At 37.8% G+C, this 570,860-nt stretch overlaps 13 protein-coding genes and 3 long non-coding RNA genes across 26 annotated transcripts; 6 read left to right on the forward strand and 10 right to left on the reverse strand.

Annotated features, from left to right (window-relative positions):
* Nucleotides 1–8,434: 8,434 nt before the first annotated feature.
* LOC110675397 lies at nt 8,435–202,449 on the reverse strand. 5 transcript variants are annotated; one of them, XM_021840316.1, is made up of 8 exons: nt 200,686–202,449; nt 109,260–109,325; nt 31,097–32,339; nt 23,114–23,231; nt 22,775–23,047; nt 19,509–22,711; nt 19,204–19,436; nt 8,435–12,671 (listed from the first exon to the last, which is right to left on the reverse strand). In XM_021840316.1, the coding sequence occupies exons 1-8, from the start codon at nt 200,714–200,716 to the stop codon at nt 10,345–10,347; spliced, it is 7,494 nt and encodes a 2,497-aa protein (XP_021696008.1). In that variant the 5' UTR covers nt 200,717–202,449; the 3' UTR covers nt 8,435–10,344. The 5 variants fall into 5 exon arrangements, with proteins under 5 accessions (XP_021696008.1, XP_021696011.1, XP_021696012.1 ...); XM_021840319.1 differs by lacking the exons at nt 109,260–109,325; nt 200,686–202,449 and adding an exon at nt 84,831–85,067; XM_021840320.1 differs by lacking the exons at nt 109,260–109,325; nt 200,686–202,449 and adding an exon at nt 84,445–84,600.
* Nucleotides 202,450–213,739: 11,290 nt separating this feature from the next.
* LOC5579328 (dolichyl-diphosphooligosaccharide--protein glycosyltransferase subunit 2) lies at nt 213,740–241,926 on the reverse strand. The gene is made up of 3 exons (XM_021840322.1): nt 241,765–241,926; nt 240,054–241,562; nt 213,740–214,559 (listed from the first exon to the last, which is right to left on the reverse strand). The coding sequence occupies exons 1-3, from the start codon at nt 241,775–241,777 to the stop codon at nt 214,204–214,206; spliced, it is 1,878 nt and encodes a 625-aa protein (XP_021696014.1). The 5' UTR covers nt 241,778–241,926; the 3' UTR covers nt 213,740–214,203.
* Nucleotides 241,927–245,904: 3,978 nt separating this feature from the next.
* Nucleotides 245,905–246,632, forward strand: LOC5572852. Its single transcript, XR_002500576.1, has 2 exons — nt 245,905–246,219; nt 246,288–246,632. It is a non-coding gene; the product is annotated as an uncharacterized LOC5572852 (long non-coding RNA).
* A 12,161-nt stretch (nt 246,633–258,793) lies between these two features.
* LOC5573478 (nodal modulator 1) lies at nt 258,794–286,453 on the forward strand. 2 transcript variants are annotated; one of them, XM_021840323.1, is made up of 5 exons: nt 258,800–259,102; nt 259,168–259,472; nt 265,237–265,991; nt 279,841–282,045; nt 286,098–286,453. In XM_021840323.1, exons 1-5 carry the CDS (start codon nt 258,948–258,950, stop codon nt 286,281–286,283), a joined length of 3,606 nt encoding a protein of 1,201 aa, XP_021696015.1. In that variant the 5' UTR covers nt 258,800–258,947; the 3' UTR covers nt 286,284–286,453. The 2 variants fall into 2 exon arrangements, with proteins under 2 accessions (XP_001654625.2, XP_021696015.1); XM_001654575.2 differs by lacking the exon at nt 286,098–286,453 and having other exon boundaries at nt 258,794–259,102; nt 279,841–282,408.
* Nucleotides 286,454–292,635: 6,182 nt separating this feature from the next.
* Nucleotides 292,636–300,570, reverse strand: LOC110675398. Its single transcript, XM_021840324.1, has 4 exons — nt 300,289–300,570; nt 299,807–300,215; nt 299,587–299,730; nt 292,636–293,167 (listed from the first exon to the last, which is right to left on the reverse strand). The coding sequence occupies exons 1-4, from the start codon at nt 300,455–300,457 to the stop codon at nt 292,831–292,833; spliced, it is 1,059 nt and encodes a 352-aa protein (XP_021696016.1). The 5' UTR covers nt 300,458–300,570; the 3' UTR covers nt 292,636–292,830.
* Nucleotides 300,571–319,336: 18,766 nt separating this feature from the next.
* On the reverse strand, nt 319,337–320,232 carry LOC110676624. The gene is made up of 2 exons (XM_021845241.1): nt 320,013–320,232; nt 319,337–319,949 (listed from the first exon to the last, which is right to left on the reverse strand). Exons 1-2 carry the CDS (start codon nt 320,173–320,175, stop codon nt 319,426–319,428), a joined length of 687 nt encoding a protein of 228 aa, XP_021700933.1. The 5' UTR covers nt 320,176–320,232; the 3' UTR covers nt 319,337–319,425.
* Nucleotides 320,233–328,480: 8,248 nt separating this feature from the next.
* On the reverse strand, nt 328,481–329,389 carry LOC110675399. Of its 2 annotated transcripts, XM_021840326.1 has the most exons (3): nt 329,201–329,389; nt 328,948–329,131; nt 328,481–328,826 (listed from the first exon to the last, which is right to left on the reverse strand). In XM_021840326.1, the coding sequence occupies exons 1-3, from the start codon at nt 329,352–329,354 to the stop codon at nt 328,799–328,801; spliced, it is 366 nt and encodes a 121-aa protein (XP_021696018.1). In that variant the 5' UTR covers nt 329,355–329,389; the 3' UTR covers nt 328,481–328,798. The 2 variants fall into 2 exon arrangements, with proteins under 2 accessions (XP_021696018.1, XP_021696017.1); XM_021840325.1 differs by having other exon boundaries at nt 328,948–329,389.
* A 157-nt stretch (nt 329,390–329,546) lies between these two features.
* LOC110675400 lies at nt 329,547–330,422 on the forward strand. Its single transcript, XR_002499448.1, has 3 exons — nt 329,547–329,680; nt 329,745–329,877; nt 329,940–330,422. It is a non-coding gene; the product is annotated as an uncharacterized LOC110675400 (long non-coding RNA).
* A 3,504-nt stretch (nt 330,423–333,926) lies between these two features.
* LOC5573476 lies at nt 333,927–335,500 on the reverse strand. The gene is made up of 2 exons (XM_021840327.1): nt 335,249–335,500; nt 333,927–335,180 (listed from the first exon to the last, which is right to left on the reverse strand). The coding sequence occupies exons 1-2, from the start codon at nt 335,400–335,402 to the stop codon at nt 334,459–334,461; spliced, it is 876 nt and encodes a 291-aa protein (XP_021696019.1). The 5' UTR covers nt 335,403–335,500; the 3' UTR covers nt 333,927–334,458.
* A 115-nt stretch (nt 335,501–335,615) lies between these two features.
* LOC110675401 lies at nt 335,616–336,607 on the forward strand. The gene is made up of 3 exons (XM_021840328.1): nt 335,616–335,829; nt 335,894–336,068; nt 336,126–336,607. The coding sequence occupies exons 1-3, from the start codon at nt 335,634–335,636 to the stop codon at nt 336,154–336,156; spliced, it is 402 nt and encodes a 133-aa protein (XP_021696020.1). The 5' UTR covers nt 335,616–335,633; the 3' UTR covers nt 336,157–336,607.
* A 3,598-nt stretch (nt 336,608–340,205) lies between these two features.
* On the reverse strand, nt 340,206–341,437 carry LOC110676625. The gene is made up of 3 exons (XM_021845242.1): nt 340,791–341,437; nt 340,577–340,727; nt 340,206–340,518 (listed from the first exon to the last, which is right to left on the reverse strand). Exons 1-3 carry the CDS (start codon nt 340,984–340,986, stop codon nt 340,389–340,391), a joined length of 477 nt encoding a protein of 158 aa, XP_021700934.1. The 5' UTR covers nt 340,987–341,437; the 3' UTR covers nt 340,206–340,388.
* Nucleotides 341,438–359,366: 17,929 nt separating this feature from the next.
* On the forward strand, nt 359,367–360,388 carry LOC110676626. Of its 3 annotated transcripts, none has more exons than XM_021845245.1 (2): nt 359,367–359,849; nt 360,032–360,388. In XM_021845245.1, the coding sequence occupies exons 1-2, from the start codon at nt 359,720–359,722 to the stop codon at nt 360,358–360,360; spliced, it is 459 nt and encodes a 152-aa protein (XP_021700937.1). In that variant the 5' UTR covers nt 359,367–359,719; the 3' UTR covers nt 360,361–360,388. The 3 variants fall into 3 exon arrangements, with proteins under 3 accessions (XP_021700937.1, XP_021700936.1, XP_021700938.1); XM_021845244.1 differs by having other exon boundaries at nt 359,368–359,849; nt 359,927–360,388; XM_021845246.1 differs by having other exon boundaries at nt 359,372–359,849; nt 360,035–360,388.
* A 15,270-nt stretch (nt 360,389–375,658) lies between these two features.
* On the reverse strand, nt 375,659–415,639 carry LOC5573477 (zinc finger X-chromosomal protein). 3 transcript variants are annotated; one of them, XM_021840331.1, is made up of 6 exons: nt 415,489–415,639; nt 414,657–414,809; nt 406,523–406,624; nt 406,381–406,422; nt 384,712–385,904; nt 375,659–376,234 (listed from the first exon to the last, which is right to left on the reverse strand). In XM_021840331.1, the coding sequence occupies exons 1-6, from the start codon at nt 415,622–415,624 to the stop codon at nt 375,677–375,679; spliced, it is 2,184 nt and encodes a 727-aa protein (XP_021696023.1). In that variant the 5' UTR covers nt 415,625–415,639; the 3' UTR covers nt 375,659–375,676. The 3 variants fall into 3 exon arrangements, with proteins under 3 accessions (XP_021696023.1, XP_021696021.1, XP_021696022.1); XM_021840329.1 differs by lacking the exons at nt 414,657–414,809; nt 415,489–415,639 and adding exons at nt 406,923–407,024; nt 407,093–407,414; XM_021840330.1 differs by lacking the exons at nt 406,381–406,422; nt 414,657–414,809; nt 415,489–415,639 and adding exons at nt 406,923–407,024; nt 407,093–407,415.
* A 21,069-nt stretch (nt 415,640–436,708) lies between these two features.
* On the reverse strand, nt 436,709–438,038 carry LOC110675403 (phospholipid scramblase 3). The gene is made up of 5 exons (XM_021840332.1): nt 437,812–438,038; nt 437,690–437,746; nt 437,488–437,625; nt 436,899–437,431; nt 436,709–436,837 (listed from the first exon to the last, which is right to left on the reverse strand). Exons 1-5 carry the CDS (start codon nt 437,933–437,935, stop codon nt 436,805–436,807), a joined length of 885 nt encoding a protein of 294 aa, XP_021696024.1. The 5' UTR covers nt 437,936–438,038; the 3' UTR covers nt 436,709–436,804.
* Nucleotides 438,039–450,335: 12,297 nt separating this feature from the next.
* Nucleotides 450,336–471,127, forward strand: LOC110675405. Its single transcript, XR_002499452.1, has 2 exons — nt 450,336–450,375; nt 470,661–471,127. It is a non-coding gene; the product is annotated as an uncharacterized LOC110675405 (long non-coding RNA).
* On the reverse strand, nt 450,591–517,219 carry LOC5573481. Its single transcript, XM_021840333.1, has 9 exons — nt 516,640–517,219; nt 458,802–458,895; nt 458,604–458,700; nt 456,955–457,107; nt 454,160–455,239; nt 453,867–454,104; nt 452,221–452,432; nt 452,032–452,156; nt 450,591–451,968 (listed from the first exon to the last, which is right to left on the reverse strand). Exons 2-9 carry the CDS (start codon nt 458,880–458,882, stop codon nt 451,765–451,767), a joined length of 2,190 nt encoding a protein of 729 aa, XP_021696025.1. The 5' UTR covers nt 458,883–458,895; nt 516,640–517,219; the 3' UTR covers nt 450,591–451,764.
* Nucleotides 517,220–570,860: the final 53,641 nt, after the last annotated feature.

Below are 570,860 nucleotides of genomic sequence, written 5' to 3' on the forward strand. Positions count from 1 at the left end.
TAATAAGCGGGTGAAGCAGACGAACCAAAAATTGCTTGTTGAGGCAACTCGTTTTGGTCTTTATTCTCATCACATCTCTGTGGGCAGTGAGGTGGGTAGTTCATCAGTCGGTTATCGTCCTGGTCATCGTTTATTGCTGTAATATTCTCTGCATAAAAGTAGATTAAGTTATAACAATATCATAGAATTGATTTTCAGCCATAATTACCTTCCAATTCAAACAAAATATCGCTGAACAAATGCAGCTTATTTAGATCACCACCGCGAAAACTGTTTTACGGACGCCATGTTTTTACACAATGTGCTTCAGAAGAATGTATACATTGCACATACTTTGAATACGCTTCAAATGGCGTATATGTGCTGCAAATAGTAGGTATTTATTACTATCTATATAGTGTGTATATGGCACATATAAAACTAATGATTTTGGAAATTTAAGCAACGTATGTGCAAATCCACATTAATTCAAGGGAGCCATTTTCTTGAGTGTAGAATCATAGTAACGCGGATACTGACGACCAACGCTAAAAACCATGTGTTTTTTACGATACGATCGCTACGAGTGAGTCGTTGGCCAACTACTAAATATTAGAATTGGGCGCTATTTTGCTGAACGATTAAAATAATTCAAGTGTTACATCTGTTTGTCTGTGTATAACCACTCTGATATTAAATTTATCATCTTAAATTGAAAATAAAAAAATATATATTATTTAATTCAGTGAAATTGCACTGAAAATGTGTATTTTTAGGTAAAATGTTGCCAAAACTATGAGACCGCGACAAAGCCGCGAAATTTTAATTTTTTCGTCTTGATCAAACGCGAAATTTCCATTGTCCTTAGTGATAATTAAAGTGAAGAATCATCTAACGATATGCATTGTTTTATCGTGGAAATTCGTGATGGCAGGGGAGCAAACCATTCATGCTTTCTCTTTTATAGTGTTCTTCTTCTTGAAATTACGTCCCCATTTGGTCAGAGCTTGCTTCTCATCCCAGTGTTTCATAAGCACTCCCACAGATAAGAATTAGCCATTTTTTTCATTCTTATATCATGTGACAAGAACGATTCTGTAAGCTTTAACCCCTCTACCGGCAGCTTCATTTTTTCCCGCAAAATTCAAATTCAAATCGTTATAACTTTTTTGTTTTTCAATATTTTTGCACCATTTTTTCACAAGCTCTCAAAAAACTCTTCTAGTTTTAGGATCTGTGTCGATATTGATCATTGGTCATCTGGTTTTGAAGATATTCCAAAGTTCCTTGGGGGACCGACGATGCTGACAGAATATGGTTGCTGTGTGATGGACGCCCCAAGGAACAATTGGTAGCTTTTAAGATACTTACGTGTTTAATACAAGCTGCATAGCAGCAACAATTGCTGAACAAATTTTTAGTTGAATCACTAATTGAATAAAATTAATTTCCGCTTATAAAAAAGCTGTTATTCCACTTGAAGTTTGTGTTTTGAATAAGAGCTGAATAAACCTTCGAAAATGCAAATGTAGTAGCTTTTGTTCTACAACACATAAGAAGTTTAACAATTGACTGATTAAAAGCTTCTATAGGTTGTAGCCATCATTTAAGTAAAATATTGAACATTTGATTAACAACAAATCGTACAAAAGCTTCAGTGTCTTATACTTAAAATGTTGACCAGCATGATTAGTAAAACTTGAAAACAATGCGAATAACAGTATATGAGTATGCTTTTGTTCAAGTAAATCATATTATGTCTTTTTTATGTTATTTTCAAATGTTTCAATTGTTTTTTTTTTTTTTTTCAAATCAATCCTAAGACATGTAGGCGACTATGGATCAACGAGGGTAATGTTCGAATCACATTGGATTTAAAAGATCAATAATTAAATTTTTCAAATGTAGTGATCATCATCTGTGACGTTATTGATATCGGAAAAAGTTACTAACCATAACATTTTTAATGATAATCGAAGTATACATAGTAATTTAACAATACATTTAATAAGTTGTTACCCAACTTACAGTCCAGAGTCACAAATAAACATACATATTTAATTATTGTTGAATATTGGTGACAGTTGAAAAAATACCCTACAAAGAGCTGAGAAGATGCTATTTAGATTCAAATTTAAGACAAAGTTCAACATTTTTCATTGGGGTGAATAATAGTAGAATCAACACTTATTAAACATCTCCAAAGAATCCCTGCCGACTTCTCAAGATTGTTTTACTAATGAGTTGAACAAGTCATTTTTCCTTCTATTAAAGAGCCAATATTCCACCAAACAAATTTAATTGTGTGAACAGATGTACAGGAGACGAACTAACGTTTTGGTTGCTTCGCACTTCAGCTGTTTCCATGCTTAACATGAACATGAATAAAAGCTGAATAGGTATTTCATAAAATCTTAATACAACATAGATACATCATCCAAGCAGTTAATCCAAAGAAGGCCAAAATAACGATTAATAAACACATTGTTCAGCAACAAATAAGCCTTACAAAAGAGGTCACACCATAGCCAAATTTTCGAAAAATGGACAAAATATTTAAAAATTGCGTTGTATTCCTAATGTGTTACAATGTTCAACTTACAAATACTATTATTATTTATCTCTATTTGGGTAGCTTTTCGCCCTTGGCGAATTCGTCACTAGCTTACTGATATATAAAAATATTATTGGATACAATCGTAACTGATGCTTTCTCAATACAATTATTCAATTATGTTTAGAAAATATTTTGAATCAGTCTTCTGACATAGAATTATTTAGAAAAAAAAGAGCACATTTAATATAAAAATGATTGAAATATATTTTGTATTTCTATATATCGATAAAGTACGACAAATACTTAAAATATTAATCTAATAATATTATGTATGAAATAAATGAATTTTAGTACAGTTAGACGAACAATTAAATAAAAGTTTTAACAAGTTAAAACTTATTATGAAACTCGATTAGTCATTTCAGACTGTTTTTACTTTGTGAATAAACTTTATTTTTGTCCAGTATTGACATAAATTTTCTCACTGTGGGCTATAAATAGCCGACTGAATTCAGCTCGCATCAGTACTGAACAGCAGCAGAGGTAATGTGCTTGTTCAGTTGTTGATCAGCATAGCACGTGTTAATTAGACATTGTTGAATAGAAGCTTGAACATGATCAATGTTCAGCTACAAGAGGTTTATATTGGGTACTGGAAGGCTGTTATATGAATTCAAGGATGGCGCAGATGGCAAGGTATACCGCTGACGATGAGAAGGTCTCGAGTTCGAATCCAGTATCCAGGTAATTATTAAAAGTGGTTATTAATTCATAGTAAAAGTATACACTACATTTGATGTATACTGTATTGATGATTTTTAGTCATTTATTTGTTTTCAGTTAATTTTGTGGCAGTTGAATAAAAGCTGAGTTAAATGCTTATAAAGCGATTTTGAAGTTGTAGAATAAAGTCAATATTCAACGACACGCTTTATAACTTCTCCAAATTTGTGTGAACAACGCCTGAACAAAGGCTTCACATGGAAATAATTAAAATGTTGTTAAACATGATGCTGAATTAAACTGCAATAATGTTGTTTGTTAAATTAGCATTGTTAAATCATCAATCTTTATTAGGCTAAGTGAAACCTGAATAAACATCACTACAAAATATGATTACAGTCACTAAATGATAGGTAGCCTAATAATTTCGCCAGATTTGCTTGAACAATGTGTGCGTAGCAGCTGCGAAGTAATATAATAAAGCAACTATACAGTATGAAGTTGTGAAAAATTGCTTAATAATTGATTATTAAATAGGCAAATGTTTCTTGGGCGACGAAACGTATATAAAAGCCGATTTTAAGCAAGTTCCGGGGTTGGAGTTTTTCACCGGCAAGAGCAAGTTCGATGTGGACGACAAATTTAAGAAGAAGTAAATGTCGAAGTTCGCCTCCAAATATCTCATTTGGCAGGCCATCTGCTCTTGCGGACTGAGGAGTGAGCCTTTCGTGACAAAGGGCACAGTAAATGGCGAGATCTACAAATCTGAGTGCCTCGAGAAGCGCCTTTTGCCGTTCTTGCAGCAGCACGACGAAGCTCCGCTATTTTGGCCAGATTTGGCATCATGCCACTATTCTAGAAGTGTCCTGGAGTGGTATGAGGCCAATTCTGTCCATTTTGTTCCAAAGGACATGAATCCGCCAAACGGTCCGGAGCTGCGCCCGGTGGAGCAGTACTGGGCAATAATGAAGCGGGAACTTCGGAAGAGCAAAAAGACAGTCAGAGACGAGAAGGACATGTTGAGAAAATGAAAAAAAAAAAACTGAGAAACTGGTACCGGATGACACTGTAAAGACTTTGATGGAGGGCATCAAGCAAAAATGCCCTAAATTTTACACTCAACCCAAGAAACATTCGTAGTTGAACAACAGTTTTCCCAGCTGAATTATGCATTAGAGCGATTTGTTCAAATCTTATTCCACTAAAATGTTTGTTGGGAAGGCTCCATCGATTAACTTTTCTTTTGATTTTTGAAGTAAATATATGTATAAAACTACCCGAAAATTTTGGTTTGATTCTAAACATTATAAAAAAATTGGTATGACGTTTTCGGTGTCCAAATAATTTTGTGTTCGCTCTTTATTGGCAGAAATATTGTTATGACTGATGGTTCGCATACCACTCTTTGGAAAATGGTAAGAGATCTAGGCGTCGGTAAATCTGCAACTCGCACAGATTGTCTTTTGATCCAGAATTGGTCAATCATAAGTTTGCCAGCCTTTTCACAATCGACAATGAATCCAGCTTTGAATACAAAGATCCACATCTTATTGGGAGCTTCAATTTTCGACAGATTGAAGCTTTTTATGAAGTCAAGTCTAATGCGGTTGGCATCCATGAGATTCCTACCTGATTTATCAAGACAACCCTAGTTAACACTAGCCCGCTAATTCTCCTTTATTATACGGCTAATATAGGGCATGTGAGCTATACAATAGTTTTATATTAGCACGCAGGGCGAATTAAAGTGCTATTTTATTACATGGGAATACTGCCCCTAATTGGGTCCTGGTTACTTCAAGCATAAATGAACCTTGACACTTTTGATCATGTTTGACGTTCGTTTAGTCGACAAAAACACCACAGGGGTTTTAGTTCGACCACTGGGGTTGTTCCTATCTGACATTTCGTAAGGGACACGGAAAACAAAATACACCCAAAATTTGAGTTTAAGCCAAAGTACGTGACAAAATCTAAAAAAAAAATTTTTTGGGCTTAAACCAATGGAAAACATTAGAAAATTGAGTAAACATGTGTTTTTGGCCTAAACTTAAGCGTTTGGCACTAAAATTGGGACAGGGCTTTAGGACCCTATTGTCGATCACGTTGTTTACCTACCATAACATTATCGAATCATCTGTTTTCTCGAAAATTTGGAAGTGAGCTGAGATAAATCTTTTGTAAAAAAAAGTTGAAATTTACCCTATAAACCATTCAAAAACTAAGACGATTTTGTTCGGTGATAACCGGCACGTGGATCCAGCTATCCCGCCTTTCACCGTTAAGGTGACACGGGAGACCGTGTTATTTTCCCTATCTTACGTCTCACGTCATCAAAACTTTGTGAAAGCAAATCTCGAGTTTTAGTGAACCGATGAAGCTGAAAATTTATTGGGTTGTGCACTACATACATAAAATCATAGTGAATCATTTTCGCATCGATATATGGAGTGGTTCTTGGGATTTGCTTCTTGAAATGGATAGGGTGATTATGATGACGTCCCGTGCGGCCTTAAAGGGAATAAAATTCAATTGACCGATTATGCCAACAACCTAGGGATTATTTTCCAACTTGAGCTGGGACAAAGTTGTATCAACGCAGTGTATAAGAGTGTATGCGTGTCTCAAAACATTCAGTTTCAACATCAGCTTTTCAAGTCCTTGTTGTTACCACACTTCATTTTCGGCGATTTCGTTCACCTCGGAATGAGTATGGCCATGTTTTCGAAGCAGGAAGTGACACCAAATGACTGTTGCCGCTACGCTCATAACATGAATCGCTACACTTCTGTTCGAAATCTCCAAAGAAATCTTCTTGGCTGTCCTTTTCGACGGTTTTATGAAATGAGAGCATGTTTGCAGTTGTGTAGGATTTTTCATCGTAGTGAGCCCGCCAATCTTGCTCGTAAGCTAAGGTTACTTCAAGGATGTCGTTCACTAAACTTTGTGATTCCGTTACATCGTACTGAAATATATGGTGACTCGTTATTTGTTAAAGGAGTGGTTGATTGGAATGCGCAAACAATGGAGCTAAAACAATTTCAATCAGTAGCAATGTACAAGAAGGCTGCACTGGAATATTTTAACAGAGACTAGTTTTATTTCTTGTTAAAAAACGTTTAGTTTTCGCTAGAACTTAACTGCCGTGAATCGCAAGTCAGTCCCATCTGTAAAAAGTAGCCATTGAGAAAATGGGGTGTGAAGTTTCCATACTCATTTTCCATACGAATATTCAAAAAATCCGGAGGATTGGAACATGTTCAAATCTTAATGAAACTTTCACATTTTGCCTTTCACTACAATATCTTTCTGAGAAAAATATAGAGTGTTCATCCCGGGACATCCCGGGACAAAAAATCCCGGGATTTGACAAATTTCGGGATTTCCCGTTTTCCGGGATTTTATTTCTGACATCCCGGGAATCCCGGGATTCCCGAAATGTACAAGGAATTTGATGAAAACCACTAAATTAAAAAAAACAATGACATTTTTCCTCACTATCAACCTTATTTGATAAAGCAGAAAAGCATAATGAAAAAGAGAATAGACGAGTAATTATTTTTCACGAAAAGAACAATTTACCAAGTGAGAAACACTTACAATACCTTCAATGATCCTAATTCGTTTCTTTTATTCTAAAGTTTTTAAGACTTTTCAAATGTTTGAAGCAAATTGCTTTAAAACTATGACTTAAGTTTTTATCATAATTCCATTCATAAGTGTTATAGAGAATTAAAAAAAAAATCCATAGCAAACCCGTAATTCATCAGAATAAGAAAGACTTATCTGAAATGTGATTTTCTATAATTATCATATTATTTTGAAAAGTTTCATTATGTGTTTGTTTCGTTGAAAATAAATTGTATTGCTAAATTTGTACTCCCATTTCAACCGAAATGCTGGTTTTATTGAAAATTTGATAAATCCCGGGATCCCGGGATTTCCCGCGACAAGCATAGATTTTTGTCCCGAATTCCGGGACGAGCAAAATGGCCGGGAAATGGACACTCTAGAAAAATATAAAGATAATCAAAACACGATTCATTTTTGTGTTACACGGTTCGGAAATCTGTAGTGGGACTGATATGCGGTTACTTTTAATAATGGGACATTTTGACTAGCTGTTTTTTTTCTACTTTTTCCAAATAAATCTTATTATATCATTAGGGCAACTGAAAGAACATTGGAAGACATGTTGAAAACTGAAATCAACTCAATTTTGACGAAAATGCAGATAGGACTGACTTGCGATTCATGGCAGTTAAGTAACTACAATGTAAATATCAATAATTTTTTGTCTCACGTCATGTTTCAATAAAACTAAATTAAATTGAACTAACGTTGTATAGCTTCCAAAAACGCGTATTTGCCCCAAATTCTACGTGGCGAATTTTACAGCAGAGAACAAAACGGCCGAAATACGTAATTTCCCCAACATAAGTAAACCAAAAATGTCTCTAAAGATACATAATGTATTCAACCAGAGAAATAAATTCCTCAAAGGATTTTGTTGGATTCCACAAAAATGCATTTTAGGAAATACTACAAGGAATTCTAAAGTAATTTTAGGATAAATTCCTGAAGCAACTCCTGGGAAAGTTTTCGTAGAAATACTTACGGTCTAGATTGTGTGACATTTTGCGGTAATCCACTTCGCGGTGTACCATTTCGCGGTACGACATTATGCTATTAGTACCATTGGCGGCATGTCATTACGCGGTCAGTACCACTTCGCGGTGTGCCTTTTCGCAGTTTGTACTGAGATGTTTCATCTATCTCAACAGTGCAATTAGAAGGACTGCCTGTGTTCAAAAGAAGGGTAAATCGCCAATGAAAATGTTATTAGTAAACATGCAACCAATTTTCAGTACAACTCGTAGGAAAAACCACACCGCGAAATGGTATAGACCGCAAAATGGCATACCGCGAAATGGAACTAACCGCAAAATAATACAAACCGCGAAATGGGTGACCGCGGAATGGTTTACTGCGAAATGTCTAGACTCTAGTTTTATATAAGAGTACAAGCACTCTTACCGCGAAACACAACGACGGAATCTCGGCGATGGAGACGCATGGTAGCTTATTTCATTTGTCTTACAGTTTTTGCTTGCTGCTGGAGTTAAAAGGATATTTTCGGATTTATAGGTAGAAACAAACTAAAAAAACGTTTCATTTTTAATTATTTCACATGCATTTTGATCATTTCTATTTTCACTGTTTGGTGGCTTAACACTAACCGATGTTTTGTTTCTCTTTACGAGGACTCTTACAAAATGTTCACTAGTTAGCCTAATTTATCCCATATAATTTCAATTCACTCGCATACTGCATTCCACGTTCATTCGCTACCTCTCTGATTATACAACTATACAAAAAATATATAATAAATATATTTGTAGGTTCCATCTTCATCTGTGTCGGTTTTTTGTTACCACCGTCGTTCGTCATCAATTAAATGAAATACAATATGCACACATTTGGCCCTCTTCCTCCAGCACAAGTCGCCGCGAGGGCAATCGAATCTCCTCAGGTATGTTGCAATGATCCCTTCGATCCTGTCGTTTTCGATGGGATTACAGATATAGGTTATTTTATTTTAATCGATAGGGAAGAAATCAAACTGCTTTAGTTGGTGGTATTTTAAGTGAATTTTCTTAGCGGAAAATCAGTCACGCGATTTCCACTCGAATTGTAAATCCATCGAAAATATTTGTCCATAAGGTAAACGATTGGGTAGATAAATGTTCTTTTCTTTGTCACGTGGTCTTTGATTTAGTTTCTCTGTTTTACGTTTTTTTGTTAAAATGATATGCAAAAGTACATACTTTCACTTCCGGCTTCTAGTACGAATATTGATGTTAGAGTGAAGGATATTGTTACAATATTATAGACGATACTATAAAAATACTACCGCCTATTGGAGTCCACGTTGCATATCGCAAGAAAAAGTGACTTTACAAATATATGGATATTTCAAAGCGATTTCAATGCTTCGGTATATATAAATATATATATTTATTTCATACATTCATATACTGGGGAGATAATAACGATCATGAATCGCTTGTAGAAGAACTAATACAAAATTTATTAGTTATATTCTGTGATTCTGTCAGCGATTCTAGCTTTTAGTTTCCGTTTTATACAAAAATTGAAATATATTGTTTATAAAATACATCCGAATAGTTGTAATAGGTGGTAGATTTAAACGTTATCCATAAATTCTTTTGATTCTATCATCGAACAGAAAATGGCTGCCAAGCCTAACGCAAAATAACAAAGCAATACTCTCAGTTAATTGATGTGTAATATTGCGAATCATATTCACTCCACTGTAATGGATTCTACCATCCACACACACGAGTATTTACGTCTCATAAATTCTACATGCACATCACTAACAAATAAATGATCACATTACGGTTGGTTGCTTCCTCTTATCATACTAGAAAAAAAAACACTTTGCTCTCTAAATTGCCACATAATCCACAGAAAAAGATGCGAGCTGTCGCAAGCCAGCCATGTAAGAACTAAAACCATAATTAAAGCTATTTGCTGTTGAAACGAATCTAAAATATCACTAATGCGCTCATCATCGTCAAAGATTAGGCTCTTATAGAACTAAAAACGCGTGCGGCAAAAAAAAAAGATTCTTATTCCTTCTGTACAAATAACGGACTAATTAGAAAAATTAGGTAAAAGTCTACCGCTAACTCTCACTATTTAGGATACGTTTGCGCCTAGCACTGAATTCCGTTGCTAATCTATAGCATTCGCTACAACCTATACAGTGTAGAAGATCAGTAAATGAAACGGCTTTTTTTATTCGCGTTTCCACTTGTTGGCACTTTGTTGTCTGGTTTAGTTTCGTTTTATCGCTTGTTTAATCGGTGCTCTACAACGGTTACAGTAACTGTTGTAACCGTTGAGAGATTGTTCTGTCGGTGAGTAGAAGAGTGTGTAATCAATTTCAACCTTTCTCAACAAATTACACATCTCCATCTCTCCCGAACAGAACTATCCCCGGATGTCACCAAATTGGCACTCACACGTTTCTAGATTATTCCGAATAAACCCCTTCGCTACGTGCCTTCCGCTGCCGGTCCTGCAGGCACAACCAGGCTTCCATGCTGCTGTTGCTCCACCGATGGCCCCTGAAACCGAGGCCGTTTCAGATCGCTATCACCGTCGCTATTCAACGCTCCGCCACTTTCGCTGTCCAACCTTCGTTTCAAGCAGTTATTGTTTCCCTGCTGATCGTTGGTTTCGCAATCGTCGTTCTCGTCCTCTTCCTCCTCGGTTCCTCGGTGGTTCGGATTGTCCCCCTCGCCATTCGATTCGTTGTCATTTTCGTACTGATTGTCATCACAGCTATCGGTTTCATTGCCACTCGGGGCAGCATCGGACCCTCCCCCGCCAGGAATTACATTGCCCGAAATCTTCACATTCAATCGGACCGCCAATCGCTTCAAACTGGATAAGGAGTTCTCACAATCCGTGGTATCAATCTCCGTGAGATTTGTTCCGGACCGTTCGATTTCGGTGTACGTTCCGAAAGGCAGCTTGCCCAGGCATTCCAGTTTGAGTACGTGCATTTTCGAGCGCAAGTGCTTCGCCAAGTGTCCATGTATCCGGAAGCCGACTTCGCAGTCCTTACAGTAGAACGGCCGTGGATTCGAATCCGTCGCAATCCCGAAAGTGGTCGTCATCGAAACCTTGTTCCGATGGGTGGCAGATCTTTCGTGCTTCTGGAATAAACCTTGCGACCGGAAACTGGTTCCACACGGTTCGCATCGGAACTTCCGCTCCATGTAGTGAATGTTCATGTGGATTTTCAGTTGAGATATTTTGTGGAACTTTTTGTGGCACACTTCACAAACCGGACGTCCCCCGTCTTCTTGGAACGGGTTTATAGAAGAGAATTCACTACTGGCTGATTTTCTAAAGCCATCTTCGCCGACAATCACCGTTCGAGCAACAATTCCACCATGCTCCGCGCTTGCTGGATTGGCCACGGGAGGAACTACAACAACCGGTGGAACGATTGACGGCACTATAGACGGTGGAATTATGCTGTTCTCGGCTACTGTCTCCTGATCTGAAGCCGTGCCGCTTTCGCTATCTTCCCGTTTGCGCATCGTGACCGACTTGGTCAGTTTCAGGTACTCGGAGGCAACACTCTTGGCGCTTTCCTTGCTGGAAGCAGCGGCAGGTGTTGAAGTGGAAGGTTGCGTATTCGATGCTTCGTTTGAGATCACGCTGTTACTTCGAGCCCGCATCGAATCTGCACCAGCGTCCAGCTTGACACTTACGGCAGCAACTTCTGCCAAGGTCTCCATACGCGAGGTACTTACAGGCTCTACGCAGGCGTCAGTACTGTCTACCCTAACGGCTTCTTTCGGTGCCGGCGGCTCTTGAGGTGGGTCATTCATGATTGGCAGTATTTCGATTCGATTGGCCGGTTCAACTACAGCCTTCGGCAGCATTTCGTTCTTTCCGTTGAATATCCGATAGGGTTTGTCGGTGACTTTCAACGGGACGGGCTTGGCTATCGTCAAAGGAGTTTTTTTCTGCGCAACCAGGGCTTCCATTGGAGGATGGTTTTCTTGCGCTTCATACTGATTGTTGTTGATGCTCTTCATCTGGCTCAGTTTCATCTTGCTATCTAGAAGGGCACGTTGTTTGATGTACTCTTGGAAGTAGACATTGTCGTCGGCCAATTCCTTGCTGCCATTTGTGATCAGTGGCAACGGAATCTTGTCCGTGTTGGAGACGAGGGTAGTTAGGAGATTGGCCGCGCCGGTTATGGGAGTGACCACGTCCGATACCCGTACAATGACTTGCGATCTGAGATTAGATGGAGGGTGGTCGGAAAGGGGTTGCTTTGGCACTGTATTGGGTGATTGATGGTCAGTATATTGGTGGTACATGGGATAGGAAGCTTGATGCAACGGAGGCGATTCCTTGGGTTTCTTAGTCAAGTCTATTGGCATGGCTCCATCGTCCTCTTCGACTGAAGGGTTATACTCGCGTTTCTTTTTGTTGATGTTCGGATCGGAGTAGTACTGCTCATGTTTCAGAAGATTGAACTCCATTTTGGGGGTGTTTCCGAACGTTATGATGCGACGATGGGGCTGACTAGAGGACTCCGGTTGCGTCTGCATTAGTAGATGCTTTTGGGCAGGTTGTGGTTGAATTGGCGGTTGTTGTTGCGGTGACATTGATAAACCCGGAGAGACTGTCGGTGCGTAAGGAAGCCGACCACGTTCGATGGGTTGATTTGCGCTTCCGAAAGACACCGGGCTGGGATAGCTCTTCGTGGCCTGGGATGCTGTAGGTGGTGTCATCGATAGTGAGAGCAACATGTGCGCTGCTTCATGCTCCGGTAATCGACCTCCCTTGGGTTCACCTGGAAGATGGAAAGGATGGTTTTAATAAGCTAGCGCATGGTGGTCCAAAGCCCTGGTATAGGTGGATGGTTGTGATGGATGTAAATCATGTAAAGAGAAAATGGATTGTGATCGCACTGAGAAGGCCCCCTCTATTAAGGAAAAACGTTTTAAAACAACCCTGGCAATAGGCCCCTCCCATAGCAACAAGTTCCACATCTCTTTAGAAATGTTTCCAACGAGAATTTCACCATCTGCTAATCTTAAAACGATTCATTAGCAGTCGTCTTCCGGTAAAAGTTTTTGTATTAAGTACAATAGTAAAGAATGGACTTCATTCACACTAAGGCTTGCTTATCAAAAGCAAAATTTTAAACCAAAAACCTGATTTTCAATATTTTTTGAATTTCGATTGATTGTTTATACTGTTCAAAGAACATATATGCGCAACATCATTTTATCGCGAATATTTAAGATATGTAATCATATTCACGTTTAAAAGAAGCCTAAATCCCGTGAAAATGTAGAGGGGCCTATTGCCTCGTTGGGGCGTATTACACCGAGTTACCCTAAGTAGCGCGACCCTGGTTAGGTGGCCTATAGAAGATTCTTCACCAACTAATAAAAGCAAAAGTAGAGCAAACGAATTTACTTTTCGGCAACAGACACGGCAGAGGATAGAAAGAACGATTGGAAAGTCGGACTTTGTCACGTAGAAACTTGTTTTTCTAATTGTTTATTTATTAGGCTCATGCGTGTTTAACACTTCACGGAGCCGATGATCTTTTAAATTATATTGTTTTATACAATTTAATTAAAAAAAACTGTTATCAAACTAACAAGTGAACTAATCTGATGTATCGGACTTTGAACCGATAGTAGATAGTCGGGAAGAGCTTACACTCCTTGACGACTTGGCCTCCAAGTAACGTTTTTTTCTGCAGTTCCGTTTCGTCTTTCGATCTAATCTTTGCAATCCCTGCATATTGCCTACAGTCAAATCTCCATGAGTCGATATCTGAAGGGACCATCGACTCATGGAAATATCGAGTCGTGGAAACAAATCCCTTGGAAAGCTATTTATTGGGACCATCATAGTAACCCTGAATTTTTGATTTTAGTATGGTTCCATGAGTCGATATCGAGTCATTTACTCAATGCCTACTTTTGTCGAATGTTACAAACATGCAGTTATGGGCAGTGTTTGGCTCTTGAATTTTAGGTAAACGCTGTGATTTTCTGCTCGTCTGTTCAGAGTATCCAATTTGACGATTCACAAATTCCGCGATTTCGTCATATGATGGCCGCGCAGATTCCGGAGGAAAGGCGAACCTCAAAATGTTCTTGATTTCAACCATATCGAAGCGCATTTTTAACAGTTACAAAAAGAGACTAGTTGTACTGCAGCCGTTCGCGACAGTGGATGAAAGCAAACTGACGTAGAAACTTTAACCCGCGCGTTTGGGCGACTGTTATCCAGAAAAAAAAAACGCTGGCTTAAAACCGGACAACGTGAATTGCGAGCGGTGGGTCCCGTAGCAAGTCCCGTAGGGTCAAGTACCAAAACTACTATAGTCAAACTTCCATGAGTCGATGTTCCATGAGTCGATAGTTTCCATTACTCGATGATCTTTTCAGTCCCTTTGATTTTCCATACACTTTTGCCCCCAGTAGTCGATATTTCCTTTACTCAATGCCTCCTTTGCTCGATGGTCCCACCAGATTGCCATGACTGTGTTTGGTTTCTATGACTCGATGTTATTCAATATTTGATTCCTGAATCGTGAAGATCGTGACACATTCGCTTCGCAAATGGAAAAAGATGAGGAACGGAAAATCAAGGTGCTAACCGTTGCACAACGGAACACCATAATTGACGAGTACGAGGCAAGTGGTGCAAAGGTAACAGAAATTGCGAAGAGATTCCAGGTACCTCAAAGTACCGTTTCAACGATTCTGAAAAACCGGGAGAAATGGCGATTGAGGAAGCATCAAAATGAAAATCTCCAAGTCAAACGAGCGAAGGCACCGGTTGACGAGCGACTGGAACGGGCACTTCAGGTCTTCAAGCCAGGGAAAATAGTATTCCGTTGTCGGGATTGATTATTCGCGAGAAGGCGTGCCAGCTAGCGAAAAAGCTTGGTGTCCCTGAATTCCAGGGTAGCAGCGGCTGGCTCTTCAAATTTTTAAAACGAAATAACATATCGTTTAAAAAAGTTTGTGGAGAAAGCGCTGCGGTTGACTCTACAATGGCTGGAAACTGGATGACCAACGTTTTGCCAGGTTTCATTCAAGAGTATGAACCGAAGGACATTTATAATGCGGATGAGACCGGCTTATTCTACAAGTGCCTGCCAGATAGAACATACGCGTTCAAGTCGGAATCTTGCCATGGCGGAAAGTATTCGAAGCAAAGACTCACCATTCTTTGTGCTGCTAACATGGACGGAAGTGACAAGCTTCCTCTGCTAGTTATTGGGAAAAGTCGGAAACCTCGATGCTTCAAGAATGTTAAGTCCCTGCCTGTTGAATATGAAGCAAACTCAAAAGCCTGGATGACGTCATTGCTATTTGAAAAATGGATGTTGAAGTTGGATCAGCGAATGAGCGATGAGAACCGGAAAATTTTGATGTTTGTGGACAACTGTACGGCGCATCCGAAGATCCTTCAGGACAAATTGAAGTCGATCAAACTTGTATTTTTCCCTCCAAACGCAACTTCTATTTTGCAACCTCTGGATTTGGGAATTATCAAATCTTTGAAACATTATTACAGATATGAGCTGGTTAAAGAACGAATCCATTCAATGGAAATAGATCAGGTATATATTGGTGTTAAATAAAAGTAATTATAAATATTATCTTCTTCAATTAACTTTTTACAGGAACATCAAGATATAACCGTTTTGGATGCTATCAAACTTGTGTCCAAGGTATGGAGCGTCAAAGTTAAAGCAGAAACCATCCAGAACTGCTTCCGAATGGCTGGTTTCGTCTTAGAAGACGAAGATGACATTCCATTAGCAGAACTTGTTAGAAGATAAGCGATACGAAATCAGCAAGATTTGGCACTTGCAGAAGACGAGCTGTTTCCTGTTGATCCTGTGGTATCGTTTTCTGACTATTGTGATGATAGGAATGTCATATGCAGCGAGATGATGACTGATGATGACATTCTCGAATTTGTTACTGGAGAAGACCTCGCACACGATGAGCCCGAAGATGTTTTGTCAACCACATTTGACAACGTGGAGTCTACAGAACCACAACTCGAGATTACTGCAGCAGCTGTAGAATCGACTTTAAAAACAATGGAGTCACTATTACACTCAACAGATAATGTTCCAATCGAAATGTTTGAACATTTTTTCAAAGTTGAGCAGTTTCTTTCCAATCGATACATTTCCCATCAACAACTTTAATTTGTTATTTACTTTGAATATCGAATAATAAATTAATAGTAATAAATAACATAAAACCACAAATCTAATGCTTTTAATTCACACCAGTTTTAGTACTTTTTTGTTGATATCACATTGCAGATTGTGTGTTTTTAAAGTGAAAAATGCAATACAACTATTCTTTCAAATTAATCATATTAAATGATTATGATTAACTAATACTTTTATTGATATAAAATGTGTCTTGCCTAATCTTTCAATAACGAACACATACATAAATAATTTTGGAAATTGTTCTATGAGTCGATATTTCCATGAGTCGATGGTCCCTTCAATATCGACTCATGGAGGTTTCACTGTACATCGGAGGCGACAGAGCAAAACGTGGAGTTGACCATTGGACCAGTTGAACTCCTTGTAGTAATAAAAAAAATCCAATTATTCGAGGAATTCTCGAAAACTTCTAAGATAATACTAGAAAGAAATTCCCATATAAATCTCAAGGGACATATTTTAGATAAGTAAAAAACGTGGAAAAATAGAGATATTGGTAAAGGAATACTTGGAGAACCACGGAATTTCTTGGCCAAGGATACGCCAAGAAATCCCTTCAGAGGTTTTAAGCGAAAAATGCTCAGAGCTCTCCTCAGTGGAATTCTTGGTTGACCCCTTGATAAATTCTTGAACAATCTTTTGAAAAAATCCGGGTCGAATTTTTCGAAATCTCCTTGGCAATTTCTTTAAAAATCCCATAATGAATTGATGTCCATATAGGAACGATTATATTATTACCGTGACATGCCCCATTACCGTGAGGTTAAAAAAAAGTGTATGAGTATTTTCAAATTTCTTAAGTTTCATATAGTAGACTTTTTTATATTTTGCGCGAAAATAAGATTTGCACTGTTTTGAAATTTTTAACCATAGTCACAGTTGAACGACGGAAGCGCATCATAATTAAAACTTTTGTATTATACAACGTCTTGAGGTTTGTGTGATTGATTCGAGGAAAAAAATATATATATATATCACTCAGCAATTTTGGAATTATAGCTGAAACACGGTATTTGGAACTCAGAAGCAACTGTGCCCTAATACCGTGTGTTGGCACCAGACGATTGTATTCTAACCAGGGTTGGGAAAAAATCTGAAATTCACTCTACAGTAGTCAAACAAAGCCATTCACAGTCAGCGAAGCCAGTGAAACTCATGCCCATCGCTGCTGTAGGCAAAAAGCCTTGAAAATCACAAAACACCCGTTGCATTTCCCGCATTAAGAGCCTTCAATGACACTACTGAGAAAATCCTGTACCCAATACAGGCTACTTGATAAGATTCACGATTTTAAACTACTGTAGTGAGAGAGCCACGTGATTTTCGCGAAATTCAATCCTACTACTATTACCATTCCCAGCACTGATTCTAACATGCTAAAAATGCACATCATTCCCAAATATACGGTATTAGGCAAGACACGAAATTAGAGCAAGTCACGGTAATAGCTATGTTATAATTGGTTCAAATTTCAACATATCATTATAGAAGAAACGCTGGATAAGAAGCTGTAGTTGTCTATAAAGGGTCGATTTTAAGATGAGACTTAATCTAAAATTATGTTTCTATCATGTCCCAACGTCCTTCACAGATTCAATAATTTTGAAGGAGAAAAAGGATTTATTGTTCGGTTTAGTTCTATCAGAGTATTAACGTTTTCAAAGTTAAATAACCCCATGGAACAACAACCCTAAGAACAACCTAAAATCATGAACAGCGTAACATTACTGTTTTCTCTTGTGCAAAAGAAAAAAATAATTTAAAAAAAATGATAAATATTAACTTGTATCGTATCATAAGAAAATTTGTACAAGCTTAAAGTTCACCAATGCTCCAGATTTTTGGACGCCTACAAACTTGAGTAGTTTTAATTGTAAGTTAAGACTCATGGAGTAAATATAGGTATATGAGCCTACTTAAGTATCTACATCGGGGCCGCATATATTTATGAGAACGTTTAGTTCTCTCATGCATGCAATCGATTGAACGACAACAAGGAAAATAATCTATAAAACAAATATCTGCGAAGGTCTTTCAAATGTGGGGGCCCAAAGCCTCTTGGCCTAGTCTAAACCTAGCCCTAAAGCATTAAAAATAATTAAGGGGGCTCTGTACATCGCTGATACAAGTCTCCTCCAGAACGTATGCTTGCAACGCTCACTTTATTTTTGGGATTTTACATATTGACAGCTTGTAGGTAGGCTTGATAAAATCTACAATGCAAAAATGAGTCGATTCTGCCGTTTTTCTGAGGAGAAAAAACTGAACTCACAATTTTCAACACCGATCTCAAGCCAGTTAAGTGAGAGTGCAAAAATAAAAAATGCGAGGATTTTTTCAGGTACTCTCTCTTACTTGTTGCGATGCTCACCTTTCCTCACACTTCAAAAGACTGAGACCGCTTGATGAGTACTTCTTCGACGAATACCAGGTTTCTATAAGCTGGCAATAAGCCAGATCACCTTGTGAATAATCTTAGATAAATTCCGGGAGTACAACTTGCAGACTTACCATCTGTTCATTGACATCTAGGAAACGAATTATTCAGTGAAATGCATTGAGCTTTGGTTGACAATGTTTTACGGCGAAACTAATCAGTCTGATACGTGTGACGCTACACTCGAGGACATGGATAGAAGATTTACGGACGATATCGACTTCATTGGAATCGATCGCAGGTCTATGGAGGAGGCCTTCGTACCTATGAAGAGGGATGCGTCGAGCATCATGGTTACAAACGAAGTACATGGTTACTGGTACTACCTCTATAGGCCTAGTGGTGTTAGTGCTGAGGTAGTCTTGTTATATTAATCGTATGAAAAGCGAATATAGCGTATAAGGTACGATAGACAGCCCACTGACATCCCTTAGTGCAAATTTCAAAGAGAGAATTGCTTAGTATGATAAGCAAGAAGCAAAGATGTGAACGACTTCGTGGAAAATCACGAATACGCTCACTGTACGCAGTGGCAGAATATTTGGGAACCATTAACGTTTGCTGCAACCGGATAAATGCATCCCAAAACCGATAAAGATGGACCTTCACAATACGGGTATGTAAGCTGTTTTCATTCTCTCAAATCAATATACTACTTACTGTAATCGGCACTATCATCGCTCTCGTCTCCGTCGCTGTCCGGATCGCTATCCGAATCGAACGGGATTGTCGACGTCTGCTCGCTCGAAATCGACTGCTGGTCGTTTTCGATGTCGATATCCCCGCCGTCGTCGTCCACACTGGTCGGAATGGGATTAAGCCCCAGCTCGGTACACTTTTTAAAGTGACTCTTCGACTTCATGTGTTTCGTCAGATTTCCCTTCGTTTTGAAGCTGGAAGAAAAAGATTGCGGAACAGTTAGTCTTCCACGAACCATTGTCCTAAACTTATTCAAGCAAACTTACTGGAAACTACAATGCTGACACGAGTAAGGCCGAACATCCGTGTGAGTACGTATGTGCTTCTTCAGCATCGACGGTTTCTTGCACCGGATGCCACATTCTTTGCAAACGTACTTTCCTCGGCCGCGACCTCGCACGTACGTGTACTCCTCGGTGCTTTCGAATCCCCCGGACAGAGTCCGTTCCGTTGAATCGCTTCTCGGCGGAATACTATCATTCGAGGCGGCACTCTTTTCCGGAAGATACGGATAGAATCCACCGGACTTTGGCGCCGGTGAAGTGACCTGTGGGATCGAATAGCTAGGGAAACTGCTCTTGACCTCGATTGCGCTCGAGATGGGCTGGTTTGCTGTGCTCGAATTGACCACCGTCAACGTAAGAGGTTTGGTAGCGATCGAGTAGCTGTGGTCACCCTGCTGGCTACTGTTGTACAAGGCCATCACCTGGATCGGTTTGAATCCAAGTGGGTGCGGGTCATTCTCCGGATGAACCTGCCAATTGCTGTACATCGACAATTGCTTTTGGGTCTGGACGTAGAATGGCTGAGTCTTGTTAACGGTGCAGTAGAAAGGCTTCGTGCTCGATTTGAGACCGATGTTGGTGTAGGCGTGACCATTGAAATACAACTCTCGGCAGGACTTGGAAGGCCGTGGGGTTTCCGGCGATATTAGCGGCATCGTATTGTGCGTTGGTGTAATACCGTGGTGGCGTTTCGGTGTAAAAGTACCAGGCTTCAATGGCAGTGAGTTGGGTCTCAAGAACTTCGGTTTCTGTACCACCGGCGGAGGTGGTGGAACATCCATCGGTTTTGTTTCGATCGGTTCAGATTTCACACTTTCTGTTGGAGTGTTCGGTTTGATTATGATATCCGACGAGATAAAGTTTTCGAAGTTAAAGTATCTAATCTCCTCCTTCTTCACCGGTTCAATGGTTTCTTTCTTACGAGGGCTGATGTTGTCAGCAATCCTTGTAAAATTAAAGCTTTTCTTCGGGGTTGCGTTGATTTCCTGCTTGGCCGGAGACCAGATTTCTTTGAACATGCCATTCTTAACCGGTGGCACAGCCAGAACGGGTTTCTTATTCCGAACAACATCCTCCGGATCGAAACTTTTATAGTTTGATGCCATTGGAGGAATTGGCGGCGTTTTGATGCTAATTGGGCTAGGTGCCAACCGAGGCCGACCTCGCATTTGTGATTCATTCGAAGGTATCATTGAATTGGGGCCGGGTATTCCTTGTACGTATGGTATCATTTTGCCGCCATGCATGATTTGCGATGCTTGACCCGGTGACACCTGCGGCAGCGTCAATGGATTGTAAGCCGTAATTGAATTAATTGGCGGGAACTGAAAGTGACCGATGGATTGCACAGTGGAAGAATTTGGATTGCTGTTGGGTCTCTCGGAAGGTGTATGATGTTGGCTGTTAGGGAAAAAGTTTGGCGTCGTCAGGGATGGCGTTAGTGTCGGAGTGATTGTCACTACCAACTTGGGCGTGGTGGGATTCATCGGAATGGGAGATGCACCACGACTCGCTTTTGGCACTTGAACAACCGTTCCTCCCGAATGCATGCTGGATCGGGCTCTCATAGAAGAATCATTCATTTCGCTGTCTGCATCTGGAGAAAACTGCGTAACGGTTCCTCCAGACGAATACCTATGCGGAATCATTTGCTCCTGGCGTTCTATCACTTCCAAATCTCCTCCGTATAACTGCAAACTAGGATGTTGTGGCCGCCGTATCTCAGCATCTTGCGTAACAATGTGTCTTTTCCGCGAGGGCGTATCTTCACTAGACACATGAGAAACAATTACATTCTGTTCTGGCGCGCTTTTACTGCTGAACGTATCACTTTTACTGCTCTGGAAATCCACCAGCCGAGTATTGCCTAGAAGTGGTCCTGGCGAAGGCAGTGGGTTTTGTACCGTGTCTACGATTTTCGCAACGACCGGTGGTGTAACCTGCACTTCCGGTGTATGGCTCGTTGAGGTACTGGTTACACTGCTTGATCTACTACTGCTTCCTTCTTTCGGTGCCAGCGATATGTTTTCCGGCCTAGATCGAGGCTGCCTCAGTTGCGATTTGGCCAATTTCGAAAGAGTTGCTGGATTTCTCGAAGGAGGCATCAACAAGCCACGTGCGAGGTTTTTCAAACTGTTCGGGTTGAATCGATTCGATCGCATATAGTGCGACGATGGCGAGCCAATCGGGCTCATTGGGGCACTATCAGGACTATTCAAACTACTACTGTTGCCTTTGCAGAAACAGATGGTATGGTATTTGAGAATTTCCGCATCGCGAAAGCTGGTATTGCAGGACTTGCAGGTGAACAGGTTTTCGATGTTTTCGTTCTCCGGATTCTGCACCACACCAAATTCCCGCGAGTTCAACAGAAGGTCTTTGATAATCGAACGTTCCGGATTCTGAGGATGATCGTTCACAGGAACCGTTTGCGAAGCTGGAGGAGCTGGCTGACTCGGTGGGGCGACTTGCTGCTGACCGTAGACGGCAGACGTTGATGGAGGCGCTTGGTATTGCACAGAGGAAGACGAAGCAGGTGATTGTTCCCGACTGTATCGCGGGCTCTCGCTCGGTGGCCGTTTACGCGAGGGTTCTGGTACTACTTGAACCTCAACAGCAGGCCCAGGTGGTGGCTCGCTTGGAACGGGTTTACTTAAATTTAACGGTAGCTGATATTGCACTAGTTGTGGTTGCAGTTCATTGGCACTCATGGGACGTGCCACCATCTGGGGCTGTTGCTGTTGGGGTGGTGGTTGATGCATCACTTCCATCGTTCCCACCGGAGGGTGATGGTTCTGCACATAGGGAATTTGCGCCACCATCGCCTTCGGTTTGGTAGGTTCATTTTGGGGGTACGGCTGAACTTGCTGCTGTTGCTGTTGCATTTGTAGTTGTTGCTGCTGCATCTGATGCTGTTGCTGAAGCATCAGCAGTTGCTGTTGTTGCAGTTCCTCGCTGTTTCTCTTCTGCAGCAATGCATTGGCCAATTTTGAACTTGGAGAATCCAGACCTGCTGAACTACTGCTACTACTGCTAGTACTGTTATTAACCGAAATGCCTCGCGTGATACCAGTTATTTTGTGGTACTTTTTCTGAAGTGGCAACTCCACCACTTCCACGATCGCTTCGTTGTCCGATATCAGCTTGGAAATGTGTTGCTCGAGCGATTCAACATTTTGACCGTTCTAAAGAAAAACAAACAGTTTAGTAAAACTCAATTGAAATTGCTGGGCATAGAATGAAATTACCAAATAGTGCGGCGTTGAAGGAACTGAATGACTAACCATCGATGTGTTGTTACTACTGTAATTACTACCGCCGCCAGCAAGGCTGCTAATGTAGTGCTGCTGGCTGCTATTCACGACAAGCGTGGTAGGAACCGTTTTGCCCGACGTTCCCAGTTTGTTACCGTCGAATTTAGCGTACAGGGCAGCATTGTGAAACTTGGGTTTGTAGGGTTTCTCCACCAGGAGCTGTGGCGAATGCACGCGGTCGTCCATCATCGGAGATCCTCGGTTGATCTGGAAGCAAGTTGGTGCGGTAGAGATAAGCATCAAAATTTGAGTATATGGGAAAAAGGAACTTACGATATCTGATCCGCTATTGCTCAGTTCTTTGTCCTCGATATCAGATCCCAGGGAACCGTCTTCGTCAACAGTAGGTCCAATATCCTTGTCCGGGAATTTTGACCGGTGTGCTCGAGATCTGAAAAAAAAAGATAAAAATAAATTTGTTAAACGTTCACCAAGTTTTAATCATGTTTAAATTCTACAACACAGAGGCGCGTCCACGTTCTGAGGCATGGGTAGGACAAACTTTAATAAATATTTTGTGCACAGTGAAACAAAGAAAAATGTTAACCCTATGGTATGTTAGGCTGGCAATTGAAAATTACTATATTTAGGGGTTTAGACGCAAACAGTGTCAGTCATTACTTTAAGAGGAAGAAAGTATTTCGTCTTTACATGGTTGGTAGCTATTGAGGACCTTAAAAATAGAAAATTATAGACCTTTAGTCTGAAAAAAAGAGACCTAAAAGGAATCAAATAGAGGTAAAAAAAAGACCGAACAGGAATCAAGAAAACAAAACGAAACCTTATAGCAGCCATGAGATAAGAGTTTGATTCTCCATACCTTCAGAGCACATATTTATTTAAGATCTAACACTATTTTCTTAAGAATTCCTCGTAACATTACCACTGCTCGTGTTGTGTATGTGTTTTTTATGATGTTTTCTAAGAATTTCATCAAAAATTATTTCAGGTATGTTCAGATATTACTCCGCAAATTTATAAAGGCGTACATTTACTAACTATTTCTCATAGAATTTCTCCAAGAATTCCGTTTAGGATACCTCAAGAATTCAACCTGGATTTTCCCAAGGAGTACCACAGAAAAGAAATTTCTCCTGAAATTAAATTCTTTAAGTTTTGTTTAAGAATGTTTTTAACCCCGCCATGATTCTAGCTAGTGATTCATTCATCGTTTTCTCTGAGACATTCGAAGATTCCTGGGCAAAACATCTTCTAAAATTCAATCAAAATTTAACTTCCCCAGAAACACATTCAGAAATTTCAAGGTATTTCTTATGATTTGATCTAGCCAAGATGCCGTCTGCAATTGCTTTAGAGATGTCTTCTACACTAAGATTTTCTAAAGTAAGTTTTAAAACTTTATTTTAAAGGAATTCTTCCAGGAATGTCTCCAGGAAAATGCCAAGAAATTTGTTCAGAAATATGAATCCGTAGAGAATTTCTAAAGAAAATCTTAAAGTAACCTCTGATAAAACCTGTGCATGCTTTAAAGTCATCCTTATTCAGCAAGGATCTTTGTAAGAAATATTGGATTTATGACGAAGTTTCAGTAGAATTTGTGCAGGAAATGATTGGAGGAACTATTGGAAAAAAATCTGTAATATTTTCTGGTGTAAAAACTTAAATAAACTTTTGAAGATTGCTTGTGATTTTCTTTTAAGTTTTGAAGAAATTTTTGGAAAAACTGCAGGAGTAATACTTGAATGAAATGCTGGAGAAATTCCTAGAAAAAAAATGTATAAAGAACTCCGCAAAGAGTTTTGGATTTCTGGGTGGAAATGTGGATCAATAATTGAAGGAAACCACATGAACTATTTTTTTTAACTTTGAAATCAACCTTTGTGGATTTCCTCGGATGAAATTATGTAGAAATCCATTGAAGATCTCCTAGAGTAACAACTGGAGAATTGGGTTAAAGGAATAGTGAAAAAATATCAGTAGGAAATTCTAGGATAGTTTGGGTAAAAATCAAAGTAAGACCTGAGGAAATTACTTGTAAAAGTAGCTTTGGAGTTCTCATCGATTTCCTAGAACAATTTCTGAAGAAATTCTCCTAAGCATCCTTTGAAAAATCGCTGGTAGTATTTCTGGAAGAATTGGTAGAGAAATCTAAAAAAAAGAGGATTGGATTCCTCTGAAGGACCTTGAAAATATTTTAAATAAAATCACTTTGACAATTCCTGAAGCTTTTCCTCGGGAAATATGGAACGAAATTTTTGAAGAGCATGTTGAACGTGTTAAAGTCACTGGAGCCTGTACAATTTTGCATGAGGACAGCAAAAGTTCTGTTAATTTGTGTTGCAATGCTTTGATAGACTTTATCAAGAGTGATAGCCCATTTAGAAATCGCTAACACCATCACTGCGGCTGGTCTTAGTTTAATTCAGTACTTCTTCCAAATATTCTTCAAGAGTCTTTTGAAAATTCTCTATGGATATTCCAGAAACTTCTCAAGAATTACTTCCAGGAATGCTGACGGAAATTTGTCCCAGAACATATACAGGGTTGGGCGTAGATTTTTTTTTTGGGAAACCATCTATTGATTGTTTCAGAAATGCCGGAGAGGATTGCTTCATCAATTTTTCTAATAGTCAAAGAAATTTCTTGTAACAATTCCTACAGTTAGTTTCCCATGATTTTCACTATAGATATTCTCAAACGTTCTTCACACGAGCCAGCACTTTTTGGGGGTCATGTACAAGCCATGTCACACTTCACTAAATATGAGAAAACAATTAAAACCCATATAATGTCTTCCATTTTCAATCAGAATAAGTACGATGTTGATATATTGAACAGATGATAAATAGTTTAATTTATTTCTCAAACTTTCTGCTGATCTTGTTTTTTTTGTTGAATCATGGGTAGGACAATACATAGGCTGTCCTACCCAGGTATGTTTGTGCGTAGTACATGTCCTACCTGTCCTACCTACTTCCCGCGCCACTGCTACAACATAATATTGTGAATATTGAAAAATATTGGACTATCTAGACCGAAAAGTAACTGAAGATTGGATGCAAGTTTTTGTGCATATTAATTGCATTTAAGTACACGATCGTGCGTCAAATTCAAGAATTCACAGTTATTTTATATTTATTGATTGCTGCATTCATTACATTATTAAGTATATGCATCCAGTAATAGTATTGTTACTGAGAAGATTTGTCAAGCAATTTGCTGCTAGTTCCAAAAACGGTGAACTTTCGTTATAGTGTGAGCCCGAGTTCAGTCGGAGGATGTGACTTTGGCTTATGGACAAGAAGTAGAATTTAATGTCGGTCTTAGCTTCCGGATACATACATAGATGACGGGATAATGCACCAAAAGCCCAAGGCTAAAAGAAACGAAAAATGCTGTTTTTGCTGACCACCGAAAAGCTACCGTCAAAGCACAACATGCAAACATTGACGGTAACAGCGGGATCCACGACCCCGGAGACCCCGTTTCTTCATTCATGAATTGATTTTTTTTGTCTATCAGTTTATTCATGCGTGAATAACCTAATCGTCAAAATGTTTTCAATTGCCTTCAACCCCAAAGTCTGCACAGTGCACATTGATCCCAAAGCCATATCTAGGAAGACAAAAATGATTGCGCTTAAACCGTCAATTTTAGATATATGGTGTCTTCGGCAAAGTTTCTCCATATTTTTCAGACATTTTTTTCAGTGATGTGAAATTAGGGTGGCCCACATGGTTTACGAGATCAGCGCATAAACTTTTTTGCTGACGCATTTAAGACTACACAATGTTCTACAATGTTTTAGAACAACCGATTTGGAGTAACTTTGCCGAAAAACCCAAATTTCTATCTCTTATGGTTCGCGAGTTGTGATTTTTTTTTAACAAAAAAGTTAGGGTGGTACTGAAAAATCAGTTTTTTCTTGATAACTTTTTATACAATAATTTCTCGCAAAAACTTTGTTCCGAGCACTTTTAGAACTTTTGATTGCGCAACTTTTTGACAAAAAAAACTACTGTTCTATCACTTATGGTTACAGTGTTATCAGAAGTTTTCTTCGAAAAAATGGTTGTTTTCAAATGCCGATATCTCCGAAAGGCGCAAACGGATTTTCAATCTTTTGTCACCATTAGAAAGATTAGCTTTTTTTCTGTGTATGGTGAAAAAACTGTTAGGACGTTTTTTGTTTGAAAAGAGTGACAAAATTTTGAAAATAATATGTTTCTAAACGAAAATTGTCCATAACTTGAAAAATAATCGAGATAGCTCTTTGGTGCCTTCAGCAAAAGTGTGCAAAATAGAAAGTTCTGAAAGTGTTTCATACAAAGTATTCATAAAAAATCAACGCTTTAAGATATATTCACCATGAACCAAATTTTATATGGTAAAGGAAGCGAAAAAAGAGATATTTGCTGGAACAATCGAAATAACTGTATGTAAAGTCTTTTAAATTTGAAAGTCATTGACTATCATTAATTTCCTGAGATCTTATTTGCTAGCTACTCGGATTTAACAAATCTTGATTAAAATTTAAATAAAAACCGAGTAATTATTGAAATCAGTTTCTCCAGGTATTCTCCATAACTCTATGGTCCCTTCAAATCGTATAAGATTATCTTTCTGTACCAGTAGAATTAGGCTTCTGTACCACACCCAAGAACGCATTCCGCAATGGCTTCGTGGAGCGAACCTAAATGTGAAAAAGGTACGTATAGAAACATTTTATCGTATTGACGTTAGGCTAGCGAAAAGTGGTACCAGCACTACATTGAATACCTGAACGACACTGAGGGCACAGGCTGCGGTACTCATCAAGATGCACCCGGAGAGCCAGGCCGATTGCCTGTATCATATGATAGCAAGAATCTCGGAAACATAACAGCTACCGGAGGAGTGGAAGCAGGGATTTATGTGCCTTATCTACAAAAAAGGCGACAAAATGTAATATGAGAATTATCGAGCGTTTAGTAGATATTCTAAATGTCGCCTACAAAGTATTTTTACACATCATATTTCGTCATCTGTCAGTAAGCGTTAGATAGACGGGAGATATGTTCGAGATGGTAGATGAGTTCGTTTACTTCTGATCTTAGTTATCTTACTATGAGCTCCACTGCCCATAACTGCATATTTGTAACATTCGACAAAAGTAGGCATTGAGTAAATGGAACACCAAGTGTGCATTTTATGGCAGTATGGGAGGAAACTGAAATTTCTAAAAATTACCAGGAACTCAAAATTGCTTATTTGAGGCTGGTATTTTGTACAACTCATATCGCATACTAGGTGAATTGTCAGAAAATAATTCTGATAGAAATTTCATTGCTATCACATTACGAGGCCAATTTATAATCTCAATGTGACTGTTATGCGGTTATAATTACCAATATGACAAAACAACTTGGTATTTTTTTCGAATTTTCTAGAACAATTTCACAGATTTCAGTAAGTTGATCGAAAGTATTTATCATTTGATGATTCTCCATGGTATTAACTCCATTTTGTAAAAAATGTCGAATGTGACTGTTTTGCAGTTAGGGGCAGTCCAGAGCAAAAAACAACGATCGAAAAAGATTCGTCCTCGCACCAGATGTATCCAGGCATTACATTTCATCTCATCTTCCGATCTTCTGAGCAAGATATGAATCGAATAACAAGATATTATCTTAAAGCTTTTTGATAGAATTTTAACCTAGATCTTTGGCTCATTTGGTCATAGATAGAATCTTTGTACCTCAGCAAACTGTCCGAAAACTATGCTCGACATTGTTTGTCATGCACATCATAGCCACGTCTTCAAAGGAACACCCGTAAATTACAAGTAGAGTGTGAGTGAATGTAAAAAATACGTTTTTGCAATTCCGTTGCATATCAGCCTACTTTTTTATCAATAAACTGAACTACATAACGGCCTACTTTTCCTACCAAAAGCAACAGTCCTGAAAAGTGCTACTTTTCAGCACTAATAACGGTATCGAAAAGTAGCACTTTTCAGTACTGTTTTGGGATGTGTCAAAACAATATCTTATTGCATCTATACGACATTTATTGAATTACTCTGAATCACTAAATAAGTTTGCAAACGAGTTTCTCATTATATATCCGCTTGAAGATCCGAATCTAGTCGGATTCGGAACGTCCAACGAATATTATTATTATTTATCTTTATTTGAGTAGCTTTTCGCCCTTGACGAGTTTGCCACTTCGCATCCAACGAATAGTCAGAGGCTAGTTGACTGTAAGGGATTCTTAGTTAGAATAGAATCGTCTTGCGGGCGTAGATGAGGCAGCAGAGTTTATTAGTTCGTTCTCAAAATTGCGGGGAGCCTTACGCGGTGATTCGTACAGGCAATTCAGCACTTCCATATTGCAGGCAAATAGTATTTGGCGACTATCCTGATCAGTCTTTGAAAATGGAATCAGCAATGAAAGTGTGAAAATTAGTGACATTTATTCCACAGCCTACCTGATTGAGGAAAACTGAGCTGTTGCTACGCATAGAAGCTCATGGGGATTTTATTGAAATATGTTTATGATCCAAGAAATAATCCAACTATAACGGCATTTTTCGTATTTGCAAAAAATGTTGTACGCAACTCGTTGCAAAACTCGATTTTTTCAGCACTCGTCGTATTTATCGTCGTATGTACTCTTCGTGCTAAAAAAATCATCATTTTGCAACTTGTTGCTTAAATAACTATTTTAAAATAGAGACAAATATATTTTCGTTTATTTGTAGGTAACGCAGACGTCTATTTAATTATAGGCTCTGCGTTCTTTGTCCTACTCAAGAAGCCCTCCTTCTTTCAAGCGCAAGATATATCGGAAAATCTCAAATACCATGTTTTTCGAATGAAGTGATAAGCAAAGGACGTTACCACTACCAGGAACATTTCGTCCCAAAACCTGGTTTCACTTTGTACTCTTGCTTTAAATATCATAATTATCGTAATAAATGGGCTTTTATGTAATTTCTTAAATTTATATTTTAACCCATATATATTTTTTATATAATCGTGTTTCGTTTTGAGAGGAACTAAAGGTCGAACTTATGTTCCCTTAACACATTTCTACTTAAAGGTATAAAAATGACTAGCTCATAACATATTACACGCAACCATTGCTCACGTGGATTTCTTTCGATCACATTTTTTCGAAACATTTAAAATGTTGATCATGCTCGATCACATTTTTTCGAAACACTTAAAATGTTGATCATGCTTGAAAGGCCTTTCAATAATAATGACATTATGTCCCGAAAAGGGAGATTTTTAACCACTCAACAAAAGGAGAATTACCCTACGTACAGCGACACCACTATGCCAGTTCGATTTTTAGGCCCACCGCCAATGCGTGAAGAACAGAAAAAAAATCATTCGATTTAAAAAATACTCTTGACTACAGACGAATATCTCTATACTTGATATTCGTCGAATATAAAACGTTACTGATGGATTTTCAAATCATTTATCGGACAAACCATTTTCTCCAATAGTATTCAACGAATATCATGTTCCACATTCGGTCTATCAAAGGTACGTTTATCAACTGCTAAGATGATCATTTTATGCACAATATGAAAGGATTGGATCGTTCCAATGAGTACTTGGATTAGAGATATCATCTTTCGAGCATTAGAATCAGATGAGATTGTAATGCCTGGATGTAGCATGTACAAAACGGTCATAAGACCTGTAATCTTCTACGAACAAAAAACGTGAAGTTTCCAATGTATAGAAAATGTGAAAGGTAGAAAAAAATTTGATACCTTATCAGATTGATTTATAACTTGTCCAGAAGCAGTCGATAGTGGAAATTGTCCATTCTAGGAGCCACAAAAGCCGCATCAGTATACGCGCAGGTATTCTGCATGACCAAAGCTGAGTGGCAAAGCTAAGGTGAAATATTGAATATTGGGCACCATGAGTTTTCCAAATATGAAAAGATATTCACGTAACAGTTAACTCTCCCTTACTCGATATTCGGTACTCGATATCGAGTTAGAGAACCATTGTAGAAGTTAATTTTCATGGCTAACTCGATAGTCCCTTGGATAGCAATAGCATTGATTTTGTTTTCTGTAACTTGATACCTCCCTAACTCGATGGTCCCTTCAATATCGAGTAAGGGAGAGTTAACTGTATTATATGACCTTTGCGTACTGCAAATGCATAGTATCATCCTATTAACCACCATGCGCCTGCTTCGTTTCAAAAGAGATCGATGGAATGCAGGGCGTATGTACATCTTCGCGATGCTGATTTCATACCCGAAAAATTTGAAATTACTCACCGACAATGTTTGTACAGGTTACTCTTGGTCTTGAATGCCATCCCACAGGGATCGCATCGGAAGGGCCGCTCGTTCGTGTGCCGCCGGATGTGCTTCTCCAGCACGGATGGTTTGTTGCAGTTCAGCCGGCAGTACGGGCACATGTACTTTCCGGGGACGGTACCGCTGCCAGTGGTGGTCACCGCTGGCGACGAGACGGCTTCCACCGGGGCAGCAACGACGGACGACGAGCTGACACCGTCGTACAGTGGCGAAGGTTGCGGCTGCTGCAGGACGACTACGTATTTCTGATCGGCCTGAATTGCCAACTCGTGCGCTGATAACGCACTGCCACTACTACTACTTCGACTACTGCCACCGTTACCGACGTCCACCGTGGTAGTACTACACTGATTCTTCTCGTTTAGATCACAACTTGTATTGATAGCACTGTTATTATTTACACTGGGATAGAAGGTTTTCGTCGTATCGTCAGCACTCACTTCTAGTTTCACAGGAATATGGTTGTTGCTGATAATAGAACTAGTACTGCTACCGCCACTAACGTGGTTGACGCAATTCAAGGAAGCACCGTTACTCTGCTGTTGAAGCTGTGGCCGCTGTTGTACCCGGTCGGTACTACTCGGGAAGATTAATTGCAGTTGACTTTGATATCTATCCCGATCGATCACAGTCCGCGAGTATTCTACTATTGGTCGAAAACGTGCCGCAGTGGCTTCATACACGTTGACGATATCACCTACCTTCGGTTCGTTGTTACTATTGTTGGCACATGGTTGCTGCTGAACAGAAGGTTCGACGGCAGAGTTCACCACCGCGGTAGGTTTTGAGTTTGGCAAATACGCGACGGGGTAGGTGACGACGGGGCCTGAATCGACGGTTGCACTTGCTATCGTAGTTGGCGTCGCCGTAGTCGTATTAATCGTAGTACTACGACTGAGCGCTTCTGATGTAACGTGCTTTTTCGATTCACTGCCACTGTCATCGACAGTGCTTAAAGTGGCACTGGCAATTCTCTTAAACTTCTTATGCAGGTACTTAAGATCGGGGGATATCGCACTGCTGGCGGCAGAGGATTGCGATGAGGTGTGTTGCTGCTGATGGTGGTGTGGTTGATGATGATGATGCGGTCCGCTATTTTCCGCCGCCAAATTTGGATTTTGTTGACTCACTGACGTAGTATTGCCTTCGCTACAGCTGTTCGATTTTTCCATAGCGGGCGGAAGTCCTCCACCCGGATCATCTGAAAGTAAGGGGAAAAGGAGAACGACTGTAAAATGACTGCTTACGGGTTGGACGGAATTCTAATTCTGCCAATAAATACACATTTAAGTTGGTCTCTGCTGGGTGATGACTGAAAGTAGCAAGTGTACGGGAGCGCAAGCACAGAAAAGTCGTATGGTGTTCGCGCCCACACGGCTTATTTGCGCGCACGATTGACGAACACAGACGGCTAACGAATGAGGAGATTGTGGATTCTCATCTCTGGCAGTACTACTGCTTCGAGGCGGAGGCGACCGCATGACGAAAACAAACATTCGAACCAGTTTGCTTGCGCATCGTCCCGCGACGCCAAAGACGACGACAACGTCTGTGGCTGCTGGCTGGGGTAGCCCCGAGTAATGCATGGGAATGTCGCGGTAGGATAAAACCGAAGTCGAAGGAGGAAGAGTTGCGCTGTGCTGTGTATACGACTAGGTATACTCTGTGAATAGTTTGTGTCAATAAAGATGGCAACTAGGACGGCAGTGAGACACATGGCGGTCGGAGATACACATGCTGCGGTTCGGTTCGGTCGTCGGTGATATATCAATGCCAATATGGTTATAACGTGAAGGGGAAAATTTGAAAATTTGAGCTCTTGGCAGCTCGGGCGATACAGTCGCCTAGACAGCTGGAATGTTGTGAAACGTCGTTTCTGCTGGCGAGACGTGAAACGTTTGATTTTTAAATGATCGGTAAAATATGTACAGTATGCTTGGGTGGATTTGAAATTGAACAGAAATAGTTTTAGAAATTATTCAGAAGTTCCTTCGAAATATTATCCATTGATTTATGTAAGAGTTTCATCAGTACAGGACGGACTCGATTATCCGGAGTATCGATTTTTTTCTTTTTCACTCCGGATAATCGATTCACTAAGAAAAAAAAATTGAAATCTTCGATAAAAAAACATAAACATTATCTCTTTTTGTTGTTTTATTCATATGGTGCGGTGGCGTAGCCAGAAATTATTTCTAGGAACAGTAGGGGTCTTTACAAGAAAAAAAAAATGTTCAGCACACACAAAAAAAAACTCTTTTTCAAAACCCCTCAAATACGTTCAAAACTGCAAACACATTTCTTCTGAAAAATAGTTGGTTTATCCTCTCGAATTCAAGGCCAAAATTTTGATAAGATTTATTGACGTGACAAAGAGGTTTCGTTGCGTTCCCACAATATTTTTTTAAACAATGCTGGTCACATTCTCGATGTATTCGTCGTAGCGTATTTCTCTTCGATTTTTGTTTTGCATATTGCTCCGAATTCTTGGGCGTATTTTTGTTGTTTCATACTAGTGGTCCCGGCAAACTTCGTCTTGTCATCAAGTAGGCTGTTGTGAAACGTCAACGTCAACGTACTCTCCCGTTTTACCAAATTTTCCGAAAACTTCCCTAAGCTTTTCCGTCACACGAACACGTCGGAACCCTTCAAGAAGACAACAGTGAAAGAATTGTGCAAATTGGTTGTCCCGTTCTTTAGCCATTTAGTGACATACAAACACCACTCCATTTTTATTTGTATAGATCTCGCGTTGAGTATCATACAGGCGTATCTGCAGTGATCGATTTTTCTTCGTCGATTTTCTCTTTCGCTTAGTACACGTAATTCAATCGATTTTCGTAATATTTCACGAAGCAACATGATCAAGTACGACGAGTTCTTTTTACTGAAACGAAAATCGCAGCCAAAAACAGTCAGCCGGGCAAGTAATTAGCTAAAGAGAAAATCAATGAAGAGAAATCGATCATTGCAGTTACGCCCTTATGATACTGAACGCGAGAGATAGATAGATTTTGTCATGATAAACTTTTTGAGTTATTCGATTACAACGTTTTATTAACTGGGAATTCTTCGAAGAATTTGCCAAGGAAGCGATAACTCCACATGATATAAATATTTCTTTAGCTTGTTCAAAATATTTTTTAATAACCATTTCAACAATTTGTTCCAAAACAACAATTTGTGTTTTGTTTTGTTAACAATTTGTTCGGGTTTTTGATCCTGATAACTCCTTGAGATTTAAAGATTTCATAAAGTCCTTATACAATTAATTTTCTCTGGAGAATCTTGATAAAATACTACCTGCGACTTATTTACTGCAGGGAGTTTAAAAAAAACTCCATAGATTTTTCAGTAATGTATCTAGAGTAGTTCGAAGATAATATCCGAACGATTTCTACAGGAATGCTGATTGGGCCTTTTCACAAAGTTTGCAAAATTATTCAGCTAATTGATTTGTTTAGGATTTTTTCCTGTCTATTTTTTTTTTCAAGCTATGTAGAATATCTCTTAGAAGTTATTTTAAGGATTGCCTGAAAAGTTCATCGAAAAGTTATGAAGATTTCAAAAATTTGGAACTTTCTAAAAGTTTAAAGAGTTTAACCTGAAATACCTTAAGTATATTTTAAAAAGACACCAACACTTTAATGCTTCCAGTGGACGATTTGCCCTTTGAAGGAAGCACTACACTAGACAACGGACTAGTATGCAACGCCCAGTGGCACAGTCGAAATACATTTCTGACGAAAACTTTTCCGGCCTGAAGAGGGAATCGAACCCATACCCCTTGACTCGATGCGGCTAAATGCTTGGTAACACTAACTGCACGAAACCCACAAAACCAGGCAATATAACAAATCTCATCTAAAATATCTCGCATTGGTTTCGCAGGAAATTTATTATGTGCATATTTTTTCTCAGAATTCCTCCAAATATTGAAACAGCATATTTTCCAAGTATACATTAGAACATAGATCATAGAAAACCAAAATTAAGGGCTTGCTCATGAATTTCTTTGAAATCCGCACCAAAGATCAATCCGCAAATTCCAAAAAATATTTTCAAGAAATTAAATCCTTGATTCAATCAACTTCTGCAAGTAATATTCTTAGATAAATTACGGGATAAATCCTTAAAGGGCATCCTGAAAAAAAAACTCTTTCTGCGTAAAGCTACTCTAAGCAAAAATTATAATTCATTTATGATTATCTCTATGATCAGTACCAACTATTAATCTACATAATCCAAAAGATATTTCTCATGATATGGCTTCCTGGATTCCATAAGCTCCTGCAAGAGATATGCTCACAAAAATTTCTGGATAAATCCTAAGAGGACTTCCTGAAAAAATCTGATCTATTTTCGAAAGAAATTTATGAAGTTTTTGGATGGATTTTTCAAAAATTCTTGTGGACAGTTATGTAGAAATCTATGGATAAAATTCTGGAGAAATCTTTTCAATTATGCTATGGCGTGTCTGAAGGAATATGCAGAGTAGCTCTTATATGTACCTCTGTAGAAATTTTGATGATCTAGGAGTAATTCTTGGTGCTTGGAATAGTTATTGGGGTTAACTCTAAAAATATATAGAAAAAAATCTGTAAAAAAATATTAATAAAATATTATCAGTTGGAAAAACCTTAGGAGAAATCGTTAAATGTTGTTCTCTAAAAGTCTCTAGAAAAATATCTTCAAAGAGTTCGGTAGCAGAACTCTTGAAAGAATTGTGAAGCAAACATGGCAGACTCCCAATAAAAAAATACTTCAAGTAATTTGGAAACAAATATCTTAGCTTAAAATAATCGATAGAATTTTGATGAAATTGTTAAACAATTTTGAATTAATTCCTGAAATAAATATTGACAGTATCCCTGAAAAATCAAGCAAGCGAAAAGATTCATAAAATTTAGTCTAACAAAAGCCCGGGCTATACTTTATCTTAATAAAGGAAATCTTAGGGTAATAACTGGCTTGATAACTGATCACTGACTAAGTAGGTATCATCTTAAAAAGATAGGAAAAATCCAATCCTCTAAATGTCGTTTTTGTACAGATGAAAACCATTGGCGTAGCTAGGATTTTTTTCTGGAGGGGGCCTAGGGGGGCCTAGCAAATACTTGTTTTACAGAAGTAATGTCGGTCGCAATAATCACGATTTTCACAAATTTGGTAAATTTTACAGATTTGTATCGATTTCATTCATTTATAATTGTGTCTCATTTCGTAGCATATCAGTGATATTTGTAAATTTCAATTATCACTATGAAAAAGATTCATTCTTGTTGTAACCAGTCAAAAATCTTTAAAGAATTCTAGCAAAAAGCTCACAAGGATTGTCTTTTGTGTTTCACTATTGATTATTTCAGGAATTAATTCATGTGCTTTGAAGAGTTTCCTCTGGGAATTCCTACGGGAATTTATTCATGAATTATGTTCGCACTTTTCAGTGCTTTTTTCAAGAACTCCTTTATTAGTTTTCATTGAGTTCATCCTGGGAGAATCATTCTCAGACTTTTTGATCTCATCAGAAAATTTCTCGAAGAATCTCTATCGAACTGCTTAAAAAATCGTTTGAAGAATTCCGCATTACAAATTATTTTAATATTTTCTCCTCGAAGGTCCTCTAGGTACACATTACATATAAATTCCAATTGTTAGTTTAAAGTATCCTCCTGTGTTCATAAATAATTTGTTTAGGATTTCTAAGGATTTCTCCAAAATATAGAACAAAAATATATAGGATTCTCACCAAAAATGACTTCATAATCAACAAGCAAGGATTCATTCCACGAATTCTTCAGAGAGTTCGCCAACAGTTTTTCCAACTTTGCTTTCAAATTTCTTTCTAAGGTTTCTCTATAGAATTGTTTGAAGAAATCGTAGCAAAATTATCCAGACATCCTGCAAAAATATTAATTGACTCTTCCAGGATTAAGGATTAAGGATTTAAGGATTCCTAGCAATATTCCACAAAAATTTCCTGAGTAATTTAAAAGAATTCAATTGGGAAATTTTATTCATGATTGTTCAGAGAAGCTCTCCGCAATAAATCTGTATTTTTTCACAGATAATTATTTTTTTTGATTTATCTAAAATCAAGGTGCAACATCTTTTCCGTGAAAATATACAAAAATTCCCGAGTAATTTGTACAGAGATTTATTAGAGAATTATATTATTGTTTCTTGTAGATTCTTCTGAAAAATTACCAAAGATTCATCTTACCATTTTCCAGAGCTTTTTTTCATAAAACCGCACTAACGATTCTTTTGGGATTTTAATTGAACATTTTTTTCACCAGATTCACTAAACACTAGCAATTCATTCTGAACTAGTGGTCCCGGCTAGAGTTTTCAAATTTCCCGGGATTCGATTTCCCGGGAAACGGGAAATAAAATTACCATTTCCCGGGAAATCCCGGGATCCCGGGAAATTCTGAAAAACGTGAAAATAGAGCAAATTTGTTAGAATTTTATTTTTCAAAGTATCCGTATTTCGTGTAGGGTCGGTGTTCCCTTAGTAGACAGTCCCCTATTGTCGCACTAGTAGCTTTTTACGGTCGTTTTGCTACAAATCGTTGCAAAATATTTTTAATATGAAGCTCAGGAACCATTTACCTAAGTACCATTGATACACAACTCGATTTTGTTAAAAAAAAAGGATCGAAATATAGTTTTGCTTATAATTTCAGCTCCCTTGCATCTATAGGAAACCTATTGTTCCTATTGTAGCACTACTAAGAAAAAATATTTTTCATAAACGAAATAATTAATTAAATTAGAACTTTTTTATATCAATCAAGAGCTTTTGATCCACTTATTAAAGCAAAAATGTAAAAGTTTTGTAAAAACACGGTTTTGGTTTGTATTTTGCTTTGTATTATAGTGCAACTAAAACAATAAACAAAAAAAAATGTTTTCGTATTTTCTGTGTTTTTTTTTCACACAACCGTGATAAAAAGCTTTGAGACGTAAAAACAATGCCACATGCGGCTTCATCGACTCTATATGTATTTTATACCAGTAAATTTGTTGGTTATTTCTCTTCTTTGTGAGTTGTGAGTCCGTGTTTTTCTAAAGAAATGTTAGTTTCAATTGAAACGCTAGGCTAAAGAACAACAAAGTTTATAGCATTAAGCAAAAGCCCTCGTGGAGTTTATTCTTGATCCAACTAGAGTCCTTATATTAAACATTGTGACGGTTCATCCATGAAAACTTTATGAGCCTACTGAATTCATAGAAAAGATCCCTTGAAAAGTCCTTTATTTTGTATAGCAAAATTCGTCAAATATAATATCTATTTTATGAACAACTTTTTCATTACAAAAAACAAAAAAAAATAAGTATCAAAATATAACTAGTGATGTAGTGAGTTCATTGGTTAGAATTATATGATAAGTAAATTGGTTTTTGTTTGATGGTTTTTGTTTGAAAATAGATAGTAATTTCTTTTTTTAAAGCTACCCGGGAAATATGAAAATCTCAGGTAATACGGGAATCCCGGGAAACAGAAAATCATTTCCCGGGAAACGGGATTCCCGGGAAATCTCAATTCCCGGGAAATGTTCCCGGGAATGAAAACTCTAGTCCCGGCAAACTTCGTCTTGCCATCAAGTAGGCTGTTGAAAAACGCTTTTGATCGTCCCATATAAAATGACAGTTTCGTTCGCGCTCGTTTTTTCAACTTTCCCGGTGAATATCCTGGGATTTTTATACACACAAACACGTCGGAACCCTTGACGAACAACACTGAGAAAGAATCATTCAAATCCGTTGACCCGTTCGTAAGCCATTTCGTGACATACAAACACCATTCCATTTTTATTTATATAGATCTTCAAAAAAAATCTCCAGAAGTATTCTTTCAGTTTCTAGAAATAACTCATTTTTTTGCGAATATAAATCTCAGGAATCTTCCATAAAAAAGACATATAAAAATTTAAACACTCTCCATTTTTTGGGTCCAAAACTACTCCTGAAAAAAACTTAATACTTTTTAGAAATTGCTTTATAAATTGCTCTATGAATCAATCAATATCACATAAACATAATTCGGAAAACATCACTGAATTCCTGTCGTAAAATTTAAGAATTTCTGAAACATGTTAACAATGTACCTCACAGAAAAGCTTAAGTGGTTCTTGTAGGATTTACTACATAAAATCGTGTTCTTTTTCGACGTCTTCTATAAAAGAAAATGATCCATGTTAAAACGTATTAAATTTTAACTGAAAGTATTTGTAACTAGAATCTTATATAATATTTAGTATGAACTCTGAAGATTCATGATACTATGGTGAACATATTGATGTAGAACCCATTTTTTCCTACCTCTAGAAATTCCACCTGGCACCTGTGCTACCATGGAAAAGAGAGGGTTAAATCTTAGTGGAAACTTCTGCATTACTTTGAAATTTTGTTGAGAAATTTCTGATGGATTTTCAGGAATCAGAAACCATACGCATAAGAATTCTGTAATTTTTCACAATTTGTATAATTAGATTTAGATTCTTTAAAACGTTGCTTTTTGGAGTATGGAAAGATTTGTACGAGGTTCCTCAAAGCGGTTTGCGAAGGAAGAAAAAACATTAAAATGTTGAAGCAAGTCGAACAATAGGTGGGCAATGGTACAATGAAAGATAATTTATAATATCTTCTCTACAGGTAAATTACAGGATATAATAAAATATTCTCTAATGAATTAACAAATAAAACAAACTTCTCAAGGTACATCAGAATCTTCTTTATCCTTAAAAGCTATCCTTCCTTGATTTCTGGTTTTCCAGAATTCTGCCAGAAAACCTCTAGAAATTACGCTTTCGTATCGCACAAAAATTTAAACCAAGAACCAATTTCTAACAAAGTGTTTTAAGGAAAATCTATAAAAATTTCTTTATGAATATCTTAATAAATTTTCCCCTTCCCAGTTATTTTGCTACAGACTCCTCTACCGTTACGCTCATTTCGAAAATTTTCCTGGGGGTTTTCAACAAATTTCCTCTAAAAATTCGAGGGTATGAGACATTTTGAAAACATTTTTTTTTTTACAATTCTTGAATGATCCGGGGATTTGATCCAAAATTTTTAAAAAGAAAACAGAGAAAATTTTTTGACGCAATTTGTGAAATATTTTAGAAATATTTCTTAAGGACTTTTGATGAACTTTGCGGAAGAATTTGTAATAAATTTTTTGGGAAAACTATTTAAAGCAATTCAAAGAAGAATTTCTAATAGAACTTTCAGCTAAATACCTCTGAATTAGATTTAACAGAATTAATGATTTTTTGGAGGAATTGCGAGCGAAAACATAATTTTTGAAAGATAAAGTAACATTTTTAAGGTAAATCCGGGAACATTTTCCAAAATCAATTTGATAACAAAAAGTTGACATAGGAGTGGATGTCCACCAGGATGAATTCGCTTTGAAAGTATGAACAAGTCCCACAATATTATTTGACTAATTTCGAAAATATTTGCAAAAGTTCTGAAGCCCCCCTTAAATATTCCTTGAGGTATTTGATTAAACTAAAATTTTATAATGCAAAGGTAAATGCATATTGAAAAGCTTTTTGAAAAATTGTGCTACAAATTTGTTGAATATTAATCAAAAAATTTTGGAAATAATAATCTTCCTTGAAAAATTATTGTTTAAGCAATAAATTTATTCATGCAAAACTACTTAAAAAAATTGAAGCAAAATCAAAGAGGTCACTATGGTCGATTTTTTTTACGCCATGTTAAATTTCTACCATTCATTTGAAGAAAACTTTTTCGACAAGAATTCCCGCTATGTATTCAATTATTTTTTTCGGACATTATACGAGTTGAAGTTAAATGGATTTCTTTAGTGGATTCTCATAAGGGTTATCATTATCACCACATACCTCGAGCAAGATATCCTCCAAAAACATGAGAAATCAGAATGCAGTGCTGCTCTATGCTGAAACAGAATTAATTGGATTGTTCAGAAAAAAAAACGAATTTTTGGGATCCAACTTCCACTTTTTATACCACGATATTTTTGGTAATGGATATGCCAGAAAGTTGTGTTTACCGCATACAACATGAAGCTAGTTCTAACAGTAACCAATCGATCGACAGCCGGACGGATAAGCTTTCGGTTGTCGCGTGATTCACCAAAGTCAGAACCATCACGCTGATGCTGTATAAGACAAGCGAGGTTTTCTCGCTATAGTGTTCTACAACATAAAATAACGTAACTCCTGAAGAAATTTTTGTTAATAACAAGAGTCATGTACCTAGATTGATTCAGAAGATTTTGCTGCAAGTTAAATTGTTTGCGTTTGTTTTTTTTGTTTGTTTTTTTTTATTTATTTTTTTTTTATTTTATTACCATCAAAAATTCTGGGGGGGGGGGCCTGGATGGTTCTGGAGGGGGCCAGGCCCCCCTAGTCAACATTTGGAAAAGGGTTCTTAGAGCCCTTGGAAATTTGGCAAAGTAATTCTAATAAGGTAATACACTTTATAAAACGAGTTGAGCCTAATTGGGATAGAGTGCTACATCAACCAATGTTTATCAGATCTCAATTGCGAGAGGATATTTTATGAGTACCAAATAAAACATGGGTCATACCACAATATTCCTAAATAATGGAAGCAGTGGTCAAAAGGCTCTACAGGCGAGAAAAAAAATTCCTGAAAGAATCCCTAGAGGAATTCTAAGTGTTTTCCTAAATATAATCAATAGGAAACATTCAAAGGAATTTCTTGAGAAATTGGATGTACCATTTGTGGAACTTTTTAGAGAAGTTCAGGAAAAATTACTTGAGAAACCATTTCTTTGCAATATATGTTAGAATAAATATTATGAACTTTATGCCTTGTGTTTTTGATTTTTTTTTTTTCATTTGATTGACAACAAAACCAAAAAAAAAACTGAAATCAAATCCTGAAAAATCTCTACAGGCAACCCTAGATATTTTCTTGGCAAATTTCTAACGGAGCTCTACCTAAAAAAAACTAATTTGCGGCTGTCTGCAAAAATACGAGAGTAAGTTTTGGTGGAAATGTTTCTGGATTCTATATTATGAAAGCTTTTGAAATACGTGTTTTTGACAACACTTTTGTTGCTGTGAGTAAAAATTAGGGATATATGTCCTCGGTAGTTTAACGTTTCATACAAAAAGGGTGCAGAGGTTGTATTTTTGCGTAAAATTTGTGAATAGACTTTCAAGGTCGCATGCCCCTCCCTAACGGAAATCCTGGCTACGCCCATGGTCATGAGTGATGGGAATGAACCTACTCCTGCACTGAATAAAGCTAGTAATGCCGTCTAAGAAGAATTAGGTTGAAATCAGAACTGGACTACCCAGAAGGTTCCCTGTTAAACTTACAAGGCGCAATCTCACTGGGAAGAGCAATACAAGACGGTGTGCAAAAAGGATCATTAAGGGGCCTACTTAATGAGTCAAGTCGATCGAAGTAACTCGACTTTTCACACTTTCAACCAACAATTGTAGACAACTGTTGTTCTGGTCGCATCACTTTTGGAATCGACAGATGACTTTTGAAATATGTATACGATTCAGACGATTTTGGCCTACTTTTTATGAAAATCCGAAAATTGGCACAGAATCCTTGTATCACAGAACAGATAGCCATCTTAGAACAAAAAGCCAATTTCGGCTAGAATACGAGGAAATACGTAGAAGAGTAGGCGAATAAAACATTGTTTGCCCCATCGGAATTTAGAGTGCAGGATATTGACGTTAATTTCGTCTAAAATGGTTTCCTTCGCTCGTATAATTTGTTTGACGTTATATAAACATTATTGATCTGCCATCAGAGTAAGCCTTGAACCTAAATCGGAACATTTGTCAACATAGGCCCGAGACTTTAAGCATTACAAATATAAACAGTTTTCCCCTGATAATTGGCTTTTACATCCTTTTGAATTGGGAAAGTGTAGAAACATGGTATGGCAACTGGTTACATGCTATATCAATGTCATATATAACAGGTCCGGCTCTTAGTGTGTGTTTACTTGTATTAGTCACGAAAAAGATGTAAACAAAACGATCAGCTGATGGTGACGACAAGGCTTTGTTCGTAGCTTTCTCAATGTGACGTCATCTTCGGCTACTTCGTGAACTTTCGGCTCGCCGAAGTTGGCATTGCACAACTACCACTTAAAAACTGATGTTATCACAAATACAAATTTGATGTTCACCCGCACCTCTAAATACCCCACATCGATGCTATATGTGGGACCGGAGTTTTTGACATGAATCAACAACTACCAACCTTCTTCAGCCCCTTGCGGCACGATGAATGAATTTGTTATCGAAAAAAACGTTAAATTCAATCATGTGCACATTTTTCTTCCATCGTGTAATGCTCAAGCATCAACCATTCAAGCATGAGCAATCATCAAACAAAATTTCGTTCGAATTAAAGCCAATTCTCATGGAAATCTATGAACGCATTTCAAATTTCATGTGTAGTGCAATGAAACACGCAGCGGCGCTTCCATCACGATCGCATTAACACTCTCGTGAAGGATATGGTTGACATTATTCATTCATTCCTATGAGTTGAGTTTTCTTTATTGTTTTCCACCAAAGGTTTGCTATGATGTAAGTAAAGCAGAAAAAATAGCAGTCAGTCTGTTGTGCAAGTTTTTAGACGGGTGCAAGGTTGATTAATTTATCGTGGTGTTATGTTATTATATTTCATTGATATAAATGAATACAATTTTATTTTGCACCGGCACCATTAGTTTGAAATGCATGAAAATAGATTTTTCTCCAAATCCTCAGACCGCCTGTCATGGCACGTTATATAGCGCATCAGATTTGCTATCTAGAGGACAATAGATGGCTGACTTTTGATTCATAGCCAGTGAGGAGAAACGATTACCTAATTCTGGTATTCTACCAGAGTGCGTTCTCCAAAATTAAAAACAAATAGTGCATTTATTAGTTGTTGTCTCTGTTTATTAAATGGAATTTATACTAATCATTGGTAATTCATCTCCACGAATTTCTTAAAAAATGCGGGTCGAAGTGCGGAATTATATCGAACCGATTAGGCGTCTAGCTACCCGGATAAAAACGTATCATTCAGTGAATGGAATAAACCATTAATGTACAATATAACGTATTGGATACAATACAGCGTATTGTAATTGAATGTCGAAGCAATATTATTCTTGTTTGGATATACAATTCAAAAACAATATAATATATTGTAACAGAACATTGTATTGTTTTCAATTGGTTTTATACCTTACAATTTTTGTCAAATTCCTATTTTCGCGTAAAACAACTGTTGCTTTTTTCTATGTAGCTTCGCTGAAAGAAATAAACAAAACAAGTTCAGAAAGCAAGAAATGTTAGGTGAAAAATATTCAAAAAGTAAAAATAAGTAGTTTTTTAGAAGTCACTTGACATTAGCTGTAACGACGAATGCAACCATGATACAGTTCGTTGAATTGTTTTTGTATTGTACAACAATACACGAATTGCTAATCAAGACAATACATGAACATTATATCGTATTGTATTTTCAAAATGTTTGTATGAGAAAATATCTATATTTGTATTGTTACCACGGTGTGCCAGAAACCGTTATTAACAGAAAAAAATGTCCATGAATTCGGCACCTACCATTCGAAAGATATAGTATTCACGCATCTTCTCCGTGAATTTGAAAATATTCTAACGATGGAATCGAAAGTTATCTTGATTTGAAAGTTTTGAGCTTTTTTGGAAGAGAAATTCACATGCTTATAAATATTCTTCAACGGTTCGTCATTATTAACTTGTAAACCAGCCAAGCTATTACCAGCTTAACATTAAGCATTCGAAACATGTGATATCCAAGCACCTTCTCTGCAAATTTAAAATCATTACGTCGAGAAAATCTGAAGTTACAGTGATTTGTATTTTTATGATTAATTCTATGAAGTTTATATTATGGCTGATTTTTATGCCTTTGTTATGAAAGTGTACATACGTAATTTGCAAATAAAAATGTCTATAGGACTGACCCTCGGCATTCAATAAATATAGTAGTCAATTATCTTCGCAGTTAGTTTTAGATTATTTTATCAAAAGACAACATAACTAGAGTACTCTGAAGTTTTGGAGTCATTAAGTTTTTTTTTTTTTCAATCGTCTAAAGTAGTGTTCGCAACACGCATTTAATAATTTCGGCACAAATTAACTTAACAGATTTGCATTCAACTCATATCTTACATTGAAGAAATGCAGTGTTCCGTTAAATGATAAGCATATGGGTTCGTTTTTGTGAATTTGTTTCATTTCTGCGCGTTTTGCGGGGCAGTGTTTCGTTATGGCCCAAATAAGCATATTGGCGAACCTGAAGAATTTGAAAGTGGCACCATGTTGCTCAGTCGAGGTTAGATTATCAACTAGTGAGATCGTTTTGTGCTAGTGTTTTAAATAAGTTAAATATGATGGTTCACATTTTGTTCATGACAGCGAAGGGGATACGTTTATATATGTGTTTGTTCAATTAATAGGTAGCAGGAGTTTATTGTAGAAATTTGCCTTGTTTCATGTTTTGCAAAATATGTATGTGTAACAAGCCTCATATTTTGTTTAGTTCCTAGAATTATTGGATACTATAAGCGTCGCTTTCGCTTTAGATACTAATAGATTACTTTTTGGATTGATGCTGCATGATTTGCATCATGCGAAATCTTTGAATAGTTCGTCATCAAAGGTATCGTCATATTGATTCAGTCATGTTTTGTGCATATAAAAGGATTACTTTTTACTTTATTTTTTGTTTTATGTTGATGACTTCATTATGTTTTAAGAGAGGTATAACAGGGTATAACCAGTGAAAATGATGTGATGATCCCTAGGACTATTGTAATTAAGCGTTTTGTTTACCAAGACGAATCTGTAATATAATCACTTTCAATTTTCCAAACTCCCATTGACTTCTCGTGGAAGTGCAGAGGATTCCAACGGCTTCCTCAAAGATAGTATCACGTAAATACTTATTCCATACCCCCAATTGACATGTATTCGGACGCATCAGGACGCGGTATTGCTTAGTACAAATAATGATAATTCCATTACTTACACACTGAGAGTGCTGCGACTAATCCTAAGTAACATCCGTTGGTTCCTTGTGCATGTATAGCTGCTCTTGTAATAACGGAGAAGCAACAGTAGACGGTCAATCTTGCTATTAAATCACATTGATCAACATATTGATAAGAATTTGTTGCAATTAGTAGTGGTAAAAACATTGAACGTCGTAATTGAATACTCAAAATTTACTTTATTATAGGTCCAAAACTTCAAAGTACTTCAGTAGTATTGTCTCTAGATAAAGATTTCTCAAACTAGCTGCAAAGATGCTTGAAAAATCATCTTTTGAATGTCAAGTGTCAGTCATATGGACATTTTTATTTGTAAATTCTGTGTACTTATATGAAAAAGCCATAAAAAAGCTCTAATTTGGACTTCATAGAAATAATGGTAAATATACAAATCGCTGTAACTTCAGATTTTCTCGACGTAATGATTTCAAATTTACAGGCAAGATGCTTGGATATCACACGTTTTGAATGCTCAATGCAAAGCTGATGGTTACTTGGCTTGTTTACAAGTTAATAATGATGCACCGTTGAAGAATATTTTTAAACATGTGAATATCCCATGCAAAATAGCTAAAAACCTTCAAATTACTATAACTTTCGATTCCCTCGTTAGAATATTTTCAAATTCACGGAGAAGATGCTTGAATACTATATCTTTCGAATGGTAGGTGCCGAATTCATGGACATTTTTTTCTGTTAATAACGGTCTCTGGCACACCGTGGTTACGATACTTAACCACCCATACATTATATTGCAAAAATCTCATATACCATACAGTGAACTGTTCAAAACAATATATTGTACTGTAATTGTATTGTCATTTTACATATACTGTATTGTTTTTCCAATATATTGAATGGTACTGTTTCAATACGTTATATTGTTTTTGTATTGTATTTTTTATTCGGGTAAGTATGCTGTTTCGCTCAAGAAAAGTAAAGAAATTCCCTGACTGAATGGGTCAAGAAATTTCCTACAGGGAGCCCCCTTTGATTTTTTTTTTTTTCAATTGCGTACTGGGATCAAAAATGTGATTTTCTTGACCATTTCTGGGGAAAAATTTTTCCACGCATCGAAATAGGCGATTCCTTTTCTTGTCAGTAGGAAACCAGCCTTTAACCGCAATGTTGAGCGTAGATACCAAACTAATCCGATATTTCTAACATGATTTGTGGTTGTATCATAATGGTCGCCAACTCTAAAACTAACTCCACTTCATTGTTTTTTTTTTTCTCAACTAGTGGTCCCGGCAAACTTCGTCTTGCCTTCAAGTAGGCTGTTGAATATGCTATGGATCGTCCCATACAAAATGACAGTTCCGTCCACTCTCGTTTTTCCGGCTTTCCCAGTGAATATCCTGCGATTTTTATACACACAAACACGTAGGAACCTTTGACGAACAAAACGGAGAAATAATAATTCAAATCCGTTAACCCGTTCGTAAGCCATTTCGTGACATACAAACACCATTCCATTTTTATTTATATAGATATGTACAGAATAATTATTGTTTGTATAACTGATATTAACATGGATGAACATGTGCCTAGTTCAGTAAACCAGCAGGCCGATCAAACGTCAAAATGTTTCGAGTCCAGAGACAATATAAGAAAAAGTTTAGAATATAGTTTTTGGTTAATTTACGTACAATTGCTGACCCGACATCCCAAGTATCACTATATTAACCGAATAACTACTCTACATATTCAAATAGGCGAATTAAAAATCAATAGACCTGATGAGAAGGTTTTTTTTGTTCAAAATCCTCTGAATCGCAAAAAAAAAATCTGGAGACTCTTGAACAAATACACCAAGCGTTTAGGTCACCTACCATTTATTTTTAATTTAAAAAATGTAAGTTTTAAAGAAATCTTCCTTTAATCTCTTCTTAGTCTGATCATCAAAGAAAAAAAAGACCCGGAAAAGTTGAGGAAATGTTATCGAAAATTATGTTCAAATTGTAAAATAACTAACTACACACATTGTTGTATAAGAAGAATAAATTCCAAATCTGGAATATTGTGTGAAATTTGCATGGTATTATTTGCTTAATACAATACTACACAATTGTCAAGTTTGCAAACTACTAGTGCTTCGTTTGACCTGAAGTTTTCACCACAGCTTGTAAATAACATGACAATCGCGCAGTTGGAAATTTACAGTAATTCACAAAAAAAACTTTTGAGTTACAACAAAACACAAATTAAGACAATAAATCCTCCTCTGCAAATATGATACATTTGTTGATAATTACAAGTTTGGAAATAAAATTTTAAGTAAAATTGCTTGTTTTCAAAAAATTATATGCCGTTTTTGCTAAATGTTATATTTGCAATAACTGAACAACAATGTGTGTAAAAATAGTGAATTTTATTTCAGGAAAAGTTATGTCTGAGCTACGATTAAAATTTCAAGTTAATCGGAGCACTAGAAGCCGAAGTCTATGCTTCCAAACTTGACCATTTTGTGTTCAGTAACTGTAATTTAAATTTCCGGAAAAATTGCAGATTAACGTTCAAGGCTCCGTCATCTAAATCTTCGCCATCATCGAAACTTCAAAAGCAGTTTTTCTGTTAAAAACTAAAAATTATTCGATGAAAATGTGTTCACTGTATTTTGGTTAGAGAATAGAATACAGTGAACACATTTTACTGATAATTTTCTTGATTTAAGCCTGATTTGCTACTGAAAAGGAATCGCTAAAGAAATTTCTCGCCGATTCCTTGAAGAAATTTTTCCACAGCGATTCCCATTTGAACACGGCATAAAAATTAACAAAGCAGGCTCTTTACTGATGTAAATATCAAGTTTGATTGTAAACATGTGACGTCACTCCTATCGTACCATATACCGTCCGGACCACTAGATCATTTTTTTAAGAAATTTGTTCGAGGTGGATAGGAATGACGTCGTCAAGTAGCTGTCAGTTTTCAGAATATATCACCTTCTTAATATTTGTACATAGTGCATTTGAACTGACATTTCTTTTCAACTGCGTACTGCGATAAAAAAAAGCGCATTCTTGATCGATTCCTTGCAGAACTTTTCCATGCATTAAGAAAGGCCGAGAAATTACTTGTAAGCAGCAAATCAGGCTTTAGAACGAAAAAACTGCTTTTGAAAATTCCGAAATCAATGACGGATCCTGCCCACTTAAATTAAAGGTAATGGTATTCCTGAAAGATCTAAAAAATGGTTTTAACGAACATTTGTCTCATTCCTATTTAAATTCAATTCTATAAACTATTGTACGATCTTATTACTAAAACAGGGAGGAAATTCAAAACCATCAATCGTTAGACTTGATGACTAAATGATGACTCCAGAAAGACTAAATGAAAACATTCCACTTTTTCTGGAGATTACCTTTCTTTTACAACAACCTTGGAGTAGAGATCTCAAAAAATATTTAGACGAGTTTGCTTGTCTAATTCAGTACATTTTTCGAAAACTTTACAGTGTAAAAAGCTTGCCCGCCGCCACCAGGTGCGCTAGTGTTCGCGTATATTTTGGCAGCTGTTTTTGTTGTCATCTTTCCCATCTGTTCTGTGCTTGTATGATTGCTTTTCCCCTACTTTAATTCGTTCGAATTTCTCTTCTTCGATTCCGATTGGATAAGATCGAAACCATTTCCTCGTAGATTAGCCGTTGTATCTGTTGCTCGACATTGCGCCACAAGGAGCTTTGCGAAGAGCCAGATACGATTTTAATAGATCTAGGGAAAGTGTACCGGTTATGACCATAGTGGTTCCTTATTTGGACATATTTTACATATTTATTTTTATAACTTTTAATTTTTTAAAACTTTTTGAATGTTTTGACATCAAGATATATCTTAAATCTCACTACTGCAACAAACAAAATCTTTCAAACTGTAAAGACACTCAAGTAATCACGTATGGCGAAATAGGGAACCACTATGTCCATAACTGGTACACCTACCCTTGTGTGTTTTGTTGCCTCGCAGGTGATATGAACATTGCCGGTTGAACATTTGAAAACATTTACAACAAGAGTAAACTACGTTTTCACTCTGTTTGACCTCAAAAACTTGTTGTTATACTTCTGTAATACACTCAACTAACGGCTCTACTATTCAGTGAATAGGGAAAACTAGGGAGAAGTACTACAGTACTGAATTGCAACCAGGAGCACATTACGAAATAATAAATCACACTCAAATACTCTCATGCGTATAAATACATTCACAACCGAGTATGCCTAGTAAGCGCCCCCGATATACTGCCAGCACCGCGTCGCGCGACATATGAACAGACTTTGACCTTGATTTTCAATTTCTTGATTTCGGCGCATGAACCTGTAGTTCAAGTGCTACCGAATACTAATGAATCAAAAACGGTTCAAAACGGCTTCGCTAAGATTAATTCCATCCGTCGAACACCATCGATTAGTTTACAACGCTGAACCGTCGCATGCTCATTATTCAAAGTGCGCCAATCAAGTAGCTCCCAGCAGATATCATTCTTGCGCACACTTACGTAATCCACTCTGCTGTCCGACTGTCAACAGCAGCAGCAACAACAACAACGACACTAACAACCAATTCACTAGAGAGAGCAAACGCTGACTAGCGAGTAAGCACACCACACTTCGAACGACCTGCCTGACTGAGCTGACTCTGACTAGAAGGAATAGCAGAACTGATCGGCAGTCAAATTAACAAGCGTTTTAACAAGGAGAACACCCTGTAATTTTTCAAAAAGTAGCCAATGAAATAATAAGACATTTCTCGATTACTTTTTCAAATCGACGTAAGTAACTTTTATACGGTTTTGAGAAAATTAATTAGGAAAAATCACAATCCATCTTCTAAAACTGTTTTAAAATGAATCCCCTTTTTAACATTTTTTTGCCGTGTACTTCGCTCAAATTTTGCATACACTCAGCTCACGTTCAAAAACTAGGTAGTTTCTATTATTTCCCACAAAAATAATTATAAGAAAATGATAAGCCGTTTCATTCAGTTACTTTCGACGTTTTTCTACCAGTGTAAAATCGGCTCAAGTAGTGTTTTGTTTTGATTCGTGGTTAAGTCACTTTGTCTCTCCATACAGCGAGGCGGCGAAAGTAGTGGTTAGGTTGCGAAAGTTGAAAATGTTACTTTCGTCGTTTTGTAAATCCGGAAATTAAACGTTCTAAAAGTGAAAAGTTGAGTTGGTACAGAGCGGTACGTGTAGAATTCCGCCTGCTTAACACGTAGGATCGATAATGTAATTTTGTATACTGAGTCTGTATGAATAAGTTTTCGAGATTTAGCGATTAGCGATTTTTCATGGCTGTTTCTTTTAGATTGTTTCGGCAAAACATATATTCTTAAACGCTGTCTTGGAATTTTTAATTGCTAATCTAGGCCCAATCATTGCATGTTTTGGATAATTTTATCGGCTGTTTTTGTATAAAATAGTGATGGTTATCCCTTTCTAAGAGCATAATAATATTGTTTCCCGGAAAGATCAGCCTCATCATCGTCGACGTCTTCGTCATCTGCGTCGCCGTAATCGCCAGAGCAACAGGATTCACAAAACGAAAACAACCCTGCGTCTGCTTCTCACGGTAACTTCCCTCTCGGTCGGTCGGTCATCACATTCATTTTGTTCCGCGCACTCTCCCGCGCGGTTTTAAATAAACACATGAAAAAGTTGGAATCCGCGATTCGCCCCCTGACAACGACGTCAGCATGAGCAATCAGTTCGACACGGTGTGTTTGGAATCGTTGTAACGGAAAATAATTTAACCATCAATTATGCACCTACCGTTTGAAAGATATTATATCCTAGCATCCTCTCTTAAATTTGAAAATGAATGGGAAATAAAAATAATAATGATTTGAATATTTTGGACCATTTCCGAGGCATATTTCTATGTTTAAAAACAATCCCGTACGGCGCATCATTCATCATTCATCAACACTAACCAAAACTTTATCAGATTCACATGTATTTATGTATTTATCTTGAAAATCAACAGGTTTATACAGTTTTTCAAAAAAAATTTCAACGAGATTAGCATTCATAAAATGAATGAGTCATGATCAACTAGTAAAAAAATCATCATTGTCCACCAAAAACTTCTTCACCAAGAAGGATTCTTCAAAGAATATTTTTGGAGATACTTCCAAAGACTTCCCAGAAATTTCTTCAGCGGTTTCTTTACATCGCGGGCAGACGCAGGGACGAAAAAAATCATGCTCACTATACTCAATTCACCGACATTTATGACACCATCAAAGTAACCGCACTACCACCAATATGATTGTACCAATGAAGATGGCACAAAAGTAGATTGGCAAAACAAACAACGATGCCCGTATGTCGTTGGTGTTTTTGATAATCAGAAGCAGAAGAGTGTCAGTTTTAGAAAATTGAGTATCAATGAGATTCATATTAATTAAAAAATATGCTGCTATACTGATAATGAACGATCCGATGCACGTATTGGATTATAATGACGCGTCTTTAGTGTGCCTCGTGCAAAAATTACAATTTCCCAAAGCGGAATGTAAAAAAGTCAAGCTTGTTAGAATGAATATCATTTTTTGTTTCCGATTATCACAAAGCGGTTGAGTAGCAGCAGGTTAAAAGGAAACTAAAAATCTTGCGCAAGCGCTTTGCCAATCTTTGTTGTGTTGTCAAGGTGAGGCTAAAAACAAATAAAAATCCACGAAGATTCCACCCAGCAAGTATCAATGTAGGCGAGGGTAGATTGAGTATTTTCGTCCCTGGGCAGACGGGAATTTCAAAATCTCGAAACGAACATATTTTGTTCTCATATCTCAATCTGACATTGAAAAGATGTTGAAAAATTCAGAAAAACTAAATCTGAAAATATGTACACAAGCTCAAAATCAGTTCTTTGACATGAAACAAAACACATTCATCATATAAATGGCCAGAATGAACAGTGTGATGTTGGCAAAACTTATGAAAGCAACAAGTAGCCTCAGACAGCGAAGAACATGATGCTCTTATTGCCTTCGTCTTCCAGCTATGGTTAGCATCTCTGTACATAAATCTGAAGGTCAAGGGTTCCATTCTAATTATTGATATGTTAATAATTCGTTGCACAATCAAAAAACTTGCCAGTTATTGTTTTGATCCTATAATATATTAACAAGATATGATTCAATACTTCTCCATATTGAGTATTTTTTGTCTCTTATCTCCAGCAAACCAATAGCTGATTATGATCGTCAGTAATTTGCATTAGAATAACCAATTTAGCCCAGCTTTTCCAACTGCTAGAGATAGGTGTTCTTCCTGAAAATTTCCCCCAAGAATTGCTTCAGGTATTTTTCTAGAGATTATTCCGTTGGGCATTTAATTTTTTTCCAATGAGCTCTCAGAGCTACCTTCAGGTATTTTCTCAGCAATCCCTCTAACAGTTTTCCAGAAGTTTATCCATGAATTCTCTTGAAAACTTCAATGAGGGTTTGTAAATTTTCGCAAGGATTTTTTTAAATTTCTACTAAAAATCATCTTCCAAACACACAAAATTGGTTTTATGTGTGTAGAGATTATTATATTTACATGTTAGAAAATGATGAACAAAGATTTGAGAGCTTTTGAAAAATAAGCCACTTAAATAGTTTATAAATAGTTCCAAGAGTTCGTGCAATGAATGTTCAAGCAAATTTTGAAGTACTCTTCTGAAAATTTCGTTTATGTTACCTTCATGAATTCCTTTGCATATTTTTCAATAATTTTTCAGACATTTTCCGAAATATTTCCGGAGATTTTTTGAGAATTCAAAACGTTTCATAACTATTTTTTCAATTTCTCATAATTTTTGGTCATGATACTTTCAGTACAGGTCGGACTCGATTATCCGGAGTATCGACTTTTTTTTCATTCCGGATAATCAAATTCTCCGGATAATCGAATCACTTAGAAAAAAATTTAAATCTTCGATAAAAGAACAAAAATATTATCTTTTCTCGTTGTTTTATCTATAGGATGCGGTGGCGTAGCCAGAATTTATTTCTAAGAACAGTAGGGGTTTTTACAAGAAAAAAAAAAAACAAATTTTTATAAGCATACACAAAAAAACACTTTTTTAAACCCTCCTTTTCTTAAATACGCTCAAAACTGCAAAACAATTCATATTGTAATATTGCAATACCAAATTATCTCAGAGTTATGCATAAAAATTGAAAAACAAGAACATCAAAAAACAAATTCCGGATAATCGAGTCTAAAATTCCGGATAATCGAATCCCGGATAATCGAGTCCCCGGATAATCGAGTCTCCCGATAATCGAGTCCGACCTGTAATTCTTTAAGCTAGTTTAAGAGGAAAATAACTTGACCAATGTTTATGAAAATCTATCATTGCACTTGCTATCTGTAATGCAATGATAGATTTTCATGAGCATATCTCTAAATTTGAACAAAAAAAATGGTTTTCATTTTTGATGATTGATGATGATTGAATTAATTCTTGAGCGTTAAAATAAATTGCTTCTAATAATTCTTCAAGGATTTTCTGAATGAAATGAAAATTGGCTATTATCAAAAAAAAAAACAACCACTGGGGACTCCTTCAAGAGTTCCCCCAATTTTTATTCGGGAATTCTTTTAGCACGCACAATAGCTTGAATTCTTTAACACAAGGATTTTCATAATAAATCTTCGAGCTTCGAGGATTTTCAGACTTTTGGATCAGAGAACACTTTTTGAAATTGAATTTTTGCGTGGAGCACTTTTTCTTTATGGCGACTTCATTTGAAATCAGGAATTTTCAAACGAAAATCGTGAAGTAAGATGGTGTTGGTTATATTTTGATTGGTTTTGATCGATTATAATCCGAGAAAATGTGATTTATTTGATTGTGACTGAAAATGTGACAATTTTGCATTGACATAAAATTGTGTATTGTACGGCATATATCGCCTTGCTTAGAACTTTTCTAAATATTGCATTCAGTTCTGGCAACTGAATGAGTTATTTTTTTCCTTCTGGTAAGACATTCAGAATTTTGTTTAAAACTCGTGAAAAACTGTAAGGACTGTTCATTTCACAAAGTGGTACCTTTTTACTTTATCTATGAACAAACAAATCGCAATCAGTCATCTGTACATCATTAGACTAATAAAGATCGATGCTTTAGGAATAAAAGAGTTTCATAGGAATAATAACACTGCGAAACAAGTTTTTGTCTGAAGCACCAAAATACCTGTTTTTACTTGATACGAGGTCGCTGAATCTATTGCCGTTTTCAAAAACGTCACAGCACGTCTGATTTTAGAAGTATTGCTATTTTTCAAGAGCACTAATCTAGAGAACCAGACAACCGTTCGTGCTGAAAATATAACTCACCAGCAAATGATCATTGAGTTAAATTTTCTTCGTTAGGATCTCATTTATGCGCTTTAAAAATTCATCGATGCATCTTCTTGCTTAAATTACTACAACAATCAGTTATTAGGCGCTGAACAATACGAAAAAACAAGCTATTTTTAATTTATTTTTTTTTTAAAGCTTCGATGATTTTGGAAAAAACAAGCTATTTTTAATTTGTTTTAAAAAAAAGCTTTGATGATTTTGAAGAGTATTGTATTTGGCCAAGTTCGTTATTTCTTCTAGAGCTTCGCAAGTTCTTTCCAAGCAAGTTGAAAAAAATCGATTGAATCCATATTAAATCGGGCAAATTTTGATCAAACTATATCTCACACAAAAATTCATGTCCAATTGCGTATGCTCGATGAAACGAATTGCCAAAAAAGTTTATAAATCATACTTCAAATTTCATTCAAACATCAATAAAACCCGTGTTTTGTACAACTTTGATACTACACAATTATGACGTGCTGACAAATTTATGAGAACGGCATTGGATTTTGCAACCCCAAATTTACGGAAGACCAGTCTTCGCAAATGAACATCGATCACGTTGATTTTGGCGGTTTCGTACTCTGCTTATACTATTTTCTCGTGTTCAAAACACTCGAAGATGAACATCGGTTCGAACACCAGTTCATTTGTATCCCATTTGCAACCGCGGCACAAATTTCAGTACAAATCCTTGCTTGCATCGAGGTTGAGAACGATAGCACAAAACAGACTGCAGAAAACAGTTTAAATCCACGCTTATCAATTTCCACTTATCGTGTCTTGTTTTTTGGTAGAGTTAAATCCTTCGTTATTTTTTCATAAAGTTAGTACTGAAGGTACCAGTAATAATGATCTTAGTTGATCTGCTCAAGTAAAAGGTTTATTCAAGCCTCAATCAACCAAAAAATCCCATATATGATCGTAGAAATTTATTCGCGTGGATTTCAACAGTTCTCGGTCTGCTTGCTTTGTGCCATTATTTGCACAAAAGTTTGAACCGATATTTGAATATATACCATGTACCATACCATACATATGTACCGAGTTTAACCTGGCAAACTGCTACAGAGATAAAGCGCGTTCGCGGTTCAACTCAAGATTCCAGGTTTAAACCAAAGTTGAACGTCGATTTCGTTCATGGGAAGACGGCTAGTGACACATAGGGGGAGATCCCCCAGTACCGGACACTTAAGCCACTAAATTCATAATTCGAAAACTATTGATTTTATTGGCTCGTGTTACCCATTTATGATGTATATTATCATTTTTATAGTGTACAAAAATGAATTTGAAAATATAAATATGAATTTTGACAATGCATTTTGATGATGTATTTTAGTATCGAATTGATCGATCTTGAAAGGTGGCACCCAATACCGGACACGATCTGGAAATGCCTCGAATTCTGCAAATTCGAACATCATTGAATGTGTACACTATAGGAATAGTTTATATTTACCAATTCAATGCATTTGCAACATTTACAAGAATAATTTGAGTTTTTCTTAGTTTGCAAGATGCCTATCAAAAACCTCTTCCATATATGATGAAAAATAGCATATTTTACGATGTTGTTCTGAATGTATTTTGAGACACTGACGCAATAATTACAAAGATATCATATAACAAATCAATCTGTCCGAATCTGAAGGACAGGGGGTGATTAACGAAAATTGTAATTTGTCCATATTTAGTTCAATTATGGTACAAAATACATTCATACTATCAAATTAGGATTATGTTCGATCATGCTTGCGTGATCCAAAGTATTTTTTCATATTCGAAATAATTACTAAATAGGCTCAAAATTAAGAAAATATGTCAATTTTTTAAAGATTTTCAAACTTTTCTACTTTTTTAAAAAGGCATGCATATTTCAAGGATGTGTTGTTCTACGCAAACATTAGTCTACATAAAAGCTTTCTTTTCTGCTAATACACCATCTTGATTGGACCATGATTTCTCAATGCTTCGACTTTGTCAGGTATTGGGTGCTGTCCGGCACTGGGGGATCTCCCCCTAATTTGATCAATGAGACAAGCAAAAAAAATTATTTTTGTTACGCTGTGTTATTCGGTAATGGCTAAAACTTCGCAATCTATTTATTTATTTTTAAAAGGGCTTTTCTTTATCAGTGCCATCAGTTAGAAACTTCGCGAAAAGCAGATCCAAGAAAAGTTTGTTAGGGCAATAGTTTTTGAGACATCACAACAATGATTAAAATATATTTTTTACTGAAAAATATTTGAAAGTTATGGGGAACTGAAATGAGTAGAAGTTTAGAGTACGTCCGGACGAAAGTACTGATATAGCATTAATATGCAAAATATCCTTCGCTTTCATAGTATTGGTTATTTATGGTCCAAGTCATAATAAAACTAATCGAAATGTCTCGAAAAAAAAACTATTACGAATTATACAATTTACAATTTACGTACATGCTTGGAAAAGTGTGAGATTTACAATTTCAAATGTGCCCAAAACTTACAATTCTACTCTCTGTCATACAAAAAGTTGTATTCGAAAACCATGTCTGGATAAATGGGCTTTTCATGATGCTAAAAACAATGTTCAATTGAAAAAACTGTTGTTCATATTTGTTTACGGAAAAAGTATTTGGTTCGTCAACAATGAGCATTTTTTATTTTATATTTTCATAACATAGTAGAATAGTAGTTAAACGAAGTCCAGAAAACCGATAAGGATTTCATTTATAAATAAAAAAGATTCTATAAATTGAACAGTTCTTAATTCACCAACAAATAATGTTGAAAACCTCTTAAAGTGAAGATAAATTGAAGTCATTTCTAAAATTACAAGAACACAAATCTAGATAACTAAACAGATTTCACATCTTTTGAACTGAACCTGATAGTCATTTGATTTGTTTTTGAATAGTGCAGTGAACAAGTTTTTTTAAACAAAAATGTATGCCTTTAAAATTGCACTACATCTTCAAATCACTGTAATTTTTATTACCTCGATGAAACATTTTCAAACTCACGGAGAAGATACTAGGATACCATATTTTTTTTTTCAAATAATGGGTGCAGAATTGTTGATCATTATTTCTTTCGTTGATAGCGGCTTCCAGACACACCGTGTTCCGCCGATGCGCGGCTGCACATTCATTCAAGAGAGTTTAGTGGCTTTTTACACACATTGGGTCTTCCTCCCATACCAACTACCGGACAAATCGACAAATCAATGCGCGCGCGGCTTGATAGCACTGATGATGATGATGTGGATTGACGGACGAGGCGAATGAAAGAAAAAAAAACAACAAACGCCCGATGATAATTATAACATACACACACTGCGTATTTACATGCTAATCGAGTGCGAGTCACTTTTCCGTCCCACTAATCACGAGCCGCGTCGTCGTTCGCTGCTGTGTAGAACGGTTTGTGGGGGCCAAAGGGCAGTTCAAATTCCAATGGGCTCATTTGCGCACATACCTACTAGCGAACCACAGGGTTTGAAATGCTCTGTTCTCTGCTGCTCGATGGCACTCCAAGTCGTTAGGAAACTAGCTCGCCCCACAAGAGTCCTATCCTTAGGGCAGGCGCGCAACCGAACCGCGCAACGGAACGCTCTCTAAAACTCGTCCAAAACGGCAGACGGCTGGCACGAAACTAGAATGACGGCATCATGCTTACATTAGCGTTAGCAGCGCGCGATCGAGTGCCGTTTTGCTGGTGTTGTTGTCGTCGTCGTCGCCGTCGCCGTTCAAGCATTTGCACAAATAGAAGTTCTCTACGCTCTGGTCGAGTATGCGAACAAACGAACGAAACGAAAAAATACCAACAAATTTGTAGGAATTAAGTGCGAGGAGGTATCGCACATGTGTGTGAATGCTGAGCGCAAATTTTACACAATTTTGCTTTCCTGCTGATTTTCACTCACTCGCTGGTAGCAGGCAGTCAATCGTCCTTCTCCAAGCCCCTCCCATCAACTCTTGCGTCGCTACCGGTTGCATATGTTTATGGGGACTACCCCCAAATATGCGAGGTGTTCTCCACTCGGCTGTGAATGTGAGTAGGTCGGTTGCAGTGATGTAGCGAGGGGTTAATCAACTGGGGTACAAATTTGATATAGCTTTCGATGATGCCTTTTACGCGCAGCTCGAGAGCTAAATCGACAGCTGCCCAAGCTACGACTTCAAAAACACCAGAGAAGCTCGAAACGCGCGGATTGGTCAAGAGGAGGAGTTCAGACCGACTGTTGGAAAGTTCAGCGTCCACCGGCTAACGAAAGAAACAGCCAACGACTGATACCACTTGTAGCACTTATTCCAGCACAGCTTCCCGTAGGCTAAAATATTAACGTCCCATAAAAAAATATAAAATTTCCATAAAAAATGCAAAATTTGCCAGTAAAAAAACAAGGGTAAAATCAACAGAAAAGTTAAAAATTTACATAAAAAAATAAAGAAGTGCATAGAAAAACCAAAATTTTCCATAAATAAAAAAAAAAATTAGCAATAAATAGATTCAAAAGTGCAGTAGAATCGACAATAATCTCACTAAAAAATATCGAATTTTAAATTTAAAAACCTCAAAATGTCCCTATTTTCATCACAAAAAGCAAGAAATAATTATAAATTTTCCACAAAAAAGCCAAAATTTGCAATAAATAAATAATAATTCGTCCACAATAAATCAAAAATTTCCATTCAAAAAATCAAAAAGAGCAATTTCATTTCAACTTTGCCGAAATAATTAAAATTGTAGCGCCTTACGATGGGGTGTATTAAAAAAAAATTTTTTGTGATTTTTCGAAACCTCGCCTCTCCTTCATGTATGATTTTTTGTATGAAACAATATTTTTTTCTATATGGCAAGAAATTTTTTTCAAACCCGGCCAATCTACCCGCTCTCCCTCCCTTAAATTCTTACGTAATTAATTATCGAACTCTAAAATGCAATTACTACATCTACATACGATGACTAATTAGCTTCAATTGTAAAAACAATGCTTCAGTTTGACTGAAAATTTATGAAGTCCATTACACACATTATCACTCATTATTGGGAAATTACGTTATTTTTATGGTAAGTTTTACTTAAATATTGGAATTTTCTACAACATTTTCATGTATTGATTGTCATTTTGAATTGCTCAATTGGGTTTGTTTATTGCAACTTTGCATTTACTGCTATTGCTCTTTTTGATTTTTTGAATGGAAATTTTTGATTTATTGTGGGCGAGTTATTATTTATTTATTGATAATTTAGGGACATTTTGAGGTTTTTAAATGTGAAATTCGATATTTTTCAGTGACATTATTGTCGATTCTACTGCATTTTTGAATCTATTTATTGTTCAAATTTTTTTTTATTTATGGAAAATTTTGTTTTTTCTATGCACTTCTTTATTTTTTTATGTAAATGTTTAACTTTTCTCTTGATTTTACCCTTGTTTCTTTACTGGCAAATTTTGCATTTTTTATGGAAATTTTATATTTTTTTATGTAACGATTAATTGTCTGCCCTTCCCGTGTCGGCGCACCTGGAAATCACCACAGCAAACATAATCACAAATCGACCACGTTCTGATTGATGGACGGCACTTCTCCGAGATTATCGACGTCAGGACCTATAGTGTCGCTAATATCGAATATGATCAGTATCTTTTTTTTTTTTTTTTTTTTTTTCTGCTCAGGGGTCTAGTTGCAGGTTTTCTCCTTTTTTTTTTAAGGCACTCTGTGCTCGTGGCCACTACTGTGCCGGAATCAGTTGATCTGTAGCTTCTTCTTTACCGATACAGATCTATTTTCAACTTATCTATATTTACATCTTACTTTCACTCTCTCCTACTCTTTTACTCTCACACCGAGCAGGTAGGGGAGAGCTCTGCTGTTAGTGAGGCTAGCTGCCTGCGAAGAGGGTCAGTTCTCGCGAAACATTACTAAAGGACCTATCTAACATTGAGAGGCTCTCTTTGTTTACTTTCTCTTTCATTAATAACTGAGTCACATTAATCTCTTCTGTTGCGTTTTTTGTGTGAAACGCTAGTCAAGGAAATTGACTTTCGATCTATAGTGAAAAACTTCCCAAAATCTTTAGCGTTCCACTGTTATAATCGAAAGAGAACGAGAGAGGAGAGAATCTCTCATTTGTACATAGGTCATTTAGTAATGTTTCGCGAGAGTTTGTCTCAGTCACCATCTGATACTGACGGAGGATGGATGTGCTCCCCAAAGCACGGTCCTCCGTGAGGCGTCTTCTGGTGCCTGGACGGGTTTTTTGTGGAGGGGCTGGGAATCGAACCCATGACCTTCAATGATCAGTATCTGGTGATGATAAAATTGCACCCAGAACATCTTAGCCCAGATCTTAAAGGACGAATTTCAGGTGATCGAAAGGTGGAAATGGCACTTCGACAAACATCTGAATGGTACTGAGAGCACACCAACAAACATTTTGGCAGAATAAGAGTTGTACAAACCACTCTGAAGCCTTATGAATAAAATGTTATTCAGTTACTAATGTTACTTGGGCAGGTAATGAAGGTCTTTTCTACAAGGAAGAAATCTGCGTGGCTAGCTTGGACTCTACAGTGCAATCACCTAACCAGATAAGCACCCGTTGCTCGGACTTGCGGTTGTTGATCACCATTATCTCAGTTATGTGGAGGGCCAGAGCTAGTTTCCTAGATCTCATCCATTCCCCAACGATGGAGACAGAGTGCGGTGCTGTAAACTCAACTTCCTCCATCGATTCGCCATAGACCACTAGGGTGATGTCGTCGTCAATCTTAACACCTGTCGGAAGAAACAGCCACAATACGTTATCGTACATCGCATTCCATAGCATCGGCCCAGAATTGTTCGCTTTCTGTGTCATGTAGTAGAATCCTAACCATCAAAATAGGATCTCCAATAATTGCTTTTCAGATTCCTCGAGGGAAAACTTCTGGATTTTTTCTAGTAATTTCTACAAAATTCTCTTGACGTATACTTTCGGGATCTTTTTCAGAAATTTCTCTATTATTTCCATGACCAAGACTCCTAAAACAATATCCAACGTTGTTACAAAGGATGGTTAGAGAAATTCCTTCGTAATTGGCTCCAGGACAACAACGTTTTTTTTGACTATTTTGATTTTCCCAGTTGTAACTATAGGAGATCTAGCAAAGTTTCCTACATGAGTTCTTTGAACAAAAAAAATCATTCTATATATCTCAAAGAAATTCATTCGGGGATTTCTTCAAGAGAGATCTACGCCAGTTTCTTCAGTTATCTTTTCAGGAATTTTAACCTGGATTCCTTCAAGTAGTCATCCATTTACCCTAGGAATTGCTCCAAAGAATCCTTCAGAGGTTATCCGAGGAAATATATTTATAAATTTTCCAAGAATTCATCTTTAAATATGTCCTGGGGTTCCTTATAAGGCTCTTTCAGAAATTTTTCTAAAAATTTCTCCAACATTTCATGCAAAACTACTCCTGCAGTTCTTCCAAACAATTTCTCGTGTATTTTTTCAAGTAAAATCTTCATGATTTTTTCGAAAGCACATCTGAGATTGCACCCCAGCTGATACTACAGTAAATGTTCTAGTTATTTTAATCATCTAAGCAATTTATAAATTTATATAATCCTCAAAGACATCCTCGAGAGCTAAGGAGTTTTTCCAGAGAACTTTATGAGAGTTCATCAAGGGTTACTTTAAAACTTAATCAAGTTTCATCAGTTGTTATTTTTGGATTTCCTTCTGAAATATCTCCCGGATTTTTGGAAAAAAAAGCTTAAAATCTATTTAAAAAAAATCCTTGGCCTTTTTCTGGAGATATTCCTAGGAAAATGACTGTGAAAATTCTCTGAAGACATCATTGGGAAATTTTTCTAAGAACTTCTAGGATAATTCCTTTGGGGCCCACATAGCCGTAGCGGTAAACGCGCAGCTATTCAGCAAGACCAAGCTGAGGGTCGTGGGTTCGAATCCCACCGGTCGAGGATCTTTTCGGGTTGGAAATTTTTCTCGACTTCCCAGGGCATAGAGTATCTTCGTACCTGCCACACGATATACACATGCAAAAATGGTCATTGGCATAGTAAGCTCTCAGTTAATAACTGTGGAAGTGCTCATAAGAACACTAAGCTGAGAAGCAGGCTCTGTACCAGTGGGAACGTAACGCCAGAAAGTAGAAGAAGAAGGATCATTCCTAAAGGAATCTTAGATGCATTTCTGAACAAACCCCTTAAGGAATTCTCTGGTTGAAATGTGAATAAAAATCCTGAACGATAATTGAATATCCTTGAAAACCAAAAAATAACCTTGGGGAAATATTAATTGAAACCTTGATGGTGTTGTAAACGGGAATCTAGGTGAAAGTTTTGAGAAAACGATGTTGAAATCATTGGATACATTCCTGGAGTGCTTATGACGTTCTTGAAAAAATCTGAAAGAATCTTTAAAGAAATTCATGATCTCTAGGGTAACTTCTATGGTTATCCTTAGAAAATTTCTACATTGAATTGTTGGAGGTATTTAAACGTAATCCTCAGTAAGTTCGTGAAAATCACAGAATGAACTCCTGAATTTGAAGCAAACTTTGGTCAAATTTATTGTTTCCCTAAGGTATTTCCTTCAAAATCAATCCTGACTCAAAAACACTAAATTTAGGAAATGTCCAAATTTTCCTGAAATGCCCGATTGAAGTTGTATATAAATTATTGCTTTCCAGAGTTACTTCGCCGCTCATATTTCCACTTCCATAGCAATTCATTGGAATTTTCTCGATAATTTTCAGTAAACTAATGTATTTCTGAACGAGACTTAAGGAAAAAAAAACTGTAGGCTAATTATTTGACACTTTTGCCATTAAAAGACTACAACAACATAGTAACATAGGCACGGTGCTCCAATTACCGTTATTATCAAATAAAATATACCATTCAAACGGCAGTCAGCAGTTGATTCCTGACGTTGTTCTGCACCTCTGGGCCGATTTTGAAAAAAATCCTTAGTCAGAATTTTGAGTTACGCCCTTTTGAAGTTTATATGATAGAAATCACACGAAATATGCCACTTTAACTTGTTTAAACAAAGAGATTATACAAAAAATGTAGTTTTGATTTTTAATCTGGTTTTTTATATTGAAAAACACATTTTCCTAGATACAGAATCTAGACCGATATTCAAAAAGGGCCAATGCTATGTTTAGTTATTATTTATCAATCAATACACGAACAATTATATCTAACAATCTAACGCCCGATAGTGATTTTAGGAAATTGTCCAATGCATTCAAATATGAATGGATAATTCTTGGACAGGATATGCAGATACGCCCTTTTGAAGTGTATGGAAAGAATATTGCATAGTGAATTCCGTAGCATCTATAATCAACGGTTAGTTGCATACATAATCATTACACCTTTGCGGTTGTTCTTATTTCATTAAATTTAGCAAGTTGCATAAAATTTACACGTACACATTTTGTCTAGATTGACATTTTAAAAGGGCCAAAGTTTAATTGAAATATATACACATCAAAGTTGATCGCAACATTCGAACATAACATATCTGTAACTACATAATTCTATATTTTATTCAATTCTATTTAATTCTTTTCTATTCTAATCTGTTATATTCCATTCAACTCTACTCTACTTAAATTTATTCTATTCTGATCCACCTTACTTGTTCTTATACAATGATGTAATCAACAACTGCACGCAAAAGAATTGAATGGTACACTTTCGATGTTTGTTCGACTTTATAGCGTTGACAGGTCTGTGAAACAGCGCTATGCACAGACTCCGACGCCAGCTCATTATGTCATTTCTGTCCTCGACCAGCCGCATTGCAGAAGTCTTTTACATGAAACTTGGTGATATGATATTTCGAAGATTTTGTCTCGACAAACTTGTTCAAATAACCTTTAAAACAAGGATCCAGCTCAAATGAAAAGCATTTAATACAAAATGCTTCAGTTCCTTAAAATACATTAAAACTATCATCTATAAGTTGAAACCTTTATTTGGACTTACTGTGAAATAATAATTAAAATCTTCATTTTTGTGGATCATATGAGAAGCACGCATTAGGAGTCAGAATCTGTGCATAGCATTTTTTACAGAGCTGGGAGAGCTAAAAAGCCGTACATATATCGAAAGTGTACCGTTCAAATCTTTTGCGCGCAGTAGTTAAATAATACAGTGTCCATTTGGAAAAATATGTATAAGAACAAGTAGGGTGGATCATAGTAGAATAAATTTAAGTAGAGTATAATTGAATAGAATAGAACAGGTTAGAATAGAAAAGAATTAAATAAAATGGAATAGAAAACAGATGTATAATATAGATACAGATAAGTGATGTTCGAGTGTTTCGGTCAACTTTGATACAGTCATTGTTCAGCTATATTGAAATGTGTATATTTCAATTATACTGTGGTCCTTTTTCAATGTCAGTATAGACAAAATATGTACGTATAAATTTGAAATCTTTCAAATATTACGTAACGATGGGGTTCGGTAGTGTTACGGTTTATACATTTTCCATACAAAAGCTGTAACGTGGGGGAGGAAACGGGGTCTCAAATTGGAAAATTCTGCGTTACATTATATTTGAATCATTCCTTCTATGCAACTTGCTAACTTGAATGAAATAAGAACAACCGCAAAAATGTAATGATTATGTATGCACCTAGCAAACCGTTGATTATAGATGAAGCAGAATCCACCATATTCCATATTCCATATTCTTTCCATACATTTCAAAAGGGCGTATCTGCATATTCTGTCCAAGAATTTTTCATACAAATTTGAATGCTTTGGGCAATTTCTTAAAATCATACCAGGCGTTAATTTGGTAGATATAATTTTTCGTGTATTGGCTTATTAATAATAACTAAACATAGCATTGGCCCTTCTCAAAGGTCGGTCGAGAAAATTTTTAGAATGTATTTTTCAATATCTTAAACCATATAAAAAATAAAAACTACAAAATTTTATTATAATCTCTTTGTTTAAACAAGTTAAAGTGGCTTATTTCGTGTGATTTCTATCATATAAACTTGAAAAGGGCGTAACTCAAAATTCTGACTAAGGATTTTTTTCAAAATCGGCCCAGAGGTGCAGAACAACGTCAGGAATCAACTGCTGACTGCCGTTAGAATGGTATATTTTATTTGATAATAACGGTAATTGGAGCACCGTTATATATAGGTTCTATCACTTAATTCATAATTCTACTAAAGCTATTTAATCATCGTTTATTTCAACAGTCGATTTCACAAAAGTGCCTTACATTTAGTCGGCAATCTTCTTAATTTTGAGGGCCCCTAAATCGAACTCCATTCCGGGTCCCAAAAACCCTAGCTACGCCACTATCGTACATGCTGATCTTTCATCTGTATCGGCAGTTATGCACAATCTAGGAAACAGAACAGCTACCAAAGGAGTGGGGTAACATGCCCTATGAACATGAAAATTGGTTTGTAAGAACTTTTGAGCGATCACCATTCTAAATGCTGTATACAAAATGTTATAATGAAACATTTTTGTTCATCCTGTAATAAACAAGTTATCAAGCCGGCTTCGTTGACGAACGATCGATAAGAGACCACTTTACTGTACGCAAATCTTTAAAAAATATAGTGAATCCAGTCAATTTGATAACTTCACGGATGATATATACATTATTGATCGAACATGTGAAAAGGTAGCAGATCTGTACGCCCGCCTGATACGATAGACGGGAATATTGACAGCTGATGATAACGTTAGCTATAAAATACGAAAATGCATCATCTGTGGAAATCGTGCTTAGTATGATGTGCTCCAGAAAAACTTGCGGCCAAAAAAGATTCGTCCCCACACCAAACGAACCATGTACAAAACGCTCAGGTAGTCATGTGATGCTAGAGCCAAGGACAATGCTCGAGGAGGACTCTTGATGTTTTCGAACGCAGACGTGGTTAAAGTTGGAAGCTTACGATGGGTATGGCATGTTGCAAGAATGCCGGACAGCAACTCTATAAAAAAGGATTCGGTAGCAAGTACAGAACGACTTGGCGAGCATTGTGCGGTGGAATTGCAACCCCAATGTTTAGCAAGTATTCAAACAAATGAATATAACACGGCACCGGCCCCATCCTTACGTTCGTCAAGGATGGAAAGGAATTTTTGATTACACAAATATTGTTTTTTGAATCCGAGTTAACCTGTGCATCCCCTCACAACACCTAACGACACTTCTGAAGCGAGCATGCAAATCAAAAACGAAGTAAGTAGAAACATCGAATGAAGCAGAAAAAAAATCTATAAGCAATCAACCGATCACGTTACAGTCGGAGCGCAACAACAAAACGCCATCGAAAGCAGCGAAAGACAACAACGGCGACGAACACCGCAGTCAAAGCCCCAAGTAAATCGTTTTCTTGGTATCGCGCCGAACATTCGTAGGAAATGACACGCTTAGTGGGCGAAATATTCCCACCCGCGCGCGCACTTACGTCCCTTTCGATTCCGCTACAGCCCTTCGCAGCGAAGGGCAAACCAACGCAACGCAGAGCATAGATAGCTAGATAGATGGCCCAGTCACTATAGAGGGGGGGTCGGTGGAAGAGTGCGCACCGCAATGTCGCCAGCTGCTTTTGCAGAGCTATTTAGCAGTAACAAGAGCAGCAGCAACGGGAGGAACCGCCAGCATGTCTCACTTTACTCTGGCTCGCGCTCTCCACGGTCGTCCCCAGTCGTCAGTCAGTAGGCCACCCCCGCACATCGAATCCGGTTCATTCTGAGCGCGCTTGTATGGGAGAGATTCCTAACGATACACATAGAAGGAGATAGAGAAATTTGGGGCCAGTGTGCCATAGTGGAAGTAGACCAGTCCATATGTTTACAAGAATCATTAGCAGAATTTCTCAGAATCCTAATCGATGAATCTATTACACAATTTCCACATAATCCTGGGTGTAATTTCCTAGATGAATTCTTAAAAAAATTCAAATCAGGATCCATAGAACCCAGATTAAAAGAAAAAAAAAGGATCTTCAAATAAAGTTCTGAGGGAATTCTAAGAACAATTCTCACACAATACTACATAGTCATAAGAAAATTTCTACTGAATCAGCAAAAATTATCTGTTGCCAATTTCATTGAAGAAATCAAATGATATATTTTGTATGGAATAAGGATAAAAATATCTTCGTTTCAATTGATTAGTCATTCATTTTTGTGATACTATCGAAAAAATGTTTAGTTGTTTTTTAGAGTTACCTAGAAATTATGGGCACAACTTTTACAATTTCATTTCATTTGAAATGGCACAATCCTTATGAGAAGACGAGAAGCTAACATCATGAGACTAAATTAGTGAGTTGAATAAACTTTTGACAAAGTTGATAAACAAATTGCTCAATGTGGCAAACTTGCCCCAAACTCCGCTAGACAGCACACACCAGTTGAGTCAGTCTAGTTAGTTGCCATCCGCTGCCAGCAAAGCAGCTAGGCGAAATTGAGTGATGTAAATATTCCGAATCTAATTCCTCCTAAACAACACGCTACACGCTAAAGCCACCCCAGCTGGATGTGGTGTCACTTCTCTGTATGTGGAACAACGATGCAACGCAAGGAGTGGCGTACGCCGAGATGATGAATTGGAATTTCGCAATTAGGAAGCTGAGCGGGGGTTGAAACGTGGACAGGGTTCACAACTTGTTTGGAAGTAAGTTCTTTTTACGTCCGTAATCAGAGGTGCTGAAGCTAGCTAAATGTCGAGAGATACGTAGATACACCGACTCATTTACGTAAAGTAAGGGATAATGCGTCATCACGGGCGACTTCAGGATGCTAAACTTACTAAATCCAATCTGTGTACTTTAAGTTCTCAATATAGGGAAAGTGTACCAGTTATAGCAATAGTGGTTCTCTTTTTGGCTAAATGTGAAATTTAGACAGTTTTACATTTTTAATCTTTTCGATTGTTTTAACATCAAGATATATCTTAAATCTTTCTACTGCGACACACAAAAACTTTCAAAATGTGAAGACATTCAAAAAATCACGTGTGGCGAAATAAGGAACCACTACGTTCATAACTGGTACATCTACCCTAATCCAATCTTCATCAACAGTGTATTTTAACTAAAGTATTTCGAAAATTAAAATATAATAATAAAAAGGCGAAGAATTTGATATAGTAAAATATCATCTTATCGATAAATTGATATATTTTTAGCGGTGTTTGGACATTTGGTCGAATGCCGTTTGGTCGAATGTCGTTTATCCGAACGCCATTTGGCCGAAAGGGTCATTTGACCGAATGCCGTTTGGCCGAATTACGAACTAAAAATTAATTAAATTGATACAATGCTGATGAGTACGCTTTATTAGTGCGACCCAATGACTGATCAGCTTTTTAGTTTGTAGATTTGTATGATGGTTCCGGACGTTATGTTTGTCACCAAGAAAAAGATAAAAGCGACTTGTAAATATAGGACAAGTCTTTGAATTCCGCACATGGTTTTGAGGCTCTTAGCAAATGGCTGGTTCGTTTTGGGTTATCAACTTTGTGCTAAGGTTGATGTTTAATAATTTCATCATACATTTTTCCTTCTTTTCAACATAGGCTATTCTTTCGAGTTTTAACGAATTCATTACTATTGACATGAAATCGCTTATATTTCAATTGGGTATGTTGCCTTCCTTTAGTCATTGGCAGCTTTTTGTTACCATTGCTTGTATTACACTTGTTCAAACCTTCATAAGAGATTGTTACATCTTTTGATTCTTTTGAAAATGAGGTTTCTCTTAATTTTTTACATTTAAGTTTATTATACGGCCATCAAGAGTCTTATTCAAAATATAAGTAACGAGAGAGATAAACAATAAACAATTTTAGGCCCTGCAGAAGGTCTACTCCCGGACCGAAACGTAGGCAAAGAAAAAAATTAGTCAAAGTGGTCGGTAGAAATTTTAACTCTGTAGACTCACAGTTGCAGTCTGCACGGATTCATTCATAATGTATGGCTCATTATATTCTAGACGACGTATTACACAGCTAAAAATGTTGTAAATTTAAGTTTATTTTCATGCACATAGGGAGACTTACGGCTTCGGCACCTTTCGACTATTATCGGCAACCAAATTTCAAACGCCAAATATACAGTATGTTTCTATCAAAACACATCAGTTGAAACATTCAGATGATTCTTTGTTCTGCCCGCTTCCCGCTGGCGAGATTTCCGAGACTAAACAAACGATATCGCCGGAGATGTCATCAATTCAAATGAGCACGCCACAAAATGCGACTGATTTGGAGCTGCCGAAGAGATTCACCAGCAGTTGTTATGGGAAAGTTGCCGAAGAGATTGAGGCTGCCGACAATAGTCACAATGACAAGGGATGTTCGCAGCGTTCTTAAAACGTTTCCAAAAGCATTTTGACAAGTCTGTAGGTGTGAATCGATAGAGGATTGAGCAACGCATAAATATAAATAGACAAACACGGAATTTGTCTGCTTATGTCCGAGAAAATTACAAAAGAAGCACGGCATCGGCTTAAGCTGCCGAGAATACGTAAGTTCCCCTATTTGGAGCATCATAATAAGGAAATGAAATTATCGGTCACGGCGATAATCATAAGCCTATCACTCAAGCCGATTTTCCGGCGAAAAGAGACGTGCGATAATATCCTACCCGTCCATACTGCGAGAGTGTGCTCTCACGAGATCTATAGCAGCGAATTTATATTGTCACTGGCAACGAAAAGATGGCTTCCTTCTTTTCTTCTCTTGTTTCGTCGTTTTTCGAAGAATAATTTCAAAAATAAATACCTGGAATTTTATCCAGATGTTATTCTACAAATTGTTTAAGAAAATTCATCCAATTATCCTTCCATCGGTTTCTTAAGATTTCTTTTAACAATCGTTAAGGCCATCAACCAGTTATTTTTCCAGAATTCTTGAGGATTTCAACTATATTGTTTTATGAATACCTTCAGAAATTTCTCCTAAGATTCTTTCAGGTATTCGTTTGGAAATTTCACAAAGAAATCCTCAACCAATTTGTTCTGGAATTCTTTCAGGGTTGTCACCAGGGAATTGTCAAAGCCTTTTTTTTACACCGCGGAACACGGTTTTGTCTCAAGCACCATAATATCGCTATTTACATAATTAAGGGTTGCTGAATCCATTGCCGTTTTCAGAAACATCATATAACGTCTAGGTTTCAAAATATTGGATGTTGAAAAAACTAAATTTGACTATTTCAGACAACTTGCATGCTAGATTGCCAGCTTGTATGGCAATTTTTTTTTGCCTTATTGGTTTCAGAACTTATACTTCATGTGAATAACAATACTTATCAACAAAGTTCATCATATTTTTGATGCTCAAAAGTTATTTTTTGATGGTTTAAAAAAGTATTGTATATTGCCATATAAGAAAAATGAAGAGTTTTGTAAGGAGACTGTTAGTATGTTGAATAAATCGATTTCATCAAAATTTAACCGTGCAATTTCAACCAAATTATACCTGAAATGAAAGTTATAGGCCTATTTTGCATGCCTAATGGATTAGATCACGAAAAATTTTGATAAATCATACTCTAAATTTCATGTAAACATCAATTAAACCAGTGTTTATCGAACTTTGGTGTCCTGTAGCTAAAAATCCTGACATGCTGGAAGACTAGACTACAGACCAGAGACACATAGTTTGATCCTTGAGACACGCAAAAATGTCATTTTTGTTGCGCTGTGTTATTGAAGGAATTCATTAAAATCCCAGGCAGTGCTACTAGAGGAAATCCTGAAATCTTCTATAAAAATCCGTGATGAACTCCTGCAAGGATCTCTGTCTGAAAGAACCTCTGGATCCAAAAGGAAGTATAGGAAAATTTTCTACACAAATCTGCACAGATTACTACTGAAAAAACAATAAATCGAATGCCTGAATAATATTCTACCGGATATTGAAAACGAATAGTCCAAAAAATAACTGGAATAGTTGCAGTAGTATTTGCTCGTGTTAAACCTTAAAAAAATTTCTAGATGAATTATGGAGATTTTACTTGAGAAATGTTTTAAGGAGTAATTACAGTATGAAATGTAGTGCCAATTTTTTATTTAAAATTTGAGGGCGCTATATGAGGCATTACTGGAAAAGTTCATAACAATTCTGACTTGAAAATCTACGTGGGAACAATTGGAAAATCTTTTGTAGGGTTTCCAGGAAAACCCTTAAACTAATTTCTTCGAGAACTTTGTAATTATTTTTTGTGGGTTTTCTTTGAATAGATATCTCCTATAAGAATGTCCTTATGTTAAAATTGAAGAAATCTGTGGACTGAAAAAAAAAATCTTTGGAAGAACTGGCATAGTCCATGAAAAAAATTTCTGAATTTGGAAGTGGAAATCACTGGAGATTGACTCATCCTTTAAGAATTTCTTTAAAAATCGCTGCTGGAATTTCTGGATGCTTCATCGGAGGACCGTCTTTAAAAATCTAAGTATCGTTTGTATATGTTTTGTTCCTTACGTTATTTCTTATTCTATTCTGTTCATTACTGTTTACATTTAGTTTATATTATGGAAACAGACGGAGGGGAAGGAGATTCGAATGATAATTCTCATTCTAAAGAGTCTCCTCCTTCAAAACCTTTTCGGATAAAAATTTATCCTTCTACTTTCTCGGGTCCATTTGTTGTTTACTTTCGTAAAAAAGAAAGACCCATTAATGTTTTATTGATTTCTTCAGAGGTTTATAAAATATATAAATCTGTGAAAGAAATCAAAAAAATTTCTTTAGATAAATTAAGAGTTGTTTTTGGATCTAGAGAGGATGCTTATGCCCTCTTAGAATCTAAATTGTTTGTAAATTCATATCGTGTATATGCTCCATGTGATTCTTGTGCAATCAATGGAGTTATATACGATGAAGATTTAAATTGTGATGACATTAAAAATCACGGTTTAGGTATTTTCAGAAATAAATCCATTGCACCAGTTCAGATTTTGGAATGCAATCGATTATCCAAATTATTTTTTAATGGTAGTGAATCTAAATATGTTTATTCAAATTGCATAAAAATTACATTTTCTGGTTCTGTGTTACCAGATTATGTAAAGATTGATAATGTTATTTTTCATGTTAGGCTTTACTATCCAAAGATAATGCACTGTGAGCGTTGTCTCCTATTTGGTCATACTGCTAGTTTTTGTTCAAACAAATTAAAATGTTCTAAATGCGGAGATGGGCATCCGACCTCAGATTGTAAGGAAAATTGTGGTGTTTGCATTCATTGTAGAAAAAAAACATATTTCTTTTGAACAATGTACAGTTTATATTGAAAACCAATCCAAATTAAATCAAAAAATTAAAAACAAAAATCTCTTATCATATGCAGATATTATGAAATCATCAGACAATATAAATTCTCCAAATACTTATGAAATTTTACCAGATAATGATGATAATGATTTTGGGAAACAACAGAATTTCACTTACAATCCTCCCATTAAAAGAAAAAGAACACATAATAATTCATCAAAAACTAATTCATTTAGTTTTGAACCTCAACCATCATCTTCTTATAACACAAATTTTCCTGTACTTAAAAATTGTAGTCAGCAAAAAAATATTCCTGGTTTTAAAAAAAATAATACTTCTTTTGATGAACAATTTAAACAAACTGATAAGATCAATGATAATGAAAATTCTGACAATTCAATTTTGAAAATATTAGAAGAATTAGTTGATTTTTTGGAACTTAGTGAATTCTGGAAAAAAAATAATTAAAATGATTCTACCTTTCTTGGCTTCTATTTTAAATAAACTGAATGCAGTTGGACCCATCATTTCATCTCTTTTTTCATTGTAATGGCTTCGAAGGATTCAAAAATTTTGAAAATATTACAGTGGAATTGTCGCAGCATAACTAACAAAATTGATAGACTTAAAGTATTGATAACAAACTTCAATATTGATATATTTTGTTTAAATGAAACTTGGTTGGAAAGAACCAAATTTTTCAGAATTCCACAATTCAAAATTATACGTAAAGATAGAACAGTTTCATATGGAGGTGTTTTAATTGGTATTCGAGACAATATTGAATTTAAATATTTAGATTTATCGGTGGAATCCCCAATTTAATATGTACCTGTTTCAATTACAAAAAATGGTTTTACTTTTTGTATAATTTGTTTCTATATTCCTTCTAATGCTTCTTTTTCAGTATCCCAAATTAAAAACATTTTAGATTTGATTCCTTCCCCTTTCTATATTTTGGGAGATTTTAATGCTCATAATATAGCATGGGGTAGTCACAAATCTGATGGTAGAGGTTCATTGATAATGGATTTGATTGATGAATTAAACTTGAATATTTTGAATGATGGATCTTTGACTAGAATTGCAGTTCCTCCTAATAATCCTTCATGTATTGACTTATCCCTTTGTTCAAATAGTTTATCCTTGATGTCTTCTTGGAAAACTATTAATGATCCAAATAATAGTGATCATTTACCTATTTTGATTGAATTCCAAAATACTAGATGTGACAAATTTACACAAGAGACTTTTGTATTTGATCTATATAAAAATGTAGACTGGATTAAATTTGCGGATTTGATGTCAATTTCAATTATAAGGAGTGATACTTCTCTTTCTGTAATTGAAAAATATAATCTTTTTTCAAAATTGTTATTTGAATGCTTACATAAATCTCAGAAAAAGAAGGTTATTACAGGAAACTTAAAAAAAAATCGGCCTTCTTTCTGGTGGGATGATGAATGTTCAAATGCTTTGAAAAACAAATCTGTTGCATTTAAATTATTTCGTAGATCAGGTCGAAGAGAAGATTATTTTTTGTATTGTAAAGCTGAAGCTTTATTTACAAGAATTACCAAATTTAAGAAAAGAAATTTTTGGAGACATTTTGTTGAAAGTCTTGATAAAGAAACTTCTTTAGCTAAATTATGGTCTGTGGCAAGAAATTTGAGAAATTATGATTCTTCAGATCCGAATGTATTGGAATACTCTGAAGCTTGGATTGAACAATTTGCATCTAAAATATGTCCTGATTTTGTTCCTACACTTGTTAATTTTAAAAATCAAACTGTTAATTATTTTCCTGAGCTTTGTGTTCCTTTTTCTTTAGAGGAATTACATTTGGCTTTATCACTCACTAAAAATACTGCCCCAGGTATTGATAATATTAAATTCATAGTTCTTAAAAAATTACCAGAGGATTGTAAGGAATTTTTACTTTCAATATATAATTTATTCCTTTCTAAAAATATTATTCCTTTTGAATGGCGTTTCGTAAAAGTAGTAAGTATTCTTAAACCTGGTAAAGATCCTTCATTAGCTGATAGTCGAAGACCTATCAGTTTATTATCATGTTTACGTAAACTTATGGAACGTATGCTTTTAAATCGGTTAGAATTATGGGCAGAGAAAAATAATATTTTTTCATCTTCCCAATATGGATTTAGAAAAGGTCGAGGTACTCGTGATTGTACCGCTCTTTTAGCTTCTCAAATACAACTTTCATTTAATAAAAAACAAGATGTAGTTTCTACTTTTCTTGATGTTTCTGGTGCATACGATTCTGTTTTGATTGATTTGCTTTTCAAGAAAATGAACAATTTAAAAATTCCTAATTTAATTTCAAATTTCTTGTATAACTTATTTTCTTTGAAAATAATGCATTTTTTCCATAACGGGTCATCTAAAATTATTCGTCATAGTTGTTTTGGGTTACCTCAAGGATCAAGTTTGAGTCCATTTTTGTATAATTTATTTACATCAGATATGATGAATATTATTCCTAATGGATGTTTTTTAATACAGTTTGCTGATGATAATGTTTTATCTATTAGTGGTAAAAATAGAGAAATTATCAGACATTTCATGCAATCTGCGTTAGACAATATTGATACCTGGGCATTTGATAATGGTTTTACATTTTCAGTTCAAAAAACTAAATTTATGATTTTTTCAAGAAAACATTCAACAATTAGTATTGGTTTATATCTAAATGGATATGAAATTGAACAAGTGTTTGATTATAAATACCTTGGTATATGGTTTGATTCTAAATTAAATTGGGCAATTCATATTTCATATATTCAAAAAGTTTGTTCGAAAAGAATAAACTTCCTTCGATCAATTACTGGTACTTGGTGGGGTGCTCATCCGTCTGATTTAATAACGCTTTACAAAACAACTATTCGCTCTGTGATGGAATATGGTTGTTTTACATTTGGTAATGCTGTTCAAACTCATTTTTCAAAACTTGAAAAATTGCAATTTCGTTGTTTAAGAATTTGTTTGAAACTTCTGAATTCAACTCATACTCAATCTATTAAAGTATTGGCTGGAATTGAACCACTCAAAATTCGATTTCAAAAATTAAATTGTAAATTTTTATTGCAATGTGTTTCATACAAACATCCGATTATTGATAATTTAAAATCGTTATATGAAATCAACCCGACAAGTAAAATATTAAGCTCCTTTACATATTGTTTAAATGAGAATTTAACGCCAATTTCTTCCCCTGGATTCCAAAATTACAATATTAATATTCATACTTTTCGACCCCTTATTGATTTATCTTTATATGAAGAATTGAAACAAATTCCAAAAATTGAACATCCGCGTTTTGCAAATTATTTATTTGAACGTAAATTTGAAGGTATCAGTCGTGATCAATTTTATTTCACTGATGGATCTTTAATTCAGAATGTTGCTGGATTTGGAGTATTTAATAATTTTTTGGCTCACTTTTTTAAATTACAAAATCCTTGTTCTATATTCATAGCTGAGATAACTGCTTTATATTTTGCATGTAAGTTAATTAGACTTTTTACTCCAAACTTATTTATAATATGTTCTGATAGTTTGAGTTCTCTTCATGCTTTGAACTCCATAAACTTTAATTCAAAAACTCATCACACTCTTTTGGAGCTTAAAAATCTTTTGTATGATTTATATACTCAAGGGTTTTTAATTAAATTTTTGTGGGTTCCTGCTCATTGTAGTATTTATGGCAATGAACAAGCTGATTCTTTGGCCAAATTAGGGGTTACTCGTGGAATTATTTATAATAGAGAAATTTGTGCTTCAGAATATCATTCAAAACTTAATAAATATTGTATGGATAATTGGCAACATTTTTGGAATTCGAGTGATAAAGGACGTTGGTGTCATTCCATTTGTCCGTTTGTTGATAAATTCCCATGGTTTAAAAACATATCTGTAAATAGAAATTTTATTTGCACTTTTTCACGAATAATGTCGAATCATTACATATGCAACAGTTATTTATATCGCTTTGATATGAAGGATTCAAATTTATGCGATTGTGGGGAATTTTATGAAGATATTGATCATATTGTGTTTGTATGCACCAAATTTATGATACCTAGAAATAAATTCATTAAAAATTTGAAAATCTTTTACCAAACTCCTCCTACATCTGTCCGTGATATACTTGGAAGTAAATTTTATCCCACTTTGAAACTATTATATAATTATCTAAATGAGATATCATATCTTGTATGATTTGTATCTGCCTTAATTTTCTTTGTTTTTTTTTCAGGATTGAAATATGAAACACCTACCATGAGAGATTATTTCCCATTTTTCTGATTGAACGTTTCAGAAGATCAAGAATCTGGCTCTGTTATGGTTCTATCCGAGTGAGCCTTTAGTTTATAAGATATTTATTATAACGTTTTAAAAAAGATGAAGAGGTTTTGTGCCTTTTTGAGAAGATCTAATTAAGTGATCACTCAAAGGGGTTTTTCCCTCTTTCAAAATTTTAGTTAAAATAAATAAATAAATAAATAAATAAATTTCTGGATGCATTCCTGAGAGGATTGGTGTAGGAATATGGAGGAGTTCTTGATTTTTTTCCCAAAATAAATTAAAAGGGAAATCACTCGAAAAATTCCTAAAGCATTCCCTCGAGGAATCTGAGATTGAATGTCGGAAAACCTGGGGCCTATAAAGTTTTACCCAGTAAAGAGAAAAGAACAAAGTGTCTTTAAAGACCATTATGATTAAAAAGGAGACTTTAAAGACCATACATTAAAAAAGGAGCTTTTTGAGATTTACATTAAAATCGTGATAAGGTATCTAAAAAGAGATCTCCTTACCAGCCCTTCTTCCTAATCATAAATACAAACCAAATCTTTAAGTAACAGAATAGTCGTCATTTTTCACCAAATCGTTGTTCATTGTCAGTGTCTATTCTTTTTATGCATACATAAATAAATTCAAAAGCTAAAGCTATCTGAATAGTGTTCTGCTTGAAACCTGACCCACAGACATTTAGTTATTATCCTTTAGTTCAAAAACGTAAGGTATATCAATTGCTTGATGGAGCGAGTCATAGAGAGAACATGATGACTCGGCATCAGAAAACTGCATGAAATCACCACCAGCTGTTTACGATGACCGCGACCGCGTCTCGCCCAACTCACATCAAGCAAAACAAACAAACGAACCAGCGAAACCGGAATCTCTTACGTCATCCACCCTTCCAGAACGCAGCTCCGTCTTATTGCACCTAGAGAGGTAGGTACGTTAGGTACCTACACTCCCGTGCAAAAGATTGGGGTCACTCCCTGAAAAACATACAGAAGCAAATAAACGAAAAGCCGAATTTAGTACTATATTATTTAATTCCGCTAGAGTTTGCATCCTTTGCAGGAACGCGTATTTCGACCTCAATGTCTACAGTGGCGAGTACTAGACTCGACTAGTACACAAAACTGAAGACGAACTTACAGTTGAGGTCGAAATACGCGTGTCTGCAAAGGATACAAGCTGTAGAGGAATTAAATGGTATAGTACTGAATTCGGGTTTTCGTTTATTTATAGGTATCGTAATCCGGGGTAACATTGATCAGTTTTTTGGATATTTCTAAAATATTTCACTTGAAAATGCAAATGTTTCAAGTTTTCTATTTTTAAAACAAGTACAGCCACCCACAGCTCGAGACTATATACTGTATTTCGTTTCTGGAAAGATTTGAGGATGTTTAAAAAAATGTTTTAGTCGATTTTTTAATTCAGCTGATATGGGGTAACATTGATCACCTATGTAAACAACGTTCGGTAATATTCAAAATGTCGTTACTTACTTAAATCATGGCCTCTGAAGCCGAATATGAAGGCCAAACGCTTATAAGTAATTTACTTTTTAAGTTATTTCAAAATGAAAAACACCGCGAACCGCGGAATACCTAAGGAACTTCTACATTCTTAACAGTAATTCGTTAATGTTTTATAATTGAACATTCTTATGAAAGTTTTCACAACGGCATCGTTTTCGGTGATGCCATTTTTATTAAAGCTAAATTTTCCTTGCTCATATCGCTTGCAGAACTTATGTGAGAAATGAATCTTCGGTAGTGTCATCCTTAACTATTGAAATCATTGTTTCGAAAAGTTGACAAATTTACGCATGAAGTAAGCGCAATTTCCGCAAAAATCCTAATTTTCATTAGCTCATGAATATAAGAAGGAGAAGCGCAATTCATGCTTTGATAATGTTTCACCAATAAATGATGATACGAACTTTTTTGATTCATGTTACCCCGCTGATCAATGATACCTCGGATTACGGTATTCCACAAAACAGCTCGAAGATTTATTATCATACAGGAGTGTTTTGTCCATAAAAATAAATTGTTTAATTAAAGCTCTCTTTAGATCACTCGAAATGTAATGAGTTAATCATACTTCGTAGATATTTTGATCAAATTCAATGTTCACTTAAATTTTACTTGAAGTCGTGACATTTTCGAAAAATTACACGGTAAAAAATATTACTAATTTTCTAACGATGTATCGTAAAAAATTTTAAATCTAAATTCGAAAATATTTTTGATCAAAATACCTACGAAGTAAGGATCTTATTGCCTTTCGAATGAGCCAAATGAGAGTTAGATGTGAAATCACAGTGATATGGACAAAAAAAAACTGTTGTATGTTTTTTAGGGGGTGACCCCAAACTTTTACACCGAAGAGTACCTACCTCCATATAAGTAGGACCGACCGGCCGGGTACGGGAGACAAGCCTGCAGCAATCAAATGCGAATTTTTATCGCATCGAATCATTTCCTCTCCTCACGACTCACGACGAGTGCGGTAAATAATTCGCCAATCACAGTCACACCGTGTTGTTAAAAAGGTGTACCGCTATCTTCGTCAAACGTTCATATTGGATTGCATTATAAAACGGGAAGCTCCCTGTCAACTGTCATCGCTGCTACTTATGACCATCATCATCACCATCAATCTAGGTAATGGTGGGGCCTTAGAACACGAAGCGAGTCATCGTGGTTCCCTCAATTTCGTACAGTTGGATTCATTGGCGGCAGTGTAGAAAATACACTCCACTATTGATTTAATAGCTCGCTGCGCATGTAGTATGAGTACTATGAGCTGAGCAATGGCATTTTCGTATTCGTATATCGTGTGACAGTTGCGATGATACTTTATGCCCAGGGAAGTCAAGGAAATTTTCATTATGAAAAGATCCTGGATCGATCGGGAATCGAACCCAAACACCTTTGCTTTGAAGCCGCGGGTTCAAACCACTCGACTAAGAAAGGCCCCCTTGTAACTGATATATGTACATAATATTTCTGGGTTCAAACAAAATCATACCAAAAGAGATTGTCTGCAAAGAAGATGAAATGTAACTACTACTGCACGCAGAGAAAAATATTGTAAATGCAAACAAATTCTGTATAGATTCAACAAATTTTATTTTTGACTCACGGCTTATCGGTATTATTTGTTGACTCAATGATTACTTCCATTTATTCCTACAAAATAAATTGTTGTTTCTAAAAATTTCTCAAAATAGCCAGCTGTCAAAAACAAAAAGAAATAAAATTGAAACAAAAATATAATTTGTTCATTCTAAAAACGCCTCATATTGAAGTAACAAAAAATGTGCGTTGAAGAAAAACCAAAATATTGTTGTTTCTACAATAATGTTTATTGACATAAACGAAACCAAAACATTGAAAAAAAAATCATAAATTTTATTATTATTTCTAATAATTACACATACAAAGGTATCGACCGTGATGATTTTATTTTGAAATTGTTTATCGGCATATCGGTCTATTTTGCTCGAAGTAAGAGGGAGCATGGAGAAGAAAGCAATGAATACTAGATGGATAGGTACCGTAAGGGAACGGCGAGAGAAATTGGATTAGATGTTGAAGAGGGCATACCATATGAAACAGTATTACTTGAAACGTCACTTCCTTGTGGCTAACGTCCCCTACACGGAGAAAATGAAGTACTCAAAAGTGAGTTCATTCCACTCAATTCCGGGGGTTCGTGCGTTAACCTAATTTTGAGTTGATGGGGTAGAAGTTGTTTTCATTTGCAGCCATGCGAAAAAATACCTACTGGCTAAGTTCTTTTCACTCAATCGGCAGATCAAATAACTCAACTTCCAGTACTGTGCCACTTACTCAAATTTGAGGTAACGCACTAAGGTTCGGTTTTTGGGTTGTTTTGCTCTTCGCTCTCTGACAACAATAGAAGGAGCGAATGAAATAGGGAGAGAAAAATAACTCAAAAGTAAGTTAAAAAAATACTCAAATATGGGTTTTCCGTTTTCTCCGTGTATGGGAACGGCTTGGGTGTGTTTTGAGAATGACACTACCAAGACAGACTGGCTGCCTTGGTAGTGTCATTCTCAAAACACACCCAAGCCGTTCCCATAGGGGACGTTAGCCACAAGGAAGTGACGTTTCAAGTAATACTGTTTCATATGGTATGCCCTCTTCAACATCTAATCCAATTTCTCTCGCCGTTCCCTTACGGTACCTATCCATCTAGTATTCATTGCTTTCTTCTCCATGCTCCCTCTTACTTCGAGCAAAATAGACCGATATGCCGATAAACAATTTTAAAATTTCTAATAATTTAATGCAGAAAGAGCTTTCCAAATAATAATAATAATTGAATGTGTTTCGAACTATAACATGTAAGCCAAGATCTAGTCCGATACCATCGCCACAGCTGAACCACCGGCCGAAGCTAATTTGAGATATTCTGAAGTGAAAAAATAAATAAAAAATATTACCTTGTCTTGCAGTTTGATCAAATATTTACCTATAGCTTTAATTCATTCTATACTTTATACTGTCATCACCATCAAGAGTAGTAGAATTCTTTTTGTCATATGATTACTGAAATGATGATGTGATTGATGAAATTGAATTATGACATGCCACTAAATATCGCACGGACACTTCGTTTTTAAATTTCAGCACATTTTAATTTTCGCATCAAAATTTTCTGTTTATCTTCTCAATACAAAATGGCGACAGTTATAAATAAAATTGATTAATTCAACAAAATGGTATTGTTGAAACAACAATTGCAATTTGTTGAAATTAAAATCGAGCATAAATTTTACCTTCGACTCAGAATTTTGTTGTTTCAAAAAAAGACCAACTTAGAAACGAACCACCAGATGGGTTGGTTCAATTCAAATCAGAATTGTTAGTTCTAATAAGTGAGTTTTTACATTCAACCCTACAGTATTATTCTGCGTGTGAAACTTATCAAAGGCAATAATTCCACAAAAAGCTTAATTTATCAGAAAAAAAGGCATGTGTCGCAAGTCCAAATCCGTTGGTATTGCAGTTTGCATTTGGGATGCAAATCTTGACTAAACGTCCTCCAAATGCGGTAAAACAAATCAATCGAAGGACACCTAGCAACGATTATAGAAATCACCGCCGCCCTAGCAAGAAAATTCTATCTTTGACACCGCATTTCTTGTGAAAAGTCTTACCGCATTTGGTGTTCCCGCATTTGATATTTGCATTTCAAACGCACACAGCAATATGATGATAGAAAGGTGGCAGCAGTAGTACGATGAACACCAGAACCGCACTGATTGGGAAAAAAAAATATTCGAAATTTAATCAAGATGGCTACACTTATTTTTGTTTTGTTTTTTTTTTACAATTAGCTCACTGGATGCAAAAGAATGGCCACATACGATAGCCTTTGCGCAAATTGACGTTTAGGGTTGAAAATAATGTTTTTTTGGGAAAATATATATGAAGACAGAAAGACGTGTTCGAAATTGGGTCCATGACTTGACTAGGTTTTGTAGTAACAACATCGGACATATACAGTATTGGACAAAACATTTGTAACTTTTTCGACTTTCCATACAAACTGACCAACTTTGGTAAGCTAGATCTCAGTCATTTATGGACCGATTTGAATGAAATTTTCACAGAACATCAGATATAACTTGAATTTTAACATATATTTTTGAATAATTTTTCCAATCACGAGTTTATAAGTAATAACGGTTTAACTAAAAAGTATTTTTTGACGAAAAATTCAAAACCATTTATCTCAAAATCTGGTAACCCTACACAAAAACTGTCTTCAGCAAACTTATTTATCTCGTTAAAATCTACAACTTTGCTGAAGATAACATGAAGCTATTTATTCAATATGTTTAGTTATGTCATTTATAAAAAAATCGTCAAAAATTTCACTATAGTCAAACCGTTACTGCTTTTGAATTTGTGATTGGAAAAATCGCTCTAAAATAAATGTTAAAATTCAAGTTATGTCTGATGCTCTGCCAAAATTTCATTCAAATCGGTTCATAAATAACTGAGATATAGCTTACCAAAGTTGATCATTTTGTATGGAAAATCGAAAAAGTTGCAAATGTTTTGTCCAATACTGTATTGATCAATCAAAAATCGAGGATATTAAGATTGACAGACTCATTGAAAATTCGTCTAACATTCTAGCAGAACCGAGCAGACCTTGCACCCTCAACGACCCTTTCAACGCAAACCATTGAGTTACGATTACGTTACCGGTGGCGTTCGAACTACACTGGCAACTGTTCTGGTAGCAAGTCACGATTGGTCACCACCGTCACAGATAACACTATCAACACACAAAGCATTTCCTCGTAACTCGCTGCCCACTTCGTACCGGTCCGTTCGTCGATTTGTGGGTCTGTTCAAAACACAGGTTTTAATTTCTTCACAGGTGATTAATTTCTGTCTAAACCCATCGCGCCACACAATCAGATAAGTTAACACAAACCGCAGCACATAGAGGCATTGATAACAGCGAGCGAAATCAATCAATCGCAACACTTCACTGGAAATGGAAATTCCTTAGCATTTTCGTCACCCGAAACAGCACATCCCAGCCATACATTTGCGAACAGCAGAAGGTTTACAAGGAAACGCACTTGAATTACTTGCCCCAATTGAAAGCACTTTTTTCTCTCTAATTTGTCGCTCGTTGGCCCACTACTGACTAAATTGGTTTATTTTGGGGCCCCGAATCTTCAGCAGTCCTGTTGTTCGTCACTTGACTTGCACGGTAAATATTGAATTGAATTGAGCCGAGATCGCGCGCGGCAACGAACGACACGATATCAAATACGACACAGCCGGACGAGGAAACCGCTCGAAGCGCACTGAGTTCGGACATGCGAGCGGTTGTGTGCGCTCGATGCGCACTCTGATAATGTACCGTTAAACGGGGAAACTTTGATAGATTTTTAGAAGAAATTGTGATTATATATGTAAGATTTCAATTTTACATTTTTGAAACAAGTACTAGTATTAGTTATCGATTGTAGTTGAAATATTGCATAACAATTCTTTTTGAATGCACCCGTAATTTTTCATATGGTCGGAACTCTATTTACGGTTTCGGGTAAAGGGTGTTCCACATCAAAGTGCATCACGCTCTTGAAAATTACCCATTAATTTTGTGCCTTTTAACCTTCCGGTCGTCGCTCGGTTTGCCACCGTCAGAGCCACCACGCTGCAGTTGTGAACGAAAAGCGAGGTTTTTTCAACAGTGTTGTACAAAATACAACAGCGCGACGACTGATATGGAGAAATCGAAAGATTCCAGCTTAATTGGATGTTTGGTTCTCTAGATTTGTGCTTTTGAACATTTGAGGATCGCCTTCGATTCATCTTCACCTTAAAATCGGAAAACAACTCGCAATCGTGCTGTAAACGGTGCGTCGTGTGATTAAACGTTGATGAGCATTTGATTGCGGCTTATTCTTCGAAAGTTCTCAGAACCAAACATTCGTCTCATAAAATGAGAAGCCTCAAATTTTGAGCCATATTTGTCAAGATTCATGAGTTGCGCAAGCGACTTGAGGGTGAATTTATGGTATCATTATCTTCAAATTAAATTTATGAAAAGTTTTTTTTTATATCAAATATGACTAAAATCATAACTAGTCTGAGTTAAAAGAAGTTCCTCAGAATGTTAAAATTCATAACTTCATTAATACTCATCCGATTCCAAATACTTTTACATGCTGTTAAAGATAATTTAGTTGTTTTCAAACTGTGTATGCAACACATTCAATAAGAAAATTGTTTTGACTTATAAGCGGTTTCTTCACCACCGCTTAGGCCTGAAACCCGATTTAATCGTATGGGTAAACGTGGTTTACGGCTTAAGCGAAGGTGAAGAAATCGGCCCTTAGTTATTTACCAAAAACTAGTAATAAAACTCATTTTTATTGACAAAATATCAAATTTCCTTAAATTGTTGTTTTTTTTTTCGCCGGAAATGAACACCTATTTAACAGAAGTTTATAAAGCAAGTTGCAAAACGTATATATTTTTTAAAAAATAATATAAAATTTATGAAAAATTGCTTGTTTATCTTTTTGAAGTTTGCAAATGAGAAAAATCATTTTCAGCTTAATATGTTTAATCAAAAAAGAATATTTGATATTTTCCGGTCAAAATTCATGTTTATGCGCAGTTTTTGTTAAATAACTAAGTCAAAACTAATTCTTTATTAAATTTGTTGTATCCACAGTTAAATACTAAATTTGCTTCATAATCATGTAAATAGATTTTGAGTCGGTTCATTATTCATGAATTTATGGTCAAGCAAAGATAATTTTTTAGCAAAAAGAAGAAAATTTTGGAGTAACCTCCTTTAAACTAAGACTAGTTTTGATTTTAGAGAAATTTGATGTTCTACAAACTTTTTGTTTATTTTTTTTTTGTAAAGCATGATGCTTAGAGCCTCAAAAATGACTACTGTTCCTCACCGCCCAGCACAAATTGATGTTCCGGAGGAAAGAAGGCAGCGGATCAAAGTATGCCGAGAAATACATGATTTGGCAAACGATCTGCTCATGTGCTAAACGGAGTGCGCAGTCCATGACTATAGTCATACATAGTATAGGTATACCGTATATACACACTTTAAAAAAATTACGGATCACAGTGAAATTTCACCGTAATCTCAACAGCTGAAGCTTCGGTGAAAAATTACCGAACAATCTGTAAAATCTTTGAACGAAATAATAAAGAAAAATAAGAAAAGGGCTCAGACCGGGGATCGAGCTTCCGACCTACCGATCAGGAAGTAGGCTTGCTACCACTAGACTAGCTTACACTGCTTGTTAGTGGTGTGCAAAAACTGCAACAAAAGGAAGCGCATGCCTGCCAGAGGGACTGTTACACGATTTCACAGAAGTTCGGTGAAAATAATGCTGTTACCGAACTGTTCGTTAGTATTTCACAGGGTTACAGTAAAATTGTTTGTTTCACGGATTTTTTCCGGTAAAATAATATATTTCACGGATTTTCTCCGGTAAAATAGTTGATTTCACGGATTTTGTCGGTAAAATAGTGGATTTCACAGGAAAATCTGTAATTGTGTTGTTTACAGTCCAATTTCGGTGATTTATTTCACAGGATATTGCGATTTATTTTAAGTGTCAATATTCAAATTAGGGTGTCTACTCTTTACAGAAATGAAATCCCCTCATATCTCCAGGTTTTTCTAGGTTTAAAAAAAAATCTAGGTTGAATAAATTCTCCAAAATGTATAACTTCTCGCGCAACGTTACAAAAGGACCTATCTAACATTGAGAGGTTCTCTTTGTTTACATTCTCTTTAATCAACAAACTCTTCTGTTGCGTTTTTTGTATGAAACGCTAGTCAAGGAAATTGGAAAGATTTATAAGCTAAATAGTATATTCAAACTTAATTTAAAACTCCCCTTAAAATGGGAATCAGATTTATGGTCATTAGCGACGCACCCAGACAATTTCTCTGGAGGGAATTTTGTATTTTCGCATAGATGATATCTTGAGGAAATCAGGTCTGGTAGTGACTGACCGTCTTTGAAAAGACTTAGAGACCTCTTAGTTTAATAAACAGGAACTTCGACTTGAGAGTTTGATTCCTCATTTCAATAATATTTCTTAGACTTTTTTTAAATTCCTTGTGACAATATGACAGAACAACTGCTCGTTTTGCTGTAGATTTCTTTCACATATTTCTCCAAAGATCTCTTAAGAAATTTGATTTGTGATTTTTTCACGAACTTTCTAAGTATTTTTTGCATGAGTTTCTTTTAAGATACCTTCATGAGTTCATTATTGAGTTTTTCTAGGAATCAGGAATTCCTTCAAAAATGAAACGAACTTCCAAGAACTTTTCAAGAAAATTCCAAGTATTTCAAAAATTGTATCCATTAATTCTTTCTTATAGTTTTCTAGGACTTTCCCCAATATTCCCGTTTAGAACATCTTCAAGAATTCAAAGTTTGTTCAGGAATCATGCATTTTTTTTATTTCCCAACGAAAACTTTTTCCAATCATTCTTCAAGGGATGTCTCGGGGGAAATGTCAAAGAAATGTTTCATTTTTTTTTTCAGATTGATTTTGAAAAAAATCTAGGGTAATGTCTGATTAAACTTGTGTAAGTGCTAAGTATGCCTTGATGAATTCCTATGATGATCACTAAAAAAAAAACTCCTGGATTCTTGATGAAATTATTTCTAGGATTATCTTAATAAATTGCTGAGGTGACTGAAACTAAGACGCTCGAAGTAGGGTTCACAAGATTTTTTTAAGAAGAAATTCATATAGGAATGATAGGAGCAATAACTGTATAATTGTCCTAGTATTAACTGATGTGAGACCTTAAATAAAGTTGTGAATAATCCACGAAGATTTGGAAATTTCATTTGAAAAATTATTTGAGGAATGTTTGAGCCGCAGCAATAATATTTCGATGGAATGCTGGAGAAATGCCGATATTTGGAGCTATTCTTTAGAGTAATCGTATATGATTTTTTAACGTTATCCTTTAAAAATGCCTGGCATAAAAAAACGACGTAGAAATTATTATAAAGTTTCTAGGAAAAAGGTCGATTTTATTTCTAAAACTTTGGAATAAACCTTTGTGGAAGAACTACTATAGGATCTGTGGGAAATCTCCTAAAAGAAAAATATGGAACAAATCCTGGGATAATCGCTAGGATTTTTTTTTCAGAGCAAACTTTGTTAAAAATCCATGAGGTTGTAGCGCTGTGAGGATTTCCTGGATCAAATTCTATAAAAAATCCTCCAAACATCCTTCGAGAAATCGCTGGAAGCATCCCAAGAGGAATTCCTGAAAGTATTCGAGAAGCAATGGCATTAAGTACTTGTGGAATGATCGCGTAATAGTCTCTGAAGGTTTTGTTGTGCCTCTAGAATTTTGCAAAAGGATTCACTGTTCTCTCTACAAAGTTTATTATTTGTGCAGAATAGGAGAAAACATTTTTATACACAAAATGGCATGTTCTCAACCATCTTTCATATTCTCATGAACGAGAACTGTAGTTGCATTTACCAACTTTGTAATCTTAAGTTCTACTTAGTTGTTCAACCATGTTGTACAGAAACTAATAAGTGGGGCCTTTTAACTTTGGTAAAACACACACAATCACCTACAAGATTTGATTTTTTACATCACATTCATAAATAGATATTGGTTGATCTTCGTGTTTCGACATTCAATTCAACATCAATCAATCGTTTTATGGAATATAAATAAATATATTCCGAACAAAATATGCGTTTAACGTTGTATAGAAATTTATGACTTTGATTGCAAAAATGGCCTGCTCGCTATACTTCTCGCTTCTCGCTATGAGGTTTGAAACCGAATTCAAGTTCAACTATAACTAGGCTAGGGGCCTAGATAGCCGTAGCGGTAAACACGCAGCTATTCAGCATGACCATTCTGAGGGTCGTGGGTTCGAATCCCGCCGGTCGATGATCTTTTCGTAAAGGAAATTTTCTCGATTCCCAGGGCATAGAGTATCTTTGTACCTGCCACACAATATACATAGCGTTAGCGTTAGCGTTAGCGTTAGCGTTAGCGTTAGCGTAGTTACGGTATACTTCGTAGATTGGATACTAGCAACATTCATGTTTCTTTTTAATAATCTCATCCTGACTACTTTCAAGAACAAGGCAGGGGAGTATACCTTGTTCAAATCATAAACAAGAATACTAAAAGCATGAATATCGCTATTCCCGGCCACGCCCATCTTTACCGTAACTTGGGATAGGGGAAGGAAATGTTGATGTAGCACTTACTTAATGAGAGGCCACCGACTCAGCGACACCCTCATAAGTGCTACGGAGTTGGAGGTTGGGGAAGGTATATTGTCAGGATTCGCCTAGAAAGCTGGCGATAGACCATAAATATTTGTTGTTTAAGCGTTTTCAAATTAATCTTTTGAACGCCGGCAATCAAAAGAGAAAACAATAGCTTATTTATAAATAGTATTTCGCGAAATGCTTGTCGATTGTGCAGTAATATTTTTGCTCAATAACCAGTAAAAAGCAAAACCGATCCCTCCAGGGTCATCGGATTGTATAAAATAACGATAAACGATCCGGAAGGCTCACAAAAGAAAAAGTATCATACTGGAACAAACTCACCGGATTGATTCTCTAAATTTATGTGCTGCCTGTCACTTCCGGATGGTTCGGTGAACTTAGGGCAGCCAAAAACCAACAGTACTGAGGACACAAATCAAACAAATCACTTTTTCATTTTTCACTTTTCACTATTCCATTTCTGAATGTAAAAACTGTCCTGCTTGGGCTTCATGAAGCACTACCCAGCAAGACGCTCCAAAACAGAAAAAAAAAAACAAACAAAATCTCCAGCGACGAAAACACGCGCGAAACCGTGAGCTAAATCTATCGGACGACGCAAAACCGAACTGTCCTGCTTAGGCTTTACGAAGCACTCGTCGAAACGAAAAACAATCTCCTGGCGTCCCAAAAACAAACCGTCTTGCTTGGGCTCTCCGAAACACTGCCCAGCAAAACTCGCGAAACGAAAAAACCGGTAATAAAAATAACAATATGTTTAGTACTAAATACATTCCTTGTCATTGTATCTTCAACTTTCTAGAAGAATACCCCCATGAAAAACTTTTCCTAGTTGAGCTATGACGAAACGCCCCACTTACCCCGGATTCTCACTTGCCCCGGGGTACCTTATACCATTTAATTCCACTCGAGTTTGTATCCTTTGACAGATACGCGTATAGTCGAGTCTAGTACACGACACTGAAGACGGCCTTGCAGTTGAGGTCGAAATACGCGTATCTGTCAAAGGATACAAACTCTAGTGGAATTAAATGGTATAGTACTATATTCTTTTTTTTTTCATCTACATAATCAAAACCTCTTTTACATATTGCTCTAAAAGTTTTTTCAAGCATCCTTCATTTTTTTCAGCGGGAATATTTATTTAAAAATCTTGTTTGGATTTTTTTTTTATTAGAGCTAAACCAGAGATTCGTCTAAGAGCCACTCTAAAAACTCCTCTATATTTTTTTAGGGATACACTTCTTTAGGTAATATTGTCCAGAGGTTAAAAATAATGAATAATCCTCGACTACTTTTTCAAAACGATGAAAATAACTTTCATACGGTTTTGTGAAAATTAATTAGGAAGAATGACAACCTGTCTTCTAAAATTGTTTTAAGTAGTGTTTCGTTTTGATTCGTGCTTAAGTCACTTTGTCTCTCCATACAACGGAGCGGTGAACGTAATGGTTAGTTTTCGAAAGTTGAAAATCTTACTTACGCCGTTTTGTACATCCTGATATTAAACTTAAAGTAAAAAATCGAGTTGGTTTAGAGCGGAGCACGTATTTATCTATCATATGTATGTTTGTTTACTTTTCTGACTTGAGTCTGTCTGCCACACAATATACATATGCAAAAATGGGCAAAGAAAACTCTCAGTTAATAACTGTGGAAGTGCTTATAACAACACTAATTTGAGAAGCAGGCTTTGTCCCAGTTGGGCATAACGCCAGAAAGAAGATAACTAGGCTATCAAAGAAAAGCACTTCAAAACATTATCACAGACAAACTGACGTAACACTCACGCTCACGAAACCATCGACCACAATCATTTAAAATTTACAATATTTCATACCTAACAACCAGAGGCGCGCATATAGTTTTCGTTCGTGTTTGACGTATTACACTATCACCTCCTGTAGGCCTTGTTGCACATAATCGTATTTCGTACGATGTTGCCACCAGATGAGAATTGTGTGAAGTAGACGATGAATTTCAAGAAAAGAATTTACGTTTACGTAAGTTTGTCTGTGACTTTATCAATTGAGTGACTTTATCGAATTATTGGCTTTTCAAAAATGCTAAAAACTCATCCATTTTCGATACGCAAATTAAAAACCTCAACGGTTCCAACGAAAAAAGCTCTGACATAAAGTGTCAAGCTAATACTCATTATTTTAGCATTCGTTTTGCCTAACTTATTTTCAATTATTTATTTTTGTAAGATGTGGATCCCGCACTAACAATGCTGTCCACATTATCAAAGATACCCCGTTTTACAGTACTTCTTTTCGTGTGCTTTGATAAGGAATATCAATTATTCATTTCGGTCAGGGATTGGGGAAGCGAAACGAGCAGAAATGGTTCGAGTCGAGTGACTCGCACCGTATGCAAGAGTGCGCTTGTGTTGACGGTTGTTATCATTGAACAGTCGTAGTCACAGTCGAAGCAGTGGACAACGCATCTGGTTCCATATATGTGTCTAACTGTCTGCATTTCACTGGACTGTGGTTTGCTTAGCGATGATGGCTACCGAAATGTTTGGTGGGCTAGCGGAATTGGTCATGTGGGGAACACCAATTTCCATAGCTTCGTCGTAACATTCGCTGGGCTGTTACAAAAACTTCAAATTCTTGACTCCTTAAACTCCATCCACGACTGAAAGTACCAATCCACTTCAGAAAAATGTTCAAAAATATGCATGTAATTGAACATTTTGATAGTGATTAATATAGCAATATTCTAATACTAAATTCTAGGAATCCTTGGTCAACAGACTGGAAACTCCAGATTGGATTGTTTGGGACCAATTTTCAACATGACTTCGTGAAACGAAGTTTTGGTGTATATTTTGAACTTATTTCAGAAATTGTGCTTTACAACAATCGCCTCATTCTCAGTGATCCGCGTTCAACGCTGACTTGTGTCTGCTAAGCCTTTCGCCGGACTATCCCCAGTAAATAGCTGTAGAGTCACCACATTGTGTATTAGATGGCTCTAGATATCGTACAGTAGATAACGTCTATCTCGCGACGACCCGCAGAGCCCTACCGTGCACAACATCGGCGTTCACTCAGCGGTGTTTTATTGGCGCTATTATATCATCTATTTGCTTTTATCTCATCGTGCTCGCAGTGGTCGTCGTTGAAATTGTCACAGGTCCACCCGCTTTATTGCCGATGCTCTAAAAGCAGATTCGCAAAACATGGCACAAACGCGATGCTGCCAGTTCGCCACTTGTCCGGTCCGGTTCGGTCTGTCAAAAGTCAAGTCATAGCCAATAAATATGTGATGAGGTGATTCCTTCCCTGTGTGTTCATCGATGTACGCGAGCTCTCCCGATCGAGTGTCTTACTGGTAGATAACCGTTCGGTGTGAATATCATCGCTTGGTCAGACACGAATGGACGCCGTCCATGGGATGGTTTCAGTTGACGAATAATAATTAGTGTTTCTCAATTCTCCCAGACTTTTGATAACATTTAATAATACATTACTGAGATCTTGAGATTTTGAAAGACCTATATTGTTAATGACTCAAATATAAGGTCAACTGGTTAAAGGTTTTTCGACATTCGCCGTCTAAATAATTTGCAAACACGTATTTTCCAACTCTTGTAGGAAATTAGATACTTAAATATATCCGAATCGTCAAGGTTAGGACCAACAAACGAGTACTGCAAATTGAATTTCTTTCGATCAAGTTTACCCAAGAAACCATTAGCCCGACAATTCGCCTTTTTGGGCTTATAGAGCTATCATAAACTAATAAAAGGTACATCAGCTCTATATCAGCACTCGAAGCGTATCAAAGCGTCATATGGTTACTTGGGTAGATCACTAATAATAAAACATATCGAACAATAAAGTGTGTCGAAGCTTGTAAGACTTAAAAACATCGAACGAAACGGCGACCCACTTCTTGGGAACCCCTGGCATGGGTTAACTGTAGTCGCGATTGCTTGGTCCTCGCCGGTCACTCGATTATATGCAGATTGGCTTCGTTTAACATTCGGTGTCATAATAATAGAGCGCAGTGGCAGCCATAGACCAATAGCGGTCCGGCCGAACGATCGCCACGATTCGCATATGTGTGAAATTATTGTACTGGTTTAGCGTGTTCTTCTGCTCGCTTCGCGGTTTGCTACTATCTAAGGGTATGCGAAATACCGAATGATTCCGTCAAATACGCTTCGAAACGAAATTCCGCGGAATTCCACGGAACTCGCACAGGCGAAATTTGTATTTTGCTATTTCGTTTCGTTTCGCCAAATTGTTAAAATATTTCCACGGAAAATTGAAAACAAACGAAATAAAACGGAATTTCGCGAAATTCGAGTTTAATTTCGAACAAAAAAAGCATTGCGTTCGCTTCTACTCCTAGCAGCTACAGTCAAAAATGGGTCCGTATCATGGATCAAATCGACTGTATCAGAACACTATAACAGCAAATTATCTGCGAGGCAAACGAATGGTGTGCTAGTGAAAGCATACGTTTTGGCGTTTCTTTAGGAATCGTCTTATCTTAGATTCATAACTGTGGTATGGGTTCTCGATTGGTTACTCGATGGCCAATCGATCAAGTGTTCAGCTTGAACCGCTGTCGGGTGCGTTAGATTTGTGCTCTTGAAATTCTGAGGTATGCCTTCGATTTATATCCACCTTAAACAAGGAAGATGCATACATTATTTTATATCAAAAAATAAATCTAGGTATTCACGCTGTACCACACCACCAACTCCTCTCTCCTCTTATAACGTGACATAATTTCTTCACGACCCTCAATTAAAAAAAATGCGAATATTGATAATATATTACTACAAGTATTGGAATTTGGCCGCAAGGCAAAGGTCTTAACCTTTTCAATACCGACATCAAGTTTCAAAATTCTCTAGTTTCGCCATCGTTCGATCGATTTTGATGATTTGTTTTAGTAATAATCACAAATCAGTTATAAATTTGATTCATGCATTGCATGCACCATCAAAATTGGTTCCGGATTTAGATTCAAGTTTGGTGGGGTACCTAGGGTATTTCACAATAGAAAAGCGCAAAATTTTTTTTTTCGATTTTCGCACATCTAAATCTCGAGAAAAAAAAATAAGCCAAACATTAAACTTAGGTCATTGAAATACGGATTATCTGAACGAACATGGGCGAACTTGTCAATCTTATTTGCGTTTCCTCTATGCTATGTAGGCCAGGTTCAAAACTTTTTTTTTTCGAAATTTTCAAATATTTTTTAAAATACTCTCGAGGCTCAAAATTTAGTAAAAATGTGATTTTGTAGTCAGTTTTAAACAAAGAATCTGAAAATGAGATTATATCAACAATCCTTAGTTCTTCCAGAAATCGTCCAGAAATTCCTTCACAGATTTTGGAATAAGATCATTTCTGCATTATTTGCTCTACAAAATAATAGAAATACCTTCAGTATTTTCTACAAGGTTTACTTTAAAAGTTTGCATTCATTTTAAATTTATCTTGATTGATTTTTTAGGTATGTGTTGATGGATTTTTTTTTTAATTTAATTTAATTCAATACTCCAGCAAATACTAAAGCACATATTCCAGTGATTCATGTGTTCGACTTATTTTTCTTCTTCTTTATGGCGTTATGTTCCACCTGGGACAGAGTCTGCTTCTCAGTTTAGTGTTTTCATGATCACTTATCGACTTGTGTCCCCAATCACATTCATTCAAGACACAAAGCATAAAGTACAGCAAAAAATGAATATCATTATTCCATGTTTTATGGTATATATTAGCATAACATCACATCCACATGATTAAAAAAATTTGTAAGGCATTTCTGAAAATCAAATTAATGTTGGGCTCCTCTCAATATTTTTGAGATTGTTTTTAATGGTTGTAACTGCTTTTTGACCCACTTCTTAGTTGTAACATTTAAATTAAACACACTCATTGCCTTGTGTGAGTGTCAGATATGTTGAAATGAAACCTTATGAAGTTATTGAGAAGATTTCAAACAAACAGAAAAGGGTTTTTCCAAAACATGTAAGGATTCCGCTAAGCAACGCTAAGGTTCCAATATGGTAAAGGATTTAAAAAGACGTTTGTTACGCCTATTGTCAAATTTCCAGCTTTTGACAAGAAAAAAAAAACAACTTTAACGCGTATTCCGCGAAACAAATTCAAAAATTTCGTTTCGTTTCGAAAAATTCCGTGAGTTATTTGATTTCGTATCGAGTTACACGAAACATTTTTAAATTTCGTTTCGTTTCGTCATTATAAGCGCAAGATATTCCGCGTATCGTTTCGTTTCGTATCGACATGGAAAAAATCCATATCGCATACCCTTACTACTATCGCACATTTTGATTGCTCGTGTCGCCATCTAGCGCGCGAGGTAGACTTCGACAACGACCGCCGCCGCCGCGCTCTACATTGCTTCGCTTGATGGGGAATAAAAAGTGAAGAAAATTAAATTAGCGATAACGACTCCCCGCACTACTAGTGCGCTTCGTCTGGTCCTGCCATAGAGGAAGAGATTCCTCAAGTGGGAAAGCACCACTCGACTCGCTGAATGACGACAACGACGACGATAACTCGGAATTGATGAATTGACTGCGATGGACGACGAAAGCAACAGCTCGGTCAACTCATCGTTCAATCGAAATAGGCTGAACTGTGCTCCTCATTCATAGCAAGGTTTTCAGCTATTGCTGTAGATGAGGACACAATCGGACACAATTTTAATTTCGTCAGTGTGGTATTGGGGTGGTAAATGACTGGACAATGCGTACCATTGGTACTTCGCGTACCTGCAGGTATAAAATAGATCCCATTTGTGGTCCTTAGTCTCTTGTCCAGTAACTCCTATCCCTACCTCCCCGTGGTGCCGCCTGGGGTACGAGTAACCGTAGGGAAGATCGGGTAACCCACCCTGGTGGGGCCTCGGTCGTATGCTGACAGGGAAGGGGGGCTCCTCTCTTCTGAGGGTGTAGCTTATCAGAGCGTCTGTTCTCCATGTTAGGAGCGGCAGATCATCGTCCTAGTGCCAGCGTGGGACTCTAAACAGTGCTGTGCACGATGGTCCTCCGGCGAGACAGGGGGTTGGTGCAGGCCTTACAAGCCAGCCGTAAAAATCATCAGTACAGGAAGCATACAATGTAAATTCGGACCGGAACAATCGGCATAGACCCAGGCATCGAAAACGGTATTTGGTTACTTCATTCAGAGTAATTTCAAACAGACACGGAAGAGTTCTCATTTGTTTCCTGCAGGTAAAAATTAATAACAGTGGAATTCCGTTTTAGCATGCTCCCGATTTTGGCAAAATTCTAGAATATAATTGAAATCAGGTTTTATTTGATAGTATCATCGATTTTTTTTGGCATTGCACAGTAGCTAAGCTAAACGTTTTATATATCCCGGGGTCCCATCTTCGTCGGTATTCTTTCAAATACCGTCAAACGGTGTATCTTGCAACATGGTTGAAACACATCGACCAAATTTAACTAAATTGACGCTTTCTGAAGCATTGAATAAAATTATTTGAATTTAAAAAAATATTTATTTTTTATTATTTTATTTTATTAGACTGGTTTTTAACTTTAAGTATGAAACAGAATATTTTGGCGAGGATTAGAGTTTTTTTTTCATTTCGGTTGGTTTGCTGAAAGTGAAAATCATATCACACGTTTTATCATATAAAAACAAGACAGAAAATCGTAACTTGTACCACATAATGTAATTCGAGGTATTCGCTATCAGTTACAGTACCGTGGAGCATCAATACCCGGACGCTTAAGTCGACACAAATATTCAAAATCTAATATGAATGTGTTGTTTTGGAAAATTCTTAATGTCATAGTGTTTTGAACATAGTTTCAATCCAGATTTTCACAAGAGTGATGAACATTTTGGTAAAAAACATGTTTTTTACTCGAAAATCATTCAAATACTGTAGCATGTCTTGTCTTTAAATCCGGACACCTGATGCTAGTGTTGTCTTCAAATCCGGACACTTTTGGATCGAAATCCGGACAACTGTTTTAAAGCATGCAATTTTCGTTTAATTTTATTGAAAATCAAACCTATACACAATAAAACATCAATCTTTAATAAACTTGATGTCCACGTTTGCCGTACAATATCGAAAAGAATACCATTTTTGTGATATTAGTGGTTTGATTACTTAAACTGAGTTCATGTGGCTTGAGCTGCAGTCGATGCGGCTGGTACTTTTATTGAGGAAGATATACTCAATTTATCTAATATTATCTTGAATTATTTTAACTCACTATTCTTTTCATAGTTATTTTTCATGTTTTCTCTTGATTTTATTCCTCGAAATTCACTTACACTAATCAAACTTGAGTCTTTTGAATGATGTCCGGATCATAAAACACTGGCTCGTTTTCCCGGACAATCACTTTACACACCAATTAAAACATATTTCCAACATATTTAAGTAGAGTGGACTCACAGAACTTTCAAAATATATCTTCTTAAACATTTATGGTAAAAAATTTCAATAGAAATGTAGTTCACGAACTTTTAATTCAACCAAACATTCTTCGCGTGTTCATCGATTGTTGAACTTGAGGGTTGGACCGCGACGAAATGACGTCCAACATAAACAAATAATTTGTTTTTATTTTTATTAATTATTTGACAATGGTTACTAGATTGAAAATGAATGTGAAATGACCAGCATTGTCAATAATAAAGGGAGAGTATTAAAACCAAACATATAATCATTTAAATTTGACTTTAATTACATAATATAATCAGAGTGTCCGGATATCGGTACCGTCCGGATTTTGATTCATCACGGTATTCAATATAGTACAAAAGTACTAGATAAAATAAAAAAAAACTTTTATGGTTGAACATTTAAAAAATCAAAAATGTTTTTGATTCCGCAATCTTTTGCAAAATCGGCGATATATGTATGCATCTCTACTGGATTCTCAACATTTTTTCTCATACATTCACACTGAGTGACCAGCCCACTCAAGTCTGCCGGATTTCGTATAGATTGTCTGCACAACACGCAAGCATTTACTTTCAAAAGCTAGGAATGCTATCCAGTCCAGACATGTCCTAATGTTACGATTTTGTATGTAGATTTTGGTGAGTCACGTGTAATATGGGTATCAAAATCTTGAAATCTGTATGAGAAAACTGTAACTGTTTTTCATACGTTTTCATCTGATGATGATCTTGAATTGGTCATAAATGAACAGTTTTTTTTTATGGGTCTATGTTTGACTACAAACTTATCATTACAACCCCAACAATATGGGTATCAATGTTCTGGACATTATCTAAAGAGTTTATTTCTGGTCTATGAGAAGTATCACATATGAACGTTGAACGAGTTACCGAGTGATCATGGTTTATGTTCAACATAGTTCTACAAATATCTAAGTTCCCTGGAGTTTCCTTGAACGATTCATCAGAGAAGCTGACTTTCAAAATGTACAAGAAATCTTACCAGAAATTCCTACATTAATTTTTCTCCAAACACCTTCAGAGATTGTTTTGGCGATATTCTCAAAAATATACTACGAAATCTTCAAGGTATTTTTCCATCAGGGATTTTTCCATTTTCCAGAGAAAACTGGTTGCTCTGGCATTCTGGCAGGACTTTTTTTTGTTCTTTAAAATGATCCATAGAATTCTGGTTGATTATTCACGTTTTTCGTTTTTATCTCCAGGTTCCATCCAAAAGCCCTTCAGACAAATTTTACACGAAAATCAATCTAGAAATGCTCAAGAAAAATATAATCTTACCACATCTCCTTCTTTCTTCCTGACATTAACGTATGCACTGTGACAGAACCTCAGAAGGCCAGCTCCAGAGGCACATACCCCGCCAATCTAAATGCGCAGGCACGATGCTAATCTTTAGCCTGGGAAGTCAAAGAAATAATTATTAGGAAAAAGATCCTGGATCGACCATGAATCAACCCAGACAAGTTGAGCATTGCTATCATATGCCACATGCTAAGTCTGAAAGCAGATCATAAAAAACGCAACTATCTTTGATTTTTCATGCTGAAGTTCAATATTGGAGCTAAATCTTCATTTTTTATATATATATATAGGTCACTTATGCGACTATTAATTTGTCACGGCCTATACGTATGAACTATAAAGAAAAGGCGTTCAAAGCATCATTGAAAACATTCAGGTATTAAAATGTATGTGATATGTCAAATTCAATCAATACTACGGTTATAAACGTACACGAATTATCCCGCGTGTCAGCGTTTATAATACGACATTTACAGCTGAAGTATGCTTCGAAGTGACCATTCCGATGTCTAATTATCATATGGTTCCATATGGAACAAAAAAATGGTTCCGATTTTAGCACGGTTCCGTTTTTGGCAACACTTTAGAATCGTGTTGCCAAAAACGGAACCTCACTGTTATTCCTGAAAAAAAAAACTTTGGAGGAGTTATTGAAGGAATTTCTGCAGAAATCTCTAAAATATTTTCTACAATGAATATTTTAAAGAATGAGTCGATGAAGAAAAATCTACAAAATATTAATATATTGATTAGTCGGTCGCCGAGAAAGCTCAAGTAGAAATATCAGGAAAACATGAAATTTTGGAACATACCCTGGGTGATTTCAAAGAAAAGACAGACGAAGTTCTGTCAGAATGTTAGAGGAACCATTTATCTCGAAATGGCGTTTGATTACTTTTGAAAACAAGCTTAGAATCTCTTTAGATGTTTACAAAAAAAAAAAAAAACTAAAATTATTCAAAATTTCTAGAAGATTTCTTAAAAATATCCTGAAATAGAAGCTGAAAGAATATTTTGAGTACTCCCATAATAAATCTCTGGAGAAAATATTCAGCAGATTTCTAAACTGGGAAGAAAATTCCAATTATATTGATATCGTCTACAAAACCTAGGAATATGTCCGACCATATGAAGATTTTTTGCCGTTAGCTGCCTTGACAGTATCATACAAGAAGTTCGAATGAGCATCAAAATTAGCTTATGCTGATTTATAGTGTTATTTTCGGCAGTATTATTGATAATGGAATTAAAGGAATATTTTTAATATTCCCCCGAGAAATTCATCAGCAATCCTTTTTAAAAATAAACCTCTTGAGACAAGTGATCAGTAGTGGCGTGTAGCCAACCTTAGGCTCTCGGCTAACCTGTTATGGAATGGCCACACCGAGATCGACCCATAAGGTAACATTCATTCCCGATGACTTATCTAAATCTTCAATCAAAACCATCACAACTTAAGAGTCAATCAGTGTGAATGTCTGAGAAAATGGTAAATTAGTAAAGATGGATATAGGGAGCGGTGATTTCGTGAATGTTTACAAATACATGACTATCTTACAGTAAAAAGTGCGTATGGGAACTATTGCTGTTAAATATCATGAATGTCATGTGACTTTGACAACTGAATATTTCCAACATCATCCTTCCTCGTGAAAAAATAAATCGAAGAATGTTTTTTTTTTCGGTAACCTTCTCCGAATTTGCTGATGCTATATTTCGCATGGAATGGTACCAAAAGCATTTTATTTTTTCCTAAAATTTTGCAATTAAAAGTACTGAAGGAAACCATCATCGTTCGGAGTTGAACTGTTATTCAAACGACGAGGGCAAATCAGATGATACTTACAAATATATCGTCCCCTTAATGCTACAACTAGATAACTCGAAAATCAAAATTTTGGGATGTTTAACTTTGAAAATATGACCGTTTTACAAAGTGATGGTTAATCGCAGAGAAATGATTGAGAATTAAACTTTAACATGTGTATTTTGAATCACACGCTTATGAGCTACGGATATTTTGCAGTCCTATTAAGAATAATGTTTTGGCATATTGAAGTCAAAAAATTCAAATTTCGAGTTATCTAGTTGTAGCATCAAGGGGACGATATAATAATTGCATTCGAAAATGTTGCTAAGAATTCATCCTTTTTATTGCCAAAATTGAAAGATGCCAAAAGCAAAGCATGCCAAAAACAGAATTTTACTTCCTTGCGCCAGGGGGTCTTATGTAAAGTGACCAGACGTGTTTGGCTTCAATGCAGAACACAATTTGTAATTTTTTTGAAAATAAGGGTAAGGAATACTAAAAGGTACATATTTTCTTATTCAAAACTTTTGAAATTAATTTCAAAATACAATTTTGGAGGAAAGGGAGCTGATTTTAAAGGCACTATGAAATTAACTTGTAAAAATGACTGTTTTGCACTTTTTCTCAAACATTCTACATATTGTAGTTAAAATGTTAGAGGAACCATTAACCATTCTAGTGAGATTTCCGTGACCTATTCTGAAAAAGTATTCAACATTGAACAAATAAAATATAATAAATGAAGTGCAAATCTAGATCTGAATCACGTGCAATTTTCGAACTAGAATTTTAAAGGGGTCCCAATAAGAACTTTATAAGCTTTTCAAACCAATTCCAGAGATATTAGTAGTATTTGATCCTTCGACCTTGACGCTTGCTTCTGCGGGGGTGGGTTCTGAAGCAGGAACAAACATGTCGCGCGTCGTTCGCTCAGAGAAATGAAAAAGCGCCGCGGATCGTTAGTAATGTTTGATCTATTGATCGTGTCGCTTGCTCTTGCATGGGCGAGTAACGAACACTTGTACGGCGTACAATGCGATTATCGAATTATTTCGCGAATCCGATTAGGCGTGATTATATCATGGATCGCATCACCAAACATTGGTGACTCCCAGATCTCTACCTTATCCCACTAACCCAATATCCTTTCCAGGACAACCGTGGAGATGCAGAGATGATCTTGGTCTCTAGTAACAACGGTAGTCACACTAACATTCCTCCCCTTCCCCGATGACCGTAAGGACGTGACCGGCGCCGTTATTTACTTTTAAATTTGAGCTCTCGATTTGTGCACATTGAAGAATGGTAAGCTAATCCCAAGCCCCATTCATTAATTTCCTGTGCAACTTCGATTGTTCTGGTCAATTACGGAGTAGCAACTACGAATTGTACGGTCATCTATGCTTATGCTTTTCAAACCAATTTCAGAGATATTGAAGCAAGAATGTATAGCATTTTGAATTAAATTCTTGTAAATTTCTGGACTGAATGAAATCTAAGAAAGATAATAAATCTAGAAGGATTTTGTGCTATATTCGGTGAGCCAGTTTGCTTAACAAAATCCTAAGAGTTCAGTGTTGATTCAGTGCAAAAGATTGCAGGAATCGAATACATATTTTGATAACATTACCATTGCAAATTATTGGAAGATTCTAAATAGAATCATGAGAGGTTTCCTGTTTTCTAGCAAAGCCAGAGAAGATTCTGAACCAAATCGAGAGATTAAAATATAAGAAATCCTGTTCTGTATCCTGCAAGTACAGGGCTGGTAGCAAAAATTGGTACCGAAAAAAGTTATTTTAGTGACCAGATTTGAGAAAAAAGTGACTAAAAAGTGACTTTCGATTCTCGAAAAAGTGACTAAAAGTGACTTGAAAATCCAACCGAAATCAGTTTTATTTCAATTCTAATATACTGTTTTACGATCAATATCCAATAGATTGGGAATATTCAATATGATCTTCTGCAGGTAGTAAGTCTAGTTGAGTACCATATTTGGAAATTTTTATTGTACTTCCAAAACTTTAAGATATTCCCAACAATTTTTCAAACAGAAAAGTTTACTTTTACATAAATATTCCTTTTTTAGCAAATTTTCAATCTTTTTAAAATGTTGTGTCTAAGTATCACCAAAGTATTTTATTTTGTAAATTTCAATACGATTTGGAACATTTGAAAAAATAAAATTTTTGTCGTTTCACATTTCCATCCAAACTCTCCTACCTAATAAGGTTAATATTAGAGGTAACCAGATCAAGATTACGGAAAATGTTATACTTGGGCATTAATCACTATTTCAAATAAAAAATGATGATAGAAGATCGAATATGATTGAAATACTTCTTAAAACCGCGTCCTTCAAACGCCGACTTAAAAAGAACAAATGGTTGATATAAGTGACATTGGAATTTTCCATCAGTAAGTTTAATGGGAGGTACGTTTGACTGAATGGACATTTAGCATAAAGACGATAGGTTTAACAGGCTGTTCTTTTGAGTTATTCTTTTAAAGTACACACTCCGAAAAAATCATGCGATTTTACGTCTTTTGGATGCACATAAAAGAAGCGAGCCAAATGACGTGAATTTGTGTCACATTTTAAATACGATGGTGTCTGATTCGGGAAATGTCAATCATAGCGGCATCGTTCTCATGTCCTTCATCATGTAAAATTACATTTTTCTGTCAATACATCTTTCAGAACCCATTTTTACGTCATTTCATCACTTACATCATGTGTCATTCAGTCATAATGTGAATTACGTCCGGAGTGATTTTCATTATTTTTAAGAGTGTAGTTAATAGCACTAATCTTCTAATAATTCAATCAAAATTACTTGGACACTTTCATGATTCACTTGACATTGGGGGTTATAGTTGGTCGAATTGGAATAAAAAATACTTCAATACCGCGCATATTATTGTCAAATATAAACTCTGTGGCTTTCAAAAACCTCATGCCGAAGTGAATCAAAAAATCCAAGAAGAGGACGCCCCACATTTCTTTGAAGAATGCATGCAAGATTTCATGAACGATTCAATGAAAACGATAAATTGACGATAAATTAATAGTCGATAAACACGAGTCTTTTTTACGTCGTTTTTAAAAACAACTCGATTTTACGCCGTTTTTTGAAACAACGCGTTTTTTTTTACGCCGGACGTCGACCGACGTAAAAAAAAAACCTTAGAATATGCTCTAGCTTAGATCTATCCGGCCATTTTTGAAGGTTTGGTTTGCAAATAAAGTCTATCCTAGGATGCATGATAAGTTTTTACTCTCAAATAGAACATTGAATAATTATTCTTTGTTATTAATATCTGCGATAAAATAACTTAAATATAATCATTTTTTTATTTATATGATGCAATGGCGTAGCCAGAAATTATTTGTAGGAATATTAGGAGTCTTGAGAAGAAAATATAAAAATACACTACAAATAACCTTCTTAAAACCCTCTTTTTTACCTACGTTCAAAACAGCTAAACTGTACATATTGTTTATTGTAATACTAAATTATCTCAAATGCATATGCATAAAAACTGAACACCAAGAATGTAAAAAACATACTCCGGATAATCGAGTCTAAAATTCCGGATAATCGAGTCACCGAGTAATCGAGTCTCCGGATATTCGAGTCCGACCTGCATTACAAGTTACGTGGAACTCAATGAAAAATTAACTTTTTTACAAGTTTTTTTCACATGGAAACCATGAACCACTATTTTGAAACCGACAAGAAGATGTTCTGGTGATAACCTAACTTAAAACTTAGCCTAAATTAAAAAAGGCCGGTGCATTATTTTCTCCCGAAAATTTAGCTCAAAATAGTTGAAAAAAGTGATTTTTTGACGTAAAAAGTGACTTTAGTTGAAATGGCTTCAAAAAAGAGACTTTAAAGTGACTGGCCTCAAAAAAGTGACCAAGTCACTAAAAAGTGACTCGCTACCAGCCTTGTGCAAGTACAAGACTCTGGCTGAAATTAAAAATAACATATTCGTTGTTCATATTTCAAATACAAATTACATTATTTTTGATTATCTCTGAAATCCGAGAGGTTTTCCGGGACGCTTGGTGATGTGGTACAGTTGGCTTAAATCCGGGACTGTGCCGCATGATCCGGGACGTCTGATCACTTCAGTGTTATGGGAAATCAATGTAGACCACTAATATAGGAACAGAAGTAAGCAAATCACGGTGTCTCTGGTAGAAAACATTAATATAAAAAAATCAGTATCGCTGAAACACCCACCAAATGAAAGCTTAGGCTTTCCCCTTTCATTTGAGACCGGTTTGAAAATGTTCTATCGGGGGGTCCTGAACATTTTTTTTTATTTTAGTAAGAGATACGTACCATAGGTGATCTTCTTCCACCAATAGTATGATACAATGAATCGCTTGCACAATATGATGACAACTCAATCGAACCGTAGAAGGCCATGACAAACATTTCTGGACAAACATTTAAAAAGGGATGGAGAGGTCTTGAGCCTGTTTTCAGGAACGTTGAGCCCTTTTTAGCTCGCCCATGCAAACTAACACCACTATTAGAAAGATTTGCGTTAGCTCTTCCTAATAGTAGTATTGGTGAGCGTGATCGAGGTAAATTGGGCACAACAGCGTCTTACTGAGCCATTGTTTACCAATGTCGATGTGCCCTTTTTAAATGTTTGTCCAGGTTTCCATAAAACAAGCTTGTTTTTGTTTTGGCAGTGTTGCTGTTCAGTTGATTATAAATTAAGTAAATAGTAAAATTGTTTATTTTTTTATCAACATTTATTTATTTATACAAAACTAAAATGGTTGTAAATAGTATTTAAAATTTTAGGTTAAAAAATGTTTAGAGATTTAAAATATTTTAAATAAATAACCCTTATTTAGAATCAGTTATATGCTACCGTCTTAAAATTCAAATATATTTTCATAAGATATTGCTATTTACGATTAGTAATAAACAAAGCGTTTGAAAAAACATTTATTCATGGATCATTACATTACAAATGGTTCTACAGATTCCACAAACAACTAAATTGGCATCAATGGTAGGGAAATTGGCGCTGTGTTATAACGCTGCATTGCTTAATTTGTCGCGTTCTAAGGTGGTATAGCGAAAAAATTGTGCTTGTGTCGCGTGATATGTTTATAAATTTATTGTTTTGGATCAACATTTTGGTTTGCTGATTAGAGGTATGCCTGTTAATGATTACAATAAATATATCCCAATTTCACACCTATTTTACACTACATTCTATCAGGAGACCTGAAACATGAAACCGAAAAGCCACGAAGACAATCGTTCGAAGATTTGCGTATTGTATTTAAAAAATATGTGTCTGCAACCGTTATCAGCAATAGTGTTTGATATTATTGAACAGCACATTCTTCACAACATCAGAATTAAAGTCTGGTATTGTCCTACAAATATATGTTTTTTTAAGTTTAGTAACTAATTTAAACTTTTGAATATAGCACTGTATAAATATAAATACAATTTAAAACCACCACTCGACGCATGTAATGAATTGAGAACTACAATCTCACCAAAACTAAATGGAAAACGTGGTAGACACACTAATGCAAAAAGTAAGTTCTAATTAAATTTTTTGGATGTCGAATCTACACGGTTTATCAACTAATCTAATTCAACATCTGTGCAACCTACAAAAAAACATTTGTTCGCTGATGACTTGTTTTTGATTAAAAAAAATTGTGATTTGAGCACCAGATGAACGTTGCCGTTGAGCAGCTGTCTAAGGGGTTTGGATGTTGCAATCGCCCCAACAATCGCTTTCAAAATCAGCAGACTTAACCAATCAGTTTTTAGAGGTAACACATCTGCACTTTGATTTGAACGATAATGCAGAAACTGAATTAAAACCTGTAATACATTGTAATGTCGATTATCGAGCATAATTCCGAAGTCGTCGGGACTCAAGGCCGATGTAAGAATACTGGCGTAAAAATACTGTTGCTGCTTGCTGTCGCTTCTGGCGTTCCAGAAAAATATGGCAATATTGAGAAAATCTGGAAGACACTGTTACTTTTGAATAATTTTAGGTGCTTCATTGCTTCATTGCTGGAGATTTGAAAATCGGCAATCCGTTTTGCGTAATAATGTGAGATAGTACAACATTTCCTTGCCCATACTGTACCACACAAAAAAGATCTATCCAATGTAGCTGGTCATCCACGAATACTTGGTCACATACGCGTCCGCGAAATGGAAAAGTCTCGGCTCGGATCATAAACTGGCGGAGCAGTACTTCAATTGTATTTACTATCCACTGCTCGATGGATCACCCGACGAACAAATTGCCCACCACCTTCCTTGCATATAACACTAGGTGTTGTAAATCTAATTGACAAAAAAGTATAATACATTGATCCAAATAACGTCGAGGAATGGGTAGGCATCAGCAGTTTGATTGTGTGATTCATAAAGATTACCTTAAAATTAATTCTATTCTCATAAGTGAGGATCATCAGATGCTAACGCCACAGCAAATGTGGATTCACCAGCTGAAACTGTCAGAAGCTTTTGGAAAATCGGCATGTTTTGGAAGTGAAATCCAGGTTTGCTAGCAATTGTAATTTATCGTACTGTTCTGTAAATTATCTCTTTTCAATGAAAAAATGTATTTCAGGCGCTTGATCATTTTGATCAGGTACATAAAAGTTGTTTTCAAACGAGTCTGGATGATGATTTTGCAGAAAAGGTTGAGAACTTTTCAAAAACATGGATTGCTTACCCAATAGCTCGAAGTTCCATATTTGCGCTATCATATCCCGGAGTTTTGTAAAATCACAGGAAGTGGTTTGAGCAAATACGGAAAATAAGCCAGTGAAACCGTACATTTCGGTTTTCAAGTTGCTTGGAATCATGTTAAGGTTCTGGAGAACTCCGAAGCATATGATCGACAGCTTCATTGAGCTGTAGTAATGTACAATAGTGAGCATTTGTAAGTCGTATTAACCGTATTTACTTTATCGATATGTCGTGTTTGTAATTGGTTTAAATAGAATGGTATAATGCTAAATCCTTTCTATTAACTATTCGTAGTAAAATTTCTCATGGCTACCTAGATAAGCATGAAAGAAAATGACTGTGTGAACCATAATTTAGAAATGAGTACTTAAATACGGCATTATACTGTTTTGAAAAAAAATGTTCAGGACCCCCCGATAGAATATTTCCAAACAGGTCTCAAATGAAAGGGGAAAGCCTAAGCTTTCATTTGGTGGATGTTTTAGCGATACTGATTTTTTATACTAATGTTGTTCTACCAGAGACACCGTGAAATATCACATGTTCTTATAAGTAGGTAGTGGTTCTTTTCCACAAATATAATGATTTTAACGTTCTAAGATCATTTTTTACGTATAATAAAACAGAAAAGCTTTCGAATGACGTATTCGAATATAGAAAGCTTCCGTTATTTTGGCGATTTTTTTTCCGTAATCTGTTACTAGTATCACTATCACTGATACAGATATCCTACTCTATTCAGAGTACGAGTACGCACACTTCTTTACAACAGAATCGACATTCACCACTAAGTTGTAGAAAGCTTTCAATGTGCTGAAGTTCAAGGTATAAAATCAAGGTGTTCAAAATCCGCTCCGTTTGCTCACTTACCTTTAACTTTGACATCTTTCTTATCCGTTTGTTTTGCTTCTGATGCCGACTTCCTGCCATTGGGCTCTGAAAAAAAAACGGAAAAACAAACAAAGCTCGATTAGCAAAACCAGCTGATATATCTGGGCATAAGACTAGGTAGCTTAACTTTTATCTAACGTTCATCACCCATATACGACCCTACTGGAAGCCCCATACCCCACTCCCCCATAAACACCCAGGGGCTGCGAGGTGATAAATGCCGATCAGCTCGCGAGTTCTTATCACAATCCAAATACCAGTGACGCACGACTTCGTCGTCGTCGTCTGAACGAACCTCGCGCCTGCACGAGCACTTAACACAGTGACTTATCATCTTCACCACCACCGAAGTGGACGGTGGACGACCAATGTCTAACAATTTGATATCACTACCGCAAACAAAGATCCCATAGACTAGCCAGACTCGAACAGAAAGCAAAACCAGCCATTTATTACGAGTGGTTTGGTGCTTCAGTTTTGTATTCTACGCAGCACATTTTGAGAAAGCCTATTGTTTGAGACGAAAAAGTTATGCTTGGCATTATTCTTCTAACAGCAAAAGTTGAAACAAACCTGCTTTTCAGCTCAGTGCTACTATGGAGATCCCATAAAAGCGCATTCTATTGAACTTGCCACGAAAAACTGTATCCTATGTAATACATAGAGAAAAGTGGGGCAAAAGTTCAACCTTAGGGATATAGACAAAATTTCCAGAAAAACTTAAAAAAAAATAGCTAGCATATAGTGTTTCTATAATCTATTGGCTATGATAAGCTTAAACAAACTTTTGGAAGAATATTTATCTATTTTTAGCTATAACCGTTTTAAGTTTGATTGTCTAAAACTAACTTTTACCCAGGGCATAAGTTTGCTGACTGAAACACAAAATATCAAACACATTCAATTTATCTTTCCAATATTATGTTAATGCTACCTATGAAATTGTGAGTAGGCCGTTCTCTATCAGAAGAATTGTATCATACACAATTTTCTTCATGTTAATACATCAAGCATTCAACAAAACTGTTCGATTTACAGTTTCGAATTGGCTTATAAACTTTATTAATTTTTAATTGCCCGAAAGCTAAATACCCATCAAAAGTTCATTCACCAATCCGTTTCAACCCTGGGGCCAATCATGCTAAATTTATCGCTATCGTATCGCTGCAATTTGGCTTTCCAACCATCGTCGGTTGATTCAGCCGAGAGTCCAAAATGAGTAATCGACAATCGAATGCCAAGAGAAAGAACAACAAAACGATCAAGAACCGTAACAAGACCATCCGAAGCGATCATATCAGCAAAATACGCGATCACTTTGCGCAGCCCAGGCAACGAACTCCCAACAACAGAACGCGATCTCTCAAGAACGGGACGGGCGCGGTTCAATGGGAAGCGAATCAACGAAACATCCCCCGGCGGTCAAAGCGAACACACTCGGGATTGGATCAGTGCACACAGTGGTTCAAAGGTGATTAAAGCCTGGAAAATCAAAGTTGTTTTCTCCAGCGGTAACAAATTTCTTGGCATCCGTAAAACTTTTATTGTTTAAATACAAAGTTTGAATCTGATTCATTTTGTTTTGAATTCCGTACAGCTCTTTGAGTTGATCGTGAAAAAGATTTTTGAAGGAAATTGGTATTTACGGTTCATATTAAACTAGTTCTATATGAATTGAACAGAGATGAAATTGTAATGATGTCTGCAGAGAAGTTGTTCGTAGATACACAAAGTATTCCTGAGTTGAATGAAAATTGTGTGGGGCGAGATGACAACAGTGTGTTTGTGTCGTCTCGGCCCGATCGTTGCTCACCGATCAATCAGTCATAGTGGAGTGGATTACAAAACTAGCCGTGTGTTCCCTTCCGAAGTGGTTGGCTGTGTGATGGGTGATTTCCCAGTTACAGTTTGATGTTACACATTGGCGACCGTGACAGGTTTTGCTACAGATCTTCTTCTTCTTGACATTAACGTCCTCACTGGGACAGAGCCTGCTTCTCAGCTTAGTGTTCTTATGAGCACTTCCACAGTTATTAACTGAGAGCTTTCTTTGCCGAAATTGCCATTTTCGCATTCGTTATATCGTGTGGCAGGTACGATTGTACTTTATGCCCAGGGAAGTCAAGGAAATTTCCACTAAGTACGAAAAGATCCTGGACCGACCGGGAATTGAATCCAGACACCTTCAGCATGGCTTTGCTTTGTAGCCGCGGACTCTAACCACTCGGCTAAGGAAGGCCCCAGATATTTTAGTTGAATTTCATAGCAAAATAATGAACTTTTTCAACCAAAATTGTTGTGGAAATCACCCATTGCGTAGTGCAATAAATAAAGTGCGACCGAGACGAAGCAAACCAAGATGGCTGGTAGATATAGTAAAATCTTTTCAAAGCTAAACTATCACTTCGACATCACTTCGATACTGGTGGCCAATAGAAGAACCGTCATAGAAGGGGTTTGGGATGAGAACGTACCGTGTGTAGCATTGGAAGGAGCACACAATTAAACTTTTTCTCGAAATAGTTGTTTTGTAGACGATCATAAAGCACTGAAAAACATGATAAACGTTTTTTTTCTTCTAATATGAATAGATCTGTAGGCGAATTCCGGCGAACAATTTCTTTGAAAATAAGATTTTTTTTTTCCATTGCCCACCAGCAAAAAAAATTTCTTCTCTTCGAAGAAAATACACGCTGGAATTCTCCAACTGGTCGATGCTTTTGAACGATTTGTGGGAGAAAATTGGAAAATTGATGTTTGGCAACATAGGGTATAAACATCCGGATTCTTGGTTAGTGGTTAAATTTGTTGAGAATTCACAAGTATCGCAAGAATAATGGTTTAAATTCATTATGCCAATGGAAAACACTGCAATGGTTGATTGATTATGGCATAACTTTTGGGTTGAAAATTTGAATTTTGGACGTGAATAAACATTTACAGTGATGTTTTTCTCGTTCTCCCTTAGCGAACTCCATGACGGTGGCGCATTATATAAGCCTTTTCATGTAACAAGTCCGTCTATGGATTTGTTTACATCGGTGGAGAACCGGTGATAACACGGGTCTGCCATTTTCATAGAAGAAATATCAAAGAGCTTTCGGATCAGCGGATTTGAAACGTCGTGAAAAAAGGCCTATTTGCCTATATTCAATCATGTTGGAGCGAGTTGAGAGAGCCGCTACAGCTTGCAAACAAACAAAAAGCGAGATGATATAGGAAAATAGGGTAAGTGCGCTTTGTTAGGACCGTCACCTCTCACTTTTATTGTGATGCGACTTGAGAGGGCCGCTTGCTAAGAGACGTGTAGCAAGTTAAGAGGACCGCAAAAATCAGTAAATAGGGTAAGAGCGCGTTGTGAGGACCGACACCTTGGAATAATAGCGAATTGAGAAGACCGCTTGTAACTTGATTAATAGCGAGTTGAAAGGACCGCTGAGATCGGAAAATAGGGTAAGTTCGCGTTATGAGGACCGCCACCTTTCACTTATATTGTAGGGCTAGTTGAGAGAACCGCTTTTGAAGAGATTTGTAGCAAGTTGAGAGGACCGCAGAAATCAGTAAATAGGGTAATAGCGCATTATGACGACCTTTGTATAATAGCGAGTTTGGAAGACCACTTGTGAATTGATTAAATGCGAGTTGTAAGGACCGCTGAGATTGGAGTGCGTGTTGTGAAATGTGAATAGTGAAAAACCTTCTATGTATATTGCAATGTTATGTATATTGTAAAAATTGGGTGAGTGCGCGTTTTGAGAACTGCCACATTTGATAAATATTGAAGTACACAGTGAGTTGAGAGGACCGCTTAAATAAAATCATGGCGAGTTTAGAGGACCGTTAATAGCGGACAATAGGTTAAGAGCGCGTTTTAAGAAGCGCCACCTTTAACAAATAGTGGAATGCACAGCGATTTGAGAGGACTGCTTGTGCATATTGTATTTTTTGTCAAGGTCTAAAATGCAATCGCAGCTCAATTTGGAAATTTATAGAAAATTGTGTATATGTTAAAGAAATCTGAAATTCAAAAGTAAAAGGGAAAGAATCCCTGATGGAATTTCGGGCGGCATCGAACAATAACTCTGTCAGCTTCTGAGCTCAACTAATTGTCGACAAATACGAGACAATCCAAACAAAATGCCTGTATTGTGCAATAATAATTATGAAAAATCAACTATAAAGCAAATAACTTTTTAAAAACGTGGATTAGTTTATATCTGAGTCGTATAAAACCGAGTCATGGTTTATTTCGTGCACAAATGTGTAGCACACTTATTGGAATTAGTGAACGAAACAACTAAAATTATTTCAAAATAAGTGACAAAGCTCGTACTGAAATCCTAAGGATTTGCACCGAATTTTACTTTTGTCCAGAAGCTGAAGTTGTATCAGAAGTTCGTCAACATTCATTTATATACCTCCACCAAAATATTAGCCGAAATTGTAGCCGAGATAATATCCTACAATTTTCAACTGATGTTTGTCACATACTCTAGACAAAATGTTTTTAGACATTCCACCTATAATTTCTACGAATATTCTTTTGAATTATCCCAAAACATTTGCAGGGATTTCTCTTTTTCTTAGCTCTGATATGTCCAGCTCAATTCGCGATTGCGAGGGTTATTATTTAATCCTATGCATGAACTCCGAATTTTTCACATGGAAAAGCAAAGGAAGTCAATTTTCAAATCAGAGAAGGACTTGGTATAGTGGTTAGAACACACGCCCCTGCGAATCTCATCCCCGGGATAGTAAAATTATGGCACAAAAGTTATAGTGACGACTTCCTTCAGAAGAGAAGTAAAGCCGTTGGTCCTGAGATGAACTAGCCCAGGGTTAAAAATCTCGTTGATGAAGATAAAAAAAAAATGCCGCCTAAAAATCAAAACACAATTAAATTAAATTCTGTTAAGTGTACGGGGTTAGACTTTTGACAGCCTGTGAATTGAGAAAAAATATGAAAACCAAAACAATATGTCTATAATGTAGCCCAACAAAAGACTTATCCACACATACTGAAAAAAAATCCTCTACCTTGACGGGTAGAAATTTCGACGCTTCATGCATCGAGTAAAATTTTTTCCAGATGGCAACACTGTATCATCATAGATTCGAATTTAAGTTTCTTCATTATCAGATCACAGAAATAGTTACTTTTTGTTGCAAATAGTGACTTTTAGTTACCAGTAATTGTATGTATATTATACGATTGGTTTTCGCATCTACCTCCACTAAAGAAGTATTTCCATCGCCTTCCAGTGGTAAGACTACATCATGTTAAAAGTGAACAATGATAAACATTTACTGCTGCTCTTGAAATAAAAAAAGCATAGGATGAAAGAACTTGATTAAAAATTTAAAAAAAAACTTAATTTTACCAGTATGGGGAAAACGTGAAGCTGCACAAGGTTTCTTCATATGTTTTATCAGAGATGCAGCATAGGGTGCAGAACCACTTGGGCACTTCCATGATTCACAAACAGACAAATAGACGTAACACTTATAACAAAATTCTTTAAATTCCATCGCCTAGATCACACTGTTTGTGCAGCAAGACCTGCAGGTTGAATTGAATTGAATTTCTTCGGAATTAACATCCAGTTAAAATGAAACAATTTGGAAGAACCGTTCCGGTCGCCCCAACGTTCTTCGGTCCAATGATACACCACACACAAACAGACATAACACTCGTATTATTTTCATCGTACAGCAAAATAGCGCTATATTGTAGTATTTGGTAGTTGACTAACGAGTCACTCGTGGCGCTCGCATCGCATTTGTTCGACTTCGACGTTTGCGCACTACCGCCACCTAGTACCAGGTTAGCCAAATGCAGTATTTTTAGTATTGGGCGTTACTGTCTGCGGTATGTGCTTCAATTTGATAATTGTTCAAGCTGTTACGTCTGTTTGTCTGTACTGACACCTATCATTTCCTACATGGACATGCGTTTGCTGCTAAAATAAGTATGAGAACATACTGAAGCCAAAAACACCATCATGATACTGAAACTGATTAAATTTGTAGCTGTTTCTTCAACACTAGATGTTTAAACTTAAGAATTTTTTTTTTCATCTTTATTAACGTGTTTTTTAACATTATGCTAGTTCAACACGGGAGAAGGTTCAGCAGAAGGCTGAGACCCGGGAGAAATACGGTCAGCAGAAGACTGAACCGATAAAAAAGAGATAACTGTCAATCTAACATTTCAAGCTTACATCTATACATAGTACAATTTAGTAAAACAGTTTCGTATCCGTGGGCTGGCATCAATGTCGTCGTCATATTGGGCAGGATCATATACTGCTGTACAAGTTGGCATCGTGTAGAAAACTCAGTAAAGCAGCAATAGTAGTTGCATCGTCGCGTAGTACCTCTCCGATATTGTCAGAAAGGCCATGTATTTGTCGCAGATGTTCGTATATGGGGCAGGCACAAAGGACATGGTCCACAGAGGCTGGGATATGACAAGACTCGCATTCTTTGTGGAAGGGACCGCCTCCCATATTGTGCGATATTAGGGTGTGTCCGGTTCGTAAGTGAGATAGTATCCTTTGGTCCTTGAGAATTGGAAGGTCTGACCAAGTAGTGGTTGTGTTTTTAATCTTCCGAAGGAAAAGCGTTCTTGTGCGGTACCATGAATCTTCCCAATGTTGACGGAAGATAGATTTGATCCACCGTTTAAGGTCCATGAAAGGAACCTCTGAAGTATACCGTTGACCTGAAAGGCCCGATCTGGCAAGATGATCAGCCATTTCGTTCCCTGGAACTCCGCAGTGCCCAGGGATCCACGTGAAAACCGTGTCAGGTAGTGCGTACTTCAATATTGCTTGAATCCAAGGGTGCGAAGGCGAATCTGACTGTAGCGCAGATATTACGCTGGCTGAGTCGGTTAGGACCAATCTCAAGAAGTATTTCTTGGAATTCGGATTCAAAGAATGTTATTGTTAACTCATATTATAATGTATCCTAATTATCAGACAAAAACAAAAAATAAATGTCCATATTGTTGAATATGACAGAACATGTCAAGTATCTACCGTTTTGTCTCAAATTCCGAACATGGCTTGATTTTAAGCAGTGATTTTTCAATGAAATCCAAAATAAATCATAGGATGTTCAATCAATTCACAATTTACATCTTCTATATTCAAATGTATTGAATATATCAGTTTTACCCTTTAAAATACAGTCATCTCTCCCTTATTCGATATTCGATATCTCGATATCGAGTTAGAGAACCATAGTAAAAGTTGGTTTTTAATGGCTACCTCGATGGTCTCTTGGATCGCCTATGCACTGGTTTTGTGTTTTGTAACTCGATACCTCCCTAACTCATTGGTCCCTTCAATTTCAAATTATGGAGAGTTGACTGTAGTAACTATTCGGAACATGAGTCATATTCGCAATTTGAGACAAAACGGTACGTTAAGCAAAAATATACAATATCTATATAAAAGTTAGAAGTTTTGGCCGACATTCGTTCTAGATCGAACCACTGTGCAGTGACTGCTAAAAATCTCGCACTTGTGGAAGCATGGTTATACCAGACGGGACGGTCTCGGGAGGCCCTCGGGGCGGGTGCAGCAGACATTGAGGAAGGCAAGACTGGCGCGTGAGATGATCATCATCGTCATCGTCATCAGAATGGGAAACAGAGGGAAATTGAGGAGAAGGTCGGCCAACATGATTTGGGATCACACGGAACGCGAGTGATCAGCAGCAGCACTGGTAGACGGCCCGGGGAAGACGGACGGAATCAGGATTCAGGAAGAGTGTGTTCACCGAGAAGATCAAGTGGAAAAGCTGAACGGAGCAGGCAGAAGACGAAAAAAATACAACCGAAGAAAAAAGATGAAAGTACCTACATAAACACACAAGAGTCCTCTCATTTTTTATGTGTGTTCAAATATAACTCTCAGGGATTGCTTTCTTGATAGTCGTCGTCTTCGTCGTCGCCGACATGGTGCCGCCACTTGGATCGTTGGCTGTCTGACAAACGCTACGGGGAATTCTCTCTCGTCTTTGGGTCTAAGAAAAATGTGCATTTTGTTTTTCTTCGTTCGGCTTTCGATCATCGCCCGTGCGTCGCCATAAGTTGTGCAGTGCAGTCCGATCCGAGCCCAAGCCAAACCAGACCGATCTTGCGGTGGTGGCGATTCTCGGAACGAAACCCCCTTGATTTTTCGGATAGAGAGGGCACCATTTCGGACGGAACGAATCGATGCTTTTGTGATTTTTTTTTTGTTCTCTTTCTTATTTTTGTTGGGATGCACTTGAACAGCTACGAACGGGCGTGTGCAACAGGCGGATACCTAGATCATTTTAGGCTTATCGCTGCGGGAATGGGAATTCCTCGTCACCGTCGACAGAGGAGATAACCATTTGATCCAGCACGTCGAAATGGGCTACATAGATAACGTCCCTTAGAAAATTTGCGATATTGGCAGTGAGCCGCTTGGCAGAGTGGTTAGAGTCCGCGGCTACAAAACCAAGCCATGCTGAAGGTGTCTGGGTTCGATTTCCGGTTGATACAGGATCTTTTAGTGATGGAAATTTCTTTGACTTCCGTCCTACACGACATTCGAATGCGAAAACAGCAACTTTGGCAAAGATAACTTTCAGTTAATGACTGTGGAAGTGTTCATTGAACACTAAGCTGAGAAGCAAGATCTATCCCAGTTAGGACGTAACGCCAAGAAGAAGAAAAAGCGTTGATGCCCGTGGTACTATGTTTTAAATTAATAATTGTTCTAGCTGTTATGTATTTTTAGGTCAGTCAATCCAACAAAATTAAAACAAAAAAAAACAAAGTACCAGAACGGGATTTAAACTAAGAACCAATACCACACAATCCATTTGTTGATGCACAGCTCACCGCTTAGTGTTGTTCCTCATAATTATGACATCAGAAATCATGATTTGTCGCCATGATGATGACCTAAATGAATTTCATGACTTGTAGGTCATAATTTAAGAATCAAATTTTCATCCGTACAACTAATTTGTATTTATAGAATTACTTAAAAAATAATTCAATTTGAATCTATCGTACAAATAGCATACTTTGTGAATGAATTACTGTCGGTTTGCATGCATGTCAATGTACTATAACCATGACTCACGCACGGACGAAATAGATTTTAGAAGACGCATCCATCTTCCAAGAAGGCTCACAACTGACCACAGCAAATGCCCCTTTTACGTTAATCTGGACAAATAACAGCCAGTGCAGCATTCTCCCAGTTATACCGCACCTCAACCACACGATCGGCATCGACAACATTTCCATCTGATTGGCGGTGGGCGTTTGGCAGTCGATTTTTAACTGCTTCGCAGAAATGCAAAACCACTCACCGATCACACACGAACGTGTGGAGGAGGATGATCGAAATACCGTATTGGTTCCAATTCCGTGAACGCTTCGAACGTTGACCTTGTGCCTGCATAATTGATTTCAGTAGTTTCCAGGAAGAGGCCTCCCTTAGTCTAGTGGATACGTCCGTGGTTACAAAGCAAAGGAATGTTGAAGGTGTCTGGGTTCGATTCCCGGTCGGTCCAGAAGCTTTTCATAATAGACATTTCCATGACTTATCTGAGTGTAGATTACCATCCTACCTGCAACACGATATACGTGCAAAAATGGTAGTTATGGGCAAAGAATGCTCTCATTTAATAACTGTGGAAGTGAAATTTGAAGCAGGGAGAGCAGGCTCTATCCCAGTGGAAACGTGATGCCAAGAAGAAAAAGTTTCCAAGAAGCTAGAACTAAATCAAGGATCTAATCCTGGGCCTACAAAACAAACTGGGAAATCCATACTTCCCTATTCCGAAACGTCCGGCAATCCGATACGATACGGTAGGAAGTTCGATCTCATCCGAACAACGTATTCTCTAAGAAGCAACGCCGAACAGCTGCAGCCGAGATTATTTATAAATCGCGCGATCAATAGCCAACGGGGCGACAACGACTGCCAATTCGACGCCAAACCATTAGAAATCGAAACCGCAGACAGTCAGGACATACAAGGAGAGGACTTTGGATTATCGCCCAGCCTATATACACGATGCACAAATCATTCGAATGTACCATGGCAGTGCTGCCAGATTTAGGTGATTATTATCAGCGGATATTTTTCAAGACAAACATTTGTGCAATAATTCTTCCAGAAACTAATAGCAATAAAGCATTTAAGAGATGTAAACATAAAAAATTGCATCCGAAAATCTTACAGTTAATTAGTTGTCGGAGACATCACTTCATTTTCCGCCAATTGGGTACAGCTCGCCAGATTGCGTTTCACTAAATTGATGTCGTTGGTCTGTTGTTACTATACGTGAAACATTTTGTCGGAAGTAGTCCGCTACATCAAATATCAGATGAACTATACAGCGCAATACTTCCGAAGTATTGTTTAACGTATAGAAACAACAGCGGAAGTCAACGATCGGAAATCGGAATGCAATTTTTAGAACATTCGATTTTTGGAGGTTATCAAAATCAATTATTATTAAAAATTGGCTGGAAAATTTGATCTATATTTTTAATTTCAAAAAAAGCTTGTTCTTCGAAAGCATCATCAATTAGAAGCCTGCAGAGAGTTGTGTTTCAACCTTCAACCTTGACGCTTGCTCCTGCCGTGGCCGGCGATGAGGACAGGATCAAACATGTCGCGCGTCGATCGAGTAAAGTGAAACAGTGCCGCGTCGATCGAGTAAAGTGAAAAAGTGCCGCTTTCGATTAGTTCTTTTTGATCTTCCGACGTTGACGCTCGCTCCTGGGGAGTGCGTCAAGAAAGCCCCAGCAGTCGTCAATTGTTTTCCCTCACGGGTTGCGCGCCTATTTTCTCTGAGTGCTTTTATATAGCTGAGCAAACGAGTGAAGCTGAAATAGGATTGTTGCTGCTCAAGGATGACGGATCAATTGGTGAGCTCGTTTTATGCTATTGTTTCTAATCTATAAAATATGTATGACTGCACCATTAATCGTTAAAACGGTGAGATGTAAATATGATTTTTCAAAAAAAATATGAATGGTTCGTCACTGTGAGTATCGACATAAACTCTGATTCACAAATTATTTCTGCCTAAATTTTTTTTGATTAAAAACACCTTCTTCTTTTTACCTTTTTTGTAATTAAAAAAAAACTTTGAATGGTTCAACACTTCAAGTGTAGACTTCCAAAAGGTTCATTTATTCAACAAACTTTGAAAGGTTCGTCACCTCAAGTGTCGGCATATTTTTTCTCTACAAAGATATTGTTCATATCATATGAAAATATTATATTTACATATAAACATGTTTATATCTCACAAATAATTATTTATCATGGTCTAATCGCTTATCAAAGTGAATCCTGTGACCCAACGATCCTTCCCATTAACAAACATCTCTCCCAGTAACCTTTGTGGAGATGCAGAGGCAAACACGGTCTCCAAATAGCAAAGGTTACACACTAACATTCCTTCCCCCAATCCCACCTGACTGCAAGGACGTGGCCGGCGCCGTTATTGACCATGTATAAATAGAGGCACTGAATTATGCACACTGAAGAAGATTATGGCCAATCCCAGTCGAACTTCTAGTTGATTCCTTGTGCATTTTCACTGACTTCGGTCAATCACGGAATAGCAACCATTGATATGTGCAGTCAGTCTAAGCTAAGCTAAGCTAAGCTAAGCATCATCAATTAGAAGCCTGCAGAAAAATGTCAAGCTATTTTTGGAGCAACAATTTTCCAGATATCATAAATTCATGAGCTTCATAGCCGTGCGGTTAGTGTCACCAGGCATTTATCCGCATCGTGCTAAGAAGTGTGGGTTCGATTCCCGCTGCAGGCCGGAAAACTTTTCGTGAGGAATTTTCTCCGACTGTACAACTGGGCGTTGCATGCTAGTCCGTTGTCTAGTATGGGGCTTCCTTCAAAGGGCAAAATGCCCATTGGGAGCATTAACGTGTAGGTGTCATTTTTCACTTATTTTTTTTTTTAATTTTAAATTTAAATGGAACTGATATGAGAAGAATTTTTAGATTTAAAGTACGTCCTGATGTAAGTACTAATAAAGTATTAATGTGGAAAATAACCTACGGCTTCATAAAGTTGCAAATTTGGTCCCCACATCAAATTAAAAGCACAATAGAAAAACAAATATTTAATTTCCAGAAGACCTTCCAAAGCACAATGACAATCATCAAAGTTGAGAACACTGCTGTAATGAAATCGAATTTATTTTCCATGTATTGTTTTCATAATGAGTTGTTCTGAAACTAACCATCAAAAAATTCGGAGAAATACGCTTACAATTTGCAGTAGATCGATAAATATGCGTGCAAGTTTTTGAAAGTATGTGAGTCTTCAATAAAACGACCATAAAGAGGAAAATTTATACCTAAGAATGCGGTTAAGTCTCGCGATTTTGCTCTCCTTCATACAAATATAGTTTCTTTAGAAATCTAAACCAATTTTCAACACGATTTTTACTTTATTTTTTCGTTGAGAGTAAAAGGATGGTGTTTTAGCAAATTTCCATAAAGGATTAATCACTAGAATGACCTAGCATCAGAGAACGGTGGAATATTATTGATTTTTTTTTAAAGCGATACCTTTAGTAGAATGATGAAGGATACCAACTCCAATTTGTTTATAAAACAAAGTATTTTCGTTATGCAAAAAATAATGCTTAACTTTGACGACCAGTTTTTCTTAGGATTTTTTTGAAAGCTGTTTAGTTCTTCAACCAAATGCATTTTGTAAGATTTTATTTTTTCATAACGTTGTAGAATAATAGTTGAATGATGCACAGAAAACCGATTCTTAAGTATATGAAAAAAATGAATTTAGTACTATACCATTTAATTCCACTAGAGTTTGTAGTGGAATCAAATGGTATAGTACTAAATTCAGTTTTTTTTTCATCTACTTAGAATCTACGTAGAATACCTATACTAAACAGCTCGAAGATTTATTATAACCGATTATTTTTTTATCAATGAATAAAAAAGATATAGTAAAAACAAAGTATCCACTTTATAACATGAACAGTCCTTAAAAAACGTTAAGTTGTAACTGGTTGTTCTGCAAGTTTATGTAACTTCTGAAAGTGAACAACTTTGCAAATTTCAGCCAATTCGGAGTATTAGAAGCTGAGATACAGAGCACCAAACTGAACACTGAACACGGCCTTACAGTTGAGTTCGAAATACGGGTATCTGACAAAGGGTACAAACTCTAGCGGAAGTAAATGATATAGTATTTAATTCGGTATTTCGATTATTTATCCGATTGAAAATCAGACTTTTGTCGAAGATATTACCAAACATCATTTGAAGTTATCTTGAAATGAATCCATCCCGGCATTCGTCGAAGAATTTGTCAAGGAATCCAATAAGAGATGACTCCACATATTCGTTAGGAAATGAAAATGAAACATTTTTCACTTTATATTGATAAGGGCATTTCCTCAATAATCATACCCATTTTTTTCTAGAAACTGTTTTTGGGAGTAACTCGAATTTTCCCATCTAGGGTGCCGGTACCAATGGTTGTAATGTACCAGTAGATTGGACTAAGGAATAAAACGTACATTTTTTGATTAAAACGGCATGTGCTATTTTTGGTGTATATATCGCCTCTAGTTTAGTCGATTTGCCAAATTTCAGCTTTTTATTTTATCAAAATGTCATATAAATAATTAAGTTTATGCAAAAAAAATGCTCCCTTACACCAATAGTTGCCATCGTGTTCCAGTAGTGGATCAACGGATAGAAGCAGTTTTTAAAATGGATGTATAAAAATGAAGAAAAGTCCCAGAGATGATCATTTGAAAGACATTAGTTGCTTCATTTGAAAGATATTAGTTGCTGTTCCGAGAGGAAAATGTTAAGCCTATGTAAAAATGTTCCATATTGTTTAAAATTCCTTGTATCATTCCCAAACGTCTACTACTGAAGCACTAGCGCAACTACTGGAACACGTGTACCAATAGTGGCTCAAGCGATCATTCTTTTTATATTTTTCCCGTATAGTAGAGGTTGAAATCTTTCTGTTGACGCAAAAAGATCTTTGTTAGGGCTTTTCGTTATTTTGTTATGATTTTTTATAGCTTAGGTAGTCCACTAATGGCACCGGCACCCTAATCATCAGCAATATCTCAAGATATTTTTCAGTTTCTTAAGTTCACCTAAAACATCTCTTATTGGTTTCTTCAGCAAACAATCCTGTAATTTCCCTAGAACATTTTTTACACAGAACAATAGAAAATAGATTGAAGGCAAACAACTTTTCAGGATTTCATTCAATTCAAATACTTTGGGTTTATTTTTGTAATTATACTCCTTTTTGTAATTCTCGACTACCAAAGATTAAACCACAGAATTAAAAAAAATGTCAAGATATTACACTTCAAATTCCACAAAATGGGGCTCTGCACAAAAGTCAGTCCCTCTATTTAACTCTCCCATGAAATTAGTAAACAACAAGGCCAGTAAACGTCGAAATCCTATACAGAATCAAAACAGTGCAGAGCCCCATTCTGCAAGAGATTCTTGGAACAAATCCTGGATCAATCCTGCTAGGATTTCCAAAGTATTTTTTAATAAAAATCCTGGACATAGGTATAGGTTGATTTTGAGGATTTATTGAGAAAATAGATTTTTTCTGGACTTCATTCAATGGTTTCTTGAAATTAATTTTTATGAGCACAATTTATATTTGATTATCTTCTAAAACACTACCGACAAAATAATTTGCAGAATGCAAAGAAAAGGCGATACTTCCTCGTTTACATTGATTTCTGCAAATGATATATGTACATGTAAAAAATCATGAATAAGTTTTTTTCAACACTTCCTGAAATTATTTCAGAAGTATTTTTAGAAAAAAATCGTTATGATACTTCTGGATGAAATTTTGAGGATGTCCTATGAAAAATATTTAAAATCTATGGATAAAATTGTAGAGAAATATTCTAAATTATGCTCGAAGATATATTAAAAAGTGATTTTGAGAAAATAACTTTAAAATTTCTTGGCGTATTTTCGGTCCTCGTGGTTCTTAATAAAACAATTGTTTTGATTAAAGCCGACGTTTCGAGCATTTATTTGCTTATCTTCAGTTAAGTCAAGTGGACTTGAAATCAATTAACGATTTTGCCCTGAAGATGAAGCAAATAAATGCTCGAAACGTCTGCTTTAATTAAAACAATTGTTTTTTTAAAAAACCCGAGGACCGAAAATACGCCAAGAAATCTTGAAAATCAGTCTCGACGGTCGATTTCCCACCAAATAACTTTAAGGCGTTTCTAAAGAAACTCACAAAGTAGCTTTTATATAAATTAATTTAGCAATTTTGGTGATCATGGAGTAATTCTTGATTACTTATTCTGAATAAATTCTAGAAAAAAAAAATTTTTTATACAGTATCGCTCATAGCTATCCCCGAAAGAATTAAGGACAAAAATAGATGTTTTTCATTAAAAATCTCTAAAAAAAAACTCCCTCAAAGAGCTCCATAGAAGGACCCTTGATTGAATTGTTAGACATGTGTGGCAAGGTTTCAGTAAAATACAAGGAGTAATGTTTAAAGAAATTTCTTTACAATATCCCAAAAAAAACAAAAATTGATAAAAAAAATTGGAAATGAAATGTATTGATTGTGAAATTTTGTAAAAAATAATTAGAGGAACCCAGAAAAATTATTGGATAAATCTTAAGAGTAGTTTATGGAGGTGATTTTGCAATATATGTTACTACAAATATCATAAACTTATGACTTGTGATTTAAATGGTAATGTTACCAGAAGAAAAACTAAAATCAACTCCTGAAGAAATCTCTAAATGGATCCCGAAGCATTGTCTTGGTGAATTTATGATTTAGAAAACAAAGTAAACAAAGTTTTGAGTCCACTTTTCTAACTGTGAATAAAAAATGAGGATGGATGTCCTGTATATTTGAACTTTTTATGCAAAAATGGTGCAGAAGTTGTGTGTAGAGGTATTTGGGAAGGCCCAAGCAAGACGGTTTGTTTTCGGGACGCCAAGAAGTTTTGCTGTCAGTGTCAGTTTTGTGTTCAGTCGAGAATGGATTACCAACTGATGAGTTCATTTCATGCGTATGATAACACATATTTTCTTGAAAGCGTAACTTTTATGTAATATTAGAACAAACTGTGTGTGGTTCGTTACTATAAGTGTCGGCATTATGCTTTTTTCTTATACAATTTCAATATACGTACATTTTTCTCATTTTGAAATTATTAAAAATTATCTTTTGAATTGTTCGGCATTGTGAATGTTGACGAATTTTTAAAACTTCTACCATATGGAGACAAAATGCACAGTAATACTCATATGTAATTTTCAAACAAACTATGTATGGTTCGTCACTACAAGTGTCGGCATTATTCCTGTTTCATATAATTTAAAATATATACATGTAATTTTCAGTTTTCGTCATTAATAAAAACGTATTTTGAATTGTTCGACATTATAGATAATGACGTATTTTTTAAAGCTTCTACCAAAAACTTTTCGAGACAAAAATACAAAACTAGCTTTAAATATAAGTCGTATATTTCCCCCTTGTCCATGGATCGCATCACCGACCAGAGGTGACTCCCAGATCTTTTCCTCCCTCACTAATAAACACCCTTCCCGTGGTGATTGTGGAGATGCAGAGGTATTCTCGGTCTCTAGAAGCAACAATCACTACACCCTAACATTCCTTCCCCATCCCAACTGACTGTAAGGACTTGGCCGGCGCCGTTATTGATCAATAATATTAGATATGCTAAAATTGCACTTCGAGAGTAAGCGGAAACTCCCATCCCTTATTCATTTGGATCGTAGTGCAATTTCTACCAGTTCCGATCAATCACGGAGTAGCAACCATTGACATGTACAGTCAGTCTATGCTATGCTATGTTATGCTAAAAATGGTACAGAAGTTGTGTGTAATGATCGTGAATATAAAATTCGTGAATGATTTTTTAAGGTTGTTCGCCCCTCCCTGACGAAAACCCTGGCCCATGCTAACCAGTTCGATCTTCCTGGTCTTGATGCATGGTGTTTGGTGAAGCGGCAAATAATGTCGAAGTGTTCTATACGCTTCCTGACATTTTTTAGCCAGCCTTGAAGTAAAGTCCGCAGCTATGAATTTATGTCGAATGTGTCTGAATTCCAGACGATTCAGATTCCTTTCGTAATTTACATTTTCTTTCATTTAATTGGCAGCATTAGCAAAGCAAGCTACTCATTTGAAAATCAATAACTAATTACTGAAGCGTCCGATTTGAAAACGGAAACAGTTGTAGCCAATAAACTATCAGCACAATAGGTACTCATCTTCAAAGTTACATGGGCAAAACTATTCTAAATCGGAGGAGTAATATGGAGCAAAAAGGATATTTTGAACCACTTCAATAAGCATGTTATGTCTCAGTAGGAACATAATGTCATAACAAAAAAGAAACCAGTCTTATGTAGCCAAGATTATTTTCGTAAATGGTTTCAATATCCAAAGGATATTTACAATTGAGAACTTATAAATTTGCAGCCAAACAGATAGCTTACAATACGGCTGCACTTAGCGCAACTTCGTTTGATGTCATGGAGACTTTTGACTATTTTCGGACTCCAGTAATTCGTGAACTTTGAACAGGAAATCTATTACCGATTGGTAATATTCTGTGTAGGCGTCTGCGTGTCCCACGGATGGTATGTAGCCTGCATTTCTCTTGGAGCTTGGAACATTCCCGGAGAAACCCGAATTTCTAGGTATAACTTTTTTGTGTATTAACTAAAGGACTTCCAGTTTACTGCAGTCTCTTTTCTATCGATCGGAGATTATACAAATTAATAAAAAAGGAAATTCATCGGTTACAGTGCCCATATATTGTTGAAAATTTAGTTATGGAAGGTTTTCTCATATAATTGGTCGATTTTCTTAATACAAATTTCAAGCTCGTTTGAACCCCTTAAAGTTGACGGATTCCACTCCGTTTAATTGAATGGTATGGGGGTGCAACTTAAGATTTGTGTAGTTTGATTATTATGCGCCATCATAATCACCAAGGTTAACCTTATCATATTGAACACGAGTGACAGTACCCGAGCAGAAAAAAATAACTACTGAATACCAAATTGAGGTATTCCATGCCAGATAATTTCCAATACTTACAACCTAAATGAGGTATGAATGAGCCCTGCATAAGAGGTAAAATGTCTCAAATAATACATTCTGCATATTCTACTAATACCAAGCTGATAATTGGATCCGGTATTGTAATACCTAAATAATCTTCTTCTTCTTTCTGGCATTAACGTCCCCACTGGGACAGAGCCTGCTTCTCAGCTTAGTGTTCTTATGAGCACTTCCACAGTTATTAACTGAGAGCTTACTGTGCCAATGACCATTGTTGCATGTGTATATCGTGTGGCAGGTACGAAGATACTTTTATGCCCTGGGAAGTCGAGAAAATTTCCAATCCGAAAAGATCCTCGACCGGTGGGATTCGAACCCACGACCCTCAGCTTGGTCTTGCTGAATAGCTGCGCGTTTACCGCTACGGCTATCTGGGCCCCTAATACCTAAATAATACATGATGGATTTTCACATAAAAGTGAAATTCTTCAATAGTAGTTCAATACCTCCAGCAGTCCTAAATAGCTACCAAATAACAAAATGAAGTATTTTTAATTGCTTTTAACTTTTTTTTAAATACCATTATAATACCAAAATGAGGTATTGACAACTCAACAATACCTAATTATGGTATGATACCAAAATATGGTATGCATAAGTTATTGCGAGTTATTCTTTCCTCCTCGGGTAGTCACAATCGGATCATTGGAATCTTTGCTTCGAGGTTATTGTTCCAACTCATACAGGGATCTTTATATGCATTCGTCTTCACGCTGTATGTATAAATCTTCCTTTAGTTAAACTAAACAAGTAATCACCAAGATTTTAACCTTGCAAATCGGCGATATAGAGCAAGTACAGGGCTTATTAGTCGTTCAATGGTTCCAAATTAGCACTATAAGTATAGAAAACGAAATAAGTGCAAAACTAGCATTACTGACCCGAGAACGATCTAGTCAGCGATGAACGTATGTATTTACAAATCGGGTTTGTCGTCGTCGCCGCCTTGTTCGGGTTTTCAGATGGTGATGGTTGTTTAGTTAGCTCACGGCGATGACGATCAGGCGTTCTTCATTTGCTTAGCCTCTGTTTGCTCATCTGCTGCTTGAAGTCGCGCCCGATCGAGCGAATGCCGGTGATGCGATGACGCAAACACCCTGCACCCACTTTGTACCAGAGCACCAATACAGTACGGATCCTATAAAGTCTATAAAGTGTACAACTTTCTAAGTATCTCTAGGATGAGTCGTTAGCTAGTACTTGGGGAAATGGGACCTTTTCTTGTGCGGTGGAAGCTTCCACTGGCGACGAAGCTAACTCTATTTAAAGCAACAATTCACTGATAAGGCGCAGACTGGCGGTTAGATATAGATTTGAAGAGTGAGTGGTGATTCCGCGAAATGAGCGGATAGAAAGCGGGGAATGCTTGACTTGTTACGAGTTCAACGAATTGAAAATTTGGAACGAGTCGACTGAGAATTGTGGCATTTGTGTTCAGTTTGTTCTCCGAATATCTTTGAAATTTTACAGTGTTCATAGTTTTTGAATTGATTGAATTAGATTCCATTCTCTAATATCATTTAGGACTACCTCTGTTGTTTCCTATTTAAATTTACGTAAAAAAACCGTGCTATCCGCTTGGCTTTAAATGCACAAATAATCGCACGAGCAAAGAAAATTTCCAGAAGGCAGACCAACAACAGAATTCAACAAGTGGCTTTACGGCTCTCTCTCTCGCCTTATCGCTCCAAACATTGATCCGTGCAAACATCAACAGCAAGCACAACAACGACAAAAAAAATTAAATCAATACATGACTAATTCGAGAAACACGCTTATCAATTTCTCGCCACCGTCATCTACGCCGTGTTGGTTTGATGTGGTGCTCATCAATTTATTGTAGGGCCTGTCTATATATTACGTAGAACAATTTTGAGGATTTCCCTTTCAACGAAAGTAAGTTTTCTGTGTGAAATATAGAATAAATAGAAACTTACTTTGCAAATCTCGTATACCTATTGTATTTACAGAATTTTGACATATTTGGAGGACATCCCCTTAGCACTAGCAAATTAAACTTATAACTATAGTTTGTTATGTCCTACAATTTGAAAAAAATCCAGCACAATATTCGGGGAAGAAGTTGCTGACTACGTGGAATGTCAAGGTTTTGAATAATACATCGACTTGAATGTAAGCATAAATACATATACATACCATCGTGAGATAATTTGCAATAAAATAATATGCATCATATATGATATACATTTTGCTGAAATGTAGTGTGAACTATCTGCAATACCACCCAAACCATACAAATTGCAGCAAAGATGAGACATAAGAAGCAGAAAACATATGAGAAAAGCACTCTGTATAGTGAAGCTACATGCCCAATTTTCGCCTTTCTCGCCTTTTTCCCATTATTTAAACTACAAAACAACCCCGCAAAACGCAACAGGCAACGAAGGAAGCAACAGCAAGCAACGACAACAAAAACGTGTGCTAGGTTGTTGGTTAGATTCTTCGTAGGAGCTCGAGCTTTTATGAGTGAGAGGCGAGTTCAGTTCGGTCGAGATTATTTGTTTGGCGCCAACCTGACGATCAGCTTCACAGTCGCTGGCTGCTGCCAGCTCTGTAGAGCCAAACGAGAAGGAATCTCCAACCGACAACGTAAACTGCGACCACTCTGGGGCTCTTTTATACACACATTAACACTGGCAACTTCTCGGCTTAATAACACCCCCTCCCCCCCTGCAAGGAAGGGGGGGGGGGTTATGGGCACAGAAGCAGCAAGTTAGTCATTGTGCTACACAGCTGGGCAAGACTATATAATAGCGCAAATTGAGCGAGAGCGAGTGTCGGAATTGTCGTCCGTTCATTCGCACGCTTAACTGAGAGCAACAGTTTCTTTGATAGATAGCTGCCAGAGGCGTTCTTAGGCATCAGGCAAAACAAGATTTTTTTTTTAATCTTTACGAAGCAAACAAAAATGTTTGTTTAGCTCAAATTTCACCAAAGCGTATGTAACCACTGAAACCACTGAAACGTAGCCAAACTTATGTAACCACTGACGACTATAATTGGTACACTTTGCTGTAGAAATTTATACAAGCGTAGGAAGAAAAATCGTTGAAGGAATTACTTGACAAATTCCAAGGAGAATTTGTGGAAGGATCCTTGAAGAAGCCTCTGAAATTCTGTGGAGAAATCACGGAGAATTCCCAAAGCATTTCCTCGAGGAAACTGAGAAGCAATCCCGGAAGATCCTGTGGAATAGTCGTGTAAAAATTTTTGAAGGTTTTTTCTTCTTTCTACCTGATTTTGCTGTGCTATTTTTTTTAGAAAATTTATGCATAATTTCAACAAAATATTTTAAACTTTTCCACATGTTTTGCATTGAAAAAATAAACAAATATTTTTAACATAATTCGCGGAGGAATCGATCGAAAGAGTCGTTTGTCAAAAATGAGTAAGTTAACGAATCACAATTCTTTTTCAAAGAGTCGCGATTCATTTGCACCGTTATTTTTAGAAGAGAGCTTAAAAATTTACATCTGTTAATATTTTTAAGTTGGATTTATCATAGTCAAGTACAACAGACTTGTATACATAGTTAAAGTAGCGGTGAAAAATGTTCTAATTCCAAAATTGTTATATTTTTCGATTACCCGATATACCTACAAGAATCATGTTATTTCATGAGCATGAGCATTGATGACCTACAATTCGTAGTTGCTACTCCGGGATCATTGGCGTAGCTAGGATTTTTTTCTGGAGGGGGCCTAGGGGGTGCCTAGCATATACCTGTTTTTACAGATGTATTATTATTATTATCTCCATTAGGGAGATTTTCAGCCCACGGCTGGTTCATCTCCAATTTACAGATGTAATGTCGGTCGCAATAATCACGATTTTCACAAATTTCATATTTTGTATTGATTTTAATAATTTGTGATTTTGTCTTATTTCGTGGCACATCAGTTTCATTTGTAGTTTAAATGTACAAATTCATTCTTTTTGTAATCCTTCAAGAATTCTAGCGAAAAAATTACAAGGAATGTCCTTTGTGATTCTTCCACTTTTTTTCAAGGATTCAGTCATGTTCTTTGAAGAGATTCCTCTTAGAATTCCTAAGAAAATTTCGTTATGAATTATTTTCATAATTTTCAATGCTTTCATCAAGAACTCTTTTACCAGTTTTCACGAAGTTCATCCTGGGCTTTTCACAGAAAATCATACCCAGACTTTCTGATCTCACCAGAAAAATTCTCGAAGCATCTGTATCGAGTTACTTAAACAATCTCTCGAAGAATTCGGCCAGAAAATGTATTAGAAATTCTTTTAATCATTTTTTTGGAAGGTCCTCTACGTTATTATATATAAACTGTTAGTTTAAAGTGTCCTCATTTTAATAGTTGCTCATTAATAATTTGTTAAGGATTTTAATCAGAAAAAAACACCAAAAATGTCTTCAAGATCACCAAGCAAGGATTCATTTCACGAATTCCTCAGAACAGTTTGCTTTTGAAACTCTACAGTGCTGTTTCAAAATAATCACAATAAAAATTATCCAGCCTTCCCGCAAAAAAAAATCGTAATATTCACCAAAAATGTTATGATCAACTAGAAAGAATTCAAATGGGAAATTGTTATTCTCATGATTTATCAAAGAAGTTCTCCGCCTATCTATCTGGAAAGAAGAAAAGTTAAAATTGAGTCTCTGAAGAAGGTCCCAAACGGACTGAAACGTTGGACAAAATAAAATAACAGTTTTTTTTTTAATTTTATTAGGACTGAAAAGCCAATCTATCATCAACGCAGATCTACCTGCATTTTTTGTATTTCTATAAAATCCCCCATTACTTCAAAACTTCCTCGGAATTTTTGTTTTATTTTCTTTGCTTTGCTAAACTAAGAAATGTTTAAAAAATTCTAACGTTTTTAAAAAGTTCCTAGCGGAAACCGTTGAACTGTTCTTTGAAAACTCTTCCACGAAAATACTCAAAGATTTCCAGAGTAATTTGTTCAGGGATGTCTGAGAGAATTAAATTATTGTTTCCCTAAGATTCTCGTGAACAAAATATTAGAGATTCATCTAAGTATTTTCCAGAGATTTTTTTCTTCAAACCGCACAAATACAATTCCTAAAAGAAAATCCTCCAAAAATTCCCGAAAGATTTTTTTTGAAGACATTTTTCATCAATTTACTAAAATTTTGCAATTCATTCTTGAACTTCTCAAAAAAAATCTCCAGAAAATCCATCAAGTATTATTCCAGGTTCAAGAAATCATTCCATTTTTTTATTGGTAATCTCATGATTCTTTCATAAATAACATTTAAAAATTTATCCACTCTCCATACTTTGGTTCAAAAGCTACTCCCTGTATATCTCATTACTTTTAGGAATTGCTTTACAAATTCCTTTACGAATCACTCCATATCAGATTTCTAGAGAAACACATACAAAAAAAGATTGAAAGAACTTTGTAGGTAATTTTTTAATAATTGCAGCTGACATTTTATTCGGAAAAATTTACTACATTCCTGTCGTAAAATAAATAATCGTCTTTTATTAAAAAAATATAGGTGTTAAAACGCAGTTTTACTGAAAGTAAAATAAAATCAAAATCTTAGATAATATTTTGTATGAACTCCGAAGTGTAGTAAAAACCATTTTTTCCCTATCTTTAGAAATATCAAACAAACTACACTCTTAAAAATAATGAGTTTTACGCGTGACGTAAAACTGATAACACTTAATTATTTATCGACTCAAATGGAAATATGACCTAATTTTATGTTTTATTCGATGTGTCATAATATCTTATTGCTTCATAACCTATTTTTACAGCAACATCAGGAATACATTGAACAACTTCAAATTTAGATGTCTCAAGCTATTAAGGTTTAGCAAATGACTCAATTTCATGTTATTTGAAGCGTAAATTTACATTCTCAGATTTACATGATCGTCGATGACAGCGCCATGCAAAAGAAAAATAGCCAAGTCTGTTTTCAAACGCGTTCAAAGTAAGTCATCGTGAGTGCAGTTGAAAAAAAAATCTAGCAGAACGCTGTAAAATATACGTTTACCGCTATTTTCAAAGGCAAGTCGCAAGGAGCACCAAATCAATGTTATGTTTTGTTTTATCGGTCTTGTGTTGGACAATGAAGTGTGTGATTATTTGCCGACTTACTGCCGTTGCAATTCCGTTTTGGCCAAGATGCTGTAATGGAATCATGCGATATGGTGCATTGGTATTCATATGATTATAATCAATGTTTGAAAACTAAGCCAATGAAAGTGTAACTGCTGTTTCCGTCGTGATTTTGTGCGAAAATTACCGTACGGATGATACCGTATCATCCCCCAGATCAAATAATCTGCGGTGTTTGGCCGATAATTTGGTGAAATGAATACTAATAGGTACAGACTGCAACATTGTTTCAAGTGCAAGAACCGAAATGAATAAAGAGTGAATAGTTTCTCCGATAAAATGGTAAGCATTTCTTTTCTTCGTAATTTATCAAACAATTGGCCAAAAAACGAGAAGACCATCGCCACGATCATCATCTTCAATTTGATTGCATCTGTTCTTAGACATGCTCCACACAAAAACGAATACACGGCATGGCATGAAAGTAGATCATTGCATCTTACTTTTACGTCATGTCGTGTATTTTTTTTTGGCTTGATGTGGTCATGTAAATTTAAGATCGGATGTAACTTTATGTCAAATGATTCGCTTCTTTTATGTGCATCCTAGTGGATTGAATTTTACATGAAATTTTCGAAGAGTGTAACTTCAATAGTCTATTATCGATTATTTTGTAGTACAGTAGAAGTTAAACGCTGAAATATTGCTGGTATTTTTTGAGAATATTACCAAAGATGTGTTGTACATTACTTTGAAAATTTGTTGATGAACTATAAGAAATCACGAACCATACGTTTAAGAATTCTGAATTTTTTCAAAACTCCTACAATTTACCTTTTTAAGGATTCCATCTGAAGCATCTTTAGAAATTATCCTTGAAATCTATCCTTCTTTGACTTCTGGTTTTCTAGGATTCTGCCAGAAAGCCTCTAGAAATTCCGGCCAAAAATATAGGAATTTGGAATCAGACTATAATTGGAAAATTATTTCTAAGGAAGTAAAACAAGAAAGATCAATAAAAATTTCTTTATGAATATCTTAAAATATCCTTTCCCCCTTCCCAGTTTACATGTTTCTCTACAAATTCCTTTTCCGCTGTGCTAACTTTGGAAGCTAAAGTTTTCCAGGGGTATTTCAACAAATTTCTTTTGAAGATTCGAAGGCAAGAGATGTTTCAAATACAATTTTCTATCCAATTCATGAATCAACCGGATATTTGAAGCAAAATTTCTAGAAAAAAAAGCAAAGAAGAATTTGACGCAACTTGTGATGTATTTTGGAACCATTTCTTAAGGACCATTGATGAGCGACGCAAAATAATTTGTAATAAAATTTTTGTGAAATATTGAAAGAAATTCACAGAATAATTTCTAGTAGAACTTTCAGTGAAATATCCCAGCATTATATTTGCCAGAAGTAACATTTTTTTTTTTTTTCACAAATCCGGGAACGTATTCCGGAACCAATTTGCTAATAAAAAGTAGACATCTTTTTTTTCTTTTTCAGGCGTTACGTCCCCACTGGGACAGAGCCTGCTTCTCAGCTTAGTGTTCTTATGAGCACTTCCACAGTTATTAACTGAGAGCTTACTATGCCAATGACCATTATTGCATGCGTATATCGTGTAGCAGGTACGAAGATACTCTATGCCCTGGGAAGTCGAGAAAATTTCCAACCCGAAAAGATCCTCGACCGGTGGGATTCGAACCCACGACCCTCAGCTTGGTCTTGCTGAATAGCTGCGCGTTAGCCGTAGCGGGCCGTCTGGGCCCCAGAAAAAGTAGACATAGAAGGAATGGATGTCCACCAGGAAGAATTTGCTTTGAAGGTATGAACAATATTATTTGATTAATTTCCATGAGATTTGTAAAAGTTCTGAAACCACCCTTCAATATTCCTTGAGGAATTTAATAATAATAATATTCTATGAATAATATCTAAAAGCTATTTGAAAATAACTTGCTACAAATCAGTTGGAAATTAATCAAATAATTTATGAAATAATAAGTTTTCTTGAAATAATATAGTTAAAGCAATAAATTTATTCAATTCTCATATGGGAAATCAATCGGACGGTTAAGCTTTCGATTTTCGCACGATCCACCGAAGTCAGAACTGCCGCGCTGATGCTGTGTAACGTAAATGAGGTTTTCTCAATATAGTTGTACAACATTACATAACGTAACTGCTGAAGCGATTTTTTTTTATTGATAATAACAAGAGTCATGTACATAATTCCAGAAGAATTTGCGTCATCTTGAATCGGTTTTGTTTTATTTTTTTTTATTGTCATCAAAAATTCTGGGGGGGGCTGGATGGTTCTGGAGGGGGCCAGGCCCCCCTGCCCCCCCCCCTGTTCCTACGCCAATGCCGTGATTGATCAGAATAATCGAAATTGTACAGGGAACCAACATATGTAGCTTGGGAGTAGAATACCATCTTTAATGTACATCTTCGGGAAACTATTCAAAGCTTTGAATCTTGAAATTTTATAAAACATGAATAAGCGCTTATGCTAACATTTGAAGTGACGTACCATCCATAGTTTGTTCAACAAATACATAAAAAATACATGTCATGATACAATTGTGTTATTACACGCATGAAACGAGCTCACCAGTTGGTTATCCATCCTCTACTGAACAGTCCCAATCTCAGCGTCAACACACATAAGCAGGAATATAAAATCACTCCGAACGCGCGAAAAATTAATCGTACAGCTTGGGCCTTCGCAAAGCACTACCCAAGCGAACGAAACCACCGACAAACACTTCGAGGGTGCGAAATATGAATCGGACAGCTTGGGCCTTCGCAAAGCACTCGAGACACACGAATCATGTTATTATTTACAAAATGAGACACTGAATCGATCAAAAGAGTCGATTCACTTTTGTTAGTTAGTTACCTACGATTCACTCATAAATTGAAATGCTCTTTCCATCTCTAATAGAAAGTATATAGAAACTTGATAGAGCTACGTTATTGTACTTTCACTTGAATTTCGGTATGGAGTTTCTTGTTGAATTTTCTGGAATTCGTAGAAAATATACTGAAGGATTTTTTTTTTTCCGGAGTTCAAGAGACATTTTTGACAATATCTGGAATTTTCAGTAAATACTCTGGAGGATTTTTTCCGGAATCCAGGAGACATTTTTCATAGAATTTGAGCATTTGAGCATTGAAAATAATTCACCGCTGACCCCAAGGGGAAAGATTTTTTCCAAGATATTTCTGGTGGAATCACTGATTACCATTTTTAAGGAGTTTTAGAGTGATTTGTAGTAAAATTACTTTAGACATTCCCTTCAAGATATAACTTCTATTCTACTGAAAGATATTTTCATAAAAAGATAATTTTGAGCAATTGCGTTAAAAATTCCACAGGATTACTTAAATGTTCACAACAAGATAACCTAAAATTTTGATGCAAAATCAATTTCATTTTCGAATCCATCAGAAATTTTACTTCCAAATACCCAACTAGACTAAATCGAATTTCAGTGCCCAAAACCTAAATATTGTAGTATTTACAATGTAAAGTGTTAAAAATAATGAGGTAAAAAGTAAATTATGAGATCAAACATACATTTTTAACATAAATCCAAAGCTCTTCTTTTGTTTTATTATTGCGGTGTTTCATCCTGTTATTGCAGCAGTGTCGCAGAAAACATATATTTTATTACATTCAGTATAATTCAATGCCAAACAATGTTCGAGCATTTGTATTAAGATTAACTACAGGATAAATGTAAAGAAAAATCTTGGGCACTTCCATGATTCACTTTGGCATGGGGGTTTTATCGGCCGATTTGTTTGAAACTTTGAAATAATAAGCGCTTTAGTACGACGCATATTGTGGCCAAATATGAGCGTTGTAGCTTTCAAAACAACCCACTGCTGAAGTGGATCAAAAACGCAAAAAATAGGATCCGGCTCCCTAGTATCTTAATAGTATAAAAAATATTTGTAGCTAATACATTGAAAATGACTTTTGACATTTCGCATTTTTGAAGCTAATTTACAGATACCGCAATAATAGGCAAGAAGCTATGTTCATTGTTCGCACTGGGACCGGGCCTGCTTCTCTGCTTAGTGTTCTTATGAGCACTTCCACTGTTATTAACTAAGAGCTTTCTTTGCCACAGTTACTATTTTCGCATTCGTACATCATGTGACAGGTACGATTATATTCTATGCCCAGGGAAGTCAAGGGAGTTTCCAGTACGAAAAGATCCTGGACCAACCGGGAATCGAACCCAGACACCTTCAGCATGGCTTTGCTATGTAGCCGCGGACTCTAACCACTCATCTAAGGAAAGCCCGTTTTCATTGTCCTATTATTGTGGTATATGCTTTTTCTCAAAAATATAGGAATTTTCCTCAAAACTCAACATCTATCATGTAACAACATCAATCATGAATTGATATACCCGCTGCATATAATTGTTTTGGTTCTAAACATAAAAATTCACGCTTATTATATTCGTACCGCAGATACAGGAACTGGATAAACTATAAACTGGAAATTTTTTTGATGCATAATTTACAACTGTTCTTCCAACAAACAAAATCATTTCATTTTGAAAGCATTCATTTGGTTTAGCTTATTATAAGCTTTCATCACCATCAATATTATATCCATATAAATAAAGTTTTCGATTAATAATGAGGGTTTAGTTCTTATACCGCAATAATGGGGATATGACCCTATTGCTTAACAGTTGTGGACGTTACTACAAAATAAATAAAAAAATATCACTATGTTCCACCCTAATCTGATCTGAGCAACCGGAAAGGTCCGTTTCAGCAATCAATGATTTAATTATTGAGCCAAAATGATAGCCGTAGCCATAATCGCGCAGCTATTCAGCAAGACCAAGCTGAGGGTCGTGGGTTTGAATCCCACTGGTCGACTTCCCAGGGAATAGAGTATCTTCGTACCTGCCACACGATACACACATGCAACAGATATTAATTGACAAAGAAAGCTCTCAAATAATAACTCAAATAATGCTCAAAAGAACACTTAGCTGAGATACAGGCTCTGTCCCAGTTGGGACGTAACGCCAAAAAGAATATTTATTCATAATTGATTCACATGACTCATCAAAAGTTGTCCCCAAATCAATCACCATTATCGCCATCGTCCGCGGTTAACCCCCTATCTGATAAGGCCTCTATACGTCGACTAAGCGGTCACCAGAGGAGAGCCAGACGTTGTACACATATAGAAAGATCTCACCGTTTGTTGCGTTGTATCTTTTTTTTTTTTTCAAATACTGTCTAGCACTCGTTGCTCACCTACACATAAAACCGATTCGGGGGCTTCCGTCATCGTCGTCATCGTCACCATCATCTCGATCGAACCATCATCAGTGGGTAGACCCGTATCATTCGTACAATCGTCCGTCGTATCTACCTGCTATGCTTCATGCTGCGCCCCGCTTCTCCGTTCCATCTTCCCATCTTTTCACACTTCTTCTCCGCTAATCGAATTGGGATTGCCTTTACTGCTGCTGCCTCTACCTTCGCCTGCAAACCCTTGAACACCATCCCCGTTGCCTCCTTTCCACCGGACTTGTAGGCGAGATTCCTCTTTCTCGGATGATTCGCTCCGGCACCTTGACCGTTGTTTTCGGAACGAAGAAAAAAAATGACTCTGCTTGGTTATAAATACTCAAACGAGGCAGTGAACCAGTCTTTGTTCGAATGGGCAGCACCCAAAGTACCAAAATTGCTCCTTACGTTGATTCCGAATGCGAACCACGCCGCCGGTCGGTCGACTCGTTGGTTCGTCGCCACCGCAGTTCATGGGATCCTCCTTTTTGGACATCCTTTTCGATCCGTTATTCGTGTGCACTTTTTCTAGTCCCTCTTTAGCCGATTCGTTTTTTAAAAGCCACGGAGCCACAGAAACTTTGCGATGCAATGCTAAGCCGGTGGAGATGGCTGTTTTGGAGGTTTCAGGGGATGATGACGACGGACGAGGGAACTGATTGAACATGACAATTAATTTAGAGACTTTAGGAGATTTTCAAGGCTACTATTAAGAACATCGCTGATATTACGCCGGCCTCTTCACTTCTCTATCGACCTCAAGTTCAGATCTTAACGTTCTACATGCTGTAGAAGCGTTTGGCAAAATATTGATGATAGAATATGATGTGCATACAAGATTTCATAGAGCTTGCTCTACTTCCTATTCTTGACACCGGAAGCAACTATTCAGATTACCATTCAATGAGCACTCCCACAGTTATTAACTGAGAGCTTTCTTTGCCTATGTTGCCATTTTCGCATTCCTATATCATGTACCAGGTATGATGGTACTTTATGCCCAGGGAAGTTAAGGAAGTCATTACGGAAAGATCCTGGACCGACCGAGAATCGAATCCAGACACATTCCGCATGGCATTGCTTTGTAGCCGTGAATCTTAACCACTAGGCTGAAAAAGGCCCCTGAGCGTGTAGAAGCTTTAGATATCGTATGGACGAGGTATGGATTGGATTTCTAATGTAGGTCTTACGTGACGAGAAGAAGGCTTCATTAATATCTCATAAAATACGAAAAACTGTTGAGTTTTAGTGCAGTACGTAGAACACATATGTAGCAGTAGAATTTTACTAAGTAAATAAATCAAAAAGAGATACAGCCAACAATGCACCTTGAACTAAGTAAAGCTTATACTAACGACAATCATTGTGATGCAAGTGAATCGATTTATTTTTATCGCGCTGTTCGTCACATATTTGCATCTGAACTGAATAAACAATAGATGGTCAGTGAAACAGTGGAAGAGTAATACGGCTCTAATATGCAGACTATCATCAACGCAGACGATGATGAATCTGGTGTTTCAATGAAAATGCTTGATCTGAAACACCAGGGTATCGAAAAACTATCGCTTGGGATCGCTTTTTTCAGCTTCGTAGACAGTTTTTCGTGATGGCTCAAGTAATTAGTTTTCACCTCTCCGCGCATCGGAGTGTAGCTTTTTTTTAGTTTGAGCACAAATTACTAGGCTGTGCTTCTTGATGACCTAAGCAACCGAATTCTTTTTTGTTGGTCCAAGTAGACCAGCGTGCTGGGGACTGCTTCTGACCACTCAGCCGAGGATAGATTATTGATTGGTGAGCTCGTTTTAAGCATCTATTTTATATGCGTGAATATTTATTCAACAAACAGTGTCTTCCAACTATTTGCATGAACTCTAATCCAAACTTGCAGCACTTTCCAAAGTAAATCCAGGTGAATTCTTTAAAATGGTTCATATTCATTTTTATTAGAAGCGAAACAGTATTTTCAGATTACCAGACCATGAATATTGTTTGTTTGACAAACAACGGTTAACATAGGTTAACGCACCGTAAAACGAGGTAACTTTAATAGTTTTTTCAAAGAAAACTTCAATATTTATGCATTCTGTTTCAAAGAACTACAATTTATATTTTTAAAACAAGTACTGACATGCTAGCTTTTCATATAATCGAAAGTCGGTTTTCTGTTTTGGGGTAACTTTGATAGTGGAGTATAAATCGAACAAAATTGAATGAATTACGGAACGTTTAAAGGGCGTTGCATACCTCTAGGCGTTTAACGATATACAGTGATACCTCCATGAGTCGATGTTCCATGACTCGATATCGACTCATGGAACCATACTAAAAACATAATTTCATGGTTACTATGATGGTCCCTAGAAGCAGCTTTCCAAAGGATTGCTGTTCCATGACTCGATATTTCCATGAGTCGATGGTCCCTTCAATATCGACTCATGGAGGTTTCACTGTATGGAGATTTCTGACTTAGATTACTAAAATGGTCCCAGTTTGTAAAAGGGGTTGATTTGAGACCGAATTCATGTTCTACTATAACTTGGATGTCAAGGATAAGTGACGAACTCATTATGACTTCATCAAATAGTGATCGTAGAACAGATTGTTTGTAAGCGTTGGAAAATATATAAATAATATAAATACAAATTTTAATATTTGCTTATAAATCCTCAAAAGCAATTGATTCAACGAAAATAGCTTTGACATGAAGTATTATACTAATGCTCTTTACTTTTGCATTCGTTTTGCTTAACTGATTAACAGAAACTGCATTATATTGTTTAATATGTTGTGGGTCTCGCACTGCCAAAGTTACCCGCATTATCAAAGTTACCCCGTTTTACGGCACTTAATTATGGTTTCGGTTATTTAAATTACTTAAAATCCACACCTGACATACACTTTTATTGTTGAATTATATGGACAAATTGAAGTGAAATTTGCGAAAAAGTTCTTTGTACTCTCGACGACTTTCAATAAGCCATACAAGTGCGTTACCAACTATCCCATGATATTTTTTTTAAGAAAACTTCCCTTTTTTAAGGTTCGACAAAAATCTGTCACATGAAATAGTCTACACAGTTACAATAGCGGTGATGAACCTGACATAACAACTGTCACATTACTGTGCACAATTTAGCAAGAAAAAAGTGTTTTCTCTATTCTCGTCGATTTTAAACGTATAATTCTATTCATATTGAGTTTTGTATCTTCTAAGAAAAATATTGAATAGGGTGGCCTTTAGGGGGAGATCCCCCAGTACCGGACACTTAAGCCACTAAATTCATAATTCGAAAACTATTGATTTTATGGGCTCGTGTTACGCATTTATGATAAATATTATCATTTTTATAGCGTACAAAAATAAATTTGAAAATATAAATATGAATTTTGACCATGCATTTTGATGATGTATTTTAGTACCAAATTGATCGATCTTGAAAGGTGGCACCCAATACCGGACACGATCTGGAAATGCCTTGAATTCTGCGAATCCAAAGTATTTTTTTGTCATTCAAAATAATTACTAAATATGCTCAAAATTAAGAAAATACGTCAATTTTTTAAAGATTTTCAAACTTTTCTACTTTTTTAAAAAGGCATGCATATTTCAAGGATGTGTTATTCTAAGCAAACATTAGTCTACATAATAGCTTTCTTTTCTACTAATACACCATCTTGATTGGACCATGATTTCTCAATGTTTCGACTTTGTCCGGTATTGGGTGCTGTCCGGCACTGGGGGATCTCCCCCTATATAAGTTCAAACTTAGACTCAAACTTTTTTGATTGATGAAATTTGTGGCTGTACCTTTCTGCAAATTTGTAGAAAATTTTATTTTTAACAACTTTTTCGAAGACAATTTTGATCTAATATGTAAAAGTAAAATTGTAATCCTGCAGAATCCTAGGCTGTAAGTTGAAAGTTACTATAAGTGACATTTTGATCGGTTTCAAGTTGAGTTGAGGAAATGATTTTTTCCACTCAACAGAAAAAAATAACACATTTCGTAAAAAAATTGGCTTAATTTTTTGCTCTCATACAATTTGTTCTGAATGATAAGTTGCTGAAAATTCTTCAAAGTAGATTTTCTCAAAACAAGGTGTTTGTCACTAAAACCCCTTTGCTTCTAACCCCCTCATTTTCATGCCAGTCGTTGCTACCACAATACTGAGAAAGTTTTTCGTCTTAACAGGGCTGGTAGCGACTGAATTCCTTAAACATAGGAAATTTGAGACCTCTTGCCTAAAAAAGAGACCAAAAAGAGACCTAAAAGAAACCAAAAGAGACCAAATAGGAATATAGAAAACAAAAAGAAACCTAATAGGAGCCATAAGATAAGAGTTTGATTCTCCACAGCAACAGATTAGAAATTTCTCTAAGATGTAAGACTTTTTTTTAGAATTCCTCGTTACAACCAGTGAGGTTGTTCTGATTTCCTCATCTGTTTCTTGATAACAAATAAAAAAACAGCATAAATTTTGTGATTTTGCGTAGTTTTTTCCTGTGCCCTGAAGAGACCCAGCTAATCGCAAAAGTTTTCAGGAGATTCTGATGATGTTTGAAAATGTTTCATCGAAACTCCATAAAATATTTCGCTGAAATTTCTTCAACTTCTTCTTTCTTCTTTCTGGCGTTACGTCCCCACTGGGACAAAGCCCGCTGCTCAGCTTAGTGTTCTTATGAGCACTTCCACAGTTATTAACTGAGAGCTTACTCTGCCAATGCCCATTTTTGCATGCGTATATCGTGTGGCAGGTGCGATGATACTTTATGCCCTGGGAAGTCGAGAATATTTCCAACCCGAAAAGATCCTCGATCGGTGGGATTCGATCCCACGACCCTCAGCTTAGTCTTGCTGTATAACTGCGCGTTTACCGCTACGGCTATCTGGGCCCCTTTCTTCAACTACTCTGCAAAAAAAAACTTTCAGAAAATCGTCATAATCTGCTCTAAATATTTTCATAAACAATGCCACACAATATTAGTAAGAATTAGATACAATCATTTTTCAGGATTTTACTAAGAACTACTACCAGTCAAGAACTTCTTGAGAGCATGCTGTGTGAGTTCTATAGGAGTTGCACTGAAAATCGTCAGGAGATTCATCAATGCTTTGATAGATAATATCAAGAGTGATCGCACGTTGAGAAATCGCTAGCACAATCACACTCGTGCTGTTATAATACACGATGTAACTGGTATTAGATTGATCCATTACTCCCTCCAAAGATTATTAAATAATCCGCTGATAATTTGCAATGAATGTTCCAAAAACTTCTAAAAAATTACCTTCAAGTATGCTCACTGTCGTTTGTCCCAGAAAGTATACAGGGTTGGCCGTAGATATTTTTAAGAAAGCATCGATTGATACTTTCAGAAATTCCATGGAGGATTACTCCGTTTGTTTTCTAACGGTTAAAGAAGTTTTTTGTTGCAATTATTACAGATAATTTCCCAAGATTTTCACCATAGATTTTCTCAATCATCTTTCTCACGAGTCAGAACTTTTGGAGCATTAAGCCATATCACGCTTTACTAGGTATGAGAATGCCATGAAAAATTTTAACGGGTCTTCCATTCTCCATAAGAATAAGTGCGACGTTGATCAAGTTTGTATGTAAATTGATCAGATGATAAATAGTTTGGTTAAAATCTTAGTGAAAAGTTATGAGCAAAAATTATTTAAGACGATTTTTTTTCGTTCAATTTTGTGTACATTCTGTTAAAATTTCCTTAACTATTTTACAAGATTTTTTACACATTTCATGTCTTCTACAAAGTTGTTAGATATATTCAAACGCGTGTTTTTGCCAAACATTGCACCTCTCGATCTCTTAAAGTAAAGGAATTACCAGTCGAATTCGTTTTTATGAGGCTTATTTGTTTGATAGCAAAAACCCATACAAAGACGCTTATAGACAATAGGTTTCATCAACTGCCAAAAGGAGAGATATGGCACTTTTATGGTTTGTAAGAGTTGTCGGCGCCATTTTGCGCCAGTTATAGGGGCCTTGAGAAAAGAGTAATTCATAAATAACGTTGTTACTTCAAAAGATAGCATGATGATATGTTTAGCAAAACACGTGTTTTTAGCTTAGCTTAGCTTAGCTTAGACTGACTACACATATCAATGGTTGCTATTCCGTGATTGACCGAAGTCAGTGAAAATGCACAAAGAATCAACTAGAAGTTCGGCTGGGATTGGCCATAATCTTCTTTAATGTGCATAATTCAGTGCCTCTATTTATACATGGTCAATAACGGCGCCGGCCACGTCCTTGCAGTCAGGTGGGATTGGGGGAAGGAATGTTAGTGTGTTACCTTTGCTATTTGGAGACCGTGTTTGCCTCTGCATATCCACAAAGGTTACTGGGAGGGATGTTTGTTAATGGGAAGGATCGTTGGGTCACACGATTCACTTTGATAAGCGATTAGACCATGATAAATATCCACAAAGGTTACTGGGAGGGATGTTTGTTAATGGGAAGGATCGTTGGGTCACACGATTCACTTTGATAAGCGATTAGACCATGATAAATAATGATTTGTGAGATATATACATGCTTATTTGTAAATATAATATTTTCATTTGATATGAACAATTTCTATGTAGTGGAAAATTATGCCGACACTTGATGTGACGAACCATTCAAAGTTTGTTGAACAAATACCTAAATTTAACATTCCTACAGCTGTCAGGACGAAAGCATGTGTTATTATATTTTACTTATTTGAAAAGAAACAAAAAACTCGATTGGTTGGAACATCATAGAACACTCTTATTCTTATGCCGACACATACAGTGGCGAACCATCCAAAGTTTGTTGAATAAAGTGAACCTTCCGCAAGTCTACACTTGTAGTGTCGAACCATTCAAAGTTTTTTTTTTAATTACAAAAATAAAAATAAAAAGGGCAGCCGCAATCCACTCTCAGCCTCACTCGTTTGCTCGGCTATATAAAAGCACTCAGAAAAAAATAGGCGCGCGACCTGAAAAGGAAAAAAAACTTGGCTTTCTTGACGCACTGCCCAGCAGCAAGCGTCAAGGTCAAAGGATCAAAAAGAACTCGTCTAGCAAAACACGTGTTTTTACACGACAAACAACTTTGAAGAAAACACAAAAAATGTTAAACATCTTGGAAAAATGTTATGATAAAAAATATGGTTTTCAGGGGCCACTCACATACAACGGCATATATCTCAAAAAAGCATAAGAGATAGAAAAATCGTATCTTTGACAAAGTTGTTTCAAATGACCAATACTACAACTTTGCCAAATACATCATACGTCTATCTAAATGGTATACAAAAAATAGTGTTTCTATCTCACAAAACTTTTTGCATCAAAAGATGAGCTTTAATATACAAAGAAACTCCTCCGAACAAACCATATCGCTAAAATCAGCGGTTTGAGCGCTATTCAAAAAGCGCATGAAATCGACAAAATAAAACATAGTGCAGTGGACGGTTATGTCCTTTGAAGGAAGCACCACACTAGACAACACCAGACTAGCATGCAACGCCCAGTGGCACACTCCTTGACTCGATGCGGCTAAATGCTTGGTAACACTAACCGCACGGCCACGAAGTCCACAAAGCATAATTTGTGTGTTACAGATGAGTTTCGAGTTTTTTAAGTCTTTTTTTGAACTGATTTTTTTTTTCAATTTACAAAAATGACGTTCTCACTGTTTTGACAGCAAAAGTTGCCTTATGTATAGCCTTTCGAATGTCGCTAAATTTTATCAAACCAACTCCATGAGTTACAGGCATCTCAAGAGTTCATAGTTTGTCACTTTAAATTTTTTAATCACAAGGATTACAAACTTGCAATGTTCAGCAAATATGTATATCATTACTTCCTCCACAATTCTTCTGAAGACCACATTCACGTAAAACTGAAAATAAAAAAGTTAGACCAAAAAACTGATTTTTCGGGTCCACCTAAGTTAAAACTTTCAGAATCAATATACTTCGCTATACTTAGCTTAGTGTATTCAAAAAAGTTGATCAAAATAACATTTTTAAAAAGTTTGCAGAGGAGTGCAGCAACAAATTTCCTCGAACAAAAAAAATGAGTCTAATTTAAATCCTAAATAAGGGTCACCCAATTTAAATTTTTTCTTAGAAGATGCAAAACTCAATTACAAACAACTTCTCTGAAGACATGACGAGAACAGAGAAAATACTTTCTTTCCTGTTAAAATGTTGATTCGGACCATTGTGGTTGTGCTATTTTCCACTAGGTTATGCTTAACTTATTACCCTATTGATGCCCCTTGAAAGATTATGGCTCTTACATGGTTGTTATGTTGTGAGTCTTTAGTATTATGCTTGTTGTATAACGTTTTGCTATACTGATAAAGACGTTTTGTACTCAAAAGGGTTTTCAGTTTAGTTTTCTTAAGAGCAACTCTACAGTTATTAACTAATTTATTTAGCGACTCAAAATACTTCTGAAAATTTCAAAATAATCTTAACCTTGCGAAATCGTCGCTCATTATATTGTCAATAATGTTGTTTAATGGACTAGCAAAGATCGTTTGAATAATCCATAGGTTGTAAAACCTGATGACCTGAACGTTAATTGATTTGCATGTATTTTGTGAAAAGAATTATGCTGTGTCAAAACTATGCAAACTGTTTTCCTGCGTAACTGATTCGGCAACGCTGCTCGATGGCTAACTTACATAAAACTATCCAGTAACTCCTCCGAGCGAAACCCTTTCGCATCAATGGGGGAGACTTCAGATATCCGCCAATGGAAAATGCCTCCGAATCTGTCGCCACGCTGCCGCCAGCATATCTCTGGCGAAAAAAAAACTATCAATGCAGTTTGAAGCGAACACACAAACCGCACACAAAAGACCCAAACTGGTTTCGAAAGGTGTTCGCCAGCCAGGCGGTAAGGTGATCAATCCGGTCCATACATCTTTTTCTGCTGCTGTTGCCGTTGCTGTCGTTGTTGTTGTTATTGTTATTTCAATCCATTCGCCAAACTCATTGTGTGAGCCCGCGATCGCGATAACTACCTGATGCGTACGACCGAGTTGGATGTACAGAGTTGGCCAATACATTTGCAACTTTTTCGATTTTTAGATGGGACAATATAGACAGAAGCGGAAACAGCAGACCCGCTAATTCCGGGTTACATATTGCACCGCCTGGAAGAGGTAGAATGCCAAGAGTAAAAATGCTGTACCGTTCTCCAGAAATGCGGAAGTTGTATCAGAAGCTTAACACATCCCGTGAAGGCTTCATGCCGCGAGCTGAAATGTGCAGGGATAAGGATGAGAGCAACTTGACGGACGGACGCAAGGTGATCGAAAGGTGGAAGCAGAACTACGATAAACACCTGAATGGCGCAGAGAATACAGGCACAGATGGTCACGACAGCGAATCAGGACAGCGAAACGCTCATAAGACCGGAAGTCCTCTACGGGCATGAAACGTGGACTATGCTCGAGGAGGATTTGCAAGCTCTTGGGGTTTTCGAACACCGGCTGCTAAGGACGATCGTACAAGGAACTTTACCGCGAACCCAGTATCAAGTAGGTGGCCAAAACTGTAACGATACGCTGGGCAGGGCATGTTGCGAGAATGCCATACAACAGCCCTGTAAAGATGGTGTTCGCTTCGAAGCCGGCCGGAACAAGAAGGTGTGGGGCGCAGCGAACTAGGTGGATTGATCAGGTGCACCACGACCTGGAAAGCGTGGGTCGAAGTGAATTGGCGAAATATTATTGACGAGGTTTTACTAAGTTAAGTGATGTCGAACCAAATAAATAAAATAATTATCCCGAGAGTTTAAAATACATCAGACTTGCCCATTTGTCTGTTGCATTTTTCGAAAACAATCTCATACCTCAAACATTTAAGGTATAGTTTCAAGTAATCTTCATCAAAGTTGTAATTTCAGACGAGATGAGCAAGTTGGCTGAGGACAGTTTTTGTGAAGGGCTGTCGTATTTTTAGATAAATCGTTATTATTTTTTCATGAAATATTTCACTTAAGTCGAATCGTTATTACCTTCGAACTTGTGATGGAAAAAAATCTCTCAAAAATACATGTTGAAATTCAAGTTACGTCTGTTTCAAATCGATTCATAAGCAACAGAGTTGATCATTTTGCATGCAAAATCGAAAAAGTTGCAAACATATTGTCCAACACTGCATGGGGAGCCACCAAGCCACAGCGCAATAATCGTCTACCGTCTGCTCGGCTGCCCAGGTTGAACGGTTCTTTTTTCGCATTGACCCCACACACCGATCGAGCAGTGCCACGAACCGACCGGCTTCCCCAGCTGTCGATCGGTTGGCTCCACCAAACCTCCTCCATCGTCGGATCGCGTCCATTCGTCGTCGCGGTAATTTGGCATTTTTTTTTATGCTTGCTTCATTTTTCGCAAGCCTAGCTTTCCGGTTTCGGCCAAAACATGCACGAAATAAGTGCGCTCGCATAATAATCGACTCCGGTCCGATCCAATCGGCCCGAAAGTCGAAATCAATCGCTCTTGCTTACAAGCGGGGTGGATACTGGGGGGAGAAGTGGGGAGCACGTTGCCTCGCTCCAACCTGTCTTCGATTCCGGAGGCTCAAGCATGACTCCGCGAGCGCGCCGCCGATAGCTCTTATGTTTACTTTTCCAGTCTCCAATCAGACTTTTTCGTTGTCGTCGTCGCCATACATCGACGGCTACGACGACGCCATCAGTCCTAGGGGTTCGCCTTACAACAGCTCTTATAATACACCCCAACATCGACGCACAGAGGAGTAACAAGTACAAATTCATAACCATAATTTTAAATTTGATAAAACTGAGATTTTTAAAACCGCTACGGTTTTAACATCACAGATAAAAATATTTGAATTCCAATGTAGTGTAAACAGGGCATAAAGTAAAAATGAATAAAATTCATCTATTTTTACCGCATTTCATTTAGTTTTCAACCAAAGATGCTTGAATGTTACATGATCGTGTTAATTCAAAGTGCATTTGATTGAAAAATAAGCAATTTATCATTGACATTTCAGTTTATTTTGATGCTCCAAATATGTGCATGAAAAATAACTTAAATTTACAACATATTTTTAGCTGTGATAGCCAGTAGTAATCCACATGTAGTGGTTACTTATATTAAGGAGATGTCACCAAACATGGTCGAAAAATCCCAAAAAATGTCTTACATAATTAATGGACAGCCCCTAAGCACAATTTTCGACAATAATAGACTTTTTGGTCGATCCTAATACAGTACACAGAGAAACCAAACTACTCAAAAGTGAGTTCAATTCACTCAAGTCGGGGAATTAGTACGTTAACCTAATTTTGAGTTGATGGAGTTGAAGTTGTTTTCGTTTGAAGCCATGCGAAAAAATTCTGGTCCGGTTCTTTTCACTCAACCGGCAGATCAATTCACTTAACTTTCAGTACTATGCCATTAACTCAATTTTGAGTTAACACTAAGATTCGGTTCTTGGGTTGTTTTGCTTTTCGCTGTCGGACAAAATTAGAAAGAGCGAATGAAACAGGGAGATAAAAATAACTCAAAATTAAGTTGAAAAATACTCATATATGCACCTAAAAATATCTGTTTCCCTATCCGTGAACAAAAAGTCATGGTAAACGGAACGCACTGCTTATTGTATTTCGTGATTCCGTTCCCTAAAGCGTGATTCATCGCATCCCGTTTCTGTAAACGCAATCACTGATCTAAGAACAGTGGCTATTTCACTGGTATGCTTGTTTAGTAACACTTAAAAAATCATGACTCTGAAATCACGATATCTAGAATCCTAAAGATCGAATTCGCGATTTGGTTCCTGATAACGATAATTAAGTTCATGCGTGCTGTCAAAATGAATAACGCATGCGCAGAAACGAAAATATTTAAGTCAACAATGGAGCTCCGAATGTGAATGCGTAAAAGTGCGTTTTTCAGCTACTTTCTTCAGAACAAGAGACTGTTTTATGAGTGGAATGCCATATATCTAATTTATTGTGTTGCTAAGCGGAAACAGTGGTAAAGAATGGTGTCTTTATTGCTGATGGCAGCCGGATTTGCTACTGGAATTGACCCTACTCCCTGGAAGATACGTAGATTTCTACAGCATTGAATTTCAGTCGCTGGATGGCGCAGTTTACGGTTTTATTTATGTCATTGTGATTGATGCATCAACATCTGCACGTTCTACTTTATCCAGATTTGTAACAAACTGTTCTGAAATGTTTTGTAAAAAATGCACATATCCTTGATAAAAAATCACAGCTTCCGAAACACCTTCAGGAACAGTGTTCCTGTTTTCATGGACAGCGTTTCCAAATAGGAGAACAAAAGTCACGAATCCTTCCAAATTCGCAGGCGTTACGAATAATTAGTGGAACATAGTTGCCGATTCCATGATTTTTATTCATGGTGTATTTTTAATTTTTAATAATTTTATTTTGGTTTGAAAAACTATTGAAAGCACAAGTGACATCGTATATTGTGAGCAATGTTTATTTATCGGACTGTCAAGATTCAGAAAAATGCAAAAAGTAAAAACAGCTGTTTTGCGCGTTCATGATGACCTTAGCGCTTTGATGGACAAACGTGGGACAAGTATATTGCTTGTTTTGGATTTTTCGAAAGCATTTGATGCTTTGTCACATAAAAATCCAAGTTTGTGAGACCTGGTGAGACTATTCAATTTATCATCTCCTGCTGATGGACTAATTGAATCGTATCTCACGAATATAAGCCAGACAGTTTGCTGTAAAGGCCGTTACTTTGGAAGTAAAACTGTAATGTCAGGAGCCCCACAGGGTTCGGTATTAGGACTGTGAAGCTTAGAATCGTTGTTGGCAAGCGGGAGCACCACGAAGAACCTTGCATTCCATTCTGACATTACTATAGGAGTGAGGTGTCGAAGTTGTGCCATGCCTACTAGATCGTTTGATGTCCGATCCGATGTTACATTCTCGGAGTTCTTTCAACAGGCTTTTGATTGTCAACCATCATAACAGGGTTGGAAGACAAGATCTATGACAATGTTCATTCAGTACCACACATCCTCCCTCTTCTCGGGGAAAAAAAAGTTTGAAGTGATGAGTTTTCACATCAATAATACTTGCTAGAAACAAGTATACGACCACCAGTCGAGTTAACAACATCAATAGCAGTTACTATGAACAAGTATGCGACCACCAGTCGCGGTAGTAAGTATACACCACCATTGCTTAGAACAAATATGCGACCACCAGTCGCGCTAGCAATATCAATAACATTGATTGCTAGGAACAAGTATGCGACCACCAGTCGAGTTAATAACATATTCATTGCAACCATCTGTCGCGTGTTAAGGACATTTTTTTTGCATTGCATACACCAATTGTGTTAAGGGCATTTTTTCCATAGCAACCACCAGTCGCGTTAAGGATATTTTTTTCAAACATGTTATTTTTTTTTTTTAACATGGCATTTATTTAGAAATAATAATGAATTAAGTAGATTTGAATAGTTTGGATCTCACCGGTTATCGACACAAAATTCACAAATTTCACCGATTCAGTATGCTTCACACTTAACTTGTTCGTTAAACATTGCGGGATACACAATGTACTGAAGCAAATAGGAAAGAAAACAATCATGTGCATTATTCGATTTCTTCACTCGTAAGCAAATATACAAGAACAACGACTCAAAATAAGATCAAATTCCTTGTATTAGAATTTCATGTTGTTTCAACATCAAAAAATCGATTAATTGTAACGAAAAATCTTCTTTTGGAACACCAATTCAAAATCGCCCATGGTTAGGAACATTCATTTTTTCACTCTATTTTATTATATTGAAATTATTTTGTTTATATTTGAAAGCAGGAGAGATAAGATATAGAAATGTGTGTATCATCACAGAAGAAACGATGAAATGATCACATACAACCAAAGCAAAGTTTTATTATTATTTATATAGAAATTTGCACAGTTGATAAATGTTACGGGAGTTTTTTTTCGATTGAAATTACTAACTGATAAGTTATACAAATTGATTAATATTCATGAAAACCACTAATAACTTTAACACTTCACTTCTCTTTTGCAAAATCACATTATTTTACAAATCATACTTATTTATAAGATATTTTTTTATACACGTTTTGTATGGATATGTTCAATTGATTTCTGCAAAAAATAGTTCAGTACCTAACGTTATTCTTTTTCCGTTCAACGTATGCAGAAAATAGGTCCCTGATAAAAGCAGAATGCGCACTTCATAACTTAGATGAATCAGCTCGAAATGATCATAATCTTTGAATCGGATAAAATAGATGAAACACTTTCTATTACATTCAAATATTTCCATCGAAGCAATCTGTTTGAATTCAAATGCAAAACAAAATATTCACTTCAAAGCCTGCATCGCGCAACTCAAATAGTTGAGGTGATGCTGGTGTTCAATAAGAGCAACAACAAGAACAGACAGAAACATTGCTGCTTCAGCGAGTAGTGAAGCGGCTAATGCATATTAATGTCATATTTCCTCTTCAATCAGTTTTCTATTATTCATAGAAAATACCACATTGCTGTTTACTTACAGATGCCTTTTTATCAGATTCAAACTTCACTCCACAATCACTCTGAATACATATTTTCACACGCGGTTTAACAAGCACTCGACACAAACACATTTCCTAGTGGACACTCCCGCTTGCTATCGAATCCAGGCTCTCCAGGAAAAACGAAAATTTATTTAAAATTCTGGCAGGATCGCCAAATGTGAAGCTCAGAATCGTTGTTGGCAAGCGGGAGCACCACGAAGAACCTTGCATTCCATTCTGACATTACTATAGGAGTGAGGTGTCGAAGTTGTGCCATGCCTACTAGATCGTTTGATGTCCGATCCGATGTTACATTCCCGGAGTTCTTTCAACAGGCTTTTGATTATCAACCATCATAACAGGGTTGGAAGACAAGATCTATGACAATGTTCATTCAGTACCACACAAGGACCATTGTTACTCATTTGTTACATCAATGACCTTCCCACTGTACTGAAACACTTTTCCATGCATTTATATGCAGATGAAGTGCAGCTGTGCCAGCCAACAAATATGTTCACATAACTGAGACTGCAAGCGAATAAAGTGAACACTTATTCGATAAAAAAAAAGATTGTACAAAATGCACACATAACCTCTATTCGCACAAATCTGGAGGCCATATAAGTACATTTCAGAGAATTGATCATGGTCAATACAACTTCAGACAATTTGATTTGGCGTTCACTATAATCTCATGTATGATTGTGTATTGCAGCTTATATGACTTAATTTTTATAAACAAATAAAATAAAACCAAATAAAATAGCACAAGATGAGCATCGAACCTCTAACCCTTAAATCACTCGCCTGATACGCTACTATTATTACATCCGCGCAGTCGTGGTTGTAGACCTTGGTCTTTAAGCAAATGTAAATGAAACACTGTAGAGCATTGTTTGTGAATGTAACCGATCTTAATTGATATTTTTTAAATGACCAAATCAGTGCAACACTGAAGATTTCATGTTGACATTTGCAGATGTAACGAAGTGCAGCAATTTGTTATAGACATCGTACGAAAATACTGATGCAAAGTGATTTCATTGTTTTTCTGTTGAACGGCGATGTTCTTTTATCCGGTAAGTCAGTACCTATGTTTATGAATTCCACCTTTTTGTATGATTTTATTTCTACATCAGATGAACTCATAGGTACTCTCACATTGATGATTATAATAGAGTCAAACCAAGTAAAAAGGAAATCGTAATGGAATGGCAGTATGAAGTTACATATATGGTCAGATAAGATTGGAATTCTATAAGATGCAAATTCAAGTCAGATGAAATTTATGACTTCATTAACCCCTCTACCGGCAGCTTCTTTTTTTACCGCAAGAAAAAAATTCAAATCGCGATAACTTTTTTGTTTCTCGGTATTTTTGCACCATTTTTTAACAAGTTCTCAAAAAACTCTTCTAGTTTGAGGATCCGTGTCGATATTGATGATTGGTGATCTGGTTTTCCTTGGGGGACCGACATTTTCCATACAAAATGTCTTAAGCGGCCATTTTGTTTTACGTCAACTTATCGAAAAAGTAAAATGTGGGCTATACAATTCTATGTAATAAGGAGCTACTCTGAAAAAATCATACAAATTGGTTAAGTACTCTTAAAGATACCTGAAAATTACGATATGAGGTTTTTTGAAGTTTTCAAGATCTTTATTTGGTCAGTTTGGTACCAGCAACATAAATGCTCATTACTCAAAGACGGCTGCTCCAAATTGCTTCATATTTTCACAACATACTCTCATCAATGTATTGTTCCAAAGAGTGAACATCTGAATCCGTTAAAAAATCTGTAGCCTAACATATATACGTGGGTTATGATTAAGCGTCGGTCCCCAAGGAAATTCGGAATATCTCTGGATCCAGATGACCAATGATCAATATCGACACGGATCCTCAAACTAGAAGAGTTTTTTGAGAACTTGTGAAAAAATGGTGCAAAAATACCGAGAAACAAAAAAGTTATCGCGATTTGAATTTTTTTTTCCTGCGGTAAAAAATGAAGCTGCCGGTAGAGGGGTTAACGATTTCAATCAATTAAGTCTTTCATCATATCCAATTCCAACGAAAAGTGTACATTTATACAATTTGAAATGAACATCCTTATATGATCTCTGGTTTGCTGGTATAGGACCTTGTGCTCGTGATCTGATTGCGATGATGAACGCTGATTTGGAGAGGATAATGGAATGGTGTAACCGGAACGATTTAAGGGTAAACCAATCGAAAAGCGTAGCTTTGTTGATCTGAAACCGAAAAATACGCGTGGAATCAGCTGAACCTTTACCAGAAATGATGGAGGATGGACTACCGATAAAATAGGCAAACTGTGAACAACCTAGACCATGTTTTCCAGAACGATCTACAGTGGGACGGTTTGGTCTTGCAACAGTGTGGAAAAACTTACTTAGATCGTTACGGTGCTGTCCCAAACAAACACCGGTTACAACAAGACTAAAGCTATATAAGTCGCTCATTTACCCCACTTTATTTTTAGTGATTCGTTTCTAGTAAATTCTGGTGCAAAAAACATGAATCGGCTCCGCATAGCATGTGGATCATCTTTAGAAGAACCTCCTTGGCTGTCAATTTCAGAACTTTTACGTAAATCGATCCTGTATGTTTCTGAAAACTGATTTGTATGAGTAAAACAGTATCTTGGTTCAAAACTGTCATACTATTTCAGCAAATGTCGCTTATTCGAAATATTCAATCTAGGGGATACGACTCTTATTTTAATTTGGATTCCTTCATATATAATGATGAGCAAATTTACTTTGCTGTAAAGATCTACACTGTTGATAGAGTCGGCTATTTGAATTGTTTTTTTTTTTTTGTAGCAACTGAAGCACCGGCTGCGTGCAGGTCAATTTGGGGATGGGAGGGAAATGTTGACGTGTTACTTGCTTTATGAAAGCCGAGAAGTCCTCTGCACTTCTACAAGAAAACATTGGGAGTTTGAACATGGGAAAATATTCGTTTTGGTAAATTGTAAATATAATTTGGAAAGAATACGTGAGCACATACACGGATGACCGATAGCGATATTGCGGTTACTACGCGAGCCGGACACGATCCTGATTTCGTTGCTCGCTCCACACGAGCATTCAACAGATTCAACGGAAATATTTAAAGCGTTTTTTTTCTCTTATAAGCAGGTGAAATCAACTCACCTGTAAAAAATCTGAACTACTACGAAATGTTATATGTTGTTAACAAAATGTTAATAAAATCTTAGATTTGTGTTACCAAATTAGGATGATAGTGTTGTCTAATAACACAGAACACCTAGATATAAGAAATGAATGTAATGTTTGGAATTATACTAATAAAGAAATTAAAAAAAAAAAGATTCAACGGAAAACACTACTGATGCGTTTCGTTTTTTTTTCACCCGTTCAATTCGTTTTTTCATCCGTCCAACGCGAACCGGACACAATTGATCCGAATTCCGTCGCTCGCCGACAAAGGAACATGCAACAGATTCAACGGATCAAACATTACTGATCGATTGTTTATATCAGTATTTTTTCAATACATTTACTCATTTATATCTGGATAGGTGTTCCACTACGGTTTAAAATTAAGCCTAATTAAGCTATAACCGTTATTTTGTCAATATTGGACATGACAAAACAACTAAGGGCAGAAAATAATTTTGACCATAATTGACCCAAATCACTCCTATTCGCGTCGCCCGATCACACACCAGCTCAACAGGTTCCAGTGATTTCTGTAGAGTTTATTATGCATTGGCTGGCCCTGCTCCGTCTGTGTCGGTCGGTCGCCGCATTTTCTCGCGCCCGATAAACGACGACGACTACGACGGCGACGAAGACACATCGCACACTAGCTTATTAAATACAACTTGCTTACTCGCGGTTGTTGCTCAGGCTCTGTTGGCTCTGGAGAGAGAGATCAATTTCAACGGCGGAACGCGGCGACTCTAGACGATGACGACGACCGCAACGTAAGCAGCAGTAAAGCAACACCGCAGTAACAACATTATACACAACACTTCACTGGGTGGATGACTGGTTGGAAGAGATAGTGGGTGGATGGGGAGGGGGTGACTGGGGTGGAGCACGATGGTGGCCTTCAGTTTCAGAGTCCCCTGAGCACGTCACCAGCAGGCAGCAGCGAGGCGAATGTGCTGTATCGAATTGTTTTCCGCTCTCACTATTCGGGCTGGTCACATGCTGATAGAGGCCCTAATCGAGTGGGATTTGGGCATGGTTGTGAATGAACTTTAAATATTCAAATTGAAACTTTACCTACAATGGGTATGAGGCAGATTTTTTTGAGTAAATGCAGATTAAAGGCAGTTGGGTAGGTCTAGGAGTAAAAGCGAATTTGTTTGTTTTTTAAACGAGAATTCCATTCATTGTTCATTCAACTCATATGTAAAAGAAGTCAGGTGTGCAAGCATAAGCATAAATGATTGTAAAATTCGTAGTTACTTCTCCGTGATTACCAGAACGATCGAAGTGGCACAGAGATTCGATAATGGGGCTTAAAATAAGCTTACTTTCTCAATGTGCACAAATCAAGAGCTCAAAATTTAAGAGTCAATAACAACGCCGGCCACGTCCTTACGGTCATCGGGGGAGAGAAGGAATATTAGTTAGACAACCATTGTTACCGAGTAAACCTCTGCATCTCCACAGTTGTCATGGAAAGGATATTGGGTTAGTTGGGTAAGGTGAGGATCTAGGATTCACCTACCACCTTTTTTGAGAAAAGATTAAATATTCAGAAGCTAGACTAGACTAGCTGACTACTTATGTGTTCTGTACTCGAGTACATTTTGGAATCTTCCACAGCGAGTTTTCGATGAAGAGATCATTACATTTGCATCAAAGAATTTGAGTAGAATGCTCCTCAGTATATTCAGCAGTTCATAATCCCTAATATACATTAAATCGTTCTGTTACAAACGAGTAAGTTCCAGGTCTTGATTTATCGCCCATCTCAAATCATCTTAATCAGTATAACATTCAAATTTCGTTCATATTCAAACAATTCCTTTGTGGTCATATTAATTAGACATATCATTATCAGCCACTGTTGTCAACAATAGTACGTGCCTTGTCTCCTTAGTGGCGATTAGATTCATTCTAAAAATATACTCTTTATCTCCATGAAGCCGTAAAAACACATCAAGTAGCGGAGGAAGGCCGGCAGGCAGTGTTGATAGACTCACACTCAAAATCTCAATCAATACGCTCTCCCGTGAGAGCAAACTCATTAGAGATCTGATCCGCAAATCTCACGCTTGAGATTTTGATGCAAAATCAACTCAATCAACTCAAACCGTAAAAAATGATTCAGTCGCAAAACCCGGCAAAAACTCGTGAAACCCGAATGTTGTTGTTTACGTTAGAAAGGATTAACATAATTTTACCAGACTAACAAGAAAATATTGCCGTGTGTGAGTAAACTGTGGAAATACGAGACAATGAGTTAAAAAGGTGAGCCAACTCATCCATGATTTTTTGACTGCTGAGTTGCATGATTGACAACTCACGCATGAAAAATCTCAAGCGTGAGTTGTGAGAAATTGAGTTATTCACAACACTGCCGGCAGGGCGGAAAGCAGGCCGAATTTGCCACTTCCCAACCAATTGCCACTAATCATCATCAGTTATAGCCAGCAGTGCGCAGATAGATTCCATCCAACTTCGTCGGCGCAAATTGTTTACCCTATACCCCTATACGTTTACTGCGGTGCGATGATGTGAATGATCCAGAGAAATTCCCCTTCCTGAATTAGTTGAACAAGGCAGCAAAGAGAAAAAAAAAACGACACCAACTATTTTACATCCGTGAATCATACGTCCGCCCATTCGAGAGCACATTGCTTAGGGTAAAGTGTTTTAGATCATGACACAAACTCGCATATTTTGCCACCATGCCGCGCCATCGGGTTTTCGCTCGCTCGGTTGCTGATGGACTTCAGCATGGGATCCCAAGCAAGAGGAAAGCCCTCCACCAGGGTTGCCATTATGCCTGAATGAACTAAGTAAATGAAAACCGAGTTCTAGTACCAATACCATTTAATTCCACTAGAGTTTATATCCTTTGACAGATAAGCGTATTTCGACATCATCCTCGAGTTTAGTACACGACACTGAATATGGCCTTGCTGTTGAAGTTGAAATACGTGTACCTGTCAAAAGACACAAACTCTAATCATTACAATAAATCGAGCTCAAACCTAAAAGGGACTTGACCAATTCGATCAAAAAATTCCTTGAACAAGATACGAACTTAGCATGAGATGCATAATTTTTAGGGGGTTCTTGGACTTTTCTAGGAAAGGGGGCTTAGACCCCTATAGTCCACTGTATTTACGCCAAGGATTCTAAGGATCAATTTTTGTTTCCATTCTGTGTTGTAAGAAGTATAATTCTTATCGTCAAAATTGAAATCTTTTAGCATTGCTGCATGCTGCGTGGGTTCGAATCCCGCTGGTCGAGGATCTTTTCGCAGAGGAAATTTTCTCGATTCCCAGGGCATAGAGTATCTGCCACACGATATACACATGCAAAAATGGTCAATTGGAAAAGAAAGCTCTCAGTTAATAACTCAGTTAAATGCTCATAAGAATACTAATCTGAGGAGCAGGCTTTGTCCCAGTGGGGACGTAACGCCAGATAGAAGAAGAAGCATTGCTGCAGGGGCCTTCTTTAGCCAAGCGGTAAGAGTCCGCGATTACAAAGCAAAGTCATGCTGAAAGTGTCTGGGTTCGATTCCCGGTCGGTCCAGGATCTTTTCGTAATGGGAATTTCCTTGACTTTCCTGGGCATAGATTCTGCCACACGATATACGAATGCGAAAATGGCAACATTGGCAAAGAAAGTTCTCTGTTAATAACTGTGGTGTGCTCATTGAGCACTTATCTGAGAAGAAGGTTTTGTCCCTGTGAGGATGTAAGACTATAAAAAAGAAGAAGCTTTGCTGCACAATTGATCTGACAGATTTTGTCAGACTTTATATTTTGAATTTGTCAGACATTTTCCAAAACGTCATGGCAACCCTGCCCTCCACTCGAACCTTGCTGGTGCTGTTGCTGCAAAACGGAAGGGCAGTGGAAGCGGCAGGCCAAACGAGTTTCAATATTTATTTTTTATTCGGTCAGTCCAAAGGCGCGTAATAATATCGTGATGGACGAACCGGAGAGACCCAAACGAACGACCGACGGCAAAAAGGCAAAGTCAGAGGAAAAATAACCGCTCGGTCCGGTTTCCCTCTCGTGCAGAGCAGCACCCATAAGCATGAGTCAGTTACACCCATGCTTTTTTCTTGTTGATTCTGCTGTTATTATTCCGGTGTATTCCGATACCGAGAATGACTGCTGAGGCAAGCCCCGAGAGTTTCGTCCCCAACCAAGACGAAGCGTCGTAGTAAGAAGAAGATGAAGAAGTGGGAAAAGGCCTGCGTCAATGTGGTCGGTTTAGGAACTAAACGAATCAAGTTGTAGCAAATCTCTATTTTAAAAACATTTAACCACTGATTTATCCTATAGTTACTCTATCAGAGCTTTCAAAGATTCCTACAGTGCTTCCAACTGAATCTAAATATATTATTTATTTCAGGGTTTTTAGGAAACCCTACGAGAATTTCTCAATGAGTTCCTACGCCGATGTTTTCAATATTCCTTTCACACACTTTCATAAGGATTCCTTCGTAAATTCATTCACGGTTTCTATTAAAAATTCTCCGAAATTCCGCCAGGGTTTATTCCATTATTTCTATTAGGAACTCTTTAAGGAAACTTTTAACAAATACCTGAATTAGTTTCTGATAAAATTGCTGGAAAAATCTCTGCAAAATGCTTACAATAATATGAGCGGTAATAGATGTTTATTTAAAATATTAATTATATGAAAAAAACTTCTCACAATTTCCTGATATCAACCTGATAACCAAAGCAAATCTGTGCCTCAAATAACCTTGCTCCCGACGCCTACACAGTCCACAACATCACGATTCGTCAAACCTACTTGATTCATTCTGCCTTCACTCCAGTCACATGTGCTGTTGTGGCCCGTCTATAGATTCGGTCATCAAGCCCCATAACCTGTTTCTGTTGTTATTAATTCCAACGGAGAATCACGTCCAATCTCCACTCTCCTCCTGAGGAGGGTCTCCTCGTTCGCGCCAGCGATGCATGGCGGCGTGGTCTATCACTCGGGTCGGGTGGTGCTCCCCCATGCTAAAAGGTCCATTCTTGTCTTCCTTGTAGTTTTGCTCTATACGTCTCACATAATTATCGTCACTCCGCTCAACGCACCCAAGTCATCTTCGTCGTCGCCATGATCATCATCATCATCATCATCGTCGTCGTCGTCGCCAGCACCGTTTTGGATGGTCGCCGCCGCCGCCACCTTCTTATTGCGCTTGGACGGAATCACCATCAGAGGGGTAGACGCATTAAGACGGCCGCAGCGGAGGATTCAGCATATTTTCCCCTCTTCGGATAACAACACTGGATCCACCGTCAATTCAGTAATGCCGGTTGCTCCAGCACACACGTTTCGAACGCGCTTTGAAGTGCCCAGGCCGGTTTGCCCCAGTCTAGCCTGGGGTTCTTTTTCCCAAACGAAGCACGGCAGAGAGGCAGAAAAGACTTTTCTTCTGCGGCCCCTTTACACTAGGGTGTGCCAGGAACAAAATGTCAATGTCCGAAAAGTCTTGGTGCTTAAACCTAGAATGAAAGATTCTTCTTCTTCTTTCTAGCGTTACGTCCCAAATGTGACAGAGCCTTAGCTTAATGTTCGTACGAGTTAATTAATTAAAGCTTAATTTTCCTTAAATTTTTTGATAAATTCTTGAATCGTGTTCTTGCTAATACTTTGACAAATGTTCCTACTCAAAAAACAGCTATATCATATTTAAACTTTAATTTAAAAATGAGTCCGAATCTGAACCTTGACACTTTTAATCATGTTTGACAGTCACTTTATTGATAAAAATGACACCTGGGCTCAGCTTTTTAACACTGGGGTTGTTCCTATCTGACATTTCGAAATGGACACGGAATACAAAATATTCCTAAAATTTGAGTTTAAACCAAGAAGTGTGACAAAATCTAAAAATCAGAAAAAAATATTTTTTGGTCGTTAACCAACGTATAGCTTTTAAAAATTTAGTAAAATGAATTTTTGGACTAAACTTTGGCACTAAAATTGGGATAGCGCATTAGGTCTCTATTGACCATTTTTGCATGTGTGTATCGTGCGGCAGGTACGAAGATACACTGTGCCATGGGAAATCGAGAAAATTTCCAACCCGAAAAAATCCTCGACTGGTGAGATTTAAACCCACGACCTTCAGCTTGATCTTGTTGAATAGCTGCGCGCATACCGCTATATTTGTAGACTACCGTGCTGCTTCGAATTGCCAGACGCTTCGCATTTTAATAGTATTCTTGAGCATGAGCATGATTGCTTCGCATTCATAAAAGTCAATAAAATAATATTTTTTGTGTGAATTGAGGCCAGTGTCCGGAATTCTAAGCGTCCGGGCAATTCAAATCAACACGGTATATGAATTTTATAAAAAATCTTTTAGAGCAGGCCTGCCCAAACTTTTTGAACCGCAGGTCAAATCGCTGAAAAAACTTTGTGTGATTTATATGAAATATATGTTTACGCCTCCCTGGAGTTCTATCGGTGATGTTGCTCTCCAATCTAGTGAATTTTTGTGACACAAACTATTTATAGGACGGTACTTGTGAACTTGTACAAAACGTTTATTTGACTACATAAATTGGACTAGCGCTTAGCTCAATAACGATTGGCTATATAAACTGGACGCGTAAACAGAATATGAACTAGTTATATTAATAGCTTATTCAATAACAGTATGTTCTAACAAATCCGAAAATATCGATTTAATACTTTAAATTGCGTCAACAATTTGAAAATTCTATATTGAATCTTTGGGAATGTTGTCCAGTATTATAAAAAAAATCTGCTCAAAATACTATTATGAACTCATCTAAGATTCCGTAAAAGTCTTGCATAAGGCTATAGGTAGCCTTGCCCACAATTTTATAAATAGACGTATTGAGTTCGATGACAAACCTGCCCAAAATCAATGAAATGCTGTTGAAGATTCTGTGAGATTCCTGCCCATGATAGTCACGAATCGTTTCCAGAATTCTTTGAGAATCCTCCTCAAGATTTTGTAAAAAGACTTTTGTTATTGTTGTTATTCCAACAAGATTATTTTTTCTTATGATGAATGAGTAAACATATTATCTTAAAACTAAATTGAACCTCTTTGTGTGTTCTGATCTGACTTCAACTTAATGGAATAATCAACGGATCAAATACAAGAAACATCTTCAAATCTTCCACGGGCTGCACAAAATGAAGTCGCGGTCATGGATGCGACCCGCGGGCCGTACGTTTGGCAGCCCTGGCTTAGAGCTAGAAGAGAGAGAGGAAGCAGTCACTGAAAAACCGCACATTCGAAGAGCAGAGCTTGAAAACCCGTAAGAATTCAACTAAAAGTAATTCAATTTTTTTTATATCTTTATTAACGAGATTTTTAGCCCTGGGCTAGTTCACCTCGGGACCAACGGCTTTACTTCCCTTCCGAAGGAAGTCGTCACTGATGTTTTTTAAGTGACTATATCGGGGATGGGATTCGATCCCAGGTCCTCGGCGTGAGAGGCATGTGTTCTAACCACTACACCAGGTCCGTCCCCGTCGTCCGTAATTCAAATTCTTGCTGTTTTTCGATGGTTTCACATTTTAAAAAGTTGAATACCCAAATATAGTTGTGTGTTGGCAAACTGCTATTGATATTTTTTTATAATCATTCCTTTTTCATAGTGAACAACAAGAATTGAATATAATTCAAAATAAGTTCATCTGACCGTTGTGCACAACAAAATAATTGAAGAAAGAAGTCAAAAAAGGTAGAAAACATGCCAACTGTCAGTGAGCTGTCTCCTCTCTCAGGTTTAGAGATTCCTCCAGATCGATTTGTTGACAATGTTCATTTTTGATAAAAACTGTTATATTTAGACGTATTGGATCCCCTGACCGTTATTATCAGAAAAAAATCTCCATCAAATCTGTGCTCACCAGTCGATTTCTATAGCTAAGCTGCATGTCTGGGCAAAATTTAAAAAAAATCGTAGGGCCCGTTTTGAAGTTACGCCCTTTTGAGTGTGTAAGTCCACTAATTCTAAGAAAATCTGAGATATTCAAACGAGTTTTCATTGGCCGAGATTATGAGGATAGATATAATATTAAAATTTGAACCAAAGTAGGTTTATATAGTGATTTGTAAGTTCAGGGAAGAGGTTTGAATGAGAAAATAGACGAAATTTGGACTTACGTCCTTTTGGAAGCGTAACCATTGAAAACACTTATTTCCAATAGTTTAATTAGGCATTCTTATACTTTTGAGCATATTCAAATGTTTTCAATGGCACATTGCACTTATATGCCGCCAAAGTATTTCACAATTAACTGATTTTCCATAGGCTCAAGTGTTTTAAGGCATTACGGAGCTAATTGCATCATGTAACCAAATTAGTTCTTGTAGCACAATATTTTGGCTAGCTTGGTGAACCCATATACTCACGATTCAGTTCATTTTACATGCAATTATTGTTACCTGTTGTACATCGAAGAGAAGTATACGTCAAGAAATACTTTACGAGGTAAGTTTTCGGTTATGGATAACAGTATATGGAATAAAATAAAATTAAAAACGTAGAAAGCAGCGATACAAAATGGAAGAAAACGATGCAAAGTTTAGAACATCCGTTGTTATTTTGTTTAATGGAGTTCAAATTTGTAGCATTAACAGAGCTTAATTTTATATGTTTGTCTTTGCCAATTTGGAAAACTTTGTGAGGCTTCAAAAGTACGTTTTTTTTACTTCACAAGCACAGTCTGCGATCGAAAACAAATAAGTTTACATGGAAATCTTCAGATTGTGTAGGATTGGAACCATATTCTGGTATGTCGTCCAGCAGGTTACCAAAAGGGCCACTGAACAATTTACGATTTTCCGATAATCAAAACTGGAATTTACGTAAAATCCATGAACAACTCTGTTTTAACCATATTTTATATATCTTTTCAAAATTATACCCCTTGACTTTGAATTCCATTATCCCGAATACTAGAAGACCATCTCCGCAAGTTCCAGTTTCTAGAATGGCATTACTTCGAATTCCATTATCACGGGACAATGTTATACAAGGTAATTATATATTCGGGACAATAGCATTCAGTCTAATAGTGCGTTCAGGGTGATGACACTCGGGTTAATGAAATTCGGAGTTGAGGTATAGAATCTTCTCAAGTGAGTTTGATTTTCAAGGGAGACATGTAGCATAAAGCTCTGAAGGTGTTATGATTTTAAATTCAATTAAACCAAATAATAACGAATGTTTCTTACTTTTCTAAGGCATATTTCAAGTACTGAGGCTTTCTCTCCACGAGTTACTAGTTACTGATTGATTTATACAATTCTTTTACTATTGTATTCATACAGAGCTCTTACGTGTTCGTGAAATCGAAAAGACCGAGAAACCCAATGGTAAAATTGTAGATTTTTTGAAAAATATAAATGTAGTAATGTATGCTACAAATGATCACAAAAGTATTGACAGTGGTCTAGAGTTCTATAGTTTGGCTAATTGTGCATTACTCAGCAATTGAAGTTTATGTTCTGAGGCAGTACAAAATTAGCCGCAATAGCCGGTAGCTTCTGCTTCTTCTTATTGGCATTACGTTCCAACTGGGACAGAGCCTGCTTCTCTACTTAGTGTTCAATGAGCACTTCAACAATTATTAACTGAGAGCTTTCTTTGCCAAAGTTGCCATTTTTGTATCGTATATCGTGTGACAGGTACAAACATACTCTATGTCCAGGGAAGTCAAGGAAATTACCATTAGAAAAGATCCTGGTCCGACCAGGAATTGAACCCAAACACCTCTAGCATGGCTTTGCTTGGTAGCCACGGACTCTAACCACTCGGTTAGGGAAGGCCCAAGGTAGGTCCAAGTTGGGCCATAACAATATTTTATGAATAATAATAATGACACGAACATAGCTCCGTAATGCCCTACAACGCTTGAGCCTTTGAACTAATAATTAATTGTAAAAGACTTTTGCAACATATAAGTGCAATGTGACATTGAAAACATTTGAACATGCTTAACGGAATGCCTGCTTAAAATAATGCCGAATTAATCTATTGGAAATTAGTGTTTTCAATGGTTACACTTCCAAGAGGACGTAACTCTAAATTTCGTCTATCCTCTCATTCAAAACTCCTCTCAGAAGTAACAAATAACTATATTAAAAGAAAAATAGTAGGCTTTGAGAACAACTGCCACGGTGCTCCTCTGACCGTTATTATCAGAAAAAATCTCCATCAAATCTGTGCTCACCAGTCGATTTCTATAGCCAAGCTGCATGTCTGGGCAAAATTTTAAAATAATCGTAGGGCCCGTTTTGAAGTTACGCCCTTTTGAATGTGTAAGTCCACTAATTCTAAGGAAATCTGAGATATTTAAAAATTTTAAAATTTAAATTTTAAATATCTCAGATTTCCTTAGAATTAGTGGACTTACACATTCAAAAGGGCGTAACTTCAAAACGGGCCCTACGATTATTTTAAAATTTTGCCCAGACATGCAGCTTGGCTATAGAAATCGACTGGTGAGCACAGATTTGATGGAGATTTTTTTCTGATAATAACGGTCAGGGGAGCACCGTGGCAGCTGTTCTCAAAGCCTACTATTTTTCTTACAAATTTTTGTTTTTATTTGAACATTATTGGGCATTCCTGAGAAATTGATTTTTGAAAATACCATTTTGTCTCAAATTCCGAACACTCGGCTTCTGTATGACGATTTGGTTACAATGTTTCGTTGGAATACGTCATCAAATCATCAGGAAATGGCAGTCAATTGCAATTCAAATTGAACGTATTTTAATCTATTTCATACTTTGGGAGAAGTGATGATTCTCTAGTTCGAGGTCAGTAAAACTAGCTAAGATAAAATGGTTGAAAAAAATATTCATTTGATGCGATTCACTCGTGCTGTTCGGAATTTGAATCAAGGTGTTCTGAATATGAGACAGAATGAACAAAGTGTTCGACATTTGAATCAAAATGTTGTTCCATACATTTACTAAAACAATACTGAACAAGTTTAAATAAACATTTTATCGGATCACTCAATAGCTAACAGTTGTTTTTTGCGATGAAATTTAAAATTTCACGAATACTAGCTAACATTTGCCTATCAGATGCATTTAAGTCACTGTTGGCCTTAAATGTTCGGAATAGGAGTCAAAACGGTATTCAATTTTCAAACTCTTAGTGATAAAAAAAAGGATTTTTTGGGCAACTTTTTCGTGAGAAAGTGATAGTGATAAAAAAAAGGATTTTTTGGGCAACTTTTTCGTGAGAAAGTCAATTTCAAATATATATACTATTTTTCATTCCGAAACCTGATACTCCAATTCAATAGCACTATTTATAGTGAACAATTTCGTTAGAAAAAGATTGAAAGAATATTGTCAGAGGGCTAAGATATTGATAAGAATTTGTTAAAGTTTCGAGAGCATTGCAAATATCAAGTTTTGTTTGCAAAGAAATGCTAACATCAAGATTACAATCGATGTATGTTCCATATGTATTCCAATCCATATTCCAATCGTTGGAACTACCATGCTAATTATTCCATGAGCGATGTTTGGCGTTAAAGTCACCATCATCAACAAAAAATCACTTATTGCGAGTCAATTTTCGCAAGTCATTTTGAAGTAGGGGAAGACGGGGTAAGAGCGCCCGCCGGGCTAAGACGGACCACCTTCAGTTTGGCAATAAAATGGCGGTTTTCTTAAAAGTTTATCGAGCACTTTGCATAAATACAAGATTTTTGTCATTCCGAAGCATTTAGGGTGATATTTTCATGAAATTTTCCATAACAAATATCAAAAACAAAGTTTCTGCTTGTCGATATTGAATTTGATCTAAATTTAACAGATGCTCACTTAAGGATTTCGGAATGGATTTTTTTTGTAAAAACATTACAAATTACCCGTCCATGCTTGAACAGCAATGTGAAATATGCATTAGTGAAGTGAAAAATTCATTGTAAATATTTAGCTTTGAAATAAGGCCATAGTACTGAAAATTACGCAAGTGGGGTAAAACGGACCACTGTTGATGGGGTAAGACCGCCATCCCTAATTTATGCCAAATTAAATGTCTAAACCATTTTTTAAGTTGTAACTACGTTGTACATTACTATTCAAGTAAAATTAAATAAATTTTGTGAAAAATTCAAGCCAAATCCGCATATTTTTCCAAAATATGGGTGTCTTAAGGGTATGATAAGTATATATCTAAGTTTTTTGAATTAATTAACCCTAAAAATGATCCAATATCCACGTTAATCAATGTAAAATGCATAAAACATTATGCTTTTTAGAATCACAGCGAACTGATATTTTTTTTCGCAAAATTGTGTACGAAAATTGTGGGGTCGCTTTTACCCCGTGGGTGGGCGGTTTAACCCCGTCGCTAAAAATAACCGTGATAAGACATCACTTTTTCAAGCTTCAAGAAATAAATAAATTTTGACGAATACAACACCTGTGATATTTTTTGATCATGCCTAAGGCTTCAAAAAAAGAAATGCTGCGCAGAAAAATGATTTATTGATTCTTGATTTTGACATATGAATTAAATTACCCCGTCTTCCCCGTCTTACCCCGTCTTCCCCTAAGTTAACATGCTGCCCGGTGCATTGAAAAGGCAAATAGGCAGCTATGGAAGTACATTTATCAAGCTGTGTTTCAACAGAAACACCCAAAGTTTTGAAAACTTTGGTTTCATATGACGAATAAAGTTGATGTTTTATACGCCTATTAATGATGATTGCAACTCCCCCACATGTACCATCAAGTCAATAATTACGATAAACAAAAAAAATTATCTGTTTTTAGTTTGGGTCCATGTTTCAAATAAGTTTCAGTAACAACTGCTATATGTATGTTAAAAGCTGTTAGAAAATTAAACAGCTCATTCTCTTTACCATTCCAAGAACGAGCATTCAAATTCAAAATTTAAAAACAATGTTTGGACCCATTAAAACTTAACCCGATAAAAATTTTGTTAGTAAATTTTTCACCAACTTGGACTGCTTCAGCCATTGTGAGGGTTTTCGATATTTTTTGTTGGGATTATCCGTTAATGAAGAGATGGAATAGGTGTTTCCTGCGGCGGCAGGGGTTTTTCCAAAGTGAACTAAATAATATTCTTGAGGAAGCCTTTTCCGAACAATGTCAGGTTCTCTTTTCCATAATGATTACTTGGAATGAGGAAAATCCAAGTAAATCATTTATTCCATTTTTGATCATTTCAGGTGACTTATAGTCACTAAAGAGACCTTTCAAGACAACTTTGAACAAACGTTCAGTTTTGTCTTCACAAGTAAAAAAATTGTGCTTCTTCTATTCAAGATGTTTGAGAAGAAGTTCGCGATCTTCAAAGTCTCCGGCAAATCGCGACAGTCTCCATTCTTTGCGATTTGGAAGGAAACCTTGATTCCCCTAATGGAGTTCAAGATCTCGTGCCTAAATCCCCCAAATTCGGAACAACTGATCACGATAGGCGGCACTCTTTGTTTCCTCACTTGAATCAAAGAACCTGGGCTAGATGCTGCTTCGATTTAGTTTTCGGAAAATTTGTCTAAAGCATCGAACTGATTGCTCATTTCGATGCAACCCGAGTAACACACATGTTATAATTGATGAATATTAACTCTTATATGACAAAATCTAGTCATATAAGAGTTAATATGCATCAATTATAACATGTGTGTTCCTTTGGAATTATGAACATTAATCATTTCACCCTTGGAAGAAAGCGCGAGAAACGTCCTTTCTTCCATTCTTGCCACGTTTAGCGACAGTTTCAAATCTCACTTTTTTGGAAGGGGATTGGGAATTCAGAGAAACACCCTTCGTTTTGTTCGTAGTTGCAAACATGTTTAGTGAACAATCGAAAGAAGACGTGACCTTCTAAGAGGTTTTTTTTTTCCAAGACGGTGTCCAAGAACGATTACCACCGCTAGCTTTCGCTAACGCGTCCAGCGAAAAATCGAAGGCACGGGTCCTTACAAGAACCGTAAGAGGATCAATAGTGGAAAAATAGTATTGAAAAGTATTGTTTTAGTAATATTGAAAAGTACTATTTTTAGCACTGAAAAGTACCGTTTTTTAGCCCTGAGAAGTACTGTTTTATTGCTTTAGGTAGTTTTTGAAAACATCCAGAAGCAGAGAGAATTTGTATACGCACAGCATGAAGGAACGATGCCCAATGAATCTGTTCGAAGATTGATTTTTCCTGGGACACCCTACTCTGCACATGCCGACTTGCTGTTGCTGCTGCCGCTGCTATTGCTGTTGCTGTTAAACATTTCTTGTTTCTGATCTCGTTTGTATTCTTTTCTCGGTATACGCTTTGGTTGGGAGATTCCCTCCCACCCCCTCGCGCAGTCAACCGCATGCCTCCAGCAACACCCTCCTCTCTCTTCCTCCGGCGATGCCTTCACCGTTGGCTGTGGACGTCGCCACCTTTCCGGTGCCAGCCAGCCAGCCAGCAATCCAACTAGCCAGCCAAGCAGCTCTTTTGGAGGATGTTCGAAGCAACGTGTTTTGCTTGCGATCGTCGTTCGAGAACTTTTTTTTTTTCGTTAGTTGAGCGGGTGTTTGACTTGTGTTGTGAGTTTGAAAATTCCCAAAAAGGTTCACAGCAACTGGTTGTGTTTGGAGCGGAATGACGGAGGTGTTGCGCATGCAAATATTGCATTGGGAAAGCAGGATGCTTTGGTAATGGCGATGTTGATAATAATGAGTTAAATCCATAATGATTATATCATAGGCTTAATGGTTGAGTAACGAATATAACTTGTTGAACTATGAGTATTCAGAATTCATGTCAAATTTCGATGTGAAATTGTCATTAGTATGCTTTCCACTAATCATAATCTTAATTAATGAGATATAGAGCCTTCCATAGACTCGTGGAAAAATTCACGACTATAAAAAAAATTTGCTTTGGTTCAAATCCTGAACAATCAATTATCTTTTTGCAAGCATTGAATTTCCTGAACAGAAGAGATCATCATAATATACGAACTCGGAAATGGTAAAGGAAGTACTCAATCAACTGTGGAAGTCAAATTTGAACTTGTGAAAATAGGCTCTGTCCGAATTGAGACGACACGCTAGAAAAAAGAATTACTAAAAAAAATCATTCGTCTTCAACAACCACAGCCGCTAGACGAGCAGTCTAACCGCACTCTCCGAATAGAACGATTCCCTTTCCAATGATCGCAAACCGCAATGCAAATCACTTGACCCACGTACCACATCATCAATTCAGAGCTATTTCCGGCGCCAAAAATAAACACCCTCTTCGTTAGTCTCCCCAATGCCAGTCGCCCACCAAATTTGCGCCCCCATCCGCCGTGATTGGTATTCAAAACTTTCCCACTTTCGTTCATCGACTCTAGTATAACAAAACGGCAATAGATGATGGGATGGGATGGATGAACGAGGTGCAGTGGCAGTACCATCGATCAACTCGCCGAATATTGCCAAAAGTTATCCACGCTCTCGTTGGTGCTTCCCGAGAGCATCCTACCAGAAACCCTCTATAATTAGCCGCCCCATCAGAACAAAAATATCAACAGAAGGCGCAGCAGCGTGTGTACAAACATCACGCCAACACCACCAATGTATTACGTTTGCCGGTGTGCAGCAACATTCCTAAAGTTTGCATATATACAAGTAGGTAGATATGTATATCTACAAATGAGTAAGTGGGAAGATGCTACACAAAAATACAGTCATTATTCGGTGTTGTGCGAAAGATACGCAATTAGCAATCAGTAGAGTATTTTCATGCTAGAAATTTCGTAGTCAAGAAGTGAACTCATGATATCAGGTATTGAAGGCAATCAATCTCTGACCAGCCCACTGAAATTTTAACAAAATCTCAAACTATATATAGCAGGCTTCTTGGTTATTGATGTGATCAAACCATAAGGCATTCTTAGACATTCCAATGCGAACAATAGAAAATGCCTCAAGTTTAAAATGTTAATCAATAGTTTTTTTTTTGCTGAATATTGTGTATAAGAGCCTGTTCATACTGAAACATATAATAATCATTCAAAATTATGCATGAAAGTTGAGAAAAAAAAAATCATAAAAGGCCCCATCTCCTAATCGCTAATTGGGATATTTAATGTAAATACTGCATTTTCCTAGAAAGGCCACAAATTCAATTGAGCCAATATTTCTATACAATTTCTTAACGACAAACTCGTGTAGCTCATATATTATGTTCATGGTTGAATAAATCACATTCCTGTGTACCTTAACTCACCACTTAACACTATTCTAACTAGATCACATGACAGAGTAAATAAAGGCGTTACTGACCTCATCAGCATCAGCCGGCGTCTATGGGCACAAATCAAAAGGGATCAATAGCTTTCAATGTTTGGATTTTGATCCGAATACACCGAATGATCACTATTCAGAGAGTGTAACCGTTCATGAAGTGTAAGTTTGTGGCACTTCGCAATATGAGAGCCCTATGAATGTTGATATTCTCTCTATCGCTTGGTTCGCGGAGAGAGAACGTTCAAAAGCAGCAAAACTCACAGACCACAATGTGACTGAGCCATTTGGGTGATTTATGCTTGGCTTAAAATTGATAATAACTTTCATGTTTTCTGGTAATGCAACCTTAAACAACTTGATTTAAATCTACTAGTTCATCATCCCTTTGGTTGCAAAAATAGCACAGAAAATGGAAAATATTCGCTACAGTTTCTTGATTACTCATATAGTGATCGGTACCAAAACAGTGGGTTTCGTAACTCGTTTAATAACTTCAACAAACGATAAATGGCATGCGTGTTGTGTGAGTGCATGCGGATAAATGGGATAAAAAAATGGCTCGTGTATCAATGTGTGATTGCTGAATTTTCCAAAGCCTAATAGCTTTTGATAAAATAAAAGCCTGAATCCCTTATAAGCGGTTTCTCCACCACCGCTTAAGCCTTAAACCTAGTTTAACTATATGGGTAAACGTGGTTTACGACTTAAGCGAAGTTGAAGAAATCGGTCCTTAAACTCGTTTTTTAAATAAGATTTCCGGCTTAAATTATAGTAATCACTATTCATTGTTATGAATACATTTGAACAGCAACTTTCTGAACGATAAAATAACACCAAACAAAAATGCGTTTTATCTTTCTTTACTTTATGGAGTTTTGGCCTTTTAAATTGTTGGTCTTGATGTCTCAACAAAAATGCAATATAAAATTACTTTGATTAGTACCTTTCAAAGCCGTCCCTTCGTAATTGTTGAATCATAATTTTCAAACGATTCCTTGGAAGCCGGGCTGACAAGTTTCAACCTCTGTGCCCAAATTTCAAGCGAAATTGAACGACTGTGGCCTTCGCGTTCAGTTCCACGGTGTGAGTGCCGTATTCGTGAGAGATCACACCAAGCGACATTCCAAATCATACACACACTGCCCACGCTGACTTTTGTTTCTTTTGGCTCTTGAAAGCTCGTCGCCAGTGAGTGAGTGCTCTTGTTTACCTCTCCCCGCTCTTGCGAATGAAAGGCAGAATCAGAAAGATCGTGGTAAGTGAAATGTATATCTACAAATGAGTAAGTGGGAAGATGCTACACAAAAATACAGTCATTATTCGGTGTTGTGCGAAAGATACGCAATTAGCAATCAGTAGAGTATTTTCATGCTAGAAATTTCGTAGTCAAGAAGTGAACTCATGATATCAGGTATTGAAGGCAATCAATCTCTGACCAGCCCACTGAAATTTTAACAAAATCTCAAACTATATATAGCAGGCTTCTTGGTTATTGATGTGATCAAACCATAAGGCATTCTTAGACATTCCAATGCGAACAATAGAAAATGCCTCAAGTTTAAAATGTTAATCAATAGTTTTTTTTTTGCTGAATATTGTGTATAAGAGCCTGTTCATACTGAAACATATAATAATCATTCAAAATTATGCATGAAAGTTGAGAAAAAAAAAATCATAAAAGGCCCCATCTCCTAATCGCTAATTGGGATATTTAATGTAAATACTGCATTTTCCTAGAAAGGCCACAAATTCAATTGAGCCAATATTTCTATACAATTTCTTAACGACAAACTCGTGTAGCTCATATATTATGTTCATGGTTGAATAAATCACATTCCTGTGTACCTTAACTCACCACTTAACACTATTCTAACTAGATCACATGACAGAGTAAATAAAGGCGTTACTGACCTCATCAGCATCAGCCGGCGTCTATGGGCACAAATCAAAAGGGATCAATAGCTTTCAATGTTTGGATTTTGATCCGAATACACCGAATGATCACTATTCAGAGAGTGTAACCGTTCATGAAGTGTAAGTTTGTGGCACTTCGCAATATGAGAGCCCTATGAATGTTGATATTCTCTCTATCGCTTGGTTCGCGGAGAGAGAACGTTCAAAAGCAGCAAAACTCACAGACCACAATGTGACTGAGCCATTTGGGTGATTTATGCTTGGCTTAAAATTGATAATAACTTTCATGTTTTCTGGTAATGCAACCTTAAACAACTTGATTTAAACCTACTAGTTGGTTGCAAAAATAGCACAGAAAATGGAAAATATTCGCTACAGTTTCTTGATTACTCATATAGTGATCGGTACCAAAACAGTGGGTTTCGTGACTCGTTTAATAACTACAACAAACGATAAATGGCATGCGTGTTGTGTGAGTGCATGCGGATAAATGGGATAAAAAAATGGCTCGTGTATCAATGTGTGATTGTTGAATTTTCCAAAGCCTGATAGCTTTTGATAAAATAAAAGTCATTTTTGTATTTGTATATTTATCGTGTGGCAGGTATGATGATACTCTATGCCCAAAGAAGTCAAGGAAATTTCCATTATGAAAAGATCCTGGGCCTACCGGGAATCGAACCCAGATACCTTCAGCATGGCTTTGCTTTATAGCCGCGAACTCTAACCACTCGGCGAAGGAAGGCTCCACCAAAAAATCTCGTAAATAAAATATAAGGCTTTGAGTGAAAACAGCATTTAAAACAAATTTGTGAACCAACTCATGAATTGTGGCTGATGAGCTGCGTAAGCTACAAATCAAGCGTGAAAAATCTCGAACATAAAATATGAGAATTTAAAATTTTCGCCACGATGTGAACATCTTTGTCGCAGACAAACTGGAGCCACCCAACATTGATCTGCTTGTTAACTTTTGATACATAAAGTTGAAGATAATTTGTTACTAACACCACCTATCGGATAAATTCCCAGTTAGGTTTGTTGCTGCCAGATAGCCCTAGATCTGCTGAACAACTTTGCCGAAGACATCAACCCACTAGCTCATCAACATTTTAAGATATAGATGATTGAATAAAATGTTACTAGCGCCACCTAGTGGATAAATTCTCAACTAGTTTTGCTATTGCAGATTGCCCTCAGTCTGCTTAACAACTTTGCCGAAGACACCAACCTTCTAGCTCATCAGAATCTTGAGATATAGAAGATTGAAGAAAAATGTTACTAGCGCCACCTAGCGGATAAATTACCAACTAAGATTGTTGCTGACATATAGCTCTTGGTCTGCTGAACAACTTTGCCGAAGACACCAACCTTCCAGCTCATCAGGATCTTGAGATATAGAATATTGAAGAAAAATGTTACTAGCGCCACCTAGCGGATAAATTCCCAATTAAGATCGATACTGCCTGATAGCTCTTTGTCTGCTGAACAACTTTGCCGAAGACACAAACCTTCTAGCTCATCAGGATCTTGAGCTATTGAAGATTGAAGAAAAATTGTAACTATCGCCACCTAGCGGATAAATTCCCAATTAAGATTGTTACTGCCAGATAGCTCTGGGTCTGCTTAACAACTTTGCTGAAGACACCAACCTTCTAGCTCATCAGGATCTTGAGATATAGAAGATTGAAGAAAAATGCTACTAGCGCCACCTAGCGGATAAATTCCCAACTAAGATTGTTACTGACGGATAGCTCTTGGTCTGCTGAACAACTTTGCCGAAGACACCAATCTTCTAGCTCATCTGGGTTTTGAGATATCCGTTGAATGGACGATATGGCCAATTTTGGTACCCCAATACAATCCGGAATAACTCCGGAACCACGTGGACCATATTCCCAAGTTTCCTGGATCATAAACTAGAAGAGTTTTTCGGGAAGTTCTGAAAATTTCAGCAAAATCCATAGAGAAACAAAGAAGTTATGCACATTTTAGTGTGTTTTTTTTTCAGGTGAAAAGTATGTTGGCTGGATGAAGGTTAAACCTAGTTTAACTCTATGGGTAAACGTGGTTTACGACTTAAACGAAGGTCAAGAAATCGGCCCTTAAACTCGTTTTTTAAATAAGATTTCCGGCTTAAATTATAGTAATCACTAATCATTGTTATGAATAAATTTGAACAGCAACATTCTGAACGATAAAATAACACCAAACAAAAATGCGTTTTATCTTTCTTTACTTTATGGAGTTTTGGTCTTTTAAATTGTTGGTCTTAATTTCTCAACAAAAATACAATATAAAACTACTTTGATTAGTACCTTTCAAAGCCGTCCCTTCGTAATTGTTGAATCATAATTTTCAAACGATTCCTTGGAAGCCGGGCTGACAAGTTTCAACCTCTGTGCCCAAATTTCAAGCGAAATTGAACGACTGTGGCCTTCGCGTTCAGTTCCACGGTGTGAGTGCCGTATTCGTGAGAGATCACACCAAGCGACATTCCAAATCATACACACACTGCCCGCGCTAACTTTTGTTTCTTTTGGCTCTTGAAAGTGAGCGACTTATATTGAACCGTGATAACATCTCGCATTTACAGAAAACATTAGAGTAAATTTAGAGCTTTTAACCCTCTAATACCCAAATTTTTATTTTCGATCTAAATATCATTTTTCGTTATCTAAAATCGTTCTAAACATGTTTTGGGCAATAATTTATTTTTATTCGCAAATCTATGAATTTTGGTTTTTGATTTTTATAATTTTTGTTATTGAACATCCCTATCCTTTTTTATTTTTTCTTGAAACCTCTCCTGAGTACTGATTTTTGGCAATAATAAAATATCACATTTTTACGGCACTTTTAAAAATATTATTTTTTTATTTTTTTTCTGAAGCATATTTTATTTTTCGTCTAACTAACGGAAAAACAGATTTGAAATTATTTCAATACCATTAGGCTCTTCGTCTCTGATAGGTTGATTGTAGAAAAATATTAGAGATACGATTTTTTATATTACACGTTAAATTAAGCCCAGGCATTTGTAGGTTATATAAGAAAACAATTTTTCAAACATTTGTCAAAAATACAAAAAAGTTTCAAAAGTCATAAAGAACATCCCTAATATGCGTGTTATGAGCCAAGGTTTAAGCTAAAAATAAAATCACTTTTTTTTTCGAGCTACAAAAAAATACACAAATTTGCAAAGTGTACCCCGTCTAAAGGCGGGGTTGGGTATTAGAGGGTTAAACATCAGCATCAGCTCGTCGCCAGTGAGTGAGTGCTCTTGTTTACCTCTCCCCGCTCTTGCGAATGAAAGGCAGAATCAGAAAGATCGTGGTAAGTGAAAAAAATAAAAAAATCACTATCTTTAGAAGTCTTGAAAATTTCATCGATAACTATTTTCTAGAAAACCTATGTACTCTCTATAAAAGTCATCTGTAGCACCGAAGGCTCTCTTGAATGCTGACAAAAAAAACATGGGCTTGGAATGTCAAAGCTATTTTAGGCAGAAGCCTTGCTTCGGACACTTCTAAACTGGGGTTTTAGTATCTCGAAGTATCGGAGATATCCACCAAAAATATAGGAGTTTTAATATCATCGAAAGCTATGGAAATCAAGCTCAAAAGTTTAGAAGATTATTATCAGTAATTATGAAGGTTTCTTTCATAGGTAAAGATCTTCTTCCATAGGTAAGCTATATGGTAAAGCCTAAGATATTGCAGTCGGAAATTTTGGATGTTGTCCTCAGAAGATCCCTTTAGTTTTCTAAGAGACCCAATTTCCTCAGGTCCTCCAAAAATCCTCAGGTCCTCCAAAAATGTTCAATTAGATTTAAGTAATTTCTTAAATGACTTGGTGGCTCACTTCTAAGAATCAGAAGTTTCTTAGAGCTTCTCAGATGTTGCTCAGAAACTCGCGTGAATTTACTTGAGCAGCCGTAGGAGCTTTTTGCTTTTTCATCCAAAAGCACCTTAACAATCTTGAATAATTCAGCAAAAAAACATGTCGGCCTTGAAATACCAAAAGCCTTTCTTACGAGCCTTCAGAACTTCTTCAAAAAGGCTTCCGGGAATTTTTAACTAAATTGTTAATCGTAATACATATGGCTTCTAAATTATGAAATTTTCCTCTATTCTATTCCTCATTTCCCCGAACGCCAGTTCCTCAGATGGCACTTTTCCCCGAATGTAATTTCCACGAAAAATGATAAGGTTAAAAAATGTACAGGAATTATCATCAATCGAGACGGCGGTGAACTACAAAGAACGATAGGCGATTAAAACTAGGAGATATTTGGTCATTCTCGACTGAGTTACGACAATTATGAGTACTTTAGGGGAATTGTGCTATTGGGGGAAACGGGGTATTCGGGGAACTGACGTTCGGAGAAATGACATTCGGGGAACCGGCATTCGGGGAAATTTCTTAAGTTTCGTAGGATTCCATAGTGATAAGAGTTTCTTCAAAAGGTTGGTCGGAAGATAGCAAGTTTTTTTTTTGTAGAAGCCTTTGAATGTTGAGATCTTGAATGCTGTCCTCAGAAAATTTGAAACTTTTTTAGAAGTGAAAAATTTCTAAAAGTTCAGGCGTTTTATTCATACGTATAAAACGCCATGACTTCTTCAAAAGTTTTAAAACCACAAACCCTCTTCACAGAAGGTGCTCAATCTTTTATGGAAGTTGATGAAGCTTCTTTCAAATATCTGAAGTGCTCTCCATAAGTTCGGTTAGTCTTCTTATTTATGTCGGAAGGCTCTAGCTTTTGACTTCTCTCAGAAGCAAGCTTACGGCATTTTTTCGCTGTGGATAAGTGATCTGACGCATAAGGAAGGATTGTGACTAATTTTGTCATATGTGAAATTTTGTCCCGCTTAAGAGAGAAATATAGTTGGTCTTTTTATTCTTGGCTATAACTCAAGAAAAAAGTCATACCAAATGTGCCGCAGTTTACTATCGTTTTTATAAGAATCTTGGAGGAAATCAGTTTAATTTCAACTGATTTCCTCCAAGATTCTTATAAAAACGTTAATACTGAAACCGTTTCTGACAGAAATCCTGTTACGATTTCTTGTGAAATTACGAGACAAAGTTCTAGAATGATTACTCCAAAAGACAGTGTGGAAAATTTCACAAGTTTTCCTTTTTGTTTATTTCGCAAAACATCCTTTGAAGATGGTTTCCTATATTTCATGCAGAAGTTTCTGGATCATCCAGAAACACCCACAAATTTTCGAACGAATTAAGCGTCAGTACCAAACACCAAACCAACTTTCCTCGCAGAAACCGTTCCGTTTCCTTCAAATAAACTTGGCAGCGATATCTGGGGGGATACCTAATTGCGTAATATTTCATTGCGATTCTGGCGTTGCTTGTGCTGAAGCCAGATGACGCGGGCGGTGTTTGCATATTTTCTACCCGCTTGCTCTTCAATGTCAACATCAACCATCCGTCCGCACCCACGCCGTTCTAAAGTCCGACCAGCGAGAGATAGAGAGAGCGAGACCGTGCCAACCGAGCGTGGGTTGTGTTTTGATTTTCTTTGTTCCGTTCCACTCTTTGCTACTTACTAGGTAGGTAGGAAGGAAACTTGCGACTTTCAAGTGAGAAATGTCGAGCAGATTACGATTCTGACGCACAGAGGTCTAGTTTCCGATTTCCGAACATGTTTTTACTTAAAAGAAAAACAGTAAAGCTAAACATTCATCTACATTATCAGATAAACACATTCGAAAATTTCCAAAAACAATTGCGTTTTGACCTAAATGTTCAAAAACCCTTAATCTTTGCTTCAATTGTCTTATCTTTACCAAAACTCATTCAAATTCATTTTTCAGTATAAGTTTTACTGGTCAATTAATCATTTTAACATAGATTCAGCGTACCCGGATGCAAATTAGTTTTCAAATGTCATGATAATAAATCTTCGCGCTGTTTAGTGAAATACCTAAAAATAAATGTAAACCGAATTTAGTACTATACTATTTTATGCCACTAGAGTTTGCATGCTTTGACAGGTACGCGTATTTCGACCTCAATTGTAAGGCCGTCTTTAGTGTCGTGTACTAGACTCGACTCGAGAATCTCGGTTTTCAGGTATTCCACTAAACAGCTCAAATATCTATTACCAAAAGGTGGCGATTATGCTCGAAATATGGTCTGCAACCCTAAAATATTGTCCATAGCACTTGATATGATCGAAACTTGTTGAACACTGACAATGCGTAATTTCTGCCATGATTTTTTCAAAATCTGAACCACCTTGTGTCGGATGATTTTCCTCCCTCTTTTGACAACAAAATTATAGCAATGTGGATTGTCTTTGTAAGGATAGGCAAGTACCTACTCATTCTCAACTGTCGGGGTTATTAACGGGTTAACACTCCTTCGATGGGGAGAGGATCAGGAATGGGACGGAATGTCGCTCGTGCAGCAAAGCTAAGGGGACAATGCGAGATTATTGGTGAGGCATTTGCCCGATTCTGCCTTCTCGGAATGTAACGAACGAAAATAAGACCATCGTCGTTCAAAGGCGACACCGCATCGTCAGGCTATAAATAGTGGTAAACAGACTGTGAATAAGGTTTCTGTGAGTGTTGTAGCCAAGAGCGCATGGTGGAGATATATAATGGCCGAAGGATGCACTTGACACGAGAATGTGCGACGAGACGTGAGGAGAAATTTTGGGATATCCCTGCGCTAAGGGTTTGGACTGCGCTTCAACAGGGTTCCGAGTAAGCGCAGCAGGTATCGAGAAGGACACAAAGAAAAGCGCTTGGTGAGTGCTTGAAAAAATAGAACGTCATTCGAGATTGCTGGGGTTTAAACTGTATTGAAAAGGAAAATGAACTGAGAACTAGACACACATTCAAGAGATTTGTACGTTTAAGATTAGGCAGCGTCCATTTATAACGTAACGCTAAATTTGGAAATCTTTGACCACCTCCCCCCCCCCCCCCCTACATTTTCAAAATTATATGAATATAGAAAAAAGGCTTATCACACGATTAAGAATGCAAAAATGGCAAAGGAAGTTCTCAAATCATAACTGTGAAGGTGCTCCTAGAATACAATGCTGAGAAGCAGACTCTGTCCCAGTGTGGACATAATGCCAAGGAAGGAAGTTATTTGAGGAAAAAAATGCATCGGAAAACTGAGTGTATTGTAATGTAGTAAATACGTATATACGGACGAGCTGCAAAATGCAATAAATTTTGCAAAGAATAGTATTTAAGGAGCAGCTTTTATGTAAAATTTAAACCACATCTATTTTTTTTTTATTTTTTTTTTTGTGCTTTTAGGAAATTGTATGCAGCGTTACAGCCTCATTATGAAAAAGAATCAAGTCTTCCCTGTAATGTTGTTAGCCATGTTACTTTTCAATACCAGAGCAATGTATCTATTTCATGTCAAATGAGTACAATTTCATTGTACAAAAGCTTCAACCCCATTGCATTCTCCAGGCTTTATTCAGTCGGATTCACTTAACACCTTAACCTTCCGTCAGTCGCTCAAAAAAAAGTTACACCAGCGGTCGCATCGTGTACTGAGTACACGCGGAGCAATTTTGATTGTCTATCTAAAGCTAGGCAAGATAGAGTATTGATGTTTTCGGCAAATTTCTTCAGTTCAACGATACCAATTGGTCAGTGGACATATGAAACTTTGAAAACATCCTCAGCTTCCAGTGGCCATCGGATTGTTCCCCGGGGGAACCGATGAAGTGGACATTTCGCAATGCAACATCTCGAACACAAATATCTCAGGATCTAGATTTTTTAGCAAGATGGTGTCTTCGGCAAAGTTGTTCAGTACATCAAGGACTAACATGTTATAGGCTGCTTGTTTCGGAATTCTGCCACCAGTTGGCGCTAGTGAGCATGTAATTTTTCAAACACGGATATCTCAGGATCCTGATTACCTAGAAAGATGCGGTCTTCGACAAAGTTGTTTAGTAGGTCAAGGACTAATATATTATAGGTCATCTAACTTGAAATTCTGCCATCAGATGGCGCTAGTGAGCATGCAATATTTCAATCACGAATATCTCAGCATCCCGATTTTTTATCAAGATGGTTTTTTCGCCAAAGTTGTTCAGTAGTTCATGTGATGATCTATTTAATTCGGAATTCTTTCACCAGACGGCGCTAGGGCGGCGTCCACAAATTACGTACCGCTTGAAGGGGGGAGGGGGTCGGCTCAAGCGTTACGACTCATATAAATTTAAAAAAAACCATACTTAAAGCGTTACGGAGGGGGGGAGGTGTTCAAAAAATTCCAATTCTAGCGTTACGTAATAAATGGATGCCGCCTAGTGAGCATGACGTTTTTCGAACACAGATACCACAGGATCCCGATAACTAAGAAAGTTGATGTCTTCGACAAAAGTGTTGAGTAGGTCAAGGTCTAGCATGTGATAGGCCACCCATCTAGAAATTCTACCACCAGATGGCGCTATTGAGCATGCTGTATACTGATCGCGGCACGATTAGGGTTGTGCACTTTGAGGATTTATCGGTATCGGCGATATCAAGTTGATTCAATATCGGTATCGGCGATATATCGGATTTGACATAATCGATATCGAACCGATATTCGATAATTCTTACAAGGGATGACTAAAATCGAAACCGCAAATGTCGGCGATATTCAACATCAACTAATGCATTATGGAGTTCATAACATGAATTTTGTAGTGATATTTAGCTATATTCAACGGATTTCTAAAATTCCATTGAGTGTATCCTTAATTATTCCTCCACAAAACGGTGCTAGTGATCATGGAATTTTTCAAACGCAGATATCTTTGGGTCCTGATTCCAAAATAAATGTCCTGAGATATCCTCATTACTAAGAAATATAACATCTTCGGCAAAGTTGTTCATTAGATGAAAGCCAAAATGCGAAGGACCTCAAGTTTTAAAATTCATCCAACAGGTGGCGCTAGTGGGCATGATTTATTATTGTTAATATCTGAGGATCCTGATTACATCGAAAGATGAAGTTTTCAGCTAAATGGTTCAGTAAATCAAGTACAAACTTGTGATGGACCACATTTTATTCGGAATTTTTCCACTAGATGGTGCTACTGAGTATGAAATATTTATAACCCAAATGTCTAGGATCGCGATTGCATAATCATGGAAATGACGTCTTCAACAAAGTTGTTTATTCTATTCAAGACTAAAGTATGTTGTAATAATCCGTTTGTTTCGAAATTATCCTACCAAACGGCGCTATTCAGCATGGAAATTTCATAAGTAAATACTTCAGAATCTTAACTACAGTCAAACTTCCAGTCGATATATAAGGGATCATCGACTCATTAAATTATATCGAGTCATGGAACAAATATTCTGTGGAAAAGCTGATAGAAGGGAGCATCATAGTAACCATGATTTTTGTTTTTGGTTCAAGTAAGGTTTCATGAGACGATATCGAGCTATGGAACATCGACTCATGGAAGTTTAACTGTATTTAGGAATATGGCGTCTTCTGTTCTCTTTACAAACTGTGTTGGATTTTTCTCGAAACAAACAGCTTCCTGGCTTACAAAAAACCCTAAGAAATCTTGAATGAACTGTGTTTGGTTAGGAATTATATTTATTTTCCTTTCTATATCAGCTGAACCAATATAAGCAATTTTAAAGAAATTCGTTCTTATATTAATTTTTGACATCTTTTTTTTTAATATAATTACTTTCCGAGTACACGACACTGAGGACGGTTTTACAATTGAGATCGAAATACGCGTATCTGTCAAAGGATACAAACTCTAGTGGAAATAAATAGTACAGTACTTAATTCGTCTTTCATTTATCTTAAGATATTGTACTACACTACTTGAAGTTCAAGATTATCCAGATAGTAGGGTTTATCCACAAAATTTGTTTATATAGAGATGCGTTAATACTGGAATCAAAGAACTGTCAAACGTTGTTCCAATCGAGCAATAGGCCTTTTCACGAGATGTTTCAAATCAACTGATTCGGAAGGTCTTTGACAGTCTTGAATGGAAATGACAGTCCCTTGAATGCACCGGTCCTCCACCGATAGAAACGAATGGAAACACGGACCTGTCTCATGAAAAGGCCTATCCAATGGGCGGCAGGAAGCTGTTTTACAAAAATGAAGATGGGTGTGTGTTAGTGCAAAGCGATATGAAAGTGACGTCTCCGGTTAGCTCGGTCTATTATGGCGACTCACGGGATGACACGCACACTACAATATTCTTCGAATCACCTCGAATGTGATAGAAGAGTGCATGGTGAGGTCACAAAAAATTCCCCTTCTCTGTCCCTCTCTCATCACGCTCAATTAACTGTCCTGCTCTTTGACATCCACTGCTGGAATTGTTAACTTTTATATGGAGTTTCGAGGTTATGTCAGGCGTGCAACGATCTATAGTGGTTATCACGCTCAATGGTATGGGTGCCCTAGTGTAGATGTGGTTGTGAACCTTAGAGAAAACAATATGCACTCTGCCTCGGAAAACACCCAGAACTTGGGTGTAAATTTTTCAAATTGGGTAATATTTCCATATGCATTTTGATGAGTTTGGAAAGCGTGTGCAAGTTTCTTTGAGGAAAACAAAAACAAACTGTGTATGACAAGCGTATGCTAGTCTACGTGTGTTCAAATGTCACTAAGCTCTATAGTCACTGCCTGTGTTGTTTATAAATAATTTCAAAATGCTCTCAGTGCATCTCTATTTTCTGGGTTTATCATTAAAGTCAACGCTCCATGATTACTCTGATAATTGAAGGGATCATCGACTCATTGTAATATCGCGTTATGTACAGTACCTTGGAAAGCTGTTGTTGGGGATAATTACAATAAACATGAAATTTGAATTTTAGTATGGTTTTAAAAGTCGATATCGAGTAGCGAAAAATAGACTCACGGAGGTTTCACAATATACCAGTGCAGCAAAATTCAATATTATTTATGTTGCTATAAACGAATAGTAAATCATCCTATAACATTGATTTTGTTATATACATTGTTCATAATTGCTATATCATAACATATTGAAGAAACCCTTTGCATTGGGGTCAAAAACGAATATTACCAGAACCGAACAGTACTTATGTTGTAAAAAATTCGGTTTGCCGATATCTTGGTAGAATATGTTCCGAGATTCGATTTTGAAATTTACCGAATTCTAAGCTCTTGGGTTCTTGGCGAAATGTTTCACTGAGGTCGGAGACATAATGAGGGTGTTTACGGATCTCCATTTACCCGGTCCACCGTATCATGAGAATTTCCGAGATGATTCTACCTGTAAACCGCGTAGATATAGTGCGTTTTATGTAAGAACTTCTGTGCGTTTTACGAAATCTTTTCACGCAAACACTGGCGTCGGGTAACATAATTCCAAATATAATTGCCCATCAAGTTTAAAAATAATCGGAAACTCGAGATTTTGTTTTAGAAAAAAATTAATCAGGACCTCTAGTGTAGCCTGATGTAAGTATTTGAAACTATCAGCCCAAGTATATTTTACCCCTCACACGTTGGCCCGTGATATACAGAACAACTTCATCAAAGACATCATCTCTCTAATCAAATTTTATTTTCCTTATCAGGATCCTGAAATATATGCTTTTGAAAATCTGAATAAACCGTGTTGTGGAAGAATTTCTAATCAAATGGCACAGCACATGTTTAGTCCTTGATCTACTAAACAGCTTTGCTGAAGCTCATGCTATAATATCGCTATCCTAAGATTGCCGCGATCAAAATACAGCATGCTCACTAGCGCCATCTGGTAGTAGAATTTCATGTTGGGTTGCCTATCACATGACCTACTCAACAATGCCACGAGATCGTGTAATCAGGGCGACCAGAAACCCGATTCTTACTGGAAAGTGCACTATACACGATCGAGAAAAATATGTTCTTAATTTGTAAGACGTTGTTGATATGTGAAATGAACAAATACAATTTACGACACGAATGCACTCTTTGAGTGTAAAGTGTCTTAAATAAACAAAAAAAAAACACTTCTGTTGAAGACGTCAACTTTCTAGATAATCGGGATCCTAAGATATATGTGTTCGAAAAATGTCATGCTCACTTGCGCCATCTGGTGAAAGAATTCCGAATTGAATAGATCATCACATATAAGTCCTTGAACTACTGAACAACTTTGCCGAAAACACCATCTTTCTAAGAAATCAGGATTCTGAGAGATTCGTGATTGAAATATTATATACTCACCAGCGCCATCTGATAGCAGAATTTCAAGTTAGATGGTCTATAATATATTAGTCCTTGACCTACTAAACAACTTTGTCGAAGACCGCATCTTTCTAGGTAATCAGGATCCTGAGATATCCGTGTTTGAAAAATTACATGCTCACTAGCGCCAACTGGTGGCAGAATTCCGAAACAAGCAGCCTATAACATGTTAGTCCTTGATGTACTGAACAACTTTGACGAAGACACCATCTTGCTAAAAAATCTAGATCCTGAGATATTTGTGTTCGAGATGTTGCATTGCGAAATGTCCACTTCATCGGTTCCCCCGGGACACATTCCGATGGCCACTGAAGGGTGAGGATGTTTTCAAAGTTTCATTTGTGCACTGTCCGATTGGTACTGCTGAACTGAAGAAATTTGCCGAAGACATCAATATTCTATCTTGCCTAGTTTTAGATTTATAGTCAAAATGTTCGCGTGTACTCAGTACACGATGCGACCGCTCGTGTGACGGGCCCGATAAAAAAAAGTTACACGAGCGGTCGCACTGGTGTACTGAGTACACGCGTAAAAACTTAGGTTAAAAACACGATGTTTTCGAATACTTTTCGTTGATTTTTTCGAAAAATTTCTTCTGTACAAGCAAGAAGAAGAGTAGATCTTGGAATAGGACCAACACCCGGATCGACTTGAAGAGATTTTCAACGTGTTTTTCGGCTTTTCGCAAAGTGCGTGTACTCAGTACACTAGGGCGACCGACGGTGGGTTAAGGTAATTTTAGCAAATCTTAAGTGAAACATCGTGGTACTCAAAGATAGTCATCACAGTAGCACTAAACTGAACAACTAATGGGAGAACGAACTGGATCTCTGTATTTTAAGCCACGGTGTGGATCAGAAGATTAAAATTCTGATGACATAGAAGATCGGTCTTCGCAAATTGGTTAGGAAATGAAAGATTGTTTATTGGTAGCACTGAATCCACACTACACAGTAAAGTTGCTTCTTTAGTAAATTTAAATTTTAGTCCGGACAAACCGGTTAACATCCTATTAAATCTAAAACTTACCGATATGTGGCACTACTGAGCATTTATTATTTTGAATAATTGTAGCTCAGAAGTCTTAGTAGATTTAGAAGTGTACTGTCTACGACAAAGTTGATCAGGAGATCATGAACGAAATTGTAAAAAAATGATGTTATTTTTTTTCCATTCGATGGCAATCGATATTTTAAAGTTTGAAATTCTGATCACTCGTTTTCAGCAAATCTGTTCAGAATAATAATAACTGTCTTATTTAGGGTCTGAGTTAAGAATTGCCTGGCGTAGTAGTCTATTGAATCTGAGCTAGTAAGCATTTGTTATATTGATCATATGTAACTTAAGATTCTGAATAAGTTGGAGATTGATTCCTTGAGCAAAATTTATCAGGAGAATCATGACATATCAAATATTCTGCATCAGAAGTTTTCCCCACGGAGCTACCCAAAAAATCAACGACATAATTACGTGACAATACTTAAAAAAAGTTTTCATACAGAAAGTCAACGAAGAGGATGTTACTTAATAAATTAATGGCCTCTCATAAAAGACTCTATCTCTCTAGACTGTAATCTCGGATAATGCTAGAACACTGTATGTAGTATAGAGTTTGATCATACTGTCCACCCCAAATAAATTTAGCTGGAATATTCCAATTATACTAAAGTGATTATGAGGAAGTTTCGAATAAAAACCATAAAAACTTTATTTGGATCGCCATTTTTTGCAAAACGCACTTTTCTTCAAAATCATGGCAAATTATATCGATGATGCTTCCGAAATATTAGTTTTTTGATACTTTTTACATTCTTCTGCAATCAATAATCTCGAACTTTCAATTCTTGTAAACACAATAATAATTAATCAAAGTGGAAGGAAAGTGGATATCAATTGAAACAATATCAATTACTTTCTTACAGTTCATTTGAACAATCCAGAAAAAAGTCACAATTCTACATTTTTTAGGTATAACTCGGGTGGGTTACGATGAAACGGGAGAATTCGATATATTTGTTAGCTATTATCAAGCATCCAAATGTCTAAGATGAACATTATAGTTGCCGATATGTAAATCGAAAGGCTTGAAATTAAATCGTTTGTGCAATATATGTGAGCAAATAGTATTTATGGAATAGAACGTGCGATGATGGATTTTTACAAAGATATCTTGTGCGACCCTATATTACCTATTCTTGGTGTTATCACTAAAACTGCCTTCTTCGGGCGTAACATAGTTTGTATACAACCTTTAGATCTGTAGACCCTTTGAAGATCTTTCGGAAGAAAATACCCGGAAAAGCTTTTAAAGTAACACTTGGAGTTTTGCTTGGGTTTTAATTTAAGAAACGCCATTTGGAACCCACCAACAATGAAGATCTCAAAACAAATTTGTCGTCGATGAACCCGACATAAGTTTCTTCCAAAACCTACGAATGTTTTTTCGAGGGTGTCACTGAGAACCCCTCGAAGATCTAGCAAATATCCAATCACGATAGAACAGAATTAATTCAACGAAACATCAGGAATTTGTCAAGAATTCAGCTTTAAAAACTATCCCATCAGGTTCTGTTCTTTCCCTTAAAGAAATTAATATTTTTTAGACCGCTAAAAATATCGGAATGAACCATTCAAAGTTTTCGTCAGATGTTCCAAGAATCTTTCCAAAAATTCGTCGGAAATTCACTTTTTAGTTAGCTCAGAAGCAGTCCACCAAAAACCGCCTCAGAAACCAATTAAGAGCTATTCTGAAATCTGCCCCAGTATATAAAAAATTCGAATTTCTGAGTTCAACATGTCTACGCGGTGCACCGACAGACCGTCATTATGAAGAAAAAATTGTCCATTACATCTGAGCATATGGCTCGACTCCTGAGATCATTCTGCACCTCTGGGCCAAGCACCAAAAATCCCTAGGAAGAATCTCGAGAAATCTTGATTTGAAGTTTTTGACTTGAAAATTCAATATAATCAACATTAAAATTACGTAATAGCACTAAAAAAACTACAAAAACGCCCAAAAGTTGGCCAAACTGTTCTCAACTAGTACAACCCAACTGTTACCGTTGTTATAATTACAAATATTAACACCACCGTGTCCTGATTTGTTCTGCAACACATCCGAAGTTCATGAGCTTGTGATTTAAAAAAAATCAGTTAAAGTTTATTTATTGATTATATGCTCTGCGATAAACCATCGCCTTGAGAAACGGTCAATTTTTGAATGTCGTCCAATTTCATTTATTTCGAGTTATCTAGTTGTAGCATTAAGGGGGCGAATCTTCATCGGATGGTATTTAGAAATTCCCCAAAAAGTGCTAGGTATTGATCAATCGTATTAACGAAAAATATGCCAAATATTTGGAAAGAAATCAACTTTTTCTAATAATACATATCATCCATCAATACCCCTAGGAATCCTAAGATTCTTAAGACCAAACCGGATACCCTATCTGTTGTCCATACCTTCATCACAACAACGCACCACATTAGCGGTTGCAATATTTTTGCAAATAGAGCAATTCTGCTCGGCAGCACCCACCGCCCCAATCAGCATAGCACTTGCAGTAACATGTAAGTACAGATATCTGGTCGACTCTGGTGACTCGAAATGCACCGACTACTGCCACCATACCCAACCCATAGATCTACAGTAGGTACAGTTTGGGTACGGCCACTTACAAGCGAAAGCAAAACGGAATACTTGCCTTCGACCGAATCGGCGTGTCATGATTTATTTTTATCGACTACAGTAGAGCAACATTCGCTCGACGCGCTCCTGTGGTGGGTGTAACAAGTCGAACTAGGTACGAGGGAGGAATGAGCCCGCTTTTCGATCTATGTAGGTACATATGTGTGGTTCCCGTACTAGGTGTAGGTATCGTTTGCATCGTTCGAATCTATCGAGGTGCAGTGGTAGCGGTTTACAAACTGCGCTAGACAGAGTCTCCAACATCAAAGTCGTCGTCAGTCGGTTGTCTACACGGCCTCGACCAAAGTCAGTCGGTTTTGGTTTAGGAGAGAAGGGATAAAAATGGACACTCTGAATGAATGGGAACTAATCTTGGTTTAATACAAATGTACAAACCGCAAAGGTTATGTTTACTGGACTGATAAAATCTCCCACAATGTCAGTAAATTTATAGCAGACGAACGTGTTGAAGATCACATGTCTTTTAAAGTGTGGACCTGAGGTCAATTCCCATACCAGAGTTAGATAAAGACATCACATATTAGATAGAGTGACATCTTTACTCAGAACTACATCAAAGGAATCGACCGTGATAATTATATTTAACTAGTGGTCCCGGCAAACTTCGTCTTGCCATCAAGTAGGCTGTTGATCGTCCCACACAAAATGACAGTTCCGTTCACGCTCGTTTGTCCGACTTTTCCGGCGAATATCCTGGGATTTTTATACACACAAACACGTCGGAACCCTTGACGAACAAAACTGAGAAAGAATCATTCAAATCCGTTGACCTGTTCGTAAGCCATTTCGTGACATACAAACACCATTCCATTTTTATTTATATAGACTAGTGGTCCCGGCAAACTTCGTATTGCCATCAAGTAGGCTGTTGAAAAACGCTATGCAAGTCCCGTGTAGAAAATGTCAGATTAGTTTTCTCCAGTTTTCCCCACTATCCCGAAGACTTTTTTAAACTTTTTCTTCACACAAACACGTCGGAGCTCTGGACAAATTCAACAGTGAAAGAATCATGTAAGTCCAATCATCCGTTCTCAAGCCATTTCGTGACATACAAACATCATTCCATTTTTATTTATATAGATTTGTTTACCGGCATATTGGTCTTCTTTGCTCGAAGCAAGGGAGAACATGGAGAAGAAAGCAATGAATACTAGATGGATAGGTACCGTAAGGGAACGGCCTTCTTTCTGGCTAACGTCCCCTACGGAAACGACTTGGCGTGTTGTTCGAATAACACTACTAAGACAGCCTGACTATCCTATCCATCAACCTATTCGTCTATCCATCTAGTATTCATTGCTTCCTTACAATTTCCTTTTGCTTCGAGCAAAATAGATGGATATGCCGGTAAACATATTCATTTTTTTCAGAACTTCAGAATCAATGCAAATTGATGAAATGTCCGTCTTTCCCTACTTCACCCTTCTACTTTGGAAAATATGAATCGTCAGCAGGCAAATACAGGATGTGTCGGAATTGTTTCAAAAGATTTAAGCCTTTTTTTTGATCTAATATTAAAAATATGTTCAATAAGAGTTTCCAGTGATAGGAATTTGAATAAATCTAACAAACTCTGCTGACTTTCAGAGTGTTATTTTATGATTGCTTGTAGATTTCAATTGATTTAACGTGAAAGTTTGAGTACTTTTCGTAGAAATAAGTTTTGTTGGTACCTCGGCAGTTTCTGAGTAACGCAAAGTTCGCAGACGCAGTAGGATAAAAATTGGCACTAGATTCCTAAACCAAACTCATCAAAATGTCTTCAATTACTTCATTTTAAGATATTATCGCAAGGAAGCAACTAGAAATCGATGAAATGTATAAAAGAAATCTCGCGAAACATTACTAAAGGACCTATGTACAAATGAGAGATTCTCTCCTCTCTCGTTCTCTTTCGATTATAACAGTGGAACACTAAAGATTTTGGGAAGTTTTTCACTATAGATCGAAAGTCAATTTCCTTGACTAGCGTTTCATACAAAAAACGCAACAGAAGAGATTAATGTGACTCAGTTATTAATTAAAGAGAAAGTAAACAAAGAGAGCCTCTCAATGTTAGATAGGTCCTTTAGTAATGCTACGCGAGAAATAATCAAAACAATAATAGGTACTGTGGATTTCAACTAATTTCCAGTGAAAAATAATATTTAGAAATATTCATTAAGTTAACCTGTTTTTTGGAGCGATTATGCTATGAATAACGTTTAGCACGTAGTGAATTATGTATTCTTCTTGAAGTAAATCATTAGCCCAACAAAATGTTTGTTTGTTTCCAATTTTTCCCCTCAAAGTTTGTCCTTGAATTTCCACGTTTTATCACATCGACGTTTTGTACATTCGACCTTATAGCAGAAGAAACCTTATTAGTAGATGAAGCCTATAGTTGCGACAATTGTTACTTGGGAAGGAAAAGCTCAAATAAATTTTAATTTCACAGTTATCTTGTGAGAACAGGTAGGGTCAAACTTTTGTTCAACATTACTATGCTTTTCAAATTAATTTGATTAAAATGTGATTACCATTTAAAAAGAGGTATCAGAAGAAACAGCCTATAATACTTCAAATTACACAAGGATAGATTGACATGCAGAATTGATCGCAAAATTAGTCAATTGATACAAATGGTCTTATCCACCGGTGTACTAAATGCACTCGGTGCAAGTATTTTGACACTTGAGCAGGGCACGCTTCTGTCAACTAACATTAATACTAGAGAAGCGCGGAGAGCATTTAGGTTTTTTTTGTAAAATGACCTTAAATTATTGAGGTGATTCTAAACATATTTTAGTTTTTGTGTCATCCCGTGATCCACCAACAGAGACCAAGCACTTAAACACGTTCATCGTTTCTTATTCATCTAATTGAATTTGCTCGATTGGACCCGCGTTTGACAGTTCAATTAGAACCTTTGGTTTCGGTATTCGCGCTTCTCAATAATAAACAAATTCTCTGGCTTCTGTATGCCCTCCCGGGTTCTGGCCCAGCTCTAGTGTCACAATTCTTGAACCGAGTGAATTTAGTACATCGGTGGATAAGACCATACCAATAATTTAAGATGAAAACCGAATTTAGTACTATCCCATTTAATTCCGTTATATTTTGTATCCTTTGACAGATACGCGTTTTTCTACCTCAAGGCCGTCTTCAGTGTCATATACTAGACTCAACTTTAGTGCACGACAGTATTGGATTCTAGTACACAACACTATAAAGACGGCTTTGGAGTTTAAGTCGAAATAAATACGCGTATCTTGTAACATTGTATATTTGTAACATTCGACAAAAGTAGGCATTGAGTAAATGGAGTATCAAGTGTGCACTTTTGCCAGTATGGAAGGAAACTAAAATTTCTCAAAATTACCAGAAGTTCAACAATACTTATTGGGGCTTAAACTTAACTCTTATCGCATATTAGGTGAAAAGACAGAAAATAAACCTGATGGGATTATTGTTACTAGTACATTACGCAGGGCTGGTAGCGGACAGACAACTAAATAATTGCCACTCTAGGTTCCAAAATGGCCCAGATAGCCGTAGCGGTAAACGCGCAGCTATTCAGCAAGACCAAGCTGAGGGTCGTGGGTTCGAATCCCACCGGACGAGGATCTTTTCGGGTTGGAAATTTTCTCGACATCCCGGGGCATAGACAGGGTGTCTACTCGTTTACATAAATGAAATTCCCTGATATTTCCAGGTTTTTTTTCAGGTTCTACAAAATAATTCCAGGTTTAAGAAATACTCCAATTTCAGACATACAAAAAGTTATTGACAAAATAATTTGATTCAATTCGTTTCAAGCTTCTAAATTTTTTAATGCATGTCGAAGCTATTTAAAGGTGGAACAATTTCAAAGCTTAAGTTTTTGTCAACTGAATTGTATTTGATACAAAGACTCATTTTTATAACGTTTGTGAGAGCTCTGATCATCATTGTAAACTAAACGGAACCTTCAAGTGATTCAGTATGCTTAACCCTTCAAGTTTATTGATTACAGCGTAGGTACTTGTGCAAAAACAGATAATGCGCACTATTCATTTTTGGTCCACGTTCAGTGAAGAAATCTCAAAAGGTATCCATGGGCAGTTTGGATACTCAAGACAGCTAAATGGGCGAAATAAACAATACTTACAAATGTTTGTGACAACATTTCTTAATTAAAATAACATGTCGTAAAACATGTTTTTCGATAAATATTTCAATTATTTTCTAAAGGAATTTCACCAGACATTAATTCAGGATAGATGGATGGATTTCTTTATTTGTGAAATTTGCACCACTAGACTAGCTCACGTCTTAAATGTCTCCAGGAGTTCATGTAGTGATTATTTTCCATGGAATCCCTTCGAAATTTTTTCTAAGGAATTCGTAAAAGAATTTTGTTTTAGATATCTCAAAAACACGACCTGGTTTTTGCCATTTATAACCACAGAAATTAACTCAGAGATCGTCAGCAATGTCTTTACTGATTCTTTCGGATGTTTTCCAAGAAAGACCTAAGTCCTCCAAGATTTTATCCAGTGATTCTTCCATCGATTTTCCTAGGACATCCTCTAAGACTTCCGTTTAGAGCTTCTTCAAAAATTCAACCAGAAGTTTCTCCAAAGATGCATCTAGGGATTTCTTAAAAATTGTCCTTCATAATTTCTTTAAGATTTTAACTTCAAACTTTTCTAAGGATGACTCCGGGAATTACTCAGATTTCTTTAGGAATTCCTACAGTAATCCTTTAAAGATTTCTCAAGGAAGCCTTTAAAGATTTGTCCAAGTATACTTCCAGGATTTTTTTAAGATTTTGTGCCTGAAAATGTGTCTGCAATTTTTCAGAAATTTGAGAAAATGTTCAATTTGTGAGGCATTTCTAAAGCAAATTTCAAAGCAAACTCTGATGAAACTTGTGTAAGTTTTTAAGTCACCCGGTTACTAGAAGAACTCATAGACCCTTGAAGAATTATTAGAAGATTTTCTTGTTAAATTGTTGGGATAATTGAAAAAAGCAAAATATATAATTTTCTGGTAAAATGCCACAGTGTTAATTAGTATGGAAACTTAAACTTTTATCGCTTTTGTAAGTTCCATGGGATTTTATGAGAAATGTTTTGAAGAACTGCAGTTGTAAGTGAATGAAAAACCGAATTTAGTACTATACCATTTAATTCCACTAGAGTTTGTATCCTTTGACAAATACGCGTATTTCTACCTCAACTGAAAGGCCATCTTTAGTGTCGTGTACTAGACTCGACTGCAGTTGTAATCATTCGATGAAATTCTGGAGAAGTCTAGAAGAATTCTATGATGAAACACAGGGTCGAGTTTGAGGGGAAACCTCTGAACAATTTCTTTCAAAAACTGTGGAATTGACATTTACGGGTTTTCTTGGAAAAAATACAGTAAACATTCTTAGAAGATCTCCTAGAGTAACAACTAGAAAATTCGGCTGAAGGATTAATGGAAAAATATGTAGAGAAAGTCCTCATATAGTGTTTCCCGGAGCAAATTCTGGATAAATTACTCAAGATCTTCTATAAAAATCTCTGGGAGAATATCTAAGAGAATTGGCAGAGGAATCTCTAGAAGAATTTCTGGAGATATCCTGATAGGAATCCCTGGAAGTATCCAAGAGGAAATCTCCGGAGAAACAACTAGGATTATTCCTGAAGGTTTTCCTCGAGAAATCTAAGATTAAAATTTTAAAGAATTAGTTGAAAAGTCTCGTAACAGTCACCGAAGGTTTCTCTTATGCCTACATCATTTAGCATCAGAATTCACTGCAAGCAAGATATGGAAAAAAGTGACTTTAGAGACCATTTTGATAAAAAAAAACTTCAGAAACCTTTCATCAAAAATAGAGACAATCATGTCTGGGGAAGTCGATAAGATTCACTAAACATCTAAAGGAGGGTTTTGATAGCGGCGCAGCCGAATTTTTTTGGAGAGTTTCTACGTGAAATTCATTTGTCATGTACACATTCTACCATGAATTACTGCCACAAAGAAATTTCCCTGATTGTTAGTGAAATTCCCTGAGAATTCCAGGTTTTTTCCAAGTTTAACAAAATTCCCTGATAATTCCAGGTTTTCCAGGTTTTTCCAGGTAGTAGACACCCTGATAGAGTATCTTCGTACCTGCCACACGATATACACATGCAAAAATGGTTAATTGGCATAGAAAGTTCTCAGTAAAAAAACTGTGGAAGTGCTCATAAGAACACTAAGCTGAGAAGCAGGCTCTGTCCCAGTTGGGCCGTTACGCCAGAAAGAAGAATAAGGTTCCAAAATGATAGTAACTGTGACTTCAAAGTGACTTCAAAACTACAAGCATAAGTCATAAAAAATACTAGAATTGGAAATACGTTTCATATTGATATTAACCAATCTACATTTTGGGTGAATTTAGAATATAGTGAACTGCAGTAACTTGAAATCTGCGTGAATGTGCGGGATAAGACTTGATTGCCATAAATGGTTATGGCGCATTGGAGATTTCACTTTTCATTTTTGACGAGACGCATATTAGCTTGGTATAGGCTACTATTTTAAGTTTTTGATTTCAGTTGGAAGAAAACTCAGATTTTTTAATAGTGTTTTTAACGAAATTCCTGTTTATGAGAAACTTGCTGGTCAAAATTCATTGAAGATTTTTAAGTAAAGGTACAGAACAAATTACTGCAAGCATGTTTAACAAATTTGTGGAGTAATTCGAGGAAAAAATCCGTTGTAGAAAATATTATGGCGGTAATCTTAAAAACGTGGATTAATTTCAGAATATTCCGAAAATAAAATCTAGGCAGAATCCAAAATTCAAAACCAAGCAAATTAGAGAAACTCATGTCAAATTTGTGGAAAAATTATGTAAAATTAAACCCTTCCTTCCAATAAACAGTAACTACAGAACACGATTGATTTTCGACGAACTCGAGACAAACCGAATTAGATGAATGTTGTACATAAGTAATTAGAAAAAGATGCCATGTGTACTTAAAATAATACTCGCTTTTGAAATCCAAGACGAGTTTCTGATACACTCTTTATTTTATTTTTTATTTTTTTTTTGTGTTAATTCTAACCGTCTTTGGATCAATTTCCGGAGGATTCTTTCGAAAGGCAGGCTTAGGAAAGTCGCAGACTTTTCTCTAGTAATTTATTCAGCTGGTCTGTCAGACATTGGTCATAGATTTCGCCAAAATTTATTCAAATATCTAGGCTTAGTCGCTTCCTAAGTTTTGCCAGAATTTTCTCCAAACATTTCCAAGATTTTTTTTTACATTTTCCGTCTACGAAATACTGACCTGAATTCTTCCAGAAAGGAATCTTTCTTGACACTTTGATTTCCAAAACGCACTGTATTTGTCTTTATAATAACAAACATCTGTTGCTTGCTGCTTGTGTTTGAAAAGTTGATCCAGCATTAAATTTCATTATCATCAGATCACGAAAAAAAATGACTTTAATGATCATTTTTCTAAAATAAGTGACTTTCTGTTGCAAATAGTGAATTTTTAGTGACCAGGTCGAAAAAAGTGACCAAGTCACTAAAAAGTAAAAAGTATCAAAGCTGATACTGATTATCAGACCCATCTATATTCTCAATGTGACTGTTATGCGGTTATATTGAGCAAACAACTTGGTATTTTTTTAACTTTCTAGAGCAGTCTTACAGATTTTATTGAGTTTATGATTTGATAACGTCCCACGGTATTAATTCGAAGTCGACAAAAATGTCGAATATGACAAATGTGCAGTTATCGGCAGTATATTCGGTTTTCATTTACCTATAATAAATATTCTACTAAACAGCTTGAAAATTTATTAACTAAAAAATTGCCAATAAAGATTGAAAAGAGTTTAGAAATAATCAATTCTTGAACATATGTAACAATTAGAAATCGAAACTGAACGAAGAATTGCATTCTCTTCTAATCATTCAAATGCATTTGTATCATTCGCACAGTCCCACATTACCGTCGCTAACAACACACTCGGTATGTTGTAGCAAGTTTATGTATCGTTTTATGCATGCACATGTGGGAGTCTACGAATGTGTTGAACGGGCACCCTACAGCTGGCTGCTGCCAAGCTGAGTATGAGGAATTCCGTCGCATACGTACAAAATGGCAAAACTCGTACCTACCTAAGCAGCAGCAGCAGCAACAACAACATCAATACAACGGAACGTGACGGTGTCGTATGAAAATTTGCTGAAAACTTGTACGACCTACACTTGCAGAAGCCACCACGACCGAACCGTACGAACAAGGGCGAGTAAACGTAACGAAGAGCTGCTACAGTATAAAAAGAGAATACCCGCTATTCTTTCATTACGTAAGGGGATTCCCAGCACCGACTGCGGAGAATGAACGTCGGAGCGGAGTGGTGGTGGGTGGCAGCAGGTTGAAAAGGGAGTGACAGGACGGGATTTTACGATGTCGGGAATAAAGGGAGGAGAAGCATCATCGCCTTTTCTACCCCGAATTGAACCCGGCCCGTACCGCCGAACTGAGTCAAATTCCTCTTTTATGGTATGGTGCTTTGAATTTGGAATTACACTACTCTATACCGAACCGACGAGATGCCTCGGGATAAGCTGGTTGGGACGAAGAAACCAGGACCAGGATCATATCCATCGAAAGCAAAGAGATTTTCTATGGTGGGGTGCTGCTGCACTGACTGCGGCTGAGCTCTCGAACCATAACACAGAACCAGAGCGAAGGTAAAAGTCATTTGACCCTCGTCGGTTTTTATGAGGCGCTTTTGCTTGTCTTTCCTTCGACAAAAACAGGGAAATATTGTGGATAGTACAGGGATGGAATCTAATCGAAGGTTAGTCACGTACAGCTACTAACTAAGTTAACAAAATGTGTGACATGTTAAGCGTCCTGTCTGCCACAAGTATTTTGTGAAATTTTGCTAATGTGCAAAACCACAGCTGATTTATGTTTATTTTTATTATTACCATATTTGAACCAGTCTAAAGAAAATAGACTTATGATAATGACACGTGTGATGCAAGTATAGATTGTCCTGGCTGTTCCATTCCAAATCTGAGCAAGAAAATTTAAAACTAAAGGAAATTCTGAACTATACATGAATATAGATGTTTGTACCTCAATTTGATCAATTACCAGCATATATCGGTCTCGCAGTTAATGAGATTTAAACAGAAATGTAACAAATAGACGTAAATTGAATCCACCAGGATTCAAAGATTCAAGACTCAAAGCTGGAAGTTACTGTTTTATAAACGGACTACAAAACCAAACAGATTTGTATACATATTTTCGACAGTTACTTTTTAAAATACGAATTTTCAACTGTCAATCGGTCTATTAGATGAATCTTGTTTTGAGAAGTATTGTGCTCAAGAAGTGTAAGAGAAACCTCTTGAAAAATGGATCATTAAAATAATCAAAACGGCCGCTATGGAAAGCATAGATAGCGCCACCGTAGCCTTGTGTGTTTGACATAAGAGCATGGCTGTCACAATGTTAAATCCCATATACAGTGGTGCCTTTGTTTTGATGCGGTGAGTACTTGCAAAAACTACCTTCAATGATCCATTTGGGTTGTAATCCTGGACAAATTTGCGTAGCAGTTATTGAATAAACCATAGAGACATTCTTGAAAAATATGGAAACAATTTGGAGAAACTCCTAGAGAAACCTTCCATGAATTCTATGAGATTTTGAAGGAAGTTCTAATCGAATCACTGGATGAAACCTAATTGGTCTTATTTCTTGTAGATTTTTCGCCTTAAGTTGTTTTGCTTCAAATCATTATAACGATTCTGGCAAACATTCAAATACGGTAATCATCAATATAAACAAATTAACACTTACTTGTTCTGGTAGTTCCCCTCTTGCGTGCCATCGTGTAAGGATTCCAAAGCACTCACGTCCGCTGCAGCATCCGTTGATCGTCCGCGCCCCTTCTTCGGATCAATCTCGCAGATCTACCGATACACCGCTAATCACACTCTCACAAAACGATATGTTTCTTCTTCCGGTTCGCCGGCAAAGCTGCGCAATTTGCAGTAATCTCTGCCCAATCGCTTCACTATTTTCTTTTATCTGTTTTGCCTTTGCACCTTCTGCTTTATCGGCACATATGGAGCCTTCTCAACCCCCCCCTCGCAGTCTACAACGAGCTATGTGCCCAATGATTACTTTTCAGCCAACCCCGCAGCATATGGAACATTCTTGCGGTTCTTCTTTTCGGCTGAGCACTCTCTTGGCTACCGTGCGGGCTACGCCAGGCGTTCATTGGCAGCAACCTCTAGTAAACAAGTGTGTGGCCCCAAACCACCTTCCCCTGCGAGTGCCTTCGAAGCATACGCGCGCGTGCAAGCACTACATCGAATTCAGCTTATGACGAACCGTGTCTCTGTTGATGTTGGAAGCACCAGGAAAGAGCAAACGAAAAGAAAATCCACCACGTACACTCTCCGGCTCCACTGCCGTCCTTCCCTCGCTTATACCGAGAGCCGAGCCTTTTTGCACAGGTTTTGAATTACAGCACAGCCCCAGAGCTCTTGTTGCTGCTTCTGCTGATGACGATGACGACTTCGGCTGCGGCTGCGGCGGCGGCGACGTTGGCTGTAGCTTTCGAAAGCCCCCGTCGCCACACGGCACACATACACACACCGTTTACGGTGCGGCGAGCACACTTACAACAAGGCGGCAGCAGACGGTCACCATTCTCCACCACCTTTGGTTGGCGCGCTCTGCTGTGCTCCCCCAAAACCGCACCACGCTGGGTGACTCTGACGGCAATGTCTCGATGACGACCAAGACGGCGACGGCTGCGATTGCTTTGGCTAAACGCTCCTGCTTCTGCTGCACATTCCGCCACCTACTCTATCTCCCGCCGTTCACTCACTTGTTTTTCCACTTCATATAAATTTGGATTTTCACGCCTGAGCAGAAATTCCTCGCTCCCATTTGCATGAGCAGCACATCCCCATACCCTTCTCGAACGCACTCAGTGTTCTTTGTCTCTTGTAATCAACTTTTTCCTGCTTTTGGTCCTTCCTGGAGGAGTGTCTCACACTCCCTGCCTATTGTCCACCACCCGCCGCCACCGGAATCACACAAAGAGGAAGCGACAACTCAAAAAAAAAATCCAAGAGGACACGCACGCAAGCACCAGTCGACGACGGAAGAAAATACGCAAAGCAGCAAAGGACGACACTCACGGAATTCCCTCCTGATGTTTCCGTCTCTCTCACGCGTTGATATCAAATGCGCTTTGCCGCGCAATCAAAACTATACTCAAGCTTCAAGCGAAGACAAGTGCCTCGTCGCCATGTCCAGTGCGGTGTATGCAACAAGAGCAAAGTGCTATTAGCTGACTGGCGACTGGACCGCGCGGACTGTTGCTATTGCTGCTGCTGCCTTTGCCGCTACTGCTACTACTACTACTACTGCTGATGCTGATGATGATTGAATGAGCGTAAAAAAAACATCAACAACCGTCCGAACGATAATAATGATGATAATAATAAATTGATGACTGTTGTGGTTGTGAATACACACAGGAAAAGGAAAATACTATGGACCTGTCGTGCGCTGCAAAAAATCCGAACCGCTCTCTTCGAATGGCAAACCTTGAATGAGTCGAGCGGCCGACGCTCGCATTGAACAGAGCGTAGCCAATCCGGAGGACGAGGAATAACCACACACACGGCCCATAAGCGCAGGAGTGCGAGAGAGCGAATGGTTGAATGAATCACACTCTCTCTCGGAACGCTCATCGTCTTTATCGTCGTCGTCATCGGTTCTTCTTCATGGGCGTAGCCAGGTTTTCCATCAAGGGGAGGGGGGGGGGGATGTCGAGCGTTCTCGAAAGTTCATTTCAACAAGAGTTATTACAAATTTATCAAATTTAGCGAAGTTATTAGCGACATGTCAGTTAGGCCCTACTGAAGTAACACCATAGATTTGCAAATTTCACTTGGATTCGATCAATATACGATGAGACTTGTAAAGTTATAAAGCTGCGACGAAAATCTTTTAGAAAAGTACAGGAACTCTCAAAAAAATCTTCAAGAAAGTCACCCCAATAGTCATACCAAAATGCGAGGAACTAGAGTGAAAAAATCATATAGGATGCGTGAGGGGCCCTGATAGCCATGGCAGGTAATCAGCAAAATCAAGCTGAGGGTCGTGGGTTTGAATTCCACTCCACCCGTCGAGAATCTTTTCGGTGTGGAAATTTTCTCAATTCCCACGGCATAGAGTTGGGTTTATTCTACGAATGGCGTGAGGTGAGAATTGTCGGTCTCGTATAGCGAGATGACAATTCTCGACTCGAGTGAAGTGGCTCTCCATTTGATTTACACGGTGAGTCACTTCACTCTAGTCGAGAATTGTCACCTCGCTATTCGAGACCTACAATTCTCACCTCACGCCACTCGTAGAATAAGCCCAAGTATACACGATAAACACATGCAAAAATGGTCAATCGGCAAAGAAAGCTCTCAGTTAATGACTGTTGAAGAGATCATAAGAATACTAAACTGAGAAACAGACTCTGTCCCATACGCCAGGAAGAAAAAGAATAACGATGCGCAAAGGAAGCATCATGGATTGAATTCGGGAACGAAATCAATGATGCGCAATAGTCGACAAAACTGTTAACCTTCCGGTCGTCGCTCGGTTTGCCACCGTCAGAACCACCACGCTGCTGTTGTGAACGAAAAGCGAGGTTTTTTCAACAGTGTTGTACAAAATACAACAGCGCGACGACTGAAGTGTTAAGGCGAATCAACTGTATTCATTACCTTCAATCCTTGACACATGATTCCGCAAATATTGCAGATACTATGGCGGATCACTTTTGCATCATTTCAAGCATTCCGTAACGTGAATCAGTCACCAGAGACCATAATTCAAAATGTCATGATTCCTCCAGATCATGGTCACAAACTCAGGCTACCATTTACTATCAACAAACTTGAATACGCGCTTAAATAGCAAAGGGAAAATCTTTTGAGCCGGTGAAATCGGTTATTACATGTTGAAAAATAGCGCTTTAGATACAGTGAATCGGTAAGCTGGAACCACAAATAAACAGACATAACACTCGAGTTTATTTCATCGTACGGCAAAATAGCGCTCAATTATGATATTTGTTAGGGCCGATTTCTTCGCCCCCGCTTAGGCCTTAAACCGAGTTTAATCATATGGGTAAACGTGGTTTACGGCTTAAGCGAAGGTGAAGAAATCGGCCCTTAGTGTGCTAACTATTCACTCGAGGCACTTGTATAGCTTTTGCCCGAGTTTGATGTTTGCGCACTACCACAACCTAGTTTCCGTTAGAGTCTATTAATGGAGAGTTGCGCAAAGAGTGAAACCAAATCTACCTATCGAACTGTCAAACCGTCTACCTATTGAGCAGAGCAGCAAAACAGCAGCAACCATTTGAAGAAGTTTCTTCGAGCAAATTTCTGTATATAGACTGTGGTTTCCGTAAGACGAAAATCACTATGTTTAGCATTAGGCGTTAATATTCGCGATACTATTCTATTCCATTCTATTCTAAGTGCTTGCACAACCAATATTGAAAAGCATCCTGGAAGTACCGATTTTTTTCCAGTATTTTCTTGTCTGCATTCAAATTTGCAACATATCCGTGATATGATACATTGTGCAGACTTGGATTTGAAGATACAGTCGACTCTCCACATCTCGATGTTCTATATCTCGATATCCCTCCCTATGTCGATGATTTCTTAGGTCCCTTCATTCTGCATACAATTTCTCTCTCCACATCTCGATATCCTCCTTATCTCGATATCTCCGTATCTCGATGTGTGCCTGTTGCTTTAACGTTCCCTATTTTCTCTCTGTATGTCGATATGACCAATATCAAAGGTTACTAGACCAAATTTTTGGTGTTCAAAACAAATAAGGAACGTGCAATGACGTTTGATTGTTTATTATTTTCTTGGTAACGGAGTGTTTTTCAATCTAGTATTCAATAAAAATGTGTTCTTTGTCTCGATCTCTCCCTATCTCGATGGTCCCTTCGATATCGAGATGTGGAGAGGCGACTGTAATTCAAACACAATACGGCTATCAAATTATCCACGTATGACTAACGTGATAAGCGCAAATACTCAAATACTTGAATTTTTAATTGAAGAAACGTTTCGTTTCAGGATGATAAATGTAATCGTTGGGAGTGGCGATGCTAAGAATGTTAATGCACACACCATATGTTGTTACTTTTCTTAGGATAGGACACAGGTATTTCTCCCATGTGCCCTGGCTTAGAAGCCTTGGCTTAATTGATTCTTCTCGCTCTCTGGAAAGACTTGAAGACCCATCCATAACGCAATAGTTACAAATGAACAATGGAAAATTGATCGACTTCAGCTCTCGGTTAAAAAATAATACCTGCAAAGAGTATATCGTAACAAAGTCACCAAATTATCCAAGTCGATTTTGCTATCCAAAGGGGCGACTTCCAGTTTCCTTTTCCAGTCGAACCATTTGAATATCAAATAAGATAGAAATATAACATAACTTTTCTTCTTCTAGAATTATTATTTGACTAATGCTCACTTTTAACACAATTATGATTCGAATTCTTTCCTGGCAGCACTACACAGTTTTTTTCCACATGAATATAAATACAGTCATCTCTTCCTTACTCGATATTGAAGGGACCGTCGAGTTAGGGAGGTATCGAGTTACAGAACACAAAAGCAGTGCAACTGCGTTCCAAGGGACCATTGAGTTTAGCCATGAAAACCAACTTTTACTATGGTTCTCTAGCTCGATATCGAGATACGGAATATCGAGTAAGGGAGAGATAACTGTAGGTACAAAATTGGATTTTCACTTCCACCAGCCACGATATTTCGACGAGTAATTTGATTTTTTTTTAACGAGAGACTAATCGATCAGTTTTAAAACTGGCTCAGCGTTAGTTATAATTGTAAAAATATTGATGAAATCCATTGAAAATTTGTTCTTGCACCAGTTGATTTGCAAACTCGTCAGCCGAATTGAAATTATACGCGGGGAGGGGAAAAAATCGTAACAGTTTCAACGTCTGTTCGCGCGCGCGGCTTGCTTCGACCCTCCACGTATTAAACTGATACAGTAGACTCTCTACATCTCGATGTTCTATATCTCGATATTTATCCTTATGTCGATAATTCCTTCGGTCCCTTCATTCTGCATACATTTTCTCTCTCCCTATCTCGATATCCTCCTTATCTCGATATCCCCATATCTAGATGTGTTTTTGGTGATTTTTGTTCCCAATTTTCTCTCCATATGTCGATATGACCATTATCAAAGGTTACTAGACCAAAATTTTGGGATTTAAAACGAATTAGGAACGCGATTCAAACGCACACAGCAATATCTAAATATCTTCCTTATTTAGAAAAAAAAATCTGCTGTAGTCAGTTTATAATAAAGTTACTCAGAATGATCTGAAATTCTGTGAACTATTTATACAGAATACCGGAAGATATATCAGGGACATGTTTATTTCATAAATCAGTTGATTGGTTTGCCCCTAGCTACGCCCGTGTTCCTCTTCTAGACCCAGCGAGCAATGAAGAATGAAAAGGCCATCGAAACACATTCAAATCCTATCATCGCTCACACCGCACTGGAGGAACTGAATATACGCGGCGATCGGTAGCGGCAGGTAGGTATATGAATCGACGACGTCGATGATGATAATCCACTGAAGACGAGTCGGAAGGCGGAGAGAAACATGATTTGGTTTTATGCTCATCGCGGCAAAGCGCGGAAGAACTGGACAAGCAACATAAACACATTTATCAGGCATGATACTAGCTGTACCGATCCATAGCATATGGAAGCACGCACGGCCATCCCTCGTGAGAAGGTGCGAAATTGTGGTTTGAGATTAAAATTTGATTATCGTCGGGGCCAAGTAGGAGAAATGATACGGTGTTCTTCTGTTGGTTCAACGGGACTACAGAGAGAAACTGGTCCAACCCTCTCATATTCATCTTATTTGAAAACAAATCATAATCTCAGCTTAGGAGGAGAATAACCATCATCGTTTTATAGTTTTTCAAAACCCGTTTTTCAATTTTTTTTTCAAAATGTAAGCATTAAAAAATAATCTATCATTGCATTACATTTACCACCTATAATGCGATGATAATTTTTGATGCAGATTTTCTTGCATTTGAACAAAAATATTGTTTGTTTTTAATTTTTGAAAATTGCTGATGATGGATTCTTGAGCATTGAGGCGAGGTAAACCTTTATTGAAATGTATGCGTATCGTTGATGATTGTTGCTAATGCATATCACATTTTGGAAGAAACAAAAATTAGTTTGTTTAGATACATCTCGCGCATAGTATCATACAGGCGCACAGTCAGTGACATAAGTTAGTAACTTCTGTAATTGAACAACTTTGTGGAACAGACCAACTTTCCACAACTTACCGTTTTCGAATTAAATTAAAAAGTCTCTCGGTTACTAACTTTAGTCTTTGAACAACCCTCTGAAACTAGTTAAAATAATTGCAATGTAATAATTTCCTTACAGGCAACATTTCAAGTTATTTGTAGTTCGTCATCCAAATTTCAGCCGATTCGGACTACCAGAAGATACAGCACCCCAAACTTGGGCATTTTGTATGGAAAAACAGCATTTGGTTACTAACTTATGTCACTGACTGTATCTGCAGTGATCGATTTCTCTTCGTCGATTTCCTTTTTGGAGTAGTACACTAATTACAATCGATTTTCGCTACATTTCACAATGCAGAACGACGAAGGACGATGAATACTTTCTACTGAATCACAGTCGAAGAAAGTCGTTGTGCTGAGTATTTTGCTTAAGAGAAAATCGATAAGAGAAATCGATCTTTGCAGTTCTCAGGGGATCTCCAATAACACTTCCTACGGATGAGAATTTACTACAGGAATTTCTCCGATATTTTCCATAGGAGTTCCACTAGGGATGTATGCGTAAACTTTATCTGAATAAATTGTAATACAGCTGAAGATGTTACTTGGGGAGGAATCCTTGAGATCTCCGGATTCTTCCCGATATTTCAAGGATTCCTCCCCAAGTAACATTTCCAGCTGTAAGACAATTTATTCAGCTAAAGTTTACTCATTTCAGCTGACTAAGCTGTTACTCAGCTACTAATGTTACTTGGGTCCGGCGATATCCCTTAAGAACTACTCCGGAGATTTTCTTCAGTAATTCTTCCCAAAAATATGCACTGGAGATTTCATCCAGAAATTCTTCAAGATTTTCTCCAGGAATTCTTTCTAGGTTTCCTACAGAAATTCCAACGTATTTACCGGAGATTTAGTTCAGGAATCCCTTCAAGGATTTCGTCTAGGAATTTCTCGAGATTTTTTCAAAGGGTTTCTCCGGGGTTTTTCTCCAAGAATTTCTAATAGCAGGATTGTTTCGGATAATTTTTACGGAGATTTCCACAAGAAATATCTCTGGGGATTTGCAGGAATTCCTCCGGAAATTTCAAGGATTGCTTCGGGGATATCCCCTGAAGAACTCATTCGGAGATTTTCTCAAAAATATCATCAGGGGATTTGTAGTAGCAATTCCTCCGGGGATTTCCCCCAGAAATTCTTCCGGGGATTTCGTCCAGGAATTCCTCCAGAAACTCCTCTGGCGAATTGCACCAGGAAATCTTCCGGAGATTTCTTCCAGGAATTTCTCAAGAGATTTCCAACAGCAAATCCTCTGGGGATTTCGTCAAGAAATTCTTCCGGGGATTATCTCCAGGAATTGCTCCGGGGATTTTTAGGTAGTCTCCGGAATATCTCCAGAAATTGTTCCGGAAATTTCCTCCAGAAATTGTTCCGGAAATTTCCTCCAGAAATTGTTCCGGAAATTTCCTCCAGAAATTCCTCCGGAATTTTTTTCCAAGAATTCCTCCAGTGATTTTCTCCAGAAATTTTATCGGGGATTTTTTCAGAGAATTCTTCCGTAGATTTCCTCCGGGGATTTTAAGGATTCTTTCGGGGATAACCCCCAAGAATTACTTCGGGATTTTTTCAATGAATTCCTCCGGGTATTTCCTCCTGGAATTCATCCAGGAAATTTTCCGACGATTTCCTTCAGAAATTCCTCCGGGGATTGGCTCCAGTAATTTCTCCAGGGATTTCCTCCAGAATTCCTCCAGAGATTTCCTCCACGAACTCCTCCGATAATTTTCTCCGGGGATTTTGTCCATAAATTCCTTTGCGGCAAATTCTTACAGAAATTCCTACGGGAATCCCTCCAGGAATTGCTCCGGAGATTTGCTCCAGAAGTTCATCACCTCATAGAGTTTCACAGAGGATTTGCTTTCTTCCAGGAACTTCTCAGCGGATTTCCTCCAGAAATTCATTTTATTTTCATTTTCATTTAATTTCCTCCAGAAATGCCTCATGTTTTTCAAGAATTCCTGTGGGAATTTTTTTTAGAGAACCACTAGGAATTCCTTTACATTTCCTCCATAGTTCCTCCTGTTTTTTTTCCTAATTTCTCCAGGAATTCTAGAGAGTTTCTGAAATAATTCCACTAGGATATTTCTGAAGCTACTCCGAAAAATTTCATACACTCTCTTCGAGAATTCCTCCAGAGTTCTTCAGGAAATGTCTCAAGAGTTTTTTTTTTTCGGGAATTCCTCTAGACTTCCTCCAGGATTTTTTTAGGTCCTTCCAGGATTTCCCCCAACAATTCCTCTGGGTTTCGACCAGCAATTCTTCGGAACTTCCACCGGATTTCCACTAAAAATTCTTTCAAGATTCTTTCAGAAAATCCTTTGGAAGTTCCACTAGAGATTTTTCTGGATTTCACCCAATAATTTCTTGTAAGTTTCATCGCAGCTCCATCGGGAATTTCTTCGAATTTTCTCCTTAGTTTTCCCAGGAATGTCTCCGGAGTTCGCCAAGCAATTACCCCGGAACATCTTCAGAAACTTTAAAATTGATTTAACAATATCTATGCTTGGTTTAACTATTTGGTATGATTGGTTCAACTACACAAAATAATTGAATCAACCATAGATATGATTGACTCAATATTAATATACAATCATGCCTACGGTATTATTGTTGATGTTGTGTTGTCAAAACCGTCAATATCGACATTGCAAAAATGCGACAAAATATAAATAAATATGAGAGCAGGAATTCAAACCACTATCTTGAGAGTGAGAGCGCATTAACTTACATCTACTCCAACATCGCTTGTTGGTAAACAGCGGTTTTTTGCGGTACAGCTCATAACGTTTCAAGGTAATAATGTGCGGAAAGCTAATTCAACAATAATATAATTGAAATATTCATGTGATCGAAGACAGAAAGAAACACAAAAGCGATTGGGCAAACCATACTGTCAGTTTAGAAGCACCGATAATATGCTTGTAATAATTGTATCCTGGCATGTTAAAGCAACTATCGGAAAAGTTATGTCAATCGTGCAAGAATTTTCTGCGTGCATGAATTCCTCAGCAGATCCTCCAGAGTTCCTTCAGCAATTTCTCCGGAGTTCTTCCAGCAATTCATCCGGAGTTTCGCCAGGAATTATTTAAGAGTTCCTTCAGGAGACGAATTCCATCCACAATGAGTCGAAAACAATAAAAATCGTGCTCGATAGTCGTCGATTTGGACTAAATGTTGCACATGTTTTTGGTATGGTAGAATAAGCGTTTTCCATAGAAAAATTGATCATTTTGACTCAAGTGTAACTTTTGAAAATGACCTATAAATTTTTGCAGGCACCTTATTTGAAAAACTCTAACTCCGAAACTGTTGATTTTAGAGAAAAATGTTGTATGAAGAAGTTGTAGTGAACCGTTTGGACTATAAGAAAAAAATATACACTGAAAAAATATTTTATTTATTTTCATAATAAATTCAAAAATTAAACTTAAATTTTAATTTACACAAAAACCTCATTTTTAATATTTTTTAAATTTTTACCATAGAATCTTGATAGTAAACAGATGTTTGAGACAAAGTTCCATGATGGAGAAATTTTTAATAAAAAAGTTTTTCTAAGGACAACTTTTGGTCAATTTTCAAAATTTTGATTTTTTTTTTGTCAAAACAAATACGTTCTGATGATACAGTAAGCATCTTTAAGTGATTCTAAGCCATAATGATTATATGAATAATTTCTCCAGAAGTAGCCATTTTCGAATTATATCGAGTTTAATGCAAAAAATATTATTTGAATAATAAAATAGATCATTCTCATTAGTTATTCGTGATTCTCCATCAAGGAAAATAAGTAAGTGGAAAGAAATATGGTCTTTACTCTCGAAAACGTATTATTATTAATGGAGAAACGCGAATAACTTAAGAAAATGGCTTATTTTAATCTTTAAACAATATTTTTTGCATTAAACTCGATATAATTCGAAAATGGTTACTCTCAGAGAAATTATTCATATAATCATTATGGCTTATAATCATTTCAAGATGCTTACTGTATCATCAGAACGAATAAAAACAAAAATCAAAATTGACCGAAAGTTGTCCATAGAAAAACTTTTTTATTAAAAATTTCTCCATCATGAAACTTTGTCTCAAACATCTGTTTACTACCAAGATTCTATGGTGAAAATTTAAAAAATATTAAAAATGGGGTTTTTGTGTAAATTAAAATTTAAGTTTTATTTTTGAATTTTTCATGAAAATAAATAAAATATTTTTTCAGTGTATATTTTTTTCTTACAGTCCAAACGGTTCACTACAACTTCTTCATACAACATTTTTCTCTAAAATCAACAGTTTCGGAGTAAGATTTTTTCAAAAAAGATGCCTGCAAAAATTTATAGGTCATTTTCAAAAGTTGCACTTGAGTCAAAATGATCAATTTTTCTATGGAAAACGCTTATTCTACCATACCAAAAACATGTGCAAAATTTAATCCAAATTGAAGATGATCGAGTTCTGTGACTGACCGATTTGACATGGAATCCGTCAGGAATCCCTTTAGAATTGCTTTGGGAATTCCTCCAGACTTCCTCCTGGAAATCCTCCAGAGCTTCGCCGGGAATTCCGTCCGAGTAACTTCGTTACTCCGTGCCTTCCTCCAAGAATTTATTTAGAGTTCTTCCAGGATTTGCTTCTGAGTTTCTCCAGGAATTATTTCGGTGTAACTCAAGGAATTACTTCTCTAGTTTCTCTAGAAATTTATCCAAGAATTCTTTTAAAATTTTTATCGAATGTTACAAGTTCCTTCATAGATCCTCTAGGAATTCCATCGGAGTGCCTCCAGAAATTTCTCGGAGTTCTTCCAGGAATTCCTTTGGAGATCCTTCAGAAATTTTCAGAAAGTTCCTCCGGGATTTCATACTTCCTTCAGGAATATTTACGAAGTTTCTCTAGAAAATATTCCGCAGTTCCTCCAGAAAATGTTTCGGTGTTCCGCCAGGAATTCATTTGGAGGTCCTACAAAAATTTCTTCAGAGTATGCCATGGATTTTTTTTCGGATTTCCTTCAGATTTCCTACGGAAATTCCTTTGGAGTTCCAGATTCCCTATGGAAATTCCTTTTGAGTTCCACTGGGAATTCTTTCGGGTTTCCGTCAAAGTTCGGAGTTTCCCCAGGAATTCTTCAGAGCTCCTTCAATTTTTTTTTTCGGAAAAATTCGGAATTTCCACTAGTAGTTCCTCCGCGAGTTTCTCCTAGAAGTCCTCAAGAGGGGCCGCATCATTCGACTACTCTACCTCGAGATGCTACGCGTATGCATTGGCGACATCTGGTTGTTTTAGTCGCGCTGATAATGATTGTACCGTGGCGGTCGTCGGTACCGTACATCGTTGATGACGAATAGTTTTTGGCACAGTGGCCGAAGTCAATGTTAGAGCCACGATAGCTTCTGACGTCGCTTTTGTCGAAGAAATGCCATTCATCGATCAAACCGTGGTCGATTTGCAATTCTTTCTGCTATGGTGATCTCCAGGTGTACCGATACGGGAGGTTGAGTTGGAAATAGGTGCTTTGAATTACCATATTCTTGGAGGCGTTAAAATGTAACAGTCGCAGGCTGTTCTCGTTCATCAGCTGGGAGGCGATGAACTTTACAATCGTCGGTCAGAACTCCTCTTCCTGGCCCACCTGAGCGTTTAAATCTCCTATGATGATTTTGACGTCGTGGCTTGGGCAGCTGTCGTTTGCTGCGCATAAAATGCATCTTTATCCTAATCAGTGCTTCTGGAGTTTGCACGTTGATTGTGCTAAAGTTAAAGAATCGGCCTTTAATTCTCAACTTGCACAGTATTTCGTTGACCGGCCACCATCCGATAACGCGCCTTTGCAAATCACCTATCACAATAAAAGCTGTTCAAAGCTCATGTGTGTGGCCGCTGCTCTGGAACATTCTGCTTCTTAAACGTTCGTACAATTAATTGCTCCTGCTTTACACACCTCATGCAGCGGATTGTTTGTGGATTGTTCTGATCCGTATTTTCTCGTTGACGTTCCTGTGCTGATAATACATTCTCTAATCCTTGAAAACCACCAGACACAGAAAAGGTCGTAAGTCAAAGACCCTAAACATACATCTGTTTAATAGGACATAATTGAAAAGCATCTGAATTGTTGACTATAATGTTAAGCAACGTTTACTATTTTCGTTCAATTTCACAAAAATGAAACTTTTTTCTTTTTCGCTCGATTTTACCTAAAATTTAGCCCGCTCCAAAAAGGTTGGGCAGGTCTGCCGTAATTGACGAGGAATTAAATAAATGAACAAACCTGAAGGTACTTACCATTAACGACAATTCCTAAAAATCATGCTTTGCACAATCACTTCAAGTTTACAGTGTTCTTTTCACTAAATGTTTCCTTCTCAAATTTTGCGTTAGTTCTAATTCTAATAGGGATTGGTCATCCAGAAAGCCCACACGTCATCTTCTACCGTTTGTCACTGTTTATTTCACTCCAACTTATTCGCACTTCAATCGGATTAGTATAACTCGTCATCCGTAAACTAGTTAGTTTCTCGTCTCCTAACAGACACTAGGATGACCAGAAATGAGATGTTCTTGGACGACGGAACGGCTTAAATTAATTCTTTCTTACCTTGCGTTTTGCTATCAGACTATTTCCGCGGGGGCACGCGACTTATTTCCACTAAAACTGAAAATGCCTTCCGGACGAATGATGTGAAATGCTGCTATTACCAACTCCAACTCGTGCCATTTGGTTTGACCCTCTTCTCTTGTGCTGCTGCTTCTGGCCTTCATATTCGAGGGAATGTTTGAACTCGTTTACGTCCAGTTAGTAGGACAGATTAGTGGTGCATCGCAATTTTAGGATTGAGACAGACGACGAATGTATTAGAAAAAAGAGAGATTGAAGGATATCACGCTCCGCTCACTTCTCCGAGCTTCGGTTGGCGATTGCCCTCAGCAGCCGATTGCCACAGAGGAAGGTGAACAGTGCCAACGGAATGAGGTACCGAATGGTTTCGAACATGTTCAGCTTCAGCCAGAACACACCGAACAAGGCCAGGATGGCTCCGAGCCCCAGGTGGAAACCGATCGCACTCAGCGAGAACGGGAAATTGCTGATGTTGACCCGAAGTTTGGCCCACAGCAAGAAGAGCAGGACGAGTGGTGCGATGCACAGACCTGTGAACAAGTCCGACACCATGCGGGGTGGGCGTTTTTCGGGGACACGGAATTGATGGACAATCTCCGGCAGAGGTTGGCGAACGGTGTTGGCGGTTTCTGAGGAATGGAGATAAAAAAGAAATATAAGATTTGAGACGATGGCAGGATTGTTTATTTCATAGATTTCGAGCTTTTAGCGATATGGTTTGTTCGGAGCAGTTTCTTTGGTATATTAACCCTCTAATACCCAATTTTTTATTCTTGATCTAAATATGATTTTCGTTATTTAAAATCCATCTAAACACGTTTTGCGTAATGAAGGTATCTATAGATGGAGGTATTTCTACCTATATTGTTTTCAGGATGTTTTCTATATTGTTTTCTGAGGAATCATAGGGAATCATTCGGGAGCATAGTTTTCTGAGGAATGTTAGAGAACCGTTATTGCTTTTAACCTTATTTAAAACCTCACCAATTCACCGAGGACCTGGGACATAGTCAGTTGTGACGTAAAAGTCTTTAGAGACGATATTCTTCGAAAGGGAAGTAAAGCCGTTGGTCTCGAGATGAACTAGTCTAAAAATCCTGTATAAGGCAGCGTCCATAAATGACGTAACATTTCTAGGCAAATTTTTGATATAAATTGCATGCAATATAAACTTCATTGTGTTTATTTTTTCCGTTGATTCTATTCTATTCTGACTGCCTGGCTGTTACGAACAAACCGTTCGGTAATTGTAATAAAAAATAATGGTAAAAGTGCTTCTTTAGTTCATTAAAAACATATTATATTTTGAAGCGAAATCTCACACATGATTTCAGCCGAATCATACAAATATTAAGGTAGAAGCACGATCTGTCCCAGTTGGCCTATTTCATCGCAGTTAATCAGCTCTGGTTTTGAATATCTTAGTGTCTTGATTACTTCCCAAGTTTCAGACGCGAATTGTGTTTAAAGCGTCTATAATTTAAAAAAATACTTAAGGCGCAATTGCGTCTAAAACTTTGTATGGAGAGTTTAAAATTGTCATATTTGAAATTCAGACTCTTCCCGGTGTAACTGACTACCGTTTTGTCTCAAATTCCCAACATACTCAAATTCCGAACACTTAGTTTTTGTATGGCGATTTGGTTGACAATATCTATGACAATGTTCATTCAGTACCACACAAAATGTTTCACTTAAATATGTCACCAAATAATCATGAAATGGTAGTCATTTACAATTAGGGCTGCACAAATATCAATATTATCGATATTATCGGCTCGATTTTATCGATACGTTATCCGATATTTGCCGACCCGATATTTTCCGATATCGATAAAACTATTGTCCGTCCGATAATTAGGACAACACTCAATGATTTTGTTGAAACTAGTTTGGAATTTTAGATATCCGTTAAATGTAACATACCATAATTACAAAATTCAAATATTTGACTTCATAATACAACAGTTGGTGTCAAATGAAGCCAGAATAGTCGATATTGCTTGAAAATCCCTTTATTAAAAATTATCGGGTATCGATACCGATAATGTTAAATCTGATATATCGCCTCGACGATACCGATATTTAATCAATTGGATATCGCCGATACCGATAAATCGTCCTTGTGCACAGCCCTATTTACAATTCAATTTTAGCGTCCTCAAATTTATTTTATACCTCGGGAGTAGTGATGATTCTCTAGTTCGGGGTCATTGACACCAACTCAGATAAATTTATTTACGAAATAGTTCATTTGAATACGATTTATTCATGCTGTTCGGAATTTGAACCAAGGTGTTCGGAATATGAGACAGAATGAAGACAGTGTTCGACATTTGAATCAAAATGTTGTTCCAAACTTTATCGTAAAAACAATACTAAACAAGTTTAAATAAACATTTTTATTGGCACACCCAAAAACTTACAGTTGGACTTTGCGAAGAAATCAAAATTTACACAAATAGCAAGTAATTTATGCCTAGCAGATGCATTTAAAGTCACTGTTGAGCTTAAGTGTTCGGAATATGAGTCAAAACGGTACGCAATTATTGCTTTGAAAACGATTGTAATTGCAACTAAATACCGTTTTGTCTCAAATTCCGAACAGACTCATATTCCGAACACCCGGTTTTTGTATGGTGATTTGGTTGAAATGTTTCGCTGAAATATGGGTTTTATCATTTATTTATTTATTTATTTATTTATACCTAGTGGCCGTCGTGTTCCAGTAGTGGATCAACGGATGGAAGCAGTTTTTGATGTATAAAAATGAAGAACAGTCCCAGAGATGATCTTTATGCTTCATTCGAAAGATATTAGTAGCTGTTCCGAGGAAATTTATTCGAATACATTGATAGGAGCTATTTTTGAAAATAAGTGGGGTATTAAGGAATTACCCATTCTACTTCTTCTAAGTTTCTAAACGGATCGGTCTATGCCCTTATATATTTCAATTTACTTTTGTCTGGTGCCGTGAAGTAGAATTGCTGTATAAGAGTTAAGGGAGTCTTTTTTGTTAGTCACTGAATATAATTAAAAATTATTAATCTCGAAATAAATAAGTGTTATTTCTAATGTAGGTATTGATAATATTTTGAAATATTTTCGTTCACATAGGCAAATGCTTGGAAATAGGGATAAATAGCTTATTTGGAAATGCATTTAGAGCTACCGTCGTTGGGGGTGACAATGGATCAAAAAGGCATATGTTTTTTTTTTTGTTGTTTTTTACAAGGGGGAAATCTGCAAACAGATCCCCTGAGAAGATAACTCAGGGAATGCGGGGATGACGCACCAACGACGACCCGCTAAAACCAGCCTATGCACTGTGCATGAGCAATTCATTTAGAATTGCTCAAGTGGTGAACAGTGCATCGACATGACCCTTGGACTCAGACCCTCATCTCCCCGGAACCACCTTACGGTATTTCTTCGGGAAGGGACCAGTGCATATAGCACAACACGTGTAGCAGAAGTAGCCTAGGCAAACTGCTTCTCCTAGCCGACTTAAACAATGTTACAAGGGACCAGCCTCGGCAGGGCTAATCCTCTGCAGCCAACTCTTGGTCGGCGCGCCATAGACGCTGCAATTCTAACATAATGTGAGTGACAGCCGTAGTTACTGCATTCCAGCACTCGGCATCCGCACACATTCTCTCTATAATATTGTCGGGGGACGTGTCCCCTCCGCATGTAGTGAGCATGCGACCTCTCACAACAATGAAACGGGGGCAATCGAACACGACATGCTCCGCTGTTTCCTCTACACCAGCACAATTGGGGCACGCAGGAGATTCTGAGTGCCCGAACCTATGCAGGTACTGTCTATAGCAACCATGTCCTGACAGAAACTGCGTCAGGTGGAAGTTCACTTCCCCATGGCTTCTATCATACCAATCTGACACATTTGGTATTAGTCGATGGGTCCATCTACCCTTAGTGGAGTTATCCCATTCCTGCTGCCAGCTTCTGAGCGTTTCCTCTTTACACGTGTCGCGGACTCCTCTGGTACCCCTTTGGTTGAAGCATTGAACATCTTCCTTGATGATGAGCCCGATGGGCGTCATCCCGGCTATGATGCACACGGCCTCTTTAGATACCGTCCGGTATGCACTTGCTACTCTTAAGCACATTATCCTGTACGTGCTTTCCAACCGCTTTAGGTTTCTGTTCGTTCTAAGCGCTTTTGACCAGATTGGTCCTCCATACCTTAGTATGGATAGCGCCACGCTTGCCAGCAGCTTGCGTTTGCTGGGAATTACAGCAGAGCTGTTAGACATCATCCTCGAAAGCGCTGCTATAGCCGTAGACAGGCTTCTTCCTTGCTCTTGACTTATCCTCTTTCTCCCCCTTTTAATGATCGACTACAAAAGAGAAGCGATTTTACCCACACACAAAGTGAGCGTACGAGCTCTGCGGGATGAAGAGTTCACACGTTTGGGTTTTGTTATTTTCATTCCCACAGTGGGGAAGAGCTTGTTTTGACAACCTCAGTGCTTAAAAGAGAAGGAGATTATTTTTTCCCTTTCTCAGTTAGGGGGAGAGCATGTTTTCCCATTTCTCAGTTCGGGGAAGAGCATTTCCAGACAGCTCTTCGTTGTCTCTTTGTAGCTCTTTGCACAAAAGGGCAAAGAGGACAGCGAAATCATGCTCTTGTGTTGACGGAGAAACCAACCTCAGTTCATCCCAAAAGCAATGATGATGTGTTTGCAGAGCCTCGCAGTAAGCTAGAGCTGTCAAATGGAAGATGTGCGTTTGGATAGAGCCAACGTTTCTCTCCGCTCTCTCAGCCCCGGATTATTCAACCAACAGCGAATGCTGGTTCATAATTGTTGTGAGCGTACGAGGTCGCTTCATCTATCAGATCAAGATGAGCAGAATAAAGCCTGGCCGTAGATGCCCTTTTACAGGCATATTCAACGTGGCTAGCGAAGCTCAGCTTGTCATCGATCATTACCCCAAGATGCCTAAGGGATCGCTTGGACTCTATGGTGCAATCACCTACCGAGATAAGCGCCCGTTGCTCGGACCTGCGGTTGTTGACCACCACCACCTCAGTCTTGTGACGGGCCAGTCCTAGTTTCCTAGACTTCATCCATTCCTCAACCAGGGAAATAGAGTGCGCTGCTGTCAACTCTACTTCCTCCATCGATTCACCATAGACCACTAGGGTGATATCGTCGGCGAAGCCAACAATCTTAACACCCGTCGGAAGGGGCAGCCTCAGTACGTCATCGTACATCGCATTCCATAACAGCGGGCCCAGGATTGATCCTTGAGGTACTCCCGCGGTAATTCGAACGCTTTTCTGCCCCTCATCTGTGTCATACAGTAGAATCCTACCATCAAAATAGCTTTCTAGAAGCTTACACAACTGCACCGGTACCTTGAGGCGGTGAAGCGCGTGTGCTATTGCTTCCCAGCTTGCGCTGTTGAACGCATTCTTCACATCTAGAGTGACAACCGCGCAGTAACGGATGCCGCTCCTTTTATGCTCGATTGCCACCTCAGCTGTTTGAACGACCGACTGGATGGCGTCCAGAGTAGATTTACCTTTTCTGAATCCAAACTGGTTGTTGGACAGGCCGTCCGCACTCTCCGTATACGGTACTAGTCTGTTGAGAATCAACCTCTCCAATAACTTGCCCGTCGTATCTAGTAGACAGATAGGTCTATACGCCGACGGGTCACCTGGTGGTTTCCCCGCCTTTGGTAGTAGCACCAATTTCTGTCGCTTCCATACATCCGGGAAGATTCCTTGATCAATGCAGCGTTGCATCGTGGTTCTGAACATGTCCGGATCCGTGTTCACTGCCGCTTTTAAGGCAACATTCGGGATACCATCGGGTCCCGGTGCCTTGTTTGACGCGAATGATTTCACGACTTCTGCCAGCTCTTCGTTCGTCACTCTCGCCACTTCTTCTCCTTCATCTGCCGCATACGGCGCTGGGGGCCATGGGCTTATGGGATGGTGCGGGAAGAGTACATCGATTATCGATCGCAGCAACTCGGGCGATTTCTCTTGGGGCGCTATGGCTCCTTTGGTCTTAGCCATTACCACTCTGTAGGCGTCACCCCATGGACTAGAATTGGCACTCTCACATAGACTTTCAAAGCATGCCCGTTTTCGACTCTTGATTTCCTTTTTGAGAGCCAACTTTGCCTCTCTGAATGCTGCACCGCGTTCCTCTCTTTGTGCTTCTGTGCGTGCGCGTTGCATTCTTCGTCTAGCCCGAAGGCAGATTGCTCGAAGATTTGCAATTGATTCGCACCACCAATACACTGGCGGCCTGTTCTCTCTAGGAGGGGCTTTTCTCGGCATGGAAGCATCACACGCTCGTGATATCACAGCAACTAGCTCTTCACCGTTTAGGTCCAGAGTGTTCCGTTCGCGCCTCAGGGCTTCAGTGAATACTTCGCCGTCGAAGCGCGCTGTTTTCCATCCTCGGGCTTGGGTCGAGTTACATCGCGCTGCCTTCTGCCCGCCTGGTATTATACTATAGCGAATCGATTGATGATCGCTATGAGTATAACCGTCATCAACGCGCCAGTTCATAGTACCTAAAAGGTTAGGACTACAAAACGTCACGTCGATGATCGATTCTGCACCATTTCTGCGGAAGGTACTCACTGTACCCACATGTGCCAGCTCTACATTTAATGCGGCCAGGGATTCCAACAATAGCTGGCCTCTTTGATTGGTGCAGCGGCTACCCCACTCCACTGCCCATGCATTAAAGTCGCCAGCTATCACTACTGGCTGCCGATTAGCTAGTTCGGCCATCATCCTGTCAACCATGTGGGAAAATTCCTCAATCGACCACCTTGGTGGCGCGTAACAACTGCAATAGAACACGCCGTTGATTTTTGCTATCGCAAAACCGTCATTTGAGCTAGAGACTACTTCTTGGATTGGGTATCGTCCTGTCGTCCCTATAGCTGCTAGCTGTTGAGACCTATCCGCCACCCAGTTCCCGTTGTTGGCTGGTATGCGGTATGGGTCCGATAATAACACCACGTCAGTCTTGGTTTCCGAGACTGACTGCCAAAGCAGCTGCTGGGCTGCATCACAGTGGTTTAAATTTAACTGTGTTACTTCCGTTTTGGCTGCTTTGATACTCCGCTTGTGCCCGGACATTTGGGTCCGCCCGTTAAGTGTCCGTTGTCTGCTCTGTCGACACATATTAGGCACTTAGCGATTTGCTTACAATCGCTTGCCCTATGGCCTTCAGCGCCGCATTTTCTGCACATCTTACTTCTGTCGGGACCATTGCAATTCCACGACTTATGGCCCTTCCCGAAACACTTGAAGCAAACTTCAGGAGGCTGTTGTATGCTCAGCCGGCAAACCGACCAGCCTACCTTGAGTATGCCCAAGTTCTTCGCTTTGTTGGCCTCTGCGACCGGCAGCCTGATTGCCGCCACCTGGGTGCCCTGCGGGCCCTTTCTAAGGTGGATGGCCTTACTGGCTACGTCGATGTCACACTGCTCTTTGAGGGCAGCCGAGACCTCCGCTGCATCGGTGACCTCATCCAGATTTTTACACTGGAGAGTCGCTTCAGCAGTAAGGGATCTTACATCAACCTCGTCACCAAGTACTTCTTGTGCCAGTTGCTTATAGACTGCACCCTTTTCCTTGACGTCCTTCTTTAAGACTAGGATCATTTCACCAATCCTAGTTCGCCTTATGCTTCGCACGTCTGCGCCCAATGGCGATAGCTTCTCTGTGCTTCGCATCGCCTTCAGAACCTCGGCGTATTTTGCTTCCTCTGTTTTGATAACGAGGGCTTCGCCTAAATTCCTACGTTTCGCTGTTTTCGGTTTAGCGCTCTCCTTGGGCTCCGTTTTCGGTTTCCTCTGTTTTTTCTTATTTCCAACTCGTATCCACGGGTTGCTGTTGCCTTGCGCCCGTGGTTCCTGTGGATGCACTGCCTGGTTCCGGTTAACCCGTGGCTCCTTTTTCTTGGCTTTCTTGGCCTTAGGATTGGTGTTGGCCTCTCCTTTGTTGCCATGTCCTCTTGATCGCGGGGCTTGGCTCGTGCCAGCTTTTCCGCTTTGGAGGACGGCCGCGTAGGTCACTTTTCCCTTAGCAACCATACGTCTTTTCGCCACGTATTCATCCCCGGAAGCTTCCCTCTTCCGCATCGCGTATCGAATAATATCATCAGATATATTCGCGTTGCCTGTGAAGGAAAACACTTCGGTCTGACACGACCTAGTGTCTTTTTGGCCTTCTACCTTGCCCAGTTGTTCCTTGGCTTTCTCGTAGTCCTGCTTTGCAGCTAGGACTGATTGTCGCAATTTCAGTAGACTTGTTTTCAAGTCTTTGCTGATATTTGTTTTGCTTTTAACATATTCGATGATGACATCAAGTTGCTCAGCAGCTACCTGCATTTTAGGGAGGTACTCCCTATTGCGATCCATGGCCTCGATTAGTCCCGGGCCATCGGTCACCACACATGTTGCACTGGAGCGGCCAGTGCTTGCCGTCGTCACAGTATCTAGGCTTTTGCCCACACTGTTTTCAATAAAGTTGGTCGCCTCCTTCCTTGGCGGGAACCTTAGCCGGTTACTGATAGGTCCAGAAGCCTCTCCTTCACATTCCGCTAGTTGTTTGTTTTGGTTGATCATCTCTTATGGGTCCCCCTAAGAGCCGCTATCCATCTCCGCTGGAATAGTCGCCTTTATAATCCCATGGTTATCTATGCAAGCAGGGAGGCCATGCTAGGGTTGACATAGTCCTTTATGGGGTACTATGTTCAGAGCCGGATCGGCGCAGGTCAGGTAATGGCATCTGAGCCTACTCCCGCCCAGTTGGAACAACCAGGCGACGGATTTGGAACGTACTCTAAGGCCTGCCACGGTTTTACGGGACGGGGGCAGCCTGCGCCATTAACCCACTCGCCGTTTCGGGCCAGTGTCACCCGACCCTACTAAGGGAGTAGAATGTCGCCGCTGTCAGCCTCAAAGCATATTATCCAGTACATATACCGTTACTTGTCCTTTGTCGTGCGCTGCCAGTATACATAATTGGGGCCGTACTGGCGTTGGTCCCAATGTGCTCGAAGCACTCCTACTCGTAATTCCATGCCTTGTCCGTTTGTATCGCGACCAGTATGCCATAATCAGGATCTCACTGGTATCAATCCTGATGTGCCGGTTGGCACTCCTGTTAGTTTGGGCTAGGGTACTTTAAGCGGCACCGGTCGCTGTGACAGAGTTGCATTCGGATTTTTGTGGTTTTTATGAAGGTTCATCAGAGCCCACTGCGAACTTCACCACATCCTGGGCAACTCCCCAACTCGCAGAGGTCCTGGGGGGGGGTCCGTTAAGCCCCTGGACTGTCGTCCCTGCTGCCCCAACAAAAAAAAAACGCACGCATAATGCGAAGCCATAAGGGTGAAAAATTTAAACTAATTTACAACATCCTTATAATCCCACCCTTATTTAGCCTCAGGTTTGAGACTGAAGAAGGGAAGCCGATTGTCTCGGAGAAACACAAGGTCACCTGCACCAATGCTCCGGGTAGCACAGGAAGGGCACAATACTGTAGAGGGCGCCCTGGTACTCCACAGGCTCCGTTTGCGGTTAGGTTTTTTTTTTTTTAGACCCCCCTAACCATTCATTCTTAGGCACGGTAAGCTTAAAGCGGCATGAATTAGGGGTCACCTGTGAGATGGACTTATACCACCGGAACAGGCAGTCCGTAGTGTTAATTCTTAGCCAATTGAAACAACCGCTACCGACACTACACGGCTATCTAGGCTGTTCGGGAAAAGGAAGTTAACATTGATGATTAACTCCTGACGTGCCCAAACAGCCCGTAAAAAGGCATATGTACGATTCGTTTATTGAATAACTATCGCAATTTAGCTCCAATAAACTTCAAATTTGGTGTGTATGTACTTCGATGAAAATGAAAAATGACCCAATCTCACCCCATAGAGGGGGTGACATTGGGTCACTGGAATTGAAATAACTTGTTTATGAGAATATTATTGCAAAACCATTCACAGCTTAAAAATATTGATGAAATACAATGCAAACAAGACGAAAAGATTTCTAAGATGCTTCACAAGTATGATAAACCCACTTAAAAGAACGATTTTACCAAAAATTTGAAAAGCTATGAGAAAATATATGAGACCCAATATTTATCGTCAAGTTTACATAAATATTCCTGTTTTGTTTCCCTCAAATTATCTTCAAAGTCTCATCCCCATTGCCATAAAGCCTATTCATCTTTCCCAGAGGTGTACTAAAACAGTGATTATTTTAAACCTTCGCAAATAGTTATATTACGGTGCGACATTACTCGATCAATACATTTCAGGCAGATGTTGACGTCATAATCCCGGTATTCCAGCGATCCAACTCATTCGTACTTTTCTGAGATGTTTCTATTATATGAAAACACTAATAAATAGTTAAATAAAAAAAAATCCATTTGATAAAATTTTACGATGGTGCTGCGCACGAAACACAGTTGCTGGTTTGAGAAGTTGTCAAAATGCGTTGCATTGTTATTCAATGCACGGAATCCTCAAGTAGACTTGTTTGATGTTCAGAGATGCTGTATTTAGAAAGAATAAACTCATCTTAATGAGGAATGAGAACACCCGGCACCGTAAAATGTCAAAAAAGTGGTCTTGCAATTTCATTTACTATCGTTCTTGCTTGACCCAATCTCACCCCCATTTTCAATGTTTTAGACATCGTACCGAAAAAAATGAAATTTTTGTGAAAAAATCAATTTGATTCCGGAAAATACTTGTGAAGTGCAATGAAAAGACTTTCAACCTTCTACTAATACAACTATAGAGGTTAAAGTACATGCGTTATACTTTGCACAGGAGAAATTTTATGTTGTAAATTTTATCTAGTTTCAACATACAAGTTTAGTGATATAGTAAACAAAATGTGATGAATTATGTGTAATAATGTGTTCCCTAACATATGAATGATTAATTCTAGTTATATCAGCGTTATTAGCTGAAATATTTCGTAAATCATAATTTTCCGTTTTGACCCAATCTCACCCCCTAGACCCATTGTCACCCCCATCGACGGTATTTATCCTTCTAAGCAGTACCTAAATGAATAATTTTAAGCAATTTTATTTCGAAAAAAATTTATGCTTCGTGGCCATGTGTTTAGCGTTGTCAGAAATTAAGCGCATGTGTGCGATTCCTGCTTCATACTATAACACTTTTTGGTGGGAGTTTTTCCAAATGCGACACTGGAGGTTCTTTGCAAGTCCGTGGTTTAGTGTGGTGCTTCCTTCATAAGGCAAATTTGTCACTTCTCCTATCCAAGCTGAATTTCCCCTTAAATATGGTAGGTAATTCACAAGATAGCTTCTAGGATTCGAAAACTTGAGATTATGATCCTGTTCTATTTTAGTACAAACATCTTTTCAAAATGATTGTATGATGCACTGATATCTTGTTTCAAATGTTTATGAGAATATATGAAAAATGAAATAGTTAAGATTAAACGATTTATTTTTGAAGCAATTCATGAAAAATTGCTATCGATGTATCATCAGCTATAGATTGAAGAAAACCTATGAAATTCTCGCATAATTTATGATCTCGCCCTAAAATCCATTGGTAACCATCTGTGTAGCTCGTTGTTTCTGAACATTTGTAAGGATTTACACGTTATTTAACAACTGTATCGTGAAGAAAGGATCATTCTCTACCTGCCAGAGGGGTTGGTTTGGATGCTTATTCCTTAATTTGCTCAGAAACAACGAGCTACACACGTGGTTACCAATGGCTTTTAGGGCGTTATCCCAGATCATGCGAGATTTGACGTTTAAGCGGTGCCGTGTTATTTATGTGACCATGGAAACTAGTAAATTCGGCACCGCTCAAACGTCAAATTAGTGAACTCGTGCATTGGTCCATAGTAATCGACTCTAGAAATAGACGCCGCGAGAATAGCAGGACTGTCTATTGTTCAATTATAGACAAACAGGCAGTTGCTTAAATTTTGTGTTGAACATTTTTTCCATCCCTTAACACCCCATTTTACGGTACTTGATGACATGATGAAGATTTGCGTAAAAAAGCTTTTCAAAAGATAAACTATGCTTTGAAATATATCGTTTTGACTGTTTGCGACTACTTTTCGATACACTCCTTATTCAGTATAAGCTATTTTACGAGACGTTCGAATAACGTTGAGCGGCCCCATTGTTAATGTTCAAAAAAAACTAGCTTGACATATGAATGACGCTGATCACATTTCTGTTAGTGATGCTTTTTACGTCTCTTTCTGGGCATGTTTCTACTCGGTTTCCATGGTTGATGTTATTAGCAGATAAAATAAATTCTTCCCCACCCGCAGATTTTAATTTTACATGCGAAAATCAAAAAGCATGTTGCATAGACACCAGCGCCATTGCCGAATGAGCTCCTTCCAAATGTGGCGATTGAAAAACGTAAACAAATGGGCCCGCCAGGAAGTTTCAAAGTTGGTAAACAAACGAAAAACATATGATTCGAAACGTCTCGTCAAATGGCCTATTATTTGAAAAATATGTTTTATCATTTCTCGGGATGCTTATTCAAAACAATGTTCCGAATACACCTATGGGCTTAAACGCCCCTAAGATGTTTTGACCGTCATTTCTTAGTTTCGTCCCACTGTGCAACTCTAGTCGCGATGTTTCAATTTGTTGTTAGTACACGTGTGGTAGATTTGCATATCTTACAGTAGGCCGTGTAATTGAAAGTGATCATTTTCATTCAAGTTGTCAACATCACATTGGCGACGAGTGAACCCAGTTTCGATTGAAGTTCATCAAAATTCGGATTGCACATCAAGGGAAGAATATTTCAAGAGAACAGCAGTAGCGTGAACCTCTGATCCGTCGACGACGAAATAGTTCGATATGCAATGTATTTAATGCAACAATTGGAAAATGGATTGTTATAAGTACATGTGAGTAAGTTTTCTAAAAAAAAAAACTTCACCTTAGAAGGGAAGTTGCCTTAGCGGCGGATTCGATCCGTCGGGTCAGGCTGTTAAAAAAAGTTCGCCTCAAGAGGGAATTAAATTGCTCGCCTTAGAAGGGAGCAGCCGTAGCGACAGTTTCGAACTGTCGGGTCCGGTGGAAGAGGAAGTTAAGTGCTCACCTTAGAAGGGAGCAACCGTAGTTCCGTAGCGACGGATACGATCCGTTGGGTCCGGCCAAAATTGAAATGCTCGCCTTAGAAGGGAGCTGCCGAAGCGACAGTTTCGAAGTGTCGGGTCCGGCGGAAGTTGAAAATATGCTCGCCTTAGAAGGGAACAGTTTAAATGACAGTTTTGATTTTTTTCAGGAAAGTGCTCACGTTAGTAGGGAGCAGCCTACTATTGTCGAGTGATCGTGAAAATGTATGGTCTATTGGGAAATTGGCAAAACTATTCAGAGACTTCTGTTTGCAGCAATAAAAAAATAGAAAATGTAAAACTCGCATACTCTGAGATAACGCCCTAAAAGCCATTGGTAGCCACGTGTGTAGCTCATTGTTTCTGAGCACAAGAAAGAATAAGCATCCAAACCAACATAACGGGCAGGTAGATAATGATCCTTTCTTTGCCATAGCGTTGTTAAATAACATGAAAATCCATTCAAATGCTCAGAAACAACGAGCTACACACATGGTTACCAATGGCTTTTAGGGCGAGATCAGAAGTTATGCGAGATTTGTGCAAGCTTTACGGTGAACATTGACAATTGATAAGTAACGAATACAATCTGGAGCCTTCAGTTAATAAAACGTAGGAAGAATGAGGAATCCCTACTGAATCCACAGCGAAACTGTTTCAAAGATGTTCATTTAGCTACTAATCCGGATCAAAAGTAGCCGCAATATAGAAGTTAATTGGAACAACTCTTGGAGAACATCGTGGAGTATTTCCAAACGGTATTTCGCAGCGACTGGAACTCTAGGTACCCCTTCACGTACTTTGAGAGGAACTGATAAGTGAAAATTGTCGAGTCCTATGAGAAGTATCGGTTGAACATGTTTAAATTCTTCCACGGGCAGCTCTCGTAAGTACTAGGAGATATTGCTATCCCACGGTTTGCGTTGGAAGAACCAGACTGTTGAATGTATGTGTTTCTTTAGAATGCGATGAAGACCACGAACCAGAGCTAGCCATTTCGCGCGAAACATTACTAAAGGACCTATGTACAAATGAGAGGCTCTCTTTGTTTACTTTCTGTTTGTTCAATAACTGAGTCACATTAACCTCTTCTGGTGCGTTTTTTGTATGAAACGATAGTCAAGGAAATTGCCTTTCGATCTGTAGTGAAAAACTTCCCACAAGCTTTAGTATTCCACTGTTATAATCGAAAGAGAGCGAGAGAGGAGAGAATCTCTCATATGTACATAGGTCCTTTAGTAATGTTTCGCGAGATTTCATTTTGTTAAGAGGTGGCTCATAGTTCACCTGCTTAATCTGAAACCTTTCCAAGATTTGCCAGCTGAGCGATTGGTTTGCTGTCACATGAATGTACATTTTCTATTGAAGGAAAGGAGATGTGGTAGATTTGCATATCTTACAGTAGGCCGTGTAATTGAAAGTGATCATTATCATTCAAGTTGTCAACATAGAAACATCACAACACTGATATGAACCATGAAGTAATAAGAACCTCGAACAAGTTTTTAAATTTACTATCCCCGTGATGATTGACTAATCATGAATGCTTTTTATTATGTGCGTTTTGCTCCCTCTCAATCCAACCGCAACCGCATCGATAACCGTGCGCATAACAATCGCAAAATTCTTACTTGTCGTAAATTTTTAATCATGAGTTTGTAGTTCTTACTGTTTGTGCCATGGTAAAATTCAATGCTCAAGATATTCAAAGTAGTGGCGTTATCTATTCAATTTGACTCTCTGATGTTGTATTTTAACTGCAACACTGTTCTCAGTAATTGTAATTGTAATTGCTCGATCCACACCCTGGCAGACATCCGTCCGCCTATCTAGACACGGGCTAGGTGAGAACCTACCAAGCCTCCCCCGTTAACATGTCCTATACCGTTTAGCACACCGGGATCTTCCACAAGCAGGCGCCGGTATTTAAAGCGGTCCCACAAGTTTCAGATACATTAAATAGATATAGTCCCTCTGGCACTAAACCGAATAGCGCCCTCCACATCATCACCAGCACTGCCCATCCCGCGCGCCAACAAAATGCCGGAAGTAGCGTGCCGTGTAGCACATCAGATGTTTTACACAGCACACCACCTCCGACACCATGCTCAACGTACAGCAAAGACAGCGCTGATAAAAAGCGGAATGCGTCATTCGATTCAGTACCAGAGGGACTATAAATGTAACGAAGAGGAAATGAAAAAGATAGTAGAGATGGTTTGGCTGTTGGATTGCTGAAACGAGAAGAAATAAATAAAGTTATTACGTTAACACGTGGTTTTTATAGTTAAATAAATGTATCGATAGTTTCTCATCTGTTTCTTTTCCGTATCGTAGTTGCGTCGATTATATCCAACTCGAGTTTTATCGTCTCCGCTCGGGCAATGAGGACCGCGATGAAATGAAAATATAAAAATATGAGCATTAGTGTTTATCTATTATTTAATGTGGTTCTCATTTGCTTTCCAATACCTAAGTAACATGTGAACTCTGCCTCTATCAGAAAATTCTAATAAATTATAATTTATCCTCCTACACTTCCCTAACACAAAGTATCTCTATTAAATAAAACATTTACAAGTGCAAAAGCGCAAATAATAACCAAACAAATACCCCAAAATTCTTTCTCATTGTACGACAAACATTTCAAAACAATTACGAAATGCTAAAATTCAGCAATAACTACCCTCAATAAAACTTTCATTCAATCACCCTTAAAATACCTACACAGTCATCAGTAGACCCTGCACTATAATAACCTCCTAATATAACGCAGAGCTAAAAATGCTCTCTTGCGTTACACAATCTAAACAAGAAGCCATTTTCAAATACTTCCCATAATTTGTGCGCGGCAAAACAGATTCCACTTTCTACATAATGTAACCCAGCGATAACAGCTGCCCAACTCTCCAGATCTGCGCCCTCCAAGTTCCAAGGTGCTGCTGCCTTACGTTGAAAACTTCTTTCCTCAAAGTCTGTCTATCAATTCCGAACTCTATTGCATTCTACCATACCAATCAGACCCTATTCCTGACTAGACACAAAGTCATAACCCCAATGTGATGGATTTACCCAGTAAATCCACAACCTTGTCATAACCCCTTTTACGTTAAGCAATCCTCGAGAGTCATCCATATTGATGCTTGGCAAAAAAAAAAAAAAAAAAAAAAAAAAAAAATATATATATATATATATATATATATATATATATATATATATATATATATATATATATATATATATATATATATATATACATATATATAGGTGTCAGTATTTAATCCACAGATTCCAAATTACACCACATTACGTTGGTCCGTTTGGCGTCGCCGGTGGATACCTGTTCTGGCATTCGTTTCTTTCAAATTTTACTTCTGTCCTCCCACTTTATCAATACGAATGTTGACGAATCACGATAATCTGAAGATCGTGACCAGAACGGAGGTAGGATTTATCACTAGGGACCAACCACCACCAACTGCAACACTGTTCTCAGTGTACCGTAAAACGGGGTGAATAGAAAAAGTGGGGCGAATAGAAACAAAGTGACCTACAGGTTTTCTATTATTTCTGCGTCTATTATGTAAAGATAAACTTAAAAAACCTACTGACATATTTTTTCTCCATTAGTTTAATAGTAGCAGAGTATCGACAGACTATTTTCAAATCATAAATTTTGCTACATTTTGCTTAAGCAAAATCAGAAAAAAATATTGAAATCTCAACCATTTTTGATAGCTTGAAACATCCGCCATTTTTGACAATTTGCAACATGATCAAAAATTGAAATTGTTTTTAATAAATTCATTTTTTTTCTTCACTAGGTGAATTCGTTATGATATTTCTTTAAGATGCACTCGAACAAGTGTTTATTTTTCAATTTAAATGAAAAAATATTGATATTTACTGAACAGTGTTTCTATTCGCCCCATTGCGGGGTGAATAGAAACATACAACATTTTCACAAATATTTGTACGAAATAATTTTTGTTTTCTAACGACAATTGGGGTCTCGGCTAAGGAAGACGGGACCCATATTTGAGAGTAATAAAAATGGTTTTTATCTACACGGTTTAATTTGTACACATTCAATTATGTCGGAGAGTGTTTCTATTCGCCCCATTTTACGGTAGTCTGTATTTTTCTGCATTGGCTCTTTCAACGAGTAGACCATAATGAGTGACGTTTAATTTCAGGAATTGTAAACATATACGAAATGTTACCAATACATAAACTAGTTTTTCCACAAATTTGAATTGACGAAGTGAACATTAGTTGCCAACAATAGAAACTGCATTGCCGATAATAGAACAAGTGCCTCGAGACTTTGGTTAGAAAATATCGATGATTTTGAGCATAAAATGTTATTTTGTGTATAATAACCAATAAATAAAGAGTGTTCAAGTGTATCCCAGATGTCTCCTGCTAAGTTTTGTGTCCTATTTTATGTATAACTGCAATTAAACTAGTTAAGCAGCTTAGACTGCCGAGAATACATAAGTTCCCCTATAAACTAATATTTTGTTGGGGATGATACACAAGTTATTCTACGCTAAATTTGAAAATTGTTAACCTTATGTCCCGGATTGTGTGAGACTCCTGCTGAGCATGCTGTAAAAATCCTTTTCTATATTTTATGCGAATGTTGCTTAAGATAATGTCAGATTTTATAACATACTGTACCAAATTCCTTCCCAGATATCTTTTTTTTATATGGAAATCAGTATGGAAAAAATGATTCAACATGCGAAATATTTGTGAACGAATGCTTCTTCTTCTTCTTTCTGGCGTTACGTCCCAACTGAGACAAAGCCTGCTTCTCAGATTAGTGTTCTTATGTAGACCTGTGCGCCGAAATATTTTTAATCGGCGGCGGCGTAAGAGCATTTTTATACCGGCGGCGGCGGCGTCATCGGCGTCACGCCATTAACAAGTTTCGGCGACGGCGCCGGCGTGCATCGGCGTGGAGAAAATTGGACATCAAAATGTTTGAGTTTGTCATATTTTTTCCGGAGTTACGTTTCTACTGGAACAGAGCCTACTTATTAGCTTAGTTTTGTACAAGCACTTTCACAGATGGTAAGTTAAAGTTTTCCTTGCGAAAGTTGCCCTTTTTGGTATTAGTGTTTCGTGTGGCTGGTTCAACGATACTTTATGCCCAAGAAAAGTATGGCTATTTCCTAATATACGAAAAAATCCTGAACTAGCCGGGTGGGGATATAACCATTAGGCTAAGAAATGCCCAAGATACTCTATGTCCTAAAATGTCAAGAAAATTACGTTAAAAAACCCTCTAGAAACGAACCCACAACCCAAACCCCAAGATCATGCTAAATATTTTCGCGTTGAATGCTAGATAATTTTATGTGCATAAATATAAACTACAATTAAAACGATGAAAAAGTTAATGTATTATCACAATAATTTAAATTATAGCGATTGAAATTGTTGTCCCATATGCGCTTATCTGGAATAATCTTTAAAAATCTCTAAAAAAATATTTTCAACAAACCCTGAAAAAAAAACTTGGAGAAATTTATAGTGAAATCCTTTCAAAAAAACTTATGGAAATATTTTTGGTGGCAAATACCTGAAACATCCCCTGGTAGGATACTAACCTAATATATTTGAAACAAAAAATCATTATTATTAATCTTTGGACAAAATTCAAAAATAGTTCCTGGACGAATCCTTTGGAAAATAATTTGGAATCAGGAAAAATACTCGACGAACCATAAAGGAACTCACAAGAATGTTTGGTGAAATTACCACAGAAAAATGTGTGTGATTTCTCGAAAAGCTGTGTAAGGGGAATCTTTGGAAATTTTTCGCTGGACTTTATGGAAAACTATTCGAAGAACTCTTGCATGAATGTTTGAAGAATTCTCAAAGTAATCCTGAAAAAAAATCAAGGACCTTATTGCAATTCCAACATGAATATATGTGCTAGTAAAGACTTGCTTGGAAGGTGTTTGGAGGAACGCCTTCAGAAATACAAGAAAAAATCTGGTGCGCCACATTATAAGTATTACTGAAGGAGTTCTAGGTCAAATCCTAAGTTAGTATTTTAGAAGTAATCGTTGCAGAATCCCTAGAATAGTTTTTGGACGAATCTCTGAAGAAACGCATTGAGAATTTGCAGAAAGATCTTCAGGAGTATTGCCTAAAAATGTATATTGAAGTATCCCTAGAAAATGTTTTGAGTAGTTATTGGAGCAGCTCTTAAACGAATCTCTGGTTCAGTTCTAAAAAAAATCCCGTTGAAAAAAAGAATACTTGGAGAAGGAACATAGTTTCCACTTTTTTGAAGTATCAATGTTGAGTAATTCATGAACTAGTGCATTAGGATCATTTTCGAACAGATTTACATTATGGTATTATGAGCGATATTTTGCTTATGCACGTGAAGGATGAAGAAATTTGTAAATTAGCTGCATGAATCCTGGAAACAATTCTGCAGGAGCTCTAAGAGGAATATCTGTAGTGCGTGGTTCTCCAATTAGCACACCATATTCCCATCAAACACAATATATTTTCGCCGATTAAAATTAAGTTAATAATACTGTATTAATTACAGTATACTAACTATGTAAAACAACAGAAACTCTTGCGAAAATGAAAAACTGAACCAGTTATTGACTTGGTAATCAATTTATTTCATAAGAATTGTTATTATTTTCTTTTATAACAGAATTTCTAGTTCAATAAAAGTTCTTCTTCTTTCTGGCATTACGTCCCCACTGGGACAGAGCCTGCTTCTCAGCTTAGTGTTCTTATGAGCACTTCCACAGTTATTAACTGAGAGCTTACTTTGCCAATGACCATTTTTGCATGCGTATATCGTGTGGCAGGTACGAAGATACTCTATGCCCTGGGAAGTCGAGAAAATTTCCAATTCGAAAAGATCCTCGACCGGTGGGATTCGAACCCACGACCCTCAGCTTGGTCTTGCTGAATAGCTGCGCGTTTACCGCTACGGCTATCTGGGCCCCGCGTAAAAGTAAACCAAGTCAATAACAAGTTTAGAAATCTATCATTCAACCGCTCGGAAAGAACGATAAAAATGTGCATAACGTAATATTTTTGGGTTTAAAAAGTGGTATTTTTAGCTTGTGAAAACACTGTTGTTACATTTTCCTGATGGAAAACAAGCGCAATTCATTAAAAATTTACATTGGAAATACAGTTGCGCTTATAGAAATTTACATAGCCACCATACAAAAATCAATTGTTTCTTCAAAATTCGTTACGAAATATTTTTAAAGAATTGTTGTCAAAATTTGACGGATAGAATCGAAGAATTATCTTCGGTGGTATTCCGGGAGAAGTCGATGGAGAAAATCCATGTGGAAATTACTGGAGAAACTCTGGGAGATTCGATTAAAAATGCTCTGAACAAATTTCAATAGTAATCCTTAACGGATTACCTACTCACAAATGCGATTGAGAAAAATGTAGGTATTCTATATCCATGTAATCCTTTGAAAAATTCCAGACTGCTGGCAGAAATCTTGAAGGCATCTTTGCACTAATTTCTCGATAAATCCTTATAACAACGTTCGAAGTAATCACTAACGGAATTTCTGAAGTGTATAATTGAAAAATAATTGAAGAAATTAGTGTACCGTTTTGACTCATATTCCGAACACTCAAAGCAAACAGTGACTTCAAATGCATCGCATGAGCATAAATTAGATGATATTTGTGTAAATTTCAGTTTCTTTGTAAAGTCTCACTGTTAGTTGTTGGGTGTGCCGAAAAAAAATTTTATTTAAGCTTGTTTAGTATTGTTTTTATGTAAAAGTATGGAACAACATTTTGATTCAAATGCCGAACACAGTGTTCATTTTGTCTCATAAGGACTGTTCATTAAAGAAAGTGAACACGTATTTATAAAAAAAAAACCTGTTTATTTTCGAACAAATTCATGAGTTCTCTTGAAATACATGGAAATCAAAGTAATCTCGACCAAATTCACATAAGTTTGAACATTTATTGAGCATTCCTGGATAATGCTCTGACTTTTCTCTTGATGCCTCCCATCGAATTCTTGAAAAAATCCATGGAACTTGCTTATCTTCCATCCTTCTTAAGATGTTGTTTGATTATTGCCAAATATTTCAAAATGGGGCATAGTTATGGGCAATTCGGTAGAATCTGCCATGTTTTGACAAATTCGACTTTTTCCTTCTTGATCATCTCTAAAGTAGCTGAAGCATAGTGGATCGATGCCAGGCCTGGCCAAAACAATGGAGGCTTGTTATACTTTCGGTAGATGGGCAGAAGACGTTTTTAATTTTCGCCGTTGATTGAACCCGTTGTGAAAAATGTAGTACTTTTCATACCGCAGGAGCAAATTGCTTGCCATAAAAAAAACTTTTTTCCCAAATTTTTCTGTTTGGATGTATTGCACGTCGTCATAAGCATCTGTTTTCGAAACAGTGTTGAAAAATTGGAATTTGGACACTTCGCGATTAAAGCCAAATCTCGGAACGACAGCTTTTCTGAACACCATTTGTGCAGAATAAATCTGCGTGTCGCCATGTTAAACCGACCTATCGCTTGGAATTTTCAACTGTTCGATGTCAACTTTCTTCTGCTGTCAAAATAAACACTTGAGTACACACTGAAACAAAATTTGAATTTTTTCCTTGGAATTTTCACACCAAAATGTTAACAATCAGGTGTCCACTTTCTTTAATGAACAGTCCTTATTCCGAACACCTTGATTCAAATTTCGAACAGCGCGAATAAATCGTTTTCAAATGAAATATTCCGCAAATAAATTTATCTGAGCTAGTTTTGCTGACCTCTAACTAGAGAATCATCACTACTCCCAAGGTCTTAAATAGATTGGAATATGTTTAAATTAAACTGCAATTGACTGCCATTTCCTGGTAATTCGATGACATATTTCAGCGAAACATTTCAACCGAATCGCCATACAAAAAGCGAGTGTTCGGAATATGAGTCTGTCCGGATTTTGAGACAAAACGGTATAGACATATGAAAAAATCTCGGAAGGATTCTTTTTTTTAGGTTTATAGAAGAATTCCTACAGGTTTTTTTTTAGAAATCCCTGCATTATTTGTTAAGACACGATTCTTTTCAAAAAAGATTGAATGGTAAATCTTTGAAGTTATTTATGAGAGAATATTTAGAAGAATTCCTTCAGTTTCCCGAAAAGAAAAATAAAATTTCCGACAAGGAATTAAAATAACATCTCAAATCAGTTCTATAAGAAACGCCAGTGGAACCTTAGAAATATCTGTCAAATTATTTAGTAAGAAATCACTGGAGGGTTTCCTAAAACAAGAATAATAGAGAAAACTTGAAAAAACTTCTTTGGCAATTATTCCTGGGCATATATTTGCTTCAATTATTGGAGAAATATTTGATAATCCTCCTATAAAGATCCCTGAGTAGTGTCTTGGAGGAACTACTGGAAAAAAATCAATTGATTTTTATCGAAGATTTTTTTGAGATTCGTTGAAAGCTTACCGATGGAATCTGTGTAAGCATTCTTAGAGTAAATGCTAGTCTTGTAAGCATTTCAAAGTAATATCTGAAGGAATTCGTACAGAAATCTATGAAGAAGTTTAAGGAGAAATCAGTGTATCTATTCCGGGATAAATCCCTGAAGAATCTCTGGAAGGTTTCAAGATGGAGTTGATAGATAAATTCCTGAAGTTCCCAAAGAAATACATAGAGGAATTCTTTGATTATTTCCTTGATGAATTTCTGTAAGAATCCCTAAGGGAGCATTAAGCATTATTGAATTATTTTGTAAAGCATTTTTTTAAATAAAATTATCAAATTTTACGAGCCTAATTATTTATCGGCGTGAAAATACAAAATCGGCGGCGAAGTGCTGATCGGCGTATGGCGCGCCGCCGAAGCCTCATTCGGCGTCGGCGTGACGTAAAATTGATCGACGGCGGCGGCGTGGCGCGGCGGCGCACAGGTCTACTTATGAGCACTTCCACAGTTATTAACCGAGAGCTTTCTTTGCCGATTGACCATTTTTTCATGCGTATATCGTGTGGCAAGTACGAAGATACTCTATGCCCTGGGATGTCGAGAAAATTTCCTTTACGAAAAGATCCTCGACCAGCGGGATTCGAAGCCACGACCCTCAGCATGGTCATGCTGAATAGCTGCGCGTTTACCGCTACGGCTATGTGGGCCCCAATGCTATGACGAAGAAATATATAGTTGAATATTAAAGATTGACCTTTGTTATAGTATTTTCCATAGAAACTTCAAAAGTCGTGTGCACAGCCAAATTGCCTATAATTAACCCTCTAATACCCAACCCCGCCTTTAGACGGGGTACAATTTGGAACTTTGTTTATTTTTTCGTAGCTCTGAAATCAAAATGATTTTATTTTTGGGTTAAACCTTGACGCATAACACGCATATAAAAAAAAAGTTTTTCATGACTTTAGAAACGTTTTTATATTTTTGAAAATTGTTTGAAAAATTGTATTCTTATATAATCTACAAATGCCTGAGTTTAAATTAACGTGTAATATAAAAAATCGTACCTTTTATATTTTTCTACGATCAACCTATCGCAGAAGAAGAGTTGGTGGTATTAAAATAATTTCAAACCTGTTTTTCCATTAATTACACGGAAAATAAAAATAATTCCAGAAAAAAAATAATAAGGTACCGCGGGGCAAGTGGGTAAATGGGGTAAGTGAAAACAATTCATATATTTTACTGAATATGTGAATTAACGTTTTAAACTCATGCGTAAACCTTTCAGGTCATTGAGAACATTACGATAGGTAAGAGATTTCTGAGATTTTTCAGCCATTATTGCATAATAGAGTGAAAAATTGTTAACCTGTCAACTGTTACTCTGTAACAAGTTGGCGGCGTACAATCTTATTTTAATATTTTCACTGGAAAAAAGTTGCGGAAAATAATTTCCTGTACCACTTCTTAGTTGTCCTCTGTGACAGTTTCAAACTGCAATAAAAAGGTTTTAGAATTAATTCGACGTAGACCTTAAAATAAGTTAATTTAAACACCGTCAATTTTCTTATCAGGTGGGGCAAGTGAAAAGTTTATCATTAGAGGTTGAATTTGTGTTTTCTCTTTAAGTAGCCATAAATAAACATGGTTCGCAATTATCATAGAAAAACATAACGTGCTGATAATTCAAGAAACACTATACTCAAGCGTTAAAAGCTATTAGAAATCATGGAAATTCTCTAAAAGATGTTGCCAAATATTACAATATCAATATGTCTACCTCGGGCAGCCAATTAAAAGGAAGACGTTGACTGAAAAGTTGCAATACTAGAGAACACACGGAAATCTCGTGGAATGTCTATGTAAAGCTAGTTCAAAACATAAAAATGGGGTATAGGTCTATCCACATAAAAAAGACCCTAAATACGTTATTGAAGGATTCCGTTTGATTTCTCCCGAAGAGTTATCCGACGTCATATCCGACTTTCTCAAAAATAAATAACGAGCGGTGGAAATTCTACAGAGCAAAAATGCAATTGCTGTCCTATAATGTAAGAACTAACATTGGAAATGTTGCAGTTGGGGGAACGCCATTTGGCATAAAGTCATTTGGCATAAAGCCGTTTGGCATAAAATAATTTGGCATAACGGTCGTTTGGCATAATAGTCATTTGGCATAATGGACATTTGGCATAATCATTGAAAACTGAGTTGCTCTGTTTTTGGTGTTACAATTGCTAACATTCTCATATATGAGTTTCCCTTCTTCTGGTCATAGGCTGTTCTTTCTCATTACGTTGTTAAACTAGTGGTTTGCAACATTTTCATTGACAATTTTGCCTTCTTTCCTACGTTGGCGTTATGACTGCTAACATTTTCATCGACGATTTTCCTTTCTTTTGATCACCAGATCTTCTTTTAAGTAGCACTATTTAAATTTATAATTTCTTTTCTTTTATGCCAAACGTCCATTATGCCAAATGACGATTATGCGAAATGACCATTATGCCAAACGACTTTATGCCAAATGGCTTTATGCCAAATGACTTTATGCCAAACGGGGTAGCCCCTTGCAGTTATAATGTTGTCGAATCATTTCAACTAACATAACTGAACAGAAGAAAATTGAAGTGAGAAGAATAACATTTTCTTTATTTACATGTTACTTGTGTTATTGTTCATTGGGAAGCTTTAACAAGTGTTAAAGCTAATAGAAATCGTGAATATAACTGTTTGTTTTTGAATTTATTGTTCAAAACGGTAAACTTTTCACTTGCCCCACTTTAGTAAGGAGACATTTTTCAAAAACTTTTTCTGTAATTTTTTCTTCAATTTTTCATAAAAATCAATTTCAGCATGCTGCTTATATATGGTGGGAGTCAAGCTAAAAAATATACACAACCTCATTTGTTTCAATTTAAAGTCTCTAGAATTGAAAGAATCTCAACTATGCAAATTCCATTACCCACTTGCCCCACGGTACCTTATTTGTAAAAGTCCTGTAAAAACTTGAATTTTTATTATTGCTAAAATCAGTAACTAGAAGAGGCTTCAAGAAAAAATGAAAAAGGGTAGGGATGCTCAAAAATAAAAATTATAAAAATCAAAAACCAAAATTCATAGATTTGCGAATAAAAATAAATCATTACCCAAAACGTGTTTAGAACGATTTTAGATAACTGAAAATGATATTCAGATCGAAAATAAAAATTTGGGTATTAGAGGCTTAACATCGTTTCAGAATAAGGTAGCCGAAATTTTAAAATATACATCAGTCTAATACCCGTCTTGCTTCTACCCTTCTGCTTCTACCGCATCCTTTTATGCAAAAAGTTTTGAGATCATACCAATGTAGTACCAACAAACTTCCCCGAACTAAAAATCGCTAAATTCAATTGTTTGGACGCTACGTATTCAAGAAGCGCGTAAGAAATCAACGAAAAAAAAACATTGGATGGCCAAGACCCAATTCGTCTTACCTTTGGCGACTTCTCCGGTAAACTTGAGGCTCACATCGGCCACCAGCCATCTGAAGGAGTTGGAAATCAGCGCATCTCCTACGATCAGCTCAACAGAGTAGACTCCGCTCTTGTGGCCGAAATCATTGCTTCTGGCTCCGACGTCCATTTCGAACTTGTAGGCTTTGCTCGAGTCCGCTTCGGCAACGAAAATGATTTCCTCTTTGGTGGCTTTGTTACGGAGCAGGACGAAAGCTTGGTGCACGTTGATTGGCTTTCCGCTGGATTCATCGAGAAGGACAGCTTTGAGGACGATTTTCTGTTGGGAGTCAGCCGCCAGTTCGGTGTCCAGCTTGTTGGCATAGGTTACCGAGTGCTTTTTAATGGCGGATGCACTGTCCGAATCTCCGACGCCGATTTCCAACGAACTAACTTTGACCTTTCCTAGGACGTTAATCTTCAGGGTCTGTTTGTAGGCACCGGTTTCGACATCGACCTTGTATTGACCACGAGCAGGGTTTGCGGATTTCAAATTGTACGTGAATACGCTCAAATCAGTGTTGCTTGGGACAAGATTCACTTTGCTTACGAGGGCCTGGTTGGTAGTTTTCGAAGTAACAGTGGTGCTCACAACGGCCGGAGCTGGGCTCAGAGGCTTACCCAACAGATCGCTGACCTTAACCATCAAGATAGGCGATTCTGGAAGTAGTTGTCCATTTCCAGACAGCTTAATGCAGATGGGGGCAATGCTCTTCTGAGCTGAGAGAGTGTTCAATGCTTCTAGCAGAATGCTTACTCCTTTAGGTGTTTGAACGGAGGAACGGGACAGGAAGTACGAGGCAAATTTGACCGCTTGTTCCGCGTTGATTGGCGTTGGCTTATTCAGAACCGTGGACAACTTGAAGGCACTGTTCACAATCAGAGCGGTGATGCTCAAACCGCCTTCGAACTGCAGCATCTTTCCGTCGACTTCATCCGCTTGAACGAAAGCTTCTTCAACACGGTCATAGGCAAAGGCTCCATTGGTTCCCAACTCAGCGGCCACGGCGAATGTGTGGCCAAGACTGTTCAGGGAATCGTCCTTCTTCAGAATGGCTTGTAGGTTCTTGGCCAAACGCGCTTTTGTGGCCTGATCTACCGTGACTCCCAGATACTTCGCAGAATGCAGATTGAAATACACTTCCTGAGCAGAATTGGAATCTTTTTGCAGAGCTCCCTCGACAGACTTCTTAATCTTGGCCGGATCCGTTTTGCATCCGAAGTTCTTCCACGATCCCGAAAAGTAGAAGTTCTTCTCGAAATCATTGTACTTCGACTCAGCGTACACCTTGTCCAATCGGGCACAAGCATCCGGAGATCTTTCGGCCACGTTCAACGAGGAAAAGTAAACCGCCTGCAAATCCGACGAAGCCAATCCATCAGCAAAAATTTTCTGATACCGGTCCTGTTCCGCCGCGGTGATGAATTTCGACACAGCTCTCGACGTCCAAACCGACGACACCAGGCAACTGCCCAGCAGTATCACAAAACCTACAAAAAAAAAAACAAAATACACGAAATTACTTTCCGACTACAAGAAAGAGCCAAACCCCAATTTCTCCCATCAGCCGACATGTTGATGACGAGAGTAACGTTTGCCGACCGGCTTCATTAGGCGCAATCTTAAAATCTAATTTTACCCAACTTCCCCCAAGGAAATCAAAACAAATTTATGTTTCCGGTGTAAACTTACCGATCAGTTTCATCGCAGCGCACAAATCCGTTCGAATTTCCACTTAAATCGACTAGATAAATCGCTTTTTTCACAGAAAAAAGTAAAGTTTGCTCCCGGTGTGAACAAACCGCAAAACAGGAGACAGACGGGGTACCACGTCAGAAGCAAAACGTTGACGATCATCGGATGATGATGACAGCGGCACAGCAACCAGTGGCGTTTTGCCTTTTGCCCCCACCAATGTTTACTTTTTCGCGTGTCCGTTTCGCAGGGGTGGGGAGCATTAGACTGATGCAAGTGTTTCTATCAAGGTCTTTATAAGTAATTTTGCGAAAAGTTTTAGAATGATCGCTCATTTATTGCGGCGCTTATAATAAATCCACATCCAGCGGCGGCGGTAAGGCGCAGAAGATATGCGCGCAATTCAAACGCAACGTCAAAATTCAAGTAGGCTTGGATTTTGTCGTCCTTCAAGGACACATATGTTTCAAATTTGCTAAATCTGAAACATTTCTCGAAACTTATTCAAACAGTCTCAAGTCAAAAAGTGAATGAACTTACTTTATTGATCCTACGTGTTTTGCAGACGAAATTCCCTATGTTCCGCTCCTACCCAACTAGATTTTTCACTTTTAGAACGTTTAATTACCGGATTTACAAAACAACGAAAGTAAGATTTTCAACTTTCGCAACCTAACCACTACTTTCGCCGCCCCACTGTATAGGGAGACAAAGTGACTTAACCACGAATCAAAACAAAACACTACTTGAACCGATTTTACTCTGGTAGAAAAACGTCGAAAGTAACTCTATGAAACGGTTTATCATTTTGTTATAATTATATTTCTCGATTACTTTTTCAAATCGACGTAAGTAACTTTCATACGGTTTTGAGAAAATTAATTCAGAAGAATCACAATCTGTCTTCTAAAACTGTTTTAAAATGAATCACCTTTTTACCATTTTTTCGCAGTGTATGCCACTTAAATTTTGCATACAATCAGCTCACGTTCAAAAACTACGTAGTTTCTATTATTTCCCAAAAAAAAATAAATAATTATACAAAATCATAAGCCGTTTCATCAAGTTACTTGCGACGTTTTTCTACCAGTGTAAAATCGGCTCAAGTAGTGTTTTGTTTTGATCCGTGGTTAAGTCACTTTGTCTCTCCATACAGCGGGGCGGCGAAAGTAGTGGTTAGGTTGCGAAAGTTGAAAATCTTACTTTCGTCGTTTTGTAAATCCCGAAATTAAATGTTCTAAAAGTGTAAAGTTGAGTTGGTACGTGTAGAATTCCGCCTGCTTAACACGTAGGATCGATAAAGTAAGTTTGTATACTTTTTTGACTTGAGTCTGTATGAATAAGTTTTCGAGATTTGTAGAAAATAATAGAAACTACCTAGTTTTTGAACGCGATCTGATTGTAAGCAAAATTTGAGCGATGTACACGACGAAAAAATGTTAAAAAGGTGATTCATTTTAAAACAATTATTGAAGACAGGTTGTGATTCTTCTCAATTAGTTTTCTCAAAACCGTATGAAAGTTACTTACGTCGATTTGAACAAGTAATCGAGATTTGGTTATTTTCATTATCACTGCGACGGTATTGCGGCGCTTATATTAAAACCACATCCAGCGGCGGCGGTAACGCGCAGAAGATATGCGCGCAATTCAAACGCAACGTCAAAATTCAAGTAGGCTTGGATTTTTTCGTCCTTCAAGGACACAAATGTTTCAAATTTGCTAAATCTGAAACATTTGGTGATTTTCATTATCACTGCGACGGTATATCGACATTTACAGGATAATCGCATTACGTGGATTTATCTTGCAGAGCACAATATTACCAATTTAGAGATAAGCGATGATTCAAATATTACGTAACGCAAATTTTGAAAATTTTAGACCTCCTCCCTCCTCTACGTAACAGCTTTTGTATGGAATAAATAAAATTTTTGTATGGACCGTAACACCAAAGACAAATTAAAGACCCCCATGTCCCTTGCAGTTGCCCAAAATTTTATGGCTCATAAGGTAATCTAGAATTCCGTTCAAATTCAATAAAATATTCGCAATATTCAATCAAGAATAACGATGCCTCGACTTTCAATTACAAAACGCTGTATTGAATCGAATACGCTATATTGTACATTATTGGTATATTCCATTCACTGAACGGTATATGTTTTCATCCGGGTAGTTTTCTGTTTCACCGTAGAACGGAAAGTTATCTCCTCACTATAAAAATTGCATCTCCACACTACAAAAATTGCATTACACCGTTTTGGTGTTCGTGGTTAAGCAGTCTTTTTGCCCTTGGGTTTATTCACAAATTTCATAACGCCAAAAATGACCATTTTTGACACCCACCCACCCCCTCGTAACGCTTTTTGTATGAACATTTTACAAATTTTGTATGAGCCGTAACAGCACGAGGACACCCACCCACCCCCTTCAGCGTTATGAAATTTGTGAATGGGCCCCTTGAGGAACTAAGTCATCACCGCCAACGAATCTTCCCTACGCACACTGAGAACAGCGAAGTGGTTGAAAATACTATATCTGAGGGTTAAATTAAATACACAACGCCACTCGATTTGTGCAGACTAAATTTGCATTTATTTCAAATATATTTGTGCATTCATTTTTACCATGGCACCGTTTCGACAGTAAAAATTACTATAGCATGGTTAAAAACTTGCAGCAGACCATAATCGAACCGAGGATCTGGCGATCGTCAAGCGTGAACGCTTACCGCACGGCTATCGATACGGTTGGATTGCGAGAAAACCAAACGCAAATCAAAAGCGTTCATGATAGCTCAATCGTGGTTGGAATAGTATATTTAACTCGTTAACTCGTTCATGGTTCTCATTACTTCAACGGTTGTTTCAGTGCAGGAGTCGGAAGTTTTACGCTAGCATGCCATCAATTTTGAATCACCCCTTTCTGACATGTCTTGCAAACACTATTTTTTTTTTATATTTGAATCGTAGCAACCTTTGTGGTGGAGCAAATTTTTGATGCTTATGAACGCCCGCATAGAAAAATACAATTCTCGAAAACTTATTCATACAGACTCAAGTCAAAAGAGTATACAAACTTACTTTATCGATCCTACGTGTTAAGCAGGCGGAATTCTACACGTACCGCTCTGTACCAACTCAACTTTTCACTTTTAGAACTTTTAATTTCCGGATTTACAAAACGACGAAAGTAAGATTTTCAACTTTCGCACCTAACCACTACTTTCGCCGCCCCGCTGTATGGAGAGACAAAGTGACTTAACCACGAATCAAAACAAAACACTACTTGAGCCGATTTTACACTGGTAGAAAAACGTCGAAAGTAACTGAATGAAAAGGCTTATCATTTTCTTATAATTATTTTTGTGGGAAATAATAGAAACTACCTAGTATTTGAACGTGAGCTGAGTGTATGCAAAATTTGAGAGTACACGGCAAAAAAATGTTAAAAAGGTGATTCATTTTAAAACAGTTTTAGAAGATAGATTGTGATTTTTCCTTATTAATTTTCTCAAAACCGTATAAAAGTTACTTACGTCGATTTGAAAAAGTAATCGAGAATTGGTCATGAATTCCAAACATTAAGTTTGTTTTAACTGGTACGGTGAACGTTTCACAAACAGTTGATTTTATGTCGAACAATATGAATCTTACGGCTAGAAACTATTTAAAGCTATTTGAGCAGCCCATACCAAACAGTAACAGTATCTGGTAGAGTCCAAATAGTGTTGAACAATATATAATTAAAACTCAACAGAAATTGGAAACAACGGTCTGCGGAATGCTTTCGTGCTTATATTTTGATAACTCACTATCACAAGCGTGTTTTACTATATGTTATTTTTTTCTAACGGTTTGGCTAACTGTTGCACGTATTGGTATTTGTATGCAACGAATTACGCAACATTTGTGGTTCACGCTTCAAAAAATTGTCACGAAGGCCACGTGAGTATCGTATTGTTAGCAGAATTATTTGAATTTTTCGCAAATTAACGTTTATTACAGAAACGTAAAGCAATAACATCTTGACTGAAAAAAATATTGCTCTTATTTCCAAGTAAAAATGTGTGAAAATGTGGGACCAGTTTTTTCCGCTAAGTTACACACAGCTGCTTGCAATTTTTTTAAGAGTGTGTCTCTTTGCGTGCCTGTCAAACCGATAGAAGAAAAAAAATACAAAAACGGTTCCGAAAATTTGCAGCAAAACTTCAAGGATTCATCAACGCGATTTAATAGTGAAATTAGTGTCGATTGTATCTGCTCATAATACGCTATCAATGTTGTCATCAATTAGGACGCGATGCGGCAAAAAGCCAATCAAGAATGCTGCTGCAAAACATGGCAAGCCGTTGTCGTTACTGTCGGAGCAAGGGTCGATTTACTACGACTCTAGGTCAAAGTGGCCATCGGAAGAACAGCTCCAAACATTGCTTCCTTCTATCCTCAGGTAAGGTTGAACACTCATTGGTTATTTGGCCTGTGTAATGATTCTCCTCTCCCTGTAACATTTTCTAGCAAACCGGACAACAATCCAGTGATCCCCGACAGCCGCTTCGGATTCGTTTCCTATGGCAGCCGTATAGCATCCCGGAGAACAATCCAAAATTCAAAAGGTGTCCAAAGACCATCCCTAAAATGAATGTAATTCTGTCGAACAGCTGCTTCTAGTGTGAAACTGATAATCAAATTGGCCACTGGAAAGAGAGTGGTTTAAAATAAATGTTTTATGAAACAATATTTGATTCAAACCTCATAAATAATAAATAAATTTATTTATGCTGTTAATGCGCTTCTGAATTGCATGGATGGAAGTATCTTTTGAATAAATTATCAAAATAAATAAGGCAAATAAATCAAAAGAGACCCAGGGAGGTTTTTTTTTGCATATTCTCCAATCATTACTTAACCGTTCGACAGACAGTAGGGGTTTGAAAAAAATGGATTATCCAGCTTTTTACGCTCGCCACGCTATAAAATATCTGACAAAAGCTAACTACCACCACTGAACTGAAACTTGAAAATAAATCCTTAGTAACCCATCACTCACTGAAATAATTTTCATTGCTTTTCTGTCATTCAATCTTAAATCTAATTCCGATTTGCATTGATAATGTTTTAATGGCTCAATACCTAATCGTTCGTTTTCTTTTTTAGGTTTCTTTCCTGCTATATCTTTTGAGCTGTAGGCCAAATCTTTGAAACAATATAGTGCGGTATAAATCTTCCATAAATCAAATAAAAATCCGTCAAGGAATTGATGTCTGAAAAATTGAATGTTTTTTTTTCGTGAAAATTGAAATCTCTACTATATTGCAATTAGCACAAAATATTGTGAGAACATCTTCCAGGGTTTTATGATAATATTACCCACATTTAAAATCGTGCTTAATATTACACCAGACCCTAGCTCAGAATTCTAAGAACAATTCTTGCCAATCTGTGAGAATGATTTCCAGGATTTTGCAATAATTCTCGCCAAATAACTTAATTAAAGCTTCGAATTTTGTAAGAACATTGTAAAGGATTTTGCGAGAATCTTTTTCGTCTATATTCTTATCCTTTTCTCATAATCCCTACAAAAATTAGGTAATAATTTTTCTTAAGATTAGGTGAGAATCGTGTGCTGGAATCTGTAAAAAACTTTTCATCAGAACATTGTCCAAAATTCTTAATCACAATCCTATCATGGAATTTGCAAGTATGTAATCCAGGATTTTATCATAATCCTACCCAGAAATATGTGAAAAATATCCTTTGAACTTTGTGAGAATTACGGCATGACGACATGCTGCGTAAACTCTTTCCAGGTTTGTTTAAATGTAATAAAACTTTTAACATGATTCTTTAAGACTTCCTCCTATGACTTGGTGAGGATATGTTTGATCTATTTGATTCTGTTTTTGAAAATTTGTAAGCCTTGGTCTTGTGAAGTTTGAAAAGCTAAGCCGGGTCTTTTAAATACTTCTTCTAGCTGTTGTGAGATATGGAAAACCAACTTCATCATCATCAACTCATTCAAGCCTAAAATAAAATAAAGAATTTTTTATAACTAAATTTAACTTGAGAAATATAGCAATAACAAATCATGATTATTTCCGCAAATCCAAAAAAATCATTTGTTTGACAGAAAAAAACAATGAAATTCGACTGTTTGTCACGGCATGCTGAGAATATATTTCCAAGTTTCAGTTCAGTGGTGGAAGTCAGCTTCTGTCAAATATTTTATAGCATATTGTTTTTATGGCGAGCGTAAAAAGCTGGATATATCAACAATTTCGGATACTATTCATTGAAAATTTTGTTCGGGAAAATGACGATTTTTTTATAGTTACATAACTTAACCGCCTATTCCCCACATTGTACTGTTCCAAATTACCATTTGCCAGACTGTAAAAACCGTTCGTGGAACTGTAGTCTTATTGTTATTTTGGGTGTTAAAGGTAATTGTTTTAATACTGTCACAAATTATTACGGATAGAATGGGAAACAGTACTGATACGATTCTTAATTATGCAGGCGTGTTTCCAGGAGACCAAAAAAGTGTTTTCATATTTTACACATTATCTTCATATATTTTTTAAATATTATTTACTTCAGGTTCATTAAATATGATTATTAGAAATTGAAATGGCAAACGGAGTTATGAATTTGTTGCAGAAACTTTAAACGTTTTGCAGCAAAAATTAATTGAGTCGCTGAAGTGCAGTGTTATGCTTCATTAACATACAAGACCATTGAGCTTGAATGTAAGCCGACATTTTTATTAATTACTCAGAAACACGATTTGTCTTTGACTAGAAGTCGTTACAGCTAATGTAAATAGGAATAGGATCATTTGTTATTCGTAACTTCGTGCAGGAGGTTTGTGGGAATAGAAATAATATTGGACTCAACGTGAAGTTTCTTAACCAAACCTATCACAAATGTGCGAAATTTTGTGCTTTGTGGATTTCGGTCGTCAGTAGAGTAGACTAAGGTCGCGAGAATATAGCGTACGGCTGCGTGCCATGAACCTTAGTTATTGATAATGCTTTTATTGCTAACAAACTTCATTAGTGAGAGCAGTTGATTTCCATGCAAAGCTTTCGTTGTTGTTGTTGTTTGAGAGGGACTTTAACCCGAAGGTCATGCAAAACTTTCAATTTGTTGCGGGTTCATTCAAAATTTCTGAACATCTCTGAACGTACTTTCTCGATGACCAAATGATTACCGTAGGAAAGCGCTCAGAAGTTTCACACGATCCACACCGTTTTGTCCGATCATCAAACAATATTGTTTAAAAACTTGTTCATACCAGATAGCTTTTAACGTATCCGAATCGTTGGTAGCCTAAAATTATACAAAATAATTTAGGATTATGTGAAAATGGGTTATATAAATATCAAACGTTGAATATGAAGATATTGTTTCTGTAAACATACATCAAGTGAAAATTATTGACAGTTCAATCAACAAAATAAAGTCATTGCCTGTGTTCCGTCTCCCAACGGAAGAGAGAACCACTGCCAGCAAACCCATCAACACTCTGCCGCCAATCAACGAGCGCCACGCGTTCGCCAGCGTGAACGACATCGAAGACGTATGTCTTTTACTTTTTCCCACCACTTATGCTCAAGCCAACTGCAGTCTCAACGGCTGCATCAGTTCGTTTTCACCCGACGTCGAGTACGCATCGTTTGCGTAGAAACAGTAAATCATTATTAAACTAATGTAAAGAGAAGAGAATAAAGTTTGTAGTTAAGCGTAGCCGTCCGCGTTCAATTCCTTCGCATCCCAAGAAAAGTTGGCCCTTGCCAATCCTCCCGCGGAAGTGATCCTTTCGCCGCGAAGTGTTTTGTTCCGCCGTGTTTTTCCCCCCAAAGTGTATTACAGTCCGCTGCCTTTCGACCCACCCTGCTGGGCTCGAACATCTGGTCCGTTCCGAACCGGATCACTGGTGCCGTAGTGAATTTGTTTAGAAGATTCTGCCGGATTTGACCGCCGGCCGAGTGGTGCATCCGGAGAAGAAAACACCCAGAAAATCCCTCCTGCATTGTGTCGCCGCCCGAGTGGCGCAAGCGAAAAAAAAAGTGTTGTGACGATCCAGCCGGATCGAGCCGTCGACCGCCCGCGTCGTCGGCGTGCAAAAGTGTGAAAAAGTTTGCCCACGCTGTGCATGTTCGAACGTGTTCGTTCGAGACGAGCTACGCTAGTGTGGAACAAAGTGGAAAACGAATCAAAACAAGTTTTCTCCCGCTGCTGTGAATGCCCGAGCAAAAACTTTGAACTGAAAAACTGCGTCGCGAGTTTCGAACAAAAAGTTTTCGCGCGTTCGAGAAAAAGTGCGCACAAGTAGTGCGCTGTGTAACAAGCCCTGGTGTAAAAGTGTTTTCGCGACGAGTTGAGTTCCGAAACGCGTCCGAAAGTGTTGAACTGTGCGCGATCCTGAATAAGAAGAGCGTGAAGAAAAACAGTGCTAAATGCCGCCTGTGACGCGGTCGAAACAAGTCGAAGAAAATAACGCTAATCAGCAGCAACCAGTGGAGGACCAAGATTCGGTATCCGTTGCCGATACTTCCGGATCGTTCCACGGATTCGCCGAGTGGGAAGCACAAATGGATCCAGAAACGAAGAAGGAGTTTGAGAAGGCCGTCAGGCAGCGCAACCAGGTAAAAATGAAGCTGGTGAGGATAAACCGGACGCTGGCCTGCAACCAAGAAATTGGATTGGCACAACTGAATGTGCTGACCAAAAGTCTTTCTGCCACCTACGCGGAATTCAGCCAATTCCACTCCCAGATTGTGGGGCTGGTACCGGATGAGGCGATGGAGGAGCAAGACCAGGAATACGCCGATTACGAGGAAATGCACTATGCTGCGTCCAACGTCGTCGAAGCGCTGATTTTGGCAGCAAAGCCAGCTGCTGTCCCTCCAACCAGTGCAACAGCGCCTCAAGTGGTCATCCAACAGCAACCATTGAAGGCACCGATTCCGACGTTCGATGGGAGCTATGCCGCCTGGCCTAAGTTCAAGGCCATCTTCCAAGACTTGATGGAGAACTCGGGGGATAGTGACGCAATCAAACTCTATCACCTTGACAAGGCGCTCATCGGCGAGGCAGCAGGTGTCCTGGATACGAAGGTCCTCAGTGAAGGTGATTACGACCAAGCTTGGGACATTTTGACGGACCGCTTCGAGAATAAACGCGTGATTGTGGAAACTCACATCCGTGGGTTGTTGTCTCTCAAGAAGATGACCTCGGAGACCCACAAAGAGCTTCGAGCGCTCCTCAATGAAGCCACCCGTCATGTCGAGAGCCTCCGCTACCTCGAGCAGGAAATGACCGGAGTATCGGAACACATCATCGTGTATCTGATCATCTCAGCGCTGGACAAGTCAACCCGGAAGGCCTGGGAAAGTACCCAGAAGAAAGGACAGCTTCCCAAGTACTCGCAGACCATCGATTTCCTGAAGTCCAGGTGTCAGATCCTGGAAAACTGCGATGCAGCGTTTCCAACAACAAACCCTACAGTGAAGCCGAGGCAATTCCAGTCACTTCCGAAGCAACCCCAGAAGAGCCATGCAGTTTCCACTACTATTTCGCAAGCGTGCGAGATTTGTGGTGGCGATCATCGGAACATCCAGTGCACCGCATTGGACAAGCTGAGTGCCTCCCAGAAGCAAGAGAAGGTTCGAGCTGCAGGAGTTTGCTTCAACTGCCTGCGTAAAGGGCACCGCTCCCGAGAGTGTCCATCCGATAAAGCGTGCCGCAAGTGCCAACGCCGGCACCACACGCTGCTCCATGATGATGGGGCACCCATGCAAGTGACGAAGTCGAACGTTTCCCTTCCCGCGGAGTCCGTGGTAAATCTACCACCGGTTCCGGCTGCTCCGGTTCAACCGAAGTCGGGGCAGATGAATCCTCCTGCGGACCAGCCCGTGTCCACAACCTGTTCGTCGAACTTCGCCCAGTCGTCCAAGACGGTACTGCTGCTTACCGCAGTGGTGCAGGTGTTTGACAAGCGAAATCATCCGTTCCCATGTCGTGTCCTACTGGACAGTGGATCTCAGGTAAATTTTGTGACCGAAGAATTAGCAAATCGCCTAGGTTTACCGAAGAAGCCAGCAAACGTCCCGATAACTGGTATCAACGCTTTGCGTACCCTCGCTCGCGACAAGGTAACCCTGAGAATTCAATCTCGAGTGTCCAGCTTTCAAGCCATCCTGGAGTGCCTAGTGACACCGAAAGTGACGGGCACGATTCCATCGTCCAAGATCAACATCAACCACTGGGACATTCCTAACGGAGTGGTTCTGGCCGATCCTGAGTTCCACACACCCGACAAGGTGGATCTACTAATCGGCGCGGAACTATTCTTCGACATTTTGAAACCGAGTCAGCTGAATCTAGCGGACAACCTTCCGATGTTGCGAGACACTCATTTCGGGTGGATCGTATCCGGCGTCATCGTCGAGCCTCAAGTCACAAACGTTTCCGTCCAGCAATCCAACCACGCTACCGTCGAAGATGTCGAGCGAATGATGCAGCAGCTCTGGCAAATCGAGGAAGTGCCAGACGTTCCCAAGCTTTCATCCGAGGAGTTGGCCTGCGAAGCCCACTTCTTGTCCACCTATCAGCGAGATGAAGATGGACGATTCATCGTGAAGCTACCGTTCAAGCAGAATATCAACCAGCTAGACGACTGCCGCGCTCTAGCACTCAAGAGGTTCCTGCTGGAGAAGAGACTCGTCCGCAATCCAGAACTGCAGACGCAGTACGTGGAGTTCCTCCGGGAGTACGAAGCTCTTGGACACTGCCACGAAGTCCGGGAAACCGACGACCCTCCAAATCAGCTAGCGTATTACATGCCGCATCACGCGGTGTTACGACCTTCCAGCTCGAGCACGAAATGTCGTGTCGTGTTCGACGCCAGCGCCAAGTCTTCAGCATCCGAGCTGTCCCTGAACGAAGTGCTGCAGGTAGGACCTGTAGTACAGAATGATCTGCATTTCATCGTCCTGCGCTTCCGGAAGTTCAAGATAGCGTTCTCCGGAGACGTATCCAAAATGTACCGTCAGGTACTGCATGCGAAACAAGATCATCGTTTCCTGCGAATCTTTTGGAGACCCCACCCGTTGCAACCGCTGCGGGTCCTGGAGTTGTCTACCGTTACCTACGGTACCGCATCGGCACCATTCCTAGCTACTAGGTGCTTGGTGCAGTTGGTGGAAGAAGACGGCGATGCCTTTCCAATCGCCTCTCGTATCGTGAAAGAGGAAACGTATATGGATGATGTGCTCTCCGGCGCAGACTCGGTGGAAGAGGCCATCGAAGCCCAGCGACAACTGAAGCAACTCCTGGAGCTAGGAGGATTCCCCATCCACAAGTGGTGCTCGAACTCCGAAGAATTTCTCGAGCACATCCCCGAAGAAGATCGCGAGCAGAAGAAGCCATTGGAAGAACGAGGAGTGAACGAAGCCATCAAGGTGCTCGGTTTGCTCTGGGACCCGAGTGCTGATACCTTGTTCATCGCCAACCATCCGAAGGCCACGACAGCAGCCGACCAGCAACGTGTGACGAAGAGAATGATGTATTCGGAGATCGCCAAGTTCTTCGACCCTTTGGGTTTGGTGTCGCCGGTCATAGTATTGGCGAAGCTCCTGGCTCAGCGACTGTGGCAGCTCAAGATCGGCTGGGACGATCCGGTCGACGAAGCAACAGCGCAAGAGTGGCAAGAATTGCAAACATCGTTGTCACATTTGCACCAAATCGATATCCCGAGATGCGTAACCTTCTATGAAGTGATTGCGTATGAGCTGCACGGGTTCTCCGATGCCTCAACCGTGGCGTACGGGGCCTGTGTCTACCTGCGAAGCTTGTTTGCCGACGGTTCGGCGAAACTACGACTCCTCACCAGTAAGTCCAAGTTGGCTCCTCTGCATGACCTTTCCATTCCTCGGAAAGAGTTGTGCGCCGCTCTCCTGCTCACCCGGTTGGTGCAAAGGGTGTTACCAGCCCTGGGCATGACGTTCCGGGAAATTGTGCTGTGGTGCGATAGTACGATTGTCCTGGCCTGGATACGAAAGCCTCTCAACCAACTACAGTTGTTCGTACGAAATCGAATCGCTGTAATCCAAGAGAATACCGGAGACTACAGATGGGAGTACGTCCGGTCCCTGCGAAACCCCGCTGATATCGTTTCCCGAGGCCAACTACCAGAAACACTGAAGAACAACCAGCTTTGGTGGAATGGCCCGGACTTCCTCCAAAGGGTGGAATACGACATCGACTTGCCGCAGTTCGTTCCAGACGATCAGTTGCCTGAACTCAAAGGAGTGATAGCCAGTCCGGCTGTAAGTATCGAACCGTTTCCATTTTTCTCCAGGTTCAGTAGCTTCCGAACTATTCAACGTATCATGGGGTACGTGCTGCGATTCGTCAACAAATGCCGAAACCCTCGCAATCAGCGCGTATCAAGCCGGCATCTGACCGTTGGTGAACTTCGTCGGTCAACTGAAGCCATCCTCCACGTAATCCAGCTCGTTCATTTGGCGGACGAGATTAAGCGAGTGAAAGCCAACGAACCCTGTAAGAGACTCGCCAACCTTCGTCCGATTTACTCTTATGGCCTATTGAGAGTGGGCGGCCGTTTGGATCGCTCGCTGCTACCCTTCGAAAATCGTCATCCCATCATCTTGCCGGATAAGGATCCGGTTGTACGCCTGTTGGTGCAACAGATGCACATCGAACTGCTTCACGTCGGGCAGACCGGCCTGATGAACGCCCTGCGCCAACGTTACTGGCTCCTGAATGCTCGTTCCACCATTCGTTCGATCACCCGTACATGTGTGAGATGCTTCCGAGTCAACCCAAGCAACAACAGCCAGCTAATGGGTAACCTGCCTGCTGCCAGAGTTGTACCATCACCTCCGTTCGCCGTCACCGGCGTAGATTACGCCGGCCCGTTCATCATCAAGCAAGGAGCGCGCCGTCCAGCGTTGATCAAGGCATACGTCTCCGTCTACGTGTGCATGACTACCAAGGCTGTCCACCTGGAAGCAGTGTCGGACTTGAGCACCGATGCTTTCCTGGCGTCCCTTAAGCGTTTTATCGGACGACGAGGCATGGTTCAACAGCTCCACTCGGATAACGCCACCAATTTCCGAGGAGCCCACCACGAGTTGAACGAGCTATACCGACAATTCCAAGACCAACAATCAGTATCGACCATCGAAGACTTCTGCCGCTCCCGTGAGATTGAGTGGCATTTCATCCCACCGGATGCACCGGAGTTCGGCGGCCTATGGGAGGCCGCAGTGAAATCTGCGAAGACCCACCTCAAGCGCATCGTCGGCAACGTCAAGTTAACGTTCGAGGAACTGTCTACCGTCTTGGTTGAGATCGAGGCGGTATTGAACTCTCGACCACTGTTCACCATCTCCAACGACCCTGCGGATCCGCTGGTGATTACACCGGCCCACTACCTTATCGGCCGTCCGCTCACCGCCATGGCCGAGCCTTCGCTAGAACATGTCAACGCAACCCGCTTGACTCGATGGCAGCATCTCCAGCTAATGCGAGAACATTTCTGGCGCGCATGGAGCCGGGAATACCTCAACACGTTACAGCCAAGGAAGAAGAATCTCCGAACTGTGCCCAACATCAGGAAGGGCATGGTAGTTCTACTCCACGATCGAAATCAACCTCCGCTCTACTGGAAGATGGGCCGTGTTACAGCGGTCTACCCTGGTGACGATGGCTTAGTCCGAGCTGTCGACGTGTACACAGGAGGATCCACCTTCCGCCGTCCAATCAACAAGCTGTCGGTGCTACCCATCGAGGACAACCAACCTGGTTCCGACCAACCGCTCCGTGAGGATTGTTGAGTACCCTCAACGGGGGGTGTATGTTCCGTCTCCCAACGGAAGCGAGAACCACTGCCAGCAAACCCATCAACACTCTGCCGCCAATCAACGAGCGCCACGCGTTCGCCAGCGTGAACGACATCGAAGACGTATGTCTTTTACTTTTTCCCACCACTTATGCTCAAGCCAACTGCAGTCTCAACGGCTGCATCAGTTCGTTTTCACCCGACGTCGAGTACGCATCGTTTGCGTAGAAACAGTAAATCATTATTAAACTAATGTAAAGAGAAGAGAATAAAGTTTGTAGTTAAGCGTAGCCGTCCGCGTTCAATTCCTTCGCATCCCAAGAAAAGTTGGCCCTTGCCAATCCTCCCGCGGAAGTGATCCTTTCGCCGCGAAGTGTTTTGTTCCGCCGTGTTTTTCCCCCCAAAGTGTATTACAGTCCGCTGCCTTTCGACCCACCCTGCTGGGCTCGAACAGCCTGCTTAGACTTAACTATGAAATCTGCAGGCAAGAAATGCACAAAATTGAATTACCCCTTGTGGATTTATAACTAGCGTAAAAAGCTGGATAAGTGCTGACATATTTATTCCAACTATGTGTCTCACACATAGCATTTATAAATACAATTTGCAAAAAAAAAATTGTGCCACACATGCTGACAATGGGTGATATGAATAAACAACTTTGAACTTTACTACATGTAGCATCTACTCAAAAACAAAATCCACAAAGTTTACTACACTTTTGGTATGAATAAAAAACTTTTCGAACATGTAGTACTTACTACTTTCGAACATGAGCAGTGACTGAAGCTGCACGTTAAGAAATTTCCATTCAGAGTGCAGAGTGATTCTGCACGTAAAGAAAAATCTATTCAGAGTGACGCTTAAAATTAATACAATCATGCATATGAAGAAAATGCATGGAATCTAATCGATTTCGCGACAATTTGCACAAATCATGAAGGTGCTGTTATTTGACAAGATTTGAAGTGTAATTTTGCGATTAGTCTGGTATTCTCTCTATGTCTATGATTTTATGATGATGGTACATCAAAGAATTTTCTGGGTGGTTTTCGGCCTTCGCCAACGCCGATGATTTTTTAAATACTAGCTTAACATTTATGAAGAAATCTTGAGATTACAGCTATCAAATTTGGAACCACATATTTTCTAGCACCAGTACTGAGATTCTGGTGAAATTGCGGTAGAATTTTGATGCTCCTCGTGTGTTTTCTTAACAGCATGTTCAATTCCGATGTTCTAAGTGTTTCTGTGATATTCTCGTTATTTTGGTGGGGTTTCTGATAGTATCCTTGGAATGTCTAGAACTTAGAATGTAGAGATTTTTATGAGAATTGTAGTGATTCCATTGGTAGTCGTTAGAATTCAATGAGGATCTCCCCTAAAACACCAGGGTTCCCTTTGAAATTATTAAAATTCTTAACGATTCCACAAAAAAATCCCATTGAAATCTATAAAATATTTACCGACATTCAAAACGTTTATATTAAAGCTTTACTTTGAAATTCCAACGGAACTGGAGATCAACGGAATCTTAAAGGTTTTTACAATAATTACAAAGATTGATTTTCGGAATTACAAATATTCACACAATATTTCGCAGGAATCCCACCGCAATCTCATAGATTCTTACAGAAATACCGTATCAAAGATACCCACAGAATTCCAAGAGATTAATATTCGGAATCCCATTCCTACCCCAATTCTAGAGTTTTTACCAGATTCCTAATATTTCCGCAATATTCCTAGAATGGTATTTTCAGAATTATCATAAAAAATCCGACATCCCTATCGGAATCTCAAAGTTCCTACAGGAATTCCGGAATTCAAAAGGAAATCTGAGATGTCTGAATTTACACGTAAAATTCAGAATTACTTTATCAATATCTGAATTCCTACCGACATCCTAAAATTCCTAGAAAATAACATAATTATCGTAATGCCAGAATTCACAAGGATATTACAAATTGCTACTGCCGGTAATCTTATCGCCCGGATAAAAAATACAATACAAAAACAATATAACGTATTGAAACAGTACCATTCAATATATTGGAAATACAATACAGTATATTGTAAAATGACAATACAATTACAGTACAATATATTGTTTTGAACAGTTCACTGTATGGTATATGAGATTTTTGCAATATAATGTATGGGTGGTTAAGTATCGTAACAATACAAATATAGATATTTTCTCATACAAACATTTTGAAAATACAATACGATATATTGTTCATGTATTGTCTTGATAAGCAATTCGTGTATTGTTGTACAATACAAAAACAATTCAACGAACTGTATCATGGTTGCATTCGTCGTTACAGCTAATGTCAAGTGACTTCTAAAAAACTACTTATTTTAACTTTCTGAATATTTTTCACCCAACATGTCTTGCTTTCTGAACTTGTTTTGTTTATTTCTTTCAGCAAAGCTACATAGAAAAAAGCAACAGTTGTTTTACGCGAAAATAGGAATTTGACCAAAATTGTAAGGTATAAAACCAATTGAAAACAATACAGTGTTCTGTTACAATATATTATATTGTTTTTGAATTGTATATCCATACAAGAATAATGTTGCTTCGACATTCAATAACAATACGCTGTATTATATCCAATACGTTATATTGTACATTATTGGTTTATTCCATTCACTGAATGATACGTTTTTATCCGGGCGGAATCTCAGAATTGGCGGAGCGAAAGTTTTCGTAACCTCAGAATTCCTTTGCAAAACTCAAAATACCTTCCAATATATCAAAACTCATATCGTTTTCCCATGATTTTTACTCAAAAGTAAATTATTCCATTCAATTCCGCAAACTCAAAGCATGGGTAGCAACCTCTGAAGCTAACTACCAGTAGTTTTGTAGTAAATGCTACCTTTATTCATAGCAATGCGTTGTTTGTAGTATGTTCGAAAGGTGTAGAAAGGAAAATGACACAAACATGTTCCACTCGTGTTCCACATATAGCGTTTACTACCGAGAATGTAGTAAACTCAACTTTACTTCATACGGCCCAATATGAGCAATTTTACCAGTGTAAATTGCAAAATTACACATTTCTAGATATCTTGTTATTGCGTATGCACCCCTGTTCCTGTTGACAACTGGGGAAACGTCACCTTCAATCATCATCACCATCATCAATCAAATAAATGATTGGTCACGCACTTATTTTCTTCGCACACAGTCGACGTTCCTGTCGGTGCTCGGTACGTGCGGTTAGTGATAATTTTACGGGACCGGTTCTAATCGAAAATTTGGACATTGCCTGTCCAATCACTCCGAAATTGAAATGAAAATGTCCCACTTGGGCATGACGTGGCTGCTGCTGGTAGTGTGTTCTCTGCTGGCATCTAAATTCACCACCGCAAACGACGTCTTCGGCTGCGGAGGTTTCATCAAAAATGCAAACTCCGATCTGGATTTCAGCAAGGTGGAAGTGGGTTTGTGAGTAGTGTGATAATTTAATTAATGGAGTGGTGATTTGCAACTTTTCTGGTTTCGCTTTTCAGGTACAACCCGCAGGGGAGTTTGAAGATCAAAACGGACTGTTCGCCTTCGAATGGGTACTATTTCATTCCGCTGTACGACAAAGGCGATTACGTTTTGAAGGTTATTCCGCCTCCCGGGTGGAGCTTCGAACCGGAACAGGTTCCGGTCAAGTTCGACGGCGCGACGGATGTTTGCAGCCAGGGGAAGGATGTGAACTTCATCTTCAAGGGTTTCGGGATCACCGGGAAGGTGGAGATCTATGGGCACGACGTCGGTGCGAAGGGAGTCCAGGTTGAGCTGCGGTCGGAGAGCAACACTAAAATAGGTGCGTCCTTTACACTTAAAAGTTGATGAGTGGTCGAATGTCCATTACGGAATCCGAACTGTTCATTGACAAAAATTAATTTTTATTTATGTGGACCATTCTGTTCAAAATGACCTGTTCAAAAAGTTTACTGATGGAGGATAGCAAACTGATTGGACTACAAGCTTTTGCAAGATTTTTGTCTGGTTCTAAAATTGGTACAACTTTGGCATTTTTCCATTTGTCAGGACAATATGCCAACTGAAAACATTTGTTACAAATATCAACTAAGAATGATAAGCTACTTTCTGGAAGTTTCTTGATGAGGATGTAAAAAATTCCATCACCGCCAGCGGCTCTCATGTTTTTGATTTTTTTTATAATAATTCTCACTTCTTCCATATCAGTCTCCTAGGAATTTTCGAAAACGTTCTCTTGATTGAGAATGTTTTGAAATCCTGAGTGACTTGATTTTCTATTGGACTAGTAATTCTTAAATTAAAATTGTGCGTGCCTTCAAACTGCATAGCAAGTTTTGAGCTTTTTCGCAATTACAAGGCTGGTAGCGAGTCACTTTTTAGTGACTTGGTCACTTTTTTGAGGCAAGTCACTTTAAAGTCTCTTTTTTGAAGCCATTTCAACTAAAGTCACTTTTTTCATCAAAAAGTCACTTTTTAGCTCAAAAATTTTTGGGGAGAAAATTTTGAATCGGCCTTCTTAACTTAGGCTAAGTTTTAAGTAAGCAGGGTGTCTACTACCTAAAAAATCCTGGCAAACCTGGAATTATCAGGGAATTTTATTCAACCTGGAAAAACCTGGAATTATCAGAGGATTTCGGCTATACGCAGGAAAAAAAACCTCGAACCAGTAATTATTATGGCAGAATATGTCCATATTGTAACACAAGATTTCTTCAATCAAAAAAAATTTCGGCTGCGCCGCTGTTATAACTTGAGGTATTGTCAATTCACTCTATATTATTTTTAATATTCCGAATAACTTGTTTAAATAAGGAAGTAGGACTTAGGATTGCTAAAATGGGAAAGGCAAATACGATTCCCAGTTCTAGTTGGGTATCTTTCATGAGCATATGAAATAAATAATATTTGTAGGAAAAGATTAAAGCAATTAAAAAACGTGTATTTTCAGGTAAGCAGATCTTTTTCAAAAGCTTGGATACTATTTCAATGCATATCTCTAAAAAGTGTTTATTTTTAGTTAAGGTCTCTAAAGGCATTATAATCAATACGGTATCTAAAGTCACTTTTTTGCCATAACCCTCTCTTTCCCATGGTAGCTCCAGAGCTCAATTATTTTTGACGAACTTGAGGCAAACCGAACCAGAGGAATACTATGCATTAGTTTCTACAGTCAACTCTCCATAACTCGATATTGAAGGGGCCATCGAGTAAGGCAGGTATCGAATTATGGAACACAAAACCAGTGCAAATGCGATCCGAGTGACCATCACAGTAGCCATGAAAACCAACTTTTACTGTGGTTCTCTAACTCGATATCGAGATACGAAATATCGATTCTATACTTATCAAATTAATCCAAAAGTCAACTAACTTTTTGAATAATAAAACTATTGGTAAGCAATCAGTTTACTATTGGAAAACAACCAACAAATTTTAAACTGATTTTGAAAAAAGTAGACCCTTTGAAATATTGTTTTTTGAATTACCGTCAAACGGGGCTTCTTTTGACATTATTTTCACATTCTTCAACTTTGAGGATTTGTAGCTCTAATAATTATGGATGGATTTCGATGATTCTTGCATAAACCTTAGTTGTATATGTACGTAACAAATGTGCAAAATATGAAGCAAATTCATCAAGAAATAAAAAAAATTGCTTGAATAGCGAAAAATATGTGTCCTTCAAGACAAAAATGGGGCTACTTTGGACACATTTAGAAAGCAATACGATTTGATAATAAAATGATTATTTTCGCATAAATTTTGAACTAATTCTATAGATTAACGTCTATTATGATGTTGTTGAACGTTTTTCGTTGATAAACATAATTAAGAAAATTGTAAAGCGCGAAAAAATACACATACCTATATAACACTTTTCAGCTAAACATGGTTTTGTAGTGTTTATTTTCGAGTATGAAATTTCAGTTTTACTTTCTTTTAAATAAAACTGTCAGCTACGACTGCTTGATTGTTTAAGTTGACACAATCGAATGATGCAATTACCAAGTACTGCGACGATTAATAAGGTCTGATTAATACTGATTATCATCCGTTAAAATTCTTAATGTTATATAAATGATATGTAGAAGGATCTCATCAATTCCTGTAACTAAAAGTAATTTTTATTTTAAGTGCAATGCATGAGGTACATGAATAATGTTTCGCAAGATCGTAGACAATTCAAATTTTACTTTTGTAATTATTTTTGTTCTCAATAGCTTTGAGATGGCTAAATGGTAGTTTATTTATAGCAGATGAAGAATGAAATTGTTTGGTACTACGGATTCATGTAAAATATGACCGAGAATTATTTTTTCAAGGAATATGGTTTTAGTTTACTACCAATACGTCATAAAATATATATATTTGATGACTATTAACTTTCCTGAATCCTTGGTTTATTTTTTTGTTGTTTTAAAATATAGAAACCAACGCTTTAGCATAAAATAGAAGTCGTAAAATTAAGACCTTTGATCAATTATTTATGTAACACAACAATTTTTAACATAAAATTATCACAAATTTTTATGAAACATGACAATTCGATAGTTTTGTGACGCTCCTAATAACTTTCCACGATATGTGAAAAATTCGAACAATGTTTACATAGCAAATGTTTTGTGCCTTGTGAATATGTGTTTGGAATTTTTAAATATATTTTCCTGTTTATCCTGTTATTGTTGATGTTGTTCCGAAAAATGTTCATGTCTGGTTGTAGAGCATGTTTTGGCCAATAAAAGTGCTGAAGACACAAAATAGCTCAGATTAATATTTATGCTGCAAATAAATCAAAAACACGAATGTCCAAAGTAGCCCCCGGAATCAAAAGTAGCCCCGTTTGACGGTACCTTTTATAAAATCGCTTTTTCATAAAGAAACTGTCGATTGAAGTCGTCGGAAATAGATGGGTCATCTGATTGCAATGAATTCTGGTGCAACATTCTAGAGGCTCCAGAGAAACCTTCAGAGACTATTACGTAACTATTTATCCAGAGATTCCTTCTGGAATACTTTCAAGAACTCCACCAGGAATGCCACCAGCAATTTTTCAATAGAAGCTCAGAGGAATTTCTTCTCAATTTTAAACAAAAAATTTTAGAGCATTCCCACGCTACTGCCTCCAGAAATTTTCACAGAGATTATTCTGAAGAAAAAAATCTCAGTATTTCCTCCAGATCACTGATTCTTTCACAGATTTCTTCAATCGCTACTTCTAGGATTCTTCCCGCATGCCCTACAAAAGTTTTTACCCAAAGGTTTATTCTAGAGTTTTCGAAAAAAAATCTACATTTTTCCACAAACCCTACAATAATTCCTACGCATTTTTCATTTAATCCAGGCCTTTTTATAAGGATTCTCTCAAAAATTCATCCATAATTACTCTCCGGAATTTCTCAAAACCTACTTAAGGTATTATTGGATAAAATCTTTTCCAAGAATTGCTCGATGAATTGCATCTGGGATTCCTCATTAGATTTCTCTAGAAATTTGTCCAGCATTTCTTCAAAATATTATTACTGCGGCTCAAACACTTCACTGATATTTTTTCAAATACAAGACCTGTATAGATTCTTTAAAATTTCATTCAAGGTTCCACACTAGTTAATACTACAGCAATAGGGTCCTAAAGCCCTTGCTCAATTTTATTACCAAACGCTTAAGTTTAGGGCAGAAACACATGTTTACTCAATTTTTAAATGATTTTCATTGGTTTAAGTACAAAAAACATTTTTTTTATGGTTTTTGAGATTTTGTCACACCCCTTGGTTTAAACTCGAATTTTGGGTATATTTTGTTTTCCGTGTCCCTTCCGAAATGTCAAATAGGAACAACCCCAGTGTTAAAATTATATGCCCTGTGGCATTTTTGTCGAAAAAGTAAATGTCAAACAAGATCACAAGTGTCAAGGTTGATATTTGGACCCATTTTTTAAATTGAAGTTAAAAAATGATATAGCCGTTATTTGAGCGGGAAAACTTGCTAAAGTAGTTGCAAGAACATGCTCTTTCGTATTATTGAATAAAAACGAGAATTCATTTAACATTTTAGGACCCAATTATTACAGTTATTGCTCCGACCATTGATGGATTAATATGCTTTTATTATCATAGCAATTTATCAAGAAATATATTCATCAAGAATTCGAGAGATCTTTCAGTTATCCTTGTAGGTCTTCATCATTATAACTCACACAAGTTTCATCAGAAATTACACTAGGATTTTTTTTACAAATTCCTCGTAAATTTTTCAAAATTTCTCACAAAAAATATATTTTTTTTTATTTAATATATTTTTTTGTTCGTGGTTTTTCTTTAAAAAAAGATATTGAATTCATGAAGGTACATAATTTACGGCAAAACAAAAAGTTACTTGTCGTAATTTTACTGATGGAAAATTTCTTCATTAGTCGGCCTTTAAAGGACGCGATTTAAGCAGTATTCCAATCAAATTCGATCTTCTGTCATCATTTTTTATTTGAAATATCGATTAATGCATAGAAATATTGACCTTATTAGGTAGAAGAGCTGGAGTTTAAATGGAAATGTGAAAAGGCAAAAATTTTAATTTTACAAATGTTCCAAATTTTTATTAAAATTTACAAAATAAAATACTTTGGTAATATAAAAGACACATCATTTTGAAAATAATGAAAATCTACTAAATAGGATTATTTACGTAAATATAAACTACCCTTTTTGAAAAAAATCTAGGGGATATTGTTAATCTGGAAGCACAATAAAAATGTCCAAATATGATACTCAACTAGACTTACTACCTGCAGAAGATCATATGGAATATTCACTATCATGATTGATATTGATCGTAAAACAGTATACTATAATTGAAATAAAATTGATTACGGCTTGCTTTACAAGCCACTTTTAGTCACTTTTTCGAGAAGAGTAAGTCACTTTTTAGTCACTTATTTCTCAAATTTGGTCACTAAAATAACTTTTTTCGGTACCAATTCTTGCTACCAGCCCTGCAATTAGTTAGTAATATTTTGTTTTCCTCTTCCAATGCCGGAATTGGCTTCTGAGGTTTTTTTTTTCAAAATTTGGCACCTGGCTACAAAGGTGACTAGAGTTGATTAAGATCAAATCAATCGTATAAGGTTTTCTAGAAGAGGAAAAACAAGTAGGGCTATCAGGGTATTGAATTATGAAATATCCTGAAGAGCACTCGTCAAATAAAATTCTGTCGTTGTAATTATTTTGCGAATTATTCCATGAGCGACTGCTCCCGGTACCGTGGAAGCTCTGGTGGATCGAGTCTGTCGTGCTTGTCAATGCATTCTCCATCCGTTTTTCTTAACATTAAATTTGATTTTTTAGTCTTCGTTTGTTTCCAATGAAGTTTTCTACTTCTATCCTCCCTAGTGGACGTTAGTTGTTTTAAACTTTTTATCTTCCTAGCACTAGCTCTTAATACTAAAACTTTATGTTCTTCTTGATATTTGTTACTCAATTGTTCACTACCAGCTATTTTATTTGTGTTTCTATGGTTTTGACCTAAAATTTTCGCTAGATAACTATCCCTGGCCTCAACTTGATTTGAACTTTCCACACTTTTTCTTCTAGGTCAGACCATCACGGACAGTAATGGGATTTTCTCGTTTACTCCCATCAAATCTGGCCGGTACGTGATCAAGGTGAAGCACGATAAGTGGCACTTTGTAAAGTCGGAAATTGCGGTTACGGTGACGACGGGGAACACGGAAATTCCGGCAAAATCGCTGATGGTGTCCGGATTCGACGTGGAAGGACGAGTGCACAGCGATGGACAGCCCTTTGGGAATGTAGGATTTTTACTATACCCCGAGAAGGGAGCGGAGGTTCTATTGAAGTGCTCGTCTGATAATGTCCCAGCAGTGACCGGAACGGATCCGAAATACAACACTTCCCCGAGTTGCTATGTGGATGCAAACAAGGCAACCGGAACATTTACCTTCCCTGGAGTCTCATCCGGAAGGTATCGTGTCGTGCCAGTGTTCAACAATAAGGCCATCAAATTCCACATCCGGCCGGAAGCCATTGAGTTCGAGGTGGGTCGGGACGGGTTGCGTTTGGCGGAAAGCTTCGAGGTGACCGGATTCAGCGTCAGCGGAAAGGTTCTTCAAGCAGCAGATGGACCGGGAGTCCGCAATGCCAAGGTTAAGCTGAATGGAAAGGAAGTCGCAACAACCGGAAGCGATGGAAAGTACACTCTGGATAATATCCAAGCCGGGACATATACCATTCAGGTTACGGCTGATGATTTGCAGTTCAAGGATCACATCGTGAAGATCTCGTTGAGCAATCCGGCGCTTCCGGATGTGGTCGTATCGGGCTTCAAGGTAAGAGCTTATTGGAACATGTCAAACGGTTTTATCTGGTAAAGAGAGATTCTCTTTTGTTATATATTTTTCGCTTACATGATAACTCAATATTCTGATCGAGTTGGCAACAATCAGAACAAAACTTGAGATTAACTCAATATGGGCCAATATGAACAATATGAGCCATCTTCGATTTTAGCTAGAAAAACAGATTTTGACTCCGATTACCTTAGGAGCTCATATAGAATGCTGCAACTAGCAGCCAATGTGAAAACCATGCGAAAATCTGATTTTATAGGGTTGAATTCTGAGAAAATTGAGAGTACCTATCTCTCACTTTCGTTTTTTGCCTTTTCTACTTATTTTAGCAAATCTACAATCAAATGGAAAAGATAAATTACTGAAATGAACTATTTGAACCATATCCTATTCAGTATATGCGCATTTGTTGTGAAAATTTATGAACTTCTATTTGTAGAACAGATAAATTAAGGTTAGAAAATCACCACTGGTTTTATCATCTCTTTGTGGCTCTCCTTCGCTGCTGTTATTTATCAAGTTTGTTATAACTTGTGAAACATTGTCGGTCATGGACCGATAAAGATACGATATTTTTTACCGGTTGCTTTAAGGTTAAGTATCCCGTCATTCGTTTTGGCAGCCATGTTGAAATTGCTGCTCGCAATTTCAAAGTAATAAAACTCTGTCCTCATATTGATTGTTGATATTGATAATAAAAAGTATCACTATATGCGCTTACATGCAGAAAGTATGCTGATACTTTGTCAGCTACATCACTGCAATACCTACTGATTTTCTGTAATTCTAAATTGTGACATGATTCAGTAACAATCATCAACGATGCATACAAATTTCAATGAAGGCCTTCTTCGCCTTAATCGTGCTTCGAAATCAATTGAGAACGAATTCTGCTATGCCTGACCTTATATCAGTGATCCTCAGCCTAACACTAACTGATCAGGCGGACCACATCAAAGCCAGAACGAGTATTAATTCAAACGAATTTGCATGGGTTTACTAAGATCTTTTTTTTTCAATAAATAAGCAGATGAGATTTCAGGATTCTTTAAAGCTCTTCTTAAGGAAACTTGTCATTTCTGAAATCCGATGTTGATTCGTCATAAATTGTATAGAATATTTAAACTTGATCCACCGCAAAAGCTCATCGATGTCGTTCTGGAGAACGTTGTAATCAAGAGCCGACGCGATCACTCTGAATATTTTTAGATCATCAGCAAAAAGTAACTTTCCGGAGGAAATTCGAGAACAGAGATCGTTTACGAACATTACGAAGATGAGAGGACCTAACACACTGTCTTGTGGTAGGTACGCTATTTCGAATTCATCGGAGCGTGCTGAGTTGAAACCATGTTGGTGATCGGAGACGAGCGGTTTCTCAGCGTTAAGCATAACTTCGTGCACTAGCGTCTCAAAGACTTTGACTTTGAGAATTGATACACCCCGATAGTTCTCCACGTGGTTCAAGCTGCCTGATTTGTGCACGGGGATCATGCAAGCACTTTTCCACAAACTTGGGAATGTTTTTTCCTCCAAGGAACGATTGAAGAGCAGCGTAAGAGGTGTGACCAAAGATATGGCGCAGTTTTTCACAAAGGCGGGTGGCAAACCATCCAGCTCCTTTCGAAGCATCGATCTGCGCTAGTGCTCTTAGTATATCATCGTTGGTGAAGTTAAGACGTGGGAGGTGCACGTTGTGGGACGGCATATTTCTGAAGCATCCAGGATGTGGTTAAGGGGACGATAAGCTGTAAACACTTTTGAAAAAAAAGGAGAAAAGATTTGCAGCATCTTTGGAGGAGCTAGCAGTAGTATTTCCGAGCATCACGTTACTTGGTACTCGGTTGCTTGACCTTAGCGACTTCACGTACTTCCAAAACATCTTAGGATTTTGTTTCAAATTCGCTTCCAATCTGATCAAATATTCAGGATGGCTTCGGATAAGTAGTTCATTGTAGGAACCTAAACTCAGCATTCCACCAAGGCTTTCTGTAACCGCAGCCTTTGGGGCTTCGATAACGGGGCACGTTCGAATCCAACACTTCATACATTTTTTATAGAATAGAGCAAGGTCAGCGTCAACGGAATGGCCGTCCAGGTAGTTCCCCCAATCAACAGCTGACATAACATTATTGAGCACATCAAAGTCACAGTGTTTGAAGTCCAGTTCCAGGGCATCGATGCGTGCAGAAACGTGGTCGGACATACTAGTATAAACATCGATTTGAAGCACGTAAGGTGAACGATGAGCATCAATAGGCAATAACGGAAGGCAACATCGGGAGGGGACGAGAAGGTTAGATCAAGCAAATTGCCGTTTGCATTGACTTCGCTGGATGCATTTGAAGACAGAAAACCATTGAGGTCGTTATCAAAGATCCATTGTAAACGAGGAAGATTGTAATCGCCCAGAACCAGAATGACATCGTTCACCGAGCATTGGTCAGCGATATGCTGTACAGCCGAGGCATGAGTCGAATATAAAGCAACGTCGGAATTTGGACGTAGATAAATAGCACAGATGTACACTGAACGATGATGTAATTTTATACACACCGCCATTTGCTTGAGTTGTGTGCAACCAACTAGAGATATACCGAGGCATTACAATTCATTTTTGACTGCTACAAGGACGCCACCGCCTCTAGAATGGTCACTTGTCGCTTCACTTCTGTCGCACCGAAATAATGCATAATCGCTTATTAGTGCTGAGTTGCGTATGTCAGGCCGGAGCCGCGACTCAGTGTACACAATTGCAGTGCGCATCGTACCTTCGTGCTGTGCGTACACGAATTCTCTCTGCTCTTGGAAGTTTTCTTAAAAACTACCTAAAGCAATAAAACGGTACTTTTCAGTGCTACAAAAACAGTACTTTTCAGTGCTAAAATTAAAAACGGTACTTTTCAGTGCTACTAAAACAGTACTTTTCAGTACTATTTTTTCTACTATTGATCCCTTTACGATCCTTGTTTGGACCCGTGCCTTCGATTTTTCGTTGGACCCGTTGGCGAAAGCTAGCGGTGGTAATCCTTCTTGGACACCGTCTTGGGAAAAAACCTCTCGAAGGTCACGTCTTCTTTCGTTTATTAACTAAACATGGTATCAACAACAAACAAAAGGAAGGGTGAATCTCTGAATTCACTACTTCCTTCCAAAAAAGTGGGTTTTAAAACTGTCACTACCCGTGGCAAGAATGGAAGAAAGGACGCTTCCCCGGAATGCGAACTTTCTTCCAAGGGTGAAATGAATAATTGTATCGAAATGAGCAATCAGTTCGATGCTCTAGACAAATTTTCCGAACACCAAATCGAAGCAGCCTCTAGTCCAGGCTCTATGATTCAAGTGAGGAAGCAAAGAGTGCCGCCTATCGTGGTCAGTTGTTCCGAATTTGGGGGATTTAGGCAGGAGATCTTGAACTCCATTAGGGGAATCAAGGTTTCCTTCCAAATCGCAAAGAAAGGAGACTGTCGCGTTTTGCCGGAAACTCTTAAAGATCGCGAACTTCTTCTCAGACATCTTGAAGAGAAGAAGCACAAATTTTTCACTTATGGCGATAAAACTGAACGTTTGTTCAAAGTTGTCTTGAAAGGTCTCTCAAGTGACTATAAGTCACCTGAAGAGATCAAAAATGGAATAAATGATTTACTTGGATTTTCCCCAGTCCAAGTAATCATTATGAAAAAGAGAACCCAATCTGGCATTGTTCGGAAAGGGCTTTCTCAAGAATATTATTTAGTTCACTTTAACAAAAAAGAACTAAATAACATTAAAGCTTTAGAAAAAGCAAAACTTTTGTTTGATGTCCGTGTGACATGGGAACATTTCCAGAAACCTGGAGGAAATTACCAGAACCCCACTCAGTGCCGTCGGTGCCAAAAGTGAGGTCATGGTACAAAAAATTGTCGCATGGATGCTAAATGCATGATTTGCGGAGGTTCTTCTCACGCCAAAGACGTCTTTCCAGTGAAGGAAGATACCACCAAATTCATATGCTGTAATTGCGGGGCTAACCATAAGTCCAATTTTTGGAATTGTCCTTCACGCAAAAGGGTCATTGAGGCTCGTGCCAGGCAGATGAAAGATAATATCCGTTACGATAACGGTCGTTTCCGGAATTTGCCTGTTAGAGTATCGAACAATGCTCATTTTTCAGTTAACGATCGCTTGATCATGAATCATACCCATCAGGAAGATCATAATCATGCTCATTCACAAACTAATTTTAATCCGTCGGGTAGCCGTTCGAATCTTTCAATTTCGAATGTATTTGGATTACGTTTTTCTAATGGATCCAAACAATAATTTAAATATTTTAAATTGGAAAGCTCGTTCTCTAAATGGTAAAGAGGACGAGCTGTTTAATTTTCTTACGGTTAATAACGTGCATATAGCAGTTATTACCGAAACGTATTTAAAACCTGGATCTAAACTCAAAAGAGATCCTAACTTTTTTGTTTATCGTAATGATCGACTTGATGGGGCATGTGGGGGAGTTGCAATCATCATTCATAGGCGTATAAAACATCAACTGTTTTCATCATTTGAAACTAAAGTTTTTGAAACTTTAGGTGTTTCTGTTGAAACACAGTTTGGTAAATATACTTTCATAGCTGCCTATTTGCCTTTTCAATGCTCTGGACAGCAAGTTAATTTGCTCCAAACTGACTTGCGTAAATTGACTCGCAATAAGTCAAAATTTTTTGTCATTGGTGACTTTAATGCCAAACATCGGTCATGGAATAATTCTCAAAGTAATTCCAACGGCAGAATTTTATTTGATGAGTGCTCTTCAGGATATTTCTCAATTCAATACCCTGATAGCCCCACATGTTTTTCCTCTTCTAGAAATCCATCGACGATTGATTTGGTCTTAACCGACTCTAGTCATCTTTGTAGCCAACTGATTACTCATGCTGATTTTGATTCTGATTATGTCCCTGTTACATTTCAAATATCCCAAGAAGCGATTCTCAATCCTATCAGCTCCACTTTCAATTATTTACGAGCCGACTGGAATATATATCAAACGTATGTTGACTCTAATCTTGATGTTAACATTTCTTTAGAAACTAAAATTGATATTGACATTGCTCTTGAAACTTTAACAAATTCCATTGTTGAAGCCCGGAGCATTGCAATTCCAAAATGTGAAGTAAAATTTGAATCCGTGATTATAGACGATGATCTTAAGCTCTTGATCCGTCTTAAAAACGTGAGGAGAAGGCAATTTCAACGCACTCGCGATCCTGCTATGAAAATTATATGGCAGGATTTGCAGAAAGAAATCAAGAAACGTTTTGCTCAATTAAGAAACAAAAATTTTGAAAATAAAATTTCTCAATTGGACCCTGGCTCTAAGCCCTTTTGGAAATTATCTAAAATCTTGAAAAAACCTCAGAAGCCAATACCGGCATTGAAAGAGGAAAACAAATTATTACTAACTAATTGCGAAAAAGCTCAAAAACTTGCTATGCAGTTTGAAAGTGCGCACAATTTTAATTTAGGACTTACTAGTCCAATTGAAAATGAAGTTACTCAGGAGTTCGAAAATATTCTCAATCAAGAGAACGTTTTCGAAAATGCCTGGGAGACTGATTTGGAAGAAGTGAGAACTATTATTAAAACATTCAAAAACATGAAAGCTCCTGGCGATGATGGAATTTTCTACATCCTCATCAAGAAACTTCCAGAAAGTAGCTTATCATTTTTAGTTGATATATTTAACAAATGTTTTCAATTAGCATATTTTCCTGACAAATGGAAAAATGCTAAGGTCGTTCCAATTTTAAAACCAGACAAAAATCCTGCAGAAGCTTCTAGCTATCGTCCAATCAGTTTGCTTTCCTCCATCAGTAAACTTTTTGAAAAGGTTATTTTGAACAGAATGATGGCCCACATCAACGAAAATTCAATTTTTCCCAATGAACAGTTCGGATTCCGCCATGGACATTCGACCACTCATCAACTTTCACGTGTAACAAATTTGATCCGTTCCAACAAAACTGAAGGCTACTCTACTGGTCTTGCTCTTCTAGACATAGAAAAAGCATTCGACAGTGTTTGGCATAAAGGTTTGATTGTAAAATTAAAAAAACTTTAATTTTCCAACATACATTGTTAGAATAATTCAAAGTTATCTGTCAAATCGTACACTTCAGGTTAATTATCAGAACTCCAGATCTGAAAGACTTCCTGTAAGAGCTGGTGTTCCTCAAGGCAGCATTTTGGGACCAATATTATACAATATTTTCACATCTGACTTACCTGAGTTGCCTCAGGGATGTCAAAAATCTTTGTTTGCGGATGACACAAGCCTTTCCGCCAAAGGACGTAGCCTGCGTGTCATCTGTAGTCGATTGCAAAAAAGTTTGGATATTTTTTCTTCATACTTGCAAAAATGGAAGATTTCTCCTAATGCTTTCAAAACTCAACTTATAATATTCCCACATAAACCAAAAGCTCTTTATTTGAAACCTTCAAGTAGACATGTTGTCACGATGAGAGGGGTTCCAATAAATTGGTCAGATGAAGTTAAGTATCTAGGGCTCATGCTAGATAAGAATTTAACTTTCCAAAACCACATTGAGGGCATTCAAGCCAAATGTAATAAATATGTAAAATGTCTCTATCCCCTTATTAATAGAAAATCAAAACTTTGTCTTAAGAACAAGCTTTTGATATTCAAACGAATTTTCAGGCCAGCCATGTTGTATGCTGTACCAATATGGACTAGCTGTTGTAATACCAGGAAGAAAGCTCTGCAGAGAATTCAAAATAAAATTTTGAAAATGATTTTGAGGCTTCCTCCCTGGTATAGTACCAATGAGTTACATAGAATATCCAATGTTGAAACATTGGAACAAATGTCAAATACAATCATTAATAATTTCAGGCAAAAATCGTTACAATCTTCTATTGCCACGATTAATGCGTTATATGTTTAGGTTAAGTTAGGTTAAGTATATTGAAAACGTTTTTTTTTTCTCTTATAAGCAGGTGAAATCAACTCACCTGTAAAAAAACTGAACTACTACGGCAAATGAAATGTAATATGTTGTTAACAAAATGTTAATTAAATCTTAAATTTGTTTTACCAAATTAGGATGATAGTGTTGTCTAATAACACAGAACACCTAGATAAAAAAAAAATAAAAAGTGTACACAATTACATCATAATCGCAGGAAGATAACATTAACCTAAGTTCTGTCGTTTTGGTACATAAACCACGAACATTTTTATAGAAGACGGACAAAAATAGGTGGTCACGGTCTGGATGGTTGATCGGTGTTCGGGAGGGTTTCACTGTGATGGCTGGGCTAGGGGTGTCCTAGAGGCCTGCGTTGATGCCTTCCAGTGTCAGCGTTGATGATGAAACGAAGTGGTTGAACGATTCTTCTCTGAAATCGGATGGTGGATCAGAATCCGTACTGTTCGAAGCATGACTGTACTTGCCGTGATTTGCCGATTGGAAGACCCCTTCTCCGTACCTGCACACAGGACCAGGACGGCTGAAGGTCGGTGACAGGAAGGGCTCGCCTGTGGCGGGGGGAGTTAAGACTTCCATGATGCTTTCGTCGTTGAGTCCCAGTGAAACCGGTTTGATGCGATGGAGATAATGTTTGAAAACTTCGTCAGGAGATATTTGAGCAGTTAGTTCGTCGTCAGGTTATTACCGGAGATAGACAGTAATTTGCCTTGGAGAGCTTCCGAAATTTTTGAGCACTGTAGTCCTCAAATTGCGGGAACATGACTCCCTCAGGCCAAGAAGAAGGATCAAGGCATTATTCTTCAAAGCTGGATCGAGACCAACTTTGAATGAGACGAATGACATATTGCTGGTGTCAGCGCCTTTGGCAACGAGCTTCACGACGTCAGGATCAGATTCCAATCCTAAATTAGCTTTTACCATTTCTGTGATTGCATCATTCGTTACATCGAGCCTGATGCGAGACAGATAAAGCCAGAACTTGTTCGCTGGTTTATCAGTAACAGGAACAGAAACTACATTCTGGTTAAGTTGCGTACGATCGGACTGCCATTCTGAAGAGGAGCGTTCAAATGAATCCATTTCACGAGGTAGTTTGTTATTGCGCGTAGATTCACCAATAATCGGCCAGCGATTGAGTCTTGAAGATTGTGCTGATACACGTTTAGCCGGATTTTTTTTGATTTCCGTTTGGAGGTTGCTGATAGCATCCGTAAGCTATGTCAGAGGTGATTGTTCATCAGCATGTCTCGTTATAGCCCGGAAATGGGAATTCTCGAACAGGATTGCGCATTTGTCACACATCCAAAAAAGGTTTTGTCGCGCCAGAACATGTCATGTGAAACACGCAGCCGCAATATCCACGACAGGTAATTGAATCGATGCCCGTAATGGGTTGATTGCATTTGGCGCAAATGTTCTCCATGTCTCCGGATGTTGTATAAACGCCTTTGGGTAGAGGTATAATAGACGAACTCCAATCACGTTGCCGAAATGGTAACACCACTTGCAAGTTTTTTCTCGATGATTCACAAATAAACGTAAACAATGAAATGGTTAAAAACAATATAAAAAGATTGCACTCGGTTAACAATCGATTACAACATACAGTGATGCCAATTTTTTTCCTACATCGCCCTTTACATACAACCAATCCTACATGGCTAGAACCTGCGTAAAATGAGAGATTCTCTCCGCTCTCGCTCTCTTTCAATTATAATAGTGCAATACTAAAGTTTTTTTTTTTTTTGAAGTTTTTCTTACTATAGATCGAAAGACAACGTCCTTGGGTAGCGTTTCATACAAAACAGAGGTTAATGCGGATCACTGATTGCTTAAAAAGAAAGTAAACAAAGAGAGCCTTTCAATGTTAGATAGATCCTTTTGAAAAGTTACGCGAGGTTTGTTTTCCGGATCTACAAAACGACGCAAGTAAGATTTCCTACTTTCGCAACCTAAGCACTACTTTCACCGCTCCGTTATATGGAGAGGCAAAGTGGCTTAACTACGAATCAAAACAAAACACTGCTTGAGTCGATTTCACACTGGTACAAAAACGTCGACAGTAACTGAATACAACGGTGTATCATTTTGTCATAAAATGTTTGTGGGATCTTATAGAAACTACTTAGTACTCGGACGCGAGCTGATCGTATGCAAGATTTAAGCGGTGTACGAGACGAAAAAACGTTAAAAAAGGAATTACAGTCAAACCTCCATGAGTCGATATCTGAAGGGACCATCGACTCATGGAAATATCGAGTAATGGAACAGAAATGCTATGGATAGCTGTTTGAGGGGACCATCATAGTAACCATGAAATTTTGTTTTCAGTATGGTTCCATGAGTCGATATCGAGTCATGGAGCATCGACTCATGGAGGTTAAACTGTAATTTTAAAACAGTTTTAGAAGACAGTCTTAATTAATTTTCTCAAAACCGTATGAATGTCTTATTGAAAAAGTAATCGAGTATTTAAACAGTTAATTGACAATTGGATTAATCTAATGTGTGTAGAATCATGTCATAGTAACTTTTGCATAGTAGGGAGCCGGATCCTATTCTTGGTACTTTTGATTCACTTCGGCTGTGAGGTTTTTTGAAAGCTACTGAGATCATATTTGGTACCAATATGCGTCGTATTGAAGTGCTTCTTATTGCAAAGTTTCAGACAATTCATCCGAAAAAAAAAAACCATGCCAAAGTGAATCTTAGAAGTACCCAAGTAGCTCTGCACCCTATTTATATGATTCGGATTATCTTAAATTCGTCGTAAACCAACGGAGCTTTAAAGCTACCATGGGAAAAAGAGGATTAGAATTCAAATGATTCTGTAAATCAGTTATCGACGTGATATCGTTTGTGTGAGCTAACATCACAGCAAATTAGAAGATGAAAATTTATATTTCCAATTGATCTTGTGAATGTAATTGTTACTTGTGGTATTCATTTGAAAAACTTCCCGTGGGCTAACAGTGAAAAAGCCTATTTATGATGTATTTGTACAGGTAAACCATCATGAGTCGATTGAAAGAGTCCATGAAAAGATCATCGAATCACAGAAATATCGAGTTATGGAACAGATTATCTTTGAAAAGCTTTGGCCGTCAGAGTAATCAAGAAGTTTTGTGGTTCTGCTAGTCGATATTGAATCTTAGGACATCGACATATGGAGATTTCACTGTACCTACAATTTCTTGTATTTACTGTGAGTTCTGGTGCATGAAGAAAATTTCAATTTGGATTTGAGAATATCAAAATGCTACCTAATTTTGAGGATAGATTCAGATTTAGGGAAAGGTTATCAAAAACAGTTGTCAATATTTTATAGAAAACATAATGTTATAACATTTTCATAAAATTTTATTTATTTTTTGTTGTAAAGATGGTAATTATCGAAAGAGAGCTATCAAAAAGAGTATCTCTTTTGCAGATAGGACAGTTTGGCATGTGTACAGGGTGTCCGCAAATTATCCGTACAAACTTTAAAGGCATGGCTCTATGCAATTAAGCGGAATAATTTCAGTATTCTTGCACGGCATAATACATTGCCCAGACAACCAGAATGTACGTATAACGAAATCACCTTTTGCGTTATGCGATGCTTATATGCGCAAAGTTTCACGTATAAGATGTTGCGAAAAGGCCTTATACGTACAAAAGTGGAGGCGATATACGTGCATATTTTATATGATGAAAAATAACATGCAAAGTGAGTGTGTAAATTTTCTTGCTAACTAGTCTGCCCAAGTAACCAGTAAGCACGATAATGCGGCACGGTAACAGCATTATATGCGCATATAGGGTAATCATTTGATGCTTGTCAGTTTTATATACGCATATAATGCTATTATAATGCCAGAAAAGGCGAAATAGCGTGCCATTATAATGCGAAGATATAACCGTGCTTCTCGGCATCACTAGTGCTGATATAAGACCACGTGAGAAACGTCAGTTGTTTTCGCCAGGTTTTTCGGGCGAATATTTTGTGCTTTCGCGTACGCAGCCAGAGAGCTTTCGCGTATGCGGCCAAGCAGCTGGTACACGAGGTAAATAAATAAATGAATGAAAATGGAAACCTCGAATAGTATGCAAAATGTAATAAAATGATTGAGATAGTACTTCTCTGTATCAGACTTATTCATTTTGGTGGTTTTAATCCTTTTGAGGACTTGAAATTGCCACATATTGATCCTTGTTTTATGATGATGAAATTCCTCATTTTGCGTCTCGAACCTGCGACACCTGTATTGTTGAGTTGTTGAAGTTCTGCTCCTTTGCTCCTTCGCCCACATAAGATGAATAGTATTGGAAAGAAAAGTGACCAATTTAAACCACCACTTTTCGCCGTCATAAAAGCTGCAATTGTAGTAGTGAGAAGACTTATGTTTGACTCCCTCTCACCACTATATGTAAACACAAAGCACGTGGTATATTTGTCAAAACACTGGATGGCATTTAAACAGGCCCTGTATGCGAATATAGAGCCAATATAGTGCTTATTTAATGCCCGTATGTATCAGGCTTAGAAGCATTAATGATGCTGTAATAGGGTTTCTATGCAGCGGAAGTGCTGTTATAGGGTGTGTAAGCATTTGTGGTGCTATTATAATGCATGTACGCATTTATGATGCTGATTAAGGGCTTATTATTAGTGCTTATGGTTACTTGGGTGTACTCTTATGCGACTTAATTTATCATAACAAAATTGATTTGACAGCTGCTACGGATTGATCCGACCTACTTTGTACAAGTATACGGAACGAAACGAAATATACAAATGAACTCCGAAAAAAGCATTTTATGCGAGGCAATTCCTCGATCAAACGATATCATCCACTATGTAGTCCGGGTGTGATGTAATTTGAGTAAATAATATAGGTTACTTCAAACAGTAATAGAAAATTTGGATTATTCTACAAGGGATAGGCAAAATGATTGAGATAGGCAAAATTTTGCCCAAATTCAAATGCTTATAACTTTATGAAAAATGGATGAAATTGGATGCATCTGGAAGCAGTCGACGGCAAATTTGGTCCAGTTTTAGGAACTTCCTTGGCCATGCATATTGGCCACTGGACACCGGAGATGTTCCGGATTTTCTGAGGTCATGTCCAAATGTCATTTTTTCTGTCGCTTGTATTTTTGTGCGGTGTAAAGTTAGATAGATGTTTGCAATTTTCCTAGAAACTAGAACTAATAAGAAGTTGAATGCCACCGGACGCATTAAGATTGGTTGGAAATCTTCAGAAATATGACCATTTCCGTAAAACTGGTTCCGGAAAGCATGGTCAGTCATGTTTGTATTTCCAATCATGTAAATATTATCCGGAGCTATATCCAAGCGGACACCAACCTTAAAAATGATGTTTCCTGCAGCGTATTCAGAACCATTAGATGCACAGACCACTCTATAGAACGTTCCAGGTGCCCTGGGGGAAGTGGTCAATTAGAAACATATCCGGAACCATATCAATATGGGCATCAAACTTCATTATTTTCAAAGGTTATGCTTTCCGAAGCATTTCCAGCATCACCGGCTGCCATAACCACTTTATAGTAGGTTCCAGGTGCCCCGGGGGATGTGGCCAATTCGGAACATGTCCGTTCATCTGTTCAGAATCACATTCTACCATAAACAGTAAGATCCATGTGACTTGGAAAATGGCGAGCATTTTCAGAACCACAAGATATAATAATCACTCTATAGTATATTCCAGGGGCTCCTAGAGATGTGGCCAACTCGAAACATGACCTCATCCCCCAGGGCCCATGGAACCTACTATACAGTGGTCATATAAATAAGTTGCGCTCTAAATACTTCTATTAGCATCACCTTCAAAAATCTTGATGTTTTTACCCATATTGATGTGTTTTCGGACATGTTTTGAATTGGCCACATCCCCGGGGCACCTGGAATCTACTATAAAGTGGTCATGGCAGCCGGTGGTGCTGGAAATGCTTCGGAAAGCATAACCTTTGAAAATCATGAAGTTTGATGCCCATATTGATATGGTTCCAGATATGTTCCTAATTGACCACTTCCCCCAGGGCACCTGGAACCTTCTATAGAGTGGTCTGTGCATCTAATGGTTCTGAATACGCTGCAGCAAACATCATTTTTAAGGTTGATGTCCACTTGGATATAGCTCCGGATAATATTTACATGATTGGAAATACAAACATGACTGACCATGCTTTCCGGAACCAGTTTTACGGAAATGGTCATATTTCTGAAGATTTCCAACCAATCTTAATGCGTCCGGTGGCATTCAACTTCCTATTAGTTCTAGTTTCTAGGAAAATTGCAAACATCTATCTAACTTTACACCGCACAAAAATACAAGCGACAGAAAAAATGACATTTGGACATGACCTCAGAAAATCCGGAACATCTCCGGTGTCCAGTGGCCAATATGCATGGCCAAGGAAGTTCCTAAAACTGGACCAAATTTGCCGTCGACTGCTTCCAGATGCATCCAATTTCATCCATTTTTCATAAAGTTATAAGCATTTGAATTTGGGCAAAATTTTGCCTATCCCCTGTATTTCAGATTTTAGAGAGAAAACTTCTCTAAAATGACTAGCGGCCCTCAGGAATAACGACTCCGAAAAATTAAAATTTGTCTTCTCAGAAAAATGCAATAATTTCTAAATTATTTGAAATTCTATTTTGTGTCAACATATGGATGTATTGAAAAAGGTACACAGTCATTGATTTTTTATCGTTTCAAATGTGAGATCATCTTTCTCATATTTTGTTGTCCGGATAATTTACGAACACCCTGTATACTGATTTGTAGAAGCTTTAGCTAAATTTCCATATCTTCTCCCGTTCTCAGGTCTGCGGTCAAGTAATCTCCAAGAAATCCTACAGAGTGGCCATCACGAAAAAAGGCTCCACCTCAACTGTGGAGGTAACAACGAAGGAGAAGACCGCTGGCGAGTGGTGCACTTTCTTGGAAAGTGGTCAATACACCGTCAAAGTAGTCACTAGCGAAGAGGAGCACGCCGCTGGAATTCAGTTCTTCCCTCTGACTCAGTCGATCAATGTGGACAGATCTCCCCAAAGTGGAATTATCTTCTCTCAGCTCAGGGCTACAGTTTCTGGAGAGGTTCGCTGCCTTCCGGATGCTGGAAACGCATGCTCGAAGGACGTTACTGTCACATTGACCTCGTTGGATTCCAATGCCAACCCGACCGGACAGGCTTCCAACGCTGAGCTTCAGGATGGCAAGTACTCATTTGTGAATGTTCTTCCAGGAAGCTACGAAGTAAGCGTTCCCAAAGGAAAGCTGTGCTGGCAATCGAACACGGTCAAGATCAATGTCAAAACCGCTCAGGAAACGGTTCCTACTTTAGTGCAGAGCGGATATGTGGTCTCGATTGTGTCCAGTCACGCAGTGAAGATGACCTACAAGCAGAAGGGAGTTGAAGGTGCCAAAGCAGAAGAAATGTTACTCACTTCCGGAATGAACACATTCTGCGTTTCGAAAGCAGGTAGCTATGACATAAGTCTTTCCGGGTGTCATCGATATGGGGCTGACGTGCCCAAGGCTTTTGCTACTTCCGATGTGGCTCCAGTTAGCATCTCTGCGTTGAGCCATCGTCACACTGTAAAGCTTCTTGCGGAAGAGAAAGCTACTTATAAGACACAAATCACTACCAAGTCTGGAACGGAAATCATCGAATTCAAACCCAGCGAACAACGTTCAGAAGGTTCCAGTGTCTATCACTACGACTTCTTCCTGGAACAAGGGGAACGAATCACTTTGGTCCCGATCAGTGACATCATGCTGTTCACTCCGACGTCTTTGGAAGTCGTCGGAGCTTCGGATTGCACCGAAGTCCCCACCAAGATCGTGGCCAGGAAAGGCTTGCTAATCAACGGTAAAACCAGTCCACCAATCAAGGACGCCAAAATCACTCTGCTCTTCCCGAAGAATGCTGAACTGTCGCCACTGGTTGCCCTAACGAACGACCAGGGCGAGTTCCGGTTTGGCCCAATCGATTCCAACTTGGCGGTGGAATTGTCTGCTGAGAAGGAGTCTTATGTGTTCTCGGCATTCGACAAGGCCACCAACACCTTCAGTGGACACAAGCTTTGCGAGATAATCGTCACCGTAAAGGATGATGCTGGAAACCGATTGCCTGGAGTTTTGCTTTCCCTTTCTGGGGCCGAGAGCTATCGCAAAAACTTGGTCACCGGTGAAGATGGCACCATTAAGTTCCACTCGCTGTCCCCTAGTGAATACTACCTCAGAGCGATGATGAAAGAGTACGAGTTCAAGCCGAACTCCAAGTTGATACAGGTGAAGGACGGCGCCACGGTTCACGAGGAACTGCAAGGCACCCGAACGGCTTTCTCCATCTTCGGATCCATCACCTCCCTAAACGGAGAACCATTCCCGAAAGTCACCGTCGAAGCAGTAACGGACGAAAAATGCGGCAATCATCTCGAAGAGAGCACCAGCGAAGCCAATGGCCAGTATCGCATTCGAGGACTGCACCCCGGCTGCCAGTACCGTGTCCGAGTCCGCACCGATGGCCCCTCGTCCAACGTTGATCGCTCCATCCCCAAAGAGAAGGTCATCAACGTCGAAAAGGGCGACGTTCGCGACGTCAACATGATCGCCATCAGTCCCATTGCCTTCGTCGATGTCACCATCCGGGTTCTGGCCTCGGAGAACGACTTCTACAAATCGCTCAAAATCTTCCTCTACAAAAAGGGCAGCGATTCGCCGGTCCATTCGCAGCGAATTGAATCTCCCCTGAACCCCAAGAGCAAGATCAACCCCGGCATCATGGTCTTCTTCCCGCGAATTCCCTTCGATGGCAAGACCTACTACATCGAACTGACCTCCACCCTCTCAGACAAAAACTACAAATACTCCCTGCCGATGGTGGAATTCACGGCCAACAGCAGCAGCTTCTTCAGCGAGATGCACTTCCGACCGGAGCTGCGTACCGCCGAAAGTGATCTCAACCAAAACTCCCTATCGGCCATCGTGCTCATCCTGCTCGTCGGGTTCATCTTCTTCAAGCAGGACCTGGCGCTGGATTTGCTGGGCATGGCGTGGAACAAGCTGGGCGGCCTCATCGGGGATCTCGTCAGCAAATCGAAACCAAAGGAATACAAGTACGAACCGGCGGCATTCGATGAGAAGGAGATCGACATGCTTGCCTCCAGCATCAATTCCATCAAGAAGAAGAAGGTGAAGAAGGCCAATTAGGAGGAGGACGTGGCCTGGCAGCTCACATTTTAGTCAAGATCATTAAGTAGGAAAGGTAAGTGGATTCATTTTATTTGGAACGAGTATCGAAGGATTGGATCAAACCCGTAGTAATAATTTATTTAAGAGATGTGGGTGGGTGAATTCGATACGAAATAAAACGAGGTTCGAACCGTATACAGATCGCTCCAAACGTTGATCTAGAGAAGTCCCTGAAATGTGGAGCCGCTTGGGTCGTAATTGGGTTCTTCCATCTTCATCAATTCTTCCGGGAAAAGTTTGTACCAGAAAACGTATACTCCGGCAAGAATCAAGCTTAGCAGGGCCATTTTCATTTGTAGCAGCTGGAAGGCGGATAGCGCCGAAAGAATTGATGTCGCTAAAAAGAGCAAAGATTAAATCTATGGTCCGAATTTGCTACTCCACTCACCTACCTGTCAGCGAACCCCGACTACTTTCCTTCAAATTGAATTCCCCGCCATCAACGGCCTTCACATTGCAGACAATCACAACCAAACCGATCCAGATGAAGGAGAAAACTGCTTCCATGGCGCTTCCGATGTTTGCTCCGGTGGGGTTTGGAGAGTAATAGGAGCAGGATCGGCCAATCCTTCCCCCAGTCCGGGAATGATGCGGTTCAGATAGAGGTAGATTGCTACGAACGCCAAACCCAGGGCTACAGTTGCAGCCTTAACGATGAGCACGGGAGCAAAGGCTGCCGTAATGTGGGTCCCTGTAAGTTAGGAATGCAGTGAATCACAAAATAAGAACAGTTTTTCTTTTTCTTATTGGCATAACATCTCCACTGTGATAGTATATTTTCAGATTCTCTAAAAGTGTCTAAAGATTGAACTCGGAAAAAAATGCGACACTTTGTTTTGGGTGTAATGTTTTATCGCGATCTGTCAAATAGTTTTCAAGATGCATTCGAAATAAGAAGAGCTACGCCAGCAAATCTTGGGTGCCTTGATCGATAACCCTGGTCAGCCGCAAAAGGCTTGGAATCCACCATATCACCACGTCCCGCGTTGTGAAGATGTTCCAGGAGACGAAGACCATCGAGCGGCACGACGGAATCGGCCGAAAACCGAAAACGAAATACCCGGACAATGCGCGGAAGATAAATCAGTACTTTAATAATAACCCGCACCTTTCCACCAGAGACGTGGCGAAAAAGGTCAATTCGTCGAAGTGGTTCGTCCAGCAGACCACAAAGCGGGATACGTGTTTTTAAGGTCAGGAAGGCGCCAAACCGGACTGACAAGCAAAACACGGCGGCTAAATAGCGTACGCGGAAGCAGTATTATAAGGTGACTTGTCAAGCCAGGCTGTCTCGTCATGGACGACGAGACATACATTAAGACGGATACCAAACAAATCCCCGGCCTCAAGTTTGTTGTCGGTACGTCCCGCATGGAGGTTCCGGAAAAGTTCCGGAAGAGAAAATGCGCAAAGAAGTACCTGTTGTGGCAGGCGATCTGCGAGTGCGGGTGGCACAGCAAGCTTTTCGTTACAACCGGCACCATAAACGGGCAGATTTATCGAGAGGAATGCTTGCAGAAGCGCTTGCTGCCCTTCCTCCGTTCTCACCGTGGTCCCACGCTGTTCTGGCCGGATCTCGCTTCGTGCCATTATGCAAGTCTGTAATAGATTGGTACGAAGCGAATGGCGTCAATGTGGTCCCGAAGGAGGCAAGTTTTGGGCGATAATGAAAAAGTTGAAGAAAAGCGGAAAAAAACATTGAAAACCGATGAAGCTTTGGAGAAAAACTGGGAGAACTTGTGTAAAAAAGATGAACAAAGCCTCGCCCAAGATTTCATGAGCAGCGTTGAGAGAAATGTACGAGCATTCAGCTTGGAGGAGAAAATTCAAAAAATTATGCCAAAGCATAGCTAATATATAGTTATTGATTCCTGAAAATTCGAGAAGAATCCGATTTAAAATAATTTTTTGGCGATCATTTTTGGGTGTCTCATTTTTTTGAGTCCAGTCTTCAGAGCCCTTCAAAAGTTATCAACTAACTAAGAGCTTGCTTTCTCGGAAGTGCTTAATTTCCCAGAACTATAGAGTCGTATTGCATCAATCAATGGAGAATGTTATCATCTAGACTAGTTTAGTTTATTATTCACCACAGATATTATAATTGGTAGTTTGCGACAGCTCCATCATTTCAAGTGCCTGTTGCTTATACAGATTTGAGATTTGACTTGGACACCTTTTCTCTTCTATTTCCCATCGTGTTTAATTGTTTTTTTATCTTTATTAACGAGATTTTTAGCCCTGGGCTAGTTCATCTCGGGACCAACGGCTTTACCTCTCTTCCGATGGAAATGGGAATGGGATTCGATCCCAGGTCCTCGGCGTGAGAGGCGTGTGTTCTAGCCACTACACCAGGTCCAACCAGGTGTCACTTTAATATTTTATGCCCTGGCAACGTTCTTTAACTTCTTTAATTGGAAACCTCAATACAAGACTAGGGAAACCTATATATCCGCCATGTCCATCAATTTAAAAGCAGGGTACGACAATATATGAAGCCCGGTCTAGTTGCAACGTTCGCGGTTCAAATGTAAGTCATGCTTAAGGTGTCGGAGTACGATTCCCGCTCGGTCCAGGATCTTTTCGGAAATTGACATTTTCTTGACATCCCTGGGCATCGAGTATCTCTTGCCCTCCACACGATGGCAACTTTGGCTAAGAAAACTCTCAGGTAATAACTGTGGAAGTGCTCTTAGTACATTTTGGTTTTGTCTCAGTGATGCCATAATGTCAAAAAGAAAAATTAGGTACGACAATATCGACCATGTGCAGCTATAGAAGATCATAGACAATAACAGCTTTCCCAAAACGTTCACATAATCGTTATAGCAACGATGGACGGTGTTTAAAATCGCATAAAGAATTCGAGCGAACATCCCGCTTTATTCGAATTTCGCCGAGATCTATGAAAAGCTGACGGACATCTGTGACTGTTGTTCGATTTTGTACTCAAATCATTATCATAGCTGGTGGCCGGACTTAGCGGACAAGGTACAATTTTTAAAGATCCGGTGATTTTGTTTGCTTCGCTGACGACAAGGACATAGAACTTGTGTAACGATTGAGCCAGGTATATCGCCGTATATTTTTTAAGCAATCGCTTCACTTTCCAAAGGTTCCTACTGAAATGCATCCAAAACTAATATTCCATAACATATGAAGCTGATTTCCGGAACATTTTACGATGCTTCATGGTGAAGGGCGATGACTATTTTCTACTAAAATAAAAATAGCAGTCAAAAACAGTCGCCCGGTATAGTAATTTTCAAAAGAGAAATTCGAAGAAGAGAAATCGAGATCTCTGCAGATACGCTTTTAATAGAGTTTCCAATCCCGAGAAATGAGATTTCCCGGGATTCCCGTTTCCCGGGAAATGATTTTCTGTTTCCCGGATTCCCGTTTTTCCTGGGAATTTCAATAAAGAATTGACCACCTATATTCAAATAAAACCATCAATTTACTATTCATATCATACCAACAAATGTTCTCACTAGATCACTAATTATATTTTGATATTCATTGGATTGTCTTCGTAATAAAATAGGTGTTGATAAATGCATATCTTTTTGACGATATGTTTTTTCCAAGAAAGTTAATATGCAATACAAAATAAAGTAATTTTCGAGGGATCTATTCCATGATGTGAGTAGGGTCATAAGATTTTCGCGATTTCTGTTCAACGTACAATTTTTAACGAAAGACTCGAGTTTGTTTTTATTCTGGTGTTTGAAAGGGTTGATTAAATATTGGCAAATATTATGTGAACTTCATACGATTTATCTATGATGACCTAATTTTATAAAGTTTTTTGTTGTGAAGCCTAGCAGGACCTGGCGCTGGATTTGCTGGGCATGGCGTGGAACAAGCTGGGCGGCCTCATTGGGGACCTCGTCAGCAAATCGAAACCAAAGGAATACAAGTACGAACCGGCGGCATTCGATGAGAAGGAGATCGACATGCTCGCCTCCAGCATCAATTCCATCAAGAAGAAGAAGGTGAAGAAGGCCAACTAGGCGCGACGTGGCAGCTCACATTTTAGTCAAGATCATTAAGTAGGAAAGGTAAGTGGATTCATTTTATTTAGAACGAGTATCGAAGGATTGGATCAAAACCGTAGTAATAATTTATTTAAGAGATGTGGGTGGGTGAATTCGATACGAAATAAAACGAGGTTCGAACCGTATACAGATCGCTCCAAACGTTGATCTAGAGAAGTCCCTGAAATGTGGAGCCGCTTGGGTCGTAATTGGGTTCTTCCATCTTCATCAATTCTTCCGGGAAAAGTTTGTACCAGAAAACGTATACTCCGGCAAGAATCAAGCTTAGCAGGGCCATTTTCATTTGTAGCAGCTGGAAGGCGGATAGCGCCGAAAGAATGGATGTCGCTAAAAAGAGTAAAGATTAAATCTATGGTCTGAATTTGCTACTCCACTCACCTACCTGTCAGTGAACCCCGACTACTTTCCTTCAAATTGAATTCCCCGCCATCAACGGCCTTCACATTGCAGACAATCACAACCAAACCGATCCAGATGAAGGAGAAAACTGCTTCCATGGCGCTTCCGATGTTTGCTCCGGTGGGGTTTGGAGAGTAGTAGGAGCAGGGTCGGCCAATCCTTCCCCCAGTCCGGGAATGATGCGGTTCAGATAGAGGTAAATTGCTACGAACGCCAAACCCAGGGCTACAGTTGCAGCCTTAACGATGAGCACGGGAGCAAAGGCTGCCGTAATGTGGGTCCCTGTAAGTTAGGAATGCAGTGAGTTACAAAAGTAGGGCAGTTCTTCTTTTTCTTATTGACATGACCTTCCCACTGTGAATGTTTGTTTCCGCTTTGATATTCTGAGTGTTCTTCAACAATTATTAGCTGTGAACTTGCTTTTCCGAAGGAGTTATATTTGTAAATGTATCACGTTGGAAATTTCCATCTCGAAAAGTTTCTAGACTGTACCAGGAATCGAGTCCAGATGACCCATGTAATACTTTTCAACAGCAAGCTTTCCCGAAAAGCTCACAGAATCGATTGATAGTTTTCAAATCACGTGAAGAAGCCGAGCAAGTAAAGAAGCTCTACACTCAAAAAAATCCAAACGTCATTGCTACGTGAAAAATCACGTAGATCATTCCAAATTCATTTTGCCTTCACTTCACCTGACTAAGATAAAGATCACTAATCCATTCATAACCATCAAACAGTGAATCGGTAATTGTTACTGAGGTTACCTATCGCACTTACGTGAAATTCATGTAGGTGCCTAAGTTCATTTTGACATCTGCTTATTGTACGTACATTCGGTGTTGAACTCAAATCCTAAGATGGCGTCCGCTTGATTTTTGCAGATGTTCAGAAGCTGCTGAACTTTAAACCCTGTGTTAGATTGATTTTAAGGTAAATATGCTTTGAATACCGAAGAATCCCTGCATTACTTCATATTTTACACCTGATTTATAACCTCTATCAATTATAGCACGCGAAGGCTGCAACAAAACAGAACATACTAACAACATTTGGGAAACAAGATTCACAATGCTCAGATTGAATATAAAAATATCACAATCTTTTAGATTTGTTTACATTTTCCAATTGGGAATTAGTTTTCTTCCGAAGCCTATTAGAGATAAGGTTGATCTATATTCTAGTTATTTTAATGCAAAACCACCTAGGTCCTATTGAAATGCTTCGTAAAGTCTACCGGGAAATCCACGTAGCTCTTACTTGTAGCGCCGGTGGAATGGACGAAGTTAAAAAGTTCATGCGTTCATTCTGGGCTACTTATGATTAACGTAAGAGCTACGTGGAAAGTGCGATGGAAAAAAAACCACGTATGTTTTCACTAGAAATCCTTTATAAGAGAGATTCGCGGAAGCTGACATTTCTGTCAAAGTGTGAGCCAATCGAGCAGCGAGAGCTGTCAAAGTGTGAGCCAAACGAACATGCGTTATGTTTGTTTTGAACTTTTCTTGAGGAGTAATGTAATCCGCTTGAAATTATTTCGGAAAAAGTAATTTTGCATGAAGCAAAAAAATGAAATGTTTTACTTTTTAGAATTTTTGTCAATGCGATTTTTAGTTTTTGATTTTTTCGGCTGTTTATTAGTTGTGATATGTAGCTCAAAGATCTATAACAAATCAAAATAGACTTTTTAGCTATGAGAAAGTCATGTCCGTGTTACAATATTGTTCTCGACGCCGAACAAAATCAGCACTGCTGGTCTGTTGCCAAATCATTCCATTTTACTTTCGCTTATCTCTCTATAAAGGATCACTAGTTTTCACGTAACAATGACGTTTGGATTATTTTGAGTGTAGTTTATTTTTCAGATTCTCTAAAAGTGTCTAAAGATTGGACTCGAAAAAAATGCGACACTTTGTTTTGGGTGTAATGTTTTATCGCGATCTGTCAAATAGTTTTCAAGATGCATTCGAAACAAGAAGATCTACGCCAGCAAATCTTGGGTGCCGTGATCGATAACCCTGGTCAGCCGCAAAAGGCTTGAAATCCACCATTTCACCACGTCCCGCGTTGTGAAGATGTTCCAGGAGACGAAGAGCATCGAGCGGCTCGACGGAATCGGCCGAAAACCGAAAACGAAATACCCGGACAATGCGCGGAAGATAAGGCAGTACTTTAATAATAACCCGCACGTGGCGAAAAAGGTCAATTCGTCGAAGTGGTTCGTCCAGCAGACCACAAAGTGGGCTGGGCTACGTGTGTTTATGGTCAGGAAGGCGCCAAACCGAACTGACAAGCAAAACACGGTGGCTAAGTAGCGTACGCGGAGGCAGTACCATAAAGTGGCTGGTCAAGCCAGGCTGTCTCGTCATGGACGACGAGACATACATCAAGGCGGACACCAAACAAATCCCCGGCCTCAAGTTTTTTGTCGATACGTCCCGCATGGAGGTTCCGGAAAATTTCCGGAAAAGAAAGATGGACAAATTCGCGAAGAAGTACCTGTTGCGGCAGGCGATCTGCGAGTGCGGACGGTACAGCAAGCCATTCGTTACAACCGGCATCATAAACGGGCAGTTTTATCGAGAGGAATGCTTGTAGAAGCGCTTGTTGCCCTTTCTCTGTTCTCACCGTGGTCCCACGCTGTTCTGGCCGGATCTCGCTTCGTGCCATTACGCCAATTCTGTAATAGATTGGTACGAAGCGAATGGCGTCAATGTGGACCCGAAGGAGGCAAACCCGCCAAATACACCAGAACTTCGTCCGATCGATAAGTTTTGGGCGATAATGAAAAAGTTGAAGAAAAGCGTTGAGAACATTGAAAACCGATGAAGCTTTGGAGAAAAACTGGGAGAAATTGTGTAAAAAAGATGAACAAAGCCTCGCCCAAGATTTCATGAGCAGCGTTGAGAGAAATGTACGAGCATTCAGCTTGGGGGAGGAAATTCAAAAAATCATGCCAAAGCATAGCTAATATATAGTTATTGATTCCTGAAAATTCGAGAAGAATCCGATTTAAAATAATTTTTTGGTGATCATTTTTGTGTGTCTCATTTTTTTGAGTCCAGCCTTCAGAGCCCTTCAAAAGTTATCAACTAACTAAGAGCTTGCTTTCTCGGAAGTGCTTAATTTCCCAGAACTATAGAGTCGTATTGCATCAATCAATGGAGAATGTTATCATCTAGACTAGTTTAGTTTATTATTCACCACAGATATTATCATTGGTAGTTTGCGACAGCTCCATCATTTCAAGTGCCTGTTGCTTATACAGATTTGAGATTTGACTTGGACACCTTTTCTCTTCTATTTCCCATCGTGTTTAATTGTTTTTTTTATCTTTATTAACGAGATTTTTAGCCCTGGGCTAGTTCATCTCGGGACCAACGGCTTTACCTCTCTTCCGATGGAAATGGGAATGAGATTCGGCGTGAGAGGCGTGTGTTCTAGCCACTACACCAGGTCCGACCAGGTGTCACTTTAATATTTTATGCCCTGGCAACGTTCTTTAACTTCTTTAATTGGAAACCTCAATACAAGACTAGGGAAACCTATATATCCGCCATGTCCATCAATTTAAAAGCAGGGTACGACAATATATGAAGCCCGGTCTAGTTGCAACGTTCGCGGTTCAAATGTAAGTCATGCTTAAGGTGTCGGAGTACGATTCCCGCTCGGTCCAGGATCTTTTCGGAAATTGACATTTTCTTGACATCCCTGGGCATCGAGTATCTCTTGCCCTCCACACGATGGCAACTTTGGCTAAGAAAACTCTCAGGTAATAACTGTGGAAGTGCTCTTAGTACATTTTGGTTTTGTCTCAGTGATGCCATAATGTCAAAAAGAAAAATTAGGTACGACAATATCGACCATGTGCAGCTATAGAAGATCATAGACAATAACAGCTTTCCCAAAACGTTCACATAATCGTTATAGCAACGATGGACGGTGTTTAAAATCGCATAAAGAATTCGAGCGAACATCCCGCTTTATTCGAATTTCGCCGAGATCTATGAAAAGCTGACGGACATCTGTGACTGTTGTTCGGTTTTGTACTCAAATCATTATCATAGCGAGTGGCCGGACTTAGCAGACAAGGTACGATTTTTAAAAGATCCGGTGATTTTGTTTGCTTCGCTGAACTTTTGTAACGATTGAGCCAGGTATATCGCCGTATATTTTTTAAGCAATCGCTTCACTTTCCAAAGGTTCCTACTGAAATGCATCCAAAAATAATATTCCATAACATATGAAGCTGATTTTCGGAACATTTTACGATGCTTCATGGTGAAGAGCGATGACTATTTTCTACTAAACTAAAAATAGCAGTCAAAAACAGTCGCCCGGTCTAGTAATTTTCAAAAGAGAAATTCGAAGAAGAGAAATCGATCTCTGCAGATACGCTTTTATTAGAGTTTCCAATCCCGAGAACATTTCCCGAGAAATGATTTTCTGTTTCCCGGATTCCCGTTTTTCCTGTGAATTTCAATAAATAATTGACCACCTATATTTAAATAAAACCAACAATTTACTATTCGTATCGTACCAACCAATGTTCTCACTAGATCACTAATTATATTTTGATATTTATTGGATTTTCTTCGTAATAAAATAGGTGTTGATAAATGCATATCTTTTTGACGATATGTTTTTTCCAAGAAAGTTTATATGCAATACAAAATAAAGCAATTTTCGAGGGATCTATTCCATGATGTGAGTAGGGTTATAAAATTTTCACGATTTCTGTTCAATGTACAATTTTTAACGAAAGACTCGAATTTGTTTTTATTCTGGTGTTTGAAAGGGTTGATTAAATATTGGCAAAAATGGCCAGAAATGGAACATGCTAAAAACGGAGCATGCCAAAAACGGAATCTCAATGTATTTTAATAAATCACCACAAGAAAAAGACAATTCTGTTTAATCCTAATAGTTCGCTTATCTTGTGACAAATATGTCTATTTCGTCTGTGACTTACAAATAGACAAGATCAATTTCAGATTATTTGTAGGTATTTATCTCACTAACACAATACTTACATTCCCCCCAAGACGATCATGAAGATGGACAGGTATACTCGGTCTCTACAAACTCAGAAATTTTTATCGAACTTTCGATAAAAAATTTGCATTGTTCGGAATCAAACAAACCATCAAGTTAGCAGTAGTCAAAAAGTATTAACCGTAAAAGACTACTTTTCAAATATTAACATATTTTCTTAAAATAATTATACAATTGGGCCTTGAAGTTTAATCGAAAGTCAAACTAACAGTCCTGCCTTTCTCCGCTGAGCGTAAGAACGTGGTCGGCGCCGTGATCGAGCAAATAATGCAATGAGTTTCCGAAAGCAGTGTATTCATAATGGGTTGTTTAAATCTCACTTGATTCTCTGTACAAAATCGCAAGCTCTGATCAATTACGGAGTGCGGTCTATAATGACCATGCTCAGCTAATCAATATTAGAGAGAATTGTTCACAATCACGTTGTATTTTTGGCTTGTATAATATAATTATTGCAAATTATGGGAAACTCCTCACTTTTATGGAGATTATGGGATCTCACTTTTGAAGCTTTAAAACATTTTCTACTAGCGAATGGACCAAACTTCAACCAGTCAACTAAGAAGTATGGAAAAACTTTACAGTTTTATGATTCATGCACAAATTTGAATTCCTATTCAAATTACTTAAACGTCTTGAAGAGATGCGTAATAAAAGTTCGATATCATACTTACAAATTTTAAACGCAAAATCAAAGTTTGGATTCAGCACATCTAAATGTGCAAAACTATGCGTTTTGCACTCTACTCGAACGACACGTTGCGACCAGAAAATCCACCACACTAGTAAAGCTAAAGCACCTAACCGTGCATCCATCCTGAGCTATCCAGATCGGATCACAAATAAACTAAGGCAATAATCATACAATCATTTTATTCAAGTCGAATCGACCTACCTTAACACTAGTGAGGAACAACACGCAACGAGTTTTCAATAAATAGACTTTACCTTATTAAAATAAATAATTTAAATAGACATCCATTCATTATGTACACGCTCTGGCGCACTCATTGTCGCACCGCACACGGAACAACGCACTTATTCAAACGATCTAATTCATCTGCCTCGCCGAAGAAAGCAGTGGAATGAACAGCCTCTGCAGCGGGTTCGCCCTCACCGGTTTCCAGTCGTTCTTCTGGCTCGTATCGAAGCTGCGCTCGGTGCTGTTGTCTTCCTCCGGTGTCTCGGCACCACTTCCGATGTCGTTGGTCAGCTCGTCTTCCTCCGCTGGGAGCTCCGTAGTGGTCGTGGTAGTGGTCGGCCGTCGTCGGCGATGTGCGTTGGGACTTCTCTTCGGAACGCCACATTGGGCGTAGATGCGGCCGCAGTCCTGGTAGGACTTGGCCTTCTCGTCGCTGTCGTCCCGGTAGTTGTGGAATATGTCGCGTCTGGGGGGTGAAAAGACGGGGAAATGTGATTATACGATAGTGAGACAATAATAGTACAGTGAATTCTCCCTTATTTTAAATTGAAGGAGTTAGAAAGGATAGTCTTCTACCTTCTGACGTTAATCAATGCTTTTCTTCTTCGATCAAACTTCACATGCCATTTTCGTCATTTTAAGTAGCTGTGAGAAGCAGTTCCGCCCAATGAACGTATTTCTGACAAACATAACAGCAATTTCGGGGAACTTCAACAATTCCGACAGTAATCAAAAGTAGATGAAAAAACCGAATTTAGTACTATACCATTTAATTCCACTAGACTTTGTATCCTTTGAAAGATACGCGTTTTCGACTACTAGACTCGAGTAAATTGCTTGGAAAATACGAACTTGGATTTATGTAAAAAAAATAGCCAGTTTCAAAGGAGAACAATAAAATGCATTTGGAGTTATCGTTTCTGTTAAAAAGATTTCTTCTTGGATCCAACATGAGTTTCAATAGATCCAGAATTTTTCCATGAACCAGACATAGGCAATGTCTAACGCATACCTAATTTCGAAGACATTCTTAGAAGGTATTGGGTTGGCTAATAAACTTTGTCTTTTTGTGGAAGTTTAGATACACAGAGCAGAAATTTGTTTATATAATTCTTAAATATCTGCACTTCCCATCAATTCTAGAGGACGGAAGAATATTTCAATAAAAACAATAAAAATTTAAAGTCCTAAACTCTTGAAATTCAAACCGTTTTGATCTCATATTAGGAAGCCGGTTCCTATTCTTGGCACTTTTGATTCACTTCGGCAGTGGGTTTTTTTTGTAAGCTACTGAGCTCATATTTGGCCACAATATGCGCCGTATTAAAGTGCTTCTTATTGCCAAGTTTCAGACAATTCGGCCGAGAAAAAACCCCCATGCCAAAGTGAATCATGGAAGTGCTCAAGTAGGTCTGCACCCCATTTTATAAATTTTGATCAAGGTAATTCATAACTAAGATAGGGAGACTTACGGCTTCGACACTGTTCGACTATTATCGGGAACTTAATTTCAAACGCCAAATTTTTCTATCAAAACACACCAATGAAAACATTCAGATGATTCTTTGTTCGTTCAGCTTCCCGATGAGGAAATTTCCGAAACAGAACACTCAATTTTGCCAGAGATGTCATAAATTCAAACTAACACGCCTATAAATGTGACTGATTTGGAACTGCCGAACATATTCGCCTGCAGCTCTTATGGGAAATCTGCCGAAGAGAATGAGGCTGCCGACAATAGTCACAAAGACAAGAAATGTTCGAAGCGTTGTAAAAATGTTTCCAAAAAGATTTTAACAAGTCTGTCGATGTGAATCTATAGAGGATTGAGCAGTGCATAAATGTAAATGATGTCCGAGAAAATTACAAAAGAAGCGTGGCATCAGCTTAGACTGCCGAGAATACGTAAGTTCTACAAATGATGATGAAGTCCTACAAATTTATCCTTATTGTACGAAAAAAAAAAACAATAATGAAAGTATCAATTTGCAGGATCATTTTGTCATCCTTTTTTTTATTGAGCATTCGGGAAAAATCCAGGACTTGAAAAAATTATTTTGAATGGACACCCTGTTAGTAGGTTCTAGAAAAGATCATTGGCTAATTTCGCTTGAAATTCTTAACAGATTCGTAGAGTTTGGCAAAAAACCGAGTAAAAAATGTTGGGCATATTTCTTGGGAGACTTACTGATATCCCGGACAGATTCATTAAGAGTTTCGTTTGGCGGATTTCTTGGGTTAATGATAATACTGATTCTTGGTGAACCCTTATCTAGATTACTAGTTGGACTAGTCCTAGATCTATGACAAAGTTCTTATGAGACACATGACAATATTTTGTATGGATTTCTGCATATTTACAGCGAATTATTCCAATCATACCCAATAAATTTCTTATGGGATTTTACATGAATTCAAGGCAAGCTCTTTGATGGATAAATAAATAGCGATATCCATTAGGTATTCTTGGTTAGATTTGTGTTAAGTTCTTTGCGAGATTCTTGGCCAAATCTTTAATAGAATAGTTGGGAGATGCAATTTTTGGATCTAAATATGTCAAAAGTTTTAATCAGCTTCATAGGAGAACGATAAATTTATTTGGAGATATATTTTCTGTTATAAACAACTTTCCTTGGATTCAACATGACTTTCACAAATCAAGAATTTCCCAAGGAACCAGTTATGCGCTATATCTAACGCATAATTCCGAAAATATTCTTAGAAGCTAATGGACAGACCCTTTTGTGGAAATATAGTCCAAATTTACACACCAAAAAAATCTTAGATTCACACTTCACGTAATGCTAGCTTCAATCATGTAAAGCTATTTGTAATGTATTATTGAATGATAAATCCTAGAAACACAGCTATTATATCCAACATTGCTAGCAATATCCTAAAAATTGTGCGCTACACGTCTTCTCTCAACGAATGTTGCAAGCGAAACTACTCGGTTTACATGAATTTACGCTGAATAGTCCATCATAAATAATGAACATGGAATGACCAATCAATCCATCCAAGTGCATTATCAGGGTGTCTACTACCTCGAAAAACCTGGAAAACCTAGAATTCTCAGGGAATTAATTTTGAAACAGTAATTCATGGTTGAATATATTCACAATTAACTATTTCGAAACTATTTTTACTCACTTTATTTAATATAAAAAATTTCGGCTGCGCTGCCTAAAAATGCTACTTGAACGATTCAGTTCATTAATAAACTTGAATGTTTTTCGTGAGATGCTTTCAAATAATTCACCATATATTTATTATAAAGTACTAAAATCATCGATTATTCGTAGTTCTGGAAAAAAAATGTCTGTTGCAGGTTATGAATCTGCTTGATTAAAATTTTAAAGGTATCAGTAATATTACGTAGCTTAACAAAGACAACATTTTTGCTTGTCTCAAAGATAAAATCATGTGCCTAGTAAATTTGGGGTTGGTGAATTTGAAGCTGATTTCGAAAATGTTCCAGCACATTACAATTTTGAGCTACGGGTCCTCAAAGTAGTATAAAATGCTGTTTTTTTTTATTGTGGAAAGCTAAACTATAATTGGTATATAGTGATTTAACCCACCAATAATCATCAGAATAGGATTATGTAGGATTCAATTTGGTTTGCATGCACGAATAAATGTTGAATAAATCGATTTTTTCAACATGTCGCCAACGTCACACAAAATTGTTCGTTCCTATTATATGGCAAGATACTATACTTTTCTAATACATCAACAAATAATCTTTGAGCTTTGAAAGTATTATGAAATTTGTAAAAAAGTATTCTTCAACACATTAAATTTGAATTATGTAGTAAACTAAGCAAATAAATCTTCATATAAGCTGGTTCTTGCATGTAAGTTAAACAATCATTTCAACACCCAATATCTCAAAAACTAGAAAATATTTTTAAAAACGGCCATGTATTATGCTTTAAACAAAGATATTAGATATTTTACCAAGGAACCTCACAATGATTTCTACGCTTTTTCATGTTAATTCCTTTAGAATTCATCCATGGTTACTTCCAGGAATCGTTCCAACAGTTCGAGGAAATCTATTACGAAGGAAGGATTTCCCAATAAACTCGATCGTCGATTCTTCATAATGATCCTATAGATTTGTTTCTAGGAGTTTCTTCAGCATTTCATCCAAACGTTTTCCAATGAATTTCTCGAATAAAATACCCCTGGAATCTCATAAAGTTTATTCATCAAGACTCTTGATTCAAGAGTTATGTACTTTAAACCTTACACAAGCTTCAACAGAGTTTACTTTAGGTTTTGTTCTAAAATATTACTCGTCCATGTTTTCATCAATGATTTATTTAATAATTTCTGATTTTTTTCTTTATGAAATCTCTTTAGAGATATTCTTTTAAAATTGCCTGAAAAAAATATTCGAAGACTTACTTGGGAAATATCTCAAAGAATTACTGGAGTAATTTCTTAAGAAATCTTAAAAGGATACTCTAGGGTACATCCAGAAAGTATCCATTGAGCAATGTCAAGTTGAAATGTTAAAGACATCCAGAAAAACAATGTTGGATTCTAAGAAAGACTCAGAAGTGCTTTCTGAAGAAGTTACTGTTTTTTTTTAGATGTTCAAAACGGGTATTTTTGAGAGTGCCCAAAAGGATGCGATGGAAGAATCGTTGCATAAAAGTCTGGAGGACTTAAGACTTTGCTGTAGAATCTTTGTATGAATTCCTAATGAAATCTCTGAGGTCCTTTCTGTTGTTCGAAAAATCCTTTTTTTTAAGTTTTTTAAAATGAAATTGTAGGGGGGGATTCCTTGGGAAATAATCACTAAAGAAACAGGCATTGCATTTCATCCCATCTTTCGATCTTCTGAGCATGATATGGATCAAATTGTGAGAGATTATCTTAGAGCTCTATGATCGATTTTTTGTCAATATCTTATGCTCAGATGAGTCATCTTGAACTCAGCAATTCACGCATTTGATTTACTTGATGAAAATCCACACATTTGACAATTAATTGGTAGTGAATGACAAACTGGCAAATGTTCAACTAAACTGATGAGTTCCAAACTCATCAATCACAATAAGGGTTTGTGAACTATACTTTTCAAAATTCGATCTCGTGCTTATTTTTATTAATCTTTTTAGGGTTTGCTGCATTTCTCTTTCATCTGTGCTGGGATGTCGGAAACAAAAATAAAATGAAAATTATGGAAAGTGATACAATTGTTTGAATCACTAAAAATAGTTTTAGTTTGTGATAAGAGACTTGTGAGTTTTTATCGATTAATAATGTACCTATAGCTATCTCCATGTCGGTTAGGGCCCTTCCTCAGCTTTACGGTATAAGTTGTTCCGGGAAGAAAGAGTCTGAGGTCAAGGACATTATGTGTATTCTGTACACCACTTGAGCAAATCAGCGAGAATCGCTCACCTAGGCACATGGGCTGGTTTTAGTGGGTCATTGGTGGTGCGGCATCCCCACACTCCCTGAGTTACTTTCTCAGGTGTCTGATTGCAGATTTCCCCCTTGTTAAAAAAATCCATTGAATAACCGTGGTAAATGGGATTTCCATCAATTATTTCGAAAATGATTCCTTGCGGCAACAATAATTATGCGTTCATTCCAAATTTCAATGTAACGAAAATTATGATAATTAGCCATTTAGCTCAAATGACGTAAATGACGCGTCACTGTATGCCAAATTATAATGAGTTTTATTCTTGAAAATACACTGTATACGTATACTGTTATTTTACTAGAAAAATAATACAATACATAATATGACATTGCGGTAGTGGAAAGAACTTGTGTTGCCCAAACTATGAACCTATGAACCATAGAAATTGCAGATTTCATTGCTTTTAAGTTCTAAGGCAGATCACAATTATTCAGTATTTCATTTTTTTGTCACTCTCGATTTCCGAGATGCTCTTCAATCACTCGCTGTCAATTCTATAAAGAAAGGTAATATAAAAAATAAAACATAATAGGAATAATTAGTAAAAAAGATAAGTTGAGCCTATCCACCAAACAGCTGTCAAGATTATCTCTTGATGCTCAAGATCGAGAGATGATATCATTTCAGAGCGCTCTTAGATTGCAGATAATATCTTTCCTTTATCCGAAGATAATCTTGCTAATCAGATGAGATTGAAATGCCTGTAAAGAAATCTTTGTTTTTTGTTCAAGTGTTTTGAAGCCATTTAAGACCTACTGTTAGAAATGAATTCAAATTCATTCAAAATTAATAATTCGATAATCATTAGTATTGAGGAGTTTTTCTTGAGCCTGGACTTATTTCTTAAGACCTGGAAAAAACCTGGAAATATCAGGGAATTTCATTTCAGTAAACGAGTCGACACTCTGATTATTTTTGACAGAATGTTCTGCGTAGAATCATGTAAACCGAACATTCTCGTTTGCAATTTCGCCTTCAAGATGCAAGAAAACATGCAATATTGGCGAATATTGAATGCAAGATTGTGAAATGTTTCAGTTTCACTCAAGATTGCAAGCATTCCTAAAAGCAATGAGGCAGTTTACATTATTTATCGCTGAATATTCAGTTGTTATTCATTTTACTTTACAATCATTAAAGTTTACGTGCCATGTAAATTTCAGATTTTTTTTGCTGTGTATGTATATTTGGTAAATATATTGAACAATTTGTATGATCTGCCATATTTTTATATTCCACTAGTCCCGGGGTACCTTACTCAATTTCTGAAGTAGAGCGGACGCATCGGATGCACCACTTGCAAAGTAGGTTCCTCACATAGACTCGGAGATTAATTAAACTGGCGAGAGACATTTTCTAATTCTTCACCGGACAGTATAGAGACGTGAAAAATATTCGAAAGGTTCGCATCTTGCTAGCGCATTGCAGTCACTTACCCCATTGCCCGGGTGGCAAACAGTATGAACGGATTGCTGCGAGCGTGGAAATCAAACTCGCAGACGAATCGCTTCCGGCACGTTCTCGAAATCACTCCGAGAAAACGGAACGCCATATCGGTGAGCTGATCGGTCCAGTACATCCTGTTGTAGGGACGGTAAAAAGATTGCATTTACTAACAATACTTCTATCACATAACACTCGGATCGGAAAACTCACTCATTTTCCAGCAGTTCTTCATCATCCGGTACGGCGGCCTCACGCTTTCCGCGACGGTTTGGCGGAAGATACGCATTGGATGGACCCGAGGAAGATGACGATGAACTGGAGATGCTTGGAGGGAGATACGAGCTGGAAATGCTACTTCCCGGATACGAGGAGTATGGCGAGAAGCTAATCGGTTCCGGTCCGGGATAGCTGGAGATTATGTCTGGTCCAGTGCCATGATAATCGGTAATCCCTTCACCGAAGAACGACGGCCCGTCAGATACGATTGAATGCCCACAGAAGCCACCGGGCCAGATTTTGTGCCCAAAGAAGTAAATTCCAGCTAAAAAAAGACCCACCAGAACAATCTTGGTTTTCACCAGCACCACTGTGGACAGCACATTCGACAGCATTGGAGCCACTGAAACGGATCAAAAAGACCGGATGGAAATTTCACTCATCGATTTTCTTCTTAGGATTCTAAAAAGTCTCACATGCTTTGATCAGAAATTTGTAGAAACGTCTGCGGCCACGACCCTCTTCCACATCCGTCGTCGAAGTCTGATCACTTTTCGCCACATTCTCATCCTGCACTTCTTCGGCGATCACCGTCAACGCACTCAGCACTAGCACCAGTGCGATCCTTTTCCAAACGGGAATCATTTTTCACTACTACCCCTGACTGTAACTGGCTCACTTCCTTGTCACACCGAAACACTAAAGCAAAGCACCACTTTCGGATTATGCACTAAACACGGCACTGATTGGGAGCTTTCGCTGGGTATATGGTTTTATACATTGGATGGACTCCTTTCTAACAGGTTCGGCCGAGGAAGGAGAGGTGCTAATTTGTAGTGATAACGAGCGTTTTGGTCGAGCCGCATACCGCGAGTACCGCCGTGACCATGACGCTTTTTTTGTTAATGCTATTGTCGGCCGATGATGATGCGGAATTGCGGGATTTAAATCGTTTGCCATCGTCTTCACTGGTCTGAACTAGACTCGATTACATGATTAAAATAGCTGGAACATCATTTGGATACTTTTGGAATATTCAAGATCATTTAAAGTACTCGGAAATTATGATCTTCAAAATGTTGTATCGTAACTTCTATTTACTTTATATTTTTACTTTTAATTTTATATGCATGTGGTTCATATTGGTTCGTATACCATTGTATTTCGTAATAATGCGAGTGTTTACTATTAGTTAGACATTGTAAACTATCCAAAATGACTCGAATACTTTTTGTAGATTGCTTTATGAATTCAAAAATGATAATTTTGACAGAAAGCGAACAAGGCAACTTTAACGAGGTAAATTTTCATGTTGAGATACTTACATGTTTTTTTTGTTATCGAGCTATTTGTCAAAGATCTTACGAGCAATTCTTCTAAGAAAAGTCCAAAAAACAACAGGATCCGCTAATGCTTTCTGTAACAATGATCTTTAAATAAATTCAAGAATCAGAAATCAGTTAAGGATCACTGAAGATGTTGCCATCTTTCGCAAAGCTAGGTTTCCTGGTTAAGATTTGGGAGAATTGGTCTGTTTAGGGGTATATTGTTTTTAACATATTTTGAGCCAGAATCCAATGTTTCATATTTTTCCATGCCCTGGAACTGTTTTCAAAACACGTTTAAATTTAGTATGGAAATCGCGTTTGAATCACATCTCGGCAAATTTTACTTTGGGACGAGCTGTCATTATGTAAATTGCATTTTTAATCGCAATCAAATCGTGTGACATTTAGTAAAATATGCTCTTTCGATCAAACTATAAACAACTGTTTTTCATAACTAAACAACCTAATTAGGAAAATTACGCCAAAGATCTCTTCTGTCTTTGGTCTGCCAGCGTACATTACTGCGGCAAGTGGGACCTAAAAAAACGATAGTTCATTTTTAAATGTCGATATTTTGCAAATCTAACAACACGTAATTTGAGATTGATCTATTCCGGTGAAAATCATTTCTTTAAATGTCTCAGTTATACTCACTAGGAAAATGTTTGAAACGTATCGAAAAAACTTTGATTTTGGGACTGGTTTTGCTAGATCTCACTTACCCCGGGTATAAAGATGTTTCGGAGAAGTTAGACCATAAATAAATTTCCGTGTGAAATTAAAACCAAACTCCTGTTTATCGTAACCATATTGTAATAATACTTAATACTGTGGCTTACTGATGGTGATTCGATTTATAACAGATTTATTTTATTGCGAGCCAATGCAAGACGTGAAACGTGTCATATTTTATCATGTAAGTTGCAAATAACTCTGAATTGAGAACTTTTACGTGGAGCACATGATAATAAAAATATTAGTTATACTAAATACATTCCGTATCATTGTATCTTTAACTTTCTAGTAGAATATCCCATTGAAAAACTTTTCCTAAATGAATTATGACGGAAGGTCCCACTTACCCCGGATTCTCACTTGCCCCGGGGTATCTATTAATTGTTTCTAAAATGAACATCACCTTTGTTGCTGTCCGGAAATCTAACCATACATTTCTAGTTCTCGTTAACTTATGAGTTCTGAGCTCACCGTAGAGTTAGGTGTAGTAAGACCGACATCCACAACTGATGCGCCATCGTATTTTACAACTGAAATTGTTCTCAGCTATCAGAACCGATCCAAGTTAGACTTCCTAGGGAAGCAGTAAGACTCATTTCTCGGTTTTTACACTCGATTATATGTATGAGATCATCTGTAGGCCCAGTATTAAAAGTAACAGGCTCGACTTTTTAGACTGATGCAAATTTTGAAATTTTTGCTCCCCTATGCTTAAACGGTGTCAATTATGACAAAAATAATTCTCCCGAAACTTGAAGTGATTTGGAAGAAATTTGGTTGTGCACACGCAATTTAAAGTTTATATGGAAATTACTATGAAAAAGGCGGGGAAGGGACGTTTCGCATAAAGACGTTTCGCATAAGGACGTTTTGCATAATTTTGTGAGTGGACGTTTCGCATAATGGACGTTTGGCATAAAGAGAATTATATGCCTTCTTTAAAATGCTACCTGTTCTTATATGAAACTGCTTTATGCGAAACGTCCGTATGCGAAACGTCTTTATGCGAAATGGGTCACCCCCGAAAAAGGCAAAGCTTTTGTGTTCAGTCCCCTAACTGCTCGAAATAATAATCTATGGAAAAGTGAACAAACTCTTCTCATGTGAAAACTTTCCAGTTACAACTTTGCCGAAGGCCACATTTTGATGGGACGTAAGGATAATTTGTAATTATTGATAACAAACTCTAAACCATGCTGAGATGATCATTTACTTACTTTCAGAGCAACACTGCTTTTTTGCTGTAGAACAGTGTTTCCCAAACTTTTTTGGCTTTCGCCCCCTTGAGGTCAGCATATTTTGGAATCGCCCCCCTGATATTGACTTTACATTTTAGTTTTAAAAAACGGCTATACTGTATTGAGATTATGATCAATATTGTACCAAATTTTGACCAAGTATCAATGTTACAGATGGAGTATATTATATGTGATGAATATGTAAAACATTTTCGATTTTTATGCATATGGGTTTGAAACAGACAAAACTAGGGGACATTTTGGCTTTGTCAAGTACTCGATCAATTCTGATCCTTTTGAAGATACATCCATACATATTTTCTTCGAAATGGGTAAGTTTAAATATTATAAGAAATAATTCAAGTATCTTGTTATTATGAATGCTTAGAGTACGTTTTCTAGAAATCACTAAGAAACACTTAGTCCGGTCTATGTCAAAAACAATCCCCGACTTGCATATCCATAGAAGAGTCGTGGAATAAGTATCATACTAAAATAACTTTTCAGTATCAGCAAATCTATCTATTCAATTCATTTTCTATCATCAAGGAAGCTTTCCAACATATCTCTTGCGACAATCGATAGTTATTAAAATGATCAATTGATTAGTGACTTTTAATTGCAAATTATCTTGCGTTCATTACTGTTTTCTAAATCAGTTTTCACTCAACGACGCCCATCGATATACTTTTGGTCGACTTCCTGCTTTACAAATCTTCTAAATATTTGTTAATGCTTTATTTTTAATAACCTGTTTATTCTGAAATTGTTGATATAAATTTCAGATTTTTTTCATATATGTTTGACGATTCTTAAAACTCTTTTTCATCCTTTCCAAAACATGAAAGATATATACGAAAATCCAGAAAACCACTTCTTTTCCACTACAACATAACGACAAAATTGTGTGTGAAAAACCGCGACCTAATCCTAAAATTTCTCTTGGTTAGAGGTGTATCAAAAGAGAGAAGTGGAATTAATAATTCTTAAAATGTATAAGCGTATAAACATCCATTGGAATGAGGTCTTCTACAAATACTTAGTCGTTGCTTTAAATTTTTCACAAACTAGTACTTTCGCCCCCTTTCTGGATTATTCGCCCCCCAAATTTAGTTTTACAAATTTTCGCCCCCCTGGGCTTGAAAATCGCCCCCAGGGGGGCGAATTCGCCCACTTTGAGAATCACTGCTGTAGAACATAGTAGCCTGGATTACTTTTATCTATTCTACTCACCAGGAGCACCACTGTTGCCTGCCGGGCAGTTGGTTCAGCATGCAAAATGCAGACCCAGTTTATGATTATGAATAGCAATTTATCCTGACGTCCAATCAAAATGTGGTCTTCGGCAAAGTTGTAGCTGAAAGGATTTGACATTAGAAGATTGTGTTCACTTTTCCATAAACCATTATGACGAAGAGATAGAGGGCTGAACACAAAAGGATGGCGTTTTCCATAGCAATTTCCATATAAACTTGAAATGGCCTGTGCACAGTCAATAATTTCTTCCAAATGATTTCAAAATTTGGGAGGATGGTATTTACCATAATATGAGTCGTTTAAGGTGAAACAGTTTGGAATCATCTTCTAAGATTGCACTACAACTTCAAAGGCACAAATCTCGCGAAGAAAGTATCCCACGGCATTGCACTATTTATTTTGGCTTTGTGCACTAGTAGAAAGCTTAAAATAAGAAGATCAGGAACGTTTGCCAACTATTTCTCCAGTTTTGTACCTTTGAAAACGTGAGTAGAAGTCGGGAGAAGTTGGCCATTGTGCCGGCCATCCTTGGATTCCGAGATGTTTCACCTTAAGCAGAGGGGAGCCAAAATTTTAAAATTTGCATCACTCTAAGCAGCACCCATAATAATTCGATGCTGCTTAAACGCTTTCTCAGCTAATTAAATTGAGCCGATTAACAGCTTTGCATTACAGTCATACACGTTTGTTCAGCCCATAAACATCATATATGGGCAATTATCTACTTTTCATACCGATAGAAACAGTGCTGAAAAGTGCTACTTTTCAGCTCTAATATCAGTATCGAAAAGTAGCACTTTTCAGTACTGTTTTGGGAGTTATCAAAATGACGTCGGATTGCATCCCCAGCAAACCAGAGATCATATAAGGATGTTCATTTCAAATTGTATAAATGTACAATTTCCGTTGGAATTGGATATGATGCAAAACTAAATTGATTGAAATCGTTAATAAAGTCATAAATTTCATCTGACTTGAATTTGCATCTTATAGAATTCCAATTTAGTCTGACCAAATATGTAACTTTAAACTGTCATTCCATTATGATTTTAACTTCACTTGGTATGACTCTATTATAATCATCAATGTGAGATTACATATGAGTTCATCTGATGTAGATATAAAATCATACAGGGCACATCGCCGAACACAACATAAACATAAATAGTGGAATTCATGAACAAATTGTCTTACCTATTAAAAGAACATCACTGTTCAACAGAAACACAATGTCATCACGTTGCATAAGTATTTTCGTACGATGTCTTTAATAAATTGCTGCACTTCGTTTCAATTGCAAACGTTAATTCGACAAAACATGTAACCTTCAGCGTTGCACTGGCTCATTTGCAAAATGACAATTAAGTTCGGTTACATTCAAACATGATGCTCTACAGTGTTTCATTTATGTTTGCTAAAAGACCATCTTCTGCATCAAAAACTGTACAGTACAGTGGTAGCGTATCTGGCTAGTGATCTAGTGGTCAGAGGTTCGAGGCGTGTCTCGGGATATTTTATTTGTTTGTAAAAATTAAGTCATATAAACTGCAATACACAATCATACATGAAATTATAGTGAACGCCAAATCAAATTGTCTGAAGTTGTATTGACCATGATAGATTCTCTAAAATGTACGTATATGGCCTCCAGATTTGTGCGAATAGAGGGAATTCGTGCATTTTATACAATCTGTTTTTACCGAATAAGTGTCCACTTTCTTCACTTGCAATCTCAGTTATGTGAACATATTTGTTGGCTGGGTCCATACGTCATTTATTTAATTGTTTTGAATTTCTCAATACTTTAGCCAACTAGGTTCTGATCCTACATCCGTATGATGAACCGAATTGGCTCGGTTTCGAATTGTAGAATCGGATTCAGAACCAGAAGCTAGTTGACTGAGGGATTTTGAGTTGAAATAGGATGTACCTATAAGATAGGCAGTAGAATTTGTAAGTTCACTACAAAAACACGGGAACTTTATGGGGTGATTCATACAGTGAACGTAGGGGCAGTAGTGGAATTGATCCCAAAATGATCGGAACTTCGTGTTCCTACACGGGTTGATGAGATTGGCATTTGAGAAACAAGTGTATAATACAAAATAATATTTCTTGCGGCGTCTTACCTTGTCCGTTCACGAATTTCGAATATACACTCCCGTGCATAAGTTTGGGTTCACCCCCTAAAAAACATGCAAAAGTGTTCAGTCCATATCTCTGTGATTACACGTCCAATTGTAACTCTCTAAGCCGCATGCGAAAGACAAAGAGTTATTCTGACTTCGTATGTATTTTTCCAAAAACATTCTTTGAACTTTGTATACTAAATTTTTACTTAAAGTTATGACATTTTTCAAAAAACACACTGTAAAAACAAACCTAATTTCCTCAGCATTAGATCGACCAAAATTTAAAAACAAGGTTTCATTAGAATCGTAATCTTTCTTTGAGGTAACTTTACGAAATTTTGGCGGAAAAATCTGAAAAGTATTCAAAATCAATGGAACAGTCAGTCAAGTCATCGTGCAAAAGTTTGGGTTCACCTGAACTTACTCAATCTGTGAAATCTCAAACCAATCATGTACGCGCCATTATTTGCGCTCAAAAAAGCTTTAAACTATTAAAATCGGTTGAAAAATGGCGGAGATATTGACAAAATTGTTGTGTGAGCGGCTCAGGTGAACCCAAACTTTTGCACGATTTGCATCATTATGAGGAGTGATCCCAAACTTTTGCACGATGACTTGACTGACTGTTTCATTGATTTTGAATACTTTCCAGATTTTTCCGCCAAAATTTCGTGGGGTCTCCTCAAAGAATATAAGATTACGATTCTAATGACACTTTGATTTAAAATTTTGGTCGACCTAATGCTGAGGAAATTAGATATGATTTTTCAGTGTGTTTTTTAAAAAATGTCACAAGTTTAAGTAAAAATTTAGTATACAAAATTCAAAAAATGGTTTTGGAAAAATACATACGAAGTCAGAATAACTCTTTGCCTTTCGAATGCGGCTTAGAGAGTTTCAATTGGACGTGTAATCACAGAGATATGGACAGATAACTTTTGTATGTTTTTGAGGGGGTGAACCCAAACTTTTGCACGGGAGTGTAAGTTTGAATTCGGTCGATGCGTGAAAATGTGTGGCTGTCATGTCTGTGGTACTACATCACAGCCTACCTGATTGAAAAATATAGAGTCGCTTTAACGCATGGATGCCATGTGGATTCTCTTGAAATATGATTGTGTTTCTAAAGATGACCAGACTCGAACGGAATTTTTCGTAATTGCAAAAAATATTGTACGCAACGCGATGTAAAACTCGATTTTTTCAGCACTCGTCGTATTTCTCCAACTCGACAAGCCTCGTCGGATAAATGTACGACTCGTGCTGAAAAAATCATCATTTTGCACCTTGTTGCTTAAATAACTATATTCGGCCCTCATCTTGGTTGAAGCAATTTGTTAGGTTGAATAAAGGCTTGGTAAACGCTTATATCGAACCTCTTTGAATGAAGTTGATTCTATTTTTAGAACAGAATGCAACCATGGACAGCATAAGAATCGCTTATTGATCTTTAATTCAGCAATAAATCAAAAGATGATCAAAATATTCTTAATTCGTAATTTCTATGGTTTTAATGGAGTATATGATTCTATACACACAGCAGATTTGATATATAATTATAATTATGGAATTTTGGGAATTGATCCATTGATACATAGCCGCTCATCTTGCCATATGCTATACCTGAGGTTGCATTTCTAATTTGAAGTTGTATTCAGGCTGAAGGAGAAACTAATGAAATCAAGTAGTTCTTGTCACAATGCATTTTGAAAAGTTTATAAAATCATGCGAATTCTTTTAAATAATGAAATTTTTCAACACTCTTATTAGAAACGCCAAAAAATCACATTTTTCATTCTAATGTTAGAGTATCAATTTTTTCATAATTTCAACAAGTTTTCGCTGTAGATATTACTAGTAGAGTTTCCAATTTCCCCTGGATACAACTTCTCGGGAAACAGGAAATAATATTGTTATTTCCCGGGAATTCCCGGGATCCCGGGAAATTCTTGAATCCGTGACAGATAAGCTAATTTGATGGAGTTTTTTTGAAATTATACATATTTTATGTATATCATATTTAAGACTAGTAAATTTGTGCGGTTTTTTTTTCCTTTTTTGTTAGTAATTAACAATGCTTCTCCAAAAAAATCTGTTGGCTTCGTTTTTGCTTGGCTTGAAAACAAAAAAGTTTTTAAAATTTAGCAAAAGTCTTGGAGGTCATTACAGACAAATCATATGAAGTTCAAATTATAATTGCCAACATTTGATCAACCCTTTCAACACGAGAATGAAATCCAACGAGAGACTTTCGTTAAAAATTGTGACAGTTGCATTGAACAGAAACCGTGAAAACCTAATAACCTTTCTTACATCATGGAGCAGTTCCCTCGAAAGTTACTTTATATTGTATTGCATATAAACTTTCTTGAAAAAACATATCGTTAAAAGATATGCATTTATCAGTACTTATTTAATTACGAAGAGAAACCAATAAACATCGAAATAGTGATCTAGTGAGGTCATTGGTTGGTATGATATGAATAGTAAATTAAGCGATGGTTTTATTTGAATATAGATGGTCAATTTTTTATTGAAAAAGAGCTTCCCGGGAAATACGGAAATCTCGGGAAATACGGGAATCCCGGGAAACAGAAAATCATTCCCCGGGAAACGGGAATCCCGGGAAATGTTCCCGTGTTTGGAAATTCTAATTCATCGTATGAGCCTTGAGATTAGATTTTTTATTGTGTTTCATTCGGAGCGATATATGGTATGTATGGTTTCTATTACCATGTATTAGTGTAGAAGGCATGACTTTATTGGGTAATGATGGATTTACTGTTATATCATGCTTCATACTTAGCTTTTGAGCGAATATGAATTCTATAATACCTTCTATAAGGGCTATCTGGCAGTAACAAATCTTACTGGGTGGTAAATCCGATAGGTGGCGCTAGTAACAAATTTTCTTCAATCATCTATATCTCGAGATCTGATAAGCTAGAATGGTATTTTCTAAATGGCTTTCAGTCTCAACAGCAATCAGAACTACACGATTTCTTCTATGCCCAGCGTTTCGATTGTATTTTCAATCTTTGAAGAAGCTAGAAGGTTGGTGTCTTCGGCAAAGCTCTGGAGCAGATCTAGGGCTACCTGGAAGTACTATTTTGAATTTTTCCGCTAGGTGATGCTACTAACAAATTTCCTTCAATCTTCTATATCTCGAGATCTTGATAAGTTGTTCAAAAATTCAGGAGCCATGTGAGGTGGAAAACTAAATAAATATTCTCCCACTAGATGGTGCTAGTAACATTTTTTTTCCAATTTTATGTATCTAAAGATTATAAATAACTTTTTAGGGTAAAGGTATTCAATATCGGCAGATAGAGATATGTTTGCCAAATTAAGTGTAATTGTGGTAACATTGTGCTCAGGGTTGCGATGGATCTTCTTCGTGAACAATGATCGACGCATCTTCACGATCCAACATTCGCCAAAATTCATTTTTCATTTTTGCGTCACGAAGAGCATCGCAAAAAGCGAACGGATGCAACGTCGAAGAAGCAAAATGAACACACCGATAAGTGGTTCGCGAAGCCTCTCCCCTCGTAGGATTCATTTATCCACGTGCTGTTCATTCTCGTGATTTATTGCAAGGTTGCTTCTTCTCGTAAAGTCAAGCAAACACTCCACGCTAAGCCAGCTCCACGCAGCGCATGTGTTAAAACTACACAGAATGAGGCAACCAATGCAGAACTGGCTGACTGAGTGAAAATTCTGAGTAGGTCGCACTAATTCTGTGAGTTGCCGACTTTTCGCCTTCGGCTGTCCGAGATCGATGGAAAGGGAACTGTCAATGGTATCCCGCGTGGCAGCAAACAGTTGGCCGTTGGTAAGATGGGGAGTTTTCTGAGATGTTTTCTAGCGAAAAGCCGGAAGGTGGTCGCAAATGCGAAAGTTTTTTCCCCATTTGCTTCCGCTTCGGCTATTCAAATGAAAAAATCTCTGAAAATCTTTAAAATTGGAATGTTTTTTTTTAATGTTTTCAGAAGCAAAACAAAAATGGAAACGAATTCCGCATTCCAAGCGTTCCTCCTCTGTGCGCAATTCACTCATTGAGTTTTGTTTACCACCGTTTGCACAAAACTGTGTACAGCCCCTTTGCACAGAATCTGTGCTGCACGAAAAGAGGTCAATTTTGTGCGCTCGGCACTCATTTTTGAGCGGAGCAAGTTTAGCGTGATTGTTGCAAGCCCACATGAAGATGATCGAAATGAATATTTTTCTGTTCTTCGCGAAGAGCAGGCGGCGTGGATCGTACCGTTCACATTACCAAGCGATGGAAAATCACCCGATGATAGCGTCGGGAGAAACAGCGATCCGAAAATGAAACACGAACGAATGAAGCGCCCGAACGGTTGTTTGTGTTTATTCGCAGATTCTGTTTTGATGCCTACGAAAATTCATCGTGCCTCGCGTTTCCGATCGTTGTTCAGCAACATTGATTGTGCTTAAAGATTATGTAGCCGGCGGGACCTGAACCCACAATTTCCATTCTGTACACGGAATGAATGGAAATTGTGGGTTCAAGTCCCGCCGGCTACATAATCTTTTAGCACAATGTTACCACAATTACACTTAATTTGGCAAACATATCTCTATCTGCCGATATTGAATACCTTTACCCTAAAAAGTAAAAATAGCTGACTGCAAAAGTCGAAAATAAAAAAGAGAAGATTATGAATAACTTAAAATCTGGTGTTTTTACCAAACAGTTAATAAAACTGATCCAAATTGTGTTCCCTAGATGACACTAAGGCGCCGTACACAAATTACGTAACGCTCTAGGCGAAATTTTCGAAATTTAGCGTTGCTTAATAAATGGAAGCTGCCTAATGACATTTTTTAGAGAACTTCTCTATTTTAAGAAATGAGATAGCGTAGGCTTTCGCTTCTGTTTTCCAAGCAGGAGGTTATGGATTCTATACCAGACCCGTCCTTTTCTCATATTTGTAACTTTCTTCCTGATAGCAATCTTTCTCTATCTCTCTGCGTCATCCTTGATAATGATATCTTTAGGATCTTTAGATGTAAAAGATTGAAGTTACAAGCGTCACCTAGCAAAAAAAATCCTAATTATGTTTGTTACTACCAGATTGCCCTTGGTCTGATCCCCAACTTTGCCAAAAACACCAACCTTCTAGCTCATCAGGGTCTTGACTCTTGAGATATCCGTTGAATGGATGATTTGGCCAATTTTAGTACCTTAAGACAATCCGGATAACTTCACCATGGACCATATTCCCAAGTTTCACGAATCATTAAACAGAAGACTTTTTTTTGGGAAGTGAAAATTTCAACCAAATCTATTAGGAAAAAAAGATGTGCACATTTTAGTATGTTTTTCCGCATGTGAAATGTATGTTGACTGGATGAAGGTTAACCAGCTAATGTTCAACAATTATTCTCACTGTTCAGCATTCATTATTACTTGGGCATTTTTTGAAAATTATTTTGCATGTAATCTGCCAAATATATAGTTAGGAATTATTTAGAAATGCGGAAGAATCCCGAATATTTCGTAATTTTGGCAGAAGATTGCCATAAGTAATCAACCGTATTTTGTATTCCGTTAAGTCTGAAAGAGTAATCCGATAAACCGTGGCTACAATATTGAGAGTAATTTGCCAAATTAGAAACCTTGGACCTTGGAAATAAAGTAAGATAAGAAATCCTTGAGCTGTTTAGTGGCTCGATGTACCAATACTCGCATAGCTAAGAACAAATATTCGTATAAAAAAACTATGAAACTCATATGCAGTACTAGAAGTGGTACCCAATCTGAGCCTGAGTGAGACGGACCTATTTTCAATTTCTGTTCATATAGTAGCACTAGCATCACGGCGTTGGGAAAATACAGATCAAAACCGTATTTTTACAAAACTTTTATATTTTGCCATTAAAGTGTGGATCGAAAGCTTTTTTTTGTAGCATGCTTCACTTAATGCTCGGCAGGCAACAGTGTCAGTGCTTCTGGTGGAAAGAATAGATCAAAGTAATCCAAGCTACTATGTTCTTCAGAAAAAAAGCAGTGTTGCTCTTAAAGTAATTGAATGATCATCTCAGCATGATTCAGACTTTGTTATGGATAATAACAAATTATCCTTACGCCCCATCAAAATATGGTGTTCGTAAAGTTGTAGCTGGGAAGATTTCACATGGGAAGAGTTTGTTCACTTTTCCATATAAGTTACCGTGGGGTAAGTGGATACGGAAAAATCAATAGTTAGCTTCATTGTTATGTACAGCTAACGTGAATAATGTAACTCAAACTTTTTTCTGTGGATAACAAATAAGGGACTATTATACTTCAAATCGTCATTTATTCCGATTTTTCTGATTGTTATGTATTGAGTATAAGAGACTTAAAAAATTGCGCCAAATGATCCACTTGTCCCACCATGGTGGGGTAAGTGGATCACCATTCAAAAAAATCTGTTTTCGAAACAAATGTAGTGTGATTATGTTTAATAAGAATCATATAACCCTCGTTTTTGTCATTAGTGCTAGTAATGTTACAGTTTAATACTTTAAAATTAAAATGTATATATTAGCTCATACTAATTTGAACAAAAAAAAAAAAAAAATACGTTGTAAGTAGAAAAATTTGGAGAAAATTCATCCATACGCATAAGTTATGCAGAAGTATTGTAAGATAATTCCTAACAATATTTTCGAAAAACACTCTTGGTTTAAAAATATTAGTTACATTTATTTTTGAATAACAAACTGAAATCGTTCTATTTTATTTATGAATATATGTGTATCATCTGTCTAGAACAATTTATATGGTCAAATAAGGTACGATACTATGCTTTAGATTGGAAAATTAGTATATTTTGCCCTTTTACAACTCAACTTAGATAAACCACGAAAAGTTTCGTGTGAATTTTGAAATTATTATTCTTTTTATATTTTTTTTTATACCAGAAAGGTTGAAAAAACTTTTAGGTGGATAAATTCAAATTTTCTATGGTCAATTTGACAAATTCAAGCTGGGAATGGAACAAAATAAAGGAAAACAACATTTGCGGATATTGAAGCTTATTAAAATTCTCGTAAGCAGTCTGCCAATAAATGATAATTATTCTTGATCCACTTACCCCACCCCATTGAAAAGTAGGGGTAAGTGTACCATGTCCAATATATTTGTATTTATTTATAAAAGGAAATGGCTGGGCATGGCGTACCATTGGTACCTCGCGTACCTGAAGGAATAAAATAGACCCCTTTGTGCGGTCCTTAGCCTCTTGCCCAGCAACTCCTATCCCGACCTCCTCGCGGTACTGGCCGGGGTACGAGTAACCTTAGGGAAGATCGGGTAACCAACCCCCGGTGGGAACTTTGGTCGTATGCTGACAGGGAAAGGGGGGTTTGCTTTTGCTTTTGCTTCTGCAAACCTTGAGCGTCTGTACTCCATGTTAGGAGCGGCTCACAACAGCGTCTGTTCCCCATGTCAGGGGCGGCTGATCATCGTCCGAGTGCCAGAGAAGGACTCTAAGCTAAACTGCGCACTATGGTCCTCCGAACATTTAGGGGGAATGGTCCTCCGGAAATCTAGGGGGTTGGTGTCAGGCCCTGCAAGCCAGCCGTAAAAAAATCAAGCAACGAATAATCAACGAGAGAATACGAACCGGGACAATCGGCGAAAACCACAGCGACGTAAAGGGACTAGCGATTGGAAGCTCGGTACGTGGAACTGTAAATCTCTCAACTTCATCGGGAGCACACGCATACTCGCCGACGTGCTGATGGACCGTGGATTCGGCATCGTAGCGTTGCAGGAAGTGTGTTGGAAGGGATCAATGGTACGAACGTTTAGAGGTAACCATACCATCTACCAGAGCTGCGGCAATACACATGAGCTGGGAACAGCTTTTATAGTGATGGGTGATATGCAGAGGCGCGTGATCGGGTGGTGGCCGATCAATGAGAGAATGTGCAAGTTGAGGATCAAAGGCCGGTTCTTCAACTTCAGCATAATAAACGTGCACAGCCCTCACTCCGGAAGCACTGATGATGATAAAGACGCTTTTTACGCGCAGCTTGAACGCGAGTACGACAGTTGCCCAAGCCACGACGTCAAAATCATCAAAGGAGATCTAAACGCTCAGGTTGGCCAGGAGGAGGAATTCAGACCGACGATTGGAAAGTTCAGCGCCCACCGGCTGACGAACGAAAACGGCCTACGACTAATTGATTTTGCCGCCTCCAAGAATATGGCCATTCGTAGCACCTACTTCCAGCACAGCCTTCCGTACCGATACACCTGGAGATCACCTCAGCAGACAGAATCGCAAATCGACCACGTTCTGATTGATGGTCGGCACTTCTCCGACATTATCGACGTCAGGACCTATCGTGGCGCTAACATCGACTCTGACCACTATCTGGTGATGGTCAAACTGCGCCCAAAACTCTCCGTCGTTAACAACGTACGGTACCGACGGCCGCCCCGGTATGACCTAGAGCGGCTCAAGCAACCGGATGTCGCAGCGGCATACGCGCAGCAACTCGAGGCTGCATTACCGGAAGAGGGTGAGCTGGACGAAGCCCCTCTTGAGGACTGCTGGAGAACAGTAAAAGCAGCCATCAACGATGCTGCTGAGAGCAACGTCGGGTACGTGGGACGGAGTCGACGGAACGATTGGTTCGACGAGGAGTGCCAGGAGGTTTTGAAGGAGAAGAATGCAGCGCGGGCGGTCATGCTGCAGCAAGGGACCCGGCAGAACGTGGAACGCTATAAACAGAAACGGCAACAGCAGACCCGCCTCTTTCTGGAGAAAAAACGCCGCCTGGAGGAGACGGAGTGCGAGGAGATGGAACAGCTGTGCCGGTCTCAGGAAACGCGTAGGTTCTATCAGAAGCTCAACGCATCCCGCACCGGCTTCGTGCCGCGAGCCGAGATGTGCAGGGATAAGGATGGGAGCATTCTGACGGACGAGCGTGAGGTGATCGAAAGGTGGAAGCAGCACTTCGACGAGCACTTGAATGATGCTGAGAGCACAGGCAATGAAGGACGGGACAACGGAGGAAATGCCTTCGTCAGTACTGCGGAAGATGGAAACCAACCAGCCCCCACTTTGAGGGAGGTTAAGGATGCCATTCACCAGCTCAAGAACAATAAAGCTGCTGGTAAGGATGGTATCGGCGCTGAACTCATAAAGATGGGTCCGGAAAGGCTGGCCATTTGTCTGCACCGGCTGATAGGCACAATCTGGGAAACAGAACAGCTACCGGAGGAGTGGAAGGAAGGGGTAATCTGCCCCATCTACAAGAAAGGCGACAAGTTAGACTGTGAGAACTTTCGAGCGATCACCATTCTAAATGCGGCCTACTAAGTATTATCCCAGATCATCTTCCGTCGTTTGTCACCCGTAGTAAACGAGTTCGTGGGAAGTTATCAAGCCGGCTTCGTTGACGGCCGATCGACAACGGACCAGATCTTTACTGTACGGCAAATCCTCCAAAAATGTCGTGAACACCAGGTCCCAACGCATCACCTTTTCATCGATTTCAAGGCGGCATACGACAGTATCGACCGCGTAGAGCTATGGAAAATCATGGACGAGAACAGCTTTCCCGGGAAGCTCACGAGACTGATAAGAGCGACGATGGAAGGTGTGCAAAATTGTGTGAAGGTTTCAGGCGAACACTCCAGTTCGTTCAGATCCCACCGGGGACTACGACAAGGTGATGGACTTTCGTGCCTGTTGTTCAATATTGCGCTAGAAGGTGTTATGCGGAGAGCCGGGCTTAACAGCCGGGGTACGATTTTTACGAGATCCAGTCAATTTGTTTGCTTCGCGGATGATATGGACATCGTCGGCCGAACATTTGAAAAGGTGGCAGACCTGTACACCCGCTTGAAACGCGAGGCAGCAAAAGTTGGACTGGTGGTGAATGCGGCCAAGACAAAGTACATGCTAGCTGGTGGGGCCGAGCGCGACAGGGCTCGCCTAGGTAGCAGTGTTACGATAGACGGGGATACGTTCGAGGTGGTCGACGAGTTCGTCTACCTTGGATCCTTGCTGACGGCTGACAATAACGTTAGCCGTGAAATACGGAGGCGCATCATCAGTGGAAGTCGGGCCTACTATGGCCTCCAGAAGAAGCTGCGGTCAAAAAAGATTCACGCCCGCACCAAATGTACCATGTACAAAACGCTCATAAGGCCGGTAGTCCTCTACGGGCATGAAACGTGGACGATGCTCGAGGAGGACCTGCAAGCACTTGTAGTCTTCGAACGTCGGGTGCTTAGGACGATCTTCGGCGGTGTGCAGGAGAACGGTGTGTGGCGGCGAAGGATGAACCACGAGCTCGCCCAACTCTACGGCGAACCCAGTATCCAGAAGGTGGCCAAAGCTGGAAGGATACGATGGGCAGGGCATGTTGCAAGAATGCCGGACAGCAACCCTGCAAAGATGGTGTTCGCTTCGGATCCGGTTGGTACAAGAAGGCGTGGAGCGCAGCGAGCTAGGTGGGCGGATCAAGTGCGTATCGATTTGGCGAGCGTGGGGCAGAACCGAGGATGGAGAGATGCGGCCACGAACCGAGTATTGTGGCGTGAAATTGTTGATTCAGTGTTATCTGTGTAGATGTTAACTAAATAAATGAAATTATAAAAGGACATATTTTTCATTGTGATTCATTCAATTAGAACTGAAATGCTCACCATGTGTCGAAAAAAATAATAGAATTCGTTTTTAGACAGAGATACAATGGATTTTTGATTGATGGAAAACAATTTTCAAATTAATTACTTCTTGCAGCTAACAAGTTTGCTTGTGTTAGTGTACGTGTAGTACCAGTTTTGCAATAGTATCAGTGTGGGCGTAAAAACATAACCTAAAACAAAGCAATGGTGCGAAAACATTCAACATATTCAAGTATTTATGCTTTATATTGACAAATGATCCACTTACCCCACTGATACACTTCCCCCACTGTACCTTATAATTATGACTAGCAGTTAGAGGCTGAATACAAAAAGTTTGTTTTATTTAGTAATTTCCATATAAACTTCAAATGGCGTGTGCACAACCAAATTCAGTCGAAATCACTTCAAATTTTGGAAGAATGATTTTCATCATAATTGACACCTTTTGAGCATAGGGGAGCAAAACTTTAAAATTTGTATCAGTCTACTTAAGACATACGTTATCACGTCAGAAAAGGACACAAATGTTCTCAGTTTTTATGGATTTGTTCGGATTCTCGTTGAAATTGGAAAGATTTTTAGAAAATGGATTGTTTTTTTCAGTGAAGCTCCAGCATTACTAGGTGCCCAGACAACCAGGAATCGCATAAAAGTTTACGTAATATCTCGTTTATTCATACAAATAACATCAAACCCACAAAACACGGTGGATAACATCGTCAGATTGATGAGTTCCCTCGCATAAAACGCTGAGTTTATTTGTACAGTTTGTTTCGTCCCGTACACTCGTACCAAGTAAGTCGAATCAATCCGTAACAGCTGTCAAATCAACATTTGTTATCATAAGTTAAGTCGCATATGATCACTGGTTAGCTCGGTAGAAAATGTATGCACTCGCATTGTATGCTATTATTTATCTATCGTTATACGTACATTTTGGTTGTCTGGGTGGCATCTGCTACAGATTTTAACGAACTTAAGAGCACCACCTGCAGTACCGCCCAGCAAATGGAAAAATGTTCGAATTTGGTATTTTGTCAAATCTCGGCGGATTTCTTTCGTTTTGGCGCGAATGGAATCGTCTGGGCGTCTAGTTTTCCGAAGGTCTTTGGAATTTTCAGATATGTTCAACGGTTCGGAGTTGCTCCGGTCGGTCACTGGGTCAGATCAGGTAAAAATGAATTCGAATTCTTTTTTAACCACCGTTTACCTAATAAATCTCACTCCAATTCAACATGTTTTTTTATAGTTTCTGTGAGAACTTTATAAGACGCTGAAGCCAGCTTTGCCATTGGGTATTTTTACAGTTATTTACGGATCCACCATTAAATTTGGGTGGTAAACTTTATCAGAAAAGCTAACTCAGACATGGTCGTGAGGAATTATTTGGAAGATATTGGCCACCTAGATGAAAAGTCTAGTGACGGCATTGTGAACCAGGTTTTTTGTTCGAAATAGGAAAATTTGAACTCGTGGAATATTGTCAACTATTCTTCTATTTCAAAGTGACCAATCTTCTCAACTCATTTGATCAGATACAAGCTGTTTTTTTAAATGATGAAGTTTACCATCCAAGTTTGTCAGTTTAAAAAGAAAAATTAAATTGACATATTTGGGGTTGGTTCTACGATAGACTCATAAATAACCGGAGAAATATTCTAGACCAAAGCTTGTCTCAGTGTCTATCTTATTTAGTTCTTCTTCTTCTTCTTATTGGCATTAACGTCCTCACTGGGACAGAGCCTGCTTCACAGCTTAGTGTTCTTATGAACACTTACACAGTTATTAACTGAGACCTTTCTTTGACAAAGTTGCCATCTTCGTATTCGTATATTGTGTATGGTATGTTCAATATGGGACGCACATGGTTGGGTATTTTTATCACATTTTGTTCATACAAATATTCAATTTTAGGCATGATTTTGGAAACGACACTAAAAATAAACACCATTTACGAAGCTAAATCAAAAATGAATAAAATTCTTATGGAACTGTTATGCGAGTATGGACAGTATACTCTATGACCAGAGAAGTCAAGGAAATTTCCATTACGAAAAGATCCTGGACCGACCGGGAATTGAACCCTGACACCTTCAGCATGGCTTTGCTTTGTAGCCGCGGACTCTAACCACTCGGCTAAGGAAGTTCTTACATGATTTTGATTTGCCTTCGCAAAATAATGGATGTTAAAATTAGACACATAAATTTATTTATTATAAATATTTACAACGTTAAGTCAATTCATAACGACAAATCCTTATTATCGTTTAGGATCTTTCGGTATGTCGTCTGCTACTGCATCACTTTCCTCTGCATAGAACTGCGTCGCGCAATTCTTATAAATCCTGCGACAATCGCTCTTCCGCTTCGGAACGGTTCCTCGATATTTCCTGAACAGGTCGTGTTTGAACTTCAACTCACTGTTCAACGTTACTCCAGACGCTGCGTCAAATTCCATCTCGCAAACGGCCAACCGCCGACAGTCTACATTCTCCACGTCCAGCAAATCAAACACAAACTCAGCGTAGCTCTGATCGTGTTCTATGTGTTCATCAGTTCCGCTTAGGTCCCGTTTACGACGGCCCCAAAATTTGTACCATGGCTTTGGATCGCTGCAGCCCCAGTTGTATTTCTCTTCGATGAAATGTGGTATCTTTTGCGCGACAGTTTCTTTCCCCTTGGACCAATAGTAACCGTCACCGAACGCGTAGATAGCTGCCAATCCGATGGCGATTTTGAGTTTGATCATGATCACCGTGGCCAGATCGGAGAACCATGGCCACCCTAGAATTTCAGAATTGGGATTGAGCAATTGAGACCCTAGCACGTGCCATTAGTTTTACTCACAGTAGTATACATCGTTGTACCAGTAGGAGTTGGCGGTCTGCAATCTTCCTTCGAACTTTTCAAGTTGAGTAGTATTTACTGTTAGATTGGAGGCACATCCGATCCTCGCGGAAATCAGAACAATGGTAGTTAATACTGCAAACAACTTTCCGTAGGTGGTCATCTCGGGCAGGATAACGTTGAACTGAATGTATGAATGGTTCGCCGGTAGTAGCGCGTTGAACTATAATCCCATTTCCTTCCTCTTCCTGAAATGTGCTAATCATTGATGCAAATAAACAATCATCTTTACACTCGTAATCGTAACATCCACGAACTGTGGTTTTCCACACCGGGTAAACTGTCCCGATTTCGTAGTCAGGTATTACCTAATCTCAGCGGAGCGGAAACGGACTTTATCACCCCAGTCCGGCACGTTGTCGTCATATGTTTACGTCGTGATGTTATTTATGTCCGAAAACTATTGGGCAACTCCAGTTGTGCCGACCATCGGATATCCGAGACAACGAAGACGACCTACGCGCGGCCGTTGGCGGTGTACCGTTCAGCAATTAGCACTTCCGTTCTTTCGTGGCAGCAGCGTTCAGGGTAACACTTTCGTTTTCTTTGCATAACTTTTAGTCCACTGATTTATGGGTATGGCATCATTTCTTTTTGTAATGATGAACGGCATTCGAATGGCCCAAGATGCATCGGACGGGATATTAGCGTTGCCAATTAGAGGTTGTTGACTTGCATCATGATGGATTACCGACAGATAACACTCGGAATTGGGGCGGAAGGAAGCGTGATGATCGTCACAATTGTGAAGCTGATGCTGCGAAATCTTCAGGCGTTTGAGTAAATTATGAGCAATATTCGAATGCGGTTACGACGTTGTTTAAATGTGATTACATGATCCGTATTTCCAATATTTTTGTTTGCAGATATGTTACTGAGTTATGGTAACAAAAATTGTATTTCTTCTCGTCTGATTTGATAACGGTATTCGATAAACGTATCTAACAGTATCAGTATAGTTTCAAGGGCATATGGGAAAAAGCTACAGGCGATTTGCATAACTCTTGCTGAATTACTTGCTTCTCTCACAGTAATACCCATACAAAGTTTGAAAAGCTTGTGTAGTGTCAATTTTCATCCAAAAGAGCTCAATTTTGAGAGGGCACATAGAAATCGACCTAGAATCGAATGAGCTGTGTGGACCAAAAATAATATTTTCTTCTTCTTCTTGGCATTACATCCCCACTGGGACAGAGCCTGCTTCTCAGCTTAGTGGTCTTATGAGCACTTCCACAGTTATCAACTGAGAGCTTTCTTTGCCATAGTTGCCATTTTCGCATTCGTATATTGTGTGGCAGGTACGATGATACTCTATGCCCAGGGAAGTCAAGGAAATTTCCATTACGAAAAGATCCTGGACCGACCGGGAATCGAACCCAGACACCTTCAGCATGACTTTGCTTTGTAGCCGCAGACTCTAACCACTCGACTAAGGAAGGCCCATTTATATGTATGAAACATTATATTACAAATTTGTTCATTTGGACCCCCAGAAGTTACAGTGAAAGTTTGAGAATAACCGATAAACATGTCTGCGAAAGAAGGTTTATTGAATTATAATTTTTCCAGTTGAAATCAGTGGCGCGGGAAGGACATGTACTACGCACAAATATACTTGGGTTAAACAGTCAAAGAATTGTCCTACCCACGATTCAAAAAAAAAAAGAACAAGACGGCAGATAGCTTGAAAATTAAATTTAATTTTATTTTTCAAGCTATTTTTTTCAATTGATTATTTATCAACTATTCAGTAGACCTGGATCCTACTATTGGCACTCTTGATTTATTTCGGAAGAATTTTTTTTGAAGCTACTGATCTTACAGTTACAGTTACTGAATTTCTTGACGATTTTTAGAGCAATTTCTGTAGAACTCCAACAGCACATTCTCTATAAGTTCTTGGCTGATTCAGAATTTCCGTAGAAATCTAATGAATTACTTCGGTACAAAGAAAAAATAATCACAGAAATTCACAGAATTTTAGCTGTTCATCCATTTGTTTGATTTGCTTTGTCAAGTGTTTTTTAACCCTCTAATACCCAAATTTTTATTTTCGATCTAAATATCATTTTTAGTTATCTAAAATCGTTATAAACACGTTTTGGGCAATGATTAATTTTTATTAGCAAAACTATGAATTTTGGTTTTTGATTTTTAAAATTTTTATTTTTGAACATCCCTATCCTTTTTGATTTTTTGTTGAAGCCTCTTCTAGTTACTGATTTTTAGCAATAATGAAAATTCAAGTTTTTAAGGTACCTCAATTTTGAATTTATTTCTGGAGTTTTTATATTTCCGTGTAATTAACGGAAAAACAGGTTTGATTTGTTTTTAATACCATCAAGTCCTTCTTTTGTGGTAGGTTGATCGTAGAAAAAATATAAAAGGTACTTTTATATTACACGTTGAATGAACCCCAGGCATTTGTAGGTTATATGAGAATACCATTTCTCAAACAATTTTCAAAACTACAAGAGTTTCAAAAACATAAAAAACTTTTTCTATAAGCGTGTTATGAGTCAAGGCTTAAGTCCAAAATAATCAAAATCATTTTGATTTCCGATCTACGAAAAAATACACAAAATTTTAATGTGTACCCCGGCTAAAGGCGAAGACAAGACTGATAGTATTTTAATGCAAATCTCTGAAAAGTCCCTTCTTAATAAAAGGTCTCTGAAGTATATATTTGAACCAAAATTGTCTTTAAAGCTTCTTTTTCTCTATTCTGCTTGCATTGAATCCTGATGCAAAATTATACAAACTCCAAAGAAACCTCTGAAGGACTATAACGGTATCAACAGGCTCTTCATGAATTTCGTATCAGATTCCCAGAGGAAAAGCTTCCAAAATTTTCCAATATTTGCTTCAGGATATCTTTGAGAACTCTGAAGCTCCTATCTTCAGTAATTTTTTGCTCAGCTATTACTTTGATTTTTGTTTCCACAACTTCTAGAATTACTAGTTTTTTTTTTACTAATCCCCCAACCGAATTATTTAGTTGTTACTCTAGAAGATCATCCAAAGATTTCTACAGATTTTTTTCCAAGAAAAATTACAAACATTTATTCCGCAGTTTTTGAATAAAAAAAAAAAGCTTAAGGATTTTTTCAAGGAACCCTGCAAGAATTCCTCTGCCTGTTGATGTGGATTCTTTCAAGAATTCATCCATTTTTCCTCCCAGAAATCTAAAAAAAATAAACGTTTCTTGGAACAAATCTGCTTTTTTCTGGGAATTCCTCCTTAAGTTTTCACACTAGTCTACAGCAATTTTTCCAATAATTCCTCCGATCGTTCTGCACAAATTTTTGTGCACAAATTTCTGTCCACTATTTTTTGATAAATTTCTTTTCAAAATCTTGCGGAATACTAGCCCGAAATTCGATTGATTTTTTTTATAATCTTGGATAATTACCTAGGAAATCTTCTTAAACTTCTTCAAAAGTCCAGGAGTTATTTCAGATATCATTGTTTATTAACGGTGACTTTGAAACTTGAACAACTTTTATCAGAAGTTACTTTAGGATTTTCTTTAGACATATCTCAGGGATTTATTTTTCAGAAAAAAAAATCCCCGACATTTCCGTGGAGACATTTGTGGAATAATTCCTGAAGAAAGAATCTCTGAAGCAATGGCTGAAGAAAAATCCCTAGTTGAAATCTTATATTAATCCCGGAAGACAATTTTATAGGAAATCCATGGAAATTTCTTAAGAAGTCAATGTTTAAATTTTCGAAGACGTTCAAACCGGAAATCTTGGAGGGTGTGCCAGGGAAATCGATGGATAAATCACTGGATAAAATCTTGAAGGAGTTGGGACTTTCAGGAATTAGTTAGTTTCCAGGAGAAATTCAGATGATTTCTGAAATAATTTTTGGAGAAATACCATTTTTGCGGTTCTTTTTGTGAACATGACTGAGAGAAAATCATGAAAAACACATACAGCAGGCCTGCCCAACCATTTTGTCTCTTTTTTGACATAAATGGTTGATGCGTTTGCAAGAATAGACCGATATGAACTAAATCAGTTTCAAATGAAAGCTTGGTAGTATATCTGTCTAATAGGGAAAGTTATGGCTATAGTGGTTCCCTATTTGCCAAAAGGGTTTTCTCGAAGACTTTCACATTTTGAATATTTTTGATTGTTTTAACATCAAGATATATGTCATATTAAACTACTTAGACACACAGAATTATTGAAAATTTGAAAATAATCGAATTATCACGTATGGCGAAATAGGGAACCATTATGTCCATAACTGGTACACTTACCCTACATGCTGAAAATTTCAAATTAATACCAACCTCTTTGCTACCGACGCAAGTAAGTCCAAAAAATGATCCGATCCGCGGGCCGGACTGATTTTTACCTTTGTCTGCATCGCTAGCGAAGAGTTTGATATAAATTTAATATTTTCAGCATGGACTAGACAAATATTCTGCCAAGCTTTCATTTGAGACAATTTTTGTTCAAATCGGTCTATTCTTGCAAACCTACCAATCATTTATGTTGAAAAAGAGCCAAAAAGTTAGGGCTGGCCTGATATACAGTACGATACTTATCGTAATGTCACGAAGACGCGAATGACTAATATGGTTAATGTAAAAAAAAAGTCTTAGATCTTTAAGAAATGTTTGCTCTGATCCTATGAAGAATCAAACATTTATCTTTTGGCTCCTATTAGGTTTGTTTTGTTTTATTGGCTCCTGTTTGGTCTCTTTTCGGCCTTTTATGATTTTAGGTCTCTAATTTCCTATTTTTAAAGCACTTTGTTGCTACCAGTCCTGTGAAGACGAAAGTCTTGTGGCAACGACAGCAAAGGGGTGTAAGTGACAAAAACCTAGTTTTGAAAAAATCTAGTTTGAAGTTTTTTCAGTAATTTTCCATTATATGCGAATTTTATGAGAGTCAAAGAACAAGCCAGTCTTCTTAGAATTATGTTATTCTTCCTATTGAGCGTAAAAATTACCTGCTATATTTAAAACGCTTGTAAACAGTAGAATTTTCTGATCAAAATGCCACTTACACCCCTTTGCGTTTGAGCCTCTCAAATATAGTAACTTTCAATTTCCCAGGATTTCAAAGAGTTAACTCTTTTCTTGGCTTCACTGTGCACGAAATTTTTGCCAACGTTTGTCCTACCCATGGTTTCGAACGTGGACGCGCTTCAGATTGATGGTCACTAAAAACGAGAGAAGATGCACACGTCGGTCATTCTGACAGTCATCTTTGGATTCGGTCTCTTTACCAGCAGCTTCAATTTTTTTTACCACATAATCAAATCGCTATAACATTTTTGTTTCTCAATATTGTTTTAACCATTCTTTCACAAATTCTCAAAAAACTCTTATATTTTCAGAAACTGTGTCGATATTGATCATTGGTCATCTTGTTCTAAAAATATCCCGATGTTCCTTGGGGGACCAAGATTTCCCATATAAAATTTATACGGCCGCCATTTTGTTTTTAGTCAATTTAACAAAATAAATAAAATATGGGCTATGCTATGTCATGTAATGAGCAGTTTCTCTGACAAAACTCATACAAATTGGTTGAGTTGCGCTCAAGAAATCTGAAAATTAAAAATGGTAGATGAAAAACCGAATTTAGTCGAGTCAGTACCCGACGCTGAAGACGGTCTTACAGTTGAGGTCGAAATACGCGTATCTGTCAAAGGATACAAACTCTAGTGGAATTAAAAGGTATAGTACTAAATTCGGTTTTTCATCTACTTATAGGTATTCTACTAAACAGCTCGAAGCTTTATTATATTACAAAATGGTGTTTTTTTAAGTTTTCAATATCCTTCTACGACCAGAGTGGTACTACAAGATGAATTCCATGTCAAATCGGTCAGTCACAGAACCCGACCATCTTCAATATGCAGTAAATTTTGCACATGTTTTCGGTATGGTAGAATAAGTGTTTTCCATAGAAACTTCGATCAAGAATAACTTTTGAAAATGGCCTATAAGTTGTTGCATGCAATTTATTTGAAAAAAATCTAATTCCGTAATTGTTGTTTTTTTTAGAGAAAAATGTTCTATGAAGAAGTTGTAGCGAACCATTTGGACTACAAAAAAAGTATACACAAAAAATATTTAATTTTTTTTATGAAAAATTCAAAAATAAATTTTAAATTTTATTTTGAAAATCTCATTTTATTGTATTTTAAATTTTCACCATACAATCTTTATAGGAAACCGATGTTTGGGACAAAGGAGACATTTTTAATAAAAAAAGTTTTTCTAAAAACAACTTTTGGACGATTTTTTAAATTTTGATTTTTTGTCAAAATAAATACGTTATTTTTGACACTAACCGAACGGCTACGAAGCCCACAATGTTTCTGATGATACAATAAGAATCTTGAAATCATTCTATACCATAATGATTACCATGATCACTTCTCTAAAAGCAGCCAATTTTGAATTATCAAGTTTAATGCAAAAAACATCATTTAAATAAAAAAAAGGCTAATTTTCATTTGTTATTCGTGATCCTCCATCAAGAACATTACGTTTTCGAGAGTATAGGCCATATTTATCTCCACTTACTTATATTTCTTGATGGAGAATTGCGAATAACTAATGAAAAAGTCCTATTTTACTGTTTAATAAAAAAATAGCATTAAACCTGATATAAATTGAAAATGGATACTTCTAGAGAATTGATCATTATAATCATTATGGTTTAGAATGATTTCTAGATTCATTGTATCAACAGAACTAATTTATTTTGACAAAAAAAAAATAAAAATCGACCAAAAGTTGTTCTTAGAAAACATTTTTATTAAAAACTGTCTCGATATATGGGATATGGCTATGCTTCGGTCCCCCAAGGAATTTCGGAATGTCTCCGGATCCAGACGACCAATTTTAATCATTGATATTGATTCAAAAAGTACAAGAGTTTTTTTAGATCTTGAGAAAAAATGGTGCAAAAATATTAAACAATAAAAAAGTTATCGCGATATGAATATTTTTTTCACTGTAAAAAATTATGCTGCTAGTAAAGGGGTGAATATAACTCCTCCAGGAAATCCTGCGATTTTTCCTTTTATTCATACATTTTTTACAATCCCTCATCAAAAATATAAAAAAAGCTTATGAAGTTTCAACGCTGATTTTTCTAGTAATTTTTGAAGCTAACTTCAGTGTATCATTTGATGATTTTTGCAATGATTATTACAGCAACTTGTATAGAGCATAATCTAAGACATAACCCAAGTAATCTAATAGCAGTTTATTTCGCCCTGCGTGCCAATATAGTGCTGTTCAGGGCTGACATGCCCTATATTAGCTTCCCCCGATGAAGTTGCCTGATGTAGTTCCGGGGGGGATCGAGGCACAGGAGCAGTAGGGAAAGTTTTTTAGTGGTTAAGCACGCCTAACGTGAGTCCCACACCGTGCCAACACACAACAGGCCTGGCTTTTGAAGCTTTTTTGTACCCTACTATAAAAAAAAAAAAAAATGCCCTATATTAGCTGTACAATATCCCTATAAGCCCGAAAAGGCGAATTTGCGGGCTAGTGGTTACTTGGGAAGGGTCCTAAAGATTTTTCAGGGATTTTGGTACAAGTTCGCTTCTGCAGAAGTTGATCTGTTATTTTTATTTTATATTTTATATATTATGTTTTATTTTTCTAGAACTTCTTCAATAACCCATGACAACTCTAGAAGAATGCCAGAATAATTTTCTCGAGGACTTTCTGAGGTATCCTTAAAGAACATCCTGCTTAAAATCATTAAGAAATCTTACACACAAAATTGAAGGAATAAAAACAAACGAACTGAATAAATTCACAGCTAGTTCGACGTTTTGATCGATGAGCAGCACTTCTCCGACATTATCGACGCCAAGACCTATCTTGGTGCTAACATTAAATCTGACCACTACCTCATAATGGTGAAACTACGACCAAAACTCTCCGTTGCTAACAAAGTACGGTACCGACGCCTGCTACGGTAATACCTTGAGCAACAGAAGTAATCGGATGTCGTCACAGTATGCATCCATCATCTTGAACCAACGTTGCCGGAAGAGGATTCGCTTACAAAAGTTCCTCTCGAGACCCGCTGGAGCATGCCATCAATGTCGTAAGCGAGAACATGATTGAATACGTTGTATAAAGTCGACGGATTGATTAGTTCGTAAAGAGTATAAAATGACTATGACCGTTCAAACATTATAGACTGATGAGGAAGCAGCATTTGTCCACTTTCTCCTGTTCCAGGAGGAAATGAGCCGCCTGTAGAAGGCGGAATTTGAAGAAATGGAGCTGCTGTACCGTACACAAGTAACGCGGAAGTTCTATCAAAAACTCAACGCATCCCGCGGAGGCTTCGTGTCACGAGTCAAAATGTACAGGAATAAAGATGGGAGCATTTTGTCGAACGGACACGAGGTGATCGAAAGGCGGAAGCAGCGCTACGATGAACATTTGAATGATGTTGAGGATACATGCACGAAGGTTTAAGGCAGCAGAATCCTTTTGCACGAGGTACATAGTTCAAGTAACATAACAAGAATTGTCATGGTCTTATAACTTGCTTACTATTAAAAATTGGGTTTTGAAAGTCTAATAACACCGATATTGTTACAAGGTTGATGTCATACAAGAAAAACATGAATAATTTGCCTTTATTTATAAAATACATTACTTTATTGATTATAAATAACAAATTAGCTTATATCACAGAATGAACAAAACTATTGTTCAGAGATCAACCATAAGTCGGCCATGATGGAATACTGAAACGAAACAATATTTTATTGAACACTACTTTAATATTTATAGAGATTTCCATTGAACTAAGGATTATTTGCATGGTGTTATGAAAGTAGTGCTCGCTAAATAAAACTCGCATGTCACCTGTAATAAACATGATTGTGGCCATATCCGGAGATTCCGTTGTAGACCGTCGGTTCCTCTTCATACTTTTCGTTGAAAACCGGCCAAATTCCCATCAGAAGAAACACTTTCAGAAACGCCAACATGAAATAAAACCCCACGTTGAACCACGCCAGTTGTGCTCCGAAAAACTGCTGCGGGAATCCTATTCCAAAGGAAAAATCGATCACCAGTAGTATGTTCTCAGTATTCTGATAAGGAGAAATAAACTCACCAATTTGATTGAACCAATCGCCACGTGCTTCACCAACTGCTCTGGCTTCCGTTCCGTTCGATGGGGTCGCATGGTCTTCTATCGCCGCCAAAACTGTGTATTCAGAGCCTACTATGAGTAGAATGGTCAGCACAGCGACCCAAGTGCTTCTCATCTTATCAAAGTCGTTCGGTTACTTGGATGTCGGATTGGAAATGAACTGAATTGAATCTATCGCAGCATCAAAGCTTGGGGAAGAAAAAATTAGTTGAAGGTGTTAATTGATGCAATAATCGGTTGTATGAGTCGGGCTAAAAGAAGGTGGAAATGGATAATCTTCGATAACGTTCGAACAGTTCATCAGGAGCAGTTGTTGAAAGATCAACATCATAATGAAGACGTTCGATTTCGTTTTGTTCACCTGGATATTGTCAGCCTGTACAAGCAAGAGCTTCGCACAAACACCTGCAACAACGGTTATAGTTCCTGGAGACGGAGTTTGTAAGTAAACAATCGAAAGTTAAATTTTTTGTTGTTTCAAATAATAATATTAATTTTCGCACAGTTCCTCTCTGGTGGTCCTCATCCGCCTATGTGTGGGGGTTTATTAAGCTTGGTTACATCTTGGCTGGATTGCTCGCGCTTTTCGTCTACCGACACTGGGCGTACGATTCGGAGCCCGAGTATGGAAACTATTAGTAAGTTTTTCAATTGTTTTAATGAGAGTCATGTTTTTATGATCAACTCTTCTCGATTACAGTCACTACAGGGATTTGGATTCCTCCAATGGTAGATCGGTTGGCATCAATGTTGATGAGAAAATAGAGAGCTTTCGTCACAAATTTAAGTGAAAACATTCTACAGAACTTTATTTTTTTGTTTACTTAACCATTTGAGCTGTGATAATTATAGTGAAAACTAATACATACGTTTTCAAAGTTTTTAGTTTTGAAGAAATGAATGAAAGAATGCCATTATTGAAATTATTCAGAATAGTCACGAGGCTTTCAGCCTTGGGATGATTCACCTCGACTGTCTGATTAATTGACGAGCCAGAAGAGGCAGGTAGGGAAACTTTTTGAACTTTAATTTTTCAATCTTGGACTCATGAAGGTTCCTATATCGAGCTATTAAGTATTTGAAGGGTTAGGTTTTGTAAAATTAAGATACTGTGAATGGATTTCAGTAAACCATCAGCCATAAGATTATTACTGATTGCTTTTTTTTCAAGTAATTATGAAAAGTGATACACGTGTTTCAATGCAACCAGCTTTGGAAAAATCTCAAATTCTTATTTATCATTCTTAAAATTTTTCACGCTGGAGTTATAGCTAACACAACTGAACAACCAAAAATCAAATTTATAAGGGTCTCTTTTATGTCATTCTTATCTTTAACAAATTACATGCTTTTACATATGGGGCTTTTTTCATTTTGCACATTGAACTTATTTGCTTTACGGTACTCTTCATTTTCATGAAGAAAAAGAAAAAGAAAGATTAGAAGTTGAGTTGAAATACCTTCAATGAGTAAAATGAAAAATCTGGAAAGTATACCGAGAAAAAAGTGGGAACTTCCAAGTGCAAATTAAGTGGCAACCCTGTTATATGAACATCTGTTCTATAATGAACTACGTCTGAAACTTTGTATAGGTGTTGACAATAAATTGTTCGATAAATCTCAACGGAAATCGCTCGAAGGATTATTTTAGGGATTCTTTAAACAATTCATCCAGTGAGATCTCTCAAAATTACTTTGAATTTTCTCCATAACTATATTTGATAATACCTGATTTCTTTGACTAGTGGAAAGCAATAAAAGCTGTCATAGCTAATTTAAGTTCAAACAGTAAAACATATTTGAATGAATGTAACAATGTCTCGAACTCCACAAAAATGTAACTGATTAGGCAGTTTGGCGAAATTTATATAGATAGATAACTAGATAACTTTTTGTCTTGATGCCTTCTTTTTGTCAAAATTTAACCTATCTGTTGTAACTTTCTAATCAATTGTTTTCACACATTTTTTTCGATAGTTGAGAAGGTTGAGAAGCGGCGATTTGATTTTTGTATCTTCTAAGAAAAGTTGAATAGGGTCGCCCTTATGTATGTTTAAATTTTGACTCAAACTTTTTTGTTTGAGGAAATTTATTGGTGTCCGCTTCTTCGAACTTTTAGAAAATGTTATGATGATCAACTTTGTTGAAGACACTTTTGATCTAACTCTTCATTTGAGCGAAGTAAATTGATTCTGAAAAGTTTAACTTAGGTTGGACCCGAAAAATTAGTTTTCTTAGTCAAACTTTTTTTGTTTTATGTTGTTTCCTGCTGCCTTGGTCTTCCTCCTCAGGGCCATTCAGGTGTTCATCGTAGTGCTGCTTACACCTTTCAATAACCTCACGTTCGTCCGTCAAGATATCTCCATTCTTATCCCGGCACATTTCGGCTCGCGGCACAAGGCCTTTGTGGGATGCATTGAGTTTCTAGTAGAACTTATGTGTTTCTTGAGAACGATGCAGCTGCTCCATCTCTTCGCATCCCAACTCTTCAAGGCGGCGCTTTTTAGCCCGGAATAGATGGCTGTCTTCGATTCCTCGTCGAACCAATCGTTCCGTCGATTTGCTTCCACGAACCCTATGGCACCTTCCGCTGCGTTGTTAATGGCTGCTTTGACACTACTCCAGCAGTCCTCAAGAGGGACTTCGGTGAGCTCTCTCTCTTCTGGCAACGGCTTTGCGCGTAATCAGTTGTGACTTCGGGTAGCTTGAGTCGTTCCAGATTGTACCATGGCGGGCGTCTGTACCGAATGTTGTTCACAACGGAACGTCTTTGGCGCACTTCAACCGTCACAAGGTAGTGGTCCGAATCGATGTTTGCGCCGCGTTAGATTCTAGCGTTTCAGTCTATTTGGGCGATCTTCAGGTGTACCGATACGGGAGACTGTGCTGGAAGTACAATACAATGTATGGCCATGTTCTTGGAGGCGGCGAAATCAATCAGTCTAAGGCCGTTTTCGTTCGTAAGCTGGTGAGTGCTGACCTTTCCTATAATCGGTCTGAGTTTCTCTTCCTGGCTAACCTGAGCGTTGAAATCTCCGATAACGATTTTGACATCATGGCTTAAGCAGCTGTCGTATTCACGTTCCAGCTGCGCGCATAAAGCGTCCTTATCGTCATCGTCACTTTCTAGGTAAGGGCTGTGCACGTTGATTATGTTGATATTGAAGAAACGGCCTTTGATCCTCAACTTGCACATTCTGTTGTCGATTGGCTACCACCCAATAACATGCCTCTGCATTTCGCCCCATCACGATTAAAGCTGTGCCCAGCTCATGTCTGTTGCCGCAGCTCGGGTAGATGGTTTACGTATGTATCGTCGACCCTTTCCAGCAGACCTCCTGCAGCGCTACGATGCGATGTCGAACTTGCGGAACCTCAATAGTTCGGAAAGAATGCGGACACTTCCCAAGAAATTGAGAGACTTACAGTTCCATGATCCGAGTTTCCAATCGTTAGTCCGTTTTCGATGCCTGGGTCTATGCCGATTGTTCCGGTGTGAATTTACATTATATGCTTTCTGTACAGATGATTTTTACGGCTGGCTTGTAAGGCCTGACACTAGGACGTTGTTCAACTGCTCCTAACATGGAGAACATACGCTGTTTTGAGCCGCCCCTAATATAGAGAACAGACGCACTGATAAACTACATCCTCAGAAGAAAAAAGCCCCTCTTCCCTGTCAGCATACGACAAAGGGCCCACCGGGGTTAGTGATCTTCCCTACGGTTACTCGTACCGTAAAACGGGGTAACTTTGATAGTTTTTTCGAAAAAAAAACTTGAATATTTATGCATGCTGTTTCAAAAAATTATAATTTATATTTTTAAAACAAGTACTGGTATCCTAACTATCGATTGCAGTTGATAGATTGCCAAAAAATCTTTGACATGACGTATCATACTAATACTCTTTGCTTTTGCATTCGTTTTGTTTAACTGATTAACATAAATTTGATTATTTTGTTTAGTATGTTGTGGGTTTCGTACCTTAAAAGATACCCGCATTATCAAAGTGATTAAGATGTAAACACCAAGGTCTAAAAAAATATTTTGAAGAAAAAAAGTTGTTTCTTCACAAACAAGATAAGACTCCATATATTATTGCAGGGATTCTTCTTGGAATGTTTCAGTTATCAAGAGAAGTTTACAGTGATCATTCCAGTAGTTTATTTGGGAATTCCGCTGAATGTTAGCACAGTAGTTCCTTGTGAAATTCATGTGGATCCCACCAGTATGTAAAAGGAATTCCATCAGCGTTTTTTTTTTAATTCTAGGAATTCCACCTTTCAGGAATAGTTTCATTTTTTTTAGGAATCCTTAATTTATTTATTGTAAGCTGTGGAATGCTTAAGTTTGATATAAAACCTTAATTGACTCATAATATGTGGTTTTTAGGTAATCATATCTAGTGAAACTTGGTGGTCACAAAGGTCTAAAATAGTAATGTATATATTTTTTTAACGAAAAAGTTACATGCATTTAAATTGTGCATATTGAATCGTTAAATATCCCGTTCTTGCACAAAAATTGATTTAGTATATTCCCGTTGGCCACAGTGACCAAATCCTAAAACTAGATATGTGAACCTTTCATTCATGCCCATTAGAACCAAAAACGAGTAAGACACTGTTTTTTGCAAGCTGTTGAAAATATCGTATTTATATGTAACTTATTTATGGGAGCTCTACTATGAATCACTCAACATTTCAGTTTAACACAGAACTAAAAATATCCACAAATTCATCATTATTCCATTCAAAATTCTGGAATTTGAATATCTAAATGGGTCGTCAAAAGCCCTTTCAAAGGTTAAGATGTAAAACAGAGGGATTTTCGGGTTTGACTTTTTGAAAGCAAATTGCAAATCTATATTACCTATCTACAAGACAAATAACCAAATTACATCAAGGTCGTAGCGAGTTTATTAAAAATTCAATAAATAAGAACATGTATTAATCCATTATTATATACAACTAGATCATCTGCATATTTTGTACATATTTAATATTCACAAGGTATTCAGAAGCAATATCATTCCTTCGGAGAACGATACACGTTTTTGCAAATAAATAAACATGAACACTGAAGAACACTCCAGTAGTTTACGGCAAAAACTACCGGAACGTACACACTGGTTTACACAATTACACTCTATTTACAAACAATGCTGTTCAAATCAGTCTTAGCTGCCCTAAGTTCTCCTTAGCGAGAAATGACTGATTAGGCAACTTTAAAAAACCGTTTTCGTTTATTGTAGCTCTTCTTTTTCGGAGGCCCTGTTGTGGTAGTTGTAGCTTCTTCTGTTATTTCGTCCAGATATTCATCTGCCTCTTGGGTGGTCACTTCATTGTTGGAAGGTTGATTATCCTGGTTCTCAACATTACCGTGCAGATCTTGTAGCAAGTTGATTGGCTTAGTCAGAACGTTGAAAGATATCGAAGGCCCATCGAGCGTGCATTTTTCGTACATTTTTGCACATTCCTCAAACGTGGTGGCATTTTTATCATCTTCTGATCGGTATCGTCTGAAGATATCCATTCCAAAGACCGATGTTCCGAACTTCAACCACGGATCACGCCTCTCTCGTATATCAACCTCACAAACGAACCGTTTGCGGCAATCATTTGTGTGAACTCCCAGAAAACTGAATCCAATGTCCGTCACCAAGTCGGTCCAGTACAGTTCCGAGTCGAGATAGTCTGGAGAGCGTTTCGATCTGCCATATTCGACTGCGTTACGATCCCATGGGTGGTGATGTTCGAAGCTAATTGGTGGTGACGATTCACGGATGATAATCGGTGCGCAGCCTCCTGATTTCCTACCAAAGCCTCTGAAGAAGGCCCAGATCACGAACAAACCTAACAGAATGGATCCCTTGACGATCGCCAATACAAACACTGCTATGCCCCAACCCCAACCCCAGCCCCATCCGTATGGCCACCCTGTGGAAATCGAATCGAAAATTAGATATTGGTTGCCCAATAAACAGAGATTTCCATGGAACACTCACATCTGGTTCCTTGGACAACTTGTTGGCGACTTTGCTCGCGATCCGTCGTTTGCTCTATCCGTGGTGATCCCACTGCAGTATTGGCCGTCTCTGCCACACTCAACGCCACCACTCCCACCAACAGTACCACGATCACTGCCCCTCTACTGACCATGCTTTTGGTTTTGTCTTTAGGTTATTATACGTCAACGAACTATACCGCACTAAATCGACAGGAAATAAACATGGACGGTATTTATAGGCGGAAGTGGTGCAAGGTTCGACCCAGGACGCTAATTGAAGCTAATGAATGCGATTGGCCCGGGAGTTGGTCGCGTTATAAAACCGAATATTTTGCCCAATTTTGGCTTTTAGTTCAACTTTGTGATTTGGAGCATCGACGACAATGGTCGGGACCAATGGTAGTAGTAGGCTTTGGATCGAAATGAAGATCGTTCTGGGCGTTCTGGTGATGTGCTATGTAGTAGGCGTTGCCAGTGCTTTCGAGGATAGCGCGAAGAGTGCTACATTTCCAGTAGGCGGCGCAAAGGAAGAAAGTGGTCGAGCTACGGCGGAAGTGGAGGCGTACTACGGGCAAATGTGTAAGATATGTGATCAGATAAAGTGTAGAGGAAATTCAAATTTGACTTATTGATTGCATTGCAGGGTTTCGCTTATGGCAGGGACCATTGATGATGGTGCTCAAAACGACGGCAACATTGGCCTTCTTGATGTTTACCTTTGGGACGACGGCAATTCAAGGCGCAGCACATTACTACAAAAACTCGAATGAGCACGATGAGTTACCAACTGTAATTAATGGCTATGTGGAAAATTATGGGTGAGCGCATGAACTATTCTATGACATAGTAGGAAACATAATCGTTTTGACTTACAGAACTCCTGCAATCTTGTCATTTTGGGGTTGAATGAACTCACACAAACTATGGAAATAAGACTGAGTAAATCATTAGAATAAGATTATATATAGTAATTTATTTATTTAAATTTGTGAACAATAAACATTTGAAGTATATATTTTATCACAGTAAAAAATGTGTTGCTTTTAAATTTCTAAATACACTTTTATCCAATGAACAGCATATCGCATTAAACTTCCGAACCTACGTAATTCAGTATTTTCGTCGAGTAATTATTAACTATAGTAGAAATAAACTTATCTGAAAGTCTTGTGAAACAGCCTTTAGAGAGGATTACCGAGATAGCGAGTATGAGAGATGATCAGTCTAAAATGGAATTACATACATCTAATAAGCGAGTATCCTCCGTATGTCCTCAAACATACAAAAAATGGTGTTGAACACATATGTTTTGCCTATTTAAGGTCAGTATCCGCAATTCAAAGCCTCGTACCTTCTTCTTTTTGGCATAACGTCCTCACCGGGACAGAGCCCCTGGGCTTGGAATTATATTTTCCAGGGAGCGATGAATTTTGATAATTGATCGCTGTTGTTAGTAGTTTTGATTAGATGTTGGGTGAATTTCAAAGCAATGGCAACATCTTTATTACAAAATTTAGATTTTATCTTCTGACCTAAAGATTCTGGTTAAACTACTGTACTATGCAGTTGGGCTGCACTACGCTATCACTCATCAATATTACTTTCACTTCGGGAAAATATAATTTCAAACTGGCGAGAAGATTACAGGCTGAGGGTGGGTTAGGAGCACAATCAGACCCTTGAATGTGCAATGTGGGGTAGTAATTGGGAATGCCATTGACGGTTTGTAATCTTCTACGAGGTTTTCGAAAACCAACAGGGCGCGTGCACCGGGTTGCGGATAGGAGCAAAGGGAGATCAATAGCATCTACTTAAAATAATAGAGCAAAAAGCCGTTCCATGATTAGGTCATGTTTAGCGATCTTCTATGGTGTTCTAGTACTATAAAATTCTTAACTCACTGGGAATTCTGGCCTTGATAATATCAATAGTGATAAAAACATAAAATAATACCTAATATTTAATAAGTACAATGTAGCTTCAATGTAGTAAAAAATGAAATAAAATCAATTTTCTATACTTGACAAGGTTTTGAATCAATGAGTAAAAGAACTACCTATTAGAAAAGCCACATCAGCTAAGGCTATACATATACAAATGTTGGTCATAGGGTCATGGCGAGCATTCGGTATGTATGTCTATGACTGATTCTTATCTAATAGGGGCACTATAAGACCACGCGGACAATTTCGAAACAAATTATTTTTATACATCGGTCTTACGATCCGAAAGGCTCAGCTATGCTGCAAAGTTTTTGTAAGCTATTCATTACTACTGTTTAATTGTTTATAATTCTAACAAAACTACATAATTAACTCACTGCTAATCACTGTTCCTATATTCTCTTTTTCTCTCCTTCTTATCTGTTGCATGATTATGAGCATCACTAATATAATGCATGAGCATGCACAATAAGAATAATTTCAGGATTCAGGGCAAGTACATGGATACCTGGATAGAATAGCTTCGAAAAGGATGCTCAAAATAGAATATTTCTGGTCAGGGAAGTATCATCATCAAGGGTATGTAAAAATTTTCCATTATTAACTAATAGATCACACAAACAAATGAACTAATAATATCAAATATTTTTATATAAATCAGCATCGTCAATCAGTGCAAAAACAGATAAAGTTTGTAAAGTTATCACCATCGATTGAATTACGCTCTTTATAGTAATGTTCAATCAGTATCAAAATCTCCTAAAGCGTCGCATCGTGCCATCAGCAGCCCTTAGCATCACTCTCATATTGTTATTATTTTGTTGTTTATAAAATTTTTAGAAAGCGATCAGCATACTCTTTCTTACTTGTACAATCGCCGATCTATCTGGAATTTGAATAAGTCAAATCAAACTTCAAAACTCAAATTTAATTGCTTTCAGCACATTTACATTCTGCAGCATTAATCGCATTACTGTGTCAAGTCTTCTCCATTCCCTATACCCTACCCCAACCCTTCTTATCCTTTCCGATGGTGTTCAAGTGGTCCGCATAGACTATTACGGCCATTACCTATCCCTTCCCCCGGCTTTGGACTGACTTGCGCTCTCATTGCCCCACCAAACGCTGCAAAATGAAAATGAAAATGAAACGTCCTCACCGGGACAGAGCCGGCTACTCTGCGTAGTGTTCCTATGAGCACTTTTCACAGTTATTAACTGAGAGCTTTCTTTGCCTATGTTGCCATTTTCGCATTCGTATATCGTGTGGCAAGTACGATGATACTCTATGCCCAGGGAAGTCAAGGAAATTTCCATTACGAAAAGATCCTGAACCGACCGGGAATCGAACCCAGACACCTTCAGCATGGCTTTGCTTGGTAGCCGCAGAATCTAACCATTCGGCTAAGGAAGGCCCCCAAATAATAATAATAGTTCCTATGGACTGTTTATTTTATAAAGTAGACACCTTATGTATGCTATGTCTTTCTTATTTATTGATAAAATCATAATTTATTTTTGTAGGGTTAAATCACCGGTTTTAGCCAGCCTAAGAAATAATGTCAATAAAAAATAAATGGGAAGCCGTATTTATACTGCAAATATGTCAAATGCAAGCTTTCAATCCATATTATGTGTGTAAATATCAAAACTGAGCTATAACCATTTTTTCGCTTTGAAAATCCCGTTGGTCAATATAGGCTAACGGAACCAGTTTCGGCCAGAGATTTATCTTCGATTCCTAAATTGGCCAATCGCATTGATTTCTCATGAGAGTGGCCAAATTAAGAGTGTCCTGGCCAAATTAGGTGTATGGGAGTCTAAATTATAAGAAAAAATAATTGTTTTTCTTATGTTTTGAATCAATTTGGATGAGTAAATGAATGTAGCTCTATAATGTGAATGTGATCTACTGAACACAAAAGGTTTCATTCTGATTGGCTATGTAAAACGGTGTATAATCCCCTGTGGCTATAACTGGCGTATGGCCAAAACAGGAGCTTCTACCCTATATCGTTCAACTATTATTTATAATATTTCGTAGTAGTTGTCTAGCTTTTCCCCAGTAGCACTAGGCATACAACTAGGGCAAATTTATGTATAGTGGGACCATGTAAGGTACCACCCACCGAGCTCCATAAAACCCACCACCGGATGTCTGGTAGCATAGTGTTCCATGGAGTTCCATCGTTGAAAACCCGAATGGAAAAGGGTAATGACCGACGACCTAGGTCAAGAACCTCTACGGATGAAAATAAATTACTGGTTGTTCACTTGCCCGGATCTATTTGAAGCAGCTAGTTGTTAAAGTAAAGCTAGAACTCAAATAGTTAAGTGGAAAACAGACAAAGAGTTGTGTGAGGAAGAAGTTAGCGGAAAGTGGACACCAAATAACCGTGGTTTAAACCCTTTTCCATTCCTTCAGGACATCGCCGTTTTTTAGTATGGAAACCGACGAATTTCTATTACTGCCCTACGCCATCCTAGAGCCCTATTCTAGGTACTTCCAGGTATCGTTGTTAGCCGAAGACCGATCCGTCACCACATCGGAAGCCTAGGCTGCGTAGGAGCGTCCCAGAAGGCTGCAGCCGAAGCTTCCCAAGCCATTCCGAGGTCGCAAGGAAGGAGTGGACAGGTGGTAGCTGGAAGAACAAGGGACCCGAAGTGAATAGGTCAGATTGCTAATAAGAAAGTGGGAAGAAAGTGTAGTAAAGTAGAAGGTAGAAGAAGTAACCAGAATACAGCCTGTTGAGGAAAATAAAGAAGGAGTTTTAAATAGTGAAGTGCTTGGGTTTTCCCAAATTTCTAGTGCGAAGATTCCCTGTCCGCGGTAGACTTAGGTGAGCGTCCTGAGGCAGTTGAGTCGGGGAGTCTCCCGATTGGCTGAATCATGGAGCCGATTGTGATACCGGTAGACTTTTCGACTGCAATCGTTACACTTTGGGATTCTATAGAGATTTCCATGCAAGTTACATATTAACCATTCCTGCCACAAATTCTCTGGAAGCTCTTTCGTAGGATCTCAATGACAAAAATCAGCCGACGGAAATATCGTATAATCTTTTCAGCAACGAAAGTTCATACGCTTCAATAATAATTACAAAAAATCTTCCCATGTGGCCTAAATAACATAAGTATCACTAGACACTCACATAATTTTCATAGATTTTTATTACAAAATATAACATAAATTAGTCTAATAATATTCCTGAAACAGTTTGGCTATATCACGTATTCGATCTTTCCAGAACAGTTCTTGGCTTTCGGTGTCCATCCGTGAGTCCAAATCATCGAATAAGCTGCTTTCCCCAAAAGCTCGCTGATAACTGTAAAATTCAAGCCAATGTTCAAGACATCATTATCCCAAATTAATTGCATACTTACTCCATTGATCGCCGACCGAAAATCCCATTGTAGTATGCTGAACTGCTGTTCCAGCTTTTGCTGAAATAGAGAAGCACCAGGGCACCCAGTATCAACCCTAAGGCCGAGATGTACCACACGTAACTTCCAACGGTCAATCCAACGGGGGCAACTGAAATAAAATAATAATGAACTCTTAACAAACTTTTCACACATTTTTTTCTAAAAAACTTACATATTCCGTAACTGTACTTGACATTGTCCAGTGTCACGAACTTGGTTTGAGCAGACACCGAACAAACTACGGCGACCAACAGCACTAGAATGGAAATCATTTCGAACTGACTGGAAAGTATCTGACCTACAGCTGATCGTACCGATCGATAGTATCCAAATAAAACACGCTGAAGTTGATACATTTTTTCTTCCATCACTCGAAATCAAATTACATCATAGGGAAGCATGAGTGTAACTAAGAGGTGCTAATGAGATGGTACCGTGTCGTGGTTTGTTCCGTTTTAAAGATATTACCGCATTCCGCGGTGTTATGATTACGACGAGAGTGACCTCGGCTGGGATTTGTTACTTCCACCGAGCGGACTACTTTTTCCAAACGAAAGTAAGAGTTATCACCCGGTTAGATAAGGACTTTATTTGAAATGATCGACGAATCGTGTGTTGAAGTGTTGCAACGGTTTTACGCGTTTACCAGTCGTTTTTAGAGCATGGTGGTTTTTCGGAAGTTGGATTGAATCATTTACATTATTGAACATTAGGGCGATTTACAAATGTTTGAAAATCCAATCTCCCATATCTCCCTTACAATCCTTACCATAAGCCAAGCAACCAAAAGTTCGGATAAAAGGGCATATTTTGGCTTAATCAGCTCGCTTTTTAAGTAATTATCCGAACTTTACAGTAAACATAAAGTTCGTTTAAGTTTGAGTTCTACCTTAAGAAGTTCAATTCAAACTTGTTCTGAACTTTCAAGTTGTTGATGAGTTCAAGAGTTACTCTTCAGAGAATCAAGTTCATTTAATTTCCGTAGTGTTCTTTTATTAAGCGAAAAAGTTTCACTAAAACTAGATTTACCCCAGAAGTGGACTATTGAGTTCCCTGCTTAGGTATAATCCGAACTATTGGTTGCTTGGGTAACCATTCTGTGAAATTTTCAGCTTGTTCAGTGGCGATTTAAAGGTACCGTATGATATATGAGATATTTTAGTTAATGATGCTGATATTACTAAAAAATACAATTTTTATGTTAGAGAACATGGCGTACCATTGGTACCTCGCAGTAGAAGCAATAACCTAAGAATGCTAATGTCGCTACTGTTTGTGTTACCAACATCTAGTTTGCCACGCGCTGACAGCTTGAGTACCGGTCCTCAAAGTGTCAAATAAATGTTTAAATCATCCACTACAACATGGCATCGAACAAACAATGAAAATATACTGTTAAAGATGATAATAAACTAATTTAGTTTTGTGAGAACAGCGCTATTAGCGTTCTACTACTAATATTTCTATTTACCAACGAATAATCAACGAGAGAATCGAACCGGAACAATCGGCGAAGACCATAGCGACGTAAAGGGACTTAAATGATTAATGGAGTGAATGTTCCTATTCTTCTTATTGGATATTCGGCGATCAAACTCTCTCCTACTCTTATGAAACCATTTCCATTTGCTCTGAATCAAAATGAGCCTGAACGTTTATTCAACTACATCCTTTCACGATGCCGGAGAGTGGTAGAAAACGTCTTCGGTCATCTTAAAGCAGGCTTCCGAAAGATTGAGCGTGGGCTCGAAGCAGATGTTAACAATGTTAATCGGATCATAAAGGCATGCTGCATCCTGCATAACCTGTAGTTGATTATTCTGTCTCATCTGCTCAATTATTTGCTGATCATATGCCAAGCTTTCAGACGTGAAGGTTTCAAATTTCTCATTCTCCTTCTCCGCCAAATCCAACAATCGTTCTTGAATGTTCTTTTTTCCACGTTTAGGTGGAGCAAATTAGGCACGTTTCTTCGAAGTTGATGGAGTAGCTGATGGTTCACCGAATGTTGATAGAGTTGCTGAAGATTTTGACGGTTCCGCTGATGACGAGGCTGGTGCATCTGTTAAATGAAAGAATGAGATAATTAACATGTAAAATCATTGAACTGCAAAATAAATATTATTAACAGCATTTCAAATTCAAATCACAACAGGAAGCCGTGACTTATTTTAACTGCTCTAATGCATTAGGTCATACCCAAGAGCTCCGTTGAGTTTTTTCAGCATTTTTCCAATGAATTCTTCCAGAAACTTCACTAGGAATTGTTTAATTACCTCTTTTAGGAATGTTGCCGCAATATGCTAGGAGTTTTCGACGAATTTTCGAAGGAATTCGTCAGCAATGTTTCCAAGAATTCCTTCCGGAATGTTTCTAAGAATTCTACCATAAATATTTCCGAGAATTTCTCTGGGATTTTTATTTTAGATATTCTTTAAGCAATTTCCCCTAGAATTCTATAAAAAATTCTTCTTAAAAATTTGAACTTTGAATTGTCGAACTGCATAAATACATAAAATTTCAAAAATGTCCCCTCTGTGCCCTACCGAAACCTGTTCCCTGTTATCCGGGTGTGGCCTGATCCACACTGTGGTAACTCAAAATAATTGATTTGAAATTAGGAATAGAGATGTACCGAATAGCACTATTCGGCTTTCGGCCGAATACCGAATAGTTCAAATATTATTATTCGGCCAAACGAATATTCGGCCGAACATTCGGCCGAATAATAACTCAATATTCGGCCAAATAAAACCTCAAAATTTGGCCGTATAACACCCATATATTCGTCCAATTTTCCGAAAACTACACTTTTGATTTTGATCTACAACAAAAAAGCAAGTTTTTTTTTTCAATAGGAAACATTTTATTGAGCTTCTCAAATCGATCGGAGAAATTGCAATAACCGTATTGTGTATTTCTTTAACCACTGGACTGCGAAGGGCGGCCTTATAAGTACCTACTAAAGTGTGAATAAAAGTGCGGGATTGCATCGAATCATGTTGGTATCTTCAGAGCACTTATTCTCTGATTTTCACGACACCTATCCGATTTGATGCCATTGAGCACTTTTATTAGCGTGTCCGCACTTGTAAAAACTTTTGCGATAGTCTAGTGGTGGAATTAAGTTCTGAGGATTTGATTTTCTGAAGTTAAGGAGTTGTATCTTATTAATAATTAACAATTGATGGTATTATTTATCCATTTCATTTTTTTTAAGAAACTCGGATAATACTTCACTTGATTCCTCATCTGACTTCTGGAAGTGCTTTATACAAATTGGAGCAAATATACCACCGCAGACCACTGACTCGCATAATAAAGGTAGAACGCGATCGTGTGGGCTACGTGGCCGTGCGGTTAGTGTTACTAAGCATATAGCCGTATCGATCCAAGGAATGTGGGTTCGATTCCCGCTTTAGTCCGGAAAACTTTTCGTAAGCAACGTTTTCCGACTGTTCCGCTGGTCGTTGCATGCTAGTCCGTTGTTTAGTGTGGTACTTCCTTCAAATGACATAACCGTCATTGAACCGTCGTTTAAAGTGTCGCAAAAAATATCGTAGCTGTGGATAGCCCTGACCGTAGTCGCCTTAATGCCGTAGAACAGAAAAATTCTCCATAGAATCCAACAAATTTGATTTTTTTAGCATTTTCCATTGTGTGAAACATAATGTTTTATTACATTTTATTTTATTATGTTATTATTCGGTCACTATTCGGCCGAATAACGGATTTCATTATTCGGCAGACAGAATATTCGGCAAAATCAAAATAATCGAGATATTCGGCCCTAATATTCGGCCGGCCGAATATTCGGTACATCTCTAATTAGGAATGCCCATATATAAAAAAAACGTGACAGCGGTGGGGAAAACAGATTTTGAATGTGTTGTCACATTTAGATTTAAAACTAAACTCACCGTTGTTGAGAAAATTCTGCGAAATTGTTGACAAAGGTGACCGGGGAGATTCTGGCTCGGACACCTGTGTGTACAGCAAACAATATTCGGAATCATCATCCAAGAGTTCACCTTCGAAATCTTCCTTCTCTTGCAGATCCATGTTTTCTTTCACGCCTTCCGGGTCATCTCCCATGCTTTCCGCAAATTCCATACCATCCGGTTCTTCTATGACTTCCGGATGTTTGGATGCTGCTTCCAAGTCTGGAAATGCATAGGAAAAAGCAGAACTATGAAAAATATTATCCTGGCAGCAAAGTATGTTTTCTTACCGGTTGTACTATTTCAGATTTCCTTGAATTAATGACACAGTTTAACTTGTATTTAACCAGACAATCACTTCGCTTCATTTATTCACTTCCTCTCGTGTCCACCATCTCCACACATCTCCCCGACCCCGTCCCCTTCTCTCCCCGTCCTTGCATTCTCCCACCGTCCTCTACATCCATCGCGCGTGTTGTTCAACTCTCCACAATGTCTTACTCATTCTCCGTGTTAACCGTGCTGCCAGATACTACAACCCCACCATTTGTTTCTTCGATGTAGTACGGCACGTAGTCTTCGTTCCTAATGGGTTCACGACGCTTGCGTTTACCTCGAGAGTTCTCTTCCTGCGGTACAAGCGGATCGGTATAGTTATCAGCCTCCGGTGTTGAAGAGTTCAATGTTCCTTCCTGCCTGGGTTGTTGATGATCCATTTCAGGTGATTCGATTCTCTCCTTCGAAATCCTGTCACTGGTCTCAGGAACTTTCCTCAAATGGGTAACGTTTCGTCGGAATTCCTTTCCTGATATAGTTGAACGAACAGTTGTGTCTGAACCGTTCTTCTTTATAACTTGAAACTCCTCAGGAGCAAAGTCGGCCTGTAATTTGTGATCCTTCTTCATCCGCTTTAAGAACACTCGATCACCTTCTTGAATGTCGCTAGATACCGCCCTACGTTTTCCATTAGAATACATCCTCCCCTTTTCCTTTTGAAGATTATCATTATCGCGCACCGATTCATCATCAATGAAAGCTGGAACTCTAGGAAGTCGGCTTTTTATGCGGCGTCCAAACATCAGCTTAGATGGCGCCTGTCCCGTTGTAGAGTGATTGGTTGCATGATACACCAACAGAAAATCCCGCAGAACTTTTCGCCAATCTTTCCCAAGTTCTTGGGCGATCCGCAACCTCTTATGGATTGAACGATTCTGCCGTTCTACCTGGCCATTCATTTGTGGCCAGTAGGGTATTGAGTTCACCAGCTGAATTCCATACTCATTACAGAAGTTTTTGAAATCCTCACTCGAGAATGGTGGCCCATTGTCTGCTTTAATGAGAGATGGCACGCCGTAACGGCTGAAAATTTCTCGCAGACGCTCGATGGTTTCCCTAGAGTCAGTATTCCCCATTTCGCACACCTCTAAATATCGGCTGTAGCTGTCCACGATCACAAACAGATGTTGTCCCTCGGGTAACGGTCCTAGGAAATCAATTGCGATGTCTTCCCAGGGTCCGGTAGGCAATTCCTTTCGCATCATTGGTTCTGGGGCATCATGGGCAGCCACTAGTGTACACCCACGACAGTTCTTGATAAACGTCTCCACATCAGCATCGAGTTTAGGCCACCAAACAGCAGTTCGGAGATACGACTTCATCATTGTCATCCCCGGATGACCATCATGAGCTATGTCCAGTACTCTCTGACGCAAGACAGTTGGAATCACTATGCGATCCCCGCGAAGAAGTACTCCACCAACGTCACACAGTTCTGAGGAAATAACACGGTAAGCGATAGGAAGTAAGTCCAAGTTGTCATCTTTTAAACACTTCAGTATATCTTCCAGTTTTTCATCGTCTTGCGTTCTGGCAACCAGTTCATTCCAAGAGATAGCAACAACCTCAGCATTTGTGGCGGCGATATGTTGTACCATGATCTCCTCAGCAGAGTCAAAGGGTTTTACGGCAGGGCATGAGAGACGTGAAAGAGCATCGGCGGCGTTTTCGTCTCCTCGTATATGAGTAACCGAATAATCGAAGCACTGAAGCCTCAAAACCCACCTTTCAATTCGCGGACAAGGGCGAGACCTAGGGGTAAATAAGTACACCAGAGATTTGCAATCGGTCACAAGTTGAAACTTTCTTCCTAAGAGGTAGAACTGAAATCTTTCAACGGCCCATACTAACGCAAGGGCTTCTTTTTCCGTCTGGCAGTATCGTTTTTCGGTTTCCGTCAAAGACTTTGACGCGAAGCTAATAATCCTCTGTTGACCTTCATCATCGGTTTGCACAAGCATTGCTCCGAGTCCCGTTGGACTTGCATCTGCGATTACGGCTGTCGTATTGCTAGCATTGTAAAATCCAAGAACCTTTACGTCTGTCATAGCTTGCTTTATGGCCTGAAATGATTCCTCGCATTGTGAATCCCATGAAAACTTCATACCTTTCCTTGTAAGTGCTCTGAGTGGCTCATCTAGAGTCGCAAGATTTGCTATAAACTTATTTAAGTAGTTCGCAAGCCCAAGGAAGCTGCGAACTTCACTCTCATTTGTAGGTTGGCGAAAAGATTGAATTGCTGCAACCTTTGCACTTGAAGGAGAAATACCCGAGCTGTTGATTTTGTGCCCAAGCCACTCTACTTCTACCGCCCTAAACTGACATTTCTCAAGATTAAGTTGAACGCCTCTTTCATTTAACCGACCCATTACTTTTTCAAGCCGCATGTCGTGCTCTTCCATGTCTCTTCCCACCACAAAAATGTCATCGAGATACCAGTGAGTACCCTCACATCCACACAATATTCCATCGATGACTTTTTGGAAGATTTCTGGAGCCGTTACGAGACCAAAGGGTAACCTTTTAAAACGGAACAACCCCTTTTCCGTAATAAAAGTGAGGATATCGCGTGACTCTGCTGCAACCATTACTTGTAGGAAAGACTCCTTAATATCTAACTTGCTCCAAACAGTCCCACTGCTAATCTTACCAAGAATTTGATCGATCACCGGCATCGGATGATGTTCCCGCATCACAGCTTGGTTCACCCTTCTGAGATCCACACATAGGCGAAGTCCTCCGTTGGCTTTGGCGACAACCACCAAAGGAGATACCCACGAAGTAGGTCCATTTTTAGGTTCGATGATGTCGCGATTCAGCATATCCTCTAGCTTACGGTTGACTTCTGACTCCAAAGGTATCGGCAGCCTTCGAACTGGTTGTACGACAGGTTTTGCGAGCGGTTGCATATGGATATGAACTTCAACATCCTTGATGCAAGCAAACGGCTCCACACTCGGCACGTTATTTATGTTGGTTCCCACTTTCAGCACCTGCAGTTGCTTAGCCGTAAAATCCCCAAGCAAACATGTTTGGCCTTTCTCCACCACAAAGAATTGAGCTGAAGTACTTCTGTTTGCAATCCCTATTTCTGCAGAAAATGTTCCGCGTACCAAGAGTGGTTCGTTGCTACCATACGACAAAAATGTACGACCTACATCTCTTGCAGAATTTGAAACCACTACTCCCGATTGCTTCATTCGCTCCCAAGCTTCAACGGTCACAAGATTCGCATCCGCCCCGGAATCGACCAGCATTTCCAGCTGTACGCCTCCCACGTCAAATCTCAACACATTTGTGGAGTTTCCAGAAAAAAATGCATAGTAGACTTTGTCAGCCGTTGTATCGTTGGTGTCCTGCTGCTCGACGCGTCGAAACCTTGTACTTGGAGGAGCTTTTGAAGAACTTTCTGGTCTCATGGTGGCATTCGATGATTTGCACTTGGATTCAAAATGCCCAACCCGATTACAGTTTCTGCATTGTCTACCCCGCGCTGGACAAATTTCCGAAGTAGAGATATGGCCCGACTTGCCACAGTTGAAGCAGACCACACTGGAGAAGCGATTATTCTGACGCCTATGACCTGGTTTGACGTAATAGGGATAGGGACGAACGATTTTTTTCGAAGGTTTTTCCCTGACCTTAAAAGCTTTCTCTACACCAGAACTTGAATCAATCGGCTTGGCAAAATCCTGAATCTGCGAATCAACACCCTCTAGACTAGATGCTATATCCTCGATTTCATCTAGCGTACGGTCTTTCAACAACATACGCCGACGAAGCTCAACTGACGTACAGCCTTCCACAATTACGTCCATGATCATAAGATCCGTCAATATTTGTTTTGTCCGCTTTGGATATTTATCAAATCCACACAACGATGCTTGATGCCGTAGACGAACCTGTAATGTTTGATAACTATTGAACCAGCAACAAAAATAAATGAAAAAAAATTTGGGGTGGGTAATGTCTATTACATTACCGCGGGGTTGACGTAGAACTACGATGATTAATAATTTGATTTGTCATGTGTATGAATTTGTAAGTGTACTATTTTTGTGTTGTTATTGATCGGATGAAGTTTTCAGAAGTTAACTCTTTTTGGACTCATTTTGGTAGTCCTGAAAAGAACCATTTGTCGTTCTGTGGTTTCGAGAACCAGTGTATGGTGTTCCAGGAATAATGCCAGATGTTTGAATTTGTTTGTTTGGTCGTTGCTTCCTTGTGTTGCTTGGTTGGGTGATCGGTTTCTGGCTCCAGCTGTAGCTTAGCTTAGCTTAGCTTAGACTGACTACACATATCAATGGTTGCTATTCCGTGATTGACCGAAGTCAGTGAAAATGCACAAAGAATCAACTAGAAGTTCGGCTGGGATTGGTCATAATCTTCTTCAGTGTGCATAATTCAGTGCCTCTATTTATACAGGGTCAATAACGGCGCCGGCCACGTCCTTGCAGTCAGGTGGGATTGGGGGAAGGAATGTTAGTGTGTAACCTTTGCTATTTGGAGACCGTGTTTGCCTCTGCATCTCCACAAAGGTTACTGGGAGGGATGTTTGTTAATGGGGAGGATCGTTGGGTCATAGGATTCACTTTGATAAGCGATTAGACCATGATAAACAATGATTTGTGAGATATATACATGCTTATACGTAAATATAATATTTTCATTTGATATGAACAATTTCTATGTAGTGGAAAATTATGCTGACACTTGAGGTGACGAACCATTCAAAGTTTGTTGAACAAATACCTAAATGTAACATTCCTACAGCTGTCAGGACGAAAGCATGTGTTATTATATTTTACTTATTTGAAAAGAAACAAAAAACTCGATTGGTTGGAACATCATAGAACACTCTCATTCTTATGCCGACACTTACAGTGGCGAACTATCCAAAGTTTGTTGAATAAAGTGAACCTTTCGCAAGTCTACACTTGTAGTGTCGAACCATTCAACCATTCAGAGTTTGTGTCGACACACAGTGACGAACCATCCATAGTTTGTTAAAAAATCATATTTACATCCCACCATTGTAACGATTGAATGTGCAGTCATACATATTTTATAGATTAGAAATAGTAGCATGAAACGTGCTCACAAATTGATCCGTTATCCTTGACTGAGCAGCTACAATCCACTTTCGGCTTCACTCGTTTGCTCGGCTATAAAAAAGCACTCAGGAAAAAAAAAATAAGCGCGCGACCCAAAAAGAATAAAAAAAAAAAACTGTTCGGGCTTTCTTGACGCACTGCCCAGGAGCAAGCGTCAAGGTCGAAGGATCAAACAGAACTCTCGGTTTCTGGCTCCAGCTGTAGTTCGCCAAACTCCTCCAGTAGATTAGATGTTTGATGGCTCGGGTGCTTCGATCGTGATAATCGATTGAATCGGTCCAGTGCTATGGTCTGTAGCAATATCCATTGCATCAGCATTTAGGCTCTGTACATTGATTATCATCAATATGCAGGTTGGGCTACTATGATCCAGTATTTCACGTCTCAAAGCGTCACTAATCGATGATTGCCTAAGCGCTGCAGCTCATTCCTCAAGTCAACCCTTGGAATTGCTGCCTTTGGCGTGATGGAACTGAGAAGACAGACATCGATAGCGAGGGACCTCCCCGTTTGTCTTGCTTCGCTCAAATCAAACTGTCGAGCGAGCGAGAGAAGATGCCGTCCGAAGCCAAAGCCATCACCCCTGCCGCAAGAAGAAGAAGAAGAAGAAGAGGAAGCAGTCCACAGGAGAATTTGCGGTCGAACTGTAAACACGGTCGGGCAAGTCATTCTCGCTTTGTGGTTCACCGCTTGTTTGCGTTCACCCAGCCATCGTCATCGCCGCCATCATCAGATTTTGACATAAGCCCGGTGATCCACTACCTGTTACTGTTGTGCGCCATCCACGTCACGAAACTTTCGGTTCGTCGTTTAAGCAAATAACTTGCTCAAATTTATACATTTGAGTTGAGGATTCCCCGTTTGACCATGGCAATCAACTGATAACATCCCGCAGTGTTATTTATCTGTAAGAGCATCAAAGCTAACAAAGCCATCGGCCCTTTTCAAGGCCATCAAATTAGTAGAAAAGAGTTAAAAGAGAAATATATCCGACTTTATTCATAACTTCTAATATTCCTAAATCAATTTCACGGCTTCATACAAAATTTCATTTGTCATAAATAATTTATGACTCAACAATTTGTGACTGTATTCGCGGGCGCTGCTGCAGTGCCGTCGGGGTGAGTGCTCAACATTTCACAACAATTGTAAAATAGAGTGGCATTTCCAACAGCGTCTTTGATGTTCCATATTTTGTGGGAACACTTTGATTAGCAAAATTATCACATGTAACAAAATTGCGACATATTAAGAATGCTTTTGAAAAGACATTCTCATTGAACAATTATAATAATTTTGGCACCCATGGATCAGAAATTTACCGTCATAATAAAGAAAACTATTAATTATCATTATCTCGTATTGAATATTTAGTTAATGTCAACCCTTCCAGCAATTCATGTTCGACCAATTTCTCACGCATTAGCATTCTCCGCAATTTTCAAGTAATTCTAAGCCCAACACATTATTGGCACATACCCATTTCCCAGATTGGTTGATCAGCGAAGAGCACAAAAGGGAGGAGCATCATCTGCTATTCTGAGGTTATAAAACATGCTTCCTTCGTCGGATTCAGTTTCATTCTAATTCCGCTTTCGAGCTGGTAAGAGCTCCTCTGAACTTGCTCAGCGAGAAGTACCTCGCTGCTAGAAATCTGCTGAGCTGTTATTCTTCAAGCTGCCAATCCAGCATCTGGTCTGTGAAATCGCTCAAGATTTCTAGGTTGACCGATCCGCGCTTCTAGATTTCGCCTCGTGGTAAACTCGTGGTCACAGCATCCAAGCTCAATCGGCCCTTTTCAGGGCCAACATACGTTCATAAAAGGGTTTATTGGATGATATTTACTGATTTATCTATAATGATCTAAATATCGCGGTATACTACAATTTGGTTCACATAATTTACCCCACATAATTACATGAATTTGAGAATTTACCACTGCAGCGCCGTCGGAACGTAATAACATCATGCTACTCAGCATTGTATGGTATTTCTAACAGCATCGTTGATTTATCATATAATGGGGGAACACTTCCTAAATTCTCGAGTATTAAATTGGAAAATGTATTAAAATTGCGACAGATTTTAAATACTGTTCAATAAACTGTTTCCTGACCAATTGTAATAAGCAACTATTGATCTGAAATTTTTCTACATGTTAGTCTATTGCGTTAATCTGAGAAATAGGCTATATGAAATTGATGTCTTGACAAGGGATGTACAAGATGAGCATTATGTATTAATTTTCCAATTTCCGTACTCGAGAATTTTGGAAGCGGGGGCCGTGATGCTCGGGATGGATTGTCCTCCATGACTGGTCCTGGCTGGAAATATTCGTGGGGAGAAACTCGACCCTTTGCTGCAGGAATTTCATTAACAACTCTTTGGTAAAGCAGAAATTTCTGATAAAAGTGAACTTTTTCAAAACAACTCTTATTGATTGGAATATTTATCAACAACTCTTTGTTAAGTAAAATCATCCTTAATAACTCTTTGCTCCATCGCCAAACCAAACCATTTCATTGAATTCATCAAGTACAAGAATATGAATGGTAAGGAGAGGCAGATGGTGTATATTTTGCTGGCGTTACTTTCCAACAGGTCGCCGGTTGGCGCTGACTACTAATCCGTCCACTGAATGATTTTCAGTTGTTGCTTTCGCTCTCTGGTTCCGTTCGCTACTCGCACACTGCTGTGGCTTTCACGCACTCTTCTTTGCTGCTCCGCTGCTTGATCCGTTCGTTATGCTGTTCGATTTGTGAATGAGCTGGGAGCAGAACAACCAGTGATTTTATTTGCTCGAGCTCCGTTCACCGATGGCGAGTGGTGGGGTTCTCGCTTGGTTGTTTCGTCACACCGTTCGCTACTCGCACGCGATTGGTTATTGCTTTCGCGCTATTTTCGTTGATGGTGTGATTCTTCGCTGAGAAATAAAAACTGAAACTCTTTTGATTTTTCATGCAAAATGACCAACATTGATAAACTATATCTCAGTTATTTATGGACAGATTTGAATGAAATTTTAACAGAATATCAGACATAACTTAAATTTTAACATATGTTTTTGAGTGATTTTTCCAATCACACGTTGAAAAGCAGTAACGGTTTGTCTAAAGTGATTTTTTTGACGATTTTTTATGATTGACATAACTAAACATATTGAAGGAATAGTTTCATGGTATCTTCAGAAAAGTTGTAGATTTTGACGAGATGAATAAGTTGGTTGAAGACAGTTTTTGTGTAAGGCTATCAGATTTTAAGATAAAAAGTTTTGAATATTTCGTCGAAAATTACAGTTTAGTAAACCGTTATTACTTATAAACTTGTGATTGGAAAAATTTTCAAAAATATATGTTAAAATTCGAGTTACATCTGATGTTCTGTGAATGTTTCATTCGAAAACATTTCCATAAATAACTGAGATCTAACTTACCAAAGTTGGTCATTTTGTATGGAAAATCGAAAAAGTTGCAAATGCATGCGAATAAGTTGGGGCCTTCCTTAGCCGAGTGGTTAGAGTCCGCGGCTACAAAGCAAAGCCATGCTGAAGGTGTCTGGGTTCGATTCCCGGTCGGTCCAGGATCTTTTCGTAATGGAAATTTTCTTGACTTCCCTGGGCATAGAGTATAATCGTACCTGCCACACGATATACGAATGCAAAAATGGAAACATTGGCAACAAAAGCTCTCAGTTAATAACTGTGGAAGTGTCATAAGAACACTAAGCTGAGAAGCAGGCTCTGTCCCAGTGAGGACGTTAATGCCAAGAAGAAGAAGAATAAGAAGATGTGAATAAGTTCTCTGTTTATTCGACAAACAAGCTTAATATTTCATGGGTACACAACAGCAACAGAGTAGCGTACACAGGGATTTAGTTGAAATCTGGAAACGTAGCTCAATCTTGAAATCTTGAGCGATTTCACAAACCAGATTCTGGATTAACAGCTCAGCAGGCTCCTTGCTGCGAGGTACTTCTCGCTAAGCAAGTTCGGAGTGGAAATGGAATGAAACTGAATCCAACGAAGGCAGCATGTTTTATAACATTGGAATAGCAGATGATGCTCCTCCCTTTTGTGCTCTTCGCTTTCTGATCGACCAATCTGGGAAATGGGTATGTGCCAATAATGTGTTTTGCTTGGAATTACTTGAAAATTGCGGAGAATAATACGAGAGAAATTGGTCGAACATGAATTGTTGGAATGATTGGCATTCCCTAAATATTCAATACGAGCTATTGATAATTAATAGTTTTCTTTATTATGACGGTTAATTCCTGATCCATGGGTGCCAAAATTATTACAATTGTTCAATGAGAATGTCTTTTCAAAAGCATTCTAAATATGTCGCAATTTTGTCACATGGGATAATTTTCCTAATCAAAGTGTTCCCATAAAATATGGAACATAAAAGGCGCTGTTGGAAAAGCCACTCTATTTTGCAATCGTTGTGAAATGATGAGCACTCACCCGACGGCACTGCAGCAGCGTCCGCGAGTACAATCCCAAATGGTTGAGTCATAAATTATTCACGACAAATGAAATTTTGTATGAGGCCGTGAAATTGATTTAGGAATACTAGAAGTTATAAATAAAATCGGAAATATTTCTCTTTTAACTCTTTTCCACAAATTTGATGGCTCTGAAAAGAACCGATGGGTTTGTTAGCTTCGATGTTGTTACGGATAAATAACACTGCTCGGACCAGCAAAACTCAGGGGGCTTCTGGTATTTGCTCCTAACGGGATTGCTTCTTGACCACCAATGATGATTTCATCGCGAGTCGAAATTTTGAAGCGCGGGTCAACAGCTCCTCGGCCGATGAAATTTGCGGCGGCGATGACGATGGCTGGGTGAACGCAAACAAGCGGTGAACCACAAAGCGAGAAAGACTCGCCCGACCGTGTTCACAGTTCGACCGCAATTTCTCCTGTGGACTGCTTCTCTTCTTCTTCTTCTAGGCGGTGGCAGCAGTGATGGCTTTAGCTTCGGACGGCATCTTCTCTCGCTCGCTCGACAGTTTGATTTGAGCGAAGCAAGACAAACGGGGGCGTCCTTCACTATCGATGTCTGTGCCTGAGAAGCACGCCCGGTCAGAACAAGCCGATCTCTCGCCTGCTGAGATGCGAGCCAATCGGAGAGTGAAAAGCAAATGACGTCAAATTTTCTCTAGTCACCCCTATTTATAGATTTGCTTGAAATCAACGTTCTCTTTTAAAACAGTTATTAAACTATTTGGACAGGTATGTGGGATTCAGTAAGTAAACGACATGAAGCTTTGATGTCTTGGCTTTCGATTGAGATGCTAATCAAGAAATTTCGTTAAGCCAGCGAGAAGTTATAAACGTTTAAAATATTTCATGCCAGCGTAACGCTCTTGGTTTTGAAATTCCAATTTCACTCCTGTATAGAGAAGAGAGACGTACTTCTACGTCAAAAAAAACACTTATTACCATGTAATGAGCAAATTTCTCGTTTGGCAACTGCTTCATCTGACGTAAGCGGTGACGCTCCAAAATATCTTGCCTTACTGGTTGAAAATAATTATCAAGCGCTACAATTGCCACATCGTAGTATTTCTTTTCAGTAGCAACAAGCGGAAATTTATTTCCCTCTGGAAGATTGGAGAACACCTTATCTAACTGCGGTCCTCCGAGGTACAACAATTTTGCCCTCTTTTTATACTGGTCCGTTACGTCATTCGCATCAAAATATCGTTCTAAGCTACTTTTCCAGTCATTCCATTCACGGAACAACTTGGATTTTTCAATATCCTCGCATCGGAACTGCGGTAGCGGTCTCGTATCGTTCATCTGTGAAATGTATTATAATAGCACAACGATATACTAAACACATACTATATGATTTGTTTAAACTAATAAATCCATGAGACCCACGGAAGTTGGTCGGTCCTTTCGGTAAAATTCCTGAATAAATTTTACAGAAGCAAATAAAAATTTGTGTCACTTATATGTGCCCCTTGAAAAAAAAAAAAAACCTAATCATTTCAACAATTTCTTATGATTGTTGATCTGCTCTTAGAATTATTTTCGTTTCTCTTGAATAACATTTACTTTTACTTTCAATTGCCTCACACAATTATTGATCGACCCAATCGATCAGATTCAACCCTCACGAAGCTTTTTCCTTTTCAATGTGAACATTTTGTCTCACGCACTTATTGATCGACCCATACGATCAGATTCGACCCTCACGAATCTCTTTTTTTTTATTTGAAAACTTTGTAAATTGTCCCACACAATTATTGATCGACCCATACGATCAGATTCGACCCTCACGAATCTCTTTTTTTTTATTTGAAAACTTTGTAAATTGTCCCACACAATTATTGATCGACCCATACGATCAGATTCGACCCTCACGAATCTCGTTTTCATTTGAACTTTTTGTAAATTGCCCCACACAATTATTGATCGACTCTTACGATCAGATTCGACCCTCACGAATCTATTATTTTTTCCATTTGATAATCTTTTATATTGCCCAAGACAATTCTTGATCGACCCTTACGATCAGATTCGACCCTCACGAATCTCTTTTACAAGTCAGACCCACTTTCTACTTTTCAATGAGTATTGATTAACTCTGTCAACCTGTCTTGCACTTCACCACTTAATCAGGGTAGATTTATCTTGTTGCTGCATATGGCTCTTCTTCAACCAATTATTTCTGCTATAACATCCAATTTCACTCATGTAAGGTTTTATTTAATTAATTAATCTTACCTCCGTTCACCTCATAGGTCATGCGATCGTTTCGCACAACAATCAAAAGCAATCGCATTTTCTGCCATCACGTTTTCTTTCTCGGACAGCATAATTTCATTATCTTCCAATCGGCTGTCAACCACAACAAAAACATAGCCCCCGTTTTTTTTTCTTTTTTTTTTCTATAACTGCGGAACAACTTGAAATGAACATCTTTCAAAGCGGCTCACCCAACACCAATACTGCTCGAAAAAAAAACTACACAGCCGATAGGACCGACCAACACCGAGACGCCATTACAATTTTCATGAACCGAAGGTCCCACTTTTTTTCACACAAATTTCACAACCAGTTTATGCATTTCGATTAGTAACTACATACCATTTATCTTCTCGTCGCCAATTTGTACTATTTCAGATTTCCTTGAATTAATGACACAGTTTAACTTGTATTTAACCAGACAATCACTTCGCTTCATTTATTCACTTCCTCTCGTGTCCACCATCTCCACACATCTCCCCGACCCCGTCCCCTTCTCTCCCCGTCCTTGCATTCTCCCACCGTCCTCTACATCCATCGCGCGTGTTGTTCAACTCTCCACAATGTCTTACTCATTCTCCGTGTTAACCGTGCTGCCAGATACTACACCGGTAACAAAACTCTCGTCCATTAATTCGGTCATATTGTTTTGCTTCAAGCTTTTCAAGAAACAATTGAGCGCCTCAAAATAGGTTCAGGTTGACCGTGTTCCTCTGGCCACTCCCATTTTGTTTTTCTCGGCCCTGCAACAAAATCATATTTATATGAGTCCTACACACTAAGCTCTTACGGTGAATTACACCGTAATCTCAACAGCTGAACAGTTCGGTGAAATAAAACACCGTAACTTTGTCGGAATTTTACGGATTCCGGTGAATTTTTACCGAATCCTGTGAAAATTTACCGTACTCCGAACCGTTCAGCTGTTGAGATTTCACAGGAAAAATAATTTAAGTGTGTATGTTTTTAGTGTTTCGAAATTGAAAATACATTACCTGTATCTTCTGGACAAATTGTGGATCCGGTTGCGCAATTCGGATGGAGTCAAGCGGATGCCATAGTTCCGTAGTTGCTCACACATTTTAAGGTAAATATGTGAGTTCTTGCAAGTTTTGCGCAAGGCGTCCACATTTTCACTCCACACATCGATCTGTTGATTTCATCGGAACTTAGCACTTTTAATGGCTTTTTCTCACTAATTTTCTCGATCATTTTCGTCACCTTCTTGGAGCTCATGTTCTTCGGCACTAAAGCTAATTAAACTGATTTCAAACAATTAAACTGATTTTAATCGTAATCGTAATTTACGATCTCGCTAGTGCTAGATTGTTTTGAATTTTTGTTTATGTTTACTTTTCACAAACGTCAAACGAATGGAAATTTTCCGTTCACGTTTTCGCTACTGGCTGGAAAAAGCGTTGATGGCACTTCCATTTGTTGTACGTTGGTACAGTACAACGCCCGCAGACCATGATACGGTACTAATACCTTGGACAGACATCTGATATATATACCATGGTACAAGTTGTCAAGAAAATTATTCCAAGGCTATCTTGAATGAAGACAATTATCAGTATGGAACCCATTTCAAGATAATTGTACCATGGTACGTATACCACAAGTGTGTCAACCCAGGATCCAGAAGGTGGCCATATCTGAAAGGATACGATGGACAGGGCATGTTGCAAGAATGCCGGACAGCAACCCTGCAAGGATGGTGTTCGCTTCAGATCCAGTCTGTACAAGAAGGCGTGGATTTTAGCGAGCTAGGTGGGCGGATCGTGCACAGACAACCAGAATGTAAATATAACGAAATCACCTTTTTGAGTTATGCGATGCTAATATACACGCAAACAAATTTTGTTGTAAAATCTACCGAATCCATGGTAGAATTAAGAACTGCACCAACGATTTTCAACCGACTACAAAAATCTGTTAAGTTTACTATAATCTGGTAAAAATCACTGAGTCGTGTTGTAAATGTGACTATGTCCATAGTAGCCGCGACTACAAAGCATTGTATTTCAATCCGTGACACCCACAGTACAACACAGTATGGTGAAAAGTACAATGCCAAACTTGTCAAATCTAGAATGTTTCTAGTCATAAATACTACAACTCTGGTTAAATAAACAGAATATATTTTCTTGTTGACTATGTTATGGTAGAGTTAACAGATTAGTCGGTTGAAAATCGTTGGTGCAGTTCTTAATTTTACCATGGATTCAGTTGTTTCTACAATAAAATTTATTTCAGTGTACGCAAAGTTTCACGTGTCGCGAAAAGGCCTTTTACGTACAAAAGTGGAGGCGATATATGTGCATATTTTATATGGTGAAAAATAGCATGCAATGCTAGTGTGTACATTTTATTGCGAACTTTTGTGAACTCTTATGCGACTTTATTTGTGATAACAAAGTTGATTCGACAGCTGCTTACTCGACTATACGGGACGAAACACAAAGCACTGATGAACTCAGAAATTAGCGTTTTATGCGAAAAAACTAGTAATCAAACGGTTTATGTCACCGTTTTGCGCGGGCGTGCTGTTATGTGTACAAGTAAACGAGTTTTAGCGTTAATTCGTTAACTGTTTATTTAGTGTTATCGGTTTAGATGTTAACTAAATAAATTAATGAAAGGATACAAAATTAGAGCAAATTAAAATCGACGAGCGCTGCTATTATTCAGAACAACACTGTAAAAACCCATTATGAACCCAAAAGGTCCGCAGATTACTTCTTGAAACAAATTGCTTCTGCACATGTCCTAGCCGACAATGGTTCAACAAAGTAATTAATCCGATTCAAAACTACGTCTAGCCCCCTTTTTTAAACCAATCAATTATCGTACAATTAGCGCCTTACCCCAGGAAGGAAATCCGCATTCGAAACGCTGCTTAGTATAAATAGCTGAATCATAGGGCTCGGTCCCAAAAGAAAAGGAAAATGATCAAAATTGTACTGTTCGTCGTGTGGAGCAGCTTAGTCGTGGTGGCGTGTCACGCCGAAGAAACGAAAGCCTCCTCAATAGCGGAAGCGCGCCAGTCGTATCCCGATTCGCCATACTTTCATTCCGGTAAGGTAAGATCATTGTAACTAATAACGTATTTTGACTGTTTTACTTACCCATGATCATCCGCATTACTATTTTAGTTGCCTACCCCTTCGGTTACGGCTGGGGCATAGCGGCGTACGTGCTGGCCGTGTTCAAAGCGGTGTTCTTATTTAGCATGTTTGTAATTTGGACACATTCTGAAGCAGGTTTTGGCAGGCAACGATCGAATGATGCGAGGGCGAACGACTACCAGTGGATAGATTCGATCGTGCAGATGGTGGCACCGGACACGACAGACGAATGCCGCCGGGAAGTGATCTGCGAAGCGGAAGCATATGTAGCGGGTGACCCGTTACTACGGATACTGTCGCAGTTTGGTGGAGGCAACGGAAGCGAGTGCAGAATGGCGACCTTCAGCGGAGTATGTAGATCGATAACCATTCAAGACGTGATTTTGAGGCATATCAGGCCTTTCTTCAACTACCAGTCCAATGTCAACTGGGGGTCTTTGATACTCAATAAATTGTTTTAGAATGGGCGTAATGGGACGTTGTTCTCCAGACCGTTATTATCAGAAAGAAATCTTTGTGAAGTCTGAGCTAACTAATCGAGGTCAAAATCGTAGCACTTGCAGAGATTTGATTATTCATGCCCTGTCAGTTTAACTTACACAAGATGTTTCTAAAATATTTTATGTCGTTAATCTCATTCAGTTTAATGCACTGCACTTATTTTTTTTTCTTTATTATAGAGATTTTCAGCCTTAGGCTGGAAGAAAAGAGGCGTCGTAAGAGGCCCCCTTGGCAAAGCGTTTACAGAATTATTAGGTATACAATATCAAAATTAAAGAGTAGTCCGGTGTTCTTGCGTTGTTCATCATCAGCTTCGCGTGGTATTTATTCCGTAAAGACTTGCATTTTGGGCAAAGGGGTGTGAGCCGACAGGCTATTCCTTGGACCAGTTCGTGATCACCAGCGCAAGTGCCACAGATTTCCTTTCTGTTACAACGCAGCTTGGTATGTCTGAACTCCCAGCATTTGTAACACTGCATGGGAGCGGGATAATACGGCATGGTTGCTACACGGATATAGCCGAGGTATACGTGTTGTGGGATCATGGTGCCAGATACAGTTAGGATCAACATCGGAGTGTTATTCCTCGAATTTAAGTCTCCCTTCCGGGTGATTCTTCTGACTGCTGTTATGCTTTGATCTGCTAGGATGTCTCTCATTTCTGCTTCAAATAGTTCGGTCACCTAGGAACAAGGTACAGTCGAATTTCGTTCGTTGCACTATCTTTAAGTGGGCTACGTTTTAATTGGGCTCCCGTTAGTTGGGCTATAGCCCACCTAAAACGAAGGCAAACGTCATTTTTTGACATAAGGCGCAATTTATCAATGCTGGTAGCTCCAAGGGTGGAGGGCGGCTGTCAACTGGGAGTAAAATTGAAAAGCCGCCAACCTAAGTCCAGAACCAGTTTTAAGGCTTAACGCGAAAAAGTAAAAAAAAAATAATTCGCAATATTACAGGTAATCAATGCGCTTGAAAGATATTGTTTGCAAGCAGTTATTTGCTACGTGCTACTGCAGTGCGCTGTTGGCAATTTAATCAGCAAATTCTGATGAATTCCTAAAATGGATGTTTTCGAGAAAATTGATTACGTCTTAACCATTGTTTGGTCGTAATTTTGTATGGTTGTTTACTTTTTAGAACCAACGACACGTTGGGGTAGCAATAAAGAGCCGCCAGTACCACCTTTGGGTAGCTCTGTTTTTCTTTTGTTCTATGTTATTTGATAGCTCGAAACGGAAGTTGACTGTATCACACATTTGACGTAGTTGTGAATGGGATGTTTTTCGATACTTATCGGAGTATGATCATAGACTTCTTGTTCAGGTTTCCTAACCTTCAGAGCATAGCGAGTTCCACGGTTTTCGGGGAAAGCATCCTCAATCAGTCCGCAGCATACCTTTACGGGTAGACTAACTATTCACTACATCTAAAATTAGCAAAATAGTTCCAAGATAATTTTCAAATTTTCCTAACAAAAGTAAAAATAGCAGCATATTGTAAATCAGAGAGAAAACGTAAATCTTTAACAGAAAAAAAAAATAAATAAAAGTACCAAAATCCAAAGTTTTCACGTCTTTCTCAAAAACCTAACATAACTGAACAATTCACAGATGAACAATTGACCCTACTCAACAAGGGACTGACCTACGCTATATCAGCAAAACCTGACACGACACAAACAGTCATAGACATTGAAACAGCAATCAACACTAATAATCCACAGACTTCACAAATACAGGAAATCAGAACACACACCGCCAACAACATCAACACGAACACTACACCCCAAAACAAAGAACACAATATAATCAAACAACTCAACACTAAACCAGTTTTCTATTTAAGAGCAGATACTGTACTACTGTAATTTTTGATAAATCTAAATACGAAGAAATAATGCAGAATAAAATTCAACATGAACCTTTCCGTATACAACGACCAAATCCTCTTCCAGGAATGGTAAGGCGTGTTGACAAAGCGTTAAAAGAAGCAAAACCGGTTTTGGGTAATGTTGTAAACTCTGAAACAATCTAACCTTTTATTACCAAGAATTAAAGGACTTCCCAAGAAACATTTGCCTATTTTATAATCATTTATTAAGCAATTTTTCACAACTAAATACTGAATAGTTGCTTTATTATATTACTTTGCAGCTGCTACGCACACATTGTTCAAGCAAATCTGGCGAAATTATTAAGCTTCTTATCATTTAGTGACTGTAATCATATATTGTAATGATGTTTATTCAGGTTTCGCTTAGCTTAATTAGGATTGATTATTTAACAACGTTAGTTTAACAAACTACATTACTGCAGTTTAATTCAGCATCATGTTTAACAACATTTTAATTATTTCCAAGTGAAGCCTTTGTTCAGGCGTTGTTCAGACAAATTTGGAGAAGTTATGAAGCGTGTCATCTCAGCTTTTATTCAACTGCCACAAAATTGATTGAAAACAAATAAATGACTAAAAATAGCTATCACTGTATACATCAGAAGCAGTGTATACCTTTACCATGGATTAATAACCCCACTTTTAATAATTACCTGAATACTGGATTCAAACTCGAGACCTTCCCATCGTCAGCGGTATATCTTGCCATCTGCGCCATCCTTGAATTCATATACCAGCCTTCCAGTGCCCAATATAAACCTCTTGTAGCTGATTATTGATCATGCTTGAGCTTCTATTCAACAAAAACTAATGAACACGTGCTATGCTGATCAACAACTGAATAAGCGTATTACTTCTGCTGCTGTTCAGTACTGATGCGAGCTGAACTCAGTCGGCTATTTATAGCGCACAGTGAGAAAATTTATTTCAATGCTGGTCAAAAATAAAGTTTATTCACAAAGTAAAAACAGTCTGAAATGATTAATCGAATTCCATAATAAGTTTTAACTTGTTAAAACTTTAATTGAATTGTTTATCTAACTTTACTAAAATTCATTTATTAAATGTATAATACTTCTACTAGGTTAATATTTTAATTATTTATCGTACTTTTTCCATCTATTAAACATTATACAAATATAAAATATATTTTAATCAATAATCCTATGTCAGAAGACAGATTCAAAATATTGTCTAAACATAATTGAATATTGTATTGAGAAAGCATCAGTTATTATTGTATCCAACATGTTTTTATATATTAGTAAGTTAGTGGCGAATTCGCCAAGGGCGAAAAGCCACTCAAATAAAGATAAATAATAATAATATTAGTAAGTTAAACATTGCAATACATTAGGAACACAACGCAATTTTTAGATATTTTGTCCATTTTTCAAAAATTTGGCTATGGTGTGACCTCTTTTGTAAGGCTTCTTTGTTGCTGAACAACGTGTTTAGTAATCGTTATTTTGGACTTCTTTGGATGACCTGCTCGGATGATATATCTAGTTGTATTAGGATTTTATAAAATACCTATTCAGCTTTTAATCATGTTCATGTTAAACATGGAAACAGCTGAAGTGCGAAGCAACCAAAACGTTAGTTCGTCTCCTGTACATCTGTTTACACAATTATATATGTTTGGTGGAATATTGGCTCTTTAATAGAAGGAAAAATGACTTGTTCAACTCATTAGTAAAACAATCTTGACAAGTCGGCAGAGATTCTTTGGAGAAGTTTAATAAGTGTTGATTCTACTATTATTCATTCCAATGAAAAATGTTGAACATTGACTTAAATTTGGATCTAAAAACCATCTTCTCAGCTCTTTGTAGGGCATTTTTTCAGCTATCACCATTATTCAACAATAATTAACTATGTATGTTTATTTGTGACACATGAGTGTAAGTTGGGTAACCACTTTCATGTAACTATTGTTAAATTATTATTTATACTTCGATTATCATTAAAAATGTTATGATTAGTAACCTTTTCCGATATCAATAACGTCGCAGATGATGATCGCTACATTTGGAAAATTTAAATTTTGATATTTTTTATCCAATGTGATTCGAATTTTACCCTCGTTGATCCATTACGTCGCCATTACGTCAATTACGTTAAACCATCCATCGCATACACGTCTTGGATTTGATTTGAAAAATATTTGAAACATTTGAAAATAACATAAAAAGACATAATATGTTTTGCTTGAATAAGAACATACTCATATACTGTTATTCACATTGTTTATAAGTTTTAATAATCATGCTGGTCAACATTTTAAGTATTAGACACTGAAACTTTTTTACGATTTGTTGTTATTTAAATGTTCAATATGCTACTAAAATGATGGCTACAACCTATAGAAGCTTTTAATCAGTCAATTGTTAAACTTCTTATATGTTGTAGAACAAAAGCTACTATATTTGCATTTTCGGAGGTTTATTCAGCTCTTATTCAAAACACAAACTGCAAATGGAATAACAGCTTTTTTATAAGCGGAAATTAATTTTATTCATTTAATGATTCAACTAAAAATTTGTTCAGCAATGGTTGCTGCTATGCAGCTTGTATTAAACACGTAAGTATCTTAAAAGCTACCAATTGTTCCTTGGGTTCCTAAAGTTCATAAACCTGATTATGAAATGCGTGAGATTATTTCAGCTATTAGATCGCCCACCACAAGATTGTAAAGTATTTAGTCAAAAAATTCCAAAATCTTCCAAAAAAGTTTCATAGTAAAACAATTAAAAATTCCAAACATTTTACAGAGGTAATTGAAAATCTAAAAATAGCCGATGATGAAGTTTTGATTTCTTTTGATGTCAAATCTTTATTCTCTAGCATTCCTGTTAAAGAGGCCATAAGCTTATTAGAAGATTGGCTACTTAGTCAAAATGAAGGCACAGATTGGCTAAAACAAGTACGTACATACATTAAATTAACTAAACTTTGCATGGAAGAGAACTATTTTTCCTTTAGAGATGAAACTTATAAACAGTTAAATGGAGCCCCAATGACAAACCCTCTCTCTCCATTTTTAAATGAGATTTTTATGGCAAATTTAAAGAAACGATTTTAAGATAAAAATCAGCTCCCTGAAATCTGGAGATACGTTGATGATGTTTTCAGTATAGTTAAAAAAACACATCTTACCCCAAACTTTAGAAACAATTAATAAGGCTTACAAAAACTTTGAATTCACTTACGAAGTGGAACAGGATAACAAATTGCCTTTCTTGGACTTACTTATTGTAAAGGAACAATCATTACTCACATTTGAAATCTATAGAAAACCAACTAACACTCAACGTATTATTCCAAATACATCAAATCACTCACGCCAACACAACATTTCTTCCTTCAATCACATGATACATCGAATGCTAACAATCCCCCTTAGTGAATCTTGTAGAAGAAAGGAACTTAACTACATTTTTGAAACAGGACAATTAAACGGTTACACAAGACAAACAATACAACAACTCATTGACAAAAGAACACGAGAGTAATACAGACGTTCACTAACTACTCTGACACAAGAACAACCAGCACTCAAACGTATAGCCGTCAACTACAACGATGAAACAAAAAAAAACTACGCCCAATCCTACGAAGGTTTGGTTTTGAGTTAGTTTTTAGCAGTAGAAACAACCAACTCCAAACTCTCCTAGGTTCAACAATGTTAGATTTGCTTTACTAAGCTTAATTGAACTTCAACTAAGTTAGATCAAGGTCCGTGATTGGTTTGAAGGTTTAAGAGGTAGACAACTGTTTCTAGCTAGCACTCGAATAGTAATGATTTATTTCTCTTTTCCGTTTGACCAACAGACCTCTCGTTGGTCGCTTCTGATTGTTCTTGAAAACATCGCATTTCGTTTATATCAGAGTATGCGTAAGGCAAAATGGATACACTCAAAATGAAAACATATCAGCTCTTCCCTCTTCAAATAGCTATCAGTATTACAGTGTTTGATTGATTAATATTTCAATAATTCGAAACTTATATTCTAAATCGTTAACATTACTAATAGGAACTTCGATTGAACTCAGAATTCATTGTATATAATAGAGAAATTTCAGAACGTGAATATAATCACAATTTAAATCATGTAAACAAAATCTTTGTCCATGTTAGCTTGGCGAATCCGTTTTGATCGCCTCGGTACGCAATCAGTCGACATTTCAACATCTTGAAGCGCTTCATCAACCACAATTCTCCTTTTCCTCCTGCACCTGACATCTTCTGGAGCACTGTAAGGTTCCCCTCGATCAACTTCTGGTTCCAGCTGTCGCCGACGCAATGATACGTTTCGTTTTTTGTTAAGCTCTCCAAATCCATCAAGGCGAGGTTTGCTACTTCTAACTTCCTCATCCGAAAATCCACGAAATTCTTCATCATCTTTGAGTTTATGGGTTTCCCGTTGTTGTCGACGCAGAAGGACATTTGGTTTTTCGAAGGATTCACCTTCCTTATAAATGCGTAGTTGTCCTCGATGTGCTGTGGTTGGTACGTTTCCAATTAGAACCTGGAAAGTGTTGCGAGAGTGCCTTTTAATATAACTTGCTTTGAGCCATCTAGCAGTATGATGTGGATTATGATTTTTATACCAAATCTCATCTCCCTGCATCAGATTTTCAAATGGATCGGGTATACATGCATTTGCATTCCCTACATCCTTCGAATTATCATCATGCACTAGGTTTGTGTCTTTATTATTAGTTAACTTATCATGCATCGGTTCTACACATAATTGTTTTTTATAATGCGATTTTGGATTTAACAAATCTAAAATTGTTTTTGGCTTATAAGAAAATATCATTTGCGCTGGGTAATTTCCCTCGACTGTAAGACAGTTGTTTCTGTAATTGATCAAAAACAGATTGATCTGATCATCCAAGTCTAAATCTATAAATTCTGGGTCAAGTAGAAACTTTTTTAGCACCTCTTTTACGGTCCTTACCAACCTCTCAGCTTGACCGTTACTGGAGGGATTATACGGAGGACTCTTAAGAACATTGATTCCCTGTCGCTTCAAAAAGTCTACAAAAGCATGAGAATTAAATGGAGGACCTCCATCAGACACTAGAACGTCTGGTAATCCATATCTAGCAAATATGCCCACTAGTTTTTTTAACACTTTCCCACAATCTGTTCCATTTTTCATCAGTTCAACTTCAATCCACTTGGAATAGCTATCGACCACCAACAAATATGTGCGGTGATCAAAATGAAAAAAATCGATATGTACCCTACTGAACGGTCGTGTCGTAGCTATCCATTTAGATTTCGTTTTCAGTTTGGGAACAATCATCATACTATTGCACGTGTCACAAACCGCTACGTAATTTTCAATATCAGAGTTAATTCCAAACCAATACACGTTCTGTCTTGCTAACCTTTTCATTTTAACTATCCCAGCATGGTTGGCATGCAATAATTTTAAAACCTGTTTCTTTAACGACATAGGTATCACTACCCTATTTTGATACAAAAGACATTCATCAATCAGTTCTAAATCTTTCTGGTTGGCGTAAACATCAATATACTGTTTGCTTATTTTCTCAGGCCAGCCGTTTGTCATAAAATATATTACGTTTTTCAAGAATTCGTCTTCTTTTGTCTGAGCTGCTATAATACAAAAATCAATAGGAAATTGTCTACTAAAATTAATACTGTTTATTAATCCTACATCATATTCGTCCGGAACAGCCATATCTACAGGGAAACGTGAGCAGAAATCTGCGTTGCCCATTCGCTTTGAAGGTCTATATTGAATCTCGAATTCGTAAATTGAAAGTTCCAGTACAAATCTTTGCAATCTTGTAGCATAAATAGAGTTTTTTCCCTCCTTGCCAAAAATACCTACTAGTGGTTTATGATCAGTGTAAACATAAAATTTTTTACCAAATACAAATTTGTGGAATTTTTTAATCGTACAAACTAAAGCCAGTGCTTCCAAATGAAGAATAGGATAGTTTCGTTGAGCTGCATTTAAAGAAAAGGATGTGAAGTAAATCGGTTTTTCAACCCCATCAATTATGTGTGCCATAACACCCCCCAAGCCGTACCCCGACGCGTCTGAAACTATCACAATGGGTTTATTGGGGTCATAAAACTCCAAAAAGGGTGCCTCTAATAATGCATTTTTACTTTCTTCAAAAGCTTCATTACAGTTATCATCCCAAGTAAATTTAACACCCGACTTCAATAAATTATACAAATGGTACAGTTTAGTGGATAATCTTGGAATAAATTTATGATAATAATTAATCAGTCCTAGAAAAGATTTCAATTCTGTTTCATTGCGAGGTACTTTAGCTTTTTCAATAGTAGATATTTTATCTGGGCATGGCATTAATCCTTTTTCACTAATAATGTGTCCCAAATGAATCAATTCATTAACAAAAAGTTTACATTTTTCCCAATTTACTTTGATATTTGCACATTTCAACCTATCAAGTACAATAAACAATTTTTGTCTACAGTCATCAAAATCTTTTCCTGCTATCAAAACATCATCTAGGTATACCGACACATTCTCAATTCCATTAAGAACCTGGTCCATCACTTGTTGAAATATTGCTGCACTGGACGAAGCTCCTTGGGGCAATCTGTTATACGTGTAAAGTCCTTTTATTGTGTTAATTACCATAATTTTTTTTGATTTCTCCGACAAAGATAACTGCGTATAGGCTCCCTCTAGATCTAATGAACAAAATATTTTACAACCAGCCAATCCAGCAAAAACATCTTGGGCGGTGGGTAGAGGGTATGTATTAGGAATGATCAATTTATTTACTGAAACTTTGCAATCTATTACTAATCGAATTTGATTATTTTTTTTCATTACAACAATTACTGGGGAGGCCCATTCACTTGTTTTGACAGGGGTAATTACCGCCTCTTCCTCTAATTTCTTCAAATATTCTAAAACTTTATCCCGCAAACGGTAGGGTACATCATATGCCTTCCTAAATATCGGATTTTCAGTTTTCAGGACTAAATCTGCTTCAAAACCTTTGATTGGAGAAGTAAAACTTTTTGCAAAAATATTTTTATATTTGGTTTTTATTTCATCTACCGTATCTTGGATTGGTTCAATTCCAGAAGAAATTGCATTGACGAAAAAATTTCTCCATTTGGGGAAGAATACGTCAAGCCAAGGTCTACCCAATAAAGGAACAAAATTGTTTTCACAATTTAGCACCAGAAGCTTCAAATCTTTTGAAATTCCCCTAAAAGTTACACAAACATTAGCTTCACCTTCAATTAGAAGACTTGTCCCGTTTACTACTATCAAATTTCTATGGCTTTTTGATAAAGCTTTGTCAAAATGTTCAAAATACTGTTTTCTTCCCATCACAGATACAGACGAACCACAATCCACCTCCATGTCACACCAAACATCATCTATTTTTACATTCACCAGACAAGGATCACTAATTTTACCAACTGTTGAAACGTGCATACATTGAAGAACATTTGTCTCACCATCATCCTCATTTTCACTGTCAGTGTCCGCTCGTAATCTGTTGACCAGTTCACTCAAATATTCATCCGGGTTAGATCCTGAGGTGTCCGGGTTAACCATATTCACAGCATCTCGATGCATATTTTTTAGTTTAAAGCATTTTCTTTTAATGTGACCTTGCACCCCACAGAAGTCACAAACCATTTGTGAATAATTAGGTCGGGCCGATGAGCGATTCCTTACTTCCAGGTCTTGTCTTTGTCTGCTTTGCCATTGTTTGTTCTTCCATTGGCCTCGTTGATAAGGAGTATACCCTAGCCTATTCTTAACTGGTCCACGATTTCGCTCATCATCACCATCTGACCGGCCCGCCATATGCATTGTAGCTGCTAGCTTATTGAGTCTAGCGCCAGGGAAACTAGATGCTTTTAATAATGCTATCTGATCCGCAGTGTTACCGTAATCCATATTTTTAGCATTATTCCTGGCAATTTCCCAGGTCGCTATTAGTTTTTCTGCTGTTTCTAAAGTTAGCTTCTCTTCATTAAGCAACCTTTGCTGGAGAGCTTTGTCCCGGATCCCGGCAACAATGCGGTCTCTGATAGCCATCTGTTTAAAATTTTCAAAATTGCAGAACTCTGCCTGGAGTTTTACAGACAACACGAAATCCTCTAATGATTCATCCGGTTGCTGCACTCTGACGTTAAATTTTAATCTTTGCACCAGATCGGACTCCGTTTTATCTAGTCGTGCTTTTAATTTGTTAATCATTTCATCATATGGAACCTCCGCAAGATTACTATTTGGGTACAATAATTTTAGTTCCCTAAAAATAACGGGACCACTGAGCGTAATGAAATGGTCACGCTTTTCCTCGACAGGTACTTTATTCATATTAAAAAAGAAACCTAGACGCTCAACCCAATCTCCAAAGGAATTTCCTCTACGGAATGGTTCCAAGGTAGTGTTAATGTTCGATTGAGCCATTACAGTATATTGGTCAGTAAAAATATCCAAAAGCTAAAATAAACGACTTTGCTTAACTGCCGGATTCTCTGGATCTTTTCCCTCAAGAGTAAAGAAAAGTAAAAACTCACCAGAATGATTTTCAGCCTTTGCCGACGTTGTGTAGGTCACTACTCGCAGCCCTTTGGCTAACACACGAGCCGTCAGTTGACGTCAATGGAAACCGCTACCTGGGAAGGAAATCTCCGCTTACAACCTTTCGATCTGCCGTAACTGCTTGACCACAGCAGCTAGCCAATCAGCAAAAAAACACACCGGGACCACTGTGTAAAGCCTACACCAATGATGATCAATTGTTTGTCAGGTCACAATCACTATGAGATCTAATAAATAGAAGAAAAACTCTCTTAATAAAGCATCTACAATAAAGCTATTGTGTTGTACGATTTCTTTTATATTCTGAACTTATTATTTTAATCTTATTATACAGGAACAATAGCTCTTATACTTTCCGGATCTTTCTTTGATTACCATACAAAATGGTGGTTTCAGCTAACGCGCTAAAATTTCTGCTCAAAACTTACCACACCCTTCCAGAACCGTAATTCTGATTCACGGTTACTGCACAACCGAAATCAGTGATCAGTGATTATAGCCTGTCCAACAACGCCGAACGTAAATTGCCTCCAGCGATTTGATAAGTTTGATTGAAATTCCTACGCGATGGCGTCGATCCGTCACAAGGTAGCCGATTTAATTAATCTTCCTCACTAAGTGCAGTGAAACACTTCACTAACTTGTCCAAAACCACTTTTTTCGTCGCCAACTGTTAGATTTGCTTTACTAAGCTTAATTGAACTTCAACTAAGTTAGATCAAGGTCCGTGATTGGTTTGAAGGTTTAAGAGGTAGACAACTGTTTCTAGCTAGCACTCGAATAGTAATGATTTATTTCTCTTTTCCGTTTGACCAACAGACCTCTCGTTGGTCGCTTCTGATTGTTCTTGAAAACATCGCATTTCGTTTATATCAGAGTATGCGTAAGGCAAAATGGATACACTCAAAATGAAAACATATCAAACAAAAGACCCAATTGACAGTTTATATATATATCAGGCGTTTACCAAATTACATGCGACCACTGTAACAATATTTACATAGGACAAACAAAACGGACTCTCAATACACGTTTCAAAGAACAAGTAGCAGAAGTTACTAAAGCACACAAAGACACAGAAAAAGGACTTGTGTACCATTTCACATCAAAAGTTGCAGAACATATTTACAATGAATAACATTTCCTAAACACTAAAAATATTAAACTCTTACGACATATTTCAAATCCTCGGAAGCTTGACGTAGCGGAAAGCATAGAAATTTTCAAACAAAACATCAATAAATTACTAAACAAAGATCACACTCAGGCAAAAATACTATGAATTTTCATTATTTTCCCTTATGTTTATTAGCCACAAGAAATCGGTAAGTATTTCATTGAATCACCTTATGAATTCATCTGAATCATGCCATTGTGGCGTCTTGCTTATTTCATAAAACAGCATTATGAAAATTGATATGAAAAATTAAGATTTTTTTCTATCAGCAGTATAAACTACATTATTTTTTATGACACTAATTATTATTCCACTATTCGTTTTTTATATCTTGTGGATTATACATTTCATTCTAAATATTTACACAGTTTTCCATGCGTTCGTCTACTTAAGTAGATTAATTAATATTAGAAAATGGATTACCTTACGTGTGATAACCAATTTCTCTCTTTTCATTTTCTAACGTAAACAGATATTAATCAAATATGCAAAAGAATTTATTTGGACTTTTCGAAACTACAATATTTTGTTAGCGTATGTTCGACAATTATTCTCATTTTATTTAAGTTTACATTTCCGTTTTTACCACTTTCTTCCATCTCATCGTCCTTTGTCGTGCTTCCTCCCCCATAACTGGACTTCTGAAAAAGTTGTCGAAGAGGCCGATTTCGTGCTGTTCTCCGGTCGAATGACTGCTCCTTAATTTCCTATTTAATTTATTTCATTTTAATCCCGATGTCATTCAGGTTGTAGAGAAATTGTATCTGAAAATTTAATGCTGTATTATTTTCAAATTAGTTGAAAAATGTACCATTTATTACCTTTGAAAATATCCGAACAAACTGCATCGTGAATAAATCCGCAATCAGAAAGGTCCACCAATACAATGCTTCCAATTGCAAATCTTCATAATAACAACCTTATGAGTTTTTCACACTAGTGGCAGCTATGTGAATCATAAGGCGACTTAATGAAATTGATATACGTTAATTAAGTATAACGTGCTTCGCAATTATGGTTTTCATCGAACTAATATGAAATCCATAATAGCCTTATGCAATATGATATCATTAAGGAAATGGCTAATGACGTCAATGGAAATCTTAAGGCGCGTAATGAAATTTTCAAACGTTGATTATGTTTAACTACTTTTTTAATTTTCATTATCAATTCAATGGTATGAAATCCATATTAGCCTTATGAAATCATATTTCATAGATTTTTCAATGCTTCATAAGGGAAATTTTATGAAATTCGTTAATTATTTTGCCTGAGTGTATTTGAATCTGTTTACGTTAGAAAATGAAAAGAGAGAAATTGGTTATCACACGTAAGGTAATCCATTTTCTAATATTAATTAATCTACTTAAGTAGACGAACGCATGGAAAACTGTGTAAATATTTAGAATGAAATGTATAATCCACGAGATATAAAAAACGAATAGTGTAATAATAATTAGTGTCATAAAAAATAATGTAGTTTATACTGCTGATAGAAAAAAATCTTAATTTTTCATATCAATTTTCATAATGCTGTTTTATGAACTAAGCAAGACGCCACAATGGCATGATTCAGATGAATTCATAAGGTGGTTCAATGAAATACTTACCGATTTCTTGTGGCTAATAAACATAAGGGAAAATAATGAAAATTCATAGTATTTTTGCCTGAGTGTAGATTTTTCAATGCTTCATAAGGGAAATTTTATGCAATTCGTTAATTATTTTGCCTGAGTGAAGGAAATGATCGGATTTGTTGGCAAAGTAGCTTGATCAACAGTTTGTAGTGGACCATGGACGTTGTACGGGTCCATCCATTCGGGAACTGTACGTCCCCTGAATGAGCCGTCAATTCGCTCTAACGAAGGTACGGTGCTGCCACCTGGAAAAAGTTTACTCTATGCGTGAAGCGTCGAAAATGTTACCCGGCAAGGTATAGGAAGTGAAATTTCAAATGCTTATATAAAATTAACTACAATAGCTTTTTCAAATCTTTTCAGTACATGTTGATAGACTTTTGATACGCTGAATTTTAGACACATTTTTTGGATTTTTTTTTATTTTTTCTTTAATATTCTGCGCTTTCTATAGCTTATCATAAGTCTAACCCCGTACACTTAACAGAATTTAATTAAATTATGTTTTGAATTTTTTAGAAGCATTTTAAAATTGACTTCACGGAGACGGAATTCAACTCAATTTTGGGTTGTTTCAACGCAATTCCGTAGTTGAGCCCAATAACTCAATTTTGGCTAAATTTCCAAGGTCTCTACTAGGTAGTTTGGCTTTAATTCCATTAGAAAAATATACTCAATTTTGGGCTGATTTAACGCGAAATTGAGTTCTTTCGACCCAAACATAAGAAAAGTTGCATTTACCCAAATTTGGCTTATTGGGCCAAAGTACCCCTATTGGGTAGATGCAGCTCTCTCTATTTTTGACAACATTCGTGTGGGAGAAAGAGAAAACCGAGAGATTTTGGGTTGAAACTATAATCGATATACTTAATTTTGGGTAAAGTAAACTCAAAAATTAGGTAAAAATATTTCTCCGTGTTCTTATGCTTTGGCATGTAAAGAAATCGGAGCTTCACGCATAGGGTCAACTGTGGTAATTGCTTTCGTCATCGCGAATCGTATTACCACCTATGGCTCCTCCACCGGGATTCCTATCAGAGGGAAAGCCTCATCTCGGTTTCATGACCGAGAGGGCAGGGTGAGATCACCAAGCAGAATCCAGTGGTGATGCTTTTAGCAACAGCAGTGAGCAAAACGAACAGCAGTATGCTCACAAAGATAAACTCGTCGATCTCGGGTGAGATAAGCCACACAATGGAACACCAACAATGGATGGCGTTCAATTTCAATGCCCAAAATTCGTGTTTTGTTCGATGTCACAAAATTCTATTTCACAACTAGCGCTCAAAACGAACCGCGTTGGACTGACTGTACGAAGCAAAAGCTTTCGAGAGAATAAGATGCACTGAATTTACAATGGTTACAATAATCGGTTTCAGTAAAAGTCGGAAGGACTCGACCGAAAAAATCAAAACAAGACAAAACCAAAAACATAAAGTCTTGTAATTTTCTTTGTGGAACATTTGTTATACAGTGAAACCTCCATGAGGGGTTATGGACAAAAGATGGACCTTTTGTTCCTTCTTTTTTGTTCTTCGATCTTTTGTCCTCTCGACCTTTTGTCTTTCGTCCTTCTGTCCTTTCGACCTTTTGTTATAGATTCCTCCATAAGTCGATGTTCTATTACTCGATATCGACTCATAGAACCATACTAAAACCAAAATTTCATGGTTACTCATGGTTACTTCATGGTCTCATCAAACAGCTTTCCAAAGCATTTGTTTCTACGACTCGATATTTTCATGAGTCGATGGTCCTTTCAGATATCGACTCATGGAGGTTTGACTGTAGAATAATCACCCAACCATGAGTTGCGTGTGAAGTTTATTGAAACGTTCTCTATTTGTGGATTTATACTATAAAATAGACGTTACTTCTGATAATAACGATTTGGGGAACAACGTGGATGGGTTATGTGGTGTTTCTTTCACTTAATGTGTCTAAAACATGATTTGCTAATGACCAATCTCTATTCACACACTTGAACAACATCATCGGCTATGTGCCGCGCCATCTTTTCCTGCTCAGCTTCGTTCGGAAGCGCTTCCTCTTCGTCATCGGTACTGTCCGCCGATGAATCGACCTTTTCTCTCAAATAATCCGCATACAGGACTTCCAGGGTTTCTACTCGGTCCCGATAGCCATGGTGGTTGACTAGATGGGCTGCAAAAGCCCCCGGGTCGTTAGTAGGAAAGACACAATGGGGACACATCTTGTGTCCCAGCTCGTTCGACAGCATCGAGTGCAGCTCCATGTGGGTGACAAAGTGATCCACTTCACGGTACAGCTGGTCACAAATTTCGCACCGGTATTCGCCACCGAGTGGCATACAAGTGGCTTGGTGCTGTTTCAGTTCTCGCGGAGAGATAAACTCCCTCGGACAGACGGGATTCTTGCACTGGTGATACGTCAGCTCACCCATGTCTTTGTGAATCTTGACGACGTGCTCGGCGAAAGCGTCGCTTGTTTTTAGCGACAGCAGACAGATCGTGCATGCAAGTGGGCCCTTGTGGATGCGCATGTGAATCTGTAAAATAATTGATTGCATTAGTGATGTGATTGTATGACATTTCTCAGAAACCCATTCCCTAGAATGGCAGTCCCCAGAACCCTGCTCAAGAATTATGCTTAGCAGAAGAATAATTCATAAAGTAGGATATTTAACTTTACTGGTTTAAAAAAAGGAGGATATTTACAAAATTTGCCATCAAGTATCAGAAGGCCGGCTCCAAAGGCACGTTCTCTACCAGTTGGGAGATTTGTGCCATCGCCATATTTGAGCCTATTTCATCATCTACCCGATGGGAGAGGAAAGGGAAGGGAAAGATGGGAGGAAATAGGAGTGATGTCCCTTGAAGAGGGAAGATCGCATAAGCGAAATGAGAGCATGTAGCACCATACCACAATGGGTTCGAACAGCGCCCTAAAAAGGGCACTGCAAAACGCATGAGCGTAAAGAGAGCCTATAGCTCATTACCACAGCGGGTTAAGGCCCAAGTAAAAATGGTGCAAAAGTCAAAACTGAAAAAGCAGTTTCCTCTTTTTAAATAGACAAATCGAAGAAAATAAAAACACACAGCTCTTTTATTTGACAAATAGAAAGGCTGTGTGTTTTTATTTTCATCAATTTGTTGTTTTAGAAAGAGAAAACTGCTTTTTCAGTTCTGACTTTTGTGCCATTTTTTCTTGCACCTTAAGAATAACAGGATGTCCTGAAGATTCAGGCTTCTGTATTCAGTTTCACTTAATAAGTGTTTACCAAGTAATTGGAATCGCATTTGCGCAAAAACTGGACAGTTACATATCAGGTGATACGAAGTTCCATAATCGGAGTCACAACTATCACACACAAATGAGTCAGCACGCTGAATATTTGCCATGTGATAGTTGAGTCGGCAGTGGCCTGTCAACGCTCTGACCAAGAGACTGCAATTCTGCTTTGACAGATTTGTTCAATACTTCGCCACCTTTGGAGATGGCTCAGTAATGTACAATTTTGTTTGACGACACGACTCCAAACTATTCCAATATTGCTTGTGCTGAGTTGCCGCCCAAGAGTTTATCCGAAGCTTCACCCAGCACTTCGAAATTGGAATAGCTGGCTCAGGGCTGATGAAGTCATGCGATGCTCCATCGCGAGCTAGCTCATCAGCCAATTCATTTCCAGCGATGGAAGAATGGCCAGGTACCCATACAAGGTTTACAGAGTTGACTGAATTCAGTTCCTCAATTTGAGTTCGACATGCGATAACAAGCTTCGACCTTGAGTTGGCCGAAGCGAGAGCTTTTATAGCAGCCTGACTATCTGAACAGAAGTAGGGGAATGTGGGGCAAGATGAGCACCCGGGGCAAGATGGGCACCCCTAGTTTGTGTCGTTCCTACCGATTTTTTTTCCATACATTATTTGGGGTTCTGATGAATATCATTAAATTGATATGATGGCCATAAATTTCAGCTAAAAAATCAACAGCACAACGTAAATATTGTCCAAAATACATAGAAGTCCAAAAATTTACCTTTTCATATAAGATTTGTTAATTTGAAAGTGATGTTTTTGCTGCGTAAACAAATTAATTCATTCGTTTTTGGCCGTATAGTTATAGAATAATCTTCTGTAGATAATCAGGAGCAAAACTTTTTATCAAATTTAAAAAATATTTCAATTGTTTTGATTATATCAATAAATTTACACCCTTGGGGCAAGATGAGCACCATGTTCAAAATTAAGTAAAAGTGTGAAATTATAGAACCACATTTAGCTGTGGGCTTGACTTACGGTATCTTCTTTGCACAAAACAAATTTTCTAAAAAATATACAAACAAACAACAAATTTAATCGTTTTTTTAAGTAAAATCTTAGCAATTTATGAAAAGTTATTTATTTTCTGATAAAAGTTTTAAAAACTAAGCTAGTTGAAGATAAATATTATCAGATATTAAAGATAATATCTTGGGATATTGCAAGCATTGAAAACTAATAGTTTTCTTTAGTAAATTGCATCTTTTTATGGGGGTGCCCATCTTGCCCCGCAGTTTTTTTGACCGATGATAAAAAAGCTATTTTTTAACATGTTATTTGGAAAACTATTTATCACTTTTTAAAACTTTTAATGGTTGGAGGTCAAAGTAATAATGTAAAAGATAAGGATGGTTACCAATTTTACCAAAATAATAACGTTTAAGTAGGCTTAAATCGCGCTTATCCTTAGGGTGCTCATCTTGCCCCGCCTGACCCTATATGACTTTACCCATTACGCGCTGTTGAAGTGCTGATTGCACTCCACACATAAGAGCAAATATTTCCGCCTGAAAAACGGTGCAGTTTCTACCAAGTGAGTAAAACGGATTCAGCCTTAGCTCACGAGAATATACTCCTGCACCAGCTCTACCTTCAAGAAGGGAGCCATCAGTGTAACATACTATATTGTTTGATATACTTCTTTCCAAATAGCCAGACGTCCACTCTTCCCGTGAAGGGAATTGTGTGGTAAATGTCCTGTAAGGAAAGTTACAAGCAATTGTGAGATCACTTGGAGCAAGGACAATTTTGTCCCAATTCACCAAAAGTGGAAACAACGAAGTGTGTGTAGATCTACGATTCACTGGATTTTTCTCCAGTAGATCCAGTACCCATAAACGGTAAGAGCAAGAAAGTGCTTCTTGTTTAAGATATATGTGTAGTGGCGCAACGTCGAAAAGGGCCTCAAACGCTGCTGTGGGAGTTGTAGAGAACGCACCAGACATCGCCATCAAGCACATCCTTTGGAGATGGCCCAATTTTGATTGGATTGTTCTCACTTCGCCCTTTTGCCACCACACAAGACATCCATATGCCAATATTGGTCGAACAACTGTTGTGTAGATCCATTTGATATATTTGGGTTTGAGGCCCCAAGTTTTACCAAAGGTTCGCCGGCATTGACCGAAGGCCATGCACGCTTTTTTGACTCTGAAATCAATGTGAGGTGTCCATGAAAGTTTAGAATCTAGAATGACTCCGACAAACCGCCCGAGATGAACTAGCCCAGGGCTAAAAATCTCGTTAATAAAGTCAAACCAACCAACCGACATACTTTACTTGATCAGTCACATTAATCTCAGTGCCAAAAAGACGTAAAGGTCGAATTCCATCGCTTCTGAGCGAATGCTTTCTCGATATCGTATACAACTTTGTGTAAAAGAGTCACAGTGGACTTTCCAGATTGGTAAGCATGTTGATTCACATGAAGAGGCATGTTTGCCAAATAAACATCACGGATGTGATGATCGATAATGCGTTCCAGACATTTCAGAAAAAAGAGGTCAGACTGATTGGTCTAAAACTCTTCGCTTCCTCATACGACGCACGTCCTCCTTTTGGGACAAACTTTACAGTGATATCACGCCAGGATCTGGGAATGTACCCGGTAGCAAAACTGCTTACAAGTAGCTTTTTTAAAACATGTTTGATAGACTCAAATCCCTTTTGGAGCAGAACAGGATAAATCCCATCCGCTCCTGGAGATTTGAAAGGAGCAAAACTATTAAGTGCCCATTGAATCGATTCACTAGTTACGATACTGCGAGCCGAGGCCAGAGACTCGTAACTATATGAAAAGACATTTGGTTCATCGGTAGATGCTATGTCCACACATCCGGGGAAGTGTGTATTGAATAAACATTCCAAAACTTCTTCATCGGAAGAAGTAAAGTCACCATTAGGTAAGCGAATTTCGTTCACTTGGAAATCTTTAGATTTTGCAAGAATTTTGTTCAACCGACTGACTTCACTCAAACTGGAAACATTTGTACAAAGGTTTTTCCAGCCGGATCGTTCAGCAGAACGAAGAGCCTTCTTGTAAGCCTTGCGAGCCGACTTGAACGACTCTGATCCAGCTGAACGGCGTCTGTCCCAACTCCTTCTACATTGTTTCCTGAGTCTAGTCAGATCGGAATTCCACCATGGGGTCCCTCTTGTAGTCTTTACAGACCGCAGAGGACATGCTTCTTCAAAAGCTTCCATAATGTAGGATGTTGTAGTATCAACGGCATCATCCAGATCACTTGGATTTTCAATGGACGGAGAATATCCATGAAATTTGGTCGCAACCGATTCAATATAGAGTTCCCAGTTTGTTGACCGGGGATTCCTAAAACGCAAAGTCTGCGCAGTTACATTTGAATGTTCAAAGAAGATGTAGCGATGATCAGATAATGATTCCTCATCTGATACATGCCAATTCGTCAACTCGTGACTGATTCTATTCGAGCAGAGCGTTATGTCTAACACTTTTCTGCTCTATTAGAAACCATGAAGGTTGGGCGATTGCCTATGGTAAGTAATCCAAGGTCTGTACTACTTAAGTATTCCATCAGACTGGAGCCTTTCAAATTGATATCCGAGCTGCCCCAGATGATGTGATGAGCATTGGCATCACTGCCCACAATCAGCGGAAGGCCTTTTGTTACGCAGTGTACGACAACTCGTTTGAAGTCATCCGTTGGGGATGGTTCATCATGTGGTAAATATACCGAACAATAGACGTATTTCCTGTTGAGGTCACCAACAGAAACATCGATTGTGACAGCACATACATCTCTGGTAGTTAACTCAGAAATGAGTGTAGCAACGATTGCTTTATTAACGAGCACGCATGCGCGGGGCATGCAGCGCGAGTTTGCCATTTCAAGTTTGCTAAAAGTAGCAAAAACTGGGTCCACAAGGTTACCTAGATAGAAGTTCCCTCTACGAAAGTAGGGTTCTTGAACTAGCGCCACTTGGGCTGCATCATTTTGCATGAGTCTGCAAAGATTGATCGTTGCTGTTCTTTTATGCTGAAGATTGATCTGAGCTAACCTAACCGTAGCCACTACCCAAACTAGGCAGAATTAAGCTTTTACAATCTCAGCACGAAAAAACCAGATCGGTATCTATTTAAAGTCGCCAAAGGCGAAAGAGCACAGAATACACTGTGTGAAACGCATAATGCGAATCCATATAGGTGATAATTTAAATTAAATGTCAACATATTCATAATCCCACCCTTATTAAGCCTCAGGATAGAGACTGAAGAAGGGCAGCCGATTATCTCGGAGAAACACAAGGTCACCTGCACTATTGCTCCGGGTAGCACAGGAAGGACTCAATACTGTGGAGGGCGCCCTGGTACCCCACAGGCTCCGTTAGCGGTTAGGTTTTATTTAGACCCCCCTAACCATTCATTCCTAGGCACGGTACGCATCACACCATAAATTAGGGGCACCTGTGAGGTGGACTTTTACCACCGGAACAGGCAGTCCGTAGTGTTAATTCTTAGCCAGTTGAAACAACCGCTACCGACACTACGCGGCTATCTAGGCTGCTCGGGAAAAGGAGGTTAATATTGATGATTAAATCCTGACGTGCCCAAGCAGCCGCACCTGTTATTCTGCTAAAGATTTTACAAAATTTGCCATACCATAAAAAAACTATTGAAAAAAAATAATTGAATGTTAAAAAAAACTGATGTTTGAATCATTTGAGCACAGTCTTCAAAATTGCCTTTGCTTTGCGTTGCTTTGATTCATAAAACAAGGAGAAAGAGAATGCACGATCCTTATTTTTCAATCGAACAAGACTTTGATTTGATCCTATCATTTCAGTGAAAATACTGCATCATTTATTTGAATCATTTGTGGCTCATTCATCAAGGTTCACTATGCTGCAGATGGGCAACCAACATTATTGGTAGGCCTAGCAACCTATACTGTTTTTTTTTCATCGTGATCCAGGGTTGTTGCTCTACGCGGTTGTTGAGTATCAGTTGAATTTGTTCGTGTGTCATAAATAGACGTTAATGTAATCTTTTTTATTACAGCCACAATCAGTTTGAGCTCTCTTCTCAGGAGAAAATGACATGATCAAATATGTTGCTCATGACATTGGCGTTATGCTCGAACAACAACATTACCTCCATAGCGCTGTTGGAGACATGGATCATTTCACGGAGCCCAAATATTCTTGCCACGTTCAGAACAAAGCTCTATGCAACGGACTGTGATCTCCGACACACTGTTATTCAAAAGTCAAACAATATTTTATCCTATTCCTTATGGCAATAAAAAATCTCTTGATTTGTCTGAAAAAGATCTACAATGGAAAAAAATGTTTTGATTCGAACTGTCCGGATGCTTCGAATCCAGGACACCGGCTTTAAATCACCCAAAAATTCTTTTTTCGACATATTTATGCATGGAGTATGTAGAAGACGTTTGAATTATGAATTCTAGTCGAAACAAATTACAACCAAAAACACCGGGAAAAAGGCCAGTGTCCGACTTCCGAAGCGGCCGGCTGTTCGATTTAGCACGGTATTATACGCGCTTCTATCTCACCCCAAATTGAACAAACGTATCAAAGGTTCCCCTTTCAAAGTCCGTTTCGCCCAATACAGATTGACCAGTAATGTTCTTAACATATAAATTATACATTTTGAACTAAACTATTTTCTCATAGATATAGTTAATCTTTTGACGATTTATTTTATTAAAAATATTGTAGTTTTGACTCATGATAGGTAAACCAACTTCTTCTGTTCTCCTTGATATTACGTCCTCACTAGAACAGAGTCTGCTTATCAGCTTAGTGTTCTAAGAGCACCACTCGAATTCACTTCTGATCAAAAATCATTTCGAATTCCCGTTTACGTTCGACAAATTATATGGGACATGTATTCGAACGAATAAGATTCGATTGAAAGCTGAATACGCCGTAAACATGAATAAGGGTGATAATCTATGGGCCCAGGCCCAGGAACGTCAAGGAAATCGACAGCAGGCTCGATCCCAGACATCTTCAGCTGAAAACCGTTATTGTACACTGCCGTTTGTTTTCTATTCTTACCTAGGTCTAGAGTATGTAGTTAGCTTTGAAATGATTTGAATCAATGATGCATAATTTTTGATCAAGTGAGCACACTGCCCATACTCGCAATACAGTCCCATTAGGAAAATCATCATGTCGAGAAAAACGCATCTGAACCTTACTGCAAAATTTTTCGTAACGCCGCAGGTGGCAACATAAAATTCTGGTGTCATTACTCAACACATTATCATTACAGTATAAGAAAATGCTCAACAAAAAAAATATTGTTAATGCAGTTTATTTTACTGTACAAATCCAAGATAATAGCAGGTGGGACTCGTTATCCGAGTACTTTTCACACCAAATTCAAATATACCCGCATACCAGTCCCATTACTTGGGACTCGCTTACTTTGTTATCGCGCACCTTGACACATTTGTTGGCTAGTCTTCCAAAACACTTTTCCTTTTGCTAAAATGTGCTAAAATTAGTGTTATTATATTTTAATTACAATAGTTCCTTCAAAACAATAAACTATACGGTGGTGATAGTGACAGTGTTCAAGACATTCCTGGGCTAGATGGTAGTGTTGCGGCCAGCCAATATGAATAGTACCTACCTTGGATTCATCAGCAGTACGTTTATGTTGGGTTGGAAACATATTCAATTCTAATAACTATCAAGGTATAAAATCGGTCAAGCTTTGGTAAGCCTGAGTTCGGCAAAATTGTTACAAATTTCTAAGATATGCCTTCTTATTTCTCATCTTTAGTTATCGCTAAAACACAGTTTGACCCTTCGACGATACCAGTGGGAAAAGCTTTCCACTCCACGTCGTTGGAAGATGAACCTACCGGAGGCGAAGATTTCGTTACTAATTGGCTAGAGGATGAGAGATGTGACAGGTATAGCTTTGACTTGAAGGAATGCTGTTTATCTTATTTATTGTTTAGAGTTTCGCAAGAATTAAAAACTTAATATGTTTCAACCATTAATATCACCAGTCATGTCAAGCAAAAACTGCATTTTTATGGAATAAAGGTGACTTAAAATACTCAAATTAGTAGTATTTCTTTTTCTTTTGAAATGATAACTACGATGCAAGATTACAGGAACCATAACAGGAAAGGGTTGGCTTGAATTTCATCGTAATCTACTAGTGGGACTGTTATGCGGGTACTTTCAATATGGGACGCACATAGTTTGGTATTTTTTTCGCATTTTGTCCATACAAAAATATAATTTTAGGTATGGTACCAAGAAGTACACTAATAATAAGTACGATTCACGAAGAAAACTAAAAAGTGATGAAAATTCAAATGGGACTGTTATGCGAGTATGGGCAGCACAGGAGCAATTAAATGCAAAAAGCGCGAATCCATTGCGAAGCATTGATATTTTCAAAGCATGCTTTTCAAAGTATCTGTGCAGCAATGATGATCTTTGAAGACTGTTTGAGCATGAGCATAGATGACCGTACAATTCGTAGTTGCTACTCCGTGATTGACCAGAACAATCGAAGTAAAACAATCGCTCCCTGGAAAATATAACTCCAAGCCCAAGTTTTTTTTCTGCTCTTTAAAATCGTATAAAAACTATTCCGGGGGAATGGATTTCTGGGAAACATCATTCTGGGGAATGTCATTATGTGGTTTTAAAATCAAAAATAAATCTGACTTACCAGTAATTCCGGCCAGGTGCTCTCAACCTTGCCACAGTGAAAGCAAACGTGCACTGTTCGGGTACGATTTTTCGGCTCGAATCCCTGCTTAACGATCGGCTGCACCGGGACTCCGTTGACGAACTTCGGGTGCGATATCAAGTTGTGATCTTCCAGCTGTTTGCATTTCGAGAATCGTACCGAACACGTGACACACTTGAAGTAGTAATTCTCCTTGGGGTTCGACCGATGCACTTGCATATGGTTTACCAGTTTGTGAGCGGAGTATACCTGAGTCGGACACATGGGACAGGTGAATTTCTCCAGTTTTGAGTGCGTCAACAAATGCGGTTGCATATCACGGTGAAGTCGAAACCGAGATGGACAATATCGACATTGATATGGGAAATTTTCCACCTTGGGATGTCTTTTGCGATGCTTCAGATATTGAATGATCGAGAAAAATTGCCCCTGGCATTCCAAGCAAGTGTGAGTGGAATTTTTCGTGTACAGGAAATTTCGTACATTTCGCGCCATGTACGGGGAGACAGCAGATACTTGGGGCTTCTTTTTTATTTTCTTTCTCAGTAGCGGTTTAGGGTGAACCACCGGGGATGCATGATAAGCATGCTCACCGATGGGACTTGTCACCAACGTGACAAAATCGTCCCCTTCGTCGGCGGTATCTGTTTCCGACGAGGACTGTTTCTTCTTCCCTTTCCGGTGCGTATTATCTTTAATTTGAACCATCGGCAGCTCGCTGTTCTCATCCGAGTCTTCGTATTTGATGGGAGCGGGCATTCCCATAATGGGGTCATCTTCCATAAAACTCTGAAACTCATCCTGCTCGATTTCCGGTTCCTCTTCTTTGATTTCGATTTCGCCGCAAAAGTTCTCAACAACCGACTCGCCATGATCCTCTCGATCGATGCCGATCAATTCACTGCCATTTGCGGGCTCTTCGTCCGGACCGATTTCTTCAAACATCTCACATGAAAAACTGCTGTTGTCGTCCGGTATTTCTACCACAGTTTGTTCCTGTTCCTGGCCTTCTGCAGTATGTTCTGCTTCCTCGGCAGGTTCAGATTGCACATCTTTATCTGGGGCTTTGTCGTGTTCCGTCGGTTCAGATTCGTCATTTTCTGGTTCTAAGAGGGTCTCAACCATGGCAGCCGGTTCCGTGATATCGGTGGTTTCTTCATTCATGGATGTATCTGTAATTAGTGTCAGGGTATAAGTTGGGCACATGAATTTGGCAAATGATAATTTTCATTTTTTTGTTTGTGACACACTAGACACATAAGGTACCGCGGGGCAAGTGAGTAAGTGGGGTAAGTGAAAATAATTGGTATATTTTACTGAATATGTGAATTAACGTTTTAAACTCATGCGTAAACCTTTGAGGCCATTGAGAACATTACCAGGGTGTCTACTGATTTACAGAAATGAAATTCCCTGAGTTTTCAAGGTTTTCTAGGTTTAAAAAAAATCTAGGTTAAAGAAATTCCTCAAAACATACGAATAGTTAATTAAAGATGATTAAAAACCTGTTTTTTTCAAATGAAAGTTATGTTCGAAAATAAAATTATCTAGGAAAAAAAAAAGATTATTTTTGTTGTTTACCACAAAAATCAAGAATGTTTATCCAGTGATCAGAAAGGGCCTTACTCATAGGGGCGATCCATTAATTACGTAAGACAATTTTCAGGGTTTTTCAAACCTCACCCCCCCCCCCCCCCCCAGGGTAAGATTTTTTGTATGAAAATTAAAAATAAATTGTATGACGCGTAAGAGATTCCAAACCCCCCCCTCCCCCCATAAACCCTTACATAATTGATGGACAGCTCCTAATCTTTCTCTTAAAATGGGATTCAGATGTATGGACTTCATAGACGTACCCACAATATTTTTTCTGGAGAGCGTTTTGCATTTTTTTTTCTTTGAGGAAATTGAGGCTGATAGTATGATCGTATTAGAAATAATTGCATTAGATACCTACAAGTGTCTAAAAAAAGAGACCATAGGACCATAGATATATTATGAATAATAAGAGATACCTAACAGGAAGCACGAGATGAGTGTTTGATTGCTACGTTGAACAGACATTTTTCTATGTATAACTCTACGGCCCTTTTTGTAATTTCTCATGACATTACAAGTATAACAGCTTGATTTACAATAGATTTTTTCCCCGTATTACTCCGTAGATCTCTTCAGGAGTTTGTTTTGAATTTTTTTATGAACTTTCTAAATAATTCTACCGAAAAAAATGTTTTATACCTTCATTAATCCAATCTGGATTTTTTTTTCTAATTTCTCATTTCCGTTTAGAGTATCTTCACAAACTCATACACAGGGCTGGTAGCAGTTGGACAGCAAAATAATAGTGACTTTAGTGACCAAAATGATCAAAATAGTGACCAAATAGTGACCAAAAAGTGACCTAGAAGTGACTTCAAAATTACAAGTATTAATCATTAAAATGACTAGAAATGAAAATACGTTATCTGTGTAGCCAATCTACATATTGGGTGAATTTAGAATGTAAAGAACTGCAGTAATTTCAAATCTTAAGCAATAAGCTATCCGGAATGAGACAAAAAGATGGCTCATTGAAGATTTCACATACCATTTTTTACGAGACGATCATTAACTTAATATAGGTTACTATTTTATATTTCTGATTTCAGTCGAAAAAAAAATCAAATACATGAACTATGGTACTCGTGATAGAATGTTTAGAATAATTCCTGTTCATGATGAACTAACAGGTAAAATTCATTGAAGATTTTGAAGAATTACTAGAATTAGAATTACTACCTAGAAGCATTTTTCAACAAATCTGTGGAATAAATTGGTGGAAAAATGTTGGTTGAAGACAAAACTGTGGTGAAAATCGTGAATTTATTTCAAAGTATTCTGAAAAAAAAAAAAATCCTTACAGAATTACAAGTTCAAAAACGAACGAAATATTAACACTCAAGCTAAATTTTCGACAGAATTTCTGTAAAGTTAAACCATTTCTTCCAAATATACAACGGTAACTCTAGAACACAACTGATTATTGGCGAACTCGAGACAAACCAAATTCGATGAATGTCTTGCATAAAGATTTAGAAAAAAATTCCATGCATACTTAAAATGTTTATATTTCAATTGATCGTTTCAATAACTAAATTAGGGTTTGAAAACAATCATATCACTCAGTGGCGACTCGTAACCACACGTTTTATCTGATCTACAACCCTTAAAATGACTAATTTTAAATACTTAGATCATAAAGCAAACAATAAACGATAGAATTCGCATACGTTTTGCTCATATGAGTTGCTCCATAAACATGAGGATTTGATGTAAGGGAATAGTCACTGATATCATCTTTAATTAATTATTATCGTCTCATAATGTTCAAGCATTCATTAGAGTAACGTGTTTTTTGTATAGAAAGAGTTGACCCTACTCATGTATAAAACTGCCAAAAGGTAATCAATGAAAACATGTATAGTTTATATGTTGGAATATCTAATGTAATATCTGCAATGGTTCTTAGCAAAACTAGTACTTGCTATTGAAATCCTGGACGAGTTTATGACAAAATTTTTGAATTTTTGTTGTTATTTGTAATCGTCTTTGGCTTATTATAGTATATTATAGTATATAGGCATATAGTGGAGTTTTGATGATGTTCTTTCAGGAGGCAGGTTTAGGATTCCTTCTATAGCCGTAGATTACTGCAGAAAGTGCACTGGTAATTTATTCAGCACGTCTGTTAGATATTAGTCCTGCGTTGTGTCAAAATTTATCCAAATTTTTCGGACAAAAATTTCTTCCCGAAGTCGCTTCCTAAGTTTTGCCAATATCTTCTCCAAAACTTTTCCCAGGAAATTTTTACATTTTTCGTTGGAAATGTCTAGGGAATCTACTTTCTGACGTTACGTCCCTATTGGGACAGAGCCTTCTTCTCAGTTTAGTGTTCTTATGAGCACTTCCACAGTTATTAACTGAGAGCTTACTATGCCAATGACCATTTTTGCATGCGTATATCGTGTGGCAGGTACGAAGATACTCTATGCCCTGGGAAGTCGAGAAAATTTCCAACTCGAAAAGATCCTCGACCGGTGGGATTCGAACCCACGACCCTCAGCTTGGTCTTGCTGAATAGCTGCGCGTTTACCGCTACGGCTATCTGGGCCCCCGGGAAAAGGAAGGGAATATTCACCTGAATTCTTCCAGAAAGTTAGTCGGGAGTCTCTATTTTACTTGAGTCAAGAATCTTAACACTTTGATTTCAAAATCACACTTTAGTTGCCCTGATAATGATAAATATCCATTTCTTTTTGATTATGTTTGAAGAGCTATCCCTGTCTAAGATTTCATTATCACCTGATCACGAAAAAAGTGACTTTAGTGACCATTTTCCTGAAAATAGTGACTTTAGTGACTTTTTGTCGAAAATAGTGACTTTTTAGTGACCAGGTCGAAAAAAGTGACCAAGTCACTAAAAAGTGACTTACTACCAGCCCTGCATACAGTAATTCCTCCATTTTTCTTTTTGAAGAATTTTCATTGAAATCTTTATATATTTTCTAGTCATTTATCCAAATTTCAAGCAAAATTTTTAGATTGGAAAAAATGAATTTCGAAAGAAAATCATGGAGTAATTTTGTGTGAGTTCTAAGTACGACTTCCTTGGATTCCTTCGAGGATCAATGAAAGACCTCCTAAATGTTTGATTTTTTTATTAATGACACTTTACACCAGAAGGGTGCATTCGTGTCAAGGAAAAAGAAACCTTCTTAAAATATAAACAAATATTATCTCCAAATAATGTTCTACAAGACGTTTTGAAGAAAATAATTGAAGTGGATGGTTCGAATCCCTGAACCTTGAATAAAGTTTTAAAAAATCTATGAATATTGAAAAATTTTACAGGAAAAATATCAGAGAAATGTTTGAACCACAGCAACAATATTTTGATGATATGCTGGAAACATTCCAAGAAAAACATCCGGAGGAACTTAATGAGAAATCCAAGAAAAAGTTATCGAGGAGTTCTTTGAAAAGTTTATAACAGACATCATCGAATAATGCCTGAAGAATTTTTTGAGCAATTCCTGAAAGTAATCGAAGATAAATATTTGAAAAAATCCTTACGAAAATGCCTGGAATAAATGAAAAAATCGGCTTAGGAACTATTGTAGGTTTTTGTGGAAAAGTGTCGAAACAAATAAACTTTTGTGGAAGCGTTAGAGCGCTCTAAATTTTTTGGACCAAATCCTAAAGAAATTCCTCTAAGCATCCATTGAAAAATCGCAGGTAGCATCCCTGAAGAAATTTATGATGGTATTCAAAAAGAAATCATTGGATAAATTACTAGAAATCCTAAAGCAGTCTGAAGATCTGAGAAAAATATCATTAAGAACTTATGGAATAGTCGCCTAATAGATTTTGTTGGTTTCTCTGGAGCCTCTAGAATTTTGCACCAGGTGCCTATTTATTTTGTACTAGTGGTCCCGGCAAACTTCGTCTTGCCATCAAATAGGCTGTTGAAAAACGCTTTTGATCGTCCCATATAAAATGACAGTTTCGTTCGCACTCGTTTTTTTTCAACTTTCCCGGTGAATATCCTGGGATTTTTATACCGTGACCTGCTCTAATTCCGTGTATTTGGGAATTAAGTGGATTTCTAGTATATTATATTATTTATTTTTCTAAATGATTGTCACAAATGTTAGCACATTAAGTAGTATTTAGAAAGCCATGACAAACTTGAAATAAAATTGCACACACAAACAAACAAAAATAATGTTAGAATGTAATCGCCTGGTGCCAACACACGGTATTAGGGCACGGTTGCTTATGTGTTCCAAATACCGTGTTTCAGTTATAATTCCAAAATTGCGAAATGAAATATATATATTATTTTTCGAATCAATCATGCAAACCTCAATACGTTGTTTGAAACAAAAGTTTTATTTTTGATGCGCTTCGTTCGTTCAATTGAGGGATGTTTCAAAATGTGACCCGGCAGTCGGGGTCAGATGCACGGTATTTGGAACACTGGTATGTTTAACAACATCAACTGTAACTATGGTTAAAATTTTCAAAATGGTTCAAATCATATTTTTTATGCAGAGTATATAAAACGGTCTACTATATAAAACAAGAAAGACTTGAAAATAATCATACGTTATTTTTATCTGATCGATTGAAACTTGAGTTTTTTTTAACCTCACGGTAATAGAGCATGTCACGGTACACACAAACACGTCGGAACCCTTGACGAACAACACTGAGAAAGAATCATTCAAATCCGTTGACCCGTTCGTAAGCCATTTCGTGACATACAAACACCATTCCATTTTTATTTATATAGATAATATATAAAAAAAAACAATTTTGTAGTTTTTTTTTCAAGTTTTCAACTTATCAACTGCTCATGAACGAGACCCAACTGAAACTGTACTTGCCTGAGTAAATAATTTCCCTGAGTGTAGCCGAAATTCCCTGAGAATTCCAGGTTTTCCAGGTTTTTCCAGGTAGTAGACACCCTGATTACGATAGGTAAGAAATTTCTGAGATTTTTCAGCCTTTATTGCATAATAGAGCGAAATATAGTTAACCTGCCAACTATCACTCCGTAATAAGTTGGCGGCGTGCAATCTTATTTTAATATTTTCAGTGGGAAAAAGTTGAGGAAAATAATTGTCTGTACCATTTCGAAGTTGTCCTCTCTGATAGTTTTGAACCACAATAAAAAAATAAATTCTACATAGACCTAAAAATAACTAAATTGAAACACTGTCAATTTTCTAATCACGTGGGGCAAGTGAAAAGTTTCTCATTAGAGATTAAATTTGTGTTTTCTCTTTAGGTAGCTATACTTATACAAGGTTCACAATTATCCTAGAACATCAGAACGTGGTGATAATTCAAGAAACACTATACTCAAAGCGTTAAATGCTATTATCATGGCCAAATCATGGAACTTCTCTAAAAAAAAGGTTACCAAATATTACGATATTAATATGTTTACTTCGGACAGCCGATTAAAAAGAAGACGTTGATTGAAAAGTTCCAAATTGGAACTTCCAATATAAGAGAACGCACGGAAATCTTGTGGGATGTCTATGTAACGTCAAAACATAAAAAATGGGGTATAGGTGTATCCACATAAAAAAAGTTTCGAAATACTTAATTGAAGGATTCTGTTTGATTTCTCTTGAAGAGTTATCCGACGTCATATCCGATTTTCTTAAAAATAAATAACGAGCGGTGGAAATTCTACATAGCAGAAATGCAATTGCTGTCCCATGATGCAAGAACTAACATTGGAAATGTTGCAGTTATAATGTTGTCGAATCATTTCAACAAACATAACTGAACAGAAGAAAATTCAAGTAACAATAATAAAATTTTCTTTGTTTTCATGTTACTTATGTTATTGTTCATTGGGACGCCTAACCAAATGTTAAAGGTAATAGAAATCTTGAATGTAACTGTTAATTTTTGAATTTATTGTCAAAACGATAAACTTTTCACTTGCCCCACCTGTGGGGCTAGTGAAAAGTAAGGAGACGTTTTTCAAAAACTTTTCCTGTACTTTTTTCTTCAATTTCACATAAATATCAATTTCAGTATACTGCTTATAATTGGTGGGAGTCAAGCTAAAAAATATACACGACCTCATTTGTTTTAATTTAAGGTCTCTAGAATTTGAAGAATCCCAACTATGCGAAATCCATTACCCACTTGCCCCACGGTACCTTACACTAGATACGCACAATTTCCGTTGTCTTAAAAAAATCACGAATGAATTTTTCGTCGATTTTTTTGTCGATGGGGTGATATGAGCATCCTATTTTATGTTGTGAAATTATCTCATAGAATCTAACAATTTAATTATTTTATTCACTGAACTGGAAAGTTTAGAAATGAAAAACTCTTTCGAAATCTACACACTTAGGTTACATTACTGGGGTCGGTAAAATTTTGGAACTACCGAAAAAGTCAGTAAAATGAAAACTGTCGCCACGAGTAATTGAAAAGCAAATTTCATCTTGTTTTATTTTTTATCGATATATGATATAAAAAGAAAACTCTCTGCAAAATTTCAGTGAAAAATCTCTGTTTTTCGATTTTTGACATTTTTTTAGTTTACTGACTTTTTTGGTAGTTCCAAAACCCAGTTATTTTTACCGAACAGATTGAGTGTGTACTGAGCTCAGATTTGGCTTAAATATGCTTCTTATTGCATAGTTTTAAACAATTCGGTCGAGAAAAAAACCCCAATTCTTTTCTCTTGCAATTAACGTCCTCACTGGGACAGAGCCTGCTTCTCAGCTTAGTGTTCTTATGAGCACTTCCACAGTTATTTAATTGAAGCTTTCTTTGCCAAAGTTGCCATTTTTGCATTCGTATTTCGTGTGGCAGGCACGATGATACTCTATGCCCAGGGAAGTCAAGGAAATTTCCATTACGAAAAGATCCTGGACCGACTGGGAATCGAACCCAGACACCTTCAGCATGGCTTTGGTTTGTAGCCGCGGACTCTAACCACTCGGCTAAGGAAGGCCCCTGAAAAACCCCCATGCCAATGTGAATCATTCCACCCCATTGGCAAAACCGACCCGACTACTCCTATTTGTATTCTGCACTGTTCATACAATACAAGGATCAGTTCGCATGAATTCTTGGAATCAATAAGTTTTAAGCAAATCAATTAATGGTATCCACTAATGCCACGGGTAACTGAAACTTATTTTTTAAGCAAAAAAGAAACCTCAGAAGAACCTAACGGTCATCCATAAATTACGTCACACAAAATATAGCCTTTTTCAATCCCTCTCCCCCGTATTATCATACTTTTTGTATGGAGGCTTCGTAAATTATGTAGGGATCGTAACGTTTCCGTGAATCATTTCCCGAGAGTGTGTCGTAATTTGTGGGGTCTTCTACAAATTACGACAAATGTTGTTTTTCCAATAATTCTATATGGATTGTATAATATAAAAAAGAATAATAAACAAGTGTACATTGGCAATGTTATGTGTGGTTCATTATGCTAAGTAAATTTTGTGCGCACAGATGTATAGACTATTTTTTTGGGCCTGTGTCTAAGCCACGTACTATTTTTCCCTGTAAGGGACCGTCCATAAATGTGTTGTAGTGGAAACGGAAATGGTCAGAGTAGGCTGCTAATGTTTAATGTCAGTAATTTGATTAGGAAATATACCTCATTCATGTTTGTTCGTTCATTCTAACCAGACGTGTTTTAATCACTGCTAGTCACTCTTTACAAGAGGTTATGGGCCCAGCACGCTTCCACTGCGCCAGCTTGAACAAGTCATTCTCGATAATTCCGGTTGCCACTAGCTTACCTTCCATGTTGAAGATTTCACATCCGCTCGATTGGAACACCACCTTGTAGCCTTTTTTGACAATCTCAACCACCGACAGAAGGTTTGTGGACAGATCCGGAATGTACTGCACGTCATGAACTGAAATTCCATCGTCACTAACCTGACATACTGGATGAAGGGTAGCAGTACCACACGCTTCGATTTTCATCGTTTCCTTGTTCGCAGCTACAACGATTCCGTTTTCACGACGCACGTCTTGCAGCAACTCCAGGTCCCGGGTCATGTGTCTGGTTGCACCTGAGTCCAAATACCACTGGTTCTTGCCCTGACCTTGAATCGTCGACAAAACAGTGCAGAAGGCATCTGCTTTCTTATTGGCTTGATTATCCGGACAAAACTTCGCTATGTGGCCGAACTTGCTGCACTTCCGACACTGTGGACCCTTGGACTGCGACGAATTTTTCTTGTTTTTCACGTTACTATGGAAAACTTCCGGCCTCGGCTTGAATTTTCCCTTCGCTACGAACGCCGTTTTTTCACTTGGCATTGATTCTTCTTGCAGTAAAATCGTCTTAACGGAATCTCCAGTTATAGCCGCTCCCGAGTTCTTTAGAGCCATCGCCATTGATTGATACCTCTCGGGTAGGCCAGCCAGCAGAAGAACCCCTACGAAACGTTCCGGGATCGGAAATCCAATCTCGTTCAATTGATGGCACGTTGAAATCATCTTGTTGGCGTAGGCTTCCATAGTTCCGCAAGATTCCAGATCGGTCCGAATGAGCTGGTAAAGTAATATTGAGCTCCGCTTGTGCATCGCTAGAAACTTGACATAAGCGGATGGGGCATCTCAACTACAACAGTGTGAAGAAACTGGCTGACGGTGTGGCGTGAGGAATGCGAATTTCAAATGAGAACCATGGCGATTGTACCGTGTGTCCAATGGGGAAGCAGACACGAATTCCATTCAGCAAGAGCGGATCAAGAGCAGAAGAGCTACTAGAAGTGATCCATTCGGACGTAGCGGGACCAATGGAGGTACCATCACCGTCAGGAAGCCGTTATTATGTGTCCTTTATTGATGATCGATCCCGCCGGACGTTCGTGTATTTTTTGAAGACCAAATCTGAAGAAAAGATCCTTGCTTGGTTCAAGGAATTCCACGCTCAGGCGGAGCGTCAGAGCGGTCGGAAGATCAAGATCTTGAGGACAGATAATGGTAAGGAGTAACGAACATCGATGACACGCTTAGGGGGGTCCACCAAGGTAGCATGCTGGCGCTTTGCCAGCTTCCCAGGTGGTCTTCACCTCCCGTTGTCCGCTGAAAGCGGGCAGGGTCGACCACTACGCCCGCGCCCAGCTGCACCGCAGGTATCAAGAACTGATACTGCGCCCAAGTAACCACAAGCATTAAGGTATTACCGTATTTTAACTTTAATTCAACGAGTGCAATGCATCATTGCTTTTATTCTGCAATATGCGTGCAGTAATGCTTTAATTCCAATTTATGAATGCAATGTAGCATTGTTTTATTGTAGCAATGAAATGTGCATTAATGTGTGATATACGGTCACCATTCAATGCTTCATTGCATCATCTTACTTAATGCTTCATCGCAACAAAAATGGCAAGATTTCATTGCTCTATTTATCGTCAAACCTTCCCTCACTCAGGCAAATAGGATAAAGAAATACTTAAATATCCCTTATGAAAATTCGCCACAAGAAATCTTGTTGAAATTCGTAGATTTTTATTACGAGAAACCAGAATTTGAAAACAAAAAAATAAACAACAACCTGGAATTGAACCAAAAACCTTACGATTGATAGGCCCGTGCGTACACCACACGGCTATCGACGATTCAATTTGCCGAGGCGCTAAAACGATACATAAAACGTGAAGATTTAGCCCCACACAATGAAAACAAAACAAAATCTCAACAGCAAAAAAGCGACAGCCGTGGTAAACTTGGAAGTGCAACAGTCGTGTCCACTTACTTATTGCACACTTCACCCCAAATTGGACTATCACAAAAATTATAGAGTGCAAAAAAGTGTGATAAACAAGGGTGCACACGTGCATCGGATCATTAAAACGTATTCGTTACACTTGTTCCTTGAACCACAAGGAAAAAGTGCACTAAAAACACCATCATGATTTGACGTAACCCTGAGCTGCTTCCACACTTTGAAGGAGCTTACACACTTGGGACGGTCCAACTTGGAGTGAAATCGACAGTATTTATCACTGGCAACGAAAGGGCGCTACTTGAAGTTGCACAATTTTCCCGGCCAAGACATGCAGCATTCATGGTCCGGAGGATAGGCGCGACGAGTCATCGAAAACATCACACATTTAATTTAGGTTCAAATCCCACCAAAGGAAGTAAACAAAATACACATATGAATCATACCAAAAAAAGCAACGCTGACCTGACATCCAACGAACAAAAAAATTGTTTTGTGTTTCTATTTTTGATCCTTTTCTTCATGCATTAAATACACTTTGGCTAAAGCTTTTATACGGTACAGGCCGTAACTATACTTTAGCAATTGCTAACATAGAGCTAGGAAATGTAGCCGTATTTACACTTTAATAGCGCCCTTTTCCACTTTAATACTGCATTAATGAGACATGTAATGCAGTATGACTTTATATGCCATATTTTATAGAAGCATATAAAGTGATATTGATGCAACTATATACAGCTGTACGGTTACTTGGGCGGGCTTCGCAATTTGACCTACTGAGCGGGCACGCTGTATGTTATTTGAAGCTAACCTTCCAAAATCGTTCTGGGCGGAGGCAACGGCAGCGACGGTGTACCTCGTTATCGTTCTCCCACTCGCGGTCATGGATTGACTCCAGAAGAGGTCTGGAGCGGAAGGAAGCCCGATATCTCCCATGTCAGGGTATTTGGAACGAAGGCTATGGTGCAAGTGCCCAAACAGAAGCGACGGAAGTGGGATCCGAAATCAAGACCGTGTGTATTGACCGGATTTGAGGAGACGAAAGGCTACCGTTTATACGATCCAAATACGAAGTGCTTCCTGAAGAGTCGAGAAGTGTGTTTCATCGACGAGTGCACAATTCCAGAAGTTGAGGAAGCTGTGCACGATTCCGACGAAGAGGTCACTGAAGATGAAGACATCAGCAATACCTCTACAGACACCGTAGTTGACGTGACAGAACTCCCATCGCGACATTTTTCAAATCTACCCCTTCGGAGCGAAAGAAAGCGTACAGTTCCGGAAAAGTACTTGGATTTTCATCTAGCAAGCAAGAGTTTTCCCGTAAGTATCAATTCCCAGGACAGACCAGATCAAGAGTCAGACGAATCAAGTGACTTCGAAGGCTTCAATAATGAAGGCAGCGATCTCGATCCTGACCAGTGCTTGGCTTTGAACTCCAATCGTGGGAAGACAGCAAATGATGGGAACAATGATCCGAAAAATTACAGGGAGGCGATGGCTTCGCCTTACGCCGAAAACTGGAGAGAAACGATGGCTGAAGAAATGGAGTCGATTCACACCAATAAAACATGGACATTGGTTGATCTCCCTCCAGGACGGAAGGCTGTAGGAAATAAGTGGGTGTACAAAATCAAGCGACATATCAACGGTGAGATTGTACGATTCAAGGCTCGCTTAGTTGCCCAAGGATATAGTCAATAATACGGAGCAGACTACGACGAAGTATTTGCTCCAGTGGGACAGCAAACCACTTTTCGGACGCTAATGGCAGTCGCTGCGAAGAAAAACATGACTGTGCAGCAATATGATATCAAGACCGCATTTCTGTATGGCGAACTTGAGGAGGAGATATATATGCGGCAGCCATGTGGATTTGAACAAAAGGAAAGCGAAAACAAGGTCTGTCGGTTACGTCGGAGCTTGTATGGTCTGAAGCAAGAAGTCGATCGTCATGGTGATTATTTCTTGAGTCAGCGAAAGTACATTCGAGAGGTGATCGAAACAAGCGGTTTGATAGATGCCAAAGTTTCGAAGACTCCCTTGGATCCCGGATATGTCAAGAACGTAAGCGACGGAACCCATTTAGCAAGCAACAGCGAATATCAGAAGTTAATCGGGAAAGTTTTGTACATAGCTGTGAACACTAGGCCCGACATTTCGACAGCTGTATCCATCCTGAGCAGGAAAACAAATCGTCCAACGCAAGAGGATTGGAACGAGCTTAAACGTGTAGTACGGTATCTCAAGGGGACAATCAACTATCGACTTCGACTGAGCAAAAAAGGGGAGACCGGGACCATCATCGGTTATTCGGATGCAGACTGGGCAGAAAATCGAGATGATAGAAATCGCATAGTGGGTTCGCGTTCAAGGTGAATGGAGGAACGGTAAGCTGGGCATGCCTCAAACAAACTTGTGTAGCTTTATCAACAGCAGAGGCAGAGTTTATCGCATTAGCTGAGGCGGCACAGGAAACTGGTTGAAACTCCTACTGCAAGAGCTGAATGATGGACAGCGAGTAGTCATTAATGAAGATAACCAAAGTTGTCTGAAAATTATAGAAGCTGAGAAACTAAAGAGGAAAATGAAGCACATTGCAACAAAGTTCCACTTTACAAAAGATCTTATTCAAAAACAAGAAATGGAGTGTGTCTACTGCCCATCTGAAGACATGGTAGCGGATTTATTGACAAAATCATTGCAGCGCGTTAGATTGGAGAAATTGGTCAAGATGATAGGACTGGCTATTGCCGTTTAGGAGGAGTGTTGTAGTGGAAACGGAAATGGTCAGAGTAGGCTGCTAATGTTTAATGTTAGTAATTTGATTAGGAAATATACCTCATTCATGTTTGTTCGTTTATTCTAACCAGACGTGTTTTAATCACTGCTAGTCACTCTCTACAAGAAAATGACGTAGCATTTTAGGGGAGAGTCTACGATTTTGCTACGAACCATGTATTGAGTATGGGAAAATAGGTTACGAAGGGGGAGGGGGTGTCAAAAATTGGTCAAAAAATGCAGAAGCACCATGAAACATATCTGTAGCAGTAGTTCCATGGGATATTGCATAAAAATAAAACATTTTTAATAAAGAAATCGCGTTTGTTGTTGTCCTACAGTCTTAGCACGGACGCTAAGAAAATTAGAAAAATGACGTCTACTCCGACGGGCTTTCACTGATTATTTTTTATACCGCGAAAAAATGCCTTATTTGCTTTTATTTGTGATTCAAACTTATTCTAAATCAAAGTAGCCTTGATTGGCATTGAAGGTTGCTGCACTATGATTGTGTATTTCCATATATAAATCATTTTGTATGAAATGCGCGGAATTAGGCACTGCGCTGAATTAGGGCACTTTACGGTAAGAGAAAAAACGCTTTGAATATACTTAACCTAACTTAACCTAACCATATAGCACATTAATCGTGGCAATAGAAGATTGTAACGATTTTTGCCTGAAATTATTAATTATTTTATTTGACATTTGTTCCAATGTTGCAACATTGGATATTCTATGTAACTCATTGGTACTATACCAGGGAGGAAGCCTCAGAATCATTTTCAAAATTTTATTTTGAATTCTCTGCAGAGCTTTCTTTCTGGTGTTACAACAGCTAGTCCATATTGGTACAGCATACAACATGGCTGGCCTGAAAATTTGTTTGAATATCAAAAACTTATTCTCAAGACAAAGTTTTGATTTTCTTTTAATAAGGGGAAAGAGACATTTTACATATTTGTTACATTTGGCTTGAATGCCCTCAATGTGATTTTTGAAAGTTAAATTCTTATCTAGCAGGAGCCCTAGATACTTAACTTCATCTGACCAATTTATTGGAACCCCTCTCATCGTGACAACATGTCTACTTGAAGGTTTCCAATAAAGAGCTTTTGGTTTATGTGGGAAAATTATTAGTTGAGTTTTGGAAGCATTAGGAGAAATATTCCATTTTTGCAAGTATGAAGAAAAAATATCCAAACTTTTTTGCAATCGACTACAGATGACACGCAGGCTTCGTCCTTTGGCGGAGAGGCCTGTGTCATCCGCAAATAAGGATTTTTGACATCAGTGCGCATCGTACCTTCGTGCTGTGCGTACACGAATTCTCTCTGCTCTTGGAAGTTTTCTTAAAAACTACCTAAAGCAATAAAACAGTACTTTTCAGTGCTAAAATTAAAAACAGTACTTTTCAGTACTATTTTCTACTATTTATCTCTTTACGATCCTTGTTTGGACCCGTGCCTTCGATTATTCGTTGAACCCGTTGGCGAAAGCTAGCGGTGGTAATCCTTCTTCGACACCGTCTTGGGAAAAAAAACCTCTCGGAGGTCTTTCGTTTTTTCACTAAACATGGTTGCAATAACAAACAAAAGGAAGGGTGAATCTCTGAATTCACTACTTTCTTCCAAAAAAGTGGGTTTTAAAACTGTCACTACACGTGGCAAGAATGGAAGAAAGTGTACTGTTCGACCAAATATCCAAACCCTGTCAGAAACACACACATAAATGGTTTATAGCAAGTCTGTGGATTAAATGAATAAAGCAGACCATCGAGGTCTTTAGTTCTGGACTGTGACTGAGAAGGGACGTGTTTCTTTATAGTTCCGAAATATCTTAAAGGATTATACAAAAATTATAAAAGTGGCGACTGTAGGAGAAGATATTTTTTTTCAAGTTTGGTGATTTGAGAAGTTGTGTAATATTTATCTCAGCAGTGGTTTGGGGAAGCGTGCATAATCAATCGCCCTGTGAGAGAAGAAATCAGTATTCAAAAATCTGCATAGCGTGGTCAGTGGGCTAGGACAAAGCATCTGGCACGTGGGTGTATATTAGAAAGAGATTGCAAAGTGATATCGACATTGGTTGGTTAGTGAAAGTCGTGGAATAGAACAAAGGTGAGACATCGGCGGCCCGATAGTGCAGCGTGAGAACTGTTAAAGTGAGTATTGAGTATACCGAAAGACTTTGAATATATCAGTGAGCGAGGGAAGACATCAGTGAGCGAGAGAAGACATCAGTGAGTGAGTGAAGACATCAGTGAGCGAGAAAAGACACTAGTGAGCGAGAAAAGACATCAGTGAGCGAGAGAAGACATCAATTTTTGGAATACAACAAAGGCTCATCGAAATCAATTACGAATAGTTCCACCTCGACCAACGAGCACTACTATACATATTCCAATCCAACGAGAAAAGCGACGTTACAGTGAGAGTGAATCTGAAGAGGAGTTTCATGGTATCCCTGATGTCCCGGCAATTCCGCATGGAGCACAGTCAAAAAATGTGGGCAAACGACTCAAGTATACCCGACGAGTCCGATTGCAACACGTAGCTCAACTCGATCGAAACTCCACCATGATTAGACAACGCCTAATAGACAGGTCTTCCAGTAGCAGTTCCGTATTCTCATTGAGTCCTGGGAACCGGCCAAAAATTAAAATATTTCATGTACAGTTAACTCTCCCTTACTCGATATTCCGTATCTCGATATCGAGTTAGAGAACCATAGTAAAAGTTGGTTTTCATGGCTAACTCGATAGTCCCTTGGAACGCAGTTGCACTGCTTTTGTGTTCTGTAACTCGATACCTCCCTAACTCGATGGTCCCTTCAATATCGAGTAAGGGAGAGATGACTGTAATCGCAATATAAAATGTGTTAAGTTATTAATTCAATGAATTGTCGAAATCAAGAAGAAATAATTACTAGTGGATAAGTTGAAAGTAAATTTTGAATAGCATAATTGAATTTTTAACATAATTAAAAGAAAATTAATGTTCATGTTCTACATGATTTCGAATTAATTTATTTTTTAAGGAAATGTTCAGAGTAGTTACTTTAGGGGAATGAATTGTACTGTTCGACCAAATATCCAAACCCTGTCAGAAACACACACATAAATGTTTTATAGCAAATCTGTGGATTAAATGAATAAAGCAGACCATCGAGGTCTTAAGTTCTGGACTGTGACTGAGAATAGACGTGTTTTTTTTATAGTTTCGAAATATTGCGGCGCTTATATTAAATCCACATCCAGCGGTAACGCGCAGAAGATATGCGCGCAATTCAAACGCAACGTCAAAATTCAAGTAGGCTTGGATTTTTTCGTGCTTCAAGGACACAAATGTTTCAAATTTGCTAAATCTGAAACATTTATTGATTTTCATTAGGGTAACCAATATATTTTGGACCCCTATATGTTTTGGACCCCCTGGGCTATTTTCCTGCAAATTTCCCAGTTTAAATCAAAAGAACAACTCAATTCGCATGCCATTTGGGAAGAAAGGACTATTCCGCACTTGCATCAACCGTTTGTACACAGCAAAAGTGTTTATTTTATCAGAAATTTATTTAATTTAATCGGTTTATTCATGCAACCGTTACAACACGTTACACACAAAAATTGAAGCCGTCAGAAATTTTTCAAATGTAAACAAAAACTTTTTTCAAATTTGTGGACTAAAAGCGCAGATTTCTTCGGTTTTCCATTGTCAATCGATTGATTAGACTATGGGCAAGCATATTACACAACCAGTGACATGGACTTTGTCGCCAAGCGATAAAAAATGCCGGGGGTCCAAAATATATACTTTGAGGGCCCAAAATGCATTGGTGTGTCCAAAATAATGAAAACCAGTGATACAAAATTCAATTATTTTCGACGTTTTCTGGACCCTACATGACAGTGTGAGCATTTTTATCTCGTAGAGAAAGTTTTTCTCTACATTATGACACGTTTTTTGACTTGGAAATGCTGTGTAATTAATTAATTGGGGCAAACAACTAAAATCACTTCCTTAGGGGGTCCAAAATACGACCGTTACCCTATCACTGCGACGGTATATCGACATTTTCAGATAATCGCATTACGTGGATTTATCTTGCAGAGCACAATATCTTAAAAGATTATACAAAAATTATGAAAGAAAGGACGTTTCCCCGGAATGCGAACTTTCTTCCAAGGGTGAAATTAATAATTGTATCGAAACGAGCAATCAGTTCGATGCTCTAGACAAATTTTCCGAACACCAAATCGAAGCAGCCTCTAGCCCAGGCTCATTGATTCAAGTGAGAAAGCAAAGAGTGCCGCCCATCGTGGTCAGTTATTCCGAATTTGCGGGATTTAGGCAGGAGATCTTGAACTCCATTAGGGGAATCGAGGTTTCTTTCCAAATCGCAAAGAAAGGCGACTGTCGCGTTTTGCCGGAAACTCTTAAAGATCGCGAACTTCTTCTCAAACATCTTGAAGAGAAGAAGCACAAATCTTTTGAAGTTTGACATTTCATTATTAATAATTGTTATTCCTTCCCAGGCAATTTTCGCGTCTACCCTGGCCGACACCTAATGGTCGACGCTGCTTCTGACGTTACTGGAAGAGTGACGTGTTGGTTTACGCTATGCCTACTAGATTGCCTGATTTTTTTTATCTTTATTAACGAGATTTTTAGCCCTGGGCTAGTTCATCTCGGAACCAACGGCTTTACTTCCCTTCCGAAAGAAGTCGTCACCGATTTTTTTAATTTTCTTTAGTGACTATTTCGGGGATGGGATTCGATCCCAGGTCCTCGGCGTGAGAGGCGTGTGTTCTAACCACTACACCAGGCCCGTTCCCAGATTGCCTGATTTATGATTGGGTATCATCTTCACATTCTTTGGCTACTAGGTAGGGTAACCAATATATTTTGGACCCCTATATATTTTGGACCCCCTCGGCCATTTTCCTGCAAATTTCCCAATATAATTCTAAAGACCAACTCAATTTGCATGCCATTTGGAAAGATAGGACTATTCCGCGCTTGCATCAACCGTTTGTACAAAGAAAATGTGTTTATTTTATCTGAAATTAATTTAATACAATCGGTGCATCCATGCAACCGTTACAACCCGTTACACACAGAAATAGGGTCCTAAAGCCATGTCCCAATTTAAGTGCCAAACGCTTAAGTTTAGGCCAAGAACACATATTTACTCAATTTTTTAATGTTTTCCGGTAGTTTTAAGTGCAAAAAACATTTTTATGTTTATTTTAGATTTTGTCACACCCCTTGGCTTAAACTCAAATTTTGGGTGTATTTTGTTTTCCGTGTCCCTTCCGAAATGTCAGATAGGAACAACCCCAGTGTTAAAACTAAAAGCTATGTGATGTTTTGGTCAACTAAGCGAACGTCAAACATGATCTCAAGTGTCAAGGTTCATTTTTGGACCCAATTTTTAAATAAAAGTTTAAATATGATATAGCCGGTATTTGAGCGGGAATTATTGCTAAAGAAGTTGCAGTAACATTCTCTTTCGTGTTATTGAATAAAAACAAGATTTCATTAAACATTTTAGGACCCTATTGAAGCCGTCAGAAATTTCTCAAATGTAAACAAAAACTTTTTTCCAATTTCTGAACAGAAAGCGTAGAATTTGTTCGGTTTTCCGTTGTCGATCGATTGATTAGACTATGGGCAAGCATATTATACATCCAGTGTCATGGACTTTGACGCCAAACGATAAAAAATGCCGGGGAACCAAAATATATAATTTGACGGTCCAAAATGTATTGGTGTGTCCAAAACAGGGGACTGACACGACTGTCATCCTGCATACATTTCGGCTCTTCCTCACATCGTTTTGGTACTTCGCGTTTTGGTACCCACTTTCTGGTCGGTTTGCCCTAACCTTGCTCCTGATTTTCGAGTATACGGCTCATACGCTGCTAGTGCTTGATTCTGGCAATTAAACATATCGCATTAAATCGTTGTATTTTAATACGCTTTTCATTTGTTCATCATTTTGTTTATTGTTTTACGCATCAGCGAGGAATCATTGATGTCTCCTACCCATAAAAACTTTGTTTTGTCCATCCCAAAATAATCAAAACAAGAACACTGGACGCCATGTTGAGTTGATGTTGGGTTGGTAATAATTGGCTCTTGCCACCCCCTTGGTCCAAAATAATGAAAAACAGTGCTTCACAATTCAATTATTTTCGATGTTTTTTGGATCCTACATGACCGTTTGGGCATTTTTATCTCGTAGAAGTTTCCCTCTACATTTTGACATGTTCTTTGACTTGGTTACGCTGTGCAAATAATTAATTGGGACACAAAACTAAAATCACTTCCTTAGGGAGTCCAAAATACGATCGTTACCCTATGTTGTCGCTAAGAGTTATCATAATGCCACTGGGAGCAAAGGATTACTACAATACAGCGAATCAATACCACACAGAATTATGAATGAAAATCCTATAATAATCCAATAATTCTCCCGAACAGGTAATGTACTATTCAAAAGTTGAATTTGCTTCATCGGAATTACAAATACTTGCAATTTGGAGACAGCTATAAGACACACAAACGACACAACTCGTTTTAAGATAAAAATAATGAAAATTCAATCAAGAGTAGGGTGCCGGTACCAATGGTTGTAATTTACCAGTAGATTGGACTATGGAATAAAACGTACATTTTTTGATAAAAACGACATGTGCTATTTTTGGTGGATAGATCGCCTCTAGTTTAGTCGAATTGTCAAATTTCAGCTTTTTATCTTATCAAAATGTCATATAAATAATTAAGTTTACGTAAAAAATTGGCTCCCTTGCACCAATAGTAGCCGTCGTGTTCCAGTAGTGGATCAACGGTTGGAAGCAGTTTTCAAAATGGATGTATAAAAATGAAGAAAAGCCCTAGAGATGATCTTTATGCTTCATTCGAAAGATATTAATTGCTATTCCGAGGGAAAAATGTTAAACCTATGTAAAAATTTACCATTTTCTTTTTTTAAATTCCTTTTATCATTCCTGAACGTCTACTACTGGAGCACTAGCGCAACTACTGGAACACGTGTACCAATAGTGGCTCAAGCGATTTTATGTTAAAAAAATAGTTTTATCACTCTTTTTATATTTTTCCCATATAGTAGAGGTTGAAATCTTTCTGTTGACGCCAAAAGATCTCTGTTAGGGCTTTTTGTTCTTTTGTTATGATTTTTTATAGCTTAGATAGTCCACTAATGGGACCGGCACCCTATATGGATTTGTGTCCCACATCGTTCTATGTTGTTTTCATTGTGAAATGAAGTTTAGATTTGGTCAATAATTGTTTAACATTAAGGGATGGTACACAAATTATGTCACGCTAAATTTCGACTTCTTCGACCCCTCCCTACCCTTTGTCACGTTTTTTGTATGAGCCCTTAGAAAACTTTGTAAGGCTTGTCACGCTTGGCTTGACCCCCTCCCCCCCATTTGTAGCGTGACGTAATATGTGCATGACCCCTAAGCTTTTTGGTTTTTATTGAACTTTACATTCATCCCGGGAAACATTGTTATTTCTAAATACCTCTTTTTTAATCATGAAAATACATACCGTTTTCGGAATCAACCTCTAGTTCAGGAACATCTTCGTGTCCTAAAAACATAAAAACACGCATTGAATTTTAAATAATATAATATATAAATAATATAATATAATATACATCTCGAACTTAGTGGCAAAATAAAACTCTCACCTTCTGCAGTTTCCTCCGGTTCATCGTCATCTTCCGTCTGATCTAGAGGTTCCATATCGTCAGCGGAATCCATTTCCGCGAAAGGTTTATCGATACTGTTTGCTAAAATAGTTTAATAAGCTTGTATAAAAATGTGTCTTTATAAGAAACGAGAGAAATAAATCGAAAATTTTAGAATGTTTCGTTGTTTGACAACAATGAGCTGTCAAATGATTGTCAAATACGGGGCATTGCATGGTGATCCTTAACCTCATTTACGTATGAAAACAATAAACAAAAACTCCCATCAAGAGTGATTGCTGAAGAGAGATGGCTGAGAAAGCCAAAGTTTAAGCTCAAACGATTGTGAATGTGCATGTTCTCCTCTGATCTTCACAACAAACATTTCAACTTTGTTTACCTGCTTCATCATCGACAGTCCATCGCTCCTTGGTGGAGTTATCTAAATGACGCGATGGAACCCAATCGACATCTCTAGTGCTGGTCAGGCTCGCTGGTTTCCCTTCAAATCAAATCAAAATTTGTCTCTATAAATGAAAGAGGAATCGAAAAATCTTCTGCATGCCCTACCGTTCAGAAAGTGCCATTGACAAATTCGCGCCCCCGGTTTAATTTCACTTCCGATAGCTTCCCTCCACCGTTTCAAACGTTTCTTGGCTAGTTGCTGCAGAAAGATTGTTTGCGATCTTGTCGGGTCAGGTACGGTGAAAAAACTCAAATTTCGATCAATATTCTTCTTGTAGCTGCACGCACAACTTGGAACACAGCACCAAAATTGAATTCTTGCGCGTTTTTTGGAGGATTGCGGTTTCGGCTCCATTTCGATCGAACGTAAACAAAATTCACAAACGCCTGCGCCAACTGCAAGCTGTCAAAAAGAGGGGCCACCACTTTTGCGAAACGCGTTGAAATTCATAGCAGTGTTGCCAAATTTTCATTATTATTGGAAGCTTATTTTTTTGTGTCAGAAATTGTAGTCACAATCTCAAGTAAAAATGCCACACCTCGAATTTCAAGAGCACAAAACTACGTTTTGAACGATCATTTTAAATTACTTGTATTTCAGTGTTGTTAAGCGATAAGTATTTATAATGATACACTACCCACCATATGTATGGAATCGTTGCAATACTGAGTATTGCAGCGTTTTTAAGTTTAGCATCACCCAAAATCCAGTGATACAAGTTGTTTAATCAAAAATAAAAAAACGCAGCGGCTCAAAGACGTATTTTTTAAGATGCCCTCAAAAATACCACAGACAAACAGACGTAACACTTAGAACAAATTTCGATGAAAATCATAGTAACGAGAACATATACGCCCAATGCTAAAATCGGTGTGTTTGGCCGATCAGCCAACAGGTGGCGGTAATGTGTAAACGTCAAACACGAACAAAAACGACGCGAGCGCTGCGGGTGGTAAGTTGGCCACCTACCATTTATTCAAATCGACCGTTAAAAAGGTGGTCGATGGACATCGATGAGAGTGTGACGTCTGTTTGTCTGTGAAAATACATTGATCTAGCACTTCAGAATCACGAGATAATATTCATTGTAGGTGATGCTAAACTTTTCAAGATGCTGCAGTCACAGACAAACAGACGTCACACTCATCGATGTCCATCGACCACCTTTTTAACGGTCGATTTGAATAAATGGTACTTGGCCAACTTACCACCCGCAGCGCTCGCGTCGTTTTTGTTCGTGTTTGACGTTTACACATTACCGCCACCTATTGGCCGATCGGCCAAACACACCGATTTTAGCATTGGGCGTATATGTTCTCGTGACTATGATTTTCATCGAAATTTGTTCTAAGTGTTACGTCTGTTTGTCTGTGCTGCAGTATTCAGTATGAGTGTTGCAATACGCGATTCCATACTTATGGTGGATAGTGTATAGTGGTTATCACGCTCAATGGTATGGATGCCCTAGTGTAGATGTGGTGAACCTTAGAGCACAGACAAACAGACGTAACACTTAGAACAAATTTTGATGAAAATCATAGTAACGAGAACATATAGGGTAACGGTCGTATTTTGGACCCCCTAAGGAAGTGATTTTAGTTTTGTGTCCCAATTAATTATTTGCACAGCGTAACCAAGTCAAAGAACATGTCAAAATGTAGAGAAATATTTCCTCTACGAGATAAAAATGCCCAAACGGTCATGTAGGATCCAAAAAACATCGAAAATAATTGAAATGTGAAGCACTGTTTTTCATTATTTTGGACACACCAATACATTTTGGACCGTCAAAGTATATATTTTGGACCCCCCCCGGCATTTTTTTTATCGTTTGGCGTCAAATTCCATGACACTGGATGTATAGTATGCTTGCCCATAGTCTAATCAATCGATCGACAACGGAAAACCGAACAAATTCTACGCTTTCTGTTCAGAAATTGGAAAAAAGTTTTTGTTTACATTTGAGAAATTTCTGACGGCTTCAATTTCTGTGTGTAACGTGTTGTAACGGTTGCATGGATGCACTGATTAAATTAAATTAATTTCAGATAAAATAAACACATTTTCTTTGTACAAACGGTTGATGCAAGTGCGGAATACTCTTATCTTTCCAAATAGCATGCACATTGAGTTGGTCTTTAGATTTAAACTAGGAAATTTGCAGGAAAATGGCCAAGGGGTCCAAAATATATAGGGGTCCAAAATATATTGGTTACCCTACGCCCAAAGCTAAAATCGGTGTGTTTGGCCGATCAGCCAACAGGTGGCGGTAATGTGTAAACGTCAAACACGAACAAAAACGACGCGAGCGCTGCGGGTGGTAAGTTGGCCAAGTACCATTTATTCAAATCGACCGTTAAAAAGGTGGTCGATGGACATCGATGAGAGTGTGACGTCTGTTTGTCTGTGCTACGTCTTTTTCATCAAAATTAAAGAAAAAACTCTTTGCTTCAAAGGAAACAAAATAATAAATGGTAATGGCTGACAAAAAAATATCGACTAACTTATGAAAAAGTCCAAAGTTGAAAATATGAACAACATTGTTAGTGTGAGTCAAAGAATGAGAAAATGCCTCATTATGGAAAAGGATTTTTATCGATAGCTATGTTTCCCAATTCTGACGGAAAAAAATAACAACTGGAACTTTCTAAATGTATATATTCTATAATCAGGCTTGTAAATTAATTTGAAAACATTTTGGTTTTGAGCACTTTTCAAATGTTTTATATTTATGCCGCGATGGACGGGGTACAGTATCAATTATGGTTAGATAACATTCACTCCATAATCCATATGGGAAATTATTTTACAATAAGTAGACTTTAATCGATGTAGTAACATCAGTCACTGATATCTACATTACTCTCTTACCGTACAGATGAGATTTTAAGGCGAACATATGATTAATGGGTAACAATATACAATATGTTCACATTATGTTTGTGAATATTTCAGGTATGATAATTTTCTATGCGGGTTGTGTGAGGTAACGTTCAAATAATGTTCACTTCCTTCGTGTTGGGAAGCCTCTTCCGATAGATTAGTGATCAATATTCCTCCGGTCCGGCGATTGACCAAATTTTGCGATGGAACCCAATCAACATCATCCGTGCTTGTCGTGTTTGTGGCTTGTGGCTGTTTGTGGCTGTTTGGGCACGTCAGGAGTTAATCATCAATATTAACCTCCTTTTCCCGTGCAGCCTAGATAGCCGCGTAGTGTCGGTAGCGGTTGTTTCAACTGGCTAAGAATTAACACTACGGACTGCCTGTTCCGGTGGTAAAAGTCCACCTCACAGGTGACCCCTAATTTATGGTGTGATGCGTACCGTGCCTAAGAATGAATGGTTAGGGGGGTCTAAATAAAACCTAACCGCAAACGGAGCCTGTGGGGTACCAGGGCGCCCTCCACAGTATTGAGTCCTTCCTGTGCTACCCGGAGCAATGGTGCAGGTGACCTTGTGTTTCTCCGAGATAATCGGCTGCCCTTCTTCAGTCTCTATCTTGAGGCTTAATAAGGGTGGGATTATGAATATGTTGACATTTAATTTAAATTATCACCTATATGGATTCGCATTATGCGTTTTACACAGTGTATTCTGTGCTCTTTTGCCTTTGGCGACTTTAAATAGATACCGATCTGGTTTTTTCGTTGCTGGTCTTTTTCGTGCTGATATTGCAAAAAGCTTAATCCTGCCTAGTTTGGGTAGTGGCTACGGTTAGGTTAGCTCAGATCAATCTTCAGCATAAAAGAACAGCAACGATCAATCTTTGCAGACTCATGCAAAATGGTGCAGCCCAAGTGGCGCTAGTTCAAGAACCCTACTTACGTAGAGGGAACTTCTATCTAGGTAACCTTGTGGACCCAGTTTTTGCTTCTTTTAGCAAGCTTGAAATGGCTAACTCGCGCTCCATGCCCCGCGCATGCGTGCTCGTTAATAAAGCAATCGTTGCTACACTCATTTCTGAGTTAACTACCAGAGATGTATGTGCTGTCACAATCGATGTTTCTGTTGGTGACCTCAACAGGAAATACGTCTATTGTTCGGTATATTTACCACATGATGAACCATCCCCAACGGATGACTTCAAACGAGTTGTCGTACACTGCGTAACAAAAGGCCTTCCGCTGATTGTGGGCAGTGATGCCAATGCTCATCACATCATCTGGGGTAGCTCGGATATCAATTTGAGAGGCTCCAGTCTGATGGAATACTTAAGTAGTACAGACCTTGGATTACTTAACATAGGCAATCGCCCAACCTTCATGGTTTCTAATAGAGAAGAAGTGTTAGACATAACGCTCTGCTCGAATAGAATCAGTCACGAGTTGACGAATTGGCATGTATCAGATGAGGAATCATTATCTGATCATCGCTACATCTTCTTTGAACATTCAAATGTAACTGCGCAGACTTTGCGTTTTAGGAATCCCCGGTCAACAAGCTGGGAACTCTACATTGAATTGGTTGCGACCAAATTTCATGGATATTCTCCGTCCATTGAAAATCCAAGTGATCTGGATGATGCCGTTGATACTACAACATCCTACATTATGGAAGCTTTTGAAGAAGCATGTCCTCTGCGGTCTGTAAAGACTACAAGAGGGACCCCATGGTGGAATTCCGATCTGACTAGACTCAGGAAACAATGTAGAAGGAGTTGGAACAGACGCCGTTCAGCTGGATCAGAGTCGTTCAAGTCAGCTCGCAAGGCTTACAAGAAGGCTCTTCGTTCTGCTGAACGATCCGGCTGGAAAAACATTTGTACTAATGTTTCCAGTTTGAGTGAAGTCAGTCGGTTGAACAAAATTCTTGCAAAATCTAAGGATTTCCAAGTGAACGAAATTCGCTTACCTAATGGTGACTTTACTTCTTCCGATGAAGAAGTTTTAGAATGTTTATTCAATACACACTTCCCCGGATGTGTGGACATACCATCTACGGATGAACCAAATGTCTTTTCATGTAGTTACGAGTCTCTGGCCTCGGCTCGCAGTATCGTAACTACTGAATCGATTCAATGGGCACTTAATAGTTTTGCTCCTTTCAAATCTCCAGGAGCGGATGGGATTTATCCTGTTCTGCTCCAAAAGGGATTTGAGTCTATCAAACATGTTTTGAAAAAGCTACTTGTAAGCAGTTTTGCTACCGGGTACATTCCCAAATCCTGGCGTGATATTACTGTAAAGTTTATCCCAAAAGGAGGACGTGCGTCGTATGAGGAAGCGAAGAGTTTTAGACCAATCAGTCTGACCTCTTTTCTTCTGAAATGTCTGGAACGCATTATCGATCATCACATCCGTGATGTTTATTTGGCAAACATGCCTCTTCATGTGAATCAACATGCTTACCAATCTGGAAAGTCCACTGTGACTCTTTTACACAAAGTTGTATACGATATCGAGAAAGCATTCGCTCAGAAGCAATCGTGCTTGGGTGTTTTCTTGGATATTGAGGGTGCCTTTGATAACGTGTCTTTCGATGCCATATTGGAAGCCGCACGAAACCATGGGCTACCTACAATGATTACCAATTGGATTCATCAAATGCTCAAAAACCGACATCTCTTCTCGACATTGCGTCAAGCAGCGATTCGAAAATTGAGTGTTTGCGGATGCCCCCAAGGGGGAGTCTTGTCACCACTTTTGTGGAATCTCGTAGCAGATACGCTATTGAGGCAACTCAATAATTGCGGTTTTCCAACTTATGGATTTGCCGACGACTATCTAGCTCTGATAGTTGGTATGTGCATAAGCACCCTATTCGACCTGATGCAAAGTGCTCTTCAGGTAGTCGAGAGTTGGTGTCGCCAATATGGCCTTTCGGTTAACCCGAATAAAACATCTATTGTTCTTTTTACGGAAAGACGAAACCGCGATGGAATTCGACCTTTACGTCTTTTTGGCACTGAGATTAATGTGACTGATCAAGTAAAGTATGTCGGAGTCATTCTAGATTCCAAACTTTTATGGACAGCTCACATTGATTTCAGAGTCAAAAAAGCTAGTATGGCCTTCGGTCAATGCCGGCGAACCTTTGGTAAGACTTGGGGCCTCAAACCCAAATATATCAAATGGATTTACATAACAGATGTTCGACCAATATTGGCATATGGATGTCTTGTGTGGTGGCAAAAGGGCGAAGTGAGAACAATCCAATCAAAATTGGGCCATCTCCAAAGGATGTGCTTGATGGCGATGTCTGGTGCGTTCTCTACAACTCCCACAGCAGCGCTCGAGGCCCTTTTCGACGTTGCGCCACTACACATATATCTTAAACAAGAAGCACTTTCTTGCTCTTACCGTTTATGGGTACTGGATCTACTGGAGAAAAATCCAGTGAATCGTAGATCTACACACACTTCGTTGTTTCCACTTTTGGTGAATTGGGACAAAATTGTCCTTGCTCCAAGTGATCTCACAATTGCTTGTAACTTTCCTTACAGGACATTTACCACACAATTCCCTTCACGGGAAGAGTGGACGTCTGGCTATTTGGAAAGAAGTATATCAAACAATATAGTATGTTACACTGATGGCTCCCTTCTTGAAGGTACAGCTGGTGCAGGAGTATATTCTCGTGAGCTAAGGCTGAATCAGTTTTACTCACTTGGTAGAAACTGCACCGTTTTTCAGGCGGAAATATTTGCTCTTATGTGTGGAGTGCAATCAGCACTTCAACAGCACGTAATGGGTAAAGTCATATACTTCTGTTCAGATAGTCAGGCTGCTATAAAAGCTCTCGCTTCGGCCAACTCAAGGTCGAAGCTTGTTATCGCATGTCGAACTCAAATTGAGGAACTGAATTCAGTCAACTCTGTAAACCTTGTATGGGTACCTGGCCATTCTTCCATCGCTGGAAATGAATTGGCTGATGAGCTAGCTCGCGATGGAGCATCGCATGACTTCATTGGCCCTGAGCCGGCTATTCCAATTTCGAAGTGCTGGGTGAAACTTCAGATAGACTCTTGGGCGGCAACTCAGCACAAGCAATATTGGAATAGTTTGGAGTCGTGTCGTCAAACAAAATTGTATATTACTGAGCCATCTCCAAAGGTGGCGAAGTATTTAACAAATCTGTCAAAGCAGAATTGCAGTCTCTTGGTCAGAGCGTTGACAGGCCACTGCCGACTCAACTATCACATGGCAAATATTCAGCGTGCTGACTCATTTGTGTGTGATAGTTGTGACTCCGATTATGGAACTTCGTATCACCTGATATGTAACTGTCCAGTTTTTGCGCAAATGCGATTCCAATTACTTGGTAAACACTTATTAAGTGAAACTGAATACAGAAGCCTGAATCTTCAGGACATCCTGTTATTCTTAACCCGCTGTGGTAATGAGCTATAGGCTCTCTTTACGCTCATGCGTTTTGCAGTGCCCTTTTTAGGGCGCTGTTCGAACCCATTGTGGTATGGAGCTACATGCTCTCATTTCGCTTATGCGATCTTCCCTCTTCAAGGGACCCCACTCCTATTTCCTCCCATCTTTCCCTTCCCTTTCCTCTCCCATCGGGTAGATGATGAAATAGGCTCAAATATGGCGATGGCACAAATCTCCCAACTGGTGGGGAACGTGCCTTTGGAGCCGGCCTTCTGATACCTGATACCTGAGGTAACGTTCAAATAATGTTCAATGATAAATAATGAACAATCGACTGATCTTACCTTCAGTATCACTGCCATCAGTGTCACTTCCTTCGTGTTGGGAAGCCTCTTCCGATAGATTAGTGATCAATATTCCTCCGGTCCGGCGATTGACCAAATTTTGCGATGGAACCCAATCAACATCATCCGTGCTTGTCAATCTGGCGGGTTTCCCTTCGAATAAAAAAAAAAGTTTATTCGCATCCAAATTGAGTAACGCACACACAGTCTGTTTGTCTGTGCACTAAGGTTCATGCTAGAGATGGTCGGGACTCGGGTTTTCAAACCCGAAACCAGAACCGAACCCGAACCCGACGGGTTCGGGTCGGGTTCGGGTTTGAAAATTTGAAATTTCTCGGGTTCGGGTCGGGTTTGAAGGCTACAAAATTATCGGGTACGGGTCGGGTTCGGGCTTACAAAAAGTCGGGTTTGAGTCGGGTTTGGTGAGAATTGTGAACAGAGTAACAACCTTAAAGCTTCCCTATGCATCAGAAACGATGAATTCACCATCTTTTCAAACTCGGGTTTTATTCGAGTTTTTCTTACAAACATTTTTCGGGTTTCGCGTCGGGTTCGGGTTTACACAGCAAAAATTTTTCGGGTTTGGGTCGGGTCCGGGTTTGCTTTTCAATTATTGTCTCGGGTTCGGGTCGGGTCCGGGTTTGAAGAAATAAAATAAGTCGGGTACGGGTCGGGTTCGGGTTTGAAAAATGCGAAACCCGACCATCTCTACACTCTGAGAAGTAATCATGTTCAAGCATTATCAAAAACATATAGCTTTTTTCCATAATGCTTTTCACATAACTCTTATTTACAAATCGTATAGATAGAGTTCATTATGAAAATCACATACCTTTCAAGTATAAAGACGATGGATATGGAATCCAATGGAAGTTGGCATCATAGACAAAATCATATACATTTCGTCCGAAACTAATATAGATAATAATTGATTCTTTAATAAAATTGAAATGGTTTTCAAATGGCATTTACTACAAGATTATTTGAATTAAATTTTCAAAAATAAAATTACGTTCAGATACTACATTTTAAAATTATTTATTTAAGATAATATTAGAATAACCGAAAAAGATTTATTCGTTGACATGGTTTGAGAAGAACTTCTTCAGTCTTCAAATTTTTTATCATCCGGGTATTTGGATCCACTACCCTGCAAAGCTATATCACAGTAGCTACTGGAACTTGAACAAAAGGGATTTTTGTTGTAGCATTTTCGGTATATAAATCTAAAACAATAAAACCATGTTAACACAATTTAAGCTCAAAACTAAGTGCCGAATAAAACAACTCACCTTTATCTGTAGATATCGTCAAGCAGAAGTATGGAATTAGACGCTAAATTATTCAACGAGAAGTAAATAATGGTTCCTGTCGGATTTTAAGATATATACATAAAATTATATAACTATTGAAAAAATGTTATTTATTCAATGACTTAATGGGTAAACGATGTCCAATCAGTTATATGTGAAATTCTAACGATTTCCATATGGTTATTATTTAAACCTCATTGGACCTTTATATAGTCTTTATTAGGTGTTAATGAAACCTATCAAATGTGAATTATGATGCGTGTATATGATTTCCCAGATAAATATAATCGGATTAATTGGCTCAGTGTATTTCATGCATCATACCGGATCGAATGTGTCGCTCGCATATTCGTTCTCCCGGTCGAAGTTTGTGTTTGAGAGCTACTCTCCACAATCGCAAACGCTTCTGAGCCACACTCAAAAAAATCCAAACGTCATTGCTACGTGAAAAATCACGTTCTTCTTCTTTCTGGCGTTACGTCCCAACTGGGACAAAGTCTGCTTCTCAGCTTAGTGTTCTTATGAGCACTTCCACAGTTATTAACTGAGAGCTTTCTATGCCAATTGACCATTTCTGCATGTGTATATCGTGTGGCAGGTACGAAGATACTCTATGCCCTGGGAAGTCGAGAAAATTTCCAATCCGAAAAGATCCTCGACCGGTGGGATTCGAACCCACGACCCTCAGCTTGGTCTTGCTGAATAGCTGCGCGTTTACCGCTACGGCTATCTGGGCCCCTCCAAAAATCACGTAGACCATTCCAAATTCATTTAACCTCTACTTCACCTGACTAAGATAGAGATCACTAAATCATTCATAACCCCCAAATAGTGACTCGGTAACGTTTACATGGAAGTCACGTAGGTGCCTAAGTTCATTTTGACATCTGTATATTGTACGTACATTCGGTGTTGAGCTCAAATCCTAAGATGGCGCCCGCTTGATTGTTGAAGAACTTCAGAAGTTGCTGCTGCTTTAAACACTGTGTAAGATTGATTTCAAGGTAAATATGCTTTGAATACCGAAGAATCCCTGCATTACTTCATATTATACACGTGATTTAAAACCTCTATCAATTATAGCACGCGAAGGCAACAACAAGACAGACCATACTCACAAAATTGGGGAAAATAGGATTCAAAATGCTCAGATTGACAATAAAAATATCACAATTTTTTATGTTTGTTTGCATCTTCCAATTGGGAATTAGTGTTCTTCCAAATCCTATTAGAAATAAGATTGTTCTTTATTACAGTTAAATTTAATGCAAAACCATCTAGGTTCTATTGAAACGCTTCGTGAAGGCTACCGGAAAATCCACGTAGCTTTTGAATGATTGATTTTTCAAAATTTGTCATTTTTCGAGTCGATTTTTTACTGATGGGGTGATATGAGCACCCCATTTTTGATTGCAACATAATTTCATATTATCTAAAAATTCAATTATGTTGTTACTACACTTGAAAGTTATAAGTATTCATAAACACTCCGTTCAAGAAGATATCCTTTTTTAAGAACATTCTAACAGTCAAACATCATCATTCTGAAATAAAGAAATTTAAAAGAGACATTCGGAGCAATATGGGCAGTTTTTTGAACATCATTTATTTAATTTTCTTTGAGTTTTGAATACTGACTTACAACATGCCTACTGCTTCATTTTCTTATCAGCTTTGGGGTTGCATGTTATATCAGATGAAATTTCAAAAATTAATGCAGTTTTCAAGGGGTGCTCATTCCACCCCATTGGCCAAACCGCCCCGACTACCCCTATCATCTAAGAATGATAAGCTATTTTCTGAAAGTTTCTTGATGGGGATGTAGAAAATTCCATCATCGCCAGGAGCTTTCGTATTTTTGATTTGTTTTAATAATAGTTCTCACTTCTTCCAAATCAGTCTCCAAGTAGTTTTCGAAAACGTTCTCTTGATTGAGAATATTTTCGAAGTCCTGAGTAACTTGATTTTCTACTGGACTAGTCCTAAATTAAAATTGTGCGAGCTTTCAAACTGCATACCAAGTTTTTGAGCTTTTTCGCAATTAGTCAGCAATAATTTGTTTTCCTCTTTCAATGCCGGTATTGGCTTGTGAGGTTTTTTCAAAATTTAAGATAATTTCCAAAAGGGCTTAGAGTCCGGGTCCAATTTAGAAATCTTATTTTTAAAATTTTTGTTTCTTAACCCTCTAATACCCAACCCCGCCTTTAGACGGGGTACACTTTGGAATTTTGTGTATTTTTTCGTAGCTCGGAAATCAAAATGATTTTATTTTTGGCTTATACCTTGACTCATAACACGCATATAAGAAAAGTTTTTTACGACTTTTGAAACTTTTTTGTATTTTTAGAAATTGTTTTAAAAATTGCATTCTTATATAACCTACAAATGCCTGGGGTTCATTTAACGTGTAATATAAAAAATCGTACTTTTTATATTTTTCTACGATTAACCTATCACAAACGAAGAGCCCGGAGGTATTAAAATTATTTCAAACCTGTTTTTCCATTAGTTACACGGAAAATAAAATACGCTCCAAAAAAAAATTAAAAATTTAATATTTTTATAAATACCGTAAAAATTTAAAATTTTATTATTGCCAAAAATCAACAACTAGAAAAGGCTTCAAGAAAAAATGAAAAAAGCTAGGGATGTTCAAAAATAAAAGTTATAAAAATCAAACACCAAAATTTAAAAATTTGCGAATAAAAATAAATAAATGCCCAAAACGTGTTTAGAACGATTTTAGATAACGAAAAATAATACTTAAATCGAAAATAAAAATTTGGGTATTAGAGGGTTAATTGTGCAAAACGTTTCTTGATTGCTTTCTGCAAATCCTGCCATATAATTGCGATTGCGTTGAAATCGCCTTCTTCTCACGTTTTTAAGACGGATCAAGAGTTTAAGATCATCGTCTATAATCACGGATTCAAATTTTACTCCACATTTTAGAATTGCAATGCTCCTGGCTTCAACAATGGAATTTGATAGTAACCGATGTTTGGCATTAAAGCCACCATTGACAAAAAAAAAACAAAAATTATTGCTAGTAAATTTTCGCAAGTCAGTTTGGAGCAAATTATCTTGCTGCCCAGAGCATTGGATAAGCAAATAGGCAGCTATGAAAGTATATTTACCAAGGTGTGTTTTTAACAGAAACACCTGAAGTTTCATAAATTTTAGTTTTAAATGACGAAAACAGTTAATGTTTTATACGCCTAACATTTGAAGTACCTTCAACAATAAGTATTAAGAATTATCTTTGGCGACACTTGAATATAAATTTGCATTTGAGGATGCTGAATCTATATGAGAATGAGTTATCAAACCAAAAAAAAAATATGCTGAAACCCAAATTTCCACGGGTTTTGGAAAAAATGGATTAATTGGGTTTTGTGTGTCGGTAATCAATGAGTTGTTTTATGCCATAGTATATTTAAAATCCATTTTGTACCAATTAATTCCAAAATAAGCCTGATGTCAGTGACATTCAAAGGAAACGTAAAAACGGTGGTTGGTCATTTCGCATCAAACCGTTTGGCATAAAGTCGTTTGGCATTATGAGTCTGAAACCAAGGATTACTTATGGTAACATTTTTTTAGGATTCTTTTGTATCCCACTGACGACATGATGCTTATTTTAGATATAATTGGTACAAAAAAGGTACTTTGAAGGTTAATTCTCTTGAATAAACTCATTGATTACCGGTGGATGAGAAGATGTTGCAACTAGTACATTATTATTTACTCAGAGATTGCCCTTCTCTCAAATACAAATATTTTTTTTTTGAATTGCGCCGTCGGAATACATTTACTATATTTAACTTAAGCTCTTGATATATTTATCATAAATTTACCCTTCTTTCAAATATAAGTCGTTCTTTCGAAATATGATACAACAAAAATAATTGTTTATTATTATAGTTATTATAGGTTATTATAACTGTTAATTTAAATTTACACACCTAAATCAAAATGCTGATCTCAGCTGTGCAAATCTCGGTTAAAGTTCGTTTGCAGACATCTCAGCATAAGTGGCGTTTGATGTCAGCGGCACCCAAAGGTACCGCTACAAACAAACTTGATTTTTTGCAGAAATCAGTTAAAGTTCAGTTGCTGACCGCTCGGCTGTGCGAATGTCGGTAAAATAATGAAAATTAGCCAAGCTCACCTGAGTGTGTAAATACATTTTAACTTCTTTTAAACATAGTGTTTTTTGGAGGTATATTGTACCGATAGTTTATTTTTAAGCTGGTTTGAAGCTAATATTGAACCTTCTACTGAAATAAGGGTGACAGAAGAATACATTAAACTGCTATTCCCTTCATTCATTTGATTTACTTTTCCAAAATTAAGCTTTGAATTGGATTGTTTGAACATTCTGCCAGAAACATCTTCGTTTTAAAATGTATTGTTCGTTCAAATTATGCTTTGTGAAGATATTTTGGCATGAAAGCTTCAAACTATTTAAACAAAAAAACTTCTGTTATATGAAGGCAATTATTGAATAATGCTGCAATAATAAGTCTTTGGACCATCGCTTTCAATAATTTGCATGTAATTTTCCCCTTCTTGTACCAAGTTTGTGTTCATGTTATGTACTTTTATCAAGTTATGCATTTATGCATAATAATCATAGAAAACCTGTTCGTGAATTATTTCAATCATACAAAACTGCTTTCTTCACAACCACTGTCGATAATTTAATTGAAAGTCCTACTCAGGATCTCAGGATTTATTTTTTTTTAGTTGGCTGTTCCTTATACCTTTTTTTTAGTTTGCTTAGGTTAAAACATAACGATGTAAATATGAACAAAATTGCTTGCGGCATTTATTGTCATTGCCTTGTGCTCGGTAAGAAATTTTTGCTATGTGCTCGGTGGTGTCAATCTTAATAAAAAGCTTCAAAGGTGCAGAAGAAATAAATAATAAAATATATGATGTATTGTGATTGAATCTACTAATTTTAAATCACTCATTGTGCCAAACGGTTATTATATCAAACAACCATTGTGCCAAACGACTTTATGCCAAATGGCCTTATATTAAATGACTTTATGCCAAACGGGGTACTGTTACCTCCATAAAATGATTTCAACAACGAATTTAATCTCGGATCAAAAGACACATTTACTTTCCTTGACCATTTTTATTCTTCTACTTTCTTTTTCTTCTTTCTTACATTCCCCGTTTCTACTCCCGTGTTGCCAGTATTACATTTGTCAATATAACATTTCCCCCTTTCCGTCGATTAATTGTTCCATGTGACTGCTAAATACACTTTCAATCACTCATCCATCGCGTAGTCCTCAAAACGAAGCGGACGCTTTACTTCTCTTCTTGGCCTTGCAAACGCACCGGATTGTACACCAGGATTTGCAGATGCTGGAGTGCTGGACGAAATTTGAATGTTCGATGAGGGTGTAATCCATTCCTCACCAGAAGTTTCTTGCAGTTGAGAACTTTCTGAGCCATCGTAGTTAACAAGTTTCTTCAGGTGCGAAGAGTTCCTTCTGTACTGCTTCCCCTCACTAGTCTCCACGATTACACTGTTACCCACTTTCTCACGCACTGTGGCTGGTTCTGGGTCAAACAACGACGATAATTTATTTTGGGGCATCAAATTGCGCATCAGTACACGATCGTTGGGTTGTAATTCAGCACTTGCAGTTCGGTGGTTGATGTCATACGAGGTCTTCGCAGAGTGCTTGTAAATCCAGTCTCTATCCCTGATTTCAGAATCGTTAGCAGTTTCATTCCAAGTGTGCTGAGGTATCCAATCGCGAAACTTCCTCCCAAACAGAACTTCAGCAGGGGAGCGTCCCGTAGCCGGATGTTGAACCAATGAGTACACGTAGTTTGCCTCTTCAAGGTCACTTTTCCAATCAGACTTATTTATCTCAGCAATCCTCAGAATCTTTAGAATCGACCTATTCTGACGCTCAACATCACCGTTGGCCTGTGGCCAATAAGGAGTGGTGTGTTTAAGTTGGATACCAAGACGCTTACAAAAGTCTTCCATTTTTACACTCGAAAAATTCTTCGCATTATCAGAAACAAGGATCGCAGGAATTCCCAGTCTGAAGAAAATCATTCGCAGCTTCGCAATGATGTCATCAGAAGTAGTAGTTTGCATTATCTCCGTTACGCGATAGCGACTGTACAAGTCGATCACTACCAGTATGGAATCATTAGACGGCAGAGGTCCCAACATATCCATTGCCAAAGTATGCCATGGTTGGCTTGGCAACTCCCTTATTGACATCGGTTCTTTTCGCGTAGAGCCGCACACTAGCTGACAGTCCAAGCAAGATTTCACCATTCGTTCTGCATCGTTATCAATTTGTGGCCACCAGACTTTGCCACGGAGCCGCTGTTTTGTTCGTTCTATCCCTGGATGTCCGATGTGGGAGAGCTTCATTACACGGTCTCGAAGAGCAGCAGGAATCACGATTCGAGTACCTCGCATCACGATGTCATTAATACAGCTTAGCTCTTCTCTAAACGGCTCATATCTTTTCAGCGGTGCTCCCCATTGACCGCACGCAGAGAAAACTATTTTAATATCAAATATATTCTGTATCATTACAACAATATATCTGTATTATTTGCCGGCTTATAATTGCCTTTTATTGTTTTAATAACAACTCTCAATTTATTTCAAAAATAAAAATTGTTGAATTTGACAGCTGCGTTAAACGGGGTACAACAAAATATTATTTTTGTTTCAAATATTTTTTTCTTTTAAAACAACCAATTTTTGCATGGAAATAAAACCTTTCATTTTTTAAATTAAATTACACTGTTTTTTGATGTGACAATGTTCTTGTTTGAAATAAAAACACTGTTTTGTTGGTCCCAGTCCCTTTATTATTATTTTTTTAGGAATTAAACAATAAACAACGAAAACGAAACGTCTACTTTACTTTTATTTTGTGAAAGTAGAAGTATTGGAACATGCACCAAAATCCATTTAACTGGAGAATGTTCTTTATCCACTTCGCGACAAAGTGACGGGATGAAATAATCGGCTCGTGTAAGAGTTGACTGCAATACTGGAGAATGCATTAGTGAAATTAAAATTTTAGAAAAGATGGTTGATACTCACCAGAAATAATTCTGATTCTGGTTTTCCTTACTCCAAAACTGATACAAAAATCTATGACCTGAACTTCTCGCACGAACATAAAGAACAACGCCATGTACTTTTATTTAATATAATGTATCGGAAACATTCGCTTTTTCACCGGTTCTACTAAGCAACAAAATGGCGAGACAGTTTTTATGCTACATGCATAATTATTAGAATCACTAATAATGTAAATTGAAACAAATAAACTTTCATTTGACGTAAAGTTTTTCTTTTGTTGTTTCAAAAATAAATCTAGTTAAAAATGTACCCAGTAAATCCAACAATACTGTTGCTTTATTCTGATAAAAATTATTGTTGTTTCAACGCATTTTTGTATTACAACAAATTGAACAAGTTTATTGAGAATAACAAAGTTATTTATTGTTTTGAATAGCTGGTATTTCTCTGCGTGCGGTATTCAGCGCTTCTTTGACTGATGAAAGCTCTACATCCTTGACTGTATTAGTGAGTATATCATCGATAGTTAAGGCAGTCGGTTTTGCCGTGTCCAAGATCGCCAGCAACATGGATTCTCCAATTTGATCGTATGTTGAACATTTGTGGAACTCTGGCAACCTAGACAGAGCATCAGCAATGTTTGCTTTTCCGGATACATGTACGATCGTATAGCGGTAGGACTGCAACCGCAAAGCCCACCGTTCGATGCGGTGACATGGCTTGCTCCTGCTTCCAAATATTACCTTCAGCGGTTCGTGGTCGGTAACCAATTTGAACTCCAATCCTCGCAAGTATGGTTCAAGCCTTTCCGTCGCCCAAACTAACGCCAGCGCCTCCCGTTCATTCTGAGCATAAGCCCTCTCGGCCGTAGAAAGACCTTTGCTGATATAGCAAATCACTCGCTTTTTCCCATCTCTTACCTGGAGCAGAACCGCCCCCAAGCCAACTGGACTGGCGTCGGCTATCAGAATGGTTTCATCGTGTGGGGAGTAGTAACCTAAGTTCCTAGGGTTCGAAACTTCGCGCTTAATGAGTTCAAATGCTTCAGCACAGACAAACAGACGTAACACTTAGAACAAATTTCGATGAAAATCATAGTAACGAGAACATATACGCCCAATGCTAAAATCGGTGTGTTTGGCCGATCAGCCAACAGGTGGCTGTAATGTGTAAACGTCAAACACGAACAAAAACGACGCGAGCGCTGCGGGTGGTAAGTTGGCCACCTACCATTTATTCAAATCGACCGTTAAAAAGGTGGTCGATGGACATCGATGAGAGTGTGACGTCTGTTTGTCTGTGGCTTTAGCATGTCTCGATTCCCATTTAAAATTTAAATCCTTTTTCAAGAGTTCTCTAAGGGGAGCTGTCATGGTTGAGAGATTTGGTATAAACTTACCCAGGTAGTTGATTAAACCTAAGAAACTTCTCAGCTCCTCAACCGTTGCAGGATTTCTGAGTCGACGAATCGCATCGACTTTTTCATCGGAGGGGTTAATACCTTGATTAGTCAGCCGGTGGCCCATGAAAGTCACTTCATCCTTCCGAAATTCGCATTTGGCTCTATTCACAGTGATTCCGCATTCCTTTAGCCTATCCAAGACAGCCGCCAGCGCTGCGTCGTGTTCCTCCATGTCTTGCCCAAACACCAGGATGTCGTCGATGAACGGTTTCACATTTTTGATTCCAGCCAACACTCTCTCGATGACACTCTGGAACACTTCCGAGGCACAATTCATCCCGAAAGTCAGACGTTTGTAGCGATAGTAGCCGTCATGAGCTGCGAAAGTCGTTATTGGTCGAGATTCATCCGCCAATTCAACTTGGTGGAATGCCTTGTTCAGATCGATTTTAGAAAATACTTTACAGTTGTGTAGATGTGGAATAATGTCGTCGAAAGTAGGCAGGGGATGATGTTGTGGTACTATCGCTTTATTGGCATCTCGCATGTCGACGCATAGACGAACTTCATTTCCAGCCTTCGGTCGCACAACCAACCTGGATATCCACGGCGAATCACGTGGTGCTCGTTCAATGATATCCTCTTTAAGTAGCTTTCTCAATTCGTCCTCGACCTTCGGTTGAAGAGGTATTGGAATCCGACATTGAGAATGTTGGACGGGCTTCACATCTGGATTGATTTGAATGGATACAGTGACTCCTCTAACCTTTCCAATTTTCTCATCACACGTAATGGTGCAGATCGACGTATCTATTTTTAGAATGCCGAGGTCCTTCGCTGCTTTCCGTCCCAGAAGATTAATTCCACTCTCCTTAACAACGAAAACTTTGTCGCGTACGCAGGATTTCTTGGTTTCGATTTTAGCCACGAACATTCCTTGGACCGACAGTCGATGATTTCCATACGCCAGCAAGGTTTTCGTGACGTTGTTAGTTTGATGCTCGATTTCAACTTTCTGTTGTTTCAGGAACGACCATGTTTCTTGGCTGATCACATTGACCCCGGCGCCGGAATCAATCATCCAGTCGAGCTTCACTCCTCCTACCTTACATGTAACGCGGTCGTCGTCAGCTGGGTTGATGGCAAATACATAGTTGACGCTTTCTTCATCGCTGCACGATTCTTCGGAACCTTCTTCGCTGTCGTTGTCGTCTTCGTCGGCTACCTGGTTCACTTTGCTTCGGTGGCGAGTTTTACCTTTTCGAGCGGCTTTCTTCTCCTTCAGTTTGGTTTTGCAGCATCTCTTAGGGCGATGACATATTGAAAGAGAAGAGAAGTGAAGTGAAGTGTTGGCGAAAAGAGAAGAGAAGAGGTAAAAATGGTATGGCATACTGGAAGAGGTTTCGAAAGAGTTTCAATGCGCTCCGTGTTTTCATTGATTTTGTGCTTCGGCAACAGCATGCTGCCTGCGACCGGAGAGAGAGCGCGCACGGCTGCTCTATTCGGTTTCTTCTCCTTTCCCATGTCCCATTCGCATCAACAGAGGCCTGTAAAGGCGACTGTGTAGAATGTATCAAGTTTGTTAAAATCATTTCTCATCAAGCAGGAAGACTGCTTCTCGATGGCGTGCGAAGAAATCTACATTCTTTGGATGTGATCCATAACCGTAGTAAACAATCATTTCCTGGTCCATATTATGGATCACTAGTTAGAAGTGCTAATATTTGGTATTTAGAATCAACAATCAAGAAAAATGTTTTCCAATGATGAATTCATACTGAATCGAAGCGAACGAGCATGTTTTATGCTATAACATTTGAATTTTACCACCTGTGGGAGCTTATGAATGCTGACGGCACTTCTTACAGAAAACGACCATATAATGATAGCTATGCGGTACCAACTAAACATTTGTCAAATACACCGTTATTTAGCGGTTGAACATTACAAATGGTAGAAGACAAATAGTATAACATGGGAAAAACATGTTTTACGTAAACGTTTATGTTTTGGGCAAGTTATTCGATGTTGAACGCCAAAGTGATCCGTCACTGTGGGTGATCCGGAACTGCGTGGGCGGAACAACATAAAAATTGGAGAAAAATATAACAGAATAAATAAGAAATCTAGAAACGTTTTTCTCAATTAAGAAACAAAAATTTTGAAAATAAAATTTCTCAATTGTACCTTGGCTCTAAGCATTTTTGGAAATTATCTAAAATTAAAAAAAAACCTCAGAAGCCAATACCGGCATTGGAAGAAGAAAACTTCTATGCAGTTTGAAAGCGCGCACAATTTTAATTAAGGACTTACTAGTCCAATAGAAAATCAAGTTACTCAGGACTTCGAAAATATTCTCAATCAAGAGAACGTTTTCGAAAATTCCTGGGATACTGATTTGGAAGAAATGAGAACTATTATTGAAAAATTCAAAAATATGAAAGCTCCTGGCGATGATGGAATTTTTTACATCCTCATCAAGAAACTTCCCGAAAGTATATTTTTAACAAATGTTTTCAATTAGCATATTTTCCTGACAAATGAAAAAATGCTAGGGTTGTACCAATTTTGAAACCAGACACAAATCCTGCAGAAGCTTCTAGCTATCGTCCAATCAGTTTGCTTTCCTCCATCAGTAAACTTTTTGAAAAAGTCAAGGCTATTCTACTGGTCTTTCATATCTAGATATAGAAAAAGCATTCGACAGTGTTTGGCACTGAAGGCTTGATCGTAAAATTTGAAAAAAAATAATTTTCCAACATACATTGTTAGAATAATTCAAAGTTATCTGTCAAACCGTACATTTAAAGTTAATTATCAGAACTCCAGATCTGAAAGACTTCCTGTAAGAGCGGGTGTTCCCCAAGGCAGCATTTTGGGACCAATATTATACAATATTTTCACATCTGACTTACCAGAGTCAGGGATGTCAAAAATCTTTGTTTGCGGATGACACAGGCCTCTACGCCAAAAAAAGAAGCCTGCGTGTCATCTGTAGTCGATTGCAAAAAAGTTTGGATATTTTTTCTTCATACTTGCAAAAATGGAAGATTTCTCCTTATGCTTCCAAAACTCAACTAATAATATTCCCACGTAAACCAAAAGCTCTTTATTTGAAACCTTCAAGTAGACATGTTGACACTATGAGAGGGGTTCCAATAAATTTGTCAGATGAAGGTAATTATCTAGGGCTCATGCAAGATAAGAATTTAACTTTCAAAAATCACATTGAGGTCATTCAAGTCAAATGTAACAAATATGTAAAATATCTCTATCCCATTATTAATAGAAAATCAAAACTTTGTCTTAAGAACAAGCTTTTGATATGCAAGCAAATTTTCAGACCAACCATGCTGTATGCTGTATCAATATGGACTAGCTGTTGTGATTGTAACCAGGAAATGTGGGCTTCGTAGCCGTGCGGTTAGCGGCGTCAGTCGTTTAGGCGTATTGTGCTATGGAGTGTGGGTTCGATTCCCGCCCCAGTCGGAGAAAACTTTTCGTCAAACGAAAAATTCTTCACTGGTCCACTGGTTGTTCCGTGTGTCCGTTGTCTAATGTTAGTTATGTTCAGTCTGTGCAGCCTATGGCTGAAGACGGTGTAAATTGTCTTTAAAAAAGCTCTTCAGAGAATTCAAAATAAAATTTTGAAAATGATTCTGAAGCTTCCTCCCTTGTATAGTACTAATGTGTTACATAAAATATCCAATGTTGAAATATTGGAACAAATGTCAAATAAAATAATTGATAATTTCAGGCACGATTAATGCGTTTTTTCTCTTATAAGCAGGTGAAATCAACTCACCTGTTAAAAATCTGAACTGCTACAGCAAATGAAATGTAATGTTGTTAATAAAATCTTAAATTTGTTTTACAGAATTAGGATGCTAGTGTTGTCTAATAACACAGAACACACAGAAGAAATGAATGTAATGTTTGAAATGATACAAATAAAGAAATTAAAAAAATGATATCTATCAAGCCTACCGAATATTTTTTCAAAAAAAGTTATAATTTTCGAGAATTTTGAAATTGAATGCCTTTTTCCAATCAAAATTAAATTATTAAACTTCTGCTGTTATGAACGAAAAATTTCTTTAAATTCACTTAACACTTCAGTCGTCGCGCTGTTGTATTTTGTACAACACTTTTGAAAAAAAAACTCGCTTTTCGTCCTCAACAGCAGTGTAGTGGTTTTGAGAGTTCTGTTTGATCTATCGACCTTGACGCTTGCTCCTACGGGGGCGAGCGACGAGGGCAGGATCAAACATGTCACGCGTCGGTCTAGTAAGTGAAAAAGTGGCGTGATCGGTTAGTTCTTTTTGATCCTTTGACCTTGACGCTTGCTGCTGGGCAGTGCGTCAAGAAAGCCAAGTTTATTTTTTTTCCTTTTCGGGTCGCGCGCCTTTTTTTTCTGAGTGCTTTTATATAGCCGAGCAAACGAGTGAGGCTGAGAGTGGATTGTGGCTGCACAGTGAAGGATAAAGGATCAATTGGTGAGCTCGTTTCATGCTACTATTTATAATCAATAAAATATGTATGACTGCACATTTAATCGTTACAATTGTGGGACGTAAATATGAATTTTCAACAAACTATGAATTGTTCGTCACTGTGAGTGTCGACACAAACTCTGATTCATGAATTATTTATGTTTCACATTTTTTTTTATTTTCAGAACACCCCTTTATTTTTGTAATTAAAAAAAAAAAACTTTGAATGGTTCGACACTACAAGTGTAGACTTGCGAAAAGTTCACTTTATTCAACAAACTTTGGATGGTTCGCCACTGTAAGTGTCGGCATAAGCATAAGAATGTTCTATGATGTTCCAACCAATCAAGTCTTTTGTTTCTTTTCAAATAAGTAAAATATAATAATACATGCTTTCGTCCTGACAGCTGTAGCAATGTTACATTTAGGTATTTGTTCAACAAACTTTGAATGGTTCGTCACCTCAAGTGTCGGCATAATTTTCCACTACATAGAAATTGTTCATATCAAATGAAAATATTATATTTACAAATAAGCATGTATATATCACACAAATCATTATTTATCATGGTCTAATCGCTTATCAAAGTGAATCCTGTGACCCAACGATCCTTCCCATTAACAAACATCCCTCCCAGTAACCTTTGTGGAGATGCAGAGGCAAACACGGTCTCCAAATAGCATAGGTTACACACTAACATTCCTTCCCCCAATCCCACCTGACTGCAAGGACGTGGCCGGCGCCGTTATTGACCCTGTATAAATAGAGGCACTGAATTATGTACATTGAAGAAGATAATGGCCTATCCCAGCCAAACTTCTAGTTGATTCTTTGTGCATTTTCACTGACTTCGGTCAATCACGGAATAGCAACCATTGATATGTGTAGTCAGTCTAAGCTAAGCTAAGCTCAACAGCAGTGTAGTGGTTTTGACGGTGGTGAACCGCGCGACGACTGGAAGTTTAAACAATACACTAGTTATAGATATAATATCATGTTTGTATCTATGGAATGAAATAGTATGTTAATTGCATACCTTTTCTACGAGTACTTTAAATGGTTTATGGGAATCTTTTCTAAACTTGAATCATCGATATTATAAACAAGATCACGAATGGTTCCAATTGCAGTTAATTTTTAAGTAAATATTGATTTTCCGAACGGGTAATAATCGATCAAATTTGAGAGCAATTTCCCGTTTTATTGAAGTAAAAGCTATGGTTTTAATGATTGATAACAAATCGACTCTCTTATTTATAAGTCATGGAACATTGTGGTTTTCCTTTTTTTTCTACGGAATGGCCGAGTGATAATTTTGCTTTGGGGAATTTAATGTATAAGATCAGTTCAGTGGTACAAAGCACACATTTTTTTTTTCAAATATAAAAAAGAACTTTTCTTTTGTGTTTGTTAATTTAGTTTACTCCCAACTGTTTTCATCAGTTCGAAATTCACGCGCAATATTAGTGCTGCCAATAATAGTTCAAATTATCTTCAAGCGTTTTCGCGCGTCGAAGCACCACACGAACTGCTTTCACGCTAGACCACACTTTCCATCCCTCTTCGCATCGCTTCAGTATGCCAGGTAAGCGCGATTTTCATACAACATGCATGGAGAGACCTTCAACGCGTACGCTCCTCTTTCACATCCTCGCTTTCTGTCTGTTCTAAGTAATATAGTTTGAGATTTTATCAAACATGCCTTGTCGATTTTTTATATACCGCATTGACAAGTGATCCACAAGGAGCAAGTTTGTTTTACGTAAGCCATAGTGTTGCACAAAATATCTAGATACAGTGAAACCTCCATGAGTCGATATTGGAGGGACCATCGACTCATGGAAATATCGAGTAATGGAACAGCAATTCTTTGGATGATAGTGTTGCACACAATATTTCACAAAATTTTATTGAACTGGTGCTTGATATTGAATCGTAATCAAGAACTCTAGGAAGATTCCCTGTTTTTAGAGGCGTTTTACAAACAGTTACTTAAGGTTTACCCGATCGAATTGCCCGGAACCCATAATGGCGTTGTTTTGGTTTTGTTTCACATTGGGCTGGATAGATTATTTTAGATAGGTGAGGTTGGGACGGAGAATATTGCTTTTACCTTGAATTTCAATTTTCGATGGAAAATCCATCTGATTTTTTTTTCTAATTTAGATGTCAGTATTATCATTCTGTATTTCTGTTTATTTGCTGTCAAATCATCTAACAGTGAACAATCTGCTCTTCAAATCAGCAAAATGGAGTCACATAAAGCCAAGAGTACTCTGAAAATTATACAAGAGTGAATATTCAAACTGATGAAAGTTTAAATCAAAGCCTGAGCTTACATGATCAACTGATCATATTCCTCGACATCTTTTTATCTCGATTTTTGAGGAAAATGTATACAGGAAACAAGACAAATAGAAATAGGGAATATATGATTGACGAATTATAATTATTCATGATTGTAATAAAAATGTTGAAAAATATAGATATTTAAAAGAGAGATTAGTGCTGAACAAGCAAAATATTATTCACCCCTGTTCTTGTTTATATTCAAATGCCATTTCGATCGAAAACAGTTTTTCATTTTCGCCAACAATACCAAGTAGGGATTCTTCCACCACATTTAATGATAAAAGATGTTCTGAAGTAGTTATCAACTGGAGAAAGCAATAAAATAATATAGAAAACAAAAATACTGATTACTGTGATGCATCAAAACCCGGACACCTAAGATGATACACGTATTCAAATGCTTGCATACGATTGGTTAATCGTTATTTTATTATGTATTACTTTGGGATGATAGCTTTTAGGTTAGAACTTGATAATTTTCACCAAATTTACAATGAATTTAATGAAAATTGAGTTAATTCTGCATCATGTCGTGTCCATAAATCCGGACACATGAATCAAAATCTGGACATTCAAAAAATCGCAGTTGTTCTTAAAAAAAAAAATAAAAACCATTAAACATACCTTGATATCACGATACAAAGATTCATGGATTTGTAAAAATAATGTTGTTCCTCTGTTGGATTATACAGAAACATCATAAAACGTAGGTTACTTGTGATATGTGCGTCGTTCCCCCAATAATTACACATAATTTACAAACATTTTCAGTTAATACTATTTAAAATCACAACGGTATAACATTCAACGAGTTTTCCAGGTTTTCGAACAATTATGATGTTGTATTTCTTTTTGAACTTTGAAAAATTGTATGCTGACACACTGTGTCAGGATTCGAAACCACACATATAAGTATCCGGACAGTCTTTTTCTAGCACAGAATTACATGCATTTCATTAATTTCTTCGAAACTATTGACTTTACCGAGAACAAAATATAAACAAATCACTACAGAACATAAATCACATATGATAAGCACGTAACGAACGCGTGATGAATCGCCGAAACGCGATGGCGCATTGAGTAGAATTTCTTTGGTTATCGTTAATTTTGAAAGCAAACGCGTCCTAGCGGAACCGACTTTTGTTTTTGTCTTTGTTAATGATTTACAAGACTAACTTGATGTCGATTCATGTTACAATGGTCAGCAATAATTAACATTAATAGTAGGAATAATATTCTCACACTAGGAAGGATATTTAACATTGAAATTATTGAATTTCACCAGAGTGTCCGGATATTGGTCCTGTCCGGATTTTGATTCATCACGGTAACAGTTTATCAATAAATCAGTTATAATTATGATAAGTTACAAAAGTCAATTCATTTAATTAGAAAATTCCCTATTTGTGGATTTAATTTACTAGCAAATGTTCTGATCCGTGCTCCATTTACGCCAAGAACGAGCGCAGTCATATCATATTCCTCTAGCGTTCACTAGCGTTCTTGCGCGTCGAAGCAGCAAATGATTTCCACAGATCTCTTTGAACCTCTTCACTTCGCCTTCAGTATACCAGGTAAGCGCGTTTTCCATATAGTTTGCATTGAGAGAGCTTTGACTCTTTTCTCTTCTCTCCTTTTATCCCTTCTCTACTCCTGCAATATGTCATCGCCCTTAGAGTGGCCAACAAGATTGCACTTTTCGCACCTTCTTTCACGAGCGGGGCACTCGTCATCGTTGGCATAATGACCACTGTATCCACATCGAAAACATTCTCCTTTTGAACTGGCAATCCGGTTAATCTCTTCACACTTCACCAGGTTCTTCCGATGTTTGGCAATCGTCTCTAGAGACCTTCCAAGTTCCACAGTCTGGGCAAGGGTCATATTCGGCTTCGTTAATATTTTGGCCCTAAGTTCGTCGGAATTCCCTTTTTCAAAAAGCTGTTCCTTGATGTTTTCGTCCAACCAATCGGCATAATCACAAAGATTTCCCTGCTCGCGAGGTCGAAGCACAAATTTCTCAATGGATTCGTCTGGAGCTTGCTCGAGATTCCGAAAAATATGGCGCTCTCGGGGCAAGCATTTGAGCGGGAGGAAATAATCGTCCAGCAGCTTTAGGGACTCTGCATACACATCGGATCCTTCTGGGATGTTTACTTCAGCATCTCCTCTAAGGTTGAAAAATATGTCTTGGACATCGCTTCCAGCGTAGTACAGCAAATACGAACGCTTCCTTTCCGGCCGTGTCACGTTGTTTACGTCCAAAAATTTTTTGAAGCACCGCTTCCACTTTTTCCAGCGATTCGAAACTGTTGACGTATCGCTGGGGTCAAATTTTGGCAAGTTGGAGCTTGCCGGGTTTTCCATTTTCTTCCGACGGATTAAACCGTTTCGCGCACTGTTCCCTTTGAGGGTGTTTGTTTACATAACCGCAAAAGTCCGAATTATCTTTTGATTTCACCGAATCGAATCTATTTTCGTATCCAAACATACACCGAATTTAATCATTTAACGTATCAAAACAGAACCACTAGTAACTGGCCATCCTCGTTCGCCAAATGTTACCTCCATAAAATGATTTCAACAACGAATTTAATCTCGGATCAAAAGACACGTTTACTTTCCTTGACCATTTTTATTCTTCTACTTTCTTTTTCTTCTTTCTTACATTCCCCGTTTCTACTCCCGTGTTGCCAGTATTACATTTGTCAATATAACAGGTACAATCCGTAAAAACGAATGTCGCCTTAAGACATCCTTGATTTTAGACTCATTGTGCCAAACGGCTTTATACCAAATTACTTTACGTCAAATGGCCTACCACTAACTGCAGTAATCGATTTCTCTTCTCGTTGATTTCTTGATCAGTTAAATGTTATCGATTGCCACACTGAAATGAATTTTATTGTAGAAACTTCTGAATCCATGGTAAAATTAAGAACTGCTCCAACGATTTTCAACCGACTACATTAATCTGTTAACACTACCAAAACATAGTCAACATCACTACACAAGAAAATTTCTTCTGTTGATTTACTCAGAGTTGTAGTATTTTTGACTAGAAACATTCGGTAGATTATACAACAAAATTTGTATGCGTGCACCCTTTTATCAGTTGGAAACATACAAAGTATGTAAAAAATATTGCTCTAAAGAATAGCCTATGTATAAAAGAAAGTTTTCTTTTTAATTTTAAATTAACAGTTTTTATAACTATAGTTATGGTTACATCATATTTAGAGAGAAATCTAGAAATAAGGGTAAATTTGTGTTAAACATATAAAAATCTTCAGCGCAAAACGTTATTTCAATAGCGAAGAATTAATATATGAATTTTGAAAGAAGGGTACTGTTTTGACTGTTTTTGTTTAATTAGCTAATATTTGAAAAAAAAAATGATTTCTTCGCAAAGTATAACTGTTAACTGTTGAGTGTGCCGATAAACATGTTTATTTAAACTTGTTTAGTATTGTTTTTTACATAAAAGTCTGGAACTACATTTTGATTCAAATGCCAAACACTGTGTTCATTTTGTGCGAACATCTTGATTCATACTCCGAACAGCACGAATAAGTCGTATTCAGATTAATAATTTCGCAAACAAATTTATCTGAGCTAGTTTTACTGATCTCGAACTAGAGAATCAACACTACTCCCGAACTTAAAAATAATTTGGAAGACGTAAAATTGAATTGCAATCGACTGCCATTTTCAAGTAATTCGATGATATATTTTAGCGAAATATTTCAACCACATCGCCATACAGAAACCGAGTGTTCGGATTATGAGTCTGTACGAAATTTGAGACAAAACTGTAATTTCTGGGTAAATAATAAAACACTATTGGCAATAACTTTCCTAATATGCTTTAGTTTATTCAAGAGCATATGATTGTTCAATAAAATTTCATTTTGGTATCAATTGACTCGAAAATAAGCCTTATCTCGTCAGAGGGATTTAAAAGAAACGTAAAAACGAATGTTTTTACATCCTTGGTTTCAAACTTATTATGCCAAACGACTTTATGCCAAATGATCCAAGTAATCATTGTATCCACTAACCCTTAATGATTCTAGACTCAGTAGCTTGCGTTTAAACTGCTTAAAATCTAAAGTGTGTGTTCTTCAGTTTTATGATATATTTTGTACATGACTTGTTGAATAAAACCAGAATTTGTGAAACATGTCATGATCGAAGTCATATTTTTGGAGAGAAGTGTTTAGTCTGTGGTATAATACTTTCACTCTTCCAAAAAGTCATTTAAATTTACGTCTTTTATGATGCACATAAAAGAAGCGAACCTTTTGACATCTGTTCTTAAAATTACATGAAAATGAAAAACAAAAAAAAAATTACACGTCGAGACGTAAAAGTCATTATGACTGACTTTTACATCACAACGTGTAATTTGATTCTAATCTTGTTGTCATGTTTATTTAAGAATGCATTCATAAATGTGTATGTGCGTACTCGAAAATTTGAAGTTTGAAAATAACTTAGAAACTCTTACCTTGCTACTTTTGACGATTAACTGCACATTCAATTGGCAACACGTAGGAAAAACTAATAATCGTTGCCCACATCACATGTGCACATTTTCGTTGACTCCTACATTGCTCGCAGGACTAAGAATTGAAAAACACTTTGAACGGAACGACAATTTCTTACCACGTAGCAAACTCCGGTAACTAAAACTTGCTCACCGTCTATGGCACCACAATAATAACTTAACGGAATACAACTGTTGCAAACGGTGGCAATCTTGGTGTCCAAGTTTGAGATAATCATCAGCTGACGCAAACCAGATAGAACATATTTTCAGACCCGTAGAGTCTCGCGCTAAATAATTTACTTACTGCCTAATCACCGCACTTGTCTGATAGAAGTGAATTGTTAGTTGCTCTGCTTAATGATATATGCAAATTTTAATGTTTAGGAACACTTTAATTTTCTTCATTTCATAAATTGATTCCGCGCGACGCACAAGAGAAAACGCGACGTGTACTTGATCGGCCATGTTGAAAACAAACTGCTTGATGCCGGCACTACGATCGACCCCGATGTCAAACATCATGTAAATTTATGTCTTTTAACATGCAAATTCAAGTCTCACGTTTATATATTATGGCAGGCAACATGTGACATTAGAAAATTGACGCAAACACTACATGTGTTTGTAAAAAGAGATTGAGGAACGTAATTTCCAATCTAGTGTTATTGGAAATCTTAGTTCGTTTCACAGTTTTGAACTTTAACTCATAAGAAACATAAAATTACGTTGTAAATTTATTTACATCACAAAATTATTCAGTGCTTATAGTTTAAGATCAACTGTGAATTTCAATTTTTTTAAGAGTGTTCTCTATATTTTCTGAACAAAAAAAATAATTTTATTGCAAAAAATAATAACATGCAGTTCAAAATTTTAATATGAAATTGTACTAAGAATATTGATATAGTTTGTAAATAAAACTGAGTCTTCTGTCTGCAGATTTCAGCAACACTTTGATTGAAAGTATAGATATTCCTGTGGAGAAAGAGTCATGATAATCAAAGTATTCAACAACCAAAGTATCGCCCGACCTTACCAACATAAACGTAGCTCCGATGTACAACGCCTTCAGTCGAACATCCAACTCCGGTTTGCTGAAGTAGATGTTATTCGTGTACGACGAACTTGCCACGTTCCATGCTCTGGTAATCGTTCCCTTTTGTGTCCGCAGATCGCGATCCATCACACGGAAATGCGTTTCTTTGGGCATTCGGATGGCATCCACCAGAGGAATCGGTATCCTGAACATAGTGTTCAAATCCCCATTCATGAGAATGATCTCCCTTGAAGTTAGGCCGTAATCCTGCTGGATACACCCGATCAGAGTTCCCGGTGTTGCCCAAATCTCCAGGAATTGATTCTTGCAGAAACAGCAAAAGATTCCACAACCGAGGTTTTTCTTCAGCAGTAGAACTTCCTGATGGCTTCGGTCGACCAGTGACAGCTGAAACGGCCGAAGGGAGCCCCAGAAGCGATCACCTGGGTCAGAACTTTCCGAAACTCCGTACAGGGCTTCGTTGGACGGTCCTCGGACAGTGTAACGGTTTTCTGAGGATACCGCTGTCAAGACTACGACGAAAATTAGGCATTTTAATTATTGTCTGGTTATTAATTACAACGCATACAATCATTCAACTCGTAGGTCTGTTCGATGAAGATTGAAGCCAGTCCATAGAGAAAATCAAGTCCAGACCGTGGATTGAACGGCGTCAGAAATGGGCTGTTTACCGAGCGAATGGGAGTTTCTGGTACTGATAAATGCACTAGAATGTACCGAAAGTCGGTTAATCATCGGAGAATATTAAACTATACGTGGACATAACTTACGACCACTATCGAAATTCTGTGGCTGTGTGGTGATGATTCGGTTTTCTCCTGAGTGGACTGAAAATTATTGAACGATTAGGATATCGTTTCCAATACAAAAATACCTTAGAGTTCAATCTCACCCACGGGGGTCACGCTGGTTTGAGGCGCAACGCGCAATTCGCCATCATATCCGTAGTCCCAGCTGAGATCGAAAGTGGGATTGTCGTGTTCCTGGAGATGTTGATTGGGATTTGCGCTGGACATTTTCCAATAATTTGTCGTCGGGTCATTCGTTGTTTACAACGGAGAGTGGGGATGTGGCAAGTGGTCTTATCACACAGGTACTGAATGGTATTTTCCTTCGGTATCAAGTGCTTGTCGGAACCCGCCGGTAGTTAAATATTTGAAACAGATTTGACGGGGCCGGTGGTATGCTTTCAAATAGCTAAATTGAAAATCATGCATTTCGTACATTACTCAACAGGGCTTAGGTGAATAGTGTTCAGTATTTCAGAACCTATTACAGCAAGTTCTTGGTTGAAAAAATAAATCATTATGCGATTCAGCCAAGAACTAGCTATAATAAATCTCGAATGAAAGTCAAAAGGAGTAATTAGTGATTTATTGATATACACTGAGAACAGCGTTGCGGTTGAAAATACTATATCAGAGGGTTAAATTAAATACACAACGCCACTTGATTTGTGCAGACTAAATTCGCATTTATTTAGAATATTTTGTGCATTCAATTTTACCATGGCACCATTTGTATAGTAAAAATTACTATATCATGGTTAAAAACTTGCAGCAGACCAGAATCGAACCGAGGATCTGGCGATTGCCAAGCGCGAACGCTAGCCGCTCGGCTATCGACGCGGTTGGATTGAGAGGGAACAAAACGCAAATAAAAAGAGTTCATTATAGCTGATGCAGTATTTTTATAAAGTGGAATACAATTATTTAGCTGAACTCAAATGTATTACAAAAATGTATTAGAAAAGCTCATACAGTCTGTTCCACTTAGAATTTTGCCCCTTTTTAGTTATAGTGGCACCTCTAGTTATCATAGTGAGAAACTTATCACAGCATTTTGATCAGGCAGAATTGTCAATCCAGTGTTATAATCGAAAACAACGCTGCCACTGTTGAAAACACATTAACACGTGCTTCTTAAAGTGTCGCGTGCAAATTAGAGCTTCTGAATTTGGAGGATACCAACAAGTAAGTATTTTACTTTTTTTTGATTATAAGCAAAATCAATCGTGCTTTTAAATGACCTATCCAATTGCTTAGATATTCATAGCTTTTTTTTGTTTATAGGTAATGTTCTGGAGTATCTCGTCGCCTTAATGAAGAACGGTAACCAGTGTCCAGTGGTAATGGCATTATCCGAGAATGGTGTAAAAAGACAATTTAGAAAAAGACAATTGAAGTTTTGGATTCATTATGACTTTCTGTTTGAATTTTAAAAATAAATGTATTATTAAACCACATGGGGCAGGACACTAGGTCCAGTATTAAAATATTAATATTTATTAATGATATTAATATCGATATTGAGAAGATTATCAACTATGCATGGAGTTTTGCTGTTTGCCTGTTGCCGGAGTTGCCAAGGCAAATTGATTATTTATATGAAAAAAACAAGTTATGTTTATCATCAGATCGTCTGAGCAAAATATATGAGAAATCCGTCCAATGCAACATAGACCACACTGTTTGATGCCAACATCCATCTGGTAGTCTGGCTAGAAGAAGACTGGCACCTGAACGATGCATCACATTCTGTGAAGCTCCATTGTCATCAATGCCCCACATCTTTCTACGATTTCCGGGCCATTCAGCAACTCGATTCCGATGCAATTTGTCTCCTATGGTATGTCAGATTGGCAAGACATACAATTCACATTCCCTAGCCTTTTGTTTATAAACCCGCACCATTGACTTAAATTCAAGAATCTTCTGTCAGATGTCTTTAGGAAAATCGTAAGTAACTCGATGATATCATAAAAATAATATATATTAATCCGTATTACCGAATATCAATACCAATATTGATGAGTGTCTTACCCCATGTTAAACCACCATCATTACTTTTAGTTCTGCTTCTTCGTTTTTTCGATTAAACCCAAAAATATGTTGCTGAATTTCGGTAATAATCGCCGAGATTTTCACCAATGAATTACCGACATCTTTTTTAACTTTTAGCAGCTGAGCTGGTCTTCTCATTTTGCCGTGTAACCGGTACTTCGAACTTCTACCGATATTTTCGTCGATATTTCAGCTGTTGGGTTCTCGGCAAACTATTTCGCCGACCTCGGCGAAATAAATTAGGTGCATATTTTCCAGAGGTGGTCAGTGTACTTACACTCATGACCTGAATTAGATCATCTAATGCTACGAGGGAGGAAGGTTGTGAACAATCTGGATGGTCCCAAGAATGATATGTGTTAAAGCAATAGACTTAAAACATTTTTATTTTATTTTCGCACTAATTTTATTATATTATACAGCACAAGCTTTATATCAAAAGTTCAGCTAATGGTCGCGCATTTTAGAGTGTACCTAAAAATTCTATCCATAACTTTTTCTAACTCAGCAGAGTGATGATGTTTTCATTTCTTTGAGTATCATTGATTGATTATCAAGTGGTAATGTATTTTCAGGATCGATTCACTTTGTGTCCATGAAATTTCTGTCTGATTTCACATATAAGTAGTTTAGAATTGATTTCACTTAAATTTAAGCGATTGACTGTATACATATCGTTTTGGTCTGATTCAGGTCATATTCAAAATATTCAGGACTATCTCATATCAAATCTTAGTTATTGACAATTGGTTTACTTCTTATTGAAGTTTAAATCATTTTTCGGTCTGATACACTTCGAAAATAAACCGGAATTTTTCTCCGCTCGGGAGAAAACTGCTACTTGAATTGTGGCAAATGATCGATTCTAAATAGAACCTCAAGTGGTTTTACTCTTGAAGAATATGGGGGAGACAGGTTGATACCTTTTTTTTTTAATTCAAATGGTACAAAGAACAATATTTTAGGAGCAGTTTGTGTGTATTAACCTACAAAAATCAACAAAGATGTTTGGAACAACTTAGAAATTTCTTGATAACTGCGAATAATCTATCAAATAGTCTCAAATTTTCAGAACTTGAAGATTTAAATAAGTAAAATCAAAATTAAAAACTCCCCTATATTAGAATTATTTTTGTATATTATGGATTGATATGAACGTTATAGGCTGGGACACTTGATCCCTCTACTAGTATACAGACTACCCAGACAACCATTAGTCGCATAACAGTTAACGAACAAAGTCGTTTATTTATACAAATTACATCACACCCGCACTACATGGTGAATGAAATCGTTTGATCGATGGGTTTCCTCGCATAAAACGTTATTATCTGAGTTCATATGGACATTTTGTTTCGTCCCGTATACTCGTACAAAGTAAGTCGGATCAATCCGTAGCAGTTGTCAAATGAAATTTGTTATCATAAATTAAGTCGAATAAGAGTACAGATTAGTTCGCAATAAAATCGATACACTCGCATTGCATGCTATTTTTCATCATATAAAAATGCACGTATATCGCCTCCACTTATGTACGTATAAGGCCTTTTCGCACCATCTTATACGTGCAACTTTCCACATATAAGCATCGCATAACGCAAAAGGTGATTCCGTTATACGTACATTCTGGTTGTCTGGGTAATGTCTGCATATTAGTTGACTGTAGTGCAATAAAATCCTCAGAACTGTGGTAACTCTGGCGATAAAATGTATTATATGATAAATACTTTGCTTGGCTGCATTGCATAAAGTAAAAAAGTCCAATACATTTATTTTTGTTAATTGAAACTGCATTCTCATACAGTTTCAGCTAACAAAAAATTGTTTTGTTTTAATTTCTCTAAGGGAAATTTGAACACCTCTAGCAATATTTTTTTTTTCCATTCGTACAAAATTTGAGGATATGTCAAATCTTACCGGAAAAGTTACTACAGTTAACTCTCCCTTACTCGATATTCCGTATCTCGATATCGAGTTAGAGAACCATAGTAAAAGTTGGTTTTCATGGCTAACTCGATGGTCCCTTGGAACGCAGTTGTACTGCTTCTGTGTTCTGTAACTCGATACCTCCCTAACTCGATAGTCCCTCCAATATCATATCGAGTAGGGGAGAGATGACTGTACTTTAAGTTTAACAAATTCGATTAATCGTGAATAATTAGAAAAATAACATATGTATTTAAAAAAATATATATATTTCGAGCGTCCATAAAAAGGCAAATTTGGGTAGGTCGCAGAATTCGACAGCTAATCTTCTAGTGCTTTGGATATGTTTGCTTAAGGTTTGGTATCTTCGACAAAGTATTTTGAAAAAATGCGCTACACTTTGATCTGTTTGAACTAGTTTCTGATCTAGATAGTTTCTATGTTTTATTATTAACGTCCTATTTCAAAACTTTCTTCTGTGCAACAATAGTACAATTTTGTCATTTTTTTGTTATAATTTCGTTTGTATAATTGCAGTGAACATGTTTGAGCAGGACTATATTATTTCAATACACTTAAAATTTTTATTACTGAAAAGAACTAAGAAATAAAAAGTATTTTTTTCTTAATTGTTTGCATATCGATCGAAATATGAAGCAATAACATGCAGTTTTTTCGACATTAATTAGATTGCTATAGTCTTGAGAACATTTTTAATTAGTAACAGTAATTCAAAATTAAATTCTATATTTATTTTACTTAAAAAACTTTAAGAATGCTTAGTTTTAAATTGTTTCCATGCAAGTCAAATTTAAAAGAGATAACATGCAGTTTTTCGGCAAAAAAATATATTGAATGAGTTCAGTGAACATGTTTCAGCAGAAATATAAATTTTTGATCAAACTAAAAATTTCTTTTATTGAAAAATCTTCGAGAAACCCTAAATTTTCATCTCGTTGGCCTGTAAAACAATGTTCAGAGCAATGACATATAATTGTTGTGGCATGAATTCTTTTGAAGAATTCTAGTAAATATGTCTGGGCATAAATAATAATTTTTGGATACCCACAAAATTTCTTTAACGAGAAACCCTTTTTTCATCTATCGTTTTCCTATAAAACAATGACATGTAGTTTTCGTGGCATTATTTTGTAGAAATCTAGTTTTCTTAAGTTTGGACAGAAATAGAAATTTTTGGATACAGCCGAAATTATTTTCATTAAAAACTAAGGAAATATTTATTCTATTATAACTATTTGCCTATAAATCGAGTTTGAAAACGATGACATGTAGTTTTTCTACATGAATTTGATTGTGTAGAAACAGTGCGTATGTTTCAGTAGAACGATACATGTTGGATACGATTCAAAATTCCTTTTACTTGTAAAAAATAGTTGAAGAATTTTAGTGTACACGTATGGGGTAAAATAGAAATTTCATTTCTTGAATATTTATAATTAAAATAAGATTTGAGTATAATCTAGAATTTCTATTTTCTCTATATTTTCTAATCAAATTAATGTTGAAATAACTGCAAGTCAGTTTTTGGATTTTGGTTCTTAGACAAACCGTTAAGAAAAAAATGTACACACTTAAAATTTGTTCGCGAGCTCGGCAATTGAAAAAGCTGAGCTAACTCGGCTTCCACACATTTTGCTGAAAACTCAGTTAAAAAACAGAGTTAACCGAGTTTTGGCAACTCGTGAAACTGAATTCTCGGTTAACTCTATTTTTTACCCGAAACTCGGCTACACTGTGTGCCGAGCACCAACGTTAACTACGTTCCCACCGAATTCAGTTTTTTTGAAAGCTGATTTATCGGTTTTCCATCTAAGTTTACCGAGACTCTCAGCATTTCGTTTGACAGTCTGCCATATTGTTTTCTTACACATCCGGAAAAGTGCATTGGTCTTGTATGTACGAAAAAAAGGTGGACTTATCGTGTAAAAGTTTTGTAAAATGAATTGCACGCTGGGTATGATGAAGCAGAAAAAAGTGAGATAGAAGCAAATCTTCAGTAAGTACGTTCAATGATATTTTTTTTATTAGTTTTAGTGCTCAATGTCGCGACATGTCGGGTATTTGGTGTGTCTTTTCTGTCGAGAAGTGATCATGGAATTCTGTGTAATATTCCTAAGGCATGATTGTAACCATATCCGTATATGATGTATGGACAGCCTTATAGATGTCAAGAATAAAAAATACTAATGAAAAATATTGAAAAGTGCATTAATAGTGATTGTTTTTCATTTTTGCTGAGATCTCAGTTTGTGCGGTGCCGAGATTTTCGGTTGAACACAGTGGCTAAAATCTCTCCGGCAAACCGAGATAATCAGTTACAACTATTTAACCGAGATGAATGCCGAGCGCTCGGCTGTGTGAATCTCGGTTTCCGAAAGCCGAGATTCGGCAGATTATTCTAAGTGTGTATTTCCTGATTCTTTTCAATTATATAAATTTCGAGTTTAATCGAAAATTTATACTTCTGTTCTCTTTATACATGTTACTGCAATTCTGCAAACGAATTTGTGTCAAAAAAATGTCAAACTTTCACCATGGAACAACATGACAAAAGGAAGTTTTTATCTAGGAAATAAAAAACAATCTAGATCAGATATAATATATTTAGCTAAAATCCAAAGGGATCAAAATTTAGTGCAACTTAGTCCAAAATACTTTGTCGAAGAATCTATACCTCTTGCCAGCTAAACAGCTAATTGAACTTTAACACTTTACTTCACTTTTGCAAAAGAAGAAAATAAAATACTGCAAATTACTAGTAAGGCATACCTTTAAACTCTTATATGTTGCAAAGGTACTTGCTCGCCTTACTAGTGATATTTAGTAGTTTATTGTTTCTTCTGCAAAAGTAATGTGAAGTGTTAAAGCTCAATTAGTAGTTTTTTTTTTCTTAAACATACTCTAATAATCCCTTCCATAAATTTTATTAAAGCGCAGCTAAACTGACAAATACTAAAGGTTCTAGCATGTGAATTCCACGGGTGTCCGGCCATTTGGCCGAACGCCATTTGGCCGAATGCCGTTTGGCCGGATTACGAACAAAAAAATTTCAAATTACTACAACACTTATTATTATTAATATTTATTTAGGACACTTTACCATACGTGTGGCATTCGTGTCGAAATAGTCGTACAACACTTATGTGTAACATTCTTGGGTGTTGCCAAATAATTGATCAGCTAATTAATTGACACTGTGACACATGTGACGGGACGTCATGTTTGTCACTATATAAGAGCTCCAAGAGGATGGTAAAATTAACCCGTTATTTTAGGACGAAGTTGTGAACTCCACTCATTGCATCAAGACTCTAAGCTAATGGTTGTTTCATCTGGGGCTATCAATGGTATGATATGGTTCCAGTTTTTTAATGATTTCATTAGAAGTTTTTCCTTCTTTTAAGCATAGGGCATTCTTTAGAGTTATACTGGTTTTGTTACTGTTGGCAATAATTCAGCTTATATTATAATTGGGAATTTTACCTTCTTTAAATCATCGGCCGATCTTTGTAGTTATACTAATATAAAAATTGTTTGCATAGCACTTGCTTAAATAGAGAGACCACAGACAAACAGACGTAACACTGACAAAATTTCCATCGACCACTCATTTAATGATCATTTAAAATTCGCTATGTTACTAATCTCACAACCAGAGGCGCGCGCATCGTTTCTCTTTGCGTTTGACGTTTCCCACTACCGCCATCTGTCGGTCTTGTTGCACGAAACACCTTTTCGTGCAACATGCTCACCAGATGATGATGGTGTAAACTGGGCGATGGATTTTGAAGAAATTTGTTCCAACTGTTACGTCTGTTTGACTGTGGAGAGACTTTAAAGTAGATGGAGTACCGTGTACCTTTTAATTCCGCTCCTAAATGCTTATCTTTGACAGATACGCGTATTTCGACTACCACTTGCAGTCTTCTTCAGTGTCAGTACTCGTATCCACTGGTAGTCGAAATACGCGTATCTGTCAAAGATAAGCATTTAGGAGCGGAATTAAAAGGTACACGGTACTCCATCTACTTTAAAGTCTCTCTATTTGAGATTCTGCTCAGAGGATTCGAACATTCATTAAAGACTTGCTTAAAGTTTCATAAGAGATTTTCCTTCTTTTGATCAAAGGCTATTATTTCTGTTTCTCCTCCAATATTAGGACTGCAACGTGTGAACTGAGCTCTACACCATTGCTTGCGTATAGCAGTAAACCGATTGACTCGGTGAACAATTACATACGTGGAAAAAGCTCATAGTTTCTCCGTTATGAAAAGAAGAAGCCAAATTACGGTTACTAGAATTATGAAAAAAAAAAAATACATAATACGATTCGAGGGATCGAAGCAATCGAGTCCTGCAGCAGGACTAATAATTCGTGAACCGTTTTAGTCACTGTCAAAAGCTGACTGCAAACACAATGCAAAAACTTCTGCTGGCAGCTATAAGCCATTTTATGAGACGTTTCGAATCATATGTTTTTTGTTTGTTTACCAGCTTTGAAACTTGCTGGCGGGCCCATTTATTTACGTTTCTTCTAGTGCCACATCTGGGAGGAGCTCATTCATTAATGGCGTTCAACGAGATTTTCAATCTTCCCCAGTAAAATTAAAATTAACAGGCAGGGAAGAATTTATTGTATTTACTGGTAACATCAGACATGTAACCACGTAAAAAACTAGCCAGAATGAGGCGAAAATGTGATCACCAACAAAAACGTTACCAGTGCCATTCACATATCATGCTAGTTTTTAAAACAAAAACAATGAGCGGCCCGCCAGAAAACGTCAACCGACTGTCTCGTAAAATGGCTTATTACCGCTAGCATAGAAGTGCATATTTGCTTACATTTAGGATATTCTTCTTTCTGCACTGACTATTTGTTGAACTAACATCAAAGAACCATTATGTGTATATCAATGATGATTAACCTTCTTTAAAAAAAAGAACTTATTAAAATTCAGCTTCGAAACTCACTGCAATAATATGCTAAGTATAATTCACTATTGTTTCCTATTTCGGCCAAACGGCATTCGGCCAAATGGCATTCGGCCAAATGACCCTTTCAGCCAAATGGCGTTCGGCCAAACGGAATTCGGCCAAATGGCATTCGGCCAAATGACCCGGAACCGAATTCCACGATCTACAAAAATCTGCTTCGTAATTCGGATTTGAATTAAATTAAACTTAAATTATAACATTTGCGGTAAAATTTGACGCTAATTCGATTTTATACAATGATGCTTCAGTGTGCGTAAAAATTTTGGTTTCATTGCTCTAGGAGAAATTTGAATACCCCTAGAAACATTTTTTCCTACCGTACTAAACTATGGAATATGGACATGAGATAGATGAAAGATTTCGAATTTATGATGTTGAATTTATCCTGACGTCCAATCAAAATGTGGTCTTCGGCAAAGCTGCAGCTGGGAAGATTTCAATTGAAAAGAGTTTGTTCACTTTTTCATAAAATATTATGGCGAAGAGATAGAGGGCTGAATACAAAAGGTTGACGTTTTCCATAGTAATCTCCATATAAACTTCAAATGGCATCAAATTTCATCCGAATCACTTCAAACTTTAGGAGGATGGTAAATAACAAAAATCATTTAAGCATAGGGTAGCCAAAATTTCAAATTTTACATCACTCTAATGCGTCATATTAAAGTGTTTCTTACTTGAAAGCTTTAGACAAATGGGCAGAGGAAAACCCTACATGCCAAAATGAATCATGAATGTGTCTAAGTACCGTGTAACTATCGGTCAGCTCAGAGGGGAGCCTTCCTGAGACTCCCTGAAACATGACCTCAGGGTCGGCATGCTTATTCACTACAGATTTTCACGAGGCTGGGAATGATCGCACTGTCACATAAAAACTCACGTCACTTGGTTTCGACTCAAACTACATTTATTCCGGACTTTTCCGGTCTTAACTTTCACAGCTATCCCACTTTCTTAATCTACTCTAACCTGTCCTTTTCTTCTAACTTCTTCGGGGCCCCTCTTCTTCCACCATCCATCACCTCGACCTTCTCCATGGCTACGTCTACGCTGATCCTCGGCTTCTCTCCTGCTCCTGCTGTCATGTTGGGTGACGATGACGAACTCTGGACCTCGTCCATTCCCCGGGCCTCCGAGTATGGTGACGGACTCGGTCAACGGCGTGCTTCGCCGGAACTGCCCAACGTAAGGGGGGGGGGGGTTGATGGACCGCCAGAACCGAAGTTCTGTCCAAAACAGCGGGGTTCTACGAATCCATAATAAGGTGTTAGGTTTGTTGAGAGCGGCCTTGGAGGAAGAACCTGATTACCTGCTGTCCTATTCCACTTCACTCAACTCCTCTGCGTCTTTTCGTGTTCTAATTAACTATCACTAGCTTACGCTTCCAGTTTACGACCGTATTTGGTTGAGGGTCACAAGAAAAGTGATTTTTAGTAAACCTGGGTCACTGTCCTTTAAGTCCTGGTCAGTGACCCAAACCATTCGTGTCGACTCCGTGAAATCATCGTGCCCGTTAGACCGTCCATCTTGATAATCCGTTTCATTATCCGTTTTTGGTTACCAATTCGTGATCAAACGTCAACTTCCCCCCACAAAATCGCTAGTGTTTGGAGGTGATGTTAACCTCCAAATTGCGAAATCATCACCTCCAAGTTAGTTCTAATCAGTGTTGTGAAAAACTCAATTTCTCACAACTCACGCTTGAGATTTTTCATGCGTGAGTTGTCAATCATGCAACTCAGCAGTCAAAAAATCATGGATGAGTTGGCTCACCTTTTTAACTCATTGTCTCGTATTTCCACAGTTTACTCACACACGGCAATAATTTCTTGTTAGTCTGGTAAAATTATGTTAATCCTTTCTAACGTAAACAACAACATTCGGGTTTCACGAGTTTTTGCCGGGTTTTGCGACTGAATCATTTTTTACGGTTTGAGTTGATTGAGTTGATTTTGCATCAAAATCTCAAGCGTGAGATTTGCGAAGCAGATCTCTAATGAATTTGCTCTCACGGGAGAGCGTATTGATTGAGATTTTGAGTGTGAGTCTATCAACACTGGTTCTAATACCCTCCGTTGTATGCATTATGGTGGCGCGTCGATCGTCGCAAGTTTCTCGTTAAACAGTCAATAGACTCTGCCTATCCCTCTGGTGGTGGGTGATGGAAGCATCGTATGTTGGATGGATGATGGTGACATTCTATGGTAGGCTACTATACTACGGACTAACATGGGGTTTGTTGACGGAGAAAACTGCACGAGAATTACAAACACTACCTGCAACTATTTCCACAAATTCTCGTTTTAAATTTAAACAAAATTTCAAAAACACTACACACTGAACTACGAACACTTACAACCGTTTTGTCTCAAATTCCGAATATAGCCATGCTGAAGGTGTCTGGGTTCGATTCCCGGTCGGTCCAGGATCTTTTTGTAAAGGAAATTTCCTTGACTTCCCAGGGCATAGAGTATCATCGTACTTGCCACACGATATACGAATGCGAAAATGGCAACTTTGGCAAAGAAAGCTCTCAGTTAATAACTCTGGAAGTGCTCATAAGAACACTAAGCTGAGAAGCATGCTCTGTCCCAGTAGGGACGTTAATGCCAAGAAGAAGAATAAGAAGAAGAAGTTTTTAAACACTGTGAACTTCAATCCTAGAAAAATTGATCTGTGAAGAAATTCGAGTGGCTTTCTAGAAAAATCACTATGAAAGGTCGAGTGTTTGGAATATGAGCATGTTAAGCATTTGAGACAAATCTGTTGTTTTGTACCCTATACAAATTCGAAAATGGCAACTTAGGCAAAACAACTCTCAGCCAACAGCTGTGGAAGTGGTCATTGAACTCTAAGCTGAGAAGCACACCTGGAGGCTCTGTCCCATAGACGACATAATACCAAGAAGGAGAAAGAGAAGAATCTATAAAGGATTTATAAAGCTGTCCAACTCTTTTTTGGCGTAACGTCCCAATTAGGACACAGCGTTTTTATGAAAACTTACAATTTAACCAGTGATCCTGGACCCTGCTGAAAATAATTTAATTTGAATTTATTTTCAATGCTTAATAGTGACACCTAATGGCAGCCTTATGCTAAAAAATGTCCCTTGCCGATGTCACGAATTTATCAATTGTTATGTGCATGAAGCTTTCGTTTGATGTTAAGAAAGTTCTCAATTCATCTATTATTTTGTTAAATAAAAAATAGTTTCTCTCAGTAGTGCTACTATAGGAACAATAGGTTTACTATAGGCGCAAGGGAGCTCAAATTTTAAGCAAAACTAATTATTTCGATCATTTTTTGAACAAAATCAAGCTGTGTATCAATGATACTTAGATAAATAGCTCCTGACCTTCATGTAAAAAAATGTTTTGAAAAGGTTTATAGCAAAACGGCCGTAAAACGCCACTAGTATGACTATAGGGAACTGTCCACTAAGGGAACCCCGACCCTACTTACCATATAAACGGCAGTCGTAAAAAAATCCTCACAAGCTTTCTGTATTTCTCCTTTAAAGACTTTAGTATAAAGCTGCCACACTGAGTCTCAGCAAGGCACATCCACTGGGTATAAATTTGTGTGGCAATAATTTATCTTATCATCAATCGTTATCATCCATTGCATGTTTCATTTCGTTCGACGCATTGGCATCGACTGGATCGCGGGTGAGGAACCGGAGCTGTTGTCATCACAGTTATACACCCTCTCAATCGATTTACAGTGATTCATGTTTCACTATTGGTTGGTGCTACTAGGAAGGCCTTTCAGATATTTATTAAATGCAGACAGTGTTCCATTCGTACTTTAAACTTTTATTTAGTTTTGTTTTTTTTTATGGTTTGTGTGAATGTGAGTGTGTCTGTATGTGTGTTTTTGTATAGGCATAGATATAGATTCGTTTCATTTGCTTTCCATATCTGGAGTTAGTTTCATTGATTTTAATACCTATGACCCATTAGTGCTTGATGTATTTTTTTTATTAGCTAACATGGTAGATTTTCTTTTTCAATTTTAAATAGCCCAACACCAATACTTTCAAAGTGTTGCCACAGTACACTTCAATGCTTTTCAATATTTGGGAATGATTTAAATATTTCTGTTTCTTTCATTATATTTTTAGGATAGTAAAACTAAAACTTACTTAGTTAGGTAGTTATTTTCAATCTCATGTGTTTACTCCATTGGATTTTCAAAGTATATTTTCAATACTATAGCTGCACACATTTCATATTCTTGTTTTATTCCTCTTTTTATTTGTTCGTTCTGTTTGTGTCGTCTGGGTTCGTTTTGAAATTTATTGTCTGATTTCTTTTGTTCATTTTTTTTGTCTAAATATGCAATCAGATGAGGAATCGTCTAGGTCATTGGGACCAAACTAATGGGTTATCTATCTTGAGTGCAATTGTATGATGGGTTCCTTCGGGTTTACTGGCGATTCTTGGTTTATTACACTTCAATATAAATATAATTACATTCAGTTTTATATTTAAATTGTTGAAGTTACACTAGATTTTATAGCAGATTCACCATTTTTGCTTTAGTATATATGTAAATAACACCTTTCATTACACAAATAATTGAAAACCATACATATTTGCAAAAGTTATCACCTGTACTAAAATATAAATAATCTCATCATTTTAACAGTGGTCACATTGCGGCCAAAGCATCGCTTAAGACTGCCAAACAAAATCAAACTCGCATTCGTTGAAAATCTTCACAAAAGTGAAATTATTAGCTTAGTCATTTAGTAAATTCCATTCCCAATAGATGCTTGTTACACTTTACATCTTTATTGGTTAGATTAACTTGCTTTAACAGACACACATTCAGTGAGGGATTAGAAAGAGTTGCTATAGAGCTCGATATGCGACATCGGACTAAAGGCGGACTGGGGGCCTCCACATTTCCGACTTTCCAGTTGGAACTCCGTTCATTTATTTAGCAGATATCTAACATAGACGTCAAAGAGACAAAACCTAAAAATGTTTTCGCAAGCCGTCGTGCGAAAATGTGTTGGTTCAATTTTGCGAACCTCATCCATCTGAACGCGCTTACAATCCACTGACACCGAGTTCGACCATCGCTCGGTAGAGACAAGGATTCTTCGAACATTCGCGAGGTCCTAACTGGGGACCTGGAAAACCACGCAGAATCATTAATGCAGACCGTGCCGTGGATAGACAATTCGATTGACCCTCGCAAATGGTATCCGCTTCGGTCAGGTACTGGAAGTCACATACGTTCTGATGGGTGCCCTGTTGGTGCATTAGCAATGAATTTATTAACTGATTGATTGGTTGAAAATCACCAAAACTTACGCATAGATAGCACAATTGATGTGCTCCACAAGCGGGCAACAGCTCCTGGTAGATGTCACCACTCAACACATCGACTCCTCTGCATCTGCGTTCCAAAGCATCCAGAAGTGGACATTCGTTGGTTTCTAAATGAAGCAATGACATTTTATAAAGTAAAAGATTAACTACAGTAATTTTCCATCAACTTACCAACTGCCAAACTTCTGCCATAGCTGTCACCGACAGGAGCATGATGGCCGGTTCCCTGTTCCTCCTCAAAGTCCGGGAAATCGTTACGGAATACTTCCTGATATCGTTTGCTCAATCGTTTCTTCTTTTTCTTCTTCTTGTCGTCATCCAAATCATTCAGATCGTTTTCCACTTCATCTTTGCTGACTTTTTCAGGTGGTTCCATCGAGTGTCTTGTTGAGGAAAGACGTCAGATTAGTTGAATTTAAAGCTAAGCTAAAGCTAAGCTAAAGCTAAGCTAAGCTAAGCTAAAGCTAAGCTAAAGCTAAGCTAAGCTAAGCTAAAGCTAAGCTAAAGCTAAGCTAAAGCTAAGCTAAAGCTAAGCTAAAGCTAAGCTAAAGCTAAGCTAAAGCTAAGCTAAAGCTAAGCTAAAGCTAAGCTAAAGCTAAGCTAAAGCTAAGCTAAAGCTAAGCTAAAGCTAAGCTAAAGCTAAGCTAAAGCTAAGCTAAAGCTAAGCTAAAGCTAAGCTAAAGCTAAGCTAAAGCTAAGCTAAAGCTAAGCTAAAGCTAAGCTAAAGCTAAGCTAAAGCTAAGCTAAAGCTAAGCTAAAGCTAAGCTAAAGCTAAGCTAAAGCTAAGCTAAAGCTAAGCTAAAGCTAAGCTAAAGCTAAGCTAAAGCTAAGCTAAAGCTAAGCTAAAGCTAAGCTAAAGCTAAGCTAAAGCTAAGCTAAAGCTAAGCTAAAGCTAAGCTAAAGCTAAGCTAAAGCTAAGCTAAAGCTAAGCTAAAGCTAAGCTAAAGCTAAGCTAAAGCTAAGCTAAAGCTAAGCTAAGCTAAGCTAAGCTAAAGCTAAGCTAAAGCTAAGCTAAAGCTAAGCTAAAGCTAAGCTAAAGCTAAGCTAAAGCTAAGCTAAAGCTAAGCTAAAGCTAAGCTAAAGCTAAGCTAAAGCTAAGCTAAAGCTAAGCTAAAGCTAAGCTAAAGCTAAGCTAAAGCTAAGCTAAAGCTAAGCTAAAGCTAAGCTAAAGCTAAGCTAAAGCTAAGCTAAAGCTAAGCTAAAGCTAAGCTAAAGCTAAGCTAAAGCTAAGCTAAAGCTAAGCTAAAGCTAAGCTAAAGCTAAGCTAAAGCTAAGCTAAAGCTAAGCTAAAGCTAAGCTAAAGCTAAGCTAAAGCTAAGCTAAAGCTAAGCTAAAGCTAAGCTAAAGCTAAGCTAAAGCTAAGCTAAAGCTAAGCTAAAGCTAAGCTAAAGCTAAGCTAAAGCTAAAGCTAAGCTAAAGCTAAGCTAAAGCTAAGCTAAAGCTAAGCTAAAGCTAAGCTAAAGCTAAGCTAAAGCTAAGCTAAAGCTAAGCTAAAGCTAAGCTAAAGCTAAGCTAAAGCTAAGCTAAAGCTAAGCTAAAGCTAAGCTAAAGCTAAGCTAAAGCTAAGCTAAAGCTAAGCTAAAGCTAAGCTAAAGCTAAGCTAAAGCTAAGCTAAAGCTAAGCTAAAGCTAAGCTAAAGCTAAGCTAAAGCTAAGCTAAAGCTAAGCTAAAGCTAAGCTAAAGCTAAGCTAAAGCTAAGCTAAAGCTAAGCTAAAGCTAAGCTAAAGCTAAGCTAAAGCTAAGCTAAAGCTAAGCTAAAGCTTATCTAAAGCTAAGCTAGATCATATCACTTAAAATTAAACTCAAAATCAACTCACTCGCTATGGTCGTATTCGGCTTTCTCCTTCTTGACAGCAACGCGCTTCGCTTTCTCTTTCTTGTCATCGCGCTTGTCCGTGTCTATCTCATTGTCCTTCAACGGGTTTGAATCATCGCCAACCGATTCCTTCAACTTGTCCAATGTACGACGCATCTTTTCAATGCTGTAAGCCGTGGCTAGGCGTGAGACAACTTTATCCTTCAGCTTCTGAAGCTCCTCCGGTTCGATCAATCCACCTTAATGTAAAATTGAATTAGTCTCCGGTATCAAAAATAGCAAATGAAAACTCACCTTCATGATCTCCAGTGTACTTAACGGTCTGATCCAGAATCAAGTCCTCGATTGTTTTCAGCTTACGATCCATGTTGTCTAACTTATCCTGACTGAAGGCTTTCTTCTTGCGGTCCTCATCGTACGTCTTATAGAAGCTTAGTGGATATGCACCACTGCTACGACCGTCCTTTTTCCTCCGATCGATACCGAAGTACTTGTTCCACTGGATTGACTTCTTGGCCTTGAACTCTCCAATGTCACCAGGAATAATTTGATCTTCTTTGACTACTTCCAGGTTCGATCGCTTCTTGACTGATCTCTTTTTCTTCTTGTCATCGTCTTCTCCTTCAAATTCTTCACTGGATTCATGATCATGATCATGTTCGTGGTCATGTTCATGATCGTGGTCATGATCGTGATCGTGGTCATGGTCGTGTTCATGATCATGTTCGTGATCGTGATCATCATCTTCGTGGTCCTCCTCGGAGCTGCGTTCCTCGCGTTCTTCATGTTCTCCACTAGCATCTCGCTTTTCTTGCGACTTGGTCTTATTGGCCTTTTCCTGTTTGATGTCTATCTCAGGTTCAGCGGATCGTTTCTTCTTGCTTTCTTCCGGTTCACCGAACAGTGCTTGCAAATCTTTTGCCACCTTTTCGTCTGTTCCCGAGGCGCTTGTTTCCGGTTTGGGTGATCGTTTAGCAACAGGGAATCGCTTCTTCCGTGTCGCTGGAAGCCAGGGGAGAATCGGAAGTGTTCGCTTCCTCTCTTCCATTGGTGGACCATAGTACATGGCTGCGGCCTCAGATTGCGAAACTGTTGGGTAACCCTGTCGTTTTTCGTAGTATTGACCACCGAGGGCTGCTTCTTCTGCGGCTGCACGGTCTTCGTCAAACAGTTCCTGTTCGATTTCATTCTCCTGTTGTTGGTACTTGTCCCACAGTTGCCTCAGCTGGTCTAGATACTTAGCCTCCCGCTCGAGATTAGCTTGGCGGTCGATTTCCTTGAGGAAATCGTTCGACAAATCTGGTCGCGGTTGGTATGACTTCTCCATTTCACGCTCCCTGAACACTGTAGGGTACGGGGGCAGTTCGGCAAGGGCTGTGAATGAGTGGGATGTGATTACAAATGGCTTTCAAGGGATGGCGAATGGAATTGGAATTTGGCAGCATCGAATGAAAGACGGTAGCAGGCATGCGAGATTTGTCGCATGGCTTCGCACTGTGCGTTTTCTAATTCGATTGTTCGACTTTCCACAATACGACGCGCTTGACGCAGATGATGTGGGACGATGAACGACGGTGTGGATGGAATTTGAGTGGTTTCCTCGGAAAGGATTAGTAGTGGCTCATGGCAGGATGAGTGTGAAGATGGAAGTTTGAGATTTCAATTGGTTTGGTGATCCAGCTATAGGTTTCATGTCTATCGGTCATCTCATTCAAAGTTGTATAATAAATCTATAGCTACACATTGATAATTAATGTACATAAGTTATTGTTGTAGTTGAACTAAAAAACTGATAGCTTATTGTTTTCATTTTAGTGTTCACATTATTTTTCAACAGGTTTAAATTGAAGCCCGTCACACTTTCAACTCATTCAGTTCAACACGATCGAGTATTATTCAACACAATTCATTTGAATGGAGTAAAAGCAAAATTACTGTAAATTTTCCATAATTGTGCACTCCATATGTATATATGTATGCATTGAAGAACTTCTTCAAAAGTTCTTTCAGGAAATGCCTTTGAGAAAAACCCTAAAAATTAGTTGCATTCAATTTTTTTCCAGATTTCTATGATTCTTTCAGAATTAACATTATATTCACACGTCAACTCCTTTAGACACATATAGAGTTGTTCGATAATCAAATCTGCATGGTATTTAAATTAATGAGCTCTTTACGCGTGGTAAAGATGGATAAATACTGAGTTAAATTATAAAAAAAATCACACGCGCATATAGGATTCGAATCCACGACTCTTGTATGCTAGTCGAGTGCTTTACCAACTAAACTGCCGAGCTACTTGAAGACCCAATAACTCAGAAGGTAACAAGTTTCGAATTTAAATCCCAACAGCTCACGCAAATGTCGTTCATAACTAGCGTTGGGCAAATTTGACCAGAACATCGATGTTACTGAATCGATTCAAATTCGATGTGTCGAATCGATTCACCGATTAAATCGAATCATTTGAATCGATGTTTTTGAATCGATTCAATTTTCAAACTCATATGGAAATTTACAAAAAAAAAACATGATCTCAAAATAAGACCAAATTCAATGATAATATTTCATCAATTAAATAACGTTCGAAATTGTAAATTATACATTAACCGCTTCAAGGCAGGTTCAAAACTAGGTTTACGGTTTATCAACTCATTAAAAAATCTAATCAATTCCATTCTTTTGAATCGAAATAAAAAATCGAATGAAAAAAATCGATTCGCTCGATTTTAGGTGATCTTAAAATCGATTCAAAAAATCGATTAATCGGAACAAAAAAATCGATGTTCGGAACATCGATTCAAAATCGCCCATCGCTATTCATAACTCATATCCATCTATCTCATGTATGTACAGTCTAAGAAACTAAAATTATCTTCGTCAGGACTGGGATTCGTACTCGCTATCGCCAGCATGTACTCACTGAATAAGCTGTGCGTTTATCACTACGGATATTTGGGCCCTATTTTATGCCTCATAAAATCATTTTTGTTTAATTGACTTAACGTCAAAATTTCAGGAATTGTTCCACCTCAGAACGCTTTCCCTTCCTAGTTTACTAAGTTTGATTGCCGGCATTCGAAACTCACCATCTCGCTCGCGGAAAACGGATCGTTTACGGGCCTCCAGCTCGTACGGGTCGTACGGTCCCTCATCCAGGTCGTCATCTCGCCGCAAATAGCTGGCCAGGATCTTATTCCACTGCTGCCGGTTCGGTCGATAAGCCGGTTGCTCGTCGGAAGCTGCACACGGAATGGAATGCGTTAATGCGGTCGGCATTCAATTGCGCCGTGAAATGCCGAGGAAATCTCGCGTTGAGTATCATAACGGCGTATCTGCAGTAATAAATTTTACTTTATCGATTTTATTTTAATTTTTTTTACATGAATTCTCGATTACTTTTTCAAATCGACGTAAGTAACTTTCATACGGTTTTGAGAAAACTAATTGAGAAGAATCACAACCTGTCTTCTAAAACTGTTTTAAAATGAATCACCATTTTAACATTTTTTCGCCGTGTACATCGCTCAAATTTTGCATACAATCAGATCACGTTCAAAAACTAGATAGTTTCTATTATTTTCAACTTAAATAATTATAACAAAATGATAAGCCGTTTCATACAGTTACTTTCGACGTTTTTCTACCAGTGTAATATCGGCTCAAGTAGTGTTTTGTTTTGATTCGTGGTTAAGTCACTTTGTCTCTCTATACAGCGGGGCGGCGAAAGTAGTGGTTAGGTTGCGAAAGTTGAAAATCTTACTTTCGTCGTTTTGTAAATCCGGAAATTAAACGTTCTAAAAGTGAAAAATCTAGTTGGGTAGGAGCGGAACATGTGGAATTTCGCCTGCGACACACGTAGGATCAATAAAGTAAATTCATTCACTTTTTTGACTTGAGACTATTTGAACAAGTTTTCGAGAATTGTATTTTTCTATGCAATACAAAGCAGGATAGCAAAAACTTCGTAGAGTCAGTGTACCAATAGCTGTTCAGCTTAGGACAAATATATGTATAAAATCGAACATTAAACCTAGCGGTGATTTTTTATATGATCTCAAAGCTTTTAATCTTGGATTTATAGGAAGAAATATGAAAACTACGAAGATTCATATTTTTGTATTTAATATCGCTTGAGACACTTTAGCAACACATAAGCCTCTAGTAGCACTATTTTTAATTTCTGTTCCTATAGTTGCACTAACTTCTCGTCGCAGAAAAAACACGAATCAAAAACGTTTTACAAAAAAATTATAAGTAAATAAAAAACCGAATTTAGTGGAAATAAATGGTATAGTACTTAATTCGGTTTTTCATTTACTTAAAGGTATTCCACAAAACAGCTCGAAGATTTATTACTAAAATAATATATTTTTCCTAGGATGAATGGATCGATAGCTTACGATTGATGTTCGTGAGTTCGTTATTCTTCCTTTATTAAGTTCAATAGTTTCTTCTAGTAGCGTGACTATAGGTACTAAGTACTACTAGTGGTAGAGTAATACTAAAATAGGTGCAATAGTATTATTATAGGTACAAAGGAGCTTAAATTATTAATCAAAACTATTTTATTCGACCATTTCTGGACAAAATCAAGCAAGCTACTATAGGGACCAGAAATATAACAATAAAAAAAAAATCTCTCCGCTACATAACATTATAAGCGGAGAAGAAAGTCGATGAAAGAGAAATTGCAGATACGCCGTTATGAGATACTAAACGTGAGAAATATACTCACGTTCCGCCCAGTAGCCTTCATCGTCCAACGATTCGCCGTTGCCCTCTTCCTGAAGCGCCAGTTGGGCTTCTCGCCTATGCAGAGCATCCACGGCGGCCTGTAATGGGAGAAAAGCCGGGACGGTTCGAAATGCAAGTGAATTGAAAAACTGGAAAGATATTGCCCATTCCAGAAACGAATTGTTTGACGGTTACGTACCTGAAGGGAATAGGGAGAGTGTTGGGAGGCCAGCGCCGCTCCCAAGCATAGAACCAACGAGCTGTAAATCAGCAGTGCCATGTTGAAGGGTTGTCTGTGAAAATGAGAAACGAAGGGAAAATATTCAATATCTGCGAGAGGTATTTAAGGTTGTAATGAGGAATTTATGTTTCCTCGTTACCAATATAGTAGATGTCCTTCTGGTTTCTAGCTAAAGACCCAAAATTTGGTAAAGTAGGGGAATCAGAAATAGGGGAACTTACGTATTGTCGGCAGCCTAAGCAGCTGAACTTTTAAAAGGGCAATTTTACGCAACAGTAGAGCACAACAATTAGCCGGAGACACCTGAACTACACTTGAGCACTCTTCATTCATTAATTAACAGCTCAATCAATGAACGTGTTCGATAATTCTTGAAGGACTGATTTGGAAGAAGTGGGAACTATTACAATAAAAAAAAACATATAATGGAGCCCCCGGGCTATGATTAAAAAAGAAGTTTCCAGGAATAATAATTCTTCTTCTTTATTCTTGGTAGATAAATTTATCGTTTTCTTAATTTTTTTTAGGTTTATTTTCCTGATAAATGAAAAAAAAATCCAAGATTGTATTAATTTTGAATTCGGTCAAAAATACTGGCGAAATTTTCAGTTTACTTTCTTCCATTGGCGTAGGAACAGGGAGGCCCCCCTCCAGAATCATACACCCCCTTCACCAAAAGATTTTTGGAAGATAATAAGTAAAAAAACTGTGCTTATTCTGCGCGGCGTGTGAGTCAACGAGTCGCTCTAACCTCGAGTAACGTGAGACGACAAATTTCATCTCATTCGACTAGTATAACCTCACACGCAGTGCAGAACAAGCACATACTTGATTCTGACGTAAACAAATGTTTTGATTTATATGGCTCTTATTGAGCTTGAGCTTGATTAGCCACCCGTGGTTGCTACTCCAATATCACCAGATCAGCTGCACTTACACAAGGAACCAGCCAGATGACTGCTTGGGAATAACATACACTCTCAGTGTGTAAGTGCTGGTGATCTTCTATTTTTAGGCAACAATGGTGCCTGCCACGTCAGAATGCTGACCCATGAGGGGAAGGGGAAGGAGTTGATTGATGCATTCAACTGGCTCCCACGGTAGACCGTATATACCACTGCGTCTACGCCAGTTAATGCGGGAAGGGTGAAGAGGTGGGGTAATTTTTATGGCAGAGAGGCTTGCTGGTTTGGTTAGCGGACTGCCTATGTATCAGGCGTAAAGAAAGACGTGCTATAATGATGAAAGAATAGAAGCGTAGGGAAACGGTTTATTTCTGTCCCACTCGCGTTCTAGCAAATGCTATGAACTGTGATAGATCAACTGTGATATATTACGAGTGGTAAATAGAAGCCAGTGAAAGATACAATTACTTAGTGCGAGGAAAGGGACGGACCTGGGATTGAACCCATGACCTTCTGCTTATGAAACATTGGACCACCAACCCCGTCTTCAAATGTTCTGATTTACATGGCTTGTTGATAATTATTTTTTTCAGTAGTTCCGTTCTTTTATTTTGTACAACAATCCTTGCTCGTTGTACACAGCATCAGCGTGGCGATTCTGACTTCGGTAAAGGAAACTTTCAGACAATAGATTGGGTAGAGAGCTACTTCAGCACTTTCATGTTTCACTTTGGCATGGGGGTTTTTCTCTGCCGAATTATCTGGAAGTTTTCAATAAGAAGCACTTCACTTTGACGCATATTGTTGCCAAATATGAGCTCAGTAGATTAAAAAAAAAGTCACTACCGAAGGGAATCAAAAGTGCCAAGAATAGGGTCCGGCTCTCTAGCAGGAATTTTTGATGAAAAAAAAACTGAATTCATAATAGATCTATCTCCTCATGGAATTTCAACCTTGCTCAGATGGACGGCATGAACCGTTCTATACTCCTTGAAGAATTTCAGTGTAATTGCTCAAGGAATATCGGAGGGTGGCTTCATAAATTTTGCTAAAAATCTATTGGAAACTAGTCAAATAATATTGTGAGGTTTGTTTGTTTCAACGTGAAAATCCTAGAGGACAACCATATCTTCTATGTCAAGTGTTTCTATAAAATTATTTATTATGTATCCAAATTCAACTTAAAGAAAATTACTTAACCTTCCAAAACATCGAAGCTTTCCCCAGCAATTCCTCCAAACATTGATTGATTTTGTCAAAAGTTATACTGAAATATTTCCAAAATGCATCACAAATACCGTGCACCCCCGCTAATTTGAACGGTACCTCATGCAAATTATCGGGGTTCATTTTTAATTTGAACATTTAGTCACCCTATAAACGTGTTTCTGGTTACCTCTTTCTCTGTTTTGTTTTGATTCTGCGTTTCGTTCCACAGTGTTCCATTTCATTTTACTCCGTTCCATGAGCTAAATGAACCATTTTTAATCTGAACGATGTGCAAATTAGCGGGGTACAAATTAAAAAGTGTTCAGATTAAATGTGGTCAAACCAACGGGGGTACACGGTACTGCTTCAATTGATTATATACAAGAATAATCTACGAAATATGTTCCTAAAATGTCTCTTGCCTTCGAATCTTAAAAAATCGACATCTTAATGTCCACATTGATACTTTTGTTTCCGAAATTAGCATAGCAGTAAAGGAATCTGTAGAGAAACATTTAGCAAATTAACTGGGAAAGGGAAAGACAGAATTCCTAGAGGCTCTCTTGTAGAATTCTGGGGAATCTAGAAGTCAAGGGAAAAACTGCTTGATTTCAAAGATAATTTGCAAAGGAGAATCTGATGGACGTTTTTGAGAAATTTTTTTTTTATTCATCAGAAATGTTTTGATTACCCTGTAATCATTTACCTCTTGGTAAAGCCTATGAATAATCACTTATTTTTCTTTGTTTCGTTGTCCATCTGTCGTTCCTACCTGTTTCAACGAATGGTTGTCCTTTATTCGCATCTTTCTTTAAAAATTAAATACAAAAGCACCACTTTCAAGAATTTAAAGAGAAAAGGTGAATTCTAGGAGTTCTGCAGTATTTTTATACGTATGGTTCCTAACTTCTGAAAGTCCATCAGGAACTCCGCAACAAGTTTTCAAAGTGATGCAAAAATTTATTTTAAGATTTAAATTCAGTAAAATCTCACATTACGAATTTAACCATAACACAACTTTGACAATGCTTTTTTAACGTTGTTTTTAGTTCTACCACAATAATTATGGGACCCAAACGCAAAGAGGTGTAAGGGACATTTTGGTCGGTTTCGAGTTAAATATACCAAAATGATCTACAGCTTTGAAGCTTTCCAATTGTGTTTTTGGGTAATTTTTTATTCCATGAGGAAAAACAACCTAATTTGTGGAAGATTGGCTTGTTTTCTGGCTCCCATAAATTTTGTGTAAAATGAAGAATTGCTGGAAAAATTCAAAATCTATTTTCTCAAAACTAGTTATTTGTCACTTACACCCCTTTGCTTGAAAACCTCTCAATTGAAAGTAGTCCTCCCAAATAAAGTTTGTTTTCAATTTCTGGGGGTAGGAAATAGTAGTTTACGGTACAAGTTGCAGAATGATGATTTTTACAGCACGAGTCGTAAATTTATCCTACAAAGCTTGCCGACTTACGTACAACATTTTTTGCAATTTCTTAGGCGACGAGTTACGTACAACATTTTTTGCAATTTCTTAGAAGACCACTTGAGGGTATCAGAAATTATTTCGGAATGCATTCACTATTATTTTACAATTTCTGAAATTTTTTTGTGTAATGATTCATTACGCAACTCAAAACAGTTGTGTAATGAGAAAGCGAAGTTGAAGGAATCTGAAGGGAAACGTTAAGAAGAACCTCGAAGGCAAAGTTGAAAAAACTGTTGGTGAACTCACTGAAAAAAATTGTGGAAAGAATCCTTGCTTGGTGATTTTGAAAACAATTTTGGTGATACTCATAGAATTTCTTATACTATTTCTAGGAGAAACCCTAAATAATTCCAGAAAATTCTAAACAAATTATTGATGAACAACTGGATACTATTTTTCACTAACAATTGGAATTAATATATCTTGGACAGAATATTCAGCAGAATTGAAAGGCCAAGTTATGTTCACAAAAAGATAAAAAGGTTATTTATTAATGAATCGGTATGAGATGAACCAGCCTAGGGCTGAAAGTCTCAATAATAAAGAAAGAAAAAAAAAATGAATCGGGAGAGTAAATTGCTAAAAAAAAATCAAAATCATTTCTGAAGAATGCTTTGATAGAATTTTTTGAGTGATTTTTTAAGCAATTTGATAGAGATTTTTCAATAAATTTTCTGGTATGAACAAAAACATAAAGGAACTTCAGGAAAAATCCATTGAATAATGACTTCTAACCCCGGGAATGATTTCACGTTGGTATCTCAGGAGCAACTCAGTGAAAACTGGTGAAGGCGTTCTTGAAAGGAGCATTGGAAAAGTTTGGAAATAATTCATGAAGAAATCCCTTTGGGAATTCTCAGTGGAATCTCCTGAATCATTCCCATTAAATGCCTGAAATGCTTGTGGAAGAAATATAAGGGATATTCCTCGTGAATTCTTGGCAATTCTTCAATTTTCCGTACTGAAAATTAAAACTTATAAATATCACTTATGTGAAATTTATGAAAATGATGATTATTGCGACCGACATTACTTCTGTAAAATAATAATTTGCTAGGCCTAACCTAGCTACGCCAATGCTTTCTTCTATCAGTAAACTTTTTGAAAATGTTATTTTGTACCCATAGTAGAATGATGGTTCACTTTAACAAAATTTCAACTTTTACCTATGATCAGTCAGGATTCCGACATGGACATGGGAAGGGACTTTTACGTGCAATGAATTTGATTCGTTTCAACAAATTTGAAGTCCATTATAACTGGTCTTGCTCTTATATACATATAAAAAGCATTCGACTGTGTTTGGCATGAAGGTATGATTGTAAAATTAAAATACTTCAATTTAACAATATGAGCAATTCTTGCTGAAACCAGGCCGCCATCGGCACCCATCGTTAGAATTCCAATTTTATGTCACTGATCGCTAGTTTTCGATAAAACTTAAGGGTGGTCCTTTCTGTTTTCTCAAAATGGTGGACCCCTCGTACGCCAGCTAGCTGAACAGTTTGCGAAAAAGCCCATTTTTAGATAAATCTTGGGTGTTTCTTCACGGGATATGTCTCATATTTCGCTTGGAACACATAGCAAACTTAGTGGCATCGTATAGAAAAAGGATATAGCTTTCATTTAAACTTGAAAAAATTTTGGCGGCCATTTTGAATTTGGCCGCTATCTTGAATTTTGTTAGAAAAATCGATATTTCAGCATTAGCGCACCGCTAGCTGAACAGTTTGCGAAAAAGCCCATTTTTAGATAAATCTTGGGTGTTTCTTCACGGGATATGTCTCATATTTCGCTTGGAACACATAGCAACCTTAGTGGCATCGTATAGAGAAAGGATATAGCTTTCATTTAAACTTAAAAAATTTTGGCGGCCATTTTGAATTTGGCCGTTATTTTGAATTTTGTTAGAAAAATCGATTTTTCACCAATAGCGCACCGCTAGTTTTGAATTCTGAGATCACCATCAGAAAGCTGAGGAAAAATTGCGTAAGATAGGCTATAGAAACTAGGTGAGCAATGGTATTTACCCTATCAAATGAACGATTTTCTAAATCATGTTATACGATTTTGACGAATATGGCGAGTGCAATCAATACAAACATCATTTTTTGTAGAACAAAGAAACAAGTTTTCAACCTTTGGTGTTTCATTCAAGTCGAGTAAAGAATAAGAATATTATTTTTAGTGAAAAAATCTGGCGGCCATCTTGGATTTTGACGCCATCTTGATTTTAGGTAGTAGAATTAATTTTTCACCTTGATAGCACTCAGCATGTCGAATTTAGAGGCTACCAATAAAAAAGGTTACGTATACTCTTCTTCTTATTATTCTTCATTTTACTGACGTTACGTCCCTACTGGAACCGAGCCTGGTACTCAGATATATTAGTTATAAATCCAGGTTATTTAACAGGAATTTTCTTCTTTCTTCTTCGACATATCTTTGAATTCAGTAATAATGAATAAATAAATTCAATAAATGAAAACCGTCAAAAAACATTGATTGTATTAAACAAACATTTTTTTACCCTATGCATTGTTGTTCATTGTAAGAAGTTTATAGATAGCGTGACATTAGTAAGGCTTGTGGTAATATCTGTAGTTCTAACGTAAAACATTGACAAAAGTGCATTAATTTATAATGAAAGCCTTGAATTTTGAAGCAAAAAACTTCCTTGATTTTCTAAGTTATAAAGTATCGTTTTTAGTACCGCCCAACATGCATGTGAAAAATAGCGAAATTGAATGATGAGAAGCAGGTTTTGTTCTAATGTGAACGTAATGCCGAAAGGCAGGTGTATAATTTCGAGGTTAGAAAAACTGGCGGCCATCTTGGCTTTCGACGCCATGTTGGTTTTTAGCAGTTGCATGATTTTTTACCATCTCAGTGCTCATCATGTTGAATTATAAGGCCTCCGTTAAAAAAAAAACAATCAGATTTTATCTTTCTTATCTAATCTCAGCTGTTCAACTGATTGTTCATTTGTATCAATGGTATTAGACCAAATAAATGAAAGAAATAATGCTATTTTACAACTCGAAGATATGCAGAAGAATCATTCAGGTAGCAAATAAGCGTTAAAAAAATACTATTCGATAATTTGTTTTTAAAACTAGTTAAGCTGAAGGGCTGGCTCTGTTCCAGTAGGGACGTAACGTGAGGAAAAAGAAGAACAAGAAGAAGAATAAGTGTAACTGTAGCATTGAAATTCAACATGTTGAGTGCTAACAAGGTGAAAACTCATTCTACTACTTAAAACCAAGATGGCGTCAAAATCCAAGATGGCCGCCAGATTTTTTCACTCAAATTAATACTCCTATTCTTTATCTGTCTCAAATAATACACCAACGATTGAAAACTTGTTTCTTTGTTGTACAAAAAATTATGTTTGCATTGATTGCCTTCGTCAAAATAGTAAAACATGATTTAGAAAATCGTTCATATCATAGGGTACCTAGTCACCTAGTTTTTGTAGCCTATCTTACGCAATTTTTCCTCAGCTTTCTGATGGTGATCTCAGAATTCAAAACTAGCGGTGCGCTAATGCTGAAATATCGATTTTTCTAACAAAATTCAAGATAGCGGCCAAATTCAAAATGGCCGCCAAAATTTTTTCAAGTTTAAATGAAAGCTATATCCTTTTTCTATACGATGCCACTAAATTTGCTATGTGTTCCAAGCGAAATATGAGACATATCCCGTGAAGAAACACCCAAGATTTATCTAAAAATGGGCTTTTTCGCAAACTGTTCAGCTAGCTGGCGTACGAGGGGTCCACCATTTTGAGAAAACAGAAAGGACCACCCTTAAGTTTTATCGAAAACTAGCGATCAGTGACATAAAATTGGAATTCTAACGATGGGTGCCGATGGCGGCCTGGTTTCAGCGAGAATTGCTCATATACATTGTTACAATAATCCAAATTTGTCTGTCAAAACGTGCACTTCAGGTATCTTATCAGAACTCTAAGTCTGACAGACTTCCTGTAAGACCTGATGGTAGCATTCTGGGACCAATATTGTAGAATATTTTTACATCTGACTTACTTGATCTACCTAAGAGATGTCAAAAATCTTTTTTTACGGATAACACATGACCCTTAATCTAAAAAAGAACAAAACAAGTGTGTCATCTGTAGTAGATTGAAAAACAAGTTTGTGAATTTTTCATCATACTTGCAAAAAATGAAGATTTCTTCTAATGCTTCTAAAACTTAACCTATAATAGCCCCGCATAAACTAAAAATTCGTTAACATTCGAGCAGACAAGTTGTCACGATGAGAAGGATTCCTTCAAATTGTCAGGTGAAGCTAAGTATCTAGGACTCATGCTAGATCGAACTTTAACTTTCAAGATCACATTGTCACATTGGCCTAAATGTAACAAATATGTAAAGTATCTGTACCCACTTGTTAACAGAAAATCTAAACTTGTGACCAGTCATATTGTATGCTTTACCAATATAGCCTAGATGAAGCTCCCTCCCTGATGCAGGGCGACTCGCCATATAGAACAATAGGCGAAATTTTCACAAGTCACAATAAAGCTGTTCCATTATTCGACAATCGCTCATACTGAATGTGGGCGTCGTTTGATTGAGGATTATATTTCTAACTTGTCTTTCGATTGTCGTTCACGAAAAATGATAGCATTTTTCCTGCTTAGTTGCTACATGCTTGTTGCCAAATTACATTGCTCTGGGTATCATTATCCGCAAATAATTAGGGTATGAAAATTAGGTTCCTGGGAAGAGCGTGGATGCCATCCTTTTGTGTTGAATTATGTTTTTCCTCGGAGTCATGCCTACATGAATGAATAAATAAGATACAGACAGTGGATTCTTTTGAAGACACCCGTTCCAGGGAAAGATACCTTTTTTGCATATATTCTACGATCATTTTTGATTGATTTTGACAGGGGTTCAGAATGGAGATGGAAGTTGTTTAAATATCAGATCATGTGTGCTTTTATTTTTGGTACATTTAATTCAATTTAGAAGTCGCTTTCATATTCCTCTACCTTTTCTGTAAATAGATGTTGCTCTGAAGTGGACAGATTTAGCTTTTTGTCACAATAAAAAACTGTCTGGTTTCTAAAGAACTTTGGTCGATTCTTTTTCAATTAGATTTTAATTCAATTCTAGCGATAGTTAGTATCGATGCTGTTAATGACACAGAATGATAAGTAGAGAAAGATAGTTATTTGGAAGAATGTAATTTTAAGAAATCAAAAAGTGTAGTTTTTGATTAAGGGATGAAGATGATACTATGATAGGTTTCCAAAAATAATAGGGTATGCTAATTACTTCACATGGGGTCACTGAATCAAGTCCAAAAAGTCTTACAACTTGTTGATAAATCAGTATGTTTTGGAATTGAAGTTTGTGAATTACAGAATAAACCACATTAAATAGACAATTTTCTTTGAAATTGCCAACCTGTTCACGAAAAGAAATTTTTCTCTGGAAATGAATTTTTCTCTTCAATGCAAATTTTGAACATGGTATAGAAAACAGACCTGGAATGTATAAGACAGTTTATTTGAATAGTGTATTTATACGGCCAAAGTAATAATCGATTGTTTAGAGAAGAACCCTTCAAAAGTTTATCAAACATTTAATTAAAATCTCGTTTTAACATGGTACAAATATCTACAATGTCAATCCAAATTAAGAAAAAAATCAAGAGCAGCTTCCAAACAATACGACATCACAGAAATTTTGATAATTGAAATCGAATTATAGCTCTCTTGATAGGCGGAAATTATCAACTTCTCCCCACTGATCAACTACACCCAGAATTACGGCACATATACAAATTGGGTGAATGTCGCAATCGGTTAAATGGTTTTCAGGTTAATGTCTTTCGGGTAAATAGTTTTTGGATATTTGTTATAGAATCTTAGTGATGAGAATTGTGTTTCGTTTGTCTGCTGGGCAGTGCTTCGGAGAGCCCAAACAAGACGATTCGTTTTCGGAACGCCGGGAATTGTGTTTCGTTTGTCTGCTGGGCAGTGCTTCGAAAAGCCCAAACAAGACGGTACGTTTTCGGGATGCCGGGAGTTGTGTTTCGTTTCGCTTGTCTGCTGGGCAGTGCTTCGAAAAGCCCAAACAAGACGGTACGTTTTCGGGACGCCGGGAGTTGTGTTTCGTTTCGCGTGTCTGCTGGGCAGTGCTTCGGAGAGCCCAAACAAGACGATTCGTTTTCGGAACGCCGGGAATTGTGTTTCGTTTCGCTTGTCTGCTGGGCAGTGCTTCGAAAAACCCAAGCGAGACGGTTCGTTTTCGGGACGCTGAGAAGTTCTACGGTTTGCGTTGTGTGAGTGCGAAAAGATATCCGTGTTAAATCAAGGATGGATTACCAACTGGTGAGCTCGTTTCATGCTTATAATGACACATTTTCTCATGACAGCGTTAATTTTATGTAATATTCAAACAAACTTTGTATGGTTCGTCACTGCAAGTGTCGGCATTATGCCTGTTTTATATAATTTCAATTAACATATATTTTCTCTCTTTAACATTACTAAAAACATCTTTTGAATGGTTCGACATTTTGGATGTTGACGTATATTTTAAAACTCCTATCAAAAACTTTTCAGCTCGAGACAAAAATATACAGCGTTATTCTTCTGTAATTTTCCAACAAACTATGTATGGTTCGTCATTACAAGTGTCGGCATAATTCCTGTTTCATATTATTTAAAATATATACATATTTTTTTCTCTTTTCGCTATTACTAAAAACATCTTTTGAATGGTTCGGCATTATGGATGCAGGCGTATTTTTTTTTAAATCTCCTACCAAAAACTTCTCGAGACAAAATGCAAAACTAGCTTTAAGTTGTATTTTTCCTCCTTATCCATGGATCGCATCACTGACCATTGGTGACTCCCAGATCTTTTCTTCCCTCACTAATAAATACTCTTCCCGTTGTGATTGTGGAGATGCAGAGGTATTCTCGGTCTCTAGAAGCAACAATCATTACACCCTAACATTCCTTCTCCATCCCAACTGACTGTAAGGACTTGGCCGGCGCCGTTATTGATCAATAATATTAGAGCTGCTAAAATTGTACTTCGAGAATAAGCGGACACTCCCATCCCTTATTCATTTGGATCGTAGTGCAATTCTTACCAGTTCCGATCAATCACGGAGTAGCAACCATTGACATGTACAGTCAGTCTATGCTATGCTATGCTATTTGTTATAGAATCTTAGTGATGATTGAAAATTAAATGTCCTCTACGGGCAAAACAGCATGAATTTAAGACAAAAAGTGTTTGTCGATTTCGTTCAAAATTTACAGCAACTTTTGAAGAAACATCATGACACGGTTAGGACTTGCACCCGGGAGGCCATCCGACCATCATTACAAATTATATTCGACACCCGTAACGAAAATCTACGCAACTCCCAGTGAGCCCAGGGATGATGATGTTTTCAAACATCTGAGATCATGCATCGCTTTTGCACAATGACATTCATTGGAAAACCATGAAATCAAATGGATACCATCCCGCTGGGTTGCTCGGGGACCTCCACAACACAGAGTATGAGTCTTCGCTGTGCCATTAGCATGGAAAAAAACTTTCATACAATGGCACAGAGAGCCTACCGAAGCCGCTTGGTTTGCCGGTTTCTTTTTTTTTTTTCCATCACGCCACATCCCCAAGGGGCCACCAGCCACCCCCAATCGAGCCCACATCCGAAGATGGATAGCGGATGGCTTTATCATCGACACTCCCGCCATTATTCCCTACAGCGGAGTGCAACAACTGATGGACAGACACATCCGGGGGTAGACAGGGCGAAGGATTTTCTTTTATTTTGCGTAGGGGAATACGGGGTAAAACCGACATCTTAAGCTTATTGGCAATACCTAAAATTGTTGTAAAATCACATATTGGTTATAAATCTATCAATCATTGTGATCGCTGGATGATATATTAAGGTTATATAGTAATTTAAATAAAATTGATATTCCATCACAGACAAACAGACGTAACACTTGAAACAAATCGCGATCAAAATCATAATAGAGAAATCATGCACGCCCAATGCTAAAATCGTTGGGTTTGGCCGATGGACCAACAGATTGCAGTAGTGTGAAAACGTCAAACGCGAACAAAAGCTTCACCAAATAAGTTAAAACGTGATAACGAAGAAATATTTTTTTTTAATGCTTAATGATACATATTTTACATGTTAACAGGTTCGCCAAGGGGGCAACGTGGCGTAGTTGGCTACACGTTCGCTTCATAAGCGGATCGTCATGGGTTTGATTCCCAGCACCTCAACAAAAAACTTCGTCAGTTCGCTTGAAAACTACACGAGCTACACCCGTCCCACACCATGGCCGTCTGAAAGCGGACTGACAACTGACCCTCTTCTGAGCGAACATGCTCTAATGTACCTGGATAACATAACGATCGACCAACGGCAAGGAATAATGGACTTATCTCTGGACTCTCTCTGGAAAAGCAGGAACATCGGATCAGATCCACAAATAGATTTAATCGATAAAGCAGAAAGAACAACTGTCAAAATTTGGATTCGCTCTGGTGATGCCCAAGCTGGCGAATAAGAGCTCAATAGATTAAGTAAATGGAGAATAAAAAAACAGGTTCGCCATCCGTGAACTTCTCTGGAATTCAAAAATAAAGACTCGCATAAACTACAGATATAGTCTTCCGATTAGACAGATTCCCTGAAGTTAGATTATCAAGCAAAGAAAGGTGTCGATTTTACCCCAAATGAAAGTGTCGGTCTTACCCCGAGTGGAAATTTATTTTTCAATAGCGTTTTTAGCTGTCAAAAAACCAAAAATTAAATTCTCCTTCATGTTCTATCAACGTAATAGTATACTATAGTAAATGATTATGACGCAGAATAAATAATGACATTAAAGAATAACTGAAAAATATTGCAACTACTGTTGCTTCAATGTTATCCAGCATGATTTTGTTGTTTATTTTGGCAGTTTATTGGTAGCGTCAGTTGTAATGTCATTCGAAACACAACATTCCAGAAGTTAAGATAGAGTGCGTTGGAAACTGCATGAAAATCTGCTCAAAACAAGAAAAATGAAAGGGTGTCGATCTTACCCACAGTGTCGGTTTTACCCTGATTTCCCCTACATAAGTTGTTGTGGTCGGATGTGGGAAAATAATGTTATCGCACCGCTGAAATTGATATGTATCAAACTGTCGCACCGACACATAGTGGAGTAACTGAAACAAATTTATGATCATAATTTCAAATTTAAAAAATTGAGATTCTCAAACATAGTTATAAGGACATACTATCCGCATCAAGGTGACATATAATGACCAAACTACAAAAATCTTAAGTTACTCAAGCTAAGCTATTGTGAAAATTTGAGCGGAACCCGTCAACTTTAAAGTGACGCTAAATGAGCATGAAGCTTCGTATGAAAGGAATCATTTAAATATATAGGAAAGGGTTCTAATTACATTTTAGACCATAGGTGACGCATTGGTTGATGAATTTCGTTCATTATTGATTTGAAGATTATCCAATCAAAAGAGAAGATACTACAACAAATCACAAGTCTTTTCGATATGAAACAAAAAAGGTTATATGTACATAGAGAAACTGAAACACGATTTTCTCTCAGGATGAACAACCTGCTCACGAACGTCAGGCATAAGTACGATAGATATAATAAAGTTGGCCATAAGTTACGCGAAGTTGCATGTTAACAAGGTCCGAAAACCTCCCCACTACTTTCTCTAACGATTTTGGGACTCGAGGACCCCAAAAGAGGCCTTTTAAGCCCTCCCCGCTGATTGCTGTTGGTCAGACCAGCAGTCTCGGGTTTTCATAAGTTCCTCATCTGGACTCCGGTGTCCAATCCTCGAAAGCTAAGAGAGCCTTACCGGGAAAACACGGTAACATTTCTTCAATTAATTTGCTTATATTTTGAGTCATACTATTTCAATAAATCATGTAATTTTTGCTGGAAGTATTTCCATCAGATAGTTTATCCCTTTTTTTTCTTCATAGTTTTTCGATCTATATAATCAATTGGCTGGATCTAAAGATGGTTTGAAAAATCACGCATTTTCTCTTTATTCATTTTATGCTATTCTTTCAAGCCATACTGTTATAATAGATATTGGCAATGTAGTGAATATTTTCACAAAAACGTTTCCTTCTAACTTGCTCTTGAATCATTATGGGGATTCTATACCGGGAACCGGAAAAATGTAAAGGCAGACTTAGTCAACCTTTCTGGCTTTGCCGATATTCCGTTGATAGCTGTTCATATTACAGTAAAATTCACCGGGATCCGTAAAATGAGTTTAGTGGGCGTTTAACACGTTTGCAAAAATAGTCCACCACCAAAAAATTTTACAACAAATGAAAGCTTGATATTATATCTGAATCATCTAAGTAAACCCATTTGAGTTTATATTTAACTCTTTACTAGCTTGTAATTTATTAGAAATCAGCAAAAACGGTTGGCTAAATAGCCAAAAAAGCGTTCTTACTACACTAAATTTATGAGCTAAATCTAATCGGAAATGTAACGGATTAGGGCTCAAGTAAAAATAGTCAAAAGTCAAAACTGAAAAAGCAGTTTCCTCTTTTTAAACAGATAAATCGAAGAAAATAAAAACACACAGCTCTTTTCTTTGCCAAATAAAAAGGCTGTGTGTTCTATTTTCTTCAATTTGTTGTTTTAAAACGGAAAAAACTGCTTTTTCAGTTTTGACTTCTGTGTCATTTCTACTTGCACCTTAAATCCTGAGAAAATTAAGAGAACCTCTCACTTATCGCTCTCTGGAACAATTGTGATTTGCACATCATAAGAGCCTGTCCATCGTATACTGCTACAGCTATGAGATCTGGGGGTAGCAGTGCATGATAAAACCCCTCTAAACAAGTACTAAACATGGGGGACACTATTGCTATCGAATATTCGGGGATTGTTTATCGTGCCAGTACAGTAGAACTAGACCAGCTACCCCAATGCTAAACAAGCGAGGAAATGGATTTTATCATCACTCTCTCTTTGGGGCTCTTATTTAGCAAACTTGGTGTACCAGACAGAATGTGACAGCTCAACTAAGATTGCCCCGTTGTTTTCAGTAAATAACCTTGACGATACAAAAGCCAGCGCTACCAGCATCTTTTCAAGCAAACCTTGTGAACAAATTCAAACATCAAAGCTCACTATTTGATTGTTTCTTGCACGCTTCATTTATTTAGTGAACTAGAAGATTACTTAATATTTTAAAAATCTGGTTTGTTCTCAACACCGTCAATATATTCAGAGAAAATTGACACAATTTCCATTATATTGCTTTAAATTGAGTGTTTTTATTTGTTTAAGCGTTGTAGGAGTACATGCGGTAAACTTAACATAAAAGTAGATTTTAAACAAAAAGATTTCATGAAAAATTTCTCAACTTTTGGTAAAAATTCAAGTTTATGAACTAGCAACACGGCCGGGCTAGCAACAAAGTACCCTGTTGCAATCCAACTCAACGATGTGAAAGTAGGCCTTTGCCAAAGCGACCATTGGGAAGTGGTCTTTTTTTGACAGGCAGTTGGTTTCGTTTTTGTACTTTGACTTGACACGTCTTGTCTTAGGGTACAACTTACGATACATTGCCGATTATGGACCGCATCAGATGGGATGTTTTTCTTCGCTTGCTTTGATCGTGTTTTAAAATAAAATGAGAACGAATTCTGCAATGCCTGCCAAGAACACAACCATATAATTACAGTCATGTTGACGTTTGATTCAAGCTATGCATCGTATTTATTATTTGATTCATAAGTGTCATAACTAATTATATTTTCATGAAATATTTTTCCTTTGTTTGATCTAAGGTTAAAGACTGTCACTTTGCAGAGAGTTATAACATATCAAATATATTTTTTTAAATAACACAATTAACACTTTGATTGACTATCTCAACACTAAATTCTGTAGTAAAAATAACTATTCTAGCTGACTACGCCCATCCTTAAAACTACCATGGAAATTCAGACCAATTTACTGTTTATATGAAATTAAAACAAAATAAATGTGTATCGTAAGCAGCTCGTAATAAAACATAAAATCGAAGCTTATGGATAGGAATTCGATCTTAACACAACTTGTTTTGCGAGTCAATGCAAGACGTGAGACGTGCCACAATTTTTCATGCAAGTTGAAAATGGCGCTGAACTGACGACTGTAACATGTAGCACACGTTAATAAAAAATAACAATATTTGTTTGTACTAAATAAATCCCGTATAATTGTATCTTCAACTTCCTAGAAGAATACCCTCCTGAAAATCTTTTCCTTAATGAGCTATGGCGGATGGTCCCACTTACCCCCAGTGGTGGAAAAGTTCGCATCACGAAGCAGCTCACGAGTGTATACCAACGCATAACAAACATGACAGACTCGCGAGCAGGCTAGGTGTGAGTTAGTCCGCATCTGTCTGCTCGGGAGAACATGCAAAATGGAGTAGCAACAAGCCTTGGAATGTTTATTCGCGAGTACACGGAGAAAAAAGAATTGTCCAGTCAATCATATTTGCTGGTAGATCAATCATATTTGACATTGGATTTCAGTCAACCATACATTAATATTGATTCAACAATATCTATGCTAAGTTTAACTATTTGGTATGATTGGTTCAACTACACAAAATAATTGAATCAACCATAGATATGATTGACTCAATATTAATATACAATCATGACAATGGTATTATTGTTGATGTTGTGTTGTCAAAACCGGCACGAATCTTCTTTATCGACATTGCAAAAATGCGACAAAATGTAAATAAAAAGGGGAGCAGGAATGCAAACCACTATCTTGGGAGTGAGAGCGCATTAACTTACATCTACTCCAACATCGCTTGTTGGTAAACAGTGGTTTTTCGCGGTACACCTCATAACGTTTCAAGGAAAAAATGTGCGAAAAGCTAATGCAACAATAATATAATTGAAATAATCATGTGATGGAAGACAGAAACAAACGCAAAAGCGATTGGGCAAACCATACTGTCAGTTTAGAAGCACCGAAAATATGCTTGAAACAATTGTATCCTGGCATGTTAAAGCAACTATCGGAAAAATTATGTCAATCATGCAAGAATTTTTTGCGTGTAACCGAGCAAGATGTGATTTATTACGGTTTTGACAAACAAATTAATTGTATTACCATCAAATCGACAGTAAACTACCAGTTTGTAGTAAAAAACCAATGAAAACCATAATTGAGTCGCGTCGCTTGCTCTTGCGTGGGCGAGTGATGAACACTTGTTTGGCGTAAAATGCGATAATCGAATTATTTTGCGATACCAATTAGGCGTGAAAATATCTTGGATCGCATCACCAACCATTGGTGACTCCCAGATCTTTACCTTATCCCATTAACCCAATATCCTATCCATGACAACTGTGGAGATGCAGAGGTATAGTCGGTCTCTAGTAACAACGGTTGTCTAACTAATATTCCTTCCCTTCCCCGATGACCGTAAGGACGTGGCCGGCGACTTTTAATATTTGAGTTCTCGATTTGTGCACATTGAAGAATGGTAAGCTAATCCCTTTCATTAATTCCCTGTGCAACTTCGATTGTTCTGGTCAATCACGGAGTAGCAACTACGAATTGTAGGGTTATCTATGCTCATGATCATGCAAAAACCATTGAAAACCATAAATCTCGGAGGGGAAGCGGCTTTTTTTTTACCAAAAGCACAATTGACTCTGAACAGCTCCGAACACGTTCACGAATCAGCTTCGATTACTCGGGAGCTATTGGTTTCAGTTCAGCAGAAATGTTCGCCACTTTCCATCACTGCTTACCCCGGGGTACCTTAACAATATTCCAACAAACAGTTTTTAAAAATGAACCAATTAATTTATAGTCTATAACAGCATAAGCTATAACTTTTTTTTATTTTATGTTACTAAGGACAGAAAATGATTTTGGCCATGATTGAACCAAATTACTCCTGTGTGGGCCGCCACACCGCCATTGTGGGCACTATCGCCACATCATTGTAATCCATCTGTGTCACGTCGCGACCGAACATACAAAAAAGCTGCGAAAAAAATGCTCTGTTATTGATTTGCATTTACTGTGTGTTACCTTCGCGTAGTATGTCCATGTAGAGCTGTATTATATATAATAGTGGAATTTTGTTGAAAAATGGGCTGAAAAAGTTCAATTCTGAGTATTCGTTCAATATGGCCCTCCCTCATCAGCAATCTTTTCTCAGAAGCCGTCTTTTGCGAAGGTTGAAGATTTATCTGTTTTCGACACCAATTAATGACATCTTCAACAGAAATCATGATTTCATCGGAAAGACAACTTCGTAGCATGCACATTTCCTAGAATGAAACTTCCAAGAAGTTCAACTTTTACTCTGCTAACATTTCTTTTTATAATGCTAAAGATTAGGTGAAAGTAAAATAAGATGAATTGATGGAATGAAATGAATGAATATATTCCAGCAACTGATGAAACAAATCGTACTCCACTTAAAAAAGGCACTTCCTATTGAATATGGATCAACCGCCACAAACAAACAGCCACTCCAGCGCGGAAATAAATCGAAACCAATCCGTCTCGAGAGATCCTCTCGATTACAGTCGGGTCTCCTACTGTCCATCCACCCACCACATCAATTTCTCGGTTGTCCTTGGTCGAACAGAGCTAGTTTTTTTTTTGCGATTAGTGTGAGCCGCTCCGACTGTACGTAGAGCTGCAAAATGGTAATGCTTTCGCTGAGTGTAAAGTTCTCACCCACAGAGCAGAGCAACGGGAATGGGAAGCAGACAATTTGTTCTGCTCGCTTTAGTGCTTCTGTCAGTGTATTTGACGACAATGTTCCAGTTAGTAGGGAAGATATGGAAATGTAGCTCGTCCTCTACATTGGCAGATGAGCTTATTCCTTTCTGGATGGTCCTTGTGTTGATCATGTCACGAGTTTGGAATCGGTCATAAAAGACTGGGGATGTTGGTCCATGGTGGATGGAATCAGGAACACGTTTATATCTATGGTCAACAACTTTGTAGAAAACACTAAAAATGTAAAAAAATTTGGAAAAAAGCTATGGTGGAAAATTTGGCATTTCAATCTAAAATATATTCAAGTCTGTGAAGAATCTCACCCCATCTTTGATGTTTTAAAAGCTTTCATCACAAAGATATTGAACTCGATGACTGTATGAACATGACATGAACAGTATCCCCCTATTTTAGGAATTAATGTAATTTACGAATCCTGCTGTTAGCTTGTGAATGAAGGTTTTAGTGTAGAATTTCAATATCACAAATATTCTAACGTTTTACCACGTTTTATCCGGTAAGCAAATGTTACCTACCAATGTTTTCAGCCTATCTCTGTGACCGGCACGAAATGGAATGGATACTTCATCGGTCAATTTCCAGGAAGAACGGATGTATCGCATTCAATCGATTTCCAATCGTTTACATTCCTTTTCTCAAGCACTATCCGGATGCCAGTACTGCCCGAGGCAGGTTAACCGAGGAAAATCCATTCCTGATTCGAATCCGTTCTGTCGTTGCATAAAATAATCATTTCGGAAAGGTTCACATTGAAGGCTACGTCCTGAATGCAGGTCACTTCTCGGTTACACAGATACGATCCTTCCGTATCCAGAATCCTGCTGGATTTGACTTTTGACATTGTCGAACCTCAACATATCGAGCATATCCACTTTCCTTGTATTAAATCCACCTCCCCCCCCCCCCTTCGCCACATAAGCCATAGATAGGAAATGGAAATTTATTGATTCCATTTTATTGCGACATTGCGCGGCACTTTGATGCCGGAACACGGTGTGGGCAGACTTAATGTGGCAAACACCGTTCCGAAAAGACACTTTTGCCTGGAACCGTAGAAATCAATATTGGAACGTCCATAAATTTCACTCGAACCGTTCGTCTGTACGTTCGGGCATGGGCATAGCCAGGATTCCGACCAAACCCCATTCTTCCCACTATGCAATGGATTTAGCTCAAATTTTTTAATGGAAAAAGTCTGAAGATTTGTTTGCTGCCAAAAGAGGCCTGAAATCAACTTAAGGACATTTCGACATTTTGCGGAAAAATCTACAAACTATTTGAAACTAGTGGTCCCGGCAAACTTCGTCTTGCCATCAAGTAGGCTGTTGAAAAACGCTATGGATTCTCCTATACAAAATGACAGTTCCGCTCACGCTCGTTTTTCCGACTTTCCCGGTGAATATCCTGGGATTTTTATACACACAAATACGTCGGAATACTTGACGAACAAAACGGAAAAATATTCATTCAAATCGGTTCGGAAGCCATTTTGTAACATACAAACACCTCTCCATTTTTATTTATATAAATTGATGAAATGGTTATTTAAGTCATCGTGCAAAAGTTTGGGGTCACACCTCAGTATCGATCAGAAAGGGGTCACTTGAACTTACTTCAAACTTGAACATTCTGTTAACTCACATACCAATTATGTATGCCTCTTTTTAGGTAAACCATAGAATATTGCAATTGATTGAAAAATGGCAGGAACACACGTCGCAGGTGACCCCACATTTATGCACGATACATACGCCATACTAAGGGGTGACCCCAAATGTTTGCACGATCTCTTGGTTTGGTTTTGAATAGTTTTCAGATTTGTTGGCCAAAATGTTTCAAGTGCACTTCTAGGAATAGAAAATTACAGTTCTTATGCTGCATTGATTCACATTTTTGGTCGACTCATAGCACTGTATTTTATTTCGTCGATTTCATACGCTTTTTGAATAGCACCCAAACCATTGATTTTAGCTGTATAGTTTGTTCGGAGAAATTTGTTGGTATATTAAAGCGCATCTTCTGATGAAAATAGTTTTGTGATCAATCCACCTAGCAGTGAGATAGAAAAACTATTTTTTCAAAACATTTATATAAACATATGGTGTTTTCGGCAAAGTTGTAGAATTGGCTATTTTAAACAAGTTTGTCGAAGACATGCTTTTTCTATCTCTTATACTTTTTAAGATATATGCCGTTGTATGTGAATGGCCCCTAAAAATAATATTTCAATGGTGCAGACAACTCTTAAAAATCATGAAAGTATCATATCTTCGCTTTCGGCAGATGATAAAAACATTTGTCTATAAGCGTCTTTTCATTTCTCAAAAAACTCTTCTTGTTTTAGAATCTGTGTCGATATTGATCATTGGTCAATTCCAAAATTCTTTGGGAGATCGACGAGAAGCCATAACCCACGTAAATTTCTCAGACAACAGAATTTTCATTCGGATATTCACTCTTCGGAACAATACGTTAATAAGAGTATGGTGTGAAAAAAATGGAGCAATTTGGTGCAGCCGTCTTTGAGTAACAAGCATTTTGGTGTCTGGTACCGCGCTGGCCAAATAAAGATCTTGAAAATTTCAAAAAACATCATATCGTAATTTTTAGATATCTCTAAGAATATTCAACCGATTTGTATGATTTTCCACATATTAATTTTTTGATAAATTGATCAAAAACAAAATAGCTGCCAAAGAAATTTTGTATGGAGAATGTCGGTCCCCCAAGGAACATCGGAATATCTTCAAAACCAGATCACCAATCATTGATATCTACACGGATTCTTAAACTAGAAGATTTTTTTGAGCTGTGAAAAAAAGGTGCAAAAATATTGGGAAACAAAAAAGTTATAGCGATTTGGTTATTTTTCTGGCGGTAAAAAATGAAGCTGCCGGTAGAGGGGTTAACCATAATTTTCCGTTTAATAGATGTATGTTTTAAAAATATTTACGAAATATAATCTTCTCATTTCCTTAGAGGTATAAACAAGATATTGTTCTATGTTTTTCAAGGAATGACATCACTTTTTGCACGGGAGTGTAAATCCTGGAGAACTACTTAAGGAGAACTTCTTAATAAATTATTGGTTTGTTTTCGGAGCAACTTTAAAAAACACCTTAGAAAAGTTAAGTATACTATTATTTGTGATGTATTATTAATCGATAAACTTTTTAAGGTTTCTCAAAACAATTTCAAGAAAAATTCCAAGCTTGAAATACATCTGGTAGAATCGTCGAATATGTCATCGAGAAGCTCCTGTGAGAACCGGTGTGGAAACTTGAAGCTACCTAACCTAAAAAAATTCCTGATAATATCTAAAACTATTCTAGGCTCATTTTTGTTGTTTTCCTTTGAATTTTTTGAATTTTCAAACGTTATTTTTACAAATATATCGAATAACACTTTGAGACATTTTTTTAAGAAAAACTTAATGTGTTTAAAAGAAATAACTATTGCAATATTTAATCAGGTAGTTTTCTTACGTTTTGGAAAAAAAAAATCATATTGGAATTCCTTGGTTTAAGATAATTTGCATTAAAAATGTTTTGTGGTATTTCTCTCGAATAGTCGGTAAAATTGTCTTCCTTAGCCTCGGGCCTTCCTTAGCCGAGTGGTGAGAGTTCTCGGCTACTAAGCAAAGCCATGCTGAAGGTGTCCGGGTTCGATTCCCGGTCGGTCCAGGATCTTTTCGTAATGGAAAATGCGAAAATGGCAACTTTGGTAAAGAATGCTCTCAGTTAATAACTGTGGAAGTGCTCATAATAACACTTTGCTGAGAAGCAGGCTCTGTCCCAGTGAGGATTTAATGCCAAGAAGTAGAATAAGAAGTCGGTAAAATTAATAGAAAATGACTGAATTCTTCGATGAATACATGTGAATATACAAGAAGGAATTTACTGAAAACTGTTTGAATAAATTCGAAAACTAAATATCAAAAAGAATGTTGAAGTAATTCTTGAAGCAAGTGGCGTAAATTTGTTGAGAAAAAATATGGACAAATTTTAGAACGACACCTGGAGAACGCATCGTCCATCTTCCCCGGATGGATTAAAAAAAAGTAGCTCTGCTGAGATGATCCTTTGCATGATTCTGAAGAATTTCATAATAGTTATTTATGCAACAAGATGCAAAATGATGATTTCTTCAGAACGAGTCGTACATTTATCCAACGAGGCTCGCCGATTTGGATAAATACGAGTGCTGAAAAAATTGAGTTTTGCAACGAGTTGCATACAACATTTTTTGCTTTTACGAAAAATACCGTTTCATTCGGATTGTTTCTAGGATCACAAACATGCTTCAAGAAAACCCACGAGGATGTACATGCGTAGTATAGACTCAATATTTTTGAAACATGACTGTCACAAATTTTTGACAATCGAAACTACAATGACCAAAACTTATTGTTTGAGAGAAGCCAGGTAAGATACCGGATAAATTATAAAGTTATTCTTAATTTGCCAAATTGCCAACTCCTATATCCTGAACCGTGTAGACCCGCGCTTCCCAAACTCGGTTTCGCGGCGCAAAAAATCGAACGGCTGGTGCGCCATGAAAACTGAGTTTGGGAAGCTTCAGTGTAGACGCATTAAACGCCGGACTTTTTGGGGGTAAAATAGCTTAATCTATTGCCTCATCTACTTTTGCTAGACGATGCTATTCCGAATCAAAAACGCTCACCAGAGTCGGATTTGGATCGTTCAATGGATGTAAAATAAAATGTCAATCATTGACAAGACCAGAGCAATTCGATGAATGGTTTTCACGGACACTTCGATATTTAGTTGAGGATTACCAAATCAGTACTGAAAAGTGCTACTTTTCAGCACCGTTAACAGTGCTGAAAAGTAGCACTTTTCAGCACTGCACAGTGGTCCAGGAATCAGTTTTACGCGGAAAGATGCATTTTGAGCTTTAGAATGAAACATTAGACAAAAACGGTCTTCTACAAAGTTGTTTGTTTTAGTTAAGCCCTTTGTTTGGTTTTATTGAAAATTAGGGTGGACCCCATTTTCATAGAAATTGTATACCTAACTTTCTTATTTGTAGAAATTATATTATACATGCTTCAGCAAAGTTATAGACCATTTAATTTCAAGCAACTTTGCCAAAAAAAGTTTTTTTGTATCTCTTAAGTTGACCGATTTAGAGCTTTTTTTCTGCATCGACATAGGGTGGTCCGAACAAAACTGGTTTTCTGTCTCTAGAGTTTTCAATTCAAATTTCTCATCAAAGTAGTCTATGAAACACTTTTAGAGCTTTAACAAATGCGTAATTTGGTGAGTGAAGAAACTCGCTATCTCCTTCCGTTTAGGAGTTATTGTTGTTTTTATCTCAAAAACATGCCTACTTTGATTGTGAATATCTTTGATTGGGGCAAACATAATAAATATCTTTTGACGGCATTCAAAAGACAAAATAAAATTGTATACTCTATCAAAAAATTACAGATGTGTTATTTTTGTAACTCTAATAATATGCCTTGAAAAATTAAGGATTTTAAGCAGAAAAACTTTAATAACTTTTGAATAAAAATAGATATCAACAATCTTTTTGCATGAAAATTTGCGTTTTGTTAAGTCCTAAAAGTCGTTCATAGACCGCTTTGACGAGAAATCTGAAATAAGAAAGATAGGGCTCTAAAACTATTTTGAAGATTTTCATAGTATGTATTTCTTTATTATTTTGCATTTTGAGCATGAAAATGAAATTTTAGACAAAAATGATCTTCTACAAAATTGTTCCTAAAAATGTAAGCTTTCATACTGTGTCATCTGAAACTAGGGTGGTCCACAATCTCACATAAATAATATAATCAACTTTTTTATTTTCAAAAGTACTGGTATATGCTCTTAGGCAAAGCGGTAGAACTTGAAATTTTGATCAACTTTGCCAAAAAAAGTTTTTCTGTAGCTCAAAATTTGACCAATCTAGAGCATTTTTTCCTAATCATCGCAGGGTGGTCCAACAAAAATAAGTTTTTCAACTCTAGTTTTTTAAATATTATTTTCTCGTCAAAGTCGTCTATGAACGACTTTTAGAACTTAACAAAACGCAAATTTTTATGCAAAAAGATTGTTGATATCTATTTTGGTTCAAAAGTTATTAAAGTTTTTGTGATAAAAAATGTTTGACTTTCAAGACGTTTTATTAGAGTTACAAAAATAACACATCTGTAATTTTTTGATATAATATACAATTTTGTTTTGTCTTTTGAACGCCGTCAAAAGATATTTTTTATGTTTGCCCCAATCAGAGATATTTACAATCAAAGTTGGCATGTTTTTGAGAGAAAAACAGCAATAACTCCTAAACGGAAGGAGATAGCGAGTTTCTTCACTCACCAAAATACGCATTTTTCAAAGCTCTAAAAGTGTTTCATAGACTACTTTGATGAGAAATTCGAATTGAAAACTCTAGAGTCAGAAAACCAGTTTTGTTCGGACCACCCTATGTCACCGTAGGAAAAAAGCTCTAAATCGGTCAATTTAAGAGATACAAAAAAACTTTTTTTGGCAAAGTTGCTTGAAATTGAATGGTCTATAACTTTGCTGAAGCATGTATAATATAATTTCTACAAATAAGAAAGTTAGTTACACAATTTCTATGAAAATGTGGTCCACCCTAATTTTCAATAAAACCAAACAAAGGGCTTAACTAAAACAAACAACTTTGTAGAAGACCGTTTTTGTCTAATGTTTCATTCTAAAGCTCAAAATGCATCTTTCCGCGTAAAACTGATTCCTGGACCATAGTGCACTGTTTCTTTGGTTAAGAAAAGTAGGCCAATATATAACGAATTTGCAAAAATATACTTTATATGCTCTCCTGTGCAAATGTTTGGGATCACCTCCTGAAAAATATATAAAAATCTTCTTCTTTCTGGCGTTACGTCCCCACTGGGACAGAGCCTGCTTCTCAGCTTAGTGTTCTTATGTGCACTTCCACAGTTATTAACTGAGAGCTTAATATGCCAATGACCATTTTTGCATGCGTATATCGTGTGGCAGGTACGAAGATACTCTATGCCCTGGGAAGTCGAGAAAATTTCCTTTACGAAAAAGATCCTCGACTGGTGGGATTCGAACCCACGACCCTCAGCTTGGTCTTGCTGAATAGCTGCGCGTTTACCGCTACGGCTATTTGGGCCCCTCCAATATAAAAAATATAAAAATGTTCAGTCTATATTTCTGGGATTACACGTTCAATTGGGAATGAGCTACGGTCAAAATTTGGAAAATTTCAACTTGACGTATTTATTTCAATTTTGCATTTAAAAACCCTGAACAGCCCTCATTTTAAAGGTTTGTATGTTTGTGTAGAATGTTGCTCCAATTTTGGTTTTGAAATTCACTCTTCAAGGCCGGTTTGCTACTGACAAGAAAAGGAATCGCCTATCTCGATGCGTGGAAAATTTCTCCCAAGAAATGGTCAAGAAAATCACATTTTTCTGATCGCAGTATGCAGTTGAGAAGAAATGTCATTTCAAATGGAGCTCTCTGTAGGAAATTTCTTGACCCATTCAGTCAAGGAATTTCTTTACTTTTCTTGAGCGGAACAGCATACTTAGCTTCAGTTGTGAAAATGCCGTCCAAGCAATAAGAGCAGCGTATCAAAATTTGGCTCGCGCAAAGTTAGCAAAATCACTAAAAGTTTCCAAATCAACAGTTACAAATGTAATTGAAGTGTTTAGGGTTTTTCGACATCTAGGAAGTCTGGATCGGGACAAATCGAAAACCGGAAGCCGTTGCGACGACAAAGAGAGTAGCCAGTAGTTTCAAACGGAAGCCTATCCTTTCTCTCCGAGATGATTCTACAATCGTGCATCGAGGCAAGAAACGAGCCAGACAGTCGACTTACAAAAAGGTCGTGACTCCAAAGCGCAATGATAAGCAAAATACGACGCCACACTTTTTTTTTAAATTAATAGAAAGGATTATCAGGTATGTTTGAGAATAAAACTACTAATTGAATTTAAACACTTCACTTTTATTTTGCAAAAGAAAAAAGTAAAATACCAAAAATCACGAGTAAGGCAAGCAAATAACTTTAAACTCTAATATGTTACTTATCTTGACAGATAAGCCTATTTCAACTGCGACTTACAGACTTCTTGAGTGTCGAGTGCTGTCAAGATAAGCAATATATTAGAGTTTAAAAGTATTTGCGCGCCTCACAAGTGATTGTTTTTTTCTTTTGGAAAAGTGAAGTGAAGTGTTAAAGTTCAATTAGTAGTTTTTTTTTATTTAAATACAACGGGCAATGTGCGATCTCGGAGGCTCTACACGACGATGATGACGAAGTTTAACTGCGTGGTAATGGACGACGAAACCTACGTCAAAGTCGACTAGAAGTAGCTGCCATGACAGGAGTTTTATACAGCAATAGGAGAGGAAAGGTGCCAGATATTTCCAAGCATATGAAACTGTCATAGTTCACAAAGAAATATCCATATTTTCATAGCAATCGAGACTGTCAACCAAGAAATTTATGTGAAAGAGTGTTTGAATAAACGTCTGCTGTCTTTCTTGAAGAAACATGTACATTTTTGAGACATACAACGCACATAATTGGAGCGTAGAATATCATGGATATTTACATGATATGCCATGTAAACTTCAATTATATGTCATGTAATCCAGCAGGATCCTGTATGATTACATGACATATAAGACATTTTTACATGGTTTCAGACTTAAATTTACATGACAATTTACAATTTTGGTTGATCAAATGCTAAGAAAATTAGTCATGTTTTATCAGTGTATTTTTTTTTTTTGAAAAATGTCAAACTTTCATTAAAAATTGAGCGACTAAAGTTGAAAAAATGTATTGGTCAAAATACATGCGAAATAAGATTGATTGATTGCTTGACTCTTATCATGGGAGAATTCAGCCCGAGGATGGTTCATTCCCGGAAATAAGACCCATTGCATTTCGAACGAGCCACAGAAAGTTTTTATTGATCGTGTATTCACAGAGATGTGGACAGAAAGTCGTGGTCTGTAGTCACATTTGTCTATCCATTGCACGTAAGGTAGAAAGCAAGCTTGCATAAAAGTTGAAAACTATTACCTGTAGGTACAGTACTGGACAGAATAAAGTACGCATTGGCCGTTGTCCCATACAAAATGGTCAAGTTTGGAGATCTGAATCTCAGCTTTTAGTGTTCCGATTGACCTGAAATTTTCACCACAGCCTAGATATAACATAGATTTTACTCAATTAAAATATCACTGCATTTGAAACACAATCTTTTAAATTATTGAAAATCTCTCAATTTGCAAGAAATTGCAAAATTTAATTTTGAAAATATTTTGAAAACAATCAGTTTTACCGAAAAATGATGTTCTGCAAATTTGTGTGTCTTATCAAATTGTACATTTTTGCAGAAGGACATATTGCTCTAAATATTTTCATTTAAAAATTATTTTTACTTTAAAATTTTGTCATTTTTATCAAAATTTGAGATTTGCGATAACTTAAAAGTTCGTTAATGAAAAACTATGAATTTCTAGCCTAGCAAATTTGAGGTTACTTTCAAGCTGCGGTGAAAATTTCAGGTCAATCGGACAACTAGAAACCGAGATATAAGACTCCAAACTTGATCATTTTGTATGGACCCATATGGATGGTTGGTAAGGGAAGAATAAGACAAGTAGTAAGAAAAATCAAAAGTAAAGCACACATAACATAAAGGTTGTCTTTGGGCTCCACGGCATTCACATACCAACTCGTAAACATTATTTGTCGATAGAATCCTTGCAAACCTCGTTGCGGATTGTTGACAAATTTTTTACTACAAGCAATTCATAATGACGGAATTTTTGATGAATTTTAATCGGCCAACGTGAGCTAACATCCAGCCCACCTCTAGCTACGGCCATGCATTCGACGGTCATCCACATTTCGCGAGAGATACGTAAAGCTTGAATTGGCTGCGGGCGAACTGAATTTCACTCCGGTGTATACCTTGGCCTAGGTGTAAACCTCCCACAACAAAATGGCCCGAAGCCCGAGGCTAATTGCAGGACATAATGAGTTAATGAAACAAGCGAATCCTCCCATCGCGAGATATTCACTGGGAAGCCTTCGGAGCAAGTGATCGAAAGTGGCGGAAAATGTAATTAATTTGATTTCTCTTTTTTCGCTAATTAGGACCGGGGAATGAGCTTCGAGGATACCTTGCGACAGGGTTGCGACAGGAATCTGTGATACGTTATTGAACCATTTGGATGATTATTTGTTCCGGTTTGAAGCGAAGATCCACCTTTTTCATGAGAGGTTCCAACCTGAGACGAGACTCGCGAAGACGGTCTTCTTTTTCTGTGATTGCTGAGTTTTTTTCTTATTCCACTTTGTGTTTATACCAATTATGCGCAAGCCGTTCAAATCCTCACATGAACCTCTCAGCAAAAACTGATTGACTTTGCATCACATCGAATCATAAATAGTCGTTTTAGTGAAATTTCATGCCAACAAACGTAGCAGACATTAGAAATAATTAATCTTCTGCTTAGATTTATCAGCAATTTTGGAAAAAAACTGCTCCGCTGACTGAAGTTTTTAATAACAATTTACTTTGAACACAATACTTTTCACTTTTTCAGCCATAAAAACGGTGGGCTGCATTTGACGTTTCGTGAGAGGGGAATCTGGGCTGCATATGACGTTGATATTTTTCCTCTTCGCGAGTCTCTCTCAGGTTCCAACGAAACCGTGGTGTTTCGTTTGCTTGGAAACGTATCGGCATTTCATCTGTTGCTGAGTGGATATAGCGATACTTTTTCAAGTCAATATCCGTTGTAGGAATTGAGATTTATCACTTTGGAATTGCCGGTGGCGGAGACGACTCCAATGTCGGCTACTGACAGCCGTCGTCGTCTTGGATTGCACCATGAAGGAGCAACTTTGTTCATTTTGTACTTCATTTGAATCTCATGGATACTCAGAAGCGTCTGTTCTATGGAAGGATTGAATCAAATAAGAAATGTGACGCAAACAGGAAGGAAGTTATTCATCAGAAAAGGACAGTCTATAAGCTATAATTCAACTAGTACGATGAATGAGTTTTTTAAGGATATAATTTTCGTTTTCGGGGTAACTTGGATACTGTTAAAAAGTCTGATAGTCCGAGTAGTTAACCAAACTCGATGTTTTAACTGAGTTTTCAATAACAAGTTGAGAATGACGAATAGTTCAGTAAATATTTGGAGATAACACCTAATGTCACAGATCTATTGAGGATACGAAGATACGTGACGTGCAAGAGTGGTATATGGCGAATGATGTCAATTAAGTGCCCTAAGGTCTGTACCCCCAAACACTCCGGAATTATGCCCATTATAAAAGTACTGGGTCATTATGACGGAGCACCTTCCTAAACGACCGAAAGTGGTGAAGAATATAGAATAAATGAAGAAAGCATGGGTTAATATGTCAAAAACTGTTGATTCTGAGGTCGTGCAAAAAATGATGGCTGGGGTAAAAGCCAAGGTTCACGCATTCGGATATAAAGGTGAAATAAATTGAATGAATAATGCCATTTTTACCTTTTACTTCATGAAACGTATCTACGAATTATGTATTATTTTATGTTGGACGGAAAAATCTCTTAAAAATACCATGTGAAAGCTAGAAAACAATTGGTTTGTTCAGTATACCTAATTCAAAATCGTCACAAATGTTTCTTCCATCCCTTTGCGTTTGCGCCGCTTAATTAGTAAACTAGAATTTATTCTCAATGCGAAAAAATGAAGAGCTTCGCCTAATGTTTTCTTCTGCTTCCCTTCAAAAATTCATATGATGGACAAAAAAGTGAGTTTTTAAAATACACTTAAGTCTTTTTTACGCGATTCGTTTTTGCTTCATCCTCGTTGTAAAAATATCGCGTTATTTAAAAAAAAAAACGACGCTAAAAATTTTTCATACATAACAATGTTCTACATTATGATTCAAATGGTCATGAACGTCTTTTTGCCGTCGTCTTGTGGAACAACGCGAGGCACCAATCAATGGCAAATGAAGGTAACTTTTTCAGTGCTGACCGCATCAAAACAAAGGCGCTATTTACTGTATATGCGATTTAACATTGCGACAGCATTGCAGTTCTGTCAAATACACAAGGTTACGGTGATGCTATCTATGCTTTTCATAGCGGCCGTTTTGGTTATTTTAATGATCCATTATGACGTAATGCTTAAATAAGAAATTTTTGTAGCGTTAGTACAAGTAAGACAAGCGCAAAACTTACGAAATCGCTCATCTACAAATTGGGCAAAGAGTATTTCACACATATTAGGTATACACATGACACGGTACAAATATTTCGTATGATGAAACAATGCGATTCTTTTGGACTTTTCAAAATGAATTACTATTACGACGAATATCAAAATTCATCAAAGTCTTACTTCATATTACTTTCGCTGCTGCCCTACACCTACTTTGCACGCAAAGATATTCGAAAGCACACCTGGAGGCACCCAAATGGTGATATTTGCAACTAGATATTCAGGTGGATGGCATCGATATTATGAGTTTCAGGACTCCCAAAATTGGCTCGGATCACTACCTCGTTGTCAGTATTTAAAATTTGAACAAGGTTATCAACTGTACCGAATGTAAGACCACAGCGAATAACGCGATTCAATATCCAGCGCTTCCCAGCAGACGGTGAATACTGACAGCTGAATACCATCAAAAGTTGGAGGAGCAGATAAGTGAGACCGATGAGAGCGAAAACCTCAACAATCTATGGGATTCAGTGAGCGAGAAGTGATAGTTACTGCTCGATGACGCCCCAGAAGCGGATGGTTTGACGAGGAGTGATGTTAGTGTCTGGTACCAGGCTGAACAGAGAGCGGTACACGGAAACAAGATCAGTCAAAACGCGAATCCATCGCAGGACGAAAAAAGAGTATGATTAAAATGGTTATAGCCGAGGTGCAAAACTGTATGGAACAGAATGATATGTGACGATTCTATGAAACTATTAATGGCGTGCGGAGAAAGACAGTGCCGTTTCCCATCATGTGCAATGACCGTCAAGGTAACTTGCTGACAGATAAAACGATGGTGGATGCCAGGTGAATAGAGCACTTCGAAACATTACTGAATGGTGGGAACGATAGAGTATCGAAGATCAGAATGAACATCAACAACCACCACAGCTTAACGTGGAGCATCCTTCACTAAATGAGTTTAAGAAGGCGAAGAACACAAGGATATTGGGGAGGATGAGTTCCCGGCCGAAATTCTCAAACACGGTAGTGACTAGCTCAAGGAATAATTCACCACATACTACAAGCATATTGGAGGAAGAAGAATTGCCTGCTAGCTGAATGGATTGGCACATTTGCTCTTCCTTCAAAAATAGGCATAGATTGGAGTACGCCAGTTACCGAGGTTCCTCAATTCGGCGTACAAAATAAGTCACGTAATCTGTTCAACAGATGTTCGAAGAGTTCTTCGCTGGTTTTCGTGATTGCCCATCGACGTTGGATCAAATGTTTACCCTCTGACAGATCCTCGATAAATTCCGAGAGTACAACTTGCAGACTCGTCATCTGTTAATTAATTTCCGGATGGCGTATCATTCAGTGAAAAGAAACGAGTTGTGGCGTAAAGTGATAGAACATTAGACTGATTCATGCAACGTAGGAAGGATCGAAATCAAGTACATATATGGGTTGTGGGTTAGATTTCAACATCGTAACCTTAGAAGTAACCAGCTTAAGTACCGCAGCTTACAGACCAAACTCGCGTTGTACAAGACTCTTGTTTTTGAACGTAAAGTGCTGCGAACAATACTTCCCGGAGAATTGAACAATGGAATTTGGCGGCGTAGCATGAATCACGAGTTATACCATGTCTATAGAGAAATGGATATAACTAAGCGTATAAAACACGGCATGTTGTGTTGAGCTGGGCATTAGACCTGTTCATATTTGAAAAAAATGTCTGGAAATCTATCGATCAAGAAGTATCCTGAATTCTCATTCTAAGAACAATGTCTGGTCAAATTTTCAGCTAATTTGATAAAGATTTCAGTATGCTTCAAGTTAAAAATGTGTTTTAGGGCTAATTTCAAGATTTGTTAAATCATAACTAGCATTTGGAAAATCAAAATCACTTGCTATTACCACTATTTGAAAGCTAATTCTATTCTGTTCAAGTTTGTCGAACACGCAAATAAGATCAAATTGAATTTAAACATTGTTTGATCATGATTTGTTCTGCACAGTACCCGAAAATCACTGTTTTTTGAATATATATGGCAGAAAAAATACACATTGACATTACTTTTTCAGAACCTAGTCAACAGGAATCGAACGAAATAAATCTATAAATTCATTAGCCATTAACAGCTTACATGTTGCTTTAGGCAATTAATTACAAAAAATGTGCAAAGATCGAACACCGCATCGCAACCTGATGATAGTTAATTCACGCATGACACATGTACCAAACATTGAATGAATTGAACAAGTTAGCATTGCTTTTTCTTTCCGAGTGATGATTGTTTGGATCGCATTTCATTGACAATGAACCGATGCACGAGTTCACTAATCTGACGTATGAGCGGTGCCAAATTCACTCGTTGCCATGGTCACGTAAATAACACGGCACCGCTCAAACGTCAACGGGTGAACTCGTGCACTGGTCCATTCTGAACGATTTGAAAACAATCACCATCATCGACTGAAAAAAAGCAGTGCTAACGTGTTCATATTTTACACCCGCCAAAGCACACGGTGGTGCTTTTGGCTCACCCACAGAGGATTTATAAAAGTGCTTCCTAATTTTCTATTTTTTATAATTTATTTCCGCAAGATAAATTGTAACTTAAATCGGGATTGAGTTTAAGATATGTATAGTCATCATGTTCTGGATATTTAAAATCCGTTATTTTCATGCAGGGGTGTTTTTCAGAGAGAACACTCCCTAAAAATAGTGATTTTCAAGAACCTTGAAGCACAAATCTTAGCCAAACTATGTTAAAACTTGCTCCAATCATAAAAATTGAATCAACTACTATGTAGAGGTATTTTAGATCATTTTTGGAGTTCCTTTTGAAAGTTATGAATTTTTTAAGCTTGAAATTAGCTCAGAAACACATAATTGATTTGAAGCACACCTAAATTATCTCCAAAATGACTGAAATTTTGACCAGAAGTTCATTTTGACATAAAAAATCAAAGTGTTGGTTGACTGGGAAATTTCCAGACAAATGAATAGGTCTACTGGGCATGTAGCTCGCATGTTGGAGGAACGTCAAGCTAAATTAATTTTAGGCAGAGACCCATAGGCCCATAATCGTTGCATCCGTGGCTGATCGCGCACCAGTTGGCTTTTTTTGAGCTAAGGAGGATTTAAGCTTAACGTTCAGAGCGTCTGGAAGCGATTGGCCCTGGACCGGGTCCAATGGAGAAAGTTTCTTCTTTCGGCGTAGATTCAATGCAACAGCAAGGAATTGCTGCCCATCAAGTATCTTACTTCGCATCAGGCTTGTGAAATAATCAATTGTGGGGGCTAGAAACAAATGCGTGTAAGTGACAAAACTCTTATTTTGAGAATACCGACTTTAAAGTATTTTCAGCAATTTTTCATTTTATACTAATTGTATGGGAGCCCAAAAAACAAGTCGGTCTTCTACGAACTGTTATTTTGTTTCTATTTGACGAACAAGTTACCCAAATTGCATTGGGAAAGCTTGAAAACAGTAGACATTTTTAGTACACTTAACTAAAACCCGACCAAAATGTCACTGTTCGCGCACGGGCAGGACCCAACAATCGTTGTGTTTTTGGGGATAACAGTGATAACAATTCATTGTAAAGTAGAAACAATAGCATGTTTTCGCTTATCAAAATGGGTTAACATGGCTGGATTACATGTCATATGTTAATGCGTTGAACGAGACACAAAAATAAATGGAAGTTGGATGAAAGTCGTGTTTAATTTTACTCCAAAACAGACATATTTTTTGTGTTGAATAAAGCTGCTGATATTCGAACAGCCCAGCCCTATATTGGACTAAACATTAAATCTGAATAGCGTCTAGGCATATGGGTTGAATAAATGTTATTTGAACGTTTATGGAGTAAAGTATGACAATACAATTAGATGGTTCAATACATTCGCAATTCTTTTTTGCTTCATCATTCCTTTTTAGTTAAAAAACCTTCTTTCGGCTTAAGCTGATTACAGTCATAAGGCTTCAAACTTCTATTCTTTACATAATTTATTGCAGGTTTGGACAACAAATGCCAACCCAGCAATCGTATATCAATATTCAATCAAAATCATATATCTAGATAAACTTTATCGGAATCCTTTATTGATATGTATATGAACTGTCAAAGCAGCATAGCATAGCATAGACTGACTGTACATGTCAATGGTTGCTACTCCGTGATTGATCGGAGCTGGTAATAATTGCACTGCGATCCAAATGAATAAGGGATGGGAGTTTCCGCTTACTCTCGGAGTGCAATTTTAGCAGCTCTAATATTATTGATCAATAACGGCGCCGGCCAAGTCCTTACAGTCAGTTGGGATGGGGAAGGAATGTTAAGGTGTAATGATTGTTGCTTCTAGAGACCGAGAATACCTCTGCATCTCCACAATCACCACGGGAAGGGTGTTTATTAGTGGAGAAGGAAAAGATCTGGGAGTCACCATTGGTCGGTGATGCGATCCATGGATAAGGAGGAAAAATAGGGTTTATACTTAAAGCTAGTTTTTAGTTTTGTCTCAAAAAGTTTTTGGTAGAAGATTTGAAATAAACGTCAACATCTGTAATGTCGAACCATTCAAAAGGAGTTTTTATTAATGGCGAAAAAAAATATATACATGCGAATGTTTTAAATTATATGAAACAAGAATAATGCCGACACTTGTAGTGAAGAACCATACATAGTTTGTTTGAAAATTACATAAAAGTATTACTGAACATTTATGCCTCAAGAAGAAAAGTTTTTGGTAGAAGTTTCAAAATAAACGTCGACATTCATAATGCCGAACAATTCAAAAAATATTTTAAGTAATGTCAAAAAGTTTCTATGTTTACTAGAATTGTATAAAACAGGCATAATGCCGACACTTGTAGTGACGAACCATACAAAGTTTGATTGAATATTACAAAAAAATAACGTTTACATGAAAAAATGTGTTATCATAAGCATGAAATGAGCTCACCAGTTGGTAATCCATCCTCGACTGAACACTCGCACTCACACAGCGTGACCAGCAAAACTTCTCGGCGCCTCGAAAACGAACCGTCTTGCTTGGGCTTTCCAACACACGCGAACCGAAAACCAAACTCCCGGCGTCCCGAAAACGAAACGTCTTGGTTGGGCTTTTCAGAACATTGCCCAGCAAAACACGCGAACCGGAAACCGAACTCCCGGCACCCCAAAAACGAAGCGTCTTGTTTGGACTTTCCAAAACACTGCCCAGCAAAACCCGCAACACGAAAACCAAACTCCCGGCGTCTCGAAAACGAAGCGTCTTGCTTGGGCTTTCCAAAACACTGCCCAGCAAAACCCGCGAAATGAAAACCAAACTCCCGGCGTCCCGAAATCAAAGCGTCTTGTTTGGGCTTTCCAAAACACTCTGATATGTATATGAACTGTCAAAGATGATAAAAAATCATATTTTCCGACATATGAGACCATTATACAACTATGTTTCACAAAACCATATCAAATCTTATTTGAGATTGAACAGAATCGTACGATATTGGATAGAATTAGTTTAAGTCGTAAAGAGATAAACAATTTACTTGACTCACGGATCCGTCTATAAATGAAGTATATATATTAGCCTGAGACAAGGTTATATGAAAAATTTAGATTCTCGTTTCAGTCCACTTTTTGGATTGAATTTCAGCTCGATCGGTGAAACTATATGTTAGCGCCAGCCCTTCAAAGTTTGTATGGGATTTACCATGGGAAAACTTACTTTTGCAAAGAAAAATCGCCAGAGGTCGCCATTTGTCCTCTATAAAAATTCTGAGCACAGTTCTCGATAGGTATTTCTACGATGAACAACATTGTCGAAGACCGTAAAGCAATCTGATGCTTGTGAAAAAAGCATAGACTATTCGGAAATTTTGCCCGATTTTGTTATTATTGTTATTCCTTTACGTATTAATCAACGTGGCCTTGCCAGTCGGTTTTAATTGAATAACTTTTTGCACAAGAGTCGGATTGTTTCGCGGTCTTCGGCAATATTGTTCATCGTATAAATACCTACCGATGTATGCGTTTGAAATTTTTATAGAGGTCAATGGGCGACCATTTTCTTTGCAAAAGTTAGATTTCCCATAGTAAATCCCATGCAAACTTTGAAGGGCTGGCGCTAATATATAGTTTCACCGATCGAGGTGAAATTTTGGACAGTTGTTGTGGGACCCAAATGCAATCCAAAAAGTGGACTGGAGCGAGAATCTAACTTTTTATATTTTATCATTAGGCAGGAACAAATCTTAAAATCTTCTTTTGTCACTTTCCATAAAAATGTATCGAGGGGGGGGACAATAAATAATAAAATAGAAATTCAGGTAAATTTATCATTTTTTTTTCTATATACCTGCCGATCAGAATGTTTTGAACTATTGTCAAGTATTTTTATAATTTTTCATGACATTGTTCGTATTACATTTTTCACAATCAGAATTTTCATAACAGCAATCTCCAGGTTTTTTACCCATAATCTTGAGTTTTGGTGAGAGAAAGTACTAACAAGAACAACTTTCAAAGTGTGTTTCGAATAGTTACAATTTTAAAAGCACCTTAAAATTGGTGCACTTAGAACTTGAAATAAAACTTAGATTGTTTTATTTTGATATAACATGTATGTATCCTTCTGGTTGTAAAAATATTTTACTAGATTGAGCATGAGCATGAGCATGATGAGCATGATTGACCGCCCGCAGTTGCTTCTCCGTTATTGCAAGAACAGCTGTATTTACACAGGGAACCAATAGACACTACTCGGGATCAGTAGCATCCTCAATGTGTAAGTACTGGTGCTCTCATTATTATAATAAACAATACCGGCGCCGGCTGCGTCCGAATGCAGGTCAATTTGGGAATGGGAGAGAAATGTTGACGTGTTACTTGTTTTACAGAAGCCGAGGAGTCCTCTGAACTTCCACAAGAAAACACTGGGAGTTTGGATATGGGAAAGGATTCGTTTTGGTAAACGATAAATATATAATTCGAAATGAATACGTGAGCATATACACGAATGACCGACACTGATAGTGCGGTTACTACGCAAACACGGACACGATACTGATTTGGTTGCTCGCTCGAGACAGGAGCATACAACAGGTTCAACGTTTCATACTCTACTGATGCGTTTTTTTTTGTTTTACTCCGGCGCATTTCGTTTTTTCTTCCGCGCAACGCGAACCGGCCACAATGGATCCGGATTCCGTCGCTCGGCCACAAGGAGCAGATTCAACGGATCCAACTATACTATGTAAAAATATTTTACTAGATTTGAAGAAAACTAGCTCTGAGAAAAATATTGCCCTTCTACGCCATGTTCTTTGCAAACATTAACGAATTGGAGATAATATGTTCTGGAAAGCAGCTTTGATAACAATATTATTCTACGTACAGTTTTAATATTTATGGAGCAATTTTCTCCATAAATATGATTTTAGTCTTTAACGAACTATAAATTCATAATGTTTATACAATACAATAAAGACAATGTATAGTAACACATTTGATACGCAGCTTGTGGATGATGATAATGCTTTCAATATTTATACACCCAGTAGAAGAAGAGTCCACTAGAAAAAGATGTATTCAAATAAATTTTAAGATTGCGACATTAATTTGACAAGATGTTCTTTGCAGGTTTATGAAAATGATAATTCGTAGAAATCACTAAAATATTCTATTGTGTAAGGCTACACTGTTACAGTAAGAATGACGTAATAGTAGTTTACGCAACAAGTTTTAGAACGATTTACATTTTAACGCACAAGTCGTACTTTCATCCAACGAGGCTTGCCGAGTTGCATAAATGCGATGAGTGCTGTAAAAATCGCGTTCCGCAACGTGTTGCGTACAACATTTTTTTTTTGCAATTTCGTAAAGGACCACTTGGGGACATTAAAAACCTTATCGAAATGCATTTGCCATCATTTTAAAATGTCTGAAAATGGTAATGTAATGATTCATTACGCAACTCAAAAAAATGCGTAATTAAAATGCGTTGCGTAGATGTTATTGCACAACTGTTTCAAGATGCGTTATGACTATAACGGTACTGCCTAATTAAGTGCAGGAAAGTAAGCCGTTACATGATCGATTGGCGTGCAGGGAAACAGCTTATTACGATGAGAAAATCATTATTTTAAAAGAAAAACGTTCAAGCAAAAATCCCAAACTTATGAGCATTAACAAATAGATTTAAAACTAACAAACAACACGAAAAATAATGAAAACCAACATTGAAAATGAACATTTTATTTATTTCCCCCCTCTGACATTTTGAAAATTTTTAAGGAGGGGGGGGGGGTGACAAAAGTAAAGTTTCAAATTTGTTCCGGCCTTATTTCAACATGAAAAAGTGCTTCAAATAAACTAAGCAGTTTGCAACTACACTTGGAATTATTTGGGATTTCGATTAAGTATATAATTTTGCTGTTGACTCTTCCAATTGTCTTTCTTCATTTCTACTGTTTTAATTTAATCAGTCTTATTACAACTAGTTAAAGTGACACAGACTGTTAGGGCGTTGGTATCAATCAATTGTCCCAGGTTCGAATCAGGTTAAATTTTTTTTCTTTGCCAGACTTATTCGTATATGACTACATAGAATCGTAAAAATATGATTTAATCTTGTCGTATATTCTGAATAGAAAAATCGGTCTAATCAGATGTTTTTGAACACAGTCGTATATAATGTCACAAGAAATTGCTGCAATCAGATTGATGCTTCTATATTGCCTCCACTTTTGTATGTATATGCCTTTTTTGAGCAGCAAATACGATTTCTTCGGTGTTATACACTCCCGTGCATAAGTTTGGGTTCACCCCCTTAAAAACATGCAAAAGTGTGCAATCCATATCTCTGTGATTACACGTCTAATTGAAACTCTCTAAGCCGCATTCGAAAGGCAAAGAGTCATTCTTACTTCGTATGTATTTTTCCATAAACATTTTTTGAACTTTGTATACTAAATTTTTACTTAAAGTTGTGACATTTTTCAAAAAACACACTGAAAAATCATATCTAATTTTCTCAGAATTGGATAGACCAAAATTTTAAATCAAAGTCTCATTAGAATCGTAATCTTATATTCTTTGAAGAGACCCCACGAAATTTTAGCAGACAAATCTGGAAAGTAGCCAAAAACAATGAAACAGTCAGTCAAGTCATCGTGCAAAAGTTTGGGTTCACTCCTCAGTATGGTGTATCGTGTAAAAGTTTGGGTTCACCTGAACATACTTAAATCTGTGAAATCTCAAACCAATCATGCACGCGCCATTATTTACGCTCAAAAAAGATATGAATTGTTAAAATCGGTTGAAAAATGGCAGAGATATTTACAAAAATGATGTGCGTGCGGCTCAGGTGAACCCAAACTTTTGCACGATTTGCATCATACTGAGGGGTGAACCCAAACTTTTGCACGATGACTTGACTGACTGTTTCATTGATTTTGAATACTTTCCAGATTTTTCCGCCAAAATTCCGTGGGGTCTCTTCAAATAATATAAGATTACGATTCTAATGACACTTTGATTTAAAATTTTGGTCGATCCAATGCTGAGGAAATTAGATATGATTTTTCAGTGTGTTTTTTGAAAAATGTCACAACTTTACGTAAAAATTTAGTACACAAAATTCAAAAAATGTTTTTGAAAAAATATATACGTAGTAAGAATAACTCTTTGCCTTTCAAATACGGCTTAAAGAGTTGCAATTGGACGTGTAATCACAGATATATGGACAGAACACTTTTGCATGTTTTTGAAGGGGTGAGCCCAAACTTTTGCACGGGACTGTATATGCATGAATAATTCAGTTGCAATTTCGATATACCCGCCAAATTGTTGGCTGGGAATGAGCAAGTACTCTGACGGGAACAAATGATGTTACCTTACCAGCAGTTACACGCAATATCTTTTCTAGGAAAAAAGTATCTAACAGTTCGTAAACAGTATTGTTCACCAACAGGAAATTGAAACATCCTTCCTCATTAGCGTTGCCTCCTACCCAGGCTAACTGGGAAGAAAGAACGCCATCGCATGGGGTCGTTCCTATATGGGCAACGTATTGTGACTCATACCAACCCAAGTGGTGCTGAAGGCCGGAGCATCGTTCTTTAAGACCTACAAACGACCCTTCGCCTCCTATTTTTTTCTCGACGTTTTCATCATCATCGCTATCAAAGTCACATCCATTCACAAGATATGACATATTCGTGCCAGTATGCCAGTATCGGCGATGGCACTCTATGCTGACTCTGTCTGTGGACGACAGTCAGTCGCGTCAAGCTTCTTCACTTTTCTGTATCATCAACGCTTGGATAAGTATGTCCTGGAGCCACACGTTGCTTTCCCAGATAGGTTACAAGGACTTGGTTGAGTAGATCAGGAAAAAAGACACGTTTATTTTTGTTCAATATTCAAATTTTATTGAACCGATGGATATGAATTGCTTAGAAATAAATATCAGCTGACTTATAGAGCAACATCATGCTGGAGATAACTTTGTTTAATTTCTGATACGTATCAGAAGCTTTTTGTTCTAGAATTTTTGTTTGGACTTCCAGAGACAGAATGCATTTTTGTTGGTTTTTATTCATTTGGCTGACACACAAAATCCAGACCGCTCACATTATAGTATAAGTCAATCGTTTTTCAAAAAATTTTACTATTAATTGTAGTTCATTGAGTGAGGGAAAAGTGTATATTTGGAGTATTGTGTGTAAATTGTTCCATCACATAAAATTCCATTTCAAACTGTTTCATCATTTATTTGTAAACGAAATGTTTTCGTACAAAAAGTGAACATGACCCGAAATTAAAGCCCAATATTTTCATTATCAGAGAAATTTAGAGTAATGCATACTACGTTCGGTCTAGATTCTAGTACCTTATATTGCGTAATTAAAACTTTATCGATCTTACGTAAGGATCATGTTTGACTAGCTTTGAACAACCACTATTTCTATGTTCCAAAGGAACTTTCAAAGGGTAGAGATAAACCATGAAATCAATCTCCATTTTTCCCTCCCTGGGATGCTGAAAGAAGAGTAAATAGACCGAGCCCAGCCTCCGGCTTCTGCACACAGTCCAATAAATTATACGAGATCGTCATCAATTTCCCACCCAAAGTGGGTGGTGAATAATAAGATTAATCCTGATAAGTGCCAACCCTAAACAAGCATCCATCGGAAACCCCGAGGGTGGGGAGTGCTATGGTTTCGTGAAGCAATGAGTTTCCTCACCTGAACCGGTGTACCATTCTTTCCTGACAACAACAGCAGCAGCGATAACGCCTGCTGCTGTAGACAGTGCAACGCATTTTCCCGGATTCAATAGGATATGTTGACGACCAAAAGTGGAAAACCCTGTTGCCTCGACACGCACTCATTCATTCAATCGTAGGAGAGCTCAGTGACTGACTGGTTGACTACGTGTCCAGAAGTGCCTCTTCTTGGAACATAATTAATTAGATATCGTACTTGCGATGCGCATGGAAACATTCGTCACCCACTTAGCACTATTGTCTGAACAGAAAAACTTCTTCGAGGAATCGATTACACAATTGTAATGATCCTACTTGAAGAGCCCTTAATTTATATTCTAAGATCGATGAAGAGATTTTCAAATTATTTCATAATTTGTAATGTTGAACGCATTTTAAAAGGGTTTACTGAAAAGACCGTTCTGCACTTTTCAATACTTTATTAAATCTGTTAGGATTTAATGCATCTCCAATAAAACTTCCATAAATAGCATCTAAGAACCATTGAAATTGTTACTTGGGAATATATTGTACATTCAAAATAAAAGCATGAAACGAACTCACCAAATGAACATTAATTTTTGATTGAGCAGCTGTAAGCTACTTTAATCAGCATGTTCATTTCACAAAAGAAAAATATCACTCTGGCGACGCGAAAACATGAACATGATTGCACATAAAACGCGTGCAAACTAAAATGAAAAAAAAAATTCTTTTGAAGATGAAACGAAGCCAAAACTCAAAATCTTGAGAGCACTCATCTAGAGAACCAGCCAACAGCTCAAGCTCCAGGCTCTCCAGAGTCACGCTCCCTACAATTTGAGGGCCAGCTTCGATAAATTTTCACCTTTTGCTTGGGCTTTAACGAAGCACTGCCCAGCAGAGCGCGTTCAATGTAAACCAACTTACTTCCGCTAAAGACACTTTTTTTCCAAAAACTTAACCAATCGAATCTAATAATTTGCGGAAACCATAAAAACGTGACAGATCAATTTTCAACACATTCGTCCGCGCGCGCTGCCTACTGCGATCTTTCAATTGGAGAATTGCCCATTTATACAAAAACAGGCCTGCCCAACCTTTTTAAATCAAGGTCTAAATTTTAGCAACAAAATTTGGTAACGGGCCAAGCAAAATTTTAGTCTACAAACAAATGCATTTTTATGCATTTTTACAAAAGTCAATGAAATTCCTATTTATTTTTGGAAAAAATAATTAAGAATATACTTGCTGCTGAGCGCCTTTCTCAAGGATATTGTGAGAACTGTGTTCAGGATTATGTCATATTGCCATGAATTTTTATGAGAATGCAGTCCTAGATTTTGTAAGAAAACTGCTAATAACTTCGTCAGAATTCGGCCACGACTTTTATGCCATGGATTTTGAAAGAATCATGTGCTGGGTTTTGTGAGTGTGCTGTCCAAGATTTTACGAGAATTTTTTCCTAGAAATGCTCAATCATACGTTCTTGTGTACGATTTATTTTGTAACCATGTTCAGGAATTTGTGAATTTGTTTGATTTTGTTCAAGATATGGTGTTGCCGCACAAAATGAAGCCAAGAGCCGGATGCGGCCCGCTAGTCAGTTGGCAGCACTGTACACCCAATTCTGTTTTTGCACGGGGGATGCGTACCGTGCAAAAAAAAGTAACATCATTTCTCGACGTTCCATGCAAAAATAAGGTTTTGGCGGAAAAAAATTATGGAAACTTTTTTTGCACGGCCGTGTAAAAAAAATCCGTGCAAAAACAGAATCGGGTGTATTGCATCAATAGCCATCGTTCAATTTACTTCATATGTCATGTCATATCAGCGTCCCCACAAGATCTTAAAATATGATTCATATTCAAGTTCATATTATTGTTTTTTTTTATCCTTAAGTTATTATTTGTATATCTTTTCGTCGATATAAATATCGAAAAATGAATATATGCAAGACATGATAATAGTTATTTATGCAACAAGGTGCAAAATGATGATTTTTTCAGCACGAGTTGTACATTTATCCAACGAGGCTTGCCGAGTTGAATAAATACGACGAGTGCTGAAAAAATCGCGTTTTGCAACGAGTTGCATACAACATTTTTTGCTATTACGATAACGGCCGGTTTAGATGGATTTATTCTTGGAGCATAAACATGTTTCAAGAAAACCACATGAGCATCAATGCGTAGTAACAATTCAGTATTTCTCAATCAGGTAGGCTGTGAAATGTCTGTCACAAATTTTCTCATTTCCGTTGCTGACTCTATTTTCAGGCTGATCAGGTAAGACGCCACTTACAATTTTCTAATAGTATGAAAGCTATTTTTCATGTGCTGGATTGCCTACACGATCCACCGCATAAAGCTCCCGACATTTTTGAGAATGAACCAACAATTTCTACTGCCTCCACTAGGTCCGCAAGACGATCGTGCTCCAACATAGAATACCTCACAGTCAACTGGCTTCCGATTCAATATCCGTTGCACAATCCAAACCCGTCTCAATTCGAATCGTCGCAGAATCAGAACCTTTATACAATTTTCAGCCATATTATAAGTCATTCAGGTGCTGAATTGTCTACGTGAACGCTAATCGTCCCATAAAGCTCCCGTCTTTTTGTAGTGAACATTTTTAAACTCAGAATCCTTCACATTCAACTAACTTCTGCTTCTACATCCGAATTTACGATTCGAATCCAAGTCAATTAGGTTCATCAAACGGATGTAGAATCAGTACCTAGTTGACTAAGTCATTGAGAAATTCAGAACAATTGAATGAATAACGTATGGGTGCAATCCGACGTCATTTTGATAACTCCCAAAACAGTACTGAAAAGTGCTACTTTTCGATACTGATATTAGTGCTGAAAAGTAGCACTTTTCAGCACTGTTTCTTTCGGTAGGAAAAGTAGGCCGTTATGTTGTCAATTTCCTCGATAAAAAGTAGGCTGATTTGCAACGGAATTGCAAAAAGGATCTTTAGAGCCATCTATTTCTCTTTAGAGCAATCTATTTACCACTGTCGATGGGGGTGACAATGGGTCTAAAAATAAGATTTATGGAATATTTCAGCTAATAATGCTGATATTAATACATTTTTTAATTCATGTGTTAAGGAACATATTATTACACATAATTAATCACAATATACATATTCAGAAATAGAAGTTTTTGTTTAAATTATCAATAAATTTGTAAGTTGCAACTAGACAAAATTTCCAACATTAAATTTCTCCTGTGCAAAGTATTACGCATGTACTTTAACCTCTATTATTATATAAGTAGAAGGTTGAAAGTCTTTTCAATACACTTCACACGTATTTTCCGAAATCTATTTGATTTTTACTTAAACATTTATTTATTTTTCGGTTTGTTGTCTAAAACATTAAAAATGGGGATGAGATTGGGTCAAGGAAGAACGATGGTGAATGAAATCATAATCTACTTTTTTGTTGTTTTACGGTGCCATGTGTACTCTTTCCTCATTAAGATGTGTTCATTCTTTCTGAATACAAGCTCGCAGAAACATCAAACAAGTCTAGTTTTGGAAACCGTAAATTGAATAACAATGCAAAGCATTTTGACAACTTTTCAAACCAGCAACTGCCCAACAATATTGTATTATTTTATCAAAAAGTTTTTTTTCAATTTCATTTGTTTATTAGTATCTTCATATCATAGACACATCTTTTTTTTTTCTATCTTTATTAACGAGATTTTTAGCACTGGGCTAGTTCATCTCGGGACCAAAGGCTTTACTTCCCTCACGGAAGTACAAATAAGTTGGAAAGCTGAAATACCGGGATTATGACGTCAACATCTGCTTGAAATGTTTTGATCGGGGAATGTCGCACTGGAATTCAATTATTTGCGCTGGTTTCAAATAATCACTGCTTCTGTAAACCTTTGGAGAAACTGAATAGGCTTTATGGCAATGAGAATGATACTTTAAACACAATTTGAGAATTCTTATGTGAACTCGACGATTAATGCTAAGCTTACATATTTTTTTTCTAATAGTACTTTGATTTCATGCTATAATCGTTCTTTTAAGTGGGTTTACCATACTTGTGAAACATCTTAGATGTCTTTTCATTGCATTTAGTTTCGTTTTGTTCTTGTTTGCATCGTATTTCATCAATATTTTTCAGCTGTGAATGGTTTTCCAATCATATTTCAAATCATAAACAAGTTATTTCAATAACACCCCCATCTATGAGGTAAGATTGGGTCATTTTTCATTCAATTGTAGTGCCGCAGTGAATAAATATTTTTCTTTACTTTTTTAGACAATTGTTAATGTACCGTCAAAGTACATACACACCAAATTTGAAGTTTATTTGAAGTTTATTGGAGTTAAATTGCGATAGTTATTCAATAAATAAATCATACATATCCTTTTTAGACCCATTCCACTCCTAACGACGATAGTTGACTTTTATTCCAGTGCTTAAAAGTTTACGCAACAAGTTGCAGAATGGTGATTTTTACAGCACGAGTCGTACATGTACGACGTACAATTACGACGAGTGCTGTGAAAATCGAGTTCTGTGAGAAGTTGCGTATAACATTTTATTTTTACAATTTTGTAGAAGAAGAGATAAAGTCACCATTAATTTGCGTGATATTCATTACGCAACTGATTTCAGTTGCGATACGACTTTTTTGCAATTTCTCATCGTAATAGGCTGTTTTTCATCACGCCAATCTGTCATGAAACGACCTTCTTTCCTGCACTGAAATATGCAGTTCGGGAATAGTCATTACGCAACTGAAACCAGTGCTGTAATGATTCACATTACGCAACGCTTTCTCATCACGCAACTGTTTACAGTTGCGTAATGAAGCATAACACAACATTTTTCAGAAATTGTAAAATAATGGTGAATACATTCCGATATCATTTCTGATACCCTCAAGTGGTCTTCTATGAAATTGCAAAAAAAAAATGTAAGTAACTCGTTGCAGAACTCGATTTTTGCAGCACTTGTCGTAATCATCCTACTCAGCAAGCCTCGTAGGATAAATTTACGACTCGTGCTGTAAAATCATCATTCTGCAACTTGTTCCCTAAACTACTATAATGACACTGCATAATTCAGTGCAGGAAAGTAGGCCGGTTCATGACAGATTGGCTTGATGGAAAAACAGCCTATTACGTTAAGTAATTACCAACAATTTAGTACATGATATTCTTTGACAGATACGCGTTTTTCGACCTCAACTGTAAGGCCGTCTTCAATGTCGTGTACTAGACTCGATTACACGACACTGAAGACGGCCTTACAGTTGTGGTCGAAATACGCGCATCTGTCAGAGAATACAAACTCTAGTTGAATTAAATGGTATAGTACTAAATTCAGTATTTCATCTACTTACAGCCATTCCACTAAACAGCTCGAAGATTTATCCACACAGGTTCAAAATCCGTACACTTAATACAAATAGTAGGCGTTTCATATGAAGTGGACGAATTTACATTCATTTCTTATGTGTACGGATTTCGATCCCGCGCACAAACTCCACTCTTTTTAATACCGTTTTGACTCGAAATCCGGACACTTAAGCACCGGGTTAACTTCAAGCACCATTTTTATGATTCATAATATATATTCCCTTTATTTTTTGTGGTTTAAGCTAAGTATGCTGTTTCGCTCAAGAAAAGTAAAGAAATTCCTTGACTGAAAGGGTCAAGAAATTTCCTACAGAGAGCCCCCTTTGAAGTGACATTTCTTCTCAACTGCGTACTGCGATCAGAAAAAAGTGATTTTCTTGACCATTTCTTGGGAGAAATTTTCCACGCATCGAGATAGGCGATTCCTTTTCTTGTCAGTAGCAAACCGGCCTTTATCATGAAGTTAAATGTTTATTCTATTGCTTGGTACAATAAAAATAGGGATTTATTATGCATAAAACGTTTAAATATGCAAAAACATGAGATGAGTCTTGATTCGAAATCCGGACACTATTAATGGGTTGCTTCGAATTCCGGACACTTTTGCTTCGAATCCTGGACACTTCTTTTTGACAAAATATTTGCATATTTTGTATAAAATTTAACACACCAACTCTCAATTTCACAATTTTGAACAGTTTACTGTATGTGATCATAAAAGTGTACATAAAGTATCGTCAAAAATCACTCCACTCCACCTTATGCTAGCGCCTGGATTCACAATGCATTACCCCACCTATAGTTTGATTCACGGTAACACTCTTGATTTGATGCACCAGACACTAAAGTAGCACATTTTCTCTTTTGTACTGTTAAAAAATGAATGTTCGTTGGTTAACTAGACACGACACCTCCCAATGAATTGGATTAAACTTAGTTTTCTTCAAATATTCCTGTATGTCCGGTTTTCGAAGCAGTCCAAAAATTTGCTTCTTAATCCGGACACTGAGATTTTTTCACATAAAACTAATAATCCGAGCATTTCTGGTTATTTCCACTTCACAGCAATAGGACACAATAGTTGGCTCTTCATTTAAAACGTGATTTGGCACAATAACACTGTTTTCAATTAAATTTAAATCGAATCTTTCTTCAACGGCAACTGTAAGATGCAGTCTAACAAGTACTGAAATGTGTGGCTATGTGTGACTACGCATTTTGTTTTTTTATTTTTATTTTTAATATATTGCAGCCTACTGCGATATATTACCAACTATAACATACAATTAAAGTTAAAGAACAGTTTTGTACATAATTAACATCGAAAAATTTCAATTTATATTATTAAAGACGTAAAAACAGTCATAGTGTCCGGCTTTCGAAGCGTCCGGCAATTCGAAGCAAAATGGTACATTGATTTTTGCTAAACTTTATAAACATGACGCCTGGCGTTACAAAAGAGAAGAAAATACAGATTTACTAGCAAAAATATAATATATATGGAATATGAAGAGAAGGATTTCCGGGGTCCCGGGAATTCCTGAGAAATTACTATTGAGCAATTCTCGCTGAAACCAGGCCGCCATCGGCACCCATCGTTAGAATTCCAATTTTATGTCACTGATCACTAGTTTTCGATAAAACTTAAGGGTGGTCCTTTCTGTTTTCTCAAATTGGTGGACCCCTCGTACGCCAGCTAGCTGAACAGTTTGCGAAAAAGCCCATTTTTAGATAAATCTTGGGTATTTCTTCACGGGATATGTCTCATATTTCGCTTGGAACACATAGCAAACTTAGTGGCATCGTATAGAGAAAGGATATAGCTTTCATTTAAACTTGAAAAAAATTTGGCGGCCATTTTGAATTTGGCCACCATCTTGAATTTTGTTAGAAAAATCGATTTTTCACCATTAGCGCACCGCTAGTTTTGAATCCTGAGATCACCATCAGAAAGCTGAGGAAAAATTGCGTAAGATAAGCTACAGAAACTAGGTGAGCAATGGTATTTACCCTATCAAATGAACGATTTTCTAAATCAGCTTATACGATTTTGACGTATATGGCGAGTGCAATCAATACAAACATCATTTTTTGTACAACAAAGAAACAAGTTTTCAACCTTTGGTGTTTTATTCGAGTCGAGTTAAGAATAAGAATATTGGATTTTGACGCCATCTTGATTTTAGGTAGTAGAATTAATTTTTCACCTTGATAGCACTCAGCATGTCGAATTTAGAGGCTACTAATGAAAAAAGGTTACGTATACTCTTCTTCTCATTATTCTTCATTTTACTGACGTTACGTCCCTACTGGAAACGAGCCTGATACTTAGCTTTATTAGTTATAAATCCAGGTTATTAAACAGGAATTTTCTTTTTTAATGCGATAATTCAAAAAAATGAAAACCGTCAAAAAACATTGATTGTATTCAACAAACATTTTTTACCCTGTGCATTGTTGTTCATTGTATGAAGTTTATAGATTGCGTGTCGGGACATTAGTAAGACTTGTGGTAATATCTGTAGTTCTAACGTAAATCATTGACAAAAGTGCATTAATTCATAATGAAAGTCTTAAATTTTGAAGCAAAAAACATCCTTGATTTTCTAAGTCATAAAGTATCGTTTTTAGTACCGTGAAAAAAAGCGAAATTGAATGATGAGAAGCAGGTTTTGTTCTGATGTGGACGTAATGCCGAAAGGCAGGTGTATAATTTCGAGGTTAGAAAAACTGGAGGCCATCTTGGCTTTCGACGCCATCTTGGTTTTAGCAGTTGCATGATTTTCTACCATCTCAGTGCTCATCATGTTGAATTATAAGGCCTCCGTTTAAAAAAAAACAATAAGATTGTATCTTTCTTATCTTATCTCAGCTGTTCAACTGATAGTTCATTTGTATCAATGGTTTTAGACCAAATAAATGAAAGAAATAATGCTATTTAACAACTCGAAGATATGCAGAAGAATCATTCAGGTAGCAAATAAGCGTTAAAAAAAATCTAATTTGATAATTTGTTTTTAAAATTAGTTAAGCTGAAGGGCTGGCTCTGTTCCAGTAGGGACGTAACGTGAGGAAAAAGAAGAACAAAAAGAAGAATAAGTGTAACGGTAGCATTGAAATTCAACATATTGAGTGCTAACAAGGTGAAAACTCATTCTACTACTTAAAACCAAGATGGCGTCAACATCCAAGATGGCCGCCAGATTTTTTCACTCAAATTAATACTCCTATTCTTCACCTGTCTCAAATAATACACCAACGATTGAAAACTTGTTTCTTTGTTGTACAAAAAATTATGTTTGCATTAATTGCACTCGCCATATACGTCAAAATAGTAGAACATGATTTAGAAAATCGTTCATATCATAGGGTAAATACCATTGCTCACCTAGTTTTTGTAGCCTATCTTACGCAACTTTTCCTCAGCTTTCTGATGGTGATCTCAGAATTAAAAACTAGCGGTGCGCTAATGGTGAAAAAACGATTTTTCTAACAAAATTCAAGATGGCGGCCAAATTTAAAATGGCCTCCAAAATTGTTTTAACTTCAAATGAAAGCTTTATCCTTTCTCTATACGATGCCACTAAGTTTGCTATGTGTTCCAAGCGAACTATGAGACATATCCTGTGAAGAAATGCACAAGATTTATCAAAAAATGGGCTTTTTCACAAACTGTTCAGCTAGCTGGCGTACGAGGGGTCCACCAATTTGAGAAAACAGAAAGGACCACCCTTAAGTTTTATCGAAAACTAGCGATCAGTGACATAAAATTGGAATTCTAACGATGGGTGCCGATGGCGGCCTGGTTTGAGCGAGAATTGCTCATTGTATTTCCCATTTCCTGCGGGAGCGGGCCATTTGGCATAAGGTCATTTGGCATAACGCCATTTGGCATAAAGGACATTTGGCATAACGGACATTTGGCATAATTTTAAACTAAGTGAAAGATGAGGGTCATTTGGCATAACGGACATTTGGCATAATTTATATATATTTTCTGTACATACTTAAATTGAAGATTTTAGCATTTTATTACTGTTTTATTTTAGTAACAGCTGAATCTGTTTGATAATAATTTATGTATTCTCTGTAGATACAAGGCACATGAAATATTAAATTTTAAGATGAGAAACTCAAATAACACGAAAACCATAAGAAATACAACTTTGACAAAATTGTAGGAAATGATAAGTATTAAAACTTTGTAGAACATAGTAGGCCAATTAATCTAAAAAGTAAAACACTCAAGAGCGACGATTTTTTTTATTGAAAATACTCAATTATCGCGGCTTTTAAGCTAATCGTTTGCAGAGTTGCTCGCTGTCACAATTAACGCCTTAAACTTGCTGCTTTGTACAGGCCGACTGCGATACAATACGGATCATTCTATATCACATCAACATCATGCTGTCTACTCCATCACCAATGCATTGATAGCAATAGACTATGGATATCACTGATGGTTCAATTTTCAATTAAGCAAATAAAATGGCAACTTATCAATACTATATTTTTTATAATGCTGCAGATGAATTGAAACTATGTGTTGGTCACAGAAGAATGTTAATAGCTTGAAGAATTGTCACTTCTTCTTCTTGGCATTACGTCCTCACTGGAATAGAGCCTGCTTCTCAGCTTAGTGTTCTTATGAGCACTTCCACAGTTATTAACTAAAAGGTTTCTTTGCCAAAGTTACCATTTTTGCATTCGTATATCGCATGGCAGGTACGATGATACTCTATGCCCAGGGAAGTCAAGAAAATTTCCATTACGAAAAGATCCTGAACCGACCGAGTTTCGGGATTCAGCTTGGCTTTGCTTTGTAGGCGCGGACTCTAACCACTCGGCTAAGGAAGGCCCTAGGGAGAAGGAGAATTGTCACGTGATTGTAATCTAGAGTGCGATGTCGCATCACTGCTGTTGGTTGCCAAATCAAAGTGATATTGATAGCTCGCAACTGATATTAATAGTTCATGTAAATCAGCCATACGCTGTTATGACTGATATTGAGCAACTCTGATCATTTGCTACAAGTTTGCTGAACAAACCAACTCACGATTTGTTAAAATAAAGAAGTTGGCCTATACTTCACTCTTGTGATCATCGTAAAAATTTTTTGATGCGTACACTTTGTAGTATTGAAAATTCGGTGTCCGGCCATTTGTCCGAATGCCGTTTGGCCAAACGCCATTTGGCCGAATGCCGTTTGGCCGAATCATGAACATAAAATCAAATTAAAACTCTTCTGATGTGTAGGTTTCCTAAGTGTGGTCCAATAACTGATAAGCTAATTAAAAAGCTTAGAGCTAATTAAGAGCTCTAAGAGAATGATAAAATCGACCCGTTGATTCAGGACGAAGTTGTGAACTCCTCACATCGCGTCAAGACTCTGAGGTGACGGTTAATTCACCTCTGGATTACCAAAGGTGTAATAAGGTATCAAGTGTTTTATTGATTTCATCAGATTATTTCCTTCTTTTGCACATAGGCTATTCTTTCAAGTTATACTGGTTTCATTACTATTGAAAATAGTTCATCTTATATTTTAATTGGGAATTTTACCTTCTTTAAATCATCGGAAGCTCTTTGTAGTTGTACTGATAAAACTATTACATGCACTACACTTGCCTAAATTTTCATAAGAGATTTTTCCTTCTTTTGATCATAGGCTGTTCTTTCAAGAGTGAAGTATTTCTCATAGTTATTCATATTAAAGCTTATAATAAGGGTATCAGGGGTAATATTCACCCCAGGAGTAAAACGACTTTTAGGGGATTATATAAATGTTTTAGAAAAATTTTGACTTTTTTCTGGAAGTTGGATTTGTAAAATCACATGTTGTTCGTCACTCCTATCCGCCCTTGACGAATCTTTTACAAATTTTTTACATATAATCATAAAAGACAGGGGTTGTTTTGCCACAAGAGTGCAAAATCTGAGTGTCTTGTTTACGCTTGAATGGTGTGTCGTCTTAACGCTGTTGATTAATTGCCGATTTTTTGTTGAACTCAGCTGCTAAAATTTACATTGTTGGTAATGCTTAAACCTGTGATATCAGTTTTTCTGCTGCATTACGAATTCCACGGAAACATCTCAGTTCAACGCGATAATTGATGCCTAACAACGAAGTTGAAAACATCTCCGATTATTTCTACGGCTATTAGGAAACTTGAGTGACTGATATGGAGTGCAATAAGTGTCTACTCTCTATTGATCGCAGCAAGGATCGATACACAATTTGCGAAGGAAGGTGCGCCAAGCGATATCATGCCGCATGTGTAGGCTTGTCGGAGGCAACTGTATGTGCGCTATTTACGAAGAACATACTGTGGATGTGCGATGACTGTTTGTCGGAGTATTGTATAAATCGTGACGCAGATATCCCCTTGTTAACTACAGCCGATGCTGTTCAAACGAATACAGTTGAATCGGATATTGTTGAGATGAAATTGAAAATTGAGCAGATATTCGACACACTTGCCACAATCGCACCTTATCACCAGCCACACTTCTGTGAGAACTTACACTCAACATCTGTCTCATCGCCGGCGCTATCGAGCACTCGTTTACTTCATGGGACGAAAATTAGCCAGAACGAAGACACGAGCGCTGGAGCGATCACACATGATGCTAAAGGTAGTGAAACGTTTTCTCTATTCCTCACTAATGTTGACTGCCGCACAACTGAGGAAGATGTGAATCATCTTGTTTGTGAGTGTCTCGATATTAACGACCAGAATACGGTGAAAATAAGAAAAATAGTACCAAAGGGACGTTCAATCGATGAGTTAGATTTTGTGTCGTTCAAAGTAAAACTTGATGTAGAACTGAAAGCATTGGAAATGGCCCCGTCAACTTGGCCCGTAGGACTCAGATACCGCGAGTTTGAAAATAGAACTGATGTTTGGATTCCAAGATTTAGAACATAAATTGCTTAATCATGTTGAACTGTTACGAGGAACGATATGGCACTCTGTTTTGTATGCTTTTGTTATGTTGTCTATGAAGATTGTGAATTTTGTTGATTAACTCATCATTAGTTGTCATGTAAGAATGTTGGTTCATGTTGTATTGATTCGGTAATAGATCACTGCTATGTTATACTAGTTTTAAGTCACATCATTGGGACTAAAAGTCTGTTGATGTTTATAAATAAATAAATAAATAAATATTACCCAAGATTCTCTTACGTCTTATTCAAAACATATTTTTTTACCTCAACTTGGGTGAGATGTCATTCTCCTCCAAGTTTAAGATTGCAACATGTGAACTGAACTTTGCACCGTTGCTTGTGTATAGCTATAAACGACTCGAGGAATACTGAAGTCAAAGAAACCAAGACTTGTGGTTGCTAGAACTATGACATATATTACTTAGTACGATCCGAGGGATCAAAGCAACCCGATCCAGCAGAAGGACGAATAAGTCTTAAACCTTTTTAGTTAAGCCTGATTCGCTGCTGACAAGTAATTTCTTGGCCTATCTTGATGCATGGGAAATTCATGCAAGGAAATAATCAAGAAGCGCATTTTTCTGATCGCAGTATGCAGTTGAAAAGAAATTTCAGTTCAAATGGGAGCCGCTGTAGAAAATTTCTGCAAGGAATCGACGAGAAATTTCTTAAGCGATTCCTTTTTAACATTTATAAGCACAGTTAAAAATAATGAAGATTACACGTCATGTTAACTCCATTTATGCGATGTAAACATAACGTCATGTAAATTTCAGTTTGAAATAATGTAAAAATGTGCTATATGTCATGTAATCAGACAGAATACTGCTAGATTACATGACATATAATTGAAGTTTACATGACATATCATGTAAATATCCATGATATTCCACGCTCCAATTATGTTCAATATATGTATCAGAATTTTACACGTTTCGTTCGAACTGTGAGGTTTAATCACCGCATGACTTTATTATTATGAAAATTTATTGGCATTTTTCGGTGAATACAATACCTATACTCAGAGTGAAAGGGAGTAACGAAAGTAATGAAATGACAAGATGGATAGGATAGGATGGATAGAGAAATGAATAGAAGTTGAAAATTTGTTTTGACAGAGGGCCATATATGTGAACAACACAATCGAAAAGACAAATCGTTGCCTAACGTCCTGGTCTTGAACGGCTAGATGTTGCAGTGTTGGTCACTACTAACACTAGACAGATTTGTCGTTTCGATTGTGTTGTTCACACATATGGCCCTCTGTTAAGGTGAAACTCCGTTGAATCCACAAATTTTAATGTAAATGTAGTAGTAGGCACAACTTTATTCTCTTATTTCCGGGTAGTAGTGAAATTTAAATCAAATGTACATCGTTGCCAGCAATTGATGTTCATTTAATATATGTGATTGGCGTTTATTTTCAATTCGCTTTCAAACTGCTGGATGTCTTACATATCTTCCAACGACACTGACAACACTGCAACAACGAAAGCGATCAAAAAATAGAAAATAAAAAAAGTGAAATATTCCAACATCGTGATTGTTTTGACCACGGTTTTGCTAAGTTTTGAGTTATATCTACCAGAAATTATCTAGTACGTGTTCTTAAATATACAATAAATGAAAGTAAATCGTGCTGAACGGCCTACCTTTAGCAGAAACTAGGAAATTTAGTGAAAAATGTCCTTCGTTTGCAAGTGGATTAGTGTAAACAAACACTGAAATAGTCGTCGTGCGTGTAGAAAATGACCACGAATCGTCAAATTTCGAGCATAATTAGTTGAGAAAATGAGTAAAATGGAAAGGTAATATAGTTATTACAGTGTTTTAGCAATTTGGCTGTGATTAATTACTGGTAAGTTGCATAATTTAAGAAAAACAGCAAACCGCTGGCTGAATGTGTCTGTATGTGTGAGGAAGCCATCTTCCCTGCCATGACAGGGATTCTTTCCTTTATGTCCTTAAAACAAATTTTCAATTTCTATTAATTTCTCTCGTCGCTCGCTTGCGATTTTATCCATCTTGTCATTTCATTACTTTCGTTACTCGCTTTCACTCTGAGTATAGGTATTGTATTCACCGAAAAAAGCCAATAAATTTTCATAATAATGATTCCTTTTTAAGCCTGATTCGCTGCTAACAAGTAATTTCTTGGCCTATTTTGATGCATGGGAAATTCCTGCAATATTATGCCAATTAATTCTTACCCGACCAGAAGGAAGAAACAAGATTATAACAGATTGTGTTCCCCTGATATGATTTTTTTATATCACCAGTTGTTATAAAACATGTACCGTTAGTAGTTAAAATAACAAAAATTCTAACAAAATTTGCACCAAACCAAACTAAAATATAACAAACCCTGTTATAATAATAACAAAATTATTACATAATGTGTTGCAAGGATGTTACAAAATAACAAAATTATTACAAGCTATGTTACTGTATATGACATCGGATGGTATTTGCAACAAACTTATAAATGCGATGTCAAAAATATAACAAATCTTGTTATAAATGTGTTACAAAAAATATAACAATTTGAGAACAAAGCTATTTTGATAACAAAATTATATCAACTTCTGTTATTTTTAACTGCTGCTGATAGGAATGTGTTATTATCTTGTTATGTGGTTCTGGTCGGGTACTTTACACATGGCTTTATATTATGCCAAATGTCCGTTATGCCAAATGACCCTTTATTTTCACATTGTTCAAAATTATGCCAAATGACCGTTATGCCAAATGGCTGTTATGCCAAATGTCCTTTATGCCAAAAGGCGTTATGCCAAATGACCTTATGCCAAATGGCTTTATGCCAAATGACCCAGACCCATTTCCTGATTAATCTAATCCCGGAAAAATGAGAAACCCCATACCCTATACATTTTCTGTGTATTCGATCTATCCGAATTAGACTTTGTTTAGATTGTAAGAAAATTGTCTGTTTCGTTTATGTTAATAATACAATGATTTCTAATGAGTTAAGTCCATGGAGCTTTGGCTTATAATCTGTCGAACAAACGTTGAACATGTTTCCGAAGCAACTTTCTGTATAGATGTTGAATATAATACGACCTTAGTAGGGTATCCTGTGAACGTCTATTCAATAAAATTACAACCATTTCCAAAGCTGTTCTCATCACAGCATTCTCTAATGTAATTTTCCAGCAGCACGGTGCTCATCTTCATCCGAAACGGTCCGCCTACGTTCTTCCAAGCCGATTCTGTCATCCTTATTTCCGATTACGCCTCAGCACTTTGCTCAACTTGAACGTTGTTGAATGTTTTCTTTCTTGGCAATTTCATGCTGGAAACGTGTGGCAAATGATAACACTCGGGGGGGTGCAAAAAATGTTCCAACCTTCAGCAAGGAGAGTAGACCGAGACATACACACACGCGAATCAAACATGGTGGAAAATTGCGTTTCGTTTTCTCGAGCAACGGCCCAGCAGCCCGCAGCGATAAGGACAATGCTTAACAAATAAATTAATTACCGTGAGTAAAATTTATTTCCACGACCGAGGATCCTTGAAGGAGCTACGGTGTCTACCGTCGTCCAGTTGCTTTCCTGGATGGATGTTATGTATTTCCACTGACTGGCTCGGGATCAGGAAGTGGAACTTTGCGATTGTCGCCTTATCAGCACTCACAAAATCTCCACAGACGTGTTTTTTCCGATAGAGTTATTTACCGTTTATTCATTTCCGCGACACTTAATTTCAACAATGCCTGTCTATCACTAATCAAGATTGTCCTTACGTTTTCCTCGGAATTGGTCACGGCTCCCGAAAAGCTGTACCACCCACTCGGGTATGACAAATGCTCCTTGATGCAGTAGCAAATTAACTACAGGAACTCCTACGCGTGAAGTGCACTCGGATTTTCGCTTTTCCTCTCCCCTTGGGAGGGCTTCACAAGGCAAAAGGTGGCACTAGGCACGGTCACTCCCACCACCTGCACCGGCGCCAAACTTTTTAGCTTCTCAAACAAGAAAGGTCAGCTCGATGTGACCCGGGTCACAATCTGCGGTTCCCGAAACAGCAACTTCCAACTGATTGTGAATGGAAAACCGAGCGGATGGGCTTTTTATATGACTACTACGCGGTGTGGTGCTGGATGGAAATTTTCTCAGTTTGAAGGTTCCTCTCTCATACTAATGCTCTCAGAGTGAGATGGTAAAATAGTTTTAATGAACCTTAAAGAAGATTTAGAAAGTTTTACAGAAAAAAATATTAGAAAATATTTTCTACATGTTATTTAAAGTGATCATATTTATAATTATATCAAGCTAATAGAAATAAAGAGATCAATTTTGTCCAGTTTTCGCATCACCCATCCCAAAGTGAGTCGGGTATGAATGGTAATCGATATACTGGCGCCTGCGATTAGTAGACACTCTTTTTAGACGCTCTTTGCTCACATCTCAAATTCATCTTTTCCATAAGTTATAAAAAATTCACTTGTAACCATTACTGCGACATAGATCCGTATATTTACGTCAAGTTGATGTTGGGTCAAAACTACCCAAAAGCAGAAATATGTAAAGTGTATGAACCTTACTACTTTGTTGAGTGCAATCATAAAATTTCAAGAGATTAAAAGAGATTCGCCAAACTAGAGGAATACATTTTTATTATCTGTTGCTCGGATGTTTCAAAAAGTAGAGTCTGATATTTTACAGAATTAAATTGTAATTAATGTTTTTTTAGAATTGCACAGATGAGTTCTGGTGTAGTATGATCATTATTCAGTATGAATGAATTTCGAATAATCCTTAAGCATAGAAGCTCATGTAAAGGTATCATTACCAATGTTGTTTATATAAGCAACAGGTTATCCAGCTGCAGCGAGAGTTTGACTTTCCCATTGACTGTTTGAGTTTGCCATTCTTGAAACGGTTCTGGCCGGAAATTTGATATCATGCATATCAATGGCTCTTAATGCGCATGTCCTTTGAGAATTTTCACGTTTGCTCTCTGGTTTAGAGCTTCTTAGGAAAGTTGGAAAGATTGCTGAAAAAACTGTTATCAAATGGTTGCTTGAGTTTTGACGTAAATGTGAAAATATAAAAACTTTATTTAGAATCATGCAACTTTTTGTGAATCTCTTGCTGTATCATGTTCGAAACATGTTAATAAATTTTACATAATGCGCCAGGCTGTTGATTCCCAAAGTTGTCATTTGTCTCAATACATCAATAGTCAAGGAAAGTTTTAATTAGGAAAGATCCAAGACCGTACCCGAACTCACTTTAGACATTTTCAGACTGAAATTCAGTCGCAGTTTCAGTCAGTTTTTATCAACTGACAGTTGGATTCTGCTAGAAGAAAATATATGACCAACTAGTATCTCATAGGTTATCGCCTCAAAAAAAAAAAAATGTTTTTTGATAAGATATTTCCATTCTATCTCAGTAATGGTTCCATTATGAAACTCTTTTGAGTTGCATAATGAAACATTAAGCAACAATTTTAGGAAATAAGATTTTTTAGATTAATTGTTTATTTGCAGACTCAAGCGCGCTGGACAAAACCGAGCCGATTATTCTCATCAGTTTAATAACAATATAATTAAATAGTATAATAGTATAATTATTTTTCAATTCATCGAGGAAATTGCTTAATGATGGTAAATGCATCTTGATATGATTTATGATTAAAAATCATTCTAATAGTCGTAATAAGCTGTATTTCATCACCCCAACAGCCTATCGTAATAGGTTGTTCTTCATCACGTCAATCTGTCATGAAACGGGGCCTACTTTCCTGCACTGACTTATGCAGTGTCGTAATAGTCATTACCGTAATTTCGGGTGAAATTGAACATTTTTCACGGTTTTTCTAGTCTGTTTTCTATAATGTTAACAATGTCAAACAACTAAATGCAGGGAAACAAGTACGAAGCTGAGCCTCATTGACTCATGCACCGAAATTTTCTAACAAATGTTATTTTAGTGCTAACAAATATCGCTAAACTAAAAAATCAGGGGATCTCATTTCGGGGTGAAATTGATCACTTGTCAATGCCAATATTGTTTGTTTTTAAAACAACTCTACATGATAAATTTGAGCTCCCTGAAACCGAATATGACAATACAATGTTTATATAAATATAACAATGCAATGTTTATATAAATAACGAATAGTTAAATTTCAAGAATTACGCGGAAAACGCCTAAATGTATGCAATTTTCTAAGGAATTCAATGATATCTAACAGAAATTCAATTATTTCAACCATTTGAGCTAATTGGTACGAGTTTTGGTGATGAAATCTGGTTTGGGGATATATCTCAAGTATCCTCACAAACTTTCAGGTTTATACCATGATCAAATCCTTGCTCAGAAATAGAAGTTTATAGGTGTTTGTCGATACTGCACCGTGCATGATTTTGAAATTTTACATTATTTTCATAGTAATAAACATTCTTCAACGCAAAAAAACTTCACAACACACATTTAGACAATAGTTACGACAAACAACGTTCATTTACTGCAGCTTATATTGATATTTGTGCTCTATTACGAATAAATAAAATCGTGTGATATGATGATCAATTTCACCCTTCTGATCAATTACACCCGATTTTACGGTACATAAACAAATTCGTGCATAAGGACTGTTCATTTAAGAAAGTGGACACGTGTTTTTTACAGTAAACTGTTTATTTTCGAACAAATTCATGAGTTTACCTAAAATACATGGAAATCAACGTAATTTCGATCAAATTAACACAAATTTGAATATTTATTGAGCATTGCTGGAGAATGCTCTTACTTTTCTTTTGATACCTCCTCTGCCCATAACTGCATAACAGTCACATTCGACATTTTTGACAAATTGGAGTTAACACCGGGGAGAGTCATCAAATGATAAATACTTTCGATCAACTTACTTAAATCTGTGAGTTTGTTCTAGAAAATTCGAAAAAAATACCAAGTTGTTTTGTCACATTGGCAATTGTAACCGCATAACAGTCACATTGAGATTATACATGAGCCTCATAATGTAGTAACAACGAAATTTGTATCAGAATTTTTTTTGACTATTCACCCAATATGCGGTATGAGTTGTACACAATGTCTGCCTCAAATAAGCTCTTTTGAATTCTTAATGATTTTTTTTTAAAATTTAGGTTTCCTCCCATACTGCAGTAAAATGCAAACTTGGTGTCCCATTTACTCAATGCCTACTTTTGTCGAATGTTACAAATATGCAGTTATGGGCAGTCCTGTTGGCGCGTTAACCGTGGCCAACTCCGGTCGGGTCGGGTGGACTGTATATTTCGGGATGAAAGGAACAACACCACTGATTCTGCTAGTCCACAGTACACTTTATTTTACTACTTTACACTGTTCACTTTTTACACTTTACTATTACTGTTCACTTCACTTTCACTTACTCGGATCGGGTTATATTAGCGGCAGGTTAAAACAATACTGACTCCCATGGTGGAGCGGTCGCGTATTTATATCAGTACATTCCTGTTCTAGAAGTTACGACGGTTCTCAATCTCGAAGGTGCTCATTCTCGAAGCTTCTGGAACAGAACTCACTGACGGAACTCACTGGAACTCTCGTCGGGGATACACTCATAGGGAACTCACGGCACTTGAGTTCCTGTTGGTAACTCACATGGTACTCACGCTCACTGTTGATACTTCTGCACTCAGTGTCGTAGTCAGGGTGGGTCGAGAAAGGGCCACATTCGGATGCACTTTGAGTCGCACATGTTTACGGCTCGTTCCGTACGGAACACCTCCCATAAAATTCTGCACAACTTTTTTCGGAACTTTTCGAAATGCTTTTTGAACTGCTGACCACATTTTCTTGAAAAAATCGATGGAACTTGCTTCTCTTCCATCCTTCTTAAGATGCCGTTTGATTATTGCCCAATATGTTTCAATGAGGCGTAGTTCTGAGCAATTTGATGGATTCGATCATTTTTCTACAAATTCGACTTATTCCTTCTTGAGCATCTCCAAAGTAGCTGAGGCATAGTGAGCCGATGCTAGGTCTGGCAAAAACAATGGAGGCATGGTATGCTTTCAGTAGATGGGCAGAAGCCATTTTTTAATGCATTCAGTTCTGTAATTTTCGCCGTTGATTGAACCCATCGTGAAATATGTAGTACTTTCATAACGCAGGAGCAAATTGCTTGTCATACCAAATCATTTTTCCCAAATTTTTCTGTTGGGATGTATCGTACGTCATCAGGAATATCTGTTTTGGCCACAGCGTTGAAAAAAATCAATTTGGACACTTCGCGATTTTAGCCAAATCTCGGAACGGCAGTTTTTCTGTACACCATTTGTGCAGAAAAAAATTGAGAGTCGCCATGTCAATTCGACCCATCGTTTAGAATTTATAATTTTTTTATGTCAACTTTTGTCTGCTGTCAAAATAAACACTTGAGATCACACTGAAACAAAATTTTATTTGTTTTTATGGAATTTTTACACCAAAATGCTAATATTTAGGTGTCCACTTTCTTAAATGAACAGTCTTTAATTATCAAAATATTTCAAATTATCACAAATGTGGTATATAATTATGTAACACCAATTTAAAATTCATTATACTAGGAATATTTTGTTAAATACGATTTATTTTTTACTATATACAAATGTTTGTTAGACATACAGTTTCCAAATGTGAATTAAACCTGTATTATTTTTGAAAAAATCTCAATCATTGATGTTTTGATTGGGAAATTTTTAACTAGTACCTAGTACTAGTAACTAGTACTAGTACTGAACAAATTTATGTTCAATTTGACCTTTTCATGTGTTTTCGATAATAAACGGCAAGAAATATTAAACAACTGAGATCAAAATAGCTGTTGCAAGTTACCCCACAAGGGTAGCCAAAAATGTTTTTGAATTTTTATAGTGTTTAAGTATCAAATTATTAAAACTTTCATATTGTCAATTAGTACACTACTAAGTACTGCAACTGATAGCAAATGTCTCGAATGACATATTTCTACCGTTTGTGTGGTACGAGGAACGATTTTCAGCATAAATGTCGTGCAATCCAACATTTAATATGATTTTCACCTCCAGCAAACCAAGCATAAAAGAAACAATTCCCAAACCCTCGCCAAAATCTTCTGTTGTATTCCTGAGATCAATAAATGATGGAATAAATTATGAAAATGTAACTCAAAGCTGAACGAAACGACAATTTGGTTACATGTCGAAGTGTTGCAAGTTTCACCCCTGTTGCAAGTTACCCCGTTTGACGGTAATCTGTCTAAAATATTACAATTTAAAACAGCATAGGCATCGTCCATTTATTACGTAACGATAATATTTAAAATTTTCGAACTCCCCCCCTCTTCCAAAACGCTATTTGTATAAAAAAAGGCCGTCACATTTGAGTCTTCTTCCCGTCCTACTAGAGCGTTACGTAATTTGAGGATGGCGCCTTATGAAGATGTATGAAATCTATTTAGCGATTTTGAGACATTTTTACTTGAATTCGGAGTATTTTCGGCTATATGGTGCCGATACCAATTGTAATGTACCAGTAGATTGGACTATGGGGGATAAAAGGACATGCGCATTTTTATGGATAAATCGTTTCTAGTTTAGTTGATGCGCCAAATTTCAGCTTTATATTTTATCAAAAAGTCATATAAATAATTAGGTTTTCACAAAACAGTTGTTCCCTGGAAACAGTAGTTGCCGTCGTGTTCCAGAAGTGGATCAACTGATGGAAGCAGTTTTTAAATAGAAAAGAAGAAATGTCCCAGAGACGATCTTTATGCTTGGTTTGAAACATTTTAGTTGCTGCTCCGAGGGAGAATTGTGTAACTTAGGTAAAAATCAGCTATGTTGTTTTACCCTTGACCATTCATATTTCATTTATTTAGTTACCATCTAAACAGATAACACTGAATCAACAATTTCACGCTAGAATACTCGGTTCGTGGCCGCATGTTGCCATCCTCGGTTCTGCCCAGTGCTGTAAGCAATCACGGTAGTCGACACGTTTTCGCTGATATTCGGCAGCGCTTCCATTAAACATTCACAACACGAGCGATCGAACGAATGTCGATTGAGAAAAATGTCAATTGAATTGCTCTGACCACGATAGCTTCGTTAGGAAGCGTTACGGTTTTGTTTGTTTCAGTTCTGCTTTTACTGTATGTGTGTCACATTCGACGTAACAGAAAAGATCAAACGTCGGATCGTATGAATTCTATGCAAAACTTATGATTTATGCAAATGTCATCGTATCAGACGACATTCAATTGAAACTTTTTTGTGTTTGTCGAAGTTCATTCTAACGCTCGTGCTGTGACTGCTGACCATGGCAAAGAAATGAACGTCGCGCAAAGTGTCGAATGTTTACAGCACTGGTTCTGCCCTACGCTCGCTAAATCGATACACACTTGATCCGCCTACCAAGCTCACTGCGCTCCACCCCTTCTTACACCAACCGGACACGAAGCGAACACCATCTTTGCAGGATTGCTGTCCGGCATTCTTGCACCATGCCCTGCCCATTGTATCCTTCCAGCTTTGGCCATTTTCTGGATGCTGGGTTCGTCGTAGAGTTGGGCGAGGCGCACGACACACCGTTTTCCTGCACACCGCTAAAGATAGTCCTAAGCACCCGACGTTCGAAGACTCCAAGTGCTTGCTAGTCCTCTTTGAGCATCGTCCACGACCTTGTGAGTGTTTTGTACATGATACATTTGGTGCGGGTGTGAATCTTTTTTGACCGCAGCTTCTTGTGGAGGCCTGGGAGGGAGAAAACGATACAAAATTTATGGACGTCATAGTGAGCCGAGATTCTGCTGTCACGAACTGTCACTGTCGGCCCAGATTTTAAAGTATTGACAAATAAGATAAAAGCGCGTAATTGATCAAAAAATAATTGTGCATTTCAACAAAGTTGATAATCAATTCCTGCACACCTTATAGCAATGTCACGATAGCACCTTTGAATTCGATCGAATATAAAGTATTGAAACACACATCATTTTATTCTTTTCCAATCAAAATTAAAATTAAATGCACATAAACTATGGCCTTTTTTCCAAGGTCGTCCAGAGAGATCGAAAGTACACAACAAAAGAAAACTAGCGATTTTTCCCAAGCCTGCCTTGATTGTCGTGGGTGAGCGGGAATTATCTTGCAATTTGGAAAAGTGATGTTTCATGTTTCGTGTGTAGTATCTGTGCCTCCTTCCCAGGTGGAGGCCATAGTAGGCCCGACTTCCACTGATGATGCGCTTCCGTATTTCACGGCTAACGTTATTGCCAGCCGTCAGCAAGGATCCAAGGTAGACGAACTCGTCGACCACCTCAAACGTATCCCCGTCTATCGTAACACTGCTACCTAGGCGAGCTCTGTCGCGCTCGGCCCCACTAGCTAGCATGTACTTTGTCTTGAACGCATTCACCACCAGACCAACTATTGCTGCCTCGCGTTTCAGGCTGCCAGCTTTTCAAATGTTCGGCCGACAATGTCTATATCATCCGCGAAGCAAACAAATTGACTGGATCTCGTAAAAATCGTATCCCGGCTGTTAAGCCCGGCTCTCCGCATAACACCTTCTAGCGCAATATTGAACTACAGGCATGAAAGTCCATCATCATGTCGTAGTCCTCGGCGGGATCCAACCGATACCATCCTTACCAGCAGCTTTATTGCTCTTGAGCTGATGAATGGCATCCTTAACCTCCCTCAAAGTGGGGGCTGGTTAGTTTCCATCGCCCACAGTACTGACGAAGGTATTTCCTCCGTTGTCCCGTTCTTCATTGCCTGTGCTTTCAGTGCCATTCAGGTGTTCGTCGAAGTGCTGCATCAACCTTTCGATGATCTCGCGCTCGTCCGTCAAAATGCTCTCATCCTTATCTCTGCACATCTCGGCTCGCGGCACGCAGCCGTTGCGGGATGCGTTGAGCTTCTGATAGAACTTGCGTGTTTCTTGAGACCGGCATAGCTGTTCCATCTCCTTGTACTCCGTCTCCTCCAGGCGGAGTTTTTTATCCCGAAAGAGGCGGGTCTGCTATTGCTGTTTCCGTCTATAACGCTCCACGTTCCATAACCATTCATATAAGTAAACGGGATATTTTATGGATAAATATCGATGTCCTGGAGGGTGCATATCGTTAGGCCGAATGCCGTTGAGCCGAATGTCGTTAGGCCGACGGCCATTTGGCGGAATGCCGTTAGGCCGAAGGAGTCGTTAAGCCGACAGGGTCGTTAGGCCGAAATAAAATTTGATGATTTACTTCTATTTCAAATGGCTAACACATTCATTATTGTTTTTTCATTCTTTTAATCAAAGGCTGTTCTTTCTAGTTATATTTCACAGATAATATTGAAGGCTTCTATGTAATGCAAATTACCCTGATCAAACAACTAACAATCCATTCAACCTGAAAATGCATTCGACGGCTTCTAGGTATTGCAAATTATTCTAACCTATCCCTATTAGTAATCGATTCGACCGTACGGTTCATTAGAACTATCGGCCATTTTCGGCCTAATGACCCTTTTGGCCTAATGGCATTCGGCCTAACGGCATTCGGCTTAACGGCATTCGGACTAACGAGATAGAACCGGGTTTTCAATATAGTTGAGACCCTTGACCATTCTATAAGTAAACAGAATATATTATATTTTATCAGTGTCCTAGATTCTCCATGGGCTCTATGGCGTATAGGAAAAATGATCTACAAGTGTGAGTAGTTTTATATTGATAGTTTTCCAGTTATGACGCAGACCCTAAATCATTCGAAATAGTAACCAGAATATTATTTTGATTTATACCGATGCTCTTGATCCTACAAGGACTCCATGTACTACAGGCCTTAAGATCTTCCAAATTAAAGACAACATTAGACGAAAACGGTCTTCCAAAAAGTTGTTCGTATTAGTTAGGCCATTCCATTGGTATTATTGAAAATTAGGGTGGTCCATCGTTTCATAGAAGTGGTGTAACTAACTTTCTTATATGTAGAAATTATAGTATACATACTTCAGCAAAATTGTAGACCATAGATTAAACACGCCTTACCCAAACAACAATGCAAAATTTAAGAGTTTTAACCCTCTAATACCCAACCCCGCCTTTAGACGGGGTACACTTTGGAATTTTGTGTATTTTTTCGTAGCTCGGAAATCAAAATGATTTTATTTTTGGCTTAAACCTTGACTCATAACACGCATATGAGAAGAGTTTTTCATGACTTTTGAAACTTTTTTGTATTTTTGAAAATTGTCTGAAAAATTGCATTCTTATATAACCTACAAATGCCTGGGGTTATTTAACGTTCAATATAAAAAATCGTACCTTTTATATTTTTCTACTATTAACCTAAAACAGAAGAAGAGCTTGGTGGTATTAAAATAATTCCAAACCTGTGTTTCCGTTAATTACACGGAAAATAAACTTATTTTAAGAAAAATATTTAAAATTTATTATTTTTAAAAGTTTTGTGAAAACTAGAATTTTTAATGATGCCAAAAATCAGTAACTAGAAGAGGCTTCAAGAAAAAATGAAAAAGGATAGGGATGTTCAAAAATAAAAAATATAAAAATCAAAAACCAAAATTCATAGATTTACGAATAAAAATAAATCATTGCCCAAAACGTGTTTAGAACAATTTTAGATAACTAAAAATGATATTTAGATCGAAAATGAAAATTTGGGTATTAGAGGGTTAATTAAATTACTTAAACAAAATATCAGAACATTCAGAATGGAATTTTGTTGACTTCATGAGAAACATGAAGATTCGAAAACAATTGGGATAACCAGTAGAGTGCAAACCTTAACTCAAATGTAAATTTCTAACGATTTTCTAAAGCTTGGAAAATGACTATCGAACACTGCATAACTGCTAGTGTTTAAGTGCCTTGAATATAGGAGCTTTAAAGACATCTAACTTGGAGGAAGAGACCAAGAAGAGACTAGGCAGGAATCAAAAAGAGACCGAAAATGGACCAAACAGGAAACACAAAAACAAAACGTATTCTAATAGGAATCGGAAGGTAGGAGTTTGATCTTTCATCATAGAATCAGGGCAGACACTTCTTTTTTTGTGATTCCGCGTGACATTACATAATTTGCCGTGGAATACCTCCAAGAATTTTGCTAAGCAATTCTTCCAAGCTTTTTTGTTTCGGATATTTCAAGAATATATCCTTAATTTTTTCAAGGACAACCATAAAAAAATACCTTAGAGGTTCCATCAGGAATTTCTCCAAAGATTCTCAGAAATTTTTCAAGGAAGTCCTAAATTCCAAAGAATTTTCCGGTGATCGATTTTCCATCGATTTCCTTAGTGTATCCTCCAAGATTTACGATTGGAACATCTTTAAAAAATCTGTAAGATCTCCTAGAGTAACAACTGGAGAATTCGGTTGAAGGATTAGTGAAAAACTTTCTGGAGGAACTCCTAGTATAGATTCCCTGAAAAAAGTTTTGGAGGTAATATCTTTGGAGTGCTCAAGGATTTTCTGGAGAAAATCCTGAAAAAAATTCTCTAATCATCCTTTGAAAAATCACTGGAAGAATATCTGGGAGAGTTGGTAAAGGAATCCCTAAAAGAATTTCTAGAGAGATCCCTGTCGGAGTCCCTGGAAGTATATTGAAGTTTTTCCTCGAGACATGTGAGATAAAATTCTTGAAGAAGCTGCTGATTTGACACGTCAGTCTTCAATTTTTTTCTGGAGTCTGTAGAGTTTTGCATCAGGATTTACTGTAACCAGAATAAAGAAAAAAGAGACTTCAGATACCATTTTGATCAAACTAGAGACCTTAGAGACCTTCTATTAAAAATAGAGAATTTTAGGGACTTGCAAAGAAAAGAATCATCAAATAAATTTTATTGTTGTCGAATAAGCACTAAAAACATTGGATTTATCCTGTTAACATATGAACATGACTTCTGACAATGAAAACCTTACAAAAAAATTAAAAATATCTAATCTACTCTAAAGTATCAAGATGTTTTTCTGTGAAAAGGGCCTCCACAAGATAATGGCTCAGGGCCCCCACATTTGTAAATCCGGCCCGTAACTCGAAAACGGTTTGTCCGATTGATTTGAGATCTTCTATAAATTTGTAGGTATTGCTTAGGACTATATGGAGAAAAATATACACGGTAAAAAAAAGTTACTGATAATTTTTTATTTCAAAAACAAAATTTTAAAATCGATTTTCTCCAGAAACGCAGTTTTGATTTTTTTTTATTTTTGGATATGTTTTAGGGGACAACTTATGTGATTTATTGCACAATGTTTCAAAATGGAAGAATTATGGACAAAAAAGTTATGATTTTTTAAAAAATTACAGATTTTGAAAAAAAATCGAAATTGAGTAAAACATTAATTTTTTATGTGATTATTTGAAAGAACAGAAAAATTGCAATCGAAAAGTACTTGAGTAATTTTTTCCTAGGTTGCATCAATTTCGAGATATACTCATATTTATATAAAATTTTCAAATAAAAAGAGTAAAATAGGCCCTTTTCAAACATATTTCGTGTTTCTCTATTCCAGAAATATTTTATTTTAATTGAGTGAATCGTAGCTGAATTGATTATTGTTTGATCAAAACATTTATGCTAAAGTATTTAAAAAAGTATGCACGGTTAAAAAAAATAAACGAAATTTTCAAATGAAAATTTGAAGTTCATTGTTCTTAAAAACCGCATGTTTTTAATTTTTGGATATGTTTTGCAGCATATTGTTTGTAATTTCTTGCACAATGCCTTAAAACGGAAAATTTTTGGATAAAAAATAAATTATTTAAAAAAATAAATAAAACAAATTTATGTAAAACGATATTTTTGGTGCGTTTTTTTGAGTACAGAAAAATAACTATATATTTTTTAATATGAAAAATTTGAGGCTTACTATTTAATTTATTCTGTTCAGCAAATCCCAACAAAACCAATTTCTGAATTATCTTCCGTAAGATTTCGACAATGTTTAGAACAACTTTGTTTGAACAGTTTAATACATCTTGAACTGATATAACTCATTGCGAAAAAATGATATTTGTACAGCTTCACGCACAACAAAAATAAATACCTCTGTCAAACGCCTCCTTAATTCACAATATAATGCTGTATCTTCTTTCGTAGCACGTCCATTTCACAGGCAAATAAACGTCACCTACAATCACTGAACAATCACTGTTGATACAACACAAATGCTCTCACGGTTTCAGACTTACCTTATATACTACATAGGTGCTTCACACCACGAAGTTTTTGTACCGCATTTTTTTCAATGATGATTGCTACAGTGATAAAACTTGACAACATAGCGTATTATTTTTGTACCCATGAAGTACGTTTAAAAAAAAGCATCGTTTTTCTTTTATTCATTTACCATGTCCAAATGTATGGGTATGGGAAAAACGTGTTTGTTCATCATACCTACTAACACAGGCAAAAGTGATAAAAACCCTTGTGGAGCCTGTTTAGTAGAATGCCAGTAAATATACAAAAAGATGAGTAGTACTGTTCCTTTTAATTCTACTATTGTATCCTTCGACAGATACGCGTATTTCAACCTCAACTGTAAAGCCGTCTTCAGTGTTGTGTACTTGACTTGACTTGGTTTGTGTTGTTGAAATCAAAATAAAATTTTCCGGAATGAAGAAACACGAAACATGTTTGAAAAGGGCCTATTTTACTTTTTTTATTTTTTTTTTCCTTCAACTTTATTTGGTCGGCCGCTTTGTCCACTTGGGCACCACTGGGCCAATTTCCTATAACTAGATACAGGGCTGGAATCAACTCGCACAATGCGCGCAAAGAGCAGAATTTAACCACTGCACAAAGAGGAGACAGACGCGCGCAAAGTGTAAAAACACGAACACAATGAGGGCACGCAGTCGGAAAGAGAGTGTAAGCGATTACGCAAAGAGTAATGCTGACGGAGTGTGTTAGCAAAACATGCTCAAAGTGTACACAATTTGGCTCTTTTTACCTTATAACATGGGTATTTTTAAAACGAGACCAACGAATAGATGTCGGATATCGATGTCCGTAGTTGTTTTGGAATTCAAGATGGCGACTTCCGGTTTGTGAATAGCGTTTCAAACCCATGCAATATGGGTATTTTTGGAACGGGGCCGACGAGTAGATGACGGAAATCGATGTCTGACGCCATTTTGGAATCCAAGATGGCGACTTCCGGTTTGTGAAAATCACTTTGAACCCATTCAATATGGGTATTTTTGGAACGGGCCGATGAGTAGAAGACGGAAATCGATGTCTGACGCTATTTTGGAATCCAAGACTTGTGAAAATCACTTTAAACCGGATTTCGCCATCTCGGATTTCAAAATGGTGGCAGACATTGATTTCCGCCATCTACTCGTCAGTCCCGTTCCAAAAATACCCATATTGCATGGGTTTGAAGAAATTTTCGCAAACCGGAAGTCGCCATCTTGGATTCCAAATTGGTGCCAGACATCGATTTCCGTCATCTACTCGTCGGTCCCGTTCCAAAAATACCCATATTGCATGGGCTCAAAGTGATTTTCACAAACCGGAAGTCGCCATCTTGGATTCCAAAACGACAACGGACATCGATTTCCGGCATCTACTCGTCGGTCCCGTTCCAAAAATACCCATATTGCATGGGTTTAAAGTGATTTTCACAAACCGGAAGTCGCCATCTTGGATTCCAAAATGGCGTCAGACATCGATTTCCGTCATCTACTCGTCGGTCCCGTTCCAAAAATACCCATATTGCATGGGCTCAAAGTGATTTTCACAAACCGGAAGTCGCCATCTTGGATTCCAAAACGACAACGGACATCGATTTCCGGCATCTACTCGTCGGTCCCGTTCCAAAAATACCCATATTGCATGGGTTTAAAGTGATTTTCACAAACCGGAAGTCGCCATCTTGGATTCCAAAATGGCGTCAGACATCGATTTCCGTCATCTACTCGTCGCCCCCGTTCCAAAAATACCCATATTGCATGGGTTTAAAGTGATTTTCACAAACCGGAAGTCGCCATCTTGGATTCCAAAACGACAACGGACATCGATTTCCGGCATCTACTCGTCGGTCCCGTTCCAAAAATACCCATATTGCATGGGTTTAAAGTGATTTTCACAAACCGGAAGTCGCCATCTTGGATTCCAAAATGGCGTCAGACATCGATTTCCGTCATCTACTCGTCGGTCCCGTTCCAAAAATACCCATATTGCATGGGCTCAAAGTGATTTTCACAAACCGGAAGTCGCCATCTTGGATTCCAAAACGACAACGGACATCGATTTCCGGCATCTACTCGTCGGTCCCGTTCCAAAAATACCCATATTGCATGGGTTTAAAGTGATTTTCACAAACCGGAAGTCGCCATCTTGGATTCCAAAATGGCGTCAGACATCGATTTCCGTCATCCAGTCGTCGCCCCCGTCCCAAAAATACCCATATTGCATGGGTTTTAAGTGATTTTCACAAACCGGAAGTCGCCATCTTGGATTCCAAAACGACACCGGACATCGATTTCCGTCATCTACTCGTCGGCCCCGTTCCAAAAATACCCATATTGCATGGGTTTAAAGTGATTTTCACAAACCGGAAGTCGCCATCTTGGATTCCAAAATGGCGTCAGACATCGATTTCCGTCATCCAGTCGTCGGCCCCGTTCCAAAAATACCCATATTGCATGGGTTTGAAGGGATTTTTGCAAACCGGAAGTCGCCATCTTGGATTCCAAATTGGTGCCAGACATCGATTTCCGATCTACTCGTCGGCCCCGTTCCAAAAATACCCATATTGCATGGGTTTTAAGTGATTTTCACAAACCGGAAGTCGCCATCTTGGATTCCAAAACGACACCGGACATCGATTTCCGTCATCTACTCGTCGGTCCCGTTCCAAAAATACCCATATTGCATGGGTTTTAAGTGATTTTCACAAACCGGAAGTCGCCATCTTGGATTCCAAAACGACACCGGACATCGATTTCCGTCATCTACTCGTCGGTCCCGTTCCAAAAATACCCATATTGCATGGGTTTTAAGTGATTTTCACAAACCGGAAGTCGCCATCTTGGATTCCAAAACGACACCGGACATCGATTTCCGTCATCTACTCGTCGGTCCCGTTCCAAAAATACCCATATTGCATGGGTTTTAAGTGATTTTCACAAACCGGAAGTCGCCATCTTGGATTCCAAAACGACACCGGACATCGATTTCCGTCATCTACTCGTCGGTCCCGTTCCAAAAATACCCATATTGCATGGGTTTTAAGTGATTTTCACAAACCGGAAGTCGCCATCTTGGATTCCAAAACGACACCGGACATCGATTTCCGTCATCTACTCGTCGGTCCCGTTCCAAAAATACCCATATTGCATGGGTTTTAAGTGATTTTCACAAACCGGAAGTCGCCATCTTGGATTCCAAAACGACACCGGACATCGATTTCCGTCATCTACTCGTCGGTCCCGTTCCAAAAATACCCATATTGCATGGGTTTTAAGTGATTTTCACAAACCGGAAGTCGCCATCTTGGATTCCAAAACGACACCGGACATCGATTTCCGTCATCTACTCGTCGGTCCCGTTCCAAAAATACCCATATTGCATGGGTTTAAAGTGATTTTCACAAACCGGAAGTCGCCATCTTGGATTCCAAAATGACATCGGACATCGATTTCCGTTACCTACTCGTGGGTCCCGTTCCAACAATTCTCCCATATATTCCAATAGAAGCTCCTATAGAAGCATTCGGTAGGTACTCAATGAGCCACACAAAGAGTGTGTGTTCACCATTTTCCATCAACACTTTGTGTCGAAGGATGCATTGCAGCGAGAGCAGAAACACAAAGAGGCGTCAAAGAGGTAAGAACCAGTGAGAATGTGTAGCTGTCGCACTGCACTCAAATTCATGATCAACACAAAGAGCGCGCTCTTTGTGTTTTTCTGTTTTCACTGAGGAGATGCCAGCCCTGACTAGATACATTTGTTTTGTTCTCTAGCCTAAATCTATTTATAGTGCATGGTTCCTCATTCGTCATCTCACACAAAGATGTGAAGAGCGTTATGCGCTTACCACAATGAGTCGTTGTTCATATCCATATTCAGAATCCATTGTTCATTGCGTTGGTCCGGTTTGCCGATTGTGCTGTGTTGAGGCTGCTGCCTGCGAAGAGGGTCTGTTTGCCGCAGTTGCTCTCTGATGAAGCCAGAGGATGGACGTCCCTCCATCGTCCTCCGTGACGCATCTTCGAGGGACTGGGCTGTGTTTTTTTTTGTTGGGGGGTTGGGAATCAAACCCATGACCATCCGCTTAAAGCGAACGTGTAGCCAACTACGCCACATTGACCCCCCACTTTTTTTATTTGAAAATTTTATATAAGTATGAGTATATCTCGAAATTGATGCAACCTAGAAATTTTTTTCTTAAGTACTCTTCCAATGCATTTTCTGTACTATCAAATAAACACATAAAAAAATTGTTTTCCTTTATTTCGATTTTTTTCAAAATTTGTAATATTTTATAAAATTATAACTTTTTTGTCCATAATTCTTCCATTATGAAACATTGTGCAATATATCACATAAGTTGTCCCCTAAAACATGTCCAAAAATAATAAAAATCACAGATGCATTTTCATAGAAAATCGATTTTAATTTTTTTATTAAAAAAATCTGTCATTATTTTTTATCGTGCATATTTTTTCGAAATAGTCCTAAACAATACCTACAACAATTGCAAAATATATCCAAAAATTAAAAACATCAATGTTGCGGTTTTTAAGAACTACTAGCTTCAAATTTTCATTTGAAAATATCATTTATATTTGTTACCGTGCACTCTTTTTTCAATACTTAAGGAGAAGATGAATCGAAGCCAAACCTCAAATTTTCAAGAGCACGGATCTGGAGAATCAAACATCCGTTCAAGCTGAAAACTTAATCGATTGGTCACTAGCTGGTGGTGACCAATCGATTAGGTTTTCAGCTCAAACGGGTGTTTGGTTCTCCCGATCCGTGCTCATGAAAATTTGAACTTTGGCTTCGATTCATCTTCACCTTAAGCATAAATGTTTTGATCAAACGATAAACGATTTAGCTACGATTCGCTCAATCAAAATATTTTTTTCTGGAATGGAGAAACACGAAATATGCTTGAAAAGGGCCTATTTTTCTTTTTTTATTTGAAAATTTTATATAAGTATGAGTATATCTCGAAATTGATGCAACCTAGAAAAATTTTACTCAAGTACTTTTCGATTGCAATTTTTCTGTACTTTCAAATAATCACATAAAAAATTAATGTTTTACTCTATTTCGATTTTTTCCAAAATCTGTAATTTTTAAAAAAAATCATAACTTTTTTGTCCATAATTCTTCCATTTTGAAACATTGTGCAATAAATCACATAAGTTGTCCCCTAAAACATATCCAAAAATAAAAAAAAATCGAAACTGCGTTTCTAGAGAAAATCGATTTTAAGATTTTGTTTTTGAAATAAAAAATAATCTGTTACTTTTTTTACCGTGCATATTTCTCTTCATATAGTCCTAAGCAATACCTACAACTTTGTAGAAGATCTCAAATCGATCAGACAAACCGTTTTCGAGTTACAGTTTTTAAAGATTTGCCATGCATTTTCCGATACGCCCTTCTCAAAAGTAAGGCGAGGTTCAAAATGGCGATCTGAAAGTGCATAATGGCATTTTTGGTCATAAAGAATCTGTATGCAAATTTTCAGGCGATTCAAAACATACAAAAATAATCGGGTTTGCGAAACGGCGTGGAACCGCTCGTATACATTCAGCTTTCAGCTTTGGGGAAAGCAAGCTGCAGTCAAATGATTGGATTCGTTTTATTAATTCTCCAAAGCAGATCCCTCTGCACAAAAATATCTCGCATAATTTCTGATCTCGCCCTAAAAGCCATTGGTAACCATGTGTGTAGCTCGTTGTTTCTGAGCATTTGAATGTATTTTCATGTTATTGATAAACGCTATAGGGAAGAAAAGATCATTATCTACCTGCCCGTTATGTTGGTTTGGGTGCTTATTCTTTCATTTGCTCAGAAACAACGAGCTACACACGTGGTTACCAATGGCTTTTAGGGCGTTATCTCAGAGTATGCGAGATATATCGTGCCAATGATCTTGCATCTCCACAAGAATTCTGAAGTGATGTGGAATAAATGTCTCATGATTTTGAATATGCTAAACAAATATTTTGAAACAAAAACAAATAGTTATCGAATGACATTTATAAAATAGAATTATATATAATATAATAACATTCCGGAAAGATGTTGTCGCTGCAGATATTTCAGATATGCGAACTATTGCCTTTTAAGGCAACTGTTCCTGACCTGTGAATTGAAACATGATTGACCCTCATTTATATCAGCATTTGTTATAGATGGCAAATTCTGTTTAATTTCAAATGGAAACATTTTGCCTCACAGAGAGTTTGTATAAACAATGTTTTATAACACATAGCTCGCATTAAGTATCATACAGGCGTATTTAAAACAAACGATTTAAAAAAAAATACGATGAATGATGATGAGCACTAAAAAATCAAAAGAAAAATCGATCACTGCAGTTACACCGTTATGATACTGAAGGCGAGATTTCATTATAATGAAGCTGAGAATATTTGATTACGTTGTGCCGCAGTCATTTGTTAATTGTAACGCATATGTAACGTTTACCAATCGTCATATTGGTAAACCGCATTCAAGTACTCTTCAAACCATCTTCCACATATTCTTACTTTTAGATATGGACATTCACATTAACCATTCATAAACTTTCTTTACTATACACAATGAGTTATGATAGTTTTGAATATAGCTTATTTCATTACTATCTTGTTTAATTTGCAATCCATTTCATTCAGTAAAAATATCTGTTAGAATTCTGTTACAATTCATTAGTCGGGTTGTCATCTTTTCTGCAGGCATTTGCACAGCTCTGTTGTCTTCACATGCCTATTGTTTTTTTCTTTCGTATTTATCTATACCAATAGATAGACCAACCACTCTGATGCATGTGTTGTGCCTTATCCATCACTAGAACCATTTCGAGCATTAGATTCTATATATTTCAAACCATACCATAATGCCTTTGGGTAGTCTGTCATGTCTCATTGGAAGCAAGGTTTGAGTTACCTTTGTGACAGCTCGACTTAACGCTCTAAAGATCTGAAAATTCTGCCTATAAAGATGCTAACCTTCGTCAGAAGTAAAAATGAACACGCCAGCAATTGTGTTGTTAATAACTAAGTCCTTTCCATGAGACAAATTTTGACTACCTTTTTTGGGGTTCAAATCAAAATTCATTGAAATTAAATATCCTACAGATTATTTTCTCATTTCATATTCGAAACGTTTTTGTTATTTGGTATATTAAACATTTCTATGAATTAATATCTTTCATAACGAAAAATAACATTGGAGTTGATACTTTGTTCATTAACCAGTGCCACCATCAACAAAAATACAAACTTTGGTTTCAATTGCTATTTGGTTCTATGACTATTTGAGTTATGCGTAGGAATATTCTCTGAACAAATACAAATACAAATTCTTTAGTCATGAAAAATACATCAACAAACCTTATGTTTTAAATAACACAAAAAAAAAACATTTTTATTAGTTTTTGTTTTCATGTTTTAACCATTGAATCTTACTAGAAAACTAGAGACTGTGTTAATCACTATTAATTTGTTTTTTTGAACTTTTGATCCATTTCACCCTTAAAAGAAAGCATGATAGTTTAAAAACCAACGTTTTTGGAATGAAGTTTAAGTTCTAAAGTTCATCACTACCGTTGTACGTTCCATGCTATACCTACGTCCTACAGGCTATTCCAATAAATGGAAATAAAATTAGTCTCGGTTGGCATCGCAGCTTCCATTTAATTTTCTTCCATTCCCATTTCTAGTGCACTTCTGTTCTCACAATGTAACCACTTTAAGAAAAATAAAATCAATCTACTTGAACATGATACCTCTGAAGTCAGCCGTCACTGACCTCATCCACCGCCCCCAACAACCGTCTCCGAACGTAACAATTTCAATCAACCCCAACCACACCACAAACCAACCAACGCACACACACATCGATGATGCCACCGACCCGGAACGAATCCAGTCAAGGGGACCTGTTGAATGTGTCATGGAGTGGATAAGGTCTTGTCTGGATAAGGATCGACTTCGGAGTGTTCGGAATTAAATCAATCGACGACGTTGTTGTGCGGGAGCGTGAAACAAAGCGTGATTCTTTTCTGTGAAGGTGGAATGTGAAATGCTCAGCAGTCCCGAATACGATTGATTATAGCTAGGTGTTACCTTGAAGAGCACAATTGAAAGGCGTTTTTTAAATATTATTGTAAAAGGCACGGTGCTGGTCTTGTTAAATCATAAATAGAAAAATAAGGATTAGTGTAATCTGGAGTAACATTGATCAGTTTTTAGATACTTCTTAATAAAATAATTTGAAAATGAAAATGTTGCATGCTTTATATTTTTAAAACCAGTACTGGCACCCATCGCTCGTGACTACATACTGCATTTTGATTCCTGAAAAATTTGAATATATTTAAAAAATGGTGAAGCTTAAAATTTGAAAAAAAAAATATAATATGTTTTTAAAAATGTTTAAGTGATTTTTTATTCAGCTGATATGAGGTAACATTGATCACCCATGAAAACAACGATCGGTAATATTAATGTTATTACTTACTAAAATAATGGTCCCTAAAGCCGAAAATGAAGGCCAAATCTAGGAAGTCATTTACTTTTTGAATTATTTTAAAGTTAAAAACATTTTGAATTGTGGAATACTCCTAAAAGTAGGTAATTTCCTAAGAAAATTCTGCATTCTTTTTAGTAATTTGTGAACTATGCTAAACTGAACAGATTTATGAAAATGTTGACAACGGAATCATTTTCAGCGAAGTCATTTTAAGTATCAACCGCATCTCGTTTGCCCATATCGTTTTTAGAACTCATGTGAGACGTGATTCTTTGATCGGGTCATCCATGAATATTACTATTTACAAAAAATGAAAATTTTACGCAAAAACACAACTCAATTTTCGCAAAAACCTGATTGTTTATAAGTTCATGAATAGAAGTAAGAGAATCACCATTCATGCATTGAAAATATTTCATCGATGAATGTTGGTTTGAACTTTTTATGAGGAGGGTCATTGAGACCAATGTTATCCCGCTGATCAATGTTACCCCGGATTACGGTATTGATGTGACAACCATTATTACTCGAAAGTTTCGAGTCGAAACCCTACAATCCTCCGATTTTCAACGATTATTTTGATGAAATGAAATGAAACATAATATTATGTAAGAGAATTTTGTTCATACAATTTGTAGAAAGTGTTAATAAAACAATAAATATGTAAATTACATTTATTTTTTATATCTGAATGAGCAATGATGACCGTACAATTTGTAGTTGGCCATAATAATGGAAATCATCTTCAATAAATACTTCCAAGGTATCCAAACATTCTGAAGAAAATAAGGCACTGACCACGTCCTTGCGGTTATCGGAAATTTATTGTTACTGGACACCGAGACCACCACTGCATCTCGATAGTTGTCACAGTAAGGAGTTTTGGTTAGCAGAGATTGTTTAGAAGCTCTGATCTGATATGGATTTACCTTGGAGAATGCAGCTATTCATGCAACTTGAATTCAAAACATCATATATCAGATCCTAATGAAAACGTGAACCTACAGTGGGTCGACACTTTTAGTGTCAAACAAAAATTTACACCCAAAGAGGCTCAATAAAAAATGTCATTCCAGGTATTGAGTACAACATTGTTTACGGTTATCCAAAACCTCCTTTGAATATAAGTTTTATAAGTATGGGCTTTTTCTCGAAAATTAAGAAATAAAGTTAGTGAGTTCTGTTTGATCTTTCGACCTTGACGCTTGCTTTTGCCGGAGCGAGTGACGAGGGCAGGATCAAACATGTCGCGCGTCGGTCTAGTAAGTGAAAAAGTGGCGTGATCGGGGAGTTCGGTTGGAGTAAGTTAAAAAGTGCCGCGATCGGTTCGTTCTTTTTGATCTTTCGACGACCTTGACGCTTGCTCCTGGGCAGTGCGTCAAGAAAGCCCGAGCTGTCGTCCGTGTTTTTTTTTTCGGGTCGCGCGCCTATTTTTTTTTTATTTTTTTTTTCTGAGTGCTAGCCGAGCAAACGAGTGAAGCTGAAAGTGGATTGTGGCTGCTCAGTCAAGGATAACGGATCAATTGGTGAGCTCGTTTCATGCTACTATTTCTAATCTATAAAATATGTATGACTGCACATTTAATCGTTACAATGGTGGGATGTAAATATGATGTTTCAACAAACTATGGATGGTTCGTCACTGTGAGTGTCGACACAAACTCTGATTCATGATTTATTTATGTTTAACATTTTTTTTTTTCAGAGCTCCCCTTATATATACCTTTATTTTTGTAATTAAAAAAACTTTGAATGGTTCGACACTACAAGTGTAGACTTGTGAAAGGTTCACTTTATTCAACAAACTTTGAATGGTTCGCCACTGTAAGTGTCGGCATAAGAATAAGAGTGTTCTATGATGTCCCAACCAATTGAGTCTTTTGTTTCTTTTCAAATGAGTAAAATATAATAACACATGCTTTCGTACTGACAGCTGTAGGAATGTTACATTTGGGTATTTGTTCAACAGACTTTGAGTGATTCGTCACCTCAAGTGTCGGCATAATTTTCCTCTACATAGAAATTATATGAACAATTATATTTACGTATAAGCATGTATATATCTCACAAATCATTGTTTATCATGGTCTAATCGCTTATCAAAGTGAATCCTTTGACCCAACGATCCTCCCCATTAACAAACATTCCTCCCAGTAACCTTTGTGGAGATGCAGAGGCAAACACGGTCTCCAAATAGCAAAGGTTACACACTAACATTCCTTCCCTCAATCCCACCTGACTGCAAGGACGTGGCCGTTATTGACCTTGTATAAATAGAGGCACTGAATTATGCACACTGAAGAAGATTATGGCCAATCCCAGCTGAACTTCTAGTTGATTCTTTGTGCATTTTCACTGACTTCGGTCAATCACGGAATAGCAACCATTGATATGTGTAGTTAGTCTAAGCTAAGCTAAGCTAAGCTAAAATTAAGAAATAAAGTTAGTACTCAAGCAAATTCAAATAAACATAACAAAGTAACCAAATAGCACTTTTATTCGCCCTGTTTGCTAATATAGCGCTATTACACAAATGGCTTGCCTATTATTAGTCGTATAATAGTCCTAGTAGAGTAAAGTGTGGCAAAAGTTCGAGTGGGGTAAGAGTTTCTTTTTAAGATTTCCAGCTCAATTCAAAACAAATCTTATTAATGTCATGGTGGTTCGAATGCTATTCAAGTAAGAGACTTCCAATCCAAATATCATGAAAATCGATTGAGATTTGGAAAAGTTATGGCTATTTGTTGTTTTTCGACGTTAGTATTGTAATTTTTGGTCAAACTTTCGTTGCATGGAACCAATTGAAGATAAAATCTTTTTCAATATTTTATGTAAGGGCGTTTCTAGGCCTATCATAAGGTTGCTTTGAGGTGTATTAGTTTTTGCATAGATGCTTGAAAACAATTTTTGGCCCATAGTGGGGCAAAAGTTCGAATCAACGGGGCAAAAGTTCGACCCATGTATAAAATCACGGAAAAAATTGCAAATTGCCTAAAATCCACATATTATCTTCAAATTCAGTTAAATTTGTCTGATCGTGTGAAAATTGTCAACAAAATTTTTCATTTCCACATAGTTTTGTGAAAAACTGCTATTTTTGAGTATATTACAATTAACCCGGTTTTGGGCAATTTTTTGATGAAAATTTAGTGTGTATTTTTCGTCAAACTTAAGTTTACGGCTGGTGTAAAGTATGCCTATCATCAGAGCCGTAGCGTGGTCTTATGGCGCTTTTGGCGAACCGACATTTTAGCGCCCCTTGTTTGAAGCTCAAGATTTTTTTTTCAATATTTTAAGAAAAAAAATGCTATTATTATATTGCTAAATAATGCTATTTTACCTATAACACTCAAAATTCTAGCGCGACTTCTGTAAAAATGGTTCATCAATATCCTCATGATAATACTGTTTAATAAAACTTTGAATAATTGGATAAGTATGACCATATATACCAAATTTTATTCTTGGGAGGACTGTCCGATAGCCCGGAAGTTATGAAATAGTCTAATACATTTCCTGTTATATGGCTAGACATGAATCTGCAGAAATCACTGGGATCTATTGAAATATTAGTATAGTGTATATTCCCAAAGAAATGCTTGTAGATAATGGCTGATCCATATATTTTTGCTTAACTTCTTCTAACTTTTTTTTAATTGAATTCTATCAATACAACTGCAGAAAATTTTAAGAACATTCTCAGAGGGATAAAACGCCCACTAAAAAATAAATTTTGGTAAGATACCCCCTTGAATCTCTATAAAAAATTACAACATGGAATTAATTGATAAGTGTTATCATTATTTCCTTTATGCTTTCTTGAAATTTTAACTTTAATCAAACTCATATCAGTGAGTGAAAACATTCTTTTGAAATGTTGAAAACATTGCTTATGTTACGAGAAAAACTTTGTATTATGGCTTTTCATTTCTGTTCTCATTTCAATGTCAAATAATTTTCTAATAACCTGGTTTGGAATGTTGTGAGAGTTGTACTGAATATTCGATCTAATTCTTGAATAAGCTGCCATTCGATCCAGAGTGTGAGGACACCCTCCAAAACTGACAAGGTATCCTTTTTAAAAGCTTGTCAAAAACTCGCATGGTATTCTGCCAAAATCCCACATATAACTATGTGGAAATCTAAACCAAGATTTTGTAATGGACATTATGTTCTGGTTTGTGTTAGAATATGGGTAATAATTATGTGGAATCCTAGTGCTTCAATCTGAATCAGCTCGGAATCCAATTATGGTCGAAATCTACCCCAACTACTGTTTAAAGGCACTTAACTGAAGATATAGTAGATTGACTGACCAAACTTTTTAATTTAAGGCTTTCTGTTAGTGAACAAAATACTTAAATTAGAATATCACTGTTGTTCGTGGCTTCCTTCGAAAGATTGCAACTTTGAATTTTTGAGTTGATATTTTCAAATTAATGCTAGAGTTGTAAAATATTTAATTTATATTGCTAAGTCTGGGATTTGTTACAGGAGTTTTAAATTACCTATTTTGTATTTTTTTATGCATTTCATAAATTGCTTCAAAAATATTTTATTAAAATTAATTGAGTAGCATTTTTTCAAATTCTCATTTTTCACCTTATTTTTGACGTTGGATAACGTCTTACGGCAACATATGGGGGTACAATTCAGAAAAACGAAAAATTGAGCATGTAACGAAAAATGGTCAGGTTTTGACCGCTAATAACTCAGTCATTAATCGATAGATTTTCAATATTTATCCATGAATCGATTGGAAATTTATCTACGTGTCGATTCAAATGGAGGACACTATTGATTATTAGCAACAAACTATTGAAATATCGTAAAACGTTGACCCCTTTCTTATCTAACCAATCACGTTCAAGCACATTTTTCGGTTCCGCTTCCCACTATAAAAGCGCACCGCACCCTGCTTCTTCCCTCATTCTTCTTTTTGCCGTCAGACTGTGAACACGGTCGGCAAGCAAATTTCGAGAGTCATTCGCGTCCTCAGTTCAGTTTTCAATAGGACGCGAATACAACACGCATTAGAACCGAAGAACCACGCATTTCGGAGCCGCAGCAACTGAAGCCGCTCATTTGAGTGCACCAGCCAGCATAATCGTTTTCGGCCAGAAATCGTCGCTACCAGCCAGTGCTCCGCTGTCATTGCCATGCGGGAGGCTAGCGTGGTCATTCTGGTTCATTAGATCGAGCGGCCCAGCCGTCACCGTCCGTGTAATATTCCCTAATTTGTACGAGATGGCTGAAGAAAATCGACCAAAGCCGCTTGTTGAAGCGCACATCGTCATCCGCACCGCAAATCTCTTCGGGCGAGGAGGATTGCAACCAGTGCGCCGTCAAAGTGTGTCTGTGTTACGCAAATTCAACAATTCAATCGGCACTTTTCAGAGCGAACAAATGTGTTTTAAAGAGTTGATTGTGTAATATTCTTTAATTTGTTCGAGATGGCTGAAGAAAATCGACCAAAGCCGCCAAAATGTGTCCGGGTTACGCAAATTCAACAATTCAATGGGCCCTTTTCAAAGCCAACAAATGTGTTTTAAAGAATTGATTGTGTAATATTCCCTAATTTGTTCGAGATGGCTGAATAAAATCGACGAAAGCCGCTTGTTGAAGCGCACATCGTCATCCGCACCGCAAATCTCATCAGGCGAGGAGGATTGAAACCAGTGCGCCGTCAAAATGTGTCCGTGTTACGCAAATTCAACAATTCAATGGGCCCTTTTCAGAGTCAACAAATGTGTTTTAAAGAGTTATTTGTGTAATATTCCCTAATGTGTTTACCACATACTTGCTATAATCTCTTAATTCATCTCATTCCATCATACAATAATTGATTAATTACGAGTAATTGACAATACGGCAATTTGAGGCTGTTTCCGAGGATGCAGCGTAGTTAACGTCATGCAATCGGGTCTTGTACACAGCCCCCTTTGATTTTTGTATAGAAATAAAAATAAATTAAAATATAAATTGTATGGCGCGTGAGAAATCTGAAACCCCCTCCCCCCATGAACCTTTATGTAATAAATGGATGGCCCCTAAGGATATTATTTCCATCTATTAAATGTAAGGACTAAAGAATATGATTATCTCTGGGATTTTTCATAAGAAACAGTCGCATTTCCCAAGTGATCCATTTCATTCATAATTTTCTTGTCAATTATCGCAGTCATGATCATTGATTAGTTGCGAGTTTGGTGATGCATTCCCTATTACGGACATCATTTTCATACTACAAACAGATCACCCAAAACTCTTTCTCTGTTTATTTGGAGAGCAAAAGTTACCGCCCATGCTTCTTCTTCCATCGACCGGTTCTATCGGTGTTGAAGTGTTAACCGAACCAACCAAATAATAACACTCAATATCCATTATAGATCAGAATTGACATGCAACAAATAGTTTGAAAATTGATTAGATTTTTAGATTTCTAGGTAAATCTTTCATAAGTTCGTGACGGTCCTAAATCAGGAAATAGAAGAAGCTAACGTTATCCAACGTCAACTTGGCGGTCGTATCTCGGAAACAACCTCTTACTTTTTTCTGGTGTTACGTCTTTACTGGGACAGAGCCTGCTTTTCCGATAAATGGTGAGTGTGATTCGTTCTGTGTAAGAGGAATGCTTTATTGGAATGAGCAACCAATAGAGGTACAACGAGGGATGTAGAAAAAGTCTGCACTGGAATATTTTAGCAGAGACTAGTTTTGTTTCTACTTGCTAAAACATCTTTACGTCATGTTTCAATAACACTAAACTAAGTGATAAACTTATGAGCACTTCCACAGTTTTTACTGAAAGCTTTACTTGCCAATTGATCATTTTTTGCGTTTGGATTTGATATCGTGTGGCAAGCACGAATATACTCTTTGCCCAGAAGCACCAAGGGTTTGAACTAACAACCCTCATTATAACTTCGCGTTTTTCGCTATGACTATCTAGGTCCCACAATTTGCTTAGGGGTTATGTTTAGGGGTTTTTACCTGTCTCTTTGAGAGACGCCCTTATTAAATATGTCTCTTCTAAAATTATGCAAAGTATCGCTAATGTTTCTTCTAAAATTATCCAAAGTCACACATTTTGGCGCCCCCTAAAGGCTGGCGCCCTTGGCGGGTGCCAACCTGGCCAATAGCACGCTACGGCACTGCCTATCATAAAAGGATCGATATTTTGTGTTTTAGCCAGCGAACTTTTGCCCCACACTAGATTCGAACTCTTGCCCCACCGGTGGGGCAAAAGTTCGAATAAGACAATTAATTTTGAAACTGTTATAAATAAAAATGGGGTAATATTTTGACACAAGTTTGTTCAGCAAAATTATAGCCAATATGTTGACGGTTCACTGTATGGTATTTGTTTTGTTTTAACTGCTATTGTTTTCCTGGGAACTTTGATTATACCACTAAGGTCGAACTTTTGCCCCACCTTACTCTAGTAGTAGTTGTCTATATTTGAGACGCTTTAACTTTTTAAGTCGTTTGCGCCTTTATAACAGTCCTAGTGATAAGGCCAAAAAGGCAAATTAGCGGGCTGGCGGTTACTTGGTAATCTATCAAGTTTGCAGTGTAACGGCCCTCGAGGATTATTCTAGAATTTTACATATACTTTATTATGTACGTTAGTATAAACTTTATTAGTAAATATTTCAGGGCCATATGGCACAGTAGTAGTCCTGAAAGCATATTCTTATTTCTAAGATTTCTTGGATACTTTTACCAGTTGCAGGACTCAAAACTTAACATAACTTCTTGGACGATCTTAAACTTTGGCAATATATAATTGAATAAACCCTGTTTGAGTAATCATCATGTTTGATAGTTTCTAAAAAAAATACTATTTACTCTGGTAGATCTAAAGGAATGTATTGAAAGAAGTTCTTGGGCATCTTAAAAATTCATCAAATACAAACTTTAACAAACATAGTTTCATGAGTAGCTTGTTAAAAAAAACGATCCACTGTAAGATTCTGAGTGTCCGATCTGAAATGATTTTCGAAATCTTCTAAGAAGAAGTAGAAGTTTTTGAGGGATTCCACGGAGGCATGCAAGTCGATTCTGATCGACCATTTCAAAAATATCTGAAACTTTGCACAGTTTTTCAGTTCCATCCAAATCGTCATTTTCCGATATCATTTCTTCAAGTTGAGTCACGACTAACTTTTCAAAAGGGTGTATGTGAAAATGGTTCAAAAATATTCAAAAAGCTGCACAGCAAAAACGGTTCGTTCGATTGTTAGACAACTAAAGAAACAAAGTTAGACAACTAAATAAAGATTCCAAAAAATATACACTCAGTAAAAAAAAATTTTTTTTGCATTAAAAAACATAATTTTTGACACAAAAACTCAAATATCTCAAAACCCTATCGGAATACCAACGTAATTTTTTGAGGGAAAACGGTCCATTATATTAGCTATCTACCATAAAAATTTGGTGATGGTAAGCCAATAAACAAAAAAGTTATGACATTTCAAATATTTCACAAAATTGACACTTAGTGAAAAAAATTTTTTTTTTCATTGTTAATTTTTTTTTAGGACCGCAGTTTTTTGCTGAATTTTTTGTTAAGGGGACCACATGAGGTTAACAAGTTGTTTTCATGATATTTTATTTAATTATTCATAACTATTATAGCATCTATTAGAAAGTTAGACGCGATCCAGTGTTGTGATCTAAAGTCTTGATAGTGTCATATTTTTCATTGTACGTAACTGAAGAAAAATTCTCTCAATAGTGTTGAAACCTTTTGATAAAAGAAACCTATAAGAAATCTAATATTGAAGACAAAAGCTACAAAAAAAGTTTTCTATACAGGTATACGACTAGTTTACCTGCAAAAAGTTTACCTCGTAGAGAACAAGGCGGGTCTATACCCAGGTAATCTAGTATACGTAAAGCAGGTCGGTTTTCTCGGCGCTGGTTTTCTCCACAAAGTTAAAATCTGATTACACCTGGGTATAGACCCGCCTTGGTAGAGAATAGACTTTGTTAATCATATTTGGGAGAAAGCGAGTAACTTCAACAACATCAAAAACATGATAGGTACATACCATGAACATACTCACGAAAAAGCTAAAAATATACTACCATAAACCATAAAAGATTTAATTGTAAAATTTTTCTTCAGTCAAGCAAACGACACCAAACTAGTCAGTAAAAACTTAAAAGTGATTTTGTTTATTAAAATCTAACGAGCAACATGAGTAGTCGCTTTCTCAACTGTTGCAGGCCGTTTGCAGAAAAAAAGTGTTCGAAAGAGCTACGAAATCTCACCGAAAGCACCATAGATAAACTGAAAGCGGCTGGTTATGCTCCAATGTCTACATTGAATACAAATTTACGCATTTGTACGTCCTGCCGTTTAAACGTTGACAAACGGGCAATCTGTACATCATCGGTGGATCAGGTTGCAGGAAGTTCGAAAACAACAACAACTGAGGAATAACTAGATGCACCGACAACAACTGAGGAGTTACCAGAAGTACCAAGTGCAGTTAGTCTTGCCACGGTACCATCAGCGACATTTGTTTCAACAAATCAACCAGAAGATGAGTGCATCCAGAAGGTCAACATCGAACGCTTCAACGAAGGGATAGCTGGAATAAAAGTGACTCCGATTAAATGGACGAAGATGGGTTACGTCAATTATCCCGAGAAAAAATACCGTGAAATCAACGAAGCTGTACGAAGAAACCTCTTCAAATTAGGACCTGAGAATGTGGAAAATACAGACTACGATGAGGTAATTATGAATATGAATAGGCTGACCATACGTACCGTATTTAACGGGACAGTACCGTTTTTATCACCTCGACGGACTGTCCCGTCGTTTTATGGAAAATGCTCGAATTGTCCCGTATTTAAGGAAATGGAGAATTGGCACATAATTTTCAGCACCAGTACATAAAAAATAACAATAACAACATAACAAACAGCTTTTAGAAATATTTCAGAGTTTACTGTCTTACTCATGTATTTTCCAAGCAATTATAAAGTTTATCAAACAGAGTTAAACTTGATCCGTACATGCTTCTGCTTAACTTTTTGCGTTTCTTTACTCATATTTATGCCAAATTTTGGTAGATTTCCACAATACGGATCATCATTGGATAATTATTATATAACACCTAAAATGAAAAAGAACAACTATGTGTTTACTTCTGATACGCAATTGATTAGATTAACTGTTTAATAATTGGATATTTGAATTAAGTAATGAAATATTAGAAAAATTTTCGTTTGAATTTGAAAAATTGAAAAGTGTAACGATTTTTATTTAGGAAATTCTTAGAAAAACGCTGCTTCTCGGAAATCAAAGAATGAGCTTCAAGGTTCCTAAGTGATTTTTATTGAATCATACAGGCATGTAGCATGGGATTGCATAATATGGTTCTGCTACTTTCCCTCGAATGGCGGTTTCCCGAATGTCGTTCTCCCAACGCCTATTCTCAGAATGCTAGTTCCCCGAAAACCCCGTTTCTTCGAATAGCTCAGTTCTTCGAAAAGTTCTAACATTCATAATTGTCATAACCTTTTGCATTTCAAGGTGGTGAACAATATGTATTTTTGGCAATATGTATTTAGTCGAGAATGATCAAATATCTCCTTCTTTGGTAGCTTATCGATCTTTCTAATTCAACAATATCTCACTACCTAATCAGAAGCAAAGTTCTGACCATTAAATCGAAATATTGATTTGATTGACATAAGAGATAAAAGATCTGAAAATAATATCAAAATTTTATTCCTGGAACTTCTGAGCCATAGATAAATTTGATGTTGGAAGATCTAAGGAATAGCTCGCTGATATTGGTGAGATCTTATAAAAGCTAAATTCTTCTTCTTATTGGCATTAACGTCCTCACTGGGACAGAGCCTGCTTCTCAGCTTAGTGTTCTTATGAGCACTTCCACAGTTCTTAAATGAGAATTTTCTTTACCAAAGTTGCCATTTTCGCATTTGTATATCGTGTGGCAGCTACGATGATACTTTATACTCAGGGAAGTCAAGGAACCCAGACTTGGCTTTGCTTTGTAGCCGCGGACTCTAATCACTCGGCTAAGGAAGGCCTCCATTAAAGCTTAATATGATATGCTAATAGTATTGCGCAGTTCCCACCTTACTGGACCACCCACTTCATAAGTGCGAGCGGGTTCATAAGTGCGGAAACGTCAAACGTAATTGTTTACGTTTTAACAAAACCATGTGCTTTCAGCAGGGTTGCAAGTCTGTTTGTTTCACTTGTTTTACAAAAAAACATGTTTGTAATGATTTGTGAAAATATGTCTGCCACTTATAACAAGATTATTTGACTATGATTAATTGTTGCAATTATGCAGTCAGCTAACTGCATTTGGATAGAAAAGCTCCGTAATTGGTAGTGCTTCGTGAAGCCCAAGCAGGACAGTTCGGTTTTGCGTCGTCCGATAGATTTGGCTCACGCACCATGTTTTCGTCGCCGGAGATTTTTTTTTTTTTTTACGCGTATCGTTATTTTATACAATCCGATGACCCTGGAGGGATCGGTTTTGCTTTTTACTGGTTATTGAGCAAAAATATTACTGCACAATCGACAAGCAATTCGCGAAATACTATTTATACTATAAATAAGCTATTGTTTTCTCTTTTGAATGCCGGCATTCAAAAGATTAATTAGAAAACGCTTAAACAACAAATATTTATGGTCTATCGCCAGCTTTCTAGACGAATCCTGAAAATATACCTTCCCCAACCTCCAACTTCGTACATAGCTAAAAATATGTTGTAAATTTCAATTTATTTTCATGCACATATTTGGAGCATCGAAATAAACTGAAATGCCAACGACAAATCGCTTATTTTTCAATCGAATGCACTTTACATTAACACGATCATGTAACATTCAAGCATCTTTGGTGAAAAATTAAACGAGATGCTGTAACAATAGATAAATTTGGTTTACTTTTACTATGTTCTTCTGTTTACACTACATTGAAATTTAAATATTTTTATCTGTGTAGCACTTATGAGGGTGTCGCTGAGTCGGTGGCCTCTCATTAAGTAAGTGCTACATCAACATTTCCTTCCCCTATCCCAAGTTACGGTAAAGATGGACGTGGCCGGGAATAGCGATATTCATGCTTTTAGTTTTCTTGTTAATGATTTGAACAAGGTATACTCCCCTGCCTTGTTCTTGAAAGTAGTCAGGATGAGATTATTAAAAAGAAACATGAATGTTGCTAGTATCCAATCTACGAAGTATACCGTAACTACGCTAACGCTAACGCTAACGCTTAGATAGAAAAGCTCCGTAATTTGTCGCGTAAATCTACACGTGAACGACTTTGGGTATGGATTCATTTGCATGAAAAATATTTGGAGCCACTGACTGTTTGACGAGCTTCGAAGTGCGGTACACAACTTTCCCAATAATCCATCTATCAAAGCAACTCACAATGTTCCAGGAATAAATTTTAGATATTATTTTCGGATCTTTTATTTCTCATATCTTTCAAGGTTATATCACTTTTGTATGTCCATATCAAAATTTGCTATTACTTAGCTTTTTTCGCCTGCTTGGGTAAAGACTATTATTGCACTTTTTTGAGCTGCATTGCTTTACAGGGGAACGGGTCATTCGGGGAAATGGCTTCGGAGAAACGGGCCATTCAGGGAACTAGAATTCGGGGAAAAGTAGCACAATCGTATAATCTATGTCTTTTAAAATTGTCCCGTTTTTGTTTTTTATTTGTCCCGTTTTTATCTGGTTGGCTTATGGTCAGCCTAAATATGAAGGAAAGGTTCTCGAATCTAGCCACGACAAAAAAAGAAAAATTATTGATTTTGTCGATGCTGCCAAGCTCGTGGTCTATTCAAGACGCCATTGATGAGTTCAAAACCAATAGAAATACAGCAAAAGAGGCAAAACAATTCAAAAATAACTGTCTTACAACCAAAAATGCTAGGTCGAGTACTTCATTAACAGATGAGACAAAAGAAAAAATAATTCAATATTTTGAAGACGATGAAGTAAGTAGAGCTATGCCTGGCCAAAAAGATTATGTATCTGTAAAAAAAGATGGAAAGCGTCAAGCAATCCAAAAACGATTAATGATGACTACTTTGAAAGAAGCGTATACACGCTTCGAGGAAATTAACGAAAATATTAAGGTAGGTTTTTCCTCATTTGCAAGCCTCCGTCCAAGGCAATGCAAGCTTCTATCCAATTCAGGAACACATAATGTTTGTGTGTGCACAACACACGAAAATATTAACCTAATCTTACATAGTTTGAAAAGAATCAATTTATCAAAGGATATTAAAATGTTAACTGGTAGTCTTTTGTGTGAAAATACAACATCAAATTGCTATCTACGATCTTGTTCGGATTGTCCAGATTCTTCATCATTGGAAAATACTTTATTCGCTGAGTTTGAAGAAAATTATATTGATCAGTTATCATTTGAGCAATGGGTGACTACGGATAGGTGTGACCTAGAAACTATTGTAAAACCTGTAGATGAGTTTGTGTCATTTTTTTGCTTGAAATTAGAAAGTTTAATTCCTCACGACTTTATTAAAACAGAGCAATCCCGCTTTTTAAAAAATACGAAAAATACATTACAAGATGGTGAATTTTTAGTCATTTGTGATTTTTCTGAAAACTATAGCTTTGTATTGCAAGATGAAGTGCAGTCCCATCACTGGAACGTACAACAAGCTACAATTCATCCATTCGTTATTTATTTCAATGGAAGTACGCAAATTGAACATTTTAGTTTTATTGTAATTTCCGAAGATTTAAGACACGACTCAGTATCTGTAAATTTGTTCATTGCCAAAATGATTAACTTTTTACGCGTTGATAAGGATAAAGAAATCAGAAAGATATATTTCATGTCTGATGGAGCAGCATCGCAGTACAAAAACCGTAAGAATTTTTCGAGCCTATGTCAATTTAAATCAAAGTACGGAAGTGATGCAGAATGGCATTTCTTTGCTACGTCACATGGCAAAGGTCCTTGTGATGCTATTGGAGGAACCATAAAGCGCATGGCCACAAGAGCAAGTTTAGCCAAAGAACGTGAGCATCCAATTAAAACTGCAAAAGAACTATTTGATTGGGCGAATCGCAGAAAAGAAGAAGATTTAACAAAATTATCATTTTGTTTTACTACTACTGAAGAGTACGAATTAACGGCATCAGAGCTCAGCGAGCAATATAATAACGTGAAAACGATCCAAGGAACCCAAAAATTTCACTGTTTCATTCCATTGCCAGAAAATAAAATTAAAGCAAAACTATACTCGAACTGTACTGATAATGATGCAAAAGTGTTCGATATTGTAAAAAAATTGAATAACAATAAATACATAAATAAGTATTAATAAAATGTTTTCATGATCTCATATCGCATACCCAAATCCAAAACTTTTAAAGTTTATATATAACATTTAGAAACTCATCGATCATACTCTAAAAAAAAATATCCTGGTAAAAAAAAATTATTTTCGTGTAATCTGTTAATTCATTTTAATTTATACATATATACATATACATATAATATTTATACATATACATAATATTTATACATATACATAATATTTATACATATAATATACATAATACTAATGAATACATGAAAACGACTTGTTTAATTCACGCAAGGCCCTTAACAATAAAATCAGCAACAAACTGCGGTTCCCGTAATAATTTACACCGAAAAAAATATTTTTTTTTCTACTAATTGTGAAAATTGTGACATGTTTGAAATGTCATAACTTTTTTGTTTATTGGCTTACTATCACCAAATTTTTATGGTAGATAGCTAATATAATGGACCGTTTTCCCTCAAAAAATTACTTTGGTATTCCGATAGGGTTTTGAGATATTTGAGTTTTTGTGTCAAAAATTATGTGTTTTTTTTTTAATGCAAAAAAAATTTTTTTTTACTGTGTGTATTTTTTTTTGAATCTTTATTTAGTTGTCTAACTTTGTTTCTTTAGTTGTCTAACAATCGAACGAACCGTTTTTGCTGTGCAGCTTTTTGAATATTTTTTAACCATTTTCACATACACCCTTTTGAAAAGTTAGTCGTGACTCAACTTGAAGATTTGATATCGGAAAATGACGATTTAGATGGAACTGGAAAACTGTGCAAAGTTTCAGCTCAATAGAAAAAAATGAATTAAAAAAATTACCAAATTTTGGTGCTGTTGCTTGGAATCACTCTTTTACGAAATATTCATAGAATTGGTACTTCCGAGATGAGCCAGCCTCGGGCTGCAAATCTCGTTAATAAAGATAATAATAATAATAATAATAATAGAATTGGTACGGAGAGCCTTCACTCCGCCACCAATGGCAACGGCCTAAGGCTAATAACTTTTGCTGCAGCTAGAGGGATGGCCATCAGCAGCACCTACTTTGCACGCAAAGACATCCGAAAGCACACCTGGATGCACTCAAATGGCGAGCTCTGCAACCAAATAGACCACGTTTGGGTGGACGGTCGGCATTTCTCGGATGTCATCGATGTGAGGACCTTTAGAAGCCCAAACATCGACTCTGATCACTATCTCGTTGTTAGTAAAATTCGTGCACGGTTGTCTACCGTGGCGAACACAAGAACACAGCGACCGTTGCGTTTTAATATCCAGCGCTTATCAACAGAAGGTGTAGCAGACGAGAACCGCCGGAAGCTTGATGAGCGGATAAGGGGATACAACGTAGGCGACAACCTGAACAATCTGTGGGAGTCTATCCACGGTGCGATGAGCACAGCAGCGCGAGAGGTGATAGGTACTGTTCAGAGAGGACCCAGAAACGGTTGGTTTGATGAGGAGTGCCAGAATGTGACGGATGAGAAGAATGTTGCCAGAAGCCGGATGTTAGTGTCTGGTACCCAGCAGAATAGAGAGCGGTACAAGGAAGCTAGAGCAGCCGAGAAACGAATTCACCGCAGAAAGAAAAGACATGATGCATCATTACTGAAGCGCAAAATAGCATCGAACAAAAATGATATACGGAGATTTTACGAAACTGTCAATGGCGTACGGAGAAAAACTGCGTTGTCTCCCGTCATGTGCAATGACCGCGAAGGTAACTTGCTGACAGACAAAATCTTGGTGGCTGCCAGGTGGAAAGAACACTTCGAGCAATTGTTGAATGGAGAGAACACGAGCGCGTCTGAGAAAAGATTAATTATCAGCAACGATGGACAAGCTGTGGAGCCCCCGACGCTAGATGAGGTGAGAAGAGCGATTGAGGAGTTGAAGAACTGTAAGGCTGCTGGAAAAGACGAGCTCCCGGCCGAACTTTTCAAGCACGGTAGTGAGCAGCTGTACGAAATACTGCACCGTACTCTGTTGAGGATATGGGAGGAAGAAGAATTGCCTGCTAGCTGGCTGGAGGGCCTCATCTGCCCTCTGTATAAGAAGGGCCACAGATTGAAGTGTGCCAATTACCGAGGAATAACGCACCTCAATTCGGCGTACAAAATAATGTCGCGTGTTCTGTTCAACAGATTGAGACCGCTGGAGGAGTCCTTCGTCGGCGAATACCAAGCTGGTTTTCGTGAGGGCTGATCAACGACGGATCAAATGTTTACCTTGCGACAAATCCTTGATAAGTTCCGGGAATACAACTTGCAGACTCACCATCCGCTCATTGAATTCAAGGCGGCGTACGATTCAGTAAAGAGAAATGAGTTATGACAGATAATGATAGAACACGGTTTTCCGGCGAAACTGATTAGACTGATTCGTGCAACGTTGGATGGATCGATATCAAGTGTGCGGGTTGCGGATAAGACTTCAACCTCCTTCGTAAGCTTAGATAGATTGAAGCAAGAAGATGCGCTTTCGAACCTTTTGTTCAACATTGCTCTCGAAGGAGCTATAAGGAGAGCGGGCGTGCAAAGAAGCGGTACCATCGTCACCCGGTCGCATATGCTCCTAGGTTTTGCGGACGATATCGATATAATCGGAATCGATCGTCTAGCCGTAGAAGAGGCATAATGGGAAACTTGACAAAATCGGGTAATTTTATTTTGTTCCTGTTTTTCAAATTTTGATGTGTTACATGGACTTTTAAGAGGGCGATGGACATGGGCCCTTATGTTCGGTCTCACCGCAACGACTCTCCCATTGAATGATAGGCGCACTCAGCTGCAGCAGCAGCGCAGCAGTGCGTATTTAATTTGTCTCCTTTCGCCCCAGCTAGCAGCAAGCAGCCCGTTTGCTTTCATGCTGTTGCTTTGGGCTGCGTGATGCTAGCTGTCGGCGCATCAAACCATTGTAACATTTCGATCATCCGTACTACCTCTAACATATATAAGAGGCACCGTTCACTGTTGATATTAGTTGTAAGTTGTGATCGTTACAAGTAGTATCCCCCACCGAGCAGGAGCACTGCCTCTCGGTGGTGGGCAATAAATTATCATCGTCATAGAAGAAGCTCGTTTGTTCGTTACTCGTCTGCCCCTCCGGGACCAAAAAGAAACACAACGTAGGGCCTGGTCAACCCTGGACGAAACAATTGGTAATATCGATTTTTAACACTTAATAGAAGACATTGCCATTGTCCCCTCTGGCTACGCCCATGCGGTCCCGATGCAAATTTTCATAGTTTTCAAATACATTTCTGCATGCCATATTGATTCAACACTTCCACATAGATAACTCACTTCGCTTCTATTGATCAGCAAGAATATAAAATTGAACACAATTCACGTTTTGCAGGTGATATTTGGTTTGAAAATATATTTATTTTTTTAATATGGGACTGCATGAACATCGTTTTTGCTTTTTGACAATATTTTTAGACAAAGCATGTTAATTTTTATATGCATTATTATGGCACGGTAAATGGCTGGGCATGGAGTACCATTGGTAACCCGCGTACCTGCAGGAATAAAATAGACCCCTTTGTGCGGTCCTTAGCCTCTTGCCAGCAACTCCTATCCCTACCTCCTCGTGGTACTGGCCGGGGTACGAGTAACCTTGGGGAAGATCGGGTAACCAACCCCCGGTGGGAACTTTGGTCGTATGCTGACAGGGAAGGGGGGTTTGCTTTTGCTTTTGCAAACCTGGAACGTCTGTGCTCCATGTTAGGAGCGGCTCACAACAGCGTCTGTTCCCCATATCAGAGCGAACATTGTCCGAGTGCCAGAGAAGGACTCTAAGCTAAACTGCGCACTATGGTCCTCCGAACATTTAGGGGGAGTGATCCTCCGGAAATCTAGGGGGTTGGTGTCAGGACCTGCAAGCCAACCGTAAAAACACATCAGCACAGGAACGTCAACGAGAGAATACGGACCGGAACAATCGGCAAAGACCACAACGACGAAAATGGACTAGTGATTGGAAACTCGGTAAGTGGAACTGTCAACCTCTCAACTTCATTGGAAGTACTCGCATACTCTCCGATGTACTGAAGACCCGCGGTTTCGACATCGTAGCGCTGCAGGAGGTGTGCTGGACAGGAGCATTGGTGCGAACGTTTAGAGGTAATCATACCATCTACCAGAGCTGCGGCAACACACGCGAGCTGGGAACAGCTTCCATAGTGATGGGTGATATACAAAGGCGCGTGATCGGGTGGTGGCCGACCAATGAACGAATGTGCAAGTTAAGAATCAAAGGCCGATTCTTTAACTTCAGCATAATCGACGTGTATAGCCCACACTCCGGAAGCACTGATGATGACAAGGACGCATTCTACGCGCAGCTCGAACGCGAGTACGACCGCTGCCCAAGCCACGACGTCATGATCATCATATTAGATTTGTACGCTCAGGTTGGCCAGGAGGAGGAGTTCAGACCGACGATTGGAAAGTTCAGCGCCCACCGACTGACGAACGAGAACGACTGATAGATTTTGCCGCCTCCAAGAATATGGCCATCCGTAGCACCTATTTCCAGCACAGCCTCCCGTATCGGTACACCTGGAAATAACCTCTGCAGGCACTTATCCGATATAACCGACGTCAGAACCTATCGTGGCGCTAACATCGACTCCAACCACTACCTGGTGATGGTGAAACTGCGCCCAAAACAATCCGTCATCAACGATGTACGGTACCGACGCCCGCCTCGGTACAATCTAGCGCGACTGAAACAACCGGATGTCGCCAATCCGTACGTGCAGCATCTTGAGGCAGCGTTGCCGGATGAGGGCGAGCTAGATAGGGCCCCCCTTGAGGACTGCTGGAGGACAGTCAAAGCAGCCATTAACGACGCTGCCGAAAGCATTGTCGGATATGTGGAACGGAGCTCAAGAAACGATTGGTTCGACGAAGAGTGCCAGGAGGTTTTAGAGGAGAAGAATGCAGCGCGGGCTCCAATACTGCAGCAAGGTACGCGGCAAAACTTGGAACGATACAGACTGAAGCGGAAACAGCAAACCCGCCTATTCCGGGACAAAAATCGCCCCCTGGAAGAGGTGGAATGCCAAGAGATGGAGTTGCTGTACTTATAGTTAGTACTCGGATTCAGTTTGGCTTTCTATTCCGCAGAATCATAAGGTGTTCTGTAGCTTAGTTGGTTAAAGCGCCGGTCTAGCGTACACGGAGTCGTGAGTTCGAGTCTCACTGGAACGCGTATTTTTTCGCAAATTCATGTCTCAATTTGTCAAACAAACACACTGTGTCTTCTGATTACAAGATCCCAAAAAGCTATATTTCAGACATACCAGCAAATCTGGTTTATGCCAGTAACCAAGAGGAAAGGACATCAGCACACTTAACTTTGTGTCATTCAAAGTAGGTGTTGCCTTTGGATTCAAAGAAAAGGCCTTGTCTTGTGAAACTTGGCCGGAGAAACTTGGCCGGAGACTGTTCGGTTTCGTCAGTTCGACGATAGCCGATCAAAAAACGTGGCGAAAATCGTAACCCTTTCGTCAGCGATGGATCTCACGGAACCTACGAATCTGGACGGATAGAAGAGATAACAAAACAATCTGCTACGCAACATCACCCGGGACGCACAACTTCTAGCTTCTTGGAAGCTCCTAAGCCCTCCTACACAGTCGAGTTTTTCCAGCCTACGCTCAACAGGGTCCTGTGTTAGGTTCTGGCGAGGGGGTCTTCCAACCTTTACGTTCAGGCAAGTACCTTCAAGTTGACCCTATTCCCTGCACTGATGCTGTCTTGTTTAGCCGTTTCTTTGGTGATAACCCATCATTTTCGGACGAACTACCGACGAGCTCCCGATCTCCTCCATCATCATCATCTTTGCTCAATGATCATCTTTCGGCCAACATGCATCGCACTCTTTCTCATTCAGGACGCACAACATCTAGCACCATGGAAGCCCCAACGCCCCCCTCAACAGTCGAGTCCCTCTAGCCAGCGCTCATCAGTCGTCCTGATCCTGTTGTAGGGAGAGGTGGAGGGGTCTTCCAGCCTGTGCTGTCAGGCAAGTACAACAAAATCACTGATAGTTTGCTTCCTGACATTTCTCCGCCTTCCAGTCTACGCATCTATTATCAGAACGTTCGTGGCTTACGTTCAAAAATCGACTCGTTCTTCCTTGCTATTAGTGAATTGGATTATGACGTCATAGTACTTTCGGAGACCTGGTTAGATGATTGTATCCTCTCATCGCAGCTGTTTGGAAGCAACTATTCAGTATTCCGGACGGACCGTAGTGCTTTGAATAGTGATAAAGGAAGGGGAGGTGGTGTTTCAATAGCCGTGTCATCGCGCATAAGCTGCTCTGTAGATTCTGCGCCTGTTAGTAACCAGCTTGAACAGCTCTGGGTTAAAATCGTCTTACCCCGCAACAATGTTAGTATTGGAGTGATATACTTGCCACCCGACAAGAAGAACGACATTGATACCATCCAGCGCCACATTGAGTCAATTGGAGCTGTCCACAGTCACCTCCATGAAAATGATATGGCTATGCTGTTCGGGGACTACAATCTCTCCTATGTACATTGGACTTCCGATGCGAACGATAATGTTTTCGTTGATCTGACACGTACACGCCTGAATCCGGCAAGTTCCACTCTATTAGATGGTTTCTGCTTTCATGGTCTCTCGCAAGTTAATACAATAGTTAACTCAGGTGGGCGTACTCTCGATCTCGTCATTCTCAATGATGTCGTTCTGCCAAATCACTCAATACACGAAGCTGTCGAAGCACTTACCACGGTTGATGTTCATCACCCGCCAATTGAATTAGTTGTATCTTGTCCGTTACATGTTGTCTACGAAACGGTTTCTGACAACACAGGATTTGACTTTAAAAAAGCAAACTTTGAGTCACTGAATGTTGCTTTACGCTCAATGGATTGGGATCGTCTTGACTCTATTGAAGATGTAAACGAAGCTGTTGCATTTTCACTAATTCGGTGATGCAAGCTGTTGCGGAACACGTTCCGCCACGCCGACCACCTAGTAAACCGCCTTGGTCGAATAGCCGACTGTGTCTTCTAAAGCGCCGTCGATCTGCTGCTCTCCGTTTTTACCGGAGTCATCGGTCACAACAGTCAAAGCTGCACTTCAACCGATCAAGCAGTGAGTACAGGAGCTACAACGCTTACTTGTTTGCTCAATATAAATCTCGTACTGAACAGAACCTCCGATCAAACCCAAAACAGTTTTGGTCATTCGTAAACACTAAACGAAATGAAGATGGGCTTCCAACATCAATGTATCTTGATGAACTATCGGCTGATTCCGCAAGTGATAAATGTGAGCTGTTCGCTATGCAATTCAAACGTGCCTTCAATGACTATGCTTCTCCAGCAAGTCAAATTGATCGTGCTTTACAAGATACTCCACAAGACGTGTGTACGATATGTTCCACGTTTCGGAAGAAGAAGTGATTGGAGCGATCGGAAAACTGAAGTTTTCATACAATCCAGATCCGGATGGGATACCACCAGCGTTACTGAAGAGATGCAGCTCCACACTACTGGCTCCTATGACTAAGCTTCTAAACCATTCACTCCGACAACAAGTGTTCCCTGCGTGCTGGAAAAAATCGTTCCTATTCCCAATTCACAAGAAGGGTGACAAACGATGTGTAAGCAACTACCGTGGCATAACTTCACTATGTGCTTGTTCTAAGGTATTCGAAATCATAGTCAACGATTCCTTATTTGAAAGTTGCAAACGATACATCTCCACCGATCAACATGGGTTTTTTCCAAAAAGATCCGTCTCGTCCAATCTTGTTGAATTTTCAACGCTTTGTATTAGAGCTATTGATGCCGGCAAACAAGTAGACGCTGTATATCTGGACTTGAAAGCGGCATTCGACCGTGTCGATCATCGTATCCTTCTTCTGAAACTCAGAAAATGTGGTGTTGCCATAAATTTCGTTGATTGGTTCCGTTCTTATCTGACTGAACGATCGTTGTGTGTGAGAATCGGGGAAAGTGAATCAGCATCGTTCACGAACATATCCGGAGTACCGCAGGGTAGCAACCTTGGACCTTTGCTGTTCTCACTGCTTTTGCCGACTGGAAACAGGATCTTCTATGCTGACGACGCAAAAATTTATATGAAAGAAAGATTGGACGACTGTTACCGTTTGCAACATTTACTCAACTTATTCGAAGCATGGTATACATACTCGGAACTGTTTAACATTGAGCATCGAGAAATGTCAATCATCTCGTACGGAAGAAAGCGCAGCCCAATTCGCTTCCCATATGAACTATCAGGGACGACGCTTGAACGTGTTTAATGTGTTCGTGATTTAGGTGTTACATTGGACGAGAAGCTCACTTTCAACTGTCACCTGAACGACGTCATCTCCAGAGCAAATAAACAACTTGGTTTCGTTTTGAAAGTTTCAAGTGGATTCAAGGATCCGCTAACCCTGAAAGCGTTGTACTGCGCCTTAGTGCGTCCAATATTGGAGTTTGCTGCTATCGTGTGGTGTCTTTTTCAAAATTATTGGATCTCACGAATTGAATCCGTGCAAAGGAAATTTGTACGCCAAGCTTTAAAAAATCTTCCTTGGCGGGACCCAGAAAACCTGCCGACGTACCATGAGCGTTGCCGTTTACTGGGAATCGATACCTTGGAGAATAGACGTCATGTGGCCCAAATAATGTTTGTTGCTAAGGTTTTGAGGAATGAAATTGATTCACCGTCCCTGTTAGCCGACGTAAATATTTATGCACCTGAACGGGCACTGCGTAGACGTCAATTCATCAGTCTTGGTAGTCGCAATACACGCTATGGACAGCATGATCCTGTGAGGTTCATGGCTTTGAAGTTCAACGAAGCCTACCACTTGTTTGACTTCAACGTCACTATAACTACACTGCGGAACCATTTTATTCAGTATTTTAGAAGAAATTGACTGTATGTTTAGCTTAAGTTATTTATTTATACATTCATTAAGACAACTTCGTGTCAGATGGATTAAATCAGAAATACAAATACAAAGGGCAAACATTCATTAATGTATCCCGAGTTGCGTCCTCCTGGCGCAGTTGGTCGTAGAGCGTGCGACCGCACTGAGAGCTCAACGCATACTGAATTTCGTGCCGGCAAGTATTCGGCTTATAGGTATGCGGCTGTAGAGCGTAAGAACTCAGTATCCATAAACAATTCGCTCTCACTTGCGATCGGGAGATACAAACGTGAGCGTGTTGGGGGTTTGGCATCTAAGTCCGAAAGAGACATGGATTTGCGAAAAGAGATGCGTTTATAGTTAGTACTCGGATTGGCTTTCTATTCCGCAGAATCATAAGGTGTTCTGTAGCTTAGTTGGTTAATGCGTCGGTCTAGCGTACACGGAGTCGTGAGTTCGAGTCTCACTGGAACGCGTATTTTTTCGCAAATTCATGTCTCAATTTGTCAAACAAACACACTGTGTTTTCTGATTACAAGTTCCCAAAAAACTATGAGAACAGCTTTCCCGGGAAGCTCACAAGATTGATCAGAGCAACGATGGACGGTGTGCAAAACTGCGTGAAGATTTCGTGCGAACACTCCAGTTCGTTCAATTCTCGGCGAGGACTACGACAAGGCGATGGACTTTCGTGCCTGTTGTTAAATATTGCGCTTGAAGGTGTCATGCGAAGAGCTGGACTCAACAGCCGAGGCACGATTTTCACGAGATCCGGACAATTTGTTTGCTTCGCGGACGACATGGATATTATTGGGAGAAAATTTGAAACGGTGGCAGATTTGTTCACCCGCCTTAAACTCAAAGCAACAAAAGTTGGGCTAATGGTGAATGCGTCGAAAACAAAGTACATGCTGGTTGGCGGAAATGAGCGCGACAGGGCCCGCCTAGGAAGCAGTGTTACGATAGACGGGGATACCTTCGAGGTTGTGGACGAGTTCGTCTACCTCGGATCCTTGTTGACGGCTGACAACAATGGGAAATACGAAGGTGATAGTCGTGTCTACTATGGGCTCCAAAAGAAACTGCGGTCAAGAAACATACACCCCGCACCAAATGCACGATGTACGCTCATAAGACCGGTGGTCCTCTATGGGCATGAGACGTGGACTATGCTTGAGGAGGACTTGCAAGCTCTTGGGGTTTTCGAACGCCGAGTGCTAAGGACGATCTTCGGCAGCGTGCAGGATAACGGCTGTGTGGCGGCGAAGGATGAACCACGAGCTCGCTCAACTCTAGGGCGAACCCAGTATCGTGAAGGTAGCTAAAGCTGGAAGGATACGCTGGGGAGGGCATGTTGCAAGAATGCCGAACAAGTTGTCCGGGACAACAACCCTGTAAATATGGTGTTCGCTACGAATCCGGTCGAAACAAGGAGGCGTGGGGCGCAGCGAGCTAGGTGGATTGACCAGGTGCACCAGGACCTGGAGAGCGTGGGTCACAGTCGAGGATGGAGAGAAGCGGCCATGAACCGAGTGAATTGGCGAAATATTGTTGGCAAGGCTTTATCAAGATAATTTATGTAAAGCCAAATAAGGAAGTAGTATATTATAACATGAATGTTGCAGTGAAAAATGGTGTTGGTTCGAAAACAAAATACTGGTTTTGCTTTAAATACTGGTTTTGCTTGTAAATCTGGAAGCCTATACTCAAAGAGTTCTTGTATGATCTCAAATAGTCGATGAAATAAGTTAATAAAATGTGGATGAAAAATATTCATAAACCTTCCAGAGATCATTGGTTGCGCTCGTAGATCTGAAGGCCTGTTTCCCACGGAGTTCGTGGCTGATTTAGAACACAGAGGCAAATTAGCATATAGCTAATTTGGCTTCACAAAACATTGCCACACATGATTCATTTTTAGTTTTTTTCTACTTATCTAAAATATTTTATGCAAACTGCATTTCTACAGCGAGAGTTTCAATTACAGAACACACTTATAATGGAGGTTTCAATTTAGCAGTAATGGTAAAACATCATTTTCTAACGTGCTTTAATTTGATCATAATTTCTATTCGCAGACAGAAATATATAGAATTCTGGTTGACTTCGCGTAAGTAGGGATAATTCTACAAATATTTTCCTTTGCGTTTACTTCTATTCCGTAATTCACCCTCACTCTCACCACTTTACACATTAATCACCGGATTAAAATCAATTTCACAAGGATGTCATCAAAAACCCACACATTCGGTCGTGTCTCGGTGCTTTATCCATCTTCCTTCATCTTCGCAATAAGCTCTACCACATTTGAGTCAGGTTCCCGTCGGGTGTCCCGGTTCCTTATTTATGCCACATCATCATTATTATCACGGGCTGATGTGAAATGAGTCGGAATAAAGCCCCATCAATGGGTGCCGGCCTTAGCAACAAACACTCAACGACGACTATGCGAAACTCCACCGGGATACAGTGGTCCGGATTTAAAAAATGATAGGCGAGAATTTGATCTTCTGAATATTGTCCTTTTTTGTCTAAGCGAAGATCTGGGAAACAGGATTTAGGGTTACCGACCTTATTTTGGGAATTAGCACTATTTGGCATTGGCTGTTTTCCATACATGTTGAGGCTCTTAATATGTAGAATAAACGAATGTGTAGACAAATTTAGGCTAGAATCTTTTCTAATCAATTTCTTAAAGACAGATAGAGCGATATTCACTGTCCAATACTTTTAATGACATATTTACAATATTAGTTGTTCATTCAAGAATGCTGACAGATAAAATAAATTTATAACTGGAAATGTCAATGCTAGAAAAAATAAGTCATCGTTTTTGTTATTGTTTTTGTTTTTCAACATAAAATATTATTTGGAGAATGTGTTTTTGCCAGCTTTCATAAAAACTGGGCCTTAGTGCCGGCAGGAATCGCGCTCATACGAGCTGGGAAAAAAGTGTGGAAAACTTCACTCCTTATTCCCATTCTTTCACGCCGGCGGCCGGCTGCCTAAGTGATGGGGACACACCGAAATGGGGCAGGAAAGCACGAACGTGCCCGTATAAAACAAGGGACATAATCCTTACCAAGTCATCGTTATCGTCGTCGTCGTTGTCGTTGATGTTGTTCTCGTTGCTGCTGGAATCGTCATCTTCGTCATTGTGAAGAATTCCAACGGTTCATTCCTTCGTTATATTTATAAAGTTCTTGACTCTCCTGACCTCCTTCTGCCAGTGATGGAAGGAAGGACAGCTTTCGAGCAGCATAGGAATGTTGCCCACTCCCAGTGAATAGTTCAGGATTAACTTTCACTCTGAATACGGGGGTTGGAATCATAGTGTTTTGGAGTGTTTGATATACGGACAGTACGTATAAAATATATACGTGTTTTGGTCGCTGAACATTATTACACTTGTGAATCAAACCTCGTTGAATTTTTTTGATGAAATAAGTATTTAACAATGAGAGCCACTTCTTGTTTGCATTTGTTTTCAACAATACCTAAGACACATTTAATTCACTTTCACGTTTTGAATATTTTTGAATGTTTTTATTATAAACTAGTGGTCCCGGCAAGCTTCGTCTTGCCATCAAGTAGGCTGTTCTAAAACGTCATGTAATCCCCCATACAATATGACACATGAGTCTTCTTTCATTTTCCTTATTATTCCGGAGACTTTCCCAAACTTTACCTTTGCATGAACACGTCACATCCCTTGTCGAGTGCAACAGTGAAAAACTTAGGTCAATCCGTTGATCCGTTCTCAAGTTATTTCGGGACATACAAACACCACTCCATTTATATTTATATAGATAGATAGATTGCATTGGAAACTGTTTGAATTGTATAACAAGCGAGCTTTGTTCAAGATTAGTGTGCTCATTACACGATGTGACAGGTCTGGGGTTAGTCCAAGAATTGATTTACAGTGAGAGGCAAAATAAAGTGCCCACCTTACCAGTTTTCGAATTTCTCTCATTGATTTGGTTCAAATAAAAGGTAACACACCTAAATCTTTTGTGATATTTTATTTTTGATGTTCTTTTAAAGTTGCACTTACGAAATTTTGATAAAAAAAAGAATTTTACTTAAAGAAAAAGAAAATCAATTTGTATTGAAAAAAAAGTAGTGACAAAAATAAGTGCCCACTTCCTTCTTGGCCCCAGAAAAGATGATTTAAGAAAAATAAAAAGCAATTTAATAGTTAATGTGTCCTCCTTTGGCCTTAAGGACTTGCTGGAGGCTCTTCGGCATGCTTTTCACCAGGTTTTGTAGGTGTTGTGGATCTAGTTCTTCCCAGGCGCGCTCCAAGGCTTCAAAATAATTATTTTTGTTGGTAACACCAGTTTTTTCAACCCTGGCATCGAGAATCGCCCACAAATTCTCGATGGGGTTGAGGTCTGGGCTTTGTGGAGGCCATTCCAGCGGTTTAATCCGACAAGACCGGAAGAAAGACTTGGTCTTCTTTCCAGTATGCTTCGGGTCGTTGTTCTAGAGAAATATGAATTTCTCTTCAAGGCCCGTCTGGATCAGCGAAACCTCCAGATTTTCCAGCAAGATGTTAATGTAGGAATCTGCCATCATTATTCCGTCGATTTTCACGAGGTTTTCTACTCCACTCCATGAAAAACACCCCCAGACCATCACATTTCCTCCTCCATGCTTCACCGTTCCTTGGATGTGGTGCTCTGCATCACACACGAGCCCGCCGCTCTCGGTTAGACAGCTCGAGCTTCAGGAGCGCCACATCCAAGGAACGGTGACGCATGGAAGTGTGATGTGATGAAATGTGATGGTCTGGGGGTGTTTTTCATGGAGTGGAGTAGGAAGCGTCGTGAAAATCGACGGAATAATGACGGCAGATTCCTACATTAACATCTTGCTGGAAAATCTGGAGGTTTCGCTGATCCAGACGGGCCTTGAAGAGAAATTCATATTTCTCTAGAACAACGACCCGAAGCATACTGGAAAGAAGACCAAGTCTTTCTTCCGGTCTTGTCGGATTAAACCGCTGGAATGGCCTCCACAAAGCCCAGACCTCAACCCCATCGAGAATTTGTGGGCGATTCTCGATGCCAGGGTTGAAAAAACTGGTGTTACCAACAAAAATAATTATTTTGAAGCCTTGGAGCGCGCCTGGGAAGAACTAGATCCACAACACCTACAAAACCTGGTGAAAAGCATGCCGAAGAGCCTCCAGCAAGTCCTTAAGGCCAAAGGAGGACACATTAACTATTAAATTGCTTTTTATTTTTCTTAAATCATCTTTTCTGGGGCCAAGAAGGAAGTGGGCACTTATTTTTGTCACTACTTTTTTTTCAATACAAATTGATTTTCTTTTTCTTTAAGTAAAATTCTTTTTTTAATCAAAATTTCGTAAGTGCAACTTTAAAAGAACATCAAAAATAAAATATCACAAAAGATTTAGGTGTGTTAACTTTAATTTGAACCAAATCAATGAGAGAAATTCGAAAACTGGTAAGGTGGGCACTTTATTTTGCCTCTCACTGTAACTATTTTTCAGGGATCTCCCAAGAGTTCTCCATGAATATTCCACTAATTTGCCAAGAAATGTTTCAGAAATGCTCACTGCAATTTTACAAAGAACATCTACAGAGTTGGCAGTAGAAATTTTGTAGTTTGTTGAGTGTAAGTTAGCTGTAGAAATTTTATAATCCTTTGACTGTCCTACCGTATAATCCTTTGACTGTCCTACCCAGATATTTGTGAGCATAGGACATGGGCCCAGATAGCCGTAGCGGTAAACGCGCAGCTATTCAGCAAGACCAAGCTGAGGGTCGTGGGTTCGAATCCCACCGGTCGAGGATCTTTTCGGGTTGGAAATTTTCTCGACTTCCCAGGGCATAGAGTATCTTCGTACCTGCCACACGATATACACATGCAAAAATGGTCAATTGGCATAGAAAGCTCTCAGTTAATAACTGTGGAAGTGCTCATAAGAACACTAAGCTGAGAAGCAGGCTTTGTCCCAGTTGGGACGTAACGCCAGAAAGAAGAAGGACATGTCCTACCTGACCTACCCACTTCCCGCGCCACTGGTAAAAATAAGGAATCACTATTACCATAACCCCAAATCATGATTAGTATGGTTTTGTCCTCATATATTATTTTCTACACAGAAATATTATAATGTTATAAATTAATAAAGAATTAAAACTTTTTTTCTAGTACCCTTGGAATACCGTAAAACGGTATGAAAGTTGTTCTGGCACTTATTAGAATTTGTTTAGAAAACATTTAAATCAGTTAATCAAAATACAAAATTTTGAATTTATATCCCTACTGAATATTACATGACGATTATTTCTTATATACCCTACATAAGCAGAATAAAAATCTAATTACACTGTTCGACAAAAAAGTCGATCTGAATGCACAGAGACCGGACACCCCGGGCTTGAAAGTATATAAATAAACAAAAATAATGGCGTTTTCAAAATATTCGTGTCTGCCCCAGGTCATTTTTGAAATATTCTTGAACTTTTTGCATTTTTAATTTAAAAATCTAATCTAATCAATAAGCCGACACAGTGTTTTATATTCAGGACAGCGGAATTCATGTGCCATATAATGTTTTCAACTTTAAATACAATATGAAGAGTTGAAATAAGATTTGCAGGGAGCTCTCCGCCCTTTTTTTGTACCCTCCCCATTTTTAAAGTATCGCAAATGATGGAATATTTGATATACAGGGGGTTGTCAAAATAAAAAACACACAGGGACAGGCAAAAATTGGGCCAACTTTGGAATGCTGTAACTTTGACAAAGATTGACCGATTTCAATTCTTTAAGAAGTAATGGACGGGTCAACTAATCTAGTTTTGAGGTGCATCCATGGAGATGAACTATGACCACCGGATACCGATGATAATCCGGATTTCCGGAAGCATGTCTTATGCAGTAAAATTATGACGTGTTTTTAGCAAAGGTCTCGGCTAAAAAATCAAAATTTTACTACACATGAAGATAGAAGATCAAATTCTGAAGCGATTGGTGCGCCAAGTATTAAGATCGGTTCAGAAACAATCAAGATATGGCCATTTACCCGGAATCGGTGCCGATAGTGGATCCGAATTGGGATCAAACAATTTATTCACTCAAATATGTCGCGCAATATTGTTTTCTCCCTAGCTTATTATAAAATCCCCTATTATAAATTGAAAATGAGTCTTGTACAGATTTGGCCACTCATGGCGCCGCCAAGTGCCCATTGGGAACCTTGCATAGGGGACATTTCGATTTTGACACCAAAGCATATCATGCGATGGATCATTCTTCATATCTTGTCGTAAATAGGGCAACTGTAGACTCAAAATGGATAGATGACTACAGTGACTACTTCCGGGACCACCGGATGTCCCCGAGGGAACCTGTAATTAGGAACAATTGAAATTGAACTCCAATACATATCGTGCGACGGTTCATTTTTCATGTCTCGTGCTAAATAGGGCTAATGTAGACCTAAAATGGATAATTGACTACAGTGGCCACTTTTGGGACCCCCGGAATTTCCCGGAGGAACCTGTCATTGGGGACATTTCTGTTTTTACACCAAAACATATCATGCGACGGGTCTTTCTTCATGCCTTGTCGTAAATAAAATAACTGTAGACTCAAAATGGGAGTTTAATTGAATTGGCCACTTTTGGGACCACCGGGTGTCTCCTAGGGAACCTATGATTGGGGACAATTGGAATTGAGCTCCAATACTCGGTGGTAGGTCATTTGGCATAAAGCCGTTTGGCATAAAGTCGTTTGGCATAATGGTCATTTGGCATAAAGTCGTTTGGCATAATAGCCGTTTGGCATAAAGGTCGTTTGGCATAATAGTCGTTTGGCATAATGAGTCTGAAACCTAGAATTTCTTAAAATGACATTCGTTCTTACGTTTCAATTGAATCTTTCTGATGACATCAGACTTGTTGTGGAGTCAATTGACGCAAAATATCACTTTATTCAACAATTATATGTTCTTGAATAAACTTAAGCATATTAGGAAAGTTATTGCCAATAGTTTTTTATTATTTATTCAGAAATTATCCTTCAAATATTAATTTGTCTTTTGAGTACCGCTGATATATTTAGCACAAAGTTGCCCTTCTTTCAAACATTCTATGTTTTTGTTGTAAATTTAATAATTAAATAAATTTCACCTTCTTACATACATAGGCTATTCTTTGGTGCTATATTTTTCAGATATTTTTTTTTGTTTCCAACTGACAAAAGGGCGGCAATCGATAACATTTATCTGCTAAAGTTAAAAATCGATTACTGCAGTTACTTCGATGGGTTGTGCTACTTTTCCCCGAATGTCGTTACTCCGAACGCCAGTTCCCCGAATATCCCGCTTTTCCCGAAAAGTCTTTGGCACTCATAATTATCGTAACTTTATACATTTCAGGGTGGTGAACGAACTGGCCATCTGATATGCACCCTTCATTATTTAATTGGTGGTTCTTTCGAGTTTTACCGTCTTCAGCATTTTTGCCGATATGTGTATAGCCGATAATGACAGAATACCTCCTTCTTTTGATTGCTTATCTGTCTTTCTCGTTCACCATCCAGCCACTGAAGACTAGTATAGCACCAATTAACACTGCACCACTTTTTGGGGAAACGAGTTATTCGGGGAACTGGCATTTTGATAACCGACATTCGGAGAAACGACATTCGGGGAAAAGTAGCACAATCACTTTGATGATTCTGAACACAATTTTTGATGTCTGTTCGTTTTATAATGCCGCAATAATTTTTGGCGTCCAATCTTCAACTGGTTTAATAATAAATTTTGCCTTCTTTTAAAAATAGGCTGCTCTTTATACTTATACTGTCTTAAATTTTATTATTTAGTTAAGCTACCATTTTTATATTTTGCTGTTTTATCAATTCTTGCAAAGATGATTTCTACTTTAGAATCAGCCAATATTCAACATATTTTTTTATTTGCAAACACATGTTCTTCTTTCGAGATATGCTGGGAAAAATTATTATTCCAATCACAAATTTTCCCATCTTTCGATAGTATACAGTGTTTTTGATGTACACTTCCAAAATTAAAATTTATATTGAATTGTTCAAAAGCTTTGCCACAACTATTTTCTTTCAAAAATGTGTTGATCATTTCAGTTATGCTGTGAGAAGTTTTTAATGCCTTAGCCTTAAACATTTTAAACGAAAAATGATCTGATCTCGTATATAGGCTATTTATGCATTATGCTTCAATGATAGATCTTTGAATAAGAGCTTTTAATGTTTTGCAAATCAATTTTCCATTTGTTACCAAGTAATTTTCATCAAGTGTTACGTCCAAACTGGGAGAGTTTAATCTGCAGCGAAACAAATATTAATAACTGCGAAGTTTCATTGCCAATTTATTTTTTTTAAATATGTATATCGCAATAAGCTCAAAGATACTCTATGTTCTCGGATGTGAAAAAAAAAATATTATTCCGAAAAAATCTTCCACCAGACCCGTCGCCAGTTCAATTTAGTTATGCTATCTAATTTCACTATAACTTTTTACAATCGTAGCTTGGAATATCTCTGAACAACCACCACGCTTATTGAGAACCTACGGATTTTATTTGCTATGGGCTCGGTGGTGCTGATCTCAGTAAAAGCTTCGAATATGCCGATATTCATTCTAAGTAAATCA

The sequence above is a fragment of the Aedes aegypti genome, chromosome 2, assembly GCF_002204515.2.
Source record: "Aedes aegypti strain LVP_AGWG chromosome 2, AaegL5.0 Primary Assembly, whole genome shotgun sequence".
Classification (NCBI taxonomy): Eukaryota; Metazoa; Arthropoda; class Insecta; order Diptera; family Culicidae; genus Aedes; species Aedes aegypti.

Excerpts from the sequence above, each read along its gene's own strand:
- LOC110675397 (XM_021840316.1), bottom strand. The coding sequence starts at position 200,716 with ATGGCACGCAAGAGGGGAACTACCAGAACAA. Across the intron at positions 32,340-109,259 it reads GAAAGATGTCAAAGTTAAAG|ATGATCCGGGTGGAGGACTT; the intron begins GTAAGTGAGCAA and ends CCTTACTTTCAG. Across the intron at positions 23,232-31,096 it reads AACCTGTACAAACATTGTCG|ATCTCGAGCACACCGGTCAA; the intron begins GTGAGTAATTTC and ends TTTTTTTTTCAG.
- LOC5579328 (XM_021840322.1), bottom strand. Across the intron at positions 214,560-240,053 it reads TACCGGAGAAGTCGCCAAAG|AAACCGCCAACACCGTTCGC; the intron begins GTAAGACGAATT and ends TCCATTCCTCAG.
- LOC5573478 (XM_001654575.2), top strand. The coding sequence starts at position 258,948 with ATGAAAATGTCCCACTTGGGCATGACGTGGCTGCTGCTGGTAGTGTGT. Across the intron at positions 259,473-265,236 it reads GGAGAGCAACACTAAAATAG|GTCAGACCATCACGGACAGT; the intron begins GTGCGTCCTTTA and ends TTTTTCTTCTAG. Across the intron at positions 265,992-279,840 it reads TGGTCGTATCGGGCTTCAAG|GTCTGCGGTCAAGTAATCTC; the intron begins GTAAGAGCTTAT and ends TCCCGTTCTCAG.
- LOC110675398 (XM_021840324.1), bottom strand. The coding sequence starts at position 300,457 with ATGATTCCCGTTTGGAAAAGGATCGCACTGGTGCTAGTGCTGAGTGCG. Across the intron at positions 300,216-300,288 it reads CAAATTTCTGATCAAAGCAT|TGGCTCCAATGCTGTCGAAT; the intron begins GTGAGACTTTTT and ends GATCCGTTTCAG. Across the intron at positions 299,731-299,806 it reads GAAGAACTGCTGGAAAATGA|GATGTACTGGACCGATCAGC; the intron begins GTGAGTTTTCCG and ends TCCCTACAACAG.
- LOC110676624 (XM_021845241.1), bottom strand. The coding sequence starts at position 320,175 with ATGACCACCTACGGAAAGTTGTTTGCAGTATTAACTACCATTGTTCTG. Across the intron at positions 319,950-320,012 it reads GTACAACGATGTATACTACT|GGTGGCCATGGTTCTCCGAT; the intron begins GTGAGTAAAACT and ends CTGAAATTCTAG.
- LOC110675399 (XM_021840325.1), bottom strand. The coding sequence starts at position 329,354 with ATGAGAAGCACTTGGGTCGCTGTGCTGACCATTCTACTCATAGTAGGC. Across the intron at positions 328,827-328,947 it reads CACAATCATGTTTATTACAG|TATTCCATCATGGCCGACTT; the intron begins GTGACATGCGAG and ends GTTTCGTTTCAG.
- LOC5573476 (XM_021840327.1), bottom strand. The coding sequence starts at position 335,402 with ATGGTCAGTAGAGGGGCAGTGATCGTGGTACTGTTGGTGGGAGTGGTG. Across the intron at positions 335,181-335,248 it reads AGTTGTCCAAGGAACCAGAT|GGTGGCCATACGGATGGGGC; the intron begins GTGAGTGTTCCA and ends CGATTTCCACAG.
- LOC110675401 (XM_021840328.1), top strand. The coding sequence starts at position 335,634 with ATGGTCGGGACCAATGGTAGTAGTAGGCTTTGGATCGAAATGAAGATC. Across the intron at positions 335,830-335,893 it reads GGCGTACTACGGGCAAATGT|GGTTTCGCTTATGGCAGGGA; the intron begins GTAAGATATGTG and ends ATTGCATTGCAG. Across the intron at positions 336,069-336,125 it reads GGCTATGTGGAAAATTATGG|AACTCCTGCAATCTTGTCAT; the intron begins GTGAGCGCATGA and ends TTTGACTTACAG.
- LOC110676625 (XM_021845242.1), bottom strand. The coding sequence starts at position 340,986 with ATGGAAGAAAAAATGTATCAACTTCAGCGTGTTTTATTTGGATACTAT. Across the intron at positions 340,728-340,790 it reads CAAGTACAGTTACGGAATAT|TTGCCCCCGTTGGATTGACC; the intron begins GTAAGTTTTTTA and ends ATTTTATTTCAG. Across the intron at positions 340,519-340,576 it reads TTCGGTCGGCGATCAATGGA|TTATCAGCGAGCTTTTGGGG; the intron begins GTAAGTATGCAA and ends TGAATTTTACAG.
- LOC110676626 (XM_021845244.1), top strand. The coding sequence starts at position 359,720 with ATGATCAAAATTGTACTGTTCGTCGTGTGGAGCAGCTTAGTCGTGGTG. Across the intron at positions 359,850-359,926 it reads TTCGCCATACTTTCATTCCG|TTGCCTACCCCTTCGGTTAC; the intron begins GTAAGGTAAGAT and ends TTACTATTTTAG.
- LOC5573477 (XM_021840329.1), bottom strand. The coding sequence starts at position 407,342 with ATGGAGCCGAAACCGCAATCCTCCAAAAAACGCGCAAGAATTCAATTT. Across the intron at positions 407,025-407,092 it reads TCAATGGCACTTTCTGAACG|GGAAACCAGCGAGCCTGACC; the intron begins GTAGGGCATGCA and ends TTTGATTTGAAG. Across the intron at positions 406,423-406,522 it reads ACCGGAGGAAACTGCAGAAG|GACACGAAGATGTTCCTGAA; the intron begins GTGAGAGTTTTA and ends TTATGTTTTTAG.
- LOC110675403 (XM_021840332.1), bottom strand. The coding sequence starts at position 437,935 with ATGTCCAGCGCAAATCCCAATCAACATCTCCAGGAACACGACAATCCC. Across the intron at positions 437,747-437,811 it reads AACCAGCGTGACCCCCGTGG|TCCACTCAGGAGAAAACCGA; the intron begins GTGAGATTGAAC and ends AATAATTTTCAG. Across the intron at positions 437,432-437,487 it reads GACCTACGAGTTGAATGATT|TCTTGACAGCGGTATCCTCA; the intron begins GTATGCGTTGTA and ends TTTTCGTCGTAG.
- LOC5573481 (XM_021840333.1), bottom strand. The coding sequence starts at position 458,882 with ATGGCACTGCTGATTTACAGCTCGTTGGTTCTATGCTTGGGAGCGGCG. Across the intron at positions 457,108-458,603 it reads TGAAGGCTACTGGGCGGAAC|CTTCCGACGAGCAACCGGCT; the intron begins GTGAGTATATTT and ends TTCCGTGTGCAG. Across the intron at positions 452,433-453,866 it reads GCCGAATACGACCATAGCGA|ACACTCGATGGAACCACCTG; the intron begins GTGAGTTGATTT and ends TTCCTCAACAAG.